This window comes from Camelus dromedarius, chromosome 10, assembly GCF_036321535.1.
Source record: "Camelus dromedarius isolate mCamDro1 chromosome 10, mCamDro1.pat, whole genome shotgun sequence".
Taxonomy (NCBI): Eukaryota; Metazoa; Chordata; class Mammalia; order Artiodactyla; family Camelidae; genus Camelus; species Camelus dromedarius.
In genome coordinates this window covers 75,069,337-75,635,559 of record NC_087445.1, presented here as the reverse complement: position 1 = coordinate 75,635,559, position 566,223 = coordinate 75,069,337, and the positions used below count along the sequence as shown (strand labels likewise).

General features: G+C 48.9%; 10 protein-coding genes, 2 non-coding genes and 1 pseudogene across 43 annotated transcripts; 7 read left to right on the top strand and 6 right to left on the bottom strand.

The window, feature by feature from the left end:
• Positions 1–4,210: 4,210 nt before the first annotated feature.
• GFI1B (growth factor independent 1B transcriptional repressor) lies at positions 4,211–15,793 on the bottom strand. Of its 3 annotated transcripts, none has more exons than XM_031450788.2 (7): positions 15,414–15,792; positions 8,750–8,869; positions 8,162–8,299; positions 7,467–7,738; positions 6,774–6,911; positions 5,687–5,951; positions 4,211–5,014 (listed from the first exon to the last, which is right to left on the bottom strand). In XM_031450788.2, the coding sequence occupies exons 2-7, from the start codon at positions 8,847–8,849 to the stop codon at positions 4,836–4,838; spliced, it is 1,092 nt and encodes a 363-aa protein (XP_031306648.1). In that variant the 5' UTR covers positions 8,850–8,869; positions 15,414–15,792; the 3' UTR covers positions 4,211–4,835. The 3 variants fall into 3 exon arrangements, with proteins under 3 accessions (XP_031306648.1, XP_010973708.1, XP_064346951.1); XM_010975406.3 differs by having other exon boundaries at positions 5,687–5,852; positions 15,414–15,790; XM_064490881.1 differs by lacking the exons at positions 4,211–5,014; positions 5,687–5,951 and adding an exon at positions 5,958–6,405 and having other exon boundaries at positions 15,414–15,793.
• Positions 15,794–30,167: 14,374 nt separating this feature from the next.
• Positions 30,168–77,155, top strand: TSC1 (TSC complex subunit 1). 6 transcript variants are annotated; one of them, XM_064490654.1, is made up of 23 exons: positions 30,168–30,380; positions 39,044–39,106; positions 45,384–45,455; positions 46,731–46,834; positions 47,924–48,076; positions 50,033–50,177; positions 51,517–51,671; positions 52,064–52,137; positions 57,972–58,147; positions 58,818–58,933; positions 59,273–59,384; positions 59,674–59,792; positions 61,582–61,651; positions 62,084–62,188; positions 62,472–63,030; positions 64,093–64,136; positions 64,749–64,915; positions 65,744–65,926; positions 66,776–66,886; positions 67,612–67,734; positions 73,490–73,677; positions 73,765–73,926; positions 74,296–77,155. In XM_064490654.1, exons 4-23 carry the CDS (start codon positions 46,742–46,744, stop codon positions 74,816–74,818), a joined length of 3,378 nt encoding a protein of 1,125 aa, XP_064346724.1. In that variant the 5' UTR covers positions 30,168–30,380; positions 39,044–39,106; positions 45,384–45,455; positions 46,731–46,741; the 3' UTR covers positions 74,819–77,155. The 6 variants fall into 6 exon arrangements, with proteins under 6 accessions (XP_064346724.1, XP_031306647.2, XP_031306643.2 ...); XM_031450787.2 differs by having other exon boundaries at positions 45,384–45,569; positions 64,764–64,915; XM_031450783.2 differs by having other exon boundaries at positions 30,169–30,380; positions 45,384–45,569.
• On the top strand, positions 34,660–34,731 carry TRNAA-GGC (transfer RNA alanine (anticodon GGC)). Its single transcript has one exon. It is a non-coding gene; the product is annotated as a tRNA-Ala (tRNA).
• Positions 77,156–80,858: 3,703 nt separating the features above from the next.
• Positions 80,859–89,852, bottom strand: SPACA9 (sperm acrosome associated 9). Of its 2 annotated transcripts, XM_064490651.1 has the most exons (5): positions 89,787–89,852; positions 88,414–88,606; positions 85,352–85,531; positions 82,677–82,879; positions 80,859–81,903 (listed from the first exon to the last, which is right to left on the bottom strand). In XM_064490651.1, exons 3-5 carry the CDS (start codon positions 85,499–85,501, stop codon positions 81,570–81,572), a joined length of 687 nt encoding a protein of 228 aa, XP_064346721.1. In that variant the 5' UTR covers positions 85,502–85,531; positions 88,414–88,606; positions 89,787–89,852; the 3' UTR covers positions 80,859–81,569. The 2 variants fall into 2 exon arrangements, with proteins under 2 accessions (XP_064346721.1, XP_064346722.1); XM_064490652.1 differs by lacking the exons at positions 85,352–85,531; positions 88,414–88,606; positions 89,787–89,852 and adding an exon at positions 83,527–84,675.
• A 255-nt stretch (positions 89,853–90,107) lies between these two features.
• AK8 (adenylate kinase 8) lies at positions 90,108–208,063 on the top strand. 7 transcript variants are annotated; one of them, XM_031450771.2, is made up of 13 exons: positions 90,108–90,589; positions 92,304–92,388; positions 99,099–99,148; positions 101,024–101,137; positions 109,781–109,849; positions 130,017–130,098; positions 130,636–130,707; positions 131,207–131,407; positions 135,386–135,517; positions 142,220–142,309; positions 162,226–162,367; positions 206,218–206,298; positions 207,710–208,063. In XM_031450771.2, exons 1-13 carry the CDS (start codon positions 90,449–90,451, stop codon positions 207,945–207,947), a joined length of 1,497 nt encoding a protein of 498 aa, XP_031306631.1. In that variant the 5' UTR covers positions 90,108–90,448; the 3' UTR covers positions 207,948–208,063. The 7 variants fall into 7 exon arrangements, with proteins under 7 accessions (XP_031306631.1, XP_064346716.1, XP_064346719.1 ...); XM_064490646.1 differs by having other exon boundaries at positions 90,576–90,657; XM_064490647.1 differs by lacking the exons at positions 90,108–90,589; positions 99,099–99,148 and having other exon boundaries at positions 92,347–92,388.
• Positions 208,064–220,392: 12,329 nt separating this feature from the next.
• Positions 220,393–242,033, bottom strand: GTF3C4 (general transcription factor IIIC subunit 4). 3 transcript variants are annotated; one of them, XR_010382833.1, is made up of 6 exons: positions 241,365–241,840; positions 233,663–235,489; positions 231,126–231,256; positions 228,314–228,402; positions 225,889–226,927; positions 221,021–225,535 (listed from the first exon to the last, which is right to left on the bottom strand). XR_010382833.1 is itself a non-coding variant. In XM_064490642.1 (5 exons), exons 2-5 carry the CDS (start codon positions 235,409–235,411, stop codon positions 226,863–226,865), a joined length of 2,034 nt encoding a protein of 677 aa, XP_064346712.1. In that variant the 5' UTR covers positions 235,412–235,489; positions 241,942–242,033; the 3' UTR covers positions 220,393–226,862. The 3 variants fall into 3 exon arrangements, 2 of the variants coding, with proteins under 2 accessions (XP_064346712.1, XP_010973702.1); XM_064490642.1 differs by lacking the exon at positions 241,365–241,840 and adding an exon at positions 241,942–242,033 and having other exon boundaries at positions 220,393–226,927; XM_010975400.3 differs by having other exon boundaries at positions 220,393–226,927.
• Positions 242,034–242,296: 263 nt separating this feature from the next.
• Positions 242,297–309,445, top strand: DDX31 (DEAD-box helicase 31). 4 transcript variants are annotated; one of them, XM_010975399.3, is made up of 20 exons: positions 242,297–242,494; positions 247,003–247,259; positions 247,365–247,440; positions 248,462–248,505; positions 249,603–249,673; positions 250,593–250,657; positions 255,841–255,885; positions 257,251–257,292; positions 258,112–258,176; positions 259,766–259,885; positions 260,014–260,120; positions 261,612–261,838; positions 262,576–262,752; positions 266,120–266,179; positions 274,868–274,918; positions 276,437–276,576; positions 281,335–281,416; positions 287,650–287,761; positions 293,057–293,225; positions 307,932–309,445. In XM_010975399.3, exons 1-20 carry the CDS (start codon positions 242,399–242,401, stop codon positions 308,110–308,112), a joined length of 2,187 nt encoding a protein of 728 aa, XP_010973701.2. In that variant the 5' UTR covers positions 242,297–242,398; the 3' UTR covers positions 308,113–309,445. The 4 variants fall into 4 exon arrangements, with proteins under 4 accessions (XP_010973701.2, XP_064346715.1, XP_064346713.1 ...); XM_064490645.1 differs by lacking the exons at positions 281,335–281,416; positions 287,650–287,761 and having other exon boundaries at positions 274,868–274,917; positions 276,461–276,576; XM_064490643.1 differs by lacking the exons at positions 261,612–261,838; positions 262,576–262,752; positions 266,120–266,179; ... (4 more) ...; positions 293,057–293,225; positions 307,932–309,445 and having other exon boundaries at positions 259,987–260,067.
• Positions 309,446–313,291: 3,846 nt separating this feature from the next.
• On the bottom strand, positions 313,292–319,776 carry BARHL1 (BarH like homeobox 1). Its single transcript, XM_031449539.2, has 3 exons — positions 319,311–319,776; positions 315,200–315,422; positions 313,292–313,586 (listed from the first exon to the last, which is right to left on the bottom strand). Exons 1-3 carry the CDS (start codon positions 319,774–319,776, stop codon positions 313,292–313,294), a joined length of 984 nt encoding a protein of 327 aa, XP_031305399.2.
• A 10,240-nt stretch (positions 319,777–330,016) lies between these two features.
• CFAP77 (cilia and flagella associated protein 77) lies at positions 330,017–452,725 on the bottom strand. Its single transcript, XM_064490880.1, has 10 exons — positions 452,461–452,725; positions 442,172–442,199; positions 433,984–434,011; positions 412,498–412,525; positions 399,946–399,969; positions 385,275–385,374; positions 384,520–384,748; positions 358,315–358,420; positions 354,484–354,585; positions 330,017–330,423 (listed from the first exon to the last, which is right to left on the bottom strand). Exons 1-10 carry the CDS (start codon positions 452,653–452,655, stop codon positions 330,301–330,303), a joined length of 963 nt encoding a protein of 320 aa, XP_064346950.1. The 5' UTR covers positions 452,656–452,725; the 3' UTR covers positions 330,017–330,300.
• LOC135322331 (ATP synthase F(0) complex subunit B1, mitochondrial-like) lies at positions 378,822–383,945 on the bottom strand (annotated as a pseudogene).
• Positions 452,726–455,335: 2,610 nt separating the features above from the next.
• Positions 455,336–478,063, top strand: TTF1 (transcription termination factor 1). 7 transcript variants are annotated; one of them, XM_010975392.3, is made up of 11 exons: positions 455,336–455,391; positions 459,739–460,760; positions 462,436–462,662; positions 464,087–464,272; positions 465,042–465,120; positions 467,397–467,527; positions 469,382–469,616; positions 472,062–472,151; positions 473,379–473,444; positions 476,779–476,864; positions 477,642–478,063. In XM_010975392.3, exons 2-11 carry the CDS (start codon positions 459,757–459,759, stop codon positions 477,821–477,823), a joined length of 2,286 nt encoding a protein of 761 aa, XP_010973694.1. In that variant the 5' UTR covers positions 455,336–455,391; positions 459,739–459,756; the 3' UTR covers positions 477,824–478,063. The 7 variants fall into 7 exon arrangements, 5 of the variants coding, with proteins under 5 accessions (XP_010973694.1, XP_031306628.1, XP_064346711.1 ...); XM_031450768.2 differs by having other exon boundaries at positions 455,349–455,387; XM_010975393.3 differs by having other exon boundaries at positions 455,369–455,391; positions 459,750–460,760.
• A 4,701-nt stretch (positions 478,064–482,764) lies between these two features.
• On the top strand, positions 482,765–482,836 carry TRNAT-GGU (transfer RNA threonine (anticodon GGU)). Its single transcript has one exon. It is a non-coding gene; the product is annotated as a tRNA-Thr (tRNA).
• An 11,648-nt stretch (positions 482,837–494,484) lies between these two features.
• SETX (senataxin) lies at positions 494,485–558,106 on the top strand. 7 transcript variants are annotated; one of them, XM_031450763.2, is made up of 26 exons: positions 494,485–494,633; positions 495,525–495,641; positions 501,242–501,425; positions 502,466–502,673; positions 504,601–504,710; positions 508,133–508,352; positions 509,102–509,221; positions 513,193–513,364; positions 513,493–513,580; positions 514,049–518,176; positions 522,677–522,776; positions 529,483–529,656; positions 531,691–531,923; positions 532,994–533,161; positions 533,702–533,852; positions 538,683–538,784; positions 539,001–539,116; positions 540,871–540,942; positions 542,710–542,859; positions 543,991–544,098; positions 547,004–547,191; positions 547,860–547,952; positions 549,591–549,755; positions 553,025–553,123; positions 553,739–553,826; positions 557,026–558,106. In XM_031450763.2, the coding sequence occupies exons 3-26, from the start codon at positions 501,249–501,251 to the stop codon at positions 557,770–557,772; spliced, it is 7,977 nt and encodes a 2,658-aa protein (XP_031306623.2). In that variant the 5' UTR covers positions 494,485–494,633; positions 495,525–495,641; positions 501,242–501,248; the 3' UTR covers positions 557,773–558,106. The 7 variants fall into 7 exon arrangements, with proteins under 7 accessions (XP_031306623.2, XP_031306627.2, XP_064346710.1 ...); XM_031450766.2 differs by having other exon boundaries at positions 494,490–494,550; XM_031450765.2 differs by having other exon boundaries at positions 494,491–494,601.
• The last annotated feature ends 8,117 nt before the right edge of the window (positions 558,107–566,223 follow it).

The following is a 566,223-nucleotide window of genomic DNA, read 5'->3' as shown; positions in this document are numbered from 1 at the left end:
CAAATTTTTTTGGGGGGTAATTAGGTTTATTTATTCATTTTTAATTTTTTTAATGGAGGTACAGGGGATTGAACCCAGGACCTCGTGCATGCTAAGCACATGCTCCACCGCTGAGCTGTACCCTCCCCCTCCATCCATGACTATTTCTTTCACACAAATTCCTAGGAGTGAAAGGAAGGGTCAGGAGATGAACACATGTTGAAAATGGATGACCTTGCGCTGGGTTTCAAGGGTTCAGAGGAGGGAAGAGGGCGTCTTAGCGGAGGGAACATCGTGGGCAGAGGTGCCAGGGTAAGAAGTGTATCCGGAATTCCCTAAAGGGCTCTTGGGGAATGACAGGGAAGACTTGACTGCTCGTCCAGAATCCCTGGGAAGTGGGATGGCGTGTCCTCCCTCCACCCCCGGGGAGCCCTCCTCTCCCTGACCAGCCTCAGCTGGGAGCCCGGAGCATCGCAGGGAGCCCGGTGCTGCCGCCAGTCACTCGGACACTGACTCAGAACTGCCTCCACCCCCAGGGCTTCTGCTGGGCTCCCCGGACCACACCAAGTACCCACCACCGGTGTCTTTCTAAACCTCAGCTCCCATGTCTCTTGGGGTCCTCCCCTAGTCTCAGAGCAACCAGTGGCTCAGGCACCTTGAGAAACTCCTCTGGGTCTCAGGGCCCTCCTGCTGCCCCCGGCCGGTGCCAGGCTCTGCCCCACGGCGTGTGGCCAGTCCAGCTTCTTCATCACACCCCTTGCCCTTTTCTTTGGCCTGCTCTTATCCTCTAGACTAGCCTGTGCCCACACCGAGGGGGAGCCCATCCAGCGCTGGGCAAGTTAGGTCATGGCCAGGGCCAGACTTGATTCTTTAGGTGATGGGAGGAGGCACATTTGGTCTCCAGGGAACTTTCGGAACAGGTCCTATTCTCCCAGATAATCGAGAACCCTCCATCCTTCCACTCCCCGCACTGTCCCTTGAGTGTAGTCCGCTCTGGGCAGTGGTGGACGGGGACAGGCTGGAGCCAGCTCAGCCACACTATGCCCAGGCCAACCCTGGGAGACACGTTTCCATCCTTACCAGTGATCTCTGTGAGGGCCGTGGGGCCTCTCCCACTGTGTCCCTCAGGGGCTGGCAGGGGCCCAGCGGTGTCGCCTGAAGCTGCCATCACTGACGGGACATTTCTTCTGAAAATTAATTCAGATGTTGAGATCTGCTCCCCAATGTGATCCATGTGTTTTAATATTAAAATATTGGTTTTGTTATTTACCGTGGAGGAAATTGATGCTGCAGGTCGACTTATGGGTGCTGTCCTGACATCTCACATGCTCCATCCACACCCTCCCAGCCCTCAGCAGTGGGGTCAGGGCCACAGCCCAAGAAGGGTGCCAGCCCCTCATCTCACTGTACAAACTCAGAGGCCGCCACCGGCTGTATTCTGTGTGAACAAGGTCCCCGGGAGTCGTGCAATCCTCTCACAGCCCTGGTAGAAAGGCCACTAGACTCGGGCTCTGAAAACCTGGATTCTGTGTGATGGACATTGCTGCCAGCAGGATGCGTGCCTGGGGCCACCACCTTCCCTCCCTTGGCCCAGTCCTGGTGCCGTGAAAGGCTGGACAGGGCTTCCCTGTTTGCACATGTGACTGTGATGCTGGGCATTTCAGACCAGCAGGTTGTGGAAGTGGACTGGGAGGCAGAGAACGGGGAGACTGGACTCGCTCCAATCACAGACAGCAGCCAGGAAGCGCCCGCGGCACTACCAGTCGGGCCCCCACCCCCAGCGCGATGAGCGCAGTCCTGGCACCCCCACCCCGAGGGAGACGCGGCTTTGATGGGACCTCCTCTCCCAACGGGCGGGAGCGTCTCGTGGGCTGGTGCCAACCTGCAGGGAGCTCCAGGCAGAAGCTCTGCGTGTGTGCGGCCCATCCTTCCTGCCACTGCCCCGGGGTTCCTGCAGCTGGGTGAGGGGTGGGCGTGGGGGTGGGGCAGCGACGTTGCTCCCCTGCTCAGGGCAACAACCTGAAGACTCCCCTCTGGGGCTGGAGGGGCACCAAGCTGGGCCCCTCCATCCAGCACTGACTCTTCCCATGAAGCAGGTTTCACGCCCCTGATACCTGCCCACGCACTGGCCCCCTTTCTCTGCAATGTGTAAATGGGGCTCCAGCTCCCCCACTCCAAGTCTGCGGGGGGGCCCCTCACTCCCAACCGTGTGGGCACTCAGTGGAGGGGCCGACGACACAGCAAATCCGGGTGTCTCAACCTCAGCTGATGAAGAAAGAAGAAAGACACATTGTCTGGCTGCTTTTCCTTGCCCCACCCTGCTGCAGAAGTGGCTGAAATCCTGGTATTGGTGTGGTTTTGTTTAGCAAACAAGGAGCATGCAAAGTAGCTCTTCCTTGTGTGTGTGTGTGTGTGTGTGTGTGTGTGTCCAGGTTCAGGAGCTCTGGTGAGCCTGGCCTTGCTGTGTGGCTTTGGGCAAGTCCCTTCCCCTCTCTGGGCTAACGGTCCCTGGGGACAGGAGGAGGGGTGGGAGCAGGTGGTCTCCAGGTTCTGATGGCTCTGGTAGGTTGGCTGCCGGAGGCTGTCTTCCTCTGACTTCCAGAGCAGGGCCTGCAGGACAGGAAAGCCTGAGGAGGCCGGACCACCCCCGTATGCAAATCCTGAGCCTCCACCCCACCCTCCGCACACCTGACAGGTTTGTTTAGGGGAATTCTTGCTAAAGTAAACAGGAAGGGCTCTGGAATGAAGTATACCCTGGGGTCCTGCCCAGCCAAAACCTGAGCCTTGGAGTGAATGGCTTTTCTATTCCCCAAGGAGCCTTGGAACCCTCCAGATTCACAGCAGAGGCGAGGACAAGAGGAAACATCTGCAGGGGTCATTGGGAGGAGGGGTAAACAGAGACTCAAAGAAGACTTGGCTCAGAATCCTAATCCCAGCTCTGCATTTGCCCTCTGTGTGACCTTGGGGGAAACGGCCACCCTGTCTGAGCCTCGGTCACCCGCTCTGTAAGATGGGATGATGACACCTCCTTTGCAGAGGGCTGCATGTGTTAGAGATGATGTATGGAAACCCTGAGCCCAGCTCGGTACCCCAGAGTGACTCATTCAGAAGTGCCCATTGCTGGGGGCCGGGCGGGGGCTTGGCGCTGAAGGCTAGAGCCCAAGGGGACTTCCTTCTAGCCGAGGGGAAACTTACCCACACATAACTGCCAGCCCAGCTTCAGTGGGTCCTGACTTGTGAGTCAGGAGCCCAAGGGGCTCAGTGTTCTAGAAGCAGAAGACCTTCAGACTGGAGTGACCTAGGAAAGCTTCCTGGAGAAGGCAGCATTTGAGCAGGCCTTGCGGGATGGGCAGGACTTCTAGAGGGTACGTTCACGGCCTAGCGGCACTTCCCATGTGCTGGGCCCTGCTCACTGCTGTTCACGCAGGGCCTCGGGGAGGGACTGCTACAGTTACCTTTCACAGAGGAGGAGGCTCAGCCTGCAATCACACAGCTAGTGGGGGGCAGCCCCGGGCTTAACTTAATCACCTCCGCAAAGTCCCTCTGGCCGTGTAACATGCACAAGTTCCAGGGATTAGGACGAGAATATCATCTTTAGGGGAACGATTCTGCCTCCCGCGGGGATTTCATTAAGGACCTTGAGATGGGGAGGTTACCCTGAATGATCCAGGGGTTCCGTGCCATCACAGGGGTCCTTACAAGAGGGAGGCAAGGAGGCCCAGAGCAGAATGAGGCGGGAGGATGGAAGCAGGTCAGAGCGATGCGTTTTGAAGGTGAAGGAAGAGCCACAAGCTGAGGCAGGCAGGCGGCCTCAAGAGGCTGCAAAAGGTGAGAAAACACATTCTGCCCTGGAGCCTCCAGAAGGAGCCAGCCCTGCCAGCACCTTGACTTTTAGCCCCGTGACACTTACTTGGGATTTCTGACCTCCAGGACTGTGAGAGGATAACTGTGTGTTGTTCGAAGCCATCACACTTGTGGTCATTTGTGATAGCAGCCACAGGAGAAAGAAACAGCCCCCGAGCGCATCCACCTTGCCCCTGCCCAGTCTCAGCACACGGGTCTCACGCCTTGGTTCCAGCACTAAGCAGTTTGGTCTGGGTCCCCGTCTCCTGACTTGTCCGTGAGCCACTCCATGGCTTTCTCTGTTTCTCAGGGCTCCCCGCCATCCCTTGGCACAGCTTGCACCCAGGAAGCACTTAATAAATGCTGGTCAAAGGTAAGTAAACCTGTGTTTTCATTTTTATTTACAGCAGTTGAGAGAAACAGGCTTTGACAGCAATAATGGCTGGTTTCCCCGGCCCTGTGCTTTGACAGCAAAACTGGAATCCTGGTGGCCTGAGTACTTGTCAGAAGTGGGGGGCAGCCAGCTTGTCGGTGGAAGCAGAGGGGTGCTAGGCTCCCACTGGGGCAGGAGATAGCTCTGACCGTCCGTGGCAGCCAGAAAGAGACCTGCTGAAATCCAAGCTGACCAGATCCCAGTGGGCAGCAGGCAGAGTGGGGCGATCTCTCTGTGGGTCCCAGCTCCGGTATGTTCTTGGCACCTCTGTCCTCCTGGGGCTACTCTGGCCTCTGGGGCTCTAACCCAGGGAAGACACCAAGCTGTTAAACCTGCAGACATCAGCTCAACAATGGCCCAGCCTGGCTGCCGCACTTCGCAGCAGGAGAAATGTTGGTCCAGAGAGGGAAACTGACTTGCCCGAGGTCACACAGCAATTTTGTGAGTCTCAAAACAAGCTTGAAGATTCCCGTCCAGTGCTGCCTCCAGGAGACTGGGCATCTGGGGGTGTGAGGCTGGCCTCCCTCCAGGTGATGTGCTCTCAGGGCTGGCTGGCCAGGAGCTGGGAGTGGGGGCAGCCTCACTTGAGGTTGTGCTGGCTCTCGCGATGGCGTCGCAGGTCCACCTTGCGCTGGAAGCCTTTGGTGCACAGCTCACAGCTGAAGGGCTTGAAGCCCGTGTGCTTCCGGCTGTGGGTGATGAGGTTGGAGCTCTGGCTGAAGGCCTTCCCGCACACCTGGCACTTGTGTGGTTTCTCACCTGCGGGGCAGCAAGGATGGGGTCAGGGCCGTCTGGACCAGCTCAGCTGCCCCAATGCCCTGGATTTGTTCTCCAGAACTTTATTATGTTTTATCTCACATTCACTTGAGAAAAGAATTAAGAGAGGGAGACAAGAAAAATACCACTCTGACCATCACCCTCCAGTGACTTACTCCCTGTCTGGGGCAGGGACTGGACCCACCCTATTTATCAGTTAGCCCCGCACCTGGCTCAGGGCACAACAGAGGCACTGGGTAACGGCTGAGGAGTGAATGAACGCATGGAGGGAGGGATGAATGAACGGATGACCGAGTAGGGAGCGAGCGAATGAGTGGAGGAATGAGTAAATGGAAGAATGAATGAACAGAGGGGAAATTCACCTCCTGGTCTCGTGTCTAACACAGGTCATCAGTGTTGACATTCTGCTGTTTCCTTCCCATATTTTTTTAATACATAGAGTAGCACAGAGGTCTCGGCCCTCCTGTTGGAGGGGAGTGGCCCCCGCGGTGCAACCTGACCCCACCCTCGTTCTAAAGCCGGGACCTTTTAATAGTGAAAGGTGGGGGTGCCCGGAGCCCCGCCTGGGCCCTGGTGGGCTAGGCGGGGGCCTGGGTGGGAGGCACCCGGGCCGGCCGAGGGGCGCTGGGGCAGAGGGAGGGCCTGCGCTCTCACCGGTGTGGATGTAGGTGTGCTTCTTCATGTCCGACTTCTGGTGGAAGCGCTTGCCGCAGAACTGGCAGGGGTAGGGCCGTGTGTCCGAGTGGATGAGCAGGTGGGTGGACAGGGTGGACGAGCGCTTGAAGGCTTTGCCGCACATTCGGCACTCGAAGCTGCGCTCCTGCCGGAGGAAACGAGGCCCCGGGGGGTCAGGCACAGGCGGGGCCTCGCGACCCGGGACTGCCAAGCTGGGCGCAGGAGTGGACCTGGCCGGGATCCCCTGAGGAACAGGACACTCCGTTGGGGTGGCCTCGAGGATGGAGCCCGGAGGAACAGGACTCTGGGACCCTGATTCCCGCATCCTCAGGCCTGGTGCCTGAGTGGCCTCCTGGGGGGGTTTCTGTTGTAGTTTGGTTAGCGCCCCATTCCGGCCTCTGCCTCTTGCCCACCGTGTGACCGTAAGCACGTCACTTAACTTCCCTGAGACTCAGTTTCCTCAGGTGTACGTTGGAACAGGACGAGTTGTGACCTCGAGGGTCGCTGGGAGGACTGGAGGTTGAGAGCTGAGCTTGCTCCTGGCACGCGGTTCATGCTCCCAAACGGAAGCGCTCACCATCCTCTCCTGCTTCTCCACCTGATCTTTTATTTTCACCCACATGTTGGCACCTCGGGTCAGTTTCAGGTGCTTTCCCCGGAATGGGAGCCTGGAGAACGGACTCCAGCCTCAGGTAGGGCTAAGCGGGGCGAGATGAACATTTAAGCTTGACTCTAAGAGTTGAGGGCTTCAAAGGTGCAGACACCTGCCCTGACAGCCCAGGAGGCAGCGTTGTTTCTGAGCATCACAGATATCTCACTGCCCCCCAAATCTCCCTCGAGCCAAGAGCCTCTTCCAGTTGGACATGAAGCCAACTTGGTCCATCAGGGACTGAAAGGTGCTAAGGGCGGGTGGTGGAGGGACCCAGATCGGGGAGTCAGGGTCAGGGACCCCCAGTCTGTCACCCTCAGAGCAGGGAGAGAGACTGGCCACAGCCCCCTAGGCTTCCTGGGTGGAGCGGAGAGCAGGAGTGGGAACTGGGGGTCCTGGACTCGGCCAGATCCCCACCTGGGAGTGGACATGCGTGTGCTGCTCCAGGCTCACGGCGTGGCCGAAGGTTTTGCCGCAGACGTCACAGGCGAAGGGCCGGGTCCCGCTGTGGGAACGGCGGACGTGCACTTCAAGCCCGTGTGGGGTGGAGAACACCTACAGGCAGGGACGACGCGTGAGGCCCCCGGGGGCTACAGAGGCAGCCGGGCCCCACCTCCACGCCCAGCTCAGCCAGATGGGCGCACAGGGGCAGCAGCACTGGACGACCGATTCTGCTGGCCTGCGCTGTGCGTCCTGGGAAGGTCCCTTTCCTTCTCTGTGGCTGGCTTTCCTGTATGGAGTCTGGGAGCAGAAATCTGAAAGGCCCCTCCTGGCCATCTCTGGAGGCTGAACTGCCTGGGGGCTAAGAGCCAGCAGTTGGCCAGAGCCAGGCTTGAACACTGGTTCTGAGATCTACTTGCTGCGTGCTCTTGGGCAAGTGACTCAACTTCTCTGAACTTCAGCCCTTCTTCCACTTCCCAGGGCTCATGCGTATCAAGTGCTAAGTAAAGGTCTGAGCACACGGTCAAGGCTCAGTGAATGGTGATGAGGATGAACACTGAGTCCTTGCTGCTGCCAGAGGACTAAGAGCCACAGCACAGGGAGCGCCCCGCCACCAACACTCCCAGCCCCCAAGGAGAGGAGCCGGCCCACCTGCGCCCCGTCGCTCACCTTGTTACACTTGACGCAGTGGTACGCATCCATGCCCGGGGAGTAGTGCAGGCTGAAGTCCAAGGGCGGCTCGGTGCTGGGCACCAGAGGGCTGCCGTACAGGCTGACGGAGCGCTCCAAGAAGGCAGACTGCATGGTGGAGGGGGCCTGCCTGTAGCTGTGGCCATAGGATGAAGCCAGGGTGTCCCAGGAGAAGCTGGGCTTGTAGAATGGGGGTGAGTCGGAGGATGGCAAGTCTCCATCCTGGGGTCGGGACATCAAAAGAGGGCCCTCTGTGGAGAGTGGGACAGATGCCTGGTGGTGACATGAAAAACAGGGCACCTGCTCCCCGCCACCCCCCACAGTGACCTCATGCCGAGGCCTTTGGTGTGTAGCTCAGATTATTTACTGTCGGAAAGGGTCTGGGTCCTCACTTTTTAGTCCAGAAACGTGCCCCAGCCCCTGCACAGTGCCTGCCTCACCCTGTGCACCAGCCTGGCCGGCTGGTTCCTCCGCCCCACCGCATGGAAGAGCTCATCTGGGAACGAGCTCCCCAGCCTGGAGGGATCCAGGCAGAAGCCCGAGAGCCTGGATCCCCCCGACTCCACAGCTCCAAGGGGCTCTGCTTCCACAAGCCCACCCACCCTCCAGCCCCTTTGCGCTCGCTGGCGAATGGCCCCACGTGCTGGGGAATGGCCGGAGGCCCAGGCGGCTACCTGGGGCCGGAGCCATCCTGGTCAAGCTCTGGTCCAGCTCTGGTTCTGGCTCCCGTTTGAGGTCAGTCCAGTCCAGGCACTGGTTTGGGAACAGGGTGCCGAGGACAGGGTCGTTGCTCAGGACCTGGTCCCCGGCCACTGTGGGGAGACAAGACCGTCAGAATCAGCAGCTGCAGCTCCGGGAAGTCTGGAGGGAGTCGGGGGAAGGAGGGGCATCCACTGCTGCCCACACTCAGGGGCTCTGCCCAGGATGGTGGGAGAGGGTGGAGTCCAGGAGGAGACCCCTGAGGAGAGCCCCTGGATCAGTCTCAGTTTCTGAGCGTCGGACGTCAGCCCTAGATCTGCTGACCAATTAGAAGCCACACATCAGTGACTGAAGACCAGCTCCTATCAGCGTGCTCTCATCTCCCCATGGGGTCAGGAGAGATGGGTGCATTTACTCATTCACTTAACCAGCATTTGCTGAGCTCCTCCTGCTTCCAGACTTGGAAGAGAGGCTACATCAGGTCGGATGTTACTTCATCTTCGTCACATGGGGCAGGGGGTCCCGGTGGGCGCAGCAGAAGCCTGGCCTGGGCTCTGACTCACCAGGGCCGAGGGCAGGAGGCCAGAGCGGCTCATCCTCCTGGGCGCGGGGCAGGTGGTAGCTGTGAGCCTTCTTGCTCTTGACCAGGAAGGAGCGTGGCATTGTCAGCAGGTGCCCCACACCTGCAGGGCAAGAGGGTGAGAACAGTTAGGAGAGACAAGAGGACCATACTCCTCTGTATTTTAGCACCTCCTCCTAAAATCAGAATCCACTGTCCTGGGTTGAATAGTGTCATCCAGAAGTTCATGTCCACCTGGAACCCGTGAATGTGACTTTATTTGAAAACAGTCTTTGCAGATGTAATCAAGTTAAGATGAGGTCACACTGGCTTTGGAGAAACCCTACACCCCATATGACTAGTGTCCTCATAAGAAGAGGGAAATTTGGTCATAGGAACACACAGGATGAAAGCCACGTGGAAGTGAGACGGAGATTGGAGAGACAAGGCAACCACCAGAAGCTGGGGGAGAGGCCTGCAACAGACTCTCCCTCAGAACCCGTGGGAGGAGCTGACTTTGCTGACACCTTGATTTTGGATTTCTAGACTCCAGAACCCTCAAAGAATACATTTCTTTCCTTCCTTCCTTCCTTCCTTCCTTCCTTCCTTCTTTCCTTCCTCCCTTCCTTCCCTCCTTCCTTTTTTTAAATTGAAGTACAGTCAGTTACAATGTGTCAGTTTCTGGTGTACAGCACAGTGTCTCAGGCATACATATACATACATGTAATTGTTTTCACATTCAAAGAATACATTTCTGTTGTGTTAAGCCTCCCGGTTTGTGGCACTTTGTACAGCAGTTACAAAGCCTAATGTCCCTCACTACTCTCTTGCTAGGAAACTAATACACCCACTTCTAGAAAAACCCCAGGGTCAGCTTGTTCCCGCTGTGTGCCCTGAGTTGCACTGAGAGCAGAGGAGGAAGGGTGGGGGTATCTCCATTTGTGACACACTGTGGTCCCTGCACCCAGCAAGCTACATCTGCATCCCGGTGGGACCTGCATTCAGAGGCTGTGGAAAGTGGTCTGAGCTCAGGTTTTTGGGTTAGATGCTCATGGGTTAGGATCCCAGCTCACCTGCTGTGCAACTTGGGGCACAGGCTTAACCTCTCTGGACCTATTCCCTTTCCGTGCAGTGGGCATCCAGGCTGGTGGTGCCGGCCAGTGCATTTTATGTGCCCAGTGCTTATCAGAGAGGGACCTGGCAGGTGGGCTGCAATGAGGAGGGGGCGCCTCAATGCCAAGTCCACGTTATTGTGCAAGGTGGGAGCTGATGCAGCCAGAGCAGGCTTGCGCCCTGTCCACAGCCCCAGCCCAGATTCTGGTCCCTAGAGGTAGGGGAGGGGCTTTTTCTCTCTCAGTGTGGGTGGAGGGGAAAGTTGGAGTTGGTTGTGGGGGGCTCGAGGCCCGAGAGGACCCCACTGGAGGCCTGAGGCCATTTTGTGCACAAGGAGGAAGAGACCAATGTCCACCAGCTCCAGGACGAAGTGCCGGGCAGGCCGGCCCAAGCGCATCACTGAGCCCACTGGGCGGGGTGGGACAGTAGCAGAGCCGGGACCAGCCTGACCACCCGGTCCTCCTGGCCTCGGTGCAGAGCCCTCTCCTGCCCCCTAAATGTTTCACAGCCCTGCGCTCATTATGAGGCTCTCTTGGGCGCTCCCAGGAGACAGAACATCTTGCAGTGGTCCTCTCTGCTCCCCACCCCCACGCCACGCCCAGGCAGAAGCTCAGAGGACATACTCAGTCAGTGCCATTCCTCAGGCCTCAGAGGAGGAGTGAGTCCCCATCCCGGGCCAGCCCAGCCATCAGGCAGGGCGGCAGGGGCGATAGGGCCAAGCGCGGGAAAGGGATCACGCAGCTCTGAACAACAGCGAGGGCCTGGGTGATAAGGTCACGGCCAAGGAGCAGGCTGGGAGGAGGCAGATTAGAGAGCTTGGAGCTCTGCCTTGGGAGCAGCCCCGAGGAGTCACCCCTTCCCCAGGGAGCTGACCCAGAGCAAACAGAATGGTACCCCAGCTGCACCCAGACTTGCCTGCCTTTCTGGGGGATCAGGAGTTCGGGCCGTGGCTACCCTGCCTGGGGGAATCCCAGGCCCAGCCCTCCTTGACACAGGCCTCAGTGTCCAGGTGTGCTAACTGAGGGCCACAAACCAAACTCCCGGGACTGCTGGGGCAGTAAAGGACCTTTATTTATTACAAACCAGTGTGTAAAGGGCCCGGTGTGGTGCCTGGGCTGCAGGAGTGCCCGGGGGATAGGAGGCTTCTGGAAGGCTGGCACTGCCCGAGTCCTACCCTGTCTGGTGGCACCCTTAACTCCTGGCCCAAAGCTGGCCCGTTCTGCAAGCCCGGACACGCTCCAGGCCCCTCCCCTCTGGGATCTGAAATGAGAGGGTGGGACCTGAAGGCTTCTGGGGGCCCGTCCAGCTGTCAGATTTTGGCCTCACCAGGCTTGGCTGGCCCGCTGTCCTCCCCCGCATGTGCGGCAGCCCGCGGTGGCCTTATCTCCCAGGGACAGTCTTCCTCCCGCCTCCTCCCCCTCCCCCAGCAGGGCTCCCCATCCCCTCCTTCCTTCCCCCTTCTAACCCTTGGCTTCTGGAGCCCCCTGAGGAGGCCAGACCCTGGGCAGAGCAGGAGGAGACCCCCACACTTTAGGAGAGGACTGAGGGGGTGGCGCTGGGTTCCCCTGGCCTTTTGTTCTGCAGGTGGGGGAGCCTCCAGGGCTGTGGTCTGTGTTTCTATCCAAAGATGATTTATTTTAAACATAGTATTTCATTAGTAAATCAACTAGAACCAGAGGCAGGAATTAAAACCACTGAACTAGCTTATGGTGAAAAAGAATATGAAAATGAATGTATGTATGCTCGTGTTCGACTGAAGCATTGGGCTGCACACCAGGCCGACATACACTGTGAAGTGACTATACTTCAACACAAATACACGTATAAATCCACTGAGCTAGGATACCAGGAAGTACTTCTTGCTCCCAATCTGCAAAGCCTTAGCTGCCTCAGTCCTGACCTGTGAGCATTTTATAGAGGAGGCGCTGAGGCTTAGAGACTGGCCCAGGATCCCAAGGCAGAGTGAGGCCAAGCTGGCCTCTGATGTCTAGCCCCTCCAGGCCTCAATGTCCTTGATCAACAGGCCACGGTGGGGCACTTGTTCAGGGCAGAGGTAACCGAGCCGAGAAGCCGAGGAGGACAGCAGGAGAGGGTGGAAAGCTCCCTGGTGGGCACAATGTCATTGAATCTGACACCCCCCCCCCCGGGCAAGGGAAGCAGTGATTGTCGTCCTGGGTCATGGGGGTAGGGGGCACCGAGATGGAGAGAGGCAAGTGGCCTGTCCAGGGCCCCACAGCAGAGCCAGGCCCGGCGCTCCTGTCCTGCTAGGACTTGGCTCCTGGCCCAGCGCTCTGCTCATCCTCATCTGTGGTCCTTTCAACACCCGAGGAAGATGGCCTGCCTGGAGCAGGAAGGGGAGGGCCTGTTGGTGGGGCAAGATGGTGGAAAAAATCTAACTCCCTTGATGCTGCGCCTTTTCCGGAACCCAGAAGGCCACAACTGGGCTCCTGAGCAGTGCTGGGTGGAGGGAAGGCAAGAGAACAGACTCCTTTTAGAAAGCTTCGGGGACCCCTTGGGCTCAGAACCTGAGGAGACTCCAGAAGTCAGCTGATTGGAAGCTGGGGTGACAACCCAGCAATGGCTCCCCAGGGTTCAGGACACACACAAGGGGAGCAAGGGGGTCTCAGGGTCTGGGGCTCTCCTGCTGGAGGACGGCTTCTTGGGGCCCCCAATCTCCCCCCGCCCTTCCCTGGAACATTCTCTCTGCTGAGCCTGGCAAAGCAACAGTGGCACAGCCAACCCTTCGGCCGAGCCGTCGAGCTCACCGTGGTGGCCAAACGCACTCAGAGAACTTCCTTTTGGCCCCTGTTAGTGGAGTTTAAAAAAAAAAAAAACAGGAACCAATCACCTATCCTGCAGTTAATTAACAACCACACCGTTTTGATTCACACGAACCTGTTCTGAGAAAGAGCTCAGAGCAGAGATTGTGAAAGAAGGCCAAGATTTCTTCATAAAACAGTGGCCTCGATGGTATCGGGCCTCCGGAAAGAACCTCACTGTTAAGATCTCTTCAAAAAACCCCAATCTTGACAGAGGGTCCCCTGACCCTGAGTCAGAATCTCGGCCAGTGCTTCTGAAGGAGGTGGGGAACAGCCCTGCGCCCCAACTTCCACACGGAGTCAGAGCAGCAGGCCTGTGACTTCCCAGCAACGAGGCGCCTTGTGTCTCCCGGGGGCCGAGTCAAGTTCTGTGACCTTGAACGTGGCCAGGTCAGCTGCCAACCTGGGGCTTGGTTTTCCTATCTCTCAAAAGGGACGGTTGGACTAAGACTTCTAAACTTTCCTTTTGCTCTAAAGTCCCAAGCTGGGGTTCGTTGATTTTAGCACAGGACCGACCCACCTTGACTAAGAAACTCATCACTCGGGTTCCCTTTTGGGGAGGGTTGGGTAAGACGCCGCCGTTGTTTCTCAGAGTCTGCTGCAGAGGACCCTTTGGACTTCCTTTCTGTTTAAAGACGTGACTCAAGGGGAAACACAAACAAACAATCAGAAAAGACATCCTTTCCGTCTAGGAGTCGGGGGAAGCAAGCGCAGGGAGCTCTAGGGGCCCCAGCACAGAGTGGTCATTGTTTTTGTTTGAAAGTCGGAAGCAGTTCTCCTCCTAAGTTCACAGAAGGCAATATCAGAAACGGGTGAATCCACTTCTAGGTCTGCACCCAAAAGAACTGAAAGCAGGCACTTTTTGTACACCCATGTTTATAGCAGCATTATTCACAATAGCCAAAAGGTGGGATTTACAACCTGAGTGCCCGCTGCTGGATGAATGGATAAACAAAACGTAGCATACATATAGCAATGGAATAGTATTCGGTCCTCAGAAGGAAGGAGATCCTGACATAGGCTACAACGTGGATGAACCCTGAGGACATTATGCCTCTCGAAATTAAGCCAGACACAGAAGGACAGGTGCTATATGATTCTACTTATGTGAGTTACCTAGAGGGGTCAGATTCAGAGACAGAGAGTAGGATGGTGGGGGCCAGGGGCTGGGGCCGGGTAGAGAATGGGGAGCGAGTGTTTAAAGGGGACAGAGCTTCAGATTTTTGCAAGATGAACAAAGTTCTGTGAATGGACAGTGGTGACGGTAGCACAACAACGTGAAAGTATTTAATGCCACTGGACCATCCACTTAAAAATGGTTAAAATGGTCAACTTCATATTATGTATATTTTAACCTCAATAAAAATTTTAAAAAGAGTGAATAAAACATTTTCTGAGCATCTCTGAATTAAAGACTACAGCAGCTCCCATTGGTTTGAATTTCTGGAAACAAAGGAAGAAAAATCTCCATCTAGCCTGAGGAGGGTAAGTTTTCTGTCGTTTCTGAGAAGGGCGGGGAAGTTGTGAAGTACCACATGGCATCCGGCTGGTCTTCCCGGGGTCAGGGTGCGATCTGGCCCCAAAGCCTTCGGGAGTCCTTGTGCTCTCCAGTGGGACCCCTCACCCCACCCCTACTCTCCTGAGAGCCTCCAGAAAATGGTCTGCACTGGTTCCAAGTGTCTCCATCAAACCTAATCCAGGCACAGCTCTCTGGCTGTCCCTGAGAACTTCCCGCAGGGAAACCGGCAGAGCGACCCTCAAATCTGGGTCCAAGGAAACCTCACACATCTTACTTATGCAAAGAGTCCCTCCTGCACCACCTCTGAGGACAAGAAACTTGCCATCTCACAAAGACTGCTGCCGTCTGCCCACTGCCCACTAAGAACCACGCAGACGAGTAAGCCCAGATGGGCGGGTGCAGCCCAGCTAGCTTCTACCAGATCCATGTCCAGAGACTACAAATTAATTTGCACCCCTCCAAAGCATCTCATGAAAGCTGTGAACTTTCTCCCCAGAAAAATGTACACAGGCACATACCAGCCGTGATGCTGTGGAATGCCTCCTTAAGAAGCCCGACTTTAGGGCAAGCACTTCTGCCCGGATGCCCAGACTCTAACTTGGCTTTTTCGTCAGAATTAAGCAGCACCACCTCCCCATCTCTTGTTCCTGGAGGCTGGGGGGAGTGCGGTGGAGACGGCAACCCCCGCTTCCCCTCGGTGGGGAGCTCTGTAGACAGACTATGGGTGAGAGTCCCAGGAAGTTCGGTGAAGGTCGCCTGGGACTGCGGGATGCTGGAGCGCCAACCTCCTTCAGCATCCTCAGTCCCACTCATTTCACAGCCAAAGAAAAGCTCCGGGTGCCCTGGGGACAGAACCAGTTGTGCCTGAACCAACTCCACGTGTGTCGTGCCTCACCCGCCCAGACCCTGGGATGTAGATATGGCATCGTGCAGGTAGGTGACATCCATCAGCCTAAAATCGAGTCTTGGAAGGCTGTCCATGCCCAGGTGGCGGACGGTAACTCCTCCACGGGCTCGCAGCATCTCAGATAAGACTAACTCCTTACCACTCTTCCCCGAGTTCAAGGGCTGAAAGTCACATTCCATAAAAGAGATCCGTCCAGCCCACCTTATTCTTCCTAGGACTGCCAAGGGGACCAGGGAACCTGCTTGGAAGCAATCTAAGTCAGACATGCAAATTTAGAAAGAAGAGGCAGGGGCGTCCTGTGGGCACTCACCTGTCCCAGCTCGCGTGTCCGGCGGTAGGAACCTCGCTGCCTCCCTCTGGGGATATGCGCCACCCGGTCAACTTCGTGACTCTCTGCACAAGTAGATACTTCTCCTTTTTTTCTCCCCCCCTCTCTCTCTGTGTTTTTTTTTTTCCCCCTCTTCTGTTCCCCTCCCTGATTTTCAATCTGATTATTTGTGTCAAAATCTGGCGGTGAAGGAACAGCCAATAGAGGGAGGGCGAGAGCGCTGGGCCGTATTTGCTTATCAAAGCTTTCCAGGACTCACGACTCTCCATTCTCCTGTCCAACCCTCTGCTCCTGGAGCAGCACTCTTTCTCTCTGGAAACTTTTAATAACATGTAGATAGAAAAAGTAGTGGCTAAATGATTACATTTTAAAAATTAAAGTTAAAATAAAACATTTACTTATAAACCCGATTTTGGGTAGAGAACTCAGAAAGTTTTCCTTCCTTCCTTGCTCCTTTCTTTCCTTCCTTCCTCCTTCCTTCCTTCCTTGCTCCTTTCTTTCCTTCCTTCCTCCTTCCCTTTCTTTCCTCCCTTCTTTCTTTCCCTCCTCCCCCTCTTCCTTTCCTGCCCTCGCTCGCTCCCTCCCCAAGCTCAGCATCCCCAGCCTGGGGCGGGGCGTTCCGCCGCGAAGCCCTGGGCTCGCTGCTCCCCTAGACCGCTATTAGAGTGGCCTCGCTTGTCCTTGCAGAGGTCGCTGTTGAGAAAAAAAGTCAAACTCACGCTTCCCCCAACATGACCCTAGAACAGGTGAGGAGCAGCGGGCGTGGTACTGAGCATGGGGACTGCCCGCATCCGCGGACCCTCAGCGGCTCAGGCCCCCCCCGCCCCGGGGCAGCCTGCGCTCCGGTCCCAGGGCCCGCGTGTGCTGCCATCTGGTGGCTGCGGAGGAAGCCAGGGGGGGCCCTCCAGGTGTGCCAGCACCTGTGGGAAAGCTGGGATGGCCAGGCTGGGACCTGGAGCCCCACCCCTCAACCCTCACCTCCTCCTTCCTCCTCCTCTGCCCCTCGAGCCTCCTCCTCCGGCTTAAGGCATGGCTGGTTTATTTCAGGAGGTTTTGCATAAGAGGAGAATTCACAGAACAGAGCACTGTTATGCTGATTTGCATGCCCCTCCAGCCCAGTGCTGGAGAGATTATGTTTCCCTCATAAAGAAAACAAGTTTGGCGACAGGAAGCCCTGACATAACTGAAGTCCAAGGTCCGATAGGAGAGAAAGGCGGGGGTGGGTGGTGGATGGGGCGGGCTCTCCCTGCTGCTGGACCGGGCCCTCCAGCCAGCGGCAGCCTGGAGATCACCCGGGTCCCCACCACAAGCCAAACACGGGGGACAGTCGGTCTCTCCTCTCGACGGAGAGAGGTTAGTGGAAACACCTGGCATGGTCTCTGGATGCTGCACTTTGCCAACAGTCAACTGAAGTGTCTGTCACTAGGGCGGAAAACTTGAAAAATAATTTAAGGACGTTAAGAAAAATAAAAAATAATTAGAAAATTTATATTGGAAATAAAAAGAAACGTTAAAAGTAATTGGAGGACATTAGGAAAAATAAAAATACTTACAAAAATTATTAATTAGAAGTAAAAAGAAAAATCAGAAGTAATTCGAGGACCTGTCCCTTAACCGGACGCATCCCCATTTCTTCACGTACTTCATTGTACACACATGCCTGTGTTTTGCTATTGTCAAGCAGCAGGCCGTTTTTCCCACTGAGTGTTAAATTCTCCGTGGCTTTTACGAACATGTTTAACAGCTCCAGGTTTTCATGGCTCACCTTGCCAACCCCTTTTCCCTCTGGGGCATTTAGTCGTTTGGGGTATTTCCCGTATCGGGCGTGTTCAGTTCAGCTGCTGTTCTAAGATGTAATCCCACCCAGGGTCCTTATCTTCCCCCTTGAGTAACCAACTCAGGGACTCCCTTCCTAGACCAGGATCCCAGCCTGCAAGTAAATACAGGACTTCCAGGGAGCCACCGGGGCCCCCACTATGTCCAGGCCCCCAGCCCTCAGCCCCCGGGCACATCAGTTGAAGCCGGGAGGCCCCACATAGGCTCTTGGGTCCTCTCCAGGGCGGCCTGCAGGGCCAGCACCTCTCCCCTTGGTAGGCAGTCCTGGGAACAACGGGCCTTCATTTGGTCCCTCCCAAGGGCTAAGTCCCTGCACCATCCCTGTGCCCATTCATTCACTCGTGCAAGTTCTGTCGGTACCTCTCACGTGGCAGGTCCCTCCTTTTTCTCTCTTCCTCCTCCTCACTCAGGCCACCATAACAAAACACCACGGATTCAGTGATGAAAACAATATTTCTCACAGAGGCTGGGAAGTCCAAGGTCAAGGTGCTGGCAGATTCAGTCTCTGATGAGGACAAGCTTCCTGGCTTGTGGACGGCCACCTTCTCCCTGAGTCCTCACCTGGCAGAGAGAGGGCGAGCTCTGGTCTCTCTTCTTCTTGTGAGGACACTAATCCCATCATGGGGGTCCCAACTTCAAGACCTCAACTAAACCAAATTACCTTCCAAGGCCCTACCTCCACATATCATCATTCATTCATCAACATGAATTTTGGAGGTACACAAACATTCAGTCCATCACACTCTCTTAGCTAATACCTGTTTATTGAGTACCTAGTAGGTACCAGATGCTAGGGGTTCAAACAAGAAACAACCTAAACAGACATCTCTCCAATGAAGACATAGAGATGACCACTAGGCACGTGAAAAGATGCTCAACATCACTAATTTTCAGAGAAATGCAAGTCAAAACTACAGTGAGGTATCACCTCATACCGGGCAGAATGGCCATCATCAAAAAGTCTACAAATGATAAATGCTGGAGAGGGTGGAGAAAATGTGGAGAAAAGGGCACCCTCCCACACTGTTGGTGGGAATGCAATTTGATGCAGCCATTATGGAAAACAGTGTGGAGATTCCTTTAAAAACTAAAAATAGAGTTAAATATGATCCAGCAATCCCACTCCTGGGCCTATATCTGGAGATATATGTTTTTCTCCGTCCTGAGTCCCCTTAGGGTGCAGGGTCAGGGGAGGCTGCAGTGGCCAATGGCTTGATGGCTGCAACATGCTTTGTTAACTAAATGACAGGTAACATTCTTTGTCCACAAGACCAAATTCCAACTCCTGCCTTTGCCCTTTCTGTTCTCCCTTGTCTGGGATGTCCTTTCCCTTCAGTCTAGTCCTCTAGGAAGCCTTCTGAGACTCCCTGCAACCCCTCCGGCGTCCATGTGGCATAAAGGACTTGACTCACCCATGACAACCCTCGAATTCTTGTCTCTGTCTGTCAGGGGCACTCAGCTGCTTCTCAATGAGACCAGCAGCTATCTGAGGGTAGGAACACTGTGGAATCCTGTCTCAGCAGACAACAGGCACAGACTGACCTCAGTAATGCTGGCCTGTGCTGTGCTGGGCGGGCAGCAGGGTTCAGGCTCTGGTCCCAGCACCAGCTGGCATTAGCTGTGTGACCTTGGGGACCTCTATGGCCTTGGCTTAGAAGGGCCACAGAATGCAGAATAGAGCAAACAGGAGCTGAGCTGAGCCTACCTGCCCCAGAAACGTGAGGATGGATAGGGTGGTCCTTGTCCTGGGGGTGGGGGCTCCCAGACACCCATGGCGGTTCTGCCGCGACTCGGTCATTCAGAGAGATTGGGGAGCTCTGTCCAAGCCCAAGCTCCTCGCCAGGAGCTGCAGGCAGCTGAGGTGGAGGGAGCGCCATGCTGCCTGCCACTCCGGAGGGCACTCCCTCCCAGTAGGCCCAAAAGCCCACGACCAAGGCGCCCCTGCGCAGTGGGAGGCAGCAATTCACTGGGATGCCACGCGGTGGCGCTCCTGCCCCCTTTTCCTCTAACAAAAACTAGCCAGAAATCGATCAATCAACCAGCCAATCAATCTGCCTACCCAACTACCTACCTAACTGCTGATTAAATTATGAGAATAATATATGATCAGAGTAGAACTAAGAAAATAAAACATGCACCTCCACCCTGATGTGTATTCTTTTAATTTTCCTCCCCACTCCCTCCCTCCCTCCCCCTTCCTCTTTCCTCTCCCCCTCTCTCCAGTCTCCCTCTCCCCACATAGGTGCCTTTCAATTCAAACAAATCTTGACTGGCCCTTTGCTGTGAGGACCACACAACCACCACCATCTCCCCACTTCCCTCTGTGAGCTCAACACTTCAACCTTCCCCCACCCCCGCTTCCATGAACCCCCGGATGCAGATGGGCAGCGTCCTGGTGGAAGACCATGGGGCGAGGCTCAGGGTGCCTTCACTTCACAAGCTGGTTGGTTTGCCTCAGAGGAGCAGGACAGGACAGAGGGGCTCAGGGGAAGCAGGGGAGCTCTGCACGGGCAGAGGGTACCAGAGAGGAGCCTATGAGGGCCTGCATTCCTGCATGGTGCCGCCCTACACCCCTGGCAGAGGTTGTCAAGCAGGGTGCTGGGACCCCCTTTCTAGGTGGAGAAAATAAGGCGATCAAGTAGCCCATCTGCTCCTTCAGCCCCAACGACGACCTCACGAAACCCTCTGGGGGAGGCCCATGAGGACCGGAGAGGCCGGGTGACGGCAGATCCTCAATCCAGCCTCCTGAGGTTTCAGAAGGGGACACTGAGGCCCAGGGAGAGACTGGCCAAGGTCACAGGGCTCTCAAGCAGCAGAGACAGGGCTGGGACTCTGGCCTCCTAACTCTTCCCAACAACCCCTCATAATGGCGCCCTCCCATCTAGATAACTCATATGCATTTTATAAAACATAACCCCCAGTGGCAATTAGCAGAGCAGATCATGTCTGATTCCCCAGAGCCACCTGGGTGAAACAGACCATCGTTCTGGGACTCAGACCTGGCGTTGCATCTGGTCTCGGCACACCCCAGACCACAAGCAGGCATCAGCCTCCGCCGAGCCTCAGACTTCCCATCTCTTAAAACAGGGCTAAGATAAAGATTTCCTTGGAGATGTAGATGGCACATGAAATAATACATGCAAAACGTTTTCTAAAGGCTAAAATGTGTGAGTTATCGCTTCTCAGCACAATCAGCCAACAGCTGACTGTGGAACCCTGCCCTTTCTCTGCTTCGTTGGACACTCAAGAAGTCTTAGCTTCTGGGGGTGAACGAGCCAACAAGGCGGGGTCAGCCTGATTCCTACTGGGTGGGCTTTGCTAATTTCCACGGCAGGTTGATTATTAATGAAACACACAACATCCAGTTACTGCTCATACTCTTCCGGTGACTCCTGCGTTCACGGTCCCTGGATAACTCACAGAAAGTCCACGTGGGGGCTGCAGACACGGAGGAAGGAAAGTTCTGTGAACATTCACCTGGGCCAGAGAGGGTGCAGGGTCTTCACAAGCCTCGTCTTTTTTAGTACCCGGGGAGCATTTTGCCACTTGGAATTATTGACCAAATGATGGGAAACCAAGAACCAACACCCAGGTGCAGCTGGCACCATAGTCAAGTCCACACAGCAATAAGGTCGGCGGGGCTGGGGGGGTCAGCCCCACCCACTTGGGCAAGGACCCCAGCTTCCACTCCCCAGTGTTTCTCCATCATCACCATGCCTGGCGCGTCACGGGATCTCTAAGCTGGCCGTGCACGAATGCAAGTTTGTGTTCTTCCCAGTAGGCAGTGTGTGTGTGTGAATCTGTGTACGGGGGTTCATTAGCCAGCCAGAGGACGGTGAAAATCTCCAACGGCTCCTCACCTCCCCGGTCAAGGCCAACAAGGAGCAGCCCCAGCGGGCGGCGGCCTTGGTGCCTGGGCAGTTTCAGCGCAGAGTTTGCTGTGGCTGCTGAGGGGGTAGGGGCGCTGTCTCCCCCCACGTCCTACTTAGGTCAGGGGACTTCGGGCCTAGGGCACAGCTTCCGCCTCCAGACTCAGGAATCAAAGCCTCCAAGGAGCTTACAAACACATGAGAGCCAAGGACGCACACATCTCTGCTGAGAACTGGAAATACCAACCCACGTGGGAGAGAGCGCGCCCTTCCTGTGCACATGGGCGGCTGTCTCAATGCTGATCAGCACCAGGAGTGTCCGGCAGGAGGCGCTGGTGGAATCCATGTGAGGAAGCCTTCCAGCGCCAGGATTTGGACTCAATTTACATCTATTTTGCAGAGGTTTTTCAGAGGTTTTTCAAATGGCCATTTTATCATTGTTCCCCGAAGGATGAACATTTTTCTCTTCCTGTTGCTTCTTATCAACCAAAAGCATGCAGTGAGGTCCCCTCCTCTGAAGAAAAGGATGTAGATGCTGGGAAGAAGGGGAGGACCGAGTAGTCTTGTGACTACAGTTGGTACATCCTCGCTCCTCGCCTTTTTTAAGACTTTTTTTTGGGGGCGAGGTAATTAAGTTCATTTATTTATTAATTTAATTTTTAAAGTGGAGGTACTGGGGATTGAATCCAGGATCTTATGTACACTAAGCACACATCCTACCGCTGAGCTGCATTTGGTACCACCTTGAAAAGTGGTCTGTCCACGCATTTCTACAAGATGCGTGGTTTGCAGTTCAAAAAGGACACATGTAGTAAGCTCGTTTGGAAAGCAGGAAAGAGTCCTTCACAAACCATCCTGCCCAGATCCAGCCATTCCACTTCTGGGTATGTACCCAAAGCATCCAAGGAGGGAGTCAAAGAGATACTTGTATGCCCATCTTCACAGCAGCGGTATTCACAACAGCCAAGCGGTGTCTATTGACAAACGAATACGTATACAAAATATAGTATTATCCATGTAATGGCATATTATTTAACTTTAAAAAGCAAGCTAATCCTGACACGTTGCAACATGCATGAACCACAACATGGATGAACCTTGAAGACATTCTATTAAGTGAAATAAGCCAGTCACAAAGGGACAAATACTCTACGATCCTGCTTACATGAGGTATAGGGAGAAGTCAAAATCGCAGAGACTGAAAGTAGAATGGTGGTTGCTAGGAGCTGGGGGTGGAAGGAATGAGTTATTTTACAGGTACGGAGTTTTCATTTTGCAAGATAAAAAGTCCCAGGATGGATGGTGGTGGTGGCTGTACAACGTTAATGTATTTAATGCCACCGAGCTGTCCATTTAAAAGGGTGAAGATGGTAAATTTGATGCTACGAGTATTTTACCACAAGTTAAAAACAAACCTCCCTGCCCCATCTTTCATTTTCACAGATTGACAGAGTGGAAGTGAAGCCCCGAGAACCTCACCATCTCACGATCGGGGTCTCAGATCTCCCTTCAATGCTTCGTCCAATTAGTCTTTGAGTTTCAAATATTTTTTCAACTTTTTATTATGAAAAATTTCAAACAGGAAAGTGAATGAAACATGTTTATGAACACCTATATATCCAGCAGTTTCATTCAACAAGTCACCATTTGTAAACCACGCTCTTTATTTTCCTCTGTGCATATATATGTATATCAATGTGTTTTTGATAAAACATTTTCAAGATATATTGCAGACATCATGACACTTCTCCCATCAGGACTTGAGCATCTATCTCCCCAAAACAGATATTCTTACATCATCACATAACTATACTGTCATTATCACATCTAAGAAAATTGTCAATAATTTCCTAGTATCGTTCAGTCCATATTCACTTTTTTTTTCTTTTTTTTTTTTGCAATTTCCCCCAATTTTCTAGAATTGCTCTTGTAGAATCAGGATCATGCCATTTCCAGCATTGCATTTGCCTGTTTCTTTATGGTAGAACAGCGCCCTCTACCCCTTTCTTTTGATATTGAGTCCCCCGCTCCCCCCCCTCCAACCCCTCAAAAGAGCCCAGACCAGTTTAGAAGGTCCTGCTTCCTGGATTTACCTGACTGTTTCCTTAAGGGGCTGTTTAACCTGTTCCTCTGTCCCATGTTTACTGGAGGTTAGGGCCAAGCCTTGATTCAATTTAGGTGAGATGTCATAGGCAAGGATACTTCGCAGGTGATGCTGTGGGCTCTATGGCATTGGAGGTACCTAAAGTCAGGTTGTCCCACATTAGTGATACTAACTTCGGTCAGTGCGTTCAAAGGGGAGAGCCAGCACTCTCCATCATGAAGGTGAGTTGGGGAACAATTTGCAGAGTAAGGCTTTGTCATTCACGCAAGCATCCTGTTCCCCACAGCCTTCTCCTGGTGGGTTCTGCCTCCACTGCTGGTTGTTGCTTAGTCAATTGTTTCATTGATGATTGCAAAACAGTAATTCTTCCAGTTCCATCATTCCCTCTGCGCTGATTACCTGGGATTTGTTTTTTCTGTCATGAAGAGCTTTCCCTCATTAACTGTGGGTGAGCCAGAGCTCTTCCAAATAATGATTATCTTTTCTCTCCAATTGCTGATTTCCATAGTAAGGTGTTAGCATAATTGGATTTTTAAAATCGTCTCTCTCCCTTTTTTTTTTTTTTTTGCCTTACATTTGGGTATCACCATGAGCTCATGGATTTGTATTTTCTCCATGGTTTACGTTACGTGACAGAAATTCCTTCCCAGTGTATTAGTTTCTGAGCGCAGCTGTAACAAATGACCACAACTGAGCAGCTTCAACAGCAGGAATGTATTCTCTCTCGGTTCCGGAGGCTGGGAGTCTGAACTCAATGACGCCTCTTTTCCTGTGAACTTTCTGTTCATATCTTTTGCCCTCTTTTTCTATGAAATAACTGGGTTAAAAAGAAGATTTTTAAAGAGCGCTCTCTATACTAGGAGGCTTGTCTGTGAAAGAAGTTTCAAATATTTTCTCTAAGCTCATTTATTTTCTGACTTTGTGTGTTTTGTTTTTGGCACAAAAAGGGCGTTTGTTTTGCTTGTTTAGGGGGGCATCTGATTTGTCAGCCTTTTCTTCTGTTGCTTCTGACTTTTGAGCCATTTCACGGAAGGTTTTCTTCATCCCCAATGCCGAAATCTCACCTGCGTTGTTCTCTCCTAGCTCTTGTACGGTTTCACTTTTGACACTGAGAGCGCTGATCCCTGTGGAGTTTGTTCTGGTACAGGGTGTGAAGTCGGGGTCCAGATTTACCTTTTTCCGAATGATCCCTGCACATCCTCCAGGGGAGGCCCAGCTAAAATAAAACCTCTAGTTGTGAAGGCTTCTGCTTTGGGGGAGGGAGGTCTCACAGTGACCAGAAAGCCCCTGAACATGCGGCACATGGGTGGTGTGGTCCTACACATCGTACAGCAAGGGGTGCAGAGAGATGTGGCTGAGGGTCTGGGTGAGGAGGTGGCCTGCCAACGAGACAGCCCAGGATTTCAAAGTTCCATCGGCAGGCATTAAAGTCAGGATTAAGCCTTTGCCAGTATTCAACAGACAACTCTCCTCTTCTTTCCTCACATCTTGAACCTTCAGAGGCTCTTCATTGCCCCTAGATAGCGTTCAGGCTTCTGATGTAGCTCGAGGTGCTATCTGTCTTATCTCCTATTCCATGTACATCCTAAAATGACCATTTATCAGCCAATGAGCCTTAAGTGGTCTTACTTCCATGCCTTTGCTCAAGCTGGGTCTTCCTCCTTCCTTCCTCCTTCCTCCCATCCTCCCCGTCACCATGTCTCAGATTCCTGAATAAACTGGAAGCAAAGTTCAAATCCCAGCCCCACCCGTGGGAGCATGTGCAACCTCCTCGCTCTGCAGCACTTCGCAAGGTGGTTCTGGGCTGGCCCTGACTCTGAGTCACAGTATGGTCATCCCACTTCCATCGCGTGTGCGGGACTCTGTGCACCTGAGAAGCAGGTGTCAGGGATTGACTAGTGTCCCGCCTTCTAAAATTCATGCCATCCCAGAACCTCAGAATATGACCTTATTTGGAAATAGGGTGAATTCAGCTGAAGTCATACTGGTGACATAAATCCAATGACTGGTGTTCTCAGAAAAAGAGGAGAGGACACACAGGGACACACACAGAGATGAAGGTCATGGAAAACACACAGGGAGAAAGGTCACGTGAAGATGCAGGCAGTGAGTGCAGAGATGCAGCCACGAGCCGAGGAGTGTCGGAGATGGCTGGGACCAGCAGAAGGTGGGAGAGAGGCGATGGAGATCCTCCATCAGAGACCTGGGAGGGCACCAGCCCTGCTGACACTTTGACTTCAGGTTTCCAGCCTCCAGAACTGAGAGAGAATACATTTCTATTGTCTTAAGCCATCCTGCTGGTGGCTTTGTTACAGTAACCTGAGGGAACTCGTGCAGCAGGTGACAGTAGGGACAATATTCACAGATGCTCACACTCTGGCACGTGCTCTGATAAGTCTCGCACTGGACTGTCCCAGAAACCCTGTGAGTTGGATATTTAAGGTATTGGTGGCACCCTCATCGTCCAGGTAGAGAAACTAAAGCTTGGTGACTCGAACGGCTGGGTTGTAGAGCCTGGATCCCAATTCGGACCTCACCCGATGGCCTGGTCCGTGTGCTGCACGCCCGTGGCCACCATGCTGACTGTCCTTTCTGACTAAGGGTCAGAAAACACATTCTTGAACAAACCCTCAAAGCCCAATTAAGTCAAAGAAGCAGCAGCAGCATGATTTGGTAACATTAAAATTAATGTCTCTTTTCCAATGAAGGACAATATAGTTAACCGGAGGACAGGGAAGACACCACAAATATCTGTAGTCAACAAAGGAAACACTGCTGTGTGTTGCAATCCTGCAAATCAGCAAGGAAAAGAGAGTAACTCCACGGGAAGAAAAATGGGCGACAGACAAGCATTGGCCATTTATAGAGGATGAAACCCACAAGACTAACAAGATGAAGAAATGCTCCCTCTTCTTCGTAGAGAGTGCTAAATGAAAATAAGAAGGATGTGTCACTGTAGGCTTATTGTAGTTTAAAGTTAGGGGGTGACTAGAGCTCAGTGGTCGAGCACATGCTCAGCATGCAGGAGGTCCTGGGTTCAATTCCCAGTGCCTCCATTAAAAAAGTAAGACTAAAAATAAATAACTAACTAAATGAACTGAATTACTCCCCACCACCAAAAAAAAAAAAATCAAAAATTAAAGACCATTGGCAGAGATGTGGCCATTTCTGTGGATTTCTAGCGAGGGTGCAGAGCGGTGCAGCTGTCCTGGAGAACAGTTCGGGGGGGGGGTCCCTTCAAAGTACAGCTGTGTACAATTTTTGGAGGTGATGAGTATGTTAAGCACCTCAGTTGTGGCGATGGTAGCACAGGTGTATGCACGTGTCCAGGGTCATCGAGATGTAACATTAAATGTGTGTATCGATGACACCTCCGTAAAGCTAATTTTTTTTTTCTCTAAAAACACCACAAGAGAGTAGAATTCCATGTACACCCTATGACCCACCACCAGCATCACTCAGTCGTGTAACCCGAAGAAATTCTCAGCTGGACCCACGAGGGAACAAGCACAGCAAAGTTCATCACAGCGTTGTTTCTGGTGGCACTTTGGGAGGGTGCAGAGCGGCTCAGGGCAGACACACTCCACTGAATAGCTGTCAGCAGTTAGAAGCTCCTGGCTGGATGGACACAAAGCAACGAGCCTCAAAACATACTGCTGAATGGGGAAAAAAGTAAGAAACAGACTGTCATCTACGACACAGTCCATTTACATAAGTTAAAAATACACGCATACGTTTATATACAGATGTGTGTCTGTTTGGACACGGCACTGGACAGTAAGGGGCCAAGAATAAGACTGGAGAGGCCAGGGCCAAGGAGAGCCTCAGGGGCTACTGCCTGGAGCTTGGACTCCAGCCTGCAGGAGATGTGTGACCCCTTGAAGGCAGGGCAAGGGGCAGGGGGCTGCCACACAGAAGGCTGAAAGCTGAAGCAGGAGGGCCACTTAAATGGATGAACCTGAACTTACGGCACTGAAAGGGACATAGTTTTGACCAGTGGTGTCCTTCCAAAGACCTTCAAATCTCCTGGCATCTGGAAGGCCTTTTGTTTGTGAGAGACAGCAACCCAACTGAAACTAGCATTAGCCCAAACAGTCAGTTTTGGCTTCACGGAACTTGGAGGACCCAGGTGAAGCTGGCCTCAAGGGCTCCGGAAGCTGACAAGATCTTAGTACCCTGCATTTCTCTTTCCACCTCTCTCTCTGTGTCTTTGTTCCTCTGTGTCTTTTCCATCTTTTGGCTAGACTCCTTGCAGAGCTTGATGGAGGGGAGGGAGAGGGGGAGGGGGAGGGCCATAGGTTTCTCATCCCAGTTTAGTGACCCGGGAGGAACGACAAAGTCTCTTTCAGCACCCAGGTATAAAGACTCAAGGAAGCCCCTGACTGGCCCAACTGTGCCAATCGTTCTGGCTGGATGCTTGTGATGCTGGACTGGCTTGGGCTGGCCAGGAGCCTGCGGCCTGAGGGTGGTGCTGTGGGTGTCCCCAGGAAGGGGCGGGAGAGACACAGAGACACACGAATGCAAAGACGTACATCACGTGCATCAAGTCAGCACCGTCTGCCTCCCAGGGCGCACTCCTTCTGTCTTCTGTCACACTCAGACAGGCGGGACACGATTGCTGTCGGCAAGCCCCTGCCACGGGAAGGCTCTAGGGTGGTAGTGTGGAGGGTAGTGATCTGATTAACATCTATTTAGCTAATGGCAAAAAATTAACCCCAGAAATGCAGAAAATATCCAGGCAGCCTGTGGTCAGTGGCTGGAGATGGTGACAGGGCTGCCTCTGCCTCTTCTTCCCAGCCTCCTCTCACAAGCCTCTGGTGGTCCATGCTGAGAGAACAATTACCATTCTTCTTCCAGACACTGTATAAACAGTAACAGTGTGGTTACGGACCCCTTGGGGGCCAGGAGCTGATGAGCCTCGTGTATCACTGCTCCCTTCCAAGGAGAAGAGCATTCCAACAGGATGAGGTCACAGAGTGAAGGAAAACTGGAGCCAGGGAACGGGGGTTCCTGAGTCAGAGCTCTGAAGCAGTGCCTGTTCCCTGACTCCATCCCTTAACCCAACTCTCCCAATCTCCAGTGGTCTCAGAGTGTGCCTGAGCCCCTGCCACGGTGTTAGTGGGAAGGTAGGAATCTGTTCTGGTGAGATGGTTTGTGAACTGGTGGCAGAGTGGGGAGAACCTGGACCCCAAGTGGACCATGCCAGGCAGCTACATGGAAGTTAGCATTTGGTGGACTGACTCCAGCAGTGACTGGATGCTGCCTGTGAGTGCAGTTAACAAAGTAACAAAACTAACACTGATTGAAATAGGTTCTATGCTAGTTACATCTTAATGTCACATTGAATCCACCCCAAATCCCCACTAGGTAGGCATTATTATTACTCCCCTGCTGCAGATAAGGAAAGCAAGGCTCACTGAGTTAGTGTGAAGGCAGAAATCTGCCTTCAAACTCTAGTCTGTTTGATTCATGACCTCTTAGCTTCTCCCAACTGCCTCCATGACCGTGTCAGGCTGGTGGAACCCCTAGCTCAAAGTCCACCTCCCTTGTAAGCCAGCACAGTTATCAAGGTTGTGCACTGCTCAAGGGCCCCCAGGAAGAGTAAGTGTAGCTGGGTAGGGGCCAAAATACAGCCTGGGCTCTGCTCACATGGGTTGTGGGCCCAGAGGCAGTGCCTTTTTCTAATTCTCACAAAGGCACCAGATGGGCTAGCAACAGCCCTACCCCAGCAGATGATGCCAGGGCCTCTTGGAATTCTGACAGCACCCACAGTGCCAGCCACTGACACAGCAGGCCCCTGAAACCATATGCTGCTTTGCATTGTGACCCAATTGGTTCCCATGACAAAACTTGTTATTCCCATAACTTACCCAGCGTTTACTGCCTCTAGATACTTGTTGCTTTGGTTCTCTGCCTGGAATGCCCTGTTCTTCCCAACGGCTTCTCCCATTTGTAGTATCATAAAACCTACCTTTCCTTTAAACCCAGCTGGCTGCTCACTCCTTCGAAAAGCCTTTCAGACACCACAGCTGGTCTTCACCTCACTCCCTGCGGCCTCTCTCACACGGTTTCGTTTCAGGCACAGCGTTTACCATACCCTGCCTCTGATAAGGACCATCATCTTTTGAGTACTTATTCTGCGTGGGACACTGTGCTAAACACTCTCCATACTTTTCTCTCCTTGAGTCCTCACTTCGCTAACGTTGTTATGCCCATTTCACAGAGGAAGAAACTGAGGCTCAGGGGACTTCAAGACTGGTTCAGGTTGACCCAGCTAGGAAGTAGCAAGGCAGGAACTGAATTGATGGGTTCTGCTTTTAAAACTGCCTGCTCTGATTAGGGTGATTTTCCAATAGATGTTGTGACCAGGTCTGAAACGTCAGCAATCTGAGCGCGGAAGCCAGTGTGGCTCTTCGCAGTCCCAGAGGTGGGCTTTTGCAAATCGTCCGCGAAGCAAAGAAGGCTGCCCTGGTGCAGCTTTTTCTCCTTCCCTACCTGAACTGCTACTCCTGTAAGGGTCCAAAGCAGACCCTTCACCCACGGGGGCCCCACTGGCTCCTAGGAAAACAAGATCGCAGCTCCGCGGCCGGGCACAGGGAGACCCTGGGCCGGGGGCAGCCGGGTCTGCGAGCCGAGGAGCAGCAGCGGGAAGGCGGCAGGGACCCCCAACCACACCCAGCCCGGCGAACTTGTTTACGCCTCTTGCACAGCCCCTCCCGCCCGGCCGGGCCACGTGACCTCCGCCCCGCCCCTCGCTCTCTCTCGTGGCTCCTCCCGCCGCGCCGGCCCTTCTTTTTGCCTCCTTCGGAGTCACAAGATCTCTCAGCGGCCTGCTTTCGGAATCCTTCCGCACGTCCCCGCCCCCCTACCTTGCAAACTCCCCTTGTTCTTTCTCGACCGGTTAGCATCCTCAGTAATGAGAAGAACGGCCTCTTCCGTCCAGAGGGGCAGCCGACCGCGGTCTCCTGTTACCGGGGTCGAGGGGGCGGCGAGACCCAGCTGGGGACTCTTTTTCGTGGCGGAGGCTGCAGCCGGCTGTGGACACTTCACGACGGGGGGAGGTGCTGTACGTCCAAGATGGCGGCGCCCTGTAGGCTGGAGGAACTGTGAGGTAAACAGCTGAGGGGGAGGAGACGGTGGGTGAGTATGGGGGTGTCGTCCCCTCCTTTTCACGGGGGCTTCTCGGGGCAGTCCTGGCACCATGACCCCAGCCTGGGAGGCTCTGTGGGGCTGGGGCAAGGGGCTCACTTGCCGGGGAAGGACCCCGGGAAGGGGGGTTCGGAGAGCTTTCTCCTCCCTCTTATTACGCGCTCTCTCCGGCGGGGCCCAGCGGGGCTGGCGGGTCTCTGGGGAGGAGAGGCGGCCCCGGCCGGCACTTCGCCCCTCTCTGGCGACGGAGGGGACCGCTGCGCCCCGGGCCGCGGTGCCGAGGGCAGGTGAGGTGGGCCGCTTCGGCAGCCCCTCGCTTGGTGGGGTGACAGATTCCCGCGGGGTGCGGAGAGCAGGGGAGAGACCCCCGGCCGGGGGGGAAGGGTCTGGTGGCGGGGCTGGTCCCAGGGCTTGAGGAGAGGGGGCGAAGGGTGGGGGGCGGGGAATGAATGGAGGCTGCCTGTGGGCATCAAGGATCCGCCTGGACTCGGTGTCTCCGCTGAGATTTGCAAGACTGGAGTGCCTCGCTCCGGGCGTGCTTGTGGGTGTTTGATTGACGGCGAAAGACAGTTACCTTAAAGTCAGCAGAGGTGATTTTTAAGAGACAGCTATTTGCAGAGCCACTCCTAGACGCTCATTCATTCATTTGAGGAACTGGAGGATGAAGAGCCCGCGGTCAGAGAGACCTCTTAGAATTAAAGCTGTTTCTTTGTGTTTCCTGTTAAAAGAGTTTTGCTTCGTGCTCTTTGGATTTGGGGAGAGGGGGCCGTAGAGGGGGCGCGGTCTTCCTAAGCTTGTTTATGGAGCGCTCACTGTGAAAGTGCTTTTAAGTCATCATCTGCTTTAGTCCTCTTGACAAAGGGGAGAGGCAGCCACTGTTAATACTTCCATTTCTCAGATGAAGAAACTGAGGCCCAGAGAGATTAGGGTAACTTGCCCAAGGTCACACTTCTAGAATTATCTGAGTCGGGACTGGAACTGAGGTCTGACTGATTCCAAGACATGCTCCTGTCATTTGTACTCACGCCACTCTTTCATTTACCTGTTATTTGATCAAAGCTGGCTGTCCTTTCTAATTAGGTGATTAGAATTAATCAGTTGGCTCAGGTTTGTGCATAAGTGCCTCTGCATGTGTGTATGCGTGCCTTTGTCTACTTTTGAAGAAGGGCGCACTTGCTTATAAACCTTAGCTTTAGTCTGGGATGGCAGTGTTGTGCCTGTAAACATGTTAGTCTAAATTAGGCTGGAAAGTATTTGATGTTTTCATAAAACTGATGCTTTTACTGCAGAAAGAAGTCCTGCTAAAATCCTTGCTAGATTTTTTATAGAAAGCATAGAAATAGCACTTCACTTTACATCCAGTAAGCTGTAAAAATACTAAAATAGAATAATACTCTTCTGAAATAGTTTGATTTATAATTTTGGGATCAACTGGGAGTCATCTGAATTCAAACATGCTGGCAAAGTGGTGCTGTAAATTTCGGCATTATAAAACCGAGCCTTGTGGAGCCCTTGATTTACTAAGCAACCACCTGTAATTCTTAAGTTGAACATTCCTGAGTAAACATGGAATATGCAAATATGAAAACTGATTTAGGTTTGTGTAGGGAAATGCACCTTTACCAGTCATGTATCAGGCAAATGAGGCTCCTCAGAAACACTGAAACATTCTTGCTGTTGCCCTGGGGAGCTGCAGAATCTTCCTCTAACCACCTGGTGTAAACTTAAGGGGTATTTATAGAAGATGTAAATGGAAAATATCCTCTTACTAAAGTTAATATCTTATCCGAAACACTGTTACATCACGTGCCTGGAGGGTCGAATGATGTAAGCTTTCTTTGCTTCATGCATTTCCTGGTGTCATAAAGACTTTGGTATGTTCCTAAATTCCTAGTTAGACAGATTGCTAGGTGGCTATAAGCATTCTTACTCGTTTTCTTTAAATTGGAGTGTCTCAAATCCTGTGACTCAGTTGTACTCTTCCTTGCTGGGTTAAGAGCAAAGATACCCCATGCTACTGCTGTTGGAGTGTAAAACGATGCCTTCTGTGGGTGCCTGTTTTCATTTGTGAGGTGAAACTGAACAGTCTTGCTAGGACAAATCAAATATATACCTGTCTAGGTGATGTTTACAGAATAGTGAAATTGTCAGAAAATGAGAGATCTTTAATGGTAGCTTTCGTTAGAACCTTCACACACAGACGTCTGACCCCATAGTAGGTAGACCTACATAATCTGTCTTAGAGGACAACCTGAGTATATATTTTGGAAGAAGTCATAGGTGATGCTGATGTGCAGCAGTAGTTCAGGACCAGTGACTTAAAGTATCAAACTGGCCATTTTAATTTATAACTTATTACAGAGGCATTTCTTAAAATAGCTTCTAATCTCTGGTGTATGTAGCGGTGGGTAAGTTTTGAGCTCTGAATTACAGGTGATTTAATCTTATAGATCTGTTTTCTTTCAAAGTTTGTTAGGGTGTAGATAAGTTCTTTCTGGGTTCTAGGGCCATGGTGGACTAAAATTAACTTTTCCTGGAATTAACTGGATATTCTTGGATGTGTATGAGCCAAATACAGCAATACGTCAGCCATTTCAAGGTTTTCTAAAAGTCAAATAGCTTTTGACTTCTAACAAGTCACTTAAGTTGTCTGAGCTTCTGTTTCTTCATTTGTGAAATAAGAGAGTTGATTTTATATGAGTGTTTCAGTCTACATTTCTGTGATTTCAGGTCCTCCTGGGACTTCAGTTAAACATTTCAAGTTGGTTGAATCAAAGTGTTGATGGCTTTATGATAACTAAGCAAGTGGGTGACTTTTAGCCTGACCTGTTGAGTGATGACTTTTTATCCTTTCCTTTATATCACATTTTAAAAAAGGTATTCCCTATAAGTTCCTTATATTATAAATCTCTCTTTGAGAAATTAGTTTTATTTGTATTAGTTTTGTTAGTCATTTAAGTAGCTGCAGGCATGAGAGAAAAGTAATACTCAATAGCATTTAAAGTTCTAGCTGTGTTTTAAAAATACGTATATATTTATGATTAGCACGTACTCAGACACTAAATTTTTTCCTTCAGCATTTAACATAATTTGGTTTACATGAAATGCTATTTTTTCCCTTGGTCTGAAAGACCATTTAAATTGGTCTAAAATTACCATGAGCAATTTTGGATTATTCTTTTTCTGATTTACTTTTAAGCCTATAGTTACCAGAAATTAGTAACTTAATGTTTGGTGTCTATTTTGGGGAGAGGGGAGAATTTAAAAATATATATATGTATGTATAAAGCATATATAACTCCAGGACTTTGCTAATTTCGTCGTGTCCTTTCCCTTGAGCAGTACTAACTTTTGTTCTATACAGTGAAGTAGCAAAAGGTAACAAAACACTTTTTAAGGTTGAATGAATTCAGATTGTCATCTAATGAGTAAAGTGCCTTAAAAACCTAGTTTTGATACAAAACAAGTAGTTACTGGCCTAGGATTCACAGGTCATTTTCTAAAATAAAGATAATGGCAGGAGAGGCCATGAATTATTTGAGTAACAAGGGACAGTTTTACCCTTCTGTCGGTGATGGAAGACACGGGGGGGGGGGGTAAGGAAGAACAGGTGTAGTGACCTTAATGCCTGCAATCATTCAGACCTGTGCTGCTTTGAGTAGTTGACAGAGCACAAGAGCACAGCAACAAACATGAAGTGTATCCATTTTAAGTGATAGAGTAACTTTATCAATGTTGCAAATGTAAGTTATTAAATGTAGACTTCTAAGCCTTAGGTACCCAGCAATACATTTTGTTTAATAGTAATATTGTTACAATAAAGTTTATATTTATTGACACAGTGCCAAACAGTGCTAAATATTTTACATGCATAATCCTGTTAGCTCTTCCAACAGCCTTAAGGGGCAGGACAGGGAGATGAGGAAATTGAGCGTTCAGATCACTTATTCAGTGGCTGAGCTGGGATTTGAACCTTGTTAGTTGACTCCAGAGTCCAAACATTTCATCTTTAACTTTGATAAATTGCTTGAACTGCTGATCTCATAAACTAACTCATAGGTCAGTGATTCTTAAGTTTGAGGGGGGGGGTCATCCCCCTCTGAGAATTTGTGGGAAGCTGTGGACCAAATATCCTTTCCTGTCCCACCAACAACAACAAAATTCATACAGATGTGAAATTTTGGATATGGCTTTATGAACTTTATGGACCCAGCCTGAAGCCCAACTGATCATTCTGATAGATTACTGGTCTTAAAAATGGACTTGGGTGGGGGGTATAGCTCAGTGGTAGAGCACATGTTTGGCATACATGAGGTCCTGGGTTCAATCCCCAATGCCTCCATTAAGGGGGAAAAAATGGACTTGGCTTAAAAAAAAAAAAAAAAAAAGACCAGCAGATAGGAAAGGGCCCGTCTTTTAAGGATGGCCTGTGTACTGTTCGTATTATAGATCATTTTGTTAAGCTTTTACATTGGAAGGCTCTTCACACTCGCTGGGAATTCAGCCTGAAGTGCCACATTAAAAAAACTATAAGTGGGGAACTCAGGTGTGTAACTTGCTAAATGCTAGCCAGGTTTGGTATTTAGTCTGTGTGTACCTTTAGTACCTGGCAGAATTCCATGTAGGTTTTTTCCCAAGATTTATACACTGTTTTTTTCTTTTGAACCTCAAAGTATATATAAAATATATATTAAGTATATATTTTTGATGTTTCTTGCCTTCATCCTTCTTCCTAGACCAGTGGTCCTCAACCGTTAGTGGGCATCAGAATCTCCTAGAGACCCCACTCCCAAAGGTTCTGATCCAGACGTCTTGGACCAAGGCTCAAGGCCCAGGAAACTGCATTTCTAACAAACCCGCCAGTGATGATGATGTTGCTGAGCTGAGAACCACGTTTGTCAGGCCTAGACTGTCCAACCCTGCACCTTTATCCCCTAGGGTATTTCTGTTTTAGTCCTATGAATTTGAAACCTAAAGAAATCTTACAGTTTGCTCAGATTTCTTCTAAGGGAAGCTCTGTTTTTGAAACATAGAGGATATTTGGTTTATTTTCTGGGTAAATAATTTTGTTCATGCTAATAGGAGGTCAAGACATAAGAAACATTATCTGTAGAAGAGAGAACACATTACCAAAGTCAAGCTCTGTCCCTGCAGGCAAGTTACTAGAGGGCTTACCTCTGAGTAGGGTCTGTGCTTTGTCCTTCAGGGACCCTCATGGTGAAAGTTCTGAATGAAGAATCTGCCGCTCTTCTGCCCCTGTTTATATGACCTTAAGAGGGACCACGACTGCTGAGACCCTTTAAATCACAGATGACTACACGTTTTGGCAAGTTTTATTTCACACACCGAGTAGTGTTCCTCACCCCTTTCTCTGCTTCTGTGCGTCCGCAGAAAGAGTGGATTGCAGCTCGTACTTTGCCTTTTTTGGGTGCAGTTAGGCTGAAAGTAACTTTGTTCACTTCATAGAATGTTACTCTAAGAAATCACCTGAGCATTACTGAGCCAGAGCCTAACATAGTTGTGTAACGGTGTATCATTGACACATGATTATTGTTATCTGTGTCAGTAACGTAACAGTGTAATGTTTCTCCTCTCCCTGTGCTGTACTGGATAGTGAAACAGTCCGTCTGTGCCTGAACCTGTATCTGAATTGTCTGCACTTTTTTAGATAAAAACCTCAGTATAGAAAACAAGTTACAGTGAAGAGACATCTGCCTTCATTTACACCTGTAGTGTGTTTACATCACAGACAAGCTGTACAGCATTATGTCAGGTGATGTATGCAGCTGTGACGTATATGCAGCTACGTGTTTTATGTGGTTTGCGGTTCGGAGGGGTCTAGGAGGGAGAAGGCCACATGCAGCACTGGTTTTCCTAACTGGTATTTTCAGGTAAAATACTTTCTTAAAGGCATTTTAGGTACCTGCCACTGGTATTTCATAAAGGTGTACGTAGCCCTTAGCTCTCTCACGGCTCGTGGTGCATCCTGCCTGGGGCGGAGGTGTGTGCAGATGGGAACAGGTCCTGCTAATGACGTCTCTACCTGGCTGTTAAGCTGGAGTTCGCGTGTAACCTGGGTGTGCAGGTCATCTCTCTGTCTAAATGAGATGAAGGTGAACTGTGAGAACACGATGACCTATACTCCTTCTGTTTAATCTCAAAACACAGAAGCTCTCATCTTCTAACTCAAACCTACCCTGTATTTTTATTCAAAAAGGCTGACTGTAGAAGTGCAGTTGCAGTTGGCTTTGAGGTGAGCACACAACTTTGGGTCAGATACCAGAGGAATAATCTAGATCTGAGGGCATGTTTCTCTTTTAGTTTGACTTTTGAAGGCAGGAATGTGGATTGGCCCCATTGTGCTCTGACAGGTGTTTCCGTCCGTACCCGTAAGGGGTGCACATTTTTGAGGAGGGTCCTCTCCATTCCTCACTTCTGATCAGGAGGTCCACAGGTCACATGCTTTTACGTAATAGGACCTCCATAGGGCAGAATTTAAATAGAAATGAATAAGTAAACAAACACTTAAAATATAAATAATGGCAGGCAGCCTTTGACTTGCTGGCATTGAACTGATGCCGATTTATTACCATTACCATTTTTTAGTGGAATGATAAAGAAGTTAAGAAGTCGTGATGTTGAGTGTTGGACAAAAGACACTTGAATCTCCCATGCCAGTGCCTTTATTCAGGACGGTGATCTTGGCCGGACAGGCTACACGCACTCCTCTTGTGTGTGTCCTAACTTTACCCTTTCCTTAGATACTCCTTTTCAGCTGAAAGATCCAACAGATTAATTGAAGAGGAAGTCTGTGTGACTCACTGGACTAACAGCTGATTTTAAGATTCCGAAGACTGGAGGCTCCAGTGTTTTAATTCCAGCTCTTTGGGTTGAATGGCAGTGGCTGGGCAAGCTCTCCCTGTCTGGATGGCTCGGCTGGCGCCTCTGAAAGACCAGCCCGCCTCCCAGCACCGCACACACACTTGCAGTGTGCCACTGGGAATCCCTGGTGTTAATGCCTAGAATGTGTTCCACAAGGAAATGTAATTACCCTGTCATCTGGAGCAGGAGATGGCAGTTGTTCAAGTTGCTCAATACTCCAGTTTGACTTTGACCATGACTGTGTGTTGAGGGCTTGCTTTCACACCCTTCCTTGTGCAGTGTAATTAGGCATATCTAGTGGATGAGGGTCAGCTTCCATACTCTGTATCAGCCCTGGAATGGCCAGCAAAGAAGCTGATGAAGTCTTTGTTAAACTGAACAGGGTGTATTTGCCCCTTGTGTGCCCATGCTGAAACAGGCCCTGGGTGTGCACTGTGGACCAGACAGATGGCCCCTGTCTCCATGGAGTTTACAATCTAATGATCAGACTATACCTAAATGTAGTTTGAAGGGCCTGCATTTTAAAAGCAAACTTGAATGTATTTATTTATATATTCACGTTAAAAGCAAACGTGAATATACTCACGTTTAACATGGATTTTTAATACGAGATAATTTAGGCAGAATTATTATAGGGTAAAAGGGGGAAGAAAACAGAGAAATGATTCTGTTCTCAAGTTATTTTATACTTGTCGTGTAGAAGGATTAGATTAAGGTCTGTTTTGAAGGCAGAATTCAACTTTGTATATTTATTTAAGAAATTTTTTAACTCCTAATCATTAGTCAACAAGTACCAGACATTGTGGCAGCTGCAAGAGATACGGTGCTGCAGAAGCCACCGTCTTTCACTGGCTCCAACTTCTGTTCTGGTGAGGGAGACACGTTCAGTAACTGATTACGCTTACTTAATTGGGTCATGGTAAGCGATGCAGAGAAATAGAGGTTGCTCAGAGTACGTGGCAGCCTGGGCAGAGTGGAGGGAAGTGAAGGCTTCTCTGATGAAGTGAATGTTTGAGCCAAGATTTTAAGGGTGAAGACTTACCTTGGGAGGGGGCAGAGGTCACGTCTCTCAGGCACAGAGACACAGTGTACGTGGTCCCGAAGTGGGGGGCACATGTGGCTTGGCTGTGAGACAGAGAGGCTAGTGGGGGAGCATTGTAAGGGGGGGGCGCCCGGCGGGTATGAGGCGAGGCAGGCCCGCTGAGTGCTTTCCACCTGGCACCCTTCTTACGCTGGGGGCTGCCTCGCAGGGGCTCCTTGAGTGATGACTCTGTGCCGGGGGCCAGAGGGTGTTCGTCTCCTGCAGTTCTCACATGGCCTTGTGAGGTGGACGCCCAGATTCTACTCAGCTTATAGATGCGGTAACTTAAGGTTAGACGTTGGAGACTTAAGATAAATAATCAAGTTACACACAGAGGTGGGAGGGCTTGGACTTCAACTCGCAACTCTTTAATTCTAGAGCCTGTCCTGCGCATTCGTTACTGCCCGTTCGTTTATAGCTCTAATAAAGACAGTTAACAAAAGGCACAGATTACAAGTTCAGCACAATATAAAGAATTTCCAGCAACCAGCTGTTCAGAAATGTAGACAGGGAGAGGCACGTGCACCCAGTGATTGCAAGTGTTCATTCCAGTGGAGACCAGATGGCCACCTGTCAGGGATGGAGCAGGAAGGAGGCTGAAGCAGATGAACCCTGAACTCCCTCCGATTGCCTCCGGGATTTCACTTCATTATAAGATGGTTATTTACATATATGTGTTTTTCCTCTTCAGTGACCATGAAAGACACCAGGTTGACAGCACTGGAAACTGAAGTACCAATTGTCCCCAGAACAGGTAAGGCATGGACTCAGTCCATGGTTAGGGGCGGTGGAAGAGAATCGTTTATCTTGCTGTGGTGGTGCTGGTGTAGACGTGTTTCTTTGCATTTAGGACTTAACGTGTATGGTTGCAGCCACTTGCCAGGAGCTGGACCTTCCGTGGCCTGAAGTAACGAGTTAAGTTACCGGAGTTTGTAGACTGCTTGTTCAGCGCCAGGCACTGTGTCAGGCTCGCTCTTTCATTGTTTATTTTCTCCTTGTCCACACTTCCGGTGTTTCTCCATTTTACAGATGAGGCATTGGGCTGTGAGGTGTCTTGTCCTTTCCCTGAGGCTGTGCAGCTAGTACTCGGTGGGCCCGTGACTCAAGTCGGTTCTGACTAGCAGCGAAGTCTGGTTCTAATCACTACGTAAAACTGAAGCCTGTGTGTTTGAGCAAGTCTTTTAACTAACACAGAGGTTCTCAACTCTGACTGTGCCTTAAAATCCACATGGTCTGTAAGAACAAATCAAATGTACTGTCTGGACCCCACCCCTTAACCTGCTCTGGAGTGAGGCTTGGGCTGCAGGATTTTGTAGACTCTCTAGGTGTTTCCAGTGTACATTCGTGGGCTGAGAACCCCTGAGCTAATGAGTTAGCATTGCATCTTAACATGGCTTTATTTATTAATTGTCTTAATTTGGGGGGGGTGAGTTGTATGTTGTGGTTTCCAGGAGCTGGGGATTCTCAAAGTCCTAGAATATATCCTTCCTAAATGTTGAGGCTCTGGCATTCCTGTGCACATGAATGTGGTCTCAGTGACCTGCTGATCACTGAGCTCTGCTTTTGAGTTTACTGGCAGGAGTGTGCAGTGCAGCCGCGTTCTGTGTCTGGAGGAAGGAAGGGTGTAGGGAAGGCAGGGAAGGCGCTTGGTCTGCTGAGTTTAGACGTGGATGGCTGATGGGATTCATTTAACACCTCACTGGCTGCCATTTGCCATATTCCATCAGCCTCACCTCACAGGAATTGTGAAGTAAGGTGGGGATTTTTGCCTTAAAGATTGGTGTCTGTTCACAAACTGGGACTTAATACAGATTGTACACCATCTAACAAGAAGGTGGAAGTACAAGTAGGGAAAAGCTTGCTAAGTTTGGCGTTTCATTTTCAAATGTTTGATGTGTACCTCACCCTGTCTGTTGTCAGAAGTCCACTGAACATGAATTTGAACCCAGGGTCAGAGGGTCATGTTCATGTCATTGAGGCCCAAGCTGAGCATCACACATCATAAATCTCAGGTTTTATTCAGCATTTTTCAGTATTGGCGTTGTATTATGTTTCAGTTGCCAGATTGTTAAAGTGTGAAATTTTAATGTAGGAAAAATACGTTGTCAGCTCTGTCAGCTGCTAGATTGCTGCTGCGTTAATGCGTGTGTGACACCAAATAGACATTCACCTTTAGCTGCCACGTTTAGTCCCAGAACTGACCATTTTGGACAAAGCAGAATGTAATTCAGGGGAGTTTCTGGTTCATTGTTTTCTAGAGGGAACCTGTACCCAGGATTCATAGCTTGGGCAAGCCTCAGGGATCCTTCATCTTCAGCCACTAAAAATTACTGGCAGCCTGCAGCAATCATTTTGACAAGCTTTTTGTTTTAATTTTTAGCCTCTGTAGACACAAAACTATGAGGAATTGTCCTCCTAAGATATTTTTGTAGATCTGTTTTGAAATCTGATTAGTAAGTACAAAATGTGTTTAATTTTTTTTCTTAATATTGTTTTCTTCATACTCTTTGTATTTTTTATGTTTGGCTTGAAGATGATTTATCATGGATATCAGTGACTGATTTTGGATTTTTTTCATGTCATAAAATTGAGATAACAGGTTGACATTTTATTTTTAATTCACCCTCACAAGATGTGAAGTGTTCTGAAATAAAGACTACAAACAGGACTACAAATTAAATGCAGCTCTTAAAGATTATTTTGTTTTGAATAAATGCTACAAAACAATTCTATAAAAGAATTAAAGTATAATTCAATTTCTATTATTTAGCCATGTGTTACTAAATTTTTTATAAATATTTGGCTTAAAGAACACTGTTATTTGTAAAACTATTCAGCGAGTCTACCCTCTTACTATTTATATTATTAGTTAATATATTTAACTATTTGGTGTTGTTAATTGTTTTTGAACATAAAAATTACATCATTAATGAAGCTTTTACTTTTATAATTATTATATTATAATAAGTACTACAGTGACAGAATTTCAGCTTACAAAACAAAACTTGGCTGTTACATCTAGAATGTTTTACCTTTATTTGAAAGTGAATATTCAGATATTGGCAGTAGTTGCAAATGCATGCCTTGTGTACATTAGTGACATCGTCTGGATTGGGTATGATGGTAACAACATTAACATACAGTTGTCAACATTAACATATAGTTGTTGGTCACACACACACTGTCAGGGATGCCAGAAATGCTACTGAAGTGGGCCATTGATGGTTCAACTTTCTGTCCTTCTGAAGACCAGATTTTGGCCAAGTATGGAGACTAAAATCGAACTTTGCTAAATCTCTATTTTCCATGCTTGTTGAGATGGTACTAAGTGTTGTGTTTGATAAAAGTCTGGTTACAGTGCAGAGTTTAAGCTTGGCTTATTCAAAGTTTGTGACTAACAACTCCCTGTTGCTTTAGATCGAGCGGTCAGGGGAGGCCTCTCAGAGGTGGTGACATTCTGAGCGGAGACTTGAAGCCAGCAGCCCCACAGGGATCTGGGAGAAGAGCGTTCCAAGGACAGAGGGAGCTGCAAGTGCGGAGGCTGTAGCAAGAACCTGCTTCCCTGGGTTTTAGGAGGTGGGGACTAGAGCTGAGAAATAAAAGGGCAGAGTGGTGTGAAATGAAGGCTGAGGAGTGGGGAGTTCACAGCTGGCCACATCTGCGGAGCCTTTTAGGCCACTTGGGAGTTTGGGTCTTACTAGCTCCATGGGAAGCCATTGGCTGCTTTTAAACGAGAGTAGTAGATTCTGATTTCTGTATTTCAGAGTCTTTTGTGGTTGTTTGGTGGCAGATAATTTGTAGCGGAGAGTGGTGAGGGGACTGCTGCTCCCTTGTATCCCAAGGGGAGATGATGGGGACTTGGAACAGAGTGGATCAGTGAGTGGGCTTTCTGACGGATTAGAGGTGAGGGTCGAAGATGTCACCTCGATGTTTGCTTCAGACTGACAGTCGTGCCTTTCACTGGGTTCCGGAAGACTGGCAGAGTGGCAGGTTTTGGGGCGGGGAGTGGGTGTTGAAAGTCATGGCTCCCTAATGTAAACGGTGTCATTGGTAGCACTGCATTGTGGCGTGTGGCCACCAAAGATGATATTAAACTAAGCGGCGTGTAGGATACAGAAATGTACTAACCCAAATATTGACTTTTGGCACCTGCTGCCTCCTGTTTTCCATACTTGGGTACTTCCAAAATGGAAGAGACTTCCGTGGCTGTAAACGGACGCTTCAAGTGTCTGTGGGGCTAACTTTTAAGTGACTTCTCCCAGCCGGTCTCTGTCGGCTATGAAGTGTGTGTAATGTGCGCAGCTCACCCGCTACCACCTTGTCCAGGTCGAGCTGGTCCCTTCCCGCCTTGGGTTCTCACTGAACCATGTCCACTTCCTACTCATGCACACATAGTTCTGCGTTGCATTTGCTAAGCCTGCTTCCTTCCTTAGTAGCCTGCACTTAGCCCCTCAGGAAATACTTGAATAAGTTTGAAAAGGAAAGGTTTTCCAATCTGATTCCGAAAGTTTATGATTTAACTCTCTTGAGGGCTTTTTAGAATGTCAAAAATCCTTAAACTTGAGGCACTTAAATGAAGAATCCCACACAAAGCCCATGATGTATATTTTTTCTGGGTGTTAAAAAAAAATATGGTTGAAAGGTAGAATTTTAGGACTAAAGTGAAAAACAACAAAAGCTTGTTGCCAAAAATGTACTAGTGCATTTTAGAATAAAACCTTATTTTTGCTTTCTATAAAGCATTTGAAAGAGTAGGCTCCAGATGTCAGACTTTTACACCTAAATTACATTTATAATCTGAGAAACAAGCTAGGTGGCCCATGCCGATCAGCGCTGACTACCGCCAAGTTGACTGGATGGGCGCCATCTTTGTTTAGAATCGAGCTCATGTCATTCTGGGCTCTGGGCTGCCTGTGTTTGGAGGAAGAGCTCTGACATTATCGTCTTCTGAATACACAAAAGACAAACTCAGAGTCTCGCTAACCTGAGACTGGGTAAGTAGTAGTTTTATTGGAACAAAACCAAACTTAGGGACAAAATACTTTGAAGCCTGAGAGTTGTTTGTGGTTTACCTGAAGTAGAAATGAATGTGGGGACTAACTAGATACTAAACGTGCTATTAAAAGTTATTTTGAAGGTAGTAGCCCAAAGATTTTTACTAGTTTTCTTTCTGATAATATGTGAGTGCTGCTCAGTGAGTGAGTACTGTGCCAGGTGCTGTGCTGGGATGCGCAGTATCTCAGTTAATCTTCTCGGTGAGCAGTGAGCCCCAACAGGTTGGTGTTACCTTCACTTATAAATTTAGTTTAATCCAACTCACAATAAGGTGACATTTATTTCTGTTTTCAGCTTTGAATTCTTATAATAAAATCTTACTAGTTGTGGTAAGTTCTGACCCCTTTCACTTCCTCTGTGATTTACCTGTAAGATTCATATTTATGTAAATATAAATTTGTACTACATTTTTACATCATACTTTTTACATCATGATTTGCTATCAAAAATGCATTTTTACATTTTAATTGATTTTTCTGGCTAATGAATTTCTGATTCACCAAAAGCAGAATCAGTGAATATCATTAGGTTGTAATTAAACAGAGCATAGATGATAATGAGTTAATACTCAGCAGTTTCTGGGCTCATTGCTACTTTTAATCTGGTATCCCTGTAGGAGGAGCTTAACTTCTTAGTGGAATTTTTCCCTAGTGTAGTGTTTCTCAAATGGGGCTTTTTAATCACCTATGTAAGAATTACCTGGGGTACTTATTATAATACAGATTCCTGAGCCCAAAATTCAGTTCTGGAATGGCACCAGGAACTGAACATCCCAGATGCACATCACAGCTCGAGCCTTGCTACTGCAGCTTACCCAGAAACAAGCAGGTGGAAATAAGAATGTGTTTCACCATGGCTGCCAGTGACATGTACCAGTCGTTGGCCGGGGGCGGTGGAGCCAGCTCAGTTTTGCTTTGCCATGTGACCTTGACAGGGCCGTTTGTCCTTCTGGAGTCTCTGTATTCTCATTTGTAAAGTAAGGATAGTCTCTGCTTCCCTCACAGTTGCTGTGAGGACCAAAGCCACGAGTGAGTTTGATGTCACACTTCAGAACTTGGGCTTTGAGTTCAGCAGATTGGGGCTCAACCCTGGTTTTGCCTCTTGCTAGCTTTGTGACCCTAAGCGAGTGGCTTAGTCTCTGTTTCTCTTCCTGTAAAATGAGGACCAAAGAACCACTCCTACTGTGGCAGCATGAGGAGTATGTTCGATGGTGTTTGTGAGAGCTGTGCAGTGCCTGTCTAACAAGGGGTGACTGTTTTCACTTGTTTTTGAAACTACAGCTTTAGAGACTGTAGTAGGGAGGAGTGAATAATTGTAAATGTGTGTAGTGACACTTGGAGAATGAGCTGCTTTTTTCATGCATAAAGATAAGGCAGCTGCTCCACTACCGTAAAGAGCTGAGTTTTTGAAGGGTGCAGGGATACCTTGATGCCCCGTGCAGGCCTGTTTCCCTGTGACCAGCGGCCCTTGAGTGTGTGGTTGACGTCTGGGGTGCGGAGCACGCGCTGAAGGTAGAGAAACAAGCCCTGGCTCAGAGGAGGCCTTGAACGCATGCGCCCGTGACCTAGCCAGCCGTACTGCCGCTGGGGGGCTGGCAGGAGGGGACAGCGCGTGTTCTTTGCCTGCAGGTAGCTCATCGACTCTTTCGAGCAGTGATTTGAGACACAAGCATCGTCTCGGCAAAAACCAAAGTAGAATCAGAAGGAGGAATAAAGCTTCGAGTTAACGCTGTTGCTGAGTTGCTGTGCTGGTTCTGATGGGCATCACTTTTTTTAGGTTTTCTGTTGCGTTCCCTGGAACCCCTCTTCATAAATTTGTCAAGGATAGAACTATTTACACACCTCAGCTGCTTTTATCAGCAGGGTTCTGGACAGACTTTTCACGGCTTTGAATACGTGCTTGGTTTGTCTGGCAGGTAGCTTTTTTGGGGGTAAATGGGGCCATTTCCTAACACCATTCCTCTTCCTTTTTTTCAGTCTGGTAGTGGCACCAATGAAGAGCCTTCAGAGTCTGTAACGCACGTCCTGGACCCGGCATAGCACATTCGTGTAAGATAATGGCCCAGCAAGCAAATATAGGGGAGCTCCTCTCCATGCTGGATTCCCCCATGCTGAGTGTGCGTGATGACGTAACAGCTGTCTTTAAAGAGAACCTCAGTTCTGGTGAGCAAAGTCATATCCCAGTTAGCTTATCTGCTGATCAGACAGGATTGACCGAGAGGCGACTCAAATTTGGTTTTCATCTTCTAAAAAGAGTCTTTAAAACCACCAAGAAGAAACATAAATTGAAGGATTCACTCTATATGTGTTTTAAGCTTTTAATTATGGAAATATTCAAATATACGCACAATCATAGAAGTAAGAATCAGAGAAATGAACCCTGTGTGCCAGCTTCAAAGCTTCTGCCGTCCCTGTTCCATCTTACCTCCCTGACTTCCCCCACCCAAGTATTTTAAAGCAAATTCCAGATATATCATTTCACCTGTAAATCATATACATGATTTTTAATATGAAAAATGCATAACCTCTTTTTAATCAGAAGTATAAACAGGACCCTTTTTTTTTATTGCTTAACAGGTTGGCAGAAATCAAATATTGGTCACAGAAATGGGCACTGTCAGCAGAGAATGCTCTGGCGTTCAGCGCTTTTGGAGTATCTGTCATCAACTTAAAAACAGATACCATTTGGCCCACTTAAAAGAATCTGTATTTCATTATAGCCTTGAATGAAATACAGCAAAAAATTGGAAAGTCCCAAGTACCCTTTAGTAGGTAAATGGCTAAGTTATGTGGAGCCGTGCAGTGAGCTGGGAGCTCAGTAGAGAATGAAGGAGGTCACTGTCTCGGAAAGGTGTCTAAAATGCCTTGTTAAGTGGGAAAAGCACATGCATACCCAGACTGTGGTGTGTGGACGTGGAGGCTGTGTGTGTGTGTGATGATACAGGTGTGAAAAGCTTTGAAAGCACCTGTCGCAAGCCAGGGGTGTTTGTCTCTGAAGAGCGGGTTGGGAGGCAGGTGGTGAGGAAGACTTCTACTTTTATTTTATATACTTCCATATAATCTGAGTTGTTAACAATAACGTGAATTATTTTTGCAGTGAATGAAAAAGGAAGATGGTACTTCATGTGCTTTTGTGGCTGTTTAGGCACATAGCTATTAATTATTAAACCTAAGTTAATTTAAGGGGGCATAAATACAATGTTTCATGTAACTTTGGCTAGCATATAAAGAAGCATGTTCTGGATTTTGTGACAGGCAACTGTTTGAGGTAAGTTTAGGATGTTAAAGGAAGTAACCATCATAAACTGCCCTTTCTTTACTTAGACCGTGGTCCGATGCTTGTGAACACCTTGGTGGATTATTACCTGGAAACCAGCTCTCAGCCCGTGTTGCACATCCTGACTACCTTGCAAGAGCCACATGACAAGGTGAGTGCTGGAGTGTAACGGGAGAGAGTCAATACATTTTCTTCAGGTTGTGTGGCGGCGTCTTTGCAGACCCACCACGTGGTCTGTCCAGAGCTTACTCCTTCGACTTCTGGGTGCCTTAGATGGTTTTGCTCCCAGATTATAACTGCGTATAGTCGTCAGGACCTTTGTTTCCTGTAGAGTTTTCAAAGTAAAACGTATTTCAGAGGCTTTTACAGATCTTGCTGTTTAAAGAAATCCTGTAATCTCAAACTATAATTGTGCGGTGACAGTGTGATTCGTAAGTTACCCCTCTTTAAACCCATGCTCTGAATAGGCTTTTTGGGTCTTTAATCAATATGGCAGAACCTGTCAGTGTGGATAACGATGGGGCTGACTGAGTGGTGCTGCTCCCCAGCACCAGGCACTTGGAAGGTTCCTTTATGTTTTATTTTTGCTTTGATATTTGTTGGTGGTAAATAGCTAACAAAGTGTTGTAGTTGCAGATTTTGGTAAGTCTTGGGTTTGTATGTGCTTCCTTTACTGGGCTGTGAAGGCTTTGCCATTGTCTGCCTTATAGGTACATCTTAGTTTTTCCACTCTGGGCTGAATTTTAACTTCTGCACCTACCTAATTTATACCAGGGGCCAAGTCACGCAGGCTGGGCTGCTGTAGCGTTAAGTGCCCGCTCCAGCAGGGCCCCCTCCAGCTCCAGCAGCCCGCCGCGGGCTCACGGGAGCGGTGGCTATTCTAGGCAGTGGCTTATTTGTGTTTCACAAAGAGGGCCTACGAAGGGGGCTCCTCCTCGCTTACAGACCTGAATTGTGGGCATCCTTTTTCAGGAGTTGCAAACTGGCTGCCCTCTCTTAGGCCAAATGCAGCAGTGTTTTGTTTGCTAACATGGTTAGAAGATCCTGAAATCTCGTGTTTGATCTCTTTACCTGCACGACCCTTGCTTTACATCAAAGGGAAGACTTGAGAGACTGGAGCCCGTCACTGCTGCCCTCACTTGTGTTAACTTCGTACACGCAGATGAGTGTTTCCCTTGGTTCCCTTGGTTCCCCCCCAGCTTTACTGAGATACATTTCTCTTGTTCTTGTACATTTTCAGCACCTCTTGGACAAAATGAATGAATACATGGGCAAAGCCGCCTCTCGGTTATCCACCCTCTCGTTGCTCGGGCACGTCGTGAGACTGCAGCCGTCTTGGAAGCATAAGCTCTCTCAAGCACCTCTTTTGCCTTCTTTACTAAAATGTCTCAAGGTACGATGATTGTATGGGTTTGGATGAATTGGCTTTTGAGTATAATTTCTGAAATTTTGAGTAACTATAAAGCAAGCTAGATTTTAACTTTGAGAGTTTAAAAACTTCTAGGTGTTTGGTTTTTCCCGAATGTAATGTAGTCCGGAGTTGGTGCCTGGTAAGTTGCCGGTGCATCGCTGTGACTGTTTAATGTCTTCGGTCCAAGCAGACATGGTAACAGTTTCAGTCACATTGGTTCAACACGGCGCTGTTCCAGTCCTCTTTGATTTCATCATTGTCTAGCGTTTCCTCAGTTGAAAACATGCTGGTTTATCTTTGGGCAGCCCCCATTTCTGAATTCTCTTTTGGCTGATAGAAAAATGGCTAAGGGCTCTTTTAAGTCTTTGGGAGCACGTTCTGGTTGCAGCCGTAACGAAGGTTTTATTGATACAAGCCCTGCTGGGTGAGTCGCACTCCACTTTTTTGCGCTGACCTTAGTGTGTTTTTCTGCACAAGGAGTTAAAACCTAAACAGAACTTTATGGTTTTAGTTTTGACTGTGGCTTGCTGAAATCCTCAGGGTTATTTGCTTAATCTGTTTTAGTTCCTGGACTTGTTTCCTATCTATAAAATAAGACAGTGTGGTTAACACGAACTGCCTGTACCTCACAGAGACATGAAAATATCCAGTAGTGTTTGTTCCAGGGTGGCAGGACCTTTGGAGCCGTCTGATACAGCAACATGCAAATTGATTTTTATCTCTGCCAACAAGGGTAGCTGTTTTGTTATCCCTAGAGGTGGGTCCCAAGGAGTCACATTGGTAGAGTATCATAAAAATGTGCATTTAATGTTAAGATTAAAACAGGAACGGTTTTAACAACTTAATTTTTTTAAGCAAATGGGTTGATAATATAATCCAATTTTGAGGCACACTGTTTAGTTCAGATTGCAGAATACTTATCTTTCCCAAAAGGACAAGCCTTGAAAATTACTCATGGGCTTGTTACCCAAGCTTTCAGTTTGAATGTTACAATAACCAAAATTAGAGTTAGTCCTGTTTACTGGAACTCATTATATATTCTAGATTCTCCAACCAATATTTTATATCCTTCTTACTAGATACCTGCTATAACAAATGGCCTGGTGCCTGATGTAAAAACTATGTATATTTAAAACTTTATTTCTGGACTCATTGTCTCCTTTATCAGTAGAAATAATGAATGTCTTAGCCTGCATGGTAGTCTTTTGATTAACGTCTTGTGTCTTAGATTTGAATTCCAGTCACTTGGCAAACATTCATGATTTAATTATGGGTCAGGTGAGCCACTGTAGCCAGCCTGAGTTGGTTCATTATCCGTTGGTTACTAAGTGTCTTCAATTAGTCTAAATTTATATGACTTAATATAAAGAGATCACTGTATCTTCTTTTATTTGCTGGTCTCTAAATATTGTTGTGAAGGTGAGCCATTAAGTATACTGGTTAGTGCTATACTGATTTCTTCTTCAGTTATAACTCTGTTGTAATTCTTTAGAAAATAGTCAATTATGTGTCAATGAATAGGGTTTTTTTTTAATTGACTTAAAAATTAAGTATTTTAGGACTTGATTGAATGAACAAAAACAGCAGCGTTCCTTTGTTCTGTTGAAAAGCAGCTTCTTGTGCTTCCCTCCGAGTGCTACACGAGGACATCCTCCGTCTTTGGGACTTGGGAGTCCCTGGGCCACGTTGAGCCCCTGCCCCACATGAGTTTGGTGTGTCGGCAGTGGTCCCCGCAGACTCAGCACAGTCGGGCCGGTCCTCAGTGGTGTTTGGTTGAGTCTATTTCAACGTTGTGCCCCCAGAACCCTTAGAGGTAGGGGAATGAGTCTGTGGGTGGGCCTCTGACTTGTGGCCCCTTGGCATTAGGACCTCTTCGTGCACTAATCCTAATGCTGCGCCTGACAGGTGTTCCTTCCCGTTTGACCTTGCCTCCTTCAGGTGGACACCGATGTCGTCGTCCTCACGACCGGCGTCTTAGTGTTGATAACCATGCTACCAATGATTCCACAGTCGGGGAAACAGCACCTCCATGATTTCTTTGATATTTTTGGCCGTCTTTCGTCGTGGTGCCTGAAGAAACCAGGTAAGGCTGTCCTTGTGTACCCGTCGTGTGCGGGGTGTGTGCTTTCCTTGCTGATGAGCAGCTCGTGCGCCGTGAGCGGGGCACGTAGAATCCTGTAGCTGAAGCGGGTGCCTGTCACCAGCCAGGTGAGGACACTCCTCGGGTACATCCACCAGGGGCACAAATAAGCGTGGCTGTTGAGACTCCTTCCTTTGCTTTGTTGGCTTGAAAGCGTCAGGCGTCAGAGATACTGAGCGGTAGGGAAAACTTCCTGATTTTTGGCAAACTGAAAACCAGCTTCAGTCTGTGTCGTGCACTGTAGGACTAATCTTGTGGAACATTTTTGTCTTCCACTGCTGGTCTGTTGTGACAGAACACAGGCTTCTGGCTCAGCGGAGACCTGTAAGTGGGGAGGGGCGAGGGGAGCGCAGCAGGTCCTAAGTAGCGCTCCACTTCCCAGCGCAGGGGGCTTGTTCCCGCACCCGCAGGTAGCTCAGCTCTGTCCCAGTCATTCACAGGCTGTAAACATGTAAAACTCAGGATCTTTTGGTAATCCCCAATGAGATACTCGTGTGGAAGGAATGAAATGTGTACGCACTGGGAAGCAGAATATTGTGGCTTCCTGTATAGGATTAAAAAGCAGGCATGAGGCCCATGTGATGCTGGCTTGTCTGTAGGCTCTTCCTGGGGAGAAGAGGACAGCCCGTCCTTTAGTAGAGGAGCTTTGTGGACTTGGGGTTTCTGTAGGGTCTAGGTAAGGCTACATGAATTAAGTTTTCCATTTCTCTCACTCTTAGCTCTTTAAGCTAATTTCTAGATAATAGTTTTCCACTCTGTAGTTCCAAATCTGCATAGCTAAGACTACATACTAAGTTTAAAAGGTTCTCACACATTTGTTCCACAAATATATGAATGCCCGTTATGCATGAAGCCCAGGGCGAGGCACTAAGGATACAGAGGTATGACAGTGCTGTTCTCAGGAAGCACACACTGCACAGGGCAGTGGAGGAGCACAGCGACAGACGTGAGGGAGCATCGTTGTAAAGGGAGCTCAGCGTTACGAGAACGTCTGGAGTCCTTTTTAAGGGATGACTAGAGAGGAGGGCAGAGGTTAAATCAGTGTGAGCCTTTATGGGTCAGTCTAAGTAGATGAGAGTTTAACCAGAGGCCGTGGGGAGCCATTGATGGATTTCAGACAGGGGTGTCCTGTATGTTCGGTTTGTGTGTTGGAAACCCACCCTGACCTACCGTCTTTGGCGCGAGGTGAGAAGCCTTGCTGGCGGCCTGTGCCCGTGTCTGTTTCGGCGCGCATCAGTCTTGTGTCCCACGAAGAGTCTCCTCGCGACGGTTTCCTTTCCAGGCCACGTGACAGAAATCTACCTGGTCCACCTCCACGCCAGCGTGTACGCACTCTTTCACCGCCTGTACGGCATGTACCCGTGCAACTTCGTCTCCTTTCTGCGTTCGCACTACAGCATGAAAGAGAACCTGGAGACTTTCGAGGAAGTGGTCAAGGTAGGCCGAAGCTCGTTACTTGACATCTAGCACGCTTGCTGTGTGGACAGGCTGCATTTGTCACTTCCGTGCTGAGTGGTGGACAGGGAGGTTTTGAAAAGACGTTTAGCCTTCTCCTTGTCCTGCGTGCTGCCCCCGGCCCTGGTAACCGCTGCTCTGTTGTTTGCCTTCATAGACTTGCCTGTCCTGAACATTTCATAAATGTAAATAGAATCATATAATATGTGGTCTTTTGTTAATGGCTTCTTTCGCTTAATGGAATGTTTCAGGATTCATCCATGTGGTGGCATGTGTCAGTACCTCATTCCTTTTTATTGTCAAATAATATTTCATTGTGTGGCGATATCACAGAAATTGAGCTTTTTGTCACTGGTCAACTCAAACTCTTCTAGCCAATGATGGAGCATGTGCGAATTCACCCGGAATTAGTGACTGGATCCAAGGACCATGAACTGGACCCTCGAAGGTATGGAAACTAAGCTAGTAATGCAGAATTTTGTAGAATCAGTAGAGAGATTGAAAATGTGATCTTGGAGAAGCCTCTTTTGAGCTGTTCTTCTGCTTGTGGAATCATTCCATTTTGAAGGACTTGTGCGGTGAAAACTCTGCCTGAGTCTAAAACATGCTCCTCAGAGACAGAGAATTGGTAACTTGGCAGAGTGGAGGAAGTCACGGTGCAGGTGCTGGCCCTGCAGAACCCCAGAAATGCTCGCAGCTCTGGGGTGCGACCATTGTGTGAGGCAGCGGTGACAGGTGTGGTTGGAAACAGGCGCGCTGCCGACAGCCTGGGTTTCCAGTGGTCTGGCTCCCTGGGCCCTTCCTCCATCCTGCTTGGCCAGGCGACTGCCGTCCTCCACAGGGCCCCGTGGAAGTGCCCAGATCATTCTCTGGAGAAGCAGAACTTGTGAGGTTTCTGATTTGAGGACGCCCAGCACGGCGGAGGGTAGAGCCGAGTCGTGACTGGAAAGGAGGGGAGATGAAGTCCTGCACACTGAGCTGGGGGAGGCTCAGCCCCCTGCCCTGCTTCTCTCTGGCTGGCTGCCAGCCTCGTGCTCCCAGGCAGGGGATTAAAGCCTTTTGGGGGAGAGCAGCCCGTGGATATTGACATTTGAGGCTCTCCCACCAGGAAGGGTGGCTCACCCCCTCCAGCAAATCCACCTCTCCACAACCCCCCCCCCCCGCCACACAGAACCTCAGCTTAAAGCAGCGTGCTGTGAGATGTAGGTGGAGATGCGTAGAAAATGCGTATTTGAAGTTTAGTAATAACAGGGACACCTGTGCAGCCACCGCTTGGCTTAAAAAATGGAACCTTGCCCTCCTCAGTCGCAGCCATCTTCCTCCCCGTTTCCCGTCTCCCCGCAGCAACAACTGCTGTTCCCACTTTTACTGTAATCATTCTCTTCCTTTTCTTTACCGTTTTACCACATGTATTGTTGCATTTTGAAAAGCTGATTGGGAGACAAAGTCTGGCTAAGGAACAGGCAATCTCGTCACTATGCGGTGCGGGTTCCCAGGAGAGGAAGAACCGAGTGTCTGGGTCTCGGTGTGGCGTCCCCTGCCCCAAGAGCTTACAGGAGCCCCTTCTGGGGAAGTCAGTGGGCAGGGTCCTGAGCAAGTCCTGGAAGCATAAGGCTCGCCCTAGTTGGGGCATCTGGCACGGCCTGTCGCGAGGGCCATGTACTGGGTGCAGAGGAAGGATGCAGTTTTTTGTGTGGGTACGGACTTCCAGGTTGGGAGTCATTCTCATTTAGGAATTCAGAGGCCTTGTTCCATTGCCACCTTGCTTCCAGGGATGCTGTTGAAATCCAGAGACATTCTGATTTCTGATCATCTGTGTTTGCCGTCTTCCCTTCGTTCTCACGATGTTCTGATGCCTACTGATGTCCCTCGGTATGAATCTCTTCCCGTGTTCAGTCTGGAAGTGCTTATCTTTAAGTTCTAGGAAACTTTCTTTGATTATTTTGTACTTGATTTATTGTCCTTCACTGTCTCTGTCTTTTCTTTCTGGAACTCCTTGTATTCTGGTTGGGACTTCTGGAGTGGTTCTCTGCTTTTCTTTGCTCTCCTGTTTTTTTCTCTCTGCTCTTTTCTTCTATTTCCTGAAGACTTCCTTGTCTTTAGCTCTAATTCTTCTACTATAGTTTTATTTCTACCATCATGTTTTCAACATCTAAGAGCCCGTTTTAGTTCTCTGAATGCTCCTTTTTTATAGTAGCCTGCTTCTGTTTCATGGGTGCAGTCTCTCATGTCTTTGAGAATATTGATCTTTTTTTTTTTTACCTTTCCCTCCATCATCTGTTTCCTCTAAACTGCTCTTTTGTTGTTCTTTTCAAAATTGTGAGGCTTTCTGCAAAGATCTGGTACTCTGCTTGTATTTGGGTGAGGAGACTTAGAAGCTCTGCTCACAGGGACGGGACTTGTTGCCTTTGAGCTTCCTTGTGTGTTGATCTGAGCATCTGTTGGAGACACTGATGACAGTTCTGTTTTCCTTTGAGCTGGTCAGACTTTTCCAGAAAAGGGTCTTCTGATCGCTAGTCTGACAAGGGTCTGGCTCCTCCTGGAGAGAAGAGGCTTCTGGTAGGGAGAGGTTAGTGGTCTTGGCATTTAGAGTGCACATGCTTATTTAATTCTCTTCTTTGAGCAGTACTCATGCCCTCAGCTGTTTCTGGAGTGCCTCAGCCCAGTTGTCCTCTGTGCAACCTCCTCAGAGGACAGTCCAGATTTCTGGTGAGGAAAGGGCTGCTGCCGGGGAGTGTAGAGTCAGGGAAGGATCTCAGATAGTGTTGGCTCTGCCCCCCTGACTTCAGCTGCCCTCACCTACCTGTCACTCATGTCCAGTTCCTGAAGTACTTGATGTAAAATTCTGTAGCTTTTTAAGAATTCCACAGCGTGAGTCAGGCTGACTTTTAGCTTTGTTACATTGGCAGCTTAGGATTCTGCTTTCTTGGATTCACTAAGTCAGTCCCCACTTGCCTGTCTGCTTTCCAGTTTCAAAAATTTGTGGTGCTATTCTGTTTTCTCACTCTTTTCTTTTTTGTGCATTTATGTTTAGAAGGGAGCAAACACGTCTTTACTCTGGACTTGGTGGGGTTTGGGGAGATTGTGCAGCTTGATGCTGTGTTAACTCAGAAGCCTAAGGGTCGTCTTACAGAGCCTCACTCACAGCGGGTGGACAGTTGTCTGGCCTTTGAAGGAAGCTCTAACACAAAAGACAAGAGACCAGTGTAAAGAGGAGAAAAAGGAGCTAGAAAGAAACAATGACAGTACAGAGAGCAGAAGAAAATGTCTACAGCAGCCACAGAGATGAGGCATTTGTGTGTATATAAAGGTCACAGTGCCACAGAGGGGTACAGTCGGACTAAAGAAAGCACTGCTGAAAATTAAAAATGATAGCCAAAATAAACATTTCAGTAAAAGAATTAGAAGATCTAGTTGAGAATATCTCAGAAAGCAGGATCAAAGAATAGAGATGAGTAATACGAGAGAAAAGAAGAAATTTAAAATAATCAGTCCAGAAAGTCCAACATCCAATAAAAAAAAATTTTTTTTTTAAAGGGAGGAGAAAACTTTGGTGGGGAAAAAACTGTGAAAGAAATAATAGAAGAAAATTTCCCATATGAGTACGAATAATACAAGAAAATACAACAACACAAGAGTTGAAGGACATGAGTTTCCAGATTGAAGGGGCTTACCTAGTGCCCAGCTCAGTCAATGCTGCCAAGCCTCAATATTGTGAAATTCCAAAACAGTAAGGATCAGAAATCAGAATGAGGCTAGCTTCTGAGAAACCTTCAAAATTGAGAGGAAAAGGTTTTCAACTTAGAATTCTTTACCCAGCCAATCTGCCTATCAAGTATGATGCAGTTTTAGATATGCAAGGACTGAAATTTACCTCCCATGTACCCTGCCTCAGTGAACCGCTGGAGCATGGGTTCCACCAAAACGAAAATAAAATCGAGGAAGACCCAGAGCCAGGAAATGGGGGGCCCGACTGAGGCTCTCGGTCAGGGGAAGTCTCAGCATGACAGTGTGTAGCAGTGCTGAGGACGGCCAGTGGGAGGGGCTCCAGCAGGGGGCGCCTTAGGAGAGGGTGAGTAATCCCCGTGGACCGTTCGCTTTTCGTTGTGTGAAGTTGTGCTGGGCGTTGTTTCCGAGCTGTTAGAGTCAGTTTAGGAAGGATTAGTAATAGGTGCAGAGAAGACTGAGGAGGAGAAACAGAAACATTTAAACTCCAGGACAAACGTAATTGAACAGACTGGAAATATTAATCGTATACTTTGTGGCTCGGCCAGGAGTAGCCCTCACCTAGTCGTTACAATTAATTGTCCAAAGTCAGTTTTGAAACAAACAAAAAACCAACGACGTGCTTATTTTGAGAGCGTTGGGGAGGAGGGAAAAGGGTACATGGAAGTGACCTAAATCCTCACCTACCATGGAGATGTAAACACTTGGCGCCTGAGATTCATACATCAGGAAATTGAAGGCCTAGAAATACGGAGGTAGGGCAACAGTTTAGGGAGCAAAATTGGAAGCAGCTGCCAGTGGTGGAGGGGGGTCGTGGGAGGCGCCTTTTAATACTATGCTGCCTTTTTAAACTGTCGTATTTCATTGAATCTAAGATGCAATTGAACACAGAATGAACTTGCATTTTATGTACATCAGAGAAAAAAAATGCCAAATATACCAACACCCAACTGATTAGACTTCCCAGTTTCAGAGAGATTAAAATATGAAAAGTCTCATTCAGAATCAAGGAAATCTTGTAAATACATGCTACTTTGATTAGAATTAAACCTTTACATTTCTGCTTTGACTGTCACTTTCCTCTCTGAGATCAGTCTTCCTATGTGTGCATGTGTGTCTGGGCTCTTGCTCCCCCTCGATCACTTTCCAGCCGTGCTGAGAACGCACAGGACACCACTGCCCAGGCCCAGGCGGCACAGGCCGCCGGAACCAGCGTGGTGACCGGAGATGTGGTGCTGGTGCTCACAGGCTTTCCCTGCAGGGAAGCTGCCTCTCCTGCTCCCCACGCCCTGGCTCTTGCACTCTGTGTTTAATACCGCGTGTTCAGCGTCTGAGATTCAGGGCTGAGCGCTCTGGAACAGTTGTGGAGCGCCAGCTGCTTCATCGGGGTGGGCCCGTGGAGCTGCCGGGCTGTCTTACTGTAAACTTCGGAGCGTGCAGATGAAAATCTCTGCTGGGTTACTAATTACTTAGGAGCATGTACAGCGAAATTATGTTGTCTAGAAGAAAGCAGGTCGTGTTGTGTTAATTATTAGGGCTTTGTAGAACATTTGGCAAATACTGGAAGGTGAAGGAGGAAGAGAAACATCACCTGGAACCAGAGTTCTTTTAATTCGAATTCTTAGTGTGGTCAGACCTGTCTGTCTGTGGGCATATCCCTGAGTAGTTTTGTATCTTTTACTCATTTGAGATTATATCCTGAGTGTTTTGAAAGCATAATTTTAAAAATCAACTTTAGTAAGAAAATTTACATACAATAAAATCTATCAGTTTTTTTTAAGGTTTGACAAAAGTCACAGTCACAATAAAGAACGGTTTGTTGCCCAGAAAGTTTCTCCGTGGTCAGTCCCCCCCTCACACCTGGCCACCACTGATCTGCTGAAAGCGTGCTTTTTCATGTTGGTGGTGTAATTTTTCTTCTGTAGGATTTCTCTCTTTGGTTGGACTTTGGGTTATTTCTTTTCTTCTTTCTATTACAAGCCGTGCTGAGTGTTGTATATCTTGATGTATGTCTGTTTCCATAGGCTGAATCCTCAGCAGTGGGACTCTGGATCACATAGCAGGAATCCTTAGACAGTTCTTTAAATGTCCTCATGGGCCGTCTGTAGGTTTGAGACTTGCTGCACTGTGTTTCTGGTCTGGGAATGGACTAGAATCCTGAGGCTTGGATAGGAGACCTTACCTCGGCTACCTTGCGGTTTTGAGGTCTCCTTGTTCTTTGATTACCTTTGGAGCTTCCCCCTCGTGGCTGCTCTGCATGGTTTGTGTTCTATTTTGAGGCTATACCTAGTCTTTTGTTGATGAAATTTTTGTTTCAGATTAGTTTCTGATAACTTGATATAGCCATTTTAAATAGGGAGAGTATAGTTTTGTAAAATGAATGGTTAATTCTTTATATAGTAATGTTCATTAATACTTGGGCTGGCGTGGTTCTGCCTTGTTCTTTGCTAATCATGGTTCAGTGGTTTGGCAATGGGTTAGCACTCTTTTAAGTGTTTGATGGTTTGAGAAAATGGATTGTAACTTGCATTTCTTGACTTTCATTGCCTTTTGCAGATGGAAGAGATTAGAAACACATGATGTTGTAATAGAATGTGCCAAAATCTCTCTGGACCCTACAGAAGCCTCATATGAAGATGGCTATTCTGTGTCCCACCAAATCTCAGCCCGTTTTCCACATCGTTCAGCCGATGTCACCGCCAGCCCTTATGTTGACACACAGAATAGCTATGGTAAAAAGTGACTTTGGTACTTATCTGCTTTACAACTTTGTCTATGGAAAGCATTGTTTTATTTTTGTTGACTTTCTTTTCCTAGAATCAGACTTAGTTTACCTCTAGGAACTGTTTCCCAAATATTTAAAATTTGTATTTGCCTGCATTTTTCTCCCCATTAATTTAGCCTCCAAGTTTAATTTGCAATCCCACGTCCTCGATATCCTGTGTGATAGCGTGCCTGCAGCCTTGGCATGTGTCTCCAACATTTAACAAATAGAATGGGTTCAAGGATTTGGTTGCTAGGCTCCAGCTCATAAGGGAATCTTTCTACTTTTTCAGACGCCTTTAGTGAGCCTCTGGGCTGTCACACTGACATGGTGTGAATCTGGACAGTTCAGAATTGGATTCATGTAAAAGTCTAGGCTTATCTGTAGGTAGCACCCGCTGAAGTTGACATATAGGTAGTGCTTTTTCAAGTTATCCTGAAGCTTAACTAGACATCAAACCTTGTGGAACTTTATTTCCAAAGAGTGAAAGAACCTTTTCCCCAAGGGCATTAGGAGTCCCCTCAGACTTTCTAAATATAGAGGAGAAAATACTATCACACAGTCTAGAGGACCGTCATTTTTATCTGAATCATCTAGAGCCACACGCTGACCCGCGAGTTCTTCCCCTTCCATCGCAGGGCCTGCTGCTTCCACCCCTTACCCCGCTTCCCGGCTGCCGTCGTTGAACACGCCAGGGCAGCTGCCTCGGACTCTGAGTTCCCCATCCACACGGCTGCTAACTGAGCCGCCACAGGTATGCTGTCAGATAGCGGGCCTGCTTTTTCCCTCTGCCTGCTGCGGCCGCTGACTGTTTGGGTCAGGATTTAGCATATGGTTGGGAAGACCTCACGCTGCTCATTCCAGGAGTTAATTTTAAGAACGCATGATACTTGCAAAGAAAGTTCCTGCTGCCACTTGGGTTTCTCTTAGTTTAGTCTTACAAAATGCAACGTGTCTTTTGATAAATCTTTTAATAAAATGCGTTTTTCTAGCCAAAAAGGCTAAATTTAAGATGGTCATTGGCCCTGGACATGAACCTTGGGAGGCATTGGTGCTCATTCCTCACTGCTGACACGCCTTGTTAACTTCCTAGGCTGCGCTCTGGAGCCCGTCTGTGGTTTGTGGGATGACCACTCCTCCAACTTCTCCTGGAAATGTCCCGCCTGAGTTGTCACACCCTTACAGTAAAGTCTTTGGTACAGCTGGTATGTATGTCTTAGATTTGGCATTGGTTTGGGCCTCCCTTTTGTGATAAGGAGCTGTCTCTTAGATCGCATGGTGAGTTTGAGAGCCACTTGCAGTAGTAAGCCTATGTTTAACACAATACAAACCTCTGGAGCTTTCAGAACATATAAAGTGAACCTAAAAAAAAAAGAAAGACTGATCTGGATCCTCAGAAAGTTAACTCTGGCATCTTTCTTTGCAGTAATAGACTGAAAAAATGGCAGTTTCTAATAGACTAAGTGTGTATGTTCTGCTCTTGTCTCTGGGCAGGTGGAAAAGGAACTCCTCTGGGAACCCCTGCAACCTCCCCTCCTCCAGCCCCACTCTGCCATCCCGATGACTACGTGCACATTTCACTGTCGCAGGCCACAGCCACTGCCCCCAAGAAGGTATGCCCAGGCTGGTCTGCTGCCCCCCTGCCCAGGCACAGTGACTTGCTTGCAGCCCCACTTTGGGAAGCTCATTATGCCAGATATGCCAGAATTTTGACCTAAAATGTAATGGGTTTGAATCAGAACAATTGAAAATAGACTAACCAGTAGCTCTCAGAGTGTGACCTGCTGGCTGGACCCCTGGGGTCCCAAGACCCTTTAAGGGGATGTGCTGGGCCAGAACTGCTTCCGTAGTAATGCTGAGGGGTTGTTTGCCCTCTTCACTGTGTTGGCCTTTGTGCTTGTGGCACAGAAGCAGCGGTGGGTAAAGCAGCCGGCCCCTAGTCCAGATCAGGCTGTCCCACGTTGCGAGTTTCTTCCCTCCAGTTTAACGGAAGAAAGGAAAACAATAGCCAGAAAAAAGCAACTTAAGAGTATTCTATAGAAGGAACGCGTACTTTAACACTGTTTATGATAAAGCAGGAACTGCACGTAAAGTACTTGTACTGTGCACCATTGTGTGGTGGTCGCCTCAGGCGCTTGTGCCGTCATTTGAGTTGAGAGCTGGACCAGTTGCTTTTTTCATGGAGCAAAGAACAACTGACTGACAAGCTGGTTGTTCAGACTAGAGTGTTTGGCAGGCAGTTAGCATCTTAAATGACAAACTGAGTCTGTCGCTTCAGGATAAACAGCTGACAGTATTTGTTGCCAGTGATAAAAGGTGAAATTGGAATATTAAAAAACTGGTATCTGCCACCGAGAGCTTGATAGCTTCCCCAGGTCTTTTTTGATGAGGTGGAAAAGCCTTGTGAAGCTTGCTTAATCATTTGAGGTTTTGATATTATGTAATGAGACACTTCAACACCTGGAAGACCTGTGTAACTTGGCGCACCAGGGCTCTGCGTGCCCGATGTGCGCTGTGACAGAGGCATTCAGGGCGCAGGGAAGGCCAGGGGCCTAGCGCAGAGTAAAGAGTAGCTGCCGTGCGGTTTCAGACTCTGGCCTTGAAGAAGGGCCCCTTGTCGAGTCGTGGTGCCATAGCGCAGATGGCCTTGAAGAAGGGCCCCTTGTCGAGTCATGGTGCCATAGCGCAGATGGTTATTCGCAGTTATTTAAAAAGTCTGCTTACTTTTGATCGCTACTTATCCACGGAACCTAGAGTCTTCTTTGTATACCTTAGGCAGAGTAACACAGTAGAGCGCGGGCAGACACGAGAATCCAGCTTTCTGCCATGAAGCCAGATATTAAAGAGATTGCTAAAATGTACAACAGCTCCACTCTTCTCACTAAATTCATTTTATCCTTGTTTTGGGAAATATAGTTATTTTTCATAAAAATATGTTATTTATGTTTACACGTATTGGGCTTTTTATTTTTAAGTGAATAAATATTCTAAAAATTGTTAATTTCTAACATAGTAACTATCAATAGATATAACCATATAAACAAAAGTTCTTGGGATTCTCAATTGTTTTTAAGAACATAAAGGCATCCTGCTGGCGGAGGGTGCAGCTCAGTGGTAGAGCGCCTGCCTGGCGTGCACAGGGTCCTGGGTTCAATCCCCAGTACCTCCATTAAAAATAATAATAATAAATAAACCTAATTACCTCCCCCGAACAAAAATTAAAAAAATAAAAATAGAAAGTAAAGGCATCCTGAGACAAAATAGTTTGAGAACCACTTGGCTAAGCTTTAAACTCCTTTGTAATATGCCAAGATTTTAGGTGTTTAGGATATTTCTCTTACATTAGAGAACATGTACACGGTTTTCTTCCTTGTGATGTAAATGGTGCCTGTGTTGTTTCAGGAAGAGAGAGCAGATTCTGCAAGGCCCTGTCTGCATAGACAACACCATCTTCCGAACGACAGAGGATTAGGTAAAATCCCCGGGTAACGGTACAACTTGCTTGAATTTGATGGGTTATATGTGGAAACAAGGAAACTCTGGAACACCGCAAAACCCTGAAGCCCAGAGATAATGAAACATGTAATTAAGTCTAGAAACCAACCTAATAATAGCATCAGAAAAAGCTTTTAAGTACCTGTGTTGTGTGCTGTGGTTTCCTCTGCTCTCTGAGATGTTAAGAATGGAGAATTTTATTTTCTGTGGGGTGATTTTCTGGGTACCTTCAGTTAGATTGCTGTGCTGTTTAGCGCTCTGTGGTTGCTCCGGGAGGGAGCCGTTTCCAGCCTTCTCTGTGCGGCAGGAAGGGGCAGTAGGGACCCACCCTGTTACATGAGAGCGGTTTCACAGCGACGAGGGTTACCAGTGTGTTTCTTTGACTTGAGCTGTCTTTGTGTCTTTTTAGAAGAACTATCTGGGAGCAAAGGTTCGGTCACTCTCAGTGATCTCCCAGGGTTTTTAGGTGACCTGGCCTCTGAAGAAGATAGCATTGAGAAGGATAAAGAAGAAGGTAACGCGGGTGGGATCCTGGGCTTGTATGAGACTGCTGCGAGTTGGTAGCGCCCTCATTCTGCCCTGACACTGGGATTTGGTGTCAACCTGCACAGGCTTGCTTGGTGTTTCTTCTTCTGTGGGAGGAAGATGGGAGTGTTTTTCTGGGTCCTGTGCCAGATAAAGGCATGCTACTTTTTATCTGTCCCTCCGGGTAGCACGTGGCAGATGTGGCCCCGCACTGCCTGGCCTTACCGAGGTGACCTGCTTACTCTGGTGTCTCTTTCTCCCTCCCTCCTCAGCGGCAATATCTGAAGAACTGTCTGAGATCACCACGGCCGACGCTGAGCCCCTGGTCCCTCGAGGAGGCTTTGACTCTCCCTTCTACCGGGACAGTCTCCCGGGCTGTCCTCGGAAAGCCCATTCGGCCGCCTCTGGTGCTCAGAGCGCCAGTGTGAACCCCGAGCCTTTAAACTCCTCCCTGGACAAGCCTGGGCCTGACACACCAAAGCAAGCCTTTACTCCCATAGACCTGCCCTGCGGAGGCGCCTCTGAGAGCCCTGCCGGGAGCCGGGAGCGCCAGCCTTCTCTGGAGACCAGCATCCTCACTCCCAGCCCTTGTAAAATTCCACCTCAGAGGGGAGTGGGGTTTGGAAGTGGGCAGCCTCCCCCGTACGATCATCTTTTTGAGGTGGCTTTGCCAAAGACTGCCCATCATTTTGTCAGCAAGAAGACCGAGGAACTACTAAAGAAAGCGAAAGGAAACGCAGAGGAAGACTACACGCCCTCTGCCTCCCCGGTGGAGGTGCTGGACAGACTGATACAGCAGGGGGCAGACGCGCACAGCAAGGAGCTGAGCAGGTAGGCCACTGCGCCCCGGGGGTCCCGTTACTGTGAAGTACGGGAACACCCCTTCACACGCTCACCAGAGGCCCCTGGTTCTCCGTGTTGTCAGAAGCCCCTCCAGCCTGTCGCCTTTTCATATGCAGGATGTGTGTATGCTCTGCATGTGCACGTTAAGGGCGGGTAACTTCTTAGACCACCATTTGAATGAGTGTTTCACCTGTCAGCTGCTCTGTGCCCTGTGCTCTGGGGAAGCGCCAGTGTGTTCGCATTTGCCCTCCGAACACCTGAGGGTGAGACTGTGGTATTCAGATAACACAGGAAGATCGGTCACAGTGTCTCCTCTAGGGACAGACCTGTTGCTGCTCTGTCTTGGGAACAGCTCAGCCGATGCAGGATAAAGCCCTCAGCGCTTCAGTGCGTGCTCAGGGCGGCCTGCCCCGGCTCTCCTCTCGCACGCGTGGGTTGAGGGCCCGTCTGAGACCCTGTTTTCAGCCCGTCCTTTATTACCCTTTTCAAAGGTGATCTTGGGGAGGGGTAAGGGCATCGCTAACCCACAGTGACGCCATCTCCGAACAGGCTGTTAGGGAATGTTAGTTTTAATTTTTCTTCTGTGGAATCCCCTGAGGGGGAGTTTGGCAGATTCTGTATGTAATGTTTCAGATCTCTTTTTGAATGAAGTTTAGTGTAATAAACTCAGGTAAATTGCCTGCTTTTTCCTTAACCTTGGGTGACAGTAGCTTCTCAGCAGGGAGCTGCTCCCCATGTATTCCCACAGAGAGGGCTGAGGACAGCTCTGTGTTTGGTCCCTCCGTTCCCGGGAGCGCTGACCAGGGACGCAGGCTGCGGGTGGGCTCGAGTTAGCCCCCCCCCCCCACGGAGACGTGGGTGTGCTTAGTGGGGGCGTCCGCCGCATCCGTCTGCTGTAAGGCTCCTCCTCTAACCTGGGTGGGCTTCAAGTTTGAGACTTTCTCGTGCCTTCGCGCTTTTGACTACAAGGAAGTGATCTGACGTTAGAAGTCCACATAGGTTTTTCTAGGTAAGATCGGTAACTTTGTTACTCAAAACCTTCCTTCCTAGGTTGTCTTTACCCAGCAAGTCTGTGGACTGGACCCACTTTGGAGGTAAAGTTGCTGCTTCGGCTCTGAATCTGGCCCCGAGGGTCTTGTTTGCTTGTTGCCCTTGAAGGAGGTTCCCTCTAGGAAATACCTCCCTTCCGCTGCTGCTCCAGGCAGGTTATCTGCTTGGCTAAGTAGTATCTCACGTATTGCAAAGTCAGCATTGCCTATTTCTGAAAAGTGGCAAGTACCACGTGCTTGAGAGCCGGCTTGCCAGAAGTGCGCACCTCACTGCAGGCTTCCCTAGAAAAGATCCACGTGAGGCCAGTGGTGCTGGGAGAGCTCGTGGGGGGCAGCATACCAGTGAAGCAAGGAAAGGTGTCTTCAGTGTGTGTATGTATGTGTTTCCAGGTTTGTGGGGGAAGTAAACCAAGCTCTGAAAGCGTCCTCCTGCATTGTACCCCTTTGCGTTCCTTTAAAAGGAAGATAGGTGGTAAACACTGCCCCGTCCCCACTTGCCCAGTGAGTGACTGTGTCTGGGAGCCCAGCGGTCGTTTGCACAGTGAGGGTCTTGTTTCTTGAAGAATTGTTTTTTGAAGCTAACAAACCGTGGGCAGGGGCTTGCTTGAAAGATATGTAAAAGGCCTCTCTGCCACCCTCCCTCTGCTTTAAAATCAGGCTCTCCTCCCTCAGATGAGATCCGCACCCTCCGTAACCAGTTGCTTTTACTGCACAACCAGTTACTGTATGAGCGTTTTAAGAGGCAGCAGCACGCGCTCCGGAACCGGCGGCTGCTCCGCAAGGTGATCCGGGCGGCGGCCCTGGAGGAGCGCAACGCCGCCATGGTGAGCGCCCTGCGCCAGGGCTCTTGGTTCCCTGGATTTGGGTCAGTGTGCTGGGTGGGGAGGAGCGGCAGCTGAGTCGAGGTCAGAGCCCTCGATCTAGCTCTGCGCACTCGGGGCAGGTCCCTCAGTCTCTGGGGGTAACGTGTGAATGGCCAGATCTCTGACTTCCCTGCAGCTCTTGGAAGCTGTGGGGACAAGTGATCTTGTTGTGTGTTTGTTGGCCTGTAATTGGCTAAGATGATAACAGAGTCAAAAGATACTTTTGTTTCTCCAAATGTGAAACCAGCTCTCCCGAAGCAGTTTTATGGCAAAACCTTGTAAGGCAGTGAAGCCAGGCAGACCAGGAGATTGACCTTGGCTCTACCGCTCACTACCTTAGGAAAGCAGTTTAGCCCCTGGGAGCCTCTGCTACCCGTTCTGTAAAGTGGGAGTAATAAGAGCAGCATTTATGTTTAACTGCGGTGGTGAAAAGAAATCACGTTGGCAAGCACTTGCTCAGTGCCGGCGCTGGGCAGGCCTTCAGTGACCTGGGTCAGTACCACGCCCTTACTTCGGTGCTGGTGGTTAGGACTTTTGAAAGTATCGAGTGCAGATTGATCCCTGAGAAAAGTTCTATAAGCAACTTCTGATCCATTTGCTAATGTGGAATTTGGAAACCCTTGACCAAAAGCCAAGCTAGACAGCTGTGAGCTGTCAGACTCTGGGCCTGTGTCATGGCTTCAGGGTAGCTTGTGACTGTGGGTGAAGTGCCTGCAGCATGCGTTGAACTTGAGCGTCACTGCCCATGCTGGAAGGCAGCTAAGTGATGGCATCTTTGGTCTCTGCTAGAAAGACCAGTTGAAGTTACAAGAGAAAGACATCCAGATCTGGAAGGTTAGTCTGCAGAAAGAACAAGCCAGGTACAGTCAGCTTCAGGAGCAGCGAGACACCGTGGTCACCCAGCTCCACAGCCAGATCAGACAGCTTCAGCATGACCGAGAAGAATTCTACAACCAGAGCCAGGAGCTGCAGGTACGAGCGGCAGCACTCAGCACAGTCAGCCAGGAGAGGGCGTGCAGGCGCCCTCTGTCTGAAATCATGGCAGGTAGACTTCACGGCAGGTGCATTTTATTTAGGGCAGAGGGTCCCCAGCTTTCTTGGTTCATAGTTCTCTTAGCATTTCACAGCCAAAAGAAACACCTCGCCGTTCTTACTTAGTAGATCCAAACAATTTAGAATTTACATCCTAACAACTTAGTGCTGTTTGAAAATAATACAGGTACATCTTCTCAATTTTCAATTTCATTTTTAAATGTCCAAAATTACTTTCCAGTGCTTTCTGTGTACCTGTTGGGCACTGCAGAGCGTCTCAGGCCTTGGAATCAGATGAGACATTGATGCGCCCATTTCCTGTTTCACACTGGTTTTCTCGTGGTGATGTTTATCACAGCAACCACCTCAGGCCCAGCTTTGCGAAGATAATCTGTATTCCACAGGGACATGGGACACCTGATACCGAAACAGCTTCCTCCAGCTAGTAGTTCACACGATCACCAACAGGTGTCGCTGTGTTTCCCTCAAAATTTAATAACAGCCCCGCAGCACCCCTGTGAGTTGCTGTGTAGCCCTGGGGCTCTTTGGCTCACAGTTTGGGAGCTGCATATCTAAGGGGTTTTTTGGTTTTGGTTTTTGTTAGTCAGGAACTCAGAAATTAAGTATAACTTACTTTTTAAAACTAAGAAGTTAGTTTTAAGCCTGGTGGCCCGAGGACAGAGCAGCTGAGGGTGCGGCTTTCCCCTTTCCCTGTGGGCCGGTGGCCACATGCACTCGTGGCCTGGCCTGATGGCGCCCTGTCATGTGACAGCATGTCTCTTTGTGTAGACAAAGCTGGTGGACTGCAGGAACATGATTGCGGAGCTGCGCGTGGAGCTGAAGAAGGCCAACAGTAAGGTGTGCCACACCGAGCTGCTGCTCAGCCAGGTTTCGCAGAAGGTAAGAGGCGGGCGGGCCGGGCCTGCGCCCTCCTCCGGGTGGGCACGTGTGTTACCTGGGTGTCTGTGTCAGGGGCTCCCAGCGGGGACTGATGCTGCTCTCCTTCCCCAGGGGACGTTCGGCAATATCTGGAGACATTTTTGGTTGACATTTTTGATGCACTGATGTGGAGCGGGTGGGGCGAGGGTGCTCCTAAACACCGTGTGATGCACAGATGGCCCCGCAGCAGGCAGCTGTCCAGCCCGAGCCCTGCCCTGGGTGTGTCCTGGGAACTCTTTTTTAATACGTTGTTTACATAACTGTGAAGAGTTCGTTTGAGCTGTGTTGTTCCCGTCTTTGGGATCGATTGCACTCTTTATAAATCACTTCTCGAGACCCAGAGGTTTTCCATGGGGCTTCGTCCCTGGACCTGGCATCCCGGCGGTGGTGGTTGTATACATACCCGTCTTCTCCAGGCTCACTGGCCGGTTTTGACGTGGAGCATTTGCACTCCCTCCCCTTGGCTTAGGGACAGTTTTAAAGTGCATTTCTGTCCACTTTTGTTGCCCTTGGTTGCCTTCCTCCCCACCAGCCATTGTGGTGTGGCCTTTGAAACCAGGGGAGTTGTTCATACTGCCCTCCCCCTGAAATAGCGTGCTCCTTGCTGGCTCCCCGTTTAATGTCCAGGGCTTTCTAGCTTTGTGCTGTCAGCCCTTTGACCTTGCCCATTTGTGTGTCTTGGTCAGCTCTCAAATAGTGAGTCGGTCCAGCAGCAGATGGAGTTCTTGAACAGGCAGCTGCTGGTTCTTGGGGAGGTCAACGAGCTGTATTTGGAACAGCTGCAGAACAAGCATTCGGACACCACAAAGGTATGTGGGCTCGGGGAGCCACACCCCACCTGGGATGCTCCTAGGACCTAGGCAGTATGTCTGTGGCACACCAAAGAGAATGGCTTTGTGAGTTGTGTCCTGAAAGATGGCGTGGCAGCTTAGTGTCTGTTCCCACCTCTCCTTGGTCTGGCAGCACAGGCACTGCACAGCTGCCACGTGAGCTTGTTTCCCTGGGCGGGCTGCTTCGGAATTAAATCAGGCACGTGTGAAAGCATCTGATAGTACTGGGTGCAGAGTGGGTGATGGAAGTGTTCTCCATCTCTTACCCAAGCCCCCCTTAAAGACAGACAGACAGACAGACAACAGGAAAGGATGGGGAGCCAATTCAGTCTAACATACAGCTCTCAGGGCTGTGGGTATATACTGCTGGACATGCTTTTTTTTTTTTTTAACATTTTTTTATTGAGTTATAGTCATTTTACAGTGTTGTGTCAAATTCCAGTGTAGAGCACAATTTTTCAGTTATACATGAACATAGACGTATTCATTGTCACATTTTTTTTCGCTATGAGCTACCACAAGATCCTGCATTTATTTCCCTGTGCTATGCAGTACAATCTTGTTTATCTGCTCTGCATTTTAAAATCCCAGTCTGTCCCTTCCCACCCCCCACCCCCCTGGCAACCCCAAGCTTGTATTCTGTGTCTATGAGTCTGTTTCTGTTTTGTATTTATGTTTGTTTGTTTTAGATTCCACATATGAGCGATCTCATATGGTATTTTTCTCTCTCTTTCTGGCTTCCTTCACTTAGAATGACCTTCTCCAGGAGCATCCATGTTGCTGCAAATGGCGTTATGTTGTTGGTTTTTGTTGCTGAATGGTATTCCATCTTATAAATATACCACAGCTTCTTTATTCAGTCATCTGTCGATGGACATTTGGGCTGTTTCCATGTCTTGGCTATTGTAAATAGTGCTGCTGTGAACATTGGGGTGCAGGTGTCATTTTGAAGTAGGGTTCCTTCTGGATATATGCCCAGGAGCAGGATTCCTGGGTCATATGGTAAGTCTATTCCTAGTCTTTTGAGGAATCTCCATACTGTTTTCCACAGTGGCTTTCCTTGCTTCCCTCTCCCACTCTTAATGATTTAGATGTCTTCTTTTACAATTTTATTTATTACAATTTTGTTTATTCTTTTTGTAATTCATGGCAGTTATCTCCTTTCCAGTTATGAGTTTCTCATTTTTGTAGCATCCTGCTGCTTTTCTATTTAGAGTAGACCTGACAGTTTTTCTTTTAGCATGGGTTTAGTGTTGCTAAACTCTTTTTAGTTTTTGCTTGTCTGTGAAGTTCTTTATCTCTCCTTCTAAAGGGTAGCCTTGCTTTATAAAGTATCCTAGGCTGCATCTTTTTTTCATTCAGGACTTTGAATATATCTTGCCACTCCCTTCTGGCCTGTAGTGTTTGTGTAGAGAAATCAGCTGAAAGCCTTATGGGGGTTCCCTTTTAACTCACTCTTTGTTTTTCTCTTGCTGCCTTTAGGATCATTTCTTTATCCTTGACTCTGGCCATCTTGATTATGATATGTCTTGGTGTGGGTCTGTTTGGGTTCTTCCTGTTTGGGACTCTCTGAGCCTCCCGTACTTGGGTATCTGATTCCTTCTTTAGGTTTGGGAAGTTTTCAGTCATGATTTCTTCAAATACCTTTTCAATCCCCTTTGTTCTTTCTTCCCCTTCTGGAACCCCCATTATGCGTAGATTGGCACGCTTCATATTATCCCATAGGTCCCTTATATTGTTTTCATTGGTTTTTATTTGTTTTTCTCTCAGCTGTTCTGATTGGGTGCTTTCTGTTGTCCTGTCTAATAGGTCACTTATTCGTTTCTCTGCATTATCTAGCCTGCTTTGCACAGCCTTTAGGTCAGATCTCATCTCAGCAAATGAGTTTACTAATTCTACTTGGTTCTTCTTTATAGCTTCTATTTCAGTTTTGACACATTTTATATCTCTAAACACTATTTCTTTTAGTTCCTTCAGTACTTTGATCACTCCTTTTTTGAAATCTTGATCTAGTAGGCCATCAATGTCTATTTCCTTGATCGTGCTTTCAGGGGATTTCTCTTGATCTTTTAATTGGGAGTGGTTCCTCTGCTTCTTCATATTGCTCATATCTCTCTGGCACTGTGGCTTAAGGAGTATCAGTTATCTAGTTCTCCTGGAGATGGAGTGCTCTTAATGATTTCATGGAGAGGTCTTTGTGTCTTCGCTCTGTTTCACGAACTCAGCTTGCTGTTTCCAGAGGCCCTTTGTTGGCACCCTTGTCTGTGCTGCTCCCAGTGGCTGTCGGCTAGCAGATCGCACCTCTTCCCAACACTGGGTCAGGTGCTGAGCTCTTACCCAGTGGGCTGGCGGGTCACTCCCCCTCTGGATGCCGCAGTCAGGTGCTGCGCTCGGGCGAGGCAGGTGGGTGGATTGCGCCCCCTCCCAGCACCGTGGTCAGGTGCTATGTTCCTGCCAGGAAGGCGGGTGGCCACCCACCCTCTCCTGGCCCCGGTCGCTCCACTGCTCTGTACAGCTGGCCACTCCACCTCGGGTCGGCGCTCCGAAGGCGGGCTCGGGGACGACCCCGGAACCGCCCCACCCCTGCTCCATGCCAAATCCCAGCTCCTTGTTTGTCTTGGCGGCACGAGTTCTCTGAGGTGCCAGGGCAGAAAGATCCTATCTGCCTTGGGCTGTAAACAAGTCTCAGTCCTGCCCAGGAGGTTGCGGAGCCCCTGGGTGCGGATTCAGGTCTCGGCCCCGCCCCTGCCCAGGCGCTGCACACAGGAGGAGATGGCGGCTGTGGCTGTGCCCTGCCTCTCTTCTCGGGAGAAGCGCCGGTGATGGCGCCGCGGGTCTGAGGAGACAGAGGCTACAGCGCCCCTCCCCTCAGGGCACACCAGCCGTATTGCTCTGCTTTTTTCGCAGTTTATGGGGGACCGAGGTTGTTCTGCTCCGTATCCCCTCCCAGCCATGGCGTGCAGCCCCTGTCATCCCCTGGGGCTGCCTCAGTGCAGCCAACCCTGTCCTCCGCCTGGCTCGGGTGGCCTGTCCCAGCCCCAGCTGCCAGCTCGTGTCTTGGGCTGGGTGTTGTGGGGACCCTTTGTGCCCGTTTAACTCAGTTCTGTCGGTCAAGGGGTGCTTGGGGCAGATCTGAGCCTCAGAGGCTCTCGCTCTGTCCCGCTGGCCTGTCCGTTGGAGACGGGGAGACCCAGTGAACAAGTGCCAGTCCTCCTTTGCCGCTCCCTCCCTGCAGGACCAGTCCCGCACTGTTTTGCTTTTTCTTCTTTCTTTTTCCCTTTTCTCCTACCAGAGTTTTGGCGTCTTTGTCTTTTGAAGAGGGCGATGTTCTGTTGGAGTTCGGCAGGTGCTCTGGTTGGCTGAGTGGGTCCATAGATGTGAGTTTTGGTGTATTTATGGGAGAGGGTGAGCTACAAGCATCCTTCTACTCCGCCATCTTGCTTCTCTCCTGTACATGTTTTTTTTTCTTCGAAGCGTTAATGTAACTTCAGGAGATGGTGGTTCAGTCCTGGCAACAAGGCTGGCAGGGGGATGGTCTTACATTAATTAGTGCCTCACCAGTGGTGTGGAGGCAGAAGTTTTATGTCAGTTTATGAATAGCCTCGGGTAACAGTGAATGAGGTGGGAATGGAGTTTTAAGAGTAGCTGCTTAGATGCTTCCTGTCACTAACTTTTCCATCACTCACAGGCTTTCTTTTTAGGATTTCTTGAGCTTGTGCTTTGTAAAGCTTTTTTTCTCTTGGCCAAATGTAGGAGTCAGTCTTAGAACCAGAGGGATGTAATTTCCATCATAGTTACTTGTTATTTCCCAGCTTCTCTCACCTCTGGGGTTCCGGCTCTCTTTAGAAGCGTGTAAATGTGGGGCTTTCTCTAGAAATCAGCTCTCACTAACTTCGGAAGTTTAATGGCTTCAGAAAAAGAAAGAAGGGAAAACAGGCCTCAGGGACTCTAGAACCTCTGAGAAAGCCTGCTTACGTGCACTGCACATACCTCCCGAGAGAGGCATGGACGGGCCGGCCTGAGCACTTGTCCCCCTGGGACCTCTGACAAGCCACCTGCCCTCTCGGGCCTGGTTCCATAGTTCATAAAATGCGCACAGTGATACTGACAGCAACAGTTAGAAGGCCTCCACTTGTAAGCGGCAACAAAAAAAGACTTCACTGGCTTCACCGTAAAGAGTTTCATTATTTCACTCGACAAGAAGTCCTGAGGCAGGTGGGTTCCAGGCTGGCCAAATCAGCAGTTCATGGACAGCACCAAGGAGCCCGGTTCTTTCCACTCCTCCGCATGGCCCCACCTGTTGTGTCGACCTTGTCTTTGGGCTGCCCGGGCTCCTGGTTGCAAAGCATGTGCCACAGTTAAAGCTGTCACCGCTGGGTGTCGTGTTGCCCTGTGGAAGAGGAGAGCATCGCTTCCTGCAGGTCTCCCTCATCAAGGAAACCTTTCCCGGGAACTCTACCAGACCTGCCGCCCTTGTTACTGGCCAGGAGTATGTCGTGTGCCGCCCCGAGCCCAGCCGTTGCCTTGAACCTGTCGGGATCTGCCTCCGGCCCTGGAGCTGGGCCTGCTCTTGTCCAGCCAGGCTGGGGAGGAGGAGTGGCGTCCACATTAGGCGGGGAGGGCGGGGAGGGCTGGAAGTTGTTGGGCGTAGCACCTCTCACAGTGGCTGTGAGGGGTAGTGAAAGTGCGCAGATACTTTGATTCTCCCTGGATGACTATCATTTACAACAAAGGTCCAGTTTGTTCACCTAGTCTATGCTGTAGTCTGGAGCCATCAGGCGTAGCTGGCAGCCACATTGTCTGGTCTCAGTTCTGAGCTTAGACCTGTCCTCTTCTGCCCAAGGAAGTGTTGGGCTCGCTGGTCGTCTTCGAGGCAGGGGTGCCTTCGTGGACTCTCATTTCCATGCTCCTTACGGTTTATTATCTTAAAAAGAAAAAACATATTGTGAAGTTTACGTTGCATATGTTTTCCCAAATAAAAAAGCACGCAACACACCTGCAGCACGTGCTTGTTAGGAGAGTACCCCCTCCCCCTTCCCTGAGCGCTAGTGTCTGCTCGCTCTGGGTCCTGAGCTGCTTCCTCCGTCAGCAGCAGGCCGTCGTCCTGCAGGACTGGCAGGCCTCGTCGGGGTACCTGGTCTGCAGGTGCTGCTTTGTGGGAGCAAACCTACTCCTTGCTGCGTCTCTAGATTTATCTGGGCTGTTGTTAGAGGAGGGAGAAGAGTAGGAAAGGGGAAGATGGCCAACGGCGCCCCCACGCGGAAGTCGCCGCTGAGTACTGGCGTGTTTTCCTTGGGGTTTTCAGAACGCGTATGTTTACACAGCCGATCAGACTGTTCCCGTGGCTTTGTAGTCTGCTTTTTTATATTTTTGCTGGTACATACAATTTTTAAAAACTTATTAAGTGTAAGAGAGACTTTAATTTACTTAGCTGGTTTTTTGACATTGGACTTAACAGTATTTTTTGTTTTTTGCTCTTCTAAATATACTATGGTGATTATTTTTGCGCCAAAATATCTACTGATGTTTTAAATGATTTCCTAAGGGATAGATTTCAGGCAAGGGTGTCAGTTAATACTTACTGCCAGCACCCTTTCCAGAAAGCTGGCTAGTTTCTGTTTCCACTAAGAGCATACTGATACAGCACCTTTTCAGTGCTTATTTCATTGAGTTTTTGAAATGGATGTGGCATATACCTTTTCTAAAAGTGCTCACTCCAGTTCCCCTTTTTTAGGAAGTAGAAATGATGAAAGCTGCATATCGGAAAGAACTAGAAAAAAATAGAAGCCACGTTCTCCAGCAGAGTCAGAGGCTCGATACCTCTCAGAAACGGATATTGGAACTGGAATCTCATCTGGCCAAGAAAGACCACCTTCTTTTGGAACAGAAAAAATATTTAGAGGATGTCAAGCTCCAGGCAAGGTAACTCTCATCGGGAAAGGCTCGGCTGTGATGCGTTCTGCGTCACTGAGGGAGCTTCCCACATTCTGTGTGGTCTGTATCTTTCAGAGGACAGCTGCAGGCCGCAGAGAGCAGGTATGAGGCTCAGAAAAGGATCACCCAGATGTTTGAATTGGAGATCTTAGATTTATATGGCAGGTTGGAGAAAGATGGCCTCCTGAAGAAACTTGAAGAGGAAAAAACAGAAGCAGCTGAAGCAGCAGAAGAAAGGTAGGAGCCAGAGTTGGCCTCCATGGCCTCATCATTACCGCCCCTGACAGAACAGGGTTGTGTCACGTGGTGTCAGAAGCAGCTGTGGCACCGGCTCCGTTCCCCAGAGAGCCCAGCCACCTCTCCACGTTCCTTTTCCCGGTCCCGAATCACTTGATACAGTCATGGAGGCGTTCATATTTAAGATTGCCATCTGAGGTCCCTAGTCGTGGCTCACCTTTCTCTTCGTGAGTGCTCATGCTCGAGTCCTCGATCCTAAAACAGAGGGCCGGCTGGCGGAGTTCGGTGTCGGTGAGCGTGCGTCAGGATAATGCCCAGACGTGGACGCCATAACCACCAACTCCCTTTCCCCTCCTGGATTTCTTACAGGCTTGACTGTTGCAATGACGGCTGCTCGGATTCTGCACCAGGGCACAGTGAAGAGGCAGCTGGCCGTAACGGTGAGGCCAGGCCCCTCAGACCCGGCGGTGCCCGCGGCAGCAGTGGGAGCCGAGGCGGCGGAGGCGGCAGCAGCGGCGGCAGCGAGCTCTCCACCCCGGAGAAGCCCCCGAACCAGAGGGCAGGCCCGTTCGGCAGTCGGTGGGACACTGCCGCCGGGGAGCCCTCTACCAGCATCCCTGCAACTGTTGGCTCACTTCCCAGCTCCAAAAGCTTCCTGGGCATGAAGGCGCGAGAGTTATTTCGTAATAAGAGCGAGAGCCAGTGTGACGAGGACGGCGTGACCATCAGTAGCCTTTCTGAGACCCTAAAGACAGAATTGGGCAAAGACTCCAGCATGGAAGCCAAGACGCCCCTGAGCCTCGATGGCCCACACCCATCTCCCCCAAACGTGGACAGTGTTGGACAGCTCCGTATCATGGACTACAACGAGGCTCACCATGAGCACAGCTAAGGACGATGGTCAGTCAGTGTTACCCTGCATATTGCTGGCGTAGAACAGGAGTGTGAATGCACGCTTCAGAGCTTTCCTGTTTCCAGGGTTCGAGTGGCTAGCTCACGCAGTGGAAATGGGATGGAGGTCCTTTTGACAGTTGACTGAGTGCAGAACGGTTTTTGGATCTGGCATTGAAATGCCTCTTAACCTTCCCTCAGCCACCCCCAGACCCTGTCTTTCATTTACCCGGCAGCGTGTGCTAACCCGAGGGCCAGTGTGTGTTCCTCACTAGCTTTATTTTCTTCCTTTTCCTGCAAAATGGGTCCTTTGAACCTGTGCAATATGAGGCCAAATTTAATCTTTGAGGCTAACACACCACTCTCTCCTTTCCTGAGGCTCAGCTAACTGGGTTGGCCCTCTGCTGGCCCAGGTAACTGGTGGCATCGCAGGTAAGTCCGGTTCTGTCCCTTTCTGGGAGGGGCAGCCTGCAAAGCTCGTCTTCTTCACAGGAAAGCTCTTACGTGAGCCTTGTTCCCTGCTCTTTGGTTCAGCACCTAAAGCAGCAGATCTAGAAAAGTGATGGTTTCTTCACCCTTGTTTTTTTGGTGGTTCTGATAAGCTGCCTAGAAACTTCTATGTGAACACATGCCCGTCATTCAGAAAGTCCAGAGCTGGCACCGTGGAGACCACACTGCCCTTTGGGAACACCCTGCCCCCCCCCCCACTACCTCTTATTTCTGTGGTGTTTGCTCGAAAGCTGGCACTGTTCTGAGCAGAGGCTGGCGTGTGGGTGCTCGGCCCTGCTCTCTGCAGCAGGGCAGGATGGCGACTAGAGCAGTTACCCGGAAGGAGGAGCGCCGTGGGTGGGGACCTGGCCCCTGGGTCCAGGCAGGGCTGCGCCGGCTGAGCCCCGCGCTGACGCGCCACTGTCTGTTCGCCTCCCTTTACACCCCGTACGCCTCTTGTTTCTGTCAGCTTCTGTGTGATGCTGCAGCAGAAAGGCTCTGAAGGTCCAAAGAGTTTCTTCAAAGTTTATGACCCTTGTTTCTCAGGCTGTGAGAGTTGCCTCACTGTGGTAGGTTCTAGGCCACCGAGAACGTAACAGCTTTTTCACAGCAATCCTGACTTTTGGGCCAACTCTGCAGGGAGCTTGATGCTGCCCCCCCCCCCCCACGTTAGTCCTGGGAGAGCGTTAAAGCGGAGGCCTGGTGACCGCTGCCAAAGGGCTGCCCGCGCACGCCCGTGAGAGGCAACACCAGTCAGGACACTGATGGTGGCACAGAATCTGAACTTGACAGATGCTCCGGAAATAAATGCTAGAGCCTAAGGATTGTTGCCTCGTGTCCCAGCCCAGACTGAGGCGGGGAGAGGCTGGCAGGAAAGAGCCAATGAACTTGGTTTTTCTCTTTCTCTTCTTTCAGTAAAAGTATAAAAGTGTTCACCCACGAGGAGGGCAAAGGCAAACTGTGATGGTACGAATGTTACCGCTTGTGGGAGCTCCCAGCACGTGAGGGCAAAGGTCTCTTTTAAAAAGTGTGGCAATAAATACTCTAGCGTCCCGACCAGCGGGAGCTGGGTAACAAGCGCCTCCCCGTGGCCATGGCTGTGCGGGCGGGGGCTCCCGGGCGCGGCTGGCTGGTGCGCAGCCGGAGGGAGGGTGTGTGCCCGTCTGCTCTCGGCCCAGCACGGCGCCGGCCGTGGCCGCCAGATGTCCGCAGTGGAGTTAATGACACCGTATATTTAATTCAGCTTTTTCCAAAGGAAAGCTTAAAATCAAATGCATTCTAGCTCCCTAGTTCAGTTTCATTTAGAAAGGGAAAACGTGAACAAATTCAGAAAAGAAATGTTACAAGATAACTATTACAACTGGTTCTCAGTGCTTACCCCTCCCCAAGACCAAAAGATCTGTGCTGCAGAACGAAGACATAGGCACTTAAACCAAAGCCTTTACCCTGACTAACTGGCAAAGGCAAGGAGGCCAACGTAAAGAAAGAAAAGAACTTTTTTTTTAAACGGGCAGTTTGTAAAAGTGTAAGGAAGAGGCAGGCAACGCGGACATGTGGCCTGAGGCCCGGGCTGGAGGCTCTGCGGGCGGGTCTCTGCGAGGCCCTTGCCCACTCCTCCAGCCTGGGCGTCTGTCTGCTCAGCCTCTGGCCGTGGCCAAGGCAGCAGCACTTAGCCTCCTCTGGGCTCTGGGAGCCCACGGCTGGGGAATGGGGGTCTGGTGGCGTGCTGAACTTGCCCAACCTGGAAATTGAGGCTTTTATGTTGCAAAAGACTTGAGTCGGTAAGAGGGTTTGGTTTGATTTTGAAAGCGATAAACCTGCCAAGAGTCACTGGCTCACTTGATTATGCTTCAGTGAGTGTCTTTAAGTAAGGAAAGGTGATGGTGATGGAGGAACTTCTGAGAGAGAATTCAGGCCCGGGAACAGGCAGGGCAAAGGCATTGGAACAGTGTTCCCGGCAGAGCCTGCCCTGAGACTAAGCAGGGCGGCGTTTGCAAGCGTCAGGGTTGGCCTCCATCCAGGGTCACTCTGAGCAGGCTTGCCTACCTTGGAGCTGTTTGGCCGACGTCCATAACCTGTTCTGATCCCCACCTGCCACTAACTGGGGTCGGCACAGGCCCTAAGAAGATCAGAGCCTGCTTCTTGGGTAGCGTGAAGCCTTGTTCTAAAAGGGAGCACTGCGGTGCCATCGGGGGCAGGGTAGGGGTGGAAGGTGGCAGCGTGGTCTCCGTGGGGCACGTGAGTTCCTGATGCTGCTGTAGGCCTTCCAGCAGACAGAACGTTCAGGGAGTTTTCAAAAGCTTTTGACAAGGTTCTGCCCCAGCTCTGTGAAAGTGGTTACTGTGGAAGTGGAAGAAATACCTGGTCATGAATAAGAAAACTAACTGAAATCCAAAGGTGGGAGGTGAAGATCGTTTCTTCGGTCAAGAGGTTTCCCTGGAGATGAGCGCTGGGACCAGCCTTACCAGGTGGGGCGGGCAGTAGACGTGCCGCCCTAGGCCTGTCAGCAGAGGGAGAGCTGCCTAGCCTTCGGGAGTAAGCTGCTGAAGGTTCACAGGCTCTCTGACAGAGAACCTACATTGTGAGCCAGAATATACGTACTGCGTTTAGGGGGAAGTAGTCCGAACTCTTCTTAAAAGGTAAACTTACAATCCAGGAAAAGGTCCCACAAGCCATTGACAGTTGGAAAAATCAGCCCACCGTGCCCCGTGGCCAGAAGCCAGCCCTCCACTGGGCAGAGCCAGGACAGCAGGAAACGAAACCCCAGCCCTGGGCCGGCCTCACGTGCAACAGCACATGTAGTTTCTGGGTTTTTGTTGAGAAAGATAAAGCTCTAGTAGTTTTGTAGAAGAGGATGAATAAAATGACGGTGACGATGGGGGGGGGAGGTCCTTGGAGACCACAAAGCTTCCGACTCCCACTTAAGACTAAAAAGGTGGATGTTTCTGTGTAGAGAATGTAACGGAAGTGCTTTGGTAGCCAATGTGAATTTTCACCAAATACTAGAACATGCCGCTTGAATCCAGGAAGAAATAACTGACGAACAAACAAAGAGCTAGGCGAAGACGCACAGCTTTTCTAACCAGAAGCAGTCGGAGGCGGTGGGGGGTGTGGCCGCATCTCAGGAGGCCTGGGCACTGTGAAGACTCGGCCCAGAACCGCAGTCGGGGTGGGCTGCCACCACCTTCTGCCGATGCTCCCGGAGGTCCCGGGAGAAGCCCGAGCCCAGCCGGGGGTGTACGTTTCACCCAGGGGAGAAGGCTGTCAGATCAGCACGTCTTACCCTGCACGGTTTCACTCTCCCAGGTTTGTGCTTTAGACATTGACAAGCAGTGAACAGGGGAGAATGTATCTGGCCTGGAGATGCTTGTGCATCCGTTCACATCCAGAGTTCTGTGACACGTGCCCCTGCCCCCTGCCCCCTGCCCCCTGCCCCCTGCCCCGACCGCTGCAGAGGGATTGCACACGATTAAGCTTTTCTTTACAAGTGAGAGAACAAATTTAGGTCCAGGCCTGGCCCCTGGGCTGCTGCTGCGACCCTTGTCCCCGTGTGGCTCGTTGCCCCGTCCACAACTCTCTGATGTGCCCAGAGAGAGCAGTGTTTCCGTCTTTCCCACGCCGTCCTGCAGTCTGTTCGTGCCGACCGGAGAGAAGCGTGGCCGCAACCACAAGGGGAACCTGCCTGGGTGCCATGTGCCTGTGCCCGTGACTGCTTCTGGCCTTGAAATGAGTTAGTGAAGGCGGAGGGGCTTTCTCTCCTCCCCATCACGGTGCCACAAAATTGTCCACCCTCTGCGATAAGTAGGCTAGTCGAACCATTGGAATAGATCTTTTAGAGGCGACCCCTGAGAGTTTGAGGCCCCCCCCAGATTAGCCCCCCTCTCCCCACCTTGATACAGTGTTGGGACAGGAGGGAACAGCACTGCCCCCAGCAGCAGGTACTTTGGCTCATCAAAGAGGCAGCCAGGCATTTTGCACTAGGAAGAATCAGTGATCGCTTTTCAGCAGACTTCTATGGACCAGAAATACGTTATGGAGGAACAGATTTTGCTAAGACATTATCTAGGTTTATAACTCAATCATGGATCAACCACATGTGGCTAACTCTCAGTTAAAAGGGGTCCTATCACTGAAAACCAGATTTTTTTGGCTGACTGCTTTTAGCTAAATATGAGAAAGTCATCTGTTGTCAAAAGGTTTAAACCTTCCCGCCTTGACCTTTAACAGCATGTCAAACAATCCGCATCAGATGCTGTAACATGAACTGCAGGAGAAAATGGTACAATCTGAGTGAGTGGGAAGTGGAGTCAAAAGGGTTTGCTGTCCTTAGAATGTCCTAAAATGTCAAGGCAGTTGCTTGTGTTTAACTGTGAACAAATAAAAACTTATTGTTTTGCACTACTCTGCTGTACTGACATGAAGTGGTTCATGTCGGCCTCTGAGGGGCTTGCGGGCAAAGTAGGAACTAGTCCCAAGATGCCGAAGCCTCGGGGCCTGGGATTGCTTGGTGACCCCGGGTGGCTGGAGGGAGGTACTGCCGAGGGGAATCTGGCTTCAGTCTCTGTAAGACCCTTTTGTTCTGGCAGATCATGTGGCAAACAGCCACAGATCCTACCCTGATCTGCCTCAAATTCATGCCCTTCAGGTGTCCTGGAGATGTGGGAAGAGGTGACTGGAGGCGGCTCTACCAGCAGACACACAGCCAGGCAGCCTGCTGGGTCTGCACCGCCACCCACCCTTGTGTCCAGGGTGTGCTCGCCTTCCTAGGGGTTGGCTGGCACCTTGGGTTTAACACAGCCTCCCCCCCGCCTCTTTTTTTAAGTTCTATTTTTATTGTTGGTTTTGGTTTTGGGTATTTGAGGTGGGGGGGACTTAGGTTTATTTATTTTTTTAATGGAGGTACTGGGGGTTGAGCCCAGGACTCATGCATGCCAAGCATGTGCTCTACCCCTGGGCGATACCCTCCCCTGAACACAGCCCTTTGGATGGAGCCCAAGTGACACTGAAGTTGTCGAGAACTGATAGACCCTGAGCCTTGCCGACCGTGTCTTGGGCGTGTGCCAAGGAGAGCGTGCAGCTCACATCCGCTGCCTTCCATGTGCCATCGGCTACCAGGAGGAAGGCAGGAAGCCACCACTGAACACTCGTCAGGTCCAGCCTGGCCTTCCTGGGAAAGGACCGGAGGCGAAGAGCTGCAGTGCAGTGTGGGTCCCCACTGCCCAGCTGCCCGGAAGTGGGTGTGCTCTGCCCACTGGAATGGCGGAAGCAGCTCCTTTGAGACAAAGCCTGAGAGGTGGCAGTTTTCAGTTCTGTCTGAGAAGTTCAGATGTTCGGATGTCTGGCTAGGCCCCTGGCTCTGCGAGGAGTCACTGTGCTGGCCTGTGGGCCTGTGGCCTGCACCTCCTCGGAGCGACTGGAGCCGGGGGTTCCTGTCCAGAGCGGCTCTCTGCTGCTGCCCAGCGCGCTCTGGTGTCTTCGGGTAAATGTCATTGTCTTTAAGGGACAAGTCTCAGGAAAGCAAGCCAGGCAAAGAGGTGGTAGAACACCTTTTATTCTTGACTGTTGCTCCCGAGGAAGCAAGAATACAGAAGCTAAGTCGCCCCCTGTGAAGGGAAAAACCAACAGTCAGACAGCACCTCTGGCAAGCTCAGGAGCTGGTGATACATTTTTTCCAATGTCTGGGCCTCAGTTATGTTGTGAAAACCAGGTAATTATTCTTGTACAGGATGCACAAAATCAATTCTTCCAGCTTCTCTCAGAGTTTCTCTCTCAAGTAAAGGAGAGGAAAGGCAGGTTCATTCCCGTTTGGGCTTTGGTCCAGGGACCTAAACACTCCGAGGCAGCGTCCTGCGAGGCGGGAGCAGCCCTGCCGTGCAGAGGGCCAGGCCTCGCCTACGGCCACTGCCGCCGCTGTGGCGGGAAGGGAGCTGTGCGGCCTCCTCCGGCCGGATGGCTCAGCCTGGAAAGCTGGACCTGGGTGGGACAGTCAGCTCTTTCCCAGCCTCCCTGCGACACCCTCTACCCACACACACTCTGAGGGTCCCCTTCATCGGCACAGAGCCTGACACTCAGAGGCAAGGGAAAGAAGTTAAAGCGAGAGAAGGAGAAAGGTTCTCAGTCGTGTATTGGGCAGTCCCCTTTGGGGTTAATAAGTGGCAGGGACTGTGGGCGACGATGAAAATGGATCACCTAGTGGAAACCAAGTTTAGTAACAAAGCACCCTATGGGAAGGGGAGGGAAGGGGTGGGACTGGGGTTGAGGCCTTACAGTTTCCCACCAGGTGGTCTCCAGGGAGGTTTTGCACATCCTTTGTCTGTCCCCCTAGGTCTGAGGCTGTCTTTTGTCAGTTGCCTATAGCTGTGTTTCCTTAAGCCAGGCTGGGCGCCTACAGTCTGGAAAGCCCGTGCGGCCGCCCTGGTGGCCTCCTGGCGGGCCTGGGGCTCACTCACGTGCTGCAGCTCCTTGCGGGGCAGCTTCTCCGAGTGGGCAACCCATTCTTTCATCAAGTCTAGGACGATGGGGATGAGGCTGACCACGCCTCCGTAGTGGTTCCTGGCCTCGTCACAGCTGAGGTGGTTCACCACATCGTGAGGGTATCTGCAGGGCGGCAAGAAGGGCCAGGTGAGCCCTGCCGTGGGGACTCGCCGCGCTGCGGCAAGACACCGCCAGGCCGCGGGCAGGGCTCTCTAACCTGCTGCACTTCAGACCTGCCTTGGGAGGCTTTAGAACTGTGCACGCACCGGGCAGGGCTCGGGGTTCCAGGTGCGGTGGTTCAGCAGGTTTAGGGGGCCAGGGGCCCCAGGTAATCCTAGTGTGAAAGGCGAGAGTTGTAAACCACGTGCCTGCGGTTTGTAGAAACCTGGATTAGGGGCCGTGGAAATCTGCTGTAATCCCTCCAGAATATACCGTTTCGTCCCTGTGACTCTTCTTAGCCTAATGTGTAAACAGCTTTCTCAGGAGTGTGGTGCTTTGTGCCGTGGATTCCCCAGGGCTCAGAATTAGGGGAGCACGCCTGCAGAGCTGGCACCCATGGGAACCGGCTCCAAACGTCCCACTTCTTCCTGGGCTTCTGGGAACCTTGCCTGGTGCTGGCTCCAGTGAGAGGGTTTGTGTCCAACTAGATCTGGGCCCCAGAATCCCTCATTTTCAGTAAAATGATTTGTGGGATCAGAGTCATTCCAGTAAACCAATGGGCCTAGGGTTCCGGGCTAGGAAAGTCTGGACAGCGGCCACATGGGTCACCAGTTTAGACTGAGCTGCCCTCTCAACAGAAGCCTGTCCTTTCCTTCAGGACCCCTCCTCTCCCGCCCCCTCCCCAGATGCACACGCTGAGGCCTTGAGAACAGGACGGGGTGGAGGGTGGGTCTTACTTTGCTCGAAGGCTGCTTAAGTCGTTGCTTTGGCTAACGAGGGTTTTGCATTTCTCGAGGAGGTTGTTGGTGACGGGGGTGCCGGAGTGCAGGGCTTCGAAGCGCTGGCACAGCTTGCTCAGCTCCGTGCAGATGTCCAGGAACATGAGCAGGACGCGCCGGTCGGTGGAGTTGTTGCAGTAGTGCTCCGTGTAGCTCTGGACCTGCAAAGGCCGGCGTCACGGGCGCTGGGAGGACCCAGGAGAACCCACTCTGGTCCTCCCACCCTCCCACAGTCACCGGGGAGAGGCCAGTAGTGTGGAAGTATCTGAATATACAGACACTGCATCCAGCGAACATCATTAAGCGTCTCAGGCACCGAGCGGAAGGCTTTGCAGGCCTGATCGCACTTCGTCCTCACCTACGTGCTAAGTGCCGGGCACCTCTTTGCATCCCTACCTGACAGGTGAATGTGGACACTCGGAGGGCTGAGACGCCCTGCTCAGGCACCCTGCTGGGGCGAGGCTGGACCTCACCCCAGCTCAAGGCGCTCTGAGCCCAGACCTCCCACTGGTCCCCACGCGCCTGTGCCAACACCTGCAGCAGAGAGGACCGGTCCCTGAGTTTTCACGCCACAGGCCCACTTAGAGGGCCCGCCTAGAGGGCCTCTGGGCTGGGCCACCCAGACTGAGGAGCAAACCAGACTCCTCTGTGGCGGCGGTGTCCGGTGTTGGCAAGGTTAGAGAAGAGGGACACGTCGGTAAGGAGAGCTGGGAAAAGTCACCCACGTGAGAAAAAAAAAATGTGTCTACCTCGTGCCGTAGACAAAAATCAGCTCGAGGAGAGCGGAGCTTAAAGACTGGAAACTAACCTCCCGTGTGGGTGTGTTTGGCGGCAGGGAGGCTTCTCTTAAACCAGTCATAAAAGGTGCCAAGACGAGCGGTAGGTTGATCTAATTTCAACTCCTTTCCTTGGCTGGCGGTGGGGATCCCTCCCGGGTCAGGGCTCTCTCTCCAGGGTGACCTGAGATGCTTGACCTTGTGCTGGGGAGGAGCTGGCTGTGGTCCAGGCGGGATGAACTGACCCAGGTCACACAGTCGCCTCCTCTCCATGACCCGGGGGCAGGGCAGCACCCACCTCCTCCAGTTCCCAGGAACTGAGGTCTAAAGCAGGGTTTCCTGCTGCCACTGATGGCCTTTTCGTTCCAAGGGGATGTCTTTGCACGTGACCTCAAGTCATCCCTTCCCAAGCACAGTCGCCTGGTAGGGGGATGAGGCTCTTGACCCCACAGCGTATGCCCACACTCCAGCACCCCTGGCCCGGGTCTGTGGTGGGTGAAGGGAGCCTGCACCGTGGTGTAAGCACAGAAGGGCACTGTCACCAGCTGCCGAGTGTGTGGGTGGGTAACCTTTGGATACTTCTGGTCCAGGAAGGGCAGGGTGAGGGTTGCAAGTCAACACACGTGGGGCCACTATTTACCAAAAGCCTCCTTGAACCTAAGGCAAGAAGGAGCAGGCCGGGGTCACTCCACCCTGATGCAGATTCTGAGCGGAAGTGGGGGCGTCTCAGGTGCTCCTTCCTGGTGCTGAAAACCTGTTCAGTGCCCTTGGAAATCTGAGCCTCTGGGGTTCGGGCTAAAAAGGATGCAGCCAGTCTACTTTCAAACAGTTCAGAGGGAAGAGGGTACACGCAAACATGGCTAAATATTACAGATTGGTGTATCTCGGTGAAGGTTACATGGGCATTCATTTTCTGTACGTTTTTAAAATTTCAAGTTAAAAACCTGGGAGAAATTCTTGCAAAAATTAAAGAATTTTTTGAAGGATGCTGCCAGGCAGGGGTTGCCCTCTGTGGGCCTGTGTGCTTCTCCTGAGCAGTTCTGAGCCCTGGTCCCCACTCTTGCCCCACCCTGTGAGCAGTCAGCCTTCGACAAGCCAGCTCCTTAGCAGGTAGCATCTCCTTAGCTGGAAAGGGTACCATCTAGGGTAGTGTTCCCAACACACCGTGGCTCAAGCCTGTGACTTCCTGGAAGGCTCGTTCAATCCTGAAGTCCTGCAGAGCAAACTTGGAAAGCAGAGAACCCCCCAGGAGACTCGGGTTAAACGGAAACATCCGTAAACGCCACTGACAATGCACTTGGTGTGTCGCGGTTTCTCAGACCCACTGGGGTCCAGTGGCCGGGACCACGTGCAGCTGCTGCCATCCATCCCCAGCACTGAGCGCAGGGCCCCGCGGATAACGCGGCTGCTGGCTGCGTGTGTTCCGGATGATGTCATGGAGTCCGCGTAACGGCCCTAGGAGGTGTGTGCTGCTTTTTTCACATTTTACAGATAAGGAAGCTGAGGCTTAGAGAGGTGACTGGCTGGCCCGAGGTCACAGAGGTGGGCATGGTAGAGCCGGGACTTATGCCCTGGCTAGCTGAGCCTTGAGCCCACGTTTTAACCCCTTTGTTATTCACTCAGATATTTGCTGAGGGAATGAATGAAGGGCTCCTTCCACCACTGGGATCTGAGGCCTGATTCTGGCACAGATGCACTTGCCTTCTCTGGGCCTCAGTTTTTCAACTTTCAAGAGAGAGGACTGGGCCTGGGCCCGCCCCCCGCCCCCCGCGCACCCCCCACACCGTGGAGCCTCTGGGTCTGGCAGGTGTCTGCGACCCGGGCCGCCCGCCCGCCCGCCCGCCCGGGAGGCGCCACCTGTCCGATGCTGGAGATGGGCCGGATCTTGTCATGGGCGTTCTCCCTGCAGTGCTCCAGAGCCGCGATGAAGGTGAACTGCTGCTGCTGGAAGAGCTTGTACTTCTGCTCCACGCCCCGAAGGGACTCCTTCACCTCATTCATGGTCATCCTTGGTGGTCGCTTATGGGAGAGGACGGTCTAGTGCGAGGAAGAGGAGAGCGATGAGATCCCAGGGGCCGGGCCCAGGGATCCAGCGCCGGGGTCGCGAGATGCCCGCGGCCACGGAGGGGTTCCTCTCAGTGGCACACTGGGCGGAGCAGCTCCCCACAGCCCTGGGGAGCGGGGAATGTTTTCACCCCCACGTTGCAGAGAAGGAAATGAGGCCCCAGGAGGCTGCAAACTCGCTCAAGAACCCAGCAGGCTGTGGCGACAGAGCCCTGCCCACCCCAAGTCCACTCGCCCTCCACCGTAGACAAGTTTCCCTGGGCCTCGGTTTCTCCGGGCCTCGGTTTCTCCAGCTTATGGGTCTCTCTCTCTCTCTCTCTCTCTCTCTCTCTCTCTCTCACACACACACACACACACACACACACGCACACACAGCCTCCAATGCCTCCAGGCAGTGTCAGCAAAAGCTGGGATTGAGGAATGAGCCACAGCATGGAAAAATCTACGATGTTGTCAACTGGAAGCAAATTATTTTAAAACAGCTGCCCCTCTGCAACTGCTGGGAAAGCGTAGGGAGTCTCCCCAGCGGGCGAAGCAGGAAAGAGCCGGCGCTGGGTTCACCAGCCTAAGCAGCCGCGGTGTCCCTGCACTGCGGGGGGCAGGGGCCCGAGCTCGGGTTTGCCCATCCCCAGGGCAGGGGTTGGCCGCTGGTGACCCCCCACCCCCCACAGTGTTTGCAGGGGTGATCCTGATTGGAAACAGGAAGGCTGCGAGGGGTTCTGTCTTTTGGTGCCTCACAGACTGTCCCTGATGTGATCCAGGAGGTCCACGTGCATCCAGGATCTCCTCTGAGCAGAAAAGGCTGTGGGTTCTGCCCTCCGTGACATCATAATTTTGCTAAGCGCCTGCAAAATGCTGCAGGTCACAGATTCACGGAATGCCCGAGCTGGAAGGGGCTTCAGTAGGTCAACCCCCCCTTAACTCCCCGGGGAAAACTGAGGCCCAGGGTGTCACAGAAGCTTGTTCCAGAGACACCCTGGGTCCTGGGTGTCCTGCTGTCTAACTAGCGTCCTCAAAGGTGCGGCAGCTGGCTGTCTGTGCACCACGGGGCACCAGCACACATGGAACCTGGGCTTGGATGTGCCGCACTGAGTCAGAGGTGGCGGCACTGAGGGAGGGGCCGAGCCAGATGCTGCAGGTGGAAGGGGCCAGAATGCTTGGTGGGGTCGGGGGACACACTCCAGGCTCCTCCTGGCAGGTCCCAGGTGGAGAAGAGGCTTGCTTTCTGCTGTGTCTCCCTCAGCATCCTGAGCACAGCAGGACTGCAGCCAGGGAGACTCTGGCAAGAGGAGACGGCGTCAGGAGGACTAAAGGAAATGCAAGGAGGACAGACCATGAGGTGGCCTTCACGGCGTGATGGGAGCAGTGAATCAGAGAACTTGGGAGGGTTGGGGCCTGGGGACGTGCAGCCTCGGAGCCCCTGTCCCGGGCCGGGAGCTGAATGCAGCCGGGTCACCATAAAGGGGCCGTGTGGCGAGGAGCCTCACAGTCACGCCTCACACATCCGAGTGGGTCTACTGCAGACGCGGGGAGGGCCCCCGCCCCCGGAGCCATAGCACCTGTGTTTGCCAACAGAGCAGGGCAGCTCCACTGGAGACGGGCCTGGTCTGGGGCCATGCAGGGCGGTGGCCTCCTTCCAGCTCAGCCTCCTCCCCCTTCAGCACAAGGCAGGAAGGGGAGCGGGGTGGAGGGGACGCAGCGAGTCGTGTTGAACACCTGCCATATCCAGCCAGGGCCCCCACCCCCTACCTGGAGGCAGAAATGACAGTAAACCTGGGGCACAGTGGTTTTCTGTCGCCTCCCACGGAAGCAGGCTTAGGACCTGGACTAGGGCGAGGAGAGTGAGGCACACACCTCAGGAAAAAATTTAAGGGGGTGCCAGAAACTTAATAATCAAGGTAGGTTGAAAACAGGCATGATGTGTACCCCGAAAGAGGCAGAGGCTGCTGAGGGCTCAGGCTGCTGGAGGAAGGAAGGTTTGAAGAGGCAGGCGGGCTTTGGAGGGGAGGAGGGCAGGTGGGCTGAGGGGTGGGGCCCTGGGTAGAGATTGGGGGGTGGGACTAGCTTAAGTGCAGAATGCAGCCGGCAGGGACCCACGCGGCAGGCAAAGCTGCAAGGGCAACCACTGAAGGCTTCTGCGCCGAGGAGGTGCCAAGCACTCGATCATTTGTTCATTCATTCATGCTGCCGTGCCTCCCGTGTGCCAGACACCATTCCGGCTGCTGGGCTGGATATACAGCACTGAACAGGACAGGATTCCCTACCGTGGAGGGACTGTGAGAGTGGGAGGCAGACCATAAGAATAAGTGAAATGAACAGCAGTTTAGACAAGGAGAAAAGAAAGCAGGGCAGCCGGCAGGAATGGCGGGAGCAGAGGGTTACACAGGCAGCCAGAGGGGCACTTGCAGGAGCAGGGTGGGTGCAGCACAGGCATTATCTCAAGTCCTCCTCACAGTCCTGTGAACGGCGGACCACGGCTGATTATCCCCACATGGCAGATGACAGAGCTGAGGTCTGGCATCTTAGGGTATGAGCAAACCAGGATTTCCCACTCAGCCTTGCCCGACTTTATAAAGTCTGGGATCTTAACTTGGATACCTCCCTCCTTCCCTCAGTGGTGGTCCATAGAGAGAAACATGCTGAATATCAGATTTACTATGGCTGGGGGGTGGTTAGGTGGGGGTGGGTACCAAGGGCCTGCATAGCTAGACCCCTGGGCCTTGCTTCCACTACCGTGAGACTGTTTCCTGTTCCCTACCACAAAGCCATGAGGACCAGCATTCTGGGGGCTGCCCTGTGTGCCCAGCTCTGCCACCCTCCTGGGGCTGCCAGGTTCTCCGGGGATAAAGCACTACCTTAGCCGGTGGCCCCAAGAGCCCCTGGGAGCAAAACCGACTTGGTTCTTGATCCTATGGACTTGTGACATGCACACGAGGAATGTCGTGAGAGGAGCTGTAATAAGCTATCCAAAGTGATCGTCCCTTGAACCAGAGTCACTGCAGCCAAATTAGTCTGGATGAAAGGCACAGGGTGCAGGCACTTCTCAATCTGGGGGAGGAGGAAGGGAAAAATGATTACCCAATAGGTTTCAGGCTTTAATTGATTTGTATTTTTCCAGGCTGCTAAAGAAGATTAAATCGTGGTATGAAAAACGCCTAGGGCTTAAAATAAATGAGGAGAAAGGCAAGTCATTTCAAAAATGTCCAGGAAGCAAACTGAGCCTCTCCAGTGCAAACTGCAGGCTTGGCGGTTGTGTTCTTTGTTCGGGGGTAGGCAGCTTCCTTTCCTCCCCCAGCCGTCTTTGCAGTTGGGTTTGACAAGGCTACCAAGGTGTGCGCGCTTTGAGGAGGCAGTTCTGAGGGGGAGAGACAGAACTGCAGCCTTTTAGCCTTGAAGGGCGTATCTCCAGGCTGGTGGCTGCTGGAAAAGCCTTTGGCTAGGAGTCAGGGTGCCTAGTTCCAGCCTGGCTCTACCTTTGATTTAATGGGCGAACTTGGCCAATAATTTCCCCCTTTCTGGGCCTCAGTTTCTCCATCTGTAAAATGAGGGAATTTGGATTGGAGGCTCTTCAAGGGCTCTTCTGGTTTTAATGCTCCATGATCAACAACTGATGGGGAAAGAGGCCCAGAAAGGGGAAATGGCTCAGCCAACAACTTTTCACCATTCTGATCCTTCAGTTTCTCATCTGTAAAATGGGAATGAAGGTACCTATTTCCCAGGGTTGGTGCAAAGATTAAATGAGATGATATTACTAATACTAGCCCTAAGCACTGTGTACTTACTACATGCCAGTTACTTTCTAATACTTCAGATATATTAGCTCACGGAGTCCTGCCATAATCCCCACTTCCCAGGGGAGGCTGGCACAGCTTGGTGAGAGCGGAGCCAAGATGTGAGTCTTGGGCAATCTGTATTGACGATGCTATCTATACTCCCTCTTCATAATGTACACAAACACCAAAGTTTCGTTGGGAGCACAGCTCAGAAAAGGTAGTTTCTACTAAAAATAGCAACGGACAGGAGGGAGAGCTCCGAATCCAGTTCTGCGTCCGATACCAGGCTGCCCACTGGGGATTAACACGACTCGCATACCTCCTTCCCCCCACCGCATCCCACCGCATCTTTCTCCCGGGACAGCAGCAGCAGCGGCGGTCCCCTCCATTCTCCAACCCCCTCACCCCACCCAGTTTCCAGACCCAGGGCTTGTCCCAGAGCGGCCTTCACTCACAGAGCGCCCTGAAGCTGAGGTGCCTCCGTGGGTGTCTGGGGCCCCGGACGGGCGGGGAGGCCCTTCCCAGGGCTTGGGAGGCGGGGTGGGTGGGGTGGGAAGATCCGGGGTGAGAAGGGGCGGGGCCGCGGGCCCGATTGTTACCGCCGGTGCCATAGCAATCCAGTCAGGAGGTAGCCCCGCCCCACCCCCGGAGCCAGCGGCGCGGTCTTGGCTGGGGCTCCGAAGCTCAGAGTTGGGCTGAGGATTTCGCGCCCGTCCCTCCCTTTTCAACCACCCTCCCCAACATCTTCCAGCGCCTTCGTTTTAAGGATGGTAAACTGAGGCCCTAACGTCTGGGCCAGGGCGCGTTGGCGGAACCAGAAGCGGGATCCGCCTCCCGCCCTCTCGGGGGCCGAGGTGCCCCGGGGTGTTGTGCGCTGTCACGGCACAGAGGGCGCCTCTGACCCCAGGAGGCCACGGCTGAGGCACCTCACTTGAGGTGCCTCACTGAGGCGTGCAGACGGGAAGGGGAGGCCGGGGGAAAGCATTTGCCCCAGGCGGCGGGACGAAACCAGCAGAAGAGCCCGAGGCCAGGCCCATCGCCGGGCCGGCGGGCCAGGCGCGCTGATGACGTAACGGCGCCCTTGGCGACGGCGGTCACCAGGGAGCGGCGCGCGCCGATGACGCGCGGCCCTAGCGACGCCGGTCACCAGGGAGCGGCAGCGCTGCACGGTGGCATGGACGCGACCACCGCCCCGCACCGCATCCCGCCGGAAATGCCCCAGTATGGGGAGGCGAACCACGTCTTCGAGATGATGCAGGTGACCCGGGCAGCCCTGTCCTGTCGCGACACAAGGCGGCGGCCGGGGAACCGCTTGTCGCGTTCCGGGTGCGCGCCGGTGACCCCGCATCAGGGAGGGGTCACGTTTGTTACCCAGGAGGCCGCCCAAATTGGGGTGTACGACTTCCGTACCGTTGTACCTCAAGGGACCCCTCAATCAGAATATGCCCCCTGACGCTATCCCGCGGAACCTGGTGGGAGGCCAGGATTTGGTTTGGGCTCTTGGCCAGTCCGCTCCATGGTCTGGTCCCTTCCTTTTCTCAGTTCCCCAATCTGTGAAATGCCAGGTTGCAAGAGGTGGTCTCCAAGGGACTTGTCTAACCCTAACAATTCCCAGGCTGTCTGCGGTGTTGGTTTCTCAGCTGGGGAGCATCTAGGTTGGAGGTGGCATCCCCATCCACTGAGAGGGCCGCGTCCTGAAACAGCAGCCCTGTGGTTTGGACAGCAGCATTTCCCATCTGGCCCTTCCTCCTCAGGGCCAAGAGTTCAGGGCAGCGTCCAAACCCTCATCCTGAGTTCCTGACCTTAGGCAAAACCCCACCCCTGCTTGTGCTCCAGATGTCCCCTGGGCATCTCGGGGAAGTAAAGGCTTTCAGGAGCCTGACTGGAAGACCTGTCAGCCACTCAGAGGTTCTGAGGGCCAAAGGGGAGCTGGAGCATTTGTCTGCTCCTCCAGGTGTATCCCATCCCCAGAGGCACCTCCTTAGTGATATCTGTGGCCGCTTGAGCCTCTGAGCTGCACATGTGAGAGCAGAGCTCAGACTAAGAAACCTGAGTCTCCATCCCCCCAGCGAATGTACGCTTCTTTGGAAAGCGTTACCTTTCCACCATCTCTCACACCATCTCTCCAGTGAAATATGACTGATGAAGGATCTTGTCCAGTGGTTTTATTTAGCGGGTGGGCCAGCAAAGGCCCCGAGAAGGGAATGTACTGTCTGGTGAGATGCACAGTGGGGCCACGGCCTCATAGTTCAGCGCTGTTTTTACTGCCCCACTCTTTCCTTGCCCCCAAAGGGTTAAAGCCCCTCCCTGCTTGTCTGTAGTGCTGAAGGATGCTCCTTAGTGCCCCAGCCCAACTCCTCTCAGCTGCCTGGTTCATTTCTGTGCCTTTTGCCTGGAACCATGGAAGCTGCTTTCCCTTGGAATTAAATGGCCAGGCTACCCCAGGACTACTTAGGTATTTAGCTGGTGAATATTCTGTCCCACTCTGGCGAAACACAGGGAGCAGTGACGGCTGTGTCCCCAAGCCCTTGTATGCTGGGCACCCACTGTGATTGTGCCAGGCGCTGGGACAAGGGTGAAGCAATACTAGGGGTGCACGGGGACTGCAGGAGCACATGACAAGGTTCAGCTGGTGAGTGTGATCAGGAAGGGATGTTTCCATTGAGGCCTGAGGGAAAGGTGTTCCAAGCTGAGGGCACAGCATTTGCTAGGGCTCTTAAGGGGGTGAATGGGCACAATGCAGGAGAAGGACCTCCAGCTCTACCTCCCCCCAGTTGCCTCCCTCCCCAGCAATACCCTCATGCCTCTGCTTGCAGGAACCCAAGCAAATGCCAGCTAGGGTGGGGCACAGGGGAGAGATCAGGCCCTGGGGCTGGTATCCGTAGCGAACCAGGGTGCTGGGCCACCTGAGCCTGGGGCCCTGGGTGTCCATGTAGGTGTTAACCATGTGGGTGTCTGCCCTCTGCCCACAGAACATGCTGGAGCAGCTCCTGATCCACCAGCCCAAGGACCCCATCCCGTTCATGATTAATCACTTGCAACGAGACAACGATTATGGTGAGCATTCGAGTGGCCCTCCTCCCCCTCCCCAGCTGTCTCCCTCCCCTTCTCCCAGGAATCTGTGAGGCCCTCTGTCCTCTAAAAGGAGGTCAGAACTGGGTGGGGAATGATTTGACAACTTGGGGAGGTGGGTGATTGAAAAATGCCTTAATTTCTTTCAGAGCATAACTAATAAAAATTCTCTTGCCAAGTTATTAAAATGAAAACCTCCGAATGGCCCACGGAATCAATTATTCATGCTTTGGCATGCCCCAGCTGATGTCGCCTGTTGGGTTTAAGCTCTGTGATCACTCCACTTGTCAGGTGTAAGTGTGGTTTCTGGTCTACCTAGACAGACAGCACCGGTTTTCCTGATGGTCTCATTATTGGCGCCCGTTAATGAGTTCCAGAGCTCCCCCGGCCTCACCCGGGCGGGTGCGAGTCAGACCCAAGGCCGGAACGCCGAGCGGGGAGGAGGGAGAGGAGGCGCTCCATCCCACGGTCGATTTGCCAAGTGGAGGATCGTTGCCATCCTCTGCGAGCTGTCAGGGAGACCGGTGTCCTGGAGCTTTGATGTTTCTTTCATTGGCGCATTAGCCGCTTTGAAGGAGCTACCAGTGCACCAGTGAAATGAGCGCACAGTGCTGCTGAGAAGGACGGAGGCCTGAGATGCCCTGTGGTGGGGTTCAGAGGCCTAAGATGAGAAAGGATGCTAAGTAGTTAAAAAAAAACAATGGTCAGAGGGAGGAGACTCCAAGCCTGCAGGTTTGCCAGGCACACCTGGCCTCTGCAGCGTGGCCGACCCGCAGGTCCTGAGCAGGGTCAGCGGGTCAGAGCGAGGGGCTGTTTCACAGACCTAGGCAGGGTGGTTCAGCGTGGCTCACAGGGTCCCCGCAGTGCCCTCTTCTGAGCCTCTAGTGAGGCAGAGTGGAGAACTGACATTGACTGTGAACCCAGGTGCCCCAGGTGGTGATCAGCTGGGATGATGGGGGTGGGGGGGATCCACTCCTCCCCACAGAGACTCTTCTTTTTTTTTTATTTAAATTTAAATTGTTTTTAGTAAAAAAAATTTTTTAAATGGATGTACTGGGGATTGAACCCAGGACCTTGTGCATGCTAAGCGCGCACTCCACCACTGAGCTAGGTCCGTCCCTCCCCCCACCCCTTTTTTTATGAAGGCAGAATGCCTGAGTTCTTTATTTTTTACATTTAATTTTCTTCCTTTCTTCCTTCCTTCCTTCCTTCCTTCCTTCCTTCCTTCCTTCCTTCCTTCCTTCCTTCCTTCCTTCCTTCCTTCCTTCATTTCTTTGTAGTCCTTATTCTCTGGTTCTCTGGTTCTCTGGTTGGGGCGAGAGGGAGGCTCACCTGCTCCGCAGGGTGAGAAGCCACCTTGTTTCCTGGTGGTCCTGCTGCAGACCTCAGCTCCCTGCCCAGGCCTCACCCAGTGGCCCCACAGGCCGGAGGAAGCCGGTTCTGCAGCCCCTACCCCGACCCTGAGGCTGTTTAGGTCTCCGTGTGGCTGAGCTCTGTTACTCCAGGGCTGCTGGGAGCATTTCTGCCCCCGTTCCCCTCTCACAGCCACCACCAAATCAATAAAGCAAAGTCAAAGTAACATAAAAGTGAGAGGCAAAATAAAGGTAAAATAAAAGTGAAGTGAAACTCAAAGAGCAAAGCAAAGGCAGGAGAGCAGGACGGTGCGTTCAGGGAGGCGTCCCCTCCCAGCCCAGCAGCCCTCAGCGCAGCGGGCTCCGTTCTCCTGGTAAAGTGTGAAGAAACGGAGAGATCATTGCTGTCTCTCGGCCTCAGTTTTTTCATTTGTAAAATGGGCAGATTTGGTAGCTGAGGTGCGGGTGGTGATGCTCTGGCCTGGTCCATGGCGAGTGGTCACCGCGGGAAGGGGTGACCAGGTCCCAGGGCTCCCGCTGGGCTGCGGGCGGTGCCGAGGCGAGCTGCCGCTTGTGGAGAGCCTATCGAGAGTTTCCTGAACTAGAGCGGTGCTTGACAGTGATGTAGCTGGGCAAGCCCTGAGTGGGTGGTGGTGGCGCTTCCTGCTGCTTTTTTCTCTTTGTTTTCCTTCTTTTTAATTTCTTATTTGGCACTTCACACTTCCAATTTGAAAAATTCTGTTCAGGGTGCATGTGGGGTCTTAAACTGCGAACCTCACAGCTTAGCTGGCCTCCCCTGGAAGAGCAAGAGCCTGAAATTGGAGTCACTCTCCGCCTTTACGTTTTACCCCCGCTCCTCTGTGTGCCGATGGAGTTTTCCCTGCCAGACGGCCCGCTGCACCCGAAGTTTTACATTCCAACGTCATGTCTTTGTTTTAGACGCAAGGCAGCCGACGTCAGCTGGACGGTCGTCTCGGGCGCCTCCTCCTCGCCCCTTCCACCGCCTCCTTCCGCCCTCCTCGGCACCCCTTTCCAGTCATTCCCGGGCCTGGCTTTCCAAGGCTGCCCTCCATGGAGCCCTTTCTCCTTTCTCCACGTTCCTCCTGCTCTGTTGCCCTCCAGCAGCTTAAGAATTCAGCCCCTCTTTGTTAGCTCGAGCTGGGGGCCGGCCTCCCATCTGTCCTCCCCCGTGGCTGGAGTCAAGGCTTCTGGCCAGACCCTCTCTCGGGCAGTCGAGCCATTGAATCCCAGTGCCCACTGTTGTGAGGGGTTGATTTGTTCCCCCAGCCTCCCACCCCCATCCCCAGGCCTGGGGTTGCCAGCTCTGGAGGATGCTGGCTCCTCTTTGCCCTTTGGCTCAAGTCCCAGCCCAGAGAGGGGACGTCTCTGGGTTTCCCTCCTGCGCCCAGTCCTCCACCTACAAGTGAGGCAAAAACCTGGGAGGGGGAGTGGAGAAGACCATGCTCCTGGGATTTCTCTAGGAGTCGGGAGAGCTGGAAATAGTGTATCCCAACCTTGGTGGTTGGAGAAGAGGACAGGAGTGGTCCCCTGGCACCCAGCAAGCACTTCCGCTGCCCCTCCCTCCCGTGGGCAGCGGCCTGTGTTAACTGAAGCCGGGTTCTCCACCCCCTGCTCACAGGGCATGGGTGTCGGGTGGGTCAGGGTTCGCTGGGACACGCGGTGGCAGGGCCAGTGGCTAGTGCAGAGGGAGTGAAGGCTCTGGGCCCCTCCCTGTAAGTGTGCACAGGAGGGAATGAGCCACCAGCACACAGACTGGCAGCCCCTTCGCTGCGAAAAAAGCAGATTTAGTACAAAGCGAGCGTTTACAGTAGCCCTGGGCAATATTAAAGCAGGCGATGGTGTATATAATGGTATGTTTCGTTTTTTATCAAACGTTTGTCCAAGAAAGCTGTGTATTAGAGTTCCAATACCTAAGGGTTTTCTTGTGAATTTTAAATCATGCTCCTAGTTAAACCTCAAAAGGATCTGTGGATGGAAAGGTTTTTTGATTTCCTTTGAAGTGTGTTGAAGAAGTTGATTACTCTTGGCAGTCAAGCAGCCTTTTATGACACTGTTTATAAATAATTACTCATGAGCAGCGCTGGAGTTTCAAGGTGTTAGATTTTAAGAAACTGAAATTAATCACAGAAATGTGTGTGAGAAATTAGGTGGGGAGAAAGGCCGAGGATGTTCCCCTTTTAAAGTGTTTTCCTAGATGTGTACAATTTGGGTGCCACTCACAGGAGCCTGGGAGGGGAGGGTTTCCCCGGCAGCCTCGGCGCCTCATCACTTTGTCAAAATGAACGCGTGATTTGGGAGTCAACTCATTTCCCCAAATGCTCTTGTCCCGGTGCCTCTCGCTTCTTGGTCCTGCAGGCCCTGAGCCCTGCTGGGTCTGGCCCAAGTTCTAGGGAGTGTCAGTGAAGGCCTGTGCTTAGAGCCCTGGGTAGGCAGCAGGGTGATAGGTGTCATGCAGCACGCTTCTCCCGCCTTGACCTCCCTCCTTGCTGCTCTAATGCTGCCCCTCCCCTCAAACCTTCCATGGCACCCCAGCTCCACCCCCCGACCAGGTATCCCCAAAGCCACCTCATTTCCAGACTCATCCTATAAGCAGTATTTTCCACCTGCTGTGGCTTCTCTCGTCTGGGTTGGAGGGCCTGGAAGGCCCTGCCCAGCTTACAAGGCCAGAGCGGGGAGTGGGCTGCCCTGGCTCCCACCCCAGAAGCTGAAAATGCCTCGCCCTCCCTGGGCCTCTGTCCTGACCTTCAATGGTCATTTGAGCCCAGACTCTGGACAAGGTCTGGGAGACACCTGCAGAGCCTGGCTCCTGGGTGGCAGTGGCTGTGTGGCTGGTGGGGCAGCCCCATGACCCACCGATGTGAACAGCATTCCGGGCACAGGCTGCAGTGTCTGGTGCCCGGGACAGCAGTGCTGGTTCCCCCAAACCACTTGGTGGCCTCGCTTGGGGCACTGTTCCTGGCAGGGGTGCCTGGGCCCGGCTCCTGCCTGTGCAGGATTCTCTGCACCACACTGGCCTTTGAATAACCCCTTTCTCTCCTCGACTCAGCCACATCTGTTTCCTGCAGCTTACACCCAAGAATGCCAACTGGCAGGAGGTGCCTTTGTAAGGAGGTAGTAATGGTGGTGACAAAGGTGACCAAACACCCAGTGACCGCAGAGAGGGAGACAGCCAAGGAGGCGGCGGCTGCTGCAGGTCCTGCTCTGTGCACGGCTCCTCGCAGTTCTGGCTGCAGAAAAGGAAGATGAGACTTGTCCCTGCCCCCAGGGAGCCTGTGGGGACAGCGGTGCCCCACTCAGCTGCTCAGCAGGGGGACAGAACTCACCAAGGCGGCGGCAGCGGGCCGCTTAATCAGGAGTGGGAGCAAGAATCCTTGCTGGGATGGGGGGCGCTGGGTGGGTCGGGGGAGGAAGACATTCCTGATGGGGGGATGACAAGTGACGAGGCAGGAACGTGGGGAGAACGTCGTCAGGAAGAACGAGGAAGTCCAGGACCCAGGCAGAGGGTTGCTCAGGGCTCCCGGGCGAGGCGAGGCTGTTTGGATTCTCAGGACACACCCCAGCCTTCTGCTGAGGTCGGGTCCCTCCGGTCCAAGAGGACTCACAGGATCACGAGACACTTGGCCAGGAGACTCCTGGAAGCTGAGTCCACCGTACTGAGGAGGGCAGGAAGCATGCCAGCCAAGCAAGACTCGGAGAGAAAAGTATGTGCTGGGGTCTGCCAAGCTGGAACCAGCAGCGTTAAGGTGCCCCTGGTGCCACCTCGACCAGGACCCTCCTGCCCCATACCCCCGATTCACCTCAGTACCCCCAGGAAAGGCTTTGGGCTTCCAAGACACAAGTTACCTACATTTCACATCAGTGGGCGATGGACTAGCTTTACAAACGTATAGAAACATGGGCAGTGACGGTGTTGTAAAGCGGTCCACGGGGAGCACGTAAAAACCCAGTAGCGGAAAGCCGGGATGAGCACCTGACACGGGTCATGTTCTGGAGGAGAGAGCAGTTCCCTCATAGAGTCTGGAGCCGAGGACAGCCCTCCCTGCCAGTGCTCATCCAATGCCATGACCTCACTGACCTGGCCGGGGAGCCGCCATCCATCTTGCTTTTCTCGGCAGCATTCAGCCCAGTGCTGAGCTCGGACAAGGCGCTCAGTGAGTATTTGTGGGGTCAGTGAATTATCTTGAACCAACCTTCCATGTTTTCCCTGAAGATGAGAAGGTGCTGTGAATGTGGGCAAAAGTCCATGTAAAAACCCAAGCAGCTTGTCTGGGCATAGGTGTGCTGATCATTAAATTGTGGGCCAAACGGACACTCTTGCTCCTACTCCCTGTCCCCAGACTAGAAGACCCTCTGTGGACGAGCTCCCCCCCGCCCCGGCAGCCAGGCAGGAGCGGCTGCATGTGGAGTTCAGAGGCCCAAGTGAGCTGGAGTGCGCCTCTGTTCATCCGCGCCCTGGGTGGGGGCCGGGCCGGCGGGCAGTGGTAGAGGGCTGGCTCCCCCACCTCTGTGCTGTCTGTGCTGGGCCCATCGCCCCCCACAGTTAGGGGAAGGGGTGACCTAGTCAAGGTGACCCTCAGGGAGGAGCCAGCATGGATTCGCCTGTCCAGACACCACATTCTGCTTCCTAAGATTTGACCCAAGTGCACACCTTCCAGCGCTCTTCTTAAGATGCTGGTTTTTTCTTTTCCTGTGGCCAGTACCTACTTAATAGTCTGCTGGTGGCTTTAGGAATTCTGCAGCCAAGAACCTTCCCGAGCCAGAAGTCTCGCACCAAAGCCAAACCCAGCTGTTTCCATCTGCATAGAAATTTGGAAACAGACTTTTCCATCTGGGGTTTTATAAATCTGCCCCGTGCACTCCAGGCTTTCCCCCATTATTTCCCTCTGTGAAATGATGGGGAAGACAATTTGCTAAATAAAAAGGCATAAATACTTAAAAAAAAAAAAGAACTTTGAAGGTCGATTTACATAAAATACAGCTTTATTTGAAAGCATGTCCCTGAGACAGAGTCCCTGTTTAAAATGCTTTATGGTGTTTGAAATCCCAATTGTTCTTGATATTTATTAGTTTGGCAAACAATTTACCATGTCCATGTCCCCTTGGAGACAGAAAAATAAACCATCTCAGTGATCACTTACCTCTCTAAACACAGAGAGTATGTTCTATGGTGAGAGCATCTTGGAGCCGCTGGGTTACAAACGACCGCGTCACTCCCAGAAAATGAAATCTGGGGGAAAGAAGTAAATACACCCAGAGCCCCGCAGGCGTGGGAGGTTGCTCTGTCATGCCAAACGGTGACATTCAAATCTCTTTATCCCACAGTGCCGAAGATCGTAATATTAGGTCCACCCGCCTCGGGGAAAACCACTATAGTAAGTGTATCATATTAAGTGTTGAAATACGGTAATGCCTCATTTATCCTGCAGAGCTGGAATGAGACTGAGCCTCAGTGAATTTTCAGTGGAACTGAGCTCTTCTTCATCTTTTCTTTCTCCACCTTAACTTACTTTCTTATTACAAGAGGCAACATGTATTCATCGTAGAAAACCTGCAGAACACAAAAACCAAAAGTACAGGTCCCCAGCCATCCAGAGAGAAGCAGTCTTTTAACATTTGGGTTAAACCTTCTAGGCTTTTCTCGTGGCTGCATGCACCCTGACCCTGCACACCCTTTGTGTCCTCAGGACCCATCTGTAGAAGTAGAGGCTCTGAGTCAGACAACAGACACGTTCCAAAGGCTTCTGATATGGACTCTGCAGATTCGCTCATAACATTTCCATTATGAAATGTTTCAGCCAATCAGAAAAGCCAAGAACCTACACCGTAGATACTCGTGTGCCCAACTCCCAGGTTTTACAGGAATTTATCATTGGGCCATGTTTGCTTTGGTGATTTCCTCTCCGTTTCAAAGACAGCACAGCTTTAAAGATGCAGCGGACACCTCGTCCCCCTTCATTCACTCTGGTCTCTCTCTCCCTGGAGGCAACCCCTGTCCTGAAGCCGGTGGGCTTCATTCCTGTAGGGTTTTCATCTTTAAGCTCCTTTTTTTTAAGTGCCAAAAGCTTGTTCAGATTATAATCGTCTGAGATGAACTCTGTCTTTTAAAAGCCTGGTTAGTGAGCATCAGTTAACACTAGTGAACCCTTCCTTGATGACGGTGTCATCGCTGTGAGCCCTCCTTCTGGGCCCCAGTGAGCTGGCACCTGGCTTTATTCTGAAAAGGAATTAAGATGGCCGGTCCTGACACCAGACTGCCTGCATCTGCCATGCTTTTGGAGCTAGTATTGCCAGCTGTTCTATTTACCTGTCACCTGTCTGTCCATCCACTCATCCCTCTGTTCATCTGTCTGTCTATTGCTCTGTAGTTTTTCAACTTTGTTCTCTGGGATCAGGTGGTCCCCCACCCCTGCAATCCACCCGCCCTGGCGCTGTTTCAGTGTTAGAGCCCAGGGGCTCCCGGGCCTGGCGGTCACGAGGACTAGCAGCTGTTTCGGCTGCAAGCCTTTTGGTGACTTCACTGTCCCTCCCCTGTCTGCTATGTGGCAAACACAGGCTCTAATCTTACAACATGATGATCTACAGTGAAATCCACACAGCGAGCGCTCACGGGCTCTGTCCTGTATTGTTGCTGACATTCCCCAGCCCGAGGAGCAGGGAGAATTCAGGTTCATACCTGCCCCAGGGGACCTTCAGGGCCTTCTGAAGCAACTCTATGCTGAAACGGTCATCACTATAATCTTGGTATTAAGAACATTTTATTGCATGATTGTTCCTCAAAATGTGTTCTTCCCTGGTAGAGGGTAGCTAGTGGCCGTCCATGAACTATAAACGCTCACTCGGCCAGGATGTGTCCTCTCCCAGTCTTCAGGAAAAGATGGACGTTGAGTTTGCGTTGTGACCCAAGGTCGGGTCTGGTCCCCGTGTTTCTTGTTTTAAACCTTTCTTGAGTTAAAAACTCATGGTCCACAGAGCTTGAAAAGGCTTGCCGAGGGCAGTGAAGTGCAGGTTTTCCAGGCGCGCTTAGAGTCAGTGGCTGGTTGAGGAGGAGAAGGCAGACAGGCAGAGTCCTGAGGCCGGGAGGGGCCCTGTGGGTTTGTCTCTCTTGGTGCCTCTTTCCAGCCAGAAACAACCGTGCTTCCCTATGGTCCCTGCTTCCTCGTAGAATTTGAAAGGCCCTGGGCATTTTAATGGAGAGCTCTTAATTACCGCTTTCACTGAAATGTTCTTTTCCTCTCTTCTTTCTTCAGGCCATGTGGCTTTGCAAACATCTGAATAGCAATCTTCTCAGCGTGGGGAACTTGATAGCAAAAGAATTTTCCTCTCTGGCTGCAGATGCCAGGAGGCATTATCAGAAATTCAAGGTAGGACTGGTCCTGGGGTGCAGGAGGGGTGAGAGCTCCCGAGTCTCCCCATCACCTGCCCCACCTGCTTCCCATTTCCTTTTGGATTAAGAGAGAGAAAGTCCTGGGGGGAAATGAGGTACAGGCAGGACGGGACAGAAGGAAGGAGAGAATTCTTAAACAGGGCTCAGACCCTGGTGGGTACCAGGGAGAGGTGTTTGTGGTGGGAAAGCGTCATTGACAGTGGGGGTGGCGGGGGCTCCAGCCCACAGGTGATGCACCTGCCAGCCGACACCAGGACGTGCAAGCCTGAGTGGGCTGCGGGTTAGAGGGCAGCGGTCCAGCTCTCTCCAGGGTGGGAAGACCCTGTGTGCTGCAGCTCAGGGGCACTTCCTTCTGCCCCCTGGGGCGCCCGAACCGGGGTGGGGGCAGCCCCCATCCACTCTGTCCCTCTCGCACACATCTGTGGGGGCACCCCGGGAGGCCGGGTGTCTGTTGCTAAAGTCCTACCAATACTGTATTTGAAAGACATTTTTAAAACGGACACATAGGGCTTGATCGTGTTGGTCCTCTTAAACACAAATTTCAAAATACCTTTCCAAATCCCCTTTGGAGCATGAACAGATGTCGTAGTCCCTCCAGGCTGCTGGAACAGACTGGGTGGCTTGGAAACAGAGTTTATCTCACAGTTCTGGAGGCTGGGAAGTCCAAGACTGTGGAGCCCGCAGATTCTGTGTCGGGTGACAGCCGTCTTCTCCCTGGGCCTCATGCGACGGAGGGGACAAGGGTGCTCTGGGGCCTCTTTCATAAGGGACTGATCTTATTCATGAGGCTCTGGCTCCATCCTCATGACCTAATCATTTCCCGAAGGCCCCCCTCCTGGCACCGTCACCCTGAGCTCTGGGGGGCAGGCATTCAGACCAGAGCAGCAGGGGATGCCCCTTCAGGAGCTCTTCCTCGACACCCAGGCTTTCCTTGTGCACGAGGAGAGGCAGCCAAGACCAGTAGGATCCTGGGGTTTGCTGAGCACTGAGTGTGTGTTGGCACTTTCCAGGCCTGCCCTCCACACCTCACTGTCTCCATGCAAGATGTGGTGTTACTTGTCAAGGTTAAGTAACTGCCAGGGCCGGGGCAGGACTCAGGCCTGTGGCCACGCTAAGCGTGGCCTCATCCGGGGCTGCCCAGGGCTCCGCCCGCCCGTCGGGGTGAAATCCCCGGGTCTCCCACCAGGCTTCGCAGAGGCCTGGTTGCCGTCAGTCTTTATCTTCGTTCATCTGGCAGGGTCTCTACCACGTGGCCGTGTGGTCGCTGTTCCACCGAGAACCTAGAAGGAAGTTTCCAGGCCTCGCGGGCTGCCAGTGACTGATGGGACGTGGGACAACTCTTGAGCAGCCCTTGGTGGCAAGTAGCCAAGGTCCACCTGGGCTGCCCAGGGCAGAAAAGGGGATCTGAAGGGGGACACAGTGACTCCTGGGACCCTGGTGGAGGGGCACCCACTGCTTTGGCTCTGTGGCCGGGAGCTGGGTGGCTCCCTCTGCCCCACTGCCCACTGAGGCCACTTGTCTCCTTTCTCTCTGTGGTTCTCGCTTCCTGTTGTCTTCTGCCTTCCTTGGCTACCACCCTGGTCCCCCTTCCTGTGTCTTCAGTTCAAGCCACCCACAGAGGCAGCTCTGAGGCCAAATTTTCAGAAGAGTGATCTGTGTGGGCCAGGTGGTCTGGTGTCCCCAGGGCCGGGTCAGCCCTGGTGAGGGGTGTGCGGAGTGGGCTTGGCAAGGCCATGGGCCATGGCCATGGCCGGGAGGGCCCGGGTCGGGTGAGGGCAGTTCCTGGAGATGTGGGGTGTGACTTAGGCAAACTCCCAGCTTCAAGTTTGCTGATAATAACAATTTCATGGAAAAGAAGGAAAACCTCATTCATCAGGGTCAGCCCCCTGCACCCTCCCAAATGGTGAACCAGCTCTACAACTGCTTAATCCAGAGTGCTTCCTGATCCCACGTTGCCCAGCTGGCACTCTCAGTGGGGGGGAGTGACACCCTCGCCCCGCTGCTCCCACCACCTTGCAGGAGTCCAAGTGTACGGTTGTGGTTTGGGGGATCCCAGTTTCGGGGGTGGGAATCTGGTTTTAGAAAGAAAGTGGTTATCTCACTTCTGCAGAAGATAAGCTTCTCAGGGTGGGGGAGGCAGGCTTATTTCTAGGATAAAGATGCTTTTATTAGGTTTATAAAATTCAGCAGAGAGGAGGGGGTTTAGGGAAATTCCTCCTGGGTTTCATTACACTAATTATCAGCGTATTTCAGACCACATCGCAGTGCTTTCAAGGGTATCTTGTTGGGGTTCTTTGGTTCGGAAGCGCGGGTGGAGGGAAGATGAAAGGCTGGGACGTCAGGACTGATCAAGGAGTAAAAGGTCCTGAAGAGCGGAGACGGGTGCGCGGCCTTGCTGTGGAGGCGGCCGCCCGGGGCCGCCCGTTCCGTGCTGTCATTAAAGCATCTGCTGATTCGGGGCTTTATAGCTCTTCCTGCAAGTAGCACTAACACCTTCAAATATGTAATGTTCTCCCGTTAATCTCAGCTCCGTCCTCCAGAATTCTCTTACATAGCTGGTATTGACCTAGACGTCTCCATTTTAGGAACTTCCAGAAGGTTTCTGAAATCCTTCCTAGTCACCTCCTGTATGCCAAGCACCATCCAGTGCCGGGGAGACCCTGAGATGAGGTCCTTCTCCTTGCCCTGGGAGATTCTAGCCAGTGGGGGAGACCGAGGGTCCCCAGCCCAGGACACAGGGCCAGGAAGCCCTCATGCCAGCGGTGGCTTGGTTGACTCATTCATTCACTCAGTAAGTGTTCTCTGAGCACCTCTAAGCCCCAGGCATGGCTCTGGGCTGGGAAGAGCGTACAGATTGCAAGATTAAGGGGCCCTGTGGAGCCATCACCACGGTCATGCTAAACAAAGCTTTCCTAAAGGGCTCATGCTGTGGAAGAACCCAGAATCTGGCAGCGGGCCACAAAACCCACGTGGGCAGGCATCACCTGAGGACGCTGGGGTTCAAGGCAACCAGGGATGGGAAACAGCTTTTCTGTTGGTTTGTTTCTAGCTTTATTATAAGATATTGTAAAGATGCTCAGAAGCAGTGAGAATAGTAAAAGAACCATCGTGGACCCATCACCTGGCTTCTGCCAGTATCAACCCATGGCCGTCTAGCTGCGTGTATACACCCCATCTCCCCTGCTACCGGGTTATTTGAAAGCAAACCCACACAGCAGTTCATTTCATCCATGGATGTTCTAGTCTCTAACTGCTGAGAGGCTGAATGTAAAATGGTCGGATCATATGTAAAAGTAGAGAAAAGGCCCACAGCCTGCGTTACCAGCCCAGGAAGCTGGCGGGCTGTAAGTCAGACGTGGAAAAGTCGGACATCCACTTCTTATTCAGTCCAGGAGGCCTGACCCCTGTAACAATCTGTCCCAATGGCCAGGGTTTGATTAATATTAAACTGCCAGCTTCCGTAATCTTTGTCCCCACTTCCAAGCTGTTGCCAGAGAAGGCCAAATATGCTCCCCTAAGCAAGCCCATAGGACGCCCTGCTTCTGGCGGGCCGCCTCCGGCTCTCTCATGCCCGCAGCCTCCACCAGGCACACCGAGGCCTCCTTTTCCTCTGTAGAGCTGTCCTGCTCCTCCACCTGCCTTTGAGTCTCTGCCAAATGCAGGTGATGGCGGCCGGCTCCCTCACTAGAACCACCTCTGACTCGGTAAGCTTTGCTTTCCTCATTTGGTTGGTCTTTGCTTCTTTCCACTCCCTAAAAGGTAAAGGAACTTTTTGATTAAACACATACACACACTGTCCTGCTTAGAAAACTTATCAATATTTCTCCAGTGTCCGGTCAGGATTAAACTGTACCTGAGGGGGCAGGCGGCTCGCGGTCCTCGGCCCCTCGGCCCCTCGCTCGGCCCCTCGGCCCCTCGGCCCCTCAGCCGGCCCCAGGGCACTCGGTGTGAGCACCTCCCTTCTCTCCCTACTCCGGTCCCGCGGATGTTTCTCGTCCAAGCCGACCAAGGCCATCTTTGCGCTCTGTTGCGTCTCTTTATTTAGTTGAATTCATCTGCTCTGTCAAGTCCATTTTCCTCATCCAGCCTCTAAGCCTGCCACCTGACTCACAACCACAAACACCACAAAAAGGCTCAGGTGAAGTGGGCCCAGAGTGAGGCCAGCAGGAGCCCCGGGCGCCGGATGCCAGGCGTGCCCTTTCAGGCGCTGACCCAGCGCTTGCACAAACCTGAACACGGGCCCAGCCTTCGACTTGGGCCCAGGGCTCCTGGAAAGCCTCGGCCCAGTCCAGGCCCCTCTGGGGGTTCGGGAGATCAGGGGGGCCAAGACCAAGTCCTGCTGGCTTTTAATCACACAGGAGGTGACGAAGGTGAAGAGGTTCGCTGGGAAAAGGATCTTTTCCAGCAAGAGCTGGATGTGGTTGCTCTAGAGTTTTAGATTGCTACTCAAAAAAAAAAAAAAAAAAAGGAAAGAAAAGCTTTACTATTAAAATCCCTGCAGGAAGAATAAGTATTTGCAAACTTACAACTGCCTAGTTCAGAGACTCTCAGTCTTAGCAGCATATTAGACTCACCTGGGCCACACTGGACTCAGTCTGAATCCCTGGAAGTGGGGCCAGGCGTCTGGATTTAAACAGGCTCCCTACAGAATGCTTATAGGGTCATCTGGGAACCCACTCCAAATCCGACTCCCCATTTCTCAGTGCAGTTATCCCTTTTACAGCACAATTACTGCTGAATCAAGGTTTCTTTGGAATGCAACTATTGCATTGGAGCCAAACAGCCTGTGTTTGTTGAATGAATAAATGACCCCCCCTATTTCGAAGGCTGGTCAGACCAGAAGGAGCCAAAGCTGGATTCTTCCTAATTTCAGTTCCATTTAATTCCTAACTTCAATTCCATTTAAAAGTTAAGAAACTGATGTAACCCAGTGTAGCTAAGTGCCCAGTTGTCAGTCACCATTTTCCTTAATATCCAAATAATAGAACTTGTGCCCTTATCCTGCCTCTGTCCGCACAGAAAACAGTGGTCCCCTCCACGTGTTTCTGAGGATTTCCCGGATTGCTGGTCAGTTCTTGCTTCCAAGTCCTCTGGATGGTGTCCATCACCTCTGGCCACATCTCCAGCCTCCTGGCTCCCTGTCCTGGAGGCGGTGCTAAGACAGAGCCAGCAGGAGCCCTCCTGCCCTGTGTTCCTCGTCAGCGCCTCGAGGCAGTGCTGCGGAACAGGCCTTTGGGGAGGGTTGGGGGCAGTGGAGGTGGTTACAGCCCAGGATGGAGACAGATGAACCCGAGGACCGTAGCTCCTTTTGAAGTTCGCTGGCCTTTCCCACTACAGGGTCTCCCTTCCAGGCCATCTCCCCCTGCAGGCCTGTCGGGTGCCCCATGGTGGGGCCTGTGCTCTTCCTTCAAAGCCTTGTCTCCTGTCCCCCCCTCCTCTCATCTCCTGTCCCTGCCTGAGAGCTCAGGCTCTCAGCCTGAGCCCTGCCTTTCAGAACTGGGAGAGTTCCTGCCATCTCCCTGCCTGACAGCCCCCAGAAGCAGCAGAAACTTGGAAATGATAGTTTTTCCTAAAGGATTCTCTGCTCAGTTCTTAAGTGAGCTCAAGTCAAGTATGGGGCTTCCCCCGCCAGCCAGCAGCCCCCTTAGGGGTCAGGGATAGGAGCTGGGCTGACCAGGAATCTCAACTCCTCCACTCCCTGCTCTGCTCTGTATGGAAGTTCATACCGTCAATCAAAAGTCTTGATCAAGCATCACCCAAAGGTGACATGGGGACATCTGGACCCTTGAGAGGGGGGCCTGGTGATGGGACCATGTGAGCTGTCACCCTGGGGAGGAAGCCCAGGCTTGCAGAAGGGCAGCGAGGTGCCCGGGAGGCAGGCAGAACCAGGGCTTGGCCCTCCACACCTGGGGCTGCGTCTTCCGGGGGAGGGGCAGGTTGGCAGGCCAGCTGTGCGGCCCCGGCCCGGCGCCGGGAGCTGAAAGGAGAGGAGAGGCCCAGACTGGGGCCAACACAGCCGATTCTGCCCTTTACAGCAAGGGTGTTGCCTTACCACCAAGTAGGGAGACCAGGGGCTGGTCGTTGGCCCCTGGGCTGGGGCTTCTCCATGACCAGCAGGGGCTTCGCTGGGCTCCACCAGTTTGTCCCTGATTCTCCCCACAAATCCAGGCTTGGGGGCTGGGGTGGGAGAGCCTGGCAGAGCTCCTGAAGGAGGGAGCCTGATTCCTGCAAAGACAGTTTGGCAGGGCTCTGAGAAGCGGCCCCCGGGAAGCCCCCACTGCTGACGTGACACATCAAAGCTGGCACTGAGACAGCGCAGAGGCAGGGAGCGGCAGGGGGCACCCGCGAGGGGCCGGGGCTCAAAGTCGCAGGCCTGTCCCCCGCCGTGAGGGCCATGGGGAGCGCTGCGCCCTGCCCGGACCTGTCGCCTTTCAACCTGTGTTCTTTGACTGGTTTGCACCCCCCTCGTTCCCCACATCCCAGGACCTGTTTGAATGCTGCCTCCTGGAGGGGTGTTGTCATGGAAGAGAGGAATCTTGGGAAACCAGCCTCAGGATGGAAACTGGCTCTGCCCAGGGTCGGCAGGGGACACTAGGGGACAGGAAAAGATAGAAGTGATTTGAGTGGGAGGGGTTAGCCAGGGGAAGTTGCCGGGATAGCAGGGGTGATATGGTCACCAGCAGACAGACACCCTCCCTCCCCAGCAACTTCTTCCACATGGGGTAAGGCTATTGGGTGCTTGAGTTTACTCAAGACAGAGGTTCTCCAGCTGTGGTGCCTGGACCAGCGTTCTCAGCATCACCCAAAAACTTGGTAGAAATGCTGATTCTCGGCCTCACTCCAGACATGCTGTGTCAGAAACCCTGGGCGGGGCCAGTGATCTGTGCTTTAACAAGCTCTTCCGGGATGCACATTCCAGCTGAGGACTGCTGGCCTGAGCAGGAAATTGGCAGAGGGCAGATGTAGGGACACAGAGGTGTCTAGGAGATACTGAGACCAGGGGCTGGGTGCTGGCTAGCCTCCCTCTTGTCTCTCTGACCTCCTCTTCTCCCTGTGTGTTATTCATCATTCATTCGTTCTCCCTCTCTCTCGCTCACTCTTGACTTTCGCTGTCCACTTTGTAGACACCTTAGTGATCCCATGCCTTCCAAGGGGACACATTACAAGTTCCATTCCCACCCGAGGTGTCCCCTCACCCTCCCACTGTCTGCTCATCCCTCTGGGCCTACATGTTCCTGCTTCAGAGTCCCTGGCTTGGCAAAAGGCAGGCAAAATGTAGATTTCCCCTGCCCCTCACCCCTCAACTGAGTGCCTCTGTGTGCACCCAGCATGCACCTGCTTGGCTGTGGCCCTGGGGGTCCTCACCTGCACCTGGAGGCCAGCTCAGCCTTGACATAGCTTGAGATGTGTGGTCTGGGGCTGGCCTAGGCCCCCTTGGCCAGATGTTTGGGAAGTTTGGGGAGAAGCACCAGCTTTTAGTGACCTTGGGTCAAAGGGACACCTGGGAGTGGGCTTTCCAGGGACATTGGCTCTGGGACATTGGAGGTTTTGTTAGAAAGAGCAGACCTGGTTGTGAAGATTGGAGTGTCAACTCTGGTCCAGGGAGACAGTTGAGAGAAACCGAAGGAAGGCCACTGTGGGTGTCACCCCCCTGCACACCCCCACCTTGCTGCTCTGTCCTTCCGGAGCTTGGCCTGCCTGGGTTCAAGGCCTGCCTCTGCTCCTCCCTGGCTGTGTAACCCTGGGGAGGTGGCTTAACCTCTCCGAGGCCCAGCTTCCCCACCTGTAAAAAGGGGATGACAACAGGCCAGACCTCACAGAGCCAGAAGCATCGAACGCTGTGCCTTGGCACGGAAGCTGGCGCCCAGCACACGCTCAGCAGAAGCCGGCCATCGTTCTTACTGCCTCTTGAATGAATTAAGGAACATGGAGTTTCGTTAAGTCATCAGTCAGCTGGGGCTTCCTCCGTCCCTGACGCTGTTTGGTGGTGGGTCAGAGGTGCGCTGGTCAGCATCTCACAACCAGTTCTCTGGGGGACAAAGCCCTCCTTTGTAGCGTTAGCACACCCTTATCTGGGGGCAAAGGTCGTGAGACTCAGCCCCTTTCCTCCAGGAACTTTGAAAGTCTCTGGGGAGACAGACAGGTGAGCAGGCCCCTGCAATGCCATGTAGTTACTGCGATTACAGAGTTTGCTGTCGAAGATTATGGCAGCCTCCAGCCCAGCCTGGGAAGGGTCAGGGAGGGCTGCCTGGAGGCAGCGGCACTTGGGGCTGAGGCTCAGAGTCACTCAGGTGGTGGTGAGGGAGAGCTTCTGGGTGGGGACAGGATAAGGAAAAGCATGGAGTCAGTGCACATGGCTGGTGGGGAGGCTGCTGGAGAGGAGCCCAGGGCAGACCAAGGCTGGGGAGGCGGGTGAAGCAGCGGAGGCTGGACGAGGGCGGGGCCACAAGGTGGGCCTGGGCTTACTGAGGCCACAGGCCTTAGTCAGGGACCTGGAGAAGCTTGGTGCCAACAGGGCCGGGCCCTCAGTTCTTAGCTGAGCCTGCTGGCCTGCCAGTTACGTGTCCTGAGCTCAGCACAAAAGTTCAGGCCCTCACTCTGTGCGTCATCTTTCCTGTAGACGGTGCCCAGCATGCTGCTCATCAGACTGGTTCAGGAGCGCCTGTCGGAAGAGGACTGCGTCAGGCGGGTGAGAATCCATGCGTGGAGCGAGCCGGGGGCTCCTGGGAGATGGGGCTCCGCTAGCAGATGAAAGAGGGTGAGGGGTGTGGTTTATTTCTGAGAGCAGAGGTGACCTGCGGAGAAGGGTAAGAGCCGACACTCTGAAACTCGGTGAAGGTCAATCTGTAGGTGTGGATGGAGGAGAAATAACAAGGGGGAATCTGGGGAATCCATCCTGGTACCTGTAGGAAAGAGCTGACTTGCCCCAGGGGGTCACAGGAGAGCCTTTAATGGAAGGACCGTGGCAGGAGTGTGCAGAGTCAAGGCCGTCAGTGGGTGCTGGGGAGGCGCCTCTGGACCTGGAAGCACAGAGGGAGAACTGGGGAGACCCCACACCCTCATTCCATCCTCTGATCTCTTGCCAGTGTCCTCTTCCACCAGACCCAGTGAAGCCGGGGGGCAGGGGTCCAGGTGAGGCGGACCATGGAGGTCAGCCTCCTGGGGCGTGGACAGGGGTTGTGCTACTGTGATTTGTAATAAGAAATATGTATTTGGTCTTCGTCCAATGCATCAATTTTTTGAACATTTTTTAGCATTCCACTTTAACTTACCTCTTGTGTTTTTTACTATGTCTCTTTTTTTAGTGGATGACCTGGTAATTACAATACACAGACTTAGATTCCTAGTCTATTTAGAGTCAATATTTTACCGTTTCAAGCAGAATGTGCAACGTAAGTGCCTCTCCTTGCCTTTCTTTACGTTGTAATTGTCTTGTGTATTACAGCTATACGTGCTGAAAACCCACTGGGCAAATGTTATAATTTTTGCTTTCAATCATCAAACATATTTTAAAAACTCAAGAGGAGAATAGTTTATTACATTTATCCAGGTATTTACCGTTTCTGTTGTTCTTCCTTCATTCCTGATTTTCCAAACATCCCTTTCTGTCTGAAAACCTTCTTTGCACAATTCTTCTAGAGTAGATATGATGGCAATGAATTCTCTAGATTTTCCTTCATCTGAAAGTGTCTTTATTTTGACTTCAATCCTGAAGGATATTTTCCCCTGGATTCAGAATTCTAGATTGACAGGTTTTTCTTTCAGCACCTCACAAACGTTCATTTTTTAACACTATGGTTTCTGGTGAAAATCCATGGTCATTCAAAGTCTTACAGATAATGCGTCATTTTTCTCTTGCTACTTTCAATATTATTTTCTTTGTTCTTAATTTTCAGCAGTTTAACTGGGATATGTCTGGGCATGAATTCCTCTGGATTTATTCTTTGCTGGGTCAGCTGAGTTCCTTGAATTTGTAAGTTTCTGTTTTTCTCTGAACTTGGGGTATCTTCATCCATTGTTTGTTCAAGTAATTCCCCCACACCATTCCCTCTCTCCTCCCCTTCTGAGACTCTGGTGGCGTGAAGGTCAGACCTTTCAGTGTTTCCTCAGGGGTCCCTGAAGCCCTATTCTTCTTTTTTTTTTTTTTTAATACCTTTTTTTCCCTCTCTATTGATAGAATTTGATCATTTGTATTGAAATGGCTTCAGGCTCATTGCAGATTTTCTCTCTCACCCCCATTCTACTAATAAGCCTGCCCAGTGAGTTTTTAATTTTGATTATTGTATTTTTCAGTTCTAAAAATCCCATTTGGTCTTTCCTTGAGTCATCTATTTCTTTGCTGAGACTTTCTGTGTGTCCATCATTTACTGGGAGCTATGTGGTGGTGGTGGGGTTTTACTAACAGTTGCTTCAGTGTCTTGTCTGATCATTCCAGCACTTGCGTTATATTGGTGCTGGTGTCTGATGTCCTCTCCCATGTGAGCTGAAATCTTCCTGATTCTTCCTGTGCTGAGTAATTTTGTATCCTGGACATTCAAAATATTGCTCTGAGACTCTGGGTCTTGTTCAAATCCTATACGGAATGCTGAGACTTTTGTCTCAGCAGAAGCTGGTTCTGTTGGGCTCGGGCCTCAGGTTCTAACCACCTTCTCTGGACTGTGGGTTCCACCCCACTTCTGTTTTCAAACCATAGCAGTGCTGTGTGGTGCTCTGCAGCTCTGTGCCGTGCGGGGCCCCCGTGGGGCCAGGGCAGGGGCCTGTGCTGTAGCTCGTTCCTCAGTGTCTTTGGAATATAGCCCCCACCTCTCCCCGCACCCCTGCCTCAGTTCAACCAGCGTCAGATCCCCTCTTTTAAAACTGACCCATCCATCGGTCACCCTCTTATCTGGGAAATGGTGTGACAATCATTCGTCAGGAATAAAGGGAAGGATAGAGCACCCTGGGTGACTGGAAACAGGCTGGCACTTTCTCATACAAAACGCTCTATGCCTGAATCCATAATTGATTTTGAGTTGCCAAGTCAAATTGAACTCTGGCGTGGCAGGTCACCAGGCTGGAAGCATTCAGGTCTGCCTTGCTTCTCTTTGCTCTTTAGAGCTGAGCCGTTTCTCCTCTTCACCAACAGTGCGCGTCGCATTGGCCAAACATGGAGGGGTGTCACTCCTTTGATGGGGGTGGACCCAGGTCACCCAGGCTGGAACCCCTCAGTGAGATGGGGGCTGTATTTTTTAATTTTTTAAAATTTTGTTTATTTATATATTTTTTGTATTTTTAAATGGACATATAGTTGATGTATACTATGATGTTACAGGTGTAGAATATAGTGATCCGCAATTTTTAAAGGTTATACTCTGTTTATAGTTACTATAAAATGTTGGCTATATTCCCTGTGTTGTACTGTATATCCTTGTAGCTTATTTTATGTGTAATAGTTTGTACCTCTTAGTCCCTTACTCCTCCATTGCCCCTCCTCCTTCCCTCTCCCCATTGGGAACCATGAGTTTGTTCTTTATATCTGTGAGTTTGTTTCTTTTTGTTATATTCACTAGCTTGTTGTATTTTCTAGATTCCACATATAAATGATATCATACAGTATTTGTCTTTCTCTGTCTGATTTAGTTCCTTTAGCTTAATATCCTCTAAGTCCATCCATGTTGTTGCAAATGGCAAAATTTCATTCTTTTTTATGGCTGAGTAGTATTCCATTGTGTGTGTGTGTTTATGTATACCACATCTTCTTTATCCATTCATCTGTTCATCTGCCATAGGTTGTTTCCATGTCTTGGCTATTGTAAATAATCCTGCCATGAACATTGGGGTGCATGTATATTTTCAAATTCGTGTTTTTGGGGTTTTTTTTGGATATATACCCAGGAGTGGAATTGCTGGGCCATAAAGTAGTTCTATTTTTAGTTTTTTGAGAAACCTCCATACTGTTTCGCACAGTGGCTGCACCAGTTTACATTCATGGGGGCTGTATTTAAAAAGCACAGCTGGGCACAGCCTTGCACGTCAGCGAGCTCAGCTGCTGTGAGCTCCTGGAAGCAGGGCATCAGCGTGATTAGCTGTGGCTGTAAACACATGGGCGGGGAGTGCGTCCGTCTTCGCTTCCTGTCCCAGGAATCGCACTTGCCCTGAGGAACGTGGGCTGCTGATAAGCCACGGTCACACCCTTGCCAAACAGAAGTCCCAGCTGAGACGGCTCCACGGTCTGTCTCAGCCCCAGCAAAGGCAGCAGGCCCTCCCACGCCCCGTCCAGATTTCCTTTCAAGATGCTCACAACCCCAAACCATCCTGTGATCCAGGAGCTTAAGTGGAAACTCGAGCCCTAGCTGGTCTGCTCACGGGCCCTCCCTCACCATCGACAGCTTGCTTTCACCGGCTGCTTAGGTACAGCAGAAGCCCCGGGCCTGAGCCCCGCTGACCACTGCGATGCAAGAGCCCCTGGGGTGCAGGCAAGCAGGAGGCCAAGCCCAGCTTCTCTGCACAACCCTCCACCAGCCCAGAGAACCGCCGCTCCCCGACCAGCCACCATGCCCAGCGCTTCACCCATCCTCACACCACCCGGCACAGTCGGTGTTAATCTTTTATTAATCCCGTTTTGCACATGCAGGACCTGAGGGTGCCCAAAGCCACAGAGAGGGGTGGCAGGGCCGGCCAGCATGGACCTGGTGCCGTGCAGCCTGGCCGAGGGAACTGAGGTCAAGCACTGGCCACGGGGGCTCTGCGCGGTCCAGGTTTGAGGGTGCCTCCTGCACCGTCATTACCTAAGGCATCGCCGGGACTGGGTGACCCACCCGCCAGGGTTTCCTGCAGGCACTTGTTTGTTCAGTCACTTATTCTCTCAGGCAACAAATGCCAAGGCAGTGAGCAAACCAGTTCAACACCCGCTCTCACGGAGCCCAGATTCTCGCCGTGGGGAGACAGACAACCACCAAATGAACAAGTGGAACGTGCGGTCAGGGCGTTGGCTAGAGATGGGCGCCTGGGAGAAGATGCTTCCAGAAGAGGGCCTGGCAGACCCTCCCAGAGGAGAGGTGTATCTAGGGGGAGGGCAGGGTGCTGCTGCAGGGCCCTCCCCAACCTGCGCCCCAGAGCTGTGCGGAGGGCCACAGGGGTGGGGAAGGATGGAGGAGGCAGCGAACCGGCTGGCATGGAAGCAGGGCATCTGGACCACTGAGCAACCGCCAGGGACGCCGTCCTTCCCAGTGTTGAACTATTCAGAACAATCTTATTTTGTGAAAGTTATTTTTATAATTTACTGCATCCCAAGCTAAGTGTTTCTGGAGCGTAAGCATTCAAGTGAGAGTTCAGAGGTGTGGAATTGTGAGGTTGGGTTACTGGGTGTGTCCCACCGGTGAGATGAACCCCCTGGAACTCATGCCGAGGGAGGTCCAGCCCCTGGGTCCAGACACAGGAGCCAGCTGGCCTGGGCTGGCTTGTTCACATGCGTATTTATTTATAATCTCCCTAAGTCACTGAGTTCTGGTTTCTGTGGTTACAACTGTACGTCCCAGATCTGCCCTCAGTGATCTGGAATGGTCTCTCCCACACGTTTAACACCTGTGAGCCTTTCTCGAGCTTACTGAAGAGCTCAGGCTGCACACCTGCAGCACGGACAGTGTGTGAGACCAGGCATCCCCTGTCTGCCAGCGGCTGCCAGTGCCATCAAAATGGCAATGACGTTTACCAGTGAATTGCATGGTAAGTGATGCTGGTACCAGCTATGCCACACTGTGTGGCTGGATCGTGCATTGTAATTCATGCTATTGGTTGAATTAATACCATTTATATTAATATTTATAATATTATCATTATTACTACTATTTTGATGATCATGTTAGTTGTTGCCTGGACTCTAAGCAAAGGCTTGGGAGACCTGGTGTGGCACTTCGTCCACCACGCCACATTGAAGAGCAGTATGCAAAGAGGCTGTGATCAATACACCACTGATGGTGACTGCTGGCTGGGGGCTTAGAGCCGCAGCCACCGGCTCCTGTAATCTGTACAATAGCCTGATGGAGGGGGACTGTCATCACCGCTATTTTAGGGACGTAGAATCTTAAGACTTGCAGAGTCTTGCTCAGAGTCCCACAGTCAGTCCCAGAACCAAGATGCAGACATGGGGTCATGCTTTGGGCCACCCTGTTTTTGTCGAACTGTCACACGGCTGTGTCCCTCCAGCGAGGACTTTGCTTCCTAAGGCCTCTGTCTGGAAAACGCCAGCCGGGCTTGAGCGCTGAAGCTCCTTCTGGCCTTGCATTCTGATTCGGATCGTGTCCAAGCCATCATTACCTGCAGAGTAAAGAAATACCCCTTTAATTTGTTTTAAAATTTCTTCTGAGCTTCAAGGGGCATCCAGTACCTTTTTCATCTCTTCCCGGTGGAGACAGGATTTCAAGAGGAAGAGGTGAGGCTCCTAATTATGTGCTTTGGTTGTTCAGAAACAAAACAAACCCTCATCCAAAATAAACAGGCTTTCTTGATTTTAGGCAGAAAAATGACACATATGCATATTCATTTATATGGTAATTATTATTATTTAGCTATACAGGGACTAGAATTGGTAATTTAGAGCACAAAAAAGGATTCAGGGACTAGTGTTCAGGGAAAAAGAAAGCAATCATAACCCATCAGGATTCTGTAGTTCATGTTGTGTTCTTCCCTTTCCTTTTTTTTTTTTTTTTTTTTTTTTTGGTCTCATGCAATCTCTTTGAAGAATGTCTTTGAAGTGACCATCAAATACATTGGAGAAAGAGAAATTAGCACTTTGTATTGGAATTATCAAAAGCAGGTGGGCTCTATCTGTTGGGGACCCATTGGCTTTTCTTTAGGGGCAGCCCAGTTTTGGAGCCTGAGAATGCCCCTTTCTTCAGATCACGGCTGTAGGGCAAAGGGCAGCTAGGAAGTAAGGCTGGGAGTTCAGGAAATGTGAGGGGGGAAGGCTCCGAACCAAAGAGATGCTAAATCTCACCTCCACTGTAGTCGCTGTCGACTCCGTTTCTGTTTTTGTTTTTGATGACTCAGCATCCCTTTCCTTTCTTTGGTGCCTCATCCATCTCCCTGCAGCTGCTGGGGTTTCTTCTTAATTCTTCCTTCATGAGGCTGCACGAGGGATTGCTGGGTTAAAAAATGAACGAGTTTATTTCTTTCCTGGAGAACATTCACGGTTCAGATTTCAAAAGGTACCCAGGTTCCCCACCACCACCCTGAACTCCTATCCCCCAGCCCCCGGCTCTGTTCCCTGGAGGCAACTGATGTTAACACTCCCTTGAAAGAACATCCTTTTGAAGATGATTTTACACGTAGAGAAGTGCTGGTCTTTTGAGAACAAGTGTTGCCGTGTCCCTCCTCTGCTGAGGGCCCCACGGCTCCCCTCCGTCTTGGGGTGTGTACTTCAAGCTGGTGAGGCCTGGGCCTGCCTGCAGTCTGTGTTCAGCACGCCTCAACCCTCGGGCAGCATGGCAGTAAATTCCCCAACAACCTGAGTGAGCGTGGGAGCAATCCTTCCTCAGTCGAACCTCCAGATGAGAGCACAGCCCAGCTGACACCTTGATTGCTACCTGTGTCCCCCCCACCCCAAGCAGAGAACCAAGCTCAGTAGCATTAGACTCCCGACCATGGAAACTATGAGATAAATGTGTTGTTTAAAGCCACTAAGGTTGTGACCATTTGTTGTGAAGCAATAGGAAACTAACACACACATGCTCCTTTCACTGGGATCCCCGCCCCTCCTGCCCTGCAGCTGAGCAGCTGCTTCTCATTCTTTGGTCTCAGGTTCAAGTCACTTCTTCTCCGGTTACACCAGTTCACAGCCTCCTGCTCTCCTCTGCACTTGTAATTAAGAATGCAGGGTCTGTGGGCAGGGGCCTCATCTGTCCTGTTCACTGCAGAATCCCCCAACATCTCACGTGGTACCTGGCACAGACACCAAACTCAGGAAATATTTATGAAATGAATGGATGAATGCCATTCAGATAATCCCCCAGTCTGCACTGCCATGGCAATGAAATCCTTTCCAAACTTGCTATTGACCCAAGAAAGGGAAGGAGTTTAAAATTCACTGCTCAATGGAATCTGAACGTCCTAATGACGGGTTTGACCATCATTTGAGCAGATTTATCCCAAGCTTCTCTGGGGAGAATTGTTTTGAGTGTTGCCCTGGCCTTTTCTGAATTGTGGAGATTGGCTTAGTGACTCCTCATCACATCTTAAGATTGTTCTCCATGATCAGTGCTTTCAAGGTTCCCGTTGGCCTTGGTCTCCTACAGCTTGATCAAGTTCAACCACTGTGCCCAGGGAGGGTGTTGTACCACCAGACCCGGGGTTCCAGTGTTTGAGACCCGGTCTTCCAGTTTGATCTGGGTGCCCTGTGCCGAGACTTCCTGTGTCCTCCTCCATTCCTTTCATCCATGATAACGAGGGCCAACCACCAGGACACTTGATTTTAAAACACTAAGTGACAGCACTTCATAGAAGTCATTGTGCCTTTGCATGAATTCCAGTTTGTCTCATCAATTTCCTTTCTTTTCTTTTGTTCATCGATTTCTTTTTAAACATTGTCTTGAGAAATATTCCTACCTAAAACCTCTTACGAAAGGAGAAACTGAGGCCCGGGTGGAGGAGGGGACTTGGCCTAGGTCAGGGGACCAGTCAGTGGGCCAGGGCAGGGGTGGACTGTCACCACACCTGGCTGCCAGGCCTGGCTTCAGCCTGGGACTCCGTGATCTGGTGCCAGCCCTTTGACAGAGGCATGTTTGTATTACCAGAACTAGACTAGGTTGGAATGAGACTAAGAGAGAAAGGAGAAGTGTTTCCATGGATGGTCAGCCACCTGTGGGGAGGGAGAGGCTGTGCCCAATTATGATGGCTTGTCAGACAGGGGGAGTTTCATCCCCCATGAAGAGGCAGAGGCCTCCACAGATGGCTCCTGTGCGCCTCTGCCGGCCTGTGTGTCCCTGAGTATCTGGGCTGGTGGGCGGCACTAGGGGAGGCAGTGGGACCTGATGGGGAGAGCTGCTCAGCCTCCGTGCGTCTAGGTGTGGGTGTGCTGCGGTTGCCCGCGAGGGCTCTGGGGTGCGCAGAGCATCATACAAGCGAACTGCTCCACACCGTGCCTGGCCTGGAGGTCCACTAGGCAGGGCTGCCACACTCTCCCACCCCAGACGGGCTGGGCGAGAGCAGCCAGAATCGCTAACGAGGTGGGAGGCTGCTGCTTCCGCGCCTCCCTGTGTGTTAAGGAGGAGTCCTGTACACGCCGGGGCCAGCGAGCCTGCAGTGTGCCTTGGGAATCACTGCTCCAGTGAGTTCTGCAATATCCTCGATCCTGCGTGGATGACAATTAGGAGTCTTCTAAGTGTAGTGCCTGGGGGAGGGGGCGCGGGGGAAACAATGAAATTTCAAAACCAGCTTGCCTCCCCCGCCCGTATGCCACCCCGGTTTCTGTCCATTTGCCTCGACTTTTCTTTCCTTCTGTGACTTCCATTCCTGGTGCTGGCAGGGTGTAAGGCAGGAAGCCCCTGCAGGCTGAGCTGGGCCGTTGGCAGCGACCTTTTGTGTGACCGAGGCAGGAATCGGTGTGCTGGGGGCCCCCCGGCGGTTTGTACCCTCCTCCGTCATGCTCTGTGTTGTTGCACCTCTTCTTTCTGTTTCCCAGACCACGAGGCTCGAGCCGCCTCCTGCTCTGAGTGGAAGCCACCCCGACTACCCCAGACTCTGAGCTGCTGCGTCCGCTGCCCCAGTCTGTGTCCAGGGTGCTGAGTTCTAAACACATCTCAGCCCCAGCTGAGATCGAGAAGTCTTCCCAATGCCCCCACCAAAAGCAAATGAGTGGAATAACGGAGTCTGTCCACGGGGGCACGTGGTTAGTTAAGTGGGAATGTGAGCAGGCCCTTTATTGGGTTAAGAGATACCCCTCACCCTGTGGTTGTGGTACAGATCGGGAAGAGTGAAAACGAAGACCAGAGCCAAGCCCCCCGCAGATGCTGGAGAGTGAGTGGGTCCATGGAGACAGATACAAGTAACGGTTCGCCTGCGTTAGCACACGCGGTGTGCCGGGCACGGCCACGCTCCGAGGCGTCTTCCGGTGGGATCCGCACGATTGTCCTCAGAGGTTTTCAACAACCAAGACTCGAGGGCACCTACGGTGCGCCAGGGACTGTTCGAGGTCACGTTAGGACAAAACAGAACAAAGGAAACAGAGTGCCGCTTTCTGGTGGTACAGGTAGGCGTTGGTGATTCTCCCATTTCACTGGAGAGGAAGCGGCAGGCCGGAAACCCACTGCTGATCCAGAGGAAGGATCCCTGTGTTCCTTGAGAGAAGACCGGCTCTTCCAGGAGCCCAGTGAGTCCCAGTGATCTCCCCCCCTGAGCCAAAGAATGACATCAAAAGCAGAACTTTGACCACACCCCCAGGTTACAGTCAGGGAGGGGTCCCCGACGCACACAGAGGAGGGTCCCTCCACCAACCAGTTAGCAGGGTGGCAGGAGTGTGTTTCCTTTACTGCACATAAAACTCAGTTGTACTTGGCGTTCACGGGTTAATTTCTTTCCCATCTCACTGAACATCATGGAGACTTCCCGGTACTTCACGGTGAAGGAGGCGATGTTGGCGCCTAGTTTTGATGGTGGAACCAAAAGTTTAAAACTTCCTTGGCAGGTTTCTAGAGCCATTTTTGTTTTTTCCGGTTTGGTCAGAGATTTATGCCTCCCTGCCCCTGGCGTGAGTCTGTGTTTTATGGTGGGAAGCCAGCGGGGCGGAGGAGCCCGGTCCTGGTCTACAGAACCAGCAGCTGTTTGTTTTATTTCTCCTGGCGGCATCACTGGGCTGGCATTAATTATCCAGCTCTCATTCTCCGACGGTGGGAACACAGGATTTTCTTGCCGTTGTTCTGACACTCACGGGTTTGTAGATGTCACTTGCATCCTCAGAGGAGCGCAGTTTTATTGATCAACAGTTCTGCTGAGGCCCAGGGCTGTGTGTTCCTCTAATACAAATGCAGTCAGGATGGCCGGGTGTCAGAGGGAGGTCTGAACTCCACTCGGAAAACTTACGGCGTGATCACGGCAAGGCAGGGGCTCTGAGGGCCGGGCGGGCGCGGGGTGGAGCCTGGTGGGCACATCCATGGAGGCCCCTCATTTGTGCGTGGACCCTGCCGTGCGATGTGGGCCTTGTTAATGGCGTGTGTGGCCAGCTCTCCGCGCACTGAGCAGCGACATCCCAGGCGCCCCGGTGTGGGCGGCGGGTGCCTGGGTTGCCTCTTACGATCCCTCTCACCGCAGGTGGGGAGGAAAAACACAGGGCAGAGCCCGATGTCCGAGCAGCTGTCAGTGGTCTTTGGAGCAGCTGGGAGTGTCGGAGAGGCCTGGTGGTGTTGGAGGCAGGTTTGGGCTCAGAACCGCCAACCATGTCGCCCTGGGCAGGTTGTGCTTGAATTCAAAGGCTGGAGCAGAGGCCTGCCTCCCGAGGGCTGCAGATGCCCCCCAGGAGGACGGGACAGAGGGGCATCCTCGTTCCCCCAACCCCAAGCTCTTGGTGTTGATTTCTGAGCTCGCCGTCCACTGTGAAGAGCTGGGGTGTGTGCGCCAGAGGCTGGAAGCAGGGGCTGCGGTTTCCCAGCGCCTGCGGGTGGCCGGCCCTCGGGCTGCCTGCCACCACAGCTGACCCTGAGCGCCAGGAAGTCCAGGCGTGCTCTGCATTGTCCCTGCTTTGCAGATGCGCAGATTGTGCACAGCTGGTTAGCGGGGGTCCAGGGGTGGTGGCTGTTGTTATTACCAGTGTGCCTTTTATTTACTGGGACTGTGTGGAATTCACTGGCATCTAGGTGGGTGAGTTCTTGTTCCTGGAGGATGTGACGCGCCCTCTCACACTCCCCTTCCAACAGCTGGTTAGGCGGCACTTTTCCTGGAGCAGGAGGATGGGGTCTGGTCTCTGGCAGCAGGTAGCCGTGGGCCTGAGTTGAGATGAGCTTTCGGAGGATGTGGAAGGTGGTCCTGGCCTCCTCTGGGCGTTAGAGTGAACGTCCCCAGGGAACTGAGCCCGCAGGAGAAGGCTGCTTGCCGGAGAGGGAGGAATGGGAGTGGGACATATTTTCTGGAGGAAGTAAGTGGCCCAGACACGCCGGGGATGGTCAGACAGAGGGAGGGGATGGAGGGGCAGCTGCTCCTTGGGACGGTGGGGCCCGAGCGTCCCTCCAGAGTATTGCCCGACTCTTGGGGCCTGAAATGGCAGCTCTGGAAAGTCATCCACCTGGGGATTCAGCCTTTCTCCGTCTTACGGAAGTGCAATACCCCTGCGCCGCAGATGGTTTTCTGGCGGGAGAAAGGCCCTGGTGTCTGTGAAGCACCTGCTGTGGGTCAGGCACTGTCTCATCACGCTTGTTAGCAATTCCACGCAGTCGTTGCAGTGATTTTCTCCTGGGTGGGTCTTACCGCCCCATTTTACAGATGAGGATACTGAGGTCAGGAGTTAGGTAATTCAAGACCACCAGGCTACAGGGCTAGAGCCAAAACGTGGACTCAGCCGCAAGTCTGTGTACAGCCAGGGCTTTTCCGGTACCAGGGCCTGGATGGACGGGTGTGGGGGCCCCAGGACAAGGGGAAGAGAGCACCAACTCGAGGGGGAGGCAGGAGTCCTGGGGCTGGCCGCCTTGGTCTCGCGCTGTGCCTGGGTCAGTGGGTTTGGAAGGGAGAGAGAGGGATGAGGTCTAAGCCGCACTGTGACCTCTGTGACTGAGGCTGGGAGCTCTGTGCCGACTTCAGTGCCCCAGCTCGGACTTCAGAATTCCCTGCAAGAAACCGGTGTTGTTGTCGATCAGACCGCAGTAGCTTGTCAGCCTGGCCCCAGTGTCTGCTCCACTGCCTGGTGGGGAGGCCTCCCTCCTTTTCAAGATTTCAGGGAGCTAGAAGAATTTCAGCAGAGAATCAGGCTGCATGATTGACAGTAAATAATGATTTAAAATTTTTTTTTACAGTCTTTTCTTTAACACTTTACTTTTTTTCTTTCATGGGGGTATGTAATTGGATTCATTTATTATTTTTTAACAGAGGCACTGGGGATTGAACCCAGGGCCTTGTGCGCGCCAAGCGTGCGCTCTGCCGCTGAGCTGTCTCCTCCCCCATGGCAAGAAAATTGTGATGTTTTAGATGTGCGGAGACCGTAGAGGCAGGGCGGTCACTCGACCTGGTCGACGCCTGTTTTCCATGCATAATTATTTATAACCTGCTGTTCACTCTTAAAATATCTTTGTTAGACCATAGATGTCTTTGTTACAAGTTACCTGGTCTAGTCCTCTTGACTCACAGGTGATGACCAGGGCCTTGCACAAGTCAGATGGCCAATTAGGAAAGAGTCCTAAGTAGCAGCGTCGGGTAAGCCAGACCTGGGGGTCATTAGTTCCGTGAACCAGTGACTGTTCAGATGCTATTGACTGGACAAGCCCCCAGACTCAGTGCTTCTGAACTTTTCAGTATGAAAGCAGTGCACTGCCCATGGTGGTGGATAAATACACTGGTGAATTAATGAATGGAGGGGTGAGTGATTGAATGAATGGATCCTAGGTCTTGTGGAAATTCTCACCCTACTGCAACAGCATTATTGTTTCCCCACGTGCTGGAGCCAGGTTCGCGGCCCAGGTGGCTCCTGGCTGTGGTTTTGGAGGAGAAAACGCCCCTGGGGAGGCCCCGGGTCGGACACTGGCAAATGGCTGGGCACCTCGGAGCAGATCTGCACCATCCAACACCTTGCTACACTCCCTCATTTTAATCAGAATGTGTTTTTCCCATGTCCTCTTTAATTAGAAAGATTTCCCCAGTTCATATCTAGAATGCTCTTTCCAAGACACTGCCTTTTAAAATGAATTCTTCATGTTAAGTTCTACAGTCTTCAGTGGGATCCCTTCTTGAAAGGAGGTAGAGAAAAAGAACACAGTTCACCTTTTTCAAAATTAAACTGAGAAAACTAGTTAACACTGATTGGGCTATTTTTTTTCTTTGTGAATATCTTTTTTTTTGAATTGAGGTGTGGTTGATTTACAATGTTGTGTTAGTTTCTGGTATTCAGCATAGTGATTCAGTTATACATACATATATATTCTTTTTCAGATTCTTTTTCATTACAGTTTATTATAAGCTATTGAACAGAGCTCCCTGTGCTGTACAGCAGGTCCTTGTTGTTTATCTATTCTGTGTGCAGTAGTTTGTATCTGTTAACTCCCAAATTCCCAACTTATCCCTCCCCCCTCTTCCCTTTGGTAACCGTAAGTTTGTTTTTTACATCTGTGAGTGTCTTTCTGTTTTATAAATAAGTTCATTTTTGTCATTTTTTAAAGATTCCACATATAAGTGATATCATATGATATTTGTCTTTTTCTAAGTGACTGACTTCACTTAGTATGATCATGTCTAGGTCCATCTATGTTGCTGCAAATGGCATTATTTCATTCTTTTTTATGGCTGAGTAATATTCCATCACACACACACACACACACACACACACACACACACACACACACACACACACACACACACACACACACACACCCGTCTTCTTTATTCATTCTCTATTGGTGGACATTAGGTTGCTTCCATGTCTTGGCTGCTGTGAACAGTGATTGGCTTGTTTCTTATTGCCAGGTACTATGCTTGCTTTGCTGTTTGTTTATGATCCTCATTTAATTATCCCGGCAGCTACGGGGTAGATTGTTGTTACTCTCCCCATCTCACAGATGAGGAGAGCAAGGCCCAGAGGGGTGGAGGTGCCTGGTTGAGAGTCACACGGCTGGCAGTGGCACAGGCCAATTCCCAAGTCCTTGCCTTTACCACTGTGATAAACTGCACCCTAATGGACTAATCTTGTTTCTGGAGAGGTGGGTCTATACCACAGACATGATCTAAAATATTTGGAAGGAACAGACCCATTAACTGGCTGCTGTTGTTGGATTATCCACTTCTTGTACTTTCAACCAGAGCCCACTGTGTGCCTGAGAACTAAATGTGATTGTGTGAAGCGAGTTATCTCTGTGGTGGGTTGTCTCGGAGCTGCGTTGGGACTGATCCATTTGGGGACAGAACAGTGTGATTTTCAAACTGTGTCTTCCTCTGCAGGCGGCACCATGGACATTGTATGTGAATTTGACTTTAAAACATTTTTTTAGCTATTTGGGAATGAACAAAAAGCCTCTTAACATTCACATTCATGCTTTACCAAGTCTTAACACCTGGAGATTACTGGCTTTTAACCTGAAGACCTAGGAGTACAGATTTTCCCAGATTCATGTGTTTGCATATAAAACATCATGCACATGTCACTGATTAGCAAGGGCAGAACTGGGCCCTATGGGTTATTTAAAAGAATCACTCCTGCACATTTCAGCCTATCTGAGCGTATGTACCGTTGGGCTGCGCGCAGAAAGTGGCCGGGCAAAGCCTGTTGGGTGGCAGAGCCAGTGTGCGGGGCCAGTTTCCGGGCATCCCAGCTGCATCCTGGACCTTAGCATGGTCGGGAGCGCCAGCAGGTGTTGCCTGTTGTTTGAGATTAAACTTTGAAGCAAGAATTCCTGTTTGTCACCTTTCAGCCGAGTTGAACGTGGAAGGCATCCTAAGGCGATGTGGGGGCTGAGACTGCCGGGCTTTTGTGCCAGCCGAGGGAGCCGGCACCAGGGCAACTTGGTGCTCACGTCCTCGTATTCGTCAGAACAGCCTCGTTGTTCTCCCTGGCTGTCTTTAGACACATTGGTGTCCCGAACGTGATCTTTTATTACGCGTGTCTCTTCTGGCCAAGAAAATCTCTCTCCTTTTTATATATTGGCAAACTGCATAATGTTTCATTAGAAAAAAAGGTTGGGGGCTGGTGGCAGACCTGTGATGCATCTTGTGGTGCTTCACCTGGTTCAGACTTTGAGCTGAGTGAACCTGGTTTATCGAATCCAAACCTTCAGCCTCAGATGGCCTCCTCAGGGCTGTGAGGACAGCGCTCGGCCAGGGGAACGCCTAGGAGGGAGCCTTCTGAGTCTGCGGTTGGAGCAGGGAGCTGGATCAGGGCAGCCTTAGCGGATCCCAGGGGAGCGCCCGCTCTGGTCTTTGGAGGAGAGGGGAGGAGACCAGGGGCACCACATCAAAGAGGCAGAGGGCCCAGAGGGCAAGAGTCTTGCAGTGTGAAGTTGCTGATTGCTCTTTAATAATAGTCAGGAGGGCAGAAAAGGCCAGCGTTCACACAGAGCGGGCGCCCTGCTCCGGGTCGGGCCGCGCTCGGCTGGGCCTCGCCAAGCTCCCTGGGCTGGCTGGCTGCTTTTCTTCCCCTTTTTTTCATCTGTGACATCTGCTCGGTGCTTGTCCCTCCTGTGATACCGTACCCCTCGCAGCTGTGCAGACCTCCAGCTCTGTGCTGGTGCACGGAGTGCCCTGAGCAGACGGCCTTTTTGATGTGTGATAAAACAGAACCGAGCCACGGGGGTATGGTGAGCGGAGGCATCAGAATATCAATTAACCTGCTCGGAACAAAGCTGCAGCTCCAGAGTGGAAGAGACATTTCACTGAAGTGTCAGGAAGATGGATAATGTATTCTAATTAGGGCCTGACTGCTACCCCCGCACTGAGCTGCTCCTGGAAGTCAGGCCCGCGACCCTCACGGCGACCCTCACCAGTGCCCCATCACAGCGGCGCCGGCGTGCTCCTTACTGATTTATGACTTCTGGCTTTGCCAGAATTCGCAGCCGTTAACTTGCTCTCAACCAGACTTGCTGTTTCCTCCTGAAAGTGTGGTCCGTTTTGCAACTGGGCTGCTGCACATAACCTCTACAAATGTGAGCACCTTGGGGAAAACTAAGATCCTTTCTGGGCTTTAAGCCTGGGGCTTCCGTCTCGAGGGTGCTCCAGGACCCGCAGTCCCTGGCGCAGAGGCCGTGGTCACCGTGCCCTTCCTTCCCAGGTGGGCTGGTGCGGGGCTGCCTTCCCTAGACAGCGTGGGGCTGCACTAGTGGGGGGGGGTGTGTGCCCTAAGAGGTCCCTTAGGGACCTCGTTTCTTTGCACCTGGGTGATTGGCCCACCTCCCTAAGTCTGAAAGGGTAGACGTGGAGAGTGGGTGGCCTGGGATTCACAGCCAAGCCCCCCACGTCCTTCTTTAAATTTCACATCCGCACCAGAACGATGCATCAGTGAGGCCAGGCTAATTAGGGAGATGTTCCTCATTTTGCTGCACTTTTCCTGTGTAATTGGAAGGCCCGCTTTCTCCAGCGAGAAGTCGGTGAGAGCTGTTCCCCTGAATAGTTCTAAAAGCTTTGGACCACATACTGATATCAGCTGCAAATTTATGGGCGAGATTATAATGATTGCTCAGTAATGCAATATTAAAAGCGGGAGGTCCTTCTCAGGGCTGAGCGAAGGCGGAGTTCCAGCCTTCCGTCAGCCTCACAAAGTGATTTTGAAACAGAATTACCGGCCCTTGTCCTAGAAGCAGCGATCAGCGGGCCCCTACTCCCTCCCCTCCAAATAAGGGGAAGAATAAAGGGGTCCGAATGCAGCCAAAGTTCAGAACACTGGGGTTCGGCTTCCAGAAGCGTAGGTGGGGGAGCTCTCCGCCGCGGCGCCTCCCGGTTCCTGTGCCGGCGTGCACACCTGTAGGTGTTTGCGCTTTAAGAGCTGCAGCCAGCGTTGGGCTGGCTATAACAAGGACTTGAGGGAGCAAACGGCTGTTAAAAAGATGTCTTTTTGCACTTTTGCTTCATTAGTTCTAGAAACCAGGGGCTCCGTGGCTGCGCGTTCTCCTGCATAATTTAAGAAATTAATGAAAGCATGCCTGATTTTTCCAGTACTCTTTACTCTGTAAATTTGTTTAGTTTTTTTTTTTTTAACTGTCAGTTGAGGCTGTTGGAACCTAAATATTTTAATATGGAAGAAATATGGGCCTCCTGTCCTTTTTTAAAGAAAGATATTTCTTGCCCTCATCCACACGGTGTTCTGTAAATCAGGCGTTACGAGTTATGGGTGACCTGGAGTCTGAGTTCACCCCACCAGTCCATCTTCTGACCTTAAAGCAACCAGGTTCTTATTAGGATGGAGAGGGAGGGGCCTATGGCAAAGTGGAGGGGGGTCCTGTTCTGGGACCCAGCGCCAGAAACCTTGGCTTCAACTTTCGGTTGTCTGACCCCACCCGCCACAACTGCAGAGTGGAGACCTGAGGCACTTTGCAGCTCTATTTCACTCTTCCAGACTCGCTCTGTCTGCATCCTGCTCTCAGGTCGAAAGAATCAGATTCTGTGTGTGCATGTATAATTCTAGACTCACAGGATTTGAAAGAACTTTAGAAATTGTTTAATGTGAACATTGCTGAGGGACATAAAAAAAAAACAACCTAAGCAAACGGGAAGATAATGTGTTGACTTGATATTGTAAAAATGTCCATTCTTCATAAATTAAACTGTATATTTAATGTCATTCCAAATCCTAGTAGAACTGATATTTTGAAACTTGACAAGATAGTTTCCTGCCTACTTGGAAGAACAAGTTTTTGAAAAAAGAAAAAGGAGGATCATATCCTATTAGATAGAGCAATAAACTATAAAACCACAATAAAATGTGAGGATGATATGAGAGCCTACAGGCAGAAAGATGCTGGAGCCATCATCATGTCAGCATTTAGACTGAGATAAAAAAAAAAGGAAAGTGACGTTCAGAGGGGAGAGGATAGGCTGTTTCATAGATGGCACGGGGACGGTTGGAGGGCCACAAAGAAACAGGTTAGATCAAGACTCCCTTTATTCCTCAAAATAAACCGTGGCTTTAGTAAATATTTAAATGTAAAGAGTAAAACTGTAAGAGATCACAGTTTAAATGCAAGTAAATATCTATCAATCAGCTTCTGCAGTGGCAAGGGCCTTTTTACACATCCATACGACGCCAGAATCCAAAGAGGAAAGCACTGACTGATTTGGCCAAAAACTCATGTGTTAGAAACAGTACCATACACAAAATTAAAATGCCAGAGACAAACTGTGGAAAATGCTGGCAACGTTGTTTGCCTCAGAGTGTCTGTGGTAGCTTTTGCCAAAATGGGTTGATGTTTTTAATATGTAAAGAGCGCTTGTAAATAAATAAGAGGGTAAAACAAAAAATAAATAAATTAATTAAAAAGTTAAAAAAGGTGAGAAACAGGTGACAGTAAAAAAAATGGCACAAATGGACATTTTGGAAAAGAAAAAATTCAAATAGCCAATAAACATATGGAAAACCTGCTGAACCTCATTTGTGATCAAAGAAATATAAATTAAAGCAACAATGGTATACTCTACTCTGTAGACAGATCTTCCCCTAGGATTATGCCTGACAGAGATGCAGGGAAACAGGTGATCTGCCATGGGATTCATAAACTGGTGGGCAGGTTTGTAGCCTGATGTGGAGACATAGAACAAAAAGTTATAAGAGAAGGTATCAGCTTTTAGAAATTTATCTTGAGGATATCTTAGGTGCATTAAGATGTATATACAACATTTGTTTAAATAATAGTTCTTTATAATGGAGCAAAACTAAATGAACAACAGTCTGTGATCCGTTAACATTTGACGGGTCAGTTCACGCAATGCCTGGCAGCTCTGAAAGCTCCCGGGAGAAGAGAGCTTTGTGACGTGGGAAGACGGGCATGAGACCTTCTCACTGTGTGAAAAGCACAGGCTGCCCAGCAGTCTGTACAGTGAGAACTTCTGTATCCCCCTCGGGAGAAAAACAGATCTGTGTGGGTGTGAAGCCTGGAAGGAGGTGGACCACAGTGTTAACAGTGGCTGCTTTGAGTCAGTGGTGTTATTAGTGACTAGTCTTATTATGTCCGCTTTTTAGTATTTTCTGCACAGTGTGGAACAATCGTGTATTATTTTCATGGTTGGACTTAAGGAGTTAATAAAAATAATAAATCTTCTAAATCAGTTCCCCAGCTGTGCCAAGAAGGGGCTGGCTGATGCCTGAGGTTAGTTCAGCCCTATAGCAAGTTCACTAAGGAGCAGAAACTTGAACTCAGTCCTCTTAATATTCAAGCTTCTTAAGAACAAGTTTTGGAACTTGCTCTTAAGTGGGAGTTTGGGATTTGCAGATACTAACTACTATATATAAAATAGATAAACAGCAAGGACCTACTGTATAGCATAGGGAACTGTATTCAGTACCTTGTCATAGCTTATAATGAAAAAGGATATGAAAAGGAATATATATATATATATATAAAACTGAATCACTATGCTGTATGCCAGAAACTAACACAACATTGAAAAACAGCTACACTTCAATTAAAAAATAAATTAAAAAACAAGAGTTAACCATTAAAAAAAAAAAGAAAATTGGGCTTTTGTTTTCACCCCAGTGGTTCCTTATCTCTCATATCGAAGACACTCTCTTTAGGAAATAACCCAAAATGTGGAAAGAGCTGCAGCACAGAGACGTTCCTCTTGGTGTTGTTTATGACAGTGGAAACTGTGTGCCGTTGGAACGTTCAGTCATGGGGCATGTTTAAGGAGGACGTGCCCAGTTGATGGAGCGTTGCGTGGCCAGTGAAATCGGTGGCGGTGAAGAGGTGGGCCAATGTGAAAAAACGCCGTGGTAGTTATAACATGCAATGGGGAAAGTCAGGACATAAAATCTGTGTGTTGTGATTATGATAAACATAGGATCCAGAAGGGAACATGACATCCTGTGAGTAGCTGTTAAGTAAGGGTGATGGAGATATCAGAAACATTAATTTTCTGTTATCTTAAAAGTTCCAGTCTTTCTATAAATTTATCTTCTATGAAGAAATAAAATATTATTATTGTATAATAATTCCCCCAAACCTGAAGAAGTAAAAATAGACGAGCATCTTTCCAAATTCTCTGCCTAGGGCTGGATTCTGGACGGCATCCCTGAAACGCGAGAGCAGGCTCTGATGATCCAGACCGTGGGCATCGTCCCCAGACACGTCAGTGAGTGGCCCCCCACCCCGTGGGGCCCATCCCCCAGAGCTGCAGCCCCCAGGTCCACAAGTGAGCACCCTGCTCTGTGTCACCTGCTCCCCAGTGTCCACCCTCAGCCCAGGCACCATCCAAGAGGGATTTGATGGGCCTGTGACCCAGTGGGAAAAAAGAGGACCCAGCAATCGAATTTCCCACTGAGCTAAATGCATTCAGGGCTTGTGCTAAAAAAAATGTGGGGTTTGGCTTTGACCCTGGTGATTCCCTGTTTCAGGAATCAGGTATCTGGGAAACTCTCTTTAGCCAGTAATCCCAAATGTGGTGAAAGTGTTCTGTACCAAGATGCTCATTGTGGTGTCATTTATGACAGGGACGGCGGTCCTCAGGCCAAGTTCAAGTGCGGGCTCCCTCTGTCCAGAGATAATGCGTTTGTGTTCTGGGCCAAGACCTCTCTTTTAAGGGATGATTGGGGATGGGAGGTGGTGGTTGGTTAATGTCCTCGTGCAGCAAAAGCTCCGGAGCTCACCACGCTCCTTTCTCCTCTGCCAGTCGTGCTGAGCGCGCCAGACACGGTCCTGATTGAGAGAAACTTGGGGAAGAGACTTGACCCTCAGACTGGAGGTACGGCTGTCTCCACCCCGACCCTCCCCACCCCGGGGTGGGGGGCAGGTTCCAGAGGTGTTCCTAGGAACAGACCCATACACCCCTTACTGAGCATTTACCCTTAGGCTTTGCTGGTAGGCAGACCCAGATCTGTGGCTCCTGCCCTCTTTCTAGCTGTGGGATGCCGGGCGAGTTCCCCAGCATCTCTGAGACCTGGTTTTCTCATCTGGACTTGAGAATTAAAATACCGAGCCCTGTCTTACAATCCAGTCACTGTGAGGATGAAATGAGGGCCTGCAGGTGGGTGCCTGGCTCAGAGTGAGCGCCAAGGTCACGGCTGTCCTGCCCTGGTGCCGAGGAGCATCATCGTTTCGTTACTGTTCAGAGTGATGTAAGAGCAGACCTGGAGCCAAAGCCTCGTGCTGCACCACTGATCTGGGCGAACCAGCGACCCCGGGACTCGCAAGCTCTGCCTCTGGGATGGTGGGTGACTAACCACGTACCCTTCCCCTTGCAGAGGTTTATCATACCACCTTCGACTGGCCCCCTGAATCTGAAATCCAGAACCGACTGATGGTGCCAGCAGGCATCTCAGAAGGGGAGACCGCGCAGAAGCTGCTGGAGTATCACAGGAACATCACCAGGATCCTCCCCTCGTACCCCAAAATCCTGAAAGTCATCCCTGCTGACCAGCCGTGTGTGGACGTCTTCTCCCAGGGTAAACGCCGACGGGCCCCTCCACCTTCCCGTCCCGGTGACACCTAACCTGGCGGCACTGCCAGAGGCCAGTGTCCAGGGTGTGCCTGGGACCCCGAGAGTCCAGTCGTGGGTGGCCCAGGCTCCCTGCCCAGAAACAAGTGTGGGGTCCCTGGGAACGCCCCATCTAGAGATCCTGGGCTAATAGTCTACCCTCCCGCGTGGTCAGGTGATTTGACAGTGAGGGGGTGGGGCGAGGAGAGGCGAGGGGTGGGGTGGGGGGGACATGGAGCAAGTAGTTTTGCCCTGAGCGTGAGGGCCTGTGATGAAAAAGAACATGAAAAGGAACATGTACGTGTGTGTAACTGAATCCCTACGCTGCACACCAGAAACTAACACAACATTGTAAATCAACTATATTTCAATTAAAAAAAAAAGAAACAACACAGTGAAACTGCAGAACACCAAAAGTAGAGGAAATTTAATAGCAACCAGGTGGCAGGGGGAGGGATAAATTAGAAGTTTGGGATTAACAGATACACACTACTATATATAAAACAGATAAACAACAAGGACCTATTGTATAGCATAGGGAACTATATTCAATATCTTGCAATAACCTATTATGGAAAAGGATCCGAAAAAAATAGATATGTACGTATGTATAACTGAATCATTTTGCTGTACACCTGAAACTAACACAACATTGTAAATCAACTATATTTCAATTAAAAAAAAAAGAAACAACACAGTGAAACTGCAGAACACCAAAAGTAGAGGAAATTTAATAGCAACCAGGTGGCGGGGGGAGGGATAAATTAGAAGTTTGGGATTAACAGATACACACTACTATATATAAAACAGATAAACAACAAGGACCTATTGTATAGCATAGGGAACTATATTCAATATCTTGCAATAACCTATTATGGAAAAGGATCCGAAAAAAATAGATATGTACGTATGTATAACTGAATCATTTTGCTGTACACCTGAAACTAACACAACATTGTAAATCAACTAAACATCAATTAAAATAAATACAGAAATAATTAAAAAAATAAATAAAACAAACAGCCGTACAAACCAAACCCACCACCACCACAAAAAACAAAAAACTGCAACACAACCTGGGTGTCCTGAGTCCACCGAGGACAGGCGCGTGCAGCCCCCTGCCAGCGCTGCGCTGCCATCCAGAACAATGACCAGTGTTGACAGCGCTTCCCGGGAGCTGGCTGAAGCAGCCCTATTTAGGGAGCGGTGGGGTGGGGGGTGTCTAATGAGTCCCGAGACTTTGGAGCCAGGTGACCTGACAAATCCCAGCCCCACCACCCAGCAAGCTGTGCAGTCTGCGGTGACTCTTTTAACCCCTCTGAGCCTCAGTAGTGTCCTCCCTAAAATGGGAACAAAAATCCTTCCCTCCTCACTGACTTGGGTGAGGATTCCGTGAGGTCCCAAAAAGCGTGCATCTACAGCCGTGAGCCCAGTAGCTGCTGCAGAGAAACGGCTCAGCAGACATCAGACATCGCTGTCAGCGTGACTCAACAGCCTGTCCCAAAAGACAAGGAACCTTAGAATGATTCTGCCCCAGAGCAGCTGAATTATCATCTTTTTAAAGTATTGCTGAGCTTCAGCTGTCCCCGCACCTGCTTACCCCTTCTATGCAATGCCGGGTCCCTGACACCATAAACATAGCACCGCAGGCACTTAAGACACTTGACAGTTTGCAGTGTCCTTTTTTAGTATATTCTCTCAGATCTCTTCAAGAAGTTTTGTTTTGGTGGGAGGTGGTCTGAGCTCCCTGGACCAGCCCTCCCACTGGCACCCACCTGCCAGTGGACTCATCTGAGCAACTGTGCTTTACTGAGAGCCAGAGACGGCGCAGCCTGGCCCTCCGAAGGGGTCAGTCAGTGATGGAGGATGTCTGGAGAATGATGCTACTTTAAAGACTGCCAGGCATGCGGATGCCTTATAAATTTCCAGTGATTTTGCATCTCGGAAGGGTCTTTAGTAGCAGACACTGCACTCTAAAGATAAACAACCACAGCATTTATCTTATGCCATGATTCTGAATTTACACATTAATTACTTCCAAATTACTTAATTAAATTTAAAAGTTCAGATGATCGTTCATAAAGAATTCATGCCTGGAATTGTAAATAAAAATGTGAGTGTCTGAATATTAATTATTATTAATTAATAATGCAGAGAGATAAATTGAAAATTGGAATGCCAAATTCTCTCTGTGTTGTTTTTTTAATCTCTGCAGTGCATCCATCAACCACATATTTTTAAAAAGAATAATTAGATGTTGAGACTGTCTGGGGGATCATTACTTCTAATTAACTTAGTTATTTGCTGTAAATTAAGCATCATCTGTGAGCTGGCTGCTTCGCCTGTAGTGTTGGTGCCCTTCAGATGTGCTGGGTCACGGACGGCCTGAGAAGCAAGGCAGCCTTGCTCGAATCTCTTCCTCCGGGTTAGTCTTAGCGGTGGGAAGTGCCCCCATGGCAGCGGGTTTGGGAGAGCTGCCCCAGCCCCGCCAAGTCTCTGTGAAAGGGGGACAAGAAGAACGCATCCCTCGTGGGACTGTGCTCGGATCAGAGCTGTTAAGGCCGGGAGAGGGTCTAGCTTGGTGGTGAATGCCTGCTTGCCGTGACGATGCTGACTGTCACCCTGACCTTGAAGACGGGCGGCTTACCTGTGCATTTAGCTCTAAAAGAGGGGGGTCGTAGTGTCTCTGATGATCCTTCCAATCAAAAAAATCCTACAAGGATTGGCGAGTTCAAAATTTGACCGGTGAACATCTCCCAGTGGGTCTCAATTTTGCCCTCCTACCCCCGGGGGACATTTGGCGACGTCTAGAGGCGTTTGTGGCTGTCACAACTAGGGAGCACGCCACTGGCACCTGATGGTAGAGGCCAGGGAGGTGGCCCAGACGTCAAGAGTGCGAGGCTGGCAAACCCTGCCCCCTGCCACAGGCTGCAGGGTCGCAGGGTTCCTGAAGGCGGCATGTGGGCTCGGCCCCTCATCCTGGGTGAAATCCATTTGCAGGCAGGAAGGTGTCTCAGGGCCACCCTCAGCCGACCTGGCACAGGTTGGTCTGGGTCCCTGGCAGGAGGCGGGCCTGGGGAGGGAAACCGGGTTTTGATGGGAGGTGGGCGGGGAGCTGATCTGCCCTCGGCCTCAGCACGCGGAGTGGCTGCCCTTTAAGGACATCCTCAGCCTGCTCTCACACCCCCTCCTCCACCCTCCGCTCTGGGTGGGAGGTGACCTGGTTTGATGTTCAGTGGCTTTTGGCATCCAGGGCTCCCCACGGCTCAGGCGCCTCACCTCCGTCTCCCCACTTCCTTGCTCATCAGATGCCGGGGGCACCACGGGCCAGGGCCACACGGCCCCACCTGCCTGCTCCCGGGACCTGTTTGATCGCAGCCTCTTTGGAGGCTTGCAACAAAGTTGGTGTCACCGGAGCACGGCTGCCAATTATTCTCCACCAATTCCCGAGTCCTTTAGAAGTCCCCGCGTGCCAGGCCCCCGTGCGGCCTGTGCATTTATCAAAGTTCGTGTCTGACTCTAGGTCAGCCCGGTCCCAGGGCTTCAGGGTGAGGCTCAGCCTGGATACAATTTAATCTTCTCAACCCAATATTCGGAGTGTGTCCCGTGTCCCGGGACCAGCCCCCAACAACACTGCAGCCTTCCTTGGACCAGGAGGGAAGTGTGGACACCGTGCTGTGGGAGAGGAATTCCAGGGCAGGGCTCTGCTCAGAGGGTGGCTTCTGTGCATCATTGCCCCCTCCCGCCTTGGTACCCAGGCCGGAAGGGTAATTCCTCCCCCCGCAGCTTCGCCCTGTGGCTGCTTGGCAGATGCACAGAGGGTTTCCATGAAGCTGTAAAAGACAGAAATAATTCCTTCCGTCACGAGACCCGAGCAGAGGCAGAGTCGGCTGGTTCCCCTTCTTTAGGACCCGGGTTTATTATCCTCACATATTCTCTCTTCCAGCTCTGACCTATGTCCAAAGCATCCATAGATCTAATGCCCCGTTCACCCCGAGGGTGCTGCTGTGCGGGCCCGTGGGCAGCGGGAAGAGTCTGCAGGCCGCCCTCCTGGCCCAGAAGTACGGCCTCGTCAACGGTGAGTGCCCCGGAGCCAGCCTTCCCGGGTTACGGAGCGGGAGGCAGAGGTCAGCATCACCTCTCTTTCTTGCTCTCTGCTCTGAACCATTTCCCATTAATCCAACTTTGCAGGGATAAGGGTTTTTCCTCCCAAAGGTCATTGCCATAAAAACATTAACCGATAAAAACATGTCCACAGCCCAGAGGGCTGGAACGTTTCCTAATCCTCATTTTTCTTGTCCTTTGGAGCAGTGATTTTTCTGTGCTCGGCCCCAGAGGTGCTTCCGTCCTGCCCCTGCAGTCTCGCATAATGGGGACCTGCTGTTTGTTTATTTCCTCCCGCCTCGCGTGGCTCCCCCAACCTGGGTCAGCGTGCTGACAGGCAGACGATTTCTGAACCAGAGGAAGACTTCTCGCTCAGCACCGTTTCAATGAATATTTTACCAGGAGGAGAGAAAATATTGAAATCAGTTCTCCAGATCTTTCCTGGGGTGGTCCCAGGCGGTCGTGGATGCCAGCCTGGCTTCAGGAGGGTAAAGGGTGGAAAGGAGGCTGTAGCAGACACAGTGCTGGACGGAGGCAAAGGCACTGGACCCCTCCCACTTCAAATGCTCCAGGAGTCTAAGTAGCCCTGCTTTATTCACCAAGGGGACGTGAGCCCTGCACCCCACATATGTAAACATGCATCTGTAGCCCCCAAAGTGTGCACACACACCACACAGATACATGTGTATACTCTCACACACACTATATATGTATATGTATATATGTGTATACCATCCCAGAAAGATCAAGTTTTGAATAAAAATGCTTTCAATTACATCTCCTCCAACTTAAAATTCCAAAAGCCACTGAGATTCCTTAGCCAGGAATCAATGACAGAAATCATACCCATAAATTGAAGGCTCAGAGAGCTGAGCAATTATTCTGATTAGTATGAAAAAAGTAGTAACGGTCGTATTAGTGTTTTAGTAAAAATACTAAAGAGTAGGATTCTGATTTGACAAATATGGAAAAATAGACTGGGCCCTTTAGGGAAAAAAAGGCTTTTACTTGTGTCAGTGGTTTTATTTTAATGGCGTTATTCAGATGATTCCTCCTCCGTCTGAGTTCACCTCTTAAGAGTACTGTAAGGCTGCCTTTCCAGCCATGGGGAAGGACGACCCCTTTGTTAAGAACGAGCAGCAGCCTGCTTGCAGCTGCACCCGCGTGCTTGTGTAAGCGCCTGCACTTACTGCTCTGTGAAGACACGCGCGGAGCTGTAGTGGGCAGCCCCTCAACGGCAGAGGGAGGGCCTGACACCACGACAGCAGTACCTTCACATGGCGCCCAGCTTAATGCAACTCACTGTCACTCTGCTGGCTTTTGTTTATGCGGACGCTCTCATTCAAGGAAAGTATTTTTTAATCTATACTGTTTTCAGCACGCCCATCATAAAGAAATGAAATCACCTGCCTAGATTTTTTTCCAAAAATGAAAATAAGAAGAGCTCATCGTGGTTTTTGCTTTGGAGCAGAAGGGCCATTCTGGGGCTCTTTGCAATAATTGAGCATTTGGAGAGTAACCTAGAAAGTTCACATTTCTCAGAGATGTTCTTGATAAATACAAGGCATTGTGAGATTTCCGTAAACCTATTTAGGGACCTGTGGTTGGCAGAGGCAAGCACTGAGCTTGAGGTCTCTTGGCAGAGGCCTGACTGCACCCAAGGCTCCGGGAACCGCCTGCCCCATCCCACCCCCTCAGCCCCCGGCCATCCTCTGACTTGGTTCTAATCTCCGCGTTTATGAACCTCTCAGTCATCGGAAAACATCTCCAAACAACCTAGCATTCACTCCAACGCGGATCTCGTGTTATAAACAGGCACATCTTTTTGAAGATGAAGGTCACTCTTGATTAACATATTCGCTGTGCACATCTTTCGGTCCCGTGATTTCACACCTAGGATTTTATTCTGCTGAAACACCCAAATACTCGGCGAAAGATGCGAAGACTGTGTAATGAACAATAAAAGACAATCCCAGTTCTGTTCATAAGAGGGTTAAGTAAGCGATGGGCAGCTATTAGAAAGAAACCTGTAAAGTGCCTGGATGTCCGTGATGTGTTGTTACACGAGGGTGGGGTGGAAAGCAAGTCGCTCAGCAGTGTTCAGGGGATGGTCTCGTTTTTGTTCAAAAATATGTTAGCCTGTGCTCAGAAAAAGTCTGAAGGACCATCCATACAGCAAGCCGGTTATCTCCATAGAGCTATGTGTTATCAATTCTGATTCTTTTTTCCTACATCGAGCATGAATTTTCTAACCAGAAACAACCATGAAAAATTCTGTTAAAATACAACTGATATTAGTCATTGAGTGCCTGCTGCACACAGTGCACTGTATTTGGTACACAGATGGGGACAATGTAGGGAGAATGAGAGGAACTTCAGGACAGAGGTGGGTCCTGCTGGGCTGGGGGAGGGGAAGGAGTGAGCCGAGGCGGGGCTGGCCCTGGCAGAGTCCCAGGTCTTCTGTGTCTGCAGCCTTCGTACTTGGACCCTCTCGGAAGTCTTTCTTCACGAGAGGTAGTAGAGTGAGGTGGCCATGTGCGAGGGTTCTAAACCATCCTTTCCTGATAAAAGCACTTACTGTTACACAGTTTTCTCAACTCTTCTTTAGCTGCATCTCACAAAATTTTAATACATTGTGTTTTATTATTCAGTTGAAAATATTTTCTAATCTCCTTTGCGGTTTCTTTTCTGACCCGTGTATTATTTAGAAATATATTGCTTGGTTTCCAAATATTTGGGAATTTTCCAGATTGTTGTTGTTGTTGAATTCCCTTGGGGTCAGAGAACACACCCTGTGTGATTTAAGTCTTTTGAAATTGATTGATCCCTTTTTATGGCCCAGCATTTGCTCTGTGTTGGCAAACTCTGCGTACGCTTGGAAACAGTACATATTCTGGTATTGCTGGATATCGTGCTCTAAGAACGCCAGTCAGGATGAAATGCTTGATGGTGGTGTTCATGGCTTCTTTGTCCTTAACGCCTTCTCGCTACTTATTATTTCAGCATCTGAGAGAGGTGCATTGAACTCTCCGACTCTGACTGTGAGTTTGCCCATTTCTCTGCCAGTCTTTGCTCCATGCAATCTGAGGCTGTGATACTGTGTGCGTGTACACTGAGCACTGGCATCGCTTCTTGACGGAATCATCCTGTTCTCATGAGGCCATGCTCCTCCGCCTCTCAGTAATACTCAGTTTCTTGACGTCTGCTTTGTCTGATAAGTGTCCTCTGTCCTTTTTCTTTTAAACTGTCTGCCTTATTTTCTAAACATGTGCCTTATAGTGACACCTAATTGGGTCCTGCTTTAAAAAAAATTCAGTCTGACATTTTCTGCCTTCTGGTTGAAGTGTTTAGTCCATTTCCATTTAAAGAGATTTTATATATAGTTGGTTTCAAGTCTGCCGTCCTGGTTTTCTGTCTTCTGTTTGTGTAACCTGTTCTTTGTTCTCCTGCCAACTTTTGGATGGATCAAATACTTTTTAGCAGTCCATTTTATTTCCTCTGCTGCCTGCTTAGCTGTATCTCTTTGCTTGTTTGTCTGTGGTTGCTCTAGGGGTTAGATGTCATCCCTCACTTACCATGCTCTGCCGTGAGCTGGCGTGCCACCTCCTCTGTGTGACACACGGGCCTGCCAGCCTGGGTTTCCCTTTCCCTCCTCGCTCTGGCCCTTTGTGCTGCTGTTTTGTCACACCTTCTACTTCTACATCTGTTGTAAACCCTACAACACATTGTAATTATTTTTGCTTTAAACAGTCTTTTTTGTTTTTTTTTTTTTTGAAGTCAAGCAGTGGGAGAAAAGGGCTTTTATACAGACTCAGTGTCAACACTTCTCACTCCTTTGTTTAGATCCAGGTTTCCATCTGATACCATCTTCTTTCAGCCGAAAGAATCTCCCTTAACATTGCTCGTAGTGCAAGTCTGCTGGCGAAATGCAGCTTTCATCTGTCTGAAAATGTCTTTATTTCACCTTCATTCTTGAAGGATGTTTTTGCTGCATATAGAAATCTGTGTTGACAGGCTTTTTTTCCCCTCTCAGCACTTTAAAGATGTCATCCCATTGTATTATGACTTGCATTGCTTCTGATGAGAACTCAGATTATTTTTCTCTTTGTTCCCTTATATATAAAGCGTCTTACCCCCACCCCTAGCTGCTTTTAAGATTTTCTCTCCCTCTTTAGTTTTCAGAAATTTAACTATGATGTACCAAGGTGTGGTTTACTTTGTGTTTTGCTTGGGTATCAGAGAGTCTTGGACCTGTGGGTTGATATTTTAAATCAGGTTTTGAAATTCTCCTCCCATTATTTTCTCAATATTCTCTCTCTCTCTCCCTCCCTTTCTCTCCCCTTTCTGGAATTCCAATTACATGTATGTTAAACTGTTTGCTGCTGTCTTCCAGGTCCCTAAGGCTTTCTTCTTCTTCCAGTCCCTCCCACCTTCTCTTGGCTTCAGTCTGGGTATTTTTTATTGCCTGTTTTCATCTCTTCAGATTTGCTGATTACAGCCCATCCAGTGATGTTTTCCATTTGAGATATTGTATTTTCCAGTTCTGGAAATTTCATCTGGTTCTTTTTTTTTTTTTATAGTTATCATTTCTCTGCTGAGATTCCCATCTTTTCATTCATTTCAATTATCTTTTCTTTTAAAGTTTAAACATTCACAACAGCCATTTTGTAGTTCTTATGTGCAACTTCTGAGATCTATGTGACCTCTTGATCTGATTCTGTGGCCTGCTTTCTCTCCTTGCAGGGGGTCACAGTTTCCTGGTGTGTTTTATTTTGTTTTGTTTTGTATTTTGCATGTCAAGTAGTTTTTTTTTTATTATGTGCTATACATTGTGGTTCTCACATTCTTGAGAGTCTGGATCGTGTGATCCTGCTTTGAGAATATTGCATTAAAAAGAATGGAGTTCTCACAGGCGGTTAATTTGCTGGAGGATCAACATAATCCTATTGAGGCTTATTTTTGGTCTGTGTTGAGGTGGGATTAGTGCTTCCTCTAAGGCTTGTGTATCCCTGCACCTACAGGGTGGCCTTTCTCGGGTCTCAGCTGAACGTCTGGGGTTCAGCAAGGTCTCTGACTCCAGCTGTCAGAGTGCCAGCACCTCCCTGCACAATGTGGGTCTCTACTCGGTTCGCAGCTTCCCAGGAGCTTTTCTCTGCCAGGCCGTGCGGGGTCTCTCCCTACATGTGCCCAGCGCTGCACTGACCGGAGACGCTAGTGCGCCCTTGTGCAGATTCCCGAAACTCCTCCTCTGCACCCTGCCTTCCGCCCATTATCCTGTCGCACAAAGTCCAGCTGTCTCAGGGCCCCAAACTCCAGGCCTTGTTTTCTGCTGCTCTGGTTGGGTTCCCCTCCGCCCGTGCTGTGCTTTGTGAAGTGCCCATAGGCAGAAACCCAAGGTGAGTGCGATTCCCTTCTCTGAAGGATCACAGCCCTGTGCCATCTGCTATCAAGTGCCTGAAAAAGAGCTGCTTCATGGATTTTGTTTAGTTTTACGGCTTCTCATGACAGATGGTAAACAGGATACCTGTTCCTCCTTCCTGGCCAGAACTAGAGGCTAAGCATACGTCTGATGTCACATAGACCTGGCTTTGCATCCAGCTCTGCTGCTTGCTGGCTCTGGGACCTAGAACAGCTTGGGTGCTTGGTCCCTCTTTGGCTCTCAGTTTCCTCGTCTAGAAAGCAGCAGGTCGTTGTGAGGACTGAGTAACACAGCGTGCTTAGCACAGTGCTCGGCATGTAGAAAGGGCCCGGCTTCCGTCAGCCTTTGTTATTACTTACGTCCCCCTTGGCGGGTGCGGCTGCCGGGCGCTTTGGATGTGGCCACTACCATCACACAGGGAATGAAACAGGTCACTGTGGAGGAATGCATCTCTGGCAGTGGTCGCTATCTTCAACATTCACTTCATCCAGCTAATTTTAGGATCACCTTTGGTTTCTTTAATATAGGAACTAAAGGCCTTAGCTTTAAAGTTAAGAAAGGCAAGGCTGTGCAATGAATAACTCCGGAAAACGTGGCTGGACCCTTCCAGCTTTGGCTATTAAAGGTTTTCATAGCCAAGGAAAGGGCAGCTGGGTTTATTCATTGCACACCTGTTTGCTGACGCCCCCATGTGTTGGCCCCGGCTGGGGTCTAGGGACATAGTGGTTCTCGTGATAGGAAGACGCCTGTGGTCCTTTTGTTATAGGAGCTGGTCCTGTCTGTGGTCCCATCCTCCCCTGGGAAACAGCATGGGTTCCCACCCCCCACCCCGTGCGTAATAGCAGTGTGAACACCAGCACACCCGTGGCATGTCATGTGGGTCCACGCGGTTCTCCACCTTGACATGCATGCTCCATGCCCGCCAGGGCTGCGCTCAGCAGGCCTAGGTGTGGCCGAGGCCCTGCGGGGCCTTCTCTGGTGGTGACATCCTGTCACCGTCCATCTTTAATATATTCTTTGCCAAACGCATTCTTTTTCATTCCACATCTTCCTCCTCGGATACTTTTTTCTTTCCAATTCCTCTTTGATACTTACTTTCACTTGGACACACACCCACACTCAGAGAAAAACCCTTTTATATTTTTTTTGGTGGCCTTTCCCCCCCCCAACAGGCAGCACTGCGGGGTTCTTTTATTTTTCTCATTATTCTTTCTGTTTAAAATTTAACGGGTGTCTTTCTGTTCCTCTCTCCTCCAGTCTGCTGTGGACAACTGCTCAAAGAGGCTGTGGCAGACAAGTCGAAATACTGCGAGATGATCCTGCCCTTTTTCGAAAAGGAGACAGCAGGTAGGCAGGCTTCTCGGACCCACCACCGCCCTCCCGGCTCTGGAGAGAAACTGCTCCGTGTGAGGCTTGCTGGGCACCTGGGGGCTCAAACTGGGGAAACAACCGGGAAATGGAAATGGGGCCTTTCCCCCAGGTCGAGGCTCTGTTTTTGCTCCCTGGTCAGTCCTGTTGGCGTCCGAGGGTGTCCCGAGTGAGGGCAGTCCGTGGATGCGACGTGTTTCACCAGTGGTGTGGGATGTTTCCGTGACTCGAGAAGGCTTGCTTTCCGTAACTGTAAAATCAAGAGCCAGAGAGGCCCCAGGGCTGCCCCCATCTTTCATCGTTTGGTGTACGAACAGACTGTGGGCAAATGTTCCGATTTAATCAGCAGTCAGAAGCCGGAAGGTTCAGACAGCTTTGCAGAGATGAGGACGGACCAGCTGTTGGTCCTCAGGGGAGGTTATCTTCCCAGAGCCCCTCTGTGACCTCCGCTCTGAAAGCATTCCCCGGACCCCACCCCTGGGGGCACCACAGAATTTGAGATCATTCTGTTTGGTTTCCTGAGTCCACAAATAAGCCACGGAGAGGTGACCGAGCTTCCGAAGGCCACGGAGCCAGTTCACCCCAGGCTGGGCTCCTGCCTGGGGCAGGCGCCTCCGCACACTCACCCACGTCTCCCACTTGGGCGAAGTGCTGTGGCTCCTCCGGGCAGTCAGCACAAGCCTGTTATCAAGTCTGATATGAACAGGTACTTGCTGTGAAGAGAGCCGACCAGAAAGAAGCTGCCATCGCAAAGGATAATGTGGTGACGGGGGGGGGCACATCTGGGTGGAGGTGCGTGGCCTCCTCCTGCCGTTTTCTGGACGGAGCGAGTTGATGAGGAAGCACGGGACAGGCTGCTTGCTCCCACTGGCTCAGAGAGCCCCCTGGGGAGGGCGCTGTTCTAGTCTCCGGGGTGAAGTTCAAGGGAGGCGGAGTTGGGTCCGCCAGACACCGTGGCCTGTGTAGTGAGACCCAGTGGTCCCAGCGAGCGTCTGCTCCCTCCTGAGTCACAGGGGCGGGAAGAGGACGGGATGGGAGCAGGAGCCCTGGGCGAGGAGCTTTGCTGCCCCCCTGCCTGGTTCAGATGCCAGCGCTGCCCCCACCGGCCACGTGGCCCAGGCTTCTTGGAGGTGAGGTGCGGGCAGGAAGCCCAGGTTGCAAGGTCCAGGATGCGTGTGCCCGGCGCGTGGGAGCCACACTGTTACGGAGAGTGAGAGTGCAAGCCGCAGGGACCAGGCCTGACGCCAACGCAAGCACAGTCGCCCCCCCAGCAATGCCCGCTCCCCCTTTACCGGGTGGGGTGCTGGTGCTCACCAGCACCGTAGAGCACATTTCTGGACTGAATGAGTGAATACGATCACGAGTTAACGGGTTTACGTCACTTTAAATGTGCGGCGCAGTATTCCAGCCGCACGGACTGGATGGTAATTTGTTTGGTTCTCCACGAGAGAGCGCTTCATGGCTCAGAAGGAAGGACAACGGCCAAGCAGCTGAGGCAGTGTCGACGGTGCGTCAATCTGCGGCGAGGGCGCGCAGGCTTGGACGCTTCTTGCGGCTTCTCTGTACTTTTGAATTTTTTTCAAAACAAAAAGTTACAAACAACTAAATATTTAGGTGGTTTCCAAATCTGCGCGCCTTCCGTGGTACTAGAACGCACCCCCCGTACCTCCTCAGGTTCGCAGACAGCCCGATCATCTTAGGGCGCGTGGGGGCCTGCCAGCGGTGTGCCTCGCTGCACGGAGCTGAGGGGCACCCTGCCACCCGCGCCCGGGCCGCTCAGGCCTCCGCGGCGTCGCCGCCTCTGGGTGCTGTGCGGCTCTTCGCCGCCAGGACCGGCTTCATGGTGTGAAACGACACAGACGTGCTGTCTTTAAGTCCTGGAGGTTGGAAGGCCTAAAACAGCCACATTGGCAGGACTGCACGTCTCCCTGAGAGGTTCTCTGGGGAGAGTCTGTTTCCTTGCCTCTTCCAGCTGCCAGAGGCCCTTTCCTCCATCTTCAAAGCCAGCAGCGTCTGTGAACCTCTCTCCCTCTGACCGCTAAGAATAAGCAAGGAGTCTGCTCACCGGTGGCCGAGAGGCAGAGCTGTTTCTCTGTGTGTGGTTTTTGTCGTTTATTTTTGGTGTCAGCAGTGGAGACTGCGTGCACAGTTCCCAGTTTTCTATGACGTGAGCGGGACTGCAGTAGCTTTCATCTTCACTGCTTTGTGCTAAATGTTTTCCTCCTCGGCCTTCTGTTTACCTGGACTACGTAGCACAATCCTCCTGCACTTCCTACAAAATTAAAGACGCAAAACAGCAACAGCCAATATCATATCTTCCTAACAGAAGCAATAAAGTCTGTCATTTCACTACTCCTGACCTCGCAGGGATGACAAAGGATGCGTTTACATCCATCACCGCTAACAAGGTCTCCTTAGTGGGCGGTGGTGATGCTGAGAAACCAGCGCGCTCGGCTGGCAGAGGGCGAGTGGGGGACCCACCCACCCGGATTGAGGGGAGGGTCGGACTGAACATGGGAACCTCCGGTGACCACAGCTGGAAGCTTCTTGAGCCCAGCATTGCTGGCGTCTGGGGTTTGGGGTGGGAATCAGCCACCTCACAACCCTGTGCTCTGAATCCATTAGGAGACAGACCCAGAGTCTGCTGGGAGCGCTGGATAGAGAATGTGGCAGGGATCTGAGGGCTCGGGCCCCCGAGTCCAGGCCCCGGGATAGGCCAGCCGGGATGCAGAGGTGGCACCTGACAACAAACGGCCACACCCTGCGGGCGGGGATGGGGAGCCCAGCCCAGGCCTCCCCAGGAGGGGCCCGGCTGAGTGGAGGTGGAGGTGGAAAGGGGGTCCCTCCTCCACACTGAGGACGAGGGCCAGCCAGCTGTGGGGGCAGCCAGAGGCACGGGGCCAGTCGGATGAGTGACTCTCGTCTCTGGGCAAGGGTGAGGCAGGGGCAGAGGGAACTCATCCTCCCAGCACTGCCTGGATCAGGAGGTCCTCCCGAGTACTCGAGAGCAGCCGGCTCGTCCTGAACGCTTTCTGCCCGTGGACAGAACTCCTGGGAGGGAGAGACACAGTGCTACCACCCCGCCGCCTGCTGGGCCACTGAGGCGCCTCCGGTCTCCCTCCTCGGAGCCCTGGGCAGACACCTCTGCCGAGTGCCAGCGGCCTCCTGGGAGCCCCCGGTCTTTGTTTTCACACGTGAGACCCAGGAGGTTCCAGAAGCCCTGCAAGGTCCAGGGAGCGCAGAGACAGGGGCAGAGATGCCTGTAAGGGTGCAGAGGTCTCCTCCCTGGGGCAGAGCGCCAGCACCGTGGAGCTGGCAGATGCCGCCGCCGGAGCGTCCTGCCGTGTAGAAGCCCACCCTCAGCGCCGCCCCCTCCAAGCCAGGCAGTCGGTGCCCTTCTGGGGGCCGGATCTCTTCTGCTGGGGACTCTGCCCCATGCTCCTGGCCACACCTGCTGCCCATCTCCCCGGGGTTCCTGCCCTTGCAGGCTCCTGCCCTCTCTCCGCTTGCCTCGGAGCTGCAAGCCCCGGGGACTGGCAGTGTGCTTGTGACAGTGCCGCTCGGCCCCCCTGCTGTCACCGTCACCACCAGCAGCTCAGAGGATAGATCCAGATGTCATCTTTCTCCCCACGGAGGCACTTCCCCTCATTCCCCCCGAGGGGCCGTGCGATGCTGTGTCCCAGTCGTGACCTCCGCAGACTTAGCTGTGTTCTTTTTTGTCCTCACAGGTGCTGCCAACACCTCCTCCTTTCAAATCAGTGGCAAAATTAATAACGGTGTTGTTTTCCCGTCTTTCCACATTTACTGGGCCAAGGACCCCAGGGCCCTCTCTCAGCTCGTCCCAAATCTCTTGATCTTAGGCTCTTGGCGTCAGCACCGTGGACAGAGGGTTGGGAGGATGCTTTGTCTGTGCTCTGGGCTTTGAAATAGGTCTGACCTCCTAGACTCATTCCCATTCCAGCTGCACCGAGCACAGCAGACACGTTCCCTGGGGCTCCGCGTGGCACTCCGTGTGCTACAGTGCCCACGGGAGCCGGGCGCTCTGACACAGGGTGGAGCCGCACATCACGCAGGCTTGGCTGCTGGGAAGTTCCCGTCACTTTTACGTGGGAACAGAATAAATCAAGGCTTCTGGGCTTTGCTTTTGCTTATACGCCGTTTCAAGTTCGATGGCTGGTGCTGGCGGGCTCCGGGCCAGGGTGTCCTGTGGCCGTGCGTGCAGATGTCCCTTTCTTCTCCCTGAAATCAGGCAGAGGAGCATCTGGGTCTCAGTCCTCTGCATCATCACAGTGGCCACTGCCTCCCCAGGGCGTCCCCAGCTCCTTCTCTGGCCTCGTTGCTCCAAAGGGCCTCCAGGGCTGACATTTCTTAATCCCACAAACCTAGAGCTTCCCGATGGAAGCACTTAATGTAGTTTCCCAATTTTCACTTAATATAAAACCAGCCCTTTTTAACGGCCTCAACTCACCTGAGCAGAAAGAAGTCTGCATTGCTCTATTTTTAGGCCTTCTCCCAGGAATCTCAGTCATGAATTACAGTCCCATGGCTGCTGGTGGTAGGTCTAACCTAGTTGCGGATGGCTGGGTCTGGTTGGCGGTGCCCACCCTCTCCCCGGTTCAGGAGGGTGCCTCTGCCCCGGCTCTGGCTGTGTTTTTCCTCGAGCGTCGCTTGGGCTGTCTCTGGAGGCCGGCTACCCGGGGCAGCCAGAGGTGTATCTCACCCTTGTTGTTTCCATCTTTGCTCTGAGTGTGTGAGATGTTTGTCTCGGTCGGTCCACACTGTGCTCCGAACACGCTGGAATTGTCAGGTGGGGGAGCCACCAGTGAATGTGTGTCCCCAGGGTGGGGTTTTGAAGTCAGACTTTTCACATCTCCTGTCGCTCCAGGAGCGGACAGGAGAACTCTGTGTTCCAGCATCTGCCACCCTGGCTTGTTGGCCAAGTTACAGTGAGCCCCTACCTCACTTCACCTCCTTACCCAGCCCCATCCTTGCCAGCATCCCCCACCCCCAACAGCTAAAGGCGTTCAATTAAAGGAAGCCCAGATTCCTTGGTGCACATGCCAGACACGTACTGACTTTCAGGTGAGAAAACAGTGATTTCACTGGCGTAGTAACTTCGCCCTAAAAGCGCAAGTCCTGGTGTGTAGAAAAGATAGTGTGGAAGGCAGATCATTACCAAGTGTTACCTGTGCCCCCTCCCGTCTACCCTGTGTTTCCCAAATATTTCTGTCTGGAGAAGGTCCCGCATGGCCTCATAGAACCTGAAAAGAGGTGGGAGATTTGATGGAGATTCAAGACTGATGTGCACCCTTTCTGGTAATGAGACCTCACCATAGCCAACGCGGCCTTCGGAACACAAACAAGCCAAACCAGCCCCAAACTGGCGTGATCACGAGCGTTTTCCAGAGCCTTCCGCGAGTCCGCACCCCAGGAGGCATGCATCAGTGCTCAGCCACAGTGCTTTTTTTTTTTTAAGGGGAATTAATATTCTCATCACTAAATGCACACGAAAGATTCGACAATACCCCAGCTTTTCTCTTTTGTTAAAAACTTGCAAAGAGTTTCTGGGTTGAAAGACAAAGTAAATCTGCCCATCTGAGGAGGTAAGCGGAAAGCGATTCGTTGTTTTTAGCAGTGCAGCCTCGGCGAGCTGGAAGCTGTCTTACCGCAGAGGGGAGACCCCGAGGGACCCCTACCCGTTTGCAGCAAGTCTTTGCATGCGGTGTGTTTGTACCAGCTGAAGACAGCGCATGACTCGCTAAATAATTCACCAGCTGATTAATAGCCTCACAGGGGTATAATTAGGGGAGGGAGAGACGGCGGGCACAGTAACCGGTGCTGTGCTTGGGGGAGCGGGAGGCTTTATTTTTTTAAAGAAACTTTCTAGGGTGCTGGGCGTTTGAAGATAAGTTGGGAAGAGCTCAGTGCCTCTCTTCTTTTGAAGTGGAAATAGGACAGTTTGAATCCGTCGAGTTTAATTTTTCACAAGCTTTAGGGGCCCTGCGGTGCAACTCCCTTTTTATTATTGAAAAAACCCTACATTTTTCTTTCATTTTTCTCCACACACACGCACACACACACGCGTGCAGTCCAAGCAGTAAGTAATAAACACATTAATTTACCCTTTTTTTTCCAAGAGCGGTTTAATTTACTCTTTTATTCAACGTGTATTTTGTTTGCTTCGCCTCCCCCAGATGTGTCCCCACACGTCCCCTTGGCGACCCCACCCGGAGCCCCCACTGTGGGCTCGCCTCTGGGTTGACTAATGGACACCCGTGTAATTTATGCCTTTTAAAGGCACCCTCACCTCGGTCTGACAATGCTTTTGAAGTAGCTCCTTTTTTCAAGTCAAACTTTTGACTTTTCCGCTGGGACTGCTACAAAGATTTCCTTCTGGAAAGGAGGCAGGAGCCTCTCCGCCGAGACGGCCCAGCGGAGCCGCGGGTCTCAGGGTGGGGGTGCGTTCTGAGGGCCAGAGGCCTGCTAATGAGGACAGCTGGAGAAAGGGGGTCAGCGCCCTGTTTATCAACGGGTCCGGGCCCCTAGAGGGTCCGGCTCCTCGTATTTTAAAACTAGACTTCCGTTGCAGAAGTATGCGTCCTCTCTCTACGTTATTAAAATAGTGCTTTGCCTGGGGCGCCGTCCAAAGCTCCGTCGCCAAAGGGTTGCAAGGCTTCCTCTTGAATGGCCAGGCCGGGGGGAGCCTGAGGCAGCTCCTTCGCGCTGTTCATTCTGTTCTATGAAACGCCCCCCCCCCCCCCCGAAGAGTGGGCTGGTCTCGTGGCACCAAAGAGGAGCAGTGCGGCTGCCTGGGCCGGACCCAGCGCCCGCCCGGCGCCTGCTGGGTGTCGGGCACCCAGGTTATAAAACCAGCAGTGGGCCCAGAGGCGCCTGGTGGCCTTCTCACTCTGAGCAGAGCGTCTGGAAGCAACTCCCCTCCACGGACAGCCCTGCGGGCTTCCAGCCTACTCAGCTGTGAAATCGTCTGCGACAGGCCGGACCCCGAGGCCCCAGCCTTCTCCTCCAGCCAGGAGGTCTCCCGGTGCAGCCCCCTCCCACCCCCTGAGGCAGGTGCAACTGAAGCCCCTCTCCCCCCTCCCCAGATGCCCTGGAGGGGAGCTGACACCGGCTTTCTCCTCCCGCTGTGACTGGGGCCTGAGCTGTGACCTGCAGCCCCTACACCTCTGACAGTAGCCACGTCCCTGAAACAGCCCAGGGACAGGAGACCTGCCGGGGTCTGGCAGCTGGAAGGCAGCGCCGAGACTTCCTGGTGGGGAACTTGGCCCGGCCGTGACAGCCTTGGGGGAGGCACAGGGCCCACACCTTCAGCTCTGCCCCGTGTGCCCTGCTCTGGGCGAGAAGGGAGCACGGGATAGAGGGAGGGGTTTGTGGGGTGGGGGTGGACAGACCTGGGGGCAGGAGGTGAGGGAAGAGTTTGGAGTACAAAGCGAAGTGCCCACCACCCCCACTCACCCTCCAGGGACATCCCATGGGACACACCCGTGACCTCGACTGCTAGAGCTCCCATCTTACTGCCCTCTCTCCTTTTGGACACAGTTAGGTTACAGACAGGTCAGATGGACCTTGCCTGGGGCCCCTCCAAGCCCGGTATCTGCTCTCCCGGCACCCCCACTGCCTGCTTCTGCTCCTGCTCCATCTGCCCCCTCCCCGGCCCCCATCGCCTGCCCGTGTGGCTTGTAGTAGGAGCTCAGCGAATGTTTGCGAAGGAAGGAAGGAAGGAAGGCAGGAAAGAAGGCAGGAAGGACGGCAGGCGCACACAGCAGCTGGCCCGGGATGGCGCTGTGTGACATCGGGATGGCATCGGGAGCCCAGAAGCTTCCTCCTGTGGCCTGCATTTCTATACAGACAAGACCCCATTCGTCTTGAAGGAACAAGGGAGAACAGGTGGCAGAAAGCAGCAGGCGGCCTGAGGGTTTCTGGAGAGGTGGCCAGCCACGGTCACTCCTGCACGGTCAAGGGAGAGGCTGCAGGTCCGGGCTGTGGAATCGCCACTTGACTCCAGTTTCTGCCCCTGCCCTGCGGTGTGACCTGGGACAAGCCACCCAGCCTCTCAGAGCCACGGCTCCCTCACTAGAAGGCGAGCTGCTCGCAGTGTCAAAGTCACGGTGTGTTAGGTGTCTAACTGAAAAGTCTGTGAAATGCTTAGCGCAGCGCACGTCACACGATGGGCCACTTGCTGGATACTTCATTATTATTAATAGTAGTGGCAGTGTCATTGTCACTGGAGAAGAAGCAATGGTAGCACCATCGTTGAGTGTACGCATATGTTTCACATGTGGATTTTTTGGTACTTTATTCTTTTCCTGTGACTGATGCCAGCTTTGGGAGCCAGGTCCCTGGGGTCACAGGAACCGGCAGAAGCCCAGGCTGCTCTGCCTCTGGTGCTCCCAGGACTTCAGGCAGGGCGTGGCAGGGAGGCCTTGACTCCCTGATGACTTACCTTCCTTGGCATGGCTCGAACGGCAGGAGAGAGCTGAGTCGCTCCTCTGCGGCCCCAGGGAGGTTCTCAGTTCTGGTGTCGACTTGGTTCCTCGGTTCTTCTCCCTGTTGCATCTGCTGGGGCAGGAGTCTTCCTCCCCGTGCCCGGTGCCTGGAATGAGATGCTTGGACCAGCTGCGGCTGGTCGAGCGTCTCTCTCCCTGCAGCCGCTCCACGTGGCCGGCCTGGGCTTCCTCCCAGCGTGGCGGCCTCGGGTGAGTCGGCCCCTCGTGTCGTGGCCAGCTTCCCCTAGCACTGGCGTCCCGAGGAGGCCAAGGCAGCAGTGGTGGCTGGGGTGGGGGACGGGGTAGACCATGAGGCTTCTCCTGACCCAGCCTCAGAAGTCCCAGAATGAGCTTCCCCCGAGTCTGTTCATCCCCCTAGTCAGTAAGCCAGCCTGGATTCCAGGGGAAAGGGATCAGAGCCTGCCTCTCGGGGAGGGTACAGCTCAGGGGTAGAGCATGCAGGTGGTATGCACAAGGTCCTGGACTCAATCCCCAGTACCTCCATCAAAATAAATACTTAATTACCTCCCACAAAACAAAAAAGAGCCCACCTCCCACCGGTAGGCGTGACCACCTCTAATCTACCAACGTGGGGGAGGCTGGAACTGAGTGCTTCGGTTTTGCTGAAGATTGGCTGCATCCTGTGACCTGGGAGGTTGAGCATAGATGGCCTTGTAGGTCCTCAGGAGCCTGGGGGATGGCGTGACTCCAGGAATGTCTTCAGATGTGACGTGCCACATAAGGGCTTGCTGAGCGCTCAGAGACCGCAGAGTTCAATTCCCTTTTAGAGGAGACACACCAGTTGGGAGGAAAAGTGACTTGCCCAAGGGCACGCTGTGAGTGGAGGGCACGATTCACGCTGCTGCTTCCCCTGAAATGTCGGCAGAGAGTGAGCAGGTGGCCCCAGAGCCAGGTGGCCCAGGTTTAAATCTGGGCCCCACAGCCTGTTAGTGTGTAGCCCTGGGTGAGTGACTTCCTCTCTCTGTGCCTCAGTTTCCTAGCCTGTAAAATAGGGTTGTTATGAAGAATACATGGATTGCTGCTTGTATTAGAACATCCACGCTTAGCACAGAGCCAAGCTCATGCTTGTTAGATGAATATGCCGTGACGTCTTTTCTGTCCCAGAAAACAGGGCTCTTGGCTGTCCCCTGGTTTCCCGGTAGAGGCTGATTCTCTCCTCACAGATCATGTGGGCAGTGGCATTCTCGCCGCCCTTGAGACCTGGGGAGCATATCTGGTTCTGAGCCCCGACTTCATTAAAATGGAAGGAAAATCGTGTTCCTTAAACTCTTTGATCTGCGGTGTACAGTTAACGTTAACACGCTGCACTTTACAACAATCCAGTCCACACACAGACTGCTGACCTCGTCTCATTCCCCACTAAAAGATGCAAAAATGTGTTTTAAGAATAACTAATTATCCAATTGTTAGACATTGTGTATCTAAGTGAGCATTTTTATGAAAAGTCTTATTGATTTGCTAAGTGAAGCACCATTTATTTATAGAAGAATGTCTGTCTTTATTTTTATTTTTTAAATCAAAGCTATTTAGCTTTGTTTTTTTAAAAAAAATTTTGTGGAGTTTTTTTTGGGGGAATTAGGTTTATTTATTATTTTAATGGAGGGACTGAGGATTGAAGCCAGGACCTCGTGCATGCTAAGCAGGCACTCTACCACCGAGCTATACCCTTCCTGCAAAGAATGTCTGTTTTTAAATGGTCTTTTTCTCTCATCTAAAACCTCCTTTGCGAGATAAACCCAGGGGCCCCCTGCTGGGGGGCTGCCTCTCAGCTGTGGATGGGTCAGCGGTGTGGGCCCCTCAATCTTATCTTTGCTTTCGGCCCGAGTAGACGTGGCAACAAGAGGAGTGATGGGAAGTGGTAGAAGAGGGGTAGCCTCTCACCGAGGGATGGACAATCCAGAACGTCCTCCTAGCTGGTGACAGCCCCAGCCCCAATGTCCTTTTCTGGGCTCGGGAAAAAAGCCAGTATTAAAAAATTTGTTATCTCCTGGCACCATTGTCTGCCATGCAGATTTAAATGTTGCTGTTTAAGCAATGAGATGTTAGGATACAGACGTTCGGAACCTAAGGAAGTCTTAGAAGACATCTGTTCCATCTTGTGCTGGGGAAACACTGACTGGCCATGCAGGGGCTTGTCTGGGGCAAGCGACTGGAGTTTACGAAGGAGACAAGCTGTCCGTGGGTCTGCTCCTCGCTGAAAAATTGCAGAGCACGACCAATTCCAACAGCCCGGTTTCTCCAGTGACCTCCTACATGGGTTTTAGAAATGTTCTGTTGTGCCAACTTGGGGGGCAGGATCCATGGTTGACCAGCAGGTGGCAGTAAATAATAAACAAACAGCATCATTAACGGAACACCTGGCCGGGGTCCTGGCGCCGCTGGCACTGCAGATCCTTCTCAGACACTCCTGATTTCTGGTTATGGCAGCAAGGAGGGCTTACAGGCCTCAGCGGCCAGGAATCAGTGTCATCCGGAGGCCAACGGTCTCCCAGACATGGTGGCGTTTAGCTTTCCCTGAATTACAACCTGTATCCTGGGCCAAGCCCCCAACCTGGGGCTGAGACGTGGTGAGGGGGTGGGAGCCCCGTTTCTGTCAAGCACAGTATGCATGAGATGGAAGTCAGAACCCAAAACAAAAGCAGCCCTTTCTCCTCCACAGTCTGGTTCCTCTCCAAGACTCTCCCACTGGGCTCCATTCCGGAGGGCGGTGGGACCCAGGGACTGTGCAGGGATGTTGGGAGGGGGGACAGAAGAGACTGAGTCTTCCATGAACCCTGACAGAGAGCCTAGTGTCACTTCACTTGATTTCAAATGGGGCCTTGAAGAGAGAAAGGCATCACAGCGGGTGTGTGTGTGTGTGTGTGTGTGTGCATCCTGGAGGGGTGCAGAGAGGTGGTGTCGGAGAGTGCCAGGGTGTGTGTGGGTGGGTGTCTGAGTGTATTTGTGGGGGTGGGTTGAGCTTCTCAGCTTTTTCTGATCTGCCCTGGGGTGGTGGGAGGGTTAAATGGTTTATTCAGGTACATCAATCAACCTTGGGTCTTTTTTACTTTTAAGCACCAGCTGAGGGAGCTATTTCCTTTTCCCACATTTTGTCCAGCTTTCCAGGGCCGGCTCCAGCAGCCTCAGTGCCCCTGTGCCCCTGCCTCCCCAAGTTGAGCCCCAGGTCAGGGGCGTCACAGGAACGAGGCAGTTTGGACATCAGGCGGCAGCAGGAAGGGCTCCCAGCCAGTCCTCTGTCCTCAGCTCCGTTTCCACAGGGGAATCTCAAGCTGGCCCAGATGCTCTCTCTCCGGGCCCTCCCTGACTCCCACTCGCCCACTCTCTGAGCTAGACCTGACTGAGGATGTCAGACCTGTGGCTCAGGAAGAACAGTCCTGTCCAGTCACCTCATGGGTGGCCTGACGCACAGCGGCACGTTCTGTCCGAGCCGTGGAACTGAAGTGCAGGAGAGAGCTTGAGGGGGGCCTGGGCCTCTAAACAGGCTCCCCTTCAAGACAAAGGGTGGGCCAGGTGCCCTGGGTGGGGTAGGTGGGGGAGCTGGTGGGACGCCCGAGGGGCCCGGGAACCTCTCATCTGTGACCATGGCTCCCCGTCAACTCCAGTGCCAAGGATACCCGGCAGGCAGGGAATAAATGGATTGAGGTTTTAATAACCCCGAGGTCAGTGTGAGGACTGCCATCTTTTATGGAAGATTTTCAGGATAAAAAAAAATCCTGAAACTGTGTGGTGTGGCCTTATGATATAATAGGATATTCATATCTTGCACTTTGCTAAATTTAGGGTAGACAGGACGTTCTGGAGAGGTAGCCTTTGGCAGTAGCTTATATGCAGGGTAACATGTTAACTGTCAGGCCCGGAAATCAAGCCCGAGGCACCTGACTCAGTGGAGGAGACTTCAGACGGGGCTGAGGGCCTCTCTCTGAGAGGAAGATGAAGAGGAGACGCACAGAATTATCAAGGAGATGTTAAACTTTCAGCAGAACACAGCAAGCGAAATCTATTCCGAAAAGGCCGCATTTTTGCTGAGCTGGCTTGTCAGACCATGTGGGGTTGGAAAAGCGAGTCCATAGACTACAGGGGAAGAAAGGCAGCGGTGAAACAAAGATGCAGAGCAGAAATCCTGCCTCGGGAGGGAGGAGCAGGGGTGGACTCGGGGAGATGTACTGCAGGCAGGGTCTTCTGGCTTCTCCCTTGGCCCCTGGGCCTGCACGCCGCCGTCAGGAGGGCCACGCACTGTCAAGTTCACTGGCCCTGGAGGTGGCGTCCAGAGGGGTCTGTTGTTCGTTTTAGCCGCCAGCAGTGTTTACCAGGCCTGCAGAGGAGGCCCCTGTGCTGGGGAGGATCACTGAGCTCCCATGGCCTCACAGCCCACTCTCTCCCAGGCCCCGGGGGCTCCGGGTACCAATATTCAACCTTGACTGAGACACAGAGAGGCTAACACCCTCATGGGAGGTTTCTGAGCATCTTCCCCAGGACTGCCAGGAAGGGCAGATCTGGGCGAGTACTTGTGATGCCGGGCTCCAGGGCCCGGGGTCCAGAGCAGGTTTACCGAAGGGCGAGGGCTCCATTCAGCACCTCTGGTCCCCCCAAAGTGAGAGCCACTTCTGGGGTGCGAGGAGAGCCTTCCAGGGAGATTTCATCCTTTGCCTCTGTTTTCTTTTTTTTTTTAATTTGGGTTTTTTTTAGGGGGGTGGTAGTTGTTTATTTGTTTGTTTGTTTATTTTTTAAATGGAGGCACTAGTGATTGAACCCAGGACCTTGTGCATGCTAAGCATGTGCTCTACCACTGAGTTGTACCCTCCCCACCCCTCCATCCCCCCGCCTTTGTCCCTTTGGAGTGGTCTCTCACAGTGGCCATTTCTACCTTCTTTAGGCTTTTAAATAGTTTCCTTTAAACAAAAACCCTACTTTCTAATCTTTTTTAAATTGAAGTACAGTCAGTTTACAATGTTTCAATTTCCAGTGTACTGCATAATGTTTCAGTCATACATACACATACATATATTTGTTTTCGTGTATGTTTTAATTGTAGATTACTATAAGATATTGAATATAGTTCCCTGTGCTATACAGAAGAAACCTGTTGTTTATCTACTTTATATATAGTAGTTAGTAGCTGCAAATCTTGAGCTCCCTGTTTATCCCTTCCCACCCCCTTAGCCCCCTGGTAACCGTAAGTGTGTTTACCATGTCTGTGAGTCTGTTTCTAAAACCCTACTTTTTAGATGGAGTATTCGCTCTCCTTTCAACATATATAAAAAGGAGAGAGACTAGAATAATGAATTGCAGGACCATCACCGCAGGTATAATGAAGCCACATGTGTTTGTGGTCACCCTTGGCACATCCAGAGCCACCTGCAAGACCCCTCCCCCAACAGGACTATTTTGAAACAAACCCCAGACGTCAGCATGCATTCCCTTGACTGCTGTTTAGTCCCCAGGTCGGCTGTGATGCAGGAGAAAGGAACCCCTGGGGGAGAAGCATTTCCCACAGCCACGGGGCCTGACCCAGTGCTCAGGAGGCAGTCCTGGTCCTGGGGGACGGCACTCTGCGTTCACTCATTCATTCGTTCACTCATTCAGAGTGTTTCTAAGTGCCTACCATGTGGCACGTGGCACATGCCCGGTGCTGGGGCGTAGCAGTGAGCCTGACTTAACAGGGGTCCCTGCCTTCTCGGGGGTGGGTGCAGAGGGTGGGCATACAGGCGTTAAACGAATAGTGCACTGGTGACTACTGATCCACAGTTGTGGTGAGGCCCTCTGAGGAGCAGTGACTCCAGAAAAGAGGGGCTTGTTTTGGTTTTGGCTCAAAGCTGGCATCCGGGTCAGCTTTCACCTTCTTCCCGCGTCTTCCGGAAATGCGGCCTTGCCCCCTGAAGCCCCGCGTGTCCTGTGTCTCCGGAGTCTGTCGGCTTTCCAGCCAGGATGTGTTGACTTACATTATTTTCTCTCTCGGCTCCTGGACCCCCAGCCCCCAGCGACCAGCTCTAACTCACGCCCCTCTCTCCCCTGTGCGTGTGTAGTGTGTGCATGTGTGGGTGTCTGTATGGAGGTTGAGATATATTTAAATGAGACCATATTACACAAGCTGTTTACTTGCTTTTTTCCCCCTTTGCTATTCTGTCAGAGACCTCTTTCCAAGTCAACATGTTACCGAACCAAACTTGGGTCCACTCGCCCGAGCACAGCAAAGCCAACCTCCTGCCCCTGGGTTGCGGTGAGGGGAAGAGCAGTGTTTACTGCAGGCTCCAAGCAGGGCGTCGAGGGCAGCCTGACTCCCCAAAGGCTTTCAGAGAGAGGGTTTTAAAGACAGAGTTGGGGATGGTGGGCTGTGATCAGCTCGTGGACGTCCTTCTGATTGGTTGCTGTGAGGTCATGTGGAGTCAAGGTCATCAACCTGGTTCCAGCCGGCGCGTCTGGGGTCCACATGCGTGTGGGCAGCAGGCAGTTAACTTCCTCCACCTGGTGGGGGTTTCAGTCTCTGCAAAACAGCCACAGGATGTAGCTCAGAATACCATCTACAGCCCTGGAGGAGACACTGAAGGTCCTGACTTTGTTTAATGGCTAAACTGTTATTATTTTGTCTTGCTTGGCTGTCTTCCTTACTTTCTGCATTTTCTCACGTCTCTGATTAAATGTTTTCTTTGGAACTTGGGGAAGCCTACGAGAGTAATGTTTTTCTATACACAAGAGGCAGGCAGAGGACATGGGGTGTGTGGAGGGGTCTGTTCTAGGAAGGCCCCAAATAGTCCTGCTCGCTTACAAACATAAATATAAATGATTTTTCAAAGGTTACGTTATATCATATCTCATAGATATACCATTCTTCATTTAAGCTGTCCTCTACTGATGGACATTTAAAATTGTTTCCGATTGTCACTATTATAAATAGCGCTGAAATGAACATCTTTGTGTGCACATCTTTTGCCATCTCTGCTGTTGTATCTTAGGTGTAAATTCTTAGAAACATGATTGCTAGGCCAAAAGGCATGTACATTTTAACTTTTGATGCCAGTCAGGAATTCCCACTAGAATTCTTTGTCAAATTAACAGGGAAAAAACAAATCCCAAACAAAAAATCTCTTTGTGTTTCTGTCTGGTCAGATTTCTTCCCAGCTAACAAACTGCCTTGGGCAGGTCACTGAAGCCACAGCCCTTCTGGACCTTGGTTTCTTAACACTGAAATGAGGGAGGTCCACAGGCTGACCTTCCAGGCCTTTCTCTCTCAGAATCACCAAGGCGCTGAGCCTACTGCCCACTGCTGTCCCGAGAAGGCTGCAGCTCAGCCCTCCCTCCTGCAGTGCAGCTTGGTTTCCAAGCAGGACCCAACTGTTGAAGAAAACAGTCAAATTATTGGCCCCATCCAGTCCTTGCCTTCAAACAACTGAGGCTTTAATGAGCCCTGGGTGTCACTGGTCAGCGAACTAATTACCCAGCGGACCTCCTCCTCAAAGGCCAAGTCCACTCCAGGCCTACAGCGCTCTCCTAAAGCCAGATTCAAACTCAGATGTGGGGCTTCATGTTGTGATTAAGGGCCCCATGTTCTTGCCAGTGGTTTCATCATAGCCATCTGCTGGGGATCTGGGCAAACTTCTAGAAGGAATTAAGATCATGCTCACACATCCCTTCCAAAGACCTCTGATGGATCTGGGAGCTCCTGTGAGCCGTCTCCAGGCCCCACAACAGCCAGTGAGGCAGGTGTCACAGAGGAGGACACTGAGGTTCAGGGAGGTCCCATGGCTGGACCACAGGGCTCTCAGCTCACACTTGCTCAAAGAAAGGAACCCAGGGGCTAAGAGTTGAGTCTTCCGGCTTTTATTCTAAGGAACTCTCATAAAAGCAGCTATATTTGCAGATCCTCCTGCAGCCCCCACCCCGCTGACAGCTCAGCCCACCCACCTTCCCAATCTGCAGACGAACAGACTGGAGCTTAGAGTCTCCCAGCTGGTTGGGGCTGACCTGGGACTGGGAGAGCGATGCAAAGAGCTCTTTCTACCACAGCTGGCCTCTCTGGGTCCGGGAGTCTATTTCTGGTTTGTGTGTGATATTTGTCTTTCTCTGTCTGACTTACTGGCCTCTCTCTAACAGGGCATTGCTAGAAACTTGGGGTGTCCCGCAGATGCTCAGGGTGTCCAGGGACTTGAAGGGCACGGTGCTGGCGGGGTCAGCAAAAGATGGTTTCCTTTTAGAAATTCAGAAAGCCGGAGCTATGAGCTGCTGGTTTGCATTCAGGGTTTCTCAGCCGGAGCTCCTTGGAGACTTTACAGGAGGTCAAGTGCTGTCAACCAGCCACATCCTTGGGCCCTGGGGACCCCCGTGGGGACTCCACTGGCTGATCCCCCAAAGTGAGCAGTCGGTGTGCAAAGCTGGAAACGCTTCTGGACGTTCTAGCTCAGGATCCTGAGATGAATCTCTACATGCTCATTCAATACGTATGCATCGAAGACCAACACGTGATCCTTCCCAACATGGCCTGGGTGTGGCCAGAGCCCCTTCCTTCCTGAAGACCTGGCAGGGCCTCCCTACCCCCACTTCCCGCAGACCTCGCTGCTCCAGCCACACCGGCCCCGGCCCACTTCTTCAATGTGCCAAGATCATTCCAGCCTCGGGGCCCCTGCCCTCGCCATCCCCTCCACCCAGAACATCCCCAGATCTTCACGAGGCCCATTGTGACCTCCCCAGAGTCCATCCTGGACCCAGTCAGACCAGCAGGCTCCTGTCCCTTGGTTTGTTTTCTTCATAGTCTTCCTGGCTCTCTGAAACAGTTTTTTATTTATCTGTGTATGATCTGTCTCCCTGGCTAGAATGTAAACTTCAGGAGGGCAGGACCCTTGGCTTCTTGCTTGCGATGCGTGGAGTGTAAACCCAGCAGCTGGACACAGCGAGGATGCCACGTTAACGCTCCACTAGAGCCACTGTGAGAGGCTTGCTTCTGTGCAGTTTCCTACTTCAGTGAGAGTGTCTAAATATTCAGGGGTAGACCTGGGTTGGAAAGCTCTGTGGCACATTCTTAACGTACATTGTCTTTAATCTGTATTTATTTCTCTTGACAGAAAACATGTGGTTTCTGGATCAGAGACTCATGATTTATTCACACAGTAACCTGAGCATGGCTCCCCACACCCCGATTGCGCACAGGGGCCATTGGGTAGAGCCAGTGCACTCTGCGTGCGCCGGCAGTGGAGTGGGGAGGGGGCCCTTTTGGGGCTTCTAGAAGGCAGCTGGCACACCTGCCCCTCTGCCCTGAATACGGACAATTCCTGGTGCGGGGGGAGGTCGTCGGTTAACAACTCCTGAAATACAGACAGAGGACTTGGAACAGAGGTCCCTAAATCTCTCTGTCTTTAGCTGCTGAGGCTTGTTTGACGTCAGCCATCCTGTATCCCAGAAGCCAGCTCAGAACACCTTGACCGAGGTGGAAATGACCATGAAAAGAGTCACAAAACACCGATTCCCAGCATACATCTCCTGAACTGAGAAATACCAGCCACCCCCTCTGAGCGTCTCCCGTGTGCCTGGAACTACATGCAGTGTTGGCCCCGTGGCGACAGACCCTGGCATCCTCTTTCGGTGGCTGAGGAAACAGACGCAGAGAGGCTGAGTGGCCAAGTTGGTGTCGGCTGGCACCTGAGGGCAGAGTTAAGATGAGACCCCAGATGTGCGTGTGCCTGGAGCCCGGCTTCTCTTCTCTTTCTTCCTCTTCCGAGCGCCCCAACGTCTGGTCGAGCTGGTCTTAACGTATTTGTTTAGTTGCAGTGAAGCGTTGAAAAGGGAGGCCTCCTGTCTATGTATTCCACACCTGCTATGTGCCAGGCACTGTGTTAATCATGGAAACGTGAGGTGGGCATGGCCCTTTGTCCTCGTAAGAGGCAGCATTTCACAAAGAATTGGCCAGATAGTTAATGATGGGTGGCAGGTGAGGGGGAAGGTGGCAGGTGCTGACCTAGTTAAGGGCCGTCCTGGGAGGGGACACTCATCTTGGGTCTTGTCCAGGCAAGGCGTGGGGGAAGGACGTCCTGGAGGGAGAGACTGCCACATTCCAGGGGAAGTGAAAAGCTGGAGATTCACCAGGGAAGGAGGCAGGTCTTGGACCTTGCAGGGCCCTGGTGACCACAGGGAAGAGTACTGCTTTCATTCTCAGAGCACTGGGGAGCCATGGCAGGTTTAAGCGGGGGAGGGATGGGATTAGCTGTATCAACTTTGCCTTGATTTAAGATAGCCAAATCTTATCAGAGAAAAATCCCTTTTCTGCTCTATCCAAGAGACGGGAAGAAAGGCTGAAAGATGCGAGAAAGAACAAATTCGGGGAAGGAAATGCAAATGACTTGATTGAAGTTTAGGGGTCTTTGCCCACAGGGCAGGAACCCGGCACGCTGTGGCCACGGAGGAAAGCAGCAGTTAGTGATTTTTCTGAACCTCTCGCCCTGCCTTCACCTGGCTGTCAGCCTGGGGGCCTTGGGAGGGTTTCAGTCGTGTGCATTAGGGCACTTGGGTGGCACACGGATGGCTGGTGGGAGGGAACCAGGCATCTCCAGAGAAGCTGCCCGCTGCTCTGTCACTGCTGCTCCAGGAAACCAGCTCGTCATGGAGGCCACGTTCATAGCAAACAACGGTAATATTTACCAAGTATCTCTGGAAAAATGAGTGCAAAGTGCAGAAAATGCAGTGCAAATTGCTGGAACGCAGTACATTAGCAACATAGGACATTTAATGAGTCTGAGAAGAGAGGCATAAATTTCAGGAAAATGTCAGTTGCAGTAATGTAAACAAGGGGCTTCTTGACATCTCATTCTCCCTAAGACTTTATTTCAGTCTCTGGTTATAACTAAAGCTGTGATTCTGGAGAGAAATTTGATTCTAAACATCAGGAAAGTAGAGCTGGGGGAAGCGAAGAAGGGGTTGCTGGTATGTCCTCGTAAATGGGCAGAGCGCCTCGAGGGCACCGTTGCCTTCCTGTCCGAGGAAAACGAAACCTTCCACTGGGACCCTGGTGAAAAGAAGAGAGTTTTTGCTGCAAAAACTGGATCCTGGGGGGAGGGATGCCCACACATCGCTGGAGGGCTGGGAACCACCCTTCTGCCAGTGGGCAAGTGACTTGTCGAAGTCAGGGGAAGTTCAAGTTCAGGGTCACCCCAGTGCTTTCCCCCTCCTCAGGCAGCCGTGTTCCTCCCATTGCTGGGACTGTGGAGGGACCTGGGAAACGGGCACCCACAGCCTGTCCACCTAAACCCACCTCTTTACCAGTTCAACCCATGGTCAAAGTTAGGAAGCCCATGGGCCACGGCCGAAGATCCTCCCTCACCTTCCTGTTGGGTCAGGAGAGGTGCAGGAGAGGATGGCAGAGTGACCGCTGTCCTCCTTTCTCTGCAGTCCCTGACAGCATCATCATGAAGGTGCTGAGCCAGCGCCTGGACCAGCAGGACTGCGTCGAGAGAGGCTGGGTGCTGCACGGCTTCCCGCGAGACCTGGACCAGGCGCACGTGCTGGACAGCTGGGGCTACAAGCCCAACAGGTGAGCAGTCCCCGTCCGGCGGGGCCGCGGCCCTCCGGAAGGTCTCCGCCCCGGGGCACCGTCTTCCCAGGGGCCCGGCCGGCCAGATCTCCGACAGCTTGCAGCTTGCAAGAGCCTCCCCACGTCCTGAAGTGGAGCGTCTCCTATTCATTTCGCTCCCACCCACTCATCCCATTTTCCCTGTGACCTAGGAGTCCAGCTCGGGCTCAGAGCCCAGCTCTGCCACTCACCTTGCCGGGCCTGCCCTCCGCACCTGAGAGTGCTAACACGTAGCAACCAGTCTTGCTTTGCTCCTGGGATTGTGATGCAAAGCAATCCGTGTTTTCTTCTACTGTTTTTACCATTTTTTACGTTTGAATCTTTGATGCGTCTGAGATTTATTTTGATGTGGGTATGCAGTACGGGTCTCTCTTTTTTCTTCTCAAATGATTAGCTGTTTTTTCAAAACAATGTTAAATATTGTTGACTATTCTGTCCTTCCTCCACTAACTTGAACTTGAGAGCACCCCAAAATTATAGACACTGTGGAAATAAACAGAGACCACCCAAATGAAGAAAACAAAGGCTGTGAAGTAAGAGCTTGCTGTCTATACCAAGGGAGTTGACTGAGGGGAGGGAGAGGCTTCTGGTGGAAAGGGCGGGGCTTCAGGGCTCCCCTGATGGAGGCTGTGGGCCTGGGGAGGCTGGAGGCGGCCCGCTGGAGGCAGGGCATCCTATGTGCGTGGTTCGGGGAGCACATTTGGCCTTCTCTAATTTGGTCCTAAATCGGAAATGGAGGCAAAATTAGGGAAGCTGCTAGTCACTGACAAAGTCCCGGCTCCCTGGGGCTGCCTGCTGCCGAGGTCGTGACTGGGCTCCTGAGCCGGGCTGCGGGGGCAGGTCAGGGCTCTCCGTTTTATCTGCTCTGGCCACCGTCTGCTCCCCTATACAGCCTCTCGCGCACCTGGCTGTACGCTAAACTTTCCGTTGTTTCCCACGAGCCTGCTTCTGCAGTAGTACCGCGCTGTTTGACCACTTCAGTTTAATCATAAATTTCAAGTCGGTGCAGGACACAGCCCTCTCATTACTCTTCTTTATTGTCAGTTTTGTGTATTTATTATTCCAAATGAACACTAGGATGATTTTATCATGAACTGCCATTGAGATTTTAGCTGGAGTCGATTCGATTTAGCAGTTCGTCTGTTGCACCTGGACACGGCCCTGTCCTCTCCGCGAAATGACCGCCACTTCCCTGGGGCTCATGCTTTTCGTCTGAAGTGTATTCCTAGCTGTTATGTGATCTGTTGTTCTTGTTGATGTGCGATAAGATATTTTCATCCATTTTATTTTCTAGCTGGACTTTTCAGGAGTATAAGAGAGATGCTGATTCGTTCTTGTGCACTTTATATTCCAGCTTCGTTCCTAGAGCTGTCTCTCTGCTTCTGATAGCTTTTCAGTCGATTCTCTGGGTTCTTCAGTGGGGGGTGGTCATGGCATCTGCAAATATTTATCCTTTTCCCTCTTCCTTTCCAGTGCTGGTATTTTTCATTTTACTCTTTCGCATAATTGCGCGGGGCGGTACCCCCAGACCTGGGCCACGACGGACAGGTGCTTGTCCCCCTGACCTGAAGGGCTGTCCTGCCGTTCTGGCCCCGGCACTGCTGCCATTGCGGGATGTACTTACTTTAACTACTTTGCTTGCTGTGTTTTAGCTTGTCGTGTGGACAGAATGAAATCAGGTTTCATAGTTTTTATTCCACCTGCTTGTCTTTTTCCTTGAATAGTTGAGCTTCTCCCACTTAATTTGCTTTTAGCACTTTATTTTATGCTTCATCCTGGTTTCCTTTGTTTTCCATCCTTTTTTATGGTCTGTGTTTTCTTTGAGTTTTATTATTGCTGCTGTTGGATTTTTCTCCTCCCCTTCAACTGATTTAGGAGATAGTGTTTCTAGTTCTACTGGTCTCACCAGGATGATTTAATTAAGCTTGTGTTTCCCAATTTGTCGATTCTGAAATGAAGCAGAATGTTTGACTTGGTCATAAGAAAGATGAAACGGAAAATGCTCCCAGATGCACACCTCCTCATTCCCCTCCCCCAGCCGTTCTCTGCTTTTGGCAGGTGGGGGTGGAGGGAGGGAGGGAGAAACACATTCTGAAACTTTTTTGTCTCAGTGTGTTATACTCAGATTATTTTAAGATTATTAAGCTCTTCTTTCTAGAAATATAACAACTACATTCTGTCTGTAGCTGCAATTACTGTACTTGTGGCGTTTTCATTTTCTCTTCAGCTGGATTCAGATTTCAGCACCAGCTGTTTACATAAGTCAACCTCTCTGTTTATCAGTTTTGACTCCTTGTTCATTTGAATGGGTTTTGTCTTTGAGTCGGTTTCAGCAAAGGTACATACAGGCTAAGCGTCCTAAATTCTTGCACATTTGAGAACGTGTTTCTGTTTGTTGGCTGGAGAATTCTCCCATCACGCGTCTCGCCCCCAGCACCCTGTGCCCTTTCTGTGCCGTCCACGCACACCTGCGGGGTCGCAGTCGTGTCCGAGGCCAGCGAGGGTCTTTCCTTTACAGGCGGTGTGCTGCTTATGTCCGGGTGCTCAAAGGGTTTCCCCTCCCTCTCAGTTCGTTTACGCTCCCCAGGCCGTGTCTCGGTTCTCTTTACTACTTTTCTCTGGAATACTATGAATCCTTTCCACTTACGTTATTTCAGGAGAACCTTCGTCTGGTGCATTTCTTACCATCTTTCCGGCTCATTTGCTGGGTGTTCTTTTTCAGGAAGACCAGTTATGTGTGTGTTGGACATTTCGCATCTGTTTCCCATAATTCTGATTTCTTTCTAGTAGCTTTTCTTTTTTCCTTTTCTGTATTTTTTCCCAATCTGTCTTTCATGATAACTTTATATTTTTATCATATGTATTTCTTGTTGCCTCTACTTTATTTTTCTTTTCTCTAATGCTTTTACGTTTCCCTTAGTTTTTTTCTTCATGTTGTCAGTTTTCTTTCATCGCCTTTTAAATTTTATCTCATCCTCTTTTCTTTGATTTCTTATATCATGGAGTCTGTCCTCTCTAAATTATTTCAAGTATACTGATAAGGCTTTATCTAGAAGGTTCTGATGTTTCCTGGAGTAACTCTGCTTCCAGAAGGCATTCATTTTCTATCTGTCTCTCTCTCTCTCTCTTTTTAATTTTAACTTTTAGGACACTTTTTTGACAACGTCTGTACCTGAGTACCAAGGTGGATATATTTTGCAAATCACTTATCTTTGAATAGGACTGTTGTTTGTCTAAGAATAGCATGAGTTGGTTTTAGAAAATAGAAAATTAGTCTTCCATGACTGCTGTAATAAACTACCACAAACTTGGGGGCGTAAACAACACAGATTGATTGTGGTACAATTCTGTAAGGCTGACATCAACATGTCGGACAGGTTTCATTCCTTTCCGGAGGCTCTAGGAGAGTCCATTTCCTGTCCTTCCCCAGCTTCTAGAGACCGCCCCCACCCTTGGCTTACCGCCCCCTTCCTCTGTGTGCAAGGACAGCAACGTTGCCACACGCTGACCTCCTGTTGTCACATCTCCCTCTGACTGGAGCTGGGAGCAGTTCTCAGATTTTGAGGACTCATGTGATTGGATTGGGCCGACCCGGACAATGCAACCTGATCCACACCCTTCGTGTCATCTCGTGTGCGAAGCCCACGTAAAGTGGGATGTTCACGAGTTCTGGGGCTTAGGAGGTGGGCCTTGGGTGAGGCTGCCTCATTCTGTCCTCCGCGGTTGGAGTCTTCTCCACCGCCTCAATCGTCTCCCTGGAGCTGGGTCCTGAGAGCTTCCTCCTGGAAGGCTGAACGGTCTGTTTGGTTCTAGGGCCACGGCGACCCCTCCTGAACATCCTGTCTTTCTCCTTGTGTTGCCTGTGAGCTTCCAGGGGCCACAGTGCCACAAGGCCAAGCTTCCCCTCCGTTTTCTGGGGATAGGACAGACTTTGGTGTAGTAGTTAGCTTCTGTGTAAACTCATCGCCTACCTGGAGATAAAAGGCACTGGGGAAGATGCAAAAACAGTCACTTAAAAGAAGGCGGGGGGCAGGCCACTGACACCGCGTAGGGAGAGAGTCTAGTGCTCATTTTTCTGAGCCCCGAGGGGAAAAACGACTGCTTTCTTTACCGGCCCTGCGCCCTGGACCAGGACTGCACGACCAACAGCGGGAGGGCGCCGTGTTTACTTAGAGCCTGCAGGGAAGGTGATTCAAGAACCTCTCTGGTTTAGGGCAGGCTTGCAGGGAAAACTTCTCTGTCCACCCCCAAGTAAAAATCAGTTTCTAAAGACTTAGTAAACAATGTCAGTTTAATTTATTTGACCCCAGGGCAGAGGAAAAGCAGAGAGAGAAAAGAAAGATGTTTGTTTACAGCAGAGGTTTAATCATATGCCACTGTGTAATCATCCTTCTGTATTTCCCTCCCGTCCCTGAGGGTTTTCCTCCTCCTTTCGCCTCTCTGACTAACCCACTTCTTCCTCCCTAGCTTTCAATTAAACAATTTCATGATTGATTCAGAAAGTAATTTTAGCCGTACACCTTCAAGTCCAGGTATGGGCTGAGGAAGAGAGAAATATTCCAAAATGAACCCACCTGGCACCGGGATAGATATCAGGGCTGTAATTCTGGTTGGGTTGTGATGCCAATTATAAAGCACTCTGGCTGTGGTGTTGCTGTTTTTGACACCAGGAGGAAATCTTGACAGAATTATAGCCTAGGAATCGATCTGGGAATACGACACAGAAATCTATAATTCAGATGTGAAAACAATCTACAAAGGCTCTTTTTTTTTTTAGGAGGGTTCGATGAAATTAGATTAAAATAAATTTACATATATATCAATTTTATTATTAAAATATATTCATACTAGTAAGTAGAGTTATTGGGGAAGGATAAGCTATTCTGTGTCTTGGACACAGAAATAGACCTCTTTGGCTTATCAGGAAACGAAGTTATTGTCTCCTTGTCAAATATAAATCTCTTCTTAGAGCTAATAAATGGATAGTGCTCAAATGCAATGTTTTGTTTGACTCCTACCTCATAAACCCATGGCACATAATACTAAATTATATTCCGCTGAGCAGTATCAATCTCTTGATTCCAACATCACACGGTGAGGGAAACAAACCAAGTAATTGATGTGTCGAAAAGAAGGAGGGAAAGTTATTTGAGAACAAATAAAATGGGCTATAAAGTTTGTTAAAACGTAATAATAATAGTAAGAGGAGAAAAAAAAAAAAAAAAAGGAAGAAGAAGAAAGAAACAAAGAAGGAACTATCCAAGGCTGTATCCGAAGCCTGCCCTCTGCCTGGCTGTAAAATCACTCATTTCATGCTGCAAGTTTGTAGCACGGTGTTTCCTTTTAAAATTAATGTTTACTGTGGAGAAGGAGTATAGGATTCTGATTGATGTTGGGAAGTTTGCGGTGTATCAGACAGACTGGTTTGTTTTTTTCCTTTTTTTCCCCCTGCATCTTCCTCCCTCAGTGCTGCGCGGAGGAGGCAGGGCTGGCGGTTCCTCCTCCCCCACCTGGCTGTCCCGCCGCAGGGCAAGGTCTGGGTCACATCCAACTGCAAGGTCCCAGGTCAGGGCTGTCGCAGCGTCTCTCACAAATCCCTGGAAAGGGGGTAAAAGGGGGGGCCCTGGCTGAAGCCGTGGCGGTGGCGTTCAACAGATGTAGCAGCGACTCTATTAGTACTGTTTTCCAGGATGGCTCTCTTTCTCTGCTCCGTTGGACTAAATTTGGGGACTAGGATGAAATCAGCCAAGGACAGCGTTTTAGATTAGCCTGTCATGTCCAAGGTCGTTTTGTGCAAATTGGCAGCTGCTCTGTAGTTTCTTTGGAGAGTGTGATGGGTTTTAATGTTGTATTTATTATCATTTCTTAAACTAAACAGTTGTGTGTCCCACATCCAGAGGAGCCCAGAGAGGGCTAGTTGTCCCTGGGAAAGCAGTGGCAGGTCCCTTCTGTTGCATTTGGCTCCCAGTTGGTGCTGGGTGAGTTGCTGGCTTTTGCTGGAGGCACAGCCCTCTCCCCAAGGAAGCAGGGAGCAGGGGTCACAGAGGGGACCCAGGCTGCTCAACACGACCCCCCCGCCTGGAGGAGCTGGGAATCCCACACCCAAGGGCAGCCTGCCCCTCAGACACACGGGTCTGGTTGCGTCTCAGATTTCCTGCGGCCGGAGCTTTGAAACAAGCCCAGGTGGCTCTGTGGGCACGTCTCTGCTTGGCGGTCGGAGGCGGACCCGGAACGTTCCATCCAGGCTACTGCTGGTGCTGATGAGAACCCCGGCTCACGTCCTCTCCCCTCTTCATCCTTCCTGTCACTTTCTGCCTCTGCTCAGCAGTGGTCCTGCCTCGCTCCTAGGGCAAATCTCTGAGGACACGTCTTCCCTCCCCGGTCCTCCTGCCCCCTCGTCTTTAACCTTCATCATCATCCTGACAACAAGAATGAAGGTCATGATACCTGACATCTATTGAGTGCCAATCATGTCCCTGTTTTGTATCTCATTTAGTCCATTCAATATCCCCATAAAGTAAGTTTGGTTTGTTCAGTAAAACAGGGGTTAAGCTGTGTCCCTTGCCCCAGACCACATGGAAGAGACCAATTGTGAACCCAGCTCTTTGCTCAGAATGGTTACATGGTACCCTTTCTGCAGGTTAGATCTGTCCCTGCTCATTGGCTAGCTGACTTGGAAAAACTCCGTTTAACCTCAGTTTTCCTATCTGTTAAATGGGAGCATTAATCTTACTCTTTTAACCTGACAGAACCACTGCTCTGGAGAGTTAGTGGAATATGTGTGGGTGTGATTTATAATTGGTGAGTGCCACACGGGCAGAGTGACCCTGTGAGCTGGCGCCGTGTACCTCCCCCACCGCAACTCCTGGGAGGGCAAACTCCCATTCAAAGTGTACGATAGTTTTCTCTCTCGTTTTCACATAGTAAATACACACTCACGCCCCCTAAATAGGCATGCTGCCGATTTGTCTACACGCTAAGAAGTGTGAAATTATTCATTATGATGGATACACATGTGATTTTGAATTTCCATTACATAAGGAGAGGTGAAAATGGCAAAAATCGTTACACTCTGCAGGGGTGACGGTCGGAGAGTAATTGTTTTATCTACTCATTATGGGTTGGTACAAATCACTAATTTCTATTCAAAATATTCTTCCTCTAATCACAGTCTGCTTGCTCTTCTTACCCATGGAAGACATTTTAAAGATTCCCGTTGGGCTGGAATTGGGGAAGGTAGCACGCGGGATGGGAGAGCGACCCTGAAATAGACACAGACAAAAATCACCTTTTTGCCTGGAAGGGCCCCACGGAGCCAGGCAAACTGAAAAATCGAGATCAGGGTGTTTAACAATGTCGATAAGTTATTCTGCTGAATGATGGTTTGATTTCTTGGTTTCCACTATGTTAAATTTAAACAATGGGATATCATGGAACATTATGAGAGTAAAAATTGAACCGGCATATAGTTAATACACCAGAGCTCTCTAATTTGATTAAAAGCTTACTACTTTTTAGCTCCATATGACACCATGTTTGGGAGGACAACACACTGAAACCCTCGGATAATGACTTTGCCATTTCTAACGTGTTCCGTAGTGAGAAGAATGCTATCAATTCTTAAGAGAGCAGTGGTAGGACCAAAGAAAAATTAAAATGCGAAATGGAGAGGATTTCTTGCCTCTCTCTCTTTTATTATCACTTGGTCCTTCCAGGAAGCTCTCATATTTCTGCAGCTGATCCTTATGTGGATTAGGGATAATAAACAGCCCATTAATGGAGGCCTGAACTAGGAAATGGAGTTGGAATCAGCCGCAGAACTCGGTGGCTGGCTGAGGTTAATAACTCTATTACTCCAGCTCTGTGCCGAGCCGTCCGACAAGCGGCATGTTAGCCTCATCTTACTCCTCATTAATTGAGCTAATAGAACCCGACTGACCCTGCCTTCTGCTGTCGGCTGAGAGTTTACCAGACATGGGCCGGAATACATATCATCCACTGTGTGCTCCAGGGTGCCTTTTGTTTTGGGAAGGAAGATCTTCCTTAAAGATCGGTTAGCTAGAGGGTCCCTCCTAACAGCAGAGTCGCTGTGCACCGGCCACAGCCGGGTCCCCAATCACTCTGGTTTTGTCCCATGAGCGAGGGGGCCACAGGGGGCCCCTGCTTCCATTGGCACCTCCAGGCAGATGTCCACTGGGTCTGAGGGCTTCAGCGTCCACGTGAACAGCTTTGGAGGAAGTAGTCTCCACGATTTCAACAAAGTGTCAGGGGTCGAGGGTGAGCATGGAAGTGTGGCATGTGTTGGCGCGGGGGTGGGGCAGGCCCCAGCCCCTCAGCCCCTGTCTCTCCTGGTCCTGGGCTTTCTTTTAACGCTCAGCAGCTGGCTCTTTTGCACGGATCCCTCCCCTCCCCTGAAGTTTCCTGATGGTTAGCCACGTGTTTCTGACAATCCGCTTTGCTGGGTAAGCAGTCTGGGGGCGTGGCTTCGCCTTTTCTGGGCCCCGGTTTCCTTCTCCATCAGATGGGGTGATAACCCAGCCCTCAGCTCACCCTTTGCTGGATTCATGTATGTGTTTGCTGGGAAAATGCAAATGGGTAGGACTTATGAAGTAGAAAAACACTCCGGACAACCAAGATGACGTTGTCAACAGATTAAAGATCATAACTGGAGTTTCCTGTGACAGGCTGTTAGCCCCTCTGCACCTCAGTTTCCTCCACTGAGAACCAGGGACAGTAACACTGGGGCCATCAGGTGGCGGATGGTACAAGGTGATGCAGGAAGTACTCTACACAGAGCCTGGCCTTACGAGGGGCTCTGGATGTGGGACCCGTATTTATTCCTAATACACTGGGAACTCCGGGTCTGGGCATGGAGATCAGAGCTTCTGAAAAGTAAGGTCAGACCAGTTCCTCCCCAAGGAAGTGCGGTCCAGGCTGGTCCCTGGGCTGCTCAGAGCAAATGGCTCCCCTCTGGTCAGAGAAAGATACTTCCTTATTTGGCTGGCAATTTGCGGCGCACAAGATAATCCCACAGATAGATACAAAATCGCACTTTTGTTGGAGAAGCCATGAAGCCAGGCAGACAGGGCAGTCTGAATCCTAGAACAGCCTCGCAGATCATACAGAGGCTGCGAAAAGGTGTGGAGCACCTGTCCTGTTATTTTATAAGGTTTGAAGATTCTTTTGATGGCAGGACACAACACAGCGACACTCGGAGAGATGAAAGGCAGGACTCTATTACTTACAGTTCCAAATGAGAGGTGGCTGCCACGCAGGGCCACATGGGGCCACGTGGGGGCTGCACCCTGGGGACAGGGTGACCACAGCTGAGCTGTGGAAGGCAGCTTCCACGTGGCAAGGGGGCAGTTAGCTAGGTTTTACAGGCTCTCGGTGGATTGGCTGATTTAAATAATTGCAGTGGCTCCGGGGCACAGGAGCCACTCTCGGATGGAGTGTGGGGGCCCATGAGGGAAGGGGTTGGAGTGGGGGCTTGGCATACTGCCCAAGAAGGGGAACTGAGACCTATCCTCTTCAAAACTAGGTCGAGGCAGCACCTGTAACATGTTGTACCCCACCTGCCCTGTGTGGGCTGGACAGCCCACCTGCCCTAATCCCTTGTTCTTCACCTTCCCACGATCGAAACATTGTTTTGGAGACAGCCCAAAAAAGCTTAAAACTCAGCAAGTTTCTACTGTAGAGCGCAGGAAACTATATGCAATATCTTGTAGTCACCTGTAGTGAAAAAGAACTTGAGAAGGAATATATGTATGTATACGTATGACTGAAACATGCTGTACACCAGAAATTGACACAACATTGCAAACTGACTGTACTTCAATTGAAAAAAAAAAAGATTAAAAAAGAATTTGAAAAAGAGAAAAAAAAGGTGGGGAAGGTATATCTCAGTGGTAGAGTTCATGCTTAGCATGCACAAGGTCCTGGGTTCAAGCCCTAATACCTCCATTAAGATAAAAACTAAAAAAAAAAAAAAGAAGAAAAAAAAAGAAAAAAACTAAATGAATAAATAAACCTAACTACCCCCCCAAAATAAAAAATAAATAAAAAAGGAAAAAAATTTTCAAAAAGTGGGAAAAAAGGAAAAAAAAAACCCTCAGCCCAAAGGCCGTCCATCCCGGCTACCCTTTCATCCCACAGCATCCCTGGACGCTCTGTCATTGTGGGCTCGGGCATCCTGGTCGAGTAAACTGCCTCGTCTCCACTTCCACATCTGCTCCTCCCGAGACGTAGTCCACCTTCCTGGGCCACCAGCTCAGTTTCCACCACACTTCTTACAGCCACTTCGCGCTCGGTGACAGCACACCCCGACAGTCCTGCCTCTGATAGTGAGTGTTGTGTTTTGTTGTAGCAAAAAGAAATACTTGCTAGTGTTGGGGATCTGGCAGCCGCCTGAGAGGTTGGAGGGGAGACAGGCGGTGGTTCCCAGAGTGCTGGGTCCAGGGCCTGGAGTTAGGGAGGGAGGGGCACCCTGGACCGCGAGCGAAGACTGTGGCCAGAAACACTGGTGACAGGCCCCAGCCCACAGTCCCTGGGCTGTAGCGTTTAATCCGTCAGTAAACAGGGACGGAAGTAGGAAAAAGGAAGTTGTCCCAGTATCTTCCCGCCTGGGACCGTTGGCATTTCACCGCTGATTTCCAGTGTTTGCGTAAGGAGAAGTCTGGTGAGGGTGATTCTGAGCAAATGTGTAAGGCCAGCACTGCTTTCTTTCCTGGGTTAAAATTTAGTTTATGACAGTCTGTTACTAAGGTTTGTTGTCTGTCTTTGAGAGCTTAAGAGCAATTACTTTTGAAGCAGTAACATCAAAAATCTGTGTTACCTTTGAACTCTTTGCCTGCAGCCTCAGGAATCTTTCAGAGAATAAAAGCACAGTGAATTCCCAGAGCGAGAGCCAGTCCTGGCCCCCGGGCTTAGCTCTGTGGTCTCCAATGGGGACATGATCCAAAAGGCGCATTGCGTGGTGTGCTGGTGGCGAGAAATTTTAGGGGCCCAGGTGACAAGCCAAGAGCCGTGAGAGATGGTCTGTGCTGGGTGATGGAGGATCGGGGAGTTTAGTTTTTAGGAAGAGACAGGGCATACATACAACATATAGATGTAACATACAACACATAGATGTAACATACAACGCATAGGTGTAACATACAACATACAGATGTAACATACAACATATAGATGTAACATACAACACATAGCAAGGGATTTGCATGGCATTTTCTCAGTTAGCAATTCTGTTAAGACTGACACTAACAGTCTCGCCATAGTAAATTGAAGCTCAGTTCATTCATTAACCATTAAAATTTTTTTTTCCTAAGAACTTTCTGAGAGCACCCCATCCTGCCTGTCCGACTCTCCCGCTGTCTCTAAGAGGTCTAGGAAGGGGTTCAGGGTCAGTTTGCCACCCTGTACTTGGAGCACAGCATTCTGAGCACAGCAATGTGTCACTTGGGGAGACAGTGACAACTTTTCTCATTCTAAGCTCTTATTAAGAGTCCAGTGGATTTTATCCAACCAGTAATAATCGGGCAGAAGCTGGTGGCGTCTGAGTGGAGGAGGAGATAAACACACCTCCCTCTGCCGCCGTTATGCCGGATCCGAAGCAATCTCCCGGCCTCGGTGGAGAGTGACAGGTGACCTTTAACAGAACGGAGCCCAGGGTAGTTGGCATTTGAGTCCAGCTCTGATGAAGACGCCCCCATTTTTGGCAGGCGCGATGCTTGAGAATTAACTTAAATTCATTTCCCAGAGAAAGGCAAGAGGACGGATGCCGAGATGACTTGGAGAAATCGTATTTGTTTTCTTTACCCACAGGAGACTTGGGGAGACATCGGTGTGTACTTCAATTTTCCATCTTCTTTAGAGGCATAAATAAAGCAGTGAACTGCTGAACCCCTGCTCATGCTTTAAAAGCCTGGGCCTCTGCCAGATTCGGGTGGCAGCTGTCTAAAAGCTTGATGCTCTTGTTCCTAAGTATCACAGAAATTATTTAATAATAATAATAATAAAACTTTTAAAGAAAGTCTTCCACAAATTGAAGTTCAGCTTTACTTTTTCTGAGCTGATAGAACTCTGAGCCTTGCCTCCTTGTTGGCTTTGAGGTGTCTGCAGATTCCAGACCCCACCCCACCCACAAGGACAGGCACGTCAGACCCCCACGGGGCTCCTGGGCAGAGCCCCTCATTTCTCTCCTGGGCCTCTGACTCATGACGCGGGGGTTCTAGATCCTAGGACAGGACTGCGTGCAGGGGAAAGAAACCCGCCAGGCCTGGGGCTCCCACCCACCACACGCCCCTGCTCGCTCGGGGCACTGTGGGCCTTTGTCCACAGCGTGTCTTTTCTGCCAGGCTTAGCTCGAACCCCTCGTCCTCTCGGCAGCCTTCCCTGGCGCTTCTTGCGCTTCACCTTCGCAGCACTTGGCACGTTGTCCTCGGGACACTGGCTAAGCAGGAGGCACTGGCTTTGAGCCACATAGGCTGTGTGAGGCTGGGCAGGCCTTTTGCCAACTCTGAACCTCAGTTTCCTCCTGTGTAGCAAGGTGGAGATGGCTTTATTCAGATGAGCAACACGTCTTTACAGAGTGTGCAGGTGCCGCTCGACTTCTGGGAACACAAAAGGAGACAAAACCTACAAGAGATGCTATCACGTGGCTTACATTCCTGCTGGGGTGAGAACCACTATATACAACTGACAGATACACACGACGTTGGGGTCCATGGAGAGCAGGAAAGCAGAGAAAAGGGGACTAGGGCAAGTGGGCAGTGGGGAGGGTTGTGGTGGGATGGCACGTTGTGTGGAAGGTGGTCAGGGGTGGCCTTTCTGATGACAGCAGAGGCTTATACAAATCCTGGAAAGATCTGGGCAAGAGCATTCCAGGCCGGGGGAGCAGCAAGTGCAAAGGCCCTGAGGTGTAATGTGCTTGGCAAATTCAAGTAGCATCGTGCAGGCTGTTGCCGATGGAGCAGTGACAGAGTGAGGCGATGAGTCAGAGGTAGATGGGCTCCTGGAGGACTCAGGCTTTTCCTCTGAGTCAGGTGGGAGCCACCAGAGGGGGAGGCATGGTGCTGAGGTCTAACTTATATTTTAAAAGGATTACTCAGGCTTCTGGGTGGAGAGTGGACTACCGACAGGAGGACAGGGGCGGAAGCAGGGAGGCCAGGCAGGGGCAGTGGGTGTCATCCAGGTGAGAGATTCCGGGGGCCTGGCCCAGGTAACAGACGTGCAAATGACAAGCAGTGCCTGGGCCCTGACCACGTTTTGAAGGTAGAACAGACAGAGCTGACATGCATTCAGACTGGTTGTGGGTGGATGAGAGAGAGCCATTAAGGACCAGTCCAGCTTCTGCCGGAGCAGCTGGGGAGAGGGAGAGTGGGCTGGCCATCTGCTGATCAGGGAACACAGGAGGGGCAGTGTGGGGAGGGACCACCAGCTCCGCTTGGACTTGGTAAGAGGGAGGCGCCTGTTAGGAATCTGAAGGGCTTTCCCGGGGCTGCTGCAACAGACACCACGGGCTGCGTGGCTCAGGCAGCAGACCTTCACTTTCTCCCAGCTCTGGAGGCTGGACGTCCGAGATGAAGGTGTGGGCGGGATGGGGTTCTCTGAGGCCTCTGTCCTTGGCTGGCAGACGGCTGCCCTCTGGCTGCCCCTTCACGGGGTCTTTTCTCTGTGCAGGTGTGACTCCTGGTATGTCCGGATTTCCTCCTTTTATAGGACACCATTCAGGTTGGGTTAGGGCCCACCCTGACAGCCTCATTTTAACTTAATCACCTCTTTAAAGGCCCTGTTTCCAGATACAGTCACATTCTGAGGTCCTGGGGGGTTAAGGCTTCTTTCAACATAGGAATTTTGGAGGACACGTTCAGCGCCGAGCAGTCTCAGGGGTCCTTTACTCTGGCAGCCTGAGCAAACGGTTCCTGACAGGCATCTCAGCCTCATCTTTGTGTCCGCGCAGGGCACAGCCAAGGCGTGTTCAGGTGAGGGGTGCTTCTCCCAGCAGCCCCTGTGGCTCCTTGGCAAGATTCTCCATCACTTCCTCCCCACCCCAGCCCCTCAGCTCTCTTTTTCATTCCAATATCCAAATCCAAGACCGTTCAGCTGAGAAGGCCCCTGGAGACCGTCCAGCGAGCCCTCCACACTGCACAGAGGGGGGACTGCAGCCCAGGGCAACTAGGCGCCTGGCCCGAGGTCACGCTGTGTTAGTGGGTGGGGGCCGGAGCCGGGCCTCTTGCTTTGCTTTTAAGGGCTGTGCACAGTTGCCCCCTGGCAGTCCTGCCCGGTGCCTGAGGCTTTCCCGGGCCCCTCCCCCCTCCCCCGCTGTCCCCTTGGCCTGCATGTGACCACCCCTGTACCTGGTGGCGGTTCAGCCACGTTTGCTTTGAGCAGATGCCTCTCTCCTCTTCACGTGGCGCTCTGGGGGCCGCCCCCCTTCTCCCCTCAGCAGTGATTAGCCTTGTAAGACTAATGGACGAAGTGGCGTCTAATTACCCTGTTGAAGGCCCAATTATGCGATTAACACTGGAGGGCTCTAAACTAATGATGAGAAGGGCCTCTCATTTGCATAGCATTAAGGTAATTGAGCCGCAAGCCCAGGGGCGGCGGGGTGGGGATGGCAGGGTTCTCCTTCTGGAAGGACTCTAGCAGCCGGAGAGGACAGTTCACCTGACAGCTTCATTCACTAGCAGCGACCTGACTACCTAGCCAGCGTGGCAAGCGGGGTGGGCAGAAAGGCCGGCGTGATGAAAAATGAGGGCTGGGAGCCCCTGGCTGAGTTTTCCTCCCAGCACTGGGCTGCGCTGGAGGCAAGCTCACCATCGCCTCGAAGAACCACTTTAGAAAAACCTCCCGTTAAAATCTTGCTGGACCCCTTCTGTTCCGCCCCTCCTGGCGCTTCCTCCACGCATTCCGCCACTCATTCACTCTCTCGTCCACTCACATTTACTGAGCGCTTCTGGCATGGAGGCTGGGGTCCCTGCTCTTGGGAGTGTCTGGGGAGGGTGGCCCGCTTGGCTCGAGGCCCCCATTTCCCCCAGAGGTGTGGGATTCAGCGCCGAGTCAGCCTTGCAGTTGGCGAACATCAGCAGAAAATCTCAGACTTTGAAAAACCCCTAAGGATTGTCAGCTCAAATCTTTGATTTTACCCTGTGAAAAATGGGGGTCAGGAAGGCTGAGAGCCTGGAGCTCAGAGTCACTTGACAGGGAGTGGCGGGGGGGGGGGTGGGGGGGTCCTGGTGCTCCTGGCTCTGCCCTGTGCCCCCGCCCGCAGGACGGTCCTGCCCTTTCAGCGCCTCCGTCAGCCCCCGTGCACTGCGTTTTGAGTATTTGGCGTTGTCTCCTGGGAAACTTGCCTGAAGCCCCCCTCTCCCCAGAAACAGCCTTGTCTGTTTTTCCTCCGTGAGGGCAAGACAGTGTCATCTCACGTTTAATACATAGGTGATGTTCAGGTGGTGTGGCCGGGACTAAAACCCGGATTGCTTTCCAATGAATTTGTTTTTTAACCAGAAATAAAGTCATGTGTATGTCCTTTTGTAACTTGCTTGCACTTGGTAAAACTTTGTGGACACATTTCTGTTTCTATAAAGCTTTAATTCATTAAATGTTTGCATAGGATTATACTGCAAATTATTACAGAGTAACAGTTTATGAACAGGATTACATAGTCCAGATGTATTGTAATGTATTTAAATGCTTTCTGTTGGCAGACATTTAAGTTAGCTACAATTTTTTTTCTGTTATAAATAACGCGGTAACAAATGTGTACACCCACACACATTTTTATGCACTGGTTTTGGTTATTTTCTTAGAAAAAGTTTATAGGAATGGAATTGCTGAGCCGAAGGGTATGCACAATTGAAAAATTAATTACTTTTATTTTTTAATGGAAAGGAGTCAGAGATTGAAGACGTACACATGGATATTCAGTGAAAAGTAACTCTCAAAAGACGAACAACTGAAAATTAATGATCTAAGTTTCTGACTTAGATTAGAAAAATAATCAGCCCCCAAAATGGCAAGAAAGAGACCGTAGGAACAGAAGTCAAGAAAATAGAAAACCAAAGAGGCAGCAACAGCCAGAAACTGGTTCTTTGACAAAATTAATAAAAGTTAATAAATAAAGTTCAAAAATTAATAAAAAAATCTCTAGCAAGATTGATTTAAAAAAAAAAGAAAGAGCACACAGATAAACAATATTCAGGATAAAAACTGGGATATAGCCATAAGCCGAGCAGAGTTTACAAGGGTAAGGAAAATATTAGGAACAAGTTTGTGACAATCAATTTGGAAACAGACAAGACAGATAAATTCGCAGGAGAAGAAGAGTCTTACCAGTGTTGACATAGGAGGAAGCAGAAAATCCAGACAGTCCTGTAAGGAAGTGTATTGAATCGTAAAACCCAAGTCTTCCCTCCCACAGATGCAGCTGGGTGTGAGCACTGTGGCAGCACGGAGCGTGGCCGCCAAGCAGTGAGACACACCAGCGATGGCGAAGGTCCTGGGAGAATAGTCCAGAGCCACGCAGGGGTCCCGCGCAGCGACGGACGTGAATGAGCCACAGCCACGCACGCCAGCATGGGGGAATCTTAGAAAAATAACGTTGAGCGGAAAAGCAAGTGGTAAAAGAACAGATACAGCATGATACCAATGCAGGCAAAACTCAGCAATGTCTTAAGTGCTCATACGCCTTTAGAAACACTGGCAATGGTGGTTCTCCTGGCAGCGGGGTGTAGGCAGAGGGACTGGTTAGAGCATCTGGAGTGTGTCACTGTCGGGGTGCACTTCTCCGGTGGACATATCCGCCAGAATAGAAATTTTTCTAGGAAAGGATTGTCTTGTTCAGCAATAAATCTCAAGCTCCTAAAATAATACCTGGCACGTTGTAGGTGCTTCATACATGATTATATGTTATGTAACTCATTTTTATACATCAAAGCATGTCATAATAAAAAATGGGGAAAATATTGTTGTCTTCTCGCCCTTCCCCAGGAACAACCCCTCTTCGTAGTGTCTAGGGTATTCGTCTAGAAAACTTCTCTGCACCAATCAGGAGATATACATACATGGCTTTGTTGTACACAGATGGAAGCATACTGCACACACTGCTTACTTTCTCTTTTCTCTTGACGGCGTGTCTGGACATATTTCCATTTAGCCTATTGGCTCTGCTCCTCATTCTTTCCATTTTTATTCTTTAAAGAGTTTTTAAAATTTTTATTTGTTTATTTTTATTTATCTTTCAATGGAGGTGCTGGGGATTGAACCCAGGACCTCGTGCACACTAAGCACATGCTCCACCACTGAGCTGTTACCCTCCCCGAATCCTCTTTCTTTTTAGTTGCCACGTAATAGTCTTGCCTGAGACGAGACAGTAACTGATTTGGTCAGGTCCTTATTGAAGAGAATTTAGATTGGGTTCTTTCTTTCATTTTGCAAACAGGCTCTGTCTGTCCACGGGACTATGTCTACAGATTAAAATGCTAGACGTGGAATTACTGGAATGTAGTTGGGCTTTTATTTTCAGTGGGCACCACAAAGTGCCCAAGAGCTCCTGGTTCTGCTGGGAGGGTCCCTGTGACCCAACGAGGTGTGCGCTTGGGAAACAGCTGGAACATCCAAGGAACAAAGTCTTCACTTACAGAGGTTTGGGGACGCCACGCTGCAGGACTCCAGAGGACACTCAGGCAGCAATGTGGGTTCCTGGGGCTACCCAAGTTTGTGACACAGTTCACTTGAATTACCATGCACATGCTCAAGCTATGGAAATGTTTGCCATCAGGGAACTGAAGTTTTAGGGAGCATGTATTTTTTTCTTGGGATCGATAATTGATTTAAAATATGCCTGAATGTTTTGTTTCAAGAATGGTTGTATTGCCCACAGCAGTTACATTCTGACTTAGAGTATTTAAGTAATGAGAATTATTCCAATTTTTAGTGCCTTGAGCCTCTAGCCACAACTGAAATGGGACAGGCTCATGAACATAAAGGCCAGTCACGAAAGAAGAGATTCTCATGAGGCAGATGCTGCCTCCTGGATAAGCCTCAGCACCCCAGCCAAGTGCAGAGCATGGGGGCTGACCGGCGATTGGGGTGGGTCCCAGGCACCCAGCCTTCGGGGAGACAAGGCCCTGGAAGCTCTGCCCGCAGCTCAGGCTGCCTGTCCTGGTGCCTGGGACAGTCCATCCTCTGTGAGAACAGCTGTGCACCTGGGAAGAGCACGGACGTAGGGCTCCAACTGGAAGCAGACTGCTCGGTTCCCCTGGGGACCGACTGCTGGCCGGCGTTGCCGGGACATTTTCTATAAGTGGTAGGTTTCGTGTTAACGGCATGAGCCTTGGAGTCAAAGAAAGACCTGAATTTGAATCGGTGGCAGCTGACATTTAGTGAGCACATGCTGTGTGCCAGCACAGGGAACAGGTCGGACAGGCCAGCTTGCCCTCTATTTGGGAGCCCGCTCTGGACGGGAGGAGGGCAGTGGGTGGGGTGATTATCCCGAGCTGCATGGGGGGGCAGTCGGGGCAGGGTGAAGGCCCGGAGACAGGGACCCGCCACACTTCTTTCTAGTCACTTCACCTTTCAGAGCCTCAGTTTCTTCATTTGCAAAGTGAAATGAATAGTTGACGTGATGTGAAGTGGCTCTAGGTTCAGAGGCAGGGGAGGCGAATGTGAAGGATACACTGTGGCAGTCAGCACTCCGGGGCCGGCTGGGGGAACTGTTCCTTCTGTGTTTCCACAGGATTGACCCCAAGGTCCCCAGGCAGGTGAGCTCCTTCCGAGGGAGGAGCAGTCTTTTTGTCTCAGCTGTCTTTTTCACTCACTCTGAGATGCTGGCCCTCCTTTCCCAGGGACGGGTGGGTTGGAGGCGCCTGGTTGGTGGAATGAGGGTGGGGGTGTGTCCTTCTGACCTTTGCCCTTTGCTCCCGAATCCTCCAGCCCTGCCAGTGAGCTATGGAAACATCCCTGCCGCTGATGGCGGTTGGCACCAGTCCCGCGGGGCTGCTTCCGGATTGACACGTCAGCCACTTCGGCTGCCCCTGGACAGACGCGTTGAGCTGTCTTCTGCCGGGTGCCCGTGGCGAGCGTGCGGCCTAATAGAGACAAATGCGGCACCAAACTGGAATTTGATGGATCTGAAATTATGTATTTAATTCATAGTTGGTATAGAGTGCTCATAAAGTCTTGATCATGATAGAGAGGCTAATAAACGTTTGAGAACATAAATATTTGGGGGAGGAAATGGCTTTGTGAAACATTTAGTCGTGGAGTAGTTAGAAGAACAGAGAAAAATCGGCCAGGCAGAACTCTCTAGATACCAGTCTGCTGAGCTGTATATGTAGGGTCAGTAATGATCTTGAGTGAGCCGTTTTATGGGTGTGCAGACGTTAATTTGATGAACACAGACGTGTGCAGTGTCTCACATCACGCCTCAAGCTGTTTGCCCAACAGATACCTGAACCGAGGGGGCAAAGGTTCAGGTGGCTGGGGAAGGGGTCCCACTGGCCTATGGAGCGCTTACCGGACACCAGCAGGTGCTCAGAACTGCGTCCCCGGGAGGCCAGCTGGGTGTGCACCTGTGCAGGGGAAGCTGATGGGGAAAGTGCCCTGAACCCCTGCCCTGCGGCGGCCCCTGAGGCTGGACAGAGCATCCATGTGGCAGTCAGGCCAGAGTGCCCAGGTTCAAATCCTGCTCTGCCATTTACTGGCCACGGACCTTGTGTAGGTCCCTCACCTCCTCTGTAAAGCGGGCATGATGATAATGGTACCTGCTTCCGGGGTCTCGTGAGAATAAATTAGGCGATACATGTCCAGTACATAAGAAAGCACATTTTCACTCCGAAGAGTGAGGTCATCTGGTGCCCTCTGGCTCGGCTGGAAGGATGCCGGGGGTCCTGGCAGCAGAGCGAGGGAGGTTCTGGTGGGAGAGTGGGTCAGGTTTGGTTTGCGGCTTGGAATGTGGCCCTGGTAGCTGATCCCCGCCCACACCTGCCCCCACAGGGCGAGACATATGTTCGTGGTTCGTGGAGAGGTGGGTCAAAAGGAATTTATTACCAAGAAGAGTGAAAGTTTTAAAATATGTAGATGATTTACTTAACAGACGCTTTTGCAGGTTTCAGGCACCCCTGCCCTGCTCCCGAGCAGAGCTCCACAGCCCGGGCTCCCTCTGCCCGAACAGAGTCCTTTCTGTAAACGCGGCGGAGGGCAAACGGTTTGAGGACTGCCCTCCACGCCGTCTCTTCACCGTCTGGGAGCTTCTTTTTGGGAGGACAGTTCTCTGTACACGAGGGAGCTGTTTTGGTATTTCCTGTGAGAGAAAAACAAAGGGAAGCAGAATTTAGGTGAACAGGAGTCTGGACAAAAAGAACCTTGGTAGTGTCTGTAAAGGTGGCAATAAGAGGGAAAAACAAAGGAGGCTGAAGGATAAATCTCTTTCCTTGGAAATCTTTGAGAATTAGAGACGGTCATTCTACCTGCAGAATTAGGGGGCTCTGGGGGTTCTCTTTGGTCCTGGGGTGCAGTTCTGCAGTTGCTACCCAGCCTGCTGCTTCTGGAGCTGGTGGTCATGGATCTCGGCAAACAGGAAGGTCATTGGTTCCTTCCACAAACCCTGGTTTAGCCCCTAAGACGAGCATCATGTGCACACCGTGCGGGCTTCGGGGATGCAGAGTGAGTGAGACGTGGTCCTGCCCTCCACGGCTCCCTCCCTCAGAGGTCTGCCTTTCAGAAGGGGACTCAGGGGTGCTCGACCCGCAGCAGTCTCTCCTGGGGGGGTTCTTGGGGTGCAGGGTAGGGCACTCAGTGCTGGAAAGACACCCTCACAGGGAAACCGCTGGGGGGATACCAAGGACGTGTGGCCTGCCAGGTCCCCTGACACGTGGGAAGTACGAAGCCCTGTTAAATATTTCAGACAAGTTATAATCCAAACATCCTGCATGACAGCGAGTCCTGCCAGCAGAGCGGAGGGAAGGTGCTGATAAAAATACCAGCGAGGACGGCTGCTCAGGTCAGCGGTCATATTCTGGCCGCAAGGCCTTTTTCTTGAGGTGCTTGGAGAAAAGTGGAATCAAATGGGAAAAGTGGGGGCCTTCTGTGAGACAGGCTCGGCCGGGGGTGGGGGCAGGGGGGCTGCCTTTTGCAGAGGCGTCTCTTGGTGGACGGGCCCCAGGATGAGCCAGCAGCCACAGATGTGCTATTGAAAAGGGGGAGGGGCTTCTGATAACACCCCACGTCCGCTCAGGGAGGCCTGGGGGCTCGATGCTCTTCCCTCATTTGCCTGCTTACCAGTCATCATCCTGGCTCACTGGTGATGCTGTGACAGTGTCACAGGCTGGTGTCACCTTGGGCTCCCTCCGCAGTGAGCGGATTCGCTCCATCATCGCCCCTGGTTGCAGCCGCGGTCCTGCTTAAAGATAATGAAATGCAAATAGCCACCTGTGTCCTGAACCCACATACATCTTTGTGTCTGCGTGGCCGAGGCACTTAGAAACATCAGAGAGAGCAATCCTCTCCGCGCCTCCTCTCTCTTGACCTCGCGCGTTCCCTGTAGAGACTCTGGGCGTTGGCATCTGTTCTCCCTCCTTCCTCGGAGCTGGCGCTGAGCTGAGCGGATTCTTGGGGTCTGCCTGCGGCCAGTGCCTTACAGAGAGGCCCTGAGGGGCGTTGGCAAAGGGCCGGCCCCTTCTTAGCTGCTCTGAGGCCGGTTATTTCTCTTTCTGGCCCCTTTCCCACATCGGAAAGTGGAGGTGATAAAAGTGCTTAATTCAGAGTTGGCAGGACACCTCTGCGCATGCCACCTGCTGTCCCCATTGTCACCTTAGTGCCACTCCAAGAGGCTGCAGGAATGAGTTGTGAGAATACTTACCTCCTGTGGTCGTGAACGCGGGGTCCCCACCCCATGAAGGTGACCTTGCCACCCCAGCAGGCAGGGAGGACCTGCCATCCAGGGCCACCCCAGGGAGGATGACCGCCAGTCCTCCACAAGGACACTAGCATGTCCGGGAGCTGCAGCCGGCCCTTCCCTACCAGGGATGTGCACACCTGGGGAGAATCCGGGACGGCTTCAGCCCCTCCCCTCCATGAGCTCCCAGCCACCGTCTAAGCAGTGTGAGACTCTGCAGCGCATCCTAGGAAACACTTCTAACCAGGCCGTGGCCCCAATTCCTTCCCAGGTAAAAATCCGAGGGCCCGGCCCTCGGGCCAGGCAGAGGGTCAGTGCCTGCTGTCCTGCAGGGCCAGGATCACCTGCCGGTGGGTGTCTGGACAACAGAGGGGCAAGATGAAGACTGGCAGGGACAAGGATGTGGACGCTCACTGGGGTGTGGCTTTGGCAGGTGACTTTACCAATCTGAACGTCCAACTCCTCATCACTAGAAGAGGCAGAGAGCAGCGCTGGCCCCTTTCTCGTGAGAATGCCGTGTGAGTCCCTGGTGAGTGTGCTCAGCCCGAGTCCAGTTGGGCAGCTGCTGCTTCTATTAATAAGGGGTGGATTTGTCCACCCCACAGGTATTTACTGCAGGCAGTTCTTTGCCAGGCTCTGTCCCAGATGCCGGGACCACAGCCGTGAACAAAACTTTCTCATGGGAAGAGACAGACAATACACATGCAAGCAGAGGAGAAATATCTGCGGAGGCAATGTGCTCGGTGGGGAATTAAAACTACGGTGAGGTATCACCTCACACCAGTCAGAATGGCCGTCATTCAAAAGTCCACAAATGACAAATGACAAATGCTGGAGAGGCCGTGGAGAAAAGGGAACCCTCCCGCACTGCTGGTGGGAGTGCAGGCTGGTGCAGCCACTGTGGAAAACAGTACGGAGATTCCTCAAAAGACTAGGAATAGACTTCCCATATGACCCAGGAATTCCGCTCCTGGGCCTATATCCAGAAGGAACCCTACTTCAAAAAGACACCTGCACCCCAATGTTCATAGCAGCACTATTTACAATAGCCAAGACATGGAGACAGCCTAAATGTCCATCAACAGATGACTGGATAAAGAAGAGGTGGTATATTTATACGATGGAATACTATTCAGCCATAAAAAACCAACAATATGACGCCATTTGCAGCAACATGGATGTTCCTGGAGAAGGTCGTTCTAAGTGAAGTAAGCCAGCAAGAGAAAGAAAAATACCATATGAGTTTGCTCATATGTGAAATCTAAAAAAAAAAAAAAAAAAAAAAAAGAACATAAATACAAAACAGAAACAGACCACAGACCCATAGACATAAAATACAAACTTGTGGTTGCCAAGGGAGTGGGGGGTGGGAACGGACAGACTGGGATTTCAAAATTTGTAGATACTGACAGGCAAATGCAGAATAGATAAACAAGATTATACTGTATATAGCACAGGGAAATATATACAAGATCTTGTGGTAGCTCACAGCGAAAAAGAATGTGACAATGAATATATGTATGTTCAGGTATAACTGAAAAATTGTGCTCTACACTGGAATTTGACACAACATTGTGAAATGACTATGACTCAATAAAAAAATGTAAAAATAAAAAAATGCCACAGGGCGGTGGGGAAGGGCGAGGTGGCAGGTTGGATGGGTGGAGAAGGCGCCTCTGAGAAGGGATTGTTTAAGCTAAGATTTCAATGAAAAGATGGAGCCAGCTGCGGGGGGGTTGGGAGGAAGTCACCCAGGCTTGGGCGGGAAGGAGTCAGGTAGGTTTCAGGGCAGCTCACCTGGAGGTGGGGTTGGGTGGGGGCAGCAGGGAGGCTGTGACAGCTCGGGATGAAGACCCGGTGGGACTCGGCGCCTCCGTCAGCCAGGGCGGGGCTGGGGAGGCCCCTCCAGGAGCTGGTCGGAGACCCCGGGGGCGGGGGCGGGGGCGGGTATTCTGTGTATTTCGAACATTTTATTACACAAGAAATCCATTTGTTGTAGAACAGCTAGAAAACGTAGCTAAGTAAAAATTTCCCAATACCCAGAGATGATCAAGGTTAACATGTCGGTATAGTGTGTATATTCTGACATTTTCAGGGCTGCTCGACAAAAACAGGGTTTTAACTATAACTGTATCACATCCCTTTTTTGCACTTAATATGTTGTGCACCCATGTTCACAAACACCTCGCCAGCCCTGCATAGACACAAGATTATTGCAGGGTGACTGCCAGCCCTCCACAAGGACACTAACATGTCCTGGAGTCACAGCGGGCCCTTCCCTACCAAGGATGGACTCGAATAATAGCTTTAATTCACAGGCGACTATTGAAACCCAGAAGTTTTAAGTAGCAGGCCTGGGTCCCCAGCCAAGGACATGGAAAAGCTTCATCTAGCAACTCAGGTGTCACCCCCTAGGTGATAGGTAGGTAGGTTCACTTAAGAAGTTTAACCCAGGAGTGCAGCCAGATAAACAGTTTAACCCTGGGTCTCTTCTTGGTAGGCAGTTAGGGGCATCTCGTCCAGGGACCGCCGAGCTGCAGGGCTGGGCTCGGAGCAAGCCCTCCCAGGGCAAGCGTCCTTTAACCCCCAAATCGAGCTTTCCTCCAGTTGTGATCAACCAAGCCCCGGGAGCAGTTCGTACCTACCTTCCATGAGTCACCGTGTCTGGGTGCTCCCTGAAGTTGGGTGCAGATTTGGGAGGGGATGGGCCCGAGGGAGCCCCTCTCTTCAGCCGCCCGCGTTGGGTAGGACTGTGTCGCGGCGGGAGTCTCCAGGTGGAGACTATGTGACGTTGTAGAATCTGAACCTGGGTCTCTGCTAGCCCACAAGTAAGAGCGTCCTATCGTGGTTAGACATTTGAGAAGAAAGAGGAAGTGGCCTTCTGGGAATGGAAGCTCAGAGGGGACTTCCCGGAGTTGGAATGTTCTGGAAAGTCCTTTGATTTGTGCCAGCAATGCCGGGGAAGTGTGCCTCCTGTTGGGTCTCTGTGGCCTCTGCTCTGGAAAGATGCGTGGAGGAAATGAAGCTGGTGGAGGCCGGACAGGGCTGTGGGAGGACGCAGTGGAGAGGCTGCTCGGGGGCACATGTGGGGGCTGAGGTCCTGGCCTGTAAGGGCCCCCGGGCAGGGCCTGGGCCTCGCCCAGAAGCTTGCGTACAGCAGGAACTCAGTAACAGTGAGCTGAGTGTCCAGCAGAGGAAGGCAGGGGAAGTGGTGGAGGAAATAAAAACCACATGAGACGCCGATGCCCCGGACCCGGTGCGGTGGCCGTCGCAGGTGCGCGTCCCTGTGGCTTGTGGCTGTGACCCCCTCAACTCGTTCTTCCAACTGCCCTCGGCTCCAACCCACCCTTCCAAAACCTCCCTCCCTTCTGAGGACGGGATTCTCAAGGGGACATAATTGAGTCCGCAGACATATATTGAGCACCCACTGGATACCGGGCACTGTTTCGGGGGCTGGCAGTGGGGCAGTGAACAACCCAGACACACCTGTGCCTTCAGGGGCAGACAGGAAACACAAGTAGATCCCTCTGTGGGGTCTCCCGGGGAGGGGGCTTCAAGGAGGACAGAGCGAGAGGTGTGAGAGGACGGGGTACTGCTCACAGCTGGGGCCCGGGGGGCTGACATCTCGGAGGAGTTCTGAGTCAACTGACGGGGTGGCCCTGTGGCCGCTGGGAGACCAAGGGCCGGGGCTCCCTGAGCAGAGGGTGTGTTCCCGACAGCGGGGAGGCCGTGTGGCCGGGAGGCAGGGGCGAGGGGCTGTGGAGGGGATGGGTCTGTGAGCAGCTAACACCAGGCGTGTGTAAACGTTCAGCCGGTCCAGTGTTACAGATCGTCCAAAGGGGACCACGTGTAGACACGGAGCTGGTGGAATTATGGCTCTTGGATCAGATGGACCTGGTTGGAATCTAGCTCTGCCCTTGACTGCTTCCTGGCCTCGGGCAAGTTCCTTCCTCCCTGGGAGCCTCCGTTTTCTCATCTGTAAAATGAGGCTGATCTTAGAACCACTTTTGAAGGTGGTTGAGGAAGAGACCCCAGAAGCACGATGCTGAGTGACGGAAGGCAGTCACAGAAGGGCACATGCTGTATGATGTCACTTGTATGACATGTCCAGACCAGGTAAACCCACAGAGACAGAAAGCAGACTCAGAGAGGCCAGAGAGGCTCTGTGGCCCAATGGTTAGAGCTCAGCCCGGGATGTCCGACTATCTGAACTCAAAACGTCTGCTTTTCCTAAGGATGTGACCTTGGGAGATTCACTGCTTTGAGCCCCAGCTCCCAGACCCATCCAGTGGGGCATAGTAACTGTACCTATGTCCTACAGGGAGACAGTCCATGGATAACGTTAAGTCTGTAACATGCTTAACCCACAGCAAACACGGTAAATGTTGGCTGATTAACAACGGCCATTTCACTGGAAAATTATTCACTTAAGACATGAGGGTGAACTTCACCCGCCGGTTCCGAACCACAGGGACCAAACACCCCGTGCCTCTCATCCCTTGGCTGGTGGCCACCTGGTCTTTTCATACTACGTCTTAATTTTTCAATAGCCCGACCGCCCCCAAGTGCCAGGGACAGGAAGTCTGCATTCGCATGTATGTAAAACGTACCTCGTAAGCTTTGTGAGGGCAGGAACGTGTCTGGCTTATTCATCCTGAGCTCCCTGGGACCCGGGACCGGAGGTGACTAGCACACAGGAGGCACTGCATCAATATTTGTTGGATGAATGAGCATACGTTGCTTTTCCTAAACCAGAGGCGTCGGTCTGCACTGCGCTATTTACACTCGCTCGTCACCTGGCTGCCCTTGCATCTGGGCCCGTGGGCGGCGCGCTGAGCGGTGTGGTCTGCACACGGGATCATTGCACTGTGTGCACCCCTGGGTGGCCACTGTCTGCTGTGTCCTTTCTCCGGTCGGCCCGCTCGCGTGGATTGCCGTGATGCCGTCAGGGGCTCGGGCTGGCGCTTGGACACAGTAAGCTCCGATCCTGCGCGCTGTGTGATCTGCACGGGAGAGTCTCGTCCACTCCTCTGTGTTATCACCATTATGCTGGCCCTGTAGCTTCAAATCGACGATCTTCCTTTTTAAAAATTAGCCTTTCCTTGTGGTTTTATAATCAGCGTTTTTCCTAGTTGTACAAAGAATACAGTCTCATTGTAAAAAGAAAAAGGCAGACGTGTGTGAAGTCCCCCCCCCCCCAGTAATCACTGTGGCTAGTCTGGGCCACATCCGTCCAGGTTTACTTCTCTCGTTAGACATAAGCAGGTTCATCTAATATGTGTATTGTCTAACTTTTCGTTTTAAGATTGTGTCGTGGCCTTAGATCCACCTTCTTTCTTTTAAAAGCTGCAGAATCTGGGGATGCCACAAGTGGCCAAGCCCCCCCGTTTGTGGACGTTTGTGTCGTGTCCTGTTTTTTGCTATTACGAGTAACTCGGCGGTGGGACGTTTTCTTCTTACTGAAGTGTGTCAGTTTGCAATGTTGTGTCAATTTCTGGCGCACAGCACCATGTTTCAGTCTTCTATGCACAGACATATTTTCCTTTTCTTATTCTTTTTCATCATAGGTTCCTACAAGACACTGAATACAGTGTCTGTGCTGTGCAGTAGGACCTTGGTTAGGCAGTGGGAAGTCTTGCCCATTTATTTTTGCACCTTGTACAACTATTTGCTTGGAAGCAACTCCTGAGCCGAGTTGGTGGACTCCCCAGGCCTCAGTTTCCCCGTTTTTGCGTTGAGGATACTAATGTTTACCTTGCAAGATGATATAAGGTCATGTCTGTAAAATATGTTGCCCAGGGTAAGCGTTTGATTCTTTGGTTTCATTTTAAACCCGAATGCATTAAACCCAGCAGATCGACCCACTGCTACTTAAGCTCCGGTCGCAAAGAGAGAGTTCAGGCCGAGTGTGGAGAGAGGGTGTGAGCACTGATCCGCGAATGCAGCTTCCGGCCGCCGGCCGGTCCCTCCTCCCAGCTCTGGGTGCGAAAGTGGGAGCAAAGGAAACTTCCTTAGGCATCCACAGGCAGGGGGTGGGGAGCTGAAGATATGAACCACAGGGTTTTAAAATCGTTTCTTTGGGGGTGGGTGTGTCAGGTGTGCACGTGTGTTTAGCTCATGTGAAGTCCAGACTTAGGAGCCAGGGAGAACAGAGCCGTCTCAGGGGACGGCCGGTCCTGTCAGACGGGCTAGGAGACCAGCAGACCCTGGAGGCAGGGCTCTGACGGTCTGGGAGGCGTCGCGGGTGAACGGGGTTTGTCCGGATGAAGGCGGCGTCTCTCAGCACCAGACCCTCCTGTTGGCCGCGTTCCCTCCTCGTCCTGCAGCCCCAGAAGCGGGCACACGCGTGCTCTCCCCTGAGCATCAGGCTCGTCTTGCCCTTCTCTGCAGTCTCCTTCCAAGCACACAGCAGCATGCTGATGACAGAGCTTCACGATGGGTCCAAGTTTGGCCCTAACTGCGAATAATGAAGCCCCGAGCGGCCACCTTGTGCGGATGGTGAACTGCCCCGGGGGACACTGGGCCCTCTGGGTGACCCGAGGGACCCCTGCCTGCACTCTGGACACGGGCACGGTGGGAACAATCTGGGAGCCACGGATTTCCCCTTCCTCCTCCTCCACAGAAAAAGGGGTCAGAGGCCCAGCGTTGCCCCTGCAAGGAAGCCAGCGTCCAGAATTGTTCGTAAAACAAAAGGCGATCAGTCTGCCGAGCCCTTTTAATCACCTAATGGCGGGGACACCCGACGCCCCAGCTCAGGTTTCCGGAGCTCCGGCCGCTGTAACTACAGCCACGTTTGGCCCGGCTTCTCCACATTACAGCCGCGACAGGGACGCACACAATTGAAGTATTTGAGAACAATGAAATATGCATGGCTATCGGTGACAGCCCCATAAAGTGCGGCAATTAGCCGCGTAATCCGAGAGAGGGAGCCGGCCCCGGCAGCCCGTGGCTCCCCATTAGTAAAATGCATTTTGTACGTCCTCATCCCATCAAATCAACTAACACTTCCTTTAATTGGTTCATGAATTATACAGCCGCCCCGCATTATAATTTAATCGCCTGTAAACATTCACAGGGCCCCACCGTAAAGCGGCTGCGCTCATTAATTCGTTAATTTCAGCAGATGGAAGGGGAGATCGGATGAACGGTGGCAGAACAGAGCGCCTTGGGCAATGGAAGAAGGAAAAAAAGGTGGGGGGCCGTTTAGGTTTTTTAAGGGCTGTCAGAAACTCAATCTGTGAGCTGTCAGCAGCCCGGACCCGTCCCCCACCCCCGCCACTCCACCGGCTGCGGGAAGTGACTGGCGGATTCATACGGAGGCTTGTCAACCGTCTTTAAACATCAAGCCAGCGGGTAAACCGAGCCCAGTGTAAATTAATTCTTGTCTTACGGGCCCCCCTTTCTCTGTCCCCATGAATTTTTCATGGCGGGCAGCATAAATATTAATTCTAATAGCTCTGCACAGTGGTTATTATTTCTGTTTTATGACAAATATTCATAAAATATTCAGGACCCTTTTTTAGAACATTTACACACTTGATTGTGAATTTTCCCAGTTTCCCGGGGACACTGTAAGCATATTGGGGTTCTCTTGATGGACTTTTCCCCCTTAATTAATACCGCTGGTTGTTAATATTTAATCAGATTTAGCTTTTTCGAGAAGGAAAACCTATTAGATCAGAGGCCCGAAGGGCACTTTTCTCCTTCAGTCTGTAAAATGGGAGAGTCTGTTTCTCTTTGACACCTGGGTAATCTGACAAAGGATGACCTCCCTGCCTTTTTATCTTGAAAACAATATCTGTCTTTCCTGCCTGTGTCTGTTTCCCTCTTACTTTTTAACCAAGAGCTCTGGCGGCAGCCCAACTCACTGTAATGAGATTCTTCGAAGATGCCATTGCAATATTTATGCAAGGATTTAACATAATTTTGGAGTAATTAAAGTGTGGGTTTAACAAACACAGTGGCGGATTCCTTAGGCAAGACAGCTGTGACTGGGGATGAAGGCTCTTTTGGAATCCATGTTATTTATCTTTAACTCTGAGAGGCAGCTGTGCATGGCGTCCCCAGGGAGACAAACTGAGCAGAGGGTGCCAGCCCCAGGGAGCCGGTGGCCCTCAGGTGATGGAGGACACAGGTGAGGGGATGGAGGACACAGGTGAGGTGGTGGCCTTGGCCCAAACGAGTCTGAGGTGTGGGGTCCGGTGAGCCTGAAGGTTGGGGATGCCTAAGTGGTGCCGACCTCACCCCACGCTGCCCTCCTACATCCTTTCAGGGTTCTTTTTCCATCCCCTGATTCTCACCAGCTGCTTCAGGAAGGTTCTAATGACTGCAGGGAACAAGTGATACTGTTTATGTGCAGGAAGCTAGCAAAAACAGTGACCTAGAGGCAGCTGGACCTGGAGCCCAGCCTGGAGACACCGCCCAGCCTCTCGGGAGCCTGTTTTCACCCTTGAGACGGGCAGGCTCACAGGACCTTCATGGATTAAGTGGGACAACACACGTGTGTAATATGCGTATTAGCACAGGCGCCTGGTGCATAGTATGTAACCGTTTGCAACAATGGTGATGATGATGGTGGTGGTGATTAAAGAGGGACAAAGGATTAAAGTTGAAGCCAAGAAGTAAAATGCTTTTAGACAGGGAGATTCGTGGAGGAAAACTCCAGCTGTGGAAAGGGTTAAAGCCGAGGCTTCTCGGCAGCACCCTATAAAAGAGTGTCTCGTGGCAAAGTCAGGAGTGGAGGTTCTGACGGCGGGAGGAGAAAGCGCGTGGCTGGGACCTGCTCTGGTGGCTCTTCACTGGGTGCATCTTCACGTGGCATTTGTCGCTGAGGGAGACTGGCTTTAGAAAGGAAACCTCGAAATTCATTCACCTCCCCTCCGTCGGCTCCCCGTTTTCTGGGACGAGTGACAAGGACATGCACTTTTTTCCCCAGCAGCCCAAGGGTCCAGATCTTGCACACCCTACTCTCTGGTCCTTGAAGCAAATTTCTGCTTGTACAGCAGTGCCGGGGGTTGGGGGTGCACGTGGTAGCAGGGCAACCGAGAGGAAGGCACATGGCGGGGCCCTCCTTGGCAGAGCAGATGCCCCATTTCCTGCCTCAGATCCTTCCAGCTGATCTGCTTAAAGTGGAAGAAGAGGGCTCTGACACCGGCTTCCTCTGTGGCAGCTCACGCTGAGCCCCGAGTTTGGGCTTGGGGTTTGGGGTTTGCGCTGAGCAGCAGATGCCACGACCTCCCCGTCCCTCCTTCCTTCCCCGTCCTCTCAGCGGTTTCATGATGGAGAGCCATGCTCTACCACACAGACGTGGGAGCCGGCTGCCTGGGTTTGGATCCGGCCCCAGAGAAACAGAACTAATGGGTGTGTATTATATAGAAAGAGTCACTATAAGGAACTGGCCTATGCGGTTATGGAGACTGGCAGGCCAAAAGATCTGCGGGGTGAGCCGGCAAACCAGAGCCCCAGGAAGAGCCAGAAGGCAGGAAGGTTCTGGCCTGAAGGAGTCTGAGGCAGGGTCCAGTGAGCCTTGCGGATGGAGGTTCATAAGCAGTGTCCATCCCACCCCCACCCTCTAGATCTGAAGGTAAGAAGAAGCCAGTGTCCCAGCTCAAAGGTGAGCAGGCAGGAGGAATTCTCTTTACTCGGGGGAGAGTCTGTTGGCGTCGCAGTATCAACGTACACATATACACCGTATGCGGAGAGAGCTGATGGCTACTCTGAAGCTTTATTAAGTTACATCGTCTTATATAGCAAAGAAGAACGACAAGGGAAATGGTTAACAGACAGCGTCTGGCTCAAGGTCATAAGACCCTTGATGTTTTGGTAAATCATGTTCGTCTTGGCACCAGCGAGCCTTACAGCTTATCAGGGCGGAACGTATGAGAAACAGCTGCTTAACAACATTCTTCTTGGACTCAGGCGGCTGTGCCAGTCTTAGGTTGCCCCCCCTCTGGGGATCTTACCCGTCATTGGCTAACCAGCCTTCTCATCTCTGCGTCTGCAGCCTTTTATAACTTGTTTACCATTCCGGCCCAAGGCCCGTTCCTTTGTTCCCACAGTCGGGGGGCTACAGAGTCAACCTTTCTAGTCTGTGCAGGCCTTCGACTGATGGGATGAGGCCCACCCACATTAGGGAGCACAGTCTGTTTCATTCACCCCTGCAATTGGACTGTTGGTCTCCTCCCAAAACACTCTCCCAGATACACCCAGAATCACGTTTGACCAAATACCTGGGTGCCCTGTGGCCCATTCAAGTTGAACACGAAAGTAACCATCATGGCCACTTTCCAGCTGGGGCACTTTGACAGGTTGCTGGCCCTCTCTGTTCCGCAGTCTTCTCAGCCGCTATAATGGACGTAGCAGTAGTCCCCTTAGAAGGTAGTGATGAGGAGTTATGACCTAAGGCAGGTCAAGTCTTAACGGCCCCATGGGTGTTCCGTATTATTATCTCCCACTAAGCAATTTGTGTGGATTATCATATTTAACCCTTAAAATAACTTAGTGAGGTACTTTTTAAAAAATTCTCAAATGGGAGACCCACAGTTGGCTGGAAGGTGAGGCTGGAATTCAAACCTGGTCTTTCTGACCTCAGAGCCCATGTCGCAGGCACTCCCCTCTCTCTGCTGCCGCGGGAGTCCCTGCCCTCGCGGGTGGCAGCCTGGGGGAGGACAGACATGCAAACCAGAAGTTACAGGTCACATCAGTGGGACTGAGGACCTTCAGGCTCCTGGTACCTTTTGGGACGTGTGTCGCAGGCTGGGCTCTCCCGGAAGCAAACCCTGAGACAAAGTCTTGGGGTAGAAAAGGCTTCACGAGGAGGTTAACAGCGGAGCCAGGAAAGGGGACTGAAGCAGGATGGGGCAGGAGGAGCCGTGGGCTCAGAGGGCAGGCCCGCCCCAGGCTCTGCCAACCTGGCGGGGACCTCCCGAGGGAGGGCTGTGTTGGGCAGAAATGGCCGTGGTGTACCCCTCCATGCTTAGTCACTGGCCAAGGGCCGCCCCTAGAAGAGTGCGACCTTGCTCAAAAGCTTAGGTTAAAATGCCCATCACCTGGTGAAGGAGTAAACAAGATGTGGTCTATCCCTCCCATGGAACACCGTTTGGCCACGAAAGGGAAGGAAGTGCTGGTACGTGCTGCAGTGTGCGAACCTGGAAAACTTTAGGCTAAGTGAGAGATGCCCGGAGTGTAGCTGGCGTGTAGGCCCACGTGGATATTCTGTGTTATTATGATGCACTTTAAATAGATTATCATGTTTAAGCTTTAAAATAACCTTGCGAGGTGCTCTCTTTTTTTTTTTTTTTTTTTCATTTTTCTAAATGGAGACTTGCAGGGCCATGCCTCGTATGATTCCATTTATATGGCGTGTCCAGACTAGGCAAATCCACAGAGGCAGAGTAGACTCGCAGTAGCCAGGGGCTGGGAGCTGGAGGATGGGGAGAGACCACTCATGGATACAGGGCTTCCTTAGGGGCTGATGAAAGTCTCCTGAACTTACATCATCTTGATGGTTACACACTCTATGAATACACCAAAATGAATTGCATTGTACAGTTTTAAGGGGGGGACTCATATCTCAGTAAATATGTTTAAAAAAAAAAAACAAGAACAGAGTTCAAGTCCCAGAAGATATTTACAGCTGGAGGCTGTACCAGTCTCCTGCGGCTGAACCACAAATTCTTCCTTGAAGGGGGACCCAGTGGAACATGCTTGTGTCAGCCACACTACGGGGCGCTGGCTGACTGTCCTCCAGCCCAGATGTTCTTCTGGGACTGAACTGGTGTCCACACCAGCGTACTTCATCGATGATCAGTGTTGCTCAATGTTCCCACTGTCAGAGGTGGTCCCTGAGGCAGCAGGACGTTGGTGGAGCTGCAGGGTGTGGCTTCTGGCTGGTGTGCAGGGAAGATGGTGGGTTTCCAGGAATACGCAGGGACTTCTCACACAGGAGACCAGCTGGGTAGTGAGCCAGGCCCCCCTCAAACACACACACGGAGCTGAAGGGCCAGCGAGAGAAAAGGGAGTGATGAGTGTGGGTGCCCAGTGGCCCCTAAGAGCCATTGTGACTCCACTGAGGTGAGTGCCCTGTACTGATGGCCGGCTTGCCCAGTGTGCGTGGGCACAGAGATTCCGGGAGAGGGCAATGTTGGGGCAAGTTTGGACACTAGGCCTGCTGGACCCGGGAAAGGCCAGAATTTTTAGAGTCCTCCTGTGTCCACACACATCCAGGCTGAGAGCCACTGGTCTGGATGGCACCACCGGCTGCACAGACCGGCTGTCTTGGAGTGGAGCTCTGGCCAGCGTTCCACGTGTCTACTGTCATTTCTGTCCTAAACCATTTGCCTTTCTCTTTGGGAGAAGTTTGCAGAACTTTCTGGCTTCCAGCGATCTGCATTTCACGATCGTCTCGGGAGTGGTCGTGTGCAGAGGAATTATTCTCAGAAATTTTTAGATGACTTAAAAACAGAGACCGATTATGCTGGAATTTGATCCTGGGGTCATTCTTACACCAGCCTGCTGCATTCTGTGTAGCGAGTGGTGAGCTGCCAGGCGTGCTCGCTAATTTACCCGTTAATGACGGTCGGAGAGAGTGTTCCTCCTGCCCCTGGAGAGATTTTAGACACTGGCAGGATAGATTTGCCGCTATCAATTATGCACAGTTTTCAACTAGAAATGGCCAGCGGGAGCCTCGTTTTTTCAGGAGTGGGGAGCGGCAGTGACGGAACATTGCAGCTGCTACCTGAGGGCAGGAGACATGATGCCCCAGGTTTTAAAATGAGGTTGAGATGTTTGGCCTTTCATTTTCAAATGGGACTCTTGTCAGAGTGAAAAAATATACATAATAAAAAATTTAAAGCTCTTCCCGGGAAGGGAAGCTCCTTTCCCGTCTCCAGGGAGGCCTCAGGTCCGAACTGTCTGCAGCACCGCCCTCCCCCGCGGGCAGCTTTTCCCCCAGCTGCGATGGGGGTCCACCTGCACCTGCGGCCCGGGTCGCCGGGAGGGCCGGCACGACCCCGCAGGGCGGGGGGGCCCTTCTCTGTGGGGTGGAACGAGCCCCCAGCGGCACCGGCTGGCTCCCTCGCCTGCTCACCCACTCCTGTGCCACCCGTGTGCTTAGCCCTCACCACGTCCCTGCACGAAGGGCGCGGCGCAGACCAGGCAGCCCAGCCCGTCCTCAGCCGGCTCACCCCGGTGCGCTCCGAGGGGTGACTCTTCTGCAGCCGACCCAGTTCTTACTCTGTATTTTTTGATCATCGAGGCACAGTTCACTTGCTCCGCCCAAGTCCCCTTTCTTCCTGCTACTTTTAGCTCCGTTTATCTTTTTTTTTTTTTAAGTATAGTTGATTTACAATGTTGTGTTAGTTCCTGGCGTACAGCATAGTGATTCAATTATATATATGTTCCTTTTTATATTCTTTTCCAGTATAGACTTTTACAAGGTATTGAATATAGTTCCCTGTGCTCTACAGTAGGACCTCGTTGTCTGTCTATTTAATATATAGTAGTTTGTATCTGCAAATCCCCAACTCCCACTCTATCCCTCCCCACCCTGGTAACCGCACCACCTGAAGGTGCCCAATCTCGTCTGATCCGTTCATCTTTCAATCCGATTAGCTTTCTCTAACAGCTTGCCCATCCCTCCCTGCTGTCCCCAGTGCCGTCACCTCTAGACAGGGTTGCTGCCTCCCCCTGCCCTTGGACTCTTGTCCCGATGAGTCTGTAGCAGTGGTCACTCCTGCTTTGTGCTGTGCGATCACCCCACTGTTTGGCGACTGCCTCGATGTTGCCTCACCACTCGATGTTCCAGGGGCACACATTTTAGTTAAAGACGAGAAGGCCATTCTACTGTACAAGGTCACTTTGCCTTTTCCTTGGTGGCTCTCCTTTCTCTCTGGTTCCCTGCTTCAGTGGCGGTCATTGCAAAGTTCCCCTTGAGAGAAGACCCCTTGATTATACCGAAATCTGAGAGCCACTCTGCCTGAGCTCCAGCCCTGGCAAGGGGCTCCCAGTGGCAGAGGCTGAGAGTTGGTTTAAAGCACAGACAGCGCCGCTGCTCCAGGGGGCCCAGCGCATCCTCCAGGCTTCAAGGGAACTGGGGCAGGAGGAGGTGTTTGAGCCTTTCTGGGGAGTCTGTCCACCTAGACCAGACTTTACCAGTTTGAATATCAAATTTGGAAACACAAGGTAGGAAGGGATCTGTTTGTGCCTCCTCCTGAATGTCATTAGTGTGCATGTAATTTACATATTCTGGATACAAACCCTTTATCCAATATAGGTTTCACAAATATTTCTCCCAGTCTGTGGCATGTCTTTCACTTTCTTAATGTCTTTTGAAGCACATGAGTTTTTAATTGTTAGATTTTTAATGAAACCTAATTCATCAATTTAAAAATCTATGGATCATGATTTTGTTGTCATATGTAGGAAATCTTTAACCCCAGGTCACAAAGATCTTCTTCTAGAAGTTTAATAGTTTTAGGTATATATTTCTGTCTGTGACCCATTTTATTTAAGTTTTGTGGATGGTGTGAGGTACCAATCAAGATTCTGATTATGATTATTTGCACACGGATGTCTGATTGTTCCAGCACCGCTGGGTGAAAAAACCATCTTTCTCCGTTGAACTGTATTGGTACCTTTGCTGGAAAGTAATTGGTCATATTTGTATGAGTCTGTTTCTGGACTCTGTTCTGTCCCTTTAATCTGTGTATCTAGCCTTCCGTTAACACTCATACTGTCTTGACTACTGTAGCTTGTCAGTAAGCCTTGAAATCAGTTTGTTCTTCTTTTTCAACATTTTTTGGTGATTCTAATTCTTTTCCAGAAATATCCTCCATATAAATTTGAGAATTAACTTGTGTGAAATCTTCAAAACACCTTCTTGGAGTTTTGGTTAGAATTGTATTGAATCTGTAGACCTATTAGAATTGACATTTTAACAATATTGAATATCTGAATCCATGAACATGGTATAGCTCCTCATATTTATTTAAGTCTTTGATTTCTTTTTAAGAAATTTTTTATTGAGGTATAGTCAGTTTACAATGTTGTGTCAATTTCTGGTGTACAACATAATGTTTCAGTCATATGTATACATATATATTCTTTTCATATTCTTTTTCATTATAGGTTACTACAAAATATTGAATATAGTTGCCTGTGCTATACAATATAAACTTGTTTATCTGTTTTACATGTCTTTGATTTCTTTCATCAGTGTTTGATAGTTTTCATTATACAGATCTTTTTACATATTTTGCTAGCTTTATACCTAAGTATTCCATTTTTATATTATTGTAAATGGTACTTTAAAATTTTAATTTTTAATTGTTTATTGCTAGTATCTTGAAAAGTTGGTTTATTTTTTGTTTATTGATTTTGCATCCTGTGAATTCACTAAACCTACTTGTTAGTTATAGTAGCCTTTTTGAAGATTCTTTGGGGCTTCTAATTAGATGATCGTGTCATCTGCACATGACACAATTTTATTTCTTCCTTTTCAGTTTGTATGCACGTCTTAGTGCACTAGCCAGGACTCCCGGTAAGAGGTTGAATAGGAGTGGTAAAAATGGACACCCTTGCCTTGTTCCCGGTCTTAAGAGGAAACATTTAGTCTTTGACCATTAAATATGATGCTAGCTTTAGTTTTTTGCCAAACACCTCTTATTAGATTGAGGAAATACCTTCCCTTTCTAGTTTGCTTGGAATACTTATCAGGAACTGATGTAAAATTTTGTGAAGTGCTTTTCCTGCATCTCTTGCCATGACTATATAGTTTTCTTCTTTCATCTGATAATATAGTTAGATTGATTACTTTTCAAATTTTGAAACGGATTTTCATTACCAGGCTAAACCCTAATTAATTATAATGTATTATTCTCTTTATGTATTGCTGCATTCAATTTGCTAATATTTTATTGATTATTTTTGCATCTCTACTCATGAGGAATATTGGCCTATAGTTTTCCTGTGGTGTCTTTGTCTAGTTTCTGGTATCAGGGAAAGGCTGCCTGATAAAATAAGTTCTAGCCTCTCCTTTTCTGTTTTCTGAGTTTGTATAACATTGACTTTGTAGTCAGTGTAGAATTAATATTATTGTATGGCTCATATTTTTTGGTCCATCCATTTTTTTTGTATATGTGTGTATATTCATTAAATCTCATTAAACTGTAAGTTTATTTGAGGCCAGAAATCCACCCCTTCCCGTACTTTATCATAATGTTTATTAACCACATCATAGTGCTTATTTTTTATTGTAACATATACATAAAATTTACTATTTTAACTATTTTAAGTGGACAGTTTGTTCGTATTAAGTACATGATCCTTGTTGTGCAGTCACCCCCACCATCCGTCTCCAGACTTTACTGTCGTCTCAAACTGAAACTCTGCCCCGGTAAACAACAACTCCAAACTTCCCCTCCCTGCAGCCCCTGCTGCCACCATTCTACTTTCTGTCTCTGTGAATTTGACTAGTCTAGATATCTCATATAAGTGGCATCCTACAATATTTGTCCTTCGGTCTGACTTACTTCACTTCATGCAACATGTTCAAGGTTCATCCAGGTTGTAGCAGGTGTCAGGATTCCATTCCGTTTTAAGGCTGGCTAATATTACAGAGTGGGTATATGTCACATTTTGTTTATCCACTCATCCACTGATGGGCATTTGGGTTATTTCTGCCTTTTGGCTATTGTGAATAATGCTGCAGTGAACTCAGGTGTGCCAATCTCTGTTCCAATCTCTGCTTTCCCTTACTTTGAGTATATATCAGATGTGGAGTAGCTGGATCACATGGTAATTCTATGTTTGATTTTTCCAGGAACCGACATACCATTTTTCACGGTGGTTGCACTATTTTACATTCCCACCAGCAATGCACAAGGGTTCCACTTTCTCCACATCCTCACCAACACTTGCTATTTGCTGGGTTTTTGATAACAGCCATCCTGATGGGTGTGAAGTGATGTCTCATCGTTGTTACATCATGATGTTCTACATGGAGTTTTGCATGTAGTAGAGGCTTATGGGTTGAGATCGGGGGCTACAAGAGCAGCCTCTGGGCAGAACGGGACACCATATTTACTTAAAGTCAGTGATCCTATGTCTTATCTCTCAGTTTATCAAATCTATCCATGGGTCCAGAGAAGATTCTGTCCCCCAGTTTTCAGTGAATTTAGCTTTCGGGCAGGGGGTAAGCTTCAAGGCCTTTGAGGAAGAAAGCTTCCTTTGTTTCCCAAACAGAGCCCCAGGCAGTATGATCAGAGGGGTCATGATGAGGGTGGGTCAGGAGGTCCCAGCTGTCATTGGGTGTCTGACATCAGCGTCCTGAGTGACAGAGTGTGAGCCCTCCCCTCTCAGTTTCCCCATCTTGTACACTGAGCAGACTGGGTCAGAGCAGTGGTTCTCAGTGTTGGCTACATACTGTTATCACTTAGCGAGCTTTTAAAAATCTCCATTCTCACAGCTCACCTTGGGCCAAGTAACACAGAATCTCTAGGGCTAGGCCCCAGGCCTCAGTGTTCTCCAAGCTCCCCTGATGGTTCCAGGGCTCGGCCCCCGTGAGACCGGGGATTAGAGCCCTGCTTCCCACAGCTGCCTGAGTGTGACTCACCTGAGCTTCTGGTTTTCAAACACAGGTCTTCCAGCCCCTCCCCTGGAGATTTTGGTTTGGTAGTTCTGGGAGTGGTGCCCGGAATCTGTTTTTTTGTTTGTTTGTTTTGTTTTTGCTGTTTGTTTTTATTGAAGTATAGTTGCTTTATGATATTGTGTTAATTTCAGGTCAGAACATGTATTTTAGACAAGCCCTCCAAGGGATTCTCAACATCAGACAAATCTGGGAAATACAGGATGAGAGCAGCACTTCTCCAACCTCACTGTGCATACAGGTCACTGTAGGTCTTGCTAAAATATAGACTCCGCTTCAGTGGGCGGGCGGTGGGGCGTGAGTTCCCAGCTGGTGCTGGTGCCACTGGTCCAGGGACCACACTTGGAGCAGCGAGGGATTTAGACCAGCCTGAAATTCTGCAAATCCCAAAGCAGGTGTAGCTCCCGCCCCTGGTGAACCCAGGCACCCCCTGTACTCACACACACCCGAGTGTCTCTGCCTGGCACGCCCTGCTTTGAGCAGTCTCTGCTCTCTTTGCTTCCCCATTCTCCCTTTTCTGGCTGTGTTATTGTAAATGACTAGCAGAAGACAAAAAACTGGCAGGTGGGGGCACGCATGGGGTGGCATATCTCCGCAGAGCTGCCTGGGCTCCCCACTCCACCTGCCAGCTGGCTCTGGCATCGGGGCGCCACGAGCCTGGCTAATCAGAAGCTTCCAGCATGGAAGCACAGCTCCTCCCCAGCGCGGCTTCTCCCAGCGACGTGTTTCAAGTCCCAATTTGGTGTCCTCATGCTTCTGATCTTGCCAGCCTTTCACAAGCCATTCCGTTGAATGACGACAAGCAGTCCTGATATGCTGGGTTAAAAAATCTTTCAATTGGGGGCTTGTTTGTTTATGAAGCAGCATCAATTATCAGGGATTTCCAAACTGGCTTCCTTTCTACTGGCGTCGGCATCCGGAGCGGCACCATCAGCCGCCGGGCGCGGTGACAGCCGTGTTTTTGGTGTTGCTGTTGAGCCTCTCAAGTTCCGGGGGTGCGAGGCAGAGGGGTGCGGGGGGAGGCATGTTTGGAGTGTAGGGGATGAAAGCACATCGAAACAGCTGTGCTCCCCGTGTTCAGACGCTGCCGATCTCATGTGTTTTATTTGGTGGCTGTTATTTTGCGGCACGTGGTGAATGGAAATCATTGTCGAGGAGGCGTGCGGGGAAGAAGTGGATTTTCATGGCTCCTGCCCGCCAGGCTGCACTCACTTCGTGGAGGGGTGGCTGCAGCTTTCATCAGGTACCCACGAGGGGCTTCTTGGCAACTGGGCAGAAGTGGACCTCAGCAAATAGCGTGGGCAGAACAAGAGAAGGAGAAGAAAGGCAGTGGGAGATGCTGGCCTTGAAGGAGAGCATTTGACTCACTTTTATTTTTTTAAGTTCACACATTTTCTGGAAGCAAGCGGCATTGGAGAGGCTAGGTGTATTACATGGCCTTTGGATTGTGATTGCAGGAAACCCAGGTCAGTCTGGCTTAAGCAAAAGAGATTTATGTATCCATGTCGGGAAAGCACTGAGGGGGGTTTGGCTTCAGGCACAGCTTGATCTGGGGCCCCAAACAGCCATTGCTCTCTGCTCTTGGGGTGGGCTTTATTCTTGGGTAGGCTCTCTCTGGGGCGTAGGCACCAGGCAACCCCAGGCTCCCAATTGCTTAGCAGCCCCAGACAAAATGAAGCTCCTTCCTCTCTGGCAAGCCGCGGGGCAGCCTCTCATTGGCCTGGCTTGGATCAGTCTGCATCCTGACCCACTTCCTGGGGCCAGGAGGAGCCAGTACTCAGACTGGCCTCACCTGGGCGTCCCTCATGCTCAGCCCCACAGTCCTGGGATGGGCTAACTCCAAACAAGTCACAGGCATGAGAGGGGATCAGGGTGGCTCCCCAGAGGGGTTCGGGAAAATCACTGGGAAGCTGAGTGTGAGGACAGCGTGAGACACCTGGGGCAGCCCAGCTTCCCGCAATCTGTCATCTCCTCAGTCTGCCGTGGCCGCATCCTCTGTAATACACGAGGTTTTGACTCAGACCAGTGACTCATAATCATTTTTAAGAACTAGCACCCCTTTGAGAATCTGTTGAGAAACGTGGACCTATCCCCTCCCAGAAGACACATGGAGCCCTCAGTTTGTATCTAATTGCCAGAGGTCACAGGACCTGCAAAGGTGCCTGGGTCAGAATCCCTGGTCCAGGTGTTATCCGAGGCAGCGGATTCCAGTCCCTGGGAGGGATACTGGGCTCCCTCCAAACCTGCTGAACCAGCATTTCTGGGCCAGGGTGTTGGCATCCTGCACAGTCACAGATTCCCAAGAGGATGCTGCTGCAACTGGTCCCTGGGAATTAGGGGAACGTGTCTTAGATCCCTTCCAACCCTTGAATTAAGCATCATTCTCAACGCTACCAGTTGGTTGAATTTTTTGGCTGGGATGGAGCAGTCAGGCAATAGGCAGAGAGAGTGTAAACAGAACACTAGAACCGTGTGTCGTTTATTCACTTATTCCTTCACATGAGTTTCCTGAGCACGTACCCAGTGTCAGGACCCTGGCTGGGGGGCGGGCATTGCTCTGACCCCAGGGGTGGCACCGGCGCCCAAGAGGCTGGTCCAGGGCCCGTAGGGACCAGTGCCCCACTGGACTCACCAAAGCTCAGCCCCTTGGCAGCCCCTTCAACACATCTGGTGAATTCCTGGGATGACGGTGAGGGGCTTCTGTCCTTCACGCACTTGGAAGAGGCAGAGTATTCATCCCAAAAGCCTCGCAGCCAAGAGTGGCAGTGGGAGATCTCATTTCTGTGCATTTTCGCTACACTTAGAGGTGCCTCTCATCTGAGCTGACTTACTTGGGAGTGAAATGAATGAGGCTTTGGGTGCGCAGCGAGTGTTGTCACTGACGTTGCCCCCTCGGGAGCATCATGGGACCTTGACACCATGATGACAGCTCTCTTCAATGTCCTGTCTCAGTCCTATCCGCTGGGCTGGTAAACGTGGGCTTACTTCAGTGCTGGGCACACAGCAGGCATTCAACAAATGTAGGTATGAATTAAGGGACAGATGAGTAAACAGTAAGTGAGCTGTGGAATATTCCAGAACTTATTGTTTTAAAAGCAAACTGAGATGGTCTGCCGCCAGAAGGCAGGGCCTGGATTAGATCTGTGGGCAGGAGCCAGAGCCCGCGGGCCTCTGCGCCGCGACCCGCCGCCCCCAATCAGAGCAGCAGCACCTCCCACCTGTCCCATTTCCTGCCCTGCTACGCTGGGGCTGGGCGATTCTTTGTGGTGGGAACTGTCACCCTGGCTTCTACCCACTAGATGTGAGTAGCACCCCGTCCCCAACTGTGACAACCGAAAATGTCCCCTTACGTTGCCAAATGTCTTCTCAGGGCAAATTAGTCCCTATTGAGAACCTCCATCCTCCTTTTATTAAAAAAAATTTTTATATAAAAAAAGGATTCCATTGCCAGAGAGGGATCAAACCATCTGAACTAGGGGTTCAGGAGATGTAGTCCCAGGCATGCCCAGCTGGAGAGTCCTGAGTTATCAGAAGTGAGCGCTGTATCTTTTCTTCTGGGCTCTGATTTGGCCTGTTGACTTTTGAGGGTCCTGTTCCCTTGGATCCAGAGCCCTTTGTGGCGGAGAGAGTGATGAAGCAGAGAACACGCAGCCCTGCCCTCTCAGGGGGGGTGTGGGCAGTCAGAGCCCGGACCCTCAGGAAGGGGTCCAGGAGGCCAAGAAGAATAGAGCGCTCGCTGCCATGTTTGAGCGCCCAGGATGCACAAAGCCTGCTTTAAGCTCGTCACACACTTCATCTCCTTGAATCTTCAACACCATGAAGTATTATAGCCCCATTCTGCAGGTGAGGAAACTGAGTCTGAGGGAGGTTGTGTTGGTGGCCCGAGGTCACACAGCAGGTCCACGGTGGAGGTGAGATTCTAACCCAAGTGTTTGTGACTCCAGAGAATATGCTGTTCTCCCACCGGGATGGGGCATGTGCCCCCCAGAGCTCCCCTGACTAGTGCCCCCTCCACGGAAGCCCACCCCCCCCCCCCGGGAGTGATGGGGGCTGGGAGCTGTCCCGGAATCGGGGGTGGAGAGCTGCGGCGACAGGGTGCCCCCTCCCGCATCTTTCCCTCCCAGAATCTGGTACCCGAGCCCTGAGCGACGGCCCCGAGGCCCCACCCACTTTCGGGCGCCGACGCCGCCCCGGGTCTCGCGCAGGGCAGCCTGCGGCTCCCCCCGGCCTGCGGCTCCCCCCGGCCGACGCCGCGCCCGCTCTTCCCCGCAGGGTGTTCTTCCTGAACGTGCCGTTCGATTCCATCGCGGAGCGGCTGACCCTGAGAAGAACCGACCCCGTCACGGGAGAAAGGTTTGTGCCGGGCTCCCCGTGGGCCGGCCTGAGGGCTGCAGGCGCCACGGCCCCCGGGAGCCCCTCTCCGTCCTGCCGCCCGGTGCCGGGGCAGGCAGCTCCAGGGAGGACGCGGGTGACGACTGACGGAAGATTCTAGAAAGGGGGTTCGCCTGGCTCGCTCCTCTGCACTCTCTGTCCTCCGTCTTTTCCTGGAAAAGCAGCGAGGACTTCAGCGCCCGGGGCTCGGCCGCCCGGTGCCGGGCTCTCTCCGCCGCCGCGTGTGTGACATGGCCCCCTGGGCCTTCGCTGTCGCTGCCCCGCGTCCCAGAGGGGGTCGCTGAGCGGACACGCACCCCCGGACCCCCCACCCCCACAGTTACAGGGAGTAAATTCAGGTTTTGTTCTGCAGTCTGACCGAGTACACTCACCGTGTTGGTGGTGAAACACAATTTAAAGCCCCTGCCGAGGCGGGAGGCAGAGCGCGTACTCGGCACGCAGGAGGTCCTGGCTTCGGTCCCCAGTACCTCCATTAAAAATAATAATAATTAATAAGCCTAATTACCCCTCTCCCCACCATCAAAAACAAAACACAAATAAAAATTTTAAAAATGTGCAAAATCAATTAAGAGAACTCAAAAGATAAATCTTAAAAAATAAAAATTAAAAAAAACAAAAGTCCCTGCCGATCCCCAGTACCTCCATTCAAAAATAAATAAATAAATAAATAAACCCAATTCCCCCACAAAGAAAATTAAAAATAAACAAAATAAAACAAAGTCCCTGCTATTGCAAAGAGGTAGAAGCTTCCCTCTTTCCCCGTGACCAGCGTCCTGTTTCTTGGTCACCAGGCCACGTGTCTCAGCAGGACTCCGTGCAGGGAGGGGGCAGGACGGGGGTACCCGGATTTCCCTAAACTATAGGCTGACCCCTCGCCCCGCTGCTGGGGGATGCGCTGACCCACGTCAAGTGCAATGGCCTTCACATGCCTGCCCAGGGCCTCTCCCACAGTGACCGCCGCCCTCCTGTCATCTCGCTGCTCACAATCCGTGTTATAACACCCCATCCCCCGTTTGACTGTAAACTCCACAAACCAGAGGCAGCGTCTGTCTTGCCTGCCACTGCCCTGTCAACAGACCTGGCAGGTGCTTCATAACTATTGTTTGGAAGGAGGAAGGAAGGGAATGAAAGAAAGGCATTTGGCACTTAGTATATTATTACCTTCTGCCTCCCTCTCCCCTGGGCGGGGACACACCTCTGGTCTCCCTGAGGCTCCCGGGGTCAGCCGAGGGCGTGCACGCAGCTGGTGCTTCGTAAATGTATGATGGTGGTGGGAATGGGCACCAACTTGCTCGACGGTAGGACAGAGGGCCCGTTTCTCCCCTGCCCTTGGGGCTGGGTCCTGGGTCACCGGCTTCCTCTCCTCTTGTAGGTACCACCTCATGTACAAGCCACCTCCAACCATGGAGATCCAGGCCCGCCTCCTGCAGAACCCAAAGGATGCTGAAGAGCGGATCAAGCTCAGGATGGACCTGTTCTACAGGAGCGCTGCGGACCTGGAGCAGTTCTACCGGCAGGCCATCACCCTCAACGGGGACCAGGACCCCTACACGGTCTTCGAATACATAGAGAGTGGGATCATTAATCCCTTACCCAAGAAAGTCCCCTGATGGGTCCAGAGCCAGGAGCACCCCCCAGGGAAACAAAGTTAACCCTCACCCCCACCTTCTGGAACCTCAGCCAAGCCAATAAAGAGTGTATAGGCTCATGTGTTCTGAGAGATGAAGTAGCTGGAAGGTGGCCTTGTTTGGGGGCCTGGGGACACAGGACAGGCGAAGCCCAGGGAGGCAGTGAAGTGGAGCCCGGAGGGGCCGGGTCAGACCTCCGATGAGTCACCGAACCCTCAGAACCTCTGTCTTCACAACCAAAGTGTGGTAATGATGGTACCTGCCTCACCAGGTTGCTTTGGGGTTAAATGAAATGATGCAGGCAAAGCTCTCGGCACAGAGCCTGCCGCATGTTACGCTCTCAGGAAGCAGTTTTCCCAAAGCCACAATCTCTAGAGCAGCCTGTCTGGCAGAACTCTCTGGAATGATGGGCATGCTTTCTGACTGTCCAACATGGCAGGCACTAGCTGGAGGTGGCTGCTGAGCATGGGCGACGTGGCTACTGCAAATGAGAAGAAAAAGGCATGTACTGTATTTTCACTGTTTTAAATGTCAATAGCCACACGTGGCTAGTGCAGCCATGCGAGACAGCATAGTTCTAGACACGCTTAGCTGTTTCTTAAGACTTGCTGGAATCCCTTAGAAGGCCTGCCTTCAGCTCCCACTGAAACAGCCCCTCTGGGTCCTGCCGAGCCCACAGTGCCCAAGAGTGGACACTGGAGGGTGTCCACCGTCGATACCACCACTTCGACGGTGATATCGAAGGCTGCCAGCTCTGATCCTCTCCCAAGAGCCCCTCTCCCCATTTTTTTTCTTACCTTGTTAGGAAGGTACTTGGGTGATTCCCTCCATGGACAGAGAGGACATTGGATCCGCAGACGGTAAGTGACTGGCCTGAGGTCACCCAGATGCATGGCTAGGCCTGAACCCAGTCTCTGGTGTTCTCTGCCTGTGGGGGCCTCAGTGGGCCAGACCGGCCTGGGCCTGAGACTCAAGTTCTAGCCTCTGGGCTCTGGGCAGCTCTGGGACTTCGGGCCTAATGACTAAAGCCCCTTCCAGCCTCGGGCACCCAGAGTCGCTCCAGCAAAGATCTGACCCTGGCACCAGCCATAGTAGCCAGTGACCGTGCCAGCCGGCAGCTGGGGTGCACGGAGCCAGGCCTCTGGGCCTGCCCTCCTGTCTCTACCCCGGTCGTTGCAAACTGAGCCCTGAGCCTGTCCAGCCAGACTTTCCAGAGGCTGGGTCCTCTCCAGAGGCAGCATCCTGGCCTCTGCACCTTCCCCTGCCTAGCGGCTCAGCCCCTGACTCTCTCTCCTCGTGCTGCACGGGCACTGGGTACCACTGCCCAGAATTCCATCAGGGCCTCCCCTGCCTAGGCCCCACTTCTTTCCAAAGCCCCGGAAAAGGGTGTCTACCGGGAAAGTCCCCTGACAACAGGCTCCTGCCCATGAAGCCTCCCCAGACGCTCGGAGGCCCCGGAGAGGCCCCAGGTGCTGCCCACGCGGCCAGGTCGTACATGCTGCATGCTGTGATGGAGCTGCACACTGGTACCCAGCATCCCCAGATTGGAGGAGACAGAAAACCAGGAAAGTGGCCAGCACCAGCCTGGCCTGGGATCACTTCCTTTTCTGTCTGCCCCCTTCCCCCTCACTTGTCATTGTGGGTACCAGAGGATAGAGTCTCACTTTTCTCTCAATGAAACGCCATTTGGATATAGATCCTTAGCCAAGGACATCATAAAACACTCATTTATTTAGTTAACAGAGTGATGCTTGTTTTGTGGATGACTTCCTCTCTGGGGCTGCCCAAACAGTTAGCCCTCCTCTTCCGCTAGCTGCCCCGCCCCGCCCCGCCCCACAGAGCAGCTGAACCCACTCTGTGAGGCAGGTGCTGTCTCCATGCAAAGCCTGGGCCGTGGAACTGAGCAGCCTGTGTCCCCATGCTGCTGTGTGACCTTGGGCAAGTTACTTCACCTCTCTGGATCCTTGTAAAATGAGAACGAGTAGTCACTGCTTCCTAGGCAGTGCCAAGCATGCATTGTGGGATAAGGGATTATTACATCTACCAAGGCTGAAAGTACGGCACGTCGCACACGCTCCATAAATGGAGTCCTAATCAGTCTCATTGTCACAGCTCCCCTTGAGGTCAGTGCTGTTTTGATCCCTAGATGAGGAAATTGGGGCTCAGAGGAGTTAAATAACTTGTGGAAGGCTGCACGTGGTAAGTGGCGGCAGGGGTTCAGGACCCAAGTCACGCCCGCTGGTCCCAGAACTCGACGTGATGTTGGGCGCAGGCACCTGCTTTTCCTGCCGTCGCTGTCGGAGCTCCAGGGGCATCCCGGCTTGCAGGGCCCCTGCCTCCCCCCGCCCCCGCCCCCGCCCCCGGGAGCTCCACGCAGACAAATGTCGCCAGCGCTCGTCCTGCCGCTTCCCGAAGCCCCGGGCATCCTGGATTCCCACGAAGGGCCTCGGTGGGGCTGCGGCGCCGCGGTCGACCCGGGGACGGCGCAGGCTTGATTGAGATGCGCTCGGCGCGCGGTCCCGGGCGCGCCCCTCGGGTGTGCGGCGGCCCGGGGCGCGCCGTCGGGGTTGGCCCAACACGCTCCTGCTCGTGTAGCTCGCTGCCCCCCGCCCCCGGAAGCGCCGAGCAAATGGCCCGCATCTCACGCCTGCGACGCGCAGCCCCTCCCGCCGCTCTGCTTAGCAGAAGGGGCTCGGAGCCTCGGGGACGAGTTCGGCTCTTCTGATTGGAGCCCTCAGCTCCAGCCTTGTCGCCGAAGTGGGAGGCCCGGCTGGAGTGTATTGGCATCCGGTTCCCGCCGCAGGGACGCTGTCTGGGGGCTTCCTGGCCCCGGAGAGGCACAGTCCCGTGGCTGGAGGGCAAATGCCCTGTTAATTTCCAGATCAGCAGCGGCGCTTGAAGTTAACCGCTGAGATCTGACTAACGGAACAGTCGCTTCCGACTTTGTCGTCACGAAATTAGCTCCCTCGATCACTTCCAGCCTCTTTCAGCACGTTGTCACCACGAACTCGCCCCTCCGACTTCTCCCATCCCTTCACCGCGGCTCACGCCTGTGTTGGTACGGTCCCTGCCCACTCCGCTGGCAGCAGGAACTCCAGGCGGCCCAGAGGCTCCTTTGGGGCGTCTGCCCGCCCCCACCCGCAGCCTCCGCAGGTGCTCCGGCTGTGGGACCCGCGTCTGGCTGCCGCTGATGAGACCAGCGTTACACCTGTGCTTACTCTGAGCTGGCCAATCGGCTTCTCTCTCCCAGGAATTCGGAAAGAGAACTAAGGGCAGCTGGTCCCTCTTCGCTCGCGGCCCGCAGGAAGGCGAGGACGGGGGGTCAGGCTGGCCCGTGCGCAGCGCAGCTAATCGGCAGGAACCGAGAGTGAAGCAGACTCGTGCCCACCCCATTCATTCAACAGGTATTTACTGAGTGCCTACTATGTGCCCAGCGCTGGGGATATAGCTGAGAAAAAAGACAAAAATCTCTGCCCGTGTGAGGCTTACATTTTACGAAGATGATAGAAATGAGAGAGAGAGACTACCTCATTTCTGATGGTTCCTGAGACCCACCTCTGCCCTTGGGTCCCATGAAACGGCCCTATATCCTCCCAGCCAGCTCCCCTTCCTTGCCTAGGGGGTCAGACAAGGTTCCTGGGCCCAGTGTGTGGTTAGGACTAGTCTGGGGGTGTGCCCAGGGCCATGGGACCAGGAGGAAGGGAATTTAAATGAGGCCAGGACTCAGAGGAGGGCCCCTCAGGGAGGTGGAGGTGGTCGGGGAGCTGACTTCTGAGGCACAGGAGAGTTCAGAGGCATGAGAAGGTGATGTATTCATTGATTGTGGAACATACTTCCCTCTTAAAAAAGAAATATATGTATTTTTATTACTAAAACGTTACTTACAAAAAACTCAAACGATGTATCAGAAGCCCATCACATAGGAAGTGAAATTCCTGTGCTCGCCACAAGAAAACCCTTAACTGTCATTCATTAGAGATAACCAGGGTTAGAAGTTTGGAGTGAGTGGATGGATGGATGGATGGATGGACAGAAGGATGAACAGACAGGTGGCTAGATGGATGGGTATGAATACACCAATGGGACTGTATTGTATATAACCTTTTTAAAAAAAATTGTGGTCAGGTCACATGAGATCTATCCTCTTAATAATACAGGATTAACTCTAAGCTCATTGCTCAGCACCTGAACTCTAGAATTCATCCACCTCACACAACTAAAACTCTATCCCTGGTGAACAGCAACCATCCACTTCCCCCTCCCCCAGCACCTGGCAACCACCATTCTACTCTCTGCTTCTATGAATTTGACTATTTCAGATCCCATGTATAAGTGATATCATGCAGCATTTGTCCCCTGTGACTGGTTTATTTCATTTAGCATAATGTCCTCAAAAGTTCATAGGTGGTCACAAAAGGCATCTTTCTTTAGCAAAACGATTTCCTGATTTTTTTTCCACCAGCAATCCAAGGACATCAAATAAGCGACTGCCCTCCCCCAACCTGGTCATGCCTTCCCAGGGCAAGAGGGCTGAGTTCAGGTTTCACAGCCATCACTTCTGCTTAAGTGCACACTGGCTTTTAGTGTTGCCCACATGGGGAAATCCAATTTTTTCCCTCAAGCTATTTCCTTTGCAAATTTTTTCCACCTGGTCCTGGACCCAGAGGCCAGAATGATGACACTGACATCAAATTGACACTTAACTCGCTAGTGGAGCGCCAACACAGCTATTCCCAGAAACAGCAGGCGCCTCCAGCCACCTCAGGTGCAGAAGAACAAACCGGACCCGTTCACAGGCCAGGTGGGAGGTGCCCTGCATCGAACCTGATGCCTTGGATTCATGGGGGTGGGGTTTGTCCTGGAGACATGAATCTCATCCTTGATGACGACTTACGGGCTCTACAAAGCCTCGAGAGATTGGAGTGTAATGGGGGGAGATGCCTGGAAATGAATTATCTAGCCGTATCGACTGTACTGAGATGTAATTCCCGTATTGTGGAATTCAGCCATTTAAAGTGTGACTTAATGGCTTTTAATATATTCACACAGTCGTGCAACCATTCTTACTAATTTTAGAACGTTTTATTACCCCCCCCCCCCAAGAAACCCTGTACCTATTAGCGGCCCCTCCCCATCCCCGACGTCTGGCTGTTAGCAGCCTCTCAGCTCCTGTCTGTCTCTGTGGATTTGCCTGCGCTGGTCATCTCATATCACTGGAACCACACTCTGTGTGGCCTCCTGTGTCTCTTCTTCCACTTAGTGTAATGTTGTCAGGTCTGTCCACGTTGCAGGAGGCATCAGTACTTCATTCCTTTTTATTGAGGAATAATATTCCATTGTACGGATGTCTTACAGGTTTGTTTATCCGTTCACCAGCTGCTGGGCGGTTTTGAGTTGTTTTTACTCTTTGACTGTTATGGGAAACACTGCTATGAACACTTGTGAGACAGTTTTTGTGTGGACATATGCTTTAATTTCTTTGGGTATATACGTAGGAGTGGAATTGCTGGGTCACATGGTAACTCTGTGTTTAACCTTTTGAAGACCTGCTGGATCATTTTCTAAAGTGTCTACACCATTTACATCTCCATCAGCAGTATATGAAGGCTCCAATTTCTCTATATTTTTTAAAAATTTTTAAAAATTATTTTTATTTTCTATTTTTATTTTTAAACGGAAGTATCGTCAGTTTACAGTGTGTCCGTTTCTGGTGTGCAGCATAATGTTTCAGTCATACATATACATACATATATTCCTTTTCACATTCCTTTTCATTATAGATTATAAGATATTGAATATAGTTCCCTGTGCTATACAGTATAAACTTGTTGCTTATCTATTTTATATACAATAGTTAGTATCTGCAAATCTTGAACTCCCAATTTATCCCTCCCCACCACCTTTTCCCCCCTGCTAACCATAAGTTTGTTCTCTATGTCTGTGAGTCCGTTTCTGTTTTGTAAGTTCATTTGTGTCATTTTTTTTTTTAGATTCCACATATAAGCGATATCATATGATATTTTTCTTCTCTGTCTGACTTACTTCACTTAGGACTGTGATCTCCAGGTCCATCCCTGTTGCTGCAAATGGCATTATTTGATTCTGTTTATGACTGAGTAGTATTCCATTGTATCCCCAGGAGACAAAGCAGAGTCCCCACAGAGAGAGAAAGAACCATGGGGCAGGGTGGGTGGAGGTTAGCAATGCATTTAATTAATTAAACAGGATTACTGTCCAGAATATGCAAAGAAGTCCTCAATATTATCAGGATACAAGCAACCATGTAGAAAAATGGAAACAGACACGAGCAGACATTTAACAGAAGAAAACAGGAACGATCAATTAGCCACAGTACATGAAAAACGGAAAACCTCGCTAGCAATCAAAGAAATGCAAATTAGGGTCACAGTGAAAGCTGCCAGCATACTCACCGCCAGCATTTAACAGGACTGATGGACGATACAGAGCGTTGGAGAGAACAGAGAGAAACTGGGACTCTCCCGCAGTGCTGGTGGGAGGGGACATTGGTTTAACCATTCAGGAAACCGCAAGGCAATTATCTACTGATGCTTCACACGCCTGACCCACAATTCCGAGTATCACCGAGAGAAGGGAGTGCCTGTGTATACAAACATGTTCATGGCAGTTCTGTTCCTAACAGCCCCACATCGGAAACAACACGTGTCCGTCAATCATGGCATAGTCCTATAATTAAACGTGCCGTGACAATGAAAAAGACTCCTGATAAATGCCCCTGTGGGGGTGAGTCTCACAGCCAGACCCAGAGGACTGACTGCTGTCTGATTCCATCTAGACGAAGTTCAAGGACAGATAAGAGAAATCACTGTTAATAAACAATCAGAAATAATTAAGTCACCTCTGAGAGGACCATTGCCTGAGGAGGGGCACAAGGAGCCTTCCGTGGGATGTGAATATTCTCTTATCAGTCTGGGTAGTGGTTACACTGAAATCTTAAGCCATGGGCCTAATTGTATGTGGTATATGTTAACTTGAAAGCTGAATGCATCTGAGATAGGCTTAAACAGCATCACACATCTGTGACTGAAGAGAAAACTTTAAAAAAGGCACTAAGTGGGCATGTTACAGAAGGAAACATGAACTAAATACGGGGGGAAAGCTCAAACTTTCTAGTAACCAGGGGAATGCACCCTGGGAGAGCGTTACACGCGCCTAGCCTGGCGGTGGCTGAACAATCTGGCAGCTCCTTACGCTGAGGGAACGGGCAGCGACGGAACGCACGCAGACTATTGAGGGGGGTGAGAAGTTCTAGCGCTTTGGAAACGGGGCTGGGGGGCCAGGGGTCACCTGGGAGAGGGAGGCAGTGGCGCCTGCGCTCGGGCAGCAGTGAGAGGCTGCAGGCGAGTCAACAGGGGCATCAGCATCACCTGAGGAGCTTGTGCAACGTGGAGAGTTTAAGAGCCGCCCTCCCGCCACCCCGCAGGCTCTTGCCTTCTTGCATGCAGCCAGGCTAGGGCACCGCTTTGAAAACAGTTTCGCGATCAGGTCCCTGTATCTTGCTACCAACCTGAGGATGAAGCTGAAACGCAAAGGGGACCAGGGCCAAGAGAATCAGAGAATCGGGGGTTCGGACCTGGGGGCCTGGATTGAGTCGCCCGCCCCACTTGGGCCTCCCGCTGGATGCTCCGGGAGGCTCTCGGAGGCACCTGTCTTGAAAGATCCCCCCACACTTCCAACACTGGTTCGTGTCCCCACTGGGAGTCCTGGGCAGGGGCCCCAGGGTGGTAGATGGCGTGGTTTGTTGTCAAAGAATCACAGCCAGAGGACAGTTCCCCCAACATGGCCATTGTCTCCCTCTTACCCCCGACTTCTTTTGCTTGTTTTAGGGAGAAAATAATGAAGGGAGGGAAGGGCACAGAACCTGAAAATCAGAGTACAGCCAGTTGTAGCACTAGCCGTGGTGCTGGGCTGGCTGCCCTCCCGGCGAGGACGGCGTCCTCCCACAACTGCAGGGAGAGGACCTTGGGGTTCTGTGCTTCTCCCTTCCTTTTGAAAACTAATCATGTTTAAGGAGCATGGTTTATGGGGTGAATCTCTGTGCCTGTTTCCATGGGACTGAAGGAGTTCCCAGATTTTCAGTTTAAAAACTGGGCCAGTCTTGGGCAAATTGGGACCAGTTGGTCACCCTACCAGGCTGATCAAATCTGGGAACCACAGGCCAGCTGCTTTCAGGGTTGGAGACACTTAGGAAAGCTAGAGTCCTCTGTAGTCATGGTCATAGCTGCTGAGTGAGAGGAGGAGGGGGACATGGAGGGAGGGAAGCGGGGACCAAGTCCCCCAGATCCAGGAAACCCCTTCCTTCCGCAGTGTCCCTCCAGCGCCCTCTATTGACAAAGCTTAACATAGTGCTCATTGCAAAGGGACAGCAGGCACTTAAGGGTGAGTTTGGAGCTGAGCAATTAAAAAACCAGTAAGTGGCACCTGTGTATCACTGATTTGTTCCTTTTTATTGCTGAGTAATATTCCTTTGCATGGCTAGTCTACGTTTTGCTTATATATTTTACTTCTTGATGGACATTTGAGTTGTTTCTAGGCTTTGGAGTATTATGAACAAAACTGCCATATGTATTTCTAGAGGTTACTTTTTAGGATTCTCTTTGTATCCAGACACCTTGCTAATCTCACTTAATTCTGATAAGTTTATCGGTGGGTTCTTTTATGCTTTTTTCATGCCCAATCATACTGACTGAGGATGTGATTTCTATTTTTTCCAGTCTTTATACCTTTCTCGTCTTATTGCAATGGCCAAGAACTGCAGTGCAGTGTCGAACAGGAGTGCTAACAGCAAGTCTCCTTTTTCTTGTTCCTGATCTCAGTAGAAAAGTTTTCAATATTTTACCATTAAGTATGAAATTTGTTGTAAGATTTTTTTAGATACACTTACTAAATTAGGAAGTTAATTGCACTTATTCCAAGATTGCTAAAGTTGGTCCTTTTAAAAATTGTTGAAATTAATCAGTCTTTTTTCAGCTTTTGAAATGATCACACAATTTTTCTGTCTTATCCATTTACTGTGGTGAATCACATTGATTATTTTTTCCAGGTTCATTCCTAGAGTAAACCACTTCGGTTGTGATGTAGTAAAAAAAATTTTTTTTTTACTATCTATTAAATGCATTTATTCAAATATATAATGAATTCCTTTTGAGGACATTTTGTTTAGGCTTTTTGCACCTGTGTTTGTCAGTAAGCTTGGCCTTGTCTTACTGGGGTTCCTACCAAAGCAGACCCCGAGACAGGAGGGGCCTGGGGTACTGGGAGGTGACCCCAAGCAGCACGCGTGTGGGAATGGGGACGTGAGACAGAAGAGGGAGAAAAGCCAGTAAGTCTAGGTTAGTGGGCGCGATACTGCTGTGGGCAAGTGGGGTGCCGTCCCACTGCGGGTCCTCCGAGCATCTCTGTGGAACACCCCTCAGAGTCATGCCTCCTGGAGAAGGGCATTTTTATCTTATTTCTCATTCCCCATTGCTTTAGAGTTGCCTCAAGGGGAGTTGACTCCCCAACACTACTGCTGTCTGCAACCAAGCAAGTTCCTGGGGTGCCAAAGCCCTCAGGCAGAGAAAAGAGACACCGATGCTCAGGCTGAGACGTGGTCAGGTGCTGGAACCTGTTTACTGCGTGTAACAGTGGGTCAGCGAAGCCAAGGGCATTCAGTGAGTGACAGGCAGCAAGCTTCTGCTACAGTCCACCCCTTAGGCTGCCCCACTGCATCTGCTCTGGGGCTGTTTCAGAAGCACGCCCTTCACCACTGAGCTAAACCCTCCCCCTCAGCTACTTTTCGATTAGTGTCTGCATAGTATAGTTTTCCATCCTTTGAAACTATCTGTATCCTTATGTTTTATCACTCTTAAGCTACATTAAAAAAAAATCAGTCGGACAATCTTTGCTTTAATTGGATGGTTTCTTTGCATGTAATTTAATTACCGCCCTATTTCAGTGTAAACCCCTTATCTTACTGTTTGCTTTTCCTTTTGCCAGCCTATTCTATATTCATTTCTTCCTCCTTTCTTGCCTTTTGGGTTATTTAAAAAATGTTCTAGTTTCCGCCCTCAATTACTTTAATTATAGACCCTCTTGCTCTTCTTCAAGAGTTTACTCTAGAGAAAACATTACTTGTCAAAGTCTAGTATGGATACATTCTATCTGTTCCTGTTCAGGTCCAGGACTTAAAAGAACCAAGTGCCTGACTCCTCGCAGACCTGTCTTATTTCAGAAGCTACGGCGTTCTGGGGGTTCGTGCAGCCACCTGTGCCTGCCTGCCTCCCCTTCTCAGTGCTCTTCCTTCAGCTTAGTTCCACCCGGCACCACCCTTGGAATTTCCTTCGGTGCTGGTCTGTGGTGATGTGTTATTTTCCACTTTTGTCTGGAAGTGTCTAACTTTCACTCTGAAAGGACTGTTTTTCCAAGCTCAGAATTCTAGGCTAGAAGTTACTCTTTCAGCCCCTCCAAAGGCACCTTCCCACTGCCTTCTCACCTTCATCATTTCCATCAAGAAGTTGATTTTAGTAAGCCTTATTACTGATTTTTTAAGGTAATTTGTCTTTTTACTTTGACTGTTTAAAATTTTTGATTTTCAGCAGTATTACTATTTTAATTTTTATTGAAGTATAATTTATTTATAATGTGTTCATTTCTGGTGTACAGCATAGTGATTCATTTATACATAAGGTATACATATAAAGGTATATATACATAAATATATATATATATATATACACACACACACACATATATATATATATTCCTTTTTGTATTTTTTCATTCTAGACCATTACAAGGTACTGAGTATACCTTTTCTATGTCTGTGAGTCTGTCTCTGTTTTGTAAGTTTATTTGTGTCCTTTTTTAAAAAATATTCCACATATAAGTGATACCATAAGGTGTTTCTCTTCCTGGCTTACTTCATTTAGCATGACAATCTCCAGGTCTATCCATGTTGCTGCAAATGGCATGGTTTTATTTTTTATGGCTGAATAGTATTCCACTGTATATACAGCTTCTTTATCCTGTCATATGTCAATGGACATTTAGGGTGCTTCCATGTCTTGGCTGTGGTATATAGTGCTGCTATGAGCATTGGGATATATGCATGTTTTTGAATTAGAGTTTCCTCCAGATACATGCCCAGGAGTGAGGTTGCTGGATCATATGGTAAGTCTACTTTCAATTTTTTAAGGAATCTCCATGCTGTTTTCCACAGTGGCTGCACCAAACTACATTCCCACCAGCAGTGTAGGAGGGCTCCCTTTTCTCCACACCCTCTCCAGCATTAATCATTTGTGGACTTTTTAATGATGGCCATCTGACTGGTGTGAGGTGATGCCTCACTGCAGTTTTGATTTGCATTCTTCTGATAATTAGCGATACTGAGCACTTCTGTGTGTGCCTATTGGACATTCGTATGTCTTCAGTGGAGAAATGTTTTAGGTCTTCTGCCCATTTTTTAGATTGGGATTTTGTTGTTGTTATTGAGCTGTTTGTATGTTCTGGAAATTAAGCCCTGTCAGTCTCATCATTTGCAAACATTTTATCCCATTCCGTCAGTTGTCTTTTTGTTTTGCTTATGGTTTCCTTTGCTGTGCAAAAGCTTGTAAGTTTAATTGGGTCACATTTCTTTATTTTTACTTTTATTTCTATTGCCAGGGTAGACTGTCCTAGGAGAACATGGCTAAGATTTATGTCAGAAAATGTTTTGCCTATGTTTTCTTCTAGGAGGTTTATAGTGTCTTGTCTTGTATTTAAGTCTTTAAGCCATCTTGAGACTGTGTATGGTGTGGGGGTGTTCTGACTTCACTGATTTACATGCAGCTGTCCAGCATTCCTAACACCACTTGCTGAACAGACTGTCTTTTCTCCATTGTATATTCTTGCCTCCTTTGTTGAAGACTGACTTTAAGCCCGTGGGGTTGGGGTTTATTTCTGGGCTCTCTATTGTGTTCCACTGATCCATATGTCTGTTTTTGTGCCAATACCATGCTGTTTTGATTACTGTAGCTCTGTAGTATAGCCTGAAGTCTGGGAGGGTTATTCCTCCAGCTTTGCTCTTTTTCTTCAGTATTACTTTGGCAATTCTGGGTCTTTTGTGATTCCATATACATTTTAGGATTATTTGTTCTGGTTCTGTGAAAAATGTCCTGGGTAATTTGATAGGGATCACAGTAAATCTGTAGATCGCTTTGGGTAGTATGGCCATTTTAACAGTATTAATTCTTCCAATCCAAGAACATGGGTTATCTTTCCATTTCTTTAAGTCATCTTTCACTTCCTTAATATTTCGTAGTTTTCCACATGTATGTCTTTCACCTCCTTGGTCAGATTTATTCCTTTTACTTTTTTGGATGTAATTTTTAAAATTAGGGACTGTTTCTTTGCTTTCTTCTTCTGATATTTCATTGTTAAAGAAGCACAACCGACTTCTGTATGTTAGCTTGCCTCCTTCCTCGCTGAGTTCGTTCATCAGCTCTAGTAGTTTCCACGCGGAGGCTAGGGTTTCCATACATAGCACCGTGTCATCTGTATACAGTGACAATTTTACCTCTTCTCTTCCAACTTTGGTCCCTTTTATTTCCTTATTTTTTCCTACTATTTTATGGTGAACCGTTAATAATTTTGTGTCCTGTTTGTTGTTTGTTTAGCTTTTCTGATTGTTCCTGGCAGGAGGATTTGTCTGAATTACAGGTTTATTGCTGAAGTATGTAAGTTGCACTCAGCACTTCATTTACGTCCTCACCAGATACTACTGACCTGACCCTGTTAAGGATGTGCACTCTAACAGCCGACTGAAGCTGTCACTTCCCCCCACAGCCCTCACACTTTTTCTGGAATAAACCACTGAGGGCACACTTTACTGCTGCTGAGGCCTTTGCTAGTGGCCGTCTCCCTCTCACACACAGTTCTCTCCCTTCTCCTCTGCCAGCGCCTGGGTTGATACCCACCTTTGCTGGTGCTGGTCAGGATGAAAAGGTTTCTAAGTTTTGCTACAAACCATGTGAACTTGATAAAATATGCACATGATATACAAATAATTCAGTCATTTATTTATTTTGAATAAAAAAGTGGCCAAGATAACAATACTAGTGGCTCTGCATACAAAACACAACATAATTGAGGTTACTCCACATTTACAAAACTGCCATTATGTACAGCACCGGATATTCACAGCAGCTTGAATAGACTAAGTACTAGAATCATAAGAGCAATTGAGGGGGATCCAAAATGGGAAAAAGCTAAAAACCAATGATCTTTCATTAACTGGAAAACTGGCCAACCAGCCAACTGGTAAAGAAAGAGGATCTGCTACCTTTTTCTTTAGTAATAATTGAAATAGGGTCACCCCACAGAGTGGTATCTGACAAACACCCTCCAAAACTTCCATTTCGTTTTCTCAATAGTCTTTCCCACTTCAAACTTTCCCCAGAAAACTCTGCCCTCATATCAGATAAAAAGCTCAGGACACTGGCTTTTCTTCAGGGAAAGGTCAGCTGGTGCTAAGGATACAGCATGGTCTGCTTCAAGCCCAGGAAAGAATTCCGCCCTCTCTGGTCATCAGTTCTTTGCAGTTTTGAACACCCTGGGAAGCGTGAACCATGCTTCCTCTTCGAGGTGGCGGGAAGTTACTCATTCTCTGTATCGAGAGCACCTACTCTGTGCAAGGCACTTGACATTAGGTGCTGCAGGAACTACCAAGACGAGACCGACAGTTCCTGCCCTCGAGGAGCTTACAATCTAATAATGAATGCTACGTACATATGTACAATGCGGAGAAGCGGCTGATTCTTCCAGATGGGGGCGTTCCAAGCAAAACGTGCTATTATTCTTAAAGTTTTTTTTTTCATTTAAACACAGAAAGTCTAACACACCACCTTATCAGATGGTAAGAATTAAAAAACCATCTCCTCTCTGTAACCTTAAGTTTTTAGATGCCTGTTCTTTTTATTTCAGAAAATGTCATATGTAAACAAACACATAATTTGAAGCCAAGCACAGAGATTAGCACAGGCATTGGGTAAACAAAATATATCACCATACACAACACAGACTTATTTTTCTATATAGTCTTATTTCTGTGTACACGAGGTTGATTTTCACTTTCCTTTCATACACTGAAGTACAAATCTGAGTCAAAGTCTTTAAAAAGACATAATTCATTTTTTTTGCATTTAATTCTGCGTTAGTACCAAAACCAAACAAAACACCCTAAACCTCACCAGTTTGTTAGCCACACGTCAGACTGATGAAAGTCTGAAATGCTCCCAAGCCATTACCACTACCTCTAACACCATCCAATGTAACCATGTCACAGGATTTTTTCTTCATGAAGCATGATTTCATGATTGTGAAGTAAGCAAATTTTTACCTTAGAAGTAACTGTAAGATTTAGAGTTCTGAAATTCAGTTCTCCCCGACTCATTTGCAGTATTTCAACCAGACAGCCTTTGTCACATCAGTTTGCAAGTATCATCCCCCTCTTTCAGCTCCTCCCAGCACCCTCTAGCAAACCGTGTAATACTGTGCTAAATACACTCCCCTCAGATTGTAGACCTCAGTCTCCCCTACAGAACAGTTGTAACTTCAAGAAAAGGCAAGGTAAGAAAAGCTAAATCACCTTATCAGATAAAGAAGTTGGGGGAGAAACATTCATATACCCAAATTTAATTTCTTTACAGGACATCTTTATAAACAGTCACTCCCCTGCTAAATGTATTTCCAAAGCAAGTTTTCAGAAACAGCCGTCTTAAACCATACATGCAGACGGGAGGCTGCATCCTATTTACCAGACTCAGACTAGCCAGTGAGTCCTCGCGTTCACAGCCTCTGCAACACCCTGCTGTTCATCAGGACAGTGACGCTACAGCGAGAGAGATCTTCAGAAACAACTCTGCAAATCTGACTTAATACAAGGGCAGTCAAACCGCACGTGCTCCAAGATCAGTTTGAATACCAGCTATGTTAGCAAATGTGAAGATCTTAACTCCAAAAACCTCTTTTAGCGTCAAGAAAGAGCAGTTCAAAGCTTAGTAACTGTGAGACTTGAGACCTGGTCTGAAACTCTGCTTGAGCTGGCAACTGATATTTCCACTAATAGCTTAAGTAAAAACACTCACTTCAGTTAGAACCTTTAGAGGCATTTTTACAACCCGACAACCCTGAGGGGAGGAGCCAGACCCTCGAGAGGCTGTGAGGTCAGCAGTGCTGAACTCCACCCCACAGGGAGGGGGCGGCGCGCGAGGCCGCGGCCACACTCGGCCGCAGGCACCTGCAGACGGGCAGCCCGTGCCGGGCTACCGACCAGGCTATGTGCTGTTTGTGCCGCCCGATCCCAGAAAGAAAAAGGGCGCAACCTGTCTTTACCTTAAAAAATCCAGGCCTGCCGACTTCGAATATACCAGAGTTTTTGCTCGTCAGGAATAACCAGCTCGGGGCGCGGGGTAGGTGGTAGCGAGGGGCTGAAATCTAGCAAACTCCACCCAAAGTTCAGCCTGGAGCTGTTGAGCTCTCTGACAAGGAAATCAGAATTCAGAATTTTGAAGAAAACCAGATAGTTGACCAAGTTGTTAACAATCGACAGTATTTCCTCTAGGAAGAAAAAGCTACTGCTTAACAGTTTCCTCTAGGAAGGGAGGCCCACTATGCTATTTAGACTTTAGAAATTTGGTCACCAACCTAGTTTTCTTTCAAACATTAAATCTGCTAGCTTGGAAGGCGTCCCAGCAGAGCTGAGAGAACTGCAGGGATGGAGATGGAGAGGCGTCTCCTGGAAGGAGAAGCAAGGGAGTGAGGTCAGGAACAGAGGATGGAGGGACCCCGTGGGAATCGGACAGTGACGGTAACTCCCGGTTTCATTTCAGGAGCTGTGGCAACTCCCCGAACCCTGATGCAGCACACACGCTGCCAGGGCCGCAGATGCCCCGTAAAACCAGCTGTGTTCCTCCTGACAAGACCAACTGGCCTTGATTTCTTTCGCATCTTACCTGGCACCATTACAATGACAACAGATACATTTCAATATTTAATTATCACCCTTTAACATTCTTTTAACCTAATTAACCAGTGACGCTCTCTACTCACAGAACTAACCCACACGCTCCAATGTGAATGTTCTCAGAACTCCTTAGAGGGAGAGGCAGAAAACTGTCACGCTCAGCCGCGAGCTCTGCCGGGGGTTCTAGTAACTTCTGACACTGAAAAATAATGGGTAGTTGTGGCAGGTAAAACAGTAGGCAGAGGCTGCCTGAAGTCTGGGCAGTGGACACATGAGGATTTCATCATGAATATCAAGCGTAACAAGCTATCAACTTCTGATCTAGAATAGTAGGAACAAATTAACCCTAGACAGAGAAGATGTGATGCAGGTGTGGATATCAGACTCCCAAAATGCAACAGTGTCGTAGCTTCAAAGGTCTAGTGGTATAGGACCTGCGCTCCTGCGCCTTAATGCAGAGTGGTGACATCACTTCTGCCACCTCTCCTGTTCCCGTGGAGACAGTGACAGCGGAAATAAACCTGAAAGCCCCTAAACAGGTCAGGCAGGTGTTAGGAAGGTGCAGAGGATACGTACAGGAAGTGTAAACCAGGACAGGCAACTGGTCTGAAGCTTCTGGTGTCACTCCCCCCTTCAAGGTTTCACAGGTCAGCACGCTGTCACCAGGTATGCTGACCCTTAGTGACAGTCAGAACTGTGTTTGTGATGCTACCATTAACTGAAAACCTCCCGTGCTCACAGGCCCATGGGTTAACCGCCAGAGTGGGGGGTACGGGGGAAGGGAGTGAGGGCTCCAACTCCATGTGGGGAAATCTGGGCTGAGGCAGGTGTTGGCTGGATTTCAGAGTCTGAAGAACGCCAGGGGGCCCAGCCCCATGCAGAGAGAAGCCATGTTCTAGTAGAACAGTTGCCATGTTTGTTCCTACACAGACATACAAAAGAATTTGGGAGATCCTTTTTAGTTAACTCCTGAGAGTCAAATTTTCTCCCAAAATGCATAACTGCTTTAAATAAAAACTTAATGTAAGTTTTAAGTGGCAGCGGCAAAAAATCCCCTCATAAGAACAAATCAACTACTACCTCTGATTAGGAATAAAGAAACAAGTGAACCTAAGCATGCCAGGACTATGAAAACTGCAGTAAGTCCTTGACGTGATTGCAATCTTCACTGTCATATTTATGATAAAGTGAAACAGGTCTTGGCACGAGCGACCACAGCTGCACCACTCTCTGAGTTGTGTTATTCATGATCTTAATGCTGCCTGGTTCTCCTCCTTGACAATCAACTTAACACGCTAGACCTGGATAAACATGATCCTTGAAATTACCACAAAAATGAAAAAGATAAGCAGAAGACTCAGCAAGTACAGAATTAAACACAGGGGACACAAACAAAAAATTGAGAAACAAAAGACATTTCAAACCAGACTGGAAGTGCCTCTTAAGGGCTCCTGTCTCCAGCCCACGGGACAGAGCGGGGATGAGCACTACAGGCCTGCTGCGTCCTGCAAATGACAGCGTTTCTCAAGTGAGGACAGAGGACCTTTCACTAAGGATACAAAAATAAAAGCAGTAGTAAGTGTTAGAATAAAGGCAAAATAGTGTGTAGTATGAGCTAGAATTTCACATTTTGTATTTCCCATCCAACTTTCCAGAAATATGCACCCTTTAAGATGCGTGCATTGCAGCCCTGGTAATTAGCACCAATCCCTAGGATACTTATTTTAAAAATCCAACAACACTGTAGCTCCAGAATGTCTATTTTTAATTCCAGGTTTTAAGACCAATTAATGCCTAGTATCTCCTCTTAACAGCCCACAGAAAAATACCTGTATTATAAATATCAAGGACCTTTGCAGAGAGAAGGAATCTCCAGGCTCTGGTCAACAGAGCTGCACACACCTGCCGCACCAGAGCTCAAGTGTCTGCACGTCTGAGTGGTCCGTCTCTTTCTGGAAGTCTCTAGATAGATCCTGTGCACACTATATGGGATATAAATGAAACGTCTGGAAATGTCAACATTAAAAATACTAAGTGTTTTAATTTAATACTAAAAGGAGAAAATATTCTTTTTCCTCTATGTACAAATCTCTCCCAGTCATCACAGTTAAGTCTGAAGCAGGGATGAGATGCAGGTGGACTGGAATACTTGACATCCTCATGCACATAAAGGAGCCGGAGGCAGGAGATCTGATGACATGGCAGAGATCGTTAAAAATGAGTCGCAATTGTTAACCTGTAAGAGTCACCTGATCTTTTGACACATTAAAACCAACTCTAGTCTTGGCTTCAACCTCTTAAAAATATGTAGTTTCAAGAAAATGTTTTCAATATCCATGAAAAACAGGAATTGGCAGGATGCAGATCTGTGCCTATTTGTTGAGAACAAAATATCCGACACTTTTAGTATCTGCTGGAACACCGAATGCCACGTACCAGGTCACGGAAGCTCTCTGGAGCCACAAGGCAGTTCTAGACCAAGGCCGGGATTAAAGCCTAACTCAGCCCAGGCGGGCCCTTACCCACACTCCCTAGAAGAGGTTGTCCTCTCTGAGAAATGAAAGGGCATGCGTTTTGTTCAATCCGCTTCAAGACACTTGAAAAATAAGTGTTCCTCACTGAGTAAGGAGTGGGGAGTTAATGTTCATCTCAAAATGACTTAAAATCTCCATACTCCGTCATTTTAAAGATATCCTTTAGTCTCTGGAGATGGAGACTGCACTTCAGCAGGGAGTTCCCAGGGCCCCATTTACAGTCACGAAGAGCACCTCTCCTGCTGTGAAGGCCGGGCTTCCTCCTGTGCACCCGGGCCCTCCCGGCTGGAGGGCATCTTTTATACAGAGCGTGTGCCCTTCCCGTCTTCCCGTCACTGACATTCAGAAGACAGGAGAATCACAGAAGGGGCAGGGGCTTTGCAGCAATCTCTTAATCCAGTCAGGATCTGCAAAAGTAAGATAATTAGTATTAAGTGTTAACTTCAGAAAAGACAGTCGAATGGGATGAGCCCTAGATGGACCAGTGCCAAGAGGTGGGCATCTGGTCCCAGCTCTGTGTCCCTGGACACAGCACCTCACTGCAACACTGTAAACGAGGCTTTAAAGAAAGGACTATACTTTGTTCTGGGAGTGTATCTATCATACATGGTTAATGTTAAAATACTCATAAAATTACAGTAACACTTTTAAAATGTGTTATTTTGAAGAAGGAAAAACCTGGCAACACTGTGTCAACACCTCTTCCCGCTCTGAAAGCCCCCTCCGGCTGCGGACGCTCCGCTCACTGCTTAGAGCTCTGCAGCTCTCCCAGACCCTCGTTCTCCCCAGAAGCTCTATGTGGCTCAGCTCAAAGTCAGTCAGCGTGTCTTTTTCTTAAATTTGTTTTAATTTTCTCCTGATTTCCTGTCTAAACAGTATACCAGCGCTCAATTGCAAGGAGTGCTTAGAAGTTCCCTAAAATTTGTTTCAAAATAATCCAGTAAGAGAAGGGAAGGCCGGAGGACTACAGATGAAACATGAGAGGTCATCAGTTGGAAATTTCCGAAGTTAAACGATGGGTACGTAAGAGTTTCCTATACTCTTTTCTCTACTTTTATGGTTGTATTTTCCATAATAAAGAGTTAGAACACAAGCTGCTAATATACCTCCTTCTCAGAATTAGAGCGCTTCGGCCAGTTTAGAGCAAAAATCAATAAAGGTGTAGTTTACATGGAATGTTTGGTTTTACTTGAGAACACGTATTACCCCCAAATGTACATAACTGTCACACTGTGTCTGTTCGCTGATCTGGTGAGTGTAACGTTAATGAACCTCAGGTCATAAACGGACATTCATGGAACTATTTAAACCACTAATCCCCTGCTCGTGTCTACAATCTTATTCCCAGCTACTCACTTCAGAAATGTGGGCTTTGACGCTGGGGCTATCAGGGAGAGAACACTGACCAACAGAAAAACACCACCCCCATGTCTCCTGGAAGAAAGACTGCAGGTGCGACCCCATCGCTGTGTCGGCAGTGCCGCCTTTGGATACGCTACCATCTGCAGAGTTTTCATTCAAATACGACCTATATATGTCATCTAAAACAAGCTGACTTTTTTTGAATGGATAATTTGCTTGCAGTGACAAAACAATAAACTGCAGCCCAACTTACATACCAAAATGCTGTGTGTACGCTAACACGACATATTCCAATGGTCATTTTTTACTTAGTTGTGGCTTCAAAATACAGTATAGAGCAGGATGGACCTGCCCACCATCCCCGATGGCACAGTAAGCAGCACGGAGCCCGCGGACGCAAGCTCACCTGCCCGAGGTGGGAAAGCACTCACCTTCCGGCGCCGGGTGGCGGGCGATGCTGTCATGCAGCAAACACCTTCTGTATATCAAACTCTGGCAGGACTGGTAGGTTAAAAAGCACCTGAAAGTGGACGGAGTGCATCGTCAGTCCCACCCGTGGGGCAGCGGCACCGCGCCGGGGGGCTCACCACAGGCGGCTGTCCTAAGCCCGCAAGTTAACGAAGTAGAGGGCAAAACCAGCTCACAAGTTCATGGCCACGATGTCTCCCTCTGAACACCAAGGCGGCCAGACCCACACCAGCCCACACTTAGTAGAAGTGTCTGTCTTGGGCTCCTGAACCAAGAGGCACAAAACTTCTCATCCAGTCACTGCAGCTCCTTTTTTGCCGCCATGTTTGCAGCACTGGGAAAGAATTTAGTCTGTCTGTATCTCATTGTGCTTTGAATTTTTGATATGTTAAAAAAAACCTGATTTTGTATTATACCGGAAATTATTCTTGTTAGCGATTTTTGAGATTAGGCACTATCTTTAAGAATCTACAGTGGGGAAAACCTGACAGATATAGAAGACAAAATTAATGGTGCAAAAAAAGAAGAGCCATGAACCAAAGTGCACAGATTCCCTTCCACCCAGTGACCACGCACTGAGCAGCTTCCAGGAGCAGACAAGTGAGGGAAGGTGGAGCAGTGAGATGGCCGACAGCTCACCTGGCTTCTGCGGGAAGGTTTTCCGAAAGGTAAGTGTTTAAGTTGAGCAACTAAGGAGTGAAAAATATGAAGAGGAAGGGAGGTTGGGGGAAGAAATTCCAAGTAGGTTTACCTTGAGCACAGACCTGGGTGCACAGGAAGGACGGTAATGTCTGAGTGAGGGCAAGCACCCACCCTCATCTGGGGACTCCGGCACTAACTTCAATCAGCAAAAATTAAAATAATTTTTGTGAAAAAAGCCAGCTGAGAGACAACAATGTGTAGCAGTTACACATACAAAATCTGGAGCCAGAATGCCTGGTTCTCAGCTCTGCCACATCCCCCTGTGTGACTTTGGACAAATTACTGGACTTTCCCAGGCCCCAGTTTCCTCATCTGTAAAGATGGAAACAATCACAGTGCCCCACATGTGGCTGTTGTGAGGACACAGTAACTCAGAATGTGTGTACTGCTCAGAATAGTGCCTGGCACACTGGCAGTGCCAAACAGTGCTGGTTGTTAGAAACTTGTTTCCTGTCCTCCCCTTTAAAAAAAAAGTCTGAACAAATTAGAAAAAGTATAAGAACACAATAAAGATTGGAAAGAATCCAAATATCCATCAATAAGGGAGTAAATAATGGAACATCCGTACAACGGAAAACTCTAAAGCTGCTAAGAACGGGATCTATGCACTGATGTGGGAAATGGCCACAACACTTTGATAAAAGAATTGGCAAGTTGTCAAGATAGTTATTTGTAGCCCAATCCTGTTTCTGTTAAAAATAAATTTAAAAAATTTACTGAGTGCCTACTATGTACCAGGCAATGTTCTAGAAAGAGCCATGAAAAAAACCACAAAACTCCCTGCCTTCGTGAAGCTTTCTATTCCAGAGGGAGGAGAAAAAACAGAAAGTAAAAAAATCAACGGTGGTAACTGCTGAGGAGGAAAATAAAGCAAGGGAGAGGGAAGAAGACTACGGGGGGAGGGGGGAGGGGGCTGTCGTCAGGTGGTGCCATTTTAAGTCGCATGGCCAGGAAGGCCTAACTGATAAAGGGACACTTGAGGAAGCCATGTGGACACCTGCTGGACGAGCAGTCCGGGCAGAGAGAACTGCCAGTGCAGAGGCCCGGGGTGGGAGGGGTGCCTCGTGTACCTGAGGGGCAATGAGGCCAGTGCACCCCGAGTGAAGTTAGCAAGATGCAGAAATTCATATGAGGTCAGAGAAGGGACGGGGGCCAGGCTGGGTGGTCTGAAAGGATTTTAGCTTCTGCTCATCAGAAATGGGCAGCCACTGGAGTTCTGAGCAGAGGGGTGACGTGAGCTGACAATTTTGGCCCTGCTTAGAACAGGCTGGAGGGGGAAGGAAAGACACAGGAAGGTGGGCTGGGAGACAACTGTAATGATCTGGGCAAGAGACGACGGTGCCCTGGGCCAAGGGTGGAGGGAGTGAGAAACGTCTGGATTCAAGTCTGAAATGCCTATTAAACTTCTAAACGGAGAAACTGAGCAGGTACTTAAATATGAAGTCTGGACTGAGGGGGAGAGATTCGGGTTGAAGTGGCACGTTTAAGTTCCCAGTGTACAGAGGATATGCGACAGCCGGGGGAGAGTGCTGCCAGAAGAGAAACAGGTCCAGACATGGACATCTAGGAGACAGGGGCCAGGACGCCAGGTGATAAGCGAGCTTTGAGGGGGAGGAGCCCGTGCCAAACGCAGCCCACAGGCCATATAATGAGGTGGCCTCAAGGTTCCCTCTTAAAGTGAGACCCGGGGGGAGAAGGAGGAAAGACCTCCACCTTTTGTTACAAAGTTAAGCCAAACAAAGTACATAAGCACTTCCCATTCTATTAACTTTAACAGGTATTGCTTTGGTAATAATGATTTTTAAAAATTTAATGCTACTTTAGAGCAAAACAGTATTATCAAAATAAAGAAAGAAATCCCTACATATGTTACACAGTAAAAAAAAAAAACCCTTTCTTTAAAGGGTATCCTACTTCAGTCAAACTGACCACAAGAAAAAACAACAAGCTCACACCGGGTTTGATAGCAGCAGCTTCTCTCCCACCTAACGGCACGGGCAACATCGATTTCAGATGAATACTTCACGGTGGTCTGTGCTGCGTGAAAGTGACGAAGGAGCAAAAGCAGCTTACCGGAGCCAAATGTGGCCGTTGGAGCAGACTGCCTGCTTGCGATCTGTGAACGGCAAGATCTCTTTACACAAACTACAGTGCTCGGGGAACGTCTGCTTGTTCATCTTCTTTGAGATGTGTCCGATCAGCACCTAGTAACACAGGGCAGTCAGCAATGTTTCGTGGTGAGCACAGGGCTTCCGGATACAAAAGAGAAGTGGGACACTATGCAGTATCTTACACAAGACCGGAGCCCTGCTCCTCCACTTAGGCCCATCGCGGAGTCTGGAAAGTAAAAAAGCTAGACCATCACGTTGTGTCAACTGGGCAAGTAAAAGCAAATAAATTCATCCAGGCACCTCGTGAACTATCCCCACTAAAGGAAAAACTGTTCTGGAAACCCAAATCTTATTACTTGCCTTTAGTTGCTCCTGAAATAAGGACTTCAGAGTTCTGTTAGAAGACAAAGGACACTTAGCTACACTTAATGATGTTCTGACTTTCAGAGAGAAAAGCATAACCTCTTAGGCAAAATATCATGTGAAATACTAACTTCGTAGAACTACAGAAATGTCTACTCTTTAAGAAGGGTTTACAAAGTAAAAAGATCATCAGGATTGAAAAATAATAATTTCCTCTTCTGATGGCCCAAAGACCCGTGACCAACCCAGTTTTGGCCTGCAACCTGAGACCCACCGACCCTGCGGCAGGACCCTCTGTGGGAGGGGGAGGCGGGTGGGGCGCGCTCTAGGCCTTGGCCTGACTTCAGCTTTGTTTCCTCCTCTGCTTTGCTTACTAGGGTTGCACCACTTTAATAACGGAAGTCTGAAAACTCCAATCTGCTTCATTATTTTGCTGGAAAAAACCTTTCCCACTCTATCACTGGGAGGCGTGGGAAGCACTGATCCTCAAGAGCCTCCTCATCTCACTAGCAGGTAATGTCCTTCAGTTTTAACCCATTTACACTTCAGCTCTCGTGGAAGAACTCGAGTCTACCGTCACTAAAATGGGTTCACTGAAGTTCTGAAGGGTATCAGTAGCGCAGAAGTGTGTCTTACCTACTCTGCATGTAATTTACAAACTTCAAACCCATTCACTTTTGGCCTTTTTTGGCCTTGAGAATTCTAATTTATGGTCCTTTACAGCAGGGACAACCAAAGTACTAGGTTCGAAAAGATTCATTTAAGGCACACAGTGGGATTTTAAAACATGAAACGTGTTGTTTTCAATCAAAACTCAGTTGCTGCAGATGGGCAGAGTACAATCTTTCCTTCTTTAAATCGGCTCTGGTGGAACCAAGAACTATGCTAAACATAGCTTTCCATGCTCATGTCGCACCTGGGCAATTATTCTAAATCATTACCAACCAACTGCCATTACAAATTTCCTAAAATGCTAATATTTCAGGCTTATGATATCCCTGCTGGGGCCTATGAAACAGTGATAACCAGAAAACTCTTCCAAACAATTTAGATCACAATGAAACAATTTATAAAAGTTGACTTTCAAAGATGAAAAATCAGTTATATAAACAGTACATCTTAACTACTCTTGAGATTATTGCAAATACATCCTTAGGCGATAATTTTAGGGGTGTATGTACATATACATACATACACACACACTTTCCAACAAGAAAATACAAGGGGTTTGTAAACAGTTTAACATTAGACATGAAGATCTGTGAATTTATGGCTTTCAGTTAATATGTTAAATAAGACTGTCAGCAGTGAGAGTGTCTATCTTCAGAATAAAAAGGACCACGGGTGTCCGTGGTTTTAAGTATTTTAGTATACAGGCTGTTCCCTGAAACACAGTTCTTCAGGGTTTTAGATGCTGTTAGCTCAGGATCCCTGATTAATAAGCCTGGATAACCTGGTGAGGTACACAAAGTTACACGGTTTCTTTCCTACAGGAATTCCCGGAACCCTTAAAGGATGATGCACACTGGGAACCTTTAAGAGGAGTATGGAGTACGTGGTATTCCTCCATGTGTGGAGCCCTAGTGTTCTATCAGGGACCTGAATTCTGTGAAACACGTTTTGGGTAACACTGTAAGATTGTTCTAACATCAAAATAACGGTTACACCTAGTTTCTGCAAAAATACCACAAATAATCATGTTTACTTTACATGCCCTTCTAGACTAAATCAGACGACCTCCTCAAGTCTTTCCAAATAGAACAGTCCCTGCCAGGGTCCTCCTGCCCTCCAGAGGCGGGGGGCACACCACACTGCCCCTGTGGTGACTGCCCCATCACAACCTACTCTGCTAAACGCAGCCTCCTGGAGCTCATCCATGGCCCGGAAACCTCCCGAACCTTGCATATCAATCAAAGCCTTAGTGGAGAGTAAGAATGAAATATTCTTTGTGTGATACGCGTATGTCCTCTGCATTAATCCATGTTTCCTATTTATTCTCCTGCACCTCGTGCCAATTAATTACCTAAAAAAAGGTCAAAGAAGTTGTTGAGCTTTACAAATTAAATTTAGGCCATTCCTTTCTCATGAAGAAAGCAGTCTTCTCACAGTTTCAGTGTTTTGTTAACAAACACCTACCCGAGCTGTTCTGTCATCATACTCTTCGTCAGACATTAAAAAGTTACAGAGGCCCCTGGTGGGGATGCTGGTGTTTTCTGTGATCCAGGTGTGCAGGTACACTTCTCCTAAGACTCGCTTCATGTGCTCCCGGGTCAAGTGCATCTCCACAGCTTCGATTTTCCCCTGGATCTCAAGGAGTTTCTCTTCCATTGGCTCTCGGCCTCCAATATCTCCAGACTGAGTGAGTGAGTCATCTGTGGGGTCCTCTGGGTCACCTTCCCTGCTCCTCTCCTGAAGGCCTTGCTTAGCCGCCTGTCTGGAGGAAGTGCCTTCTTCTTGCTGTTCATCGTCAGCATTGCCCATCCCGGGTGAGTCAACTAGTAAGATTTTTGAGTCCTCGTTTGTGGGTTTCCACAAGGCTTCTGAAGGGGTTTTCTGCATTGACTGATACAAAATCCTCAGGAGGAAGAGTTTGAAACGCCAATAATAGGTGGCCCCACTGCTTTCAATCTTTTTTTCCAAAGCTTCTTGTAAAAATTGAGGGATATGCTTGTCTCTTAAAATCTTCCAGCGTACTAGGTCTATTAAATCTACCTGCCTAAAGAGATTCTGAACTGAGGATTCCAGAAGCTGAGCCGCTGCCTCTTCAAAGGTTTTCAGAGTAACGAACTGAACCTGGTAGTTTTTGTTAACGGGATGGAGGCCATTGACCATGCCCTCGGTTGTAATGACGGCCAGGTACGCGCCGCAGGGGCTCACTGCTATCCCGTGTGTCCTCACCGAGCCGAACACATCTGAGAGTTTAATCAACTGGTGCTCAAACTTCAACGCGACGTCTGTGAAGATGGGAATCAGCTGCCTCACCTTGCCATCACTGGAACAAGTATACACCGTTCCATTCTGCTTGTCCGCCGTCATGGAGACGATGGGCAGCGAGTGAAGGCCTGTGACGTGAGAATTGTGAACATTCAGACCTGCTTTGGAGATCAGAAGAAGACACCAGAACACATAGGATCCTCTGGCAGCCACCACTAAGCTGCAACTACACTTCTGGTAAGGGTGGTACAATGGGACACACTTGATGCTGTGCACTGGCAACTGGTCCATTTCTTTCCACAAGACGACAGGCTGCCTCAGAGTGAAGTAGCCTTTAACGGCTTTGAGGTTGACAGGGAGAATTTTCACGGGCCCAAAAGCACTCCCCACAATGAGGCCGCTCATCTTCCGGTTGTTGTGCTCGTACTCCCACCAAAACAGGACACTAGGAGAGTTGATTCCCGACTCAATCGTGTTGCAGGAAGAGATAGATTCCTTTCCTACAAACGGGAGCTGAAACTGCCACACGGCGATGTTCCCGTTCTCAAAGAGGACGGCCAGGAGCACGCTGCCCACGTCGCGGCACTCATTGTTGTGCTTGACCTGCTGAGTGGTACAGATGCCCGACCACTCCATTCTGACTGGTGTCTGCATGCTGTGCCTCCTCTGAAACTCAGCAAAGTCCCCGAGATTCCCTTCTGGGGCCTCACTTTTAGAGAGTCTGTAACTGGTCTCATAAAGACGTTCTCCGTAAATCTCAGTCAGATCGACCAGCTGGACCCACTGCAGTCTGTTGAGGTTTGCCTGGATGGTCAGGCGATTGTCCATGGTCAGTGCTGCCAAGAGGCACCTGCCGTTGGCATCACAACCCATGGGGGACCAGCTGGTGTATTTGAATCCTCTCATTGGTGGCAACGCCTTCCCCTCAGGGTTGAACACCCTATCCAACATGAAAGTCTGACTGACTGTGGGGTCTTTGGAGGTGGCAAATTTCTCCTTACACTCAGCAACTTCTGTTTTTGGGCCCACCTGAAAATAAGGGAGACAACAACTATCAGATAAATATTTCATTCTAAGAGGAATGTATTTACATTGCTCAGGGTGAATTAACTGACTCATGTTAACATACACAGTAATTTTACATCAATTCTGTTAATTTTGGTATGACATGCATTTAAAAGGTCAAGAATTGGAGGGAGGCTACAGCTCAGTGGTAGAGCGTGTGCTTAGCACGCATGAGGTCCTGGGTTCAACCCCCAGTCACTCTATTTAAGTAAATAAACAAATAAACCTAATTACCTCCCTGTTGAAAAAACCAAAATAAACAAAATAATTTTTTTAAAAAAGATCAAGAGCATGTCTAAAACCAAATGAGCATTTACTCAGAAAATGGCAATTTTTTTAAGGGTCAGAATAAATGTCGCCGTTACTCATGGCCTGGTTCCTGTGTTCTTTTCAGAACTGACATAAGGAGGAGCAACGATGGACACGCACTGGATTCTGAAGAGTCAGAGCATTCTGCTGAACCACTCACAAAACAATACAGGACTTAAGAGGTCATGAAAAAACGTAAACCTGTATGTGTCTTTGATAAAATTAGATGTGCAGATTTTTAACAGTATCTTTGCAATACCAATGCCAGCTTTGAGTTTTCTATCTGAAATTTCATTTACAAAGATGCCGGGAGCCAAGTCCCACTGATTCTACAGGATAATGTTCACTCTCAGTAGACTACTTGCTCTTCCCTGAACATTCCCACAGCCTTCCTGGCTCCCTTGTGTAAAATGCTCTCTTTCTTCCTATCTGAATCCCATCCATCCTTCCAGGTCAAACTCCATGAGGCCTTCTGAGATCATGCTAGCTTTCATTCATCTCTCCCTCCTCCAGGTTCATAACATACATCAGCAGCGCTATTTGTTTAGTGTCTAGCTGTACGATGGTGAGCTTTTTAAGAAGATTTTAAAGGGCCGTTAAAGACGGAGGAAGAAATAAATGACCAAAAGAAAGTGATTCAGGGCCATAAGAAAATATCCAGGAAGGCTAAAGTCAGAAAAGAGCAGGGGGTCAATTAAAATACGATTTCTGTTCTGGTGGAAGCAGGAAGAAGAAAGGATTTGATCCACTGTCTGTAGAGAAACGGGTAACAGAGAGAGAAAGCAGAATCTTTCGACTCCTTTTTAGTGTCAATCTTCCTTTACATAGAGGCTGATCTTCAAACTGGAAAGGGTAGAATAAACATGATTAAAAAGGAATTAAATCCTAAGATATATACAGCTATAATAAAGTCATTTTAAGTGAGTTTAAGTCCCCAAGCCCAGAGGAATTCCACTCCAGGATACAGAAAGAACCATTACATTCCTTGATAAAGCTTGGACAACCAGGAATGTGTCAGAAAACCAGAGTGCAACAAATAGTCAACTGCTAGATCACAGAATAAACAAGCATATAAAATGAAAGGTAGCTATAAAGTCCGACAAATGAATTAGAATACTTTTTCTAACGTGTGTTAAACAGACCATCCGTCCCCTAAACTGTCCGTTGAAAGAGTTCTGTAACCAAATAAATTTTGGAAATGCTATATATTATACATTATTCCCCTTTCAAGAGTTAGAGCCAGGGAACTACTGTAGAGGCTTACATCAGAGTTATCCTTACAGTTATACTTGAAGAGTTAACTTATTTTTTAAAAATAGAACCTTTTTTTGGGGGGGGGGTCATCTTTTATTATCCTAAATAATATTCTGGAAGTGGTGTCTTAAGCAGTATATCGATTTTATTTTTTTTATTTTTTATTTTTTTAACATTTTTTATTGATTTATAATCATTTTACAATGTTGTGTCAAATTCCAGTGTTCAGCACAATAGTATATCGATTTTAGAAAGGCATTTAAGGTGGTCTCTTGGACATGATGGAGAAATACAACCTGGAAATTCCAATTAAATAGAGGTGTTGCTGCCTAGCCTGTTAACAAAACAATACTAATCAAAGCCCAGAGCTTTGTATGTGTAGATAAAATTTGACTGAAAATCTGTGTTATGATGCCAGACTGCCTGGGTTCAAACTCTGGCTCTATCACACTCTAGCTCTGTGACCCTGAGCAAACTGTTTAAACCTTCTGGGTTTTAATTTCCTAATTTATCAAGGGAATAATAATACATGTCTCATAGAAGTAGGAAGGTTAATTAAGTCAATATATGTAAAGCATATATTAATAAACACTCAATAAATGTTAGCTATGATGACAATTATTAATACTCTCTGAGGATTAGGTAAATGTTAATGAGACCTAATAAAAATATGTACAATGCAGGATAGACAGGAATTAAGTTGTCCACCAAATGAAGGGTAGATATAAAACTGTTCACCAAATCCTATAATGCTGTAAACTAAGCAATACTCCTCAGACTGGGATAATCCTCTACAATGAAAGCTTCTACAGAACTGGATGTCAACTTACAGAATGTGTAACCCCAAACAGCAGCATAGGATGAAATGAAGCTCACGCCCTGTCCTACTCATTGCAGGACGAATCCTTGATAGGATGGAGAGCAGCGTGGATGTCGACCAGTAGGGAAAATCCTTAGGGTTTGTGCAGTAATTTCTAGTATCTTAGGTAGTTTGAATTACCCTACTGCACCTCACCCCACCTCTCCATATCACAAAACTAGTTAACAAATCAAAACAAGAACTCAGATGTCCAGGGAGCACACTAGTGAGTTCAGCTCCCAGAGGCCAGCCCCCAGCCAATCATTTAATTATGCACTATCCTGTTTCCAGCTGGCCACTACTACAACTAATAGCTATGAACTGAGTGAGCACCTAATATATAAAAACTCATTTGAAGTTATTAGACAGTAAGCTTCTTTAGGCCAGGAATATGATTCCAAAGACAGGCAATAGTTATTTAACTTAATGTAGCAGATGGAGTTAATATTGCTAACGTTCCTAACAATTGACACAAATAAAATCAGTTATGCATATATTATTAGAATTTCTAACTGTATACAATTATATGATTCACTAAGTCAGCAGTCCAATGGGAAGAGAAATTGCAACGTATTCTTAAATCACCACTTTACTGCTATTCAGATTTATATCATTCACCTTTATATCATAACCTCAGTACCCTGAACAGTAACTTGCAAGTAACATAATATTTGAATTATTATTTAACTGTGTATTTTTCTTAAAAAATTCATAATCTAAATAACAATCATGGAGCAAAAGCTTCAAAGAGATTTAACATCTAGCATTCTCGTAGCTGTATGCACTAAAACTGTGATCTAGGTGGCAGACTGTCCATGTTTTGTGTTAGAGCAAAGGCAAGCTGGACAGTACCGAGTGGAACTAAATCCCTAGGGATTGTCAATGGGCAGTGACATCAAACTACAGATACAGACTTCTTTACATTCCTACCATTACTCCAGTTTTCTCCCACAGAGGCCTCTTTTATAATTGCAGGGACAACTCAGCATTCACTCACCAGGCAGAGTTAGTTTAATAAGACCGCTAACTGATTGATGGTTTGTGTGAGGCAAATACCAAAGAACAGTACAGAAGGGGAAGATGCCACTACTTAATTTCAGGAAAGCCGTCAATTATTAGAGGAATATATAAAGATTTCCTACTACTCATTTGCCAGTTGTGGAACCAATGACAGAGTCAAATTTTTATCAGAATACAGTACAACAGATATCTTTACATTCATAGCCACAGCATTACTCCAGACCCCCTCCTTCATACTTGTATGACTATTTTTAACTCGAGCATTTAGGGCTGCCAGGAACTGTACTAAGCCACTAAACGTGTGTACATGTGTATAGGTATGTACACAGGTATGTACACATATAAGTACATGTGTTTAACTTATGCTTCCAAAAATTCTCATCAAGAGATTTTTTTATCCTCTATTTATAGAATTTATTATCGTCCTTTTAAAAATAGGCCTATCTTGCTATCTGTTGCCAAAGCGCAATCTCTTAACCCTGTTTTATATTGACTCCAACAATCATGTTCTTGCCTCTAGTGCAGCCAGATTCATACTCCTGACCCATACATACCAGGTCAGTCCGTGTTTAGGATACTGTAACAGCACTTTAGGGCTTCCGAGATTGAAGCCAGCCGTGTCAGACTGACCTTCAAAGTTCCCAAATCGGCCTCACCTTCCTTTCTCTGACTCTCTAGAAGAGACTCACCTGTTGATCCATCATTATTTACACAAAATAACAGCAGGTTAACGTTCCTGACTTACATGTATGTGCATGAGATGAGCATCCCACTCCTGCCATATGGATGACCCTTTCCTCCCTTCCTCTTACAACCCAAATCTGACCTTTTCTTAGGTCTGCTGCAGAGTCACCACCAAATAACCTTACCTGATAAAAAACACCACCTCACTATTCCTTTCTTTCTTTAAATTCTCTCTGCTACAGTATTAAATCTTTACTATATCGAGATACACTTAAAATGTTCTCTAGCTGATGTGTAATACGAACATCCTTAGCAGCAGTAAGTTCCTTTCCAGCAGAGGATAGACCTTTTAAAGCCCCTTTGTTCTGCCTCCCTCCTCGAGTGTTTCTCAGTTTCATAGCATTACCAACATCTAGCCATCTGATTTGTTTTTACTTGAATCAAATTGTTCACATCTTGTCCAAGATCTTAGAGGGCGCAGGTCAAACCAGTTTATCAATGATCTAACTCAACATCAAATTGTCAGTTTAAAACGTGAATAAGTATGCTAAAAAGTGGTGTGGGTTCCTTGCACCCTACCCACAGTTAATAATCCATATTTTAAATGGCTGTGCAGAGTAAGAGTTTTTTTTTTAACTTCACTTTCACAGACACGTTCTCTGTACACAGATACATATCTTTACAGTGCTTATCACTACCTGATATTACATTGTTATTTGCTCGTGACTTGCCGAAAGAATGCAAGCTTCATGAGGACAAGGACTTTGTTTTGTACAATGCTTTATTTCCAGAACCTAGGTTGGTGCCTGGCTGACAACAAAGTGGTATTCAAATATGTGTTGAAAGAATGAATATACCCTTTGATAGTCACACAGATGCATACCGATCTACAAAGGAAATTTTAAGTGAAGTTTTTACACATTTAAACCACTAGAATGAACACTACAACTTACTACTCAAAAGAATTTGAAAATGGCGATAATAAAACAATAAAACTTTAAGAACCCTAAAGTTCTGAAGGCAAACTTCGCTAATATGAAGCTGAAAGCACTAAATCTACATGGAGATCTTGGGCTTAAAGTTTAAGAACTGCACTTACTTCCAGAGGCTTTACTTTTCATTCTACAAAGATTTTTAGTTATTGAAGAAAAACTGGAGTACTAACCCGGACCTCCAGTATTTATCCGTCTGCCCAAGATGAGAAGCAAGGACCATTCAATTAAAAAGTTTTTGTTAAGACAACGGAAAGGACCAATTTTTCTTTTTCAAAGTATAAGAAGCGCAAGAAGAGGGCACATCACGGTAAACAAAGCCAGCCAAGGGCCTCGGGGAGCAAGCCCCAGACAATAGGAGCAACGGCAGAGGCAGGTCTGGGGTTGGGTCAACAGTGGGTGGAGCCTCAGAAAGCACCAAGGCAACAAATCTGCGCCAGCAGCCAGCTAGACGCCGGGGCGAAGGAAGAACCTGGCTCCGAGAGGGACCTCCCGAAATATATGTGTGTCAGGGCTGGTGATCTGGGAAACTGCGCACAAACGGCTAGAAGGTTTTTTGTTTGTTTTTTAAGCTACGGCGACCCTAACCACTTAGCTCTAAGCGCCGGGCGCGAGGAGGGGGAATCCCCGAACTAGGCGTGGGTCGGGATTCCCCAGGGACCTGTGACGCGGCCCCGGGAGTGACGAGAGACCCCGGGGCTGAAGCCCAGGGCTGACTTACTTTGAGGAGGCAGCTGTTGAGAGGCGCGGGCACCGACGTGCGGTGGATAACCAGGTCCTGGCCCGGGTTGTGCACGTCGCAGATGAGCTCCAGCACAGCGATGCTGCGGGCCGTGGACACGGACACGCGGTGGTCCTCGGACCACGCCAGCGGCTCCAGGCCGCTCACCGCATACTGCAGCTTCACGGCCGGCTCCCGCCGAGTCACCAGGAGGCGGAACGCGGCGCTGGGCCCCGGGGCCGCGTCCACCGCTGGCTCCTTCCCGCCCCCCTCGCCCTCCTCCTCCTCGGGCGGAGCAGGCCGGCTGGCCGCGGGCCCCACCCGGGCCTTGTCGGACGTATTCATCTCTCCTCAGACGCAAAGGACGGATCCGCGGGCGGGCTAATGCCGTGTCGCGGTCCCGTTGCCGCCTCCGGTACCGCGGCAGCGGGACCCCAGCGCCCTCCGCGGCGGTTTTCTCCCCTCAGGCCCGGAGCGCCGCCGAGCCAGGAAGGACCCCGCTGTTGCTAGGCGACCCAGCTCTGCCAGGTGGCCAAGGCACTGCCTGTTAAAAAAAAAAAAAACAACAAAAACGCACCTCCTCCGCGGGCGGGAAGGAAATAAGTGGGCGAGGGGCAGGGAGACCGAGCGCCAAGCCCCTTTAGGCGTCTCCCAGGGCGACCAAAGTGCTGAGGAAACAGTAAACCGACGGCAAACCAGGAAACGTCGGTTAAGTGGGGGCACGTCTCTTCTTGTTTTCCAGAAGAACTCCAAGAACCGCACAAGCAGGAGTTGAGTGTAACTTGGCATCCCCTGCCACCGGCCACGCCACGAGGGTCGCCACGCGGGGCAGCCAGCCGTCCCGGTGGCCCCGGTGCCGCGGCTTCGGTCCCTCGGGGCGCGGGCCGTGTGTCCGCAGGCCCTTCGGGACCCGGAAGCGGCGCGGGCGCAGGACCCGGCGGGGCAGCTACGCGGGGTCCTCGCGCGCGTCCCACGTGGGTCGGAGCTGAGCGGCGGTCCCGGTTCGCTAGGTCCCGACTCGCCTGTCCGCCGGCATGGCAGCCACCGACCGGGTGCTTCTCCACGTTCCCGAGCCCCGGGCCGCCGTCCCCAGGACGTTCTCCAGACCCCGTCCGGCCCTGGCTAGGCGGGTGAGTTCCGATCCGGTTTCAGATGCGTTCGCAGACGGAGCCGTGGCGTGCCGCGGGCTGCAGCCCTGCCTCTCGGTCTGGGTGCGAGTTTTCGCGGAATTAAAAGGGAGTAGGGGGGAGTCAGACATTGGGCAGCTTCTAGAGGAGTCGCTGAGCAACACGTGTCTAAGAGCGGATCACCACCCGGTGGAGATGTTCTTGGAGGGAGCGGCGCGGCGGTGGAGCTGGCTAGGGCTGCCGCTAGTTGGAGGACTAGTTGGAGAGGTAGTGGCAAGGGTCTGAGGCTGTCGCCTCTTGAAGTTAGGAACTGGCGCGTGGGTGTAAGTCCCAGCCCTGTCACGCACCAGCCACCTCTCTAAACTTCTCTTAGCCGCCGTATCCTCGACTCTAAGAGTCGTTTGTTTCAAGAATGCGAATTGGAGACTGGAAGTGTCTTCGAAGAGTTTTCAAAAAATATGGTACATTTTCATCCACACGCAATGATAGGGGAAAAGAAAATACAACTCATCAATTAAAATCTCTTCATTAAGTGAGAGAAAGATACCTTAAATATAACCCAAGCCAGAGCTGAAAGCTGGTTTTTAGGTTGGTTGACTTACCTCCTAGAAAAGAGGAGGGCTGTGGGATAGAAAATCTGTTGTAAGATCATAAGGTACCTTAATGACAAGAAGGATACAATTTGATGCCAAGGAGAGTGTGTCTGTATTTTCTCAAAAAAAGCCACACTTAGTTACGTTGAAAATTAATAGCCAGAGTTCGGTTCTGTTCATCCTTGAGTTCATATATGCTCACGCTAGCTAACACCCACTGTCTGAATTATCTAAAATTTTTAGTGATAATCAGCTTTAGGATTTAGAGGTTTGTGAGTAAGGAGTTTTCAGCTGGGCAATATGTAGCTGCATCTATTCAGAAGGGGGAAGAGGAAGTAAGTAGGAAAGAGCCAGTTGGGAGTATGGGATTTGGGGTAGGACAGACCTGGGATTGGATGCCAGCCTGGCAACATGCTAGCTCTGTGACCTTGGAGATGTTACTTCACCTCTCTGATCTTCACTTTTTCTATCCATAAAATGAGAACAGTAATTTCTACTTCATATCAAGTTGTTAGGAAGGTTAAGATAGATAATATACATTTTCTGGCCCAGAAGAGCACTTAATAAATGTCAGTGATAAAAAATAAAGTCATATTGGCTCCGTTTTGGGTAATAGAATTGCTGTATCAGGAGGTCAGTGAGGTGCTTGTGCCAGGTACATCCCTAGGGACTAACACATAGAAAGTACTTACTAATACTTTGTTGAGTGAGTTGTATGAATAAAGGTATTTGGTTTTATGATTGCTTGAACCACTGTGTCCAGTGGATATTAGTAAGGTGATGACAGCTGTGTGCAGTGGCTTTGTCCGCACCTGCATTTTTATGTCACGAGTGAGGATTACGTCTCTGCTGATCAGATTTGCTAGCAGCCTGAATTTGGGATGAGTAGCTGATATAGTGGGTTTGGAAAGTCCTTGACACCTTAAATTGTGCTGTATCTAAGACTATGCAGAATGCTTTCTTTCTTAAGAGAAAAGTAGAAATTTATTGTAAACTTGGAAAATAGATGAAAAGAAAACAAAACCACCCCTGATTGTCAAACTCAGAGATAACGCTGGGTAACATTTTGGTCTGTATCATTCTAGAACACAGCGCAAAACAAAATAGGGATCAAACTATCTGTGATGTTTTCTAGCCAAACAGGATCCACTTCCTAAATGGTACTGTAGTGTCATTGTTAGGAACAGTGTTCTCCTCTTAAAATGGGTTGATACCAGTACTGTATCCGCAAATGACTCAATTCTTAGAAGTACTTAGCATTCTGCATACTGCCTGGTGTATAGTATCTACTCAGTATGTTTATTACTATCAGAGACAGGGCGCGTAGCCTGTTAGGGCCAGATGGACACTGGAGCTCATCTGCTATAATCCCCTCATTGGACTGAGGGTGGGGGCGGGGAGCAGACTCAGGGACGTGCTGATTTTTAGGAGATCCATGTCCTTGCTCCTCCGTGCTCAGATGCCACCTCATGAAGCCTTCCTGTTTCTCTGCCTCCCTCCCCCTTGCTGAAGGCCATGGTAGTCTTTCTTCTCGTTTTGTGCCCTTACAACCCTTTGTTTGTACCTCTTCTGTTGTACGAGTATAGGTTTGGATTTACACTTTTACCCTTTTGTCTCTTCCACTAGTCTGTGACTCCTGCAAGGTCTTGGCACATCTTTGTATCATCAGAACCAAGCTCCTTGACAGCTACTAAGTGGTCAGTTTTTTAAATGAATGCGTTGTGGATGCTGGTGTGGGGTGGGAGGGGAGGAGAAGCGAACAAGTAGTAGACAAGTGTCCAGATCTTGGAAAAGAGTAATTCCATCATGTTACTCATCTTACAAGTATTTATGGAGTATTTACTTTGTGCCAGACATGGTCCTGTGCAGGGGACTCAGTGCTGTATGGGACAGGCTGGTCATTTTTTCCAGTCTAGTGGGGAAGACAGACATCACACAACAAATTACATGCTGCATTTATTGTTTCACTGAGTGTGACAAAAGAGAATAAGAACAGGGACGTTGGTTTGATAGGGTGGAGAGGAGGTCAGGAAAGGCCCTTCTGGGGAGGCAGTAGGTAAGCCTAGATCTGAAGGGTGGGTATGTTAGCCAGCCAGAGGAAGGGGCGGCGACATGGGTGTGGGAGTAGCATGTGCAAAGGCCCTGAGGAGAGAAGGAGCATGGTACATTCTGGAAACTTGAGGAAGACCAGGACGGCAGAGGGTAAAGCTGAGACTGATGAGATGGGCAGAGGCCACATTCTCAAGGGCTTTGTAGATCGTATGACACATTTTCACCTAACAGCAGTGAAAAACTTGTCTAATACCATGCTTAACGCTGGACACTTGCTTTTAGAGAGAGCTTGACATGGGCATAAAGAGGGACCAGGACGATAAGGGATCCAAAGTTTGTGTCCTGTTTGGAATATTTCATCCAAAGAAGAAGAAAGAAGGAGTTCTGTGATGGATGAAGGAATGTTATGTACAAGAGCTGAGGCAGAAAGCAGACTTCAGGCTGGTAGGTAGGATTCAGGAAGACAGATCTTGTCTGAATGTCAGAAACAGCTTCCTAAGCCGCAGAATTTGGTCGGGAAGAAAATAGGTCGCCTCGTGGGATGGAGAACAGTAGGGGCAGGTGGGCAGGCAGAAGCTGCTGGGCCAGCTGTCTGGGTCCTGGGGTGGGACGTCCGTGCGCCATGGGAGAGGCCTGTAGGCCTTTCTGTGCTCCAGGAGTCTGTGGTCTGTACACCAGGTGAAATCTGCACATTTCATTCCGTCTTGCAGATGATTCCAGAGACCCGAAACTTGACTTCATCTCCTTTTTTATCTGAATACTTAGAACTTCGTAAAAATAAATTTGAAAAGTGAAGCATGTCAGTATTTACTCTATTAATATAGAATATGTGAAGTTGTATTTATTGACTTATTTAGTGATAGAACTCCTTCTGGTTGCCAGGAACAAAGAACTGTTGTTATCAGTAGGTTAGTGGGAAGCTGACGGTCATGGCTAAAGCAGGCTGGTGTGTAAGCAGAAGTCATGATTTCCAGCAGAGAGGAAAATAACATATTCCAAGAGAAACCAAAACTCCAGAATAGCAAGCACTGACTACTCCCGGGATGCTTTCATATTCATGTGTAAACTGGAAGAGAAGGCCAGAGGAAATAGAGGCATCGGGTGTTCTCCTCGGGGAAGTTTGGACATCATGCATTTAACAGCATTCATGTTACGGAAATAAGCAACAGGCAAGAAAATATCCGGTGTTGTAGTCTGTAATCAGCGCTCAGATGGGGAAAGGCGAGGAGAGTTGGAAGTAATTGTGAGAGAGGTGATGGATGGAGCAGAATTCTCATTTGGAATGGAGACTGGGAGGAAGAATCGTCTCCAAGCCATCTGAATCTGGGGGAGCAGCTTGAGGGCAGAGAATGACAGCGATCCAAGCACTCTGGGGCAGAGCAGTGATGAAGGTTCCGCTGCGCGTGGGCTGGGATGCGGCGTCCCACGTGTAGTCCCCGACGGGCTTTGTGTAGAGAGAAACGATTCATTTCCCCCTTCCCCGCTCTCCTTGCATAAGTGGATTCCTAGGGACTTGGACTGACTTAGCCTGCATGCTTCACAAGGTGGGTCCTCGCGTCCTTTAAAATAGACTCTATTTGTTAACATTCAGCCTGAAAAATGTTTCTCTTTTCTTGATCCTCACCTTCATCTCGGTGGAGTTAAACGCGAAGATGATTGGAGGAGACTAGTAGATGGATCAGCTGAGCTTTTGTGGGAACTGAGTCAAAGAATCTGATTGCAGACCCTAAACTGTTGCTTGACATATGGGGCGTAATGATCTCTGCGGGGAGGGATGCAATTCTGTGGGCAGTCAGGCTTCACTCTGAGGTCTGCGTTCATGGACTGATGCACCTCTGTTGCTCTTTCCTTTTGGGATCGTCGCAGCAAGCAGAGGCCACCAAAAGAAGATACCACGAGTCCAGCGAGGCTACCCCAGCGAAACGGAGGAGCGAAGCATCCTGTCTCCCAGCCAAGAAAACTGCCGCTAAAGAGACTCAAGGGACTTTTCAGGGAAAGGCACTGAAAACGTTTTCTCCAAAGAAGTCTTCGGCTGGTGGGAGTAATAGAAACCAAGAGCGGAAACCGGGCATTAAGACTTCATCCCTGTTTAAAAACAACCCTGAAATTCCGGAACTCCACAGGTATGTCCAGGTGCAGACGCACTTCAGGAATGAAAGGAGTTAAGTGTATTCTGCCTTTTTCTTGCTTCTTGGAACTGATGCCTGAGTCTTGTTCATCATTTGCAGACCTGTGGTAAAGCAGGTGCAAGAAAAAGTGTTCACTTCAGATGCCTTTCACAAACTGGACCTCCACCCACATTTAGTAAGTATCTCTCAGTGTTTTATGTGGTCGGGTTTGGGGATGTGTTTATTCATTCCGAATGTCTGAAATGGCAGTTCTAGGAAGAAAAATCAAAGAGTGGTTATTTCTGCTCCAAGTTACCTGAATGATTTCAGGTTGATAAGGTGCTGTTCCAGGACGATTCAAGTGAGCTTAGGATTCTGTTCACTGTCTTTATGCCCCGTGCCCCCACCCCCACCCCGTCCACCCCCACCTTTTTTTTTTAAGAACTCTAAAGACTTTGCTTACCTGATTCACTTAGGACTGGGACTCCAATTATTGGGCTTGAAGACCACCTCCTAATGACTGGACAGATGTGCTATTGGGGCTATTCTGGGTGGCAGATGTCACAGGAACCCTAGGAGGGGGACCTGAACTGGCATCTTGCTGTTAAGGGAAGTCTAGTTATGAAGACTTGAAGGAAGAAGGGGCTTTTTTTAAAACATGCATTTTCTACAGGCAAAGGAACACTTTTTTAAAAAAAAATATGAATGAGCTTTCCAGCCTTATTTATGAGTAAGGAGAGAAAATACATTTGACTTGCAGGGAGTCTGGATTTCCTTGGCTCGCGTGATCACGCACGGCTTACCTGCTCCGTCGGGTGGGTTACACATGCTTGCTTTCTCAGCGGCAGGTTGGAGCAGGCTTTCTCAGGCGTGGTTCCCCGCGTATTTTGGATGGATGACTGTGTCACGGGGACTGCCCTGCACATTGTAGGATGTTTAGCAGCATCCTCTGCCTCTGCTCACTTGATGCCAGGGCATCCTCTCCCCAAGTTGTAACAGCTGAAAGTTTCCCCAGACATTGCCCCATGTTGGGGCGTGGTGGGGTGGTGTACAGAACCGCCTCCAGGTGAGAACCATTGGGTGGGAGGACTTGACTTGATCATGGTCATCACTTTTTCCCCAGTATTTTCTCCCTTTCTACATCCTTAATTGTGTTAAGTTGATTTGTACTGAAAAAAAAATCGATAAACAAAAATATTTTTTGTCTTTTCTCTTAGATTTCCACAATAAATTCAGTCTTAAAAATGTCTAGTATGACCAGGTAAGAGTTCCCAGTCCGTCTTGATTCTCTTAGGACTTCAGTGGGTGTAACCAGATGAAAGCAGAATTGTCTGTGGAGGACAGAGCCCGTTTGTTCCATGGTGTTAGAGAGCAGTGCCCGGTTCTCGACCCTCGAGGGCTTGACAGCCACTTGGCCTCCCCACCTGTCAGATGGAGAGACTGGGTCTCCATCCACTTCCACTGTCAGCTCTGGACTATAAGAGGTCTCTGGTCCAGAGGATGGTCTGCAGAAGAGCCCATGGATGTCTGTGTTTCCTTGAAAGTAATTTGTCTAAAATACAGAATTTATCTTGTCACTTCTTAGTAGTAAAAATTAAATACAGCTGTAAGATAGGAGTAAATATTTGGTTGAATGTAATGGGATGCTGGAAAAAAAAATTTAAATGTTAGTTGTGATCACTGCTGGAGAATAGAAATGGAGTTGTGAGGGTATGGGGGTGAGAAGGGCCCCTCCACGAGTCTGTCTGCTGCTGTCCCTTTAACAGCAGTCACCTTCGCTTAGAAGTAAACACTGGTAAGAACATTGAGGAATGAAGTAAGGAGCCCCCTTGCCATTTTTGGGGTTCAGTGCTGTCACCGAATTGATTTCTGTTTTTGAACGCACACGTAAACACACATCTCGGTGCGTTCACAGCAGTCGTAGCTTGTTTTTCTGGGGAAGGGACAGCGGTTCCTGGCCGTCTGCAAGGCTCACGAGCTTCCTCTCACCCTTCTGCTTGGGAATCCCTCCCTGATGTTTTATCATTCCACATCCCCGGTGCGGCAGGCAAGAGGGCATGTGACAGGCTTTTGTGGTGGCTCCAGCTGTCGTCACGCCTGTCCCATTCTTCTGTTTAACTAGTCTAAGAGAACAGCCAGTCTCTTGCAGCTCCAAAAGTCCCAAAAATTAACAGGTTTTTTTCTACTAGCTGTCAAAGGTCTCCCAGCCCTCCCCTTGACTGTTCAGGGAACCTTAAGGTGACAGGTGCTAGTCAGCATGTGAGCAGTTGCGTTTCATGTGTCCTCCGTCCCTGTCTAGAGACGTGGGGGGGCCATACACGATGGATAAGCATGTGCTCTTTCTTTTGGGCCCACAAGCGTTCAGAAGCAAAGTATCCCTGTGTTGCTGGAAGGCAGAGATGCTCTTGTGAGATCCCAGACGGGCTCAGGTCAGTCGTCAATTAATTTCTGCCCTTCCCCACGTGGTCGTGCAGCAGGGTGTGTCGTAAGGGGTCTGGCGGGGGGTGGTGGCTGCTTTGTTTTGTTGCGGGGAGGGAAGCCCTGGATCCATTCACATCGTGATAGGAAGGGGACAGTCAGTGGGGCTGCGATCAGGAGCGATCAGGAGGCAGCCAAGTTCCGCTCTCATTCCTCAGAGCCTGCCTCAGGGCTTTGCCCAGCCTCACTCTAGTGGGCAATGAGCATTTTCTTCTGGTATTAAAACAGTTCTGTGGTGAGCACACGCTGAGTGGACGCCAGTCTTTTGGCTTGAACACGAAACACTGTTTTTGTTTGTTCCAGAACAATCTGGACTTGCTCTTCTGACCCTCTTGTGCCCTTAATGGCAGGTCCCCTGTTCTCTGCCCCCTTCTGCCTCCCTACCCCCCCACCCCCCGCGCCGGCTTGGCCACCATTCGCGCGGGTGGATCCCAAAGTTTTTGCCATCCCCTGGTTTCTCCTTGGTCTTCAGAGGCCAGCTCTGGGGTTCAGACAGGCTCCTCCCCACGTGGGCACCACAGAGGATGCTCCCTGACCGCTGAGGCTCCTTGGAGAGGTTAGGGGTAGGGGATACAGGGTGACAGTCACTGAGCTGAACTTCTATGTGACCTGGAAGGTGCATCATCGGCTCCCTTGTCCGATGTCAAAGGAGCAGAAGCTGCAGGTTTGTTAGAAGCAGTGACTTTACAAAGCAGAACTAGGGGTTGTGGCAGACAGGTGACTTCCCTTTTCACTGGGTGTGGGTGGGCCCCTCCTGTCCCCAGACTTCAGGGCGGCCCGAGGAGAGCAGCGCCAGCTTCCTCTGCTGTCTGTGCTTTTCTGACATCCACAGGCTCCGTGATGTTAACTGCTTTTGTGCTTCTTTAAAAGGTAAAACTCTTGCCTACTGCATCCCTGTGGTCCAGTCCCTTCAAGCAATGGAGTCCAAAATACAGGTGAGTGTAAACTGTGCTTTTCTGTTATTGTTCACGGCGCACAAGAAGCCATCAAACTGAACCAAAGCAGTAAGATTGGGACCAAAAGAGTCTTTTCGCTTAGCTTTGTTTTCTTCCCTCTTTTAAATTTATTACGTAAGCATGTTGCATCTGAAGCCTGTGTCCAGAGTGGACTGGAGTAAACACATGGTCGTCCTGGCAGGTCTAACAGGGAACGTTTGTAAGATGCTCCCCGTGGGTCAGACATCCGGCCGAACGCTTTCCTTGTGTTATCTTCTTGACTCTTTTAACTGCCCCAGACCCCCCAGCTGTAAGGTATTACTGTTAACCTTGATTAAGGAAAAATCAAATGGAGGCTTGAGAAGGTCGGATAACTTCCTGAGGCTGAGTGGGGGGATCGTGAAGCTGAGTTTCCACCTCTGTCCTCTTTGGCTCTGGAGGCCCAGCTCCTCTGACTGAGGACGGTGAGCATTGTATTTAAGATGGTGGTTTGTCATGAATAGTAGGCGTGAAAATAAGCACCCAGTTGGTGAGTGTGACAGTTGGGCCACCTCGGATTTAGCATTTCCTAGAAATTTAGTTGTCAAACACACTTAGCACCTGGGCCAGAAGGGCCAGAGCTGGATTCCTTGGGTTCCCTGGGAGGCCGTGTGCCTGCCACTTTCCACAGGCGTGGGTGTCCTATCAAAACCCAGAACCCCACACACGCCCTGGTTATTCTCACTTGAGAGGAAACAGTGAGATCAGAAATAGGGAGCAAAACAGGTTCACAAACAGGTGAGGAGAGCTGATTGGTTACTTTTTTCTCAGTCTGGACATGCAGAATTAGATGTGTGTCCAGCCTTCCTGTTATTTAAGTGACAAAATAATGAGAGTGTTGCTGTTTATAAAAACAGATTTTAGAAAGTTTCTTTTGTACAGCACAGGAAACTATGTCCAGTGTCTTGTAATTACCTTTAATGGAAAAAAATACGAAAACGAAGACATGCATGTCTCAGCATGACTGGGGCATTGTGCTGTGCACCAGAGATGGACGCACTGTGACTGACTGTACTTCGATTAAAAAAAAAAAGACAGTGTTGGATCATGGCCTGTAGTCTAAAACAAATCCCCATGGGTCCAAATCGATATAAATTATTGATTAAATAGATGAGACAAGGGAAGGGCTTCCTTTCAGTAGAATTCCATGAGTAAATGTGAGACGTCGTCACCCGGCAGATGCCACGGCAGTACTGTTTCAGGCAAGAATCCCCAGAGCCGCTAAAATGAGAGGATGAAAGCATGATGAAAATAGGGTGTCTACACAGTCTTAGAGTATCTCTCCATAAGATACGGGAAGAATGGTAACTTCACGGGGGAAACCGGCTGCCACCACCGTAGCCGAGGGGTCAGAGTGGGCTCACCGGTCCTGAGACGTGTCGACATCGTGTCTCCTGATTGGTGCGTGGAGCACGCAATGGTACACCCGTGGTTTTCTTGCCAAAAATGCATAACCCGAATTTAATCATAAGCTTCAGACAAACCCAAATCAAGGCACATTCTAAAAAGAACTGGCCAGTGCTCTTCAAAACTATTAAGGTCGCAAAAAATGAAGCAGTACTAAGGCGCTACCCCAGATTAAAAGAGGTGAAGGAGACATGGCAGCTAAATGCGGCTTGTGGTCCTGAACTGGATCTTAATCTGGAAAAGGGATGTTAACAGGTCAGGCGATGAAATGTGAGTAAAGTCTATAGATTAACTGGCCGTATTGGGTCAGCTAACAGTTAATTCCCTGTTCGATCCTTGCCCTGGGATTCTGAGACTCCGTGCCGCCTAAGGAAGCCTGCGAGAAGGGTGGAAGGGAGTCCTTTGAACTGTTGGTGCAATTTTTTGTAAGTTGGAAATTATTTCAGAATGAACACATTTACATCTTTTTCATACTGGTTCTGTCCGAGGCGAGTGAGTGAGAATTCTGTCTCCTGGTGTTCCCCTCCATTGGGCACTTTGCAGTGAGATGGTTCGTACGAGGGGCTTAGCGTCGTGCCCGGTGTAGGTTACAGAAGAAGAAATGTGAATTCTTAGACCAATGTGGTAATCTCATCCGCTTGCACACTCCAGGAGAACTTCTTCCCTTAGAGGTTTTTTCCTTCCGGGAAAGTTGCAGAGTTTGGGCGTATATTTGAGCTGGAATGGGTCCTTTGGTTCTAGCCCAGCTGTCTCATTCCTGGAGCCACGAACTGAGGACAGGAGAGATTCGATTACGTTCCTAAGGTGTAGACAGTGTGGTGGGTGGCTCTGCTCAAGTCCTGGGTCTGAGTGTCATGTTGGGCAAATCATTTCATCCGTCTGTGCCTCTTGGGGAATAACTCGGGTTATCCTAGCGTTGCCACGAGGATCGAGTCCAACGTGGGGAGGTGGGAGCTGCTACTAGGCGCCTAGTGATAGTACTTGCTCATTAAACATCAGCCGTCGTCAACACAGACATGAGGCCAGTCTGAAGGGCAGCATTTTGAATGGCTTACATTCAGACCGTTAACAAGCCTTCTCGTTTTTATTTACTCAAATATTTTTAATATCAATAACAGCTTATTCTATTAAAGATTAAAAATACTCTGTAGACACAGTTTTCCAAGCCCAAATTTAATTCACTCATCTCGAGGAATATTCAGTCTAGGCCCTTGGAATTCATTGCGAAAGGATTTGACCTGTAAAAAACACATCTGGAGGGAGCAGCAAATTCAAGGCGCCCAGCAGAGCCTTCAGTTACTTTCGTGACAGAATGAGAATGGACTGACTGCCTTTCTGTGTTTTCACTCTTTCAGCTATTTTGGCTCTGATTTTTTTTTTTAACATCACATCCATCCTTCCTCACTCACTTCTGCCCTGTGAGGAACTGATTGTTCTTTTTTCTCCTCTGTGTAGTAACACCTTTTGAAATGTCAGCATCTCCTAACGTCACACTGTGGCATCAAGACGGTTGTACTAACATGTTTACCGTTCCTCACCTGGGCTTCAGCACAGTCTCGCCAAGTTGATGCCGAGCACAGACGGCTCTCGTTTGAATTCCAAATCCCTTTCTCCTTGTGGGTAAATGTTTCCCATGCAAAACATGAAAACCATCCTCGTAATTTAATTTGCCGCCAACTCTGCGCTTAGCTTCTACACTAGCGTAGTTTTGATTCACTCACTAGGTGTCTGTGAGCACTTCGGAGGTACAAGATGCCCCGTTGACTTCGGGACCTTTATCAGATTACTTTGTTTTCTTCTGTCGTCATTCCTATTATGTTTAGATACAATGTGCATGTTTTAAAAAATGTGAAGAGTACCAAAAAATACATAGTGGAAGTGAGTCATTCTGCCCCTTTCCCGGAGTGGTTCAGGATGCGACTCTTGTCTGTTCCCCTGGGGATAGTCTTTGCATATGAAGTACACATGAGTATGCGTAGTTCCCCTATTGAAGTTAATTGAAGTTTTTATTTGTTTAATACACAAATAGTTGCTTGCTATGCATGATTTCCTGGCCTTGCTCTTATTCACTTATATGTTGGGGATGGTTTCCTAACACCATGTTGACCTGCCTTGTTTTTTTTAATGGCTGCCTAGTATTCCACTGCCTGTATGTACCATAAATTACTGACTCATTCCCTCACTGGTGTTCCACACTTGGCTACAAACAAAGCTGTTATAAATACTCTACATTCTATAAAATACTTTAGAATTTCTTTATGCACACATATAAGGGTATATTTTTGAGAAATTTCTGCAAGTGGAATTAGCATTTTTATTTATAATACCAAAATTGACCTTTAAAGGAGTTATACCAATTTGCACTCCCACCAGCAGTGTGCAAGAGTTCCTGTGTGCCTGTGTGTTTATCGACACTATTAGCTGTTTTATTTTGGCTTATCTGATGGGAAAATATTATATCATGGTTTTAATTTGAATTTCTCTTAGGAGTAAAGTTGAGCATCTTTTTATATGTTTAAAAGCCATCTTTTGAATTCTTATTTCCATAAATTAGCTGTTTATGTCCTTCATTTTTCTGTTTGAGTTGTTGGTCATTTTTATTTTTTAATTGAATGTTAAATCTTCTTTATAAACTAAGAAATTGGCCCTTTCCCTTAGGTGGCATATTGTTTCCCCACATTGTCATTTGACTCAATTTTGTTTAGGTATTACTTTTCCATTCCGAAATTTAAAATTTTTACATAATAAAATTGATCAGTGTTTTATAGTTTCAGAGTTTTATGTCACCTATAAAAATGCCAACTTAATTCCAATTTTATTTCTAACTTAATTTTTTTGTAAAAGGACATTTGAAATATCCATCTTTTCAGTACTGATACAAATTGCCCTTTTTCTAAACTGTGTTTGCTATTGTAACCTCTATTTGCTAGTATCAATTTTAATGCTACTATAGATTTAAAGTTTTAACATCTGATGTTGTTCAGAAATGCCTTGATTATTCTTGCACATTTATTTTTCCATATGAACTTTGGAATCAGATTGGTTGTGTATATTACTTTTATATGCATATACATGTGCATACTTGTGGCACTTTTTAGATATATTATTTTATATACACATAGAATGCATATGTATGACATTTTTGTTAGAACTGCATTACATTTATGGATTGATTTAGGGAGAATTAGCTTGTTTATAATATTGAGTCTTCTTACCCAGTAATAAGATACATCGTTCCATTTATTCAAATTTTATTTTATGTGCCTCAGAGGTATTTTAAAATTTTTATCCTTTGGATTTTGTACATTTTTAAGCTCATTCTTATCTTTTTTTTGCTAGTATAAGTGTGATTCCATCCAACATTCTGTGTTGGAAGGCTGTTGATTTTTATATATTAATTTTGCATTCAGCTAGTTCACTGAATTGTCTTCTTTATGATAGATTTTCAAGTGATCTTCTTAAGTTTTTTTTTTTCTAGGATAAAATATAATCTGCTAGTAAAGACAACTGTACGTCCTACTTTCTAGATTTATACATATTTATTTGTCTTGTCTGATTGCATGGGCCAGAACTTCTAGGTCAGTGTTCTATGGTAATGAGGGTAGTGGGCGGTCTTGTCCCCTCTTTAATGAGATTGCTCTGGTGTTTTACAAGTGACCACCCTTAATCTCTCTGTCTGGGCTCCCATGACCTTCATTCATTCAACTCATGGCACTTTTTTCCTTTTGTGTCGACAGCGTGCTGACGGCCCCTATGCCCTGATACTAGTGCCAACGAGAGAGGTAAGCAGTCTGCTTTCAGGATGGGCGCTGAGCAAGCACTCTCAGCTGTATCGTTGAGTTTGAAAGTGGTGTTACCTTTTTTCTCTCCACTGCACAAATCGCTACACCCTTTCCTTTGCTGGGAACCACCTTCTGGTTCCTGTCAGGAAATAAAACCCGAGTACTCTTTGAAAACCCCAATTTAAGTATGGAAAAGTATCCTCTGTTATCCGAAAACTAATGACACTATAAATTTCTGTGCTTTTCAAAAGAATTAAAATAATCACACTTTTTCCTTTGCTTTTTTCCTATTGCAACTTAATTAAAAAATAAAACCAATCAGCCCTAAAAATGAACTTCTTTTTTTTAAGAAGCTACTGCACCCAAAATTGTGCTTGTTTCTGAAAGTTAAGCTTCTGGATAGTTTTCTTCTTTCTTGGTGGAACTCTTTTCTATCTGATTTATTTTATTTACCTACAGAGGCAATTTCAGGGCAGGGTATCTGTTTTCCATGTCACATGCTAATCACTTCCTTGCAGAGAACTGGCCATGGAGATGGAGGTCTCACTCAGCCTTTGGTACAGCCTGCAGCGCCCTGTCTCAGCTCCATCCAGTGAAGGAGCGGGCACAAAGCTATTTAAATTTTTACAGCAGCAAACTCGCTGCTTCCCTGGGATGCTTCGTGAATACTAAACGTGTGGAAACTGTTCTGTCGTTGGATAAAGGGATTATGCAGCAGCTTTTGGGATGGTTTTTAATGGTTATAACTTAATGTTAATTTTTACTATTGGTGGTTTCCGGTGGGCTTGTTGGTGTTTTTGTTTGTTTGTTTCCTTTTTTTAATTTCCCCTCCCTTTAATAAACTGGGGAGATGACCTTCTCTGTCTTTAAGCTATGGCTCTGCTCTGGCATGTCCTTGGGCTGTAGTCACGTCACCTTTAAAGTAATGTTCTCAGGGCTAGCCTGTCGCTCCACGACGTGGTTTACCCCTTCACCCATATTACATTCTTTCTCTTTCCGGAGGGAACCGAATTCAGGTTGACTCTCCTTCATTTTCTTCCATCTTTGTGCCCCTTAGACTGTTCTCTGTGGTACTCTGGGAATTTGAGCCAGCAGAGGGAGCACAAAACACTATTTTTGTGTACGTCCAAGAAATAGATGTGATGTCTCTACCCATATTCTCCAAACTGACAGGTTTCAGAGTCAGTCTCAGAACAAGTCATACTTCCAAGTAGAGTCTGTGTGTAGGATTTATGTATTTATTTTAATCCTAATTTGGGGTCCAGCATTGGATCCTTATTCCTCTACACTCTCTAAATTCGAAAAAATAAACAAAAAGGGGAGACGGGATCTTGCTCCTTATCTGTAACTTTTTCATGTTTACAGCTGGCTCTGCAAAGCTTTGAGACTGTCCAGAAACTGCTTAAGGTAAGGCAAGCCATGAGTTCAGTTTTATCTTTTCTCCCCCTGACTTTTTGAAGAAAGAGAACTATGCCACGGCCTTTTCTTTATTTTTTTTTTTTATAGAGCCGGGAACTATTCCGGTCCCCCTCTGTTCCCTGGCTGTCTCTGCTCTCCCCAGGTACAGGGTGTGGGCTTTTATTGATCTGAACCGTATTAATCACCGGTTTCTAGTTTGGCTAGATTACAGTGCTTCCTGGTACTTCAGGTCCCGTAATCTGTTCATCACAGTCACCAGCAAGCCATGCACGGAGGTTCACAGGCACATCCTTAAGGTGACCCACTGAAACAACAAGCCACAAGTAGGGTTTGTGTAAGAAAGAAGAGAGAGCGCTTCAGAGCCGAAGCCCACCAACCCGGCAACTTAGGCGGAGACTCGATCTGTCCTTTCTTTCATCACAGGGAGGCACGAGGAAGTGTTGTCCTTGGGTCTTAGCTCAACCAAAAAGGGAAAGAAAGGCACTCGACTTGCCGAAATGTGTTTTCAGTTCAGGCTCTGCGGGGACGCGGAGAAGCGACTCGAATCATTTAAAAAGCTCGCATTTCTCTCTCTCTCGGTGTTGGGAACTCATTGCGTGACTACAACTTAAGTTACGGCTGCTAACAGTCAGCTAATGCTGCCGTGGGCCTGGCCAGGCCTGGGAGTCGTGTCTGCCCAGTAATCCCTCCTGCAACGAGAAGCCCAGTCCTCCCTCCCGACTCCCTTGAGGAAAAGGAATTGGGAATCAGTCTCGGCTTTCATTGAACAGGACTTTGCATTGATTTTGGTCTGATGTCTTTCTGTAGCCATTTACCTGGATTGTGCCTGGAGTGTTAATGGGAGGAGAGAAGAGAAAATCAGAAAAAGCCAGGTAGGGGGAAGTTGGCTTGTTTTTCGTTCCGTTTTGAATCTCGTCGGTCCTGCCTTCCTATTCAGTAAGACTCTCTGGCCCTTCTTCTCCTGGAGAGAGCCTCGTGTCAGGCGACGCGGCCCAGTCCCTGGGTGTGGGATGGATGGAGCCTGCGAGGAGTGGTCACGGGGGGAGTGGTCACCGCTGGACAGTGCTGTTTTTTAAAACACTGGTGAACCAACCAGGGGCTGCCTTTTGATGTGGTCAGTGAGAGTGCTGGTTACCCTCCTGACCCCACCCCCTTTTGTTTAGAATGTGTCCCCTTGACTCCTTTTGTGTACCTTGGGAGTTTAGGCCTTTGTTGTTTGATTTTACAAAGACAAGATTATAAACCTACATAACGCTTTGCCTCTTTGCATTTTACACCCCAACACATCGATTCTTAAGTCTCTGTTGTTAAGTTTGGACAATGTGCTTATGTTCCAGCAAGGAGACAAATGGATAAACGGAATACGCAGGTCCCACAAGAACCTACAGAAGGAGGAGGGAAATTGTTACAGGAAGTAAATCTCATTGTCTGCGTTCTTTATAAAGCATTTTCATTTTATTGTAGTTTAATGCTTAGTAGTTATACCCAACCATGTGCAGCGTCTGTAAGTGAGGAGCTAATACTAAACTGGAAACCTTCATGTGTTGCTCAGGATTAGACTTAGCTGTAAATGAAACAACAGCAGTGGCACAGACAACGTGGAAGTTTTTTCTTTCTTTCACTTTTAAGAAGCCTGATGGTAGCCTGTCAGGGCTGGCATGGTGTGTGCGCCGGTGTGAGGACCTGGCCTACTTCTGTCTGTGCCACCAAGGGAGGCTTCCGTTTTCAGACTTTCCTCATAGTGTTAGATAGTTGTTGGAGCTCCAGCCATTGTATCCAGTTTCCTGCCAGTTGGAACAAAGATAATCATACCTCCTCCTTCCAAAGGTACTTCTGGGATCTGCATGTTCCGTTTATCCATTTGTCTCGTTGCTGGAACATAAGCACGTGCCCAAACTGAACTGCAAGGGAAGCTGGAAAATGCACTCAGCTAAGAACTGTGGGCTTTAATTACTAGGGACTAATGGGATAAAGGCTGTCTGGGGAATAAGAATTAGATTTATTCTGCCTAGTCTATGGGCAAGGGTAGGCCCGTTGTATGGAAGTTCCAAGGATTCAGTACGAGGAAAAAACGTTCTGGCCATTGGCGCGCTGGCGTGGGGTAGGTCACTCAGGTGAGAGGTTCCCTGGCACAGACGCCGTCAAGAACAGGCTGGGTGACCATCTCTCTGGAGGGTTCTAGAAAGCATATATAGATCAGATAAAGGGCGTTGGATTAGATAGTAAAGTTTCCTTCGAGGGTTAGGGTTTATGATCTTAATAGGATTTCAGATCTCACAGTTACGTTCTGTAAGAGAAACCTCTGAGGAAAGCTGGAACGCAAGTCTGTCGCTGTGTTCGCGGTTCCAGGCTGCGGCGCGTGGGCGCTCGCCCTGAGTGTCTCCTTAGCCTTTCCCCTGTGTTTTCTGTTGCTGCGGCTCCATCTGATTTACTTTCTTTTATGAAAAATAATTTTAAACAGACTCCGGAAAGGAATAAATATCCTTATCTCAACTCCTGGGCGGCTCGTGGATCATATAAAATCCACAAAGAACATTCATTTCAGTCGGATACGGTGGCTGATTCTGGACGAAGCAGACAGGTGAGCCTCTTCCAGGAAGCCTGAAAGGGGGAAGAAAAGGGCTCTTTCTGCTGTCTTCATGGAAGCTTCGGTAGCCCCTGAGTGTACGTTCATTCACGTAGATGGAAATTCCTTCCTTGAAATCACAGAATCTTGGATTTGGGTTTTGAAAAGGATATCACCGTGATACTCAATGCCGTAAATGCCGAGTGCCAGGGACGACAGAACGTCTTGCTGTCGGCGACACTCACGGAAGGTGAGTGAAAAGACGTGCTCTTTGTTCTTAACGAAGAGGGAGGGCCCAGGCACAATCTGCATTGTCTGTCAGCAGCAAAGATGCTCAGCCTTGGGGGCGAGGGGGTGAGTATCCCTAGGGGACTGCTTTTCAAACCGCGTGTCCTGCACGCCCGGCCTCCCTCTCCCAGTCATCCTGAGTCTCTGCGGTCCCCAGCACGTGGGGAAGGGGAGGAAGTCAGGTCCCAGATGCGGAGCATCCCAGTGAGGAGGGTCCTGCTGGTGCTCACATTGGGTGGAGGGGGAGGGAGGAGGCCGCCCGCCGCCCGCCGCCCGCCACCCGCCTGGCGGCCTCACGGGGCTGTGATCGCCATCGTTCCCCCGCTGAGAGCCAGGCTCTTGTCTGGAGGCTGACGACCTCTGTCCCAGCGCATTTGCTACTGTGATCCCCCTGCCTTTCTCCTGAAGAGATACTGAACCTGGAAAATCTCTGCTTTGAGCTCATTTCTGTCTGTCCACCGTCGTGAGATGGAATTTCTCAGCTCCTTGTAGTTGGTGGGAACACCTAGGCTGGGAGACATTGCCGCAGTCTCCACCAGGGTCCCCCACACAGCAAGTCACTGCCTGAACAACAATACAGCTTTCACGCTCTTGGGTCTGGTTTACTCGGTTTACTGGCTGCGTGCTGGTGCACGCATACCAGATGCTGTTCACGTGACCCACCAACAGTCCTCAAAGGGTGTTCTAACTAACAGGAATTTTTTTTTTAATTGAAGTATTGTCAGTTACAGTGTGTCAGTTTCTGGTGTACAGCACTATGTCTCAGTCGTGCATATACATACGTATATTCGTTTTCATACTCTTTTTCATTAAAGATTGTTACAAGATACTGACTATAGTTCCCTGTGCTGTACAGAAGAAATTTGTTTTTTTATCTACTTTTGTATGTAGTGATTAACTTTTGCAAATCTCAAACTCCCAAATTTATCCCTTCCCACCCGTTTCCCCCGGTAAGCATAAAATTGTTTTTACTAGGTCCTAACTAACAGAAATTTTAAGATAGAATCCATGAAAAAGGGATTTTGTGCTCAAAAAATTAGGGAAATGCGACACATGACCTCCTCCTCCTGGAGATACGTGTGCACTCTAGCACAGTAAATGTCCCGAGAAGGTCTGTAAACCTGTAAAGCCCGTGAAGGAATCCCATGAAACCTTTTCCTCAGGGCCTTCATAAGTCACTTGACCCTAGACCCCTTTCTGTCTGTTTCACTGGTCTTCCGTGGGTCGGAGCTGAGAAACCGTGGCGGTGTGGGTAGGCGGTCAGGCCACGGGAGGAAATCGGTGTCTGCCCGCAGCAGACTGGCCGTAGGGCTGATCAGTGCTGGCATTTGGTGAGACCTGTTAGCAGTGTCTTCATCAGCCCAGATGTGGAGTGAGGGGTGGCGGGCGCCTCCGTGGCCAGTTCCACATATGTGCCTGTTGGCTATTTGGTCTTTTTCGCTTTTTATCCGAGGTGTCACGCGGCTAGCCGATATCAGCTTACACAACCCAGTCAGTATTTCTGTCCCGGATGAAAGCCATGACCCAAAGAGCAGAGCGGTTCTTGAAGCTTCTGCCCCACGGACTGGCAGTGAACTGGACAGCTTTGCCATCCCAGCGGGTCTCGATCAGCACGTGACAGTGGTTCCCAGCAAACTGAGGCTTGTCTCCCTAGCAGCCTTCATCCTGCAGAAATGCAAGGTGGGTCTGGGGACTGGGCCCAGCCTGATCCAGGGAAGGATCATGGTTTTGTTTCTGCCAGGCGTGGAGGGCCGTGGGCTGAGACGCACGCAGAAGTTTCCCAGCTTGCCTGTGTTTGTGAGCCCAGACCTTCGTAGAGGTCTTTGCGGCCCGTGGTTCTCTGATCGTGGTAAAGACTCAGGTCAATGAAAGCCATTATGTTCAGCGTAAAATCTGCCTCAAATGTCTTTCCTTGGAGTGACACTGGGAAGGTCACAGGTGGTAGAAACATGCCGTGAGGCAGAGGTAGGGGCCGGTGCACATGTTTTTTAAAGAATCATGGTTTTTGTATATTTACTAGATTTGTGTGATGACTTCTAGTACCTGGGAAAATAGTAGGTGGAGGAGCTTGAGGGGGAGGCTTCAAGATGTCCTGCGTGCTCGGAGTGCCCACGGGGGTGCTGCGTGCGGTGGGTCCCGGGTGAGTGAGGGGACAGAGCTAAGGTGCAGCTCCACACTGGAGCATCATTGTTTTCTCAGGGGTGGGAGGCCCGGTCGAGGTTGTAGCCATGTCATTGTCCTTCCCCGCATCCTTCATAGCATGAAGCCTAAGTGTTATTTTTAAAAATAATTCAAAGCCATCTGTCACCTCTGTTTCCAAATTGGGGCCAGTTAGCCTGTGTCTTTTACAGAGCGGTTCATTTTAGCATCACCTAATCTTAAAATGTGTGGTGGTTTTCACCCCTTTTTCGCTGTAGTTTGAGAGAGACCAGAAGATGGTTGTCTTTTTCTTGAGTTGCGAGCTGGTGGAGTTCCACTACAACCTCTTCCTCCAGACCCTGCTGGGCGGCTCGGGGGCCCCTGCCCTGGGGCGGCTGCCATCTGCCTCCATGCAGTTCGGATTCCTGCGGCTGCACGGGGACATGGAGCAGGAGGTGAGCGCCACACGCGTCCCGCTAGCGGGAGCCGGGCCTCCCGGGCCCGTCGGACGCGAGCCCGTCCTCCCAGGCTGGCTCTGGCCTCCCTGCGGCTGCGCTGGGCTGGCCAGGGATTTGGCGGCAGCGGCTCACCCTGCTGTGCCGATGTGGCCCGGGGTGGGGGGGGGGGTCGGGGGTCCGTCGTCCCAGTTTTCCTTCGCTCTGGGGGCTGGTCCCTTCCACCTGAAGGAGCTTGCAGGCCCGGCTTGGCCTGAAGCTACCTCAGCCAGCTGTTAAGGCAACAGAGTACCACTAAGTAGCTGGCACCAGGGAAGGGCTCTGCCTTTTTAGTACCCAGTGTGTAATTAGGGCTTGATGTCTTCAAATTAAGAGCATTAATGGAGCTAAATTGTGGATCCCATATGGTACTGCTGAGCGTGACTGCTGTCATTGTCAACAAGATGCAGCGCTCCCGCGCTCAACACTTTCAGTCGGGAGAGGGCACCGGGCACCAGCGGGGCTCCGGGGCTCGGCGCCGCCTCGGCTCGGGCAGGTATTTTCGTTCAGGGGGAAGAGTAAAACATTCTCCTTATTTTGGGCACTTAGCTGCGTTAGCTTCCCTTCCGCTGCGGGGAAGCCGGCCGTCCACTTAGGGGTCGGGGCGGAGCCTGGATGAACTCCTGGGCTTGTGAGAGGAGGACCAGCAGGGCTCGGGTGCAGGAGCCATCTTGTCCTCGAGGAGAGGTTACCAGGCGGCTCAGGAAATTAGAAAGCCCGAAACAAAGCCGGAATGCGAATCACAGTTGACTAGAACCAGCTTAAAAATACGGGAGCATTCTTAGAGCCAAGGAGACATTTAAGGCCATCGGGTCCAGCCCCTCTTTTTGCTTTTGCCTTTTTTGTTTTAATCGCTAAGGGAATGGAGGCTCAGGGAAGTGAACTCGCTCAAGGTCTCTCAAGGACACAGCTCCTTATTTAACACAGAGTTTCCTGAATATTCCAGCCTTAGTGCGTTTTTTAAACTGTTGGTTCTTGCCTTCAGGATCCCCAGGGCTGGCACGCTAGTTGATTCCATCATGGAATGCCAGTTTTGTTTTGTAACCTTACTTTACCAGTCCTCTGGGTCTGTTTCCTTCAGACTCACTCTGCACGGTGCATGTGAGGGTGATGAGGGGGCTGGATGTGGACCCAGAGGGATGCAGGGATTTGAATAAAGGTCAACAAAAGATTCTGTAGTTAGGTTAATTCAGACGCTGCATCTCACATTGTAATGGCGGTAACCGGGTAGACTGTTTATAGCCGTGTGCTCTGGGGGCAGACTGCTGGTGTTCTGGTCCCGGTTCTGCCATTCACTGGCTGTGTGACCTCAGGGAAGCATTTAACCTCTCTGTGCCTCAGTGTCCATGTCTCGGAAATGAAGAGAACGGTAGTGCGTACTTCTGGGGTTGCCATGATGATTCACTGAGTCAGCGCAGATCCAGTACTCGGTGCAGGGCCTGGTACAGAGCAGGCATCCAGTACCTGTCAGGTGTCAGGATCATTGTTATTTCTCTCTCAGGGAAAGTGTAGTTTTTTCATAGTTTGATAATTATTCTTAGTATTTTACCTGTGTTGGCTTGTTTGTTAAGTGTTCAGCCTTCACAGCCTCCCTCTGAGATGGGTGGAAGGTGGCAGGGAGTATCTCTGCAGGTCATTTTCTAAATGTTGTTTAAGGGTCTTGTCGCAGGGGACTAAGCTTGAACAGTCCCCGTCATAGCTACCTGGCTTGTTACCCTGGCCACTGCTCCACAGGGACCTCAGCATGGTCTCCCTGAATGATTGCCATGACCCCAGCCAAGTTTAAGAGCATTAAGAGTTTGAAGAAGGTGCTAGGAAGTTGTGATAAATGCTCAGGGGTTTGGTGATTTTTTCCTTACCCCAAATCTGAGTATCTGACGTCCAGTCTTTAAGATGTGTCACAGGCTTTCGTGAACTTTCCTGAGGTTTTTTTCTGATTCTGACTCTGCGATACCACCATTGACTCCCTGGGTTCAGCCCTTTATCCACAGTGTGTGCATGTGCTGGGCAAGTTACTCAGCCTCTCTGTGCCTCAGTTTCTTCCTCTGGAAATGGGATGGTGATAGTACCTGCTCATAGGGTTGCCGTGAGGGCTGAATCAGTTCAGACGTGTAAAGCACAGGCCAGCACCTGGCGCACGGAAGCTCTCAGGACATGTTGGTTGTCCCCGTCCACGGTGCTCAGTGAGGTGTATCCTGGGATCCGGGTGTGGGACGGATGCGTGCACACAAAAGGCCAGAGTGAGACCCACCTCGGTGGCCCGGGGGCTGTGCCAGAACCGAGAGACTTCACTTTTTTTCTCCAAACCTGTAGTAATTTGGTTGTGTTTCCCTTTTTTTGTTGCTGATGGACACAGCCAAGTGTCAGCTGCTTACAACACCGTGACTTGAACGCAGCCCCAGTGTGTCCCCTGCAAGGTCACGTCCAGGGCCTTTTTGGTCCAGCAAGTCTGCCTTTAGGTATTGACCCCAAGGGAATATTAAGTGTGTGCGCAGTGACTCACCTACAAACACGTTCGCCGCAGCGTTGTTTGTGGTTATCAGCCATGCAAACGGGCTGAGTTGCCAGTAGTGGGGTGTTGGTCACATGGGGATGGGGCACCTATCCCACTGAATACAGTGTCATCGCAGGAGAAGATGTGGTTTTGGGATATTTATCAGCGTGAAAAGATGTTCACATTCTGTCAACACATCATAAGAGCATGTTAGTACAAGAACCATGGTGCCGATTTTTTTAAAGCCCCATATTTGTTTATGTTTTGCATAGAAAGGGGCTCGGGATAGAAAGTGTTGCCAGCAGTGGTGGTTTGTTTTGAGCAGTAGGATGTTAAATTTTCTTCCTTTGACTTGAAATATAATTTTGGTACAGTTAAAATATATGGTTTTTATCATTTTGAAGTATTTTTAAAAATCAGGTTTTAAAAAATTACCCTGGAGGGAAGGTTGGCTGTTCTTCAGCCTCCACGCCTCTCGTAGGAGAAGTATTGGAATAAATTCTGAGTTGGGGGCCCTGAGTGCAGTGACCTGTGACCTCTGGCCCTCCCCACTCCCTGCTCTTGATATTGGCTGTTTCTGGAGGGTCCTGTCCCCCACCCCCGGCCTCGCCCTGTTGTCTTACGGAAACGTGCTGCCCTCAGAGCCCCGCCTTTGCCACAGCCAGAGGGGTCTAGTCCTGTGGAACCCAATTCTTCCTCTTTCTTGGCAAAGCCTCTCTGTGCCTAAAAATAGTTACAGGAGCGGTAGGAAACTGGGAGAGTCATGAGCGCCTAAGCCTCCCCGCTGGAATCGGACTCGGAGTTGTAAGGCCCTGTTTCTCCTTGTTTCTGTAGGAAAGAACGGCAGTGTTTCAAGAATTCTCACGTTCCAAAACAGGCGTCCTTCTCTGCACGGTATGTATGGTGCTGCGCTCCGTGGGAGGGCTGAAGATTTGTGTGACCGTGGTGGGCATTTTTTGTCTCCCAACAGCGATGTGCCTTGTGGCTGGCCCCACGGGGAGCGGAAACCCCGGGGGTTGCTCGGTGTGGCTGGTCTCTTTACCCGCCTGGTTTGTCACCTGACTGCCACGGAGAGCCGGCTGCCGCCGTGCAGAAGACTTGGCGATTTGCTCACTAATAGTGGCAGCTGTTGGTCTGAAAACGTGTGAATCTCGGCGATTTCTGTCCACCAGAAACTTGTAAATTACAGCTATCGGGAGTAATTAGAGCTGAGAAAGCCTTTCCGTGGCAGAATCACGCTACCTGCCTCCGCTCAGCTTTTTCTTAAAGGAAAATAGCTGGGCTTGGACAGACTTTACTCACTATTGTCTGAAACTGTCGTTCGGCCTGCAGTTCTCAGGGCTAGTTCCCTCGGCCTCAGGCTTCGCGGGCTTGGGTAGCTCCCTCCTCCAGCGCTGCTTGGACCTTTCCCGTGCATGCCTCTTGTGCTCTTTTGAAATTGAAAACTCACACCTTCAACGTTCCTGCTTCTCTGGGAACTCACTTCCCCCGAGTTGCTGCTCCCTCCTAAGATTAAAGTGCCTTCACTATTTGTGCCATGTCGGAAGAAGTAACTCAGTCCCCAGCTGGTTATTTGAGAAACCCCTGTGTATTTGGTAATGAAATTGCACTATAAATTTAGGAATCCCACGAACACGCGCTGGGTAGGAACAAAGACGTGAGCCATTTGAATGCCTGTCCGGGCCTCACTTATTGCGATGACTCTTTAAGGAACTGTCACTCCAGACTGCTTTCTTTCCAAGTTGAGAGCCTGTGAGTGAGTGCAGCTTGGGTGTCTCTGAGCATCTGCAGGACGGCCGCCCAGCCACCTCCTGATCAGACTGTGCCGATCCTCATGTGCGTGCGCGCGTTTGCAAACGGACAGCGGTTCTGCCAACCCTCATCATTCACATCTGAGGACAGACCCCTGGAATGCTTGCCTCCTCAGGAGCTCTGAGTCGACCAGGTAGCCCTTCCCTAGTCAGAGGCTTGTGTTTGCTTTAAAACTTCAAATGCCAGGTCGAAAGTGACAGTGAGTCCGGGTAACCTGCTTAATGAAGAAATCTGCAGAATCCCACAGCCAGTGACACTCCTGGAGCCTGACCCCTTCCTGTCTCCTCTGTCCCCCTCTCCCTCTTGCTCCCTGTCCTTCAGCCAAACAGGCCCCTCTGGCAGCTCCTTGAAGGTGCTATTCTTGGATTTTCTGGTTTTGGGGTCTTGGACCATGAGTTCCCGCTGCCTGGGACACCCCACCATGACTTAGACTCACCCCTTCTTATGTCTCAGCTTCAGTTTCTTTCTTTCAGGAAACAGAAGCCTGGGTTCTTCCCCACGAGGCACCCCTTGTGCATCCTGTATTTCTTTATAACACTCGTCACCAGGGGTCTAGGGTCTTCCCACCAGGCCATGAGCTGGTGAGCTGAGGGACTCATGCAGTCCCGTCCCAGTGTCGGCCCAGAGCAGGCCTGCAGTAGGCTCTCGGTGTTTGTGGGTTAAATGGGGGGATGGCTGGGGCCCAAGAAACTCGGTGTTAGGAACCACTGATGTATGTCTTTTTCTGAAGACTGAGAGAGGCTGAGATGAATACATTTGCTTGTTGGGAGCGAGTTCACGTTTTTGCATGTACGGGGTTATCTGAAGAGTGACTGTATCGAAACAGAAGGCACTAGGAACCTGGGTGTTGGAGTTTGGATTAGGGTCGGAACAAAATGTTTCATTGTTGACCCTTAAGATGCTGAATTTACCCCTGGTGGGAAATGGTCGAGTCTCCTGGTGTGTAAGTGCCGCCGCGTATTGCAGACACGGGTGAGCCTTCTGTCTCAAAGAAAGCTCCAGCTATTTGAAGTGCCATGTTTTGTTTTGTTGTTTTGGTGTTTTTAGCGGCTTTACTGAAGAAAAGTTCCTTCTTCTGAAATGTAATTCTCAGTGGGGTCAAAAGCACAGGAGGACTTCCCTTGTTCTGCCTGGCTGATACCTGCAGGGAGGTGATGTCAGCTTGGCGAAGAGCACCGCTGACTTGGCAGAGCGCAGACCCCGTGCCCCTGCCCCTGCTGGTCCCGGGTACCCCATGACAAGCAAGCTCTCACTGGCCGCAGTCCGGTTTCTCTAAACCCCTCGGTGCACGTTCACCTGCTGGTCCAGGTCACATCCAGGGGGCCGAGCCTCTGCTGGTCTCAACTCTTCTTTGTGCTGCTTGAAGATATTATTGGAAAAGACTGGGTGGGCGCTCATGTCCCTCCATTTCTGGAAGCGAGCCCAGGCTCCCTAGTGATGAGTTCTTCCTTCCCTTTCGGAGTCCCTTCTATTTCTGCCCTGACTGTCTGCCTCAGCCTGACACTTCAGGCGTCTGAGACCCGCTGGCTGTAATAGCTGGCGCTGGGGTCGGGGAAGTATTGTCACTTTGCGTCTTTTTCAGCAGCCTGTTGCTTGCCAGGTTCTGCAAGCTCTCCAGGAACCTCCTTAGTGTTAATGAGCAGTGGGGCCGCGTTCGGACAGGCAGATGGAGGACCTGCTTTTTCTGGAAAGGGGGGATCATGTTGTTAATTGTTGTGCGGGGATTTTCCCCCTTTGTTCCGGAGCTTCTGCCATTTTGATTTATCATCCCAAGATCCTTTTAACAAGACCAGGAGACCAAATGCCTTGTGTGAGAAGTTGGGAGTGTGGTGTGATCACAGAAAGCTTACAACTACGCTGTTTCCTTTACTTCTAGAAAGTCCCTCCTCCAGCCCCATTTTCTTCCTCCTTTGTATCTTTTCTGTCATAAGGAAAGATAAGTGTGCGTGTGCGTGTGTGTGCGTGGGGGGGGGGCGTTTCCTTTCATCTTTTTTTTTAGTTGAAGTACCATCAGTTACAGCGTGTCAGTTTCTGGTGCACAGCACTATGCCCCTCCCAGTCATGCACATACATACATATACCTTTCGTCTTAATTATAAACATCTTAAAAGCAAAGGCCTTTTTAATTTCATGCAATCTTTTGGGACCTGCTACATGACTGTATACTGTGAGTTCTCGGTAAATGTGAGACCGTGGTGTCATGGATCTGGGCAGAGGTAAAAAGGCAGTTGGGCAGGAGAGACCAGTTTGTGAAGAGAAGTCTTTACACATTTGAAATGTAATTTTGTGTCCTCTAGAAAATTAGGTCTAAGAAGAAGCCAGGTTCAAAGCCCATTTTCCCAAATGGAATTAAGAAATCCAAAGCATCAGATGCAGGAGGTTGGATTATCTACAAAATACTTCCCCCTGCTTGTGAAGCACTCACCCCAAGCCAAAGGGTTTTAAAACCATCGTTACGTTGACTGGTTGGTAAAGAGAAACCGCGCTCCGTGACTGGAATATGGTGTTTCCAGGGTCCCTCTGGTTTCAGGCTGATGCACGGCCCTCCCTGGCTGTCCCCGGGTAGACGAGCACAAGAGCCTTTCCCCAGCAAGGAGAGGCACGGTGGGCCCCCCCGCGTCCGCCGGCCAAGTGCGCGTTGGAGTGTGTTGTGGTTGCCCAGCGCGTGATCTTTCAGAAGACACCTGACGCGCTGTGCTACTTCCCTCCGCCTCTCTCTCTCTCCCTCTCTCTTTTTTTTTTTTGTGCTTGAAGCACGCTGCTATGTCTGTGCGGTTCTTAATTTCCTCTCCTCCCGGGGACTTTGCAGCATGCCAGGAGGCTGGGAGACAAAGGAGTGAGGCTGTGAGGGTCACAGAAACGCAGCTCGCCACCCGAAAGAAAGTGTCGGCTTTCTTGGTGTTCCCAGGGGTATGCGTTTTTAGGCGAAGTTTATCTTTTTCCACTTTAAGTTCATTCGTGTTCATGGCAAGATCATTTGGAGATTGTTGGCTGTTTACCCGGTTACGCTAACTCATGTTGCCAGTTTTTGGCGGCTCCAGCCAAGATCTCGCGCCTCTGACAGCTTCTGCCCTCTCTCCTCCCTCCTCTGATCACGCAACCCAATCTGTCACCCGGCCGGCGGGGGCCTGTGCCCCGCTGACGGCCGCCCACACACGGCAGTAATGACTTCTGGCAGGCCGGGAAGGCGGCAGAGGCGCATTTGCTGCGTCCCTCGCTCAGAGAGCCGCAGGCCCCCTCTCCCTGTTAGTAAAAGCACTTTGTGAGGTTCTTGGGTAAATAAATGAGTCATTTTAATCCAACTGACAGGCTGGCACCTGAGCAAGCTGCCTTCCATCTGTACCCCTCGGTCTCATGGAGGCGGCCAATTGTCAGGCCCACGGCCCTCAAGGCCTCACTGTGGAGTGTCTTTCAGAACTGACTTTAGCGGTTCTTTCGTCCTAATTAGGTTAAAGGGATGTGGTTGGGTTGAATCTAAGTTCTGAGAGTGGGCAGAGAACCGAAGGCTTTGCCGCGTCTTCTACAGGCTGCGGTTTCCTGTGGATCTGGTGCCGTGGCTGCAGCGTCCGCGATGACGGAGCGCTCCCTGGCCTCTCCGTGGTCCTCGGCCTGCGGGGCAAGTGGGCTGTGGTAGGGGAGAGGCTTCTAAATCCCTGCCTCACTGCTTCTGTACTGGTTCATGAGGGATCGGAACGCTCGGGTTTGTAATTCTCAAGACACTTTTCACACACACTGTCTCCTTTGATCTTCACAGCAACTTGGCGAGATAAGTAAGTTACAGCTGTTTTATAGGTGGACACGCTGAGGCCCAGAGAGCCGAGCTGACCTGCCCATTGGACAGTGCTGATGTGATGCTGGAGCTTGGTTCTCTCTGTTCCTGCACCAGGAAGACGATTCCCCTCCCATCCTCAGCGTAGCCGCCTCGGCCAGGACTGGGCAGGGGCACTTAACGGAAGCAGCTGGGTTGAGTCCGAGCCGTGGTTGGTTGGCTGTGGTGAGGTTCCCCGCCCCGACACGAGGAGTCGTGGAGACGGGAAGGTGTCTCAGCCAGGGGTCCTGAGCTCAGTCGCCCAAGTGGGAAAGAGAACCTTGAACAGTCCCAATGGGAGGCAGCTGCCATTCTCCCTGGCTTACCATGTCAGCGTGTTTGTACTCAGAGCGAGTTTCATGAACATCATATACTGTTTTAGCATTTTCTTGGTGTTTCTTAGTTGAATTTACTAAACTGATGAGCATTAAATTTTTTACGAAGCTTGTCTGTAAAGCTCAGACAGCCCATTGTCTTCATGCATCTCCCACTGCAGAGCACTTAAATAAAATAAATCATTTCTTAACAAGAGCTGAGCAGATTTAAGAACCCGTCAGCTTCTCTGAAGACAGTGACGGTGGTTAGCGGAGAACGCGGTTCCCGCTCCCTGAGAGAGCATTCTACATCGTGTTCCCAAAGCATCGGCTCTGGAACGTCAGCCTTCCGCTCTCAGGGCCCGTGGGAGCTGTCTGAAAGCACTTCTGGGTGGTTGACACACTTTTAGTGCATGAAACTTCCACTTAACACTTAAAAATGAAGCCTCTAGCCACCGTGCAAAGGAGACCAGCGGATCCCAGGTGTGATTCAGTCAGGGCAAAGGCAGACAAAGCCCTACCTGCCTGTGGTGGTCCTTCTGGCTGAGGTGGACGATGGGGGACAGCATTTGCCTCGGGTTCTGCCTCCGTCCCTGGAGGATAAGCACCAATTGTTTTAATGTGCTTCTTGCAGAACTTTGCATGGGATTTTTTTAAAAAACACCTTAAATACATATAAATCCTCAGTGACACATAAAAGTGAGTGGGGGGAACTGTTCTTCACAGAAGAATGCCAGTTATACAATGGAACGAATGAGAGACTTGGAAAGCCACCATTCTGTAGCCATTGGGACACAGGCAGCATCAGAGGCTGCTAAAACCACTGGGCCAAAGGTTCTGGGAAACAGTCTCCAAGTTTCATTCCTAGCTTACTCGTTAATCACAAAGGAGAAAGGTACCTTCACGACAGAGAGAGATGGTGGGGGCCACCTGCTCCAGTGACAGCACGTAGTGTCACCAGGACAGGACAGACCGCCTTCAGTGTCCCCTGGTGTCACGTGCTGGGAGGTACCCCCCACCCTGATGTCTCTGCCAGAATTCTCCACCTGAATTCTACCAGGAGGAAACAATTAGAAAAATCCAGTTTCTGGGCTGTTCCTCAAGACACCTGGACTCTTCAAAAAATGATGCTTATCAAAAAAAAAGTCAGTGTTAAGGGCCGGGATACTGTCTACTCTAGGTTAGGGATGTCTGGGGGATATTAAAAAAAAAAGAGTGCATGATCTGTGCTTCAGTCCTGAGTTAGGAAAGAAAAATCATCTTAGGTACAACTGGAGAATTTGAATGTGGACGTATTATTAGAAAATAAGATTATTTAACAGTAAATTTCTTAGGTGTGGCAGTGGTGCCGTGATTATGTAGAAGAAAGTCCTTTTATGTAGGAGATACGTGCTAAAGTGTATAGCGGTAAAATGTCACAATAGTTGCCGCTTACTTTCCAATGGTTGAGAAAACCCTGTGCGTATAGAGAACAAAAGCGGGCGTGCCCACGTTTCGTGGGTGGTGCGTCCACATGACGGATGTATGAGTGCTCATTATACTATCCTTCCAACTTTTCTGTACATTTATATTTTTCTAAATAAAAAGTTGGGGGGAAATAATATGCATTCATTGTTAAGAGAAAAACAAAGCAAACAGCACAGGAAAACGTAAGGGAGAAAAGCAGAAATCACCCCAGGTCCCTCTCCTTCGAGGTAACCAGAGTTGACAGCTTCGGTGACCCTCCTTCCAGGTGTTGGTTCTCAGTTTATCTGTCGATCCGTCTGTCCATTTCCTTTATCCATCTGTCTACTGCATGTCTTTTCTTTTTGTCACTCTTTTTTTCCCCTGGATTTTTTTGGTGGAAGAACGACCATTTGCCCCTTAGAAGGCCCCACGGTCTGGATTTGGCTAATTGTGTCCTCACGGTGGTGGTTAGCCTGCTCCTGTCTCCCCGTATCTCCTCTGCACTAGCAGGTCTGGACACTTGTTTAGATTCCAGTTCAAGGATTTTGTTTTTGTTTTGGCAAGAATATGTCATGGGTGATACTGCACTCGGGACTTCCTGTCACGTGACAGCTGTCATCTTTTTAGTTGTTCTAAGACACGGTCCCAGGGTCCGAATGATAAAGGTCCATTAAAGGAAGTCCACCTTCCGTCCTTGTCCCCTCCCCTCCATTCTCTTCTTTTCCCAGTAGGTCACTATTTTTAGAGGCTTTGGGTTTTTCCCTCCATTATTTCTTTTTGAACTAAGAGCAGTTGTGTTTTTAATTTCCCCCATTTCCTACACATAAGCATACTCTTCACACTCAAAATATACCCTAGATGTTCTCCCATGTCAGTACATCGGCCCGTCTTCGTTCCTTTGGTAACTGTGTGAACTCGATTATACCGAGTCAGTATTGCCTTGTGTTACTCAGCCGGTCTCCTGCTAGATGCTGGGGTTTTTACCAGACGTACAACCGTAAATGGTACCGAAATGAATAGCCTTGTGCACGTGTCATTTTAAATTTTTGCCAGTGTCTCTTTGGAATGGATTCCTAGAAGGGAGATTGCTCTGGGTCAAAGGGCAAATGCCTGTGTGATTTTGCTGGATATTTCCAAATTCGACACCGTCGGGATCTGTATTTTGCATTCCCACCAACAGCGTGTGAGGGACAGCATCTTTTTTGATGGTGGAGCGGTGTAATATAATACAGTCTTGGAGAAGTAAAGCAGACCTGGATTTGAGACCTATTTCTATTTCTTAGCTGTGTGTCCCTGGACAAGTTACTCAGTCTCTCTGAACCTTGGTTTCTTCTCTGTCAAATGGGAGTAATAGTTGTTTGAGGGGTTATTTCAAAAAAGATAACGCAGGTGAAATGCTCTGCCCAGCGTCTGGTGCGTAGTGAGTGCTCAGTGCACTTTGGCTGCGGAGATTCTTGGTGTGACTTGTACTTGAAGGCGAATGTCAACTGTACATTTATTGCTGAAGACTGAAAATCCCCATTTTCTGGTCTCTCTGCCAGACCAGCCAGAAAGCAGACAGCAGTCTCTGTTCCGTAGATAGTGACCAGCTGAAAAGAAAGAAGTACCTCCAGTGCTTTTATACTTCTGGTCTGCGTGGCTCAGTCTTCGGCTTGCGTTCTGGCTCAGCTGTCAGCAGGGGCGAGGCACCCCTCGCTCCTTCCTGCTCTCTCAGGCTAATCAGCCAGTCCTCAGAACTCTGCAGCACACCTCCACAACGGAACACCTTGGGGCGATCTTCCAGAAGCCCACCTCAAAGCACGTCGTTGTTGGGTGTGGCTGGTAGAGTGGGCTGGGGACAGCGACCTGTGAATGCGTTCACCATAAAGTAGGTTTTCAGATAAAATGGAAAGCACGCCGTGACTGTTCAGAACGCTTCCATGGCACAGCTGATGGCAACTTACTGCGGTTCTCGGGCTAAAGTGCAGATTTCATTCTTTTGGGCAAGTGGGCTGGGAGGTTCTGTAGAACTTGCCCCGAAATTGGACTTTTCCCCACAGATGGACTTCAGTGGGTTCCTGAAGTTGTGTGCAAACGTGTGCTCGCAAGTCCGTGCACGTTAGTGGGGGCTGAGCCCTCGTGGTTTGCATTAGATCCTCAGAGCCGTGAGCCAAGAAAGGTTAAGGTGCTCAGTCCTAAGCCATATTCTTTTCTGTTTTGAAGGATGTTGCCGCTCGGGGCTTGGATCTCCCTCAAGTCACGTGGATTGTTCAGGTAATTTTTTTTCCTTATTTCTTGGTTAATGGATGAGCTTGAGGCAGGAGTATATATGATTGTGAGTAGCTGTATTGGCTTTAAGCAGGACAATTATTATGACCCTCTTGGGTGTTGCCCTGGTAACCAGGCAGCAACCAGTCTTACCTGCACAGTTCTGACATCTTGCCTCAACCCAGCCCACCTAACTGCTGCAGTACAACCTCCATTCTGCAGTCGTGGGAGGGAGGGGCAGGCTCCCCTGCTCCCAGACTGATGCCTGTCACACACAAAGTTTCAGCCAGCTGAAACTAACGGGAATTACCTGGGCCCCTGGGCGGCCTCGTCGCGTCCAGAAGGAGACGGCTCGGCTGTCCTGAGAGCTGTGACCATGCACGTTGACCTGCAGGGGCAATTAAGTCCCTGACAGCATCTTATACAGACCTCTCGCCGTAGACGCTTTGCCGGAGGGTACAGGTGTTAGCGCTGGAGTCTAGTGGCCTTAGTTTTGTTTTTTCTTTTCGTTAGTCTGCGGGACTGGTATTTTTAAGCCCTTCTGTGTGGGGGCCAGGGGGCAGGTGCCCTGTTTACGTGAGTCATGGTTTATTCACATTTTAGTGGGATTGCATGCCTGTCACTAGCTAGGAAATCTGCTCTGCTCACACAGATGATCACTCTGCGACTAGAGGCATTGTGTCCTCTTTCCTGCTGGCCGCGGCACAAATTAAAAATAGGGAGGCAAGGATCAGTTTATTGTGTGGGAGGCCAGACACACAAAATCGATCATTTACAGCCGGCTTAGAGTCGTGGGTAACGGTCAGTTTAATGTGCCTGGCCCTCTGATCTTGGCCCTCTAATCATTGATTCATGTAGCAACAAAGAAAAAAAGGGAAGAGTGAATAGTTGGTCAGTTAGCTTTAATGATGGCGGCGTGATCACCACAGAGAACGCCTGTTCTCAGTTCTTAAGTTTGCTCTTTTCCCGAGTCAGGAATACTGCCCGTGGGAGCGGAAGCACGAATGGGGCCTGCCTCTCAGCTGCCCTGCAGCTCTGCTCCGTTGGGGCGATAGGGACCTGATCCTGAGGGCCCAGGAGCAGAGGGAACCTCCAGTGTCCTCTGTGGCCTCACCCCTGCTCTGCTCGTCTACCGAGGAAGTAGGCCAAGGTCATGCGGTCATCCCGCAGCAGCCCCCCCGCCCGCCTGCATTTTCACCTTGCAGTCACCTCCATGAAAAGATGCAAATGGGAAAATGAAGAGACCTGTGGAGAAGTAAAATTAACAGGGAGATACTGGGACGAGAAGATGGCTCGTCTCTCTGAAACTTGGCCACTGTTCACATTCGCATGTCAGAGCCTTGTTATTTCCAATGAAGCCAGGAGTTTCGGGGTTGAGAGACTTCGCCTCGTGATTGTGTTAGGGTAACCATAGCACCCGGGTTTAATTTTCGGGCTACCTGGAGGCAGGTGAGGGGTGTTGCACTTCCAATTAATGGCAGTCCCTTGATCTGCGAATGCCTTCATTCTTGTTACCCTTTTTAGTACAACGCTCCGGCTTCACCTGCTGAATACATCCACCGGATTGGGAGAACGGCCCGGATTGGCTGCCGTGGGAGCAGCCTGCTCATTTTGGCTCCTTCGGAGGCAGAATATGTCAACTCGTTGGCTTCTCACAAAATCAAGTGAGTCAGAAACCTGAATGCGGCTTCAGCTGATCTCACCTAATTAACTTTCTGTCGCTTTCTACAGTGGATGGGCCTTGTAAGCTGACGGAGAGCCATTAACCCTTGTGATCCCCAAATGAGTCCCAGAATAGCCAGTGGCAAAAACTAAAACCCTTCACAGCTTCAGCACATGACAGCCTTCGCTGCGTTGTGCGCTCGCTGAGCGGCCTGTTGCACGTCGTTCTCCTTTAAGGCAGAGGTCTGGATTTCATTTCTCTGACGTGTGTGCACCGCCCTCACCGCCAGCTTCCTGAAGAGCTTTTTTATTCACAGGTTTTGTTTCTTGCCATTAATTAACGCCTTGGACCTTTAAAGTTGATGTGTCTTTGAAAAAAAATAGTACTCTTGATTCATCACTCGGCTCCCCCTTCCCCAGGAAAAGAAACCGAGGAAAGAAATTGTTAAGAGCAGTCGAGGTAGGCCCCGTGAGTTTGGGGCCAAGGCTCCGCCTGCCATCTTGTGTGAGCCCCCACTGTGCCCGGATCGTGGACTCGGCAGCCTGGAGCCTCCCTGATCTCACCCAGAAAAGGCCAAGAGAGCAGCCCTCCACCTAGCCAGGGGGAGTTAGGGCGAAAGGGCCTCGGAGAGGAATTTGTTTTGTCACGTTTTCCATAAACTCTCCAGCGCCTGAAATGACAAACTTCTAAAACTGGGCTTCTGAAGGCACACAGTTTTTCACACCAATGTATGTTCACGATTTTCTTCTGCTCAGACAGAGTGCAGTGATGCACAGAGTGCCTTTGAAGGCCAGGGCAAGCCACGTGTGTGGCAGGCTGGTGGGCGTGGACCCACACCGGGCACCGAGGCGGCCACAGCCACTCGGGGGCATCTCAGAAGCCACGCAGTGACGCCGGCGCCCAGCCTGGCTCGGTGGGAGGCTCTCGTTTCTTGGTGCAGCCTGTGTTTTATGGAAAGCATCCCATGTAACCACAGGGCTCTTCCCCCTGAACCACAGAGCTGGGAGAAGCGTGGTCTCCTCCATCGGAACCGAAGGGCCCAGGCCGAAGGCATGCGGACCTGGTCTAGGGGAGCCTCCGGACGAAGCGCTGGCCACCCGCTGGGAGAGCTGGGCGTGGCCGCAGCGCCCAGCGTCCCACCCCGCAGGCCCTCCCTCTCGCCCTAGTCAGACTTGCCAGCACTCTCCGCACTCTTTCAGGGTTGCTGGCGTGGCCATTTACGGGCTGCGGCTTCCTCAGAAAGTGCTTCACACCCTGCTGCCTTGGGGGAGGCGCGGGCCCAGTCCCGATGGCTCTGGTGAGAATGTCAACAGGAGGGTGGTTTAGGTGTTCCTCTCACTTAACTGTCTCATCTTGATACAGTTTGTCGGTTGAAAGGGTGGTTTTTACCTGTTTTGGGAAGACGCGTCTGCTACCTTCCTTGTGAGGGAAACCTCTTGTCGATCCATCCGTCCATCACTCTTCATCCCCAGCTGGCTTCTGGGTTCCCTGGGGCCGGAGGCTGCTTCACACTGCTCTCTGTGGCCCTTTCTGAGTTAGGCCGGCACCGGATCAGGCCGCTTTGCTCCAGAAATCCAGGGGGTTGAGATGAAACCCCTTGGTGTAGCCCATTCTCACAGCCTGGGAGCCCTTCTCCCTCCGTCCTGGGAACTTGCGTACCGTGGAAGGCGTTGTCAGAGCGGTGCGCTGTTGTCCCGTGTAGAAAGTGCTCGCTGCGCCTCAGCAGACGCCCTCTCACCCCACGGCGCCTCCTCCTTCTGCTCTAGACCCGCAAGTTCACGTCCTCCCCGCCCCTCCCGTCAGCAGCCCTCTGGTTGGTCTGTGCTCGTTCCCTGCGTGTGGTCTTGGAGAAACAGGCACTCACAGTCGTGAAGTCACACGGTGACTGTGCAACCCAGAGTCGGCAGCAGGCGTGCCGCTGCCACTTGGTGTTCTCGCAGTCTTTCTCTGTGATGGCAGGTTCAGACGTAAGCCGCAGACTGAACAAGGCGAATCAATCACTAGCACCAACACGAACCATTCGTGAGCTGGGTGTGCTTCACAGGTGTGAAAAGGACGGTCATCCTTTGTGATGGCTCGTCTGGAGGAAGAGCCAGCGGCATCCGTGAGAAAGCTGACAGCGTGTTCCCCTTCAGGCGAGAACGCAGTGCAGGCAGGGACCTGGGCTCGGACGGGAAGCTCAGGAAGGTGAAGACAGGGGAGCCCCGCGGGGGAGAGATCTGGGCCTTGCGTGCGCAGGGCGGCGTGGGAACGCTCACTTCAGGGGCAAAGGGTTCTGTAGGGGTCCCGCCTCGCCAGTTCCTCTGCTGAGTGTTCGCCCATTGAAGTGCCTGGGCCTGACAGGCTGCCTCGTGGGCGAGGTGGGAACCCGAGTGACGATCAGAAGCCGATCACTGCGTCGTTGCCTCAGCTTGCACTTCCTGGTTTCTGTTAGCGGAAGTCAGGGCAGCATGTTGGGGATCTATACGCAGACGGTTTCTTTGACTTCATGCAAAATAATTAAATCTAATAACTAATTACACAGTGTGCCATGGAAAGAGGCAGACTTGATGATTTTGGGAATCCAAAATGTGCACGTCTAAATATCCTAAAAGGGTGGCAGGAGGTGGAGGGAGGGAAACGTGTGTATGTTTGGTGCCTAAGAACCTGAGAGCCAGGTGGTGGGACGCCGGGATGGCTGATAAATTACTGGGAAGATTCGGGAAGGCAGGCGAGGCTCTCGGCAGCAGGGCCGTCACAGCAAATTGCCGCCTGCCCTCCTACGCCCAGCGGCCTGGAACTCACCCTGACAATTTAATTTAGCAGAAGGGGCAGGAGACAGGTGCCCTGGGCCGTGGCCGCCTCCTTCTAAATGCTCAGAACTTTGTTTCTGCGTCCTTTTGACTGCTTTGTATTTGCCAACTTCTTAAGTTTTCCTCACTTCTCCTTTAAATGCATTTCCAATGAACGTCATCATTGGTTTATTAAAATGTAAATGATTCATCAAAATGTGTGTTTCTTAGATCAGGCATAAGACAGTTCCTTGAATTTATTTATCTGTCTCTTCTAGTAAGATGGGGTGGTTCAGATGTGCTGATAGAACCACGAATCAGCAGAGTAGATGTGCTTTGTTCCTCAGATGCAATGATTTCTTAGACGAGGAGGAAGACCCTTTTAAACTGTCACTCAGTTCATTCTCAGCTCCTGTTCACTAAGGTCAGCGGTCCCCAACATTGTCATGGGGACACCCGCAGCGCACGAGCCACGCCCTGGCTGGGGTGCCGGCCGTCCAGGGCGCTTGAGGAATCCGCGCCTTTCTCCGGCGTGTAATTCTGTGTATCCCGGGCTGTGAACGGCATCATCCTTCCTTTCTTTCTCCTGACTTCAGGATTTGACCCCAAGTTCTTACGTTTCTTTTACTTTTGTATTCCCCACCCCACCTTTTTTTTTCCTTAAGGGAAAAAAGGACGATAGAGTCAAGTCAGCAAGACAAAGGAAAAGACAGGACGGGGCTACGATTTTTACCTCCCTTCAGATTTCCAGGCCTAAATAAGAGGCAAATTCGATAGCCATAACGTTTCTCTCCCACATGAAAAATAGATTTTCCTGTAAAAGCATGCGTGTCTCCCCCCAGCCCCTACCTCTCGGGGTGAACACTGCCTTCTCCGGGTGACTCTTCCTGCTGTGAAAAGACTTCACGTACCCACAGGGCTGGGAGCTGGCAGCGGAGAAAGAGCTGGGCGAGGGGTGGGGGCCGCGGGCCTTGAGGGACGCGGTGACGCGTTTCAGGTGAATCGCTGCCGGAGGTGTGGCGTGTTCATTCAGAGCTTTGTCAGAGTAACCTTCGGGGGACCCGGGGAGAGTTGTCTTCTCCCACGGAGGAGGTTGCCACTCAAGTTTTAATTTACCATTACGTTAAAAAAAAGAGACATGCAAGAAAATCATTTATCTTTTTATGACCTGCTTTTCTCCCCCGGAGCACCTCATTCCCTTGTTCCTGTCTCCCTGGGATGTGTGTTTCCGCAGCGTCTGTTCCTTCGTGGGTCTTTAAAACTTGAGTCTGCTGCGAGCCCTCCCACGTGGAGGGCTGCGGGCTTGCTGAGCAGGGGGGGACGGGGAGGCTGTCCAGACGCCACTGCTAGGCAGGGTGGGTTGTTCTGTTCTGGTTCCCTATGGTTTCTGTTGCCAGGTGAAGCCTGAGTTCTGGTGTCAGCCGTGTGCCCAGAGCCCTGGATTCGTCGGAGACAGGAAGTGAAGTCTCTTCCGGGTAGATTAGGAGGGAGCTCCGGTGCATCGACGTAGTCGGTCACCTGTTTACTGTCACTCAGTTGTTCGCCCCCACAGTTAAGGGTCCTTTGCCATCTCCTTTCTTTTACTAAGTATGAAACTAAAGGGGCAGTCCAAAATGTTTTTTAGTTTGTCATTTTCTGCCCAAGTCAAGGGAGTGTGTCATGTCAATAAGCAGACCCATGTATTTAGTATTCAGGATTTATTGAGAAATAGTGCGATGATTCCTATAAAGGGAATTCTAAACGTAGCCTGCTTCAGTTTATCAGGGAGGAAGGAGACAGTAGGGAGTGTTACCCCACCCGTCCCTCTAATATCACAGAGGTCCCCTCCTTCCAGATTCTTGAACGTCTAGAAAATACCCGCTTTCACGGGACCCTGTGTGGCTCCAGCTTTACGTGGAACCAGCCCGAGAGGCCGGTTCTGTGCGTCAAGATTCCGGACGTTTTTGAAAGAATGAAAAGTCGACCTTGATATACCTTTCCTTTTACAGCGTTTCTGAGATAAAGATGGAAGATATCCTGTCTGTTCTGACCAAGGATGATTGTTTTAAAAGGAGACGACGTGGAAACCAGGTGAGTTTTGTGTTTTAGTGTGCTTGCTGCTAACAGACGTGACTCAGTTCCTGACTTGGGGCCATAGAGATCCTGTGTGGGGGGCAGTTGTTTTTAAGGATCATGAACATTAGATGAGGCCAAATAGTTTTTCTTTTTTTCTTTTTCTTTTTTAAGTGGAGGTACTGGAGATTGAACCCAGGACCTCGTGCGTGCTAAGCACGAGCTGTTCCCACCCGCCTTGGTCAAATCTTGATTGTGTTTTTTCTCTATTTGCTCTGGATGTGTTTGCTGGTCTCATCCAGTTAATGGGCTGTAGTCCATTCTGGAAGTGTGCCAGGCAGCAGCAGGCCTCCCAGAAAGGAGGTCTCATCCCAGAAAGAGTTTGGAGGCAGTGTTCCACCCTCATCCCTGGTGGTCCCTCTCCAGATTACCAACAGGGCCCATCCACCCAGGGCAGCATGGAAAAGGGAAATATCTCTGGATCTCCTTTCAGACACACTCAGTTCATCCATTTTTTAACGTGTGCTGTACACAGAGGAAGAGTAAAGTTGAGATCATTAAGAAGAAAAATGTTTATTATCCACACAGTTCCATATGGAGGTCCTGAGCCGTCGCAGACAGCCCAGAGCATCCTTTCCTGCTTCTTTTTTGAGGTTCCCCCGTCTAGGAATCACTTCCTACCCCACTGTAACAGGTTACTCGGTAGATCGCGTGTACTTGTGTGTGTGTGTGTAATTTTGTCCATGAAACTTTAATTTGGGTATTTTACATTTGCTTTCTTATGCCTGAGGATAGACTGGAAAATCAGGGCCAAATAGATCAAGTTTAAGAGTTTCTTTTACACGTTAGTGTGTCTCTTTATTTGGATCGATACTCTCCCCGAGGCAAGGACTCGCTTTGACTGACCCTGACTTAAGTTCTCTTGCTCTGGAGGGTACCTAAGGAAACTTACGTAAGGAAGTCAGAGGAAGTAATCACAGTGTCTGGTACCCAGCGTGTGTCCTGGACCTGGGACTGTGCTAAGCTCGTTATACGCTTGGTCCCACTTAATCCTCTTGGCAGCCCTGTGAGGTAGATGTTACCCTCCCACTTTACAGATGAGGAAACTGAGGCTTGGAGAGTTGAGGGAACATTCACAAGGGCACATTAATGACCACTGGCCCTCCTGGGGTGTGAGAGCAGGCATTCTAAGTTCAAAGCACGTGTCCTCCACTGTGTACCAGCCCGCCTCCCTTAGTAGTAATTAGACCAAGAAGATGGAACTAAGTTGCTTATTAAATGAGGTAACATCAGCCATTCTCATAGAGGTGAAATTTGGTCAGTAAATGGTACCGCAGCAAAGGTCCCCATGAATAAGAAACGTGATTTAAGACTCAGTTGATCATATTATTTTAAGTGACACTGCGTCGCAAAGCATCCCGGCCACACTAGGCTTTGGACCATCCTGTATTCATAGTTTGTTGTCAAGGGACCTCACCGGAAACTAGACACTCATTGGTCTTGGCGTGCTTTTCTGTTCCTCTGACTGCAAATTCTAGTTAGGGTGGGTTTTTTGTTTGTTTGTTTATTTTTAATTTTCAGATGATCCCACAGCTGTTTAATTTTCACTGTGAGGCAGCTTTGTGGGGTAAGCGGGGGTGCCTGGGGAACAGCCGGGGGGCAGTGCAGCTGGATGGTCAGGAGTGTGGCCTTGGGTCCCATTCCTAGTCTCCCCAGCTGCGTGGCTTTGGGCCGGGACTGCACCCTCCTAAGCCTCGGTTTCTCCACGTGTAGAAGTGAGGCGACATTAGTATTCTTCTCAGAGGAGGTTGCAGGGGTTAAGTAGGAAGTAGCCTGGAAGTCCAGGCACAGATAGCAGAGGGTGTTTTCATTATGAGTGTTATTACTGTTGTCACGTCAGTTAGTAGCAGGTGTGGAAGCAAAGCCCAGACTCGGTGACACAAAGCCTCGTCCCTTGTTCTGCTGATTCACCCCACGTGGAAAACTAGCATCTGCCTGCCCTCCCGAAATAAGAGCAGGCGGGACCGTTGCAAAACAAGGCCGGAAAGGTCTGGTCGGATCTAGTCTTTACGACCTGTTTCCGCGATGGGCCCTGGGGTGGGTGTTTACCCCGAGCACAGGTCGGCTCTCTCTGGGGCTCTAATGGTCGCTGCATCTGCACGTGTCCGGGGCAGCAGGGGCAGCAGGGGCGGCGCGGGGGCCCTGCTGAAGGGCGTGCCCCCCGAGTGGGAGCAGAGCAGCTGCCCCCCCCCCCCCGCCCTTTCAGGGCCGGGCCATGGCCGTCTTTTGAGCCTCTGCCCCTCCGTGGCCTGGCTGCACCAGTTTCTCCCCTGAGGCCAGCCTCGAGGACCACTGGGCTGGAGGGGCTGGGAGGAGGCCGTGGGTGAGAGCTGGGCCCGAGGCAGGCACGCAGGCATGGGTTCGAGTCCTTGTCCCTCAGCTGGTCGTCCTGCAGCTGGGGGCTTCCAGTCCTCCCCAGCCTCAGTTACCCGTCTGTGGGGTGAGGCCCACCCCAATGCCCGCTGCTGGGAGGTCTCAATAAGACGGGGCACAGAGTGCCCTGCACGCTGCCGGGTTGCGCAAGCTCACCTCAGCCCTGGCTCTGCCTTGGTGGGTAGGAACGAGTGGAATGTTTCGATGGTCTTATGGCTTGGTGATCACTGTTTTCAAAAAGAAAAAGTGCTAGGCAAGATCAAGCTTTCACCGACACCAAACGAACTGGTTACCTTAGAAAACTTAGCTAATCATAGCAGGCTCGCGTCCGTGAGCAACACTTGTTTGATCAGCTTTAACTCGGAGGACAGAGGAAAACTAAACTGAATTGACAACATTGCTATCACGTAGACGTCCAGCCAGAGAGCTAGCTCTGTGTGTGACTCACGTGACCAGTAAAGAGAGACCAGAAAAGAGAACCAAGTAAATGCTGGATGCAACTTTTAATTCTGTTTTACATAAAAAGACAGCGTGTCTTAACTGGCATTCTCGGTTTGGACAGTTCCCTGGAGCAGACACACCAGTGCCGGGCGGAGCAGTGTGGCCTCAGCAGACAGGCCTGCTGCACACACGGCCAGACAGAGCCCTCATTAGGGTGCCCCTCTTCCCCAGCTTGGTTCGAGTCCATTGTAAACGTCCCTCTGGCGCGTGTGTTTTTGGGTTTCTGTGAACAGAAAGAAAGCGAGCGAAGCATCTGTAAAATGTATATTTCATATTTAGGTGGATAAAATATATATAGCTACGCCTGGGTGTGTGAATGTTCACCTACCTACAAAGAGAATAAATTCCATCTTTGAGCTTGACTGGGAAGCGCTCGGAAGGTTCTAGGGACCGTAGGGGTAAAACTCAGCTTGGCAATAAAGTGATTAAAACAAAATCTTTCCATTTAGTTTAAAAACACCTTAGAAGTTGGCAAGATCAAGACACGTGCTTCAAAAAAAAAAAAAAAAAAGCCACCCTCCACCGACCGCTGCTCCCACCCAAAACTTTTACAGCACAGATAATCCAGCCCGCCCACCGTAAACTTGTCTGTTGCCTCTTGGTCTGCATGAATTTTCCTTCTTCACAGGGTAGGCACACATCCAGACACGTTCCCCTAAGTGTGCTTTTGTCCTATGAAATATGCCTGTAAGCTTATCCTAACCACACACTCACCAGCGTGGCAAGATACTAAAGCAAGACCTCTAGCCCTTTGCTCAGTGCTTTTTGATTATCTGTCCCCTCCAAGGTCAGCAGGGTCTTACTGACAAAGGGTTCTGACTTCGTATAGACCTTTTGGACCTCGTGGTCCATTAGTTGCAGGTGAGCATCTCTAAGCAGCCCTAAGTCTGCGTCGTTGAGGGTTGGAGGGCCAGTCCTGCGGGGCAGCCGTGGACCCTGCGGGTCTGACCCACTGTCGTTACGGGAGCGTCTGACCTGTCTGGGGCTGAGCTGGTGGTGCATGACTCTGCCCCCTCTGGCTTCAGTTTAATTTACACTGTCCTCCCCCAAAGACAACTGAGAAATACCTCAGTCATTCTCAAGAGGGGCAATTTTAAAATAGCGTATTTCTGGAAACGAGGGGCGGGCAGGGGGTGAGACCAGCTTTCTCCTAAGTACACTGTGTTTTCTGCCGTCAACTTTTTCTTACATTTCTCTAAAACTGACCTCATCATTTCAAAGGTGTGAACCTAGTCTCATCGCCTTTTTTCCTACAGATTTCACTTGTATACACACTCACATTATCTATATATGTATAATTTTTTTCTTTTTCCTTTTTTTTTTATGGTTGGGAAGAAAAGATGCCTCATTTTGAAACCTAAAGGGGGGAATAAGAAAAGCCCTTTGTAATATATTGCCATATTATCACTAAATCCCCTGACAGTTGTGACACAGAAGCAAGTCACCTGTCACTTAAGCTTGAGGTCTCTTTAATTTTCTCCTGGAATTCGCACCAGGCTGTCTTTAATTTGAGGCCTTTATTGGAATTCTGAAACCTCTCTGCCTCCCTGGCGCTCAGATCTATTCTGAGAGCTGTTACAGAATGTATACAATAGCCAGCAGAAGGATTCGAGAGGACTGGGGCTCTGTTTGTTTAACACTCTAGAGGGATTTTTGTGCTTATTTGGTCCTGGCTGCCGGCTTTCAATATCGCTTTGACAACCATTCTGCCCTTCTCATTAATTTTAAACAGTTAAAACACAGGAAAAAGAGGAAAAAGTTTTCATTATTAAAGTGCTTTACTTTTTAATAACAGAGGATTCTGTCCGCCAGGGGAAAGGGCATCCTTGCTAATTTCACATTCATATTAAAAAAAAAAAAAAAACACGCAAGGAAGGTGACAGTTGTGCTGCTGAGGTGGCTTAACGAAAGAGGGCAGCAAAAAAAAAAAAAGTTTGCATTTCACGTCAGTTAAGGGGGTAGAAAAATAATCCTCGTTAACGACAACAGCAAATGTCCACTTTCGTAACACAGCTCCTGAGTGACTTTTCTCTTGACATTTGAGTGGATAAAACCCTTAGGGGGACCATGTACTGTGAAACCGGCTAGACTGTCGTCAACCAAACAGGTAGCAGGAATGATTTGACTAAACTAAGAACATCTTCAGGTTGTTAAGTCTCTATCAATCCGGAGACCGATGTCGCTCAGAGGGGGCTTTTTCTCTCCTCCTTCCTTTGTTCTTCCCCCAGCAGCTTTCAGCGCAGGAGAGACCCCGAGCCCGGCTGGGGCACAGTCACCCAGGCCCGGGCGTGCACACCCTGTCCCCTGCAGGGGATAAAAGAAGAGCAAGCTGGCCCTCCCACTGGCTTTTTCCTGGTGACCTACGTGGTCTGGGGGTGCGGATAGAGCTTAATAGCACCGTTCATGGAATGGGCACCTTTGGGGAGACACAGTCGCCAGACCAGGCGGGAGCGTCTGAGTTCTTCTCGGCCTCAGTTTCACGCCCAGCAGGAAGCCTTCCGGTTTGTTTTAAGACACAGGAAACACAAAGCCCTTGTTTTCAGAGGGACGTGGAGAGAGGAGGCTCTTCTCTGAGGTTGCAGAAGGATGAGAAAAAAATGAGCCTTTGTTTTATGCCCATTTTCCATCTGTAGAGGGTCCTTCAGGGCCTACAGATGTTTCCTTTTACCGGGGGGCCGTTGGCTGCAGAGCTACATGCTGTCTTCCTCGCGTGTGGTTTGCTGCGAGAGCCCACTCACTCCCCCACAGGTCCCTGGGGGCTCAGCACAGCGATCTGGGCCGAAAGCCCGGGTCTGAAACACGAAGTCTGAGTGTCCTAGGGCCGGGGACACGTGCTCTGCAGCTCCAGGACAGGCCGTAGGCAGGTCGCTGTGGGAGGCCGTTCAGCAGGAGTGGTCAGTGTTCCGTCAATGAGTACAAGGCAGGGGAGGGGATTTAAGGCCAGAGTAGAACATGGAAGATTCATTTGAAAACCGCTTATGTGCAGTGATGTTCTAAACGCCTGAGCTGGACCTGGACAATTCCAGCGTCTCCAGTGGACTTTTTTTTTTGAACCTGAGTGCTATGAGGCCAGGAAGAAAAGTAGGTAAATAATAAATAAAGAGGCCTAGTCCGCTCCCTCGCAAAGCCACCCTCGTCTTTGCTCGACTTTAACATCTTCATAGCCCTCTCTTTCTCCCTAGTAATATTGAAAGGATTACCCTTGTTGGCCCCTAGGTGGTTACTGTGTGATTTTACTGTTATTAAATCTATTATAAACTGCTTCATTATTCCTGACTCTGACTCTGTCTCCTTTAATCCTTCCATCACCCTCCCAGAAATCCCACGCCGTTGGCCCCCAGGAAATCCGAGAGCGAGCCACAGTCTTGCAGACAGTATTTGAAGATTACGTGCACTCCAGCGAGAGGACGGTCTCCGGGGCCAAGAAAGGTCGGTCAGTTTCTTAGGTGATGGTGGGTGGGGAACCCAGCAGAGCCTCAGCCCCAGCTCCACCCGCTTGGCCCCCGGACAAGCTGAGAGGCCAAGCAGGCGTCTCTGCTCCCTGGCAAAAGCCTTCAATCTCCCTAATTCTGCAGGGTTTGGAAGCAGGCACGGAAGGCTTTAAAGTGATATTAAATGTTAATTTCATCCTTCCCCGTGTTTTGCACAAATGAGGCTTTATCTTGGCTTACATCAGGACTCGAGCTTTGACCCAGCAGCTTGGATCTGAGGGATCCATTTTTCTCTTTCTTTGAAAACTGCAAGGAAGAGACATGACATGTCGGTGGAAAGAGCTGTAGAGATGGAAATTAGAGGTGAAGGTAAGGGCTGGAAATATTAGACCTAAGCAGTTCCTGTTTGAAAGTACAAAGAAAAATGAGAAAGAACAGTGCAGAGGAAGGACTGTAGACCATGAACCCAATTCCAAGGAAATCTGCCAGAGAGTTAGGTATCAATTTAATGTTCAGGCCCTTTATAGGATTAATTGGCTCCTGGGATCACCAGGCATTAGGTGTGGACTCCATAGCCCACTTTGAGCACAGAGCAGAGCACAGGGGAAGGGAGCTTGGAACAGCTGAATGTCTTTTATGATGGAACGTGTGTGTCTTGGCCAGTGACTCTCCCATGTGTGCTTATGAGACCTCCCCCTTGTTGGGGGAGCCACAGTTCTTGGTAGTTACCTGCTATTTTGAGAAGAATGCCAGTCTGGCTTCCAGCAGATGAACACTGTAGCATTCTTGCTTTTCTTCTTCTTATGAATTGAAACTTAAAAAAAAAAATTCATTTCACAAACATTTATTGAGTTGGGCACTGTTTCCGGTGCTCAGGATACCACAGGGATCAAACCAGACGAAAGTCCCCACCTTTCTAACAGTCCAGTGGGGGAGCAGACAGTGAATGTAATGGACATAGTGAGTAAGTTAGCCGGGAACCAGATCGTCTGGTGAAAGGGGAGGAGAGCAGAGCAGGTGAGGGGACGAAGGGGTGAGGGCAGAGCGATCCCGTTGTGAAGGTGGCAGAAACCCCAAGGGGTTTCTGGGGTGGGGAGGCTCTGACTGAGGGCATCCAGGCAGTGGGGACAGAGTGCAGGGGAACGCAGGACAGCAGGGTGGCTAGTGGGAGGGGGAGGGCGAGTGGAACGGGAGCCACTGGAGGGAGACCTGGTCTGATAGGTCTGCACAAGTCACCTGCTGCCATGTGAGCATGGCCTCTGCGGGCAAGGGTGAGGGCCAGGGGCTGGTGACCAGCAGTTGTGGTCACCAGGATATAGATAATAGAAATGGGCCGGGTCAGCAGATGCTGCCAAGTGCCCATTACATGCCGAGCACATTAGAACAGCAGCCTTGATTGTGACCTGAACACTGCGGCAAGCCAGCAGTGCACAAGATGAAAGATGAGGTCCCAGTAATTGCCCCGTAACTACCAGTAAATAATTAGTGTGTATTCTGCTAGTCTGGTTGCCGATAATATCCTGTCCAAGCATTTCCCTAAAGTGAATTCAACAATTCCTAAGAGTCTTCCTTAGAACCTGCCTTTAGAGAAGTACTGGAACATTCTCTCAAGAGGAATAAAATGTTTGCCCAAGCGTAACTTTAGAGGTTGGTGCTTTGCTGGAAGTTAGGGAAACTCAGCTTGCGGTACAGTGCGTAACAAGTTTGCAGCAGAGTTTCTGGGTTCATAACAGTGGCAGCGAAGGGAAGGAAGTCAAAGTCACACCACCGTTGTGACATTGATGGCAGAGGTAGGTGCTTTGGATGTTCTGGTGAGACCACAACCATTTCAGGGTGCCTGGGGCACCAGAGTAAAAGTTACAGGAAATAATTCCCAGAGAATGTGATTTTTGTGTTTTCTCTCATTGTTGTTACCATTGAACTTACTAATCCCAAGAGGCAGGCAGAGCTCCTTGTCTTCTTGTAAAGAATGTCAGAGTGGGGCCACTCCCCACCATGTATGTCCCAGGAAGGAAATAAGTGTATCCTTTTTTAAGGAAACTGCCTAGAGTAGATGTTGGTCACCCCACATCAGACGTTAGGTTCCCCCCATTCTTCTCACTCCTCTTAGGACTGCAAGTTCTGGAGGCTTGGGGGGTGTGCCTATGATTGCCACACCCTATGACTGGGTACTGTCTTCAGCACTTCAGTCTGCATATGCAAATTCCCCACTACTGACTCGCCTCCCTTTTTGCCATTTCAGAACCCATCTCATGAATAATTAACAAAGCAGCTGGGTTTTGCCTTTATGGCAGAAAACTAGTTGGAAACTGGGCCAAGTATGCATTTGTTTTCCTTTTGCATTTTCTGACCCAGTCATTGCTAATAACCAGCATTTCATTGTTGTCACTTTCCAGAAGCGGTGACCCCTTTTTCCCTCTCACTTTTTGCACCTCGTAGCTAGAGATTCAAGTGGTAAAAACTGAGGTAACCTAAGTTTGAACTCTAGGCTTCTGAACAAAAATTTTGGAGAGCGGAGTCCTTTACCTGCACCCAACCCCTTGTCCTGTGGTTGGAGCCTCTCCTCCCTGAAGAGCAGGGCCCACGTGTGTAGGAGTTGTGCTTGGCTTGGAAGAGGTGCTTCTCAAAGTCAAGAAAACACAAGTCACTGATGAAACCATCCCTCGCCTGTCGGTGTGATCGGAGGTGGCTGGCTACTCAGCCAGATGCTTTGTCTTTGGGAGGGTTGTAACAAGCTGCCTCCTTGCCCACGTCCTCTGGGTAGTTGTCGCTGAGGACGCGCTGGCTGGGGAGATGCCTACGCCTCCTCCGCGCAGACCGGGCTCTTCTGAGCGCAGGGGTGGGTTCGGAGGAGCGAGGACGAGCGGCACCTCCTAGGCTGCAGTCCTGCTGCTTTCTGCTCCTGGATCCTGGGCATCGTCCATAGATCATCGACCATTCCTGATCAGATGTCAAAGATTTATTAAAGAACAAATGTGATTTGATTGCTAAAAAGGACAACATGTCCTTGTAAGTTATTTTAAATAAATTTCCCTTAATTCTTTCGTCCTTACGACCCTGAAATAGGACTCAGTGACATGAGGGTGCGCACTCTGATGGGCCAGTACTTCATCTGTCATCCCAGACAAGCGTCTGCTTTCGTTACGTCTCTGCTTTCTGCCTGTCTTGGCCCCACAGCCCCTGTTCCTTCTTGACATTCTTGACACTGTGATCACGTGCCACTTCCTGCCCCTTGGAAGGTCCTCCAGGCGGCTGTCGCTGCATCTGAGGTTCCTGCTGCTCTGAATTATCCAAACCTGGGAGTCCACTCAAGTATGGGAGGCCCACCAGTGGTCACGACCCCCGTGAGACAGGAGACTTGAGGACAAGGAGGCTTAGTAAAAATACACAGTGAGAGACGCCCTGAACCTGACCAGCTGTCGAGGGCGAGGGCGCTTCTGCCATTTCTTGGCAAGCGCGTTGGCCCTGTACAGCTGAGTGTGCACGTCTGCTGGGACAGTGGCTCTCCAGCCTCAGCCCCGGGCTGGCGTGGAGGCAAGGGGGAAGGTGCAGGAGCGGGAGCCGGGGGCTAGTCTGCATCAGCGTAGGGGAGCGAGGAGGCCTGGGCGCAGTCTCGGTCTGCCTTTTCAGTCCAGAGCAGGGGTTCGGGGTTGGGGGAGAGAGGGAGGTGGAGGAGATGAGGCCTGAGTCTGCGGGTCCTGGTAGTTGTACCGACTTCCCCTCTGAGGCCTTGAGCGTGTGGCAGAACCCTCCCCGCAGCACAGACCATTTGAAGCGTTAAAGGTTTTCCTTGAAAAACCTAGTCCCCAGTTATTGAAAAGGGGGGTGAGCACAAATCTGAGAGGGGTGCAGAGGAGTTGCCTTGGTTATTATTTCTCATCGATTGGGAAAAGGAGTTCACTTTGCTCAGTAAATAGAGCTTTGATGGATTCCCAGGATCCTTCCAGGAGCTGATCTGCTAAAATGACACTTTTTATTACTGTTCATAAACGCCAATCTCCAGGTGCTGCTGGGATATTACGTTTAAGCTGTGGGCAAACTTGCCAGTCCAGTGGCTCAACGGGCGAGGGCGAGAGAGGGTGGTGTTTAGTGCCTGCTGCCATCAGGCAGTGCAGCTCTGCTGGGCTCCCCGGCTGGCAGGAGAGCGGGGGCTACAGGCAGCGGGGATGGGGAGGGGCGCCTTCAAAACAGTCCCCTCCCGCCCTTTTGGGAGCGAGAAAAGGGCAGACGCTTGATCACTGTTACTGCAAGATATTCAGGGGAACTGAGTAATCGTTCCTCGAAGGGATGCTGAACTAAGGTGTAACCGGAGCTCCACCCTCCTGGGTACCAGCTCTGGCTCCTCTCTGGCCAGTGCCGGCTCTAGAACAGGGGCGTCTTTCTTGATTTTACAATAGGACTGAGATTTTCATGCTAGACCCTCCGATGAACACCTCTAAACTGCTGGCAATCCTCAAGAGGTGAACTGGTTGGGGGACTATTTTAGAAATTTAACAATTTTTTCCTTCTTTTAAAAATTATATTTTCATTTCATTTTCTACACATTCTTCGAATGGGTAAGGAACACTCTGTAGGTCAGTCCTGGATACTTTAGAAAGAATTTGGTGTTACAATCCCATGAGTATATGAAGTGCTGGTCTCCGCGATTCCTTTGGATGGGGGAGCTGGCGGTGGGACTTGGGGCGGAGACTGCATTTAGAAGTAATAAGAGCATACAGTAATAATACATAAGATGCCAGTCGTAAGAAAGCCTTTCAAATTTTGTAACTTTTGCATGTATTAAGTATTCAAAAAAATTTAATATAATTAGGAGAAATTTTTTCTAGTTAATATGTCTGATGATTTAGTTTTTCATAAGAAAATGATAGACATTGATCCTGTCTTAGTTTATTCACTCATTGTCTCATCCATTCATTTACACAACAAACGTGTGTCCACGGCCTTCTGTGTGCCAGGTGCTGTGCTGGGCCCCACGGCTCTACTGGCGAAGAGAACAGGTCCCCTGCCCTCTGTTTCATTACAAGCTACACAGTAGAATCTGCGATTATATTGGGTTTATTCAAGTGAAATTATATTGGGTGAATTAATTGTGGCTGGTAGATTTTTTTTTTTGAGGAATTTAAGAAAACCACACAACTGTAGATTTAGGTTGTTCGTGTCTGTTGTGCTATGCTGGTTGTGTGTCCATCACTGCCTGGCAGACTGAACTGCACAGGACAGTTGTGAGGCTGGGGCAGCTGGGGCAGCCGAGCCCCCACCCTGACGGCCTCCCTCCCCATCACCTGTCTTTCAGCCCTGCAGTCCTTCATCCGGGCCTATGCAGCCTACCCCCGGGAGCTGAAGCACATCTTCCACGTCCGCTTCCTCCACCTGGGGCACGTGGCTAAGAGCTTTGGGCTAAGAGATGCCCCCAAAAATCTTAGTGCCTTGTCTGTAAAGAAGAAGAAAGCAAACCTGAAGAGGTAAGATGAGCTGAACTGGGCCTATGACAAGCAGCTGAGGGGCAGATGGGTGCAGAGAGCTGTGTTCAGGTGGGTAGGGGTGGTGTGGTGTGGTGGGCCGCCATGTGTCCAGTGTGAACTCTTCCAACTTGGGTTTTTGCAGTAAATTATCACTGGTATCTGCTCTCCTCTCCGTGTGATAAGTGCCGGGAACAGCAGGAGAACTGCCTAATCTGAACGCTTGCAAGGCACCTGCAGAAATTCGGTGGTCTCCTGTTGTGCCCAGAGTAGTGGGGATTATTGGAGCAGCAAGACAGATCTGTTGGGCTGTCTTCACTGCCCACTGGTAGAGTAACTTGGAGACACCGCAGTCAGACCTTCTCACGTGGTCCTTGCTGGAAAGCCTCTTATCCGCACGGGGCGGTGTGTTCCATAAAACTCCCAGGACCGCGTGCCGCTCTCCTTGGTGCTGACGCTCCTCCAATGCTGAGCACGACTAGAGACAAGCACAGTGGACTCTTCTCACGACCCCCTCCCCCTCCCCGGACCCTGCCAAAAAGCGTGTTAGGAACTGTCCAGGGGTCCTGGTGAGAGGAGAGTCAGAGTGAGGAGTGTTGCCCTGCTGGTTAGACACTGGCATCTGAGTCCATCTTCACAGTGTCAGGAGGTCCTGAGATGATTTCCCTCAACAAAATACATTTATTTGTAAAAGGTTTTCTTTCTCTCCTCAAAGACAGGGTGTTCTTTTAGTGCCAGACCCAGCCCCTTGAGGGAACCAGAGTATTTTAGATGCCAAGAGCTGCTTTTATAGGAAATTTGGGATGGATTGCCATTACTGCTTGTGGGATGTGTGGGTGGCAAGTATACACAGAACAAATGTTGGGGCACAAAGAACCCTTGAGTCCTCTGGATGGTTATCCTGCATCGTGCAGCCTTCTTTCTGCGTATGAATCACAAACGCCGCTGTACACTTGCCCTGGCACCAAGAGTCTGCAGGTAGCACCACACTTTCCCACACATTCCAGCACAGGGTCTGTCTTGCGTATTCGCCAAGGTGTGCTGGTTGTATCATCAGCCTCATCAGGCCCAGTTCCCCTGGTGTGAAATGACAGGAGGGCCACCCAGTCAGGGAGGTGACCGTTGGGCTTAGGGTCAGGAAGCATGGACTTATTTCCAGCTCCAGTCCCGTGTGAGCCTGTAAGCTTTGGACCATTTCTCAGAGCCTCATTTTCGTCAGCTACAAACGGGAAAAGGAAGTCTGTTCACAAGCATCAGAATCAGGTGATACACATGACTCTGTCCTTTGAACCATAAAGGGCCGTACAGATGAAACACCTTAGGACAGAGAGTAGAAACCAGAAGAGTTAAGATTCCAGAACATCCAGCTTGATCTGTCCAGGGACTTGGCGCCTACAAGGCTCTTTATAATGGATAGAATGTTGCCTAATTCGGATCCCCATTTTGGAATTTTTGAGATGCTTGGGGTTTTTTTTTTATTGTTTGTTCTATCAGTCCCTCGCAGACAGGACAGCACTCCAGTAATTCTGTGAGGCAGACATTTCTCCACACCCTGCTGTTCTCCGATGCCCTGACAAGGCTGACACGTCCGGCTCTGGTTTCTTCGGGGCAGTTTGGAGTGCGGAGCATTGCCTGCTGCGACACACCGCGTGCCTCGGCCCACCCTCTGCTAGAGCCCGGTCCTCCCAGAGGGAGAGGGTGCCTCAGCTCCTCTCCAGATTTGGGGCTGCCCTGCACCAGAGTTAGGGTCCTGCCTTTGGACCAGCACAGTGTCTGTTTTGGGGTGGCCAATATCTGCATGTAGTAACTGATTTTGAGTTGGGACAGAACCATGAGGCTTGCAGTCAGATGCGGGGTGACCCCCTCGCAGTCTGGAAGCCTAGCTGTCCTGTCGCCCTCTCTAAAATGCCAACCAACACTTGGAGAAAGTAGTACCAGGATGGCCAGATGATTAGTGGTAAGAAACACGTATTCCGTTCACTCCTCTTCCTGCAGATAAATGTGACCCCAATATTTTATTGCGAGCAGGCGCTCTACCTTTCCGACCGGGAATTTCATTAGCAAGTGTTCACCCAGGCAGCAGCCCTGCCGACTGACCAGGTGTCCTCAGCTTCTCTCCAGATCCTGGAAAGCAGAGCAGCGAGGCGGGAGGTGCTGGGGGGACTTGGAGCCAGCGTCGCCCTTCCCTTGGGAAGCCACTAGGGAGCGAGCAGGCCGCCCCTCCTGCCTCTGCTGACCCTCGCTGGCAGATGGGCGCCAGGGCTGCCGCGCCCCTGTGAGCGGGGATTTAGCAGGGCTTTATCTGGGGAAGAATGGGCTGATTAGCCGATAAAGAGCATGTAAGATGGTACGGGGCAGCCTTTGATGTCTGGCTGGCGCGGCAGGGAGCCTGGTGGTGAGTGACAGCAGCGTGTCACAGGATTACTCCGCCCGTGACAATGCCGCTCTCTGTTCTTGCCATGTCACCACTCTGTTCCAGCTACTTTTGCCGTTGTTACGCCCTTCTTTTGAAGGCATTTCTCCCCACACTCCTTCCATCCTCCCACCGCAGCCCTGCCTCGCTGATGCAGACGGGCACTCGAAGATACAGTAGGTACCTTTTTTCGCTGGGGAAACTTGTCACTCCTGGAGGAAGAATGACTTTGCAGCTAATCTGCACGGGGACCGTATAATTGTGGGCAGGGTGAGCCGCAGAGGGGCTTGACAGATTGTCCTCACCTCAGTCAGGGCTCAAGCAAATGCCAGTTGCTGGTTTTTGAGGACAGGAAAAAAAGTCCATTAAACCCCCACAAGTGTGGAGAGTTAACGCCATGGCCACAATGATTGTTTCTGAGCTGAGGCGTCTCCTCCGAAATCCATCTGTCAAGAAAGAGAATGGGTTCCTTATGTCTTGTATGGCGAGATAAAATAATAGCACTAAATTCTCTAAGTTATTCTGCATTCCATTTTATGGTGTTTACTGCCTAGAATAATGACGTTATGTGCAAACCAAATTGGTCAGACTAAGCAGAATCCTGCCCTGCCTGCCGCACCCCAGACAAGAAGTTCAGCCAGGTGTCAGCGTGTGAAGCAAGGGCAGGTCAGGCGAGGAGCCTTGTGGGCCTTTCCATGGAGTGACGGGAAGTTTTTATCTCATCTCTGTGCCTTTATGCCTTTACTGGACCGCTGCTCGGAAAAAGAAAAGAAACAGTTAATGTCCCCAAACGAGATCTTAATCACTAGGTCTCTGACTCCTTTTTCGGCCCTCAGTTCTGAAAGGGAACAGTGAGTGTCTTCCCTCTGTGCCCAGAAATACAGTCATAGTCACAGACTCTTCTGACACCGACACAGGAGCCTGTCAGAGCAGCCCCCCGCCCCAGACGCCTGCATACACGTGTACACCGTGAGCCGGTGCTGATGGTGAAATATTGAGTGGCCCCTTAGCAACATGCATCACGAACACAGCATTTTCCTCCCGTGAAATGCAGTTCTCATTTTGAAGCTGGATAGATGCAGCAGTGCCTGAGAGGCACTGGTAACATACCTTCCAAGATTGCCATCTTCCCAGGAGACGCTGAGACCCAGCACCGCTGGCTCTGAGCGGGCGCACCTGTGCTGTTTGCCGGGGTGTCTGTCTGTCTGTCCGTCTAGGCAGTCACACAACACCACACCCAGTGGGGGTTGTGAATCCCCCATCTGTTTGACACTCTGTGGTTCAAGAACGTAGACACCAACGATCCTTAAGGTCTTAGTGTTTCTGTGACAATAAGAGCGAGCGAGTCTGTTGGTTCTCAGCCAGTCTGTCTCATTTGGATTATGTGCTGTAATTAGAAAAAGCACTGCTTTCCCCCAAACAGCTTCATTGTGGTGACCTAACACGGGCCTCCCCCGCTGCTGCCGTCTGCGACTTTCTGATGCCGTTCTTAGTGCTTGGAAACGTCTTCGTACAAATTTTCTCAAACCAGCCAGCCCCGCTAAGTGTTACCTAGTAGTTCTGATTTATTAAACAGGTAAACAGCCTGAAATTAGAGATCGCTCCCGCCTTAGTACTTACTGGATCTGGGCGTGCCCAGTCGGGGCTCGGCAGGCTGGGCTCGGGGATGAAGGAGGAGGGGGGCCAGTCCCCTGGGTCCCGGCACCACATCCCAGCCACCACCCCCGGCTCCACTGAGCACGTCCCTTCCCTGTGACTTCCAAACTTCTCATTTAGCGTTCTCTCTGAAATAAGGAGACGTGCTTAGGGCGGTCGTGTTTGCCAGACTTTTCTCACCTGTGAAGTGCTTTATCCTTCAGGTTCAAAGTAGAGAGTTTGCAGCCCTCCATTTGGGGGGCATTTTTCCTCATTGAAGGCCTTTGCCCTGCCCCTCCCTGGGATTCTCGTCCTTGCTTTTTCAGTAAGTGTTTTGTAACTTGTAAGAGTCGCTGTGCTGAATATACCCTGGTTGGAGAAGTCTGTACCCCTGCTAGCCATCTCCCTGCCCCGGCCCCCCTTTCCCTGCCCCTGGCCCCCCTTGTTCCTTAAAGGCTGGCTGTGGGAGTGTCACAGTGGTTACGAGTCAGGGCCTTACTCACACAGGCATCTGGGTTGAGTCACCGTTTCTGTTTCTATGGACCAGTGACTCGGTGCCTCTGTGCCTCAGTGCCCTCACCTCTCAGATGGGGGCCCCAGAGCCTCACAGCTGTCTGGGGACCAAGCTAAATGATGTGGATCGAGCGTCGACACGGTGCCTGGGACGTGAGCACGGGGGAGCACTTGCTGATACGATGACAAGGACACCAACATCGGTCCTTCCCCCCAGCCCTCATCATTCTTAGAAGTACCCCTGTTAACTGTCAGCCTTTTAGCACCTTGAACTTTTCTTATCAGGAACCACCTTGAGAACACAGTCCTTCCAAGACGCGCACTCAGACGCTGCAGCCGCGTCTCCCCGCAAAGCAATATTCTCATCATTGCAAGCAGCTTGCCTGCCAATTTTTATGTGGCATTTACAGCCTCCCTAATATCACTTAATTAGCTGAAGGTAAACCTGGAGTCTTGCCCGCTGTGAGAATCTCAATTTCGTTCAGCCAGTCGTCATTTTGTAAAAGGACAGATTGGCCAGACAGGAGAGCAGAGGCTGGGCACAGCCGCCCTCGGAGGCCCAGGGCTTCTCCTCGGTCTCGGAGCGGTGTGCAGCTCTCCGGCCCTTGGCCTCCTTGCCTTGCTCTCTTTAGCTTTGAAACCCCATCCTCACCTGTCCCCTCAGCTTCCCTTCTGGAACCGTCTGCCACTGTGTTTCCCGCGGCCACTCTGTGCCCCTGCCCAGTGCTGGCAGCTACAGGGCCTCCACCCCCAGGGAAGCCTTGCCCTGGCTTCCAGCCCTTCAGTGATGTCTCGTTACTCCCATGATGAAAACACCCCCTGGGTCCCCGTTCTCTCCTCAGGCCTTCACCAAGTGTGCTGTAAGCCTGGACCTCCCTCCGCTCCTCTTCGCCTCTGGGCCCCCGTCCCTTCTGTGGGGAAGGCGTCCCTGACCCGCCTGCCGGGGGGGACACTGTACCCCCATCCTTGTTTGGCTGCTCTGCTCCGTCCATGGTGTTTGTGTGTGTGGTTCGTGTCTGTCTCTGGCGTGTGGCTCCAGGTGGAAACCCCTGTCTGGTGTTCCCCGTCGCAGCCCCAGCACCTACCTGGCACACAACAGGTGCTCAGGACGCATTTTTGAATAGGTGACTAGAACCTGAGAGCATTCTGTAATTCTGAAAGGAAGAGCATGAAGGGATAGAGTAAAAAGGAATTGTTCTGACATAACAACCAGGGAAATGCATCTTAATTGTTCAGTGAACTCGGCAAGCAGCAGACCCTGCCTTTCAGAGTCCCATCCACTCCCTGTCCGTCTGTCCTGAGAGAGCAAGCCCTGGGGCACTTTCCTCTTCGCATAAAATAGTCCCTCGAAAGGACCGGCCTTGGGCCCTGTTTCCCTGCTGTCACAGTAGAGGCGGGTAGGGAGTGGGGTCTCCACTCGGCCTGGGGACCAGAGGGGAGTAGCCAGGACCGTGGTGGTAACTGAGGACAGACAGACATGTCCTGTGGAGCAGGGGACAGACTCTGCTCTCAGAATCTGCTGGGAGTGGCCAGGCCCCAACCCAGGGGACCACGTGAAGCCTGGAATCCAGAGGGTGAGAGGAAGGCCATTCTGACCCCCCAGCCTCCAGCACCTAGACCAGGTCAGCCCCTCAGGACGCGAAACAGCGTGGTCCTCAGAGCAGGGGCCGGGTGTCCTCCTTAATGCAGAGGGGCGGCGGGGTGCTCGCCGAGCATCCTTGTGGCCCGCATGTGGGTTAGGACTAAGCAGGGATATTTAGCATAGAACCTGGCTCAGCTGCGCAGACTCTGCATGAGGGCGTGTTCGACTGGCCCCTCCATCAAGGGCGACGAGATGGGTGACTTTGCCTCCACACTAGACTGTCTCCTTGGGACATTTGTTCTGAGGAGAAGTGTCCAGACTGGGACAAGGGACAGGAAGAGTGCTGTGGACGGTGGCTGGGTTTCTTCTGGTTGGAGAACGCCTGGCACAGAGCAGTCCCTCGGGGACGATGTGGCAGACGAGTTCCTGGCTGATTATGGAGCTGCGCCCCGCATTGCATCGCGGCGGTGCCGCGTGGGCCTGCCCCCCCGCGCCCCGCGCCCCGCGCAGCTCCTGGCCGCCCCTGCCGCCCACCCCGCGGCAGGGCCCCGCTCTGATGGCAGCCGCACAGCCCTTTACGTCCGGCCCCGGCTTCTCCCGTGGTTTGCCTCTGCCTGCCGCCGTGCAGTTACCAGCTCTCTGCCTCCTCGTGGGACACACACGCCCTCATCCCCACCTGGCTAATGAGGCGCCTAGGGGGACTTCTCAGTGACCCTCGCTTCCTCCACACCTGGGTCACCTGCAGACAGCGGGGACCACAGGGTGTGCTTTCAGCCAGGCAGTCAGGGCTGACAACAAAGAACAGGAACCGGGCCAGCCTCTCCCGGGAGGATGCCCGAGACGTCAGTCACCGTTGAGCCTTCCAAGCACTGGAATTGGAAGGTGCGGCCGGCCCAGCACGAATCGGCAGATGCTGGACGAGGCTGCGCGCGACAGGAGGAGACCCGGCTCTAAACCGCGTTGTCCTTGCCCGGGCTCTTCTCGTCCAGGCCATTTGAGAAATCAGGAAAGAAAGCCACGTACCCCCCGCCCCTGCTGCATACACACTGTTTAGTTTCTGTTACCCTGGAGTCCTCCTGTCGTGGGGACAGCTACTCTCTCCTCTGACCTCCGCCCACGTTCCGGGCCCCTTTCTGAGTGGGGAGGTGTCCACCGCCAGCCCCTCCACGTGCCCTTTGCTTTAGTGACCCCAGAGCCTTTCCATCTGCTTAGGACCCAGACGGAATGACCCCGGGTCTTTTTCAGATGTCATCTCCAACCTGGTCCTGATGTTATAGCCAGCAGTCCAAAATGTGGACTCACGTCTTAACTACTTAACAGTCAAGGAGAGGGGTGTGGTTGGAGAGAACCGACATCCCGGAGTGATGGCGTGTGACTCTGCCTGGTAGTCTTAAGTTCTCTGGTGGCGCAACAGCATCTGCCTTGAGGGCTTCTGTGTGCCCTTGGGAGCGCTGAGCCCGCATGCACCCTCTCACTGAGCCCTCATCATGTGCCCGGGACCAAGGCAGGGTCCCCAGTAGCTGAGGAGGAAGTGGCTGTGCCCGGTCGCATGGCACTGGGCATGAGACCCCAGGGTCCACACTCCCGGCACTTGACTGCATCTTCGCCTGCACCCCTTTGAAAGCTTCTGGTTTCTCGAATCAGTATTGGGCTAAGTAGATAGATATCTATCTAGATATCTATCTATCTACTAGATAAATTCTGTTAATGGTGTTTCTTTCTGGGAACAGATCATTCTTTGTGTAACCAAAGAAGTGGACTTAAAGCAGGAGACATTTTGGTGCATAGATGCAAGAATTTGATTTGAAGTCAGAGTAGCAAACCCTGGAATGGATCGTAGAAACTTTGTGCTCATGGGGCAGTCATCTCGAAAGATTTTTGAGACACCTGTGGGCAAGATGTGGATCTTTTTCTCTAGTTTCCTTCCAAGTCTGGAGGCAGAAGGAGGCGGTGGAATAAGCCTGGGCTTGGGGTCGGGCAGTCCTGACCTTGGTCCCGACCCTGGCGCTGGCCTGGAACTCTGGGTCCCGGGGGGTCGTGTGGGACACGGGAAGAGATGACGGGCACGCGGCACCTGGCACCATGATGAGCACGGAGTGGTTGTCCATTAGGCCTCCGCTTCAGCGCTCCCTGCAGTTGGGGGGTTCGCCACCCCCACAGTGGACCCTGCTCCCTGGTAGAGCTCTTGAAATGGGCCCGAATTGACCACTTTCATTTCCCACTCTCTGGTCTCTGAGATTCAGATGCCGAATGTGTGCGATTGATTTACAAACATGAAAATACAAGGTGGTGTTGTCACTGATCAAAGGAGGCATCGGCGCAGCGTGTGGCTCGGGTGGAAACTTGGTGGCTCAGTCCCTGCCTGTTTGCACGTGTGGTGATCCAAGCCCCTGCCTTCTCTGGCCGGAGAACAGGGCCTTGCGCCTGCCCCGGCTCAGTGTTACCTTGCAGCTGAGGCCCGTCCTTTTGGTCTGTTGGGGTGCGGTGGGTACTCTGTCATCCAGCATGTCAGCTGTCCCTGCAGGCATCTTTCCGTCTGCAAAGGTGATAAATAGGCCTCATGACGTCATTCAAATCGTTAATAATGGTGGTGCGAGCGGGACAGGCCCAGAGGGTTTGGTGCCAGAATTTGGCCCCAAGCTTATCCATCTCCGTCAGTATCTATAGGATGTAATCACACCAGTTACAGGAACACGAACTGTTCCCGTGTCCACCCAGTATTTCTCCGTCTTAACATGTTCACAGAGAATTCGATTTTATAAAGCACTCTAGCACGCTCTGGTTCACTGTGCCTTCGTGCTGGCCCTGTACCCGCGTGCAGGCCCCTTCTGACGTGTGAGCGAACTAGGCTCAGGGGAAGCTGCGACCCTGCGCGGTCATCAGCTAGGTCAGCGCCAGGGTCCAGCCAGGGTCATCGGAACCTGGGCCCCGTCCCTCCGCCCCGGCATGGCCACCTGCTGTGTGCCGTCCATGCCTCAGTCCCGACAGAGCTCCTGTGGAGGTTTCTGGCACTTGGGCCAAGTAATCTCAAAGCTCCAGCCACTTCTGGGGTCCTGACTCAGTGCTTCACTTTCAGACATCGGCCATCTCTGAACGTAGCCTCTCTACCCTCTGCCACTGCTCCCGCCTTTCCAGGCAGCAGGTGGATCGTGGGGTCTACCTGCTGACCGCCTGTGACCTGCCCGGGGCTCGGGGCTCTTTTGTGTTCTTCACTGGGTCTGGTTCTTGGGTGTGAGGCAGAGAGGCCTTTTTTATCCTTCTCTCAGGGGTTTTGCTGTAATAGCCGCGGCCCCAGCAGGGCTTACCTGGACGGAAGTGTCTCCTGGGGCCCTGGCAGTTTTACAAAAGCCAGAGCCAGTTTGATCCTAAGAAATCACAGAGAAGGTTCTCCTAAAATGGTTGGCCTACCAGCCGGCATCTCTGCCAATACAGAACCCAGACGTTTAAAGAGCCCTGAGGTAGCTCCTCTTCCTTCGGTGACCGAAGAGGTTTGAGAGCGTGTTGCCCTTAGGTAGGCTGAATGATCATCCCGCGCTGGCGGGTTCTGTCCTTGACCTATGTCGTGGCACCAGAGGGACTGCTTGTCAGGTTCTCCGTGGACTTGGTCACTCTGTCATCTGAGAGCCACTGAAACCCTGCTCAGACTTTTCTTCCTCCGTGAGGGTGAGGCAGGAGTAGAACCTGGCCTCAGACCACCTCAAGTCGTCACTGTCTCCTCGTGGTCACTTAGAACCCAGGCGTTTCTTCCAGTCGGGGGCCTTCCTTCTCCTGCAGAGTCTTCGGGGCCTCACCGTGGCCCTCAGCCATTCGCTTACAAGCAGGATTTTTCAAATTAGAGGAAGAAATACACCTTGCCAGTCTTCTCTCTGTTTTAATTATACTGTAAGAGAAAAATCCCTCACAAAATCAAACAAACTGGAAGCCAAAGGCAAAGAGGTTTTCATTAGTAAAAACTAAAATACTCTGGTATTTCAGCACAGGATAAAATGCTGCCATTTTTTCCCCCCAAAGTGAACTTACCGATTTTCTTGATTATAAAAATAATACATTTTTATTGTAAAAATTCAGGAAAAAGAGAAAAGCTTAAAAATCACCCCAAAACCACCCACAGTCTAAGTTAATTTTGATTCACAGTTTTTATCATTCTCACTTTCTCTGCATATATACATATATGGATTTTTTTTTAGTATCTATAGTGAGATTGAGCAAATCATGATTTTTAAAGTGCTTTTTTCACTTCAGTTATCCAACTGTGTTACAGTGCACTCTCTCTGGGGTTCTAAAAGTCTTTGAGATTTGATGCGGGCATTGCTTTGGTATTAAAAATATTTTGTGCAAGGAACTTGCTCCTTATTTTGATAAAAACTTACAGCACGCTGGTAAATGTGTGTCACGGAGTCGGAAGTCCTGGGCTCAGATCCCGTCTCCTCCCTGGACGTGTTACTCAACCTCTCTGCACCTCGGTTTTGTCACCAGTAAAGTGGGAGCGCTCGTGGTGCCTGAAAGTTTCACGGGTGTTCAGGTGCGTGGGCTGAATGCCTCCCAAGTGCTTAAAACTGCGCCTGCCGTAAGTAAGGGCCACATAAGTGCTCATAATACCATTATTATTGAAGTCACATAGCCAGCTTGAATGGCTCTGATTTGAACTGTGTTATGTTTAAATCCACTAACAACCCACGTAACTGTCACTTGCTTATGTGTTGTTCTAATGCTTTGGAGACTGCACTGCTGTCGGCCACAACCACCATCATCACCATCATTATGTCATCTACTCTTGCTTACACAGAGCCCGCACAGGAAGTGTCCTGAAAGTCTGAAGGAATGTTCTAGAAGTGTGTTTCAGGACCTCAGGGGAAAGATTTCTTGTCCACTGTCTTGGGTAACTGGATAACTCTTGTGAAGAAGTGGCTGAATTCTCCACAGCCTACCATCAACCAAAATACAACCCAGATGGGATGAAAGCAGTAGCAGACTAGAAGCAAATACACTCAAGTATGTTTTAAATGCTCATATCTGAGGAAGGCATTTCTAAGCACGATCTTAAAGCCATAAAACATCTAAAAAAAACTGATGGGCTTAAAAAAAATTGATAGACTTTACATAAAAATACGTATTTTCTCTTGTGATAAAATAAAATTTAAAATTCTGTCCTGCAGTAGAATGCTGTTAACAGAAGCCTGTGTTAGAATGGCTCCTCCGATGTTCACCTATGAATTTACTGATAAAGTTGGGAGAAGGTCCTCAGATCTCTCTCCTCCAGTGGTCATCCTAGCGGGCACATTGGTTTACTAATTAGGCTGTGATTTCACCTCATTGGCAGTGAAAGTGGCATCTGCCTGTCCTGCTGGGTAATCCAGCCTGGTACCCGAGGGGGGTTATTCAGCCTTCACTACAAGGGAGTTCCCTGTGGCTAGATAAACTGATCTGTTGCTTGGTAACTACAGGATTACTCCGGTGGATGCTCAGGACGCCCATTTGAGAGGCGTTTGGGTATTTGGAGGGCAAGGAGGGCAAGAAAGTTGGCAAGTTTCTGGGAGGACTGCAGCTTGGCAGGAGGAAGAACCAAGCCCACATGTGCCCATGGCGGGCATGGGTTTATAGCGTTTCATCTTCCCATCTGTACTTTGCCTGTTTCAGCACTGGGACCAGAACAAAGGGAAAGCAGTCAGTGAGCTGGCCAAGGGAAAGGTGGGTCCCATCGGGGTGGCTACAGGGTTGACCCCGAGGTTCTTCCCCCTGAGGACAAGGTCTGAGTCTGGAAAGTGTGACCCTGCTTGCTCTCTGGACCGCCACTCGGGGTTTGAGTTTGAGTCCCAAGTTGAAAGCCTGTTGACTAGAGTAAAATCATAGAATGGCTAGGAAAGTTTGAGACCGTAACCTCAAGGCAAGGAGGACCATCTAACCACATCCTCTACCGCAGTGTGGACTTGAAGACCCTTCATAAATATTCCTGTTCAGTGGCGCAGCACACCCACCAGAGGTTACCTTCCTGGCCCCAGACGTGGCTGAATTTGGGAAGGGACAGATCTTGCGTGACTTGGAGGCAGACCGAGTGGTGTGTATATGCGTGTGCACAACAGTGTGTTACATACCTTTGTATGGCCTTTCGTGCCGTGTCCTCCGCTCTGCCTGGTGGGGCAGCGGGCTCAGCCCTGGGCGGCTCCTGCGCTCCGGGCGCCTTGCAGGCAGTCGGCGTGCCAGTCGCCCAGATGCGACTCTGGTGATTTACTCTGCATTACTGGTGGCAGGAGCCGTCGTCGAAGTGGTGGCTCTTCTGCCGGGGAGGATATTTTGACTGAAATTTTGCATATTTTGAAACTCGGGTTGTTATGCTTAAAATTATACATGTTGTGAGTACCAGGCTTCAAACAAGGCCGGGAGAAGCAGCATTCCTTCCCGTCAGAACCTTCTCACTCTGTCTGTCAACGTTGCCCGACTAAAAATAAACTACAAGCCCCAGAACTGGCAGCCTTCCTTTGGAGCACGTTTGGTGTGTTCACTGCAGGCCTGTCGCTTCCCCACCACACGTGGGCCCCCGAGGCGCGGACCTTCGCCCGGGACATGGGCGCACAGAGTCCACAGGGCAGCGTCCTGCTCTTTACGAAAGGGTGAGGTGATCCCAGAGCCCCGGCCCCGCTGCCAGGGCTTCAGAGTCGGTCCTGGCTCCTGTGTGGCCTGGGGGCAGTCGCTTGGCATCTCTGGACTCCAGCTGCCTCGTGCTTAGCTGTGATTGCCTGCAGCCCCGTGCCAGCCACCAGCCTCTGTGTGTCTTGTTCCCTTTTTACAAAGCCTCATGAGTGTCATTCTGAGTGGCATCCCCATTTTCCAGATGAGAAAGCCCAAGTCGCAGACGGGTCCATGTCCTGCATCTCTGTCCCCAGCAGCTCCTCCCCCCTCAGTTGTCCTCTCTCCCTTCTCTCCTCACTCTGTCATCTGGCCTCCACCCCACCATCGTCCCACTGGAACAGTCCTGTGAGACCATGAAGGGCTCTTCTGGGTCAAATCATGGTCACTTGTCACCCTTGACCCTGCTGGACCTTCCTGTCCCCTCCACTGTCCATCTGGGACTGGCAGCCCAGGGGGAAGAGCTCGGCCAGGTCCGTCCGCGCTCTGTTTGCTCCTGGGCTTCTGCTCTGAGGGTGGGCTTGGAGAGGTTACTTCCCCTCCTCCGGGCTTTGTTTCCTCGTCTGTAAAGTGAGATGGTAATCACACGTACCTCATCGAGGGAAGGGCATGTGAGATGACGTAGAACCCAGACAGTACTTCCCTGTGTATCTGTGATCTTCTCACGAAGTCCCTGTCCTGTACACGTGCTCTTGCTACAAATGTCCGGCCCTTGATTATCGGCCCTGTTACCGGCTCGCCCCAGATCTTTTCCCCAGCGCAGGATGACTTTGCAGTTCTCCCTCTTTGTCACAGCAGAATCCACTGTGTGACTGACGGAGCCCTGGCCCCGCTGTCACTTGCACCCCACCCTCTGCAGGTGAGTTTGAAGAGACGAGGTAGCTTTAACCTGGTTATGATGGGGTCCCTTCCATAATCAGTACAATAGCACAGATTCGTCCTGTTTTAATTCCTGGGCTTCAGAGGAGTTCTATTATATTTGCTTCTAGTCCAGTTTATCCTCTGATTTTTACAGCAAAGAAAATGCTGTAAATATAAGTAGCAGAGGGTAACATCTGCCTTTTGCAAGAAGCCAAGACTGCCACATCGGGCGGCGTAGCAAGATGGATTCAGTGGTAACGACTCTGTTGTTTGGTGAAAATCCTGTCTCAGGAAACATTGTTTTACTCTTCAATTTTCATAATCATTTTTCCTGTGTACCGCGCTGAACTTCTACAAATTTCCCCCTCTGATCTTCTGATCAAATAAATGATAAGGCCGCTGTCTTTTGAAAACAGCTGCTGGGATTCATCACCTGAAATTGATTTTCAGCCCTTGGCGGCTCCCGGGTGGGCTGGGGCAGGGAGGCCCTCCCTCCGACAGCCCTGGGGCTGTGGTCTGTCCCGGGTGCCAGTGCTGACGTATCCCCAAGTGCTCCTGGGTCTGGGTTTTGCAGGGGTAGGAAGTAATTTACAAGGGTCTCTTCAGCCAGTGAAGAGGTGTCTGCGGCTGACGCCCCCACCTCGTGGCCGCCAGGTCCCCGGGAGGAGGCTGATTGCCTTGAACTGCAGGGGGGTCTCCAGGAGCCTCGGCTCAGTGTTGCCGAGTTCCAAGGCGGGTTTCTCCCCCTTCCTTTTGCAAACTGCTGTATCACACACCTCGTTTGCCATCAGAGTACGAGTGTGTTTCATTCTTTTTTTCCCCATGAAAACAACACAGAACAAAGCCTCACTTTCAAAAATGCCATGATATTTTGCCACCGTTATGAAAATCTGTCAGCACCGTATCTAATCTTCTTGTGCATGTAATATCAAAACATCGCTATTGAAGGGGCTGCACTTCTGTTAATGCAAAAATGTCAGTTCCACAGCCTCGGAACCAGCTGCTCGCAGCCGCTTCCAAATGGGAAAGAAAAAAAAAATAATAAAGTTTTCTTTCCTCCTCTGCTGCTATTGTTCTTCAGGCCCGACCTTCAGAGGAGGACCCAGAGCAGACACCGCCTCGCTGAAATCTTGCTCTCAGAATACTCAAGTGGGATGGAGACCAGCGTCGCCAAGGTCAAAAAGCAAAGCGAATGCGCGGGGCCGGGCAGCCAGCGCCCAGCCTCGGCCGTGGGAAAAAACGAAGCCCAAAAGCCTTACTGAGGGACTGCGAGACTTCCCAGGAAGTATTTGTAAACTCTGCGTCCACAGGACGGGGCCTGAGTGGATCCCGGAGCTGGCGTCCTGTTCTCGTCAGAGCGGCCTTGTGGGAACTAACGGTGTGGCCTTCCCCGCTGACTCGTCCCTGAGACTGAGAGCACAGCCCAGAGCAGGGCTAGGGGTCAGCACAGGCTGGAGTAGCTGAGCAGCCTGTCTTGTATTTACTCCATCAAGGCAAGACGCTCATCGACACCCAGAGATCACATGGTGCCCCCATGACTTAACGTGAAAACCTAGGGTCCTGCGAGCCAGCCAGGGATTTGACCCTGCCTGTGACTATGTTCTGTAAAGCATCACAGTTTACTTTAACCTGCCCTCTCAATACCTCTGTTGGCATGAAATAGGATTTTTAAAACTAGAATTGACTCTGTAAAGAAAGAGAAAAAACTCTTTATCCGATCATTTTCTTGATGTACAAATGCTTTATTAAAAAGGACCACAGGAGTGTTCGGTGCGGGTCAGAAGCGACTCCAGGGTGCCCTGCTTTCCGCCCGCAGGCTGTTCGGAGCCCCCTGTCACGTTCACACGCCTTGCGCTCTCCTTCTGGTCCAGGGAGAACACACTTTCTCAGGACATTTGATTTACTGTTGCTTTTTTATTATTTGCCTTCAAAGACCAGAGGCACCGGTGTCCTGAGTGTTTTCTCCCCTCGAATCCCATCTTGTCTTTGAAAAAGGTCTGGGGTCTGGCCTGTGGCCGGGCCGCAGCGGCCCCTCCCCATTGTGTTTTCTGCGAGGTTTGAAAGAGGACCCCCGGGGCATATTGATTTCCCAATAAATGTAAGATTTGGACACGGGTAACTCCAGAGGGGTCCAAAGGAGAAGAGGGTAAAAGCCTGACCCTCTCCGTCCATCCGTCTGTCTGTTCTTTTCTCTCCACTTTTCCTCCTGTTATCCATTTAAAAATCCAGCCTCCTCCTCCTCTGAAGTTACTGGCACAGGGGTCGAGGCCCCGCTTCAGTAGGCCCTCCAGCTCCACACGAACTGAAGGGAGGGAGAGGATCTCGAGAGTTACAAGGTGGGCTGTCTTCGGGGACCATGGTGTGTGTCGGGGGGTCCTTCCCTCCATCCCTGTCTGGTAGCCGCAGCCAGCCATCAGATGTAAGTGAACTTCAGCTGAGGAATCGTGAGGTTTAGCGTGAGCCTGGAAGCACTGGTCCTCTGCAGGAGGGAAAAAGTGACCTCTCAGAGCTGGCTATCACATAGAAATTAATAGGGGCAGTTGATGAAATCTGTAACAATAATAATAAATAAACCTGTAGCACATGTCATACTGACTTTGGGCAAATCTGCCTCCTTATATTTCGATGTGTGATGGTCCACACGATTTGGATGAGAAAAGGAGGGATCAAACTTTATAAAGACAACCCAGCCTTGTGAGAAACAGGATTAACGCCAGTGATGGGGGTGATCAAAGAGAAACCCTACTCTCCCCTCCCCCTCATAGTACTCATTCCATTAAAGGGTGAATCCACAGAGTTCGGCATTCCTGGGGGGGGGGAGAAGTGCCAGAAGCTTGCAAGGCACGTAAGTGACTATAATTCTGAGATGGAAACTTACACTTAATTTGCTACCACTGAGGTGAGGGTTTCTTGCCATAGATGTTATGTGGGTCTGTTTCTAAGCAGAATCAATATATTACCCCCAGTTAATAAAGAAACATGGATTTAGCAGGTTTAGGGTTAATATTAACTAAATTTAAATAACCTTAAAATAAATCTCTTTCTTATTATGGCTCTTGACAGATTATACATTTCAGGCATCAATTAGGCAAAGCTTTAGCCTAATTCCACTGTACATATTCTAATTTTGTGTGTCTTTCTAATCGAGCCTCTCCTTCTGATTTCCCAAACTTACCTCTTTCTCTGTGTCACAAGCCTGATCCTCACATTTAAGTCACAGAGAACTGGGGCATTTCATGGAATGTTGCAGCCAAAAGCTTTTTGCCCTCGTGGGCTTGTAAAATGCTTTTTTTTTTTCTTAGTCCCAGACATCTTCATGTCTGCAGTCCTCAGTGGCTGCACATCTTCAGAGGGGTCCCCATTCTCATGCACCGAAGGGCAAAGAGCCCTTGGTGAGTGATTAAGGCAGTGCTGATGCAATGCAAACAGCATTTTCCACTCTTAGAAGAGCAGAGCCAACCAAATCTCAGCAAAGGACATTTTGACAAAGCCTGGATTCCTTTGATTTTTTTTTCCCCCTGTAGTGAAGGGAGGCAAGATTTAGGGAAGAGAGGGGAGTAAATGAGCTCCCCTTAAGGCAGGTGTTCCCAAACTGCTATGCCCTCTCTACTTAGCCCTTCAGCCCCTCAACGGAAAGTCAGCAGAAGCCATTAAAATCCAAATATCGCTTCCAGGAGACAGAAATTTAAGGCTTTTTTCCACTGGAGAAGTTGCCCTGCTTGCAAAGGGCGCTTCACGGGTCTTGTTAAATTGCCTGCATGACCATTACACCTTATCTCTTAATCTGCTCCGTCGGAGGAAAAATTTAGAGCAAAGCCTGCCCAAGTGGGGGCAGTGAGGCACCCGGAAAATCAGCTCGACTTCTTAAAAATGTCCAGAAGCCTTGCAGTGAGGCCTGTCGGGGAATCTAGACTTCTTTTCAACTTTGTTGCCCCATTGAGTCTAGGCTTATAAGGAGGGTGGGGGTGGGTCATTGGAGCAGCAGAGGGGACGCCCTTCTGGGCGCCCCTCCTATTGTTCTGCATGCTGGGGGTCTCACACATGCATTTTTTTTTTTTTCCTATCTCCAATGAGAGTTCCCCCAGCCCCAGGGTTGGGAACAGAGAAACCAATTTAGCCTTCTAAATGGATGAAAAGCATCCTCACTGCCAAGGTTGTAAAGTTATTATTACAGATGGCAAGTGCAGGACAATTTAAAATATTGTAATTATAAACTTGTAGGGAGGCCTTGTTCTTCATTAATGTAAGATATGAAATCGCCTCCGAGGAACAAGGACAATTACATAGTTGAGAATGTGTCGGTGATTTACACTGCCGCTGTGTAAATGTAAGGGTGGTTCTCCAGCCTACCTTCTTCTCTCTCACAAAATGAAAAGCACACCAGTGCAAGTTGTCCTTTGATAGATTTTTAATATGATTTTAAAGAGTTTTGTTTGGTCTCATTCTTATTCAATGAGATTAATTTAAAGCACTTATCCCCTGGGTTTAAGTCAATCCATGTAGGATTTGGGCAGGGTTTGTTGCACTGGGGGGTTTTGTTTGCAGGAGGCTGTGAGAGACTCCTTTCTCACTTCATTAACCCTGAGTTGGGGACAGTCTCCCCCTCAACCCCCACCACAGCCAGAGTTGGGGATTTACCGGCCCCCATTCACATGCAAAAGAACTTGAAAGCCGAGGGAGCTCCTAGACTTAATCAGCTGCTGTGCATTTTGCAAAATTAGAATAATACCCTCACCACCCCAAGAAAGAAAAACCGAGGTGTGAGAGTGTTGGGGGCCGGGGAGGAAACAGTAGCAGGGTCCAGGGTGGGGGGAGTTAAGAGTTTAAACATAAGCCCACCTCTCCTTCACCAGGCAGCCCTCTTCCAGAGCAACCCTGCCGCAAAACGGGGGTGGGGGGCTTCAGCTTGCTGAGCCCCCAAACTTCCCAGCCCTGGGCGTGTCCTGGGAGTTCAAGCTGCAGGTGGTGTGTGGGAGGGGAGCACCTGAGACCACCCCCCCGGAGAGGGACAGCCTCCGGAGGTGACCTTGGCTCTCCGTGAACGGGAGCCTGGAGTCTGGCTGGAAACTTAAACCCCTCCCCTGAGACCCTGGGGCCGCAGGCTGGGGCTCCGGGGCAGACGCTGGGGTTTGGCTCCCCTCTGGGTCTCATCCCCAGCGTCCTCCGTGGGTGAGGGGGGAATGAGAAGATGCGGGAGTCGGGGTTACCCTGCGAGGCGTCAGGTTCCCAGCGAAGGTTCTTCGGGTCTTACCCGGCGCGGGGAGCTGGGAGCCGCGCCGGCGCCCGCGAGCGGCCGGAGCCGAGCGCGGCCGGGGCCCGGGGCCCGGGGGCCGGCGGGGGGAGTCGCCTCGGAGCCCATCTGTCGGCCCCCGCGCCCGACGGGCCGGTCACCAGCTGCTGGCGTCCTTGTTGCGGCCAGATGAGCCGGCTCAGCGAGGGCACCGGAGCCCGGCCCGCAGCCGAGCGAGCCCGCGTGCTGACCCCCACCCTGGCCCCCGGGACCGGCTGCGAGCAGCGAGGAACCAGATGGAGAGGCGGGGGAGGTGGGGGAGCAGCGTGCTCTCCTCACTATAAAGATAGGAAGACTGAGGCCGGGGAGGGAGACCCCCGCCCACCACCACAGCACCAAGGAAGAGCGCGAGACAAGGATTTCCTTACTGAGGGTGGAAAGAATCCGAGCCCCAGGTGGGGAAAATGAATCTTGAGGAGTAGTAGGGAAGAAGGGCCGAGCGGGGACAGGCGCCTGGTCATTTGTAAGAAGTTTATTTCCACATTTAAAAAAGAACCCGAGGGGCCTGGCTGCCCCTGGACGCAGGCTGGAGGTGAGGGCTGGGGGTCGGGGTAGGTGGGCAAGTCCCCTGGCCCCTTCCTGCACCGCCTGGGAGGGGGTGGGCACAGGCCACAAACTCACTGATTCACGGACACAGTCACGGGCTCATGGGTCACGAATAAATAACTTCATATACACTTTGCACACGGTATGTACAGCTCGGCCGCCGGCCCTGGCGCGGGGGGAGAGGCTGCGGGGAGGCTCCACACTCCCCTTCTCCTCTACACGTCGGGGGTGCGCAGAGAGGACTCGGTGTACAGCTGGAGCGTGGAGGGGGAGGGTGCAGCATGGGGGTCGCCCCACCTGCTCCCGGGAGGGGCGAGGGGCCGTGCCTGGGGCGGAGAGCTGGGGGATGGATGCACATCCGGCGGTGGAAGTGGCTCGCTGATGGAGTGGCGGGGAGAGAAAGGGTGCCCAGGAGGGTGAGGGAGATTCAGTCCGGGGGTCCGGGCCTCAAAAGACTTGGCATTTGGCCCTTCTGGGGACACTAGGCTGTACGCCAGGGAGGGCCGGACAGGGGCCCCCGGGAAGGGGCGTTGAAACCCCGCGCCCTCCCGGAGGCAGGCGGCAGGGGCCAGCGCGGAGCGCCGGGTGCGCCTCGAGGCGGCGCTTCACCGAGGCTGCGCGGCGCGCGGGAGGACGCCGGCCAGCGGGGGCAGCGGCGGGGGCGGCTCGCTGGCGCCCTGGAGTCCGTGGATGAGGATGCGGGGCACCAGAGGTCTCTGCAGGGCAGGCGGCGGCGCGCTGGGCCCGCGGTACAGATACAGTGCGGCGCCGGGATCCAGGTTGGAAACGAGACTCTGCGGGTAGAAATAAGGCGACGGGAACATCCGCTGGAGCGCTGAGTAATTGCCTGCCTCCGCCAGCAGCTCCAACCCGACGGCAGTCTGTCGCTTCCATTTAGTCCTAGGGGCCGGAAAGAAAGGTGTAAGGCGGGGTCAGAACTGTGGCACCCTGACACCCCTGCCTCTCAGGAGTGCTTGTCCCGGAGCCCCTGCAGGGAGTCCAAGAGGGATCACACGAATTCGTTCATAAATAACGTTCTCGCAGTTACAGGCATCGACTCCTTTAATCTTCCACCAGCCTCCCATGGCTGTTATCCCCACTTTACAGATAAGAAAATTGAGGCACGGGCCAGTTTTCAAGATGGCCTAGAAAGAGGATACGCACATTCTAAGCCAGGCTGTTTTATCCCTAAGCTGGGAATCTAACCTTGCCATACCCTGCTCAAGGGATCGCAGTCAGGGCCCTTGGAGTGGAGTGTTGGAGTTCCCCTGTGCATCTGTCCCCTAGGGAGGCCCTCGGAAGGCAAGACTGCCCTGGAGAGGACGGCGGGGCCCCGGGGGCCGGTCTGCTCTCCGTGGAAGGGGGCGCGGTTGGTCCAGCCGCACCGCCGGAGGCGGAGGCCAGCACCGCCGCGGTACCCCATTTGGCGGCGCTTCTTTGGAAGCACGCGGGCTGGAGACTGCGACTAGAGAGGATGCTGGGGAGGATCCGTGCGCACCTCTCCACCAAGCGCCCGCACCCCCTGCACTCTGCGCACAGGTCGGAGGCTTGTGGGGAGCCCTGCGTTCCGTCTGGTCCGGAAGCCAGGAAGCCACAAAGGGAATGTAGGCCGGGGTTTGCGGAAGACCGGAAACTGGTTGCCAGGGCTGCTGTGGCTGGACTCGTGGGTGCCCCTGGCCAGCGAGGCGGTCCCACTGAGTCCGACTCAGCCACACCAACCCCGTTTCCCTCTGTGAATTATTCATCATCATCATAATTGTGTAATTACTGTAACGGGCCTTAATTATTGATGCCTGGAGCAGTAATCGGTATTTATTATTAATGGGGCAACGTGTTCTGAGGCTTGTTTATGGAAAGCACCATTCTGGCCTCCTCCACTAAGAGTGTGTGGGTGACTGTGGGTGTGTTTGTATTACTTCGTGAGTTGTGCAGATGGATGTGAGTGTGTGACTGTGGGCTGAGTGTGTATTTTGTATGTGTTTATCATCATCCTGTGAATGTGTTGGGGAGGGAGGTTAGGAAATACCAGTTTCAAGACTTAGTGCCCAGCACCAATTTCCCATTCAATCAGTCACACAGTCCCCAAGGAGCTAGGGCTGGGCCCCTTCCCTCCTCAGGTTTCAGGTACTAGAAAGGGTGGGGAGGCCAGAAGAATCCTGGGAGAGCTTAGAGCCACCCCGTATGCCCCCAAGCAGCTGCCTGGGCTGTCTGGGCTGGTGGTAGGACCTGGCTGGGGTGAGGCAGGCCTTGGACCTCCAGTGGCCCACGTGTCTGTGCGTCTGTCCTGGGCACTGGAGACCAAATCTTGCCCTGTGTCTCTCCCTAACTGTGGACTTTGGGGGAGGCCTTCTCTCCCTGAGGCCTGTTTCCCCGCTTCCCCCCTTTTATAGAATGGGGAAAGCTCAGGAGCCCTCCCTTAGTGAGTCAGGCCACGTCCTGATGGGTCCTGTCCTGGGGCAGGGAGGAGAGGGGAGGGGGCCGTTTCTGCCCCCTGCCGCGCAGCGGGGCCTCACCTGCGGTTCTGGTACCAGGTCTTGACCTGCGTGTCGGTGAGGTTGAGCGAGGCTGCGAGCTCCATACGGTCCTGCACACTCAGGTATTTCTGCCGCTCAAAGCTGCGCTCCAGCTGTGCCAGCTGATGGTCGGTGAAGGCTGTTCGTGCCTTGCGTGGCTTTTTCAGGCGCACCGGGGGACTGTCCCTTGAGCTAGAGATCTCACGGTCACCCTCCTCCTTCACTGGGGAGACACAGCCGTGCATCAGGGCCTGGCTTCGCCAGCCACTGGCCAGTGGCGTTCTCGTAAGTGCGGCTCCCCACGGCAGCGGTGGCCCCACCGCACTCAAGCCCATGGGGACAAGGCAAGGCCGCTCAGAGCCGGAACCTCTGGGCCCCCAGACCGAGGAGGACAGACACCTCCGGGGAGAAGTAACCCAAAGCCGAGAGAACTCAATCCGCTTTCTCTCAGCCCGGCTCCTCCAATGTGCTGGTGCTCCCTGGAGGGATTAGCGGATTGACTGGGCAGACCTGCCAGGGGAGGGGAAGAGAGGGGACCCAGGGGCTCCAGCCAGGTGGGCTGCGAGGGTGTGTGCTCAGGGGTTTGGGACTGTGCTGCACATTTGTGCCCCGATTCTCTGGCTACATCTGGACGAGGAAGGGAGGAAGCTGAGGGCCAGAGTCTGGGGAGAAAAACCCGCATGGAAAGACAATCCTGTTTACGCTGGAGTGAAACGTGGTCCCGAAGAACAAATAATTGCACCCACATCCTGCCTGGCCCCTAGGTGGATGTGAATCTATAGTGATAGTTCCCTAATTCTTAAACTACAATCAGCATGCTGTGCAGAAGGCGAGTCACTGGGGGCCCAGATCTGGGAACTCAAAGGGCTTGGAAAAATAAGCAAGGAGTGTTCCCGGCAAATGCACGCACCACAGAGGTCAGCGTTTCCATCAACGTGGTGCCCACTGTGGCTGCCATGCATTTCCGAACCTCGCTTGGGATACCCCAGCAAGGTCTCCGCTCCTGAGTCCCAAGGAGAGGACCGGACAAGGCGGTTTCTTTTTCCCCCAACACTTTCCTTTGGGGTTGACTGCACCAAAAACGTACACTTGATCGAACAAACTCAATGCTCTCCCTCTTTCTCCCCCTGAAGTGATATAACCAGAGACCACCTTGTAAAATTGGCAGCTGGGGGCTGGGGCTTCCCCCCTCTTTTTCTCTATTTTCCTTTATGGTGAGTTTCATTGAGCGTGGCGTTTGCAGTGACAGGGTTCAGCTGAATGTTAGTTGATTTCTCTCTGTAGGAAACAATAATCCGGTTAATTGAGCCACTAGGGAGCAAGACTTTTCAACCGGAAAGGCAGCAGTTCGAGGCTGGGAGGGCACCGGGCACCGAGTGCACCGAGGCGGGTGAGCTGGGTGAGCCGGGAGAGTGCTCGCTGGTGAGAAACTGGGGCCAACACTTTCCTCCCGCCTCCACCAGGCCAGCGCATCCAGGTCCTCCCTGCCCTCCTGGGCTCGGGCCACATTGGAGCACGGGAGACAGGGATATGCTGGGACGGGGCAGGGGGTGGGGGGCGCTTGAGTTCTGTCTATGCAGATAGGCAGATAGGGTTTAAACAACTTCCAGGAAGCAATTACTCAAACTGCAGGCTTGGTGTTGTGGAAACCTTACTTTCTGACCGAATTCCCCGGACTATTTCCGAAGTAGTGGGGAGTGGGTCAGGGTTGAGTTTGTGGTGTTGGGAGGAAAGGGCTGCCTCCTGGGGCTTTTCTCTACTCTGTCTCCTGCGCAAGCTGGAGCCTTCGGTTACACACTCAGTGCTGCTCAGGCTTAACCCAGATCTCAGTGCCTCAGAGTTCCAGGCCCACCGACCTTGCAGAGCACCAGTTTCATTTCTCCAAAGATAGCGGCTCTAGCAGGCGAGGCTGCATGGCACACCGCCTTACTTCAAAGCCCGGTTTCCACTTCCTTAAATGTTATGCTGTGAGGTCTTTGATTCCAGAAACCCAGGATGGGACTGACCTTCCTTCCATGAGCTCCTTGGGGGAAATGACTCTTAGCTTGTTAGGTGCATAGGGGCTTAGATGCCCACCCCAGTGTGTCTGTCTCTAGGCAAGGTTTCCTACCTCGGGCCTTGAAAAAGTCGCTTCCACCTTTGAGAAATGCTGCAGGTAGTCCCACTTCCTCTTCACCCTGGGCTTTGTTGGTGCAAAGGCAGCGGCGGTGCCTCGGGGTGGGGGAGACCTTCCACCCTCCTCGGCCCCAAACCTATTTAAGTGCTATGTGGCCAGCCGGCCTACCTCACCTCCCCGATCAGATATCGTCAGGGACAAGAGAAGAAAACTGATATTCCAGTTACTGTAAACGAAAGCTCTCCTCAAAATCCTGCCTACCGGCAAAAAAATAAAAGGAGACAAGAGCCCCGGTCTTTCACTGCCGCCGGCACCAGACGTTAGCACGCAGGGCTGGGGAGTCTCGCCGCTTACTCCAGCCATAGACCCGGGGTGTTGTTGAGAATTGCACATAATAAAACGTGATGTTGTGAATGTATATTTACATTGCCTCCCTTGTTCCCCTCCCCCAACCCTTCACACACACACACACCTGTCTTTCTCCCGGGCAAGTTTTCCGTGCCTCTCCAAATAGCCCCAGGGGGAGGAGCAAGGGTCGCTGGGCCACATGCCTCTGGACCTCCCTTCTGGCTGCTCCAGCCGGACCTGCCGCTTTCTAGGCACGACTGGCCCAGCGAGACTGATTCAGGCTCCGCCGTGGTGTGGGGAAGCGGAGGAAACTGAGATGTGGAGTGGGCCCCAAGTGGATTTCAGTTTGAGGTCAGGGTGTTGTCCACAAACGAATTCTTGCTTAGGAGGAGTGTTAAATGAGCCTTCCTAAATTTTTGTGAAGACTTGTGCAATGCAAATATGGGCCAGGAGGTGCAGAGCCCCCAAGACAATAAAGAAGTTGCCTTTATAGGGAAGCTTTATCTTATCACCAGTGTGCTGGGAATTCACTATAAGGCTGAAAGAACACTGAACAGCCTCTGCCAGTCCCTGGTTTTCTGCTGGTTGGGGACACAGGACTCTCTCCCTTGAAGTCCCGATGCTCCTTCCCTTCCTGTCTCTGACTTTTTCCTAAGAAAGAACTTGGGGCCTCTGGCCTGACCAAAGAGCTTAAGTCAAGGCAATGGCTGGGGGTGAGAAACAAAATTAGAGAACTCTTTCCTTCACCCTTCTTTTTTTCCCTTTCTTCCTTCTTCTCTCCGTCCTTCCCCCTTTCATCTTAATCCCAATTTCAGCTCCCTGGTTAAGATGGGATGAAAAGGGAACAACAACTACTAATGAACAGATTCACGGAGGTGGAAAGGCAGGGAAAGGGGAAGCAACCCCAGTATAGAGCTGGGTGCTGGGGAATCGCTGGTACTGCACACACAGCCCGAAGTTGATTGCTTAATGCATGTAAAGTCAAATCCAGTGAGAACAGTTGAGTAGGTACAGGGGCCTCCCCTCTCCACTAGACCTCTGAACCTGTTCCTGGCCAGCCACCCACCTGGCTGCTGTTTCTACTTTGAAGTGAGCATTTCTTTTGCGTGATTCCCAGGGCCCAGATCACACCGAGCCCAGTGGGAGGGAAAGCTCAATTCCTCTCCCTGTCTGGAAATTCAAATTAAAGGGTGGAAAATTCTGACTGTTCTCAGGGCTCCAGCTGAAATTTCCTGCTAGGTTTTCACTCTTATAAAGGGGTGTTCAAGCAGAACCCTTTGGGTCTTCCCTTGCTTCTGTAGGGTCTTTTCCCAGAGAGCCACTGGCCTGATAGGAACTTGTTCCTGCCCACCGGCAGGCTGGATGATCCCAATCGAAGTTTGGAAAGTTTGCTTTGTGTATTTTAGGAAATCTCTCTTAGGGCTCACAGTATCCCGCTCCTCACTCTCTCCACTGGACTCTTTGTTGCCCAAAAGCATAACCACCGGGGCCGGCTGAATGGCTCAGGCAAGACCAACGGCTCAGCCTGGGCCCTGGGGGGAGCTTGGAGTGAACATGTATATGTCTTCATGTCTGTGCCCTCCAGTTTTAATACCAGTGTTCAGAAACATAGCATTCCCCCCAAGTTTTCACCTCCCGTTTTCTTACCTTTATACTCAGAGTCCGATGAGGCGTTGCTGCCACTTTTGTCCAGCTTGTCTCTAAAGTCCTCCCCGGCCTTGGCCGCAAGACGGCCCCCAGGCTCGGGAGCGGCTGGCTGCCCGCTGCTAGAGTAGGGTGCACAGGCCGCGAGTGGTTTGCAGTCGGCAAGGATGTCCCTGATCAGAAAGGAGGAGGTCACGGTACGAGACTGGGCTGGGGCTGAGAGCTGCCCAGGCTGCAGGTGGGAGTCCAAACCTGGGCCTGATGCCCCGCCAGGCCGCGGGGCACCCGTCTCCAAACAGTCTCTTCCTGGTGAGGCTGGTGAAGAGCAGTCGCTGCTGCTCTCCGAGCGCGGACTCAGCTCCAGGGGTGAGCGGCAGTCCCCGAGCAAGGGGTCCCCCTTGGGAAGGGCGGGGCTGCCCGCTCGGTGGGAGAGAATGGAGTCGATCCCAAAGCCATTGGAGCCTTCCATAGCCAAGCTGCGACCTGTCCTCCCCAAAAGCTCCCCACCCACCCCCAACCCCAGCCGCCGCTGCCCCTGCCCCTAGCTGCGGGCTGGCATGGGGAAGGCGGGCAGGGAGCCTGCGGGCACCTTGGATGGAGTTCAGCCTTGGGGGAGCCCAGGAGCTCTGGGCCAACCTCCTCTGCGCATTAGATCCAAAAGGGCTCAGCGCGTCTTCTGCAGCATCGCGCCGAGCCTCCGAGCCGAGGGGGGGTGGTGGGAGTGTCAGGGAGAAACGGGAGGGAGGGTGCGCCAAGTTGGGGAGAGCAAAGGGGGAGACGGACGATCTGAGCTCCCCTTTGGCACAGAAGAGATGCGAGAATGTTGGAATCTAAATAAAGAAGGGCCTTTTAAAAATCCAAACCACACGCTTCCTCCAGGCGAGCGGTTGCCGAGGGCAGTGGGGTCAGCACAGCGGATAGCAGCGGGCCCAAACCGCGCTACCAGCCGGGGGAACGGAGCGCACCTGGCGGCGTCAGCACCGCGGAGAGCGGCGGTGGCGGCCCTCGGCGCATGACGCTCCACCTGGCCCAGGAGGTCCTCTTTCCGCGCTCTCACGGCTCCGGGGGCCCGTCAGCACCGTGGACAGCGCCTCCTGGCTCCGAGGTTGCAGCTCTCAGCCCGTCCTCCGCGCGCGCCTTCGCTTCCCCCCCTTTCTTTAAAAAATGAACTTGTGTCACTTTTACTTTGGGGCTGGTTTTTTTTTTTTTGTTTCTTTTTTTTTCTCGTTATGTTGTGTTTTTTTTTTAAGGGGACTCGCCCACGTGTCCCCGGAGTGATGAAGCTGATTGGCTCTGACCGATTTTGGGGGTGATGTCACGGCTCCGCAAGCCACTGCCCGATTCCTTTCAGTTTGATTAAAAGAGACACTGAATTAATTACAGCACAGACCCAACTGTTTACCAGCGATTTCCACACGGTTTGCTTTCATTAGACTGGTGATGAGGCTCCTAATGAGGGTGATTAACCGAGGGGGGTACAGACTGGAGGGGAGGGGTCCGGAGCCCGGCTGCCGCTGCCGTTGGGTTGGGATGTGAGGTTTTTAAAGTTTTCCCCTACACTTTCCCACAGTTATTCAAATTATTCGTCCGCTGGGCTGTCATAGATCCCTTTTCTTTCCCCTCCCCACCTCCCCCGCCCCACCCAGTCGTTTTTTTTTGTTGTTGTTGTTGTTGTTTTTTTTTTTTTTTGTCTTCCTCCAGCAACAGAAAGGGACTAAACCCAGCAGAAAAAATGTGTGTGTGCAGAGGAGATTTTAATTTGTTACATTTTTTCAGGCATTTTCTTTGGGTTCTAGATGTTTTTCGTGTAGGAAAATTTGCAGCCCTCTCTTCTGACCTCTTTGGACCCTGCGGGCCTGGCACAGGTGGGAAAGCCTGGTGTCTGCACCTAGAAGGAGCCAGAACCACGGCTTCACTATGGGGCGAGGGTGGAGAATCTGGGAGGATCGTGTCTAGGACGTTAGGGGGACCCCGAGAAAGCCGTGTGGCCCGACCGAGGCAGCGCAACAGACCCCAACGCAGCTGACAGCCTCTCCTGTGGCGCGGATCCCGGGAGTCGGGTGTTTTTTGCACCTCTGAACAGAAACGCGCAAGAGCTTCCGAGTGCGAGTATAGACTTCTGCAAACGGCTTCTCATTTCGCGCGGAGCCGGAACTCGCTTGAGGATTTATTTTCAAAGCAGCGCTGGATACATGGTCTTTTCATTGTGAATAACTCGCCCCTCACCCCAACTCCCTGACTCAGCTCCAGTGCTCTAGCTCCGCACGTTTCAGGGCTCGGTCTCCGGTGCCGGGGCCCAGGGAGGCGGGCAGATCTGAAGCGCGTTGGGGGCCTAGATCCATTCCGCCTGGACGCCAGGGATCGCGATCCGGGTCTGCGGTCAAAGGGCGGAGGGAGCCGAGCCCGCGCACTTGCATCCGCATCCCGAGGGCCCAAGACGTTCTTTGCTCACCCTGCGCCGGGAGCCTCGGCCTTCCCAGGCGGCCCGCGCGCTCCTGGCCCCCTCCCCATGGGCCCCCAGAAAACTACCCGGGGCCTGATGGGGTTCAGCGTCTGAAACCGCAGCAGATTAGTGAGGCACCCGAATACCCCCAAACCCGAGCCGCGGCCCAGGGAAGCCCGGCAACCCGGTTGGAGCAGAAACTTTCTTCTCCCTCTGACGAGGCCGGCGGTGGCCTCTCGCCCGGCTCCCCGCGCTCTCCCCCCTGCGCCCGCCGGCAGATTGGAAGCGGCCCTGCCGCCGGCCGGACTGGGGGCGAGGACGGGCGGCTCCCAGGGGACGGCGAGCCCGGCTCGGCTGCAAGCTGTCGGGTCGGGGAGGCGGGAGGGCGGGCGCCGAGGGGCCGCGAGCCGACAGGCCCCTGCCCCAGCCCGGCGGCCGCTGCAGTGGGCGCCTCCCGTGGCGGGGCGAGCTGGCCGGTCGTTCATTTTCATTTGGTAGATGGGGAGGGGAGCATAAATCACGAGGAGCCTGCGCTGCCTGGCTCTTCCTGGCCAGCCCTCAACTGGCCTGCTCTGGGCGCCTCTGGAGACCCCGCTCCCCTCTCCATTCTCCCGCTTCACCCCTGCGCCCGGCCTGCGCCTGCATCTCTGGAAGACCTCATCTCCTCCTGACCCCAAGGTCCCAGTGTGGGTCAACGGGACTAGTTGTCCTGGTTTTGTTAGCGATCGTAACGCCCCAGAGCCAGGATCCGCGGACTCCGCGAAGCAGCAAGCAAGTCCCGTCCCGCGCTGCCCGCGGGCGGGCCGAGCCGCCCCGCCCCTGCCCAGGGCGGACCTGCATCCGGCGGCGCAAGGACTTTTTCTGGCCTCGGGGTCTTAGGCTGGGGTTTGTTTTGGATCCTGCGCCCCGCAAAAGTGATGCCTCCGGTGGTGCTGGGCACTCTCGGGTATCAGAGCTGAAGCGTAAAGCCGGTGGGGAGTAGGGGCGAGGGAGCCAGCCTCTTAGGTGGAAAAGAGCAGCAAGGACGCCAGCTTCCTGCAGCCCTAGCCCGCGTCGCCGGCCTGCTCGGAGCCCCAGAATCTTTAACAGGTTGTTAGTATACTGTCATTAGTACTGAATTACCACAGGCTGTTGTGATATAAAGCATTCTGTGCCATTTATTCCATTTGGAATTTCCTCTGGGATTCAGCCCTCTCTCACTAACATCGTTTTATTCCTATTCGAGGGCTTCCACCTCCACTGCTGTGTCTCCTCCTTTCTCTTTTCTCCATCACCCCGGGGGGTTCTTTCATCCCAGCCTGTCCACAGTCTGAGAGATACGTGTGTACCCACCTGGGCTCTTGTTTAACTAGGAAGAAGCCCAGGAATTGGCATATTACTAAGCATCCAGGGGATCCTGAGTGGGTGACCCACTCCTTCCTTTGAGAAAGGAGCCTGGTTGGTCCTGGAGGGGCAGAAGGTCCAGCAAAGCTGGGCGTGAACCATGACAGGTTACTAAACTTCTGAGAGCTCCGCTGACACAGCAGGAGGCAGGCCTCTTCCCCCCTGTCCCCCTGGGCTCCACCCCCTACTTCAGCTGCCTTGGGCCCTCCCCTGGGAGGGCAGAGGCTTGGAGAACTCAGGGGTGAGAAAGGGAGTGAGAGAAGGTCATGTCCAGAACCAGGCTCCCAACTACTCAGTCTTCACCAGGGGCCCAGAACGGCCACACCAGCACCCAGACCCCTGTCCGGGCTCCCTTTTCAGGACTCCAACACCTCCCCAGCCTCTCACTTCCTCTAGGATCCTTTAGCTTCAGATTCCAGCCCCTGCCCATTCAGTCCTTTGAACTTGCTTTCTTTTAAACCATCAGTCTCTGGATGGACCCAGAGCCCCAGAAGGGCCCTAACCAAGCACTCACAGAATGACCCCAACAGAGAAGGAGAAGGATCCACTGCTCTTTTCGAGGGAAGGTGGGCAGCTGCACGAACTAGCCTGCAGAAGGCCTGGGCTCTGGCCTTGTTCCTGCTCTGGACAGCTCATCTCTCTTGCCTAGACCTCAGCTTTCCCTTTGCTACAAAGACATTAACACCAGAGGTTTATAGTGAGATGCAGGGGTGGAAGAAGCCCATGGCTGACCTATAGAACCCATGTCCTTCTGCTCCACCTAGGGCACTTGGCTTGGGTTTGGCTTTGGGTCAGGAACAGGCCTGGGCCTCTGGCTGAGCTGTGGTTCTTACCAGCTTCCTCCCCACCCCAGCCCCACCTCCCTTTCCACTGAATGCCACTCAACCACCTCTCCCTGAGTGTGGAAAAGGCCTTGTTATGCTCACCAGGTAAGCACATGGGGAGATGTGCTCAAAGATTTTTTTTTTTTTAAATTAATTTTTTGGAGGAGAAGGTAATTAGGTTTGTTTGTTTATTCATTTTAATGGAGGTACTGGGGATTGAACCCAGGACCTTGTGCCTGCTAAGCACACACTCTACCACTAAGCTATACCCTCTCCTCTCAAAGCTTTTTGAGAATGGTCTTGAGGTCTTCTGGGTAGCTGGGGCCAGGGGCAGTATAACACAGAGGGAGTGACATGGTTGAGGTTACAGAATCCAGAATCAACCAGACTTGAAGTAGAACCCTGGCTCTAGGATCCAGGGCTGGGGCCAAGGTGAGGCAAGGGAGATGAATCATGCAAGTCTTTCTGGAAACTGTTGCTAGTTTGTCCATCAGGGATTTTAAAATTTTGATTGAAAAATATTGCATGAAAAGATGATTTGTCTTGGTTACTGAGTTTGGGGAAAAGTCAAACGGTTTGTACCCATGGCCAGGGCCTTACCTGTCTCACCATTACCCCAGCCCTGCTCTGTGACCTTGAGCAGACACTTCCTGGGCTGCGCGTTTTCCAGCTGTAAGGTGCGGAAGACACTGCCCACTGCAGCGGTCATAGTGAGGGCTCTGCCCTTGGCTCAGGAGAAGAACAATTACGCACGTCACAGCAGGGCCACTGAGACTAGCAGGCCGGGCCTTTCCTGTGGCAGGTTAGGGCCCCTGCTGGGGAAGTCAGCCCCTTACCCCGCCCTTTGCCCTGGGCCTTCCTGCCAAAACCAGCTTCTAGCATGGAGGGGACAAGGGATTTGAATGACATGGGCCAGGCTAGGGTGCTAATAATCTCTCTGCTCTGTAAATAAACGGGTTGGACAAGGATTTGGACAATTTGTGGGCTTCAGGGTCATGCTGTTCTCAATCATTTTTGCTGGTTTAGTTCAAAATCCCATGGGGCTCCAGAAATCAGAAAGAGCGGATTATTTCTTCTCTTCTGCCCTCCCTCCCTCCATTCTCCCTGCCTCTCTTCTCTCTTCCTCTTTCCCTCTCTCGTTCCCTTCTAGATGCTGGCAATGTCATGGGGACTATGACAGGGGATGGACCCGCCCTCACAGATTTCACAGAGCTCAGTGGCACCCATCGACCTAATTTCCCCTTCACAGACTATTTCCTGTTTGTGGATTCAAGTTTATCATTTGGCTACATTCAGTTCTAGGAACCTGTATAAAAAGCCAACCTACTTTTTTTTTTTATTCCTTCTAATGATGATTTCAAGCATCAAAGGGTTGCCCAAGTAAAAAGAAATACAGCAGAAAGACAGTTTTGGTCCATCAGGATAAATGCAAAAGAAGGTGCTTGATTGGAAACACATACCTGTGTGGCTGCCAGGCCCACCTTGGCACCTGAGCTGCTGGACTGCTTGCTGTCACCCACGTGTGCTCTCCCTGGACCCTAAATCTGTGGCTCGAAACCCATTGGGGAGCTTGGATGAGTGAACCAAAAAGACACGTGATCTCTAACTGGGTCCAGGGAACTCTTGGGACTGGATTTGGATTTGTGGCTATGAGCAGTGCTTTCTCTTCAGGCTTCTAGAAGCCCCCTGCCAGGCAGATAGCAGACACTGAGTGCCGTTGGCTCATTTCTACCTTCCCTGATAAAAATCCTGCACAACCTCAGACTCCAGAACTCCCTCTTCTTTCTTCTGGCTGAGAAAATTGTTCATTATCTGGGTATATCAGAGTAGGGGGGTGGGTGGCAGCAATGAGAGAACCAGTGAGGTTTGGACTCTCATTTAAAAATCTGGAATTAGACTGAAGTCAGTAGGGGTTCAGCATGAAAAGAAAGCTGGATGGACCTAGCCAAGAGGTCTGCTCCAGCCCTACTTTGGCTGCTAAGTGAATGCAGCCCTCTGTCTTCTCTGGCAGGACCGGATGTGTCCTCAAGCCCCTCCCAGCTTTGTGAGTCCTGGCGCAACACCCCAGGCCCATGCTTGCTCCCTGCCTCCTGCCAAGTGCACATCCACACGGGCACTGCCTTCCTCTCACCTCCGAGGGGACTTCTAAGAATTTCAAGCTGGCAGGGTGAGGGTCCAGACTGGCTGCCTCCCTGTGGCTTGTGAGGATAGTACACATGGGCCTCTTTGTTTGGTTAAATCTCTGATGAAGGTGTTGCCAAGAAACCCAAACAGGAGGTAGAATGTTCCCAATGCCAACCAGCAGGGAAATAAGCAAAAACAGGGGCTCAAGGCCATATCTCAGGTGACAGCCATGCTCACTCATGTGGCATTTATTGGCACGTGATTATGACAACTTGGGATGGGAAGCTGAGCTCTGTTTCTGCCCATCTTTAACTGAGAAGCAGTTTTGGAGGGCAGGCTCTGGAACACGTAGTGGAGGGGTCACTGGCCTGGCCTGGCTTATTGAGTGGACTCAGGCCATCTCTTTTCCATCTGTGAGGTGGGGAGAATGGTGATGGAGGGGGCAGTCAGCAGATGATCCCCAAGACCCCTGCAGGCTGGAACCTTCTGGGACTCTACCCTGGATCACGAAGGATAGTCAGGGACCCCAGCTGTGCCGGGAGGCCCTCCTGCCCCTGCCCTGGCCAGAGTCAGCATGAGTGAGGACAGGTGTTTGGCCGATGCGAAAGGACACCCGAGAAGGCAGAATCGGCTGGAATCAGACCTGGGGCTTTGTGCAGGCACAAATAATTAATGCGGAGGGAAGGACCAAGCTCGGGGAGGGAAGGAGACAGAGAGGGAAGGGCCAGGCACCTTCTTGGGCCTCCTACTCTGACTCGCCAGAGGGTGGCGCTGTAGGACAAGGAGCTGAGGGACTCTGCAGCAAGCCGCTCAAGCCTGGCCCCGGAGCACCGGGAGAGGCTGGGGGACTCCAGGAGAGGATGGAGGGTGTGCTCCCAGGGCATCTGTCACAGCCTCCGCTGGTCCCACAGCACATGGCCTGCCCACTGCAGAGGCAGGAAGTAATTGGACAGACAAAAGCGATTTCCTGTAGCGTCTTCTGGCCAGGTCCATACTTTCCCCCTTGGCCGGGTCCTTGGAAAAGCAGACCTGGTGGGGCCACTGACCGGTGGGCATCTTGCTCGTCGCTACTGAAGAGTCTCCAGCTTTTTGGTGGATAGAGCCTCATTCTGGGTCCTTCAGGAAATTCTGTGTCCTGATGTGTACCCTCATTTCCATAGAGGATTTCAGAGCAAAAGAGTGGGTTCAATTCACAATATCTTACCTTACATATAATAATAAAATGCCTTCTCTCTGTATATAATGTACTATCTTCTTGATGCATCTGGATGCAAAGGCTTTTGTTCCTTTGAACATCCTGCCCTTGCCCCTCAGTCATTCACAGAGCTCTGGTTGTCCCTTTTCCATGTGCTTTATTAATAAGAAGAAAAGAATAATTCCCATGTATCTATTGCTTAAAAGTGCCGGATTCTGTGCTAATCACGTTAAACACATTCTTCAATGTAGTCATGATTTCACTTAGCTCGAGGAAACATCCTGCAGCGTGTCAGAGTCCAGTCTCACAGGTGAGGCACAGAGACGTTAGGACACTTACTTGGGGTCACACATGGTGGAGCTGGGCTTCGTGCCCTTGACCACATGGAATGGTGACCAGCTCAGTGGCCAGGACCCTGGGGCTTGACCTGCTTCCTCAGCAGGGTCGCGGCTCCCGGGGGTTAGAAGGCTGCGGGGTGGCTGCAGCAAAGTTGACTGGAGGTGCTGATTTCCCTCTGGTTTGTGGGGTGGGAGGGGGACTTCAGGTCCTTAGAGTGGGGTGGGGCCCATCAAGGCCCCTGCTGAGCCGGATTCCTGAGGGAGTTTGTTAGTGTGTGTGGTATTTTGGCGGAATTAGCTTCCAGTGAGCTGCAACGTGTACACATGGTGGGGGTGGGAAGGCAGCTCAGGTTGCTCACCCAGACCTGTGATCAGCAGACCGCGTCTCCCTGCCCAGGCTGCTGGCTGATCCCTGTCAGGCCCTTGGCCTGTAGGGGCAGGAGCCAAGCAGATGTTCACGCAGTGGGCCATTCTGCAGCCCCTCACATCTGGGCCCTGGGATCTTAGGCCCCTGATCCTGGGCCCCTTCCCTTCTAGAGGAGAAGACACGCAGTCCATGAGGGCCTGGTGCTTTGCAGAGAATAAAACAGGTTGGTGTGGCTTTAACTGGTGGCTAATTCACGGAAGGCCTTTGGAGTAGGAGACTTGACTTTTGAGCTAAGATCTGGATGACAAGAAGGGGCGGGCAGGTGACAGTCTGGGGCCCAGGTGTTCCAGGCAGAGGGAGAAGCAAAACCAAAGCCTAAGGCAGGGTGGGGCTGACGCCTCTGGGCAGTGAGAGGAGGGTGCAGAGCAGGGAGAGGGAGGGCCCTTGGCTGCCTTAGCGGGATGGGGGTGGGGGTGGGGGCTGTGGGCCCAGTGAGGAGTGTGGATTTTATCCCAAGAGCAGTGGAAGCTTCTGGAGTGCTAACAAGCTGCTCTGTGGGTAGCTGGAGAATATAGGTTCCTGTCTCACGCAGGCAAGAATTCAAGAGTGAGTCATAAAGTGAAAGTAGATTTATTCAGGGAGATACACACTCCATAGACAGCGTGCAGGCCATCTCAGAAGACAAGAGAGGCAGCCCCAGGGTTTGGAGTTGTTAGCTTTTACGGGCTGGGTAATTTCCTAGGCTAACGAGTGGGCGGATTATTCCAACTATTTGGGGGAAGGGGTGGGGGTTTCCAGAAATTGAGCCCGCCCACTTTTTGGCTGCCTATGCTCAGCCTGGGAGCTGTCATGGCACCTGTGGGTGAGCCATGCAGCAGCTAGTGTGTTACGGTGAGCCCATGGTGAGGGTCAAGCTCTATCAGAAGCCAAGTCTTCCACCATCTTGGGCCAAGTTGGTTCTAACCAGTTAACCTATCCTCAGTTGCTGTGTAATTCTTTTAATGGTTGTGCCCCGTCCCCTTCCCTCCTGTCTCATGTGGAGAACGGATTTTGGGGGTGCAGCAGGGAGATGGTTAAGGAATCTGCTGCCATTCTCCAGGGGTGATGGGGACTCAGGGAGATGGGATGAATCAGGTGTTTTGTAAGGAAGGTTGCAGGCTTGTTGATGGGTTGGATGTGAGCTTGAAGGAAGCAGAGTTGTGAAGGTTTTTGAAGACACGAAGTCTTCAGCATCTGTGTGGTCTCACGTATGAGATGGGAAAAATGGACAGAGAAGCCAGTTTGGTGGGAAAAATCCAGAGTTCTGTCCTGGCTGTGTTGGTTTGACTTGAACACCAGACACTTAAGTGGAGACATTCAGGGAGCAGTTGGATAAATGAGCCTGGAGTTCCGGGGAGGGCTCTGGGTTGAAGCACAACAATTGGGACCCTCAGACTAGAAATGGAATCAAGAACCCGAGAAGTTGCCTGACTTCGTACAGGTGCAGTTGAGGTGTTTTGGAGAAGGCCATCTACCCTGAAGCGCGTGAGGTTGGTTCTCCCACCGGTTATAGGTTTACTGGTTTCCGAATAAAGGGCACAAGAGCAGAATGACAAACAGCAGTTTTAATTGGAAATAGATTGGTATCTAATTTGTGGGGAGAAGCCCAAGGACCTGCAGGAATACTGAGGTGCGAATTGCTGCAGCTCGTGCACCTTCAGCCGCCCACTCTCCCAGCAGGTTCTCTCTTTCCAGAGCGGGGAAGGGGGACCTTCCGAGGTCGGTGCTGGTGGAGAAGCCCGTCTGGGCGCAGCACTGAGGAGGTGGGGGCCGGCCCTGAGCAAGGAGCCTTGGCTCTTCCTGCCGTCAAGGGTCCCAGAGAGATAGTACTGCCTTGGAGAGACACTGGGCATCCCAGAAAGAGCAGTTAAAACTCATGTTTGGAATAGAAAGTGAAGACTTTCAAAGGATGTTACTGTCACACTTTCTGCAGGAAATGCCCAGGTTGTTCTTAGCACTGGAGGGCAGAGCCTTGGAATCAAACTGTAGCCTGGAGTCTAAAATCTGCCTTAGGATTTGGGCTTATCTTATCAGGTGAGGGCTTGAGAAGGGGGTGGGTGGCCTGGCCAAGGAGGGGAGTCCTGAAGAGGAGAGTCATCAGGGAGATAAGTGTTGGCTAACTCAATGGGGGAGGAACTCTTACCAAAAACCATTAACCTAAGACCTGAATCTGAGGTTCTTGCCCAAGCAGAACCTGCATAAGGATGGGAGAGTGTCTCGCGTCAGTTGGGGCAGGGAAGGTGAGTCCTTCAGAGGATTTTCTACCGGGTCAAGGAGGCTTTAGGGGTGGCTGTAGTTGCCCATCCGCAGGGTCCCCTGGCGCACGGCATGTTCTTCCCGGTGGGCTTTGAATGCTCTCTGGCGATCGGCCTCAGTGGGGAAGGTATCGAGATGGGGGCCCACCTGTGGACAGAAGGAGAACCGGTCAGTGGACATGAGTTCTCGGGGGCTCGGCCCCGGGGTCCCCCTTCTCTCCCTGGCCCACCCCCTTCTCCCATCCTAGAGTAATAATAAAAAGTGCTGTGAGAAGGAGAGAAGTGTCGGGGAGGGGTGTGGGTGTCCTGGCGCTGCAGGGTGAAGTCAGGGGTGACACGCCATGTGACAGATGCGGAGAGAGCAGGGCTGCCTGGTTTCCCCCTTCCATTCGGCTCACTGCTGGGAACGTGTGCATCAGGAACATCACCTGGCTGTGAGTGAGGTCCCCTGGCAGTGGGACCCGACAGCCAGCATCATCCTTCATATGCGGATGCTCCACCATTAAAAACCCCAGACAAGCTAACCTCACCAAGGGGGCGCCTCCTGGAGCAGCTGCTACAGGTCGATCTGACTCCCCCACCTCTGGGTGGCAGCTGCCCCCGGGGACTCACCAGCACCAGAGCTGGGGCCAGATCCCGGGAGTGGGAGCCTCTGCAGGTAACGTTTTGTACAATCAGTGTTTCAGCCAGCCCTTCCTTCTCAGGAAATGCCGTTGTTGGAAAGCGTTTCTGTCTCCTGGGTCTCTCACACCACCTCCAAAGGCCAGAAAAATCCCCCTAAAATGGCATTTCTCTTTTAGGATAACCTAAGGGAGGCATGGGGTAGGAAGAGTTTGGGCTTGCTTATGTCTGCATTCATTCATTCTTTCATTCAGGCCACACGTGGTAACCGAGTGCACTCTGCCAGGCACCACGGTGAACAAGACAGACTCCCTCTCTGCCAGAGTGGGAGCAGGCGGTGATGAAATTATGCAGCTATTTCACTAGAATTTGTGGAGTGGAGGGTGGAGGGCTGCAGTGAGCACAAATGATGGGCCCCACCCTCCCCAGAGTCAGCAGCCTCTCTGGGGAAGACGTGAAGGGGAGACGGGGAGACTTGTAGGCTGAGCAAGGATTTCCCAGGCGAAGGGAGCTGCGTGGGCTGGCCCTGGGCACCCCCCCCCCCCCGATGGCGCACAAGGGGACGCGGTGGCCAAGGTGGGGGGATCAGCAGGAACCCTGAAGTCTCTGTCTTGTCTTCAGGGTAAAGCAGGACCCATGCAGAGGACCGCCCCAGGATCTGGCCAAGAAACAGGCGAGGGTTGGTCCCCTTGGGGTTGGGGGTTAGCTAAGCCCACAGAGCCTTCTGGGGATGAAAGGAGAGAGAAAAGAAAAAACCCGGAGAGGATGCGGTACTGAAAGGAAGTAGAAGGCAGGTCAGGAGGAACTGGTAGAGACCGCCTCTGTGCTCAGTGCCCCGTGCTCTGGCCCCCACCCGGGAGCGCAGAGGCCTGGGGACCCCCACTTGGGGGGAGTAATGACCCTTAAGCAGAGCTCAAGTCCCAGCAGTGGTTTCCCGACAGCAGAGAACAGGATGATGTCTCTGCTGAGGCTGGGCACGGAGCTGCCATGACCTCCTGCTTCCCTGGGGCTGGCATCTGCTGTCTTGCTCCAGACACCGTCAGGCCCCCCAGTCCAAGGTCTGGCACCATTTAGGGTCAGTAAGACCCATACTGTGGGCTGCCTGACCTCAGGTCCAGGGAGCTGTGCTCGCCGTCAGGGGAGACCAGGCACGTCTGGGCGCAGGAGGGCTCAGTGGAAGCCAACTTGACTGTGTTCATTTTCCAGGTGGGGAAGCTGAGGCCCGAAGCAGCGTTTAGTCCAGGGTTGGCCTCACAGGGAATTAGTGGCAGAGATACTCTGTTTTAGCCCCCACCCATCACCCCCACCCCCAGCCAGCCGCTGGGCACTAAGTTCTGGATTCCTTCTAGAATGTTCTGCCATAGCTGCCACTCATGCTGTGTATGGGGTGCTCCCTGCACCTTACTCATGAGGTAGAAAGGGGGTAGGGGGTGTGCAAAGTCTTATTAGAAACCCATAAAAAAATCAATCAGTGGTGATCGACTGAGTTTGTTATTCTAGGACATGAAACCACGTCCTACATCCCCCAGGGGATGTGGACCCTTTGAAGACTCTGCAGAAAGCCATGACCTTCAGGAAAATAAATGCCCACAAGTCCTATCCTACAAACAGGGCAGGCCCTCCATGGACCCTCATGGCAGCATTCCTGGGACCCATCCAGCTCTGGCCTCAGATTATGAGTTTCTTTGATGTGCATCAGGATCATCTGGGGTCCTTGTAACCCAGGCAGGTCCTGAGCTCAATCCCAAAGCTACGAGTGCACCCAGGCAGGGCCCTGACCACAGTCACCGAAGGCCCACCCAGACCTAGGGCTCAGTGCTTGGTGTCAACTCGTCTTGATCAATCCCATCATGATCATGTTCTCAGCTCAATCTCCAGTTTCAGAAAAATTGCCAAGTGGCCTCACAAAAGTTATTGAGAAGAGAGAAGGCCCAGTACATCGTGTGGGATGAAGTAGCCAATAAACAAAAGGCTTCCAAGGTGTGTCTTGTATCCCCTCTGGCAAGGGACAGGGATTTTTTTCCTGACCCCGTGCTTCCCAGGAGGCAGGTAGAGACACTCAGTAAGACTGGTGGGTAGGGTCTCTGGGGGCCTCCTGGTCGCCCCCAGCCGATTTGGATGTCCAGCTGACTGGGACTCGAGGTCTCCATGGTCTTCTGTAGCATTCGGAGTGGCAACAGTTCTGTCCCTGGGAGCCAGTCACCAATTGTTCTTAAGAGGGAAGCACAGCTCTGAAGTCCATGTCTGTGCAACTCAACACATGCCTCCCTGGCCCTTGTACAAGGCTGAATGGTAACCTCCCACCCGAAAAGATATACCCATATCTGAACCCCAGAACCCGTGAATGTGACCTTATTTGTAAAAAGGGGTTTGTAGATGTAGTTACGGATCTTGAGAATATCCCGAATATTCAGGTGGGCTCTAAATCCAGTGACAAGCATCCTTGTGAGAGACAGAAGACACACAGAGAAGAAAGCCACGTGAAGACGGAGCTGTAGATTGGGGTGGCACAGCCAGAACTCAGGGAGGCCAGGAGCCACCAGTAGCTGGACAAGGCAAGAAAGTCTCCTCCCCCAGGCCCTTCAGCGGCAGTGCAGCCCTGCAGCCACCTTGGCTTTGGAGTTCTGATTTCCAGCACGGTTGGAGAATTGATTTCTACTGTTTAAACCACTAAGAGTGTGGTAATTTGTTACGGCAGCCTCGGGAAATGAATAGAAGCCTCAAGCCGTTCCCTAGGTGGTTCAGCTTGCAGGAACGGTGGGAGGGGCCGGCGGTGGGTGGGGCCGGCGGTGGGAGGGGCCGGCGGTGGGTGGGGCCGGCGGTGGGAGGGGCCGGCGGTGGGTGGTGCCGGTGGCAGGAGGCTCAGAACTCACTCTCATCTCAAGAGTAGGTGGCAGGATCTAGGCCTTAGGGGCTGCTCAGCTTGGAGGTAATCAGGTTAAAACCAGCACAGAAACAAAAGAGGACGCTAGGAGAAATTTTCTTTTTTGCAATCTCCTTTTACTGAGAAACTTTGTCGAGGAAGAAATAGTCATTCCTCCATCCATCTAAAAAGTATTTATTAAGCACCCATGTGCCAGGGCTGGTGACGCACCACACCCTTTGTACTTCGGCATCCCCAGTTCCATTCCCCTGGTTTTCCAAAGGGGTGTTTGGGGCATCGGAGGCTCACCGGAGTGACTGACCAATAATTATGTGAATTCACTGTGTGACATTCGGACACCTCCTACGTTCTCAGCAGCATCGCGCTGAAGTGGGGAGGCAGAAGGCACGTGTGTTGTATGTGGTCTCTGATGTGGATGAATTTCCACTCCAGCTGGACTCTCGTGGAGTTAAGTCATCCACCACAGGGCAGCTTAAGCGATGACAGAGCCATGTAAGGTGGGGTCTGCACCCGCCTCGTTCTCTGAGGACCCCCAGTGCCTGGCACGGGGCCTGGCATTCAAGACATGTTTAAACAAAGTTGGAAGGGTGAACAAAATGAGTGACTGAGTGAGGGAGTGAAGGAAGTGGGCAGAATTCACCTGGCCTCAGGTGGTCAGGGAAGGCTTCTCAGGCCAGGGGGGACTTGAATGTGGCCTGGAAGGGTTGGGATGAGGGAGGCAGAAGGGAGGTACAGCAGGGGAAGTGGTGTCAGCAGAAGCAGAAGCAGAAGCAGGCACCGCGTGCTTCTAGAGGTGAAAATCAGAGATGCTTAGTGGCTGGGGCTGGTGAACTTTCCCAAGAGCTAACTCAGGCAAAAGCTTACCCCCGACCACCACCCTTATGGGACTGTTGTTTAGAAAGTGGAGGGAAATTGGGCCTATTCTGTACCCAAGAAATCCCCAAATCCCCAGGCAGAACACGGGAGCCCACAGAGAGGGGCGTTCTGGCTCTCAAAACGCCAGGAAGCAGGTGCCCCTCTGCAGAGTCTGTCCTGGAGGCCCAGGACCGTTACAGTAACAGACCTGTCGTTTGCCAGAACATCCAGATGTTGTCTCCTTTTTACAGATGGGGAAACGGGAACTCAAAAAGGTTAGGTCACTTGCCCGAGGTCTCACAGACACCAGAGCCATGCGACTCCAGCCCCAGCTCTTCATCCGTCAACTCCACTCTCTTAATACATGCTCAGGAAATGAGTCGAGTGAAAGTCACTGCTGGGAGCAGCGTGGCCCTCATCCTGCACGCATGCATGCTCTCTCCTCCCCAAAATAGCAGCTCAGCCAGAGATGAGGGTCCTAATTACAAGTCAGGCCTCAAGTGCGTGTGGTCACGACCCTACGGACCCCCGGAGTCAGAGGATGAATAGCTGTGGAGCAATGAATTCCTTCCGAGATGCTTCTAAATTAAGCCATCTGCAGTCTATCTCTGCCTGGAGCTAAGAAATTGTAACAGCTTTGGCAGGAGACAGCTCTGCTGAATGGAGCTGAGTCGCTCTCAGGTCAATGCAGGTAAATAAGAGGCAGGGAGCAGGGTGGGCTGGCGAAAGCACCAGTCCTATTTGAATGGGGAGCATCTAAATACATTGTCCAAATAAGGACCGGGCGCTGGACTGCGCTGCGCACCCTGGGGATACACTGGTGAGTAAGGCACACCCACACGGACCCTGTAAGATGCGCTGGAGGTGGTCGCTAAGCACGCATACATGTAACTGCTTCATGGCAATTTAATAGGACTGTGGTCTGGGGGATTCAACTCCATCTGAGGGGCAGGAAAGTCTCTCTAGAGAGGATGAGGGAGCAGCCCTCCAGGGGAAGAGGAAGGCTAAGATGCTGCAGATGGTAAGGACCAGCCCAAACCCTGAGATGGGAGATTGTGGACAAACTGGAGGAAATGAAAGCCAATCAGCGTATCTGGGAGAGAGACGAGGCAGTGGAGGTGAGCAACCGTCAGACCTTAAAAGAGATTTGTATTCAGCACTGTTCCTGGGGATCGTACTCCCCTCCCTGGATAATACCCTTTGCCTCTCTGCAAACAGACTAGAACAAAAGGGTCCCAGAAACCTGGGGCTGGAAGAGACCTTGGAGATCACTGCATCCAGCTCTCCCGCGATACAGATGGAAAACCCGAGGCCCAGAGGTGGGAAGCGAGCCTCCCAAGGTCTCCGTGGTCCTGGGCAGAGCTGACACCAGCAGCTACTCCATCACCTTTTCCTGAGGTCCACGCCCTGCCCACTGTGGTCCCCATCTCGCCCCATGGGATCTAGATTCCTGGGTTCCCTTGCTCAATTCATTTGTAAGCATCTGCACTTTCCTGAACTACTTGTGGGAACCAACTTTTCATTTGATTGATAACCTTAATTGTGCCTTTGACATTTCATTAATTTTGCACTTGACTTCACAGTTTCCTTCTTTGAAGTTACTCTGTTGTTCTTTTTTCTAGCATCCAGAGTTGTCTGATGAGCTATAATTACCTTTTAATCTTTCTCTTTTTTTCCTAATATTAACATTTATGGAACATAGCACTAGCAACAATGTCTCCCTCTCAGTTTTCTTTCATCTCACCTCGCAAGCTTTGACTATGTTTATTTTCGTTCAGTTTTCTTTTCATCTAATTTCCATCAGATTTCTGTTTGGATTTCTTCTTTGGTCCTTCAGTTATTTATAAATGTGGTTTTAAATTTCCAGTTAATTTTGTAAGTTACAGTTTTGACTGATTTCTAATTTAATTCCTTTGGTGCCAAGGTAACCTGTGTGAATCAGATCCTTTGGTATCTGTTGCGGGTTTGCTGTTGTTGTTGTTGATGTTGTTACTTTTTAATGCTGTTTGAAAAGTCGGATCTACTTTTGATGGAAAATCTCTACGTGGACTGAACGGGCACCATTACAGAAAAGGCACCCATGTGGTCTGGGTAAGAGGATAAGGAGGGGTCACTGTCCTTCCATCCACGTCCCTTCATTGCTCCTTATTTCACTCTGAATCCTATGTGCCCAGCTCTCTGCTAAGTACTAGGATCCAGGGAAAATTTAGAAAGCCTCTGCTATCACAGAGCCAGGAAACTAGTAACAAAAATCGAATTACACAACAAATTATTCACTTACAGTTATGCTAAGCATTAATAAAAAAGTACCAGATTCTGTAAGATAAGAGCTTAACATACAGGGAATTAAAAACTCATACTTTGGGGCCAGAGAAGAGTTATCTTCCCAAGGAAATAACACACAAGCAGAGACTCAGAGGATTAGGCAGGGTGGGGAGGCAAAAGTGGTGTTGGGTCCCATGGTCATAGGAAAACAGGCAGAAGAAATGGACGGGCAGTTCACGGAGGGGAAATCTGAAGGCCAGCGAACTCAGGGGAAGGCACGCACCCTACAGTGTGTAATCAGGGGCAAAGCAAGAAATAGCAGTTCTCGCCCATCAGGTTGGTAATAATGATCAGAAACGGGAACTTTCATCACTGTAGGTGAGGGTGTTCATTGGTTCAACCACTTTGAGAGGAATTTGGCATCAGCTTGACACGCACAGCCTGTGAACCCCTGAATCCATGTATAGATACACACCCTGGAGAGACTTTTTAAAACGTCCACTAAGAGATGTGTACCACCATCCTCATTGTAATATGACACCGAATCCTGGGAATACCCACATGGCCATCAGTGGGGACTGGATAAACCAAGGTGGTAAATTCATGCCATGGAATATTCTGCATCAGTTGAGATGAACCTTCCAGAGAGGACTGTCCAACACGGTGGCTACTGGCCACATGTGGCTATTTAAATTTCAAGTAACTAAAATGACAAATTTTTCACATGCAGTCCCTCTGTCACACTAAGCACATTCCAAGGGCTTCAGAAGCCCGCTTGGCCACATGGGCTCCTGAAGTGGGCTGGACAGACCTAGGACACTTCCCAGAGAGTTCTGTAGGACAGTGCTGTTCGAGGTCCATCCAAGTAAAAAACACAACGTCACATTAAATAAAAAGTCTAATTTACAGAACAGAACATAAGGAGGATGCCATTTATATGAAGAATTTAGAACACACAAAATGAGAGGGCAGGGCATAGCACAGTGGCGGAGTGTCTGCTTAACATGCGCAAGGTCCTGGGTTCAATCCCCAGTATCTCCATTAAAAAAATTAATTAATTAAAAATTAAAAAATTAGAAAAAAACACACATAAGATCCCCTGTGTGGTTCAAGGATGGGCGTGAACCTAGTTAAAGGGAAAGACATGGGAGGGAGGGACCTGCCCAGAAGGCAGGGCCAGCGCTGCCTCTGGGAAGGAGGGGGTGAGAATGGGAAGGGGGGCCGAGGGCTTCAGCTTTCTCTGTAAGAGAGCATTGCCTTTTCTGTTTTTTAAGATGAAAGCACAAGGGCTGATTTTCAAACTCCATTTCTTTGTTGTTGTTTTGTTGTGTTTTGGGAGGGGGAGGTAATAAGGTTTATCTATCTATCTATTTATTAATTTTAATTTAATTTTTTTAATGGAGATCCTGGGGATTGAACCCAGGATCTCCCACATGCTAAACACACGCTCTACCACTGAGCTACACCCTCCCCGATCCAAACTGCATTTTGGAGAAGTAACTGGGGGCAAGGGTTTCTCTCTCTGCACACATGCCCAGTTTAGAAAGTTACTGTTTTACCAGATTTATCTCTTGGAGACGTGTGTTTGATTCCATTTGAATCAGGAGTTCTGCTGCCACACGGAGTTTCACCACCAGTGGTTTGGGAGTCTGGCTTCTGGGCCCCACCCTCTCCCCATGGGAGGAACCCACCCACTGCTGTCAAGTCACAGGCTGAGTGGCTTTCCCACGATTCCCCAGACACATCCTCCTAAAAGGGGCAGCTGGGCCAGCTGCTCCCCAGTCCCCTCTCATTAGCCACACCGTGGTCCCCTAACTGGACACCAAGCCTTCCAGCGCCAAGTCTGGGGGCCGAGAAGGCAAAAGGTAGGATTTGAGGCAAAATGGATTTTAAAAGATTAAAAGAAAAATCTTCCAAAGAGCTTAAAAAAAATGACAGCTATAGAGATTTTAGTTTAGTTTTTTTAATGTGACAACTGCTCAGGTGACTGGAAGAGAGATTTTGCTTTAAGATTGAGGGGCTGTCTCCTCTAATGAGAGGTACTTGAAAATTATGGATCAGTCCCAGGTCAGTAATTTCTGTCAAGCTCAGGCAGCTGGAGGTCAGAGGCCCCGTAGCACACAAATCCATGCAAGATGCTGTTGGCGGGCACGGTGTGTCCTGGGCTCTGAGGTAGCAGGTCCGCAGTGCAAGTAATTAACAAGGGCTGCAGTCTCTCCTGAGACATCTGGTCCCCTAAATTTTTATTCTGCTACTGGCTCTAATTCCTCTGTGGTCCAAAAATAGATGGAGCAAGGACGTAGGACCTGACCCTGCCTGCTGACACACGCTGTATTTTCAAAGAACATCCAAGCTGGGGCTTAGAAAACAAACTTCCTTCCTGCCCCCAAGGTCTAATGTGGGACCGCAGGGAACGGTGTCAGGCGAAGAAGGAACAGCAACGACCCTCGAGGGTGAGGGTGAGGGGGGACTTCCTCACTTGACAAGAGAGGAGATTGACTCTCCGGATGGTAAGGACGCCAACTCAAGGAGACCCACTACTAAGAGGCAAAGCCAGACCTGGGAACCAGGTCTGCGCCCCACCGACTGTGGGGTTCTTGAGACTTAGTGGGGCAGAGGAAAGACAGTCATGAATGACTGAAAATGAGAACCCACCTGCTATTTTCAGAAGCCAAACAATACCTGTAGCTCATTCGCAAGAATTAGGGAAGGGTAGTCAGCAGTAGTTGAGATCAAAATCAAACAATGAATCTGTTTGCTAGATGCTGGCAGATAAATCATAGGGTTATGATACCAAGCCGGGGTGTTTGTCTGAATTTCCTGAAAGCCTCCAGGTCGGTGCCCACCTCTGCTTCCTCAGTGTCCAAGTTTAATAGGCTCCAGGTAAGTGAGACTCATCATGGGTAACGGGGGAAGCTGAGACCAGAGCCTCCCTCACCATCTGAGGGTGTCAGCTGTCCTAGGCTCCAAAGACAGAATCTGGGCAGTGAGCACTCATCTGACTCAAGTGGGCTTTTTTTTTTTTTTTTTTTGAGTTGTTTCTTTCAGCAGCTTTATTGAGATATAATTCATATACCATAAACTCACCCACTTCATGGGTATAAATCATTGATTTTTAGTCTATTTACAGGCTTGCACAACCACTGCCACAGTCTAAGTTTGGAATATTTTCATAATCCCCAAAAGAAACCTTATACCCTTTGGAATCACTCCCCATTTTCCTCCCCCAGGCCCCTGGCAACCACTCATCTACTTTTTGGCCTCAGTGGATTTGCCTATTCTTGACACTTTGCAATGATGGAATCACCCAGTGCAGGGGCTTTTGTGATTGGCTGCTTTCACTCGGCATAACATCCTCAAGGTTCAACCACGCTGCGGCGTGCATCACTGCTTAATTCCTTTTTATTGCTGAATAACATTTTGCCGTATGATCTCCACGTTTTGTGTATCCATTCAACAGCTGATGGATATTTGAGTGAGTTCCACTTTTGAGCTATTATGAATAATGCTGCTAGGAACATTCAGGTACGAGTTTTTATGTGGATGTGTGTTTTGGCTTCTCTTGGGTATACACCCAAGAGTGGAACTGCTGGGTCATGTGGAAACTCTGTGTTTAGCCTGTTGGAAAACTGTCACAATGTTTCCCAAAGTGGCTGCACCATTTTTTATTCTCACCAGCAACGTTATTAGGGTTCCGATTGCTCTGTGCCCTTGCAAACACTTGTTATTGTCTCTCTTTTTAAATTAGAGCCATCTTCGTTCGTGGGTGTGAAGCGGAATCTCACTGAGGCTTTGATGTGCATTCCCCTCATGGCATCTTCTGTGTGTACTGGTGATTTGGGATATCGTCTTTGGAGAAATGTCTGTTCGTAGCCTTGGACCATTTAAAAAATTTGGGTTGCCTTTTCATTACCGAGTTGTAAGAGTAATATTTATATTCATAGCTACAACTCCCTTGTTAGAAATTTGATTTGCAAATATTTCCTCCTATTCTGGGGGTCATCTTTTCGCTTTCTTGATTGTAGCATTTGAAGCACCAAAGGTTTCCATTTTGATGAAGTCCAGTCTATCGATTTTCCTTTGGTGAGTTATACTTTATTTCCTTTCATATAAAAATCATCTTGATGTAGCATAAAAAGACAAGGGCTCTTAGGAGCCTTAGCAGCTTATTTAAATGGAAGGCAGGGATGGCAAGGAGGCTGCACTTCCCGTGATGGTGGCTCACGCCTGTGTTCTGTTATAAAACATTCTCAGGCTGAATGTAGGCCTGTGAGAAGCGTGCGGTGATTGATTAGCAAGGTCTGCCACGGGCATGGGAGGGAGATGGTGCCATATTTTTGCTCTAAGAGATCAAAATGGAGTCTCCTATGGTGACAAGGAGGAATAAAGACTCAAAACCACACCCTGGGAGAAGACATCCATGTGTCCTTCTGCCCTTAACTCTCTCTCACCCTCTTCAGGCAACCTGAGGTCACCCTCACCTGGGATGGCCAGTGGGTAGGTGGCAATGAGAGGGGAAACAGAGGGGCTTGAAAGAGATGAGATGGAGAGGCCGCCGGAGGCTGGGGAGGGAGCCAGCAGGACTCCCTGGAGTCTTGTTATTTATATAGCGCAGCCCCGATGTGGCATGGATGCGGGGGCAAAATAAGAACTAACAAATGCTCCCAGAGTCATCCCATAGGGGACAATGATATGTGCCACTTAAAAAAAGTGGTTCTGCTTTTTAAAACCATTACATCATCTTATAGGGTGCAGAGCGGGGGGGGGGGGGTTCTTGCTGGTGAGGACTTTAAACGGAGTCTAAGAGAAGAGTCAGCTCCCCCGTGATGAAGCCCTAACAGCACGTCCGCCTCAGCGCGTCCTTTCGCCCTGCAGGCCCATCCCGGCTGGGCTGTCGTCCGCAGGCTGTGGGTGCCCTCCAGCCTCGAGGTGCGCTGCTTTTCTGCTGTGCTTCCGCCCGAGTTCCACCCGGGAGGCCTGGGAGCCACGGAATCCTCCGTCAGTCACCCCAGCTTTGCATCTTGGCTTCTCTTTGAACCGCCTCAGCCCGAGAAGGATGTCAGGCTAGACGCCGGCGTGCAGGAGCCAAATGCAACTTGGGAGGAGAGAGACACAGTGTGTCCTGGGCTCTGCCGTAGCAGGTCCGCAGTGGAAGTAATTAACAAGGGCCGCGGTCTCTCCTGAGACATCTGGTCCCCCAGATTTTTATTCTGCGACCGGCTTGTCTCCCCGGCTCCACTCCGGAGCCCCATCCCGCACACGCACACGCGCACACCCCAGGATGCAAATGATAACAGCAGAGCCATCACTTGTGAAGCTTGACAGAAAATAATGAGAAACACTAAATCTTTTATAAGGTCAACACTCGCCTTAGCCGAGCAGCTGTCAAACAAGAAAAGAATTTAGCGCTGGAGCCACGAAACTTCCATCGGCTCATTAAGCCCAACAGGGCCCGGGCCCGGCGTGGCGGAGGAGACGCGGGGCGCTCCGTTTTGTGTCAGTAATTTGCGGCGGAGGAGGCAAGAAGAAACAGCCAGCGCCAAAGGGGCCCGGGGGGCGGCTGGGGAATCGTTAGTGCGCCGGGAGCGGCCCCGGCTCCTAATTGGAAGCATTGGGCATTATCAACGGAGGATTTGCCTCAGTTCCCTGACAGCTCGTGGGCCCAAAATGATCGCCCACTTGTCAGTGTAAAAGACCATTAAAAACAAACCATTTTGATTTAATTGGAGGCGGTGCACCGAGTGGCCAGGTGAGAAGGCGCGACAGCCCCTCTCCCTGGGTGATGGGGCCGGGGGTGGACGGGGCGGGGTGGGGGTGGGGGTGTGTTTTCCAGACCTTTCGCCTTTCAAAAACTGTCGGAGGAAGGAGTGAATGGGAGATGGAACGGGACTTCACAGCGGCAGCTAGGGCTGTTTTCAATGGGGTTGTCAGCAAACACCGTGACAAGCGAAGCTGCCAGAAAAGGGGGGGGGGGTTCCTCCCCTTTCCTTTTCAGAGCCCAGATCATCGGAGTCTGCTTGGTGTTCTTCTTCTAGAAGATGGCCAAGAGGCGCCTGGCTAGGGGGCCTAGCCTGAAAAAGGGCAGTGGGATATCCCAGTGGGCTGCTTCACCCCCCCACCCCCCACCCCCTCCTTAGAGATACCAGGATGTGGATGGTCACGGTGAACTCTCATCTTCAGTGGACAGTGGGACTTCTTTTACTGTAATTGACTTCTTTTATTTTAAACTCCAGTACAAGCTAAAGAAGGAGTTAGTGGAGGAGATGTGTCGATAGGAACCTTTCGAGGAGTCCTTGTGAATGGCGTGGGCCCTGACGACGGGCTGGCGTCCCCAGCGGTGGTCCCCCGTGGAGGCCGTGGTGCTAGTGACGCCTGGTTGAGAATTTCACACCGTCTGCATAAGAGGAGGCCACTCCCTGTAAATATAAACCTAAACTCCCAGTGGGTTCTCCCAATAGGGCGGGGGCATCTCTCTGCGTGTAGCTTTTGAGTCAGAGTACAGACTCCCTGATGCCGGGGACTGTGTTTTGCATGTTCATACTCAGCACACGAACGCGGTGGGTACTTGATAAATATTAATTGGCGCCTGCCAGATCTCCGAGAGGTCTATAGATTTGTATATTAATCTCACCCCGTTCCCACAAGCGGCGATCTCATTTGCTGCTGACTGCTTCCCTGTCAAGACAACACACACAGGGGCACACGGTGCTGGAGAGTGTCCTTGGGAGAACGCGGGGGAGATGCGCCAGCCGATTCCTTCATAAGCTTCTGTTCATTTTGATGAAGGATCAAGCTGAGAGGAGACACCAGATCCCTGGCGAGCATCAAATTCCAGAGCTTCAGAATTTTGCTGCTGAATTTAGACAATGGGGATTCCTTAATTACTTTCTCTGGAAATTTACCTGGCAGTGCTTTCCCAGGTAGCACAAGGTGGCTATTCAGGCACACAGTTCCTCGGTTGACAGAGTCTTTGATTTTGTGCTTGGTTGCAAATTAAGTCCTTTGCTGAGCCGTCCATGCAGTGCCCTTCGGTGCCATATCGTGTATTCATATTGGCTGTTGAATGACTCCTGTGTTACTGCCAGGGAAGCAGGGGACACGCTCAGATGAGCGGTGTCCATGGGGTGGAGTGCACTGTGCTGGGCTGTGGTGCCGTCTTTCCCCTTTTCTCTTACTGGCATCATGAGCAGGAAGAATTTTTTTCTGGTATCTTTTAAGGACTAGACTCTTTCTGTGGTTGACAAGGAAGGTCACAAATAGGAATATTAGAGTTGGGTGTCCTCAACCCACTAGTGAGGGTACTGGTGCCACACTCCAGACGCTCTTCCAGGTAAATGTCAGTGGACAAGGGACCTGACTCGACTCTTAGGGGCATCCTGTGGACATTCAACAAATCCTGGCTGGATGGTTGGCTGGACAGACAGTTGGATGGATGGATGGATGGGTTAGGAGCCTGGGATAAGGCAAGACCCTTTAGACACGCCCTCGAGATTCAAGCCTCTTAAAGATCCTCCCCATCTTCTTTGCTCTAAATAGATGTTTTATTTTCTTCAATATCTGAACCCACAATTTTGTTAAAAAATCATGTAGAAAGGTGGTTCAAGTTGACAAATCTGTGACTGTAGACAAAGGTAGAGGATGCATACTGAGTGGCAGAGGTCATGGCATCTGGGTGATCCACCGTCATTGCAACCCAGGGTCCCATCTTCTGGTATTCGGAACTCTGCCCCGAGGAACAATCAAGAACCTGGACATGGATGACAAAACAGTGTCTGACTTCAGGAATTTGCAGGACTATCAATGAGAAAGGGAAGCAGGTGATTCCATGGGGCTCCAGAGAGAGAAACACAACCAGGAGGTGCAAGGTAGGAAGAGCCAGAATGAGGCAAACTTTGGCTGAACTTGAGAAAGAAGCTGCTATGGACTGAACTGTGTCTCCCTAAAACGCACGTGTGAAGCCCTGCCCCACAGTGTGATGGCATTTGGTGGTGGGGCCTTTGGGAGTAATGGTTTAGATGAAATCATGAGGGTGGGGCCCCCATCATGGGATTAGTGCCCTTATAAGAAGAGACACCGGAGAGCTTGCTTTCTCTCTCCTTGTCACGTGAGGTCACAGGGAGAAGGTGGCTGTCTGTAAGCCAGGAAGAGAGTCTCACCAGACCCTGACCATTCTGGCACTTTGATTTCCAGCTTCCAGAGCGGAGAGAAACAGATGTCCATTGTTCATGCCACCCAGCCTCTGGCATTTTGTGACAGTGGTCTGAGCAGATGAAGACAGAAGTTCACAATCCTTAGGGCTATTGAACAGACAGACGACAGCCTGCCTCCAACAGGATGTTTCCTTTCAAAGCTCCAAATTGCTTTACGGCAAACATATGGACGTGTCGTGCCGGCCTTGGCGAATGTGTACTTCAAACATAACCGTGTAGGAGGAGTTGACATTGACCCAGGGACTGGGGGGCTTCTTGCTGAAAATGCAGGCTTGGCGGCTACCCCAGACCCACTGGGTCAGGGTCCTGGGTGGGGGGGGGGCCTGCAGTCTGCATTCTAAGCCTCCCCTCAGAGGACCCCAGGCACAGCCAGCGTTGAGGACTGACCCTCTGGAGGAGCAGATGCCAAAGCCCCGTCCGTCCAGCGTGGAGCTGTCCCTGCTCCAAGGCCTTCCCCTGGCTGGGCCGGGCCAAGCACTTCACACGCATCTTTGCACTTGGGTCTCTCATTATCCCCACTTTGCAGATGCAGAGAGGCAGGCCCGAGGCAGGCTGGGACCTGGAGGATCGGTGTGGTTTCTGAGCCCACAGGCTTGGCCCTCCTGCTAGGCTCCACGTCTGCCTCATGCCTTTTGGTATAGCAAGCCTGAACCTCTGGTCAATGGCTTCTTTCCTCTTTAGCCTTGGGGCCAAATTGCAATTTAAAAGAAGCTCAGGGGTTTTGTCCAGGTCTAAGGGCTATCAGGGCAGTGGGAAGTTTTGTTTATTGCAAGGGCTTAACTCAGCCAGAGCAGGGCTGACCACGACCCTCCGGACACCTATAAACTCACCCGAGCTCCTGACCGCCCTCTGCTTTCCTTCCCAGGTCCCGCACTCAGCCCTGCTGGCCCCGACCTCAGCTGTAGGTCCTCGGTACTTATTGGCTCTTTCCGAGCCTGAGACCTGGAGGCAGCTAGACCGAGGGCTCAGCCGCCACTCACCACTTGTTAACAGTGACCTTGGGGCACGTGCCTTGAAGCCTCCAAGCTTTGGTGGTGTGACTTCTCTCTGCCACGTAGGGTTATTGTGAGCATTGCCATGAAACGACACCATCCACCAAAGCACCCAGCCCAGCACCGAAGGGGCTCTCGGGACGTGTGAGCTGTCAGCGGTGTTTTCGTGCTGCCGTCGGGGAACGTGGTCTTCTTGGACGCCCTTCCGTCTGTACCTCCAGCCAGTGGACTTCGGTCAAACCACCCACGTTGTTTACACTGCTGCGGCACCATTTCCTGGGCTCATTTTGAGGAGAGGCAGGGAAAGGCCAGAAAAACAGCCCCATCGTCTTACTTTCTCCCCGACGTATGTTCTCTGGTGCCCATGAACTCCGCATCTCCGAGGGAAACCAGGAAGGCTGTGTTCTTTGCTTGAGGCTTTTAGACACAAGGCTGCCCACCCCGGGGTTCATCTCGCCTGCACTTTTGACAAACCTCAGCTTGAATGAACCTGAGTTTACCCGAGTAGATCATCTAATGTTGTTTATCTGTGAGACCCTGCTGCTGGTCATGTGCCAGGCGGCTTGGACCCCATCACGCCAGCAACCTTGGTGCCTGGTGACAGAGGCTGACAAGTGGGGGTGTGTGGAAATGAGGGGTTTGTGGGAGACATGGAGGAAGTCATTCCAGAGGTGGCAGGCGTTAACCTGAACTCCTTCTCGAGCCCAGGAGAGTCTCTTTAGATCATTGAGGATTTATTCTCTTGGGGATGAGCTGGAAGAAGAAATTGGGACCCCGAAAGTCCTATCAACTCCCAAAACTCAACATGAGATTCTAGCTCTCTCCAGAGATTAGAAATATATACCTGATGTCAAAACAAGCTGTCTTAGTCTACTTTCCGGCTGATTTTCAACACGAAATTTGAAATATTTTTGCACCCAGTGGGGGAGAAGGGTTTCTGGATTAAACTGAAAATTCCCAGGTGTTGGAAAGATGAAGGGACAGCCAGGCTGGGGGTCCCCAGGTTGCAGGGCTGTTTCTGTTACAAGTGCCAGCTCCCTCATCCCCCACGACACCTGCCATCTCCCTCCATGCCCCAGGTCCCTCCAGACCCCGAGATTTCTCCAGCTGCTGCAGAAGCTTGGCCGCTATCTCCTCTCTGCCCCTCACCCCCTCCCCAGCCTCTTGTCCCCATCCCTAGGGCTTCGGCTCTGGCCATTTGCGACTTGCCAGTATTTAAGGAGCAATGTCACCTCGTGAGCAGGTGCCTAAAAAGTCTGTCTCTCCAAGGTGCCGGATTATGTAAAACCAATTAAGCCTCTGCTTTTATCCCTTCAGTGAGTCAGCTCCTCTGCATACTGATCTGATTTATGACGGGGGGGGGTCTGTATTTAGGGAAGAAATGTCAAGAGCATCGGGGCCTCTGAATCATCCTTCCTGCTGCCCTGTTTCGCGTGTGACATGTACCATCCCTGCTCTCAGTGCCCTACGCGGCAGCCTGGCACGATTCTTATTCCCATGTAACAGAGCGACAGGCAGGGACCTTGGGGAGGGGCAGTACATCTGGAGTCTGCCCTTCCTGGGTCTGGAACGAGTGACTCTGCGGCTTGAGAGACCCCGGGCAGACAACGGTGCATCTTTATTTGAATCGTGCAGGCCCTTTGGAGAGGGGGCGGCTGAGAGGTGGACAGGTCGAGAGCCCGCTCGGGGGGTTTAACAGAGAGTTAACTTCCCAGCCAGTTATGATTCGTGAGAGAGCTTAAAGGTAGGGAAGAAAATCCTTTTCTTAGATTGAGCAGCTCTCACTAATCATCTCTGGGTGTCACTGCTTGACTGACTGCTGATTTTTTTTTCCCCGCCGCCGTCTCCTGTTCTATTAGGAAGCCAGGGGCCCAGGAGACCCGAGGCAGGGCTGGTCTTCCACAAAGAGAGGAGTCTGATCCCAGCGTTCAGAGCACAAGAGCTTGTAAATCAAACTGTTAGCTTAATAGCTTGGGCCATTATTCTAAAGCAGTGGGGCTGAAACCAAAAGCCAAATGAAAATATAGTCAATTTGTTCATACTTTGGTGACTGAATGACTATGTAATGTAAGTGGGTATCGGGGCTGTAGAGGAAAGATGGGGCAGTGATGGGGGCGGGGGGCGGCGTGTCCAGGTTGAAGTGGAGACCCCAAGATGCTTGGGCAAACCCCCTCTAAAATGGATCTCGAACCTCCAATTATGTCATGGGCTTGGCCCTAGAGATCTGGACTCAGCGTCAGCCACCTTCATGGCAGGGGGAGAGCGCGGGCCTCTGACCTTCACGCCTGATGGAAACCGAGTAGGAGAAACCAGGCTTGGCCAGCATCCCGGGAGCGTTCTGTGAGCCCTTGGTGGGGAATGGCGCGGAAAGGGGGATGAGCACTGGGACAGGCACCCGGGGAAGGGGGTAAGTCCCCCTCAATAAAAACACTTTTTAAAAATAGACTTCCTGGTTTTGTAAAAGTTACCAGTGCTCACTATAAAAAGGGAAACAAGGCGGAGAAGAGCATCCGAGGAAGTAAACAGCCTCCAGCTCAGCCCGGGGTCATGGCTGCTGCCACGTGGGACCCCTCCTCCGTGACGTATGGATGCCTCCTTCCAAACGGGGTCACAGTACAGCTTGTTTCCCCCAGTAACATGTGGGGAGATTATTATTAAAGTGGCAACATATTTTGTAATTTTTACATATTTATTTACTATTTATATATTTTAATGACAGTACTGGGGATTAAACCAGGACCTCGTGCATGCTAAGTATACACTTTACCACTGAGCTATACCCCAACCCCTGAAAATATTAAAATGTCAGTAAGCACAGACTGAAGTCAATATTTTCAGTGGCTGTGTAATATTCCACAATGCTGTGAATCAGCTATGTAATATCTGTAATATCTCCCAACACGTACCTAAGTCACTGCTTGGCAGCGGCGTCCAGACTTTCACTGTTGTTGTCAGTGTCCCATAAATACTTGGGGCTCTGTCCCTTTGTCTTTGGGCCATTATCACCGGCAGTCTTTTTGGGCTTTTGGTTTTGTTTATTTATTTATTTAATTGAAGTATAGTCAGTTTACAATGTTGCGTTAGTTTCTGGTGTGCAGCTTAGTGATTCAGTTACACATACATATATATATTCCTTTTCATATTCTTTTTCATCATAGCTGTTACAAGGTATTGAATAGAGCTCCCTGTGCTACACCGTAGGACCTTGCTGTTTATTTATGTTTTGTACAGTAGTTAGTATCTGCAGATCCCAAACTCCCAATTTATCCCTCTACCCCCTTCTTCCCTTCCTGGTAACCACAAGTTTGTTCTCTATGTCTGTGAGTCTGTTTCTGTTTTGTAAATAAGTTCATTTGTCTCATTTTTTTAGATTCCACATATAAAGTGATATCATATGGTATTTTTCTTTCTCTTTCTGGCTTACTTCACTTATATGACAATCTCCAGGTCCACTCATGTTGGTGCAAATGGCATTATTTTATTCTTTTTTATGGCCGAGTAGTATTCCATTATATCTATATCTTCTTCATCCAATGATCTGTCAGTGGACATTTAGGTTGCCTCCAGGTCTTAGCTCTTGTAAATTGTGCTGCTATGAACATTGGTGCATGTATCTTTTCAAATTAGAGTTTCCTCCAGATATGTGCCCAGGAGTGGGATTGCTGGATCATATAGTAAGTCTATTTTTAGTTTTTTAAGGAATCTCCATACTGCTTTCCATAATGGCTGTAGCTTCCAAACTACATTCCCACCAACAGTGTAGAAATGTTCCCTTTCCTCTGCACCCTCTTCAGCACCTGTTGTTTGTGGACTTTCTACTGATGGCCAGTCTGCCTGGTGTGCAGTGATACCTCGTGGTAGTTTTGATTTGTGGTTCTCTAATAGTTCTCTAATGCTAATAGCGATATTGAGCATTTTTTCATGTGCCTACTGGACTGGCAACCTTTTGGTAAAGAGGGAGAAACCATGTTGACCAGATGACCGTAGACCATGTGGTTCAGACTGGGTCACTTTTGAGAGCGGGGTTGGGGGCGTGCTGTTCTCCCAGCTGGCCCAAAGAGGGCTGTCCTGGCCAAGCCGGGTGTCTGGCCCCGTGCTGGAAACACCTGAGGAGGTTTCAGCAAAAGGCAGGAGAACAGGGTGGGCCAGCCTGTGCCTGAATTGCGTTGATGGGGTTATCATCATGAGGGTTGTCCCTACCCCCAGACTCGGGGCCACCAGCTCAAGGTTGGTATCTCTGCAGCATTTCAGGCTGTGGGAATGGACACCCGAGGGTGGAGTTTCTTTAAACGTCCCCGTCTAGCCATCCACCTGTGCAGTTACCTGTCTGCCGTCCATCACACAGTGGTGTGTCGTCAGCACTAAGAACAGAGTCTGACACTAAGGTGCTCGGCGACAAGTTTTGTGAATGAATGAATGAGTGAGTGACCACCAGGACCATCCGCACAGCAGCTGCCATTCACAGGCGATGTGATAAGGGTCAGGTGCTCTGCTAAATGTCGTACACCTGTTCTTGCAGAATCCTCCCAGCAGCCCTGCCAGGGCAGTGTCACTGGCCCATTTTACAGAAGAGAAAACGGGGCCTTGGACAGGTAGCCTCATGACAGGCCAGGAGTGGCAGGGTCACCACGTGACCCAGGTCTGGCTGACCCAGAGTCACACACACACACACACACCGCCCCCTCCTCCCTGCCCACAGCCCCAGCACACCTCACCAAGAACAGAGAGAGTCTGGCCTCCAGGCAGAGAGGGCACGGGCCCCAAGCCCAGCGGTCCCACCACTCAGGGACGAGGTGATGAGTTCACAGTTTCCAAAAAACTCTGGGTTTGGGGTCTGCCACCTCCAGGAGCCCCCGTGCCTCCTGCCACATGGCTCCTTGCCAGTGAACTTGGGATCACAGAACCTTGGGCTGGAAGAAATCCTTAAGAACTAGTACCCCCCCCCCATTTTCAGATGAGGAAACTGAGGTCCAGGGGGGTCCAGGCACTGGTCCAGCCACTGGCCCAGCCTGGTGACTGGCTGGTGGCCCATGGTGAGTGTTCCGGTAGCATATCCACTCACCAGCTGCCGGCCGACCCTCCCTCTGGGCGCTGGCCCTCGGGTGGTGGTCACACAGACCAGGAGGGAGCGCTGGACGCTGTGGGGCTGGACCAGGACCCCACCAAGGGGTGCTTCTGCTCCTCTCCCTGGTCCCGCTTGGGCTCCGGACCCGGAGGTGCCCTGCGTGGTGCCGGATGGGGAGGGATGGAAAGCCAGCTTGCTCTGTGCTGACCCAGCCCAGGAGCGCCTGCGCCCTGCCCGCTGCTTTTCCGTGTGAAAGGTGTTTAATTATTTCTGACAGAGTTCAGCGTCGACATCTGTTCGCGAGCAGGGAGAGTCCATTTAGGTTATCCATCACTGTGACATGTTCCACTTTTTTGGAAGCGCTTTTTCCTTTCATAATGGGGCCGGGTGGGGAGGGGGGTGAGGATCAGCGCAGACACGAGGCACAAAGACACTCCTGGGGCCACCACAGCAGCAGCAGGAGTGGCTCTGGCCGGCCCTTCTGAGTCCAGACCCCGTCAGTGGCTGCCAGGGGCCGGCGGGCACCCGGACGTTTTGGTTGGGGCGGCGGTTTCATCAGATCTGTGAAAGGCTTGTAAATTCTTCTGTCCTTCTGGGCTGGCCACTCATTCATTCATCCACTCCTTCATTCATTCTTTTTTTAAAAACTGAAGTACAGTTGATTTACAATGTTGTGTTAGTTTCAGGTGTACAGCAACGTGATTCGGTTATGCAATCTTTTTCAGACTCTTTTCCATTACAGGTTATTACAAGATGGCAAATATAGTTACCTGTGCTCTATCCTTCGTTCGTTCTTTCCAAAGACATTTACTGGCCACCTGCTGAGTGCCAGGCCCCGTGCTTGGCTCTGGGGACACAGTGGGGAACATGACAGGCATCTCCTTGTGGGCTCACACTTTATAGGTGAAGATAGGCCTCGAACAACTAATTGCCCAGTTAATTAGTGAGCTGCAGTGTGGATGAATGCCTCGAAGGGTGGGAAAGGAGCCCTTTGATGGGGAAGAGGAGCCCTTCACAGGGGTGAGGCCGGGAGGTGAGGGACAGTGTCCTCAGGAAGCATCCCCAACCGGCCGTGCAGAGAAGAGGCCCTGGATTAGGCAGCCACCCCCCTCTCACAGGGCAAGTTCCTTCACCTCTCTGAGCCTCAGTTTCCACATCAGTAGAATGGGGACATCATAGCTATGAGATAATACATGTCCCGCATTTGGCACACAGTCAGAGCTCAATAAATGCTTTTCGTTGGGGGTGCTTCCCAATCAGGAGGGGACTGAATGTTGTAGTGGTGGCGGTACCACAATGGGGCTCTCGGGTTCTCTACTGGGCTGTGCTGGGTGGCGCCCAGGGACCAGCCCTGCTCTGAGATTCCTGTGGCTGAACTTCCAGAATCCCATGAACATCCCCGGAAAAGATGAACAACGCTCTAGAAGTCCCCGGGGCTGGCGTTTTTATTCTATTTCTCATCATTTCTATGACACCGTGGAAAGTGCCTTTGAGCTCAGGCCCTGCAGTCAGAGGAACCTGGTTCCAGGCCCAGCCACGTGCTGGGCGAGGAAAGCGCGAACCCTCTCTGCCTCTCCTCTGTACCCTCGGGTGAGGATATGCTTACAAAATAATACCTGTAAATGACTTGGCACTGCTTCCGGCACCAAACAAGAGGCCAGCATCACAGGTTGGCGACTGTGCTCATAACAGTATTTTATAACAATAATCTAAAGACTGGAAAGGGCCTGAGGTCAGCAAACCCCGTCTTTTAGAAATAAAAACTCTTATTTCTGGATTTGTGCTCCTACTCCGGGCCAGGCTATGGGGATACCCGTGTGTGAGACAGGTGTTCCTGATACAGAAGAATCCATGTTACCTGGGGTGGGAGATGTTGGGTGTGGAGGGGGCCCTTTCCTTGCTCTGATGGCAGGGAGGGGAGACCACCTGAGCCCTCCTTTGTCCGTTGCCTTGGGAGCTATGGGTGGATTTTAAATCAGAGCGGAGAGGGGCTGGGAGCCAGTGCTGTAGGGCGGAGTGCTGCCGACGGTATCTCGTCCCCGAGGAGCCACGGGTCTCAGCCCTTCCTGGGCAGGTTCCCAAGGATGCCCCCCACCAAGGATGTCAAACAGCAGGAAAATCAGAGAGAAATGAGCAAAGGAGGAAAGAAGGAGAGGCCAGGAAGGGGGTTGTGGATGGAGAAACTCCTAAGTGGGAGACAGCGAAAGGGGAGGAGGGATGAGGTTAGAAAGACGGGAAACCAGGGGAGGCCGGGGACCCGGAGGTGAATGGTGCTGCCCAGGCCGGGGTGCGGGGGCTGCGATGCAGCAGCGATGCAGCGCCTCCCACCACCTCCTGCCCGTGTGTGTGTGGGGACGGCACGGGCTGATAGGTGGCGGGGCACATGGTCACTGACATATGCTGATGAAGGCCACTTGGGCAGGACACGAGAACCACTTCAAGGGGGGCAAGCAGGATTCTCTGGCAGCCTGTTCGATTGCATTAGGCTCAGGAAGGCACGGCCCCCTTCATTGTCTAAATTGCAGTTTAGCTCAACACAGCAGCCAGGCCTGAGCTGGCCAAGAACGTTGCTTTGTGCAGCTGTCTTCCTGGGACCAGGCGTGACCCTCGTGCCCCTAGAAGGGCTCACGGTGCCTGAGCTGGGCATGCCCAGCTCCCACCCTCCTGAAGCCCTGTCCCTCCCATGACGGCGTCCCCAGCTCCTCCCTTGCTCTCTCCCTGCTAAGAGCCACTGAAGTGAACCTGTGTCTGATGCTGCAGGCTGACGTGGCGAATGGGCCCCGGGTCTGTGCCGAGGCCGGGGCTTGGTGATGCTAGCTAGGTCACTCTGGGAGCCCGTCAGCCACAGGAGACATTTGCTCCAGTTTCCCGGGGACACCACCCCGTGGGAGCCTTAGTGCTGGTGGCACCGCGCTGTCCTGCACCCCCAGGTCCCCAGTGTGGGATGCAGTGCACGGCCCCACCACTAGAGGGGGTTTGTCCCAGACAGTGTCTGCCCCAGTGGACGGACTCCCTGGCTCTGCGGTCAGACGGCCCGGATTCAGTCCAAGGCTGCCCTTACCAGAGTTCTCCACAGTTCCTGTCTGTGAAATGGGGATGACAGTGGCAGCTCCCCACTTCAGTGAGTCGGAAGCTCAGCAGAGCTCAGTGCCTGGCAGTTATGGCATTACTATTACTATTGTTGTTGTTATTGTTCCTATGCCAGTCGACGGGCAGAGGCCCACAGAGCTCCGCTGCCTGGAGGACAAGCACAGGCCGGGCAGGGTGAGGGGCAGCCGCCCGGGCGCGGGAGGGGGCGGTGGGAGGCGAGACTGACCTTCTGGAAGTGAGGCATGTGCCAGAGGGCGCCCAGCTCCACGGGCGGCTTGTACTTCCTCAGCTGGCTGCTCCGGGTCTCGTACAGCTTCCCCAGGATCACCTGCAGGAGGAACGCGAAGGCAGGGCAGTTCCCGGCTGCCTGGAGAAGCGGGGCTACGACGACGCGGCCTGAGGGCCGAGGGTCAGGATGCCTGGTGTCGCAGGCCCGTGGTCACTTTCCTCCTGGCTCCGCCCCCTCTCCCAGCCTGATTTCCTGGCTCCCGCCCCCGGCCCCACCCATGACCCCAGCTTAGCGCTCTCGGGGTGAGACCACGGGATGCCCAGGGTGTGTCGTCCCTGGAGCTCTCTGGGTCTGGCCCGCTGCCGCCCTGAGGGTTTGGATGCGCCCCAGACAGCCGTGTAATTCACTCTGTATCACAGCCCTGGTGGTTACCAGGGACTCCACGATGTTGGAACCAAGAATGTGTGAGTCCATGGATTGTCACCGTTTCTGGGGAGCAGGTCCTCGCCATGGCCTCTTCATGGAGGAGGAAGGCGGCCTCCCTCCCGGGGAGGGATGTGGGGGTCAGTTCGGAGCCCTCGAGATCTCTGTGGGTGAGATTTCAGAGGCACAGGGGAAGTCCTGCTCCTCCTTAACACATGCCCTGTGCCCCCCAACATATGCTGGCAAGCCCCAAATTCGGGTCCTGCAGCTCATGGGGTCTGCTCCGGAGTGAATTATGCCCCCCCCCCAGATTCCTGTGTGGAAGCCCCAACCCCCAGTGAGTGCGTATTTGGAGCTGGGCCTTTAAGGAGGTGATTAAGGTTCAGTGAGGTCAGGGGGCGGGGCTGTAGTCCAGTGGGGACAGGTGTCCTTTTAAGAGGAGGAAGAGTCACCAGGGACGTGCACAGAGAAAAGGCCACGTGAGGACACGGGAGGAAGGTGGCCGTCTACAGGCCAAGCAGAGAAGCCTCCAGAGGAACCGGCACGCTGGCACCTTGATGGTGGCCGTCCAGCCTCCGACGGTGAGAAAACAGATTTCTGTTGTTTAAGCCACCAGGTCCGTGGTACTTTGTAACGGTCACCCCAGCAGACTCACACAGGGTCCCAGGTCTCCAACGTCAGCATCAGAGTTGGGAGGCCCTGACTCTGCATTTTAAATGTGTCAGGCACAGTCGGAGCTTAGCCCCATAGCCGTGATCCTTGTGAAAGTTCAAAACTCCCCAGGAGAGCTAACAGCTGAACAGGGGGCTTTTTATACCTACAGCCTTGGTGTAGAGACACCCCATCAAACCCCTTTTATTGATTTATTTTGTTAATCAGTTATATTAATTTTATTGAATGCATCCGTGGATAACTTACGAGCCCTTTGGATCAGTTGTCCTCTCAGCTTTCGAGAACCACTCTGACACTTCATCTTTGAACCAAAGCAGAGAGGCTGCCTAGCCAGGGGTTAATGATTTGGTGTTCAGAATTGGAGGGACGCGGGCAAGTCTCGTCACCTTTCCAGCCTCGGTCCCCTCTGTGGGAAACGGGGCATCGATGCCTGACAAACAGGTAACTGTAGGATTTGCTGAGTTAGCTTTGAGCAGAGTGTCTGGTCCAAGATGACTGCTCACTAAATGGAAGTTGTTACCAAGAATTTCATCTGCTTGCATCACCGTCCCAAATCCAGGACAGCCTTACCTGCTGGAGAGACAGGCTTCCCCTTGGATGGTGGCAGTTTGACCTTGCAAACCAACCATCTTATCAACCCCAATAAACCGTATACCAGCCCCTCAGCATTTGGTGGGTCTGAGAGTTTGTAGCCATTTGATGGACAATGTAGCAGCCACAGAAAATCTTGGAACAGGAAGAGAACTCCCTGGTTGGCTCGACAAGTGTTTTCTGAGTGCCTACTATGTGCTGGCCCAGCACGGCAGGCCTTCATTTCATCTGACCCCCTATTTTTGCCCAGTGAGGTAACTGAGACCCCAACAAAGTAATGAATTATTCAAAGTCACAGCCATGGGGCTGAGCCAGTCCCCACGCATCTCTAGACTCAGAATATGCGTCCTTGGAGGCTTGGGATTCCGGGGACTCACGACACTCTGAGTTGCCATGAGTTAGCTGCTGATTAAAGTCATGACTCCGGCAGGGGATAGGTTAGCTCAGTGGTAGAGCATGTGCTTAGCGTGGACAAGGTCCTGGGTTCAATCCCCAGTGGCTCCGTTAAAACTAAATAGATTGGAGCTCTAGATTGGAGCTATAAAGCAGCGTGTAACGGCAATGCTCCCTCGGAAACTGGTCGTTCCCATAGTGAGATGACTCTTTCTTGAGTCATTAACAAACAAACTAGTCACAGGCTGCTTTTAAAATACCATTACAGCACTCTGCTCTTTAATGAGCTGTTGTGAATGGCCGGGAGGGGCACTGGCACCTGGCCGGTCCCGGGTCCTGGGCCCCTCCGTCCTGCAGCCTCTCCTGGCCGGTCCCAAGGCGCCGGGACCCCTGATAACCCTTCCACTCCCCGGCTTGGTCCTGGAGCATCACCAGCGCTGTCGCGGCGTCCTGAGCTTCCCTGTAACAGGCGGGAGTGGGAGCACGCCCGCAGGGAAAGTCCGGGCTCCGGGGCGGGATGCTCCTGGGTCCCGGCCTGGCTGTGACACCTTGACCAGTCACTTAGTCTCTCTGAGACTCAGTTCCACCATCTGAAAGTGAAATAAACTGAATGGTCTGATGAGATGTGGACCTCACGGGGCGTTCCCGAGGAGAAAACACAGCAACGAGGGCTGCACGCAGGGTCCAGTTCTCCACGTGGAACGTGGAGGAGGGACGGCGTTTGTGTGATTGTTGCAGCAACCAGACACTGAAGTCGTGCTGCGGACGAAATCTGTGTAACGCCACGTGAACATAAAGCGATTCTGATTTTGCCGTGATCAGTCTGGATCTCCTGGAGAAGAGGCCAGCCTTAGTGCTCCAAAAGTTCGAATTTCAGAATCCATTTTAAAGGGAGTACCATGTCTAGCATCTTCAGTGCGGTCAGCAATACAAATTAACAGCTAAAGGTTTTTTTCCCAGGTAAAAACCTCACCGAGCCTCGTACTGTTAGCAATGGGCAGTGCTTGGATGTCGTACTGTCCTCAGTTCAAGTTTCCCTTGTGCCAGTCTGGGAGCTCGGGTAACACCCTCCTCGCAGGCTGGTCCAGTGCACTTGAGATGATGTGTCTGATGGGCGTGGAGTGTATTGGGTGGGGCTTATTCATGAACTGGAAACAAAACATATTACTAACGTTTGATAAAATGTATTCTTGACAGCCCCCTCCTGGAAGTGGGTTGTTCTCTTTTAACTTTGCCTTACCCGCCTTTTCTTTTCTTTTCTTTTCTTTTGGGAGGAAGCAATTAGGTCTATTTTGATTTATTTATTTTTTAATGGAGGTACTGGGGATTGAACCCAGGACCTTGTGCATGCTAAGCTCACCCTCTGCCACTGAGCTAAACCCTCCCCACCCAGCATTTTCTTTATAGATAGACCAGGCCAGGTGAGTTTAGTTTACAATCTGACTTCTAGATGTGTGGAGTCATGACGAGGTTTGGTGGGAGAGTCTCCGGGCAGGAGCTGGGAGACAGGGTTCCCATTCTGCCGCCAGGGCACACAGGGCCGATTTATGGGTGATGCCAGTCAGAGTCTGCCACTCTCGGGGCTTAAGTCGAGGTTGAACCTGATCATCACCAAGACCCTTTCAACAAAGCAATAAGCAACTTGGTTCCCCAGTCCCACCCCCAGCAACAAACACGCACAGCCCCGCCATCACCTCCCTTCCCTCCGGCCCCGACAGTCATCCACTGTGGAGTGAGAGCTGCGTTTACCTTATGCTTTTTCTCCAGTTTAATGGCTTTCTGGGTGGCCTTTTGTTCCTGCACCCAGAGCTGCTGGTACCGATGCTGCAGCAGATCAAAGAACGGGGTGGAGGGCCTGTGGGGAGGAGGTCAGACAGGCTTGAGGTCTGGGAAGGGCCAGAGGGCCCTTCTCCCCCGGAGGCTGCCCACCTGATGGTGGGGGCTACAAGGCAAAGTGCTCCCCCCAAGCCTGTGAGGGGCTCTTTACCACCTTCTGCAGCCGTTGAAGAAACAGGTGCCGTGTGTGAGTCAGTCAACAAACACTGCTCCCAGACCAAGTGCTGGGCCTGACGGGGAGACAGACTCTCTCCTTGACCAGACTGTAGACAGGATCCCCGGAGCCCTCTGTTTGATTAGAGCTCATCCTCGAGACCTGGCTTTGGCTGCTGATGCCAGTACCAAAGGACCCTGCTAGGTCAGTCCCCCACCCTTGGTACTGGTCACCTTGGCCTGCCTTTGCCAATAATCCTGTTAAGTCAGTTTAGCAAGAATCCCCCTACCCTTGAGGTCTCTCTCCTCTCAGTAGCTTTCCACCCACTCTGCTCCTGGGCTGTATTCAGAACTGAGGGCAGCCCTATAGCAAATTCACTTTCCCCTTTGCAATAGTACTGGATAAAATCCGTCTCTGCCGCTTTTAGCAGTCAGCTCTGGTTCTCTCTGACAGGAATCTCCAGCCAAGGAGCACTTCTCCTGTGTAGAGCATTTTGTGTGCCCCACTCCTGCACAGCACTGTAGAGTGGGTACTATGATCACCCCCATCCTGGAGATGAGAGGGTAAGGTCCCGGAGCTGCGTGAGACCGTGTCAGAGAAACCTAAAGGGAGATGAGGGGACTTCTTTACAGAAAAACCAAAGCTAATAAAATCCAGGATGAAGGACAGAATTGAAGGGAAGAGAATCATTACTTTGCAACTCATGATGAAATCATGGATTTAGGTAATAATCAATGGCTGCTAAATATTAGGTGGAAAGCTGATGGGGAACTTCACAGGGATGGGTAGCAGCTGAACCAAATGACCACTTTTTTTTATTGGGGTAAAATATCCATAACACAGAATTTACCCCAAGATCCATCTTACTGCCTCTGAAAGTGACAGACACGGTGCCAGAAGTGATACAATAGGAGGTACTCAGCACCACCCATCAGATGTTTTTGGGGGGAAAACACCCAAAGTGAACTGAAGCTAATCAGACCTCTAGACCAGCATTGTCCAACAGAAATATCGTATGGGCTGCCATGTAACCAAAATACTTCCAGTCGCCATGTTAAAGGGTCCAAAAATAAACAGATGGTATTAATTCCACTGATCTGTTTTATTTGAATGTCTTAAATTCAAGACACTATTGAACTCATCTCCAAAACAGAAACAGACTTGCAGACATAGTAAATAATCTTATGATTACCCAGGGGTGGGGGTAAGGGAGGGAAGGGGGTGGCAAGGGATAAATTTAGGAGTTTGAGATTTGCGAATGGTAACCACTATATATAAAAATAGATTAAAAAACAAGTTTCTTCTGTGTAGCACAGGAAGCTATATTCAATATCTTATAATAATCTTTACTGAAAAAGAATATAAAAATTAATATAGGTATGTACATGCATGACTGGGACATTGTGCTATACGCCAGAAATTGGCACATTGTAACCGACTGTACTTCAATAAAAAAATAATTTCTTAAATTCTTTTTTGGGGGGAGTAGTTAAGTTTATTTATTTACATATTTTTTAAATGGAGGTATTGGGGATTGAACCCAGGATCTTGGGCATGCTAAGCACATGCTTTACCACTGAGTTAAACCCTCCCCCTACTAATATATTTTATTACCCTAATATATCTGAAATATTATCATGTCAGCATGTTACCCACTTAAAGATAGTCATGGGGTATTGAAAAGGTTGTTTTACATTTTGAATTTAAATTCATTAAAATTAAATAAAATGAAATATTTGGCTCCTCAGTGGCGCCAGCCTGTGGGTCAAGTGCTCAAACGCCACAGGTGACTAGGGCGCCTTATTGGACACACAGCTCTCAGCCCAGCTACTGCAATTTATAGGAATTGCAGGGGACAGAGGAACACACCAAACACCACCATGAGGATGCCCTCTGCCAAGTCTGGTGTGTAGGACATTCTACAAGACAAATGACTCAGTCACTTGAAAAAACAAAGGACATTGAAGGAAAAAGAAGATGAGGAAGTGACATAGATTAAAAGTGACTTCAGAAAAGCATCAACCAAAGGCACCGTTTGGACCTTGTTCAGATTCTGATTCAAACAAACCAATGGGGAAAAGCTATTTTTTAGGCAACCAGGGAAAGGTGAACACTGAGTTTTAGAAGCCATGAGGAAATATCACTAGTCTTGTTATATGTGATAGTGGTATTGTGGTTATTTAAGTTTTAATGTGAGTGATACATCCTGAAGGTTTTGGGGGTAAAATAATATGTAGCTTAGAATTTGATTTAAAAAAAACTCCAGCAAAAATAAATAAATAAATAAATAAAGCACAGTAAAACAAAATAATACAAAGTACAAGAAAGAAACAGAATTGGCAGAATACATTACTCGTGGTTAAGCCGTGTGATGTGGGTTGATCATGGGAGCACGTTACTCTACTTGCTATACTTTGGTGCGTGTTTGAAATTTTTCATAATAAGAAATAAAAAGAGAAAAAGGAGAAAACCTAGGGATTGAAGCTCATTCTTACCCCTGCTTGCTTCTTTCTAATCTTCCTTTGGGTCACAGAAGGTCTTCATGGCCTTCTCCATCAGACTTGAGCTGATTGCTTTCTCATTTCTCTGGGCCAGAGGGTCTCAGATTTTACGGTGCATAAAAATCACCTAGGCCCTGTCCCCAGAGGTTCTGATCCAGGAAATCTGGGAGTGGGGCCCAAGAAAGAGCATTTTTAGCAAATAAAGGAAGTAGTTCTGAATCAGAATGTCGTGGGTTGAATGGTCCCCCTCTCCTGCAAATATTTCCATTCTAACTTCCAGAACCTGTGAATATGACTTTATTTGGAAAAAGAGCTTTTGCAGATGTGGTCAAGTTAAGGATCCCGAGATGGGATTCCTGGTTATGTAAATGCTTTTGGGGTGGGGGGTTAAATCCAATGACAAGTGTCTTCATAGACACACACAGAAGAGTGGTAAAGGAAGTGGGGTGAAGGCAGAGGTAGAGACAAGCCAAGGGACGCCTGGGGCCCCCACAAGTTGGAAGAATCAGGGAAAGATTCTCCACTAGAACTTTCGGAGGGAGCATGGCCCCGCCCACAGCTTGATTTCAAGCTTCCGGTCTCCAGGACTGCCGGATGCAAGAAAATACATTTGTTGTTTGAAGTGATCAGGTTGGTGGTAATTTGTTACGGCTGTCCCAGGAAACGAGTATACACATGTTCCTCAACCCACACTCTGAGAAACACCCAGAGAAACTGCTGTGCAGATGAGCGCTGTCCAGAGAAGGTCCTGGAAACAGAAATCACGGTGTTTCACAGCTGAAGGCATCATCCAGCGGTGTTTTGCCAACTGTCATGTGAGCATGGATACCTGGGGGATCTTGTTACAGGCACGTTCAGGTTTGATGGGTCTGGGATGTTTAGAGGTGCTGTGTCCGGGACCCACACTTGGAGGCTTAAGACCTCATAGGTCATCCATCCCTGAAGCTCTTAACCCCCTGAAGTCCCGGGAAGTCGCAGACCATCATTTCTGAGCAGGAGCGTACAGACACTGTGTCCAGGGAGAGGCTCCACAACTTTTATCACATTTTCAAAGGTGCAAATGCCCCCAGAAATGTTCAGAGCCTCTGATCTTCCCAAATGATCTTATTTCACAGACAAGGGAAGGAGGAAACGAGGAGAGAGGTGACTCCCAAAGATGGTACAGACAGCGAACTGATGGTGCAAACCTGGAGCCTCTGGCTTTGTGTTTTATTTGGCTGCCACGGCAGTCTATAAAGTCTTCACAGTTGTCAACACTCACCAACTGGGAAATTTTACACTAAAAAACCCAGCTTTCCAGATTGTCCTGAAGATGTCTCAGTTTTGACTGTGCAGGTCTGCATTCCTCAGGGGCAACAACTGGCTGGTGCTGAATAGCAAGTATCACTTAGCCTGAGTCCCCTCCCGTCCCTATTGTCCCTCACTGACTGCTGATTTTGTGGCCCCAGAGACAGACATAGAGCCAGAATGGACCCTAAACATCCAGCCCCGACGCTGCTGCCAAGCCTGTGCCCCCTGGGACAGTTCACCCCCTCTGTGTGAGGACCTCTTTGGGGCCAGGCTGACCTGGGTCTCCATTTGAATGGGGACCCAGTGGCTTTGAAATGCCACTTGAACACAGAGGTCTTGTGGCAGAGCAGCCTGCAGTGCTTCTATGAACAGACCTGCTTTGTTTTCTGGTTCCTTTACCCCTGCGGTGACTTTTATTACTTAATTATTACACACCCCGTGCTTCTGGGCAGCCTCGTTTATAGCCATGCTTTCTAATGACACAAGACGTATCATCCGCAAGATCTACCCCAAGAGGCCATTCACGACAGAAAAGCTGTCTTCCCAGCTGCCCCCGCCGCGCACGTCAGCGCGCACCTCCCCTCGCCGCCTCCTGCACCCTCGCTGCCCGCCGGCCGTCTTTGTGTCCTGCACCGGCCGGCGGTTCCCATTACTGGAAAGAGGCAGGGAGGGGCTCCGAGTGGGAGAAGAGCTGACACACCTTGTGAGTCACCAGCCCAGCCCGGGCTGGATGAAGGGGGGTCCGCCGGGCTTTGCCCATTTCTGCTCTGGCTCATTAAGTTGGGTAAAAAGGTGGAGAGGCTTGTCTGACATGGGGAAAACCCAGGACATAAATCATATCACATCATTCCTTGCTTTAAACACCCTCAAGGGCCTCCCAGTTCTCAGCCTAGACTCCTCGTCATGGCCAGCAAAGCCCTTCCCTCTCCAAAATCCTCCCTGACATCGGCGGCTCCTTCGCCTCCAGGTCTCAGCTGCTGGGTCAGCCCTTCAGACCCCTGTCCCTGAGCAGCCCACCCTCAGATGGCCCTCACCAGGTGCCCTCCCACGCAGAAACTCTCATTCATTCGCTACTGGTTTATAACTGGTCTTGGCCAGTGAAAACCAACACCAGTAGGAATGGTTTAGGTCTGAGGAGACGTGGCACAGGGCTGCTCTCAACAGTTGGGTGTTGTTGAAAAAGAGAGGGGGAGAGAGGGCAGGAAGGAGACAGAGAAAGACAGATTAGGCAAAATTTTAGGAGGTACATTTTTCACAATTCAGTGTTCTAAAGAGAATAAATTGATGGAAACTGTAATCTGATGGAGGAAGGGGAGCCTTTTCAACAAATGACGTTGAAACAATTTGACGTCAGAGACAAAACCAAAATCAAACACACCAGAACCAAAACCCAAAACCCAAAACCAAACTCTTGACCCAAGTCTCACACCTTATACAAGAATTAACTCGAAGTGGCTTATAGATGTAAATGTACAACATGAAACTATAAAACTTTCAGAAGAAAACATAGGAGAAAAGCTTCGGGGCTTAGGCTAGGCTAGGTGATCAGTTCTTAGGCTTGAGACCGAAAGCACGATCCACGGGAGAAAAAAAATAGGGAAGTTAAACTTCCTCAAAATTAAGACCTTTTGCTCTGGGAAGGATGCTTTTAAGAAGATGGAAAGACAAACCATGACTAGGAGAAAATGTAGACCACGCGTCTGGCAGAGGACCCTCATCTACACTGCACAGAGAACTCCTGGGGGCGGGGGCTGTGGCTCAGTGGGCGAGCGTGCGCTTAGCGCCCACGAGGTCCTGGGCTCCATCCCCAGCGCCTCCATTCAAAAACAGCAAAGGAAACATCGAAACAGCAACAAGTTGGCCGACGTCAAGGCCATTAGGCCAGTCTCAAGAGGCCACATACTGTGCGATTCCACGTATCCACCATTCTCGGAACGTCCCAGGGATTAGGGAACCATGGGGGAAGGGGTCGCTATGCAGCAGTGTGAGAGGGGGTGCTTGAGGTGATGGAACAGTTGTGTACCTTGATTGTGTTACACAGATCTACACGTGTGGTCACATGCATGGAGACCAGATGCACACACACAAAGAAGGGCGTGTAAGACTGGTGCCACCGGAGTGAAGGCTGTGTTCTGCACCAGGGTAGGTTTTTAGTTTTGGCATCGCACCATAGTTATGTGAGATTTTATCACTGGGGATAACAGGGTGAAAAGCACTCAGGACTTCTCTGTACTATTATTACAGTCGCCGGCGAACCTATAATTATTTCAAAGTAAAATATGTTTGAAAATGCAATCAAGCAGGTTAGAGGGAAGACTGGAAGAGCGTTCTACTTTATGGAAAAACATTAACAAAATGACTGTCGTACGAAGAGGTGATCAAAGAGCGTGCAGCTAAAAAAAAAATGTGAGGGAAAAATGAATATAGGGAGTGTCAGGCAATTAAATTTTTAAAAATGTGTTATTTTCTGGGGTTTTGTGGTTTATGATGTTTGTCAGCTTATTTAAAATTTTAATTTGTTCTGATTTCTCTTCTCCTTCTAATTAAGTATTCAGTTTTATGCCTAAATTTAAATTCCTGATTCTGAATTTTTTTTTTTTAAAGACTGCTCCCAAACTTGAACAATCTTCCGGTCCCACAAAACCTAGCGCTGCCCTGCAGTAGCAGGTAAGACGTTTCTTTTCATTATAACAGTGTTCCGTAGACCTTTATGCTAATAAGGTGAAAGCAAAACAAAATGGGTGATTTGTCCAGGAAAAAATAAAAAGATCAAGGTTGACTGAAGTGCGTAAACAAAATGTCAAAAGAGCCATGGGGACCAGGCCTGAGTGTGTTCACATGTGAGCCTCCCAGCCTTGCTGAGAATGGTATTCCAGGGCTTTCCAGAACTTTTCATAAAAAAGCTTCCCACATCATGTTATGATCCCAGAGTAAGACCAAGAGAATGTGTATTTACACTATCAGTCAGTCTCACTTATAAGGGCAAATGACATCTTCAATTTCTTTCATCAGTGTCTCATAGTTTTTGGAGTACAGGCCTTTTGCCTCCTTGGATAGGTTTATTCCTCAGTATTTTATTCTTTTTGGTGGGATGGTAAATGGTATTGTTTCCTTAATTTCATTTTCTGCTATTTCCTTGTTAGTGTATAGAAATGCAGCTGATTTAATAGACACCTCTCCAAAGAAGACATACAGATGGCCAACAAGTGCATGAAAAGATGCTCAGTATCACTAACTGTTGGAGAAATGCAGATCAAAACTACAGTGAGGTATCACCTCACACCAGTCAGAATGGCCATCAGTAAAAAGTCTACAAACGATAAATGCTGGAGAGGCTGTGGAGAAAAAGGAACCCTCCTTCACTGCTGGTGGGAATGTAAATTGGTGCAGCCACTATGGAGGACAGTATGGAGGTTCCTTAAAAACTAAAAATAGGCTTATCATATGATCTGACAATCCCGCTCCTGGGCATATATCTGGAGAAAAATACAATTAAAAAAGACACATGCACCCCAATGTTCATAGTAGCACTATTTACAATAGCCAAGACGTGGAAACAACCCAAATGTCCATTGACAGATGACTGGATAAAGAAGATGTGGGGGGGGGGGTAAGTGGGTGGTGGAATACTACTCAGCCATAAAAAATAATAAAACAATGCCATTTGTAGCAACATGGATGGACCTGGAGATCGTCATTCTAAGTGAAGGAAGCCAGAAAGAGAAAGAAAAATACCATATTATCACTTTTATGTGGAATCTTAAAAAAATGACACAAATGAACTTATCTATAAGACAGAAGCAGACTCAGAGACATTGAGAACACTTATGGTTACCAGGGGTTAAAGGGGATGGGAAGGGATAAACTGGGAATTCGTAAATTGCACCTCCTGGGGAGAGATGGAAGTGTTAGCTCTCTTGATTGTGGTGGTGGCTTCATGGGCGTGCACATCTGTCAGAATTCATCAAACTGTACATCTGAAATCTGTGTAGTCTACTGTACAGGAGCCCTACCACAATAAATGTGTTAAAACAAATAAACAAAAAAGAGCTTGGTCTTTTGGAATTGGAGTGAGCAGAAAAGCCACAGAGACCTCACCTGGGAAAGAAGTTGACCCTCAGAACAGGTTTGGACAAGGCGACGACACTCAGATTCCGAATCCCCTTGCCCCTCCCACTTGGTCACTGCACTGGTCACATTTATCAGGAGCTACGATACAGCTGCCGGGAAGAACGAAGTGGCCACACGTGTAATGACTCAGAAAGATCTCCAAGATGTCAGTCAAGTATAAAATAAGAAGCTGGGGAGGAAGAGTCAGACCTGCGTAAGTGCATCAACACAGGTGAGAAGGTTGGAAAAAAGACCAGAAGGAAGCCAGAGATGATGGTCCCGGGGGAGGGAGGCAGATGTGATGGGGGGGAAGGGGGCCCCGGGTGCCCCCTCCCCCTCCAGTCTACTTGCTGGTTTTATGGGAGGCTTTTGCAACAAATAAAGCCAAAAAAAAAAGAAACAAAGAAAGAAAGAAATCGATGTCTGAGAGGTCATGTGCCTCGGCCAGGGCCACACAGCCAGTGATGGGGGTGATGGATCTGGGTCAGAATCCATGTCCCACCCCCACCCACCAGCCCCTCCATGCACAGCCCTGCAAACATCAGATCAGAAGTCTCCTGGCTGCGTTTTTCTTTTTTTCACCCTTTTCACCATGAGCAGTGGAGGATGGCCGGGCCTCCAGGCCCCAGGGAGGCTCCTGGCCGGAGCCCGGCGCTGCACTGTTCCGGGCTGGGGAGTTTCAGCATTTTCCCATGTGCTCAGCCCTGCTGGGATATGTCTTTAGGAACCATTTTTCTTGTTTTCTTCTGCAACTATTTTTTGCTGCTACCTTAAATTCTGTTCAGTTTTTTTTTTATTCCACTCCAAAATGAATGATTTTGCCCCAGGCTGAGAGCCCCCATGGTCACAATTATAGCCATCCAAACTGCAGCTTTCTTGTGAAGAACTGCAGAGGTTCACTCAGAAGATCTCAATTATTTATCTTCACTAAACGAGGTGGGAAATGTGGGAGTGGGGAGACCGAAGCCCAGAGAGGTCAAATGGCTGGCCCAGGGTCACACAGCACACTCAGCAGCCCAGCCTGGACCCCTACCACTCCAGCTACGGCATCTGCAACCAAGAGGTTGCAAATCCATTTCCCAGAAGGCTGAAGGGGCTGCCAGCTAACCGACTGCAGATAGAAGCCAAACCTGGGGGCCTGGCTATTCTCATACAGGACCCAAGACCTCCCCAGACACTGTCCTTGCCATCACCAGACCCTCCTCCACACAGGAACTGAGGCCTCTCCAACGGTGCCCACCTGATGCTGTCTTCCTCAGGATCCACCCGTGGCTTCTCCTTGCCGCGGGGTGTCGGGCAGGATTTTCAAAGGCTCGGTGCCATCTCTGTGCCTGTGTGCCCCCAGGAGCTCCCTGGCCTCCCCCGCCCGGGGTGTCAGCCTCGGTGCAGGCACTGAGGCCAAGCTCTGGACTTTTGATGCCTCTCTCTGGCACGGGGGCTCAGTTACTGTGGTCGGGGTGTCAGAGCGGATCCTGGAGGACGAATGGGACCACAGTGGCACCCCACCCCATCCTGAGAACAGAGGGCGCGGTCAGGACGGGTGACGCAGGGCAGGGCCCCTTCCTAGGGGTGCGCTATGGGACTCGTTCTGCAGAGAAGGGGGCTGGACCAGGGAAATCTGGGACTCGCAGACCATTCGTTATGACTTTTTAAAAGCACGTTTGAAAGTGATTCAGGCTTCCACGTGACATTGGAAGGGTCCCCCAGAGTACTGGGGTTGGGGATGGGAGGCTGGGGGCACTTAGAGGCAATTTGGAGCCCAGAGAGAGAGGAACAGAGGGCTGGCTGTGCACAAATGTCTGGAGAGGGGCTCCTGGGCCAGGAGGGCAGAGGGAATCCGCCTGGGTCCACACCAGAGTTGGGGAGCTTGGTCAGGGCAGGGGTCCTCCTGGAGGTGGGGGAGGACTGGCCACAAAGGAGAACGGGTGACTTCTGGGGTGATGGAAATGTGCTCTGCCTTCATTGGATACCCAGGTGTATAAATTTGTCGATGCTCATCAAATTATATATGGACTATTGCATTATCTGTAAATTATACCTCAGTAAAGTTTTTTTTTTTTTTAAGAAAAAACTAAGAAGACAGATTGAGGAGAAAATAGCCAAGGCAAGAGTCATCACAGAAAAAAGTCTCTGTGAAGGTACTAGGGAGCCGTGGAAGGTTTCTGCACAAGGAGAGAGGGCATGCTGACAGTCACACTTTGGAACTGTTGCTGTGGTGGTGGCGTGAACCAGTGGAAAGGAAGGAACAGGATTTGAGGATCCAAGGCCATTGCAGGAGGAGGAAAGACTCAGCAGAGGGGCTACGCATCTCAACTCTGCATTCACTCGTCCATCCATCCATCCACCCGGCCCATCCAGGAGCATTAACGAGCTCCCCATCATGGACTGGGCTCTCTGCACTCCAGGTCACAGGGCACGTGGCAGAAACACTGGTCATCATCCCAGCTCGCGCTTCCTGCCTGCTTCCTGTGTCCTTCAGACAATAACTCTAGAGACAGATACTAAGATCCTCTTTTCACAGGTGAGAAATCTGAGGCCCAGAGAAGTTCACGTCTTGCCCAAGACCACACAGCCTGTGGGTGACATATTGTATTTGCCTGGGAAGCCTGTGGGTGTAGCCATCCTGCAACCCTGCCCCCCTGCAGAACAGAAGGCTGATTGCCAGTGTAGACACAGTTAATTGAGCAAGGGCGTGGAATGAGCAAAGTCCCCTCTGAGCCTTTTAATGGGTCTCTGGGGTGACCCAGAGGTGACTGGACAGAGAAGTGAGACTCCAGACAGACGGCTCAGCGTGAACTAAGATGGAGGTCAGGCCTGGCTGGCACCATGCCGCACAGCCCTCCAACAGCCTCCTGTTTTAATGAGCACTTACTATACCAAGCCTGCTGGTGAGTGCTCCAACTGCAGTCTCACTGACTCTTGCATGGTCCTGAAAGGGAGCGTGAACCTTCCTGCCTCCAGACGTGGAAACCGAGACGCAGGGAAATCAAGCAACTTGCCTGCGGTTTGCTCATGGACATGGAGCAGGGAGGCCAGGAGGGTCCCCATCCAGCGTCCCCGGCTCGAAAGATGCCGGGTCCTGATGGTTAGGCTGTGTGCTCAGTGACCCCGCCGCGGCTCCCAGTGATCTGTGCCAGCGGGGCCACCGCCGAGGGCTTCGACAAATTAGTTGCTGATCACCTGGAAGGAACCTCTCGGAAAAGTTCCTCACCACTCTGACGTTCCACAACTAACAACAAAACCATGTCAAAACGAAGCCTGATAAAGCGGGAAATGGGGAATAAAATGAAATAAAATCAGCTCCTATCTGCAAGAAACTTCAAATTAGTTCAATCAAATCCATCTTCCACGGCTTGGCGATTGATACCCCAGACCAGGGGTTGATGTCCGATGAAGGCACTAGGGACGTGCACGGGAAATGGAAATTATCATTTGCAAACATTAGGCTGACACTTTGTGCGTGCGGGGGGATGAGGGCTGACAGCTCTGATTCGCCAGCGCGGCTCCTCTCTGTGGAGGAGGGCTCTGTGGATTAAAGGGGGCCCCTTTCATGGCAGCCCATCTTCATCTTCGCTGCTCATTAAAACTTTGTGGAGCTGGAGAACTTGGAGGAAGAGAGGAAGCTGTAGGAAGCTTCTGAGGGACTTTAGGTACACATTTGTTGAAAGGTGTTTGAGAAGGGAGCCTTGGGTCTGACAAACTGGATTTTAGTGCGGCTCTCCGTTCACAGCGGGCTAAAATAATTGGTCATCAGTGACTACTAATTCGGTTTAGTAGCCAGAGGCAATTTTTTTCTTCCTGGAAAATCAATGACAGCACGGAGGTCTGTTCAACGTGATTCTGCTCAAGACGGGTCCTTATTTGGTGCTTGATGCTTTTTCCAGTGAAGACAGCTATTTTGTAAAAATAAAATTAAAATCCATCTCTAAGGTGCCAGCGGTCTGCTGCTCCCAAGGGGTGGGAGAGGCCGGCGCTGGCGCCCGCACAGCCTCAAGGGCTGAGTGGACGGTGGCCTCTGGGACAGGCTGCACCAGCTTGGAGTGAAATTCAGAATATGCCGTGGGCCCTAAAGGTCTGGTTTTGGAGGAGGGAAGAGGCTGGAGGGCTGGGTTTCTCTTGGCCGTTCTAAATCAAAATCCAGCCCACAAGGGACACCTGACAGCCACACCATCTACGGAGATCCAGCTTCTCCTCCACCTGCGGGAGGTGCTTCTCTGAGCTGGACCCGAGCAGTGAGGCTCAGAGCTCCAGGCGCCTCCCTGCTCCCCACCGCCTGAAGCTTCGCAAATGTGTCCATCTGTGGGCAGGTGACCTTGGTGACCATTCCTGAGCACTTTACATGTGCCTAAAGTTGTACCACTGTTTCTTGTAATAAGCGATTCTGACATTACCCCATAGGCTACCAAAGCCACAGCTAAAGCTTTTTGTCAGTTTGCTTGTTTTTTGTAATTGAATTTTTTAAACTGAGGTCATTGTAGATTCACATGTAGTCTTAGGAAATAATACATCAACTTAAAAATAAAACAAAACAAAAAACTCCACAAAAACCAAAAACAACAAAAAAGAAATAATACCGAGAGACCCCACGTACACTTTACCCAATTTCCCACAGTGCTGACATCTGGCGAGACTAAAGAACAAAATCCAAGCCGGGACACTGATTATGGAACAATCCACCCATCTTATTCGGATGCCACCCAGTTAACTCGTGCTCACTTGTGTATTTGCTTCGACACAATTTCATCACACGCGTAGGCTCGCGTAGTCACCACCATGGTCAAGACACACAACAGCCCCTTCAACCCGAAGGTCCTCCCTGTTGCCCTTGGATGACCTCACCCAGCTCCCTCCTACACTGCACCCATGTGCAGGGACGCTTTTCTTTTCGTCCTTACAAGAACCCTAGCAGAAAGGAACTATTATTGTCTCACCTCCTGTTTTACTGATAAAGCAGCTGGTTGATAAAGCACTATTGATGTTGATATTGAACTATCGATAAAGAGTTCAGTGAGAGAAAACGCCTTGCTCCGAATCCATGTGTGGCAACACTACCCAAATGTGGTTGCAGGTAGAAGACTAGCTCCTGCCTGGCCAGCAGACATGCTTAGTTTGGTCTGTAGCCTTTAAAAATTCTTGTGACCAACATATATTTTTAAATCTGAAGAACTCACATAGAAATCCCAATGTCCGGCTTTTCTTAATGAGGCATTAGATCATCTGGTAACACTGGGCCCACATCCCCACCTGTCAGTAAGTGGCTGCAGCTGCCACCCTGGCACCAGGCATGCGCTTGAGTTTGCTGCAGTCCCCACCACTCCCTATTGTCTTACACAGGGCTGGCTTTGCTCTTTGACCTGCCACGCCTCTGCAGGTACATGGTACTACAGCCCCAGCTCCATGGCTCTTAAAGAGCAAAAGTACTTGGCATCGCTCTTCCTTCCTAAGAGCTCAGAGAACTCTTTCCCATTGACCTCACAGGAGCTAGTATTGGTCCCACGTACAGATGGAGAAGTGGAGGCCCATGGTGACGGTATGTGATAAGCCCCAAGTCTCCCAACACGGGAGCAGGAGAGTGCTGTGTTGAGTCGGAGTCTTCAGGCTTCAAGGCCGGAATTTCATCCTCTCTCTGCCTTCATCCCTGCTCCCCCTAGAAAGGGGGTGCTGGGAGGGACAGGAAGGAGTGGGAGGAGAGAGGGAACTCCCTTAGAGGAGAAACGGGGTGACAAGGCGTGAAGGAGAAAACAAAGGCCAACCTGCCCACTGGGACTGGGAAGCATGGTGCCTGGGCCCCAGACACGCCTAGGGGCCCACGAAGATGCTCTCATTGCTTTTAAAACGGAAGACAAAGATAAAAATAATCCAGCCTGGATTATATTCAGCTTTATACCAGCACAGCCACGAAATATTTTAAATCATCACCATCATCACCATCACCACCATCACCACCATCACCATCACCATCATCACCATCACCATTGTGATTATGATTATTACTACTACTACTATTACTATTCATGGAGGAAGGGGCTCATGAGGGCAAGAGTGTCCAGGGTCCCCGGAAGTCCTGCCCTAGAGCCAGAAGACACAGGCCTTGACCCGCATCAGAGGCTGCATGTTAATCCTGTCTCTCCTCCCCACAGCCTGTGGAGGACAGAGGTTCTCAGTCCCTGCACAAGAGTCGCCCAGAGAGCTCATGGAAGGTCGAGTTGCCTGGGTCCCACCATCGGACAATCTGACTCACCAGGTCTGGGCTGGGGCCCAGGCAGCTACATTGTTCCAAGGGTGCACTCCCCGTCCCCAAGGGATCCTGGCCACGTGGCCCCTGGTCCCTGGAGGTCACAGCTCTGAGCCTTTGCCCGGCAGAGGCCCCTACAGCCTGGTGGCCACCAGCACCTCTGCCTGGGGAGGGCTGGCCGGTCAGCTCTGACCCCAAGGGACCCCCGCGGCCCCTTCACCCCCTCTCACCCCCACCGCCCTCTTCTTAATTGTCCCGCTCGGCCCGAGGGCCTGTCCTTTCTAAGCGGCCTGGGAGAAGGGGTGGTAATTGAAGCAGAGCCTCTCTCCCTGGCAGGACTCTTAGAGCTAATTAGAGAAGAGGGCCTCTGGGCTTCTGGTTACTTTTTAATTGTTTGTGGATCCGACATAAAAGCTAATGACAGAGGAGGGAGGCTGAGTCAGCCATGCACTCCTGACTTCTAAATTTGTCTAAGAGGTCATTTGCAATTTGTTAACATTTTTCACAAGGGCGAATTCAATTAGCAGTTCCCGCACAGGCGCCCAGCGGAGGGCGGCAGGATGGGCAGCGGAACTAGATGGGTTTTCAGGCTTCTCCCAACTTTGAGCGCCTGTGCCCAGAACTTGGAAGCTCCCCCTGCATCCCCTGCCCCGACGTGCACCCCACATCCGGCACAGCTGGCTGTGGCTTGAGCCCCTCTGGAGCAGAAAAGCCTCAATACAGACGAACGGGCATCACTGAGGAGGAAATGGCCTCTAGACCCCTCCGGAATCCGTGTGCTGGGGGATCCTGGCATTTGGGGAAACAGGCGAGTACCAGGCGGGGATCCCCGATGGGGAGTATGGGGGTGGTAGCGAGAACGCCCAGAGAATGGTCCAGATGTGTCCGTCGGGGTGTCTGCATAAGCTGAGGAGGCCCTGCTCCCACCCAGCAACTCTGCCTGTGGACCGTGACCCCAAGGAATCCTGCACACGGGCGTGAAGTGAACAGGGCGCCTCGTTGTCATGGGAGAGACAAGAAGCAACCTGGGTGTCCAGTGATGGGACATGGATATGCCCACAGCGGCTAACTTGGACAGCGGACCAGGTGACTTTTGCAAATGTGCAGAGTGAAAAAGCAAGTCACCATGCAAAGTGACTTAAATGGTATGAAAACACACTAAATAGTAGGCGTTATCTGTGGACATCTAACCACAGAGCAAAAATGTGCACACCTGGGTGGGAGGCATGCCCGTCCCAGCCTCAGGAAGCAGAGGGAAGGGTGCGGGGTTAGGGACAGCTGTATTTATTATATTTTATTTCTTTAATAATAATTTTTACTTTTTTTGAGGGGGGAGGTAATTAGGTTTTTAAACATTTATTTATTTACTTATTTATGTGGAGGAACTGGGGTTTGAACCCAGGACCTCGTGCATGCTAAGCTATACCCTCCCCCACCAAAAATAATTATTAAAAAAAAAGGATCAGAAGCAAATATGGCCAAGTGGTGACATTTGTTAACTTCCAGTGTTGGGTTCATGGCTGTTAGTAATGTAACTTCTGGATCTTTCTTTCTTTCTCCCTTTCTTTCTTTCTTTCTTTCTCTCTTTCTTTCTCTCTTTCTTTCTTTTTCTCTCTTTCTCTCTTTCTTTCTCTCTTTCTCTCTTTCTCTCTCTCTTTCTCTCTTTCTCTCTTTCTCTCTTTCTCTCTTTCTCTCTTTCTTTCTTTCTTTCTTTCTTTCTTTCTTTCTTTCTTTCTCTCTTTCTTTCTTTTTCTCTCTTTCTTTCTTTCTCTCTTTCTTTCTTTCTTTCTTTCTTTTTTTTGGAGAATTTCCTCCTAAACACAAAAGAGAGGACCGGCAGAAATGTCTGGTCCTCGGGAAAGCATTCACACCCATCCTCTTTAGGCTGATTACAACTCTGGACTGATTACAAAGAACTTTTGTATTTTTCATAGAAGCATAACGGGCAAGGGGTAACAGGAGGCCAGGGGCAGCCACTGTACGATAACAATGCTGAAGACGGTTTCTCAAAGCCCAGTGTCTAAAATGCAGCTCTTTCTTTGTGTTAAGATGCTTTGGTGGTTGTCATGGGGCGGCCCCATTTTGGTGAATGGTTGGTGGCCCCCGAAAAGGTATGTCCTAGTTCTAACCCCCAGAACCTGGGAATGTGACCTTATTTGGAAAAGGAATCTTTGCAGATGTAATTAAGTGAAGGACCTTGAGTTCAGATCACCCTGCATTACTCGGGTGAGGCCTAAGTTCAATGCCAAGTGTCTCTATTCAAGACAAAAGAGAAAAAGACACAGAGACACAAAGAAGGAGGCCCTGTGACCATGAGGGCAGAGACTGGGGAGATGTGACCACAAGCCCAGGAATGCTTGGGCCACCAGAGGCTGCAAAAGGCAAGGAGGGAGTCTACCCTGGATCCTTCAGAGGGAGGGAGGCCCTGTGACAGCTGGATTTTGGACTTCTGGCCTCCACATCATCAGACAACACATTTCTGCTGTTTCCAGCCACCGGGTTTGTGGTCATTTGTTACAGAAGCCCGGGAAGCTAATGGCTGAAGCTCAGGCCTCACAAGTCTGCGCCCAGGGGAGAGCTGGACGTCTCCCGTGTTCTTTGGCCTGAGAAATCGGCTGTTCCCAGCGTCAGGGGGGGACCACATTCCAGCTGTCTGTTTTTTCTTGCACCTTCAGTCAACAAGCATTTATCAAGCACCTACTATATTCCAGGCACCGGCGACAGCAGGGAGCAAAACCAGGAGTCACCCGCGGCCTCCCTGGGCCCCCTGCCCCGCCCACCTGGAAATGACATGCCTGTGTTGCTATTTTATCCATTTGTGTTGCCTGCTGTGTTTTGTGTCCCGTTTCCTCTCTGTCTCCCAAACATCCAGCATAACGCCCAGCAAAGGGGCCACTAAAAGGCCATACATCCTAGGACAGAGGTAACGAATGTGGCCTTGGAGGTCAACCTGGGCCTCGGTTTCCCCATCTGTAAAATGGGGATGAGAGAGTGGCTCCCTAAAAGTTCACTCTGAGGGTCACGTGGGAGGATGTGGCCAGGACCGACCCAGGCCCTGAGCTGGTCCCCAGTGCAACGTGCACATCTACGAATTCTTTTGCTTGCGGCAGCTGTAAGGACAAGAGGTGATGTGTCGGGCTGGAGGCCTGGCCCTTCTCACGGCCCCCATAGTACTGGCTGGCTCCCAGCAGCAGCACCCTCCCCTCCGTGCCTGTGTCACGGGGGACACCGTGTCCCTGGAGGGGCAGAACCAGCTGTACCCCAGCCACGCATCTAACCGTGTTGAGGCCGGGGGCTGCGGAGGTGAGGGGAAGGGGCCCTGGGCCGGGCTGCGCACCAAGCCCGCTCCCCATGCTTCGCCCACCGCAGGCGAGGCCCAGCTCGGGAAGAATGGAAAGCGGGAGCCGCAGCCTGTGAGATGCACCTGGGGAGGCCCCAGGGGGGAGCGGCCGGGCCTCGTTAGCGCTGACCCCCGGAACCGAGCGGCTCCTGATTGATGGGGTTCCGGCGGGACAGGCCCCGGGGGAGCGGTGGTCCTATCTATTATGGGCCCATCGGCGCCTCCCTGAGCCCTCCCTGCTCCGAATGCCACGAGCCTCGGGCTGGGAATAAATCTCTGTCTGGGCCTCTGGAGAGCCAGCCGAGAGGGAAAAAAGGCAAAGTGTGAAAAATGTCTTCTTCCCGGCTCTGGCAACAAAGCCGCCTTGCAGGAAGAAGACAGCAGGGGCTTGGGGAGGTGGGAGAGGATGGAACAGGAGCAGGAGCAGGCGGGCAGCGGGTCCCAGAGAGGCTGGGCTTCCAGGAAGGGAAGAGGGAGAGGCTGGGGCCCTCGAACCACCCCCTTCCCCAGCTGCATCTCCCCCCACCAGCCCCGACCCCTCTAACAGAACTCCCTCCAGATCAGGCCCATGAGGGCAAGCAGGCTGGCTCTAAAGAGGAGGGACCTCTGTCGGGTCCAGTTGGGGTGTCCCAGGCTCCAGCCAGGCTGTGACTTCTGGCCAACACCTCCGCCTTCCCTGAGAATCTTTTCCAGCCGCTAAGTGCCAGGGTCCTAGAGTAAACACGCTTTTGCTTACCACCTGCAACCTCTGGCTAAGGGACACTCCGTGCCTCAGTTCCTTGTGGTGAATGGAGATGCCAGGCTTTGGTGAGAATTAACTGAGTTACCCTGGGGAAAGCTGGCCCCAGTGAGCGCCCTCCAACCCTGGCCTCGGTCAGTCATTGTTCACAGACGCATCCTGCTGTGAGGACTCACCTCCAGCTTGCATCTGCCTCCCAGAAGCCAGCGCCTGCGGATATGGGCAGCCACTCTGGAGGAAAATGTGGCTGAAATCTGCTGCTGCCACAGACTGGCCACGTGGCCTTGGACAACTGGGTCTCTGAGCCTCAGTGTCCCCATCCATAAAATGGGGCTACTCGTCCTTACATGGCACAGTCGTGAGGATTTAATGAGATGATGCATGTAAAGTGCTCAGTGTTACACCCATCAGCCACTTAGCGAGGGCTCCGGAAGTGTTAACACCTGTACTGGCCCCCAGACACACACACACACACACACACACACACACACACTGGTCTTTGTTTTGTTTTCTGAAGCCCCTGAGAGCAAAGCCCCTCCACTGAACTCATAGCATGACCTCAGAGAGTTGAGGATTATCTGCATCTTTTCTCATCCAGCTGGAAGACCTCATTTCTTGCCATGTTCTTTGTATCCAATGGTCTCCCTCTCCCATACTACTCACCATCCTTTTATGGGCCTTCTCCTGAATCTTATGATGGCCTACATTTTTAACTTGAAGCTACAAGTGTGACCTGAGCAGCAAAATAAAATAGGAAGGTCACCTCCCTCATTCTGGACTTGTTGCCTCTATTAATGTGACCAAGGAACACATTCAGTCTTTGAGGCAGCATCATTGCAATGCTGATTCATAACATCAACCAAAGGGGAATGCAGCAGAGCCTGCTAAATGACACAGAAATTGCTAGATTAACCATCTCATCTCTGGGTCTCACGTCAACTATCTCTCCTCTTTCAAGAATGTCTCAACGCTTTAAAAGGCCTGGGACCACATTTCTCCAACAAATATTTATTGAGTGCCTACTGTGTTCCAGTCTCTGATGACACAGTGGTGGACAAAACTGACATGGTCCCTATCCTCCAGGACCTGGGTGTACCCAGAGAAGAAGCAGAGAGCTATTTCACTACAGCTGTAGCCAGTGCTGGGGAGCAGACTGGTGGGGGTGGGGGCGCGTTGCCTGGCAGGAGGTACATTTCAGACCCTGCTCCCAGGTGCGGGGGTCTTCCCGAGATCCACGTGCTCCCCCTTGTGGTCAGCCCGGTTTCACTCAACGGCGTTTCGGGTCACCTGGAGCGGGCCTCCGCATCCAGAAACCGTCTCGGCTCCCTGGGACAGTTGCCGGAGAGGGGCTTATAATTATTTCACAGGCATTTGGGTGGGTGGCTTGGATTTTGGCCGTCAGCTCCAGGAGAAACAAAATCACCCAGAGTGATGGATGGGCCCATTGTAAATTTGTAAAATAAATCCGCTTGGCAGAGAGATTCAAAAAACCTGTCAGGCAGCAAACATTTTTTTAACAGCCTGTAAAATTTCCTCCATCCTTCACATTTGTCAGTGTCAGGGTGATGATGCATCTGCTAGCGGGGCGGGCAGCAGCCGCAGACAGGAGGGTGGGCTGGCAGCGTTCCTCTTCTTCCTTAGGTTGCTTGCTTGCTTTCCTTCCTTCTTTCCTTCTTTCCTTCTTTCTTTCTTTCTTTCTTTCTTTTGGTTTCAATGGTCACTTTATTGCAAGATGGTTGAATTAATTAGAAATTAAAACTATAACTTTATGGATGATCTTCAGTCAGATTTAGTCAAATTTCTGTTAAAAGCAAATTGCTTGTTCAGAAGTGATCATGGAACAACTCAAAATGCAGAGCAAGAAGGATAAGAGAAACATCTTACTGGCCAATAGATTGTTGTAATTCTCTCATTATATGAAACTCAAACCTTTCATTTTTAGGAAAGGTAAACTGTAACTTCGGGAGACAGCAAACCAGAAGGATCTTGTCACGTAGACTGGTTTCCGTTTAGTCAGTCATTCCTAGCTCTCTCCATTGGCCTAGATGCAGTTACAGAGCTGGCTGTGCTTGAGCCTTCTCTGCGAGGACCTTCAGATCTGCAGTGCACTTGGCAACTGTCTCCCTTTCCTGCTGTGCAGAGATGCTCTGAACCACGTGCTTCTCCCCCCAGTTTATCATGTGCTCTTGTTGCTTTTGACGCATCACGTTCTGCACAGCGATGCGATAGTCCAGGCGATACTTGACCTCCCTGCGTACGCTATGGCCGTTCCCAGTACGTAAGCTCCACGGCCATCGCAGTGTTATTCCTCTGGACATCAAAAAGGTAATGGCGTTTCTGAACCAGAGCCTGCTGTGACTTCTCCAGATCAATCGCATCCTGAATGTTTTGGATGGAAGCCTGTTTCACCTCTTCTAGTTGGGCAGTTTTTTGCTCATTGAGTTTATCAGCAAATTTTCCAATAGAGGCGCCATATTTTTTAAGTACATAGACAAGCACCCCCACTGCTGATGTGGCGGAGAAGGTCTCTGCAGCTATCACATGCGTTTCTTGGGCGAGTAAATACAAGATGAGCCCAGTTCCAAGCACATAGGGTCCTGTTACACCAGTTTTAGGATAAAGGAAGCAAAAGAATTCCTCAGGGATCAGCCCCAAATGAGCTTTTCCTCCATATTCAGGAACGGGTGGCACAGGGGCAAGACTTCGCTGCTTGATGTGAAAGATCCTTTGCCTGCAACGCCCCTGGACCCAGGAGGCCTGCGTTCCTCAGGGGCTGGGGGAGCTCCTGCGGTGGCGGCAGAAAGCACCACCGGGACAGCACTGTCAGGTAGCGTCGCACAGCGGTCTCGGGGTCCCGGCGACCCGGACAGGCTTAGGTTTCTTATTTTTCCATGATCTGAGTGCTTTTCAGCACCAGGACTGGAGGGAGTCTAGACTAGATTAACTGGTGGATGAGTTGAGTGATCTACCCAAGTTGCATGTTGCTAACTGGCTTCACAGTCAGACCTCAACGTCGCCATTTGTTCATGCGTGCATTCATCAAATGTTTACTGCCTTTTTTCGCGAAGGCACTGTGTTCAGCACTGGGGATACCGGGGGAACAGAAGCAGGCCTGGAGCAACCACTGTAGTGAAGGTTCTGGATGCCCCGTCACAGAGCTGGGAAGGGAAGTGACGCGTCCAAAGGGAAGCTCACTGGGCTCTTTCTGACGTGTTCAGATTAAGTTTAAAGCTTTAAGAAGATCCAGACAGGATGGCCTTCACCATATGTGTTCTGTCTCAGCCCCTCTTTGATGCAGGAAGAACTTAGGTGACATCTCTACCTGTGTCACCTCCATCCTTGTGTTTGTTAGGGAGGCAGCTCAGGGCCACGGTCACCATCACAGGTGACTAGGCCAGACTAATCCCCATCCCACTACAGAGCAGCCAGGGGCAAGTGACTTCCCTTCTCTGACCCTCTGGCTCTTCTTCTGTAAGATGAGGACGTGAGAGTTGTACTCTGAGCTGTTCAGTTATTTAAGGAGAGGATGCTTCTGAGGTGCTCAGCACAATACTAGTTGCCGTCATTAGTTCGAAGCAGGGTCTGCTCCTCTTCAGTCTGGCCCATGTCTGATACTGACCTGCAGAAGGCTATTCGCTCATTGACTGAGTGATGTATCTTCCTGCTGGCATCCTTGCCTTGCTTGTGGCTTGAGGCTCCCAGGCAGGGTGGAGGTAGAGCCCTGGATGCCCAGAATCTGCCAGGAGGACCAGCTGCTGCCCAGCTCTCCCCTCCCCTCCCCTGCCATTGCTGTCTCACCATAATCAAGGATGTAGGACCAATTAGGAGCTCTAACAATTAAGATGTGCCGAGGGCATGCGAGCCTTTGCAAACACTTATTAAAACACATCAATAATGAAGCCCTTCTTCAATAGTTACATTTCTGGCCTCCAGACGTATCTGTTTGTGGATCTGTTTGGGTCGCAGTATGCTTTGAGAGCTGTGTTATGACCTTCCATTTTGGTACTGAGAATTTAAAATTCTTCCCCAAATTGGATGCTGAGATTTGACAGTGAAACGGCAGAGAGAGAATGCATGGATTCTGTAGCTGCCTGATCCTAGAGGTGTGATCGTCAAAGCCAGCCAGCCGGACAGCGTACAATCCAGGCTCTGCCACCGTGCAGCCTGGGGAAGGGCCCGCACCCTCCCTTTCCTGGCCTGTGAAGCGATCAGAATGACACCCGCCTCGCAGGATCCATTAGTAATTATGGGCACAGATGCCAGCCACGTGTAAGTTCAATTCACAGCAGCTTCTGTGAGTGGTGGCCTTGAGCATCAACAAAGGACAGAAAAAGGGCAGCAGGTAGCTAAAGGGTCAGGATGCCAGTCTACACTAGCAGTTGCAAATCAAGTGCCTACCAGGACCGGACAGGTCACAAAAGTGAGAGAAGCCAGGCCGAGTGGGGACTGGGATGGAAGGAAAGGCTCAGCCCTGACCCCTGGTACAGGCAGGAGGGCAGAGCCAGGCTGCCTGGGCTTCTGACTGTTTTGAGGGGGGAGGGGGAGATATTTAGGTTTATTTATTTATTTATTTATTTATTTATTTATTTATTTATTTATTTATTTATTTAATGGAGGCACTGGGGATTGAACCCAGGACCTCATGCATGCTAAGCACGTGCTCTACCACAGAGCTCTACCCTCCCCACTCTGACTTTTTAAGAGAAGCAGGAAACCTGGGATTTTATATACGATCAACTGATTTTTTTTAATGTGCCAATTCCTTTGAATTTTCTATTTTTTTAATTACTGCACCGGCCAAACGAACATCTCTGTGGGTTGACTTGGCCTCGGTCCCCACTCGTGAACCACACATCCATATGGGCATCCTCTTCCAGGTAATTGCTTAGGGGCCCACTTCGTTTTAGCCGGAGGCTTGTGGATTGAAAGGCACCTCTCCGATTTAGTGACAATCTGTAACCGAGTGATGTGGATTGGAAACCAAATCAGCTAACTGGAGAGGAAGTAATTGACTAATCCCAAATTCAGGTTTTGATCCCGTCTGGCACTGAGAGGCTGAGCGGGCAGCGGATGGAGGCGTGTGCGGCCCCTCACATCTAGTCGGTCTGTCTCTCATGAAATATGCAAAGGACAAGAGGATTTGATACTAGGGGCCCAGGGGGAGGGCTGTGGTCCAAATTTTCTCTCGCAGGGGGGTGGCAGTGCTCACACTAGCTTGGAGTATTCAGCATGTTTCATGCATTCAGTCTGAAGTGGAACTTTATTTTTTACCATATCTGTAGTTGTGAGTAAACGGTGGTCATTTGTTTCTTCGCTTCTTTATGGATTGGACCAAATCACCCCAACAACGAGTCGGGTGTAATCGGATTTGGTTTTTAACATGCTTTTAAAGTAAAGAAATAAATACCATCGAGGCTTGTAAAAGGTGATCATTAGAGTATGGGCCTTGGCCCCACAACTTCAAAGTAATAGCCCCATTACGGAGAGGGGCGATGATTTTTTAACCGTCCCTTGCATTTATATAGCAAGGTTGAGGGGCTTTGCAGGCAGGTTGGGCATTTCAGTAAAAGCTTTCCAGCAGCCATTTAACCTCCATTTACGAAGAAATAAAGCGAAATTGATGCTGATTTGGACCTGCTTTGGGGGATATTTTTGTTCCATAAAAGCCCTTTAGCTTGCAATTTGCTGAGCTGCCCTGTCACATGAGAAAGGGCGGCTGTTGATGAAGATAAAGTTTTATGGCCACAATATTTGCTGCTAACAGCAACCTAATGCAGCATTTTCATTTTTGCGCAATTAATGTTAACGTCTGCTACGAAAATTGTCATTAAATACCATTTTAAAATCCATTCAATTTGCATATGCAAAGCCCATTTACCATCACAGAAGATATAGCCAGCACTTTATCATGTCCTTTGCCTGGAATTGTAGCCACTCGGTTTTATAGCAATTTAAGATTTTATATTGAAAGCTAAGATGGTAATGGATGTCCTTTCTGAGCCCAGCTAACTTCAGCTTTTCCATTGTATGTAGAATAACGCAGCCCCAGGACCAGAAACTGTGAGTGATCACGCTGTACCCCAGCCCCGAGGAGGTACGAGGTGGAAGAACGAGCACTGGACAGGGAGTCCATAAGCCTGCCTCTAGATCTGGCTTTTGTCTGGTCACAATTTTATGTGTGACCTTGTGAAAATCTCTTCACCTCTCTGAGCTTCTACTTTCCTGTTTTAAATAGGGACTTCCAATCGAGTGATTGCTAATGGGCTATGTGTTCTAATATTTCACATTTTTAAATATTAGCACACGAGGTTGAGAATCCAGGCCATGCCTTGTTGTGAAGAACTTGCGTGAACTTGGGGAAGTCAATTAATCTCTCCTTGTCGCTGCCGGACGAGTAACCCTGCACAACAGCATGAATAGACTTGATGCCCCTCAGCCGTTCACTTAAAAATGGGAAATCTTGCTCGACACCAGAAATCAACACAACACTGTAAATCGACCATACCTCCATAAAAAGAAATGGTGAATCTTATGTACGTTTTACCCCAATAAAAAGTGATTAGAAAAAAATAAAAATAAAGAAGGAATCACCACCACACACACACAAAGTACGGTGACATAGCCAAAGGAAGGCACCTGTCCGGGGACAGTGCACCGGAGGCAGGAAAGAGGCTGGGGACAGATTGTCAATGGCCTTGCCGCGCAGATGGGTGGAGAAACTGACTTAGTCACAGGTGTCACACATGGGACTTGGGGCAGCCGGAGGCCCCAGGCCACTCACTGCTGGCTGAGAGCACTTCTATTTATTTGTACAATGCAATGTACAAGTACCAGTGGTTTCTGCAATGTTTGCGTGGTGACACAGTGTGGGTTAGGAAGCCCTGCTTACTGGACATTTGCTGTTTTTTCCCTGCTGTTGTGTTCTGATCGCCTCCTCCTGGGTCAGAACCCCTGTTGATACATCTTTCCCATCATCAGCCCCTGTACATTGTGGGGACTGATTCCAGCCGTGCTCCTCTAAGGAGGGGCAAGGGATAGGGCCTGGCCAATCAGAGCATCAGATTCCCCTGGCCTTGGCAGTAATTGGTGCAGAGGAAGACATGTGACCTGGGACTGGCCAATCAGTGTGTTTTACAATTTCTACTCACCCCTGTGGCTGGTTCAGGGATAGGCATGGTACCCAAGTTAGACCAAAGAAGGAATCTTAATCTCAAGGCTTTCATAGTTCCCACACCCTTTCCGCTGGGGTCACTAAAAGAATGAGACATAAGGATGGAACTGCTTCTGGCCATTTTGCCTCATGAGGAAGAAGCTGGTCAGAGAATGGAGCCCAAACTGGGAAGCACAGCTGAGTCACAGAGAGAAATACCGAATGCTGATGATGTCACCTGATTGCTTAGATCCAGCTGTGCCTGAAGCTGTACCTTTGGACTTTTCAATCATGTGAGCCAATAAATTCCTCTTAAAAAAAATTAAAGTAGTTTGCACTAGAGATTTAATCACATGCAACCACATTCTACTTCTATAGAATGTCTTGCATTCCAGAGTTGGGACATAGGTCACAGGTCTGCTTCTGAACCAATCACCGTGACCATGGCTTCTGAAATACGCTGATTGGCCAGGCTTGGATCACTTGCCCCTCCCTGGAGTCCAGAGTCATGCTCCCACATTTTCCCCTAATTCAGTCACTACTGGGCAGCCCCCTCACCCCGGGGTGAGGGGTGGAGCCTTAGAAGCCAGCCGTCTTACCGTGCCTGGATCCCGAACATCATGTTTGGAGGGAGAGAGGGCAGCTCCTTTCTGAGGCGCCGGTCATCCTGGTCACTGATGCGGATGTCGTTGAGCTGACGGTAGAGGAAATTCTCCCGGGCAGTTACCAGGCCGGCTTTCACTGCCCCACGGTTCATGGCGATAAAATCCCGGGTCAGCTCATGGGGGCAGGTAGGCTGCTGTTTAAACACATCCCAGTGTCCAATGGCTGAGAGCAGGGAGAGAGAACCATGGAGTGGAGGTCAGCCTGGGAAGTAAAGCAAGCTGTGGCACCTGACTGGGCAGAAACGGGGGCACAACTACCTTCTCATTAACCCGGAGCTGCTATGTGACAGCCCTGCCTAACCCTAACCCTGGAAAGGGAAGGCCGGGATTCCCAGAGATGCCAGATGGTGCCTAGCATCCTTCATGAAGCTGGCTTTGCCTGGCCTTGACCTCCTCTGGGCGGTCAGAGGGTTGGTCCTGAGCAGGCCTATGCTTGCAGGTACAGAGCCCAGAGGGTCTCTCGCTTGGGGACGAGGCTCCACGCTGTCTGGGGCCCTTGCTATTTCCCCAACACCGCAGACCTGGACCCTGCGTGGTCCTCTCCTCCTCAGCCAAGCCCAGACTGTGGTTTCCGCCAGAATTGTGCTGCGGGGCAGGCCCCTTGACTCTTTTCCCAGAGCGTGGCCAGCTGCCAGATGGCCCAGGCCGAGAGCTCACGCCCCCCTGGGCTGCAGAGCACCCTTGCTCACCTTCGGGGACCCCTCCATCCAGCCCCCGGATGTAGAGTCCATAATTAAAATTAATTCCGGGCAGACTGCAGCTTCTTTCCCGGGGCTTCCCGAGTTCAGCCTGTTGGGGGAAGGACAGAGAACAAAGGTGAGGAGTGAAATCTCAGAAGACCCTATTACAATAGATTCAGCAGCAGGGAGTCACCGGATGCTCACTTTGCCCCAGGCCCTGAGGGCGACTTTCAGGGTTACCAGGGTGAGGACGGCAGAGCCCTCGGTGAGATGAGCGTTAACTGCTCTTGGGCCCTGAGACACAACTTGGGGCAGCCTGCCTGGTGTGCTCCTGCTCAGGGGCAAGTGAGGAGGGCAGAGCAGGGAGGACCCATGTGGCTGGGGGTGGTCGGGAGCGAGGCCTTGAAGGAGGAGGCGCATTTGTGCGGCAGGAGAGGGGCGGCGCAGTCCCTGCACGGAGCAGCGGTATTTGGGAGCCAGCCTAGATCTGCACAGCTGGAGCTGGAAATGACACACCTCGCAGATGTGCGGAAACGTGGTTCACGGAGACTCACCCGGAGGCCACCCCCGAGGGAGAGGGTGTCATTCCTCCCTAACCCTTCATCCCTACCAGGGACGGCTCAAATCGTTGTCACTGGGGCTGCGTCCTGGAACTTTGCCTGAAGGTGGAGATACAGTGACAAGGACCATGGTCACCCTCCCGGCGGCTGGATAGCCATTGTCACTGTCTGGGTCTCTGGGGAACTCCTCCTTGACCTTCTGCAAGGGGTTTGTGGGAACAAAATCGCTCTATTATCAGTCAGATCAATTCTCCCATTTTGTAGGTAGGGAAGCTGAGGCACAGAGTGACGGGGCCACAACCCACGGTTCCTAAGGGACGGGGCTGGATGTCAAATGCAGGTGCAGTGGGCCTCGGGGTGAAGCTCTGCATCACGGTGCTCTGCTGCCTGCCTTTAGGCCAGCAGCTCCCTGAGGTCCGAGGTCCTGTCTGTACGGAGCTTAGAGCGTCATCGCTCTTCATCAGTGGGCACCTGCTGAGGCTTGTGTCTCAGACACAACACTCGGCTCTTCGTCTGTTTCTCTCACTAATCCTCACAGCTGTGCCGTGAGGCAGCTCAGGGCTGTCCCATTTCTCAGACGGGGAAGCAGAGGCACAGAGAGGTCAGACAGGTTGCACAGGGGCCACACAGAAAGAAGCGGCAGAGCTGGAATTTGAACTCGGGCTGTGTCTCCAGCCCACATTCAGATCCACCTGCTCAAGAGATACCAAGCCGGTTTGCATGGCTCCTAGTGCCATCAGGCCCATGGGCCAGGGACCTTACTAAGAAAGGTGGGTGCGGCTGCTCCTTCCACCCCCGCGGGCCCCAGGCAGTGGGCTCCCAGTTGCAGGGTGCTCTGTCTCCCAGGACATCCCTGGCTCTGACCTCACCGACGGCTATCCAGAGTGTCTGGTGGCTCCAGTCTCACCCTTTCTCCCTTTTCCATCAATCTTTGTTCCTCCTTCTCTGGTTCCCAGTCACTTGGGCACATAGAAGTGCATGAGCCAGGACCACCTATAATGGCTTATCAGTCTTTGGAATAAGCCCCTCCCTTGGTCTGGCAGTCCAGGCCCTGCATCCTCCAGCCCCACCCGTCTCTGCAGCTCTGCCTCCCTGACTCCCCAGTGTGGCCCTGAGATTTAGGCTCCATCGACCTCTCCCCATCCCTGAAGGGTCTGCAGGCGTCCCAGCCTCTTTTGCTCCTGGCCTGCCCGCCCCTTTCTGGTTCTTATTCTTCACACTCTCTGGACCCCTCGGGCTCCAGTGGCCTCTCCCTCGTCTGCTTCAGTAACTCTTACTAACTCTTCTGTTCATTTGGGGCTTTGAACTTAAGTGACCTTCTCAATTTCCAGGAATACACAAACTGGGCAAGGCCGCGTGGATTAAAAATTCCTACGCAGCCAGAACCATGGCTTCTTTTGCCTTCTTTTGCCTGGTAGCACATAACAGGTGCTCAATAGATGCCTGAGATTTAAAAGCTTCTTCCTCTGGGAAGCTGTCCTGGGTTGCCCTCAGTGTCCTTGTGGCCCTGAACTCCACCTTTAGGGCACTTTCAAAATTACACAGTACAACCTGCTTCAGCATGGATGGGCCATGACAGTATGATGCCCAGTGAAGAAGCCAGTCACAAAGGACCACGTATTGTCTGACTTCATTGACATGAAATGTCCCAAATAGGCAAATCCATAGAAACAGAAAGTGGATCATTGGTTGCTGAGACGGGGAGGGGAACGGAATGATTGAAGGGTGATGGCTAAGGGGTGTGAGGCGTCTTTGAGGGGTAATGAAAATGCTCTAAAAGCAAAAGTGGTACTGATTGCACAAGCCTGTGCATGTGCTAAACGCCCTTTAAGTGGGGGATTGTGTGGTATGTGAATTACATCTCAGTAAAGCCATTAACAATTGCTAAGTAGTGTAATTAAGTCATTAACTGTGTGATGATCAGCTTAATGTCTGTCTCCCTCAGTAGACTATGTGCTCAGTCTCTTTTTTTTTTAAATAGTTTTATGTATTTATTTATATCCTCCCTCATTCTTTTTTAAAGTCATTTTTTGTTGTCGATGGGGAGAGGTAATTAGGTTTTTTTAAATCATTTGTTTATTTATTTTAATGGAGGTACTGGGGATTGAACCCAGGACTTCATGCATGCTAAGCACATGCTCCACCACTGAGCTACACTCTCCCCACTCATTCTTTCTTCCTTTCTTTCTTCCTTTCTTTCTTTCTTTCTTTCTTTCTTTCTTTCTTTCTTTCTTTCTTTCTTTCTTTCTTTCTTTCTTTCTTTCTTTCTTTCTTTCTTCCTTCCTTCCTTCCTTCCTTCCTTCCTTCCTTCCTTCCTTCCTTCCTTCCTTCCTCCCTCCTTCCTTCCTTCTTTCTTGGTTAATTATTCAAAAAATAGACTTCCTTTTTCTAGAGCAGTTTTAGATTCACAGCAAAACTGAGCAGAAGGTGCAGAGAGACCCCATCTGTCCCAGAGTCTTTACTTTCACTCCTCTTTTTTGAGGAGATCAGCATAGAATAGGTGCTAGTTAACAGGGGTTGAATGAATGAATGAATGAATGAACTGCCTACTTGGAGACCCTGTCTGTTCTTCTCCACTCACAGCCTCATCAGTTTTCTCCCTCTTCTTTCTCGTCTCAAACCCCAGGCCCTGACCTTCCGTGAGAGCTTGGAGTTCTGAGTTCTGAGAGGTGGGTGCCTCTGCCGGGTGGTTTGTTTTGAATTCCTTCCGCAAGATTCACTCTGAGCTGCAGACAAAGCGCTGGCTTCTCATTTGTTTATGAAAATGATCTGGCCTCTCCCGTGACTGCGAGGGAAGTTAATTAAAATGTGACTTCTCCAGGAGAGGCCCCGCCTCCCTCTGGGCAGGTGCAGGTGGGCAGACGTCCAGCTGGCAGAGGAAGGACAGACAGACTGGGTGGCTGCCGCTGGGCGGGGGTGGTGAAGAGGGAGGCAGGGAAGCGGGTAGGTGCCTCCATCTGCACTCTTTTTAGTGAGGGTTGCCTAGGAATCAACAACTACCAAAAGCACTGATGCCTGCGGCTGCAAAACTCATCCCCATGGGAGAGACACTCGTTCTTTCAGTGCGTAAATACTGATTTTGTAACTCCTCTGCACCAAGCTCTGTGCCAGGAGTTCTAAGGTGAACAAAGCAAACACATAACCCCGTGCCCTTATGAAATTCATCGTCTGGCTAAAAGAACAACTGAACAAGTAATGACAACCAAGCGCACCGAGGGTTTGGTAGGGGAGGACGGAGTGCCTCTAGTTCTAAAACTTTGTGAGTCTACAGAGTGAAAGTGTTTGTAATACGTATATCTGACATAGGACTGTTATCGATCATACATAGAGAGCTGCCACAAATCAATAAGAAAAAGGCAGGCAGTCCTACGGGAAGATGAGCAAAAGACTTGAATAGGCACTTTATCAAGAAGACGTCCAAGTGGCCAGGATCCATATGTCAAGGTGCTCAACCTCTGAGAAATGCAAAATCAAAACTCAGTGCTGTTGGTGAGGACATGGAGAAACCAGAATACTGGTACACTTGGTGGGAGTGTAAATTGATACAACCACTGTGGGAAACTATTTAGCAGTATCTATTAAAGCTAAACCTAGGAGATGCCTACCAATAACCCGACAGTTCCCTCCTGGATGGCCGGCAGGAATGAGTGCCCACGCCCACCCAGAGGGATGTCTGAGAATGCTCACAGCAGCTTGGCTCGTGATAGCAAAGCACCAGAAGCAACCCAGATGGCCATCCCAGGTAGACAAGAAAAACGTGGTGGCAAATGCCTTCCCTGGAATACTCCACAGCAGCGGTTCTCAGCTGGGGGCAACGTTGCCCCCTGAGGATACTTGCCCGAGCCTGGAGGCAGTTTTGGTTGTCACAGCTAGGCAGGGGTACCGCCCTCCATCTGGTGGGTGGAGAACAGGGATGCTGCTAAACATCCCCCAATGCACAAGACAGCCTCCATCCCCCAAACAAAGTGTTATCTGGCCCCAGATGCCAATAGTGCAGAGGCTGAGACACTGCTTGCCGGCAACAGGAATGGAAGAACAGCTATGCACAGCCACGTGAGTGGTTCTCGCACGACGTGTGGGGGAAGAGCAGCCGGACACACAAGGTGCGCACTGCTCAAAACTGGAGTGTTGCCTGGTGGAATGAAATAGAACACCCTCCCCCAAATGTGGCTGAGAAGCAGATTCAGCCCTCTGCCCTGGCAACTGGACCTCCTTCCCAACGGGCAAGTCACACGGAAGTCTCCGAGAGGGCCACCTGCAGGGAGCTTGTCTCGGTGTGACTTGAGCGCACTGTTACAGCCTCCTGGGAGCCTTTGCCCGAGCTCAAGCTGTGGGAATGCTCCTGGCCCTTCTCTCTGTCCCTCTCATCCCAAATACCCCCAGACTTGGAGTTCCATCCTTGGCAAATTCATCCTTTAGGTTTGGGGCCATGTGTCTCAGAATCCCTGTGTTCACCCGTAAACACCCTAGAGGAGCAGAGAACTCACCCATTACCAGTTCAGCTGCCCAGTGAGACAAGCTAACTGGCCCCACCCTAGTGCCACCACCATCAAGCACAGCAACAGCAGTGTCACGGTGGACCAGGCTCCATGGGGGCACTTCACACCCCCCGCCCCCATGCTGCCAACATGCAAAGCAGTCCTATAAAGTGGCGACTACCGTCCAGATTTCCAGATGAGAAATGGAGGCCCAGACAGCCGCAGGGCCTCGTTTATCCAAAGCCTCACAGTTAGTGAGTGGCCAAAGCTGGACTGGAACCCACACCTGACCCCACACAGCCTTGCTGCCTCTTGGCATTTAGCATCACCTGCCTGGGGCACTCCATTGTCTTTGCCCACGCACAGAGCTTAGATCTGCAGACTGGATTTTGCTCACACAGAACAGGTGATTCTAACTTGTTTGCACAGCACCCTCCACACACACAGAGTTCGTAACTAGCCTTACACCCAGGGGAGCCCCAGGTCCAGTCTGCTGTGTCATATGTAGACTGGGGTTATGGGAAGAACCGTCATTTCAGTGACCTGGACACGGGACAGCTAAATGAAGCCTGGGTCAGAAATGGAAAAAAAGGAAAATCCAGATCTTGGGTTGGCATTCTGGGGAGAGCCAACTTGAAGAAGATTCCAGCGGGGCAGCCAGGGAGAACAGGAGTGCTGAGGGTTCTCCGAGGCGCTTCCTGGAGGCAGGAAAGAGGGTCCAGCCAGATGTGGGAGGTGCTGGCTCTGACCTGGGCCTCCTTCCCAGCTTGTCCTTCTAGAAACCTAGAGAAAAGCTGCCTGGGAGAGAGGTCGGCAGGTCTCTGGGCACCTCAGGGGACCAGTGAAAGACGGACATACAGGTGCTTGGAGGAGCTCCTGACCTTAAACTTCCAGATGCAGGCAAACTGATTTTGACAGACCTCTAAGATCAGCTGCCCTTGGAACCCAAGGGAATTTGAGACCTGACGGTATTGGTCACCGGCTTTGCCGTGGCAACCCCACTCAGATATCCATGAAATTGGTGAGACGTGGCCACAAATCTCAGCTTTGATTGGCCACCTGGGACCCCAAGCAGCCTGCCCCTCTAGCCCAGAATAGGATGAGAGATGGCTCTCAGCTGGAATGTTCAAAGGTCCTGGGGCAGATGGCATGGTTGTTAGACCATGTGAAGCCTGAGAGCACCGTCCCCGTCAGGGATCCCTGGGAACCACACCTTGTTCTCTTTACTACAGAAATAAAGAAAGAAACTAGGAAGAGAGTGAACATTTATTGAGCACCTCGTATGTGCAAGGCTCATGTACTACACCGGGGCCTCATTTAGCAAGCCCCTTTGTTGAGCACTTCCTGTGTCCTGAGAGTTTTTTGTGCTTCTCCCTGAACTCTGCCAACCCCACTGGGAGGTTGGTTTCCCATTTGACAGAAGGGAAAATTGAAACTTAAAGAGTTTCACTCTTTCCCAAAGCCACCCAGGTAGTAGATGAAAGAGCTGGGGTTAAACTTGGCCCCCTGACATCGTAACTCTGTGCTCACCCACAGCAGCCCCTCATGACAGCCCTCTAAGAGAGGCCACATTGTTGCCACTGGACACATGGGGGAAATCGAAGCTCAGAAAGAGACAGGCCGATGGATCCCTTTCAGCCCCCAAATGCCAGCCCTTATTTCTCGTGGCTGAACTCTAAGACATCTCATGCAAAACCCTCAAGGTCTTTGAAGAGGCACAACACCTTGCACAACGGGCAATTGTGAAATATTGGAAGCTATTCAAATCTGGCCCAAGAGCTGGAATCCCCTGTCGTCCAAGTGTTAGAATCAAGAGGTGAATGTGGGAGAAAAATCCCGGCTCTGAGTCACGCCACCCCGCCCTTCTCGGCAGCTTTCATACTGCGCCTTTTTCTGAGTTTCCTCTGTCACAAAGTGGCTTGGCTGGGATACAGCTCTGGGTGACAGCTGTCCCCATCAGCAGACAGCTTCATTAAACCTCATTAAGATGTCATCCCTCGCTGCCTTATTTCCCATCTCTCAGCTCTAATTAAAACCATCTCTCTCCCCGTCCCAGGGGGTCCTGGGATTCTCTGGGCTCCTTCTGCACAGCAGCTCTCTCTGCTCCCCCACGTGAAGGACCAGGCCCTGGAAATCTGCGCTGGGACCCCGGCTGGGGCAGGCAGCCCCGGCCCGGGAGCCCCCTTGGAGCAGCCAGGCGCCAAGATCAGGACCACTGGGGCTCTCTGGAGGCAAGGGCAGGCGGCGCTTCCCGCAGGCTGCCACCTTGCTCTGAAGTCACCTGAGACCCAGGAAGGAAGGCTCCCAGCCCTGGAGCCCTGTCAAAGCCAATTTTCCTGGGACAACTTCGAAACAAGTGGCCTGACCTCGTAACTCAAGTCTAACAATTCCCCACTCCATATACTTTTAGAAAGTTTTCTCCAGCCCCTGTTTTGCACCAAAGGGGCAAACATGGGTGAAATCAGCCGGCTTTGTTTCTTGGATGGTCTGAACTGGGGCTCACTCTGGACAAACGGGCCGGTGGTCATTTCTAAGATGGGTTTTCTGACTGGGAGCTGGATGCCTGGGTTCTAGACCTACCTTAGATGCTCATCCGTCAGGAGCAAGCCCCAGTAAGGAATCATCCCCACGTCTTGGCAGCCCCAGAAGAGGCTCATTAACCCTCTTGTCCGGCGCCTAACTGAGTGTTTGTTCGATAGTTGAAAAGCCTCCACTCACTGTCCTGCATTCTGGTAAAATGCAGTTCTGTGAAATCCCAGTTATTGCCTGGTAGTTATTAAATAAATATCTGTATACCACTCTACCCACACGCACACATCACGGAGGGGGAGTTCATTATTGTAAAACAACTTAAGATCCTCGAATGAAAAGCACAATATAAATGCAAATTGTGATCATGATTAGCATAGAGGATATTTATTTATTTCCATAATGAGAACCTCAGATAAACAATCACGGGAAATAAGGTGCATTATGCATCAAAGGACCCCGGCATCGCCTTGGAAGCCAGACGCTCTGAACCATGTGTATTGTGTGAGTGGCAGTGTTCTGAACATCGCGTTACGATACTAGAAAGCCGCACACGGGGAGACCACAGCCGTAGATGATCAAAGGCATATAAAACAACGTTAAGTGAAAAAAAACCAGCAGGCTTCAACATTTTACATAGACTCTAGTTATGACCGTGGTAAAAAAAAAAAGATTCATTGAAGAAAGATGGCTGGAAGGAAGCAGAACAACTTAAGTGACCGTGTGAGGTGTGTCGTTAGAGATGGGGCCTCCTGGGGCCGGGGCTTGTGATTCCACTTTTAGGATTAGAAAGGTCAAAAGACTGAGTTAAAGCCAAAGTGTCTGTTTTCTGTATACCTGCCAAGGGTCAAAGATAAGGTTCTTTTCCCGTGAGAGTCTAACTCTGCTGCGAGGTTGTAATGGGGGCCAAGCTGGCTGCCGCTGGGTTGGGGGGGAGGGGAGGGGGCAGTCGCGGGCCCAGCGGGAAGATACGGGAAGCCAGCAAGTCAATGTCACATAGAGCTAGGACCTCGCTCTGCTTCTTCCCGTGTGACCTTGGGCAAGTCACTGGATGTGTCTTGTCGACTTTCCTCACCTGTAAAACCTCTCCAGGCCGAGGCTTTGAGCCCAATAGCCAGTGGCTTCTGTCACTGCTGTCATTGTTGGGATTGCTAGCGCAGGTCTCCAGCTCAGCCCGCGGAGAGCCCCGGGCCGTGCGGCCCCCTCGCCAGGCCCCACTGCGCCTGCGCGGCCGCCCCACTCGGCCCCTGCCTGGTTCCCACGGCCGCAGGCTGCCTGCGTTTCGTCGCCTGCCTGGTTCCTCCATCCTGCGTGGGGCAGCCCCGGCTCCCTCGGTGCCGCAGCTGATGGATAGCCCTTGCCGGGCTAGGCGGTCACGGTGACAGGGCCCCCGGTGTTCCCTCCCCTCCCCCTTGACAGCTTGAAACCAGGTCCTTCATTTGCATTTACATGATCTCGCTGTGCAGCTTATGAGATCGAGAGATTTATTTGCTACTTAGCTTGATGTTTGATTACACTCGGAGAAGGCAGCGAGCAGCAAAGTGCACGGACGCCTTGCTCTGAGCCTGCGGCCTCGGGGGGCCAGTAACTCAACAGCAGGTTTAGGTGGATGAGGGGGGAACGCGCAGCAGCTTGAAAAAGGCAAACGTGAGAGGTTGGAAGGAACAAACGCCATGATTTGGATTAAAAAAAAAAAAAAGCAATGCAAACTGGCTGGGTTATGAACAGACCCAAGTCACTCTCCTGAGGAAGCTCATTGTCCTGCGGAATGAACTCCCAGAAACTTCCTCCTGGGCAGAAGCAGACACTCCTAAAAGAGATGTACCTCCAATGTTGGGAGGTGGTGAGAAAGGACTCCTGCTCCCAAGGACGGCTCTCGAATCAGAACATCTGGGTCAACACTGCCTCTGCCAACGGTTCCTGATCTGCAAAATGGGGAAAACAGTGCTTTGTCTTAGGTCTGTGGCTGAGACGAGAAAATGGGGTGACCCCGCAGCATGATGGACACGGAGCGGGGACCCAGTAAATGGAGCATTTATGGGCACAATTGGTCATTTTCTGAAGACATGACGAATAAAGCTAAACGGAGAGAAGTCCCCCAGTGCAATGCTCTGCCGTCAAGTGCCACCTGCCTGTTTTGTGGCTACCCACCGTGCAGGGTTTCATCCCAGCCCCCAGCCAGCCAGCTCCGGATGTGCACAGCTGAGCTGTGCTCGAGGAAGGCAGACTCGTTTTCCTAACAGTCTGAGCCAGGCATGATTAGGAGCAGCGATCCGCTGCTGCCAGCCTACACCCCGCCACATTCCAGATCCAAACAGAAGTCATCTGGCACGTGACTGGGACTTTAGAGTTTGGTGCTTAAAAACTCAGGGCCAAATGACTGGATTGGAATTCTGGCGTCTCAACTCTGTGTGACCTCGAACAAGCTGCTGAACCTCTGAGCCTCAGTTTCCTTACCTACAAGATAGGTGTCATGGGGGTCCCCAGCTCATAGGGTTGTTGGAGCATTTCCTAACGCAGGGGGCATTCTTAGCAGAGGGCCTGGAAAGTGCTTAATAACAAGTAGTCGTGCACTAGCCAGTAGATGTCATTCGCCTCTCCGCCGGTGTGAGTCGCCATCGTCCCTGCCTCCATTTGTGCAAACAGAAAACTAGCAATAAAATTACTATGTCTATCTGATGGTTCTTCAAAAAGTTAAAAGTAGAATTACCATATGACCCAGCAACTCCACTTGTAAACATAGACCCAAAGGAACTGAAAACAGGTGTTCAAACTAATTTATGTACACACATGTTCACAGTAGCAGTATTCACGAGAGCCAAAAGATGGAAACCCCCCAAATGTCCACCAGCTGATGAATGGAAAAAATGCAGTCTCTCCATATACAGTAGAATCTTACCCATGAAAAGGACTGTGGTCCTCATATATGCACGGACCTTGGAAACACACGCTAAGGAAAGAAGCCAGATGCCAAGGGCCACATACTGTATGATTCTATTTATCTGAAATGTCCAGAGTAGGCAAATCCATAGAGACAGAAAGCAGACAAGTGGTTGTCTGGGGGGAGGGGAGAATGGGGGGTGACAGCTTAGAGGCTTTGGGATTTCCTTCTGGGGTGAGGAACGTGTCTTGGAAGTGGATGGAGGTGTGGATTGCACAGCATTGCAAAGGTCCTAAATGCCACTGAATCGTACACTTACGAATGATTAGTAGTTAATTTGATGTAAATTTTGTCTTAATAAAAAGAAAAATTAGTATGTCCACAGGAAGGATATGCCATGCCTCCCATCCCGGCAATTTAGGAAACTCCTCTCTCTTCGGGATGGGAAAGGAAAGAAATGCAAATGAAGTGGCCACTGCCTCACTGTGGGACAGCGTGATCCAAAGACTTCACTCAACTTCAAGGAAGTGAGGCTAGGAGGAGGTGGAGGCGGGGGCTGGGGGGCTCCGGGCTGGGCCATTTCCCACCCAGATCTCGCTGCTCTGATAGTCCCATCGGCAGGAGCTGGTCCAGACATGTCCGCTCAAGGCGTCTTAGAGCTTCATGAATATTTGAAGGCAAGCCCACGGACCGGTGGAACTGCATGGACCCCATTTCATCTTCTGCCCCTCCTTTGTGTGGTGTGGCCTCACTTTTGAGAGGCAGCTAGCGGTGGAGGGGAGAAGGAACACTGGACTGCGGGTCCGGGGACTCGGATTCTCGCCGTGCCCTGCTCCTCCCCGCCTCCCCTGTCCCGGGACTGGGACCAGACGAGTGACTGTTACTCTGAGTCCTGCACTATCTCACGGCTTGGAGTGGAGCTCAGAGAGCCTCAGATGGGTGATGAAAAGAGGCTCCCAAGCAAAGCCCTCATCCTGAGCCAACTGGGCGGCCGCTGGGAGGTGTATTTTATTTGAGGGGTCTCGACATCAAACCTCTTGGAAGAGAAAGTTCTATGGTTTTAAGAAAAAAAATCACTCAGTTTGGCCATCTCAGAGGTCCTCTCCGCTTCCACCTTGTGTATATTGATGGGATTGGAATCCAGACTCTGATCCTTCCTCATCAGGACACAGGGCTAACCGTTCCCACCCCAGGGTATAATGACAAGGTTCAGACGAGATGCCCGTACTAGGGGTGCCGGGCACTCAGCAGGTGTGCACCAGCTGGGACGGGCTCCCCTCTGCCCCCCTCTCCCACGTGCCACCGGTTTGGTATCGGAAGAAACACCATCAAGTCTACTTCGATGTCGCATCAGCAGGAGAAGGCGTATGCTTCCAGACGATGGAGAAGTAACAGAGTAAGAGGCCCCTCTGCCGAGGCGGGGCTGATGGCAGGAGAAGGAAGTGGCATGTGCATTTGGTCATTTGATCAGTTCAGCTGCCAAGGGTCAAAGCCAGTGGGCCTTAGAGGCATTAGATGTAAGAAAGAGCCTCCCTACCAAAAAAAAAAAAAAAAAGGAAAGAAAGAAAGAAAAAGCAGAGAATGATCTATGTACTTTTCAAAACTTAAAACAGAAATCAAAGGAAAATGGAACTGTTTTAAGTTTTGACAGCTGCAGGGATCATTCTGTTTGGTTACTCTATTTATGTTTTCATTTTCTTTATAGATTCATTGAAAATCGCATCATGTAATAGGGAAGAAAAATGTTCAGTGTTTTCTCCCCCCCGATAAACCCTTGTTCCTTCCCGAGAACAGATGAAAACCCCAGCTCCAGTGACTCCTGTTTTGATGTATATTTCATAATATCTCATTGATTGTAAGTTTTATTTCCATGTCAATAAAAAACCGGTATTGTAATAAATGAGAAGGAGTTTAACACAAAATGGCAGCTGACCTGTTAGCATAGCAGATAGCAGAAGCGGAGAAGTGGCTGGAAAATGCAGCCGGCTAATAAGGACGGCTATTGATTCCGGCACAAGGCTGGGCGCTGGAGGACAGGGTCCCACTGCACCCCCGCCCCCGCCTTTTGCGGGCTTGGGGTTGTTTTCTGGTGGCTTCTGGTTGCCGTTTTACAGGGAGGGTGAGGCCGGGCCCTGAGCAATGCTTCTTTTATTTAGAAGAGGCAGCAGCAGCCACTTACTGGGCGCAGGGCACTGCCCTTGGTACCTTGGAGCATTCAGAGATGGATAGTAACCTAGGTGCAGAGGGACGCGTGCAGGGAGGGAGTTGGAGGATGGTGGCTGATCAAGGAAAAAGACGGGACCACAGGAGGCATTAACCACACGCTTTGTTGGTGGCACTTGGACAGGGGTGTCCAAGAGGGAAGTCCCTCACAATATGAGGCTGCCTGGGCGCTTACAGGAGAGGGGGCAGCCATCCAGAAGGGGAGGAAGGCAGGGGAACTCTGGGGGAGAGGGGGATGGAGGGGTGCCCAGGTATCCGGGTGATGCACTCAGGTGAGTCTCTGGGTCTGAGAGTTCAAAGGGCAGCAGCGGCATGGGGTCTTATGACCACAAGGCTGTATCTTATCAGTGGCCAGATGCTGGTGTAGTTCTAAGGGGTATGCGAAATGGGGAGGCCCCCAAATGGCTAAAAATCTGCTTGTTTGGGCTACACTCTCCGGGAAGTGGAGCTATGGGGGCAAAAAGCAGAAAAGGCCAGCTGGCCCGCTGTGAGCCCACAGGAAGGCAAGAGTTTCCAGACAGGGGGAGCCGCACAGGCAGTTTCCCGCCTCGTGACTATGAAAGGAGGGCAGGAACCAGGAGGGCTGGGAGGCTGGAGGGCTAAAGGGGAGGGCCAAGCCGGGAGGGGAGCCTTGGAGAGGCTGCCTCTCCCCGTCTCTGGCCTCAGTGTTCCCATCTGTAAAATGAGGGAGCAGAGCTGATTGGTCTTTGGGCCCCTCTGGCTCTGCCGTTCTCTTGCTGAAGTGTGTCTGGACCCACGTCACTTCAATCTACGCTGTCTGATTCTTTTGTTCAGGAAGCCAGAGCAGCACTGTGGGGAAGCTTTAGGGTCAACCTGAGCTGGATCCCAGTATCAACTCTCCATCTGCTCGCTCATCTCTCACACCACCCAGTTCATAGGCCTGGGGTGACGAGAGAACATTCAGTGTCCGTCACATAACAGGCACCACTAAATATCTGTAGCAGGACTGACGGAGATTATTATTGGAAGAAGTTGATGCTCCCTGTCCCATCTCCATCAGCAGCATCTGAGCCTGCTGACCAGCTCATGCCTGCCTGCCCACCTGCACTCAACCAGAATGACCAGAGCAAAGCCAACTGCGTTGCCCTGGGGTGGAACTCTACCCATGGCCTCTCCGGCACAACCCACCAGCCACTTTGAGGCCCCTCCCTGGGTTTGTAGGAAATCCTCTAGCTGCTGAGCTGCGCCAAGTACAAAGGATGGAAAGGATTTGAAGAATGGGTTAATGAAGACATTGGATCAGACAAAGCTGGTCCTCCAAAACCCTCCCGCCTACCCACCCACTCACTCGTGTCTGTATTGACAACTGAAAATGGGAAATGCCAAGGCTCCGTGGTTGGGAGCAAGGAATGAACCATGGGAGAGAAGGTCTGAGCTCCCCCGAAGACGTCCGGTGCAAAAGACAGCTGAGCGATATTAACTGATATTAACTGAGGACGAGGGCCTGTGCTGTAAATGATTGAATGGGTAGCTTCTCAGATGGAATCAGACTGCATAACCCAGGTAAAGATTTCAAATATACGGTGTAATTGCTACATGTGAAATCTGTTTGTACTTAGCTTTTAGTGTTGGAAATTACCAAGCTCCATTGCTGCTCCTACCACTAATCATTAAAAAATTAAGAGTGCGAGTACCCATTATGGTAGAAGACTCCAGTGATGGTCTTGATCCAACTGATGAAACAGACGGATTTGGTGCAACTGAATAATTTTCCTCTTTTCTGCACAAAATCAGGAATGCTAGTCATACTCAACGGCTGGGGCGAGTGCTTACAAACTGGTACAGACCAGCCCATAATTACCAAAATAGAAAAAGAACAGCATTTTGTAATGAATGACAAGCGGCTGAGCGGAAATCTAATTTGGTCTAATTAAGCAGCCTTTTGTGAGGATTTGTCTTCAGATGAAAAGAGGGAGCCGAGGAGATCTAAATGCAAATGAGCTCCATCATTTTGGTTTTAAAGGGCGAGGCTGAGACAGCGTCTTCACGCCTGGCCCTCCTCTTGTTACGTGCTTCGTCCTCTCCGTGTCACCCGAGCTCGCGCCAGGCCCCACTTGCCTTGCAGGAGCCTCACATTTCTTGCCCCTTGCCTCTCAAATCTTTTCAAATAGGCACCTCTGGTCAGCAGAGCTGTCAGGGAGCTTTTGCTTATTCGGGAGCACATTTTATTTTGCCCAAAGTAATAAAAGCCAGTGGGGTTTTGCTTACTAGAGGAATCCGCTGCTGCTCTCTGAGGGCGCACCTCCTGAGGTCTGGAGGGTTGAATGTACACCCAGTGTGATCAGCACTGGCAGGGCAACTGGGGAAAAACCAATGCTGTGTGGCAACCTGGAGGGTAGACCAGATATCCGCCTGAGCTTCCCAGGCTGCTGTCAGCTCAGAGGCTTGAGGCTGGAATGCCCAACTCTTCAGCCAGTCACAGGCTCAATCATCAGACTGGGTGGGTTCTCTCTGGTCCACAGGGGATTACAACACACACCTCGCCCCACACAGAAATGCTGGCAGAAGCCCCTTAGCTTCACGCAGATACTTCAGGGATAAGCAGAGGCCAAACGCTTGGCTGCTGTCCAGGGGGTCATAAGATCACCTTCAGCTTCAATAATTCACTAGGAGGACCCGCAGAGCTCAGAAAAGCTGCTCTGCTCGTGGCTGTGGTTTATTATAGCAAAAGGATCTGGACTAAAATCAGTAAAGAGAAGAGGTACGTGAGACAGGGTCCGGGAGAGACGAGGCACAGAGTTTCCAGTTGTCCTCTTCCAGTGGCGCGTCTGCTTCTTCTGATGTCACTGATGTGTGACAATACGCACAGGGCACTGCCAGCCAGGGAAGCTCACCGAGCCTGGTGCCCAGGGTTTTGCTGGGGGTTGGCTGATCACTCGTGTGGTTGACCTTGGCCTCTAGCCCCTCCAGAGGTTGAACTGACACCGTGTGGCCCAACCTGCACCCCCTTCATCAATCACACTGTTAGCCTGGACCAACTGGTGAGACCCAGGCCCCCAGGGAAGCCAGACCCGCTAGTCAGCAGCACGTTCCAAGGGCTTGGAGGTTGGAGGTTTACTTCCCTGAGGCTGGGCCAAGGCCAGCCCTTGCTCAGAATGTGCAGGATGTGGACAGTCCGGACCTGCTGAGTTAAGCATTTATGGCACGTTGGCTGGTACCGTCTTCCCAGCTGCCCCTACCGAAGCGGTAAGGCTGTAAGACTGGTTGGGCTGGGTAGACTGAGAAGAGTGAAAGCGAAGCCCACTTCCCCACACCGACTCCATGGCCTCTCCTCTTAGCTTCCTCTTTGTTTTCCAAGAAATTGTGACCTTGGGGGCCTTTTCATCTTCCAAACGGGGAACATCTGAACCAGCGAGGGAGCAGGTGGCTGTGGCAGCTCCTCCCCAGCTCAGCCAGCTCAGCAGCCCCTCTTTGAGGCCCACGGGCTCAGACCATGAGGGCCTGCTCCCAGACTGCCCGTCTGAGTCCACAGCCCGGTGAGTTCAGCCATCCCCTCCTCATCCCCAGATACCTGCTTTGGCCTCAGAAAGCCCAGGAGTGGGAGCCAGGAGGAGGGTCCCGAACTGAATGTGGGGCAGAAGGGGTCACAGAGCATCCTGCAGAGAGAAATAGCGACCCAGACCCATGGGTTGAAACCTAATCCCCAGTGTGATGGTGATAGGAGGTGGGGCCTTCGGGAGGTGATGTGGTCATGAGGGTGGAGCCCTCGCAGATGGGACTGGTGCCCTTATAAAGGAGGCCAGTTAGCCAGCTGTCTGTAAACCAAGAACCCAAACTTGCTGGCACCCAGAGCTATGAAAATAAATGTTTGTGGTTTAAGCCTCCTAGTTTGTGGCAACTCCTTATAGCAGCTCAAGATAATCTGAGTCACGGCTCTGTCTCCAGTGCCTAGAAATAATTCTTGGCATGTAGTAGGTGTTCAATAAATCTTTTTTGAATGGTGAATGAATGGATGACTTTTCGTAACCTAAGAAGCAGGTCTCCTTTTGTACCAGTTTTACAGATATAACGCTCAGCAAGGTTACATGCGTGTCCAGGGTCACCCAGCTAACAGCCAGAACAGGGCCGAGAGACCAGGCGTGCCTGACGCCAGGCACCCTCTGGCTGGTGATCCTATGATCTCCTACAGGCTTTTCATTGTCCTGCAGCACAGAGAAAACCATCAGCTTGATAGGAGGCACCAAGGTAAATGCAAGAGGCTGTTCGTGGCTCCAGCTGCCCGAGGCCTGAGGTCAATGTCACAGCACAGGCAGGTCAGGAAGTCCTCTCTCTTGCCCTGAGCCATCTCCTCTGAATTATTCCCCTGTGGCTGATGCAACAAATCATCAAACACTTGGTGGCTATAAAGAATGAAAACTTGCTTTTGCTCAGTCCTGGAAGCCAGAAGTCCACAATCAAGATGTCAGCCGTGCTGGTCCTTCCGAAGGCTCTCGGGCAGGGTGTGCTCCATGCCTCTCTCCCAGCTTCTGTGGATGTTGGCAGCACTTGGCGCTCCTTGGCTTATGGATGTCTCACTCCAGTCTCCACATCCATTTTCACATGGCCTCTTACCCGTGCGTCTGTTTCTCACATCTCTCCTCTTTCTAAGTTACTGAATTTGGGATTCACCCTAAATGCTGTAGGGTGTCATCTTGAGTCCTCAACTTGATTACATCTGCAAAGATCCTATTTCCAAATAAGGTCGCATTCACAGGCACTGAGGGTTAGGACTTGGACATATCTTGGGGAGGCACTCCTCAGTCCTATTAACAACCTGACACCCCGGTGCCATCCTGCCATCCGTGCTGACCAGCGTGGGGCGAGGCCACCATCACAGCACAGCCCTGCGCAAACAGCATGTCATGGGAATCACCTTGGTGTCAGGCACTATATCTAGATGAGCTGGACCCGGTCTCCTGGGACTGACCTCGTGTATGTACCTTTTACAGCTCACGGGAGACGGGAGATGACCAGATTGGATAAGCTAAGATCTGGGGGCCCAGAAGCGGAAAGAAGCTTGGCCCCGCCCCAGGAGATCACTGGGGATGATTTCTCAGATCACATGGTATATGATGCAGCAAGTGAGGGGTGAGCTGGATTTTTCTGGCAGTGACGTGGAAGGGGCGTTCCCGGAAACGTGGATCCTGGGGCCAAGCAGAGGATAAGACACACGCAGAAGGGGCACAGAGGAGACGGGCCTTAGTGTCCCAAGGGAAGTGTAACAGGCCTTGGGGATTCCAAGGAGGGAGCAGTTCCTCTGCCCGCCAGGCTCAGGGCAGACTTCCCTGGAGAGGCGGCATTCGAGAAGGACTTGGAAAGCTGAACAGAGAGAGATGGGGCAGCGTTTCACGGTGTGTGGCAAGGCGGCAAAAAACATGAACAGGAGACATGGGCAGCAGAAAATGGTCCAGCCGCCTGGGGGAAAGAGGGGTAGTGGGGCCAGGCCGTGCCAGGCTGTCTCCCTTAGGGACTCAGGGACGGTTGGGAGACAACGGTGGTGGGGCAATCTGTACTGCAGTTTAGGGAAGTTCGACTGATAACTGAGTACAGCAGAGACTGGAAGGGCGAGCAGGAGGTGGGGGTCCCCCAGGAGCCTGGTTCTGCCCTCCAGGTGGGAGGTGACAAGATCTGAGCCAAGAGGGCAGCTGTCAGGACCGTGCTGACTCAGTGTCCATGCGAGATGTTTGAGCCGTTCCGTCTCAAGTGTCTCCGAAGGTGAGTCGATATATAGAAAGGTGCTGGCTGAATTTCACAAGGATTCTGTATTCTTCCTGCTCCTAAACTAACCCACATCCCTGACCAATTTGCCCAGATTTCTCCCTTGACTGGGGCATGCCAGATAAGCAAGTACTAAAAAAGTTAAGGTCCTAAGTAGGCCCCCTCCCCGCCCCAGCATTCCCTCCGCAGGAAGCCTGGAGCCAGCCTGGGGTCCTGCGGTGTTCCCCGCTGCAATTCAGCCTTAGAACAAGGATTAAATATGCGTACTGGCCCAGATTTTCCTCTTCCCCATGATGCATGATGTCCAGGCTGGGTGCTCCCAGATACCTAGGGCATCAGAATATCAGAAAAGTCTGAGTTTTAAAGCCTAGGAAACAAGCTCAAAGGAGACCTCCAATACTTTCCTGAAATCAGCTTGAAATGCAGTTCCTCCCCTCATCAAAGATCTCCAGCTCGGTTAAGGCCGCCGGCCAGTAGCAGAAATCTTCTTCTACCAAATAATCCCCGTTCCAACAATAAAATAGTTAAAAGCTTTGTCTAAAAGGATGTGCTTTCTTAATGTAAAACAATCTCAGAAGGACAGAGCATCTTTCCTATTCTACACTCCAGAATTCCCCTTAGAAATCAAATATAATCCTCTTTAAGAAGCTTTAAATAATTTTGAGCTTTCTTATTGACTTATTAAAATGCAGCTTAAAACACGTCTTCCATGCAATCCTTTTACAAGGGTCAGGGATATAAAGTTTGAAGAAATACGATTATTAGATCAGTTGGAAAGACTTAAGTACGCAAGTGCAATTTTGACTATTTCTGAGGAAACTTCCCTGAGCCTTTCTGATACCCACAGCAGCCTGTCCTGGGACAGGGGTGCGCTGTGCCTGCCCGCCCACGTTTTGCTAACTTGGTGATTCCCGACAGCTTCCCAGAGCAGGAAAATCTGCTGCCACCACCCTACTCACGTTTCTCCCGCGGCGCATCCCTGGCCGCTTCATCTGAAAGCCTCCCTCTGGTCCTAATGACTGAACATTCTCAGAAATCCCTTTGTTAACAGCTTCAAAGGGCTTAGAACATTCCAAGGGTGGGCTTTGATCCCTGGCATCCTTGAGCAAAATGTACCAACAGTGTCCCGATGCACCACGAACCTTCGCATTTATCCCTCGTCACTAAGTGATGCCCCTTCCTCGGATGAGTGGAGTCAGAGTCACAGATCACTGATTCTCATGTTTGAATGAATGAGTGAATGAATGAATGGGTGAGCGAATGAAAGCGTGCATGCACACGGCCTTCCGAAGCCCAACAGAAGGCCACACAGAACAGGGGTGAGGAGAACCACGGTCCTCCAGGACCACAGGCACTCCCTGCTTAAATGAAAGATACTGACCGATCTTAAGATTCACATTAAACTTTGTTGTTAACCAAGCAAGATTTTTGTCAGTGTAAATCCTTACAAGAAACAAAGCCCTGTTCTACAACATACTTCTATATGTCAGACAGGTTTTGACTAGGATTTGGCAGAAGAGGAGTGGATGTGGTCGATAGGACATCAGGGTCCAGCAATCCGAGAGGGACAGTGCCAGGTTCTGTCACAACTAGGACCCAGGCACCAGTGCCGGGGAAGGCTCCCGAGACACGTCCATGCATTGTTTGGTTTCCACACATCTAGTTTGGCCTGGAGTTGCTCTCTCTGGATAAAGGAAGTCATCCCCACAGGCGGACCATTTTGGGGTTCAGTGTCCAGGTATGGGAGCTGTGACTACCTGCCTGGGCTGAAACCCAAGCTCTGTTATTCACCAGCTGGACAGCCTCGAGCAGGCGACTTCACCCTCGTTGGCCCCAGTCTCCCCAGTTGTAAAACAGGGAAGCCAAATGGTAACCGTCTCCGAGGGTTCTTAGGAGAATCAGAGAAGAGGACGCCCCTCGAGAATCAGGCAGAACCCCGTGAAGTGGCTGGTTCTGTGGGGCCAAACCGGAAAACACTGGCGCTTTCCTGTGCTTCATCCCAACACTTCGCCCAGGACCGATGTGACCGGAACACGCTCTGTCAGGTCTCAGTGCGCCCAGTGCTGGTCACGTTGGTACCCGTGCTGCAGCTTGTTGGTTTCATTCTACGATGAAGAGCCACGCGAATAACTTCCTAAGTAACCGGTCCGTCTCATCACAGAAGCCTCCCCGAGCACCGTCACTTACATGCACCTGCAGACAGTAGCTAACGGCAGGTCAGTGCCAGGCACCGTGCTTAGTTCTGGGGACACTGAACGAGAGACGCAATTCTTGCCCTCCACCCGAAAAGCCCTGGTAATTTACTGACGGACAGAAACAAGGGAACAGGTGGTCCGGGATAGGCCATAGCAGCCGTGATAGGGGTCTGCTCAGGTCCTGGGCTCCCCTGCCAGACTTAGCAAATAAAAAATGCAGGACACCCACAGGTAAATTTAGATTATAGATAGATAGATAGATAGATAGATAGATAGATAGATAGATAGATAGATAAATAAATAAATAAATAAATAAATAAATAAATAAATAAATAAATAAATAAATTTAAATTTCAGATTAACAATGAAGAACTTTTTTTAGTATAAACACATCCCAAATATTTCCCAGGGCATATTTATTACTGCATGGGACATTCTTATTATTCATTGGTTACCTGAAATTCAAATTCAGCTGGACATCTTATAGTCTATCTGGCGGTCCTAGCCAGGTAGGAATCCCAGTTCGTCCCCAGATGGGGGCCGAAGACTGTTGTCATCCTTATCAGAAATCACTTTGGAATCGAGCAGTGACCCCTGGCCCATTACCAAGTGACTGGGGCCCACATTCGTCACGGTCCGTTTGGGCTGCTGTGATGGAACACCACGGCTTGGGTGGCTTCGACAACAGCGCTCTGGAGGCTAAGTCCAAGGTCAAGGCTCTGGCGGATTCCATGTCTGGTGAGACCCCACTTCTGGTTTCAGACGGCCAACTTCTCACTGTGTCCTCATATGACAGAAAGGACGAGGCAGCTCTCTGCATTCCCTTTCAATTTTGTTTTTGTTTTGAAGGGGAGGTAATCAGGTTTATTTATTTTTTTGATGGAGGTACTGGGGATTGAACCTGGGACCTCGTGCATGCCAAACACATGCTCTACCACCGTGCTATACTCTCCCCCACCCTGGGGTCCCTTTTATAAGGGCACTGATCCCATTCGTGAGGGCTCCTACCTCATGACCTAATCACCCCAAAGACCCCACTTCCTAATACCGTCACTTCAGGGAGTAGGTTTCAAAATACGAATTTGTTGGGGGGACACTAACATTCAGTCCATTGCAATGTATCTTTCAGGTAAAAATCATACTCCTCTTAAAACAGATGCCCCTATTAAAAAACAAAACAAAATAAAACAAAACAAAACAGCCCGTGATAGCTGCGCTAGCTGTAACCTGGGGCTGGGCGGGTCTCCCAGCACCAACCTTCCTGATCATGTCTATAACATAATGTAAAAATATCCCAAAGTGGAGGAAACATGGGACTCCAGGAAGTGGTGTTAGAAGTCTGATGGAGTGACTGGTGGACCCTGAGTAAGGCCTGTAGATGGAAACAATGTCAGTTTCCCGGTTTTGATATTTCATTAGTTAAGATGTGGCTGTTGTGGGGAGCTGGGTGAAAGGTACCAGGGACCTCTCTGTGCCGTTTTTGCAACTTCTTATGAGTCTATAATTTATTTCAAAATTAAAAGTTAAAAAAAAAAAAAGACAGAGCCAGTGAAATACCCTCATAAAAGAGAATGTCGCTGCCAATATAGGGTTGAATGGACTTTGCAAATAACTCTCATTTTCTGGGAAACACAGATGCGCCTCTATGTCCCCTCATGTCCTCCCCTGCCCCTGTTCAGCTGCCGTGGTATTTTCCTTCATTATGCCAGCGCCTCAGAAGTAAACCTCTCTAATTTTCTACACCACAGCTATTTATTTAAATGCTAACTCGCATTATGAAGTGATAATCCACACGCGCAGGAGATAATTTATGAAGCATTTAAATTAAGAGGAGCAGCTAATTGGGAGCATGTGTCTTATAAGCCTTGCTAACACCAGAAAACTACAAATTAGGGGGGAAATGGAAGATATTTTTATCTTGCTTTTATCTTCTTTTGGAAGGCACTTGGAGGAAAAAACCACCTCCGTGCTCACCCGCGCTGGTCCCCAGCCCTCTCGTGGCTGGTGCCCCGGCCCCAGCGTTCGCTCGGGCTGCTGACAGAGACCCCCTTCCACCCAGACAAGTGGTGGATTTTCCCCACCATGCTTTTTCTAACAAGGGAGCATTTTTTTTTTCCTTCGAAAGCATCTCAGCTCCATTACAAAGATGCAGGTGGCAAAGACTGGTATGTGTGAAGCATTGACCCCTGACTGGAGGAGAGAGGAAATCTGGGGAAGGGGAAGATCAAAACAAAACACAATGGCAGGGAGGGTAGAGCATGTGCCTAGCACACACGAGGTCCTAGGTTCAATCCCCAGTACCTCCATTTAAAAAAAAAATTAAATAAATAAATAAACCTAATTACCCACTCCCCCCCACCCAGGAAAAAAAAAAAAAAGGAAAAAAATACGATGCAATTTATAATTATTTCAGTTCTTCCATTTTGAAAAGGGTTGCCTGGTTTATGCACACTGGCTGAGAGCTCAGTTTGAACAGACAGGGCGCTGTGTATGCCGGGGAGATCATTCACTCATTCTTTCAAAAGATTTTCATGAACACCTACCATGTGAAAGGCACCAGGGGTAGAGCAATGAGCAAAAAAGACGTCATGGTTCTTGGCTGCTTGACAGTTACGTTGTAACCAGAGAGGTGGCCATGACAGGATGAAGCATTTAATTACCCCCTTGGTGTTAGAAAAACGAAGACCGATATTGAAGTGTGTGGAGGGGGCTGTGCTCTGGTCTGGGTTGGTCAGGGAAGGCTTCCCAAGGGAAAGACATTTTTGAGTTGAGACCTGAAGGGTGAGGAATAGCTGGGTGAGAATGAGCTGGGTATGGGCAGGGGCTGGCGGGGCAGGGGACACGGAGCCCCTGCGTTTCCAGTCCCAGGGAGGCACGATCTGGGACAGGTCGGGACAGCCCCATTCTAGGGTCTGGTTCCGAGGCACTAGGAGCCGCCTTTGAAGGCTTTTGAGCAGAAGGAGAAGGGTGACCCCATCATATCTGCTTTTGCTGTGTGACTCTTAACCCAGAACACTTACACACGCACAGAGCTTTTAAAAGGATGCTCCCCTGCCCCTCCTCACACCTGTTAGGATAGCTACTATTCAAGAAAGAAAGAAAGAGAGAAAGAGAGAAAGAAGGAAAGAAAGAAGGAAAGAAAAGAAAGAAAGAAGGAAAGAAAGAAAAATAAAAAGAAAGAAAGAAAGAAAGAAAGAAAGAAAGAAAGAAAGAAAGAAAGAAAGAAAGAAAGAAAGAAAGAAAGAAAGAAAGAAAGAAAGAAAGAAAGAAAGAAAGGAAGGAAGGAAGGAAGGAAGGAAGGAAGAAAGAAAGGAAAATAAGTGTTGGTGAAGATGTGGAGAAATGGGAACCCTCATGTGCTGCTGGTGGGAATGTAAAATGGTACAGTCATTATTGAAAATAGCATAGAGGGTCCTTAAAAAACTAAAAATAGAATTACCATAGGGTCCAGCAACTCCACTTCTATATATGTATCTCCAGAAGAATTGAAAACAGGGTCTTGAAGAGATATTTGCACACCTGTGTTCATAGCAGCATTATTCACAATAACTAAAACATGGTAGCCACCATGGATCAATGACTAGATAAACAAAATGTGATATATACATATCAATGGAGTATTATTCAGCCTTAAAAAGGAAGGCAGTCCTGACACCTGCTACAACATAGATGAAGAACCTGGAAAACGTTATGCTGAGTGAACTAAGCCAGACGTAGAAGGACAAATATTGTCTGATTCCACTCACGTGAGACCCTGGAGTAGTCAAATTCCTAGAGATGGAGAGTGGAATGGTGGGTGCCGGGGGGCGGCGTGGGGAGCTGTTTACCCCGTACAGTTTCAGTTTTGCAAGATGGAGAGCGTTCTGGGGATGGACAGTGGTGATGGTTGCACAACAACATAAATGTACTTAACGCTATTAAACGTACACTTAAAAGTGGTTAAGCTGATAAATGTTATGTTGTGTGTACTTTACAATTAAAAAAAAATAGAATGTTCCCAGCCTTGGGACACTTGGCTGTGACGAATGTCATTGGTTCATCTGAACTGAAGAATTAGAGCTGGTGGGAGCCCAGGGTGGTCTCTCCTGGCCCCTTCCACTGCGCACATCCTTGGGGGGTGATGGGGAGGGATCGGACAGGCCTCTGGAAGAGGCCCCAAGGGTGTGGCAGATGGGGGTCCTAATGCTCTTGAAGGACAGAAATAGCTCGTCAGGGCCTCTCTCGGTCAGGTGTCCCCATGCCAATGCCGTCTTTATTTCCTGGGGGCCTGATAATGCAGGAAATTGCTCAGTCGGGAGAGCAATTTGACACTGATTATCTGGCCTCTGGCTTTGCAGAATGTTCCTGTCTTCTGCCCATGAGTTCCAGGAACTGCACAGCCTCCTTGGATTCGGTTTACAGGTGTGCCTGGCTCCACACTGGAGAGACACCGACCTTTGACCCGCAGGTGCTTGAATGTGTGTAAATCAAATGATTGTCTGCAGGGCCCCCGGGACAGGAGCTGCGGGGACTGCAAAGCAGGCATGCTCAACGACCCAGACGCCCTTTAGAAGAGTCTGGGGGCTTTTAAAAAGTGCTAATGTCTGGGTCCCAGCCCTACATCGTCTGCAGCCAAGAATGCTTTGTAACCTAATTTATAACCCCATTACTTCTGGAGTTTGCAAATGCAAATGGTATTCATATCAGCTAAGCAGGGGCTGAGGAAGACGGGGATGTTCTGAGGTCTCCAGTGAGGCCCCTCCTCCCTCCTGCCCAGTCCGCTCAGTGCCTCATTCTCAACTGCTTTTTTTTTTGTCTCTTGTTTCTGTCTCCTCCTGCCCTCACTCAGTTCATCCTGCTTGTTTCTAAAAACTAACAACTCCCCCATCCCCCTGAATTAAAACAAACAAACAAACAAACAAACAAACAAACAAAAACCCTAACAGGTTCCAGGACCTCCAAGGAGCAAATGGCAAAGAAGTTGCCTGTTCTGCCCTAGGGCCCAGGGGCAGCATTTGGCAAAATCGGGGGACCTTTTAGAAAACATTGTGGGTAACCTATTTTAAGTAATTCTCACTTATTGTAGAAATCAAGCAATCAGATGTGTGTAAGGGCAAAGTAAACAGTCTCCTGTCCCCAGTCTCACCCACTCAAGTCTCCAGTTTCCTCCTTTGTAAAACGGGGGGATGGGGGGCGGTGAGAGGGTTCCTGGGGAAACGGCCACGGAGGCTGAGCCTGGGCTCTGGCCTGGGGTAGACATCCAGTTAACGGTGCCAATCGGTCTGTTAGCTGGTGATGGAAAAGCAGCGAGTTTCCTTTAAATGTGAAATTATAAACCGTTTGTGTTGGCTTTAGGTACCATTTCCTGACAAATACCTGAAAGCTTTTATTGTTAGTAAATAGGAGAGGCGTCTTCCCTGCGGAGACGTTCACTGTTCGCAGGCTGTTATTTGGAATTCGATAAACCCACCTGTCTGTGACGACTCCCCAAACCCAAACTGAGATTAGGAAGTCTCAGGATTAGGGATTCCTCGCCCCGGTCCCTTGGAGTAGAATCTGCTCATGTCTGTGCATCTAAGGCCGAGTCCGTTGCCCTTCTACGCCAAGCCTCCTTCCCATCGGCAGAGCCATTTGCAGACGGCCGGGACCACATCTGTCCTCAGGCCTGACCCCCACATTTCCCTCCAGGGACTACATTTCCTGGGGGATGCGACTCTTCTGGAGGCCCCTGGTGGGGCGGGCTGAATGGAAGAAGGCGTCACTTCCGTCTGCCTGCCACCAGCTCCGACGGCCCCTCCCTCCCTCCCTCCCTCTTTGCGTCTTAGGCTGGTGCCCCCTCTCCTCCTGGGTCATGAGGGTTCTCCTATTGAGGCCACGCCCCCTCTTCTCCTGTGAGTAACCTCTTCCCGGGAAAGACCAGCTGGTTGTCCAGGGCGGCGGTCCGGGGACACTGCGCTTCCACCCTCATGCAGCAGTCAGTTGCAGCTTCCCCCCTGCCTGGGAGCTAGCTCCTTGAAGATGGGCCTGGGTCTTTGTTGCGGCACCAGGAACAGTGTCTGGCACCTAGCGGGTGCTCCGAAACTCACAGTGTTGAGTTCAGTGTCGTGAAACACCGGTTCTGAGTCTACTGTTCCAGGGTGGGATGGGAGGGTGCGCGAGGGGTGGGGAAGCAGGCAAGCCGCACATGCGCAGAGAAGGTAGCTGGCTGGGGGTGGGGTGGCAGGTGGCACTCAGGCGCTGTGTGACGAAGTGCACGTTGGCCAGTCTTTGAGCAGGGCAATTTTCAGCACTTGTGACTTTTTTACCTATGAGTACCCTTTGGTCCAGCGCCTCCCCGGCTACGGTCTAACCTACAGAAACACTTGCACATATTTACCAACACGTTCTTGCGGGGTGATTTTAGAACATCGAAAAACTGAATATGATGGCGGAGGGTTGGGGACGGGGAGCTGGAGGGGGTGGGGCCTGCAGACTTTATGGTCCATCCAGGGAATGAGAAGCATCTTTGCAAAAGGACCAAGTGCCACAAAAAGATGTCCCAATCCTGGCACTGAGAAAAAGAAACACCCATTTGTGGAAAAACAAAACACAAACGGAAAGGGTTGGAACACGTGCAGGCAAGTAAGTGTTTTCTGGAGTCCCTCCCAGGAGACATCCCCCGGGGACCACCCCCAGGAAGCTGGGCTGGGTTTCTTCTCTCCCTCCCAGGGGCACCCCCTCCAGTCCTGCCGCTCCAGTACTGAGATTTGTAAACAAGGCCGCACACTAGAGCAGCCACTCCCTCCGGGGAACCAGGACACCAGCTGTGCGACAGTTACTAATCGCCACTTCTCTGGGCCTCTTTCTTCTCTCCCGCAAAACGAAGGAGCAAAGATGTCCCATAAACAGACATTAGGTGCCCACCGTGTGCCAGGGACCACAGAGCCCTCTCCGGGTTTCCCTAACTTCGCTTTCTTAACGTTTGCAGGGAAAACTGGAAAGGACCCTTGGGGCTTTTCAAAAATGCTTACTGCTTTCTCAAGGACGTAGGCCCTGGAGCGGAGACGGGGAGAAACCGCAGGCGCGCTCTGCGACAGCGGGTGAAGCGGCCCCACAGAGGCCGGCGCTGGGCCCACGCAGGGAGCCTGCCTCTTTAACAAAGCACTGCCTGCACACACCAGTAATTGCCTTGTTATGGCCATCGGTGTCATCGCTCATCGGCCGGTCCCGGGATGGGCCCGGGGGAGCAGTTCTACCTTTGCTAAACCAATATCCCCCACGACAACCCCCTGCGGTCTTCCCTTTGCCGTCCCAGCAGAATAAATCCTCCGCTGCTCTTTGCTGAATGATCATGAAGACATGATTAAAGCTCTAGATTTATAGCTTCCTTGGGCTGGAGAAATCCAGCTGCTCTCGCTGCTAGGGCCTGCCCCCGCGGCTGCCGGGGACGGGGAGCCGGGAAACGGAAGTGGTCCCTGAGCCGAGGGGAGGCTGCCGAGGCAGACGCAATTAACATGTTAGCCAAATGGCAGCAGGCATCCCTGGATGGACCGCGGGGCCTCTCACTCATCCTGCCTTCAGGAACGGAGGCAGGCAAAAGTGTGCCCTGAAGCAGGGCACGTCCTGGACCGCACATCTCCTCCAACGTGTGGGCTCTGTCTGACCCGGACACAGCTGGCCCTTCACCCACGCTCCCGCTGGCATGTCCTACCTGCAAGCAACCTCCTTGCACACGGTCACTTTTTTGAGCATTGCCCAAGCGTATGTGGCCTGCTCCTCATTAGAAATGCCTGTGACCAGGAGTGCAGATTTCCGCGGAGATCAGCGGCTGTGTGTTTGGTTACCACTGCTGCTGGTCTGAAGGCCCGGTCTTCATTCAGCATCTCACATGCCAGACACAGGGCTGAGGGTTTTATGTCAGAGAACTTTCATACATTTTTTTTAAATTAATATTTTTACCGAGGTGAAAAATCACATAACATAAAACTGACCGTTTTAAGATGCACACTTTGTGGCATTTAGGACTTTCACAATGTTGCACAACCACTACCTCTTTCGGGTACCAAAACTTTTTCATCACCCTAAAAGAAAGTGGATACGATTAAGCTTTCACTCCCCACTGTCCCACCTCCCCAGCCCCAGGCAACCATTAATCTGCTTTTAGTCTCTGTGGATTTACCTATTCGAGATATTTTACGTAAATGGACATACCCAATATGTGGCCTTTTGTGTCTGGTTTCTTGCACTTAGCATCATGTGATGAGGCTCATCTATCTCATGTGTCAGTGTTTCATGCTGTTTATGGCTGTATAATATTCCACGGCCTGGCTGTACTATGTTTTGTAGATTCATCCACCCATTGATGCGTGTTCATATGTTTTTGAAGCGGGTGCTGTTATGATTCGCTTTCTACAAGGAGGAAACGAGGGTTCTGGAAGGTCAGGTCAATATCCAACACCCCAAAACTCATCAAGTGAAGGAGCCCAGGCGTAGCCAGGCATTCTGACCACTGGGCTGCTTAGGAGCTAGGAGAGGAGCTGGGATAAAAGCCATGGCAGAGGAGGAGCGCCGGAAGCAGGATGTGGTGACTTTCGGCAGAATCCGGCACATCCAGGAAAGCTCTTCAATTCACTTTCAAGGGGTCGGTCAGTAACCCTACTGATTATGAAACCCTGCAGGGTATGGTGTGCACTGCACTGAATGATATTTTAAGACCTGGATAATCAGGAGTGGTTTCTTAAGATGTTCAGCCCACACACACACAATCCATCCATCCATCCAGGCTAGGTTAGATGCACGGAGATAAATTAGACAATCTCAGAGTTGTAAACTGAGCTGCAACTGAGAACCCATGTCCCAGTTTATCCAGATTATCTTTCCGTTTTTACCCCAAGGGAAGTCTTCCTCTCTGAGCTGGTCTGGTTATCAACTCTCTGAGTGTCTTCTCCTCTGGTTGTGCTTAGGGGAAAGAGTGTGACTTCAAAAGGGTTCAGTCATTTCATGATTTTTTTCACTGTACTTTTATCCCCTTGTACACATCTCTGTCTGTTCTCGGTGCTAGCCTACTTAGAAGAGCAGGTGCCAGGTCCCACAAAAGACACAACCCCGAGAAGGCTTCCTCTCTGTCTGTCTACATCTGTGCTGCCTAAGACGATAGCCACGGGTCACAGTGCTACTTAGATTTTTTTTTTTAATAATTTAAAACTTCGTCTTCAGTCGCACTAGTCAGATTTCAAGTGCTCAGTATGCCCTGGGGGTGGCGGTGAGCCTACTGGGCAGAGAGGAGACAGGATGGATGCTTCCATCGCCGCCGAAGGTTCCACTGGGCAGTGCTGGGCTACAAACGCCAAACAGCCAGGGGTTGCTCTCTGTTCCACCCTGACCTGCGTGGGCCTGACCCTTGAAAGGAAATCGACATTTTCTTCTGCTGAGTAAAGATCATAGTAAGGGTAATACGTGCCTCCACAGGCAAGACAGACTGAATGGATGAGCAGTGAGAGGACAGAGCCTGGTGCCTGGTGTGGCGGAGGGAGGGGCCAAGTTGGGACCTGCTGATCCGGCCCCGGCCCCCTGCAGGTAAAAAACGGTGGAGAGGCCTGCTGGCGAGGGAGACAATCAGTGTCCCTGAGAATGTGGCTGCGGGGCTATAAACAGCGTGGGCGGGATGCAGCCCTCCGAGGGCTCAGGGACGTGCCTGGCTCCCATATGGCAGGATCCTTTACGTTCTGATTTAAGGCCCGGCAGGATGTTCATGGCTGTGCCTGGGTCTCACACGCACAGCACCGCTGCTCTGAGTCGGGAGGAAACCCACATCTCAAGCCCAGCGCTTCTCTGCTGCCCTAAGCTGCAGAGAAAATGGGCCCATAAAACAGGATGAGGGAGGCCGGGGCCTTGGGAAGGAAGCAATGGGGCTGTCAGACGCCTTAGTGTGCCGGCGAGGGCTGGGCCCGGCAGCCCCGGCATGCCAGGTGCATCAGGCCACATGCACGGACTGGTTTATGGCAGAGAAAAGAGAGATGGCTTCGGAGCTGGTTTTGTCCAAGGCAGAATCCAGAGGAAACCATGCCCCCTTCTTTATGCTCCTTCCCTGAGTTTGCGCTCCCCTTCCCTTCCCGCCTCTGCTTCCCTGAGAGCAAGCAGGAGCAGTTTGTTTTCGACTGCCGGAGGAGGCTTGAAATATTACAAAGGTGGCGCGCGGAACGCTCCCCGCGGCCCTGCCCCGATGGCACGCGCACAGACATAAAAAGCAAATACCATCAGTAACCCGTCGCCAGAACCCAGCAATGAGCCGAGAGTTTTTCTCCCTGCCGGGGCTGTTAGCGGCGATGTATTTCTCCCTGCACTAAGCACCATCTTTCCCAAGGCTGCATTACAATGATTTATAAACCCCATTTCTGGGGGAAACGAATAGATCAAAGTGAGGAGAAAGAGAAGGAGACGCGAGCAGCTGGAGGAGGATATTGAAGCATGAAACAAAAACACAAATGAAAAACTAGGCAGTGACACGACTGAGCTGCTCCTCGCTGCACTCGTATCAGAGAAAAATAATAGCAAAATCTCGATTTTAATCCTCTTTTCCCCTTTATAAGATGCGGCTTTCTGTCAGTTACTGGGAGTCTGAGCCGTCGGCGGGCTCGCGTGGGAACGGGCTGCCCAGGATGGCCCGGGGTGGAGGGCTCTGCCCCGGGGGTGCTCAGACCCCAGCCACATCCTCTCCTTCCTCACTTTCGGGGGAGACTCGTTCTAGGGGCTCGGTGGACTCCTGAGTAAATAATAGGACAGCCCTTCGTTGCCTTCACAAGGCGGGGTGCTCAGCGGTGCGATGTGGTCCAGGGACCACCTTTTAAAAATCTCCAGCTGGATCAGAAGCCTCTTCCCATCGTCTCCCAGTCGCCTGTTGCCCAGACTGAACAGTTTCTTTGAACTGCTGGCGTCCAGAAGGACGAGAGGGAGTAGAAACAGACTCGGGGCCCAGCGTGACAGACGCCCCTCTGGAAATCTCAGTTAGACTTTGCACCTGCGCTTGGCCGTCAGTGCGAATGGGTGCAGAGACGCGGAATCAGCCGAGGACAGGGCCTGGGCGGGAACAGGCACCCGTGTGGGGAGGAGGGAAGGAGACCTCAGGATGGGGGTGAGACCGGGCTGCCGAGAGGGGGCACCCTTTGAAATGGGTCTTAAGGGAAGGATGGCAGCTGCTGTGGACGGGACCCCTCCTCAGTTATCCGTTCGGAGCAGCCTTCCCTGCCCCTTGCTCAGCTGTTTACAGCAAGAAACATAACTCAGAGGTAGGATGTATTGCCTTAAGTGGACAATCTCATCTTGTTGGGAGCCAAGTGGAAAAAGATCACGGAGGGTTTGTTTTTGTTTTTCAGGTGAGAACCCCACGCGTAGCCAAGTACAGTGACACACGACATTGCCAGGAACAAGATTCCATCTGTCCCTAACGAGGCCTCAGAAAGGTCCAGAGAGACTCTGCAAGTAGGATAATGAAAGCCACGAGCTCCCACAGAAGAGGCAGCCGAACTTTGCCGTGGCCTGGAGTTCTCCTTCCCGCAAGCTAATTTGTCGGCTTCTCTTTTAAAAGCCAACCCAATCAAACAAAACCTCCGTGGGGCTGTAACCAGGGCATAGTTTGCATGGAGTGTCATGGCATTTTGTGTCCTCGCTCTGGGTGGCCCTGGGATGCTCCAAGTGATAAAGCACTTCTGGTTTAAGGGGACTTTGAAAGAAGGGCCTTGGTATGTGGCTTGGGTGGGGAGGACTGCCTCAAGCCAGGGGTTGGTTGAGGTCAGCAGATTGCCCTGGAGTACCCGGCGCGTCTGCCCTGCAGCCTGGACCCCCCACTGGCTCACCCAGCCTCGTTAGCCCAGTGGTGAAGGAAGCACTGGTCTTGGCTACGCTATGGGCATGTCCAGTTTCTCAAAAGCCAACATTCCAATCCAATTTGCTTTCCTGAAGGAGTCTTCATTTTCAGAAAAGGCTTCCCTATCCCATTCCGTTCAGAAAGGTGCTGCACCACATCACCGCCCAGCTAGTGAAAAGGGTGATGTGTAGGCGGCTTCTCCGGGATGCACCTACCAGGAGAGTACTCGGAGGTGCTGCTTCCAGCACCCGCTCCCTTCTACTGCCAGCAGAAGCCCCGGTGACAGCTGAATACTTCTGATGGAAAAAGAGGCTTAGTTCTACTGTATTCGTGGTGGTTAGGACAACCAAAGTTTCACCCTCAAAGTTGAAAGGAAGCGAACGGACTCACATCGGTTGTTTAACATTTTAGAAAGCATTCAGGTTCCTGGGGTGACAAGATGCTGTGTTTTCCGCCGGATCTGATTTTTAAATAGACGAGTTACAAACCTCCTGAAAATTGGAGTTTATAATTGAAATATTGATAAACTCTTTCCCATAAAGAAGCTACTAGATACTGTAGTAATAACTAGGAAACGGAAAAAATAGTAAGAATGCTTTTCTCTGCTTAGCCAAGAAATACAATTGCAGAGTTTATTGCTTACAAAACACAGCTGCCTCTCCTCAAATTGGATAGAGAGATGAACCCCGATAAATTATGATGCCCCTAAATTCCAAAGAATGTACATCAATTATTGGGGGTGCCACCGTCATCCTTCTGGGCAGCCTACTTATTAGGGCCATAATTTATTATTATTATGCTTTGGTGCAAATATGCTTTGGCTGATAAAATTCAGATCTATTAAAACACACGTCCTTCTTTCTCTGAATCAGTAAGAGACAACATTCCAAAAGGAAGTATTGTAAATTAGAAAAGCAAATGGTTCTTATGTACTCAGAAGTGAGAGACCAAAGATAATTGAAGGAGGAAGCATGCCCTATTATCCAGACTTTCTGAATCTCATCCCGGAATTCAGGAATTGCTACAACAATGAGCAGCAAGATGCAGGATTGGAGCACCATTGTCTGGTGGTTCCAGCCCCTGCCTCTGGACTGAAGCCCCGTTTTATGAAATGATTCTATGTTGTTTTTTAAAAAATGAATCTTTCAGGTTCAATTTTAACCAACATGAGGCACATTGCCTTCTTTAAGAGACATGAATTATATAGGCTTTTTTTAAAAAGCTGAATGTTTGATTTGGGAGGGATTTTGGACATCCAGCCTCCCCACCGTGATGCTCAGCCAAAGAAAAGCCAAGCCGTTTGTATGGCTGAGCACGCACCAGGACTCCAACACGGCGCCACGAAGTGCTTCTCAGCCATTTTCATATCAGAAACAGAACTGCCTCTTAGAATGAGAGAATTTGAGAGTCACAAAGGGCCAAGAGGGTGCCTGGTCTACCCTGCCCGTCAGGGCCAATAAATGATCCTTGTGAAGGCAACGGCCCTCCAGGCTGGTGTTTGGTTCCTGTGACGGGGCACCCCTACTGCCCTGGGCGGCCCATCCCACTGAGTCTTAGTTGCCTGGCACAGACCTGATCGCTAGTAGGGATCCGATGATGGTGGCAGTGAGACCATTCTTCCCTCTGCAGCAGAGCGGAAAAGCTGTCTCCCTGTCCACGGAGCAACACTGCTTCAGGACTTGAAAATCACGATGGAACTTAACCTTGGCCCTTTCCTCTTCTCGTGGTCCTCCCATGGCTTCTGGACTGCTCACCAGCCTCCCTCCTCTTCTTCATGTCCACCGCACGCCAGGTGACCAGAACAGAGCCCGGGCTCTCTCTGCAGAGGGGAAGGGTGCCGGGCAGGAGCTGCCTGTTCATACCGTCAGTGCGCCAACCAGCACCCCTTGGTCGCTCGCTGTGAGACTGTCCTCATGAACAAGCTCGGTCTTCCCAGCTTAGGCCCCCAAAGAGGCAACGTCAAAGCTCTCCTCAAGGCGTGAGCCGCAGAAGCGCCTTCTCTGCTGTGGCCCCTGTCCTACAGGCTCACACCGACCTGGAGGAGGGGACGCAGGCCTGGCGACCAGCCCTGCAGATAGCAAGGGGAGCCCTAAGGGGCTTAAAGTCGGGGAGCGATAGGAATTGGTGTGTTTTTTGCAAGATTCTCATGACTCCGTGTGGGGAACAGAGTGGAAGGGGTGACGTCAGGTAGGGAGAGGCCAGATAGGAGGCAACTGCAATCAGCCTGGGGAGGAATCAGTGATGGGCCTGAACTTAGGGGGAGCAGTAGGGACAAAGAGAGACGGATAAAGGGTCTTCATGAGTGTCATGCGATGAGGAGGAGAGAACTACCAAGTGGGGTTATAGTGTGGCTGCTAGGTGGCTGGCTAGGCACACTCACTAGTTCAAATGACATCTAAACACACACACACACCTCGCACTGCAAGGCGTACACACTCATACGTCCAGAGAACTGCGAAGCACCAGATATCCCAGGCCCCTCATTTGAGCATTAAAACCACCAGCACCCAAACACCACAGTCTGTGGCAGACCCATTGTCCACATCCACAAGTCCAAACTAAGTTCACAACCTTTCTGCAGACCAGCTCCCTTTCTGGAATCTTCTATTTTGGTGAGAGTCACCATCATTGACTCAGTTGTCCAAGCCAAAAACCTGACAAAATCCATCCTCAACTTTTCCTTGCCCCCCACCTTCAGTCAGGTACCTCCTAAGGAGCTCTCCAGTCCATCCCTTTGCTGCTTCCCCGCCGCTGCTGACTTACCTAAGACCCACCTCCACTTCCCCCCCTGCACAGCCGCATTGGCAGCAGCCGCCCCTGGGGCTCCCTGCCCCCGACCATTAATAGTCTGCCCCAGGTAGTCTTGCAAAGAGCCAGCTCCTTCAATTCACTTCTCTGCTTAAAACCTTTAAAAGCACCACAGGGACATGAGCATCAGAGCCAAGATGTCGGGTAGCAGTGCGGTGTGAGGGTTAAGCACAGGGCCCGGGCAGCGGGAGTTCACACGTTCGCTCTGCCGCTTACTGGCTATGTGGCTGCGGGGTGCCAGTGCGGCACGCCTCCACGTCCTTATCTGTAGGGGAGATAATACGAGGCCACACCTCATCGAAGCTCAGGATCCTTTATTATTAACAATCCAGGCCTACATCCAGCCTGTGCCCACATTTTTTTAAATTGAAGTGTACTTGATTTATAACGTGTTAGCTGCTGGCATACAGCATAGTGATTCAGTTATACGTAATATGCATATTCCTTTTCATATTCTCTTTCATTATAGGTTACTATGGGATATTGAATGTAGTTCCCTATGCTATACAGTAGCACCTTGTTGTTTATTTATTTTATATATAGGATTTTGTTCTGCTAATCCCAAACTCCTAATCTATCCCTCCCCTGCCCTACTTTCCCCTTTGGTAACCTGCAGTTTGTTTTCTACGTCTGCGAGTCTCTTTCTGTTTTGTAAATAAGTCCATGTGTGTCATTTATTTATTTATTTTTTTATTTTAAACTTTATTATTATTATTTTAACAGAGGTACTGAGGTTTGAACCCAGGACCTCATGCATGCTAAGCACACCGTCTACCACTGAGCTATGTCCTCCCCCTGCATCATTTTTTTTTAGATTCCACGTATAAGTGATATTATAAGATTTGTTTTTCTCTTTTTTACTTCACCTAGTATGATCATCTCTAAGTTCATCCATATTGCTGCAAATGGCATTGTTTCATTCTTCTTTATGACTGGGTATTATTTCATTGTGTGTATGTGTATATATATACACACCACATCTTTATCCAGTCACCTATTGATGGACATACAGTTTGCTTCCATATCTTGGCTACTGTAAATCGTGCTTATGCCCATATTTAAAAAAATTTTTTTCTTTTTGCTGGGGGAGGTAATTAGGTTTATTTATTTAATGTTTTTCCTTTAATGGAGGTACTAGGGATTGAACCCAGGACCTCATGCGTGCTAAACATGCACTCTACCACTTGAGCTATACCCTCCCCCTGTGCCCATGTTGTGAAGTCCTCCCCTGTTCTCCCAGCGTCCACACCCCCAGGTCCCACCCGTGTGGCCCCAGCGACACTGCCGTTCTCACGCGTGGCATTTTTCTTGCTGCTTCTCCACGTGCTATTTCCTCCACCTGGAATTTCCTCCCCACCCCATTTGCCTGTCAGACCCTAAGTCATCCTCCAAAAGTCAAGAATCACAAATTAAAAATACAGACAACAGCCAATGTGGGTGAGAAGGTGGAGCCACTGGAACGCTCATATGCTGCTGAGGAGAATGCAAAATGGTATGGCTACACTGGGAAACGATATGGTAGAAACTTACAAAGATTCCATTTATCATGTAACTCAGGTCCTGTTCCTAGATATTTACCCAAGAGAAACAAAAATATCTGCCTACACAAAAACATGTATGGGGCTGTTCATAACAGAATTATTCATAATAGCCCCAAACTGGCAGCAACCCAGACGTCCATCAGCTGGGGAACGGGTAAGCAAATTGTGGTGCATCTTTATGATGGAAAACCACCTGACGATAAAACAGAGCGAGGAACAGATACACGCTACGACGTGGGTGAATCACAAGTGCATTATGCTAATGAAAGAAGCCACACAGAAGAGACTATGAACCATGGGCTTCCTTATACCCTAAATTCTAGGAAAGACAAAATTGCATTGACAGAAAGCAACCAGCAGGCCCTGGGGCCAGGACTTGGAAGGGGGTCAGGTGTGAAGGGGCCCAAGGGAGCTCTCCTGGGGGGGACAACTGTTCCATGTCTTGACTGTGATGGAGATTAGGTGACTGTACAAGATTACCAGAACTTGCCAAACTGTATGCTTAAAATGGGTGAATTTTAATGATGAAAATAATACCTTCATAAACAATAAAGAGAGAAAAAAATTAAAACCAACCTCCAGACTGGCCCCCTCTAAAAGCCTTCTCTGACTGCCCCACCCATACACCTGCCCTATCCTTATTCCTGTCCGGTTGTTGGACTTGCCCCACGACCTGGGCTTTAGTCAGTCGGGCTATCTCTTGATCAGCCAAGAGGCGGGGGCCTGGGGTCCTTCATTCATCTTTGCCCCTCTGTGCCTTGTACTCTGGAAACCTTTCCATTCGTCCCCAACTCTGTCTCCCCAGGATCACGCAGCCAAAGCTTTGTGATGTATGTGTAACATCCCTGTGTGTGCACGTGTTCCTGAGCGACTAAAACCTGAGCTTTTTCTCTCTCCTCATTTCTGAATTAAACCAAAAAGCTAAATTAGCCCTCCGCCCAGGAGACCTGTATTACCTTGCAAACAGCTAGCACCTCCAAGTTGTCATCTAATTAAGCCACACTCCCAAACAAAGCACATAACAGTGTCACCGCATTAACGATGCTACCCGCCCTGGCAGCCCTAACTGCACACTACAGCGGCTGGCTGTAGAACAGATAACCCGCCGCCGTGTAAACTGCGCTCCTAAGTAGGTCCCTCCCTTCAGCAGATCTCCTTTGAACGCTGGGTGGTTTTATGAAGAAATATTCCAGGGCTGGGCACGGAATGGAAGTGGTAGGTTGGTTCTTTAATCAGCCTAATTTTCCGGGGTGTTCTACCTTTTAGCATTCCAGAAATCCGCTCTTTGAACCTGTACGTAGCGCTGGCTGTTTGAAGTCCCCGTGTTGGCTGCTGTCAGCAGCTGAGTGTGTGTTTGAGAGGAGGGTGCGCTGGGGGTCGCGGGCACGCTGTTCTGTGCAGACCAGAGCTACGCCTGCACCCTGCTGTGGCGGGGTGGGGGGGGAGACGGTGGGGAGAGGCCACACGCTCCAGGGAGCGGGAGTGAGGATCCGGTCCATGGCAGGGGTGGCTGACAAAGCCCCCTGCAGCTTTGCAGGGTGAATTATTTGCCAGGCTTGAAATGAAGCTGAAATTAGAATAAGATGGCTTTTTTCCCCTTAGGAGGGGGTCCCCTAGAACAGAAAACGATCAGTTCATTTGACCTAGTTCACTTTTCTGCATCCCCCCAAAAGAGGCAGGTGCTAATTGATAGATGGATGTGCGCCACCTCCAGCTGCATTCAGATTTCACTCATTAGTTGATTTTAAGGGGGGGAAGGCACTAAATGCAGAATCAGCGGCAGAGTGTGGGTGCCAGAGGGTGAGGCTCAGGTTTGAACCCTGGCTCCCTTACTCTACCAACTCTGAGACTTCGGGGGCCAGTCACCCACACCGCTTGGGCCTCAGTTTTCTCCTCTGTAAAATGGGAGAACTAATTCCTCTCTCACCAGGCTGCTGGGAGGCTTAACTTGAACGAGAGAACGCCACACATCGCTTAGCCCGCTTTTTCACACGGTAGAGCCCTCAGTCCCCCGCAGGCTAATCATTATTGCGATGCTCCGCATCCAATTGCAAGAGAAATGAGCCAATAGGCCACACACACGTGGTCAATGTGTAGCACGTGCAGGACCTCAAGGCTCAGCCAATGGTGACGATGTGGACGATAAAAGGCCCAAATTTTACTGGGTTTTTCTGAAAGAGCCTCCTACTCAGAATTCAACATTTTAATACAAAGATATCAGGGAAAGGAATGAATGCGGGGGATGAAAAGAAGAGGGCGGGGCTGGGAGGAAGGCTTAGTAATTCTCAAATCAAGGCGAGGCGCTTCCCTCCCCCCGGCCCCTAAACTTGCTGGCAAGGACAGGACGGCTGACGGCACACCCCGCCCCTGGCATGTCACCCCACAATGATCAGGACGTCTCGGGGAAGGAGAGCTGGCGTTAAGTGCTGGCTCCTTCAAGCACCAGCACAACTGTACCACCTGGTGCCTGTCGGTGTGGCCCAGGGACTGTCTGCACGGGAAAACCCCAAATGCAGATTCTGGGCCCCCTTCTGAGTCAGACTCTCCAGACACGAGGCCCGAGGAGCTGTGTTTCTGACAGGCCCCCAGGTTGTGAAGTGGGCTGTGAGCGGCACTGTAAGGCATCTGTCCCAGCTTCCTTAGAGCTGGCGTTTCCGCGGCAAAGAAGGAAAACAGGGCCACTCGTTCCTGGCAGACTTGGAGACCCAGGGCTGCGGGTGGCGGCCTCGGGTTCTGGGTCAAGGTCCACTCCTCTCCCGGGGCTACTCTCTGGGGTGGCTCAGGCTGATCCTTTAATTTTCTAGGTTTTAAGGAGGCTCTTCTGAACCTTTTTTCCATAGTGAGCTAGTTGGCAGGTCAAGTTCACGTGTGCTCACAGGGCCCAGGAACAAACCCAGATCTTGAGGGAAGTCCCCACTGTGATCATGAATAGGATAGTTCAGTCAGAACAGTCCTTTGTGATCAGCATAACTGTGTGAGGGCCCAGAGCATCTGCCTCTTGCTGGGGGCTGTGTCAGATGATGGAGAGTGGTACCCAAGGCCCCCAGCCCAGCCTGCAGGCCTCCTCCTGGGGAGAGCCCTCAGGGGGCAGAGGGTGACAGGAGCAAGAACAGGCACTTGTTCTCATCTACTTTGTTGTTTAAAAGCCGGTGACCGGTGCACTTTTGTTCTTAGCAGCTTTACTCACAATCGCCCAAGTACCACTGGTGATGAATAGATAAACAAAAGGTGGTTTATCCATACAACGGAATATTACTCAGCCATAAAAAGAAATTTCTGACACATGCTACAACATAGATGAACCTCGAAAACATCATGCTGAATGAAATAAGCCCATCATGAAGGGACAAATGCTGTAGGATTCCACTTACACAGAGACCTCGAGTAATCAAATCCGTGGGGACAGAAAGTAGAATGGTCATCGCCAGAGGCAGGGTGGGAGGGGGAAAGAGAGAGTTGTTGCTTAGCCGGGACAGAGTTTCAGCGGGGGAAGATGAGAAAGTTCTGCAGATGGATGGCGACGGTCGCACACGATGTGAATGTATTGAACATAGTTAAAAATGGTTAGATGGTCGATTTTATGTCATGTGTATTTCAACTCAATTTTTCAAGGGCAGAAAGGCAGTAACTTGCGAAAGTCCGTATTTTACCAGTAGCAACAAATGTTTTGCAGCACACCTCATGGTGGCTTCAGAGCCCGCAGGAGGCCCCGGGGGCCAGCGGGCAGGAAGGCCTTCCTGGGGGGCCGCGGTGGGGGGCGGGGGAGCGCGCGGCCGGGAGCACAGGCTGCGGGGCCGGTGCGAGGCACGTGCACGTGCTGCCACTTCATTTCTCTCTCGTTCCTCCTTCCTGGCACATGTTCAGCCCATAATTAGGAAGATTCTCCAAGGAGAGAGACTACTTCCTGCCCAGATGACAAGCCGTGGCTTAGGCAGATCACTTCCCAGATGTGACATTCGTCTCCCTGGCAATGCTGCAGGTGGCTCGGCGTTTACATGGCCGGAAAGCTCCATCTGAGGCCCTGATCCTCACAAATACCTTCTTCCGTCGCTGGGGCTCGTGTCCAGGCTTTCCCTCTGCAGCTCACTTCCCTCAGAGCTGCAAGGCCCCTCTCGGGAGAAGCAGAAAGGGGAAGAGGGCAGGGGGTGTTCAGAACCCAGTGAAGGGTCGGGGGGAGCCCTTCACCCCGGGGCTTCCCAGCTCTCATCACGGGATTGTCCACGCGTTGGTGAACCCTGGCGGCCGGCCACCATCCTCTATCCAGGGCCCAGTGCAGAGTTGACACTCAGTAAATGGCTGTTGATTCAATGGTTGATTGAATAAAATGGGGAAATGGCCCAGAACCACCAGACTTCATGCAGTGTTATGAGTGCAAACTTCATGCTCTGCAGGCCCAAATAAGCGATTTTCAAGCGCCAATATCTGCAGTTCAGGCATGTCCAGGAGCCCCACACCTAGAGCCTGGAGTCCTATTTTCAAGGGAATGCTCTGATTTGAGCCTCACAGACCAATATAAGTGACAATAACTGACATTTTGGTAACATAATAATCCAAAATGAGCACTGTTGCCTCGTGACATGTATGTCTAGATGGTCTGTTTTACATCAAACAGACACAGGCCTACTTTACATTGAAAGATTTCTTTTCAGTGAGTATAAATGCCCATCAACAAGTGACTGGATAAAGAAGTTGCGGTACAAACACACCACAGAATAACTCTCAGCCCTGGAAAGGAGAGAAATACTGATACACGCTACAATGTAGATGAACCTTGAAAACGTGATGCCAAGCAAAAGCAGCCAGACACAAAAGGTCACATGTCGTATGATTCTTTTTACACAAAATGCCCAGAATGGGCAAACCCACACAGACGGAAGACAGATGAGTGGTTACTAGGGGAAGAGGGGAGAGAGAACGGGTCTGGAGTGTTCTTCTGGGGTGATGGAGAAGTTTTGAAACCAGAGAGGTGGTGGTTGCACAGCACTGTGAGGGCACTAGATGCTGCTGGATTGTATCCTTTGTTTATTTTCTTAAGTATTTGATTTTATTTTTATCTGGGGGAGGTAATTAGGTTTACTTGTTTATTTTGACAGAGGCCCTGGGAATTGAACCCAGGACCTCGTGCCTGTGCAGCACGTGCTCTACCCCTGAGCTAGACTCCTCCCCCCGCCGAATCGCACCCTTTAAATGGTTCGTTGTATGTGGAGTTCACCTCAATGAAGAAAATCCAAGCAGACAATAACCTGTAAGTTAAGATTATGAGGTGTGCAAAATGATGCAGCACAAAGTATAACACAGATTTTTTTTTTCTCATTTGGATATACTTTGCCAGTTGCAATCACAAGATCCAAATGCCACGCTGTCCAGGTAAGAATGGTTTCCTAATTTCTCTCCCTTGTGATTTCTTGTTCCACGTCTGGCTTCCTGGCTGGCTTCCCAAGGGAGGAGGGGGAGCTTTTTCTGTCTTATTCTTTGTATTCCTAGCACCTAAATTGGCTCTTGGTATGTAGTAAATGTCAAATAAATGTGCATTGAATAAGTGAGTGACACCAGCATCTGAGCTTCACTTAGCCTGGGTGAGGGGTGGAGGGTATCATGGGCCAGCTCTTCTCAACCTGGAACCCATCATCGGGGACCTTGTCAAAATGCAGATTCTGATTCATAGGTCTAGGGTGGGAGCTGAGATTCTGCATTTCCAAAAGTGCCCAAGGATACGGATGCTACTGGTCCACCAGCTCCTGGAGGAGCAAGGGCCCAGGCATGCCGGACCCCAAGCCTTTTCATGGAAGATCTCACCCAGCCTCCCTGAACACTTCCTGGTTACCCTGGGGAAGATGATTAAAGCAACTGGCAATTTTTTCCCATGATTCCAAGGTAGGCTGTCATTCCAAGGAAAATACGTCCACTTCAATTCAGAACGCTCGGTGCTCAATGTTTTCTTACGTGTGGCAGGGGAGGGGGAGGGAAAGTCTGTGGCCCCCTCCCCAAAAGAAACACGCTGTTCTTCTGCCTTTGTGTTTCCGAGCATGTACACGCAGTTGGAATCACAGCTAATAAACAGGTCATCTTGTACTTCCAAAACAAAAACGTGCCGTGTTTCAGTAGAATAGCAACTGTACATTAAAAAGCTGTCAACTTCACTACAATTTCCCTGAACCTTGCACTGCAGAAAGATACCTTGTCACTCAGAGTCGAGTGCAGTTTCACTGAAATATCTCCTTGTCTGCGTAAATAATGAGCAGAATTGCATGAGCGTATCTGGCCCCAGCCTCCTCTCCCCACTACTCCCGAAGAAACATGCAAATAGATTTATGGGGTGAGCTTCTCAACACTTCACTTTGAAAACAAAGGCAGGTGGTCCCACCGACCCCAGTGCTGTGTATTTAGGATACAGAGGAGGGAGCTGGGGGTCCCAGGGCAAGGAGGAAAGGGTGATGGTGATGAAAACAGTGGTCTTTGCAGCTTCCAGTCAAGGAAGCCAAACTGCTATTCAACTGTTGTTTTGAGAACACACACAGGTTGCATCAGAAAGTGCTGTAGATGGGAGATATTTGCCGAAGAAGAATGACCCAGACCCCAGAAAGTGTCAGCCCACACAGCCTGCAGATTTCAAGACTCAGTTTCAAGAACAGCTCTGCTACCACCTGCCATTGATAGGATCTTCAAGTCCCTTCAACCCTGTGAGCATCAAGTTCTTTGACTCTCAAAGAACAGTGATACTAGTGACGGCCTCACAAGGTGGAAGCAAATGAGGTGATGAATGCAAAAGTACTTTAAACCCTCAAGTATGATCCAGTTGCTAATCATTATTGTCAGGAGCTTGTCAGTGGAAATCAACGTATGAGCTTTGGCGCCAGCCCAACTGAGGTTCCGATCTTGGCTCTATCCCTCACCAGCAGTGTAACTTCAGGCAAGTTTCTTTACCTCTCTGAGCCTCGGTTTCCTCATCTGTTTACAGATGGGGATAACAATGGTATTTACCCTTGTGGGGTGATTGTAAGGATTTGATGCAAGAGTGCACGTTGGAACTACTGCCTGGCTGATAGAAAGAACTCAGGAAATATGGTATTGCTGCGGCTGCTGCTGACAGTGACTCCCCACTGACAATAATGACAGTGATGACAAGGAGGGTGATGATAATGGTGATGAAGATACTGATGATGGTGATGATGGTGATGATGGTGATGTTGGTGATGATGGTGATGATGATGATGATGATGATGGTGATGATGGTGATGATGATGATGATGGTGATGATGGTGATGATGATGATGATGATGATGATGGTGATGATGGTGATGACAGTGAGATCCCCCATTCCTGAGTGGAGATCTAGATCACTGCATCCTAGGCTCAAGGAACAAGAGAGATGCTGGCTCTGGACATGGAGATTAGGACATATTACCCAGAGTGAGAGTTGGAACTCTAACAAAGACTGATTTATATGAGGATGAATTGGGGAGACTGAGCCAGACCATAAGAGTGGAATCTTTCAGCCAAGAGCTCAGAGGTGGAGGGAGGAAGAAGATGCTTCAGCTGCCTGGCTTGGCTTCATCAGGGGGCTTCCCGGAGCAGGGAAGCCAGAGCCAGTGATTTAAGCAGGTGAAGAAACAGGGAAACTGGCCCTGCATCCTCGTGCCACAGAGCCCTTTGCTGGCTTAGCAATCTCCACCTGCATCCCCCCGGGTCTTTGGGACCTAGGGCTGGACCCAGTGCAGAATAAAACATTATATTCAACTTCTTCCTAAGTATTTATTTAAGATTATTGACTGTATCACCTCCACCCCACAAAACGAAGGGGAACTCAGAGATCCTCTTTTCCCTGAGATTCTACTGCACAGTGATGATTACCATCGCCTGAAAATATACACATGAGAGACTCTAAAAACCAGTGGTGTACAGAGCCAGTTTGTTCCAGATCACCAGAGCTGACTGTTAAATATTCAGGAATTTTGCAAGCCATTTGTTAAACACAGCCATTATTAAAATTAAATTAAATAAGCTTACAATTGAATAAGTTATATTAAAAACAAAGGCAATAAGTACTTAAAATTCTTCACTCCCAGTCGTTTTCCTACATCTTACCATTACCTATACTCTTGAGGTTTATTTGCATCGACTACATCCGTGTGGTGAAAATACTATATGCTCATTTACACGCTCAGAGTAATCTTTCTAAAATGCAAATGTGATCATATCCCCCTTAGTGGCTTCCCCCTGCCCTCAGACAAGGTCCAGACCCCTGCCATGGCTTCCTAGTCTCCTTCCTCCAGACCCATCTCTTGCCACTCCTGCCTTGAATTTCAACCTGCAAATGCTGACAGTCTTTCTGTTCCTGGAGTACACTATGCCATCCTCCTCCTTCGGGTCTTTAACCCACGCTGTTACCTACACTCGAGAGGCAAGGAGGGCATGAACCGTTGCAAAATGGTGTGATAAACACGCAAGGAGTGTGTAACCAGCTCAGGGAGTGCTCGGAATGCAGGTCCAGTCCTTGGGAAGACATTGATCAGAGAAATTTTCAGGATAACAGGACTTTCCATCTTTTTATGTATTTTGTGTTTTGAAAAAGTATTACATGCGCATGACACAAAATTCAGATGATACAAAGCACGTGAAATGAAAAGTAAGTCTCTTTCCCCTTCCTGTCTCCCAAGAATCTCCCTCGCCCCTGAGAGGCCACCTCCACAGGTGGACCTCATTTTATTGTGCTACACGGATCGTGCGCTTTTTTCATTAATTGAAGGTTTGTGGCAACTGTGCATCAATCACGTCTATGGGCACCATTTTTCTAACAGCACTTGCTTACTTCATGAGCTCACTTCTGTTATCACATGTCGGTAATTCCTGCGACACTGCAAGCTTTTCCATTATTATTGTATTTGCTATAGCAATCTGTGATCAGTAATCTTTGATGTTACTATTGCAAAATGATTATGACTTGCTGAAGGCTCAGATGACGCTTAGCATTTTTTGTAACAAAGTATTTTTAAATTAATGTATGTACATTGTTTTTTTAGACAAAATGCTATTGCATTAACAGGTAACAGTTAATAGGTGACAGCATAGCTTTTATACATACTGGGAAACCAAAAACTTCATGTGACTCAATTTATTGCAATACTCCCCTTCTTCCCATGGTCTGGGACCAAACCTGCAATGTCTCCAAGGTATGACTGTATTATAATTTTTTCGGATTATCCTCATAACAGGAATTTTAAAATAAGGGTGAGGGGAGCCATCTAGAATATCCATCCCCTATATACAATTGTTACTACTTTTCATTTTTCAAGAGTTCCCTTCCAGGCCCTGTTCATTCATGGGCAAGGATAATTTTTGCAAAACTGTAACCAAACCAGATGTACAATATTGTATTCTGCTTCTCCAACTCCCACTCATCATTCTATCTTGAGCATGTTCCCTATTGCCTGAACTCTTCATAATTATTGCTTTTAATTCCTATAGCACCAAATCTCCAACTTTAAATGTGGACTGGTGGAACTGTCATGACCAATATCCTTAAAAAGTTGGATTCTTTTCTGAATGCTCTTTTCATAAAAATCACTGTGCATATATTTTCATGTCATGCAAAAAGAAGTGGAGGCACAAATTCTTTCCTTTTTTTTTTTTTAAAAGGAGGTACTGGGAATTGAACCCAGGACTTCATGCATGCTAAGCATGTACTCTACCACTGAACTATACCCAGCCCCCTCCCTGCAAATTCTTTCTTGAAGCAAGAGTGGGAAATGCTCATTTAATTGACTTGGATCAACTGTCCAACTCAACTTTATTTGGCCCAACCCTAGTGCATTGAACGGTGGCCCCCCAAAAAGATATGTCCCCAGAACTTGCAAACATGACCTTGTTTGGAAAGTGGGTCTTTGCAGATATAATTCTGTTAAGGCTTTTGAGATGAGCTCATTCTGGATTATCTGTGTGGGTCCTAAATCCAATGAAAAGTGTCCTTACAAGAAAGACCAGGACAGAGAAGTTAGAAAACACTTGTCCAGATGGGCAAACAAGACATATACACATGTAACCAGAGCCTCCCCAGGTCTCACCCTCTTACAGGTAACTCGTTACGTCAGCAACTCCAACTGAAAGTTCAGTGGGACTTCATCTGTTGACAGAGTCTTGGGTTCAAGGCCCTTATGAGGCTCAATCACTTTTGCTGACCTTGGATTTTCCCATTGAAGTTCGCCTTTCTAAGCACTAAAAAAAAAAGAATAATAAAGAAAAAAAAGACCAGGAAAAGACACACATTGAGGAGAAGGTCATGTGACCACAGAAGCAGGGGCCGGAGTGATTCGGTCACAAGCCAGGGAACACCTGGAGCCACCAGGAGCTGGAAGACACCTGGCAGGATTCTCAAGGCAACACCTTAATTTCAGGCTTTTGGTCTCCAGAACTGTGAGAGAATCTGTTTCTGTTGTTTCAGGCCATCCAGTGTGTGGGGCAGCTTGTTACGGCGGCCAGAGGAAATGCAGACCCCCGCCAAAGCCACAGCCAGACTGTCCCTCCTCGTCCCCGGCTTCTCCCGGGAATGAGCATCTGTGCTGAGGGACGGGCACCCCACGCCTCATGGTCTGCCCGTTGTGAAAATGCCCTCTGGCAACAAAACCTCAGGTTCAACAGCACAGAAATCCCACCGGATAGAATCTATATCAAGGTGAACCCTTTCTTTTTTTCACTAGTCTAATGGCCAGCGGGGACCGATGAAGTCATTAGCTGAAATCACCAAGCATTTAAGGGGTTGAAATGAAGGAGGAGGGCCCCGGGGTGCCCTCAAAGTATTGAAGGATCAGGTCATGCTGGGCTCCATTAAATACCGTATTAATTGAATTCTTGCCGCCTTGGCGGAACCAAATGCTTGATAGGATCAGCGTTAAGTCTGTTTGAGCGCAGTGAACTTGTCTCACTAAACACCACTCGGTGTCCTTGAGGCCCCTCCAACTGCACTGGCCACCCATCCCAGGGGGCCAAGGCTTTCCTAAGCAAACTGGCCTCTTGGATTTGGGGGCTAATATGCTGAAAAGAGGTTCAGATTCCTTTCATTGTTATTTGGTTCAAAGTGAACATGGGCAAAGCCCTCTTCCCAGGATCTTGTCATTATTGACAACTGGCGAGAGAATTTCAGGCCACTTAAGACACACTCTGTGGCAGCTCACATCCCACAGAGCAGGGAGGAATCAGAAAGGGTCCTCCGGTAAATATCTAAAAAATTTCTCTCCCTGAGAACCCCAAGATGAGAGTTACAGCATAAAGTTAATAAATAAAACAAGTGGGCAATCTTGTGGCGACATTTTCATTAGCCCATTCTCTTCCTGTCTCATTAGCCTTCGTGGGGAGAGGAAGGATTGTTTTAATTAGCAGGGCTGAGAAGTCTTACTTGGGTTGCCTCCCCTCCCGCTGTTCCCAGGACGACCCTGTCGGCTTATAAATACAATACGAATCATTACAGCCCGCGATGCCACCTCAGAAGGCGACAGGAGAAAGAGACTCCACCCCAGTCCGTGTTAAGCGTCTTGGGACAATGTTCTTTCACTAACACATCCAAGCATCATTCAAGCGTAGTATTGGGCTTTATCAAACAGCTCAATATCCTCTCATGGAAAAGCTCTTTCTAGTTTGGGACCAGCCATGTGTTACTCTTTTCTTCCCTTTTGTGCCCCAGGCTGCCCAGGCAGAGCGCACATCTGACAGGATGGCCACGGTCGATGCGATCACGGTTCCAAGGTCCCCGAATGGATTTACTTGCTAAGTGTGCAGAATCAAGAGGCCGACCAGAAACGACCCCCCAAGCCCCTGACGGGTCATATACGTGTTCCCACTGCTCTTAGGTACTTGGTGGCTGGATAACACACGTGTTGATATTAATGGGGCCTCAGTGATACAAAGTTCCGCACTGTTTTTCTCTTCCATGAGGCCAAATTGCAGATTCACAGCTTTCAGCCACCTGTGCACATTGCTGTGTCTTCCTTCACAGAGAACGCTCTGTCTTTAAATCTTAAAATGAAAGTTGTCTTAAGTTTGAATTGAAAAGTAAATCTAGGCGCTCACAGAAATGCCAAGGTGACTGTGCACTAGGAAACAGTCTCCCAGGTACTCATTACACCATTTATTGATTCGCTCATGCGACAAACATTTATTGAGCACCTACTTTATGCCGAGCGCTGCAGGCGCTGGGGAGAAAAAGATGAATGAGATCTGATTCCTGCCCACAAGGAACGAACCCACCACAACAGACATTATAAATACATATGCTAACAGCAATGACAGGGATACACACAGAGTATTATGGCGGCAAGGTCGGGGGGAGAACATGAAACATCCCAGAATGGGGCTAGGTTCACGAACGACCTCCAGGGTGGGGGGACTCAAAGCTGAGTTTTAAATGCCGAGTGAGGAGTGGCCACGTGAGAACGGAAGGCTGGGGGTGTGTGCAGAGAAGCAGCACCTCGGGCAGGGGCAACAGCCCCCGGCAGGCAACCGGTCACCCACCGTGGGTGTCCATCCTCATGGAGGTGATGAGGCAGGGACCACGCACCAAAGTGAAACCTCAGCAACAGGAGGACAGGTGACCAGCTGTGTGGAGCTTGTGCGCATTATCCCTCTTTCCCTCTCATTTCCAAGATTTCAAATTTATTCCAAAGAGTGGTGTATTTTTTTTAAGAAGAACTCACAACCACTTAACTTGAGCATCTATTATGTGCCAGGCTCTGTATAAGATTCTTGGAATAGAAAAATAAGGAATGCTCCCTGTCCCCAAGGATTACAATACATTAAGGTGATCGCCACCATGAAATTGCATACAAAGAACACAAAGGCAGTACTTGTGTGATCGAGGGAGTCAGGGAAAGTGGCACAGAAGAGGTTGTATTTGGACTAGGATTTGGGGGATGAGAACGTATTTTTTTCCAGCCCAAGAAAAGAGTGAGGAAGTTGTTCCAGGAAGAGAGAACAGTCTGTGCAAAGGCCCGGAGGCAGGAGAGGCCAGGGTATAGGTGGGAAGCAGCAGAGAGCTCAATATTCTCAGAGCATGAAGGTGGAGAATAACTCATGAGTTAGGCAAAGACCAGACCATGAAAATTTTTGCCAGACAAGACTCTAGATTCTGTTGCATAGGAGATAGAGGGTCATTAAAGATGACAGGCTAACGGTGGAGCGCCTCAAGGGAAAAACAAACAAAAAAAAAAACAGGGCCACCAGCGTATGTAACTCTTGTTTATTGCAGCGCCTTCCACAGCTTATCACCAAAGAAACCTTTAAACTGCCAATACATTCATTCATTCTCTCTTTCATTCTTTACACTCACGATGAAATTCAGAAAAAGAGAGTAAAGAAAACAATCCCTTTTTAAATCGCATCCAAAACAGTAAAATACTTAGGAATAAATCTGACCAAGGAGGTGAAAGACACACAGAGAACAACAAAACATAGATTAAGGAGATTAAAGGTGACTTACAGAAATGGAAAGCTATCCCATGCTCTTGGACTGGAAGAATCAACCTTGTTAAAATGGCCAGACTGCCCAAGGCAATCTACAGGTGCAATGCGATCCCTATCAAATTACCCAGGACGTTTTTTCACAGAACTAGAACAAAGAATCCTAAAATTTACATGGAATCACTCTTTCTTTCATATGCTCACTCATTCATCTATTCAAGAGACATTATAGAGTGCCCATGATGTGCCAAATGCTTGCTAAAAAACTTGAAATAAAGAAACGAAAAAGACACAGTCTTTGCCCTAGAGACACGCACAAGTTCACTGCAGGGAGCGAGACAGAAAGGGGCGATTTCAAAAGAGTTTAACGTGAAGGAGGCACGGAAGGTACTGGCAGACCAGTGAGTGCCTTTCAGGACAAGCTTCTTAAACTAAACCTTAAAGAATGTGTAGGAACAAGGCAGCTACACAGTGAACAGGCCGAGGGGAGAAGTGTCTGGGGAAGGTGAGAGCGCACCCAGGTGGGGCCAGGCAGCGGCTGGAGGCAGGGCTGCAACCTAAGGGAAGTGCAGACGGTGTGCAGAAACTTATCAGATCACCAGACCCTCCGTAAAAGCCAGACATTTACCTGCAAGGAACATTCAGACCAATGGCCTTCCTCCCAAACTCTTTGCACCCCCTTCTCCCTCATCCCCAGGCACTCATACACCAGCACATCACCAGGTCCTGCCCAGTCTACCCCCAAATTTGCTCCAATTTGCCCTTTTGTCTCCATCTCCTCCACCCTCATTCAAGGATTGCATTACTTCATTAAGTCCCCTAATGTTTGTCCCTGCGGCCACCCTCGTGCTCCACAGTCCGTTCCCTACTCTGTGAAGGAGGGCCTTTCCAATGCCAATCTGACATGTCCCTCTGCCTCCAGTCCCGACTCCTGCTTCACAGTCTTCACTGGCTCCCCATGACTCTTGGGCCTGAAGTCAAACTCCTCAACTGGCCTCCAACAAGGCCCTGCATGACCCAGTCCCAGGCAGACGCAGTTTTCTGCCTCCTACCACTCTCTCCCATTCCCAGGCTCCAGCTGCTCCAGACTTCTTTCAGTGCCTCGAATCTCCAAACTCTCTCCCACCACAGGCTCTTTGCGCTTGCTTTTCCAAGTGTCTCAGATGCCTTTGTCTTTCCCTGCTGTCTCCCTGCCATGCACGTGCGCGCACGCGTGCCCTCCCCCCACACACACAGAGTATGCATTCCTCCCCTGGCTAATTAAAATCTCAGCTCAATTTTCACTTCCTCCAAGAGGTCTTCCCTGACACCCCAGCCAGGTGAAGCCTCTCAATTAGCTGCACCATGAACATCTTCATTCTTATCACGGCTGCAATCCTACATTTATTTGTGATTCTTTGGTTAATGTTCATCTCCTGATTAGACTGTAAGGTTCCACAAGGCCGATGACCACGTCAAATTCTGCTCATCAACATCTCTCTGATGCCTAGTCCAGGGCCTGGCACACAGGGTGGAAATTCAGTAAAGTATCTGCTGACTAAAACAATGGGTGGATGGATGACTAGACGGATGGAGAGATGGACGGACAGCTGGGTGGATGGATGACTAGCTCTGTGGGAGACATAAAGAAGCATGTTGTAGAGTCTGCTTGTAAGGAGCATCCAAGTCAGTCACGCTTCAGTATTAAACACCAAGAACAAGGCAAAAGTGCCACAGAAGCCACAGGGTCACACGTGATCGATCGTCCCATGAGTGATCCACGCCACACTGGGGACGCGAACATAGAGCTCCAGGTGCTTGCGTGCCCACAGCCCCCACCGAGACAGCATCCCCTCAAGTTCAACACAAAGGATGCCGCCCCGCAGATTGCCTTGTTATCCTGACCACAACTTACGGACCTGAGACTAGGACCCGAGTCTAAAGCAGTCGCATGTTGAAGTCCTAACCCCTAGGACCTCAGGATGTGACTTGATTTGACCCACCATGTCATTGCAAAGGTAATTTGTTAAGACAAGGTGATAAGGGACCTAGAGCGGGCCCCTAATCCAGTATGACTGATGTCCTTGTAAAAAGGGGATATTTGGACATAGACATACACACAGGGAGAACGCCATGTGGCCGTGGAGACGGCCTCTCCAAGCCAAAGAATCAGGCCTGTAACAGATCCTTCCCTCAGAAGGAACCAGCTCTACTGACACCTTGATCTCGGACTTCCAGCCTCCAGAACCTGCAGGCAATCAATTTCTGCTTTTCGGCCACCCAGGTTGTGGTCACTTGTTACTCCATCATCCGCGGCCAACTAAAGCAGAGGGCACGACCACTAGACCCAAGAATGACCAGCAAAGTCCTGACGGGGCGGGCGGCATTCAGGCTGGGTAGCACAGGGAAGGGCAAACGGGCAGAGTGTTCACACAGGGAAGGAAGCAGTGAGCAGGCTGGAAGGCGAATCTCCTCTCATCTCAGGAAAGAAAAACATTTCGCACCCAGATGGAAGAATCCGGGCTCCTTAGGCTGCGGGAAAGTCTGTGCTGAGCTGTTCAAATCTGGGGGAGGTTGGCGCACATGTGTCTTAAAATGTACTCTCCCCAGCCTGGAAATAACTCCACTGCAGACCCATCGTGCTGATAAATTCCTCATATTACTAGGCAGCATCTTCTTTATATTTAGATTAATAACCACGTAATGATCACCTTGGCTGATTTAGAGGATGTCATTTTAACAAATTATGGTTTAGATCCGTCTTCTCTTTCCCTCTCCCTCTGCCCTCCCCATATTATTCCTGAGGAAGAAACCAATTAATAGCAGCTTGACTGTTGTAATGCAGCCTGCTGAACAATGTTGCACTGCCTAATGGAGTTTTAATTTCCCCACGGTGAGTCAATATTTGCTGTAAGAAAGAAAAATGTCACCATAAACCACCGCCCCCAGATGAATTTGGTAGCACACAGGGTGAGAGAGACTTCTTTTTTAGGCAAACGGTGATGGAAACCGGATCTGGGGGTTGCTTGTGGTTTTTGCTTCCTCCTTCAGACAATGGTGGCTAGTAAGTATTTTGCTTTGCAAATGCAGGTAACTGTCAGAGACCACCCCCCACCCCAGTTTAAAGGGTCTGAAACAAAGTCATTACAATATAGAAAAGGGACAATTTATTCCGGCCTCTTAATAACTTGTGGGCAGCAGAGAGAGGGGAACATACAGTGGGCATCCCTGTCTGAAGGCATTATGGGGCTTTTCTCATTCCCCCCGACTAGGGTTGCAGGTGGAAACCAAATCCCACTTAAAAAAAAAAAAAAAAAAGAAGTGTTAGACTTCTCAGGATCGTGGGAGGAAATGAAGTTCTGCAATCCCCTCTCTCGTAATAAGTCTGTCCAAAAATGATGCTGCTCGTTCTGTTGAAAGATAGTTTCATTTCCTCCTCGAGATTGGTATGAAAAATTTGCCCTGCCAAATGAACATTGTGTACGGAGCTTGTCACATCCTTTCTCCTGACACAAATAAAAGGTAACATTGGGTGGCGGCGTGTAAAACAGCTCTGACAAGGCAGCAAAGGGAGACAAAGAAAGATACATATTTTGATTCTCTCTGGTTCAGAAGCTGGCGGGGCGGGCGGCGGGGCGGGCTGCCGCGGAGTGGCTGGCCAGCTAGCGGGCGCGTCAGGTAGCAATCGAACAAGTCACTTTCATGTAGATTTCCAACGGTATAATGACCCTGTTTCCAATTAGCCAAAACATGACAAAAATCCCAACTTTTAGAAGTGGCGCAAACAGCCAGGGAGAAGCCGGACTGAGTGACAAGGCGCCTCATTCAGAAGTTCACGGGTGCCCCGCGCGGCTGTAATTACGAGTTCCAACACGGTGGGAAATGATTCCTAGTGTGTTGAAAAATAAATAAGGTAAATGATCACCCTTTCATTAGATCCGTACTCATATCATATAAGTACCCTTTTTTTTTCCTATTAAAATTGTTGATTGAAGGCCGTTAGCTGTTTATCAGCTCAAAATTACATTTCTGCTCTCTTAGGGGCTGCCGCTGTTAAAAATCACACTCCGAGCCTAGTTAGTAACAAGAAAAGACTCCTAAAACTGCATTTTCGGGGGGGGGGGGGAGAAAAAACACGAGCAAGAAACCCAGATTGCACCTTCCCATCCCCAAAGGCATCACGCTTCTTTGTTCTGCTAAGAAAAATTAACCTCAATCTCAGCTCCGGGTCCCTAGATTGATTATCATAGTCATTTAAATACTGTAATCTCATTTTCAGCATTGGGATAAGGACAGGGGTGGGGAGAGGGAGGGAGAAGCCCGGGGAGCGGGGAGTGGGGAGCCAGGCGGGAAGGAAAAGAGAAAACAGAATAAATTATCTGACAAAGGGAAGCAGGCCTTTCGGCTCACAGAGCCTATTTCGGATCCTTCCACTTGATTGGAAAAGTTGATGAAGTTTAAATGAAGCAGAATTAGAACCTCAGGCCACTGAGTATTGACGGGGCTGCGCGAGAACGTGCAATTCAATAGCCCCGGTTGCAGCAGAAAACAAGGGAAAGGCCTAAATGGCATAATCTTCAATCGCATCTAACATCCACGCTGACGAGGCAGGGTAATGAGTTAGGCCAGATCGGGCCTGTTGGTTAAAGAAATTAATCCCTCCTGCCGCCCGCGAGCCGGGCTTTGAAGCCCATTGTGCGGGCCGTCCCGGGCTATCTAAATGCTAACTAACCGTGGGGGTGAGCAGGACTGTGCTTTTCATTGCTGGCGCTAATCTGGTAACAATTTGCTCTCTCTGATTAGGGAGGCGGGAGGGGACACTGCATGAGTGGGAGATGGGGGGGCGCCTTCTCTTTGAAAGGGTGGGGCCACTCTGGTCAGGCTTGATGGACGTTCGCCCCCAGCCGGCCGGGCTCCCTGGCCGGCAGATGCACAACTTTAGAAAAACCTCAACTCCAGGCTTCCGTGGGAAACCAACTATCCACACTCCTTTTCTCCTTACGCTTTGTCTCTTCCTAAAACTATGCGTGCTGACACCAGAAGTGCAGACTTCACCTGGAGCCACCCTAACCTGATGCCCACATCCTCCCTGCCTGCCTTCTGCGCATCACGCTCCCTCCAGACTTCTCCTCCAGATGTACCCAAGCTCGCGGCATCCAATTTCTCACCTTGCCTAGTCATTTTCTACGTCCACCATGACCTTCTTCCTCCTCTCAGCCTGGCTGAGCCCTGCTTGGTCTTCTAGCAACATCACTGGACCACTCCAGGCCACGGGGCCCTCCTCCTAACTGTTCTGTACATCTCATATATCAGAGTCACGCTGGCCCTATTGGTTTCAGCCTCGTGCAGCAACTGCTAGGTCTGTCTGCGTGCGTGTGCGTGTGCGTGTGCGTGTGTGTGTGTGTGTGGTGTGTGGCGTATGTGCCCAACTAGATTGTGAGCTCCTTGGGAACAGAAAGCACACTTCTGGAGGAAGATGACCCTCTAGGTAGATGTAGATGTGGATGATGGAGCTGTAGATGGACTGGGTTCTTCTCTCCCAGCAGGACAAAGGCGTCTCTGGGATGACAGTGTGGCCCAACACATGAGGACCATGATAAACTGTGGAACTGCCAAAGAGTGGGAACTCCCACTCTGCCTTCTACCCTCTGCAGGACCTTGGGCATGTAACTGAGTCCTTCTGAGGTCAACACTCCAACCTTGCCAAGCTGAGGTCATACGTATAAAAGTTGGGCGCTTGGCAGGTAGCCAACAATGGGAACTGCTGCTGTCACGAAGTTCTTTCGATTTACACAGTGGTCATGACCTCAGGCTGTGGCGTCACAGACCTGGTTCAAAGCCTGGCTTCTCCACACACATGCTGGACGACAGTGGGCAACTTGTGTGACCTCTCTAAGCCTCAGCTTCCCCATCTGTACAATGGGAATGGTGGGAATCCGGTCTCTTAGGATTGTTGCAAAGGTTTAAGAGAGCCGGTGCCCAAGAAGGGGCGGCACAGTGCCTGGCACACAGTGGGCTCCACGAAGGGTGTCAGCTGGCCCAGTGGGTCAACAGCCAGGAGCTCCCTGGAAACCCAGACTCCTGGCCTCAGCCTCCTGGTCCCCTCCGCAAGCATCCTGTGAGGTGGTCCTTGGAGGATCCGCCGCTGGAAGCATGCAGCTGCCTAAGGAAAGACAGAGCTTGCAGAAGCACCAGACGCTTTCCCTTTAGAAAGGGAGTTTCTGGAAGACTTGCTTAAACCTCTGAATTTGTGCCCACTGGGTGCCTACGGAGAGAGCACAACCCTGAGTGACAGTTTACAAGGGTTTTGGAGGCAGCTGTGAAGCCCTGCACTCGGTCCTAGGGGATCCCTCGGAATCACCCCAGCAGGTTCCCTCAAACAACTTGGTAAAAACTCAGAGCATGGCAGACTGGAAGCTTGTTTAACCTGCAAAAAGTAAACAGACCGCGGTCGATAACCCTAAACAGTCGCATTGCTTGTCCCGCCCATGATGCTCTGAACACGCGGCCTGGGAGGGGTCAGGAGGCACTTAGCGTGTCTGCTCCAGCAGAGCAGGGCCCTTGGCAATTCTTGGGTGAACCCTCAGCATCCTGCAGCCGGCAGACACCCCTCTGTTGGCTGCTGTCCCTGTCGGTGCGGGGAGGGAGGGAGGGGCTGGCACTGCAGACCTGCTGTTGATTTCTGGGCGTGTCTCCCCCCCTCTGATCTCTGTCTTGTTTATTCTACTTGTTCCGGTCCCTGCAGGTCTCATGGCCTCACTCCCTGCCCAGCTCCTCTCACTTGCCTTCCCTGGTGCTTCACTGCAGCTTCTGAAGTTCCAAGGTCCTCCTTGCCTTGGAGGCCCAACACCTCTTGTTTTGTCTGGAACACTCTCGCCCATGGCCCACCCAAACACGACACACACACTCGACCACCAGCACCACTTAACTGACCGGCTCTACTCATCTCAGAAGGTCGGGCTGAGATGTCACGTCCTCAGGGTAGGACATCCATGGCCTCCTGGTGGACGCCTCTTGGCACCTCCGCCACCTCCGTGGGGTTATCCTATGCCTTGGTAAGAGGTAGTTGCCTGATTGCCTGTCTTCTCCAGGGCCCTGAGCTCCCCACAGGCAGGAACTAAGTCTCTGCTGTCCACAGAGGGACCCCCAGGCCCAGAGCACTGCCTGGTACCTAACAGCCCCTCCATAAACGTTTTGCAAATGGTCAAATGAGCAAATGAAAGGTGGGCTCTGGGAGGTTCTCAGGGGAAAAGCCACTCAGATGTGCAGAAACCGAGGCTTCCAGACATCCCAGAGTTTCACAGGAGGTTTCAGAGTTAACAGGAGTGTGCAGGAGACTGTGAGCTCAGGGCTGTGGTCCGTGGCCGGTGTGACTGGTTCAGGAGGAGTATGGAGTGCCAAATGAATGAATGACACGTAGCCTGGAGGGGAGCTGAGCACCCTCAAGTCTGGCCATCCAGTGCATTTCCCCCGTCCACCTCCCCCAAACATGCCACCCCTTTTCCTGGAAAGCTTTCTCCCTTCCCTGGTCAATAGGTGATTTACCCCGAAGCTAACAGAAGGTAAGTCTCAGGGCCCTTCCTTGCACACGGCCCCCTCCAAGGCCCTGGACTTGATTTCTGATGTCATTTATCACTTGGTACTGTTTTTTCAAGAGAGATCCCCAAACTGCATATGCTTCAGGTCACCAAAAAATCTCCACCTCTGCCCCCACCTCTCCTTACTAATCTTTGTGTCAAGATTCAACTCAAATGATTGGATAAAGATGTGGTGTGTGTACATATATATACATACAAACATGCAGACATACATACACACACACACACATACACATAATGGAATACTACTCAGACATAAGAAAGAATGAAATAATGCCATTTGCAGCAACGTGGATGGATTTGGAGATTATCCTACTAAGTGAATTAAGTCAGAGAAAGAAAGACAAATATCATGATATCACATATGTGGAATCTAAAAGAGTGACACAAATGAACTTATTTATAAACCAGAAACAGACTCACAGACCTAGAAAACAAACTTATGGTTACCAAAGGGGAAAGGGGAGTGGGGAGGGATAAACTAAGCTTTTGGGATTAACAATACAAACTACTATATACAAAATAGATCCATAACAAGGTCTTAGCGCCCGTGCTTAGGGGTAGAGCACAGGGAACTATAGTCAATATCTTGTAATAACCCAAAATGAAAATGAGCATATGTACATGTAAAACTGAGTCACTACGCTGCACACCAGAAACTAACACAACATTGTAAATCAACTACACTTCAAGAAGAAGGAAAAAAAAAAGATTCTGCTCGAGCCATCCAGTCCATGAGACCTCCCCTCACCTGCCCCCACCCAGGCATAGCTGCCCTCAAGCACGGAGTAGGAATCCTACCCAGACGGTTGCCCCTGCATCTGTCCCACTTTGATGTTTGTTTTTATGCCTGTTTCTGTCTCCTAGACTGTAGGCTCTTCAAGAGCAAAGCCTCTCCCAGATTGGCTCACCCCTGTATCCCTGGCACCCCGCTCTGCGCCTGGGACACAGCAGGTGATGGAAAGTGTCTGTTAATTCAAGCAGCGTGTGCGTGGCTCGTCTGCCACTGCTTTCCCCGTAGTGCTCACAGAATCCTTGAGTTGTCTGTTCTTGTCCGTTTCAGATCTTTGCTCAGGCCAGTCCCTCTCCAGGTGCCTCCTCTTCTCCTGCTCATCTGGTGGAATCCAACCCATCCTATGGCCCTGGCCTGGGGCACAAGCTCCCTGAGCTGCCCCGGATGCTCCAACGCTGCTCCCGCCTCCCCTCCCAAATATGCCTCCCAGTACCTCTCCTTCCTCCTTTAATAACTTTTATTATTGATTTTAATGTGCAAAACCTGGTTCTCCCTTGACCGGGCCATAAACTCCTTGGAAATGAATTCTTAAACCTCTTGTGTTCCCACCCGTATCTTGCACATTATAGGTGTGCGATAAACATTTGCTCATTGACGGATGGGTTCATTAACAATCTCAGACACATACTAAAAAAAAACTTTTTTCAGCCAATCTCTCTGTTCTTAAAGATCTCCGGGAGACGGTGGGAACATCTGAATGCAGTTCCACATAACGGGGATGTGAAGGCGGCATTGCAACGTGGCACTACGGCCAAACGCACGTGTCCAGCAAAGCTGACCCCAAAAGCTGCCAGCAAATTTTCAAATTCCCTCCACTGCAATGCTATGGCCATAAGGTCACCCCTCTTGAGGTCTTCTGGGGCGCCCCCCGCCTTATGGGAGGCGGCAGATGGCTGGGGCTCCCCTGATGCAGTGACGCAGCTTGGACGCCGTGCTACTGGCCCCAAACGGCCAACCACCTGGCAGTGGTGTGGCCTTTCACTAACTAACGATGGACCTTGAAATCAAAGCACTTCTGAAGATCCACTCTCGTTCCTCTGGACAAACACAAAAGATTCTGATCCACACGAAGGAATTTATCTTGTTCACTTCTGGGTTCATGGTTCCCCCGCAATGAGTATTGTCTGGTTCCTACAAAGGATCAGAAGCCCCTCTCTGGGGATCATTGTGCATTTTCTAAGATGCTCTTGGTGGGCCATTCTCCCCCCGCGTGCTCCTCGTGGTGACCTTTCTGTTCACTGAGCCACGCTGGTCAGTCTCTTGACCGAACCCTGACGTGCCTTTAAATGACTGGGTGGGAAAAGACAGCTGTTTTCTTTATAAAGCACATTTGTTCGCGTCCGTGAAAGGCTGTACTTAGTGCCGCATCGAAAGCGTAAGGGCGAGGCTGGTCCACTGCGAGTTTAATTCCTCATGTACCCAATCCGGTCTGTTTTCAATCCTAAGTGAGTTCATGCTGAGGAAAACCAAACCAAACCAGGCCCTGGGAAGGCGGTGCGCCAGGGAAACAGAGCTCGGCCAGAGATCGCTCAACAAACCAGCCCCGATGCGAATTAGTTTATCTGATGAATTACTGAATTGTCCGGATTGCTGGAAATGCTTCTTAATTTTTGAGACTACAACGTGGCTGAGGCTGGAGACAGACAAGCCCTGACAGAAACCACCAAACAGACAGAACCTGTAATTAAGGGAAAAGAAACGGCTTCGAAAGGGAGGGTTTAAAATGGTCATAAAATATATGGGGTTGCGGAGGGGTGGAGGCGGGGACAGACCCAAACAACGATTGGAGAAGCAATTAAAACGAAACCGGCTCATTGCTACAATCTCTGTATTAGGTCTTCAGGAGACCCTGGACCGTGGGGCAACATCGTGAATTCTCCACGTGTTAATGTTTCCTGGTTCAGGGTCTCTCAGCCTCAGCACTACTGACACGGGGAGAGGTGATTCCTTTATCAGAGGGGGCGTCCTGTGCATCGCAGGACACTAGGCAGCCTCACTGGCATCTGCCCACTGGATGCTGGTAGCAGCCCCTTCCCAGTTATGAGAACCAGAAACATCTCCGGACATGGCTGGACGTCCTCCGCAGAGCAAAACTGCTCCCCACCCCAACCGAGAACAACTGGCCTAACTCTAGGACGTCATAATCTCTTTCATAAAAACAGTGTCTCCTTGAAATCAGTCTTCATTACATCCTGGGCAGGTGGACAAGGCAGGTTTTAGCACCCATTCTTTACAAACGAGGAAACTGAGGCTCAGACATTAAGCCACTTGAAACCTCCAGAGAGCTAGAAACCGAACTGCTTCCACCCTCAGCCAGGGCGCACCAGCCCGCTCCCGGGCACGTGGCAGCAGGAAGCATGAGATGGGGCGGGTGACAGAGTCTTTCAGCAAGAGCGCAAAGGGGACAAAGAGGAAGCCCTCATCGCCCACTTATAAGTTCGGATTTAGGACATTCACTCAACACTGACTGATGAGAACAAGGCCACTGGGAGACTGAGCGTCAGAAGCAGGATGATGGGAAATAGCAGAAGTGCCCACTGGGCCCTCCTGGGCCTGGCATCCCTGTGTTGTCTTGCTGACGGCTTACAACTCCCACATAGCCAGGTGCCGACTCTATGGGCCCATTTTACAGAGGGGAAATTGAGGCTCAGAGTAAGTAACCTCACACGTGGCACAGCAAAGAAGTGGCTGAGACCGAGGCCCCCCTTGGATCTGCCTGGCCGCGTGGCCTGACGTCTATACCGTCGTGCTGGACTCTCTCCCCGGTGAGATGGTCGCAGTGTGACGTCTTCCCTGGGCAACCAACTTACTGCTGTAACGTTTGTGATTGCGTGAAAACGCTGGGGCAGCCTGGGACTGTTTTCACAGTCCTCATGTACACTGGGCCAGGCGCTTGAAGGGAGGCCCAGGGAGCAATTTCATCTGAAGTTGAATTGTTATCGATGACCAACAAATGCTCAAATCTTTTTTTTTTTTTTTTTTTTAGCAAATACAAAAGTCAGATAAGAAGCACCTGACACTTACAATATATGCTGAAACCAACCAAGACGCAGTACGACTGTGACAGTGCCTCCTCCAGCCAGGGGTCCTGAGCAGGGAGTGGCGGCCCTGCAGGCGGGCCTGAGGTTCAGCAGAGCCTGTGCCCGGGGCGGCAGCCAGCGCTCCAAACACCGGCCTCCAGGACTGGACGCGCCCAGCCTAGAAGTCCAGCCAGATCTGAACGTTGTCACAGTGCTCCCCGCCTGTGACCCAAACACAGAACCAGCACCCCAAAAACGCATCAGCTCAAACAACAGCTGACAAGCCGGTAGTCTCCAGGGTTAGCACTTCATGCAGAATAACTTGATTGAGTTTCCTTCTTATTACAGTTTTTAAACAGTTAAAGATGTATTTTCTCAAAAAGCAGTCTGAATCAGACATTTTATGAGAACTCTGGATGCTTCTGGAGACTGGTGAACAACTAGAAAAGTGCTGTGCTGTGAAATTTCGTCCGCAGGGCCAGCTGTAAATCAAGAAAACTTTGACTTTTGAATAAAGGGGAAATGGCCTAAATTATACAACGAGCAGCACTTGATCCTGGAAGATTCTGGAAGGTGCTGAAAGTAGCTGCTGACTCATTCAGACAGGAAGCCAGGACTCGAGAGTTCTTCCAGGAGGAAAGGCCTTCCCATGCACTGCTCTGTGGGGTCAAGCTGCCTTCAGAGATCTTATCTGCACTTACTTTCGAAGCCAAAGCCTTCCTTTTCCAGCGGACAAAGAGGAAAGCGGGCTCCTCACGCAGAGCTGCCCCCCGCTGGTGGGGAGGAGTTTGGGGTGGGCGGTGGTGAAAAGTCTGGGGGAAGCAGCTCCACTTCTGAACCGGCCACAAGGCTGGGCATCAGGGCGTCACTGCGGCCCCGGCTCGCTCCCCGAAGGATGGGCCTGGGCGCCGGGAAGCAGGAGGCTTTGATTTAAAAAGAAGAAAAAGTAGAAAAGAAGGACCAAAAGAGAGAGACAGTCGCAGGGACAGAGGAGCCCACGGCTTCCCCTGGAAACATGAAAGCCGCCCACCGGCCAGCAGAGACTGGGTTGTTAGGACGGGCAGCCCGGTGTCCAGCCCCCTTCCTCGTGTATTGTTTTCTCCTATTTCGTTGCAAATTGGACAGAAAAGGATCTCAGCACATTCTCTTCAACACACAAGCCAAATGTAACATTTTTGCATTTTACTCGAACATAGTAAAAATACTGACCCGCACTGATGTGTTTGTACACCCGTGCGTTTGTCCGCCCACCTTCTCTGCGTTTGTCTCTGACCTCGTGTTGACGTTCACCGGCATGGATATTTATCAGAGATGATAGGCTCTGAGTGGGCACGCCTAATTTTGTAGAGTATCCAGTTTGAACACTTGGCTCTAAATAAGAGCTTCCTTGTGATGGCAATGAAAACGGCGCCAGCAGTGGTGCCGAGTCTTGTGAACTAGAACTCGAGTTGGGGTGAAAATCTATGAACGCTCACCATCTAAGGAGGGCAGAATCCTTCGGCCCCAGAGGGCTGAGTTTTTCCCAATCTCCACTCCTGATAGGAATCTGCCCTTTCACCCTTCCAGGTCCAGATCCAGGTCTGTTCCTTTATTAAAGTCTCCCGAGCCCCCGCTCAGGGTTTCCTCTCCCCAAATCTGAATGCTTCTGGGTGGTGCAAAAACTTGAAATTGACAGGGGGTGACCCATGACACGGCTTGTCTTATCTGTGTGTGTGTGCGCGCGTGCACGCACGTGCATGCACAACAATAAGAACTAACATTTCCTGAGAGCTTTCTTTAAAGCAGGGGCTGTGCTAAGCAATATATATGCCATATGTATGTGCATGCAATATATATATGCATATATGGTATATATACACGTACATACATCCGTCTCCCTAGCTAAACAGTTAACTCTGTGGGCAAGAGCTGATTCCAAACTTGTTTCTATGTCCCCAAGAGAGCTTAGGATGGTGCTGAGAATTTAGTAAACATTCAAGAACTATTTCTTGGCTATCCAGAAATGAGTCAAGTTCACATCAGAGGGGAGGTTGAGTGAAACGATAATGGAATCAGATTCACTGGTGAACATCTTTTGACTGCCTGCCCGACAGATATAACCAGTCTGGGTTGTCATTAATTAACTAGTTGTACATTGTAGCCAAAAAAGCATGGGGCTGGAAGTCAGGTGACATGAATCTCAACCCACGTCTGTGACCAGGTCAGGGTAGCACCTTGAGCAAGTGTCTTCCCGTCTCTGGGCCTTAATATCCTCAAAAAAGGAATTGGACTAGACGTCTGTGAGCCTCCTTCCAGCCCCAAGTGATGTGATTCCATGACTGTCTTCCAAGTGCATGTACTTCTTATTTGTGACATGACCCCCCACCAGAAAAACAAAGTCAGTAATAAATTATGGAAAAAATCGGGTGCCATGATCATTTGCACTTTCCAAGGATGCTCAGTTCAATAAATTCCACCTCTGTACATAGCCTGCCTCTCCAGGGCGACAGAAGATTCAAGGCTGTCAGTGGAGCAAACCAAGCAGTCTCTCCCTATAATTGTATTGACAGGGTATCAGCTGAGTTTCGATGGCAGGAAGGGTTCACCCTGACAGGTTCTGTGAAGGAGCCTTGAAGGCTATTGTAGCAGGATTCTATGTTGAGTCACCGAGTTCTGGGGAAATGAGAATCAAGCAGGGAGAGGCTTGGTTCTTTCTCTATTTAATTTTATTCTTCCCAGAGAGTCACATTTGAAGGAAAACTGGCTAACTGCCCACCGCTTTATACAATAGAATAGAAGCCCTTTCTCACGGAAAATATTTACATCTTCTTGTGGCCACATAAAACACGGGGCTGATTCAAAGTCAGCCCCACTCAATAGCCAGTTGGCTTGGTTTTAAATGAGGCAAAGAGTGATTGAGCAGTTGTAGATAAAACATCTGCTTGGATGTCTGAGTTTTTCACTTTTCACTTGGTTACTGTGGCATCTTGCAGACATGTTCTTGAATAACTGATGTGTGTACGCCCTGGTAAATTCCATGGGTGTGAAACAGCAGTGTTGTGTTTGTTCAGGCAGTGTGTCTGCACTTTAAATGAAAAAAAAATCCTGATCCTATTCGCTGGAGAAAACAATGTCACAACAGCCCCTCCAGTACGGGGGAATAAATGACTGTTTCTAAGGCGCTATATTCTTCCAATATAGATGCAACCTTCAGATTCAGACTGAGACAAAACCAGAATATACTTCAGCTACAATCAGCCACTGCAGGCATCCCAGGCAGAGGGCACTCCCACCTCCAATGCACACAACAAGAAAGTGCACAGAAACACGGGGGTCTGAACACCTGCGTCTGTGAAACCGACATGCCACAGGGAAGCAACCCACAGGCCATGTCTCAACAGAAACTTCAGCAACGTATTATTTTAAAAAAGATTTTTTAAGGGCTCCACTATCTTGAATATATTTAATCTTCTCCTTTTCTTGAAAGCTGAAAACGTCAAAGTTTTTTTTCCATAATTTACATTTTCTTTAAAATACAGGAAAGCTGTTTGGGGTGAAACATAGCTTCTATCCCCAGCTCGGCCAGACCCTTGCACGAAGAGCCCACTGCAGACAGCCTCAGCATCCCCAGTGCAAGGTGGGGTCTGGAGAAGGTCACAGTCAAGGTTCTTTCTCCCTCTCAGTGTTTCTGCAACTTTTACGTAGGTCAGCTTTTGCTGGAGAATCTGGTAGCAGTCAATATTGAAATGTGGACATAACCTTAACTACCGTTAGTACCTTATGACCCGTCAAGAACCAGAGGGAGGAAAGTAAGAAGGAAAGGCCTGCGGTGCTCCTGATGGGACACAGGCTGGGCACAACCACCAGGGCGCCCCCTGCCCTTCGGATCCAGTCACCGCGGGCGTGGCAGCCCGGCTCTGCGGTCTGAAGACAGAGCCCCCGTCGTGGGTCAGTCCTCTCCTGCACATTTTCCAGCCCAAAGTTCAGGTTCAGGAATTAGGACTGGATTCATCTGCAAGCTGTTCAGCTAGTGCCACCCAGAGGCCAAATATTGTGTTTCTTGATATGCAGTACATAAAGGATAAGGGGGCGGGGGGCGGTTTACCTATACATGCATATTATACATGTTATACACATGTATATTGTACATACGCACGAGTGTATTTGTGTGCACACATATGTGGAAAATGTATGTGTGTGTACAATATGTGTTTATCTATGCATATACATATATATATACTGGTGGGCATCACACGCTACTAATTCACCATGGAGAATAACTCCATTATGTGTCCATTCTGTATTTAAGTAGGAAGGAGTTGGTCCACCAGTAACTGCTTGAATAAAAGCAATGATCAGAGGCAGGGAAGTTGATTCTCCTCTTGACTCCAGAGCGGTGAACACCCCCCCCCCACACACACACACTCTGGGCCATCCGTCCTCCGACAGCGGCTCTTCTCACCTAGAAATAAGGGAAAGACTTTGTTCCACTTTGGGGGGCCTAGGGAGGGGAGTGTATTAGACGGAAGGGTGCCGATTGTGAGAAGCCAGCTTCTCCCAGCTGCTGGCCCAGGAGCATAGTTCCGGGAAGGCAAGAGAGTCAACGTTTTCATAGGAGCAAATTAACGCAGCTAATTCTACCACGATGTTAAGAAAGCCTAGGTTCCCTGTACCAAAAACAAACAAACAAACAAACAAAACAACTAACAGCAACCCAAACCTGTGGGCTCTAAGCAGCTCCTGGCGTTCAGGTAAATAATTGTTACTGAATCCATGGTTAGCACCTGCGCGTTCCACCGCGGGAATCGGCGGAACTGCGCGCATTTTTAGGAGCACACTGCCCTCCAGTGGCGAAAGATAGAATTGCTCCATGACCCGCTTCCCAAGTGCCAAATCTCAACTAGACTTTTCCTGGGGCTCCAGGAAGGCGCGTGGTGGCCTCGCCAGAGTTGGATGATCACCAATCCCCGAAAGGTGACTAACATGAGGGAGGGTGCAAATAAAAGGGGGGGCGATTTAGTTGGAAACCGCGGCTCCCTCACTTGTTGGTGCCTGTAGGCCACCTAAGGCAAAGATTCGTGGGGAGTTTTTTCATCCTCTGAGGGTCGTAATTCCGGGTAAGAGTACGCTTGGGTGGAAATCAACGTGTGAAGTGATGCTTCCACGAGAGATGCAGAATGCCTGCAGCATGGTAGCAGCCCAGGCTGCATGGGGAGGGGGAGAGGCGGCCTACACCCTGAGAGGGCTGGCAGGTGGTAAGGACGGAGTCTGGGTGCCGCTACCTGTCTGCCACCCCGCGGGTTCACCCTGGGCGAATACATATGGAAACAGCAGCAGCCAACACAGAAGGCTTACCGCGCGTCAGACACCGTGCCAGGGGTCCCGCAGGGACGACCTTATTCAATCTTCCCAATCACTCCCATTTGGAGGATGAGGAAACAGGCTCAGCGAGGCGGTGCGGCCTGTCCGTGACCCCACGGGGGTCCAGATCTGTCTGGACCAGAGCGGGAGCTTCCAGAACTGCACTAGGACCGGGGCTGGGGCAGGACGGCTAAAAACCCCTGGCCGCCTGGGTGCCCAGTGAGGCGCCGACCGCAAAAGGGTGGTGGGCGTGAGGACAGCTCACCTTGACGATAAGCGGGTTCTGAAACATGGAATCTCGCACGACCCCCAGCCTCTCGTTCTCCATGCCCGGCCGGATGTCGGCCACGGTCAGGGGCCGCCGTGGGGGCGGGCAGATCTGGCTGACTGTGCGGCGCACCGGCTGCTTCTTCTTCTTCCATCGCGTGAGGTCCTGGCAGGAGCTCCTGGCCTCTGGCATCCTAGGGGTCGTGGGGAGCCGGGCCACGGGCTGGATCAGGCGCGCTTTCCAGCTGGGGGTTCGGCGCGGAGCTGGGAGGACCCCACTACCAGTCCCAGGGCGCACCACCCGAATCTCGGGGTGGACCCCGGACGCCGGTCTCCCTCCGGAGCGAAGCGCACCCACCTCGAGCTGACCCCCCACCCCCGCCCCGCGTTGCAAGGAGCCCTGAGGATTATATAAGCCCCTCTGTCTCCTGAAAGCGTCTGCCGGGTGCCGCGCTGCGGACTGGAAAAGGAGAGAAAATTAAGACCACCCCTTGAGGAAGAATGGAACTGCCCGTCTCCATGGCGACAGGACGCCAACGGCGCCGGAACGGTGAGGATCTTCCACTTTCAGGAAACTTACTGGTCGCCACCCAACTGGACCTGTTTGGAGTTTTCTTAAACAGACCTGAGGGAAAAACCCCAAGAATCACCACTGGGGTGTTCTAAAAGCCACATGGCCCTAGAGAGACATTTACAGTTGACGTCCAAGTCAGAGACACCTTCCCTCCACTCACCCGACTCCATGCACCGCCCCTTCTCACTTCTCCCCACGCCGCACACATACACACACCCGGGGTAGAGCGCCTGCAGTTTCAGGATGAAATAGAAATCCGCATTCCAGACCTGTTACTGCTCATCCACTGGGTGATCTCAAATTAGCTGCCCTCTTGTGTCCTCAGTTTTTCTTCTGTGAAATGGATAGGGAGGAGAGTCTAGAGTTGAATGAAATCAGTGGTACCCAACTTGGCGCAGCGGAATGGAGGGAAGTTGAAAACTACAGATTCACTGAATGAGAATATCTGGAAATGGGATCTGAGAACCTACATTATAAAAAATCTCCCTCCCCTTTGGATTTTTTTGCTTATTTTGAAAAAGCTCAAAGCTATGGAAACTTTTAAGAGTACAATGAAAACCTGTATCTTCACCTAGATTCACTGGTCCTTAGTATTTGCCACACTTAATTTCTCTCTAAGTGTATGTGCACGTTCACATTGCTGTATCATTTTGAAAATATCTGCAGACAGTATGAGATTTGACCCTAAATACATGTATCTGCCAAGAACAGGGACATTCTCACACAGAACTACAAAGATATTGTCATGTCTATGGATTTTAACAATAATAGTGCCTGATATGCAGTCCATATGCAAAGTTGAGAGCCTGCACTTTTAAACAGCTTCCCAAGTGATTGGTGCAGCATTTTTGGAACTACTAGCCTGGCTGATCCCTAGCCTGCCTTCTAGTTTCAGCCTTATGAGGTCGTTCACCCAGCATTATCATCTTCATTAAACATGCAAATATCCACAAAGCTCTGGGTAATGAATTTACCACAGAGCAAGTTGCACAGACAACAAAACTGCACTTCAAGACCTTACGTGCCAACAGTGGACAACACCTGCACTACATTTCCAGAGCAAACCAGATAGACTTCCAACTGCTCATCCAGGCCTGGAGCAGATTTTGATGATGATGATGATGATGATGATGATGATGATGATGATGATGATGATGATGATGATGATGATGTGTGTGTGTGTTGTACGCTCATGGTTCCTCCAGTCTACTTGACCTCCAGACTTTCACCGAAATATAGGTTGTGCATTTTTTAATCAAAGCTGCTTGGCAGCTTACACAGAGGAAGTCAGGTGGTGCAGCAAGGGGCAGGATACTGGAGCAGCGGCAAGACCACAGGTTTGAATCCTAGCTAGGAGGGGAAGGGGGGCATAAGTTCCCTGGGACAAGTCACATGAAGCCGTAGTTTTCTCATCCACAAGACAAGGCTGATAATACCTAATGAAGATTCCTACAACAGGGGTTGTTATAGGATTAAATTAGGAATCTTGCTGGGATGGTTATGTTCACTATCCAATAAGGCTAAAAGTTTGAGTGGCATGTACACTGGCCTCGACCTAATGGCCTGGTTAAAGCTTTACTTTTAATCATAGGTACATTTTTTCAGGACTCAGTGGAAATGGGAGAATTGGAATCGATCTTCAAGGCTTCTCCCAGCTCTAACCTTCACCTAAGTTTAATGTGCATCAGACTCTACATCAGCTGAGCCCTGCCCACCCTGACTTCTCCTATCACTCTCCCCATCACTCACTGTGCTGCCGCTGCCCTGGCCTTCTTTAAGTTCCTCCGGCCACCAGTTCAGGGCCTCTGTATTTGCTCCCAGCCTGGAACACCCTTCCGTCTAGATTTTTGTTCACCTTCTTCATTTAGAACTCAACTCAAATGTCACCCATCAAAGAGACTTCCCTACTATCCATCCTCGCACTCACTGCCCCCAGTCACTATCCATCACATCACCCCGTTCTGTTTTCCCCACAGGATAATCTGAAATGATCTTGGTTGATGTGTTTGCTGTCTTCCGCAGGTTAACCCTCACCGTCTTGTTCACTCCTTGGACCTCCGCAAAGAAACAGTTGAATAAGTGGAGTGCGTGCATGATTAGCAAGAAAACGGAAGCGCTCTGTCCCCCTTTCTCTGTTTTAGCATCACGCTCTTACCAACCCCACCCCCCATTCCCCACGACCCCAAGAGTGAAAGGCGCAGGCGACGCCGCCAAGGTCGCGGTCAGGCGTCGGGCGCTCTGCTCCCGCAGCGGGACGCGGGAGGGGGCGGGCCAGAAGCGACGCACGACTACTTCCGCTTCCACGACCTCGCACTTCCGGGTTGGAAGAAAGGTGGCGGCGCTCTCGCGCGGTAGGTGAGAGCGTTTTTCAGTTGTTCTGACTTTTTTCCAGCGCGCGCTTATAAACCGAGTGGCGGTTGTCTTCCTCGCGCGGGAGACCCGCCTTTGGCCCAGGTCGCCAGGGAGGGGGTGGCGCCTGCTTCCCCGCAGCCGCTCAGGCCCTTCCACACGGGAGCCCAGGCAGGCTCCCCGCGCGGACCTCTCGGTAGTTCCTCCCTCCCAGCCCGGGACGCCTACCCCGGAGCAGAGCAGAGCTGGGTCTCTCCGGCACCAAAGTGGGCAGAGGCTCCGGGACCAGGCTTGGGCGCTCCCTGCAGGCCGGGGAGTAGTACGTTCCGAATAAGTGGGGGTAAAAGCATACCTAACTGTATCGAACGCGCGGGAACCATTTGCGAGCCAGGCGGACCAAAAGCGCCGGCCCTTAGGAGGCCGGTTATGACACGACGGAGCGAAGTGCAGCAGGGAAGCGGCTGGATGGTTGAGAAACACTGTATAACAAGGAGGCTGGACCCAGTCAAGGGATTAAGGAAAGTGATTTGCAAACTTAACCCTCTTAGAGCGCAGGAAGGTAACGCTGAAGAAAAGCATTCTTGGGAGAATGAGATGCTTTTGCAAAGTCCCTGGGAACGAAAAGCATCATGGTGTATTCTAGGAACGGAAACAAGGCAGGATGTCTGCAACTCAGAAATGAGAGGTGGAAAGGTAGGCATGGACCAGACTAGATCTTGAGGGGTATGGTAGGTCTGTAAGGATTGAGGACTTTATCTTAAGAATGTGAGAGAAACCATAAAAACTTTTTAGTGAGAAGTGACAATGTACTTCAGAGGTTGTGCTGAGTTCAGGAGACCAGAAGGAGAAGCTTACAAAGTGTTTACAAAAAAGAAAGAAAGGGGGAAAAAAAGTAACTGATTACAAGGAATGATCTTCTCTGTTCATTGTTGTTAAGAGATCCTGAAAGATGGTCCAGAAAAGCGTCTATTGAATTATGGGGCTTGAAGATCACAGACACTCTTACCGGAGCAGTCTAGGGAGGGGGAGTGGGGGTGGAAGCTGCAAAGAAGTGGGTTAAGAAGTTGGAAGTCAAGGAAACAGAAAGAAGAATTTCTCTCTTTAGAAATTTTCCCGTGAAGGAGGGGAAACGGAACAGCTCGATGGGACTTTAGGGTTAGGGGATGGTGGCATCTTTGGGGGTTTTGTTTGTATGTTTGTTTTAAGTTAGAAGAATCTAAAGATTATTGGAGCATCACTGAAGGGAGCCAGTGCAGAAAGGAGAAGCTGAAGGTGTAGGAGAGAGACAGGTTACCTTATGGAGCAGGTGGAGGAGGCTGGGACTCCCACACACATGTGGAGGCAGTGGCCTTTGACAGGTGCAGAGACACAAGAGGGAAAGAGAAGGGGGCAGATGCAGGCAAACATGCTGAATTTGGGGGGGGGGCATCTTTCTCGGCTAATGTGTGAGAGAGAGTGAGGTCATAAGGAAGTTTATCTGCCGCGAGTGAGAATGCAGGATGGACTTGAGACATTCGTTGAGAGTCGAGGAGATTTGAAATGATTATTTCAAGAAGAGGGGGCAAGTGAGCTATCTGGAGCAGTGCTGTCCCCCAAGCCGCACGTGTCATTTCAAATGTGCTAGTAGCCACATTAAAAAAGAAAAAAAAACAACATTAAAAGGAAAGAGAATTAGAAATTCATTTACTTAACAATATCCAAACGGTTACTTCAACATGAAAGCAATATACAGAAATGAGGATTGAGATCTTTCTCTTTGTTCTCAGTCTTTGGGATGCAGTGTGCATTTTACAGTTAGAGGTGCACAGCAGCCTCGTGTGGCTGGCAGCTTTTTGTCGGACAGCGCAGAGCTAGTGGGACATGGTGCCATCACTGGCCAGTGCTCAGGTCCCAGCTGTAGTCTGCAAGCAAGTGTTCTTAACAGTTCAAGGGCAGCCAAAGAGCAGGCATTCATTCTCAAAAAAAAAAATTTATTGAGCTCCTCCTATGAGCTAGGCATGCTGCTAGATGCCACGGCCACAGCGGGGGAGAAGACGGACAAAGCCTGCTAGACCCTCTCTGAATAGGGCAGCGACTTGCAGCATCACTCTGCCTATGGCTGAGGCCTCAGAGAGGCCCTAGGTGGGTTGCGGCCCGTGCAACAATGGTTCCTGGAAACGGACAGGTGACGCAGCACTTAAGAAAGACAGACACAAGAGTTAAATCAAAGATGGGACCGGGGGACTCAAGTCCTCATGAATCAAGAGCCCTGAATGCCCTGTCTGCATCGTGTTTATTATGATTCTCTAGCAGGAAATAATCTAAGAATAGTTGTGAGGATTACTGAAGCCTAATAGCAATCACCAGGCCCCTAGCGCTCTAGACTAGTCATTAAAAAATAGTCATCATCCTGTCTCCTCCTGGCTTCCTTCTTCCGACTTGTGAATAGATCAGGTCTGGTCACAGATAACCTTTTTGACCTCCCTTTAGCAAACGGCAGGGTGTATGTGCTGGCGCAGGTTTCTGCTCATGTGAGCTCAGTTTTCTGAGATTAGCATCGTTTGCCTCCAGGAAGCATCTGGTTTCTGTTTAACAGCCTTAACCTGTCACGAGGGAATTTTGTACGGTCCTTGTTCTTTAGGAGGCATCACGTTGTTCTGTATTCCCACAAGATGGGTTTCGGTGAGCTTCTGGGTGACATCAGGGAGGAAGGCCTCAACCAAAGCTCTGGGTGCCGTATTGCCGGCGAGATCCTGGGACTGGGGGTTTGGCTTACCGGCGTAGCCCCGCACGTTCGTTCATAATCCGCTTCCCTCCAGCCGCACAGGTCTTACACTTCTTTACTCCCAGGAGAGATGAGGGTCCTTCTGTAGAAGCTGTGCTGAGCGTTCAGGCTCGAAAGGCCACTGATAAAGACAGATCTCCAGGATCTGTTAAGTGGAAATAGCGAAATACAGATCGGAGTACATAGATGCTACCAGCTCCGTAAGAAAGGAGAGGAAGTAAAGATAGATTATTTTGATGTATGAACCACCTAAATGTATCAACTAGTCGAAGAGAAATGAAATCTTGACAGTTGAAACCCAGAAGCAGTACAGAGCAAGGAGTTTTCAGACGTTTGTAAAACTGCATTTTGAACCGTGTCTCTGTGAAGTCCACTTCTATTTCTGTACTTAAACCCCCTCCAGAATGCACGTGCTCTGTGTGAGTGTTGACACTGGAGCCTTGTTAAACTTGTTTCCAGCTTATCGCAGAGCTCTGACTTTTTCTTAGACACCAACAGGCCCCATTCAGCCTCTTTCTCCAAGAGGCGATCTCCTGACTTGAGGCCAGCGAGGCGCGATGCTCCCGCTGTGAACCCAGCTGGGCTAAGCGCTGCCAAGGAGAAAGAGTAGCGTTTGAGGGAGGGGCCAAGCCCAAGGGGCCAGGGGAAGGCTTCTTTCTTTGTTTTTGTTTTTTTAAAATAAATACTTACAGTAGACATATCCTTTCTGTCATTTGTTTTGTTTTGTTTTTGTTTTTTAGGGGAGGAGGTAATGAGGCCTATGTATGTACTTTCTGTCACTTGCTTTTAAACACAAATGAAAGCAGTCTGCACCCTTGTTCTGCCCCTTGTTTTTTCCCTCCCCTTAACAGAGGCACTGGGGATTGAACCCAGGACCTCATGCACGCCAAGCACGTGCTCTGTCCCCCACCCCCAGCCCCCTGTACTCACTACTCCGATTACGAAATGAAAGATTACAGATAGAAGAGAAACTGGCTCCATACCTGATCCTAATCCCTGAATTTGCCAAGTGTAACCCCCATGCTGTATTCATAGTTATACTACACACATATCCATGCAGAAAAGATACATAAATTGTTTTGTGTGTTTGAAATGTGATGTACATGATTGCCATAATGTCTGTGTCCTCCTCAAGTAGGGGAAGCTTTCTTAAAGTGATGTTTAAGCCAAGCTCGGAAGGATGAGGATGAAGGGAGGGGAGGGAGGCAGCAGAGTGCGTTCCAGAAAGAGGGAGCCGTGTGCTTTAAGCCCTTGAGCCGACAAAAGGGTTTTGGCGTCTTTGGGAACCACAAAAAGGCACATGGGTGGAGCACAGAGTTGGAAAGGAAGCGCAAAAGGTGAGACCAAGGGGGAACAGGGGCCTGACCAGGCAGAGCACTGTTCTCAGTCAGCTGATTTTTTCCTATATCATAAAGGCAGTGGAATGGGACGAGTGAATTACAGCGAGCCTCCTATGCGTTTAGAGTAATACACAACTTATAGTTGTGCTGCAGGCTCATCATTTGTCCTGCAGTTTCATTCTGTGCTTTTTTTTTTCCTCCTGAAGCTAACATTTAAAATGCTTTGCAAAAATGAACCATGTTGTTAAGTTTCCATGTAGGAACAAAATGGAAGGAGAATCAAGCAGATTGGAAACTCACACTCCAGTCTTTGACAAGAAGAAGACAAAGTGTCGTGTATATAAGGAAAGACATCAGAGGCATTGCCATGAAAGTTTCAGAGACTCCCCCCTGGCAAATGGACAGTCTTACGTAACTAAGAGGAAAAAAAAGAGAAAGGACCACCGGCATCTTGTTTCTTCTCCTTTGAAAAGATCAGAATTCTGTGATGAGACTGAAAAGGCCCCTTCTATCCCCAGAAAGAATAAAAAGAGAAAAAAAAGTGCCATGGATGTAGACAAGGAAACCAGTGTTGCGTACGTTGTGGTGGATAAAGAAAATATTGAGAACAGACCAAAGAAGGTTAGAAGGGATGTGGATGTCGTTTACGTTGATATAAGCAAGGGACGAAAGTCAGTGAAAGAGCCTGGAGCAGATGAACCACATTCCGTTCCTAAACCACGTAAAACTGAGTCAGAAAGACTGCGTGATAAAGTTCGGAAGAAAAAGCATAAAAAACGGCGTAGGAAAGCTGCATCCTGTGATGCTGTTGAGGAAGGCCCCGGTGCAGGCGTCCCTCTGCCTCCGTCAGAACCCTGGGAGCAGGAAGCCCAGCCTTCCGTGGGCTGCGAAGGTGAAACTACGCATCTCACAGGACCTGCTCGTAAACACAAGTCTAAGAAAAGAAAGAGACACCGTTCAAATCGTGAGGAATTTGAGGCCTCGCCGGAGAGTGCTGAGACTGGGCACTCTGAGGGATCACAAGTGGTCGGCGAGGTCGGGACTGCAGAAAGTGGGAAGCAATCAAGCAGCATGAAGAAAAAGTCTAAGAAAAGGAAGCGAAGATCTGTTGAGAATGCTGCGGCGTCCGGAGGTGATTTTTCAGTGCTCGTGACGAGGTTTGAGGACACACCCTCTGATGCACTGGAAGATAATGGTACCTTGATGGAGGACAGTGCGAAACCCAGGCCACGAGAGGAGGGAACCCAGGCCTGTTTGGAAGAGGTGCAGAGGTAACGTGGGGGTGTCGGGGCTTCTGACGGTGTGCGTGTTGTGTGTGCATTCCGCCTGTGCCCTCTTTGTTCAGCACGTCCACAGTAAGTGGCAGAAATCACAGAGAGATAGGCCATCAGATGTACAGAAGGGTATGCCGAACTGAGTACCTTGGCAGGCACCTTCCTTCCTTCATGTATGAAACAGGCAGTTAGATTCGGTTTTCACTAAGAACTGTTCCAGCCCTGAAATTCTGTTTTCCCCCACTTTTGGTGATTTTTTTTTTTAAATTGAAGTGTAGTCAATTTAAATGCAATGTTGTGTCAATTTCTGGTGTGCACATGTTTCAGTTACACATGTACATACATGTATTCCTTTTCATGTTCTTTTTCATTATCAGTTACTGCAAGATATTGCATATAGCTAGTTCCCTGGGCTCTACAGTAGAAACTTGTTTATTTTATATACAGTAGTTAGTGTATGCAAATCTCAAACTCCCAATTTACCCCTTCCCACCTCCTTTCCCAACCCTGGTAACCATGTTTGTTCTCTATGTCTGTGAGTCTGTTTCTGTTTTGTAAATAAGTTCATTTGTGTCATTTCCAGCCCTGAAATTCTATGCATAAGCTTAAAAGGCATTTTAAGACCACCAAATTACCCTTGTCTGCATTCACATAGCTAGAAGAAGGGATTAGGTAGCTTAGAATGTTACGGTGCAGGAAAAAAAGCTGAATTAGGGTTCTCACTAATAAAAAAAAAGTAGATATCATTATTTGTATAATTATCATTTAAGTACACTGGTTGATGCATAAAAATGCAGGAATTTCTTTAAACCACTTTGTCTCAGTTCCTAGGACTTAGGACAGATTTTCTCCTCATGTGTACTCAGTGACTTATGTTTGCTAGATTGTCCTGGCTTAAAATAGTTTCACGTAGAAGTTAAATGGGAGAGGGGCCCACTCTTATCATCCCCTGGGCCATGTCACTGGGGACAGTTTTAGATCACTAATCATGAGGCAGAAATGTTCTAGAACTGTGGTTCTTCACTGGTATTGGGCTGTGGACCCTGTGAAAGCTATTGACCCTTTGCTCAAATGCAGAGTTGTTTTGTTTTGTTTTGTTTCTCAGTTTCCTGTCTGAGTGGTTAGCTGATACAGTTGAACATTGTATGAGCAGCTCTGGACATCGGGCAGAAAGTTTGGGATGAATGAGTGATAGATACAGAGGAAGCTATGTTTTCTTTGTACTTCAAATGGGAAAAAATGTGGCCATTGTTACCTGCAACAAAACAATTATAACTACGGCAACTCTGAGTGTTGACTTCACTAGTTAGTAACCATTATTATAAAGCTTAACTCGTTGGAAGCCTTGGGGAGAGGAATCTTGAGTGTCCATGGGGTTAGAAGAGGGCTTAGCTAATTAGGAAGTCAGTATCTGAAACAAAAAAGTCGAGGAAGAGTAGTAGAAAAAAATGATACCCAGTGGGAAGAGGGCGCAGGGCTGCACGTGTGCCTCTGGGGCGTGGCCAGGTTAGGAGAGCGACACTGAAGAGTTCAGGCATCACAGACGGAGTCAGTTCCAGGGTCTAGTTTTAATGTGGCTGCAGTCTAAGTGAGAGTCACTGTGAGAAAAGAATTTAAAAGCCATTAAAGCAAATGACCTGTCAATGATAATCAATCCAGTTTTTCTCCTTAGGTTAGAACCTACAAATGAAGAAGAAAGCAGTTTGAAATTGGCTAAAGATTCTGAAAGAAAGTATTTATTTGAAGATTTGAGAGGTTCTGGTGACCGCGACGTGGATTTGGACTCCGCTGTGAAGCAGCTCCAAGAGTTCATCCCTGACATCAGGGAGAGGGCTGCCACCACCATCAAGCGGATGTACCGGGACGACCTGGGCCGCTTTAAGGAGTTTAAAGCCCAGGGTGAGCTTGTGGGCCTTCAGTATTTGTTGAACTTTTCTGTCTACATAACTAGTCCTGACTTCCCTGTGTGAATGATTCAGACTGATTTCCAAAAAGCATCCGCTAGCTACTTTCTGCTTGACCTCCTTCCACAATTGTGGTCTGAGCTGTAAAATTGGCAAAATGCAATACACTGGTTCTCCTCTTTTTGGCCCAACTTCTGGTAGAGGAGGCGAGGAGGAATGGGGCTGAAGGAGCCAGGCGGTCCACGACCTAGAAGATCAGACCTGGAAGAAGGGCGGGAGGAGGCTCAGTGGCTGAGGGCCTGGGGAGGGTGCACATGCGAGATAAAACTAACATAAACAAACAGAACCCCTCATGTCAGCGTCATCCGCTTTGACAAGGGCCATTTCTCTTTCCCCAGGATGTTAATTCAGGGATGAGCTGGTTGGAGTGGGCATGGTCTCAAGCAAGACCCAGCTTGGTTTCCTTGATCTCACTGTGTTACAGGAACCTCCCAGAAAGCTTACTGGGTTTCAGAACAAACCACAAATGTCAGGCTGTGACCACCATGTGAGCAGTTTTTACTCACGTGTATCTGCTGTGTGAGGCCTGATGCCACTGGTCATGGAAAGAACTAAAAAGAGGGGCTTTATGGAATTAATCATGTTGATGAGATGAGTTTTTTTTAAATAGATTAAGCGAGAAAAACACAATTTATAGAGCAGTATGTGTAGGATTCCACTTTATTTCTGTATTTTGTGTTGAAATTTTTATGAGTATGTATTTTGTAAAAGATTTTTTAGATAAGTCTAAGTATAGGAAAATAGAGTGTATCGTGCAGTCAGTAATAATGACACTCGAGCGCTCTCAGTTATGATGAGGAACAGAACATGAAGTGCAGTGACATCGCCCCACCTCCCCCCAATATATATGGGTAGAGAAATAAGAGACTATACGTCCGTGTTCACGTTTGCGCCAGCCAGTGCACAGCCCTCCCGTGGTGGCAGGGCGGGGGGTGCGACAGAGGAGAGTGAAGGGGGGCTTCTTTTAGATAACTTTTATATCAATACTGTTTGAACTTTAATGAACATAAATTACTGTTAATTTTTTTTAATGATTATTTTAAATGCTGGGAAGGTGGGGTGTAGCTCAATGGTAGAGCATATACTTAGCATGCATGAGGTCCTGGGTTCGATCCCCAGTACCTTCAGGTAAAAAAAAAAAGGGGGTGGGGAGAGATTGATGACACAAGAAAGGTCACATTGGAGTAGGATGATGAGGGAAAGCCTTTGGGAGGAGAGTGTGGTTTGAGCCAAACTCTACGGGAGAGCGGCTGTCAAAGGCACGAGCAGGGGCCACGCTAAATGGCTAAAGACCCAACGTTGGTTCGCTTTCATTCATGGTTGACAGTTGCGTCCTTTTTCACCCACCCCCAACCCTAGGTGTCACCATTAAATTTGGCAAGTTTTCTGTGAAGGAAAATAAGCAGTTAGAGAAAAACGTGCAAGAATTTCTGTCCCTGACGGGAATCGATAACGCAGACAAGCTGCTGTACGCAGACAGGTACCCAGAGGAGAAATCCACCATCACCAACTTGAAAAGGAAGCACTCGTTCAGACTGCACATCGGTAAGTCAGGCGGCAGGCACTCTGCGCCCCCGCAGGCTCCCGCCCTGCTCGGAGGCCCCGTGGCCCGCGCGGCGCGTGCAGTGCGTGTGCGTGGTGTCTTCGCTGCCAGCGTGGCTTTCAGGCACTGGGGCTGTCCTGTCTCCCAAGAGTAGCGCCTCACAGTTTTCATGTAGCCGTATACATGCTTGGAGCAGGAACCCTCCTCCAGGAGGCATCCTTGGAAAGTTAGAAGGTCAGGAAGCAACGTCAGTTTCGACTGAAAAAAAAATCTCTCTCGAATTTAAAGAGGATAATTTCTTAGGTGTTCTGTGGAATGTGCCAAGGAAATCAGAACAGCAAGCAATGTGGGGGTTTCTCTTCTTGAGAGTGGGAAAGCGGGGACGAGTTTGTTCGCTTGGAAAGCTTTCTTATTTATCTCATGGAGACCCGCTGGCCTGTGTTCTCCACCTTAGCAGCCCTGCCTCCTAATTCAAATTATGTTAAAATCACTTTGCCTTGTAAGGGTCTCTTCCATGAATTTGGCAGACCCAAAGCCTGGAGCCTTACACACTAAGCGTCTAATTTTTGGAGTTCGCCAGGTAAACTGATGATTTTGTGTATCTGCTCCCCGAGACAGCTTTCTGTGGGACACAGGAAACCCCAGCCTTCCCACGGGGTCTGGGACAGCTCGTGCTATTGGAAGCAACTGTTCTGGGTTCCTTTCACCATCGGGACTGCACTTCACGCCATGCTCTGTGTGCACCTCTGAGTACCTTTCTCCTGCCTTTAGGGAAGGGCATTGCCCGGCCCTGGAAGCTGGTGTACTATCGAGCAAAGAAGATGTTCGATGTCAATAATTACAAAGGCAGGTAAGTAAACAAGCTTAGCAGCTTGAGCAGACCATTTCTCTGGTCTTGGTTGATACTGTAAAGCAAAATGTCCACAGGAACAGATTAGAAGCGCCAAAACCGTGACGATTTCTGTGTGCGGACCCAGAGTGTGTATCTGCTGTCAGGTGTATGTCTTCAAGGCTCCCTTCAGTTTCCACTTTGTTAATAAATCTTCTGTGATCTTTCCCTGTCGAGATCTGCAGCTTTTTCTTTCGTTTTAGCCCTCTGCATGCTCTGCCTCTTACTGTTGCTCATGAAGTTTTCTCTGCTAAGTTGTAAGCTCCCTGCAAACCCAGGCATTCCTTCTCACTTAGCCTAGTGCTTTGGGTTTTCAGAACCCAAAATATTCAAAGGTGGAGTTGAGCGCTGGTGTGAGGTCATTTCAGTGTGATTCAGTAGCATCGAGGCAGAGAGCTTCACGTAGTGACAACCATTCTCTCCTCCCTTTTATTCTAAATGAAATACCCAATTATAGTCTGCTTCCAACTTTCCAAATAAAGCGAATGTAGATTAAGTGTCGAGTATGGGTCAGCACTCTGCCCAGGGACCAGGGGAGGAGCAGGAAGGCATCGGGCCCTACCTGCGAGGACCCAGGCAGCAACCACGGGCTCAACTACTTGATCTCGCTCTGGGAGGCAGAGTGAGTGCCGCCAGCAGGGCCGGTTGAGTCCTCCTTAGCTACGTGGTTTTAAAGCAAGACGTACGTATTACCAGAACTTCCAACAGTGCTATGACCTTGGTTTCTTTTTTTAAATTTTAACCAAAAGAAACAAACCTTAAGTAGAGGAAAGGCCCCCTACATAGACTGAAACCTGCTCTCCCTTTTTCCCAAGCTCCAGTGTTAGACAGCCATGGACAGAACTTTTAGGAAATTCACTGAAGATGACATTGTAAATGGGACTTAAAAGATGCTTTTGGTAAATCAAGGAGGTGGCATGTTTTTCTACCCATCACATCAGTGCAGGAATAAAATTTTTAGAATAATGAGCGCCTGTCATTCTAATAAGAAAGTTCATTCATTTGTACCGTATTATTTGTGTTGTGATGACCATTTACCTTAGAATATTTTTCCAATTTAAGGAATTCCTAAGTGAAAAAAACTGCAGAAAGTCCAAAATCAAGGAATTATAAGGCTCTCAGGGGTTGGGGAGGTCAGTACCCCTGTTCCCTCATTTTTGTACATTCAATTTCCCTCTTCTGTCCTCTTTTCTGTTGCTTCAAGGATGCCTTTAAGTCGGTTTTTATTAATCTCAGAAAGGCCCTGATTGCTTTGAGTTGGAAACTGCTAGAAAGCTTGATTCTCAGCAGTGAAGGCCTACGCATTGGTGTTCACCATTCTCTGCATTTTAGATGAATTTCTGAGAACAGTGGGATCTCATCGTCCTGACGTGGTTGTGGGTCGCTGTTGTTAGAAGTGGTTTGCCTTTCACTAGGACTGCTTTTGTGTTGCGTCAGTAATAACAGAATCCGCCACCTCCCACCCCGCCACGTTAAGGAATTGCTTTTCCTTCACTTAAACGTTTAAGGTGCTTCATCTCAAAATCTACTTATACTGTAGTGCATTTTAGTTCTTTTCTTTAATATATTTGTTCTATGTGGGGTTCCTGTACCTTAGCTTCCTTAAAAAGTTACATATTTGTGCTAAGCCTCTGCCGTGTAGTTCTTGGACATCTGTCTGTCAAGCATTATGGATGCTGTAGTGTAGAAAACCGACAGGGTCCCTCCCCTGCTAGGACCTCCCCTCCAGAGCTGTGCTGTCCATCCCGGTGACTGCCAGCCTCGTGTGGCTTTTGACCGCTTGAAATGTGGTTAGTCCAAGCCAAAATCTACCAAGGAGTAAAACACACATCGGACTTAGAGGGTTTAGTGGGAAGAAGAGAATGTGAGGTATCTCATTTACGCTTTTAAATACTGATTACATGTTGAAATGGTTGTCTTTTTAATATATGAGGTCACATAAAATATATTGTTAAATAAATTCATGGAAACTAAATAAAACTAATTTTCACGGGACCACTAGAAAGTCTTAGGTGGCATACGTGGCTCATACGACATTTCTGTTAGACAGCGCTGGTCTAGAGGCAGAGGCAGATAAACAGGGGTGACGGGGCTCTGGTCCTCGCAGGGCTGCGCTGAGCCGGGTTTCTGACAGCCCACCCCATTCCATCTTTCCCAGCGCTGCGGCAGCCCGAGATGAGGATAGTTTTTAATCTTGTGGCTAATGCATAATTGTGATACGTTTCCCTTCCTCTTAGGTACAGCAAAGGGGATACCGAGAAGGTAAAGATATACCAGTCCCTCCACGGGAACGACTGGAAAAAGATTGGTGAGATGGTGTCTCGAAGCAGCCTCTCCGTGGCCCTGAAGTTCTCCCAGATCAGCAGTCGTAAGTCGTGCTCTCTGGTGCCCACCAGCGTGAATGAACCAGCCCAGCAGGCCTGCGTCAGCCCTCAGGGACCAGGACCCGGGCGTCAGTGCAGGCCTGTCTTCCCAGAGAGTCGTCACTTTTAAGCCGTCCTCTGTTCTGATTCATTTCCTTATGTGTGTCGATGAAACCGTGCAGCCTTTATTCACCAGGCTGATTTCTAGCTCACCCCAGTTCAGTAGCTTTCAGCGTGATTATAACCCACAGGTGAACCGATACCCAAGGAAGCTGGTGGGGAAGAGAGCCTGGGCCACCAAGGCTGGGAGGGAGGGCCTGGTAGGCAGGGACGTTTCCCACAGCCAGCATCGGGGATCTCCTGTCTCTTTTTCTCCTCTTTCATAAAAAATGTCCTTGGTTATATTCCCCACATTAAAAAATCCCCAGCTGCTTTGAGAAGACAGTCCTTTGTCGGTGTTAGGTCAGCACTGAGACTCACATGCGGGGTCCCCATGGGCAGAGCCATGCACGTGGCTGGCACACGGTAGACCCTGAGGTGAGTGGAGACCAGGCCTCTTGTGCCCCCAACTCCAGCCCGTGGTGCTGTGCGAAGACTCCGTGTGGCCAGTTTTTTCAGTTTCCAAAAAGTAAAGCAAAAATCTGGATTTGTCTGTGTGTGTGTGTGTGTGTGTGTGTGTGTGTGTATGTGTATGAATTCTAGATACGTTTTTTTACTTTGAGACTTGATTTTTTAAATATTCATCCAGATTGTTATTGGAGAAACAGTAACAGCAACCCTCTGTGTGCCAAACCAGAAATACTTGTAGCCTGCTGGTTTGCAGCCTCTCCCTTAGAGTGACTGTGAACATCTGGACAAGAGGACTGAAGCGTGGAAGCTTCTGACGCCCTACCCTGATGGTCAGCTTCAGAAATTGTCAGGCGCATCCATCACCACTGCGGTGACATCACAGTGGTTAATTTCACTCCAGGAACTCTTGGGGAGAGCTTTATGCATAAAGTCACTTGCTCAGTTTTTCCCCACTGAATGTTCGAGAACCTCACAATTTTACATGGGTGATATTACTCTCAGAAACGGGGAACGGCTTTTTGGAAGTTAAAGAAAAATAGATTACTCTAAGAAAGGATTTTTTTCCTTGGCATTAGTTCTTAAAAAGAATTTGTGACCCCTTTAGTAATTTTAGTATTTTAATTTGCACATAGCCATTTGATAGTTTTTGTTGTGTAATTGAGATGGTGCCCATTGTCTTATGAAAAGTGCCTGATTTATCTTTAAGACTATTTTTCTAGAGCAGTTTTGGGTTCACGGTGAAAGTCAGAGGAAGGTACAGAGATATCCCCTATACCCGCTACCCCCACACATACACAGCCCCATTGGCAACATCCCCCACCAGAGTGGTCTGTCTGTTACAGTCCATGAATCCACTTTGCACGTCCGGAGGGAAGGGTATAGCTCAAGTAGTAGAGCGCATGCTTAGCATGCACAAGGTCCTGGGTTCAATCCCCAGTATCTCCTCTAAAAAAAAAAGAATCACATTTAGACACATCCTAACCCCTCCAGTTAGGGTTCCCTCTTAGTGTTGTACCTTCTGTGGGTTTGGACAGACGTCTAATGGCATATCCATCACTGTCGGGTTTTTTAATTTATTTGTTTGGTTTTTGTTTTGGGGGTAGGTAATTAGGTTTATTTATTTATTTATTTTTAATGGAGTTACTGGGGAATGAACCTGGGACCTCATGCATGCTAAGTACGCACTCTACCACTGAGCTATACGCACCCCCCCGCACTGTTTTGTTTTTAATATTGTGTTTGGCAGCAAATAGATAAGCAACTTCAAGACCATCCTTTTCTGTCAATAGAAATAAATCATGGTGCTTGGAGTAAGACGGAAACCCAGAAACTAATCAAGGCTGTTGAAGAAGTGATTCTGAAAAAAATGTCTCCCCAAGAGCTAAGAGAGATGAACTCGAGACTCCAAGAGAATCCGGAAGGCCGCCTGTCCATCGTTCGGGAGAAGCTCTACAAAGGCATATCCTGGGTAGAAGTGGAGGCGAAAGTGGAGACCAGGAACTGGATGCAGTGTAAAAGTAAGTGGTAAGTCTGAGGCTTCTTACGCAAGTTTCAACGAGCTGCCTTCTCCCTGTCTCTCTCAGAGACTTCTAGAGAGTGGGTGGATTGGTGAGGTTACTAGGAATATGTGTAATTACCATGTGGAGAGCCTCACAGGTCAAGAAGGACCATCTCTAACCAAGCAAATTCAATAGCGCCGCCCCTTTACTTTTTCCTTCTAATTTAGCAGTTCCCCTGCCTTCACCCGGAGTGAGGCAGCCACGCTTTCCATCCCAGAGCTGCTTCAGGTACATCTGCCCCATAGAAGTGTTTTCAGTGCTGAGCTCACTGCGTGTTCTTTGCCTGCTATAGCTTTTCCTAGCCCTGGAGGTTCTCTGAGCTGGACATTCAGCTGCAACATGACTGCTTGAAGCAGTGGTCCTGCAGCCCACAACCCACGCCTCCTGCACAGAGGGGGCGTGGTCACCTTGACTCTAAGAGAAGAGCGAAACCCAGTGGGCGTACTGTATGTTAAAAGCAGACTCCTGCCCGTCCCCAGCCTAACTCTGGCCACCACAGGTGTGTTCTCCATCACTGCAGTTTTCTCTTTTCCGGAGTGCATGTAAATAAAATCAAACAGGACTCAAAAAAAGGGGCAAACTCCTGGATTATACTGTTTATTGTTTGAATACCTTAGAGTTTGCTGTAGAATATTTGTTTATTTTAATAGAAGACTACACTCAAGGAAATAAACTCTAAAGAACAGATAATTTTTGGGGGGGATATGTATTGTATGGAGGAACCAGAGCCCTTTCTACCCCTATATTTTTATTTTTTTTAATTCATTTATTATTTTTAATTGAAGTACAGTCAGTTTTTTTAATTGAAATTAGTCTGTTTACAATGTGTTAATTTCTGGTATACAGCATAGTGATTCATTTGTATGTATATATGTATATATATTCCTTTTTGTATTTTCATAATAGGCCATTAGAGGCATTGAATGTACTTACCTGTACTATACAGTAGGACCGTTTGTTTATTTTATATATAGTAGTTAGTATCAGCAAATCCCGAACTCCCAATTTATCCCTCCACACCCCCCTTCCGCTGTGGTAACCATAAGTTTGTTTCCTATTTCTGTGAATCGGTTTCTGTTTTGCAAATAAGTGCATTTGTGGCTTTTTTTGTTTGTTTAGATTCCATATATATGTGATATCATATGTGATATCTCTTTCCAGCTTAACTTCACTTAGTATGAAAATCTCCAGGTCCATCCATGTTGCTGCATATGGCATTTTTATGGCTGAGTAGTATTCCATTGTATAAATATACCACAACTTCTTTATCCCGTCATCTGTTGATGGACATTTAGGTTGCTTTGGGCATTTGGGCATCATTTCATTCTTCTTTATGACTGAATAATATTCCATCTTATATATTTACCACAACTTCTTTATCCATTCATCTGTCAATGGACATTTAGGTTGCTTCCATGTCTTGGCTGTTGTAAATAGTGCTGCTGTGAACATTAGGGTGGATGTATCTGTTTGAATTAGAGTTTCTTCCAGGTATATGCCCAGGAGTGTGATTGCTGGATCATATCTACCCCTGTATTTTGGACTTAAAAAAGGAAGACTCCTCAATTGGAGGACAGTGTTTTAAAAGCGAAATGATGAAGGGTAGCTATGCTTCAGAATCAACATAATTAAATAACATGCAAGGCTTCTTTTTTAATTTGAAGCAAAAAGTAGGGAACTTGAATGCTGAACACATACTTACTTCACGAAACATTGAAATGACATCAAGTGATACATTTTAAACCAGTGAACGTGGGTGGCTGTTAGTAAAGGTGGTGTCAGTTATCTGTGTGTGTGTCGTGTACCTCCCTTATCAAGAATGTAAATGTCACAGCTAATGATTTGGCGATCAGATTGTGACAAATTTCACTCTTCAAGAGAAGTACTTCAAAAATATTCTTAACTGGATTGCCGCTCTCAGAACTTCAGACAGCCCTTTCCCTGAGCTGTGAGCTTTGGGCCTTGGAGGAATCATTGAATCATTTATCACTTTACTAAATTTGCCTTATTTGGTGTTCCAGCAGCTCTCGTGGTAATGAGAGCAATGTCTCACTGTTTTATAAACAATCAAGAGTAAATTGAATTTATTCAGTGTCCTTTAGTACCTGCTAACAGGTTTATTGTTTTTCTTCCCGTTTTTAAACTGTTTATTATGGAAATTTGATAGCACACACAAACTTGAATTCCTTGTATCCATTATCCAATTTCAATAACCATCAAACTTTTTATCACTTTATTTATCCTTTTCTGCTTTTAAAAAATAGGTATATTCTTGGTAGTGGTGAATGTTACCATGATGAATTGCAAAAGTTAGAAAGTGGTTCTGAATAAGGACAGTTTAAATGAGAGAAACAGCAGGCATTTTGGTGTTTACTCCCTTAAAGTAAACTGTGTTTTCCTTCTGATGTAGGACAGAAATTCTAACCAAGAGGATGACAAATGGCCGGGACATATACCGGGGAGTTAATGGCCTGCAGGCCAAGATCAATCTTATTGAAAGGTATGGAAATAGAAGGTGACTCTGCTTCACTCGTTTTCCCCTCTAGCCGGAGCAGCCGGTAGACAGCAGCATCTGCAGTGGGATTGCTGCGGTTCGGACCCCGCCGCCGCACGTCCTGCGTGCGTGACCTTGGGTGTTTCCTACCTTTCTGGGTCTTGCTTTTCTCACCTTAAATAAGGATGATGATAATGGTCCCACCTCTTAGTGTTACTGGGAGAAGAGGTGAAATAATGCATGTAAAACACACCGTGCACGCAATGAAGTTACGTTAGTCTTTAAAGCTTTCGTGTAGACATGAGTTATTTCTGTCCATTGGAAAGTGGAGGGAGATCATTCCGGCCGAGCCCTGCTGCTCTCCAGCACGTGTTAGCTGGCGTCACTGCCGCTTGGTCTTTGGTTTTGCCTTTGAGTCCCTGGTCCATGCAGAGTCCTCCGCCCCTGGTGGAAGGGGAGACATGGGCCTGATTTACAAAGCCTGCAAGTCTAGTGGACGTGGGCTGGCATCAAATGAGGAGCTGCAGAGAGCAGGAGAAACCTTGGAAGTGGGCCACCCCGTCCCGTTTCACTCTTCCTGCCTTCAGCCCTGACCCTGCTCTTCCTCCATCGCTGTGCTTCCTCCTTCTCCACGCTGGTCAGCCTGGGGATGTCTCCGCCTTTTTTCCTTTCCCAGAGAGACAGCAGAGACTAGCAGAGCCAAGGAGGGCATCTTCAGTCGGGCGGGCCTGGGTCCCCATGTTGGTACCGCCTGCCTATTAGTCATGAGACCTTGAGCCAGTGACTCGGGCCCTCAGCCCCATTTCCTGGTCTGTGGAATGGACATACTCCCCCGCCTTCATCAGGTGGTGTTGAGGGTAAATGGATTAGTGGGTACAAAGGTCTGGACCCAGTGTCCGTCACTTACTGAGTCCTGAGGAGACCCATGCACAGCTCCTGTGTCTCTGCACTGAAGGGTGAAGCTGTGTGTTGCACTTTGAGAAAGCAGCAGGGTCTGGTGGGAGATGCAGAGGCTCAGGAGGAGAAAAGGTGGCTTTTTGGTCTGTAGCTCACTTACTCCATGACCTTGGGCTAACCTTGGGTTAGCATGCCAGTGTCATTGGGCCCGTGTGATACGGGGCCTGGAACGGGGTGCACACGCTGAGGCCTTCCATCTCTTAATAGTCTGTGCATCCGTGAAGTCCCATCATGCTGATTTTTGCTTGGAAACTTAATTTTTATTTTTTCTCATAGGCTGTATGAAATAAATGTGGAAGACGTTAATGAAATAGACTGGGAAGACCTTGCTAGTGCCATAGGGTAAGACCATTTGTTTACTATTAAGCTAATGAAAAGATAATTTTAAGGAGCAGGACTGAAATTTGTGCTGCCTATGGAACTCACCTATAAACTGTACTTACGTACCTAAGTATTGGGAACCCCCACTTTAAGTACTGGGCCAGGTAAATCAGTCAAGCCCTCCACCCTCCACCCCACACCCCACCCCCAAGACACCACAGAAGAATGAATGACATGTGTGCAGAGTCTCTTAAAAGCTTCAAGGAGCTCACCGGTTACAGCTGGTGCAGAGAGCCCACGTCCCCTTCGCCCATAATCAGCCTTTTACCATTTGCCACGTTGGCTTTATGTCCTCAGCAAGGATTTATGCTGCATAACCTCAGCGTAATTATCGCACTGAGCCATGCAACACTGATACGATACTATTTTCTAAAACCCAGTCCACATTCGGACTTCACCAGTTGTCCCAAGTAATGTCCTTCCGAGCATTTCCCCCTGATTTAAGATCCAGTCCAGCATCTGTCTCTTTAGTATCTTCTGTTCTGCAAAGTTCTTTTACCTTTGTCTTTTTTAATTTTTTTAAAAATTAAAAAAAATTGTTTGAAGTATAGTTGATTTCAGTGTTGCAGGTGTGCAGCACAGTGATTCAGTTATACATAAATATATACATATTCTTTTCCAGATTCTTTTCTATTATAGGTCACTGCAAGATATTGAGTATAGTTCCCTGTGCCATATAGTAGGACCTTGTTTGTCTGTTTTATATATAGTAGCGTGTATCTGTTAATGCCTTTGTCTTTGTTGACGTTGAAATTGTGGGAGAATTCAGGCTGGTCATCCTGTAGAGTGGCCCTCAATTGGGGTGTTTGTCAGATGTTCCCTCCCGGTGAGATTCGGGTTCTGTGTTTCTGGCAGGACGCCGGCACAACCAGGCAGTGTCTCCGTCACCTCGTCACATCCCGCCATGAGGCACGTGGTTCTGACTTCGATGCCCTGGCTCTGGCGGCGTCTGCCCCGTTTCCCGACTCTAGTCAAGTAACAGCTCTCCTCTCGGTGCCGAGGCATGGCTCTGGGGAGGTGTTTTGAGACCATATAAAGATCCGGTTCCTCTTCAGGCTTCCCTCAGTAATTTTGGTGTTGACTTGCATTTGTTGCCTGAGTGGGGAGCTGTCTGCTGTCACTGGGGCCGCCTCAGCTTAGTCCTGGCATTTTCCAGTCAGCTCTCGCTGAGGGAGGGAGGCCAGCACCCCCAGTACCTGAGTTTCCCCGGCTGGGTGAGGAGAGCCAGCTTCCCGGGCACCGTCCCCCTGAGCAGAGCACGGGGATGAGCATCGTGGGCTCCGGGGCTGGTGGACTTTGGGAAGCGGGGGTGTTGAGGGGCTGTTCAGCCTTTAGTTCTGGAGGGTGGACAGCAGTGCAGGGCTGTGGTGGCCCTGCTCCTTCTCTGAAGTGTGGCTACTTGTGTGAAGTTGTCAACATCACACAATTAAACCCATTAGGAGGGGTTTAAACTGGTTCTGGTGCTTAGTTATTTATGCCTCACGATTATGAACAAAGAACAATCTGTTTTTTGGTTTTTTTTTTAACTTGGAGAATTGGAATCTTTGAATGACAAGCCCTGTCAGGAGTCAAGAGACGCGTGCCCAATGTTCCAAACCTTTTCCTTTTCTAGCTCGTCTCAGGGGTGGGGCACCTGCTCTTCAGTATTGTGGGGCCCTGAGCAGAGAGGGTGTCAGGTGTTTTGAAGGTTGGAGGTCCTGCTGTGCACGCCACCAGCTCCCATCCTGAGAAGTATTCACATTGACAGCTGCTGGTATCAAACCACCTTCTGCAAATCTGACTTTGCCAATAAATGTTTGTGTGTTTTGTGACATTGCCTCAGATCACATTTCTTAAATTAGAATGGGGTTTTAATGATTTTAAGTAAAGTTATATACTTAAATAGTGATCTAGTTAAGATTTATAAATCTCACAGCTGTAAAATCGACATTTTGGCATCTCGTCAAATACTGTTTGAAATAGTACACGCTCAAAGGTTTAATAATGTATTAAAACAGTGAAAAAAATTAAATTGAAAGTTCAATCTCCTCAGATTCTTGAGCCTTCCTTGTGAATTATTTAGGCAGGATTTAAAGAAAGCATCTCCACCTAATGAGATGTAACATCTACCTAGTTTGAAAACGTCCAGATCAATTATTGTTACTTCTTGAAGTCTGAGCTTTGATCAAGAACAACCCAGGCTCAGGGCATTGTAGGACGGGGGAGGCACAGATGCCCTAGAACTTGGGCTTTGCCATCACAGGGGCCGGGTGTTGAGTCCTCGGACCCTGCGCATTGTTGAGCCATCCTCGGGCAGGTTCTTCCCTAACTTGTCTCTGAGCCGTGGTTTCCTCGTCTACTACACGGTTTAAAAGGACCGTAACGAGGATTAGAGGAGACAGGACACGGCTTGTGGTGCACATTCAGCAGGCGGTTGCAGCAGCGCAGAGGCTGGGAGAGCCCGACCGTCTTTTCCATGCGTGGCAGAGAAAGTTACTCACACTAGTCCTGTAACAACGAGGTGAGTTAAGTATTGAAACAAATACATCACGCTTTGATGGTTTAAGAAAAAAAGGTGCCCAGGAAGTGAAGGTAGTGATGTTCCCTTTAGAAAGCAGCCTAACACTTGATTGTTTCTGTCCTGCTTACCGTCAGTGGAAAATGTATTTGAGTCACCAGAGCATCCCCCTTTCTGAAGAAAAAGCTTTGCAAGATAACAAATCGTACCTCTGCCTTTGAATTGTGACAAGTATGTAGTTATCCAAAGTGCAGTGGCTGAGAGTGCAGGGTTTGAAGTGGACCCAGCTGACGTCCCAGGCCTGCCTCTTACTAACTGTCAGATCTTGGACAACTTTTCCATGCTTCAGTTTCCCCATCTCTGAAATGAGGGATAAGAGTCGGGGCTCCCTCAGAGTGGTCGTGAGGATTGTTTGTTGCTCCGAGGGAGGGCTCAGGGCGGGGCCAAGGACGCAGGAAGGAAGCATCAGCCCGCATGAGCTGGTGTTAAACCTTATCTTCCCGACGGGTCGCTTCAATTATTCTAATTTAAACAGAAACCGTCTTGTACTGCTGTTTTTCTTCTGTGTTGTGTGTGTGTTTGTGTGTGAGTGTGTGTGAGTGTGTGTGAGCGCGCACTTAACCAAATGAACAGTAGCTTTTCACCTGTGTCTTGTTTTTATCACACATTCATAGATGTGAGAATTTCACTTTTGGATGAAGAAAGCTACTTACGTCTGGTCCACACCTTATCGTGCACAGGACTAAAGTGATTCATTTTGAAACTGCCACTAACTTTTACATCTTTTCCTTCCTAAAGGGACGTTCCTCCGTCTTACGTTCAAACTAAATTTTATAAGCTGAAAGCTACCTATGTTCCCTTTTGGCAGAAGAAGACTTTTCCAGGTCAGTGTTTTCAGTATTTCAGTACTTAAGAACACAGCGTGGGTCCACACACTGATAGTATGACCTTGGGCAAGTGACTTGATTTCCAGGAGCCTCAGATTCCTTGAATGTAAATGGTGAAAAATGGGCAAATTATAGCCCCTCCACGACAGGACGTTCCAAAGTGCTAACTGAGTTAACAGACTTGTAAAATGTGGTCACCAGGGTGCTGGGTGCTTAGTAACTGCGAGTGCTCCTGGACCGCACACAGCGCACACACACGTGCACACACTCACACCGTGTGCCTGTGCACACACTGCTCCACAGAAGCCTCGGAGATGCCGGTTCCTTCTCTGCAGCCATGTGGGTGGTGTAGATGTGCGATTCCCGAACTTGGACCATCAGAGTCACATGGGGAATGTGTTAAAAATACACATCCCTGGGTCTCACCCAGACATAGTGGATCCTGATCTCTAGGCTGGGCCCCGAGGCTGGGTGTTCTCTGACAGGCTTCCGGGAGAGTCGCCAGCGGCCTCGCCGGCACCACTGTCTCAGGCGACACTCTGTCCCAGAGCACGTGATGAAACACTTCCTGCACTCAGCAGACGTCACTTCCTGAGTTTGAATCCTGGCTTTCTGAGAGAGGACTGAATGAGCAAATATAAGCGAGTCGACCGAAGCCGGGTCCCGCACACAGCAGTGCAGTAGCAGTGCGTTATCATCACTGATGCCCTCTGGCCTTTGACCTTGGGAAGAGGCTTTGTCAGGTCATTTCTAAATTCAGTTTTTTTTCTTTAGAGATCATAGACTACCTTTATGAGACTAGTCTACCTTTGCTTAAAGAAAAGTTAGAGAAGAAGATGGAGAAAAAAGGGATCGAAATCCAGACTCCGGCAGCCCCCAAGCAAGTCTTCCTGTTCAGAGACATCTTCTATTGTGATGATGACAGCGAGGGAGAAGACGGAGATGAAAAAAGTTAAGCCGGTGATAGTGCCTCCTGTCCATTTTTCTAGGTTTGCTTGTATTTGTATATGTGTCAGTAAAGCTATTTTCAGTGTCTCAGTAAAGCTATTTTCAGTGTCAATGTTTATTTAAAAAGTTGCAACGGCCAAAGGAAGGGTTGGAAAATGATAACTTATGTGGTGGAGCATTAAACATTGATTAGCGTTTTGTATTCAAGTTTGAGTGTGAAAATAAAGGGAGCGTGTGGGTTGGTTTAATGTTTCTGTACCATTATATTGAAAATAATTGCAACTAGTGGCTTTTCTAGAACAACAATATCCCGTGTCCCTCTACTTGTGACAGAGGGTGGTTGCGTCCTATGAACGTTTCATGGTGGGGGGAGGGTACAGCTCAGTGGTAGAGCGCGTGCTTAGCAGGCATGAGTTCCTGGGCTCAATCAAAAAAAGAAAAAGAACCCCTAAACATTTCATGATGTGGATTAAGCTGTATGCACTCTGAGCAAAACAGCGAATGTGAACAGTTTTAATAACGCATGCCATTTTGCTTTGTGTTTTTCACTTGTCTCTATGTGCGTTCTCAGACTGTGTAAGGGATTAGCTAAGTGTTAGAGGGAAGTTGTGTTCCCTCAGGCTGGTTTCAGTTCCTGTACGCCTGTCACGGTGTGCGTCTCTCCTCTTCCTGAGTCTGATGCTGGTGTTTAAAGATAGGTCTTTTTCGTACAAGATGCCCTTTCAAAGCCAGTTACTGCTTCATCTGGTGTTCAACTGGAAAAAACAAACCAGCAATCTCTTCCATTCCTTCCAGAAACACTGACTGTTAGACGTACAAGAAGATGCTGTGTGGGTCTCAGGCACAACTCACGCCTAATAGAATTTGAAAGACAACTTTAACTTTGGGCTGTTCCATGAATCAGGAAAGGAAAACCACTCTAGTTATTTCAAATGGAGAATTTAATATAGGGATTTAGGTTGCAGAACAGTTGACAGAATGAAGGAGCAGAGGGGGGAAGGTTGAATTACCCAGTGATGGGTAACTGCTGCAGTCCCACATGGCCCGGGGAACACACAGCTATGTCCCCTTGGAATGCAACAGCTTCTGCCTCCCTCCGACCTTCTGGCCTCTCACGAGTGCCTCCCGCGAATGCCTCCCATGGGCAGCCCCTTAGCAGACCCCTGCTGGCAAAGGAAATAAGGTTTCTAGGCTCTTAGCCTCATGTGCACAGGGTCTGAGAGCATAGGAAGGAAGGTGTGGGTGAAGCCTCCCACACAGTGATGTCAGCGTCTGTGCCAGGGTGCCACACCCGTCTCCTGAATGTTCCCTCTGCCATCATCAATGTAACACCATGATGTGTGGTGTTGATTAATTCATCCACAAAGCTAGACATTTTCCCAAACCTGCCATAATTGGAGAGGGAAGGATACAGAGAAACAAGTTTAGGGGGCCTTAGCCGCCAGCATATCCCAGCACCCATCACAGTGTTATGCAAATAACAGACCCTCAAAAAATAGTTAGCAAGTGAGTATTTTCTTTTTAACAAGCCTTTAGTCCCCTCCTGTCTGTCAAACAGCAATCTCCGTGCTGATGGGAATACAGATTTTATGTTCCTTTTGGAGGACAATCTGGGAAAATACACCAAAGCCTTAAGAATGTACATATTCTATGATCAAGCAATTTAACCCCTAGGACCTAAAGAAATAATAGAACCAGGGTATAAGAATGGCACATTTATAGTATGAAACATAGAAAAAATATGAATGTTCTTTAATAGGAAATCTGCTATATTATGGTATATTTTTAGAATGGAATATTATGCAGTAATTAAAAATGAGAAGACAGATTTGGTTAACATAAAAAGAGGTAAACAATATTATCAACTAAAATACATATTGTATTTCCTGCAGAAGAGTACATATATTTTCTTAAGTTTGTAATAGTAAAAAAAAAAAAAAGAAGTTAAGGAAATTGTGTAAATACAAATACATTAAAAAGTTATGGGAGGAATTAAACCCAAAGTGTGGACGGTGGTTCTCTCTGGGCAGTGGGATTGTTAGTTTATAGATTAGAATTCTCGATACGGGATCGCCAGGAGATCAGACCAGACAGACCGAAGGAGTCTGGGACCTCTCAAGACCAAAAGTCCAGAGGGTGAGGCTGGATCCAGTTACTTGGAGCCCTCAAATGTGCTTTCTTGCTGATTCTCAGCTCTCCCTTCTCCAGAGTCCACTTCATCTTCCTCCCCAAGGGATGCCTTCACAGAGCCACATGTATAGCATCCTGGGCCCATTCAGGAAAGAAAAAAGGTCTTTTCCAATAGCTCTTGCTTAAATCCTAGGTTTTGCTCCCAGTGCCCAGATTAGAGCTTGTACCCAACTCTGAGCCATCACTGTAGCCAGGAAAAATGGGATTGTCTCCAACCAGTCTGGGCTCATCTCTGGAGCTGGGATTCAGCTCCATGTGCCTTCAGTGGCTGAAAGGGTAAACACCCCAGTGGAAAACGGAGTCCCATTAGAGGTGAGTGGACTCGGAGGAAGCAACCCAGATGTGTGTGTGACTGTGGGTAAATTACTCTGCGGTGCATTTTACCCGATACACTTGGGCACTTCATAAGAGTTTAATTTTTGAATTTTTTTCTTGCCCCTATCTCCGTGCCCCTCCCCTAAAAAAAAATCTTACCTTTGCCAAACACCCTTTTTACATATACAAATCCAGGAATTTGGAAGAAAAAGAAGGGGAAGGTAGACAATACGTCAAACACAGATCCAGGAGAAGACAAGGTCGTAAGGGAAGCCATGAGTTTGGTTGGGTGTGTAGACTCTGTGGTACTGACAGGGCCCACTGAGAAGACCCCAGACTACAGCGTGGAGGGAACAGACAGGAGAAGAAAAAAGCCACACCGGAGAGATGGGCTTGTGGGTGAGCTCTGTGAAGATGAGAGTTGGAGCCTAGAGAGGGACCACCCCAGTTGAGAGTGGGGGGGAGGCAGGAGAGGAAACCTGTACTTGGGGGGAGATGGAAGAGGAAGACTAGACTCAGAAAGTGGACAAAGGTAGAGAGAGAAAGGCCTATCTCACAAGAAACAAGACCCGGGAACAAAAAAAAAGTGGCTCTTAAACAGTCTTGACTGCGCCGTCTGAGTCTTAGCTCGGTTCTCGGTCATTTAGCACTTTTCAACGAGCACGCCTTTCAGCTGTCTGTCTTAGTTTGTAGACTTCAGGACCCAACAGAGAGGCCCAAGACTCCGCAGCACCGAGGAGGCAGAAAGATGAGCGTCGTAACCAAGACCACGACAGCTATTCTTCTCAGAACGTGACTTTCAGTTCAACAAGCATCACTGCCCACGCGCAGTGAGCCAGGTACCGTTAGGAGCTGAAGATGCAAGAGTGAGCAAGGCAGACTCGGTGCCTGTTTCCTAGGCAGCTGTTCTGAGCGCCATTTCCAGTTGATCTCCTGAAATACACACCACAGTTAGAATTCTTCAAACTCGTCAACCAGTCCACTGATCCATCCACCCACGCCTAGCCTGTCTACACTGTCACCAAGTCCATTATCACAGTCCCTCTCTTCTAACACCCTTGGGTTACTTCCCTGCTTAAGATCCCAGGCCTGGGTGAGCCCTTCCATCTGCCGCCTACCTGCACCTGAGGAGCTGAATATTCTTAGAAGAAAATCACACTGAGCTGGCTGGTTTCACTTGAACGATCGTACCCAAACGGGCACGCGATGTTACCAAAGGACCCTCCTTTGATTCTCCAGTAGGCTTGCTGTTCTCTTACCCACATCAGCTGTTTCATGCGTTCAACCATCCCGTGCCTCTCTTCTGCCCTTTTCATGATTCACTGAGAAACTGAAGCCATCCTACATCAGTTCCCTCTTCCCTCCACTTATACTCATTCTTCTGCTACAAGCTCAGTCCCTACACTTGAGCCCTGCAGCCTGTCCCCTTGTGATATCTCAGACACATCGGTCCTTTGCTGATCCTTTAAATTGTCCGTCTCGCCTATTCTGGCCAGTTATCACCATATAAACCAGCTGTAGTATTAGCCAGCTTTGATTCTGTGTATGTAGAATCAATTAGCTCTTCCTGCTACACCCCTTCCACAGCCCTCAGCTTCTAAATGTTCGTGTTCCTCGGGGCTGCTCTAGGCTCTTCACATCTTCCCGATGCCTTGAAAAAACATCTACATGCTGATGGCTCCCACACGTGCAGTGATAGGTCAGATTCTCCCCCAAACTCCAGGCTGAAAAATTAATCTGCCCACATGCCATAACATTCAAGCATCTTACATCTCAAGTTTGACTCATTACAAACAGCATTTTAGTCGCCCACACACCTCAAAGTCTGTCACCCGCCCCCAGGCTTTCTCTCTGCCCGTGGTGTCACTACTGTTCACTCTGTCACTCAAATCAGAAACCCAGGAGTCATCCGTCCATGCCACGTGCGTCCTTTCCCCCAAGATCCACATCCAGTCCGTTAGCAAACCCCATCAATTCTGCCTCCACTCACTCACCTGGCATCTGCTTCCACCCCCATCTACCTTGATCTCAGACACCGTCCTCTTTGTATGAACTATACTGACCTCCCTGTTTCCACGATTGGTCTGTCTCCAGGCTGCAGCTGCAAAATTGGTCGTATCGCCACCCTGTTCAGAACCTTTGAAATGGTTTCTCACTGCACTTTAGGATGATACTCAAACTATGTCATAGTGTCTCAAAGGGTCTGCACAATCTGCCATTGCTTCTCTCTCCAAGCCCCTCTCTGCCCTTGTTCCCCTCACACCACAAAAAAAAAAAAAGGAAACCCATCAGTAGATTTATGACGTTAATGAAGAATAAAAACCGTACGTATGTGCTGGAGTGGGTGGTAATAGCTCAGTGGTAGAGCACATGCTTAGCATGTGTGACATCCTGGGTTCAATCCCCAGAGCTTCTATTTAAAAAAAAAAAACGGGCCAGGGGATAGGGATATAGCTCAGTGGTGGAGCATGTGCTTGGTGTGCACGAGATCCTGGGTTCAATCCCCAGTGCCTCCATTAAGGGAAAAAAAGAAGAGAAAACTCTATTTGGGGCCAAAAAAAAGGAAATTGCATTTGTCAAACTCCAGATCCATCCAATAAGAATAGAAGGCAACTTCCTCAACCTGATCAAGGTAATCTACCAAAACCTGCATGCGGCAAGCATTATTTTTAAAGGTGAGACATTGAAATGATTCCCTTTGAGGTCAAGAAGGAGAAGGATGCCTGCTCTTCACAGTTCTCAGCATTAGCCAGCGAGGGCCGTCAAGGAAGGAACAGAGGTAGAAGCTACATGGATTGGAAACGAAAATCTAAAACTGCTATTGTCCACAGAGGATTCGATTGTGGATGTAGGAAATCCAAAGGAATCTACAGAGGATGTACTGGAATCAATACATTAATTAAGTGAAGTTACTAGAGACAAGATTAATACGTAAAAATCAATCTTATGTATCGGTGGCAAACAAAATTCAAAATTTTATATAAATATTATATTTCTATGCTGCCATAACAAATGACCACAAATTTAGTGGCTTGAACCACACAAATTACTATATTACAGTCCTGTAGGTCAGAAGTCGTATGGGTGTCACAAGGCTGAGAGCAAGGTGTCAACAGGGCTACATGCTTGTCTGGAGGCCCTAGGAGAGAGTCCGGCTCCTGCTCCTCTGGCTTGTTGGAAGAATTCAGTTCTTCATGGCTGCAGAGCTGTCTTCTTGCTGGCTGTAAGCCGAAGGCCATTCCCAGCTTCTAGAGGCTATTGCGGCGTTCCTTGGCTTGAAGCCTCCTTCCTCCACCTTCAAAGCCAGCATGGCGGTCAAGTCCTCATGGCGCGTCTCCTGGACTCTCTCTTCTACCTCAGTCTTGAGCTTTAAGAGCTCGTGACTAGACTGGGCCCACACGGATGATCTTCCTATTTTAAGGTTGGCTGATGAGCAGCCTCATTCCATCTGCGAACCCCAAGTCCCTTTTGCCATGTGTCAAAACATAGGCACTGTAACACAGCATAACACAGATTCTGGGGCTTAGCATATGGACATTTTGGGGGACCGTTATTCTGCCTGCTCCAGTCACCGTTAATAATAACATAAAAAACGAAGATATTCCTAGGAATGAATCTAGGCAAAAAACTATAAAATAATATCGGGGGAAAAAATTAGAGATTGTTCAATCTCCCTAAGGTAGACTTTTAAAGCTTTTCATGCATTTGAACTCTACCTGGTTTTGGATCAACCCCATGATAAAGAAGAGCTGTATTTTACATAAACTCAATTGCATTGCTGCTTTAAACTCAAACGGCTCACAGGAGGGAAGTTGCTTTAAGTGGAGAAGTTATGTACTTTTAAAAGCCATATGAATCTGTATAAACTATCTTGAAATATTATAAAACCACCATTAAAACCCACAATGTTTTAATTTGGTAATTAAATTATATTTTTAGAAAGAAAGTTATCATGAGAATAATATGTGACTTCAAGAAAAGTAAGATTAAAAAAAAAAAGTATGATTTTATTGTATTAAAGACCACTCTCTTGATTTGGCAAAATACTGTTAAATTGGTAAAGTTACTACTTCCTTTGTGTTTGTACCTCCGTAAGTCCTTATGATTTGGTGTGCCGTGCTGTGGGCCAGATAAGTTAACTGAAAAAAAATAAAGTCATTATCTGAGCTTTGCAGCATTCATTCCTTAAACAAAGAAATGGCTGCTCTCATCCTTTAGCATTTCACATTTGCCGTAACTTAAAAACCTGCCGCGTGTCAAAACCATGCTTCTGTAATTGCTAAAGCAAGATATGTCCTGCTGTTTGAATAGAATTACCTTTTGAAATAACTGTGACCAGGAGGCATCTTTTTTACACGAAGAGCTGTACATGATTTGAAATTACTCAAATGATGTCTTGATTAGAAGCAAAAATCCCAGGTACTAAATGCTTGGGGGTGGGGGAAGAAGAAAAAAAGATTGATTTAAATGAATCATTAAGAATTTCACTATAGTTTGTATTTATAAGAAATCCTTATTTTGGATGCCAGAGAGCAGGTGCAATTTGGGAAACAATCTAGTGAATGTATTTTGTTAGATGTTTTGTAGCAAATAATTATCACCCCCACTGTACCAGTCACCTAAGGCTACCATGCTAGTGTGTCACAGCCCGAGGGCCTTAAGCAACAGAAACTTATTTTCTCACAGTTCTGAAGCCTAGAATTTCAAGATGAAGGTGCCCGCGGGGTTGGTTTCTGGTGAGAACGCCTTCCTTGTCTTGCACACGGTGCTTTCTCACTGCATCCTCACACGGGCTTTCCTCTGGGTGTGTGTGCCCCCCACTGTCTTTTCCTCTTTGTATAAGGACAGCAGTCTATTGGATTAGGGACCCACACTTATGACCTCATTTAATCTTAATAATCTCCTTAAAGCTCCATCTCCAAACATAGTCACATTGGAGACTAAGATTTCAATATGGGAATTTGGGGGAGGAGGGGTACACAGCTCAGTTCATAACAACCACTAAATAATACCTTTGATACTTACAGTTGTTACATATGGAGTATTTTGTTAATGAGAGTTTACACTGTCTTTATTTTACAATACTTAATATAAGTGATTAATCTAGTCACTTATAATATATGTACATAAATAAACCATAGAAATTATATATTGAACTGACTTTAAATTAGCATATTTTTAACTTAAAATATTATTTACCTTAAGATTTAGGACTTTACTTATAGAAGGTTAAATTCAAAAAAGTGTCTGATTATTTTTTGTAACAAGAGATGGTTCTCAGGATTTCAAAATTGTAGAATAGATAGACAAGATTATACTATATAGCACAGGGAAATATATACAAGATCTTGTGGTAGCTCACAGAGAAAAAAATGTGACAATGAATATATATATATATGCTCACGTATAACTGAAAAATTGTGCTCTACACTGGAATTTGACACAACATTGTAAAATGATTATAAATCAATAAAAAAATGTTAAAAAAAAAAAGAGATGGTTTTCACAACTGAAATAACATTTTAGGTAAATAAAGCATTGGTAATTACTGACATTTGATTTTTTTTGAAGCTAAGAATATAACTACTTTAAATAGTACTTGTTCTAAAAAAAGGTATAATGCCCTAATGATAAAATATTTCTAAACAAAACAAATGTATAAAAAATATATATTATTGACAGAAATTTTAAAAGACAATAAGTGGGGCGATATATTCATTGATAGGAACCTTCCCTCAGTTGTAAAGATGTTAATTCTCCCCAAATTGATCTCCAGACTCTACACAACGAAACAAAAATTATCAGTAGGGTTTGTTATGAAATTAGATGATCAATGTTTGATGAGTAAATGAATGGATTGTTGGACGCAGAGGTAAACCTACTCTGAAGCTGCCCTAACTTAAGCTCCAGGGACCACCCTTTCTCAGGCCCTGTAATGTCTTTACAAGGTAAAATATTCTTATTCAAAAGTATGTTTTAACTGAAATTGATCTAGATTTCTGTTTCTTCCCAATCACACTTTAAGGCAGGTGGCATTGGAAGGGCTGTGGGCATTTTGGGGATCTGTTTTAGGGAAACTTCATATAGAAATACTTATTTTTAACCTGAGTTTGAAAGGATGTTTTGTAATGTTTCAATAACATGATTGAGAATTTGTGAGTTCAGGGTTTGGAGAAAAATGAAGGGCGTTATTTCTAGCAGTTTTTTGATGCTTGCTTTGGACTTTCTATATACAGAATCATATCATCTGTGTATAGAGATAGTTTTACGTCTTCCTTTCCAATATGCGTGCATTTTGCTACTTTTTCTTGCCTAATTACTCTGGCTAGAACTTCCAGTGATTTGATCAACAGTGGCAAAAGCAGGCCTTCTTTTCTTGTTCCTCATGTAAATGAGAAGGAAAGTTTCTGGTCTTTCACCGCTGAGTGTAGTGCTAGCTGAGGTTTTTCATGTATGCCCTTTATCAGAAGTTCCCTTCTTTTCCTAGTTTTCTGAGTGTATTTATTATGAAAAGGGGTTGGATTTTGAGAAAGAAGGTATTTTTCTGCAACAGTTGAGATGATCATGTGGTTTTAGCCCTTCGTTCTATTGATGTGGGGTACTACATTGATCTTTGTGTGTTGAACGACCCTTGCAGTTGCTGAGACAAGTCCCATTTGGCCATGGTGTGTAATCTTTTGAATACAGTGCTGAGTTTGGTTGGCTAGTATTGTGTTGAGGATTTTTCACTCTATATTCATAAAGGATATTGATCTGTAGTCTTCTTTTCTTTGCAACGTCTTTGGCTGGCTTCGATACCAGGGTAAAGCTGGTTATTGGCGTTAGCTGCATAGAATGAGTTAGGATGTGTTCCTTCGTCTTTTATTTTTTGAAGACTTCGAGAAATATTGGTGTTAATTCTTTAAATGTTTGGTAGAATTCATCAGTGAAGCCACCTCTCCCCGGGTTTTCCTTTCTTAGGAGGCTTGTGATTACTGATTCAGGCCTTTAATTGTTATGGGTCTCCCAGACTTCCTATTTCTTTTTGATTCAGTTTTGATGGTTTGTGTTTTTCTAGGAATTTTCTCATTGTGTCTAGGTTATGCTGGTGCACAACTATTCTTAGTCCTCTCATAGACCTTTTTTTATTCCTGTGAGAACAATATTAATGTCTCCACTTCTTTCATTTCTGAGTTTATCATTTGGTACCCCCCCCCCTTTTGGTCAGCCTAGCCAAAAGTTGCCAATTTTGGTAATCTTTTTAAAGAACCACCTTATGTTTTTTGTTAATTATCTCCTACTTTTCATTTATCTGAACCCTTATCTTTATTATTTCCTTCTTTTGCTAACTTTGGTTCTCCTTAGTCTTCTTTTTCTAGATTTTCAAAGTGTAAGTTGATTTGAGATCTTTTTTACAACTCTAAGTTTCCCTCTAAACACTGAGAGCCAATAAATCAGTAACTGGCAAAGATGCCAAGGATGGCAATCTTTTCAAAATATGGTGCTGAGATGACTGGAAAAAAAAGTAGAATGAAGACTCCTTTTTCATCACATACATATAGAAAAAAATATTTAAAACTCTGGAACAAAATATAAGATAACATTTTATAAACTCTTAGGATACAAAAATCACTAACTATTAAAGAAGCAATTGATAAGTTAGACTTCATCAAAATTGAAAACTTCTACTCTGCTAAGGATACTGTTAAGAAAGCAAAAATGCAAGCCACAAAGCAGGAGAAACTATTGGCAACAAATGCTCATAATAGAGTCCTCATAGGTAAAGAAGTCTTACAACTTAATAAAGACAAGCAATCCAATTAAAAATGGCCAAAGGAGACTGCTTTCAGGTTCCAGTTCTGCAGTAAGGACCTTGGAAGTAGCCACTTAATGCTTACGAGTAAAAAGGTGAACTGACTGAAAAATTCTTACTTCTTCTAGGATCTATAAGAGAGGGGAGGACACAGGGCAACACGCCACCTCAAAGACTGGAGAGGCAGACAGGCAAGTATGGAGAACAACTTACCTGAGCAGAGACCCACAAATGGAAACTGCCAGGGGAACCAGCGCTGAGTAAGGAAACCTGAACTACAGTTGAGGAATTGCTGGAGACTCAGTGTGGACAACTCTGGGAGTTAAAAACTCCAGCGACACTGATTCATGGAGGGTGGGGGCACAATTTTATGAGATTTACCTCCAGGAGTTCAATAGGGTTCTCACAGTAAATATTGGAGAAAAATTCTTTTGTTCTTCCAGTAGGGGGATGAGAAAAGAAACCATTTTGAAATACACTAGACCTTTATGTCCTTATCAAGACCTGCCCTCAGGAGAAACTAGCTAACTAGAACCTAAGCTGCTAAGGGTATTATCAGAGCCTAACTGACCTGGGGAAAGAAAACAGCCAGACCCAGTCAGTTCCAGTGAACCGGGGGAAGGGAGAGACCAACTCCAGCCCATTCTAGCCATCCTCTCCAACCTAAAAGGGGAGAAAAATGAAAGTTCCAGTCCAGTGCTAGTAAATGACTAAAAGACTGAGACCTAATCACAGGACAATAGAACACTTTCCTTCCCACCACACCTCACCACCCTGTTATTAACGCTTATTTACAACAGTTCTTTTTACATGACACGTCATGTCCCACCATCAAGAAAAAATTACAAGGCATACCACAAGGTAAAAACACAATTTGAAGAGACAGAGCAAGCATTGGAATTAGACATAGGAGGGATGTTGGAATGGTCAGAGCATGAATGTGAAACAATTATGATTACTGTGATAATGGCTCTAATGGACAAAGTAGACAGCATGCAAGAACAGATAAGCAATTTAAGCAAAAAGATACAAATCCTTAGAAAGAACCAAAAAGAAATGCTAGAGATTAAAAACACTGTAACAGAAATAAATGCTTCTGGCAGGCTTACTAGTAGACGAGACATGGCTGAGAAAAGAACCTGAGCCTGAGGATATAACAGGACAAACTACCAAAGCTAGAAAGCAAAGAGGACAAACACTGAAAAAACAAAACAAAACAAAACAAATTATCCAAGGACTGTGGGACAACTGCAAAAGGTGTAACATACGTGTTAATAGGAATGCCAGAAGAAGATAGAAAAAAAAACAGACGAAATATTTGAAACAAAAATGATTGGGAATTTTCCCAAGTTAATGTCAGACACCAAATCACAAGTCCAGGAAGCTCAGACACCACCAAGTAAGGTAAGTGCCCCAGAACTACAATTAGGCACAGCATTTTCAAATTGTAGAAAAACAAAAATAAAGGGAAAGAAGCCAAAGGAAACCCTTAAGTAGCTACATCCTACTTAACGGGGAGACTCAAAGCTTTCCCGCTAAGATCAGGTACAAGGCCGATGCCCCCTCTCATGACTTCCTTTTCAGCATCATTCTGGAAGTCCTTGCTTAAAGCTTTAAGGCAAGAAAGGGGGGAAATGTATACATAATGGGAGGAAAGAAATAAAACAGACTTTATTGGCAGATGACATAATCATCTATTTAGAAAATGCAAAATATTTGAGAAAAAAAAAACAAACCCTGGAACTAATAAGTGATCATTATTAGGTTGCAAGGATGTTGGTTAATATACAAGACTGAATTGCTTTCCTATAGATCAGCAAAGAAAAAGTGGCATCTGAATTAAAAACACAATAGCATTTACACTGTGTTGGCATCATAGTATCAACATATGCAGAGAGAGCTGATGGCTATTCTAAAAGTTTATTAAACTACACAGGCTTATAAAGCAAAAGAGAACAATATGGAAAATGTTTAACTATGGTATGACATTTTATGACTCCCTAGACACACAGATTGTTTTAAGGTCAGGATCTTAAGATCCTTTGATATTTTTGATAGATTACGCTTGCTCATCATGGAGCCAGTGAGCCTTACATCTTATCAGGGCGGAACATATAGGAAAATAGCTGTTTGACGACATTCTTTCTGACTCAGGCGGCTGTGCCAGTCTTAGGTTGCCCCCCTCTGGGGATCCTACCTGTCATTGGCTAACCAGCCTTCCCACCTCTGAGTCTGCAGCCTTTTATAACTTGTTTACCATTCCAGCCCAAGGCTCGTTCCTTTGTTCACACAATCGGGGAGCTACACATTGGCACCAAAATGAAATACTTAGGTATAAATCTAATGAAATATACACAAGATCTATATGAGGAAAACTACAAAAGTCTGATGAAAGATATCAAAGAAGAATGAAAAAAATGGAGAGATATTCCATGCTTATGGATAGAAAGACTCAATATTATCAAAATGTCAATTTGTCTCAACTTGATCTATGGACTTAATGCAATTCCAACAAAATCCCAGCAAGTTATTATGTGGCTGTTGACAAACTGATTCTAAAGTTTACATGGAGAGCAAAAGACCTAGACTAGCCAACTCAACATTCAAGGAGAAGAACCAAGTCTGAGGACTGATGCTATGTGACTTCAAGACCTCTTATAAACGTAATCCAGACAGTGTGGTATTGGTGAAGGAAGAGACAAGAAGATCTATGGAACAGAACAGAGAGCCACCCTCAGCCACGGGTGAGACTGGGAGGGTTGAATAGGCAGAGCACAGAGGATTTTTAGGGCAGTGAAAGTACTCTGATATTATAAGGACCGATACATGCCATACATTTGTCCAAACCAATAGAATGTACAAATCAAGAGTGAACCCTAATGTAAACTACGGACTCTAGGTGATAATGACATGTCAGCGTAGGTTCATCAGTTGTAACAAAGGTACTGCACTGGTGGGGTATTTTGAGAATGGGGGTTGCTGTGCATGGGGGTGGGGTACAGCAAGTGGCTATATTGGAAGTCTCTGTACCTTCCTCTCGATTTTGCTGTGAACCTAACGCTGCTCTGAAAAAATAAACTCCTTTTTAACAAAATGTTTAAAGCACCCATGCAGACAATTCACAAAAAAAAGATAACTCATTCCCAATCTACATATGAAAAGATGTTCTACATCATGAGCTATCAGGGAAATACAAATGAGGCACACTGTTCACCCACTGGGATGACTGAAATGTCAAAGAGTCACGACAAGCATAGTGTTGACAAGGTTGTGGAGCAAATGTAAGTCTTACACTTTGTTTATGGTAATTTAAGATGGTAAAATCACTTTGGAAAATGGAATGTTAAGTTCTCATAATGTTAAAGACATACCTACCCTGCAATCCAGCAGTTCTACTTCTGCAATTTTATCCACATTAAACAAAATATATGTCCATTAAAAGTCTTGTACAATAATGTTCATTTCAGCTTTATTTGTAATAATGGAAAACTGAAACCACACAATATCCATCAGTAGGTGAATTAAAAAAACCAAATTGTGGTATATTCATTTAATGATAATCTTACTCTGCAATAAAGAATGAGTTGCCAATTCATTCAACAATATTTGTCAACTTCGCACACTTTATGTTGAACAAAAGACAGTCAAAAGAGTACATAATGTATAATTCCATTGATACAGAGTTCTAAAATATTCTAAATGAATCTAAGCTGATAGATCTGCTGAATCAGATCAATGATTCCACTGAGTGAGTGGGAAGAAAGGGCTATCCAGTCAAGTGGCCCAAGAGCACTTTTCTGGCATGAAGAAAATGGTTTATATTGATTAGAGATGGTTACATGAAACAATGGACTTCTAAAAATCCTCAACGATACACTTAAAATGAGTATTTTACTGTGTATAATTGTATATAAACTATATAAAGTTGATTAAAAAAACGAATGAGGCAAAAGTGAAGGTTAATGATGATGCAATCAATAGAAATTATTATAACAAAAATTCAGTATTTCATTAATAACAGATCCATCTCAAATAGAAATAATGAGTAATATGTTCTCAGATTGCTGATAATCCAAATAATGATGAGTAATGAGTCAAATGACCCAACTGGAAAAAGTACTGAAATTTTGACATGAAATACTGGCATATAAAATTCACAATATGTAGCTAAAAATCAGAAAATCTATGACAACCTAGTAGTAACGTATAACCGATTCTAAGTATTTAGGTTCAATCACCACACCAGAAACTTTATGTGCTCTGAATCCCTACAGATTATAGGTGAAAAAAAGCTTCATAGAAATTTTTTTTAACTTGACAGTCCTAAATATTTATGACATTATCAAATGAAATCATTAATTTGGAAGAAACTTTTATAAACAATTTCATCATTCTTACCAGAAAAAAGACTGAATTATCTTTGTGTTCTCTGTATAGAAAATGATCTTCAACCTCCTTGTTGAGGTGAAGTGTATTAAGCCCAAATATGTAACTTTTATTGGGTTGTGTTTGCAGCTTAAATATATTTTAATGAAATTTTTTATATGTGTGGGTTTTGTCCATTTAAAAATTTGGAATTTGCACTATTCATCCCAAATAAATATTAACGATACCCCTCAAATTGTGTAAACTTTAGACTCTGCAACTTCTGAGAGTACCTTGAAATCAATGAATCTCTGAGCGTAAATAGCAATTTGTGGGAAAATTCATTCAGTCTAATTTCATAAAGTTTAAAAACATGTATAACTTAATATATTTACAGATTAAATACAAATGTGGTAAAATTACTAGGAAAGGCCCACGGTGGGCTCAGGGGCACAGTGAAATTATGATTTTCGTGGGCCCTAAGCACTTTGTGCCTTCATGGGTACTTTCCTCCTTAAAAATATCAGAAATGATATTTTATGACTGTTGATAAAAAGAGCAATAAACGGTAAATGTTAAAACATTTTTCTGTGTAACTGAATAAGTAAGAAACTAACACATCGTAAATCAACTAAACTTCAAAGGAAGTTTTTTCCATCAACCTAAAATTTCACTTTTTTTTTTTGATTTTATAAAAAGTTAAAAACACTTTGGGGTGTCCCTGGCCCAAACTACTATGTGTAATGGAGAAGTCCCCCTGTTCAGTAATCAGGGTGATATTCCGCTTCCTACACCGTGGTGAGTAGCTTATTTTATAAATGTTCTTTAAGAGCTACTTTAATAAAAATGTATGTAGTCAGCTCTGCAAGGATATACATGAAAATGGTTATCTCAGGGAAAGAGAAATTCAGCTAATTTTTACTATGTTTGTCTACCTGTCTTTCAAAAAAAGTTTTTTTCAATAGCCATCCAGATTCCTATCTTTCAAAAGTGTTCATATTATTTTTAAAACAATACATACACAACTGATAACGCAGTATAGCTTGAAACGGTTTTTTAACTTTCTTATTCAATCAGTGTTTCTGAACATGGCCGACATTTTTCACAGGGCAGAGAAAACTCCAGAAACGAGGAGAGTAACGGTCGCGGCCACGTGCCCAAGCTTCGCAGGCTGGGTTTGCGGAATTTCCATAACGGCCGTCACGCGGACCCGGGCCACGCCCCTTCACTGGAACGTTCTCTCCCGCTCCTCTCCCCGCCTCCCGCGGTCTCCCCGCTCATTCTTCGGTTAAGGTTCTCCTAGGTGAGGTTGTCGTGGCTGGCCCGTCAGCGCCGGGCCCACCTCGGCGTCCTCTCGTTTAGCGCCTTGGTCAAGACTAGTGATTGTTTTACTTTTCTGCTTCCTCCGTTAGAGTGTCAGCTAGCGGTAAGTCCTCACAGTCAGTCAGTAGTAAGCGTTAAAAAGAAAAAAAGGGTAGGCTTTCCAGAGGTCGTTCTGTCAGTCTGTGTTGTTTGTCCTCGTCCAGTGCTTACTGTACTCTTCTCCGTCATACAGTTTGGATGTGTTTCCCCCAACTAGGTGTTGATTACATGTTATTGACTTTTAGGTCTCTAAAGGAAATCCAGAGAGAAAAAAACCCCTTCGCGACCCGTAACACCTCCTGCTGAAACACCTGAGGCGTTGGAAAGAAGAAAAAGGACTGAAGGGAAAAGGCAGCAGGGTGAGCGTCTTAAGTCGTCTAGACCGCGACGTCGGGGCGCGGCCGCTCCCCGGGGAAACCCTGGTCTAGGCTACGGTCACCCGTTGGCTGCAAACTTTCGCCCCGCTCCTTAACCCACATAGACTCTCCTGATTGGCGGGCCCCGCAGCCCGGAAGTGACACCAGCGCCCGGCTTCCCGGCCTCCCGGCGGAGCCTGGGCGCGTCTCTCCCCACGCGCCGCCCCTCCGGCCACCAAAACAAGCGAGCTGCACAGGGGGCGGGGCCTGCGAACGGCCGACGCCGCGCAGGGGGCGGGGCCTGGGCTCCCGGCGACCTCGAGTTGGGCGGCCGGACGCGGACGGAGGTTCCCAGGTGCGCGCCCGCACTTCCGCCCTCGGCAGACTGTTGAGCCGAGGCATGGAGGTGGGCTGGCGGCCGGCGCGAGGCCGAGCGGGGTGAGGAGAGCGGTGGGTTGAGGCCACAGGACCCGCGGGCGTAAGCGCTTGCGCGGCCGGTGCGCGCGGGGCGGCGTGGAGTAACGGCTGCGGCGCGTGAGGCCCGGGCGGATGGGGGAGGGGCGGCGCAAGCTCGCTGGCTTCTCAGGAGAGTTGCGGCGCCCGAGGCGGGAGCATCCCCGAGGCGCCCGGTGGTGCCGCCCTGTCTTGCCTCCTGTTCCCCGGGACCCCAGTTCCTCCGTCCGCGTCCTCTACCCTGCGGTCTCGTGTGAGCTGTTTTTGGCCCGGACACTACGTAGTTTCCGTGGGAGTGACTCGGGGGTCTCGCTGTAGCAAGTCTGTCTGCTGGACGCCCCCTCCTTCCTCCTGCTCCAGGGCTCGTCCCTTTGGAGAGTGTGGCTCTCCCGCTTGGCCACCTGAGTCCTCCCTGCCCCACCTGAAGGCGATGGAGGGCTGACAGCCCCCAGAGGGGCTCTGAGCGCCATCCCCACTCTCCAGGAGCGAGAATGTGCCAGAGACTGGAACTTCGGGCCCGTGAAACCTGGCAGGAGGCTGGAAGGGAGACGAACCCCACGGTTTGCAGAGATGAGTTAGTTACTGTCCCAGAGCTGAACTTACCTGCATTCGCTAATGGGCGTTTTTGAGTGCCTCGCTGGCCCCACCGTGGAGCCGAGGTCTCCCGAGGAACTGCTCCCCCTGTGGAGTCAGATTCGTACTTGCACTGTCTCCTCTATTACGGGTAGATCCATGGGCGAGTTGTCTGATCTCTCTGAGCTTGAGCTTTTTCATCAAATAGTTGCATTTGGTTCTACTCTACAAAGATTGTTGTGAAACTCAGATAAGATGGTATAAAACCCACTTCCTTAGTTTTGTTTTGTTTTGCTTTTTCAGAAATGTTCTTTGGGGGCCAGAGTCTGGGTATCTATGAGTGCAGATCCTCACCCATTCTCAAATAAGCCCAGGAATCTCGACTGAGAGGATTACTTCTCTTAAGGCCGTTACCCTCAGGTAATTATGTTCTGACACAAACATTTAAAACATTTTTTCAGTCACTTAGTATGTGCCAAGCACTGAAGTAAAAAAGACAACACAAAACAGATCCTTGCCCCCTGACAGAGCAGGTAGGTGGGATACATAAGTAACCTCCTCAGCCCAACATGGTAAGCACGATTATGGAAATGTGTACAAAGTCCTGAGGGGACAGAGAAGAACGTTGTCAAAGACAGGCTGGAAGGGAGAGGATGAGTCAGACAAGGCCCCCAGATGATGATGCTCAGGGATGCATTACATGTAGGTAGTTCTCAAATCTGGCTTTTTATCAGAATCACTAGAGTTCTTTTAAAATGAATCTGAATTTCATCAATAGTATCTCAGCATCCCCCCGCCTGCCGCCCCCCATCCCCGCAAGTTCCTTAGGTAAGTCTGAAGTGCATTCAGGGCTGAGAACCAGGCAGAGGTATGTAGGGTGGGTGTTCAAGGCACAAGAGCTTCCGTAAAGGCAGGTAATGAGACACCAGGAAGCATTCTGGGACGAGCAAGTGAGAGGGAATGCACGAGGTGATGCTGAAGCCAGGTCATGGAGGGCCTTGTGTGGTGAATTCAAAATTTTTAATTTTATCCCCCAAATGTAGAGTTATTTGTGCTTTCAAAGTCCAGCTTTTGCTTTGGCCTTTGGCAGCATTTTGGAGGAAAAATTGGTGGTGGATCAAACAAGAGGCAGGTCATTTAGTTTCTTCTGTAATTCCGACAAGTAATGAAAAGGAATTAAACAAAGGCGGTGGCAGTCTCACTGAGAGTGTAGAAGTAACTAATTGGTAGACTCTGGAACTCATAGACATGGGGGCTAAGGAAGGAGAGTGGAGGATAAGTCACAGGTTACTGGTTTGAAAACTGAAGGGATGGTCATGCCATGGATATAGAGAATACAGGCCAGATAACAGCTTTAAGAGAAGGACTTTGTTCTGTTTTGGTCCTGCTTGCTTTGAGGCACCGGTCAAGTGAGTAGAGATTCACTGTATGCAGTTGGATTCTGAGTACAGTTGGCCCTCCATATTTTTGGGTTTTGCATCTCCAGATACAGAGGGCTGACTGTTCATTGTACTGTTCTGTTTTATGTAAGGAACTTGAGCATCTGCAGATTTTAATATCCATGGGGGGCTCCTGGAAGCAGTCCTCCGCAGATACTGAGAGACAGCTGTATATCTTTGTGGAATGCTAGGCTTATTTTTCATTTATTGAGTAGCTGAAACAAAGTTAAGCATTGTATTGAGTTGTGCCTACAGTCTCTAGGGGAAGCTTCAATTCAGGTAGTAGCTGAAACAGTGGTTTGAATTAAGACATCAAGAAAGAGGACATTGAATAAAGAGGTTAGAGTCTTGAGGACAAGGTTTGGAAATTTTGATAGTAAGAGGTGGGGGAAAAGGAAGATGATCATGAAGGGGATTGAATAGAGGAAGTGAAAGGAAAGTGGTATCTTAGCCAAGGAATACGTGGTTAGCATTTTCATATGCTTTAGAGGAGCCGAGTAAAGGATCTGTTGGATTTGGTGGTATTAGGAACTTTTTGAAAACGTGCAGTGAAATGTAAGGTGGAAGCCAGAATTCAAAGGAGTTGAAGTGAATATAAATTACTTTTTCAAGAAGTTTAGCTAGGCAGGGTAGAAGAAACAGATTGTTATTTGAAGTTTCTGGCTAGCTATTATTGAGAAATGATACCCCCTGGGTAAGTCTGTGGAAAGTTACAGTTCTATCTCTGGTGAAGAAGCATTCTGTGTTATTGACAAATCAGCTTTTTTTTTTTTTTAGCATTCTTTTTTTTTTAACATTTTTTATTGATTTATAATCATTTTGCAGTGTTGTATCAAATTGACAAATCAGCTCTTGATTTGATGCATGGGAGCAGCTTTTATGTCTGTCCTGCAGCCCCATTAATGATTCCATAGTGATTCCAAACAGTTAAAAACAGTGATGAAATTAACAGAACTGCTCTCTAGAAGAACTAAGTTGTGCAAAAATGTGTAGGATTCAGGATCATCTACCAGCAGTTTTCCCTTAAAAATTGCAATATAACCTATTCAGATTTTTTGGCAGGGGAGGTAATTAGGTTTATTTGTAGATATAGATATTTTATTCTCCATTTTTTTATTGAAGCATAGTCATTTTACAATGTTGTGTCAATTTCTGGTGTATATATTTTTTAATAGAGGTACTGGGGATTGAACCCAGGTCCTCATGCATGCTAAGCACACGCTTTACCACTGAGCTATACCTTCTTTCCCTCCCCACCACTCTCATTCTGATTTTGGGGGCTTAGCTGTTGGGCCAGTGAAGATTTTATTTTGTTTTTTTGTGGGGAAAGATAATTAGGTTTCTTTATTTAATGGAGGTACTGGGTATTGAACCCCAGACCTTGTGCATGCTAAACATGCACTCTGCCACTTAAGCTATACCCTCCCCCTCTGAAGATTTTAGATTTGGGGACATAACCACACCCATTTATGGCCTTTTGAGAGGAGCTGTGGAAACATGTTTCTGTTATGCATCGGCCTTATAGCACCATTCTCTCTGCATTATAAATTCCATGGCACTTAACTGATAAATGGCAGTAACTCCCATCTACTTGGAGAAAATTTAGTTCCGGATTTTGGCATGTGGAGGTGGGCCAGCTCTCTGGGTGAAATAAAGAGCAGACTCCATAATTTTCTTATTAGGAGGTTTCTTTTGCTAACTGCTCTTCTGTTAATAATTATTTTAAAGTGTACACCAGTTTATTTGTACTTCAGTACCTTAATTTTTTCAGAACTTCAGTTAACTGCACTATAATCTGCCCAAATCAAGCTTGAAACAGTTGATGTTTGAGAAACCCGTAAGTTTCATTTTCTGTTCTTGAGTCATCTAGAAAGTGAAACTTACTGAATTGAATTAGATCACCGGAAACTTCTAACTTCATAGTATTATAGTATTGGCTGTTCAGATATAAGAAATTCTTCTTTGAATGAAGTAATTTATGTCCTGCAGAAACATAGTGTCCGTTATATTACTTGGTATTCCCTAGTTTGCAGCATCCTTCAAAAAATGTAATTGAGTTAGAATTAGTGTCAGGAAAGAGCAGGACCCTCCAGTTGAACTAGCATGTTACTTTTCATTTTTTCCCAAATGAAGACTGTGATTTAATCATGTCATCTTTTGCTCTGCTTTTCAAAAAGAAGCTCCTAATTTAGGATTTAGTGAAATGAAATTTCTTCCAAATAACTTTTGATTTCCCTCTCTTTTTTAATCTCCTTTTAAAATGTCCTTTTCTGTGTGTACTTTAATGTTGAAAGCTGCCCTAAGTTCTTTTTTAGAAGCATGAAGGAAGTATACAACTTATATTTAATGAATTTTAAAATCGATTCACAAGACAAATACATGTTTTTGATGACACAGAGATTATAAATTCTGTCAAGATGTGATCCATTTCCCATTAGCAGAGCCTATGCACTTTGAATTTTAGAGTGATACGCATTGAGAAACTTCACACTGCCAAGTTTCTGTACCTAAGTATTCAACGACTTGAGTCATGTTTCTTACCCTTTTATTATCCCTTCTCCCTCTCTGAAAGGAGACTTTTTAGACATTTCTTTCCTATGAGTTTCCCTTGAATTTTAATACCACTAGTGTATTATATACCTCTTTATGTACTTTATATATGTCTGTGCTTTATGCATAAAAAGAGTAGGACTTTTTTATGTCTCACTAGCGAGTTTGGTGTCCCTCCCAATAAGAGTGCACAGGTTAGGTTCACCCAGTTATGATGTGAACTTCGTGGGGTTTACATTTGGGTTTGTAACTTTTTTCCCATTAGTCTGATACTTTACATTTGTAGGATAATTAAGGTCAAGTTTTTAAGGTCAGGCTTTTGGGGTAATTTCCTGGCCCAATTCCCAGTAAAACAAAACATTTTCATATGATAGAACACTTGGTTCTATTCCCTTTGGGTGTGGTTTTCTTCCTTGTCAAAGACTGGCTAATATCTGTTTGGATAATTCCTTAGGCTTGTCTTGCGGTTTTTCTTATGAATGGACTGGGGTTACGGGTTTGGGGGAAGCATACAACAGAACTGAAGTTCTTTCCTCTTCATGGTATGCCAGGGATTACCAGCACGACTTGCTCCTGGCGATGTTAACCTTGATCGCTTGCTTACCGTTGTTTTGGCCAGGGGTTTCCACTGTAAGTGTGACCTTTACATACTGTCTTCTTTGGAGTGCTTATCAAGTCCACTCCTCGCTTAAGATGGGATGGGGTTAAGCTCCACTTCCTGGAATGGGGAGTATCTGTATCACTTTGGAATTCTTCTTTGGGCAGATTTGTCCTTTCCCCCACATTTGTTTATTCAGTCACTTGTATCAGTATAGAGTCATGTATATTTACTTTATACTGTGGTTTATAATCCAGTATTACATTATTTTGTTATTTGTTTCAGCTTTGGCCACTGAGAGCTCTTCTGGTGTCTTGAGCACTTTTTTTCTGTCACCATAAGATGTCGCAGACTCACTTGTATTTTCCCTGCCTCAGCCTCTTACTTGTTTATTTCAAAGCAAACATTTGCTATTTGTTTAGCCACAATGCATTGCTTACTGACAATGCGCTATTTACTTTTATATGCATTTAGTTATTTATAAGAACATAGCATCTTAGCTTTTATTGCACCTCATTAGGGTTGGAGATCTCTTTGGATTTTGGCCTCCACCTTATTTGCTAATCCTCTGTTTCATGCATCTGCAGTCTGATAAACTTGCCTTAACGTGTATCTTCCTTAAAACTGTTGACCCATTGGGCTCTTGGGATTTCACTTTGTTTCCTGGTAAACTTGCTACTTTGCTCTCTTTGAGACTGCTAGGATCTGGGAAATTTATTTCATCTTAACCCTTTCACTTGAGTTTGGGTGGCGGAGGCTCCAATAGGATTGTAAAACAAAAATTGGAGTTAGTCAGAAAACTGCGTGTGTCACACTTACTAGCAATAGATTGTCAACGTTTGTAGTTATTACAGTTCATACTGCATCAATGAGCAGTGAATTATGAGCAGCAGTTCATACATACGTGCAAATTCATGTATATACACTTTCTAACCAAGAGAAAATTCATCTATGAATTTCTATTATTGGTATGGACTAATATTTATAGATTTTTAGGTTTCCAGGGGTTTCTGGAGCATGGCTTCAGGAAATATGAAAAGTTTCCAGAGCTTTTCACTTGACTCCAGTCCATTATTAGAGCACTCCAAAATCTGTACTTTGAAAACATTGATAATACATATTTTTCATCAATACTGCATAGTTTTGAGTCTTCTTTATAGCACAACTGAACATTGCCTAATGATGTTTATCACTAACTGCTCTCATTTCACTATTTTTCATGTGTCACAGATAAAGATTTTAGGAGTAGGCTCAGGTTGAGTTTAGTCAGTGATTGATAAACTGGCCAGCAGAATGGATGTGGTCAAGACACATTTTAAGTTGAAGACAGGATCGTTACTAGAAAGTGTATCCATTTGTCACACAGAATAGGCCTGAAGGGTTGTGTTGTTCTTTTTTCTCAAGTCTTTCAGTGTCTTCTTTTCTGGATGTAGGTACAGAATGAGCACATGTTGTTGGTGTACGCCTGGTGGTGTTTCCACCATTGACTTCCTACAGCGCTATGCATCCAGGATCCACTCCAGTGAATTTCAGACAGCCAACGAAGACCTCTGCTACTGCTTAGAGTGTGTGGCTGAATATCACAAAGCAAGGGACGAATTGCCACACTTACATGAGGTAATTGACATTAGATGGGCAGTTTTCTAGAGCTTGATAATTAGGAAAAGAATAAATTTGAACTCTGTTGGAAGCATTTGGGGAACTGATGATGTGATTTAACTTTGAAGGCCGATATACTAGTACCTGACTCATTGCCTGGTGTGTGGTAGGTACTGAGTAAATGCTTATTGACTGATGGAATTGAAATACAAAGCAGAATTTTATAATCCTCCTCTTTTAGTCATTTTGATACAAAACAATTTTATGAAATGAAGTGATGTATGGGGGTTTTTTGATTCATGCTTTTATATCATTGTGTTTGACAGTGTTATTCTGAAGTATCTGAATGGCTTGAGTTATTTTTTCATGTGACTAATAGTTCTTTTTTCCCCTTCTCTTTTCGTTTCTTAGCAGGTAAATGTTATAAACCAGTTAGAGTAAGTATATTTTTTAGTCACAGCAACCAAAGTGAAACACATAATTTTAAGTACGTGGGTTTGAATATTTGGTTTATTACATTTATCTGCTGAAAAATGGAACACAGATCATAGAGATATGTATAATAATACAGAAATTTGAGGAGAGGGGATGATTCGTTATGAACCTGTTGAGAAAACTTTTACAAAGTTACCCTGCTTCCAAGTTTTACAGAGTTTTCTAGCTGACTGATGTCTTTATGCTGAAGCTGATGTTTCCAGGTGGGTACCTATGGCTGGAACACAGAAGGGAAGACATGGAACACCTAGCTCTTGCCTTGACAAAGACGCTCCAGCTTCTCATTTCCTTTTTAATAGAGTGTAGTTGATAGAGATAGTGACATATTTTATAGTAAAACTCCGCAAGAGCATCTCAGGCTCTGTGTGCTCATGTTCATGTATCATACAGACCGTTTTTATGTTTAGTGGCTGTTTTCTTCAAAGCTAATATATGATGTTTAATACTTCTTTAAACTTCTGAATTTTTATACTTAGGAAGAGGCTTTCTAGAAAGATCATCGCATCCAGTATACTTTGTTGTTAAAGATATAAAGCACACTGCCCATTTTTCTTTCCCTGTAGATTTTATGGGAATTAGAAACCTTACGTCTCATAAACCACTTTGAAAAATCCATGACGGCAGAAATGGGAGACGACGATGTGTACATAGTAGACAACAATGGGGAGGCACAGCTGTTCGACTTCACTGGCCAAGACTTTGAAAATAAGCTGCGAGTTCCTCTTCTCGAAATACTGAAGTATCCTTATCTACTTTTACATGAGCGTGTTAGTGAGTATCTTGGGTATTCCACAGTTACATCAGCTTTATTATTTTAAGAATTGTAAGAATTTTGGTTTATCTGTATTGAAAATCTGTTTGTTAAACATATAATTAGGATACTTATTATTTTTCCCCAACATTTTATTATGAAAGTTTCCAAACATACAGAAAAGTGAATTACACAGTGAGTACTGTATACACACCACGTAGATTCTGCAGTTACTAACATCCTGCTGTATTTGCTTTATCACATGTTCATCTAAATTCAGTTAACTTTCATCTTTGTAATTGCCTGTAGCAGAGTTTCTCAGCCTTGACACTGTTGACATTTTGGACTGGATGGTTCTTTGTCGTGGGTGCTGTGCTGTCCGTTGTAGGATGGTTAGCGGCGTCCCTGGCCGCTCTCCACTAGATGACAGTAGTTCTTGCTCTCCCCACTACCCAAGTTGTGACAACCAAACATGTCTCTAGATATCACAAAATGTTTCTTGGGAGTTGGGGAGCAGGGCCAGGGAGAGGCAGAATTCATTGCCCCTGGTTGAGAACCATTGGTCTGTAGTAATTTTTGCTAATCACAGTGGCATAGCAGATTATGGCTACCTAGAGTTTGGTCATTCATATTTGCATTTCTTAATATGAATCTTAGGGACGTTTTCCTGGTCTATCAAATCTAACAAAATAACAGCACCTTTATGGCACCTACTATATCTAGTCCATGTTCAGATTTTCCCAGTAGTGACAAAATGTGGTTTTTGGCTGGTTTATTTAAATTAGGGTCTGATCAGGGACCATACATTGATTGCATGTGATTCATATTTTGTGCATCTCTTTTAATCCAGAGTAGTCTACTCTTAAACACATGTACATACACTTTTTTTGTCATAACTTTGGCTTGCTGGGACCAGATGGGTGTGCTATAGAATAATGAACTTCCTGGAGTTTTCTCATTGCTTTCTTGTCATGTTGTTCAGCTTGTTTCTCTGTCCTCCGTATTTTCAGTAAGCTGAAAAGTAAACCTAAAGGTTTATTAGGTAAATCGGTTCTTTATAAATAAATTCAAAATAGATTTTTAAATTCTAACAAGTCATTTTTTAAACATTTACTAAAGAATACTATATCCGGAAAAGTTTATAAGCTTGATGATTTTTCATACACTAGATGCACTTGTGTAGTCAGCACCCAGATTAAGAAACAAACATCATCAGCGCCCCAGGAACTCTTCTTTTACTTTTCCAGTCGTTATTCCTCCTCCGCAAAGCTAACCACTGTCACTACAGTATTCTTTGAAGCTTGACGAGCTAAAGTTGATTCATCTGATAGGGTAAATGTGTGAGTCTATTCAGCACACTTTTGAAAGAATAGTGAAGAACCTTCCATAAGACAACAGGGATTGGAATAGTGCTGGCACAGGGAGACTAATGGAACAGTAGAGCGTCCGGAAGTAAAACAGGTATATTAGGGGAATGTGGTGGTTGTTGATGGGAGCATTTCAAGCTAGTGGAGAAAATGGGTTACTCAATAATTGACAGTAGGACAAAATAGCCATTTGGGGGAAAAGCTGATTTTATCACTCAAGTACCAGATAAAGGCCACATGGGTCAAAACGTAGAATGCTAATGCAATTGGACCCGTAATCATACTTCCAAGAAGATACCTTGTGGAGATAATTACGTCTAGTGTGAAAAAAATAGACGTATGTGCTAGTAAAGTCAGAGTAATTCATAGAACACGCTGTAGTCAGCTGATCAGGCTTTCAGGTAGGTTAAGTATTGTTCTTATATATTTATAGCATTTTTATGATTCAGTTAAAACAACCACCACAAAAGAACAACTTTTCATTTACTTACAGAGCAGCTGAAGGAGCCAGATTTAGGGAATCTTGGTAAGTTGGTAATATTCATGTTTTATGTTTATTGCCTTATTTTTTTCTCTTTAGACGAATTATGTGTTGAAGCACTTTGCCGAATGGAACAAGCTAATTGCTCCTTTCAGGTTTTTGACAAACATCCAGGGATCTATTTGTTTTTGGTCCATCCCAATGAAATGGTGAGTGTTAGGCAATGGGAGGGTATATTTTATTTTTGCATATACAGATAACTACAATAGAGGGTTTTGGTGTGTATTTTGTTTAAAATATTTGCCCGAATTACTGACTTGCCGTTTTAAAATGACTGCAGTCGAGGAGAGGGTGCTGCGGGGTGGAAGGAGCGGAGACTTAGGAGGGTAGGGAGCCCTTGCGGAAGGGGTGCTTCCGTGTAAGGGACAGGTGCAGGAGTTACTTGATCTCCTTTCCATGTCCTGGCCTGAACTAATGAAGAGGGACCGTTCTCTCTTGCCTTCCTTGCTTGCCTGCCCTACCCCAAGCATGTGGAAATACCACTTAAATACCACTTGATACAATTATCTTGCTAATAAAGGAGATTTTTAAAAGGCGGCAGGGTTGGGAGGGTGGCAGTGGAGACGAGGAAATTCAGTTCCTAAGTGCTAGAGAAGAAGAGAGACGTAAGAGAAGAAGAGAGACCTAAGAATCAGAACAGTGGGTGGAAGAGAGGCAGAGAGCAACGCCCGAGTTCTAGAGCCTGACGTTGAGCTTCACGCTGAGGCTTGAGGTTTAACCACCCTTTGGCAAGGCGGCGTGTGCTGTAGGTCCTGTGCACATTGGCCTCTGGAGCCGAGTTACACCATGAAGACAACAGCTGTGAAGGGCTGCTCTGCCAATATAAGGCCAGAAGAGAGGCTTTTTTTTTTTTTAAGTGGCTAAGAGTGGTAATGGGGTTTCCAGGCAAAATGGTGGTGAATTTCAGTTTCCTCTGTGCTAGACCCATAACAATGATAGTAGAAAGTTCAAAAGAGGAATTTATAAAGGTACAACACACCCCTTAGTTTGGAACAGAAACAAAAGAGTGACAAATGGTGGCAGCCCATAGGCCTGGGTGGCCGTGGGTAGCTGGGGGTTGAGTTCGTGCAGGGTGATGGGCATTACGAGTGTGCACCAGGCAAGGGTAGGACCAGAGGCAAGGCCTGTGCTTAAAATAAGGGTGAGGCTTTCCTGCCTGTGAAAGAAGATGGGCAGAGTACAGCTCTCTGGGACTGGCTTTTTCAAAGCTGCAGACGTACCAGTAGAGGAAGCTGGTCCAGCCGCGCAGCCAGGGCCTGGGCCAAGCACTTGCAGGCGTGGTGGCTGAGTCTGCGGGGCCAGGAATGGCTGTTCATTGTCTGTGCCTGTTTTATGGATGAGGAAGCTGAGTCCAGGCGTCAATGCACAGTTACACGGGCTGATGGGTGGCAGCTGGGATTTGTACGTAGGCAGCCTAGCTGCAGAGTCCGTATGCTTTTTTATCTTTTTTGCTTTTGTTTTTTCTGTTCTGTGTGCTTTCTAAAAAGTTTTTATTTGAAGATACTTTCAAACTTTCAGAAAATTCTCAAGAATAAAAGTAGAAAACAGCTATAGTTCCTTTACCTGTCATCCCCAATTATTCACAGTTCCCGCCATTTGCTTTTTCATTTCAATTAACTACATAGCTTTTCTGTTTCCAAACCATTTGAGAGTAGATTGCATATATCATGGCCCTTTACCTCTCAATACTTCAGCCTAAATTTCTTAAGAAACAGTACATTCTCACAATATTAAAAACTTCGGTGAATTTAATACTGACATAGTAAGTTCTGTTTTCCAGTTGTGACCCAGTATACTGCATGGCACTTCCCCACCATGCTCCAGCATGCAGACCAGGATCAGGATTTACATGTAGTTACATTGGTTTAGTCTCCCTTAATCTGAAACATTTCCTCAGCCTTTCTTTGTCTTTTATGACAATTACATTTCTAAAGAATAGTCATTTCTTCCCCACCCCATTTAAAAAAAAACTGAATGCTTTTTTTCATTTTGGATTTGTCTGATGTTTGCTCGTGGTTAGCTTCAGGCTGTATGTTCCCACCTGGAGTACCGTATACGTGATGTTATGTCCTTCTCGGTGTCACGCACAGAGGTGTGCCGTGTCATTTTGCCTCTCATGGTGATGTCAATTTTGATCACTAGTTGAGGTGCTGTCCAGTTTTTTCACCGTTTAATGTCTGTTTCTTAGATGCTTTAAGATCACATAAATACCCTGCTTCTCAACAAAATTTTCTCCTAAATTTAACATCACCTGATGGTTCTTCCCTGAGCCAGTTTTTCTAAGATTGCAAAATAATTTTACAACCCCAGCCTCTTCCATGTTTACCACTCAGCGCTTGACATTCCTTATACTATAATCAAGGGACGTTTTCCCTTCTCCTGTTTATTTATTATCATTCTAGATGCACTGATTGCTTTTTTCGATAACTTTAAATTCATTACTTATGTTGCCATAGAGCCCATTCTTCTGTCTATTAATTCTGTTTTTCAAACTTTTCTGCCCATAACCTAAGTTAGAGTTTTTCATTGAGTACACACATACATATGTGTACGTGACATAAACATTTCACAAAACTGTTCTTACTCTTACTGTGAGAGATGCACACTGATACTTTTTCTGTTCCATTTTCTTAAGCTTATTAAGGTTGTAATTGCTAAATTTAATTTGTAGCCCACAAGAAATTTAACATCACTTCTCTTCGCTATATGGCCATTTAGAGGTGACCTTTGATTTCTTTTTAGGTTTCTCTTCATTTTTTATTTCTTTTTTCTAGCTTTCTATTATGGAAAATTACAAACATACAAAAGTATATTGGCATAATGAACCCCCATATATCCATGACTAGCCTCATCTATTATCAGTGCATGGTCAATATTCTAGCTCCCTTCGGTTTAGTTAGCACAATTCTTAGCAGAGCATTTCATCCAAAAAATACTTCAGTATATGTCTTTTAAAAGATGAGGACTTTATAGAAAAAACCAATTACGTCAACACACAGTAATAAATCTTAATTTCATATTTCTAGTCAATGTATAAATGGAAATGATTATCTCATAAATGCTTTGTTAGGGTTAGTTTGTTCAGATCAGGATCAAACAAAGTTCACATATTGCATTACAGTTGACCCTTGAACAACATGGTTTTGAACTCTGAGTCCACTCCTATGCAGGTTCTTTTTAATAGTATATAGTACTACACGACCAAGGTTGGTTTAATCCATGATGCAGAACCTCGGATATGGAGGGCCACCAGCTATATTATATTTGAGTTTTCAACTATGAGGAGGGTCGGTGCCCCTAACCCCTCCATGTGTGGTTCAAAGGTCAACTATAAATAGTATTGCATGTCTTTTATGTTTTTTAGGGGGGAGGTAATTAGGTTTATTTATTATTTTTTAATGGAGGTACTGGGGATTGAACCCAGGACCCTGTGCGTACTAAGCACACACTGTTAAGCTATACCCTCCTTCAATGTCTTTTAAAATCTATAGAAAACCCTGTTATAAGTAGATTCTTGCTATATGTAGACAGTTGTTCATTGAATGAAGTAATAAATGTGTTACACTTTTAGGTTCGGCGTTGGGCTATCCTGACTGCAAGAAACTTGGGGAAAGTGGACAGAGATGATTATTATGACTTACAGGAGGTTTTGACTTGCCTTTTTAAAGTCATTGAGTTGGGGCTTTTAGAAAGTCCAGACATTTATACTTCTTCTGTCCTTGAGAAGGGTAAACTGATTCTTCTGCCCTCACACATGTATGATACTACCAACTACAAAAACTATTGGTTAGGTGAGTATTATTCATAGACAAATACAGTTACTACTTTCCAGTAGTTCTTACGGCTATCCTGCAAAGGAAGTTGTCTCATTTGGTAATCTACAAAATTGCTCAGTGAAGGATTTCATAGTTCCCCATTCCTGTTCTGTCATTAAATTGACTAACTACATCTTGGTTTTAAATCATCTGTAATCATCTGTAAGAGGTACATTTTCAAGTATGGCAAGTAGATCTTTTATTTAAGGCAATATTAGATGTAACAAAATATTAGCATAGCAGCTCACTTTAACAGGGTTTGATCTATTTAAAAAAATAGGTTTAATATCTCTTTTCTCATCTGTAAAGGGTTTCTTGGCAGAAAGAGGTACTAGCTTTGGTTTTCAACAATTTCTATAGTAACTAAAATAGTTCTGCCTTCCTTCATTGATTCTAAGTCTTGTGTCATATTTGGCAGTGATAGGTATCTGAAATATGGTGATCTTAAAATTTAAGGGGTCTCAGATTTTATGAGATCAAATTGTGTGGTAGTCATCTTAGAAATTGTTTTCTAACCAGCTTCATGCCATTTTCCATTTTAATTCAGTCTAAAGTTCTGTTCTTGGGAGTAGTTATGTGTGAGTGTCTCAGACTTCAGTGTTTGAAGAACTGGATACTGTCTTGTTCCATCTTACTGCCTTGTTATTCTTTTGCCAACGAAACCAGAGAAGGCATTAGAACAGTGTTATTTAACCAATTCAAGAAAACTCTACATAATCTTACAGGTATTTGCATGTTGCTGACCATTCTCGAGGAGCAAGCCATGGATTCACTGTTGTTGGGTTCAGACAAACAAAATGATTTTATGCAGTCGATACTTCACACCATGGAAAGGCAATCAGATGGTAATAACCTTTATTTGCTGAATACGGTTATGATGATGCACTTTGAAAATACTAGTGTCACTGCAAGAATTTGAATGCATGATGTGAAGAAGAATGAACATTTTATGGTTTAGGTCACAGATTCAATTCTTTTTTAAAATTGAAGTATAGTTAATTTACAGTGTTTCAGGTGGATAGCAAAGTGATTCAGTTATATATATCTATTTTTCAGGTTCTTTTCCATTATTGGTTATTACAAGATATTGAATATAGCCCCCTGTGCTAAATAGTAGGTCCTTTTTGTTTATTTATTTTATATATAGTGGTATGTATGTGTTAATCCCAAACTTCTGATTTATCCCTTCCTCTCCACCCTCCTTCCCCTCCCTTGCTTGGCTTTCAGTCTTGGTAACTGTAAGTTTGTTTTTTATGTCTGTGTGTCTATTTCTGGTTTGTAAGTAAGTTCATTTGTATCACTGTTTTTAGATTCCACATATAAGAAATACAGTATTCGTCTTTCTCTGTTTGACTTCACTTAGTATAATAATCTCTAGGTCCATCTATAGTGCTGCGAATGACATTTTGTCATTCTTTTTATGGCTTAGTAATATTCCATTGTGTGTTTTTTGTGTGTGTGTCTGTTTGTGTGTATATATAATATACACCGTATCTTCTCTATCCATTCATCTGTGGATGGAAATTTAGGTTGCTTCCATGTCTTGGCTATTGTAAATAGTGCTGCGATGAACATTGGGGTGCCTGTATCTTTTCAAGTTGGAGTTTTCTCTGTTGGATATATGCCCAGGAATGGGATTGCAAGATCATATGGTAACTCTATTTTTAATTTTTTAAGGAACCTCCATAGTGTTCTCCATAGTGGCTGCACCAGTTTACATCAACAGCATAGGAGGGTCCTATTTTCTCCACATCCTCTGGCATTTATTATTTGCAGGCTTTTTAACAATGGCCATTCTGACCAGTGTGATGTAATACCTTATTGTAGTTTTGATTTGCATTTCTTTAATAATTAGTGATGTTGAGCATCTTTTCATGTGCCTTTTGGCCATCTATATATCTTCTTTGGAGAAATGTCTGTATTTAAGTCTTCTGCTTATTTTCGATTGAGTTATTTGTTTTTTCTGATATTAAGCTGTATGAGCTGTTTGTATATTTTGGGAATTAATCCCTTGTCAGTAACATCATTTGCAGTTACTTTCTCCAAGCCTGTAGGTTGTCTTCATTTTATGGTTTCCTTCACTGTGCAAACGTTTTTTTAAGTTTAAATTAGGTCCCATTTGTTTGTTTTTGTTTCTGTTACTCTAGGAGACAGATCCAAAAAAATATTGCTGCAAATTATGTCAAAGAGTGTTCTGCTTATGTTTTCCTCTAGGAGTTTTATGGTATCTGGTCTTACATGTAGATCTTAATTCATTTTAACTTAATTTTTGTATATGATTTAGAGAATGTCTTAGTTTCATTCTTTTACATGTAGCTGTCCAGTTTATCCAGCACCATTTACTGAAGAGACTGTGTTTCTTCCATTATATATTCTTGACTCCTTTGTCATAGATTAATTGACCGTAAGTGTGTAGGTTTCTTTCTGGGTTTCTCTCCTGTTCCATTGATCTGTATGTTTTTATGCCAGGACCATACTGTTTTGCTTACTGTAGCTTTGTAGTGTAGTCTGAAGTCAGGGAGCATGAGTCCCTCAGCTCCGTTCTTCTTTCTCAAAATTGTTTTGGCTGTTTGAGGTCTTTTGTATTTCCATAAAAATTTTAAAAAAAATTTGTTCTAGTTCTGTGAAAAATGCCATTGGTAATTTGATAGGGATTGCACTGAAGCAGATTCAGAATTTTAAATTGGAAAGGACCTTTAAAGTTTAACTCAACAGCTTACTTTCATGACAGATGAGACTAAAGCCCTGGGAAGTTAATTTACTTTTTCATGTTGAAATACCCATAGTTAGTAGAATCAAGGCTAGAACCTAAAGGAGGTAAATTTTTAATGACATGGTAATTAAAATTGTGGAGAAAGCCTTCTCTGTCCCACTTTCTCCCTTTTGCCTGATTTTTTATTTCATTCTGGTTCTCTAGGGTTCCACTGTGCAACAAGGTGGCTGCCAGCCAAATTTGGCTAAATTTAAGTTAATGAAATTAAAATAAAATACCTAATTTTTCAGTACCACAAGCTGTACTTCAAGAGCTCAGGAGCTGCATGTGCACGGTGGCTACTGTATCGAACAGTGCAGACCTAGAACATTTCCATCATCACAGAAGGCTCCCTTGGGCAGCACTGCACAGATAGGCTAGAAAATAGGGTCTAAAATTGTCATGTTTGTTATTAGAGCCCAGTTGTGTTTTGCTAGTGGTTTTATCAGGCTGATTAGGGAGAATCTGTACTAGTGTTTCTAACCTTTCCTTCTTTATGAAAGAATGAATAAAGACCAAGCATGCCAAATTCTATGAAAACATAATAAATTTTTTTACCCATATTCATTTCTCTTTAGGCAACTGCAGTGGGGATATAAATTCCTTTGTGGGAGATTCTAAAAGAAATATGTAAATGTTCTTTTTTGATCCACATATATTTTCTTGCTAGCTTATTTCTGATTAAGGTTATTACTGATTTATTTACTAGCATTTATTATGGAAATTATTCGTTTTTTTCCCTGTGCTTTGCACATGTATTTCTGTCCTCTTTGTTATTTAGCTCCCCTAACCACCTTCAGAATGTGAATTGCCTCCTTAAGGAATCTTTCATAATTGTTTTCACCTGATGACTTTTTTTTTCTTTGAGAGCTTCCTAGACAGAACTGTGTCAGCTGCAGTAGAGGATAAAAAAGAATATGAGAAGTACAACACAAATGACTTATGATTTTTTTTTTTAAAGTAGAGTCTAAGAGCCCTGAGGGGGAAAAAAGCAGAACGTTCTAGGGTTATCAGTAATCGAGAGAGTTAGCTCACTTGCCTAAGAAGAGTACTGTAGAACATTAGATGGGTGGAGAATGTTGGCTGTCGGGGGAGGTATTTGAGCTGGACTTCAGGAGGGATAGGATTTTTGATAGGTGGTGCTAACAGTGAAGGCATTCTGGTTCTTGTTTGGAAAAAACTTGCTATCTTTTTTTTGCTGTAGATAGTATGTCTTTATGTGAGTGTGAAAAAATCTGGAAAGAAACAATAGAGTAAGATCTTGTAAGTGCTTGACTGAGGACTTGGAATTTTCTTAGACAACATTAAGGAGCAATTGAAGGTCTTTGAGGAGGGCAGTTTTTGCCACTGGATATTTGATAGAGAAGAGGGAAAGTACTAGAGGTAAGAGCTTGTGAGTAATGAGATTCTTGCCAGTTGGATGAAATGAAGATAACCACAAGGCCATGTTGAGATACAGCGAGTTGGAGGGTGTGTATCACTGCTTATCCAGCAGCTAAGGGATTCGGTTCTTTACATCAGCCAGGTCACACACACAACTCAGGATCACGTGAAACCAGAATTTCCTGCATCATGGTAGCTATAGATACTAAGTTTTTCTTTCTCTCTTTTTTCCTCTGCTTTTTTTCTGTTATTTTTTGGAGGATGGGCGTATAAAGTTCTAGATGAAGCAGAGTAGGAATGATTATTTCAAGTGTGGCAAACAGGATGAGAAAGTTGGCTTTATCTAGACTATCTTGGGGGGTAGCGTAGCTCAAGCACTTGCTTAGCATGCATGAGGTCCTAAATTCAATCTCTAGTTATCTCCATTATAAAAAAAAAGATTATCTCAGTTTGTTCTACACAAAAAGATTTCTCATAGAGGTGTATTGCTTTAAAAAAAGATGGAAAAACAATTTAAAAATTTGCCAGCTTTCTGAACCTTATAGTTGACAGCTCTTAACTTTAAATTACTTGCTGCTTTGCTTTCAGTTTTGTTGCTACCCAGGTAAAGAATGTTTAATTCTCAATATATACCTTTTTCTAATTGTTTTGTGATTTGGCAATTATTCCATTGTATTTCAGATGACAGTGTGGATCCTTTCTGGCCAGCTTTACACTGTTTCATGGTGATTCTGGATCGCCTTGGATCTAAGGTCTGGGGTCAACTTATTGATCCTATTGAGGCATTTCAAACCATCATCAACAATACGAGCTACAATAAAGAGATCCAAAATATACGGAACAGCTCTGTGAGGTTGGTTCAGTTCGTGTGTCAGGATTTCAGACAGTCTGGATGAGGAAATCTGTTGTAACTGATGTAACAACAGGGTTTTTTTTCTTTTTTTCCCCTTCATTTCAGTAATTTCTATTTATTCTTTTAAGGGCCAAGTTAGAACCAGAGTCGTATTTTGATGATATGGTGACTTGCAGCCAGATTGTGTACAATTATAATCCTGAAAAGACCAAAAAGGTATAAAACATTTTGAGAATTCAGACGATAATTGTATTGCATTTGTATTGTATGGACAGTGTTTCACATAATTAGTTCAGTTGCCGATTTTATGATACGTAGTTATTCTGAATCAACTGTTACATAAAATCTTTCTGATTGAACAGTAGTGCCTGGGGTAAAAATGGACTCTAATGGCACTTAGGAAGGGTGGAATGTTTATGGCATTGGGAGAGACAAGTTCCATGACTAGAAACCAAAACCAGCTAACTCTGGAAAGAAGGTCAGAGTTTATGGAGATGTTATAAATTTACCTTTTCATGAAACCTTAACCTCAAAATTGAGCTGTGTTTTCAGTTTCTAGGGGGTATGTATATGTACACCAAAACAGGAAAATTGAGCAGCATATTGTCTTGTTTACAACTTGTGTGTTAATCCTGTCACGAGTGGTGCTTGTTTATCTGAATGTCAGTATTTCTTTCATTTTAGGATTCGGGATGGAGATCAGCCATTTGCACAGATTATTGTCCTAACATGTATGAAGAAATGGAAACATTAGCCAGTGTGCTTCAGTCAGATATTGGTCAAGACATGCGTGTTCATAACAGCACATTTCTGTGGTTCATCCCTTTTGTTCAGTCCCTCATGGATCTGAAGGATTTGGGTGTGGCTTACATAGTGGAGGTTATTCATCATCTGCATTCTGAAGTCAAAGATGTCCTCAACCAACCAGATGCCATGTGTGACAAAGTCACTGAGTTTTTTCTTCTGATTTTGATATCAGTGATTGAACTTCATAGGAATAAAAAATGTTTGCATTTGCTGTGGGTTAGTTCCCAGCAGTGGGTGGAAGCCGTTGTAAAGTGTGCCAAGCTTCCCACCTGTGCGTTTGCACGGAGTTCTGAGAAGTCATCTGGAAATTGCTCCAAAGGAATGGGAATGATATCGTCTTTGTCATTGCATTCAGTGCCATCCAACTCTGTGCAGCTGGCTTGTGTGCAGCTGATTAGAAGTCTCCTTAAAGAAGGTTATCAGCTTGGGCAGCAAACTCTGTGTAAGCGATTCTGGGATAAGCTCAACTTATTCCTGCGAGGAAATTTATCTTTAGGTTGGCAGTTGACCAGTCAGGAAACCCACGAGTTACAGGCTTGTTTAAAGCAAATTATCAGAAACATCAAATTCAAAGTGCCTCAGAGTAGCACTTTCGTGGGTCTGAGTCCTCTGTGTGAAACCCCTTTCGTATCTTGTGAGGAAGAAAGTGAGCTGTTAGGGAAGAAACCTAAAAAGGACATGAACAACCCAACACTTTCTAAACAGCCATTGAAAGCTGAGATGCATCACCTGCAAGCAAGTATTTTGAGCAAAGCAAATAATGAGCAAAACCACATAAAAGATCTGAAACTAGACCACCTCTCAGCTGAGCCTTGCTTAAAGCAGAGAAGTAAAAATATCACTGAACGAGCTCAAGACCAAATGAAAATAAGTACAGGGAAGTGTAAGTCTGTAAAAGAGAATGCCTCATGTACACCGCAGCATTGTACCTCAAGAAATGGTCCAGAAAGGGTATTTGACAGAGGAATAATAAAGTTGACTGATTCTAGCACTGATTCTCTGGAAAAGGTGTCCACATCAAATGAGGATTTCTCTTTAAAGGATGATACTCTTGGCAAAACCTCAAAAACAAAAACTAAGACACAGAAAGATGAAATCTGTGCTAAGTTATCACATGTAATAAAAAAGCCACACCAGAAAAGTTCCGTGGTCAGCAGTGCTGTCAGTTTAGAGGAAAACCTGCCTGTATCTAGCATTGAGAGTTTCTATTCAAGGAAGGATCTAGGTCAGAAAGGAGATGGCTTCATGCACAACCTCTCTTTGGACGCTAATGGTATTCTGGACGAGAAAAATGGAGAACAAAAGTCTCAAAACAGTTTATTGCTGAAAAAGAAACAAATAAAGAAAGAAGAGTTGGATACCCCTGAAAACAGCTGTCAAATACAGGAGTGTCATGTTGGTAATAAGAATTTGTTTGCAGAAATGCCCAATACTATTGTGAAGAAAACACCTTTTAAAGATCCTGTGACTGTACTTGAAACAAGAGGTAAGGAAATTAGCAAGTGTACCGACCAGGTTTCTTCTGCTTTGAGAGAACAGGCCCCTAGCATCAGTCCTAAGTCTGACATCTTAACAGATTCTCAGGTAGACAGAGACCTCCACAACTTATCTCTAATAGCTCAAGCCAGTGTTACTAAGTTCCCATCAGATTTGACCCCAAAAAGTTCATCCCAGCTACAAAGAAAAGTAAAAGATGATAAAAGATGTTTCACAGCTAACCGAAATAACGGGAAAACCTGCCGTGAGCATGTTATTGTTATCTCAGATTCTGATGATGATGATGATGATGATGAAAGAACTCTGGGTTTTGAGAAACTCATTAAACAGGATGAACTGTGCGTTGGGAAGGCCTGTCCAGAGCAGCATACTTCAGTAGCTGATACGAATGTGAAACAGAAGGTGATCAAGGAAGAAAAGACAAAGTCCCTGTTGGAGTTTGAGGAATCTGATTCTCAGTTTTTTGAGTTTGAAAGTCCATTTGAAATGTTTTCAGTTTGGCAAGATCAGAAACCAGACAACAACAGTTCAGTTCAAGAGGATGAAAAAAATTCATGCTTGACTCGTATAGGTGATACCACAAATAACTGGGGTTATGATACAGATTATGTGTCTGGAGAGGTCATTAAAAAAGTAACAGAGGGTGTTGAGGAACAAGCAGAACCACAGAGGAGTAGTATTTCTGTTGAGGAGTTTTGTGAAATTGAGGTAAAAAAACGCAAGAGAAAACGATATGAAAAACCTGTGGCTGAAGATCATCTAAGGCCTTCTTCTGTCAGAAGTAAGGACCAGTCTGATCTTAACGAGGGAGAGCTAACTGAAGATGATGTAAAAAGCGCAGATGTAAGGACCACAGCTCCCAGTTCAAGTATTCAGAGACCCACCGCGGCGTCCCTAAAGAAGTCCCCTCCAAAGCTTCGCACTTGCTCCAAACCTGTTCGGAAAGTCCCACTTTCTAAAACTCCTAGGAAGACACATTCCGATACCAGAAAAGGGCAGAATAAAAGTTCAAGTTACATAAGCTGTCGAACAACTCCTGCTGTTGTGCCACCAAAGAAGTTTCGCCAGTGTCCGGAACCAGCTTCAACAGTTGAGAAACTTGGTCTGAAAAAGGCTCCTCGTAGGGCATTTGAGTTGTCTCAGCGATCTTTAGACTCTATATCTCGGTTACGTGACTATGGCAAAACTGTTGGAGTAGTCGATACCCGGAAAAAGGCTAAATTAATTTCTCCTCAAACTCTGTCTGTCAGAAATAATAAGAAATTGCTGACGAGTCAAGACCTTCAGTTGCGAAGGCAGATGAGACCCAAATTGCAACAAAATAGACAAAGACTCCTTGACTGTGAAAGTACAGTTACTCCAAGAGCAGGACCGCACGCAGCACAGGATTCTGACACATTTGTACCGGAGTCCGATAGGTCAGATTATAGTCATAAAGGGGGATCTGAGGTAGCTGCTAACAATAATGAAAAACAGTTAAAATGTGTGTCTTCTGAAACAGAACCCACAAAAGCAAAACACGTTTCTCAGGTAACTGATGATCCTTGTCTCTTGAACCAGTGCAGTTCTGTAGTGTGGAATGGAAGAATACCAACGAGTGAAGTCATTGTCTCTACTTCAGAGGACCCTTTAGGTGGAGGTGACCTAACAGTACATCGTTTAGAGGTGGCATCTTTGAAAGAGGGAGAGCCTGAATCCAACAGTGATATAGAGGGAGATGATATATTTCTAACACAGCGTGATCCTGAAGATATGGATTTATGTTCACAAATGGAGAAAGAGAATGATAACCTCATTGAAGTAGTTCATGGAAAAGACACAGTTCAGGTAGAAGAAGTTTCCACCAGTCGGCCTCAGTTGGAATCTGTGAGTAGCACAAAATGTAAGTATAAAGATTGTGTTGAAACTCTGAAAAACCAGGGTGAATACTGCTCGAAACACTCAGAAGCTAAAGCAGCAGATGAAGATGTATTTCGTAAACCTGCCTTGCCTCTCTCTGCGTCTAAACCTTCCAGACCCTCCACTGCTAAGATTTTTAGCTCAAGTAGTACTTCACGAATTGCTCATCTTTCCAAGTCTTTGGAGAATACCTCAGCACTTCCACCAGCTCTAAAAAAGTCAACTGGGATACAGTCTGTTTTGAAAGTACCACAGCCGACTTCTCTGGTGTCTCAGAAGCCAATGGGTGAAGTGAAGAGTGCATGCAACATCCTTCATCCTCAGACTCCAAATAATTCCAGCAGGCAAGGTTACAAAGTTCCACTTGGTGAAAGCAAATCTTTTCCGGTCTCCTCTCCAGTAAACATCCTGTCATCACAGTCCGTCTCTGACACCTTCGTTAAAGAGGTCTTAAAATGGAAGTACAACATGTTCGTGAACTTTGATCAGTATGGGCCCCCGTCAAGTCTTTGTCAGTCCATCGCAAGACGTGTGCCTGTCAGATTCCAAGACTGTGGAGATTATTTTAATGTTTTTTTCCCTTTGATGATATTGAATACTTTTGAAACAGTAAGTATGTGCTTTAATTGTATACATGTAGACTTTGAAATTGCCTTTCTTTACCGTGCCAAGTAATAGTACAGCTAAAATAACTGACCTTGTTTTGACTTAGATGTAGCTTGTAGATTTCATGCTGAACAGACTCTGTGCCAGACCGGGTTCTAGATGCTGGTGGTACAGAGGAAACGCTTGGTTGACCTATGCCCTCCTGGAGCTTACAGACACAGTTCAGAGTGCTAATGTGCCAAGTCCAGAGGTAGCACAGGAGGAAGTGTTTTCTGGGGCAAAGGTAAGGGAGAACATCTCAGAGGAGACCGTCTCCCATCTGCATTTATTTTTTTGAAAAGGAATGTAGACCTTTACTGAAGTTTCCTTGAGGAGGTAGCAGAGAGTGAATTCCATCGATTGACACAAAGCAATAAATCCAGATTTCTCTGTTCACATCTGCCTTCCCAGCTTCTTACACCTCATAGCAGCTGCTCTCTCCCTGTAGCTGCCTCCCTTACCCCAACACATCCCATTCTGGGTCTTCTCTCTCCCTCCCTCTGACTAGGATTGCTAAATAAAATACAGGATTCCTGGTGAAATTTGAACCTCAGAAAAACAGCTAGCCATCCTTATAGTGAAAACACCCAGCTGCACTTTGGTATTCTCAAAGCAGGTAGATTTTTACTTCTTCCAAATTCTTTGTAAAAAAAAGACCAAAGTATGTATGTAGTAAAACTCTTAAAAACAAAACCAGGAGCACTCAGGTGAATACTTGCTCGTTCACTCACGGGACAGATACTTCGGTGCCTGATACTTGCCAAGCGCTATCACAGGCCTGGGAGGGCAAGGGGTGAACGAGACGACAGGGCCTCTGTCTTCTGGGAGTGGTCATTTCAGATGAGGATAAAAGGCTCTAGCGTGATCTAGAATGACCTAGAACAAAAGGGAGAGGGCACTATAGATTGAAAGGTCAGACAGCCTCAGGGAGCACTGGTGTTCACACTGAGAATGGAAGGGGTAGGTCACGGGAAGTATGTTCCAGGCAGAGGGAGTGCAAAGACACTGAGGGGAGATCAGGCTTAGGATGTAGAAGCGTTGCACGGAGAGGCCAGTCTGTATCAATGTATGCCCCAGATTCCAGCCAGTGTCTTTTTTTTTTTTTTTCAGCCATTGTCTTGAGACTTGTTTCACTAGAGTTGGGAAAGCATTAGAAACAACTAATTGATAAGAGAGTCTTCAGTCTCTCTCCATAACAACACAGTGAAATATTTAGTATTACAAGAATTATTTTCTTACCTTACAAAAATTGTTAGCTCAGTGAATAGTTGATACAGTTAAATAAGCCAGGGAAAATACAGAAATTTTCTTCATTTTGAAGCTAATTTTTTTCTTCAGCCTTTACTATTTCTGGAAAGCAATAAACCATTTGAAAGTCATTCATAGTTCTTAAATTTAGGACATTTTTTTCTGATTTTATTTTTCCCTGAGTTAAGAGGTATTTATATGTTCCTCTTTAAGGTCTCCTTCTTCACGACATTTTTGTAGCCCTAATCCTTTCAAAGCAGAATGAACACAAGTTTCATTTGTATGTGCACAGAGTTTAAAATGGTCAAATCCTGATGGAAGGCCCATTATAAAAAAAACAGCACACACCATCACCTCCTCAAGTAGTCATGTTTGATTCTTGATGGATCCTCTTGTTATTTGCTTCCATATTTCTAAATAACATGCCATGATTTTGACTTCTAAATTTTTCAGTTTTAGGCATTTTCTGTTAGTTTCCCACTACAGAAAGTACCCTCTCTTCCCAGCCCTACCTTCACACACCCGCTTCCCCATTTCCCCATCCTGACTGTGGAGCTGTCTTGTAATTTTTAGGTCAGTATTTGTTGTTGTTTGACTATGCAAGAGGCATCCACAGCTTAGTCATGTGGTGTGCTAGAACTACTTTTGCTTTCCTTACCAACTCTTTGCTTTCTCTGAATTTATTATTTTATTTACTTAATTTTCTATATACTTACTGCTAAACTAGCTTCAGACTCTCTTTTAGATTTTAAATCTGACCATGTAAACTGCCTTGTGTCAAACTACTGCTTGCTTTTGATTAGTGTTAACATGGTTTATCTTCATTCTGTTACTTAGTTTACAATGTCTTTATATATAAAGTGAGTTTCTCGTAGACAACATATAGTTAGGTCTTGTTTTTTGATCCACTCTTCCAATCTGAATTGGTGTATTTAGACCATTGATATTTAATGTGATTATTGATAGAGGTGGATTAATTTCTACCATATTTGTTACTATTTTCTATTTGTTACCCTTGTTCTTTGTTTCTATTTTTGTCTTCCATGCTTTTTCTGCTGTTGTGGTTTTAATTGAGCATTTTATGTAATTCTGTTTTCTGTCTATCATTAGCATATCAGTATATATATTTTTTTATTAGTGATTGCCTTAGAGCTTGCAGTATATATTTAAAACTAATCTAAGTTTACTTTTAGATAATGCCTTATGGATATTGTGACTACTTAATAATAACAAAATATTCCTAATTCTTCTTGTCTGTCATGTCACTGCTGTCATTCATTTCCCTTGCATAGGCATAGATGAGCATGTATGTACACACGCGGAAGCATCCATAGTTGAATATATTGTTGCTGTTATTTTGAATAAACTATTATCTGTTAGCTCAAATTACGAATAAGAAACATAAAAAATTTAATTTTACCTTCTCTTATTCATTCTCCAATGTTCTTGTCTTGTTTAAGCAGATTAGAGCTTCTGACCTATGTCATTTTCCTTCTCTCTGAAGATCTTATAATACCTCTTGCAGGATAGGTCCAGTGGTAACAAGTTCTCTCAAATTTTGTCTGAGAAACTATTTATTCTTCACTTTTAAAGGATAATTTTGCAGGATTCAGAATTCTAGATTGGTAGGTTTTTTTCTCTCTTACAGTCTAAATATTTTTCCCTCTCCTCTCTTCTTGCTTGCATTGTTTCTGAGAAGTCAGGTGTAATTCTTACCTTTTCTATAGGCAAGGTGTTTTTTTACCACTGGCTTCTTTCGAGATTTTTTCTTTATCTTTGATATTTCATATTCCTGAGGTTTGAATATGACATGGCTAGGTATCGTTTTTGACATTTATTCTGCTTGGTCTCTGAACTTCCTGGATCTGTGATTTGGTGTCTGACATTAATTTTGGAATGAGTCATGATTGCCTCAAATACTGCTTCTTTCCCTCTCTCTTCCTCTCTTGTGGTGTCCCCATTACATGTGTGTTCCACCTTTTCTCATTGTCACATAGTTCCTGGAATATTCTGTTATTTTTTCCCCAGTTTTTTGTTTCTTTGGTTTTCAGCTTTCGTAGTTTATGTTGCTATGTATCCTCCAGCTCAGAGATCTTCTCCTCAACCATCAGAGGCATCTTTCATTTGTGTTACAGTATTTTTGATTTCTAGCAGTTCTTCTTGATTCCTCCTTAGAATTGACATCTCTTTGATTACATTATCCATCTATTATTTCATAGTCTACTTTTTCCATTAAACTCTTAGCGTATTAATTACAGGTTTTTTTTTTTTTAATTCCATCAGATAATTCCAGTATTCCTGCCGTATCTGACTGGTTCTGATGATTGTTCAGTCTCTCCAAACTGTGATTTTTGCCTTTGAGTGTGCCTTGTCGTTTTCTGTTGCAAGGTGGACATGATCTACTGAGTAAAAGGAGCAGCAGTAAATGGGTCTTTAGTAATATGGTAGTGAGGTATGGGGGAAGGGGAAGCATTCCAGTCCTCGGTGTTGGTCTTTTAGTGAGCGCTTGCCTCTGGACAATGAACTTGACACACACTTCTTAGTTTCCCCCACCTCCTTGGGGGAGACAGGATGGCTCAAACTGCTGGACTTGATTATCTTCCCTCAAGTCGGTTGGGCTGTGATAAATCCCCAGCAGGTTTGGCTCTGATAAAATAGTTGCTTTGTAGACCAAGCCTTGTTAAGGTCAGAATGCGCGGGTGTATTTCAAAGTGGTTTCTTCCCCTCAGTCCCTAACCACCCCCTTGCTGGAAGCACACAGGGAATTTTCTCCAGTATTCACTGTGAGGGCCTGGTAGAGCTCCTAGATGTAAAACTCACGAGAGTGCGGGGTCCCCCTTGGGCCTGGGTCCCCCTCGAGTTTTTAACATTCAGAGTTGTCCATACTGAGCCTCGTGTAGTTTGTCAGTTACAGTTCAGTTTTTCCTGTCCTGGCACGGAGGTTTCTACTGAAGAGTTTCTGCTCCTAAGTTATGAGGGTAGGTTGTGATTGTCTGCATCCCCTGTCTGTCTCTGCTTGTGGTTGAGATGGAGCAGCGACTTCTGAGTTCCTTACATGCCAAGCTGGAAACCGGAAGTCCCACATTTTTAATGTTTCTGTCACCTGGGATTCTAGGTTCTGGATTTTACTGTTGCTTACTTTGGAAAATGTTGCTGTTTAGCATTGGTTTTTCAGATGATTTTGCTTTCTTAATTTGCTTTTTTGGCTTTGTGTAGGTGGCACAGGAATGGATCAGCTCTCCCAATAAAGAGAAATTCCATCAGTTGCAATTACGAAAATTTCCTGCTGATTATAAAAAATACTGGGAGTTTGTGGGTGAGTCCTTTCTTATGTAACTTGGAATATATCATATAATAATTGGAGATTTCTATCTGAGGAAACATAATGATTGTTGGAATTTTCTGGGACATAGGTTTCCTAATTTGTAACCTCTTATAAAGAATATGTTTAAAGTCTTAATTAATGAGGATAATTAACAGGATGGTTATGAGTATAAAATTCATGATTTTAATCATTATGCGATTAGAACACTGCAGGCCGAAGTGTCCGTGGAAGCTGGGCCTGGGAGAGAGAGGGCCAGGGAGGGAACGTGACTGGCGGCGGATGGGCAGGGGTGTCACCATGATAGTGTTCATAGATTTTGAGTAAATCTTCCTGCCATCTGTCTTCTCATTGCATGATTGGTCTGAAACACATACCACATTTATGTATTAGTTATAAATAAGCCAAATATTCAGAACCCTTTGAAATAAAAAGTATAAGTTCTCTTTTTGCCCTCCCCCCAATCTGTCCTACTCCATAGAGTCAGTCAAGAAAGAAAGCATGTGTCTGTTTTTGGGGGGAAGTATTATAATGCTCATTGTAGAACATTCAGGTAATATCAGCAATAGTAAAATAAACATGACCCACAACTCCCATCATTCAGAGATGATCCTGTGAGCACAGTCATGGCTGTCTCCCTGCTAGACTTCCTACTTATCTATGGGAATTGTGTGAGGGGGGAGGGCAGGGTCATTTTAACTATTCTTGTGACTTTTTCATTCATTTATTCAGCAAATATTTATTAACTTTATACTACCTGATAGTGATTCTAGAGCTAGGTTTGTAGCTGTGATGAAAACAAAATTCTGCCTTCATGAAGCTTACATCTTAACTTACTTTCATTTACTCTATTATCAGTGTCATTTCAGAGATAATTAAAAGATAACAGTACATTTAGTAATTGTAGTTATTCCCTTGTAAGCATACTCCATAGTTCTATTTAACCAGTAACTTCTAGTTAGACCCGTACATTATAGTTTTTCACTGTTAACAATCACTGAATAAATCCGTTTGCTACGTCAAACAGTACTTGCTTTGTAAGACTTCCGATTCATATTGCCTCTGCCTACTAAAAAGAATACATTTTCACATCTAGCATAAGGATGTAAGAATGTGTCTCTCTTCTTCTTTGTTACTTTAAACTTTTTCCTCAGTTTTGTGTGAAAAATGTATCTCATTTGACATTTCCAGTTTTTGTCCCCAAACCTTCCCTGTCTCTTGTGTTCCAGGCTGGGGGGTGGCTGACTGCTCATCTGTGCGCGCCCCTTGTCCTTTTGTGTTCTATTCAATTCACATGCAGTTTGTGAGGCACAGACAGTTTTTATCTTCATGTTCAAAAATACCAGATTTATTTCTTTACCGTTTAGATTTTGGTTTTAGATATTAGATAAATACTTTCATTTTTTTCTTGTAGTAGGCTTTTATTTCTCTTTAGCTGATTTACCTGCCATTTATCTTGATCATATGATGGAATCACACGGTGTTCTCGGGTCTGCCGTCTTTCATCTCACATGTTTGTGTAATTCATCCGTTTTGTGGGCACCTTTGGTATTGTTTTCATTGCTGTGAATAGATTATCATTTTACTGTTGCTGAACGTTTTTTCCAGCAGTTTTGGTCCGTGTGTCAGGAGCCGCCCTAGGCTCAGTGGTCCACTAGGAGGACTCACAAGAATTAACATATTCATGCTCATGGCTATGACAGACAGCAGCAAAGGGTATAAGCAAAATTCACACAGGGAGAAAGCGCATGGGGTGGCCTGAAGCAAACCAGCAGAAACTTCCAAGAGTGCTTTCTCAGAGGAGTCACGCAGGACACACTCAATTTTCCCAGTAGTGAGTGGTGACACCACATGTGAAATGTTACCTGCCAGGGAAGCTTAGAGACTCACTGCCTAGGACACCCTCTGCCTAGCCTAAATCCGTGACTTTCAGAAGTAAAGTGGGTGTTTGACGTAAATCATACTCTGTTTGAAGACAGTTTAGGTACAGCAAATGGTGAGACCCGCCCTGGAAGCCAGGTTCCCAGACGCCCAGGGCCAGCCTTCCAGCCTTGTAAGCAGGCCTTCCTTAGAATACCCTCAGGCCTGCTGTGTTAATTAACTCTTAGACACAGCATTTTATGAAGAATGTTACTATGATCACTCATGTGTCTCTTAGTGTTTTTGTGAGGGCATTTTTGTTGAGAATGTCCTACAGTGGATTTCAGAGTCGCAGGGTATGCGTAAGTTCAGCTTGAGTAGGTAATGCCAAGCCAGTTATGTGCAGTTATGCACCCCTGCTGGTGTGCGAAGTCACGTTGTCCCTGCCTTCGCCACATGTTTGTCTTGACCGTGGTGTTAATTTTAACCATTCTGGCGTGTGTGAGTATTGATGGCCTTTTGTGACTTTATTTTGTAATAGCCTTGTTATCAGTGAGGATGGGCGCCTTTTCGTGTATTTAGTAGATGCTTCAGTGAACTCTTCGGGGAAGCGGCTCTTGTTCATTTTCTGTTAGTTGTCTTTTTCTTGCTGATTTGTAGGGAGTTCTTTAAATATTCTGGGTATAAACCATTCTCCTACTTTGGTTTGCGTTATGACTCTCTTAGTGATGTCTTAAAAATTCTTATTTTATTCTTGTTTAGAATTTCTTATTTTTAACATAACAAATGCACCCTTTTTTTATGGTTGGTGCTCTGTGTCTCATTTAAGAAACTTCTCTGCTGTAGATCATAAATATATTATCAACATGTAAAACAGGTGTCAGCAAACTACAGCTTGCAGATCTGCCCCATATTCTGTTTTTATACTGCCCTAGAGTAAGGTTTTTACATTTTTTTAAAGGCTTTGGAAAAAAAGATGATGAATATGCAGCAGACACCATATGTGGCCTGCAGAGAAAAATCTGGCTCTTAACAGGAAGTTTGCCAACCCCTTTTCTAGAGTTCACTGCTTTGTCAACCTGGAATTGATTTTGTGCCCAAGTGAGACGTGGAGGTCATGTTTCGTTTTTTTCCTGATGGAGATGTAGTTATCCCAGTGCTGCGTACTGAAAAGATTATCCTTTTTCCATGCTCTGCACTGGCATGTTTATTGTAAATCTAGTGGCCATTGAATACAGTGGTCTTTTTCCGGGCTCCTTTTTCCTTCACTGGATTTTTTGCCTACCTTTATGCCCATATCACATGGTTTACTTACTTAGTCTGGCTTTATAATGAATTTTAATTAACGGGTCATCTTAACTTTGTTTTGCCTTAAAGAGCAGCTTAGCTGTTCTTGTTCCTTTGCATTCCCGTGTAAATTTTAAAGAAAAAAAATGTGGAACTTTGTTAAGAATTGACGTCTCTCTAATACTGAGTTTCTAATTCATGAATAAGATGTATTTCTTCAGTTATTTAGGTTTACTTTCAGTGGTGTTTTATAGTTTATGGAGAGGTTTTACAGATCATCATTGGTTAGATTTTTTAAAATGTCGTTTGTAATTATGTGACTATCTCTAAAAGATATGGATGTAAAAATTCATAATAAAATATTGCTAAAGTATTAACCATGATTCCTTAATATTAGATAGCTAGTCAGTGTTCAGATTTTCAGTTTCCTCATAAATAAAGTGTTTATTTCTTATTCAGTTAAGATCCAAATTAGGTCCACTCATTGACATTGGTTGATAATGTCTTTTTCAAGTGTAATTATTTCATTCATGTTTTTCCCCCTTTGTAATGAATTTATTGTATTTGAAGAAATTGAGTTGTTGATCCTGTGGAGTTACGGTCTATGTCTTGCTGATTGCGTCCCCCTGATGGTGTTTAGTATGTTTTTCTGTCCTCTATTTCTTGTAAATTGTTAGTTGGATCTAGAGGCTTAATCAGATTCATTTGATTTAATATTTTTGGCAGAACTATTTCATAGGTGGGGTGGGATGTTCCTTTATCAGGAGGTACTTGATCTCTGATTTCTCTTTTTTGTAATATTTATAGCTACTGATGCTTAATGCCTAGATAAGTTAATTTATTAAAGGATACAAAATGGTATTTTTATTTGATCATTTTTTCACTTACTAGCTATTCTCTATAAAGAGAAAGTTCTCTATTTTATTTGATTACTTAGTGGTATACTTTTATAAAGAAAGGTAGAATAAGGTCTTGACTCTTGACCAGTTTTCAAAATAATGAGTTAATTTACTGCAAGCACTGGTGTTGACCAGTGACCCTTTTAAAAAATTTTTCGTTATAAACACATGGACTTAAATATGCTTCCATTTCAGTCCTTTGTAATTGGCTTCTTCAGGTTGGCTCCTGAACCCTTTAGACAGGACCCTTCTAGTCTTTGAGAACTTTCTTGCCATCTCATGTAACCGATATCATTCATATTTTTTATCCCATATCTGAACTTGAAATTTTCTAAGTAGCCTTAGTATCTTTTGGTAGAAAGTGTTATTTTAGGATCAATATGGGCATGTTATATGCTATTAACAAGTAATACATGTAAATGTAAGGATACAGAAAGGTTGAAAAAAAAAGCTTGGAGAAAGATACTCATTCAAACCCAACTAAAAGAAAACTTGTTTTGCTCTGTTAATATTAGACTAAATAGACTTTAAGGCAGAAAAGTATTATTTGAGATAAAAAGGGAGTATTTCACAATGTTAAGTTCAATTAACAGAAGATATGACGAATTTGAGTGCATGTATGTGCACCTAATAAAATATATAAAGAAAAAACTAATAAAACTGCAGTATGCTTTTTACATATACGTGAGATTTTTGAACCGTTAAATCAACAGAGGTGACTATAAAAATTAAACCATAAAATGAAATACATCCACAGTACCTCCGTTATAAATAAATAAATAAACTTAATTACCTCCCCCCACCAAAAAAAAAAAAAAACAAGAAATGCAGTAACAACAAATGAGCCTAATTATATACTAACTATTAACTTTCTTTTGATTTGGCTGAATACTCTAAAATTTTCTTTCCATTTTTAAAGTTTTCAGTTTTTCTTCTCTTTCAGTTTGGAAATTATACCCCAATTTATAGCTCTTTTGCTATTAAGTATTTAGTTAAAACTTATAATGTTCATGCTTGATTTATCAGAAGTGCATAGTTTTAATAGATATTTTAATTGTCTCTGTAGATAAGGAAAAAAATCTTTAAAAAAAAAAAAAACTTTAACTCTGTTAATCCCCATCCCAATAGTATATTATTGTTGTTATGTATTTTAATTCTATATTTTAACCTGTGTAAAACATACGATTGGTCCTCTGTATGTATAGGTTCTGCATCCTTGGATTCAACCGTGGATTAAAGATATTTGGGAAAAAAATTCCAGAAAAACTTGAATTTGCTGTGCATCAGCATCGTTTACATACCACTTCTGTTGGACTTACAAGTCTGCACATAGTATTGCGTTGTGTTAGGTATTATAGGTGATCTAGAGACGTTAAAGTATGCAGGAGGGTGTGCCTGAGCCATAGGACATACTGTGCCATTTTATGTAAGACACTTGAGCATCTCAGGATTTTGGTGTCCGACGGGGGACCCAGTTCCCCACAGATACCAAGGGACGGCTATACTCAGTCGTGCCCTGTGCAGCCCTTTGTTTGTTTGTTTGTTGATTCTACCAGTTCATGTATTTGTTCTCTCCTTGTGCTTTGCATAATGTGTTGGTCATTGTCTCTGGAAGGTTATGTAAAAATAATCTTGAGGCCTAGCATGATGCTGTCTTCTTCCAGAGAGGCTTTTCCTTTGCTCTGCCAGGATTCTGGGAGCAGTAGCAATATGGGATCATCTTAATCCTGTTTAAAGGACTGAGCTTTCCTGAAGTACTCAGGTGAAGTGAAGCTGGTCTGCAGCCCATGCAAAGGCCAGTTTACTCCTGCTTCTTCCTCGGGTGTCGTCCTTCCGGTCCCAGCCTGAAGCAGGGGGGCTACCAGGTGCCCACTCTCTGCAGGCCCTGGATGCCAACATTTGTGTTTTTTTTCTGTGTGCAAGGCCATCCCAGGTATGGCTCAGACTCCTGACTGCTACTCCCTGAATAGTTCAGATGTTTCTAGGGAAAACACTGGGCTGACCCCTGTGGATTTCCTCACTGTTCTGGTTCTCAATATAGTGATTTTTCATTGTTGTATTTGTTCTCTGATGCCTTCAAATAAGTATTTCTTACACGATGCATTTAAAAAAAATTTTTTTTGACTCTGTGGTTCAGTCTACCTAGTCCCCATACTTCATGCTTTAAATTTAGTTCAACACGCTGTTGCCGGATTTAGCTGCTTGTACTAAACTTTTTAATTTTAGTGATTGGCCTGTTTTCCCAGCCCCATTTGTTTTACTACTGTCCTTTTCCCCTTGTTTGAAATATCACCAATAGGCTAAGAATTCTTATATATACTTGTATCCGTTTCTGGAATTTCTCTTGGGATTTTGAAAGTAGGGAACAAAAATGAATGTTTCTTGATTAAAACCTAAGATAAACTTCAAGGACAGGAAATTTATTAGCTACTTTTGAATATTATGGTTTCATCTGTTTTTAAGAATAATTTTGTAATACCATATAATCAGTATTTGAAGGTGTTGACTGGCTTGGACTGCCATTTTGAAGTAATACAAAGTCCACTAGTGCTGTACACTTGCTTGACTTCATACGAGTTTCATATCCTTTCAGTAGGTAATCTTAAGTAAAACAGTTCTGTTAGAATTAATGCTGGTTTCTTATTGTTTTATAGTTTATCTTGAGGAATGTGAACTAGCTAAACAGCTTCATCCAAAGGAAAATGATTTGGTGTTCTTGGTTCCCGAAAGACTAAATGAAGAGAAGAAGGATCTACAGAGAAACTTTGTGCTGGATCCCCATGAATATCACTGTGGTTATGTTCATAAATTTCGCCGCACTTCAGTCAGTAAGTAAATGATGAGCGGGCGAAGGGACATCTGTCAGAAGCTCATCTTGTAATTTCCCTCTAAGTTAGGCTTTACTGGCCACGTGTTTGCTGGACATTTACCAGTTGTATATTTACTCTGGGTTTAACAGACCTGTATTTGCTGTACATTTATTTACCAGACCTGTATTTGCTCAGTTGATTACTTGCCATTCAGGGTCCTTTTTTAGTTTTTCTGGACTCAGCTGGAAAAGGCCCAGTATTTATTGCATTAGACTTACAATTTAAAAGCTTTCTTTTGTTATGTCTTCTCCTTCTAGTAAATTCCTTCATCTGTCAGTGTGTTTGTTACAAAACAGACAATGTGCAACCTGTTTGTTAAATCACATTCCAACCTTGGTTTTGTGGCTAATTGTTTCTGAGAAGACCAAACTTACAACTCACTGTAAGGCAGCTGGAAGGGTTCGCTGTCTCCATCACTCCCATCCATTGCGTTGTGGGGGCTTCTCTCCCTAAGGTAACATAACAGAAGTTTTAGCTTGAACTTAAGGAGCACCACCTGTGCCCTACCTGGGCACATTTGTCATCTTTTCCCAAAGCCCTGCAAAATAGTAAAAATTACTCATTCCCTGCTCATTGGGAAGTCAGAGCTCAGGGATGTTAAGTAACTTATCCAGGGTCATCCTCAGTATTAAAAGATAGGTACATAATTGAAACCTGATTTTGTTTGGCTGCAAAGTCCACGTTCTTTGTTATATTCCAAGCTGCCTTTTTGACATTGCTGCTTTCTTAGTCTCTATTATATGAAGACAATATGATTTCATTATTCCTTTACCTTTTTGTGTTTTATCTTAAAAATTACAACAAAGCCCCTTAGAGCTCAGCATTGTGCTGCCTCATAACTGATGTGCCATATTTACTAACATAGGTGTGATCAGGGCGCAGGGCTTTGTGTAGAATGCGTTTAGAGGAGTAGCAAACGAGGATATGTGCCTTAATCTGTGCTTTAGACTCTTTCAAGTGGTTAATTTGCCAAATTTCTGTTTCTAAGGTAGCATCCTTCCCTGAACCCTTCTTGCATCCCACTCTCTGACGTCTCCATTTGGAGATAGATTAACCATTTCAAACCTACACCAAAAGGAATGCTTGATTTTCTGCCTGACATCTGCAGTTCCTTCAATTTTCCCATCTCAGTTAGCAGGGCTTCCAATCTTCCAGTTGCTCAGCCAAAAAACTTCAGCATCATCCACCTAATTCACCAGGAAATCGTCTTGACTCTTCCTTTGCAGTATATCCAAGATCCAGGCCCCACTTCTACTATTATGTCCTGGCGCACACTTCCACTAACTTTTGCCTGGATCCTACAGTGGCCTCTTAAGTGGTCTGTCTTTGCTTTTCCCATTGCGGTTTATTCTGTAGTCTGCAGTATGTGATTCTCTTAGTGTGTAACTTAGAGCATGTCTCTTCCCTCCACAGAATTGTCTCAGGTAGTGTTCAGAGTCCCTACTGGTCTACATAGTCCCATAAAGTGTGGCCCCACTCTACTCTGTCTTCTAGCTCGTTTCTCCCTACTTTTCCTTCCAGCCATTCTAGCCTTCTCCCTGTTCCTAAAATACTCTAGTCACATCTCTGCCTCGTGGTCTTTGCAGTTGCTGATTCTCCGCCTGTAACACACTTTCCCCAGGTCACGGCGTGGCTCACTCCCCTGTGTCAAGCATCGGCTCTGGTATTATCTTGATCAGGAAGGCCTTCCCTGACTGTCCTGCCCGCGGTAGTCCTCCCTCACATCCTGCATCCCTTTCTTGCCCCCTCTCTGCTGTCTTCATAGCACTTACATCCCCTGACACAGTCATTCATGTATCTGTCTCCCTCTGCGAAAAAATGACAGAAACATTGCCTGGCTCTTAGGAGGCATTCAGTAGATACTTGTTGAGTAAATTATTGATTTAGTATATAAAGTAACATGTTACAAAATACCAATTCTGAATAACCTGTTTAACTGGACACTGTTACTCACTGGTGACTGAAATGGCTTTTTCTCCTTCTTGGTAATAGTGCGTAATGGGAAGTCTGAGTGTTCCGTTTCCATCCAGACTCAAGATAACTTACCAGTCAGTTTAAGTGAATTCGTGAAATGTATTGTAATTAGCTCTCTAGTAACGACACAAAGGAAGTTGAAAGCCATGTCTTTGCTGAGTGGTCGGAACCAACTGGCCAGAGCCGTTCTGAATCCAAACCCCATGGACTTCTGTACAAAAGATTTACTAACTACAACATCTGAGAGAATTGTGAGTAATGATCATCTAATAACAGGAAAAGTTGGAACATTTCATGTCAGAATGTTGAAGCATCATGTTGTCTTTATCTATTACATGTTCCCTCATGTCTGCAACAAAGACATAGTCACCTTGTGTGCCCAGTGACATTGTTTAGTGCTTAGGTTTTTGATATTTCAAAGTATGTCTTTGTGTTGGGTTAGTCAGCTTTAGGAAAAAGGTAGAGTACGATAAGGAATTGAAAATATGATTGAAGAACAACATTAAAATGTTTGAGCATGCTACTTAAGTTTTTGTTTAGGTAATTACAGTTCAGGAGTAGGAGTTGATTTAGCGGAATTAATTTTGATTTTGAATGATCAATGGAAAATTGACTGGTATTGTCGCAGGTATGAAGATGAAGTTGTCATTTTGTGTGAACTCATATTTCTCATTGTAAGAGTTGTGTGTAAGATCCAGGAAGTTAACACAGAGTTAACACAGAGACAGGCACAAGGAAAGTAGTGCTTTTTGGACATCTGCTGTGTGTTAGGGTTTTCATGTGAGTTATTTCACCCAATTCTCACCCTTTTTAGGAATCCTAGACTTAATATATGACAAACACTGAAGCTCAGAGTTAGGAATTTAGAGATCTAGCTTGTGAATGAAACTGAGGTATAGACTCAGATCTGACCCAAAATCTATCTTCCTTCTACTATATCAGCTGTGTTAGTAAGAAAGAAAGTCTTGGAATGTTTTTTCTTTTACTGCGCAAGAAGAGAATTGACTAAAATGGGAAGAAACAGGAATAAATAGAAGAAAACTACGTAACAGTTTGTGATCATCTCTATAAGAATGTCAAATAAAAATACAGTTGTATTTGTAGGTGAACCGGAGCCTACAGACACTCATAATAAGTAACTTTATTTCCAGTAGTGAAAGTGGTTCTTAGATTAAAGGTCATTTTGGGGTCTGGACTGATCATAACCAGAGCTTCTGTCTGATAAAGATAAGGTGAAATTCAAACAGATGTTTTCCATTATCTCCCTCTCCTGCGCCGCTGCAGGAGGAACAACTCATTCTCACTAATGTCTTTTGTATAGATCGCCTACTTAAGAGATTTCAACGAAGACCAAAAGAAAGCAATAGAAACTGCGTATGCCATGGTGAGACACTCCCCATCGGTTGCCAAGATCTGTCTGATTCATGGACCGCCTGGCACAGGAAAATCAAAAACCATTGTCGGCCTCCTGTACCGCTTGCTAACAGAGGTAGAGTCCGTGTGAGGGCATCAGTGCTGTCACTGAATACTTCCTTTTGCTTCACTTGAATTAACTAACATTTACATGAGTACGAAAGTGCCTTTTCTCCTTCAATTTTGTGTATCTTTCTGATGTTGTGTGGAATTGTATCAGATAAAAGGGCGGCACAGGTGGAGAAGGTTATCAAATAAAAAGAGCAGAAAACGTTGTCTTGTGTGAAACTAATCCTAAGGGCTAGGATGGTGGTCTCCTGGCTTTATTGGAGGTCACGTCTAACACCAGGAAACCATCTTCATCTACATTTTGGTTGGATTGAGTGTTGAGTAAAATAAGTGGGTAGTAAGATAAGACTGAGGGAAGTTACGGTAACGTTCTATGCTAGAGTAATTTTCTAGTATCAGTTGAAGATACGGGCGCTTTTATTTACTTTTAACTATTTGTAAGGGGAACTTTGAATATACATGGAAGTAGCGGGTATAGCACTGCAGAATAGTGCTCACCAGTGTTTGTTTGTTTGTTTGTTTGTTTGGTGGCAAATTGTGGGACCAGAGGAGGGGACACTCAGATGAAAACTCCAATGCCAAGATCAAACAAAACCGTGTCCTTGTGTGCGCGCCTTCCAATGCAGCTGTTGATGAACTCATGAAAAAAATCATCCTCGAATTCAAAGAAAAATGTAAAGACAAGAAGAATCCTTTGGGTATGATACTAACATGGGCTTTTAATTTGTTTTTGCTTTTGTTTGCAGTGTTTAGCGTGGGCAGCTTTGAATGACAAAGTGCAGGCCAATTCTGGTGGCCATTTCCACTTAAGGCTATGGACCACGTGTACTCACTGATTCGCTCAGCGAACATTACTGAGCATTTATTCTGTGCCAGGCACTGCATAAGTACTGAGGTTTCGACAGTGAAACCTTCAAAGCGTCAGCCTGATGAGGAAGTGGGTGGGCAGTTAAGTGCAAGGGTGCGAGCTGCATAACAGGGGTGAAGTGTGGGCTCTCTGCAACACCTAGAGCAGCCCTTGATTCCGTCGTGTGGTGGCCAGGCGAGGCTTTACAGAGGAAATGATGTCTGCGATGAAGCTTGAGGAACGAGTTAGGAGTCAGCCATTGCACGTGGGGTGGGGGCGGGGGAGCTCTAGTAGACGTTACTATAAACAAAAAGGAGCAGAAGCAAGAGAACCTCAGTTCAGTGTAACTAGAATTAGAACAAGCTCCATGAAGGCAGAGTTTTTTTAAATTTGTCCACTGCAGTAACCCCAGTGCTTAAAACAGTGCCTGGCACTCGGCTGGGCTGAGTAGATACTTAGTGACTCAAAAGCGGGAGCAGTCGTGGCTTATGGTTGCTGAGCGCTCCTTGTGTGTCAGTCATCTCAGAGTGATCCTGTGAGCCCGGTAACAACTGCCCTCACTGTCTGCGTTTTATAGGAGGACAAACTGAAGAGTTGAGGTGGAAAACATACATAGGGATAACTTTTTTCAGTACAGTTGACAGACGGTGAAACGCATTACCACGGGTGATTTCGGGTGCTCGAGTGAAGATGTGAGAGAATTTCTGTGTACTTAACGTTAGCACTCACTCTCACGCCTCCCGATCTGAGTGGTGTGGTTGCAGCTCTGTATTAGACGATTCTTCCAAGCACGTATGTCTTGTCTTCCGTAACCATGTTCTGTTTTCCTTGAGCATACTTTAGTTAGGATTGGATTGGGCTGCAAATAATAGAGATTCCAAATAGTGGCTTAAATATGGTAGACGCTTCTTTCTTTCTTACTCAGAACCCAGAGATGGGCAGCTGAGGCATGGGACTGGTATGATGACTCTGCTTCAGAGAGTCTTCAGAGACTGGGGTCCTTTCATCTTGTTTCTCCACCACGTGTGACCTCTGTTCCTTAGTGCACCTCATGGTCAGAAATGGCTGCTCCAGCTCCAGTAATCACATGCATTGAGTATAAGTAAAAGACGAAGAAGGGGCGAAGGGACTAGCCATACTTTAAGAAAAGTTTCTAGACCCTGCCAGAAACACCTCTGCTTATTTCCTTTTGGCCAGAACTTACTCCCATGGCCACACCCACTGGTGTGAGAGGCTGGGACATGTCACCTTTCTTCTGAGGGATCACACACGTTTGTCCTTTTACTACATGTGCTTTACCTGCATATAAAATTCATTTGCTGTTGAAACTTACATTATCAACCTGCAACTTTTTTACTCACCGTGTTTGTGAGATTTATGATTTTATGTATCGCTATATATTGATATAGTCTTTCATATTAACTGCTATAAGGTATTTCATTGTATGAGTGCACAGTTTGCTCCTTATCTATTGATAGAATTTTTCTTCCTGTTTTTTGTTATTTCAAACTGTATTGCAGTGAGCATTCCTACACTTGTGCATGTTTCTCCACTGCGGGTGTGAAAACATTCACTACGCTGAATAAATGAATTGTGTGTTGCAGACAGTTAAAGGGAGCGCACTGAAGTCAGGGTTCTCACTCGTGTCTATTGTGTGTTCGTGCAGCCTTCTAGGGCAGTGCTTTTCAAACTATGGCTTGTGACCTGTTAGTGGATTGTCAGATCAGTTTAGGGACACCAGAACCAGCACAGTTAAACAAGGTAAAGTAGAACAGAAGAGAACAGAAAAGATCAGAGTCTGGGTAGTGTGAGGGGTTAGTACTGTTTTGTGAAACCTGTTTTACTGGGGAGGTGTGTGAGTGTACTGGCTTTCAATGTGAAGTGTACTTCAACTATAGTTCAAGGTCAGAAGAGTTTATAAAGACACTGGTCTGTATACCTGGAAGTGAAAATGTTGGGTTGAAGGATTTGTGCATCCTCAGTTTTCTAGATAGTGCCAAATTCTTCTTGAAAGTGGTTGTATCAAATTGCACGCCCAAGAACAGTCTTTGTGGGGGGGGGGGTGCAGTCTTCACTCCCCCCCTCTGACTGAAGGAGGGGGATAAGTGCTTCTGCAGGTGTGTGTTGACCACACGGCAAGGCCGGGACTTGGACTGGGCCAGCAAGCGTCCAGGTTGGAGTTTTTATTTTAGTTTTTTGGTTAGAAAACAGTGTCTGACAGTAAAGAGAGCTTTTTTCTTCTTTTTCAGTACTTTTAGTTGTTTTTTTTTTCGGGGGGGGGGGTAATTATGTTTGTTTGTTTGTTTATCTATTTTTAGAGGAGGCACTGGGGATTGAACCCAGGACCCTGTGCATGCCGAGCATGCGCTCTACCACTTGAGCTATACCCTCCCCCTTCAGTACTTTTATTTCCACCTCTTTTCACTACTTCCAGTGGTCCTGGGTGTCCTTTAAAAGGAAATGCCTCAGACATCTAACCGTTAAGTTTGATGTTTGTTTTTGGAGTTTGGTGTGTCCCCTTTATCGGGTTAAAGAAGTTCCCTTCTCATTAAGAGTTTTTTAATGAATTGGTATTGAATTTTATTGCATGCATTTTTTTATCCGTTGAAATGGTAATGAAGCTTGTTTTTAACCTGTTAAAGGTGATAAATTACAGTGCTTTTCTAATGTTACGATATCTTTGATTCCTAGAATAAGGTCACCTTGGTTGTGTATAATTTTTTTTTTAACACATTGCTGGATTGCTGATGTTTTATGCAGGATTTTTAAAATGAATATTCATAAATGAGGCCAGCCTGTAATTTTTCTTTGTCATATCTTTGTTTGGTTTTAGTATTGAAGTTATGCAGACTTTAAAAATGAAGTTATTCAGATATTTATTTGGAATATTTTGTATGAGACAGAATACCTGTTCTTGGAAGGGTAATTTGTTTTTAGTGTTGTTTTGTTTGGGGAGTTTTTGTTTTGGTGGGGTTTTTTTCTTTTTTTGTCTGTTTTTTTGACAGATGGCTAAGTTTCTATCTGCTGTCTAAATGTAGTTATTCTTGGTCTGTTCAAGGTTTCTAGACTTGAGTGAGTTTTGCTAATTCGTATTTTTCAAGAAGAATTTTCACTTTATCTTAGGTTTTCAAATACACTGGTATAAAGTTCATTATTCCCATTTTAAAAATCTCAGCTATTTTGGTTGAGTCACCTTTGTCATTCTCTGTATTACATGTTTAGTCTCTAAATCCACATGTGGCATGGGCCCACGGTGAGGGAGTCTAGAAGAAAATTACTTCTTTCCCAGCTAAGCCCAGGCCAAGGTCGAGCCCCGTCTTTTCCACCCCTCCACTCCTTCCAGGCCCCTTTGCTTTCTAATCCAGGTCTAATCCAGGTCCCCATTATAAAATTTCTGTATCTTTCTTGGATGGTAGCTTTGCCACTGTAGACATTTGTCAAACTATGGAACTAAAAATTTTTTAATCTGTGCATTTTATTATGTATAAATTGAAGAACAGCTAAGCACCTAGACAGTGAGCAGCCATCACCCCCTTCCCTCAGGGGAGGCCACAGCATTTCAGGGGCTTTCAGCACTGGTTTTCAGCTTTCTCTTTGTTTTTGGCCCCTAGGAATTTCTCGTACATTCTTAGGAGCTCACCCTGCAATTTAAAGGATGTCTGTTTTAATTTCTGGAGCAGTTTTAGGTGTTTATAGTGAGTGAGTTTCCAAATAATCTCATGTACCTCCTGGTAGAAACACAAGTTAGCAGTTTTGAAACTTTCAAGTAAATGTTGGCCAGAGAAGATGGCTTCAGATTTAGAAAAATGAGCTGAACTAGGAACAAAAACATGTGTAGACAACTGTATAGTAAGTCATTTATTCATTCATTTGTTCAACACATATTTATTGTACTTCTTACCTGCCAGCTGCTGGACTAGGCAGTGACCAAAACAAAACCCTGTTCGTAAGGGACTTGGATTCAGGAGAGGAGGTAGACAGTAGCAAGCATGTGATGTGTCAGGCTGGGGTACGTCTGCGTGATGACTGTAGTCTAATTCAGCGATACAGTGAGAGGTTTTTAGATTAAGTAATATTAGCTGAAATTTGCTAATCTAAAATTAAAATGTGTTTAGTAAACCAGTTAAATGATGTTGACAGTTTTGGAATTGCCATACTCCAGAATTTCCAGCATCTAATGTCCCTTAGATCCTGGAGTGGCATTATGATGTAGAGCAGAGATTCAGAAACTTGGTTCTGAGTATTCTGCAGAAAAGGATGTGATGGTCAAGATTCAGTTTTAGAAATCCACACGTATATTAATAAATAAAAGTCTTTATTTTTGAAATAACCTATGGTTAAGAAATCTGTTTTAACCCTCCATTTCCCAGATAAATTTTACTATGGAGTGTTGTATAGAACATAGTTTGAGAAACAATAGAATCTCAACTCTGCAACGTACTGTTTATGCAACCTCACTAGCTTTTATTAGGTGGAAATAAGTCCTTGCTTTATAACGTTGTTCTGAATAATATCTAAAATAATGTGTAGGAAGCCTCTAGTATAGTTTCAGGTGTCTGGTTGATTAATAGTTCATGTTAGCAGCCTTCTCTGATACTTAATATACTTGCTTAGAAATAGATATTATGTGCAGAGATTGGCAGTGTTCTTATTAATGTCTAAGTGTGACTTTTATCAACAGGAAACTGTGGAGATATAAATTTAGTACGTCTGGGTCCAGAGAAGTCTATTAATAATGAGGTCCTAAAATTCAGTTTGGACAGCCAAGTTAACCACCGAATGAGTAAGTACTGAGTCAGGTACCTGCTAATGTTACCTCTGTTTTCTTACGTGTGGTCGAAAATGGCCTGGGCATTAAAGGTAATTTGGAGACCCTAGAAACAATCTAGGAGACCCTCGAAACTAGCTTTGGAAACTAGTGTTTCTTCTCACTGTGTGTGCACGTGTGTGTGTGTTGAAATTAGCATATCATTCATCTCCCCCCCCCCTTTTGTTTTAGAAAAAGAGTTACCTTCCCATGTTCAGGAGATGCACAGAAGGAAGGAATATCTAGACCGTCAGCTGGATGAGCTTTCCCGCCGGCGTGCGTTGTGCCGAGGGGGGCGGGAAGTACAGGTATCTAAATGCTTCTTGGTCAGTGTTTTTAAATAACTCATAGATAAAGTAGTTGATGAGTATTTGATACCATTCTTTCATTGTGGAATAGCATAATTTGTGTATAAAAATGTATGCAAAAATTGTGTCTTACATCAGGAGTTACAAACTTTTCTTGAAAAGGACAAGATGGTAAGTATCTTAGACTTTGCAGGCTATGTGGAGTCTGTTTCAACCACTCAGCTCTCCTCTTGAAGCGTGAAAACAGTGATTCATAATCTGTAAACAGGGGTGTGGCTGTGTTCCGATAAAACTTTATGAAAACAGATGAGTTGAGTTTAGCCCGCAGGCTCAGTTGGCTGTTGCTTGCCTTATCTGAAAGCCATACTAATTTTGTTAGGTATCTTTCAGTTGCAAGTTAAAAACCCAATTCAACTTAAGTTGTACCAAAAGGAAATTAACTGGTTCATGTACCTGGGGAATCTGGAAGTGGATTAATTTTTCAGCATGGCTGGATCCAGAGGCTCAAATGATGTCATTTCTCCACCCCTTGATTTTTCCCGTGAGTCATCCATTTTTTCTCCTGCGTCCACCATCCCAGCTTAGAAAAACTGTCTGAAGAGGTCTCTCTCCCAGTATCCATGCATCAGTTTTAACAAAGGACTCTGATTAGTCCCTGGAGGATGCAAGCAGGTCTAATCCCTATTTTTAAGGGAATGAGTGCTGTGATTTACCAGGCCTGTATTAAATGCCTATTCCTGTGGCCAGAGGAATGACTGGGGAGCAATTGATAACCTCATTTGACCTCCTAGATGAGTGGAGGGTTGGATGCTAAGCAGACAGACAGAGCATACCTGCAGTACATGGGACAGAACTGAATCTTTACAGAGTGTTAAGAATGTGTCAACAAAAGGTTCATGCTGTACAGTGCAGGGAACTGTATTCAATATCTTGTAGTACCTTATGGTGAAAAAGAATATGAAAATCAATATGTTTGTGTGAGGTGATACCTCATTGTAGTTTTGATTTGCATTTCTCTTAATTAGCGATACTGAGCATCTTATGTGCCTATTGGCCTTCTGTATGTCTTCATTGGAGAAATGTCTGTTTAGGTCTTCTGCCTAGTTTTTGATTGGGTTGTTTGTGGGGGTTTTTTGTTGTTGTTGTTACTGAGTTGTATTCACAGGTCTTGAAGGAAGTACAAGGCATGCCTTATGACAGGGAGGCCAGACAGAGTGCGGACAGAGAGAGGCAGGACCTGGGCGCACGCCTTTGTTAGAGCCCATGGGTGGAGTGCTTTAGGGTTCCCGGGCTGAGGCTGGATTGGTCAGCTTTAACCAAAAGAGCAGGAGTTTGGTGAGCTGCTTGGAGGGCCTTATCTAAGGAAGGTCTTTTCTAAGGGGCATGTAAGGGGAAGGCGTGAAAGGCAGGGGAGACTAGATCACAAGAGCATGCATTTGCTTGTGACTCTGCGTGCTGCTGTCTGGGGCCTAACTGAGCTTGAAGAGGCTGGCGTCATTTTAAGGTCTCCGCAGGCCGCTCGTCCAGAGTGGCTGCCAGGGCAGCGACAGCATGGAGCGGCTTGGCTGAGCGCTGACGTGCGGCAGCACAGGAGCGTCGCATCAGGACTTCACTGGTACAGAGAGAGGCACCGGCTGAGTAAGCTTTTCGTTAATAAAGTATAGGCACACCCTTTAGAAATGCGAGGCAGTCTGTTGGAAAGCATTTTAAAATGCTTAGTTTGATTCTAATGATGGCATTCTGATTTTTTCCAGAGGCAAGAATTAGATGAAAAAATTGTCGAAGTTTCAAAAGAAAGGCAGGAACTTGCTTCTAAAATTAAAGAGGTAAGTAGTTAACCTGTAACATTTTCCATGTTCTTCTTTTCTTTTTCTTTCTTTCCTTTTTTTTTTTTAATTATGAACTGGTTCAGACAACCTATGGTCTTTTCTCAATTACATTTTAAAATTTTTTATTATGAAAAATTTCAAACATATACAAAAGTGGAGAAAATGGTGTAATTACAGATATGTTTAAACAGGTTTTTTTTTAAGCCTGATAGTGAATTCTTATTACTGCCTGAGATTTCTAAGAAAGAGGTGATTATAAAATTTTCCTTTTCTAGGTCTGGCTGAATGTTTCTAAAACTCCTGTCTACTGAACTGCTCTGCTTCTCCCCTCCCCGCACAATTGTGTTATTTATCTTCAGATTAATAATTAATGAAACTAGGTTTGTAGGTTTTCTCTGTTAAAAAGAAAAAGAAAACACTTGTCTGAATTCAAGTAGGATTTGGCACAAGAAAATACAAGTACCTTGCTCTCAATTTTTGGGTGAAATCATGAACTCTTTTTTTCTTGTTTTTTATCATAAGAATCCTTCTATAATATGTATAACTTTTTCCCCAGTATTCTTTGGATATAAAAATGTCAACTGAGATTTAGAGTGGTGATGCTAGGATGAGCCAGGTGTATACCCTCACCACCAGAATGCAGCCCTAATAAAATGAATCCAGAGTCAGGGAGAGGGGTTGATATCCACTGGTAATGGTATTTGTATTTTTGCCCTGAGATTTTTTCTCTTGAGCACATTATTAGCCTTCTCTGTGTGGCTGAATAAACGTAGTTAAATTTAATGCATATTTTCATTAGCAGTTTGTTTATTTAAATTAAAAATTACATGGGAAGCTTTTTATTGAAATTTTAAACTGAGCCCAAAATTAATTTTCCTAAATTCAAGCACAGTGTCCGTGTCTACAGGTATTGTGAGTTTTGCTGCTCACCACATTGTTCTGTGGGCCATTCAGTTAGTTGTCCTTGGCAGTTTCACTCATTAGATGGCTGACGGGGAGTACGTGACAGTGCTTCAGCGTGTCAGCACTGGAAGACTGCAGGCACCACCCTCTTCCTAAAGCTCACGTACAGCCTCGGAGTCCGTGGTTGAATATCTCATGTGTTCAGGGATATTTCACTGCTACTTTTCAGGAGCAGGAATAGGCAAACCAGATCTCTGATGAGAAAACTAGTTTATTAATTTGAACACTAAACGGTATACATTGTGAGGTGTCATTCACGCTGTCAGTCTCCATCACAGTTTATGCTACTACATGTGTAGACCAGGGTGGTTTTTCTTACTGTGGGAGTAGAATGCTCATCAGTTTCACAGGCATTTTTGTTAGTACTAGCCTTATTTAAAAAAAAAGAACATTGTTACGTACTTAAAAACTCAGGAAAAGGTGTGTTGAAGCTTAGTTCTGATCCTGGTTTCATGCAGGTGAGTGCTTCATAACTCAGTAGAATTATTTAATCTCATTCTGATACCTTCCCACATAAGAATTGTAATCTACTTTGACCAAATTAAATCTTGAATGAATTTTTCTAAATGTGCTTAAATCATGTTCTAAGATTAGACTCCACTGCAAAGCACAGTGTTCTTTCTGGTGACTTCTGATTATCTTGAATGCTTCTGCTGTTTTCTAGATTTGAGGTTCCCCCCAGCATTTATTAGATACAATTCTGTCACATAATAAATAGTGGGTGTTTTATAATGAAAAATAGGCCTGTTGTAGTCAAGAGTGTATATACAACTGAATGTTGATTAACTTCTATTTTGTTAGGTTCAAGGACGCCCACAGAAAACACAGAGCATCATCATTTTGGAGTCCCACATCATCTGCTGCACGCTGAGTACGAGCGGTGGTTTACTGCTCGAGTCTGCTTTTCGTGGCCAAGGGGGTGTCCCCTTCAGTTGTGTCATTGTCGATGAGGTCAGTGAGCAGTCGGCCTGGTGCTGTAAAGAGTAAGTCTTAGGCGAAGAGTGGCGGCCGGGGTGTTGACAGCGTGGTCTTTCTGCATCTGGTTTTCCCTGCCGTTGCATGCGTATCCTCTTACGTTGAAATACGCTTCTGCTGACCCGCCACGGTAAAAACTGCTTTTCCAGCATTAGGATTATGGACTCAAGGTGTCCCTCCCAAGGATTATCATGCTCCTGCTTGAAATATCTCTGGTTACCTTTTTAGGCATTTTTTTTCTTTTGATTAAAGACAGATTAATTTAGGGAGATACATACTGCATAAAGTGTAGGCTTTTCAAAGGGCAAGAAGAAGGCAAGGAAAGAGGCGTGGAAGTTGGGTGCTCAGATTAAAGTAAAAGTGGGTGCACAGTCCTGAGACAGAGTGTGGGCCATCTCTGAAGAGGAGGGAGCGAAAAAGGCTTGAAGCATTTTTAATATAACTTTGGACAGCTCTGAGCCACCATATTTTCATCCTTTATTCCTAGTTTATTCACTGAGCAAACATGTACTGGTTATTTACTGTTTGCCAGAACATAGGGCCCAGAAGACAAAAGAGACGGAAAATGAGGTACAGAGAACCAACCCACCCAGGAGATCTAAGCTCCAGGATTCACCAAAATGAAGGAACAGCAAAGGTGGAAGTGATGAAATAATTGAAGGAAATGTCATTGAACTGAGAAGAAGCTTGAGTCTTACAGTTGAAGAGGCCTAGAGAGGAGCAAGGAAGAAGGCAGGGGGTGGGGGCTGGGACACACACAGACACGCACTCCCCTCAGGCACGTGCCCGCCCAGCAGGAGGAAGGAGTGCAGACCTGGGACGCTGCTGCGAGGCCTGCTGGCTTAGGGCTGGTTCCCAAGTGGTAGTGGCACCCGAGTGGTGGCTGACTCCAGAACGTAGGTGTGAATTTTTTTCAGTGTTTAGAATATTTTTGTTGTTTGTTTTACTTTCTAACTAAAGAAAATCCTTATTTTTGATATTTGGTGCAGAAGGAGAACGTGTGGCACTTTTCCTGAATGATTAGAATTCTTATGTATTAGACTCTACATGGATAAATAAATAGCAGATAATTAAGAATATGCCTCCATCCTATACTTTGTTACCCAGGCTGGGCAGTCTTGTGAAGTTGAAACGCTTACTCCGCTCATCCATCGTTGCAACAAGCTTATCCTTGTAGGAGATCCTAAACAGCTCCCTCCCACAGTCATCTCTATGGTAAGTTTTTTCATATTCAGATTGCTTTACTGTGGAAGGGGCTTTTTTTGGATTTTGAGAGGATAGGCGTCTTTCTTGGATCATCATCTCTCACTTGCAGGGGAAGACAGGGAATGGCTGAGAATAGAGAGCCACTGTTTGGAGCCTTAATAGTGAAAGTCTCTGGAAATGTTCCTTTGTTGATAATTGTGCTTTTGTGTGTGTGTGACAGGAGCAGAGTACGTGTTAGAGAGCAGAAGTCTAGGAAGACGGCGTTCCACACACAGTGGGCTGTTCCTTTGACAGAGGCGGCGTGCAGCTCTTCTAAGGGCTGTACCTGAATTATTTTAATAACATAAACTCCAAAACATTAATAAAAGAAAAACTTTAAAAGCAGGGAGAAGAATCTCAACTTTCTGATTTATATTTAAATATGTGCAAATTTGAGGAAAACATTGTAAAGAGAAATGATTTTTAGAATAAGATTTCCAATTTTAGAATTCTGTATCCTAGAGTGCAAGAAAGTGTGTCCCTCACTCCTCTGAAAGGGATGGGAAAGGAAGAGAGACTGTGAACTCTGCTGCTGGGGTGGTGAGCACGGAGACTGTGGTCCACTCCACTGCACTTTTTTAATCTCACTAAAGATGGCCTCTAGAAACACACGGCAGAATGAGGATTCAGATATTTTGGGTAATCTCCATAGGTCTAGACCATGGTTTTAAAATTTAATAAAACTTGAACATTTTACTAATACAGGTTGTTTGTACAAATATATAGAGTAGTGGCTGCATGAACGATCCCAGAGGACAGATCATTTTCACAGCATTTCTGTTCAGTGATGGAATGAACGCATGTTGTTTTTGTTACTGTTTTTGACTTTGGAATCACTGGAAAATGACAGTGCAGCTCTTTGCCGTCTAAGCACGCATTCGTGGCCATGAGGGCATAGCCTGGGGGCCCCTCCATCTCTGGGTGAAAACTTGTCCAGAGGGAAAGGCTGCTGCAGGTGACTCTGCTCACAGAGAATCAGGAGGGGCCAGCTCTGTACTGCCTTCCTTGAATAACACAGTGTTTAAAAAGTTTCCTGATTTGACTTCTTGAAGGGCCCAGCATGTAGTGAAAATGATTTGTTGACGGGCCTTAACTTTACTGCCTACTTGGTGATTGATTAAGAACAGCAGAAATGAGAAAAATCCATTTGGGTTTTTTTTTTTTAATTGCAAAAAATGGTACAGTTTTATTGGGGAAATTTCAGAAGAGAATTCCGAAGTTAAATTTCATGCCTTTCAAACCACCTATTTCCAGGGATAATTACAGTGAACAGTTTAGTGAGTATTTGAACAGTTTGTGGACATGTGTGTGCTCACTTTTTTTCAGTCTGTGTTTATTGAATGTCAGCATAATTCAGGCACTGTTTTAAGATCTGGGGTATGACAGTGATGAAAACAGACAAAAATCCCTGCCTTCACAAAGTTGACGTTCTGTTGGGTAACAGACAGTAAATAAGTTATTAAAAGATAGTTTGTCAGGGGGATCGGTGTAGCTCCATCATAGGGCACATGCTTAGCATGCACTAGGTATCCTGGGTTCAATCCCCAGTACCTCCATTAAATAAGTAAATAAATAATGCCTCCATGAAACAGACAAATTACCCCCCCAAAATACAATTAAAGACAGTATGCATATCAGGTATGTATACATTTGTGTATAGATAGGGTGTGACCTTGTTTAAAGGTGGCAGAATCAGTCTGTGCCAGATTGCCTTTTGTCCGATCAATGAATAGATCAGGAATATTCTTCCATGTCAGAACATAAAAATCTCCATCGTTTTGTAAGATGGACCCAGTTTTTTTCTGGAAGATGCCTTACCTCATATAAGCCGTTTTATTTTTCTCCAAGTGTGGAGAAAATGAGGTTTTGGCTAACTTGAATAGATAAACTTTCAGGAGTATAGATGAAATTGCCAAATGTCTACTAATAATATTTATTCTGTTTCGTTACACAAACCTATTTAAAATCACGTATATAAATACCATAAGAAGTAATGCCTTGTTTTCCCCACTCTGATAATTTATGAAACAAGTTTATTAAAACTTTGCACATAAATCTTTTTTTTTTTGCACATAAATCTTAAATGCTCATGTCTTCATTATCACTCATGAAGATTCCATCATCTTAGTGGGTTTTCTTGAGCATATTTTTGCTTCTAGATTATACAAGATACAGTACTTTCTGAATCTTGATGTGATGTTGACATTGAAAAGCATATCCCAAGGCACAACTGATAACATTAAGACGATTTCCTTCGTCACTTAAGTCACTTTTTCAGATTGTAGGTTGTGACCCTTTATTGGATTTATAAAATCAGCTTAGTAAGTTGTCTATCTCCTCCACTAGAATGTAAGTTCTGTGACACTTTATCTTGTTCACTTTAGCAGTCTCAGCGCTGCAAATTTTAGATGATCGATTTATATTGGAAGGATGGATGAAGAAATTGGTCTCTAAAAGGCTCATTTACCATAAGATTCATTACTGGTTGTGAGAACGTGTCCCAGAAGTAATTGTTGAAATCTGCATTACAATTCTTTGCTTCTTTTATCATTGGTTCTTTCAGGTGACCTCTGTTAGCACCAAAATAGCTACAGTTGTGGTGACTCACAAGATCACATCTCCTTCATAAGCAGTTTGTGGGTTTTCTAAATAAAGAGAAAATGCCTCAACTTTTCTATTGACATCTTCATGGCTTTTCAGGGCTGGGGTCAGAATCACCATCTTTCTCTGAGCCTTTGGTTGTTGGTAGTGACACCTTGTACATTTTAGATGTACCTTTCCCCTGTGCTAGTTTTAGAGCTCAGTAATCATCTTCATAATAAGTGGGAAAAGTACAAATGAGCTCTTGGAGAGTATGCTTTCTTTCCTCTCTCAGAAGGCACAGGAGTATGGCTATGACCAGTCGATGATGGCCCGCTTCTACAAGCTGCTGGAGGAGAGCGTGGAGCACAACATGGTGGGCAGGCTGCCCGTGCTGCAGCTGACCGTTCAGTACAGGATGCATCCAGACATATGTCTCTTCCCGTCTAATTATGTTTATAACAGAAACTTGAAGACAAACAGGTGGGTTCTAGTCCTTGCATTCTAGCTTGTTTTATTTGTAAGTTTAGCTGCTTTAGGAAGAACAGCTCTTATACTATATTCTTAAGTCTTGTTATGAAAAACATAAAGGTTTAATAATTTTAATTATAATAGTATGTTGACTGCAGCAAATGCAGATAAACAAAAAAGAAGGGGAGAAAAACCAACCCCTATTTATTTATATTACCCAGAAATAATCACTGGTAACGTTTTGAAAGTGCCGAATCCTGATCCCTAGACCAGCAGAGAACTAACTGTTGACATTTTAGTACCTCTCCTTCTAGTCCTTGTATGACGCGTGTCTTTTCTCACTTTTTCTCTTTTTGGGAAAAAAAATTTCATCATTCTCCACGTAGTGTTTTATAGCTTGCATTGTCCATTTATTGTAGTATGAGTAATTTTCTGTTTTTCTGAATAATTGTTATATTTTAATTACATAGATCATTCCCCCTAGGGCTAGAATAGAAATAAAATTCATTATATTCTTTTCACTAAAATACATTATTTAAATGTATTTAAATTTTATTTATAAATAAAGTCCTTCTTGTCCTCTTACTTTCCCTAACTCTCTCAACAACAACAAAAAAATGATAATTAAAAAAATTTTCTTCCTGTAACTTGTATTCTAAATGGTGGTTACTTTTTTGTAGACTGACAGAGACCAATCGGTGTTCGTCAGACTGGCCATTTCAGCCCTACCTCGTGTTTGATGTTGGGGATGGTTCAGAAAGACGGGATAATGAGTATGTTCTTTTTTTTCTTCAGTTCCCACCGATGGCCCCAGAATTTTTATATTATTTTTATTCATACTTACATTCAAAAATGTTCCATACAAATCTCTCTGCCTAGTGCTGGAGCACAATCATTTTTCTTTTAGTGGGGTTGATATATAGCCTTACCTTTTTAATAGCAAATTGCTGATATCTTTCTATATTTCAGCGTTTTGATTTTCTCAACTGTATAATGGTGATCGTTATTACCTAACATGTTGTAAGCACTTGAGTAGATAAATGCTATGATCACAGCTGTGAGTAAAACAGACGTGCCCCAGTGCAAGGCAACTGTGGTCTGATGGGGGACAGATGTTAACCAGGTCATCCCCGTGGTAACTAAGTTTTCCAGTGAGGTGAAGTATTGTGAAGGACGAGTACAGGTACAGGTGAATTAAGGTGTGAGACGGGGTGGGCAGTACTTTAAGCATATGGGGTTGCGAATAAGGTGGATGACAGCCAAGGGGAGTGGTGGTTGCTACTTAGGAAACACTGCTTCTGAGGAGCCTGGGCTTCTGTGAGAGAACAAAGGACTAATAGTCTCGAGGCCGAATTTGTTAGTACAGATACGAATGCCACCTCTATCATGAAGTGTGAAGAAATAAAATTCCACCTCTGTGTCATGAGAGAGCTACAGAGCAGGTGGTGTCCTCGGTGAGAATCACATTAGTTCGTAGGATGGAGGGAGGGAGCATTCAGTGAGGAAGTGAGAAGTGCAGAGAAGCAGTTGGTTAAGGGTTTGGTGGGGTCTGTTAGAATGGATCAGAGGGCTGAGAGATCAGCCTCATGAGTATTATGGGGATGGACAGTCACAAAAGAAATGTTGCCCTGAGAGGGGACCAAGGAAAGATTTCAGGTGTGGAAAAGGGAGCGAGCTGACCGGGTTGTCAGTACAGTAAGTCTTGACATTAGGAGAGTGAGTATTTAAGGCTCTTAAAGTGAGACAGACAAGGTGGCCTCAGGAATAAAGGTCCAGGTGCAGGGCATCCCCTAGGCTGCACGCGTGGTAACGAGGGGACACGCAGTTTGAGAGATGAGTTGGGAGTGTAGGATGAGGCCAGCAGGGGCAGAGAGGACGTGAGGCTGCTGTAGGGCCCTGTGTTGTTCATCTCAGGGGTCGGGGGGGTCGGAGGAGGGTGCTGTGTCACATTGAGTCTGTGGATTACATCCTCTCTGTCATGTGGAACATAATCTGCACAGCCGGTGGTGGGGAATGAAGGAAGATAACATAACTGAAGCACTTCCCTCAGTGTCTGGAAGATAGTAAATCCTTACTATTAGCTATTTACTAGTCACATCTTCACTGTAAATTCTTTTGTTCTTACTGTGGCTATCCCTGTTTTAACAAAGAAATTGGTGCCTAACATCAACTTGACTCCAAACTCTTTTCTCTCATATAACTTCATGTTTCACTGGGCGGTTATGTTAATATTATTCATATGTGTAATATTAATGGTCATTATAACAGCCTCTTTGAGTCAGTGCTGACTGAATAAAGATGAAAGTTACCTATCTACCCTTTACTGTAATGGAAAAACAAAGTGGAGCTAAAGTTAGCAATTGGACTGCTATTAGTTTTGATTTATTGTATTTTTTTTCCATCTTATTTAGCTCATATGTAAATGTTCAAGAAATAAAACTGGTAATGGAACTAATTAAACTTATTAAAGACAAAAGAAGGGATGTTACTTTCCGAAACATTGGCATAATAACCCATTACAAGGCCCAGAAGACGATGATTCAGAAGGATTTGGACAAAGAGTTTGATAGAAAAGGGTGAGGCATCTATATTTTTACAGATATTTCCAGTTTTTCTGTTGATTTTCTGAAGAAGAAAGAGGGGATAGAAGGAAAGAAGAAAAGGAAACTTAACTCTGGGGAGTGGCCTTAGACCATGGTGGTATATAACAAGGAGACTGGGACACTGGCGTCCATAGACTTGTGCTGGGAAAGCAGTGTGGTTACACTTGTAAGCCTGTAGACGGAGTACCTCCCACCAGTTGGAATGTCATCACCGTTATACTTGATAATGGAATTGACTGAGAAGCTCTAGGCCTTTCCTGTTAGTTGGATGGCTTGTTAATCTGAATTCTAATTCTACCGAGACTCATATAGTCACATTTTCACTAAATTATTTAACTGTTTTAGTGCCTTCATGTATAGGGTGAAGGTCATATTTTTATCTCCCTTTTACCTCAGTAGTAAAATTAAAAATTAAATATTGGATATCCATTAACTCAAAAGTTTCTTCACCTAGAAACACACAAACTCAAAATTGACTCTAGGGGAAAATTTTTTTGAAAAGACCTATAAAATGTAAAGAGATGGAGTTAGTAATCACTTTCCAACAGAGAAAAACCCACCAGGCTTCACTGGTGAATTTTGTCAAACATTAAAATAAGAATTAACACCAGTCCTTCTCAAATGCTTCAAAGAATAGAAAGGAAGACTTTCTAACTCATATTATGAGGCCATTATTACCCTGATACCAAAGCCATGAAGACATCACCAAAAAAGAAAACTGCAGACCAGTATCCCTTATGAATACAGATGCAAAAAGTCTCAACAAAATCATGGCAGCTGAACTCACCAGCATACTGTAAGGATTATACACCACAATCCAGTGGAGTTTATCTCATGAATGCAAGGGGGGCTCAACATATGAAAACCAATCGATGAGATACACCATATTGATAGAGTAAAGGGGGAAACCCTATGTGATCATCTGAATAAATGTGGAAAAAACATTTGACTGAATGCAACAACCTTTCATGATAAAAATACTCAACAAACTAGAATAGAAAAGAACTGCCTCAGCCTAATTAAAAAAACATCTATGAAAACTCATGGCTAAAACATCATGCTTGATGGGGAGATGGAACGCTTTCCCCTACGACCAGGAAGGATGCCTGATCTCACTACTTCTATGCCACGTTGTATTAGAGATTCTAGGCAGAGCAATTAAGCAAGGAAAAGAAAGAAGAGGCATCCATACTGGAAAAGAAGTAAAACTGTCTCGTCACAGATGGCATAATCTTATGTACAGAAAACTTTAAAATTGCACAAACTACTAGTCCTTATAAACAAGTTCCGCAAAGTTGTAGGATCCAAGATCGATATACAAAAATCAGTTGTATCTCTATACACTAGCTATGAGAAATTCTGAAAAGGAAATTAAAGAACAATTCCATTTATAGTAGCGTCATAAAGACCAACATACTTAGGAATTCATATAACCAGAGAAGTGTAAGATTGTACACTGAGAAGTGTAGCACGTTGTTGAAAGAAGTTAAAGAACACCTAAATAAACGGAAAGACATTCCATGTGCATGGATTAGAAGACTTAATATTGTTAAGAAGTCAGTCCTCTCCAAGTTGAGCTACAGACTCCTTGTTATCTCTATCAAAATTCCAACTTCTTTTTTTACAGAGATGGAGAAGCGTACTCTAAAGTTCACATGAAAGTGCAAGAAACTGTAAATAGCTTGACAGAGCAGTGTTGGAGACTCACACTTTCCTATTTCAAAATGTACACAAGGCTAGTTATCAACACTGTAGTTCTGTCATAAGGATAGACATATAGACCAATCAAATATAATTTGAGATTCCGGAAATAAACCCATACATTTATGTTCAATTGATTTTCAACAAGAGTACCAAGACCATTCAGTGGGGAAAGAATAGTTTTTTCAATAAATGGTGCTGGAACAACTGGATATCCACTTGCAAAAGAATGAATTTTGACCCCATGTATACAATAATTAACTCAAAATGGGTTAGAGCCTTGAATCTAAGAGGTAAAATGATAAAACCTGTAAGGAAACAAAGGTGTAAATCTGTGTGACCTCAGATTCTTAGATGTGATCCCCGAGCACAAGTAACCAGAGAAAAAATAAATTGACCTTCATAAAAATTAGAAAGTTAATGTGTCAGAGGACACTATGAAAAGAGTGAAAAAAGAGCCAAGAGGATGGGAGAAAATACTTGCAAATTATACATCTGTTAAGGGTCATATTCAGACTATATAAAGAAGTCAGACAACTCAATAATAAAAAGATAATCTGATGTTTTAAATGAGCAAAGAATGTGAATAGCATTCCTCAAAAGAAGATAAATAAGGAACAGGCACAGGAGAGATGTTCCACATCATTTGTCTTTAGTGAAATCCAGATCAAAACCACAGTGAGATGCCACTTCACACCCACCAGGATGGCTAGCATGAAAAAAAGACAGGCAATAACAAGTTTTGGCAAGAATATGGAGAAATTGGAACACTTACACATTGCTGGTGAGAATGTAAAGTGGTAAATCACTGTAGAAAACAGGTTGGCAATTCTTCAAAAAGTTAAACATGGAATTTACTGTGTGACCCAGCAGTTCCATTTCTAAGTAAATACCTGATAGAATTGAGAAAATGTATACACAAAACCTTGTTCATGAATGTTCATAAGCAACATTATTCATGATAGTCAAGAAGTGGAAGCAACCCAAATGTGTCCAACAATTGTATGAAGGTAAATTGTGGTGCACCTTTACAATCAAAGATTCAGTCATGAAAGGAATCAAATAATCAGTTATGGAAGGAATGAAGTTCTGTTACATGCTACAGCGTGGACAAACCTTGAAAACATTATGCTAGATAAGAAGCCAAACCCAAAAGGTCAAGTATTTTATAATTCCATTTATATGAAATTTCCAGTGCAGAAAAATCCATAGAGACAGAAAGCAGATTAGTGGTTTCCAGGGCCCGGGGAGAGGGGGAAATTGAGACTGGTGACTGATAGACACAGGGTTTCTCTTTCGGATAAAGGGACATGTTCTGAAATTAGCGGTGATGGCTGCACAACATAGTGAAGGTACTTAAACTCACCAAACGGTGTACTTTACAATGGTGAACATTGTGTCGTGTAAATTACACTTCATATAATGAAGAAGATACAGATTTTTAAAAGATGCCCTTAAATCATTTCTAAAAAGTAGTACTGCATAAATGTGGATATTTAATAGTTTTTTTTTTCAGTGACTATGTTTTCCTTCGTAAATAGGCCAGCGGAAGTCGATACCGTGGATGCGTTCCAGGGTCGTCAGAAAGACTGTGTTATTGTTACCTGTGTCAGAGCAAATGCCATGCAGGGCTCAATTGGGTGGGTAACTGCCATTATTGGTTTTTTGCTTGTCTGTAACCCAGAGATAGATCTGTTTTTAATCACTGTTAGAGAAAACAATCATTTGCTTTATTTTCTTCTATAAAAAATTGCATAATATCATGAAGGGTTTTTTTAAGTTGTGAAGTTGATCCACTGTTAGGTCTGCTTCTCTTGGTACCTGTTTGTTAACCCAAGTCATAGAGTGAATGTTTTTTCACTTGTTAAGAGTGAAATAGATTATTGAATCCAGTATGCTTTGCAGGGGCAGGTTCCTCTCCATAGTACGTGTCATAATTGGTGTACTGTCGTATTTCTAGGATTTTTTTAAGGCTTAAAAATCACACTGTTAAAATTTCTAATATCTCATCCAAGGCAAAATAGGAAATTGACAGACAGTTGCATCACTTTGAAGGAAAGCACTGGGCATCTTGTTTGTTTCCTGTCTGAGTGGGAATTGCTTCTGTGCCAGGCACCCTGTGTTGGGAAAGGGAGTATGACTTTAAAGTAGAAAGAACCCAAGAAAAACTGTCTAAAATATCGCCTCTGTCTCATCTACACTGACATGCCAAGTCATCCTGTAGAAAGAAGTAACTTTCTTTTCCTGTTCCCTAGATTCCTGGCAAGTTTGCAGAGATTGAATGTCACCATCACACGAGCCAAGTACAGCCTTTTCATCCTCGGACATTTGAGGACCCTGATGGTACGTACATCCTGGAGGCCCAGGGAACTCGAAAGTGTGCCCGTCACTACTGATACTGGGTTGAGGTTTTGTTTTTATTTTTCATCCAAATGGAAATGATTTCAGGGTTACAAACAGAATGAGCCTCTTCCCGCTGGTGGTTCCATCCTCCAGCAGCTGCTTCCTGCAGCTGAGCGGCTCACCCTTTCTCAGCCCGCGGCCCCCGGGTCCACAGCAGGCTGTCCAGATGACCTTCAAAAAATCGTATCTACAGTATAGGGTTGTCAAGGTATGTAAGTTCCTACGCGGTAAGTGCTAGAAGACTGGTTAGCGCTTAGTGGGCACTCGGCAAACGCGGCTGTTCGCCCAGCTTGATGCCAGAGAGAGGGCTTTGCGGGGGAAGGCGTGGATCTTCACTTCTGTCTGGCACCTAGAGCAGCGCCGCTTGCTCTGTTTCCCTTGAGAGGTGATGGCATCGGAGCCCCCCCACGGGTGCAGGCGCTCCTGTGGCCGGGGCTGCGTCTTCAGTGGGCAGGCGGCACAGCTTGGTGGCGGCACAGCTGGAGAGAGCCTGCGTGTGCTGCTGGTCTCACTGGAGGGGATAACTCAGTTTTTCTGGTTCTCTATTTAACAGTGATTGGTTTATCTTAGGAGACTTTTCCCCCTATTCTGGTTAGTTCCACCAGAGGGCATTCAAATACAGTCTTTCTCATTCACCTGTTCTGTAGGTCTGTGGTCTTCAACTTTTGTTGTTCGTGTACCCTCTTGAAAGATTTTCTGAAAGCCATATATCCCGTTTTTAAGTTGACATTGAAAAATTTTTATTATAAACTTAAGTATTGATAAAGATGTTGTTCCTAATATATTATAAATATTGACATTTTAAAATAAAGTTATGAAAAATAAATTTATCACATCACTCTTAAATGTATCCAGTGGAGCAGAGAGCAGTGTTCTTTCTGCTCTTTAAAATTGAATTGCTATTTACACTGTTCAGGATAATATTCAGTGGATAATTAATATGTTTTTATAATTAAAAGCTTTTTTGTTAATATCATTATTACATTTCTCTACCACAAATATTTACATATAAATTGCAAGTTTAAAACATTGTTTTTCATAACTATTTGGAGAAATTGCATAAAGGATGCATGGAACCTTTGTACTTTTCTTGTAACTTCCTGTGAATCCTGAGTGTTAAAAAAAAAAATCTTCTCAGTTGAATAATCTATGAACAGTCATTATTTTTGCACAGATGAATTTTGATAATGTTCAAACCTGAAAAGTAAAATGTTATTAGTGCTGTATCTCTTAATGATGCCCTGATGACAGGAGCCTTCATGGGCACCCCTGGTTTTACCGCCCCCTTTATTTGACACCCAGGAGATTTCACATGCCCCAGTGGTGCACCCCGTGGTCAGATTTGGGATGGCTAAGAGTTGTTGGGATTGTGAAGGGTGGAGCAGAAGGGCAGGAAGGTCCCAGGGGGACGTAGGAAATGGGTTGGGAAGCTGATTCTCAGAAAACGTTCTCACATCCCTGAGAAAGCCTTTGTGAGCCCCAGAGTCTCACCTGCACAGATCTGAGGACCGCTGACCTCTGGCTGCAGCACAGACTCGTCTTCACTCTAGGAAGCCAGTGCTACCGAAAGAGACAGAGTAGAATGGACAACTCCCAACTTACCACTTGGGCTTTCCAGTCCAACTTAACGTTTGTTGTCCCTGAGCCTTCCCCCTGTTTTTGGTTCTCCAGCCCAGTTTCCATTATGGAAACAGAGTCAATGATTAAGGCACCTGGTTTCCGCTGAGAAACCAGGACTAACGGCCCTTTCTCAGGTTGTCCCTGCGATCTTAGGGTCGGACTAACAGCAGGTTTAGTGCAGTAGTCGCTTCCAAACTAGCAGCAAGGCCATCAGCTTTACACCTGTGGTCCAGCCACCGGATAGGACCTGGGAGTCCTGCAGGAGAAGGAGCCCTGAGCCCAGAGCCTGGTGGCGCCTCCGTGTGCCTGTCAAGTGCGTGCGGTCACGGTGCCGCACGCTGTGTTTCCACAGCTCCCTTTAAACCTTACAAAGACCCTGTGAGGTCAGCATTGCTGCCCTAGTTTAAACACATCCAAGAAGCCATTAGCTGTAGTATGCACCGTTATTTTATGTACTGCTGTTTACCTATGATAGTTTATTTTCACTTAGAATTTTTGTCTTACATTTATTGAAAGAACTCTTTTAGACTTGTTTAGACAGGTGTTTATCATGCCAGTCTTGTTCATACCTAGGGATACAAACAAAACAAGCAGGTTAAGCTATTCCTAACGATATTTCCCCTTCAGAATCTGACACTCCTTACTCGTTTTCCCATCCCTGGTCACACGTGTCCTTGTTCACACACATCCCGGTCCCCTGGGCAGTCAGAAGCGTTTCCTAAGAGTGCCCCACTGTGGTCTCAGGGGCTCTTTTCCAACCTCTGATCTCCATTCCCCAAGTTTTAATGCTAGCACTTCCTTGTCTTATCAGAAGATGTCTGTGGAAAGGTTTTTAGGCAAGAGCCAAGACTCATTCTTTTTTAAAATGGTTTATTGACTAAAAGTCAAAGGATTGTAGTTACCTACCCGTGAATTCCTCCAGGAATGGAAACTGCTGCATGGCCTAGAGGCACTGCAAATCCAGGAATGACAAAATATGAAAACAGCGTGCATTTTGGATTCAATTAAGTAAAATACTATTCCTATTTTACAGATGAAGAAACAGGCTCAGAGAGGTCAGGTGACTTGACCAAAGTCACACAGCAAGTAAATGCTATGTATGCGGCCTCACTGCTGTACCCTCACCCACCTTTACGAATAGTGCAGGAGCCCACCTGAGGGTAGCTGTCCATTCTTCTCTTTCCTTCAATTGTCATCTTTTTTTGTCCCCCATGCATACTTTTTTCTTTCTAAAAAGGCCAAGTTCTGATTACCGTGTAGCATGAGTAACAGTGGTCAAAACGGAGAAAGCTTGTTCTTAGAGGGGGTGCTCAGGGTTCTTTTCTAGCAAAGTGGCTTTATCAGTCTTATTTGATCTTGCTTTTCTGTTCAGCCGTGTCTCACCAGTAATGGATTCTTGAGAATTTGTTCATGAAAGTGTACTCACGTTTATTCAGAAATGAAAGCTGGAACCTCTGCTTCCCACGCATAGGAGTGTTTCTTTGGGATGTAATTGTTTCCCCCTTCTCTTTGTTTCAAGGAAAATCAGCATTGGAACCACCTGATTCAGGATGCGCAGAAGCGGGGTGCCATTATTAAGACTTGCGACAAAAACTATAGACATGATGCAATGAAGATCCTGAAACTCAAGCCCGTGCTGCAGAGAAGCCTGACTCACCCTCCTGCCATCTCCCCAGAGGCATCCAGACCCCAGGGTGGCTTGCCCAGCAGCAAGCTAGACAGTGAGTTTGCCAAGACATCTTTTACTTCTTCTGTATACCTCTCACCCTCTGACTCCAAAGAAGCCACTGTTACTGTTACTGCAAAGGACCCTGAAAGGCCATCTATTCAGGACCGGCTTCGGGACCCACGACTGCTGAGGCGGTTTGGCTTGATCCCTGAAGCCAAAGAGCAGTGTCTCGGAGAGCCGCAGCCCCCCAGCCCCCAGCCTCCTGGAGCAGCGCCTCCCTCGGGAGAGCCGGGCTCCCCTGGCAGCCACCAGGGTCCGGCTGGTACAGGGCAGCAGTCCGCCGCCAAAGGGGCCACTCCGAGCAACCACAGACCTCACGTGCAGTGCGACCCTCCAGCTGCTAGTGCTGACGCTCCCACGAGTAAAAGAAAATTTGACCAGGAAGGGGGGCTCAGCCACAGAAGAGAGACCAGGGCTTTCAGTGAAGGGGCTCAGGAGAGGTGTGGCTCTGGGAGCCATCACCCAAAGAGGAACTCGGGCTTGGACGAGAGGGGACTGGAGGAGGACAGTAGCTTGAAGAGAAGGAGGCTGCTGTAGTAAAGCCGGATGACGGGGACTGCAGCCACGAGCGTTGCTGTTAATGGGCTGTCCAGTTCCGACGCTTTTTTTCTTTAAAGGAGTTTGTGTGCTGTTGGAAAACATGGAGAACGTGCCCTAACACGTGTGCCTCTTGGTCATCTCCAGTGCTTCATGTCAGCTGCAAAAGTTTTCAGAGGGTGTTTGTGTATCGGTGGTAATGTCCTTGAAGTTGGAGACTTGAAGCGTTGATCTCTTGTTCTTCCATAGAAAAGGAGGTCAGACTGGAGTGAATGTTGTAAAAGTTGAAATGTATATTTGTATAGCAAATAACAAAAATCCTTTTAAAATTTAATCTGGTAGACCGCTTTTCTTTCCCCTGCTTAAAATGTTAATCATTTTCAACAGAACAAACCTTATATTTAAAAAAGAAAAAAGATAGGAGGGCAGGTTCTTTCAACCATTGTTGTGGCAAAACATCTCTTTAACAGCCCGAGTAGTTTGGAGCGAGCTGAGTTAGTGCCAGTGGGTCACGTGTCTCTAGTTCTACTTTAAAAAAATCTGGAGTCTCCTAGGGGAGCCTTGGAGGGGCAAAGTTACGTTAGGTGAAGTCCCACGGGTGTCCATTTTCAGACGAGGCACCTTGGCACAGGAATTACATTTCTGTGATGAGGTCAGCTGCTCGTTTTAGTAAGCATATAGTTCTCCAGCTAACATTAGTGTTCTTTTGGAATAGAAATGAAAGAGTAATTCTTGAAATATCATTCAAATACCCCCAACATATTGTGAGTTTCCTGTAACTAGTGGATTACAAAGCCAGTGGGTGCCAAGTGCTGGATTGGTGCTGGGTGGCTCTGTAAGAACCAGCTCAGGTGGCTGGTGAGAGCTTGCTGATTGCCGAGAGAACCCACCGAAGTAGTTTTGGGTGGAGCCTTGAAAGCTGGATGTTAAACATCTTCCCAAGGATTCTGGTCACCAGGCAGCTTGGGAACCAGGAAGACAGGCCAGATGTAATATTTTATGCAGGAGAGAAACATCCTTTTAGAAGAGAAGGATGAAAGAGGAGGGCAGATGCCTGGAGTTCAGAACCAGGAGGAGAGTTGACAGATTTTCTTTGATTTTTGGAAACCATCTTAATTGGTGAAAATACACTGTTGTTGTAGACTCTGGTTAAAGGGGTTTGTACTTCTGCAACAGGACAGTGGCCGTGGTGAGTAGGGATTTAGAAGACTTGGACAAGGGCAGGGCTGCCTCATTGCTAAGTCCAGTTTTCCAAGCACGCACACGATGAACTGGAAGCCTCCCAGGCACGAGGATGTGCGTTAGTAAGGGACAGCTGTCAGAACTAGTGCTTTGCAGTGAGTGCTTCCCAACCCTGAGCTCATCTGGGGAGGAAAACAAATCCCTAAAAATGTGCACTATTTGAAACATTTCTGTCACCTGCTTTATAAGCAAAAAGGGCTTGTGTTAATCAGAAATTCAGGCTCAGGCGGTCTCCTCCCTTGTGACACCGGCCCCTCCCCCTGGGAGTGGAACACCGCGTTCTGTCCCCACAGGCAGCCCCTGCTCCGTGTTCATGGGCCTGGAGCTCATCCTTGGCCGTTCCGGGGCGGGGGGAGCCCCACTCTGAGTCAAGGGCTTCCATAAGTTTCCTGCCTGGGCTTTGGCGAGAAATCTCATTGTTACTCTAAGTTTACTTCCCTGCTGTCTTGGTAAAATGCTTGATTTAGCAGATACTTGTAGTGGTGACAATTTATAGACAGAGTAAAAACTGTAAGTTGTTGACAAGCAGCTGGGGTCAGGGCTGCTCCCCTTGCTCGTACGACACACGGATTAAGACATGCGTCCCCTCCTCACCCGTCCCCGCGCGTACTTGGCCGCCACATCTGAACGACATCGCGTCCAGTTAAGTTTGATTCCTGTTCTCACCCGCTGGTTCTCCACTCACCTCCTGGGATGACGCGGAAATCAGTAGACGGTGTAATCCCTTCTAGTGCGCACGCCCGGGTCCTGACACTGCAGTTGAAACTGTCTGTGGTTCCAGTCAGGATACGTACGTGCATTAAGTGTTCCACGTGCCCAGCTTGGCCCGCCTGCACGTGGCTGTCCCAGCCGTGCTGTTGGCTGGCGGTTCATCTCACTGCAGGTGAAAAACACGGCCGATGGTTTCATCCTCGCCATGTCGTTATAAGAAAAGTGCCCTGTGTTCTTTCAAAATGAGTTCTTTCAACATGAATTTATGCTACTTAATAACTTGTTTTGCTTCTCTGTATATAATTTGCCTTGGGTTTACTGTGCACGACTTACTTAGTTCTGTTTTCATGTATTACCAGGAGCAAATCTGATAAGTACGTGTGAATAGCCTCCTGTAAATGAGTTTTATAACAAAGTTGTACTAAACTATTTTCTGAAGTTAGTTGTGCAGATGGGTAATTTTTTGCTGTAGCTTTGACTCTCTCTGTGCTCTGAGTTCCTAGCCAGGACTTGGCAAACAAATCCGGTTGTCTTTGTTAAAACCTTAATTTTAAGAGAAAATAGCGGAATTAAAAGTGGAAACAAGAAATCTGACATGGGTTAGGAGTTATATATTATTAAATGGAGGTTCAAGATACTTCCCAGATAATCCGTTTAGTCTGCCATTTGATTTGTTTCATGCTGAAAGTATTTGGGTGGGGATTTGTTTTATTCGGATTTCTTATCCAACCCGCATCCCCAACTCCCTTTGCTTCTCAAGCTCTCTTTGGAATCTTGCCCATAAGGTTCTGAGGTACTTTGTGGCCAGCTGTGATGTCTGTTACACGTTGAAGTTTGGTCCAGCAGAGATGCATGCTCACCTTTAAGGCTGAGATTGGAGTGGGGGTGAGAGAGGAGGGAGGAATGAACAGTGACCCCCGAAGGGCGCCCCCGGGGACACTGATGGAGGCGCAGTACCGCATAGATGGCCAAGTCAGGGGTAATTGCTGAGGGTTACAGAAGTAGAACGCGTTTCATAAAAGCAGTAACTTCTGGGAGCAGAGTCAGACCTGGCCACGCTGCCTCTTGGAAGGTGCTTGCCCTCAGCCCCCGTGTCCCACGCCAGCAGGACGTGTGCACACACAGCCTCACGGGAGCGCCTTGCTCTTTCCGGTGAATGCAGACTGCCCGTGAGGGCAAAATGACGTATGTGGGAGTTACGGGGCATCAGTTTGCCAAACGACCTGATGAGGGATGAGTGCTCCGGGACCTCCATTTCATTTGTGGACATTGCTGCAGCAGCTGTAGCAATGCTTTTTAAAGTCGGTCCTGACCAACACACACGCAATCGCCACCACCTCCTGGGTTTCGCCATTCATTGTTTGAGGAATAAATAATTCAGGGAGGAAACTAAAATTTAGCATCAGCTTAAATAGAATTTATAGTGTTGTGCAGCACCATTAAGGCAGTTTCTGTATGCAAGGGGTCCCTCCATAACTCTTAAGAGGACCTGAGTTATTGTCACCCTGTCCTGTACAGAAGGTATGTGCCAAGTCAAATGGCGTAAATGGTACCCAGAGATGGACAGTGCTCGGAGCCACGGGAGCAGGCTTGGTGCCGGCTTTCCTCGCAGCTCAGGCTCAGCTGACACTGTCACCTTTGTTCTGAAGCAGCCTTGCTACAAATAGAATTCATAGTTTTCAACCTGAAAGGTGCACTTTGGAGTCACCTGGGGAACTTTGGAAAAATTGCCACTCCTGGGCGCTACCCTAGAATTTCTGATTTAATGGATCTGGGCAAGTACTTGGCTGCCTTTTTAAAATTTAAACTTAAGCTTAAATGCTCTCTTAAGTGATTCTGTTGGGCAGCCAGCCTTGAGGCCTGGCCCCTAAGGGTCAGGAGGAAAGAGGAGCAGCCCTGGGGCTCATCGGGGTTGCATCTGCTGTCCTCAGTACCTTGTCTGCTGCAGGCACCTTGGACAGGGTGAGGCCTGCCACCAGAAGCCATGTGGGCGTCTGTGTTTTTGTTCAGGAAGGGGTTCCCGAGGGCAGAGCAGCGGGGCTGGGCAGGAGAGCTGGAAACAGCGCTAGTGACTCCTGATGCCGGCAGTGGGGACAAGGAGGCAAAGGGCTGCCTGTGGAGTCTAAGAAGAACAAAAGTGAATCAGGACACGCGGGACCTCATGCCGGGCTGGCCACGGAGCCACAGACACAGGCCCGGGCAGGGAGTCGGCGTCCACGGGAACGAGGCGGGGGGTCAGCCTTGGCTCTGCCTTTGCCCTGCGCTGTGGACAATTCACAGCCTCTGGGGGCTTCACTTTGTTTACCCAGAAACCATAGTTGGAGTTTGAGTTCTCTGCTGGTTCTTTTCCCCAGTTAGTTCTAAAATTTCAGACCAATCCCTGAAGTTCTGGAGAGGAAGAGGCTAAAAATCGTGGTGGATTTCTGTCTTAGCCTGTGTGAGCTGCTGTAACACAATCTCAGAGGCTGGGTGGCTTAGAAACAGCAATTTATTTCTCACAGGTTCGGAGGCTGGAAGTCCACGATCGTGGCTCTGGCTGATTCGGCGTCTCCCCACTGTGCCCTCACATGGTGGAAGGGGCGAGGGGGCTTTCTTGGGCTCCAGCTCGTTCGCGTGCACCTTCCTTTTCCGCCCGCCTGCCTGGCACTTCAGGCTTCAGCATCAGACGTGCAGATGTCTGATTAACTGCTCCCACAGCTGCGTAAACCCAAGTCCTTGCGGCCAGTACCTTATTTTTTATATAGTGGTTCTGCTTCTTTAATTTAACCCTCCCAGACACGGAATATACTGTTCCCTCTGCGTGGTCACATACCTAGGGAGCCCCTCCTACAGTGAATAGGGCTGGCCTGTGTACCCAGTTGGATGTCAGAGGAATGATGATGTGTGACCAGATCACTTGTTCTGGGCGAGGCCCAGGCAAGGTCCCCACAGGGAGAAGCTGAGACCTCCTGCCAACAGCCGGCCACACCAACGTGGGCAGTGAGTGCACTGTCTTGGAAGTGGGTCCTCCAGCCCCAATCAAGCCTCCGATGGCGCAGCCCCAGCCGACGCCTTCACTGCAACCCTTAGAGAATCCCAGAATCAGAACCGTTGAGCTAAACTGCATTGGAAGTCCTGACCCGCGGAACCCAGGTGAACTAAACAGTAGGGGCCCCGGACCCCCGCCCCCAGTCAGTGGTTTTCAGCCAAGCGGAGTGAGATCCCGAGAGGGCGTACAGAGCATTGTCCTGTGCACAGTAAGCAGACAGCCCGGCTTGGGGAGGCAGAGAAGGCTGGGAGCTTGAGGGTGGCCTAGAAGTTGGCATTCCAGAAGCCTCGATGCAGAGCGTGATGAAGTCAGGGGCTGGCAGTGAGCCTGAGGGACTGGCAGGGGAGGGCCAGGTCCAGGGGTCCTGTTAGGCTGCGAGCGGTCAGGTCTAGTCCTAGAGACAATTGGGAGGCCCTCAAGGTTTTCAAGGGAGAGGAAGGGGAGGCTGAGACTAGAAGCAGGAGCCGTCCTGGGGGCTGAGGTCACAGCCACAAGTACAGCTGATGAGTCCGCGCTGCTGGGACTTGAGAAGCGGCCGTCGAGCCCCTGGGCTCCCCCGATTCTGAGCTCCTCAGCTCCACGCTCTCGGAGCCCACAGCTTCCATCACAGGGCTTGGCCCAGAATCACCCAGACACGCGGTTGGGCAAGGAGCCCGCAGACGGTGCCCATATTTGCCCCGTCTTGGTGGGGAATGTTGTGAAAGGTTCTATTACATTTACAGTTCCTTGGGTTCTGTGATCATGTTAGATTCTTATAGCAACAAATAAAACAAAAACTAACTTTCCCAGGTCTTCAATCCACACATCTGACATCAAAGAACTCTGCGCTGTAGCAGAATTCTGCTCAACCAGGCTTCCCTCTAGAAGCAGCAGCAAGAGAAGAGAGATTTTAAAGTAACAACAGGGGTTCCCTGCATACTGTCACCGTTCAGGCCACAGGGACATCTTATCCTGGTTCCTCTGGTCAGAGGGATGGGTTTTCTATGAGGATTTTGGGAATTCACAGCAGGTAGTCATGCAGCTCCGACTGGGTCAGACCTTGGGGTAGGGCTGGGAGCAAAAGCAGCAAACCCCTGAGGATAAGCAGGGGTCACCCCACAGTCCCCGCTCACGGGGACCTCCCTTCCAGCCCCCCAGGACTCTGCGAAACATTGCTGCATCTTCCTTATCAAATACCCCCTGGGTCACTGATCAGGCCCTAAAATAGTTGGTTCTGATCTTTTCCAGCCTGTGCCGTGAAAAGGAAGGCGTGTGGACGTCAGGCTTCCTTTTTAAAGTGCATTTGTAAATTAAATCTTTACCTTTTTTTGCAAACCCTTCAAAGGCCACCTCTTCTAGGATTTAAACCGCTCGAGTAAATCTAACTCATTAAACTCTTAAACACAGTGAGTCTCAAGTTCTTTTTAAAATCCCATTTAGTAAATTGCCCTTAAACTTTTCCATTGAATCCTAAGCGGAGTTCTTCAGTAGGTTTCAAACTGAAACAAAACTAACCTGACAGATGAATAGCCAAATTCTCTTGAATGTTAGAAACCCCTTAACTATCCGATACACTGTATGTAACAAATATAATTTGATACAAAAGCATTAGAACCAGGGTTTTAAGTTACTACATCATCTCAAGTTTAATTTTTAATCTCCCCAAAGTTAGGAAGAAGCCAGTGATGGAAGTTTTTCTCTTTCCAATTGAATGAAGGTTCACATCCCAAGCAAGTTGAAGCTGCAAAACAGCTAGATTTGTGACCTCGGGATGGGCTATGTCCAAAGTGATGCTCAGACCACAGATTGGCCCAGACCCAGCTCTTAGAACTTTTGTAAAATAGATTCTATCCATCAGTGTCTATACAAGACCGATGTAAAATGAAAGACTGATAATAACCCACTGTGTACCCACAGCCCCATTTTGAGAAATAGGACACGGCTGATGCCGGGGAAGACCACCCCCAGCTTCTTCCAGCTCCCCTCCCTCCCTCTTCCACCTGGTTGTAACTGCCGTCCTGAAGTCTACAGCTTCTGAAAGGTTTCCTTATTTATAATCCACTCCAGAATTATCTTCACTTAATTTTGAACTTTCTGTAGACACATCTTCGGTGGGTATTCTGTGACACTTCCCCCCTCATCCTTAAGTTCCCGAGACGCCACCAGCTGTCACCCACTCCTTTTGGGTGGAGTATCATGTTCCATTTTCAAGAATATGCCACAGTCTGTCCATTCTAGTCTGAGGGACTTCAGGGTTGTCACTTTTTTTCCCATCACATACCTCTGGTGCACAAGCCAAAGGGTTTTCCCAGGCAGTGCTCAGATGTTTGTCACACAGGGACACAGAGGACAGGAAGGCATTCCATGGACTTAACGACTGTGACGTCAGGACATGGTGCCCCTTCCCCAGTAACTGAGCATGAGCACTGCATGCCAGGTGGGCCTGCCAGGTGCCACAAGTGTGACTGGAGCCTGGCCCTCGGTCTGCACCGTAATCTCCACATCCCACCAGAAGCCCCCTTGATCCCAGGGGCAAGCCCTTGTGGGTTCCATTCTTGGCAACTGGACACCCCATGTCCTGCAATCTACTCTCAGGTGATCTCGGGGTACCGTGACCCATCCTGCAGTGCTGGAGATGGCGTAACTTCCCGGCACAGTCTTTTACAACCAACACCAGGGGGTGGTTAGTGACGGCTCCTCCCTAGGGCAGAAGGACAGACCCAGATACAAGCAGGTCCTGGCTGGTGGGAAATGCGCACTGTGTCATGGGGAGGGGGGAGTTACAGTTTTGTTCTATGTGGGTGTATATATGTGTGTGTGTGTGTATGTGTGCTATGCGCGTATATGTGTAAATATCTGTATATACGTGTCTGTATGTAGACAGGCAGGCACACATACTGGTTTTTTTTTTTATTTAGGAAAAATATAAAAAGACATTCACCAAAATGTGAATAGGGGTTATATAGTTTTTTTTTTAATAGACTTTATTTTTTAGAGCAGTTTTAGATTCTTAGCACTATTGAGCAGAAGGTACAGACGTTTCCCATATACCCCTTCCCCCATCCCCACCCGCCAGTGCCCGTTACAATCCATGAGCCCACCCCTGCGCGTCAGTGTCACCCCGAGTCCACAGCTGACATTAGGGCTCACTCGGGGTTGTGCGCGCCGTGGGGTTTGACAAACGTGTCATGACGTGTATCCGCCCTCAAAGCATCACAGAGCACTTTCACTGCCCTGAAGGCCCTCTGCGCTCCGCCTATTCTGAGGAGTAACTCAAGGTATCCGTTCTTCTGTTTTTCCCTTTGTTGCACAGTGTGCGTGAATTACTTGCACAATAAGAATCATTTTATTTTAAAGACGACACACTGCTTCTTCAGTTATTCTCTTTGTAAAAAGGCGTTGCCCAGAGCCTGCGGAAAAGCTGTGCCAGCAAATCTTCATCGTGTCTCATGGCGACCAGTCTCTGAGGTGGGCCCAGGGGACGGCCCAGA

Excerpts from the sequence above, each read along its gene's own strand:
- GFI1B (XM_031450788.2), bottom strand. The coding sequence starts at position 8,849 with ATGCCACGCTCCTTCCTGGTCAAGAGCAAGAAGGCTCACAGCTACCAC. Across the intron at positions 6,912-7,466 it reads ACTGCGTCAAGTGTAACAAG|GTGTTCTCCACCCCACACGG; the intron begins GTGAGCGACGGG and ends CCCTGCCTGTAG. Across the intron at positions 5,952-6,773 it reads ACACGCATGTCCACTCCCAG|GGGATCCCGGCCAGGTCCAC; the intron begins GTGGGGATCTGG and ends CCTGTTCCTCAG.
- TSC1 (XM_031450783.2), top strand. The coding sequence starts at position 45,464 with ATGGCCCAGCAAGCAAATATAGGGGAGCTCCTCTCCATGCTGGATTCC. Across the intron at positions 61,652-62,083 it reads TCCGAACGACAGAGGATTAG|AAGAACTATCTGGGAGCAAA; the intron begins GTAAAATCCCCG and ends GTGTCTTTTTAG. Across the intron at positions 65,927-66,775 it reads ACCAGAGCCAGGAGCTGCAG|ACAAAGCTGGTGGACTGCAG; the intron begins GTACGAGCGGCA and ends CTCTTTGTGTAG.
- SPACA9 (XM_064490651.1), bottom strand. The coding sequence starts at position 85,501 with ATGACCATGAATGAGGTGAAGGAGTCCCTTCGGGGCGTGGAGCAGAAG. Across the intron at positions 82,880-85,351 it reads CCATCTCCAGCATCGGACAG|GTCCAGAGCTACACGGAGCA; the intron begins GTGGCGCCTCCC and ends CGGCCTTTGCAG. Across the intron at positions 81,904-82,676 it reads TTAAGCAGCCTTCGAGCAAA|ATACCCTCACGATGTGGTGA; the intron begins GTAAGACCCACC and ends GCCGCCCTGCAG.
- AK8 (XM_031450771.2), top strand. The coding sequence starts at position 90,449 with ATGACGCGCGGCCCTAGCGACGCCGGTCACCAGGGAGCGGCAGCGCTG. Across the intron at positions 109,850-130,016 it reads AAGAGGACTGCGTCAGGCGG|GGCTGGATTCTGGACGGCAT; the intron begins GTGAGAATCCAT and ends TTCTCTGCCTAG. Across the intron at positions 135,518-142,219 it reads GAAGTACGGCCTCGTCAACG|TCTGCTGTGGACAACTGCTC; the intron begins GTGAGTGCCCCG and ends TCTCTCCTCCAG.
- GTF3C4 (XM_010975400.3), bottom strand. The coding sequence starts at position 241,709 with ATGAATACGTCCGACAAGGCCCGGGTGGGGCCCGCGGCCAGCCGGCCT. Across the intron at positions 228,403-231,125 it reads AACGGCCACATTTGGCTCCG|GTGCTTTTTAACCTACCAGT; the intron begins GTAAGCTGCTTT and ends GTCCACTTTCAG. Across the intron at positions 226,928-228,313 it reads CCGCCACCCGGCGCCGGAAG|ATCCTGACTGGATTAAGAGA; the intron begins GTGAGTGCTTTC and ends TTACTTTTGCAG.
- DDX31 (XM_010975399.3), top strand. The coding sequence starts at position 242,399 with ATGGCAGCCACCGACCGGGTGCTTCTCCACGTTCCCGAGCCCCGGGCC. Across the intron at positions 257,293-258,111 it reads CTGTCCAGAAACTGCTTAAG|CCATTTACCTGGATTGTGCC; the intron begins GTAAGGCAAGCC and ends GTCTTTCTGTAG. Across the intron at positions 262,753-266,119 it reads ACGGGGACATGGAGCAGGAG|GAAAGAACGGCAGTGTTTCA; the intron begins GTGAGCGCCACA and ends TTGTTTCTGTAG.
- BARHL1 (XM_031449539.2), bottom strand. The coding sequence starts at position 319,776 with ATGGAAGGCTCCAATGGCTTTGGGATCGACTCCATTCTCTCCCACCGA. Across the intron at positions 315,423-319,310 it reads ATCGGACTCTGAGTATAAAG|TGAAGGAGGAGGGTGACCGT; the intron begins GTAAGAAAACGG and ends GTGTCTCCCCAG. Across the intron at positions 313,587-315,199 it reads ACCTGGTACCAGAACCGCAG|GACTAAATGGAAGCGACAGA; the intron begins GTGAGGCCCCGC and ends TCCGGCCCCTAG.
- CFAP77 (XM_064490880.1), bottom strand. The coding sequence starts at position 452,655 with ATGCCAGAGGCCAGGAGCTCCTGCCAGGACCTCACGCGATGGAAGAAG. Across the intron at positions 442,200-452,460 it reads AGAACCCGCTTATCGTCAAG|GCCATGAGACCTGCAGGGAC; the intron begins GTGAGCTGTCCT and ends GCAGGGAGTGAG. Across the intron at positions 434,012-442,171 it reads ACCTGCAGGGACCGGAACAA|CGTTCTCTGTGAAGGAAGAC; the intron begins GTAGAATAAACA and ends TTAAAGACAGAG.
- TTF1 (XM_010975392.3), top strand. The coding sequence starts at position 459,757 with ATGGAAGGAGAATCAAGCAGATTGGAAACTCACACTCCAGTCTTTGAC. Across the intron at positions 464,273-465,041 it reads CTCGTTCAGACTGCACATCG|GGAAGGGCATTGCCCGGCCC; the intron begins GTAAGTCAGGCG and ends TCCTGCCTTTAG. Across the intron at positions 476,865-477,641 it reads GCAGAAGAAGACTTTTCCAG|AGATCATAGACTACCTTTAT; the intron begins GTCAGTGTTTTC and ends TTTTTTCTTTAG.
- SETX (XM_031450763.2), top strand. The coding sequence starts at position 501,249 with ATGAGCACATGTTGTTGGTGTACGCCTGGTGGTGTTTCCACCATTGAC. Across the intron at positions 539,117-540,870 it reads GAGGGGGGCGGGAAGTACAG|AGGCAAGAATTAGATGAAAA; the intron begins GTATCTAAATGC and ends GATTTTTTCCAG. Across the intron at positions 549,756-553,024 it reads AAAGAGTTTGATAGAAAAGG|GCCAGCGGAAGTCGATACCG; the intron begins GTGAGGCATCTA and ends CTTCGTAAATAG.